The sequence below is a fragment of the Pezoporus flaviventris genome, unplaced genomic scaffold (assembly GCF_033815535.1).
Source record: "Pezoporus flaviventris isolate CSIRO_AGI_PZ_B2104156 unplaced genomic scaffold, CSIRO_AGI_Pfla_v1 ptg000002l, whole genome shotgun sequence".
NCBI classification, from domain to species: domain Eukaryota; kingdom Metazoa; phylum Chordata; class Aves; order Psittaciformes; family Psittacidae; genus Pezoporus; species Pezoporus flaviventris.
The window spans coordinates 3,747,441-4,250,000 of record NW_026892550.1 but is presented as its reverse complement, the minus strand read 5'-3'; the positions used below and the strand labels follow the sequence as shown (position 1 = coordinate 4,250,000).

The 502,560-nt window shown below is 41.1% G+C and overlaps 4 protein-coding genes and 2 long non-coding RNA genes across 16 annotated transcripts; 3 read left to right on the top strand and 3 right to left on the bottom strand.

Moving 5' to 3' along the window:
* Positions 1-19,568: 19,568 nt before the first annotated feature.
* Positions 19,569-25,231, top strand: NKX1-1 (NK1 homeobox 1). The gene is made up of 3 exons (XM_061464745.1): positions 19,569-20,265; positions 23,961-24,163; positions 24,239-25,231. The coding sequence occupies exons 1-3, from the start codon at positions 19,803-19,805 to the stop codon at positions 24,764-24,766; spliced, it is 1,194 nt and encodes a 397-aa protein (XP_061320729.1). The 5' UTR covers positions 19,569-19,802; the 3' UTR covers positions 24,767-25,231.
* Positions 25,232-32,870: 7,639 nt separating this feature from the next.
* Positions 32,871-413,635, bottom strand: LOC133276290 (uncharacterized). The gene is made up of 2 exons (XR_009745814.1): positions 413,599-413,635; positions 32,871-33,638 (listed from the first exon to the last, which is right to left on the bottom strand). It is a non-coding gene; the product is annotated as an uncharacterized LOC133276290 (long non-coding RNA).
* UVSSA (UV stimulated scaffold protein A) lies at positions 34,056-87,359 on the bottom strand. The gene is made up of 13 exons (XM_061466745.1): positions 87,186-87,359; positions 86,585-86,915; positions 83,323-83,443; positions 81,751-82,176; positions 80,581-80,690; positions 79,941-80,069; positions 64,750-64,858; positions 51,837-52,014; positions 50,464-50,616; positions 45,281-45,464; positions 44,258-44,369; positions 38,366-38,549; positions 34,056-34,406 (listed from the first exon to the last, which is right to left on the bottom strand). The coding sequence occupies exons 1-13, from the start codon at positions 87,281-87,283 to the stop codon at positions 34,313-34,315; spliced, it is 2,229 nt and encodes a 742-aa protein (XP_061322729.1). The 5' UTR covers positions 87,284-87,359; the 3' UTR covers positions 34,056-34,312.
* Positions 104,316-156,678, bottom strand: MAEA (macrophage erythroblast attacher, E3 ubiquitin ligase). Of its 2 annotated transcripts, none has more exons than XM_061466926.1 (9): positions 156,530-156,678; positions 140,083-140,265; positions 134,331-134,534; positions 118,468-118,590; positions 115,412-115,488; positions 109,083-109,191; positions 106,813-106,946; positions 105,991-106,186; positions 104,316-105,539 (listed from the first exon to the last, which is right to left on the bottom strand). In XM_061466926.1, exons 1-9 carry the CDS (start codon positions 156,596-156,598, stop codon positions 105,444-105,446), a joined length of 1,191 nt encoding a protein of 396 aa, XP_061322910.1. In that variant the 5' UTR covers positions 156,599-156,678; the 3' UTR covers positions 104,316-105,443. The 2 variants fall into 2 exon arrangements, with proteins under 2 accessions (XP_061322910.1, XP_061322918.1); XM_061466934.1 differs by lacking the exon at positions 156,530-156,678 and adding an exon at positions 156,193-156,211.
* Positions 157,310-407,182, top strand: CTBP1 (C-terminal binding protein 1). Of its 10 annotated transcripts, XM_061466846.1 has the most exons (11): positions 336,131-336,326; positions 360,693-360,780; positions 362,556-362,772; positions 366,122-366,276; positions 380,202-380,346; positions 384,102-384,308; positions 390,137-390,351; positions 394,233-394,363; positions 396,386-396,513; positions 400,087-400,204; positions 405,706-407,182. In XM_061466846.1, the coding sequence occupies exons 3-11, from the start codon at positions 362,766-362,768 to the stop codon at positions 405,890-405,892; spliced, it is 1,293 nt and encodes a 430-aa protein (XP_061322830.1). In that variant the 5' UTR covers positions 336,131-336,326; positions 360,693-360,780; positions 362,556-362,765; the 3' UTR covers positions 405,893-407,182. The 10 variants fall into 10 exon arrangements, with proteins under 10 accessions (XP_061322780.1, XP_061322786.1, XP_061322839.1 ...); XM_061466796.1 differs by lacking the exons at positions 336,131-336,326; positions 360,693-360,780; positions 362,556-362,772 and adding exons at positions 157,310-157,433; positions 216,325-216,485; XM_061466802.1 differs by lacking the exons at positions 336,131-336,326; positions 360,693-360,780; positions 362,556-362,772 and adding exons at positions 163,069-163,187; positions 216,325-216,485.
* Positions 413,636-453,508: 39,873 nt separating the features above from the next.
* LOC133275028 (uncharacterized) lies at positions 453,509-466,799 on the top strand. Its single transcript, XR_009745372.1, has 2 exons — positions 453,509-453,716; positions 464,898-466,799. It is a non-coding gene; the product is annotated as an uncharacterized LOC133275028 (long non-coding RNA).
* Positions 466,800-502,560: the final 35,761 nt, after the last annotated feature.

Below are 502,560 nucleotides of genomic sequence, written 5' to 3'. Positions count from 1 at the left end.
TAAAAAATATCCTTTCTTTATTCTGAATCTACCCTCCTTCAGGAAGGTAGAAAAGGAGCAAAGGGCAAGTCCATGAGAGCTGGGTCTCAGTGCCTCCAGAAAGGCCAGGTTTGACACCCACTTTCTGATGGTGAATTCATTGATTAGGGAATTCGTCCTCCCGACGCCTCTGGTTGAAGGATGTGCTGTCAGCAGTTTAAGTGACATTTCCTATGGAAATGTAATGGACAGCCCTCTGCAGGGGATGCCTCCAGAGGAATTATCTTTGATTAAGGAGGCTGTTGGCCTGATGAGTCCCTGATTAAAGGCTGCTCATGTTCACTCTACTGCTGCTCCTCAGCAACTTCCTCATCTTTCTAACTGTATATTCATGACTTTTTGAATCCATTTCTTTGTCTTCCTTTCTCTTACCCCTGTTTTCATTAACCTAGAATACCACAATATAGAACAACCCCCTCACTTATCTGCATTAAATGGATCTAGCAAGAGCTTAAGGATCACAGAATGGTGTATAGAAACCTCTATACAAGTACATATAAGTCCATCATAGAGAAGAACTGTAAAGATTCATTGCCTCACATCATTCCCCTTCCCCACCACCATGCTTATCAAGTGCTGCAGATAGGCTGTGATTTGGAATTAAATATCTTCTTGCAAATACCTAAAACCCAAGAATTCTGCAGCAGAACTTCAGTTCTCGGACTTTGGTGGTCCAAATTACACCCTCAAAACCCTTATATTACAGCAAATGTTGCTCTCCCTTCAACTGCCATGGCACAACACAGCACAGTGTGAATAATCACTGGAAGTTTTAACATATTTCGTATCAATCTGCCTCTCTCCTCATTGCATTAAGCAAACTCCATTCAAATACTGTCCCAGCTGGCTCATGGACACTGAAAATCTTGCGACCCACAGAAAAGGATATTTTATTGGAAATACTCAAGTACACTGGACTGTATATAGAACAGATTGCCCAGAGCCCACTCCAGCCTCATCTTGAATGTTTCCAGGGATGGGGCATCTATTTACCTCTCTGGGGCAACCTGGGCCAATATTTCACCACCCTCACTGTAAAAAATATCCCTTCTTTATTCTGAATCTAACCTCCTTCAGTTTAAGAGCATTACCCCTTGTTCTATCACAAGAGGCCCTACTAAAAAGTCTGTCCCCATCTTTGTTATAAGCTCTCTTGTATTGAAAGTATTGAAAGGCTGCAACAAGTTCTCCCTTGAGCCTTCTCTTCTCCAGGCTGAACAGCTCCAACTAGGAGAAGTGCTCCAGCCCTCAGAGCATCTTTGTGGCCTCCCCTGGATTTGCTCCTCAGGTCCTCATCCTTCATGTATTGGGTCCCCAGAGATGGACACAGTACTGCAGGTGGGGTCTCACCAGAGCAGAGCAGAGGGGAAAATCACCTCCCCTGACCTGCTGGCCACATTCCTTTGGATGTAGCCCAGCTTACAGACGGCTCTCTGGGCTGCAAGCCCAAATCCTTAAGAGCAGAAAGCAAATATCGACTGCAGTCACAGTAAGTTGCAGTGCAACTTCTCCATACTCTGCAATGGAACGGATCACCTACTCATCATTAGCCATTGTCAAGCCTGTGAGGAGCCCTCAGGGAGCAAGGAATCTGCACAGAGATATCCAGTGGGCTTCTGGAGGTAAGAGGATGCAGATCCCCAGGAGTTAAAGTTACTTACGGAGGGTATCCAAGGAGTATACGTTGTAGCTCATGTTTTAGGAATCACCTTGGATTCTGAACTGAATGTAGCTCAAATTAAAAGAAAATCTTCCATACATGAGTTAGAGAGGAAACAACACAAATGTCATTTAATTTCCATGACAAAGTGCTGCCATTATTTCAGTGTGACAGAATGCCACTAAGGGCAATTTCTGAAAATTATTTAAACAATGTAATGACTTAAATGTCAACGTTAGCTAATTATGTTTATGCTAATTGTTAATTAGCTCCATAATGGAGACAGTCTTAATTAACAATAGTTATGTGTGTATATGTGTGCGCTAAAAAGAGTGTGCGTTGGGAGTGAGAGGCTGCAAAAAGATGTTGTAAGTAATTTAATTTCCTGTAATCATAAGTATTTCATTTCAGACATTAACGAGAATTTCTCAATATACTTTAGGAAAGATGTGATTAACGCACAATGTATCTGTGAGCAATGCTTTCTATATAACATCTGTTCGGGCACAATAATAGCAGCATTTTTTTTTCTTTACTTTCTTTACCTGAGTTGTGGAAAGCAGGTTCAGCCTCCTCTTCTGTGACAGGAAAAACATACACTTTGGAAATACTGGCAGGGTTATGACAGAGAGGTCAGCATAACTGAACCTCAGGCTAAAGAAGATCACTAATTTCCAAGATACCAGGAAATTCTTGTTACGTATGTCAGAGGAAAATTCATTAAGAGATTGATGCTCTTATCTATGCAGAGTTGACACTTTTATAACAACAAACCTCCTACAGTGTGATCTATTCTAACAACACTGATCTAAATTTAAAAACCAGTGAATTTTCTTTTACTTATCATATAACATGGGAAAAAAACACACTATGGCAAAGCCTGAACACTCACAGACCAGGGCTTAGAGCACACACTGGTAAAGTATTTAAATGCAGGTTTTGCTTGAAGCAGATACTTCAGCACTGGTGACACGGTTTAGTGGTGGACTTGGCAGTCCTGGGGTAAAGGTTGGACTTGATCTGAAAGGTCTTTTCTAACCTAGTTGATTCTATTAGAAGACTCTGGTACCTACATCTGCTCTTGCTGTGTACTGCAAACCTGTGTTTCTGACTGGCCTTATGAAGTCAGCAGCTCTTAGCTGCTGTATTGCTCCTCCAAATGAGAGTTAAAATCTTTTCTGAGCTCTTTTGTGGATTTAGTAGGGGAACACATTCTCCCACAGCCATGAAGCACATGGGGAGGTAAGAGTCCCTGGAACAAATACAGGGTTCAAAGAGTCTATAAGGCTGAGGAAAGCTTGTAAAGCCCAGGTCATCTACACAGATGATCTATCACTACAGCCATGGGTCTCTGGGCCCCTCTTCAACTTCCCTATACGCAGCCCTGAGGAAGTCTCATAGAATTTGGTCTTGAGGAGTTCAAGAATATATATTTACAAGTGCATGACATAAAACTGTGGGAAAAACGAATTCCTATCTAACATGCCAAATTGTCTGCTTTGATGCCTTTATTCTGTAAAGGAGAACACGAACAGATACCGTACTTTTAATAGGCTTAATTAGTATCTGAAAAAATGACTGTTGCCTTAGAAACACAGTTCTGCCCTTCACTTCTGCCATATTTATGCAGTAATGAGTATAAATGCAAGTGATTAAACATAGAAGCCTGCAAAATTACCTTTGTAGTTAGTTGTATATAACATAAAAGCAGCTTTCAGTCGGCGAGACATCAGTTTCTAATTACATTCATAAAAATAAATTGCAAACATCAATTAGTTCTACAATGGCTACCTAAAAGACAACAGACTTCTCTTTCGTAATTGCTTTTCCTACTTCTTAGCCTTTATTCAAGCAGTGGAAGTTATAAGTTTGTATACAAGTTTTTCTAACAGCAACATCTGTTTGACCCATTGCAAAGAAGTCAATGAGAAAATTGTTTCTGTGTGAGATCAAGGCTGAAAGGTGGGAAGTGAAGAAAAAAGAAGCAAGTGCTCTGCTTCAAATTAAACATTTCAGTGTAGTTCCCCTTTTTTGTTCTACGTAAGGCAATATCAGCTTTTTAAAATGAAAATCATTTTAGAAGTGAACTTTCCAATTAGGAAGTTCTGTGCAGGGATGGCACATTCTGCCATTGCCAAGACACGGGTGTCAGGAGAAAACTCATGTTGATACTGTTCTGAAAAGCAGTTCAGTGGCAGCCAGCAGCCTCCACCAATGGGAAAATCAATGTTTCCCTTACCTGTGTTGTATTTGCTCTTCAACACAGCCATTAGTCTATGGATCGGTCTACTCCCAGCTGCAGGTACTCAGCTGTTTTTTTAAGTTTCTCTTCTAGGATCTTTTGCAGTTCTTGAGCAGAAGGAACTCTTTAAGACTAAATCTAAAGGTACCCAACTGATTGTGGATGGCAAACTCCCTTGGATACTCAGGTGCCTAAGTATAGTTGAGAATTAGGACCTTGATGGCTTCGTTATAGAAATTTCGCCTGTGCGAGGATTGAAACCTACAATGTCTGTTCAGATACTCAACCAACTTATTCTAGTAAAGTTCCATTATGGTGCATATAGCTATTCTGATTTCTGACCCTTTGGCATCTGGCCCCTAAGTTTGTAGGGAATTTGAAATGCTCATAAGCAATTTTTGTTGTTTAAAATTTCATAGATTTCATAGAATAGAATTTCATAGAATAATTAGGATTGGAAAGGACCTTAAGATCATCCAGTTCCAACCCCCCCTGCCATGGGCAGGGACACCTCACACTAAATCATATCACCCAAGGCCTCGTCCAACCTGGTCTTGAACACTGCCAGGGATGGAGCATTCACAACTTCCCTGGGCAACCCATTCCAGTGCCTCACCACCCTAACAGGAAAGAATTTCCTCCTTATAGCCAATCTAAACTTCCCCTGTTTAAGTTTTAACCCGTTACCCCTTGTCCTGTCACTACAGTCCCTAATGAAGAGTCCCTCCCCAGCATCCCTATAGGCCCCCTTCAGATACTGGAAGGCTGCTATGAGATCTCCATGCAGCCTTCTCTTCTCCAGGCTGAACAGCCCCAACTTTCTCAGCCTGTCTTCATACAGGAGGTGCTCCAGTCCCCTGATCATCCTCGTGGCCTCCTCTGGACTTGTTCCAACAGTTCCATGTCCTTTTTATGTTGAGGACACCAGAACTGCACACAATGCTCCAGGTGAGGTCTCACAAGAGCAGAGTAGAGGGCAGGATCACCTCCTTCGACCTGCTGGTCATGCTCCTTTTGATGCAGCCCGGGATACAGCTGGCTTTCTGGGCTGCAAGCACACACTGCCGGCTCATGTTCATTTTCTCATCAACCAACACCCCCAAGCCCTTCTCTGAGGGTGCCACCACTACACATTTTGTAGATTATAAACTAAACCTCGTTGTAAACAACAATGAAATAAGGACACTTCTCAGTCTCTGTCTGCCCTGTGTCATCACACCTAGATGCAAGAGTGTAAAAGGACACGCTACACACACAGTTTGTGCTCTTCCCACAGTGGCTATGTTGGGGAACAGATAACCAGGATGGACTTGCTCTGCTCATGAATTTTATCAAGAGCTATTGAGCAAATGCAGTGTGCCTGCTCTAGCCCTGCCAGGCTACTATTATAGACTCCAGGACCTCATTCCCACGCTGAGCAAGCCACAAAGTCATGTCTATGTGAGTTTGGGACTTCAAAGTGAAAGGTAGGTTTGCAAGCAAGTATAGGGTGAGTGTCTGACTCAGACAGCAGAGGAGACATGAGATCTGGCTTTAAGGCTGGATCTCAGGGTTAGCAGCCATCTGCACCACTCCCTACCAAGGGCAAAACCTGCCTTTACCGCACAGTCCATTCTACCCAGCCCACAGACCAAGCAAATCTCATTCAAGCCAAAGGATTAAGGCAGTACACGGACATATGAAGGAAAGAAGTCCAAATCAGTAAATAAAACATTATGATAATACACCACTAGTATCTAACCATTCTTAGTTTTTCTCAGGAGAGATTTCACTTGCTGCTGTCCTCATGGGGTCTGACACATCTTTTTCTTGCTAGGCAGCTTTATTGCTCCTGGTAGGGGAACACCTTACTTGGGAAGGCAATTAAGCCCAGTGGATTTTGGGTTTAGAGCTGAGAATGCACTGGTCCAGATGGCCCCGTACTGATGAGCTCCCTGACTTGCCTTGAGCATGGGTAGAGGTTTTGCAGAAGCCCACCATGAATTGGATGCGAGGGAGCTGCATGTGGGGCAGTAGTGTAATACATGCAACCATGGAGCCTTGTGCACTCTGTACCTGTGGGGCCATTCCAAGGGGTGAGGAAAGGCCAGGTAGAGGCAGAGCATCCTCCCTTCCCCTCTGTAAAGCATTATTGTAGCACAGACTCAGGTGCTATGGAGAGCCCAGGAACCTGGCTTCCACAGCAGGAGAGATGCAGCTGAACAGTCCACTCTGAGCTAAAAGTAGAGGACACAAGTCCTTGTGATGGGACCCATGTTTCTGCCATGCATCACCCAAGCATCACCCACTGGCCACAACTAATTCAGATTACACAAAGATCCCAGGTTCAGGCTATGGCACTGAATAAGCTCAAAATTCACCTTTTGTAACCCAAGGCCATGTTTGAGCATCAGTTTCCGTGCAGTTATGTGGTAGTAGGTGATGTTGGACAACTGAGTCAAATCTGTTTATATCCAAGAGCACAATTATATCTGCTGTAGGTGCTGCTGGGGAAGCACAGCATGCACCACTCCAGGTCAGGGCTGCCTATAAGAGCACATGTGCCATCCCATCGCTCCCAAAGGAAAATAGAGGCTCCCTGACCTCTGCCCACATAATCCAAGCAGCCTTTGCTATTCCAACATATTTAGTCACGACTCAAAGTACCTGGGGCAGGTAGGAGAAATTGGTCTTATTTAGCAAAGCAGACTGTACGTGCTACTGCTCCACATTTATGTGGTTGAGGGAACATATGTTCAAGGAAACAATTTTGTTGTCACTTCCTTTGTACAGTGGTTTCTAAACAAGTGGGTTATTGTTTTATTAAGGACAAGAATTCCCTGATTGATGGCCACATTCACAGGATGACCTTGTCATTGTTTTCTCAAGTACTTGTAATTGTTACAGTGGAGAATATTGGGCTTTAATTATCTGTGCTAAAAACTCATACACTGTGGTTACACTCTGCTGATTGTATTGGATACACTATGATATTTATTTGCCAAAGAGGGAAAAATGGCAATGGCAAGTCAGTCTAAGGACTCTCACAGGAGAAAGTAATGGTGGATATTACAGGTTCCTAAAATACTGTAATAGCATATAGTAATTCAAGCAAGCCTGGTAATCAGTTGGCGCTCAGGTTCAGTACAGATTACCTGCTATTATATCAGGCAGTCTCTCAATCTCAAGAAAATATCTGTTAAGGTATAAACATTTAAGGGAAAGAGGTATAGAATGTAAATACCGTGGATTGCAAATGGTGTGTGCTGCACAAATATTGTGACTTCTTCCCTTTATTTGAATGCAATTATTCATTTCACACACCCAGTCAGTAGTTAACATTACAAGGCTTCCGTTGCCATGCATGCTTATTATCAGTAATTTAATTCAGATAGCTTTTCTACAAAGTTCAGTCCCCGTGAGGATTTCCCACCAGCAACCTGAGCCCAAATCCTTGAACCAGTCTATTGGCAGCTACAGTGGTGGCAAAGCAAAGAATCAGGGTTCAAAGACACTAAAAACTTACAGTTGTACATGGAGAACATCAGAAAGACTTTGAAGGAAAAAAGAAGTATTTATGTATATTTAAAGTCTTTTCCAACCCTAACTATTCTATGATTCTACTACATATGTGTGTATGTGTAAATCAGGGAGATCTATACCATGCCAGATCACCATTAGTATAACAATACAAAAAACTTAGGGTTTCTGTTGTCAACTTACTATAGAAAATAGCCAGATAGTATACAAAAACAATAATGCTATGTAAAATATGTCATGAAAGTAGAGCTATAAACTATTATCCCTACACGTATATAAGAACAGATTGCTTGGAATGCAAATAGCTCACGCATTTGGGAGTCCCCGAGTGAAAAATACCCAATGACTTTGACAGTATATATACATTTTCCCCATGCTGTGTTGCTTCAGATACAGTCAGCAGAGGCATGAGTATTTGAGAAGACACCACTATGCCATTCTCTGGGAGAGGCGCTTACCTGCAGCATCCTCTCTCTTGCCTTGGACTAAAACACCTTGGTTTGTTTATCCTCAAGAAATGGCAAGAGACCCTCCTACTTTCACTGGCTTTGGAAGGAGAAAAGTGGCAAAGAAAGATTACCTCTCTGAAGTCCCATCCAACCTGGCCTTGAACACTTCAAGGGATGGGGCAGCCACAACTTCTCTGGCCAATCTGTTCCAATGCTTCACCACCCTCACAGTGGTTTAAAGCCATTCCCCCTTGTCCTATCACTACTTGCTCTAACAAAAAGACCTTCTCCAACATTATTGTAGACCCCCTAGAAGGTCTTTTTTTTAGTTCCTCTCCCAAATAAATGTTTTTTATAAAGGCTTATTATTTTTTATAGTCTAAACATCAGATTTTATATTTTACAAGCATATTTTAAAGTTTCTTCAGTCCTTCATCCAGGTAAACTTGCATATTACTAAGACTGACTTAAGAGCCATCATTTCAGCATTGTAGTAGAGAAAGAAATATTTGACACACAAAAACACTGATGCAAAATGACTTCATAGAATCGTAGAATAGTTAGGGTTGGAAAGGACCTTAAGATCATCCAGTTCCACCCCCCCTGCCATAGACAGGGACACCTCACACTAAACTGTATCACCCAAGGCTCTCCAACCTGGCCTTGAACACTGCCAGGGGTGGAGCATTCACAGCTTCCCTGGGCAACCCATTCCAGTGCCTATCACCATCCTAACAGGAAAGAATTCCTTCCTTATATCCAATCTAAACTTCCCCTGTTTAAGTTTTAACCTGTTAAATAGCTAAAGTTAAGTAAGTCATACTTAACTTGGTTCATAAAACACATTCAATAGTGAGAAGCGATTTGGGAATAATTTCGTTTGACATTAACATAATGTGGCAATGCTAAAGAAAGCACATATTCAAGCCAATTCTTTTCATTTTAATTCTTTCAGTTAAACTGAAAACATATTACAGTGTGAAATGAGCAAAAACACAGCAAGAGATTTGAGCCAAATTCTGACCTAAAGCACACAGAAAGATGTTGCTTTAATTTTACACACCTACCGATACCAGCCTTCCATCTCCAACTCTGGAAAGGAAAGAATAGCTGAAAGTCATTTAAAGTGAAAAATGGGCAGAGTCTCTGCCAGTGCACACACTGTGGAGTGATCTGTATTTTTCTACTAATGTGACAGACACTTAAAGGAAAGAAGTGAATTCACAGGTGCAATAAAACAGTGGCCAAGTCTCCCTTACCTTTATTTTATTTCTAGCAACAGTAATAAAATGGCTGTTTATTGAGCCTTTCTTCCCTCTTTCTTCCCTCTTTGTTTCACAACCAAACAAAAATGTTATTTTTTGAGAAAATAAAATAACTTATTTTATTAAATTATTTTTCCTGTGGTTCCACAGTAAATGGTGGCAAGATTTTATATATTAGCTGGTGCTGATGACAGCATTTTCTGCTCTGAGAAATGTTTGGATTCACCTACACAGCTGAGGCTTTACTCAAGCATTAAGGAAAAAACAGCTAAGCATGAAAAGTAAAACTGTGGAAACACCATGATCACTGGGCACATGGTAAGGATGATGAGGCTATGTTAGTTTAAAATACCTATAAAGTTTGAAACACCAACAGAATGAATGCAGTGTGTGCCTATGTGTGGGGTATGGGATGATCAACACTTTGCCTTGAAAGTCATCCCAGAGCAGCCAACGATCCTCAGGGCTCCAGCCACTGCAAAGATACAGTGGCAGCCCCTCGGCGTGCCTCATTCATGGTAGAGCCATTCAAGGACAGCAAGTGGGGTGTTGGAGGACTCACACCCCTGACATTTGCAGAGTCATTCCAACAGACACATCCCAGTTCCTTAGACCTCTGTGCACCTTCCTGAGCTGGACCACACAGCCCTGTTGTGCTCAGCACACCCTGACACTGGACAAGTGGTTCTCTCGCACACATGTGCATTCCCATTAACCCAACCTGGTTCTTAGCATGAATCAGCCACGTAAAATTTGACCCATTTCCACAATAACCTCTTCATTTCATCCTTCCCTAGAAAGTGTCATCTGGGATATCTGTTTCAATAAAGTTATTGATTTCATATGTTCAACACTTCTGCTACGGTGTTTTAGGTCAGTAGGCCATGTGACCCTGCCTCATCCAATAGCTGTCTGGTCGATAACCTTAAAAAACCTCAGTATTGACTGCTAGAAGAATGATCATGCAAAGAAATGGACCTGACATCAGTCAAATGGATTGTGTTTGGCAACCCACAGGGGTAAAAAGTGAACCTATACTGATAACTGGGTCATCTAATAAAGATACATGTGTCATCAGCTTTAAAGCAATGAAATGAAAACATGACTGAAACAGCCTCTGGGACTGAGCGAGTGCCCACTAACACCAGAATTGCCCTCAGTTTCAGTGAGGCTTAGTACCAGGGTGTAGGACTCGATGGATGAACTAAGAGGCACATGTGTCTGATACGAACCCATCGTCTCTGTACTGCAGTTTGGAAGTAAAAGCAGGTTTAAGGCAAAAAGAAAACGTCAGAACCATCAATTTCTTCAAGGCTTATGCTCTTCACTCAGCCCCCCAAAACACCCAGGAACATGTATGTGCATTTCTATGTTTAAACAGGAAAGTTGGAACCAGGAACCTAGACTGGTTTCTCTGCCTGAAATGCAAAAGGAATAGTGCTTGTTATCTATCACCTGCACCATTTTAATGTGTGCCTTACATCCTGAGGCACCCGAGGCAAATGGAATGAAATGCCCCATGGAAACATTTTCTTCTATGCAATAATTAAGATGCCAGCCTAGAAAACTAACGTAGACAATCAACTTTTGGACAACGAACTAAAAGATGAAAGTTGTAATTCCCAGCCTCATCTATTCTGATCCAGTTTCAAGCCAAGTTTATCACCAGAAATAACAACCAGAATCTGGAAGTTGGGAGTTTTGTTGCTATTCCTGGTTCAGCCACAGGTACCGATAATTTCATCACCTGTATCTGCAGTTGTTTCAATAGCCAGAAAATGGGGGTCACAACATTTATGAGAAAAAACTATTATTACAGGTGAACTTATATATCTATTTATGACTTCTTCTCCTTCAATTTATGATGTGCTTATCAAAGTAACGTTATATATACAGCTGTTCTTAAATTCCAATCATCCAGTGATAAAAACACATGAGAAACACAGCTTGCCATGAAGAGATGCTAAGCTTGAGCAAGGATTCAAGGTTTGACACAGAGCTCTGCTTGGTAAAAAATGATGTGTTTTACAGAATGATACTGGTTTCAAAACAAAGTCCTGTATGCTTCAGTTACAAATAGCTCAGGGTTTAGGTTTATTTGTTATTTCTGTAACTACAATTGCTGTACTGGCTGACTCCTGTTTTTAATGTTCTAGGTATTGATAATTTGCTACAAAGGACAATAAATATTATCCTTTACTGTATTTTTATATGTAGGGATAGGATGGGTTTCTTTGCCATTTCAGACTTTAAGCTCAGCTGTTTTTATGTCTTATCTGCAAATCTTTTCCCTAGTTTTCCTTAATCTTCACAAAATGAAGAGGGTGCTCTTCCATATGTGGCAGTATTATCAGCCACTGATTTACCACACTTTAGGATGTTTTCCGTCACATTTAAGATTCCTGGTTGATGCAGTTTAAAAGCCTGTGATCCTGTCGTTCCAGCCATGCAGTTAGCATGTGCCAGGTGCCCCACAGATTTCCCTGCAAAACACACATCATCTTACACTGCTTGGATCCTTTGCAGCAATCAGTCAAACTGCTTGATGAATACTCCAGCTGTTCATTGAAATCATTCTGAAGTTATAAATCAGTCTTCAGAATCCAAGGATTCAGTATCCAAGGTGCCTGGCTCAGTTCAGGTTCAAATTTGCATGTTGAATATGCAGCAAAAATAGGAGTCCATAGTTGGATTTGGCTTCCAAATGCCTACAGTAAAAACTGTTTCTCTCTAGCACTGAGGCACACAGCATTTCTGTAGCTTTTTTGCCTCATGCAGGTTTTTTGTATCTAAGTGCACAGAAAATGGTTGCAAAATGCTCTGGTATACCCACTTTGTTTGGCTATAAATAGGAGAACACACTTTCAATAGGCATTTAGGCAGCCTGAAAAATTACTTTTCCCCCTTCCCCAGTCTGGAACTGAATAGCGAATTACCACATCTCATCTGGGACGGTAGTATTAAGGAGAGGAGTAACTGCGTGCCAGGCATGCCTTAAAACACTCCAACCTGGTTACAAAAGCACATGGGGTAGGGCTTTCAGTATACTTACCTGAATATGCAGGAAGCTTCTCAGTACTGGCAAAACTGGGATTTCAAGTACCAATAAGGTCTTGCAATCAAGCACCAGTCAGTTTTGTATTCCTGATGCAAATCAGCTGATGGAGCTGGCCAGTTGCAGAGCTGCCCTTTGATTAAACTCTCTAGTTCTAAAAGAGTAACCTTTTTATTCTCACTGTGTCTCATATCTCTGTCACCTTCATTTCTAAATGCTTAAATAACAAAATCACAACAGAGTTAGTGCTCACCCATCTGAGATTGTCTTTGACAAGAGTGATGCATAACTGCATGTGCAATCCACGTGCCTCCTCTGTCCCCTCCAAATCAAATTCATCACAAAGACTGTTGCAGGGACTTCAGTGAAGCTCTGAAGCAGGGAGCAGAAGTCTGGGATGTGGTGGAAGGTAATCAGGTTCAAGAAACTGGGACGTGACTCTGGAAACACCTTGGCACCATTTTCGGTAGCATGGAGTATCGGCAACACAAGCAGCCCAGAGCAGTCTGTTGATACGGGCAAATTAAGGATGTGGCAGTCTTCATTGAGCTCACCAGGTTTATTTTACTGAACAATTAAGCTAATAGGGTTTGTGTTTTGGCTTTTTGCTTTGCTCTTGAACTGAAAAACTTGGAGGCTCTGTTCCTCCTCCCTCCAACTGCCTGATGCACACTCATGCTTCAAAAGCAATGCCATCATTTGAAAATCACACACAACCATCAACAGGAGGCAGAGCCATTTTCACTAACCCATCACAACTACCAAGCCAGGCAATATTGTTAACTTCCTGTCTAAATATGAAGGGTAAACCATCTTCTTGTTGATTTACTCCTTTACATATAAGAACAATGAAAGAAAGAGAAGAATCTCTTCCTCCTTGGCAGGTGGAAGAAGGATCTTCATTTGTTCAGAGAGCTGTCCTTGCCTGAGAAGGTGCTATGAGCAGTACCTGCAGAAGTTATGTCTCCAGTGGCAATCTCAGGACTTCACAGGTTTGCCTTCAGTTAGCACCTCGTCACCCTCCTAATGGCCTTAGCTAGGCACTGGCTAGGGAAAAGGGAGAAATATCCCTCCTCTTTGTTGGATGAAAAGGAGACATAGGCTAGGGCCTATTGCAACACCAGCCTATTGTTAGCATCTCCTGCAGGCTCTGCTTTGGGTTTCAATTAACATCAGAGAATAGTTGGGAAAATACTGAATCCTATTGAGCAGTTTTCCAGAAAAGGCTCTGCTGTTGCAAGTGGTTTTTTAAATACTTTTGTGGTTTCCAGATCTGAACAAGGACTATCTTATAAATAGAGCACTGAGAAAAGTATGTCCAAGAGAGGCCTATTGAAAATGATGGAATTAAGATGTGACTTGGGAAAAGAAAGGATTAATACCCTGGCTAATCTAAGCATAACTAGAAAATGTGGTTTTCATCATCCTGTATGAAAGGATGTTGTTCAACACACCCTCCTGTAACTAATAAGGGTAGAACTAATTTGATAAATAATACACCCCTAGAAAAAGGATTATTGTAGCAGTAGAAGGAGTGATTTTTATAATCGATGTAAAATAGGTAAAGCCCTGAGTGTCACACCTAGGATATTGGTTAGTAACGCTGAGCGAGAAGAGAGCTTATGATTCACAGGGTCTGACTTGAAGTTCATTTGCAGAGGAGAGAATAAACCATTTTATGTGGCTGATACATGCTACACACATAAACACTTTAAGATAGATAAATAGATGTATTTACATATACATTACAATGCAGTTACTTTTTACTCTTTCACGTGTGTATTTGTGTATTCTGTGTACATTGCTTATATAAACATGTATCTACAGCAAGAAGTATATATAATGCATTCATAGGTGTTGATATTTACACTTGCATGCATGTGTCATTAGTGCATGGATGTTAGCATACATCTCAAATGACTGCACAACCCCAGGCATGGCAAAGGGTCTTTAGATGCGACGACCAATGTCAGGTACTATGCCTGCAACGAGGAGTTTAGCAGTATCTGGAGGGGGGGGGAAGAACTTCCTGAACGGTTCCCACATCCCAATAACAAGAGAAATTTGCTGCTGAGGCCGGGCAGGGACAGATGTGGGTGACTTATTGGGGTTTATTTGGGATTTTTTTCTTTCTTTTTTTTTAATATGAATTCCTTAATTCAGACCCAAGCTTTTTACCTTTCCGTAGCTTCCCTGGGACTGTAGCATCCCAGTGAGATCCAGGCCTCTGCCACAGGCTATAGGTACCCACACAAAGGGGCAAGGGGAGATGCTATCGTAGGCAGACCCTCTGACTGGGAGATGAGAACAGCAGAGGTGTGTGCACTGAGTCTGCAATAGCCCTTCTCCTTCCCTCTCGTTCTGTCTGAAGTCTGTTGTATATTTGTTCCTTCACGGCTCCTCGTCCTTAGATTAGATTTCTCCTTTCTCATTACCAACCTTAATAGACCCTTCAGACCTCATTCCAGCCCCAGATATTATCTGACCCGTATAATTAATTAATTATAGCCCAAATATTATAGATTATTAAAAATAGCATAACTAATAGTGTAATATCTCAAGCTGTCGACTTTAATAGTCAACATTGTCTTGGTCTCTCTTATCAGGCTGGGACACCCGGTGAGAATATTGATTTCTGGTAATTTTAACCATCATCTGCCATCCTGATGGGTAATTGTCAGATTTTCACCAGAGTCAGAGCTCATTTGAAATCGTTAAACCGTCGGCAAGGCTCACAGTTGATCTTAATGTTTCCTTTTTCTCCCCCTTCAATATGTTTCAGCAACAGAGAGGAAAAATAAATAGAGAAAGAGAGACCAAGCGAGAGCTGCCTGTGTGCCAGCCATCTGATTTCTCTTTTATTTCATCGTTTACACTGAGGTCCCCGAAGGGGCTGCTTGTGCCATCCCCCTGTCTCTTCCATCCTTTCATTAGAAATAATAATAATTATTATTATTATTAAAATAACAATAATAAAATAAAGGGGCTGCTTGCTCCCAGGCTGCATCCCTGCTGCCCCGCAAACGGGATGCTGCTGCTCTCGGGGCATCACCGCAGCTAGGGAGATAGGGGGAAGACTAGGAAATGGAGGGATGCAGAGCACCCCGTTCTGCACCCCCACAGCCAAACCTGACCCACACACATATACCCCGAAGCTGCTTCTCTCGCTTGTCTTGGCCGTGCCGGGGGCTGGGGCCGCGGGCGGGGTACCTAGAGGTTGGTACCTGAGATGTTGGGGATGCCCCCTCCTTGCCCCGCATCCCGCATAGGGACTCCAACCTCCTGCCAACAAACCCAGTCGACTTTCACGAAGTACGTGAAGAAAAGCCCCTGCAGAGGCGATCCCAGCCGCGATAAGTGACAACAAGGCACTTCATTAGTATTGCATAGAAACTCCGGGCTCGGGGAGATAAGCGCCCAAATTAGGAGGCGGGAGGAGAAGTGGCTGTCTCAACAGGGGTCCGTCGAGCTGAGGTTTGAAGGGCGATGGGGAACTGTGGGTACCGCTGTCCCGCTCCCCCTTGTGACCCTCAGGGGTATCCCTCTGTCCCATGCACCCCCTATCCAGCAGCATCCATCCCTGGCTGCCCCAGGGGCTGCTGCTGGGGGGGCCGGGAATAAGCCGGCAGGATGGAAGGGAACTGTTTAATAGATCCTCCGAGGATTCCCCTAGAGCATTATTTAAACTTCTAATTATGATTCATGTGTGTGATAATATTAATTTAATAATCAAGGAGCTGTGCAGGAAGCATTAACCTCAATTAAGCTCATTACTACCCTAACCTGGAATCCCCAGGGCTTTTAAATCTTCTACTATGAGGACCTGACACTGCATTGATAGAGGGCGAGATCTGCTTCAGAATCTTCATTTTTTCCCTAAATCATTTGGCTTCGTGGATAGAATTAATTAATTCCCTGATTTTGGCTCGGGGTGGGGGGGGGTGTCCCATTTTCCACGGGAGAGCCGAGCATCCCGAGGTGACCGCCTGGCCCCGGTCCTCAGCTCTGTCCTGCGGGGAGAGACCCTCCGGGGGCACCAAATCAGGTTGAGACCGAGAGCGCTGGGCGATGCAGGGGCTGGCCACAGAGCCTAATAATAATATAATAATAATAGTAATAATAATAATAAATAATATAATATCTAGGGAACCCACTCAGAGCAGGAGACAAGTTTTGGAACCCAGCTGCATTTGAAAAGGGAATGGAGAGAGACAAGAAGCCCATGGGAGCTGCAGGACCCCCCAGCTGGGTAGATGTGGGCTCGGTATCGGTGCTGCGCGGAGGGACGCGGAGGCTCCGCGCCTGGTGCAGCCACACCGGAGTGACCTTCTCGACTCAGTGAGGGCTGCTAAATTGCTTTACCTTGGCGATAAATGCTTTTAATTACCCCGGAGCTTCACACCCGGGGGCCGGGGCGGAATGGTGAACAGGCAAAGTAAAGATTAAGAGGGAAAATAAAATGATCGTTCTTTAATCCGGAGTCCGCTGAAGTCTAATTTGGAATTCGGTATTAACTAATCAAGCCTGAGGCCGAAAACCTCTCGGGTCCTCCCCGCCGGCCTCGGCACAGACCAGCGGGAGCAACCGCGGTCCACAGCGGGGATGGGCAGAGCCCTATGCGGGTCCCCCCTCTCCCTTACAAAACCAAGGGACCGCATCCACTCTTTAGACCTCCCAAAGAGACACAACCCCCCCACCCCATTTCCAGGAGCACTCGGTACTCAGCGAGTACCCGGGGGGATCGGGAGATGCTCTGCTCGCCGGTGCCTTCAGGCTTGGTACCTCCCCGCAGGTATCATTCAGCCCAAGTACCGAGATGGGCATCGCCGCGGCGGGCGGCTCTATTTGAGAGAAGGAATCCTTCCCATGGGAGCTTTCCCTGTCGAGGAAAAGGGGCCAAAATACAGGGCACTAGCTCTGCGAGGCGTCGATGCTGCCCTTTGCGGGGTTCCCTGCCACCCACCAGCACCCCGTCCAGCTGCTCCCGCAAGGCAGCATTTCTCTCCCGGGAAAAGCTGTTGCTTTTCCCTCCTCTGCAAGGAAAAATGGGAAAGATTTTCTTCCTGGAGAGCGAAAAGGGACCGGTCACCCAGCCAGCTCACGGGAGAGATATTACATGTCACAACTCATCTCGGGCCCCGTAATCAGCCCTAACTTTCTGGTGAACAGATAACCAGAGATGGCAGATGGATGGCGATTGCACAAATGAGGCTCTAATTGACAATCAATTGTGATTAGGAGCAATAGAACATCTTTATAACACTCGCTTTAAACCGCCAACAAACAAAAGGGCCAGGCTGCATGGGGATTCAGTCGGGATGGGGGGCGGCAGTGCCTCCCCCCCCCCCTTCGCCAGCATCCTTAATGCGCCACCGTACCCCGGGGTAGGGCGGATCTGTCGGTGCCCACAGGGCCGGTGGTGCCTGCGAGCACATCAGGGTGCCCAGGAGGTGCCTCTTTTTGTGGGTGCTCCCTGGGGATGTGGCTCCTTTTCCTCCAAGCCCCCAGGAATCTGCGCCAATGTCCCCGTCCGGGCGCTGTGCACACAGATTTAATTCTAATTAGGTTTGGGGGCTTATTTCCTACAATGTAGTGACAAGGGGGATAAAACCTATCCGTGCCGCCACCCCCAAAACACACATTCACTCCGAAAAGGGTACAAATGCAGGCGAGTGCCAGAGCCAAGTCATTGGTACCCACCAAAATTCTCATCCACTTTCCCTAGATAATATCCCAGAACTGCGGGCAGAAGTAACGGGAGGGGAAATTACCCTAAAGAAAAGAGAGGAGGGGAAGAGGAGCTGTTACAAACAAACAAACAAGCAGATAGGGGGGGACTTTCGTATGCACATGCAGATTAAAACTTCGTTCCTAGCAGCCCCGTCGGTAAGGTCAGGGAAAGGGGGAGAGGTAATTACCTACACATGATCAGAGATTATACATATACCATTTCAACCCGGGAGGTGATTTATAGTTTAAAGATAAAGCGTAATAAAGTCATAAAAGGGAAAGGACACTGTTGTGGTGTCTGATTAAAATCTAAGGGCTGGTGTATAATATATGAGCGGGGGCTGCTGTGGGCTCCGGCTCCACGGGACTCCCCTGGGCCCAGCCCGCTGATGGACTAATCATGTCCAAGCCCTACCAAAATTACAAGCTGATTGTTTTACCCATTATTTCTCCCAACTTTTAATTTCTGCTTTCTAAAGGATCATTGCCCGCGGTAATTGCAAAGGACCTGTCCTTGTATGTGTCACCAGCCTCAAAGACGGAAAAAAAAATCTCATTTTCCTTTTATGCTTTCTCTATTTTCCTACATCCCCCCCCCCCTTTTTTTTTTTTCCTTTGGCAGCTAATTCAAACCGAGTAGCGACTGGAGCGTCCAAAATAAGAATGAAACGGATATGATCAAAGCACACACGGCTCTACTCGAAACGGAAGGAAATGAGGTCGGGGAAGAAATTCGGGGTTTATAATCCGCAGTTAACTTTTATTCCCATCTCCTAATTTCCCGTAACTAAACCCACTGTTAATAAGAGAGTATTTTTTTCCTCTCTTTACCCGAAAGAGGAAGTTGGGGCTGGTCATCGCTTTACTCCCGCATGGGAGGGAACAGACCTTTTCTCACAGTTACTCAGAATTTATTGATCGTGGTGTTTTCTCTTGTGCCGTTTAAACGTATTCATTTTCTTCTGGCACATACATTTGATATTTAATTGTAATTAATTAGCTAAGGAGGAGAGCGAGAGAGGCGAGGGGGGGGGAGGGAATTCTCAGACTCCAGCCCCGCTCCAACGGGTAACCCTCAATTCCATCATTTTCTCCTTTTGTTCTAATTAAATAAAACCAGAGGGGAAGGGAAACAGGTGCTGGGCGCTGACACTTCTGCACCCCCCATACACACACACATATAATCCCCTTTGGATCATCTAACTCCGCTATTAGGGATGGGAGACCTTAGATTCCCATTTTCTACGTATAATATCTTCTTTATATTGATCCCGCAATTATTTAAAAGAAAGCGTCATCTCCTCCCACTTCTCCAAATAAGGCTATTTAGATGCTTTCCAGATGAGTGGAGGTGTGCTGAAACAGAGCTGACAGCCAAGTATATCACCGCCACCACCATCCTTCACCCGCTCTCCCTCTCTGCCCCCCTCCCCCGGCGCACACTTTCACCGTGTCTCTCCTCCAGTGATGAAGATTACAGACTATTACAGGCGAGGGATTAATTTGTAGCCAATTACAACCCAGTGCTAAATATGAATGCATAAATAAGATACAGCCTCGCGCCTGTGTGTACGTGTGAGCGGTGGGGGGGTAGCCTGGTGAGGATGATGAGAAGGAAGAAGGAGCAGCTGAGCGGAGGCTCTGAGCAGAGCATCACCCTGTGACTCCCGGCGGCTCCGGCCGGCTGGACCCCGGGAGCCCGGAGCCCGAGCGGGGCCGGGGAGGAGTTTCCAGCTCAACTTCGCCGGAGGAAAGCGGAGGGGGGCCGAGCAAGGAAGAGGGGGGTGGGAAGGGGGGGGGGGGGGGGGGGAAGTTGCAGCCGAGAGGGGCTCTGCAAAGAGACATGAATGTGAGCAGAGACAAGGTCGGTGACATCTCCATCCCGGCAGCGGCAGCCGCGGCGGTGACAGCGGCCGGCATCGCCGGGGAGTCCTGCGGCTTGCACGGGGAAGGCATGGACAGCCATGGGGAGCAGCGGCTCTCGGCCGGCGGCGAGCTGCCGCTCTACTCCTGCCCTGGGAACCGGGACAGGCAAGGGGACAGCCAAAGCAACACTCCCGGACAAGAGGGGGCAGTGGCCGCACTGCCTGCGGTGCACAGAACCACCTCCTTCTCCGTGCTCGACATCCTGGACCCTAACAAGTTCAACAGCAAACGGAGGCACTGCGCGGGCTTGTACAAATCGGTGGGGACCGAGTTCACGCTGGGGGCAGAGGATAAGCCCGAGGACTCAGGGACGGAGCTGGCCGAGCAAAAGGTTCTCGCCGAAGACTTCGAGACGTGCAAGAAGCCCGCAGGCCTGATAAGTAAGTGGGGCTGGGGACTCGGAGTCCCCCCGGGACTGGGGTTGCGCCCAGCTGTCAGAGGAAGGGGTTTGCATGCTTCTTATTCCCCTCTTCCTCCCCTGGCATCCTTGGGGGCAGCCGGCTCTCGGCGCAGTGCGAACGCTCCCCGCGCTGCTGCTACTTGGTGTAAAGAGGTGGAAAAACTGCGTTTGATGGGGGAGCGGATCGCCCGGGGCTGGCGGCGTGGCACCGGCCGGGCTCCGCTCCCTGAGAGCTGAGCAGGGACACCCCGGCTCTTCGCCCTGTGCACCCCTGCAGCGGCAGGATCAGTCCCGGGGGCCGGGCCGGGTGGGAAGGGGAGTGATCCCTCCGTCCTCATCCTCCTGGGAAAAGGCAGCCCGGGATGCGAGCTCTGGCTCAGGGAAACTCGAAAGCGGCTCGTGGAGCTGAGGCTTTAGGGGACGCGAAACCCGGCCCCGGGGAGGCGAAATCCTCTCCCCGTGTCCCCGCTGTCCCCAGGCACCCAGGACATTCGCGTCTCTCCCCGCCTGGCTCCAGCGCCGCTGCCCCGGTCTCTCCCTCCCTCCCTCGTTCCCCGTTGCTCTGGGCGACAGATTCAATTTTCTCTCTCCCCTTGGCTTTTTTAGGACAAATCAGACTAATTGTGACAAAATGCTGGTTATCTCTGGAAAAACAATTAAATTCCTTCGATTACATTTAAGGTAAAATGTGCTTAGCAGCGTAAAGAGGTTGGATAATGGGAGAAATCGCCCCAGAGTGGCATGTAGGACTGCCTGGATCGATATCCTATTATCGAATTGTGCATATCTCTTTCAAGCACCTTGCAAACTCTTCCCTAACATCTAAATTATAGGGTCAAAATTCGGATAATTACTCGATTAAAACCTATTACACTTATTAGGGCTCGCTATTGATCGGGAATTGCATTCGACCCAAGCTCCAGATTGCTTTTTTTTTTTTTTTCCTGGTCCAAATATCCCAACTTTCTCACCTCTAAACACGGCGATTGTGGGAATAGCGGAGGGTTTCCGGGAAAAGACGGTAGTTGTGGAAAAATATCTATAGCTACTCTGTATCCTGAGAAGGGAGAGAGAAGCCGGCGAGTAGCGGGGGAATAACTTCTTGGATTGGGAAAAATAAATTCCCTGTGCCCGGGACGGGAAAGGAAAACTCGGAGCTTCCTAATCCCGCCATAGCACGGTTCGTTTAATTAAAATTAGGCGGGGAATAAGGTCTGGAATCTCCATCCCGAGATGGAGATTTTCTAATCCTCATTTTCTCATCTCTAAAGCAAAAGCGAGAACGGGGCAGTAACAGAACTCGAAGGCGATTTTTAACGGCAGAGCGTGGCTGGGGTAATTATTCGTCTAAACTCATCTGACTTTTTGTCATACTAAATAGATCTGGGCGATCAGAAAGACTGACGAGGGCAGCCTATCGCTAATCTCACACTTTTATCTCCAGACAAGCAGAGAAATGTATTTCTCTCCCCCCTCTTAAAACAAATCTATTCGAAGGCACCACGGCTCGGGGTGCTTCGTCTGCGGACATTGCGCCCTTGGGTGCTACGGCCTTGGTGTGGCAACGGCCACGAATAGAGCTGGGACTGCTCGAAAATCACGACAATTAATTCCTCTCTTTCCCCATCGTCATTAACACTCGCTCAAACAGTGATTTTATTTAGGTGAAGTGCTCCGAAAAGTAGCGCCTGCACCAGGCAAAACCTGAGGCTCGCCGGCATAAGGGAAGTTCGGAGAGGGTTTGCCACTCACCGCTCCTCAAACTCGTTTAATGTGACAAAGCAACGCTTAAAACTCCGTTTAAAAATAACATTTAACGTTTTCCAGAAGCAAAATCTCAAATCCAGCGTCTATCCCAGTCGCGGTTGTATTCGCGCTGCTATGCTCTTGTTTAAAGAATGTTTTAGTGGAGGTACGGGTGGGATTTCGTGGAGTTTACTGGGGAAAAAAAATAGACTGGCACACGAGCTGTTCTTTGCCTGCTCGAGGTGAGTGGGAGCGACGTGTCGGCTCTATCCCATGCGTGGAGATCCACGCACTTCTTAGGAATTGTTGGTGCAGGAATTGGGCAGCGCCGTTCCCGGGATGTGCTACAGGTTGCGAGTGGCAGCGTGTCGGGCCGGGGAAGCTGCCGGCGCTGAACTGAAAGCTGCCAAGGGCTCCGCATGGACCCCCAGTTATCCAGGGATATTTTATGATGGGATATTTACCGGGTGAAAGGGATTGCATACAACTTCTCTGCCCCTTTCTCTCCTAGCTAGCAAGGCATACCCGGTGTTAGCCAAAATCAACTCGTTGAACAAAATGCACTTTTTAAAAACACCCCTAATCGCAGAATCACAGAATGCTTTGGGTTGGAATAGACCTTAAAGATCGTCTTGTTCCGGTATCCTGCCACAGGCAGGGCCACCTTCCACTAGACAAGGTTGTTCATACGGGCTTTAGGGTGTTGGTATTAGGGCACTGACCACGTTTGAGGTGAGGGCTCAGGATTTTGAGGATTAAAAATAACCGAATTACGCTGGGGTAAGGGTGGCAAATGAGCGATTCAGTTTCTATTTCGCTACCTCGGTTAACCAAGTTAAAGTGGCCCTTCATGGGGGCTTGCCGGGGGTGCTTCCCCGTTGTAGGTGCGAGTGGAGGGAGGTTTAGGGTGTCTGAAACCTAAAAAAGAGAAAGGATTATATTGGGTTTATAAAGGATTACATTGATGGGCTCCCTCCGTGTCCCCGCAATCTCGGCCCAGCAGCGTGGGGATTTGCATCCCGGTTCCCCCAGAGGAGCCCTGGTGGGGTCAGGAGCCGCCGGCTCTCTGGAAACGGCGATCCGCTTCCAGGCTTCACGGTGACAGAATGGTCAGCAGGAGTCCAACAGCCTTAAATATCGGATAATTACCCTGTTCTCCAATGGAGACTCGTTAATTGGAGCCTAATATAAACCCAAATAAATTAAATGACCGTTAACTAGTTTGCACGTTACACAAAATGAGTTTAATTAAGTTTGTATCTGCTCTGCTAATCAATACAAGAATTTACTCCACTTTAATACTTCCATCTCAGGAGGTGACAAGAGGTCAAACCAGGCGGAGGAAGGGTTAAAAATGCCAGAGTAAAAACCAGTAAATTTCCCATGGATGCAGACATTTCTGTCACTAAAATTGCTAAAAGCGATGTGACATTTTTGCTGCCCGCTTCCAAAACGCTGCTCGGCCCGAGCGGGGACTTCTCCCGGCCGCAGCTCCGGGGATCCCCCATTGCCTTCCCGAAGGCCTTCCCGGCCTTTGAGGTCCATGCCCTGCCCTGGCCACGTCTCCTGCCAGCTCCTGCCCAAGATGAGTGGCTCGGAAGGGGCAGCGCTGGCAAAGTCCCCCCGGGCTGCGCAGTCCTTTCCCAGCTGCAGCCCTCGGAACGGCTCCGAGCCCTGTCCCGGCTGTTTCCGAGCCCCTGTACAGCGCAGCCGGATGAACGGCCGCGCAGCAGAGGGGTGCCCGGCCCGGCCGCATCCCCACGGCTTGTCCCGGTGCGGCGAGCACCGCGGCCCTGCTTCCCGAGCATCCCTGTCCCAGTAACAGCGGGGTACCGTCGGTTGGGGTCACTCCACGGGGAGGTAGAGGACGGTGGGGACCGCGGTCGGGACCGGGCGGTGAGTCCTAACCGCAGCTCTCATTGCCCGCAGAGGACGGCGACCTCTACAAGGCCGACGACTGCGACCTCGACTACAGCAGCCGGCCGAGCCGCAGCCCCGACAGCGAGCTGCCGGACGACGAGGAGCTGTGCAGCGAGGAGAGCGGCAGCACCAGCAGCAGCACCAGCAGCTCGGCGGCACCCGGCGAGGCCGACGCGGGCCACCTCCACGCCGAGGCGGGCGAGGCTGGCGGCGTCCCCCCGCCTCCACCACCGCCACCGCCGCCCCCTCCGCCCCAGCAGCCGGCAGCGGGTCCCGGCGGGACGCAGCAGAGCCAAGCGGCCAAGCCCAAGAGGAAGCGGACGGGCTCGGACTCCAAGTCGGGGAAGCCCCGTCGGGCGCGGACAGCTTTCACCTACGAGCAGCTGGTGGCGCTGGAGAACAAATTCAAGTCCACGCGGTACCTGTCGGTGTGCGAGCGCCTCAACCTGGCGCTGTCCCTCAGCCTCACCGAGACGCAGGTCAAGATCTGGTTCCAGAACCGCCGCACCAAGTGGAAGAAGCAGAACCCGGGGGCCGACACCAGCGCTCCGACGGGCGGCGGCGGGGCGGGCGGCGGGGCGGGCGGAGGGCTGGGCGGTGGGGCGCTGCCCGGCGGGCTCAGCCCGCTCAGCCACTCGCCGCCCATGGGCAACCCGCTCTCCATGCACGGGCCCGGTGGCTACGCCGGACACCCCGCGGGCGGGCTGGTGTGCGCCGCGCAACTGCCCTTCCTGCCCAGCCCCGCCGTCCTCTCGCCCTTCGTCCTGGGCTCGCAGACTTACGGAGCTCCGGCCTTCTACACCCCGCACCTATAAGCCCGACGACGCTTGATCCTTCTCCTCTCCTCCATCCTTCTCTCGGCCATCCCGTCTCCGAGCGGCTTTTCCCTCCGTTCCCGAAAGGTGAAACCAACGGCAGCCCGGAACCGAGGGCGGAGGGGAAGGGGCTCCCCCCCGGGGCTGCTCCACCGGCCGCAGTCGTTTCTACGACCCTTTTTGTACACGGTGTGTCCGGACTGTGCTTCTGAGGGGAAGGGGAGGAAGAGGAGGAAGTGGAAAACCTCCCTTTCCCGTGTACATACACGTAGATGTAAATCCTCGTTACCTGTATTTTTATTTTCCCCGTCCCTCGTTGCTATGTGAGCTTGATTATTTTTATTATTATTATTTATTAATTATTATTCGTTTTTATTCTGGTCTGGCCACTCGTAAAAGACTTCGAACACAAAAAGGTTACGTACCCATTTGACTCTCAGGGTAAACCAGACCTATCGGTCCTGTCCCTCGGCTCCCCCCCCCCCCCCCCCACTCCCCAACTTCCCCACCCGTGACGTCACAGTGACGACAGTTGGGTTTTACATACGTCATTCTTCAGCGAAAGTCGGACCCGGGGAGGGGGCGGCGGGGTTGGTTTTTTCGTTGATCGTTTTTGTATATTTCTGGTTGTTACAACAAAAAAGAAATGATAAAAGAAGAAGTTTTAACTTTATAATTAATGTATAAGGGAATCGTGAGCAAGAGATGACCTGGAAGCACTTTGTTTGCTAAACACTTTAAATCAATCAATAAACTTGAAGGAAACGGCCGCTTCCGTGGTGGCGAGTCCCTGGGTTTCGGCTGGTTTGTTTAAGACAACTTGCCTCTGGCAAAGCCCGCTACAGATGTTTGAGTCCTTTTTTCGTTCCGTTTATTTCATATCCGCAAATGAGCTTTATTCTAATACCCCAAGAAAGGTCTTTCCCTTCTTAGTTCCCTTATTCGCATTGTCTTAACTGGCTTTGCCGATCGCTGGTGTGCAATATTAAGAACAACAAAAAATACATCGTTTTTGCCTCGTGAGAGAATCCGAGCTCTCCCGTGTTCCCGCAGCCGCGGAGGCCGGGATTTGGGATTTCTGTACATTTAATAAACCGGCTCTTTCATTCCGATTCTGCCACTTTAAGAATAAAATGGTCTTTCCGTCGCCTTTCCGCTGGTTTTAAACTAGAACCAAAGCCGCCCTTTTTGAATCCTTTCCTTACTTAATTATCTTTTTTCTCTTAACCTCAAAGAAAAAGTCTATCACGGCTGTGAGCATCCCAAATGAGCTGCTTCTCTAGCCCGGACCTTTTATCCCGTTTCCACACTTCCTCCGTGATCTCAAAAATCACGCCGGGGAAGAGCGAGCTCTCTTTCCACTAGTTCTTAGGTTTGGGGTGTGTGTGTCTTTTGAGGGTTTTTTCCCTTTCCCTCCCTATTTCCTCCCGCCTTCTCCCCCAGCCCAGGAATTTGCCGACTGCCTTCCCAGGGGTGATTTTAAGAAACTGGCCTTTTACGGACCGATTTTGGGGAGCAAAGAGAGGGGATGAGAGTTTCGCATCCCCCATCCGCACCCGCTCCTCGCATCGCCGACCCCGGTGCCGGGGTGCGGGGTACCGGGGCTCCGCTCTCCCTCAGTTCCCTCCTCCTGGTCCCCTTTCTTCTGCCCCCGGCCTGGGCTGGCTGCGGGGCTCTGCGGGGAAGAGGCACCGCGTCCCGCACACCCGCTGCAGAGAGAAAGGAAGACCCAAAATCTTTCACCCTCCCGTAGAAACACCGTCTGCAGCCAGCGCTGCTGTTACAGGCAAGGGGCGAGAGGAGGTTCAGAGCCCCAGGGACGCGAGTTGCGATCGGCTGGGTGGGCGCCTGGGGGGAAGATGCGGGCAGCCCTGCTCCGTTCCGCGTATTCATCTCCTTTCACCTCGAAGCGTGCAAGCGCCAGAAGTCCCCGAGCAGACTCGTTTGTGTCTCTGAAAATGAGAACTTTCACGACAAAAAAAAAGGTTTTCAGGGAAAGTATTTACAAATGGCACCTGCAGTACAGCTCCGCGCAGCTTTCACTGGTAGGAAAAAAGCGGCTCCGCTGGGAAATGGATACTCAAGCGACTATTTCACACTGTAAAACTAAACCGTTGCTGACCAGGTTGGAGCTGGTGCTATGAGCAGCTGAACTCTTAGCTCAGATGGGACATGACCCAGTTTAATTAAGAGATAATTCAAACACCGGAGCTCAAAACAATTCCCTTCCAGGTGGAGAACAATTAAGCTCTAACAGGGAGCTGCTCAGAGATCCCGAGTAGATGATTTTCCTACTCCACGTCAGTTAGCATCCCACCGGTGAAACATGTTCTTGTATTATTACTCACAGCTGCTGGAGGAAGGAGTCAGCCTGGGATTTCCTAGTCATTAAACTCCAACAAGGCTTTTCACGTTTATAGCAGTGTGGAAAACAGAGCCACAGGTATCTGTCTCAGAGTAGTTTAGGAAGTTGTTGGTAATCCTGGCTCAAATGTCTCATCCAGAGGTCTGAACTCACAGAAGTCAAGAGCAAAACTGCAGAGCCTCAGCTCTTGTACATGTCCTTCCTGGTGTGCAGAGCATGCAGCAGCACAGAGCATGCCATATCCTCAAGTCCCAGATCCCAGGATACTGCCTGTATACAGAGGCTATTTAGAGCATCAGCACCACAGGGTGAACCCTCAGACGGTGCTCCTTGGTCCATGGTGTTGGACCAGGCTGCACGGTCGCAGACCTGGCATTAAGAAGCTTGATGGTATCAGCTGAGAAACACCCCTGGTCTGAGTGCTCAGCACCCATTGTGTGAAAGCCAAATGCTCTCACTGCCTGAAAGTCCTAGCTCAGACATCAATGCTCCTGCCTGTTGATGCTCTGGCTTTCTAAGAGAACAATACACGGATTGATGCAGCAAGCTGAGGTTGCCACACTAGATGGACACAGCCAGCCTCACAGCTCCCACACTGACATCCCGCCCACCCCCCAGCAAGGCCCAAAAGCTGATTCCCATGTAGTACCTACCTGATGTACCCACTACACTACACCGCACACAATGCTCTCTGCTCCTGCATAGGGTACCTGAGGGGATGCAGCATGTTTTCAGTGAGTGATCAGTAGGAAACAGAGACCCTGGTACAGCATAAGCAGAACCTACTGTCTGAGGGGAAGACAAGCAGGACGTGTTTGCTCTGATTTATCCTGTGAGTTAATTATTATTTTTTATATTACTTTACTATTTATTCATAACCTTCAGTGTTAGGGGATTCAGAATGCAGAACACATTCAAGAGAACACTTTACAAAGCATTTGCCAGAGGACAAATTCTCATTGCAGATACACGGAGGAGCACATTCAGAGTCTGAATCAGTGTTTTCAAGTGAAGTCTTTGGCACGTACCAAAGAAAATCTGGGGCATCAGCATATTTTGAACTAATTCTCACAAAGTCGATGTTAAATCCAAGGGCGCGAGTTTGTATTAGTGAGAAATGATTCCGGATATTAACTGCATCTTAGCATTGTTCACCATATGAATAAATGAGGTAAAAAGAGATGGAAACTTCTGTGCCTCTTTTACTTCACATATTTTAAGTTACACTGAAGTTCACATTCACTGAATAGACAACAATAAATACGTCTTATAATTGCTTATGCAAAACAGTCAATGATGTTACACCAGATCATTGCAAACTAGTGTTCTATATTATCACCCCCACTCATGCATTTCTTGGAGTTATCTCCAGTTGAGCAGGAATGTAGATTTAGTGAGTTACTATCTTAGATGAATTCTTTAGGGTTTTCTCACATGTATTGCAGACCTGTTTCAGACTGAACTCACACTCACGTTACCTGTTTCTATTCTTACACTACATGAGCAAAGCGTTACAAATAAAGTTTTGTCTGCATGAACTCCAATCCATTTCCCCAAAATACAACTTGCCCTTAGTCTTCTATGTTGGCAAATACCCATTAGCTCCTTTATTACATGTATAAAATTGTTCTGCTCAAACAGAGGTGTATTTAAACTCTCAAAGGAACATTATCTTACAAAGTCTGAGCAGTTTTGGTCTTCAGGTTCTGTCTCAAAGAATAAGGAAGCAAAGACAGTAGTCATAAAGCCCTTCTTAAGAGCAAATACAACACTTACAAAGATTTGCCAGACTCTGTGACATAAACCAAGGCATCGATTGGAGTGGACACTGAAGCTGAAGGGGACAGGCAAAGTAAACAAATGGTATCCTAAGTAGTTGGGATCACAAAGTAAGTTTACATAAACCGTATTCTTCTCTATCTGGTGCTTTCCCCCCCCCCTTTCTGCCTATACTGTACTATTCCACACACTCACATGACACAGATGTCTCTGGTGAATGACAGCTGTCACAGTGAAATAACCCTGACAGTAAGAGCTCTTCCTGTTTTCCTGATGCTGTCTGGCAGAGAGGTGGATTCATCATACAGAATAAGCTTCAAATCAGCTTGGGAAGTTATCACAGCCTCAGAAACCCAGTGCTGCAAAGTCTGCAGTGCCCATTCAGAAGTCCTGGGGATGCTGGAAATCCTATGGATTGACAGGGAAACATCAAGGACACAGAGGGCAACTCATGTTCAGGACCCAAAAGTCTGGCCAAGCAGGGTCAGGCAATACCTGTAGATGATTTACTAATTTAATCTCATTACATGACAAATCTCCATCTGGCTAAAACTAGCTCATTCCCTGCAAAGTGCAAGACCTTTTAAAACACATCCTTTGTATTTTCTTCTCTGTAATGTCACAAACCAGAAACATTTTACGGTGACAGTAAAGGATGACACCACAGCAAAGAGCTGCAAGTCACAGAATATGTGGGATGATCATAGAATCATAGAACAGTTTGGGTTGGAAGGGACCTTCAAAGTTCATCTAGTCCACCCCCCCTGCAATGAGCAGAGATATCTGCACATCACCACATGATGATGATGGACAGAGATTCACTCCCTTCAGTGAACAGCTGCTTTTTCAGAAGAAGGAAAATAAATCCACTATCCTTAGTACAAATATCTCCATTGTTGCTCATTTTCTTTCCTATTATTTCCCACAAACCACACACAATTTGCCCTGCACGTAAAAGGATTCTTTCCTGTCTTTCCACCCATAACATAGGTAGGATGACCACCTTTATTTCCCCTGCCTTGGTGCCCAGAGGCTGCATGAGAAGAGAAGCACAAGAGGAAAGCATTTGGATGGGCTGCTGGCAGAGCTTCCCCTCCTTGTGCTGACCAAGAGTTTGTAGGACTGAGCAGAGCTCCGTGACCTGTTAAACATGTTGAGATTTGCAGATAAGAATGATCTGTGGAACTTAGATCAGCAGCACTGCACCTCACAGTGAGGATCTGGAGTGACATATGTACAGTGTTTGCGTGGAGCATGCTCTGCAGCACATCCGATCACACTCGTTTCCTGCTTCTGCTTCAGCACTGGGGAAAATAAACACTCACACCCATGTGGAAGCAACATCTAATTCCTACCCTGGTCAAAACCTGTGGCAAACTCTCCTCTGGGTGCTGTTAGCCTTCAGCTGCCAAAAATACTATTACAAAAATCCAAAGATATCCCAAAGCAATTTCCAAACAAGCAGAATCATTTATTATGTTTCCATATACCTTATATAGTGCATGAGGATAAGAGTGGCTCCGTAATGGTGTTATAAATATCACAAATTAATGGTGGATGCAATGCCAGCACCTTGTCATTATGCAAATTGGAATGTCGGCAGAAATGGTTATTCAACAATCCCTTTCAAAGTAACCAGATGCCTAATGCTGCTCATTACAGCTAAACTAATTAGCACCACATTTAAACCATTTTAATAAGCTTTCTCCTTAACCCCTTGACAAGAGGGGTTTTCTGATGCTACAACCATACGAGCGCTCGGCTGGGCTTGTGCTGAGGGCACTGATAGGCAGAAAAGCAAGAAGTCCACTCAAAATTACAGTATTGAAGTTCCAGACATTTAGGGACAAAGAAGCAGATTGCACTGGAGTAAAGTCTAGTTCAGTTTGCCCAGCCTCAGGTGCAGCCTGTCACTAACACAAAGCATCACTGTGCCCTCCTCCCAACACAGCAGAGCCTGCTCCCTGACCGCTCTCCTGAGACAGTGCTAAATCTAGGCTCTGTACTACCCAGGCCTAACTAATAGTTAAAGCTCAACAAGGACATGAGTTAATTTCCTCCTCCACTCACTCAGCTTTGAAGGAGAGGAAGAAGAGGGAAAGCAACTCAGAAACATTAACAATTAATAGCTCTCTCCACTTCTTTTCTTTCAAGTCCCACAGATGGAAGGGCAATAATTTGGTCCCTATTTGTCCAGCTGCCAGGCAGACCCAGCTCTCCTCCATATGTATTTTCCAGGGCATGTACTAAGTCTTGGGAACTTTAGCATCTCACCCAGCTGAAGGGGTCCTCAGTGCTGCTGGAAGGGGAAGGTCCAGGCTGGTGTTGATCTAGGCTGCTGCTCTGAGGCCTTAACAGGAAAAGGTTTATTATTTTGCTTTCAAAGAAAAACGTGTGGGTTTTCTTCTCCAGTAATGTTCACTTTGAGCTCACTGATGCCTTCCCCAACCTGTAAGCTGTTCTGTGTGCCTGATGCACTGTCCATGCAGAATCACTTACAAATCCGGTGTCTGGATTGCTAAAGACAAGCCTCAAGTAAGCTCAGAGAAAATGAAATCACAACGTTATTGTGCAAAAGACGGGTATGGACCCATCCTGCCTCAAGAACTTCAGAGAGGATGTGCCGAAGGATTGTTTTTATTCAGAAACCCTGCTCATATTGTGATGTCACCTATTGCTCATTTACGTCACCAAGTGCTTTGTATTAGAGCCAGTCCCTTGATTGCGACCTTAAACAGCACTACAATCATATGTGCTATAGTCTTTTCTATAGTCTTTTCCTCCCCACATGCAACTGAGTGCTCAGGTATGAACACCCATGGAGAAGTCTGCTTTCAGTTCCCATTTTACCACCAAAACAGCACTAGTTATAAAAGGATGACTTGGGTGCATCAGCACAGCGAACTGCAGCTCAGAGTTACCACATCCTTTTAGAAACACAGACTATTCATTGAGTAGAAGTATGTTACAGCACAACTGCAAAGGCACTTGAGTTATAAAGGCAAAAGCATACAACAGAAATTATGTGAATGACATATTTATTTATTTCTCCAGAAGCCCTGAGGACAGGAATAGAAAAGTTCCAGTAGAAACATCACGTAGTTTAGCAACTAAGATGCTTGCAAAGCTGAGATCTCAGAGACCTCAAACTTGTAAACTGCTGGAAGTGACACACAAAGAGGTGTGACATTTAAAAACCAGACTGATTTATCTCAAACTTGAAAGGATTTCTATTTAAGAAAAGGAGAAAGTTCTCCAAACGTTCAAATGACGTCTGACCACGTCTAATGAGAATGTTCAAAATGGCAAAATTCAAGACCTGTTGCGTGTATGTACGCTGAGTTACCCTGTAGAGAAATCACTTGATTAAACAAGGCAATAACTAAGATGGGAGGTGAAGCACTGGAAGTTCCTCAAGCACTGGATGAAGGGAAGTTACATGCTAATAAGAGGCAGTGCTACAGAGGATGTGTGTTTAACATGTTCTCCTATGAAAAGCCAATGGTCTTTCTTGCTTCAAGGCAGAAAGAGGAATTAAAAAATATCATATCCAACTGGGTTAATTCTCCACCTTACAATGAAAGTTCTTGCAACAAAACCAGAAAAAAGGAAGAAGAAGGGCTTTAGAAAAGGGCATTGCTAACCTGGACCAAAGTCCATGCACCTGTGTCTGCTTGCTGGGAAACCTTAATTCTGCACAGAACAGTCATTTTAGAAAAACACCTTTTTGCATGTGCTTTTAATAAAGAAAGGGGCAGAGCAAACAGATCACACAACAGGATCAGGTTTAACTGGTAGATCAGACATTCAGGTCCAGATAGGAGGTTTCAGCTGCTAGTTTTAGAACTGATGTGACTGAGTGGCATCATAACTGAGTATTAATAACTAAGCACACCTTTTTCTCATGTATTTCTACCACTTCCTTTTCTGATCTTGGTCTTTGGCCTTTATTTTTATTGCATGTTTTTAATTCCACTAAAGGCCAAAATGGTAACTCCATGGGGTAAAGCACACCTACTGTTTGCTGGAAATTTTCTAGTGCTGACATCTGATGTTCACAGCAAATAAGGGTTAAGTGCCACTGGACAATACAAATTCCCCAGTCTTTCTACAGGGAGAAAACATGTCTTATAAATGAACACCTTCAGTCTGGGCAGGCTCAAGAATCTCTGAAACAGTGGCATAGCAACCTTTGTGGCTCTTTTAAATGTTAATCTCCAAGATCAAAGAGCTTCATTTGGACTGTTCTGGGGTCCCAGAATCCAGTGATCTATTTTACATTCAAATGTGCAGGATGTGGTTGTTGATGAGTTTGTCTTGTTGGGGTCTTTTCATGCGTGTGTCTTTAATAACAAAATCAGTTTAGCAGTTGATTCAACTGATCTGCTGATGAACTTGGTTTGTCCCCGTCTTCAGTTTCACCTGAAGCCTTTATTGTCAAGTTAGCTAATGCTGATAGTAAGAGTGGCTTTGCTTCCAGTGCAGTGGACATCTTTTGCTGAAATCAAACTTTGCTCCATTCATTATTTGAAGGCATCAGTTGATTTGGATATTTTTCTGTGTGTGTACACAAGAGGTCTTCAGAGGTAGTCAGGAGCTCCTGTGCTGTGTAATGTAGTGCACTTTCTAGATTATTAGGCTGAGCAAATCGTAGAATCATAGCGTATATGGGTTGGAAGAGACCTTAAAGCTTATTCAGTCCCAACCCTGTGCCATGGTTGGGAGCACCTAGAGCCGGTTGCTCCAAGCCCCGTCCAGCCTGGCCTTGAACACTGCCAGGGATGGGGCAGCCACAGCTTCTCTGGGCAAACTGTGCCAGCGCCTCAGCACCCTCACAGGGAAGAATTTTTCCTAGTACCTAACCTAAATGTCCACTTTGTCAGTTTAAAGCCATTCCCTCTTGGTCTGTCACTACATGCCCTTGTAAAAAATCTGCCTCCAGCTTTCTTGTAGGTCCCTTTAGGTACCAAAAGGCTGCTTTGGTAGATGCCTTTCTCTGGTGGAAATCTTGACTGTTTCTAAGGCATCTTTTTTTCTAAGGCATGCAACTGGAGGCAAATTACAACACACATGTTCGTAAAGGAAGTATAAATTACATGAGCCCCTTAGGAAGGAAAAAACTCCAAACATTTCATCCAGAGTATGTACAAGTCATAAAACATGCTCTATTTCATGTATATTTCAAATAATTGAAATAATTGTGGAATGCATTCCATTCTATACTTCCACATCTTTGTCAAAATTCATGTTATTATCAAATAAGTTAAAGTTGAAAGCAAAAGAGATTATCCCAGTAAAACCACACCAAGCACAGTGTTTCAGTACAAATATGAAGATCTATGCTAAAGGTTTTGTGCACTTGCACTTTTGTAATCACCTGAAGGGTAAAGAAGATTAACAACTTAATTCAGTGCATAGTTAAACTGGTTGGCAAACTTCTCGTGCTTCCTTTGGTCCACTCGGTTCATCGCTTTCACCACCCGTTTCATGGCACCTCTGAAAGAGAAACACAAAACAATAAACCCAGTTATGTTGATTCTACACAGTATCAGAGAACGTTTATGAATGGGGGGGAATGAACTATGATTAATCACTCCCAGGCTTCTGAATACTGCGCTGATGAGGCTGAACAAATTTGTCTTGTTAACTAAATTAGCTGCAGCAATACAAATAGTTTAATTCAAGCAATGTTTTTATTAACAGGAGTAAACAAATGAAAGTCCTTCAGCCTAATGGCTGTGCATTCCACCCTCTGAGCACTATTTCTGATAGTCACACACAGCAAGTTTGATTTTTCAAAAGCACCTAACTTGCTCTCGGGGTGTGTTTGGGGGGGAAGATAACTAAAGGTATCTAACAGGATCTAAAAAACCTAAAACCCAGAAACCCTTATGAAATCCGACCTGCAGAATCTAGAATGCTTGCTGGTCAATTCATGTAACTATAACCTATTTAGCAACCTTCCTTTCAGAGGTTACTGAAACCCCATTTCATCAGCTGTGTGCAGAGTAAAATGCGTTTGCTCACACCAGCAGCATCCCCACTCCTAAGCAGCAAGTTTTTAGTCCACAAATACAACACTAGTTTAGGAAGACACCAGAGATTGTCATGTATCTCTCTGCAGAGAGATGGATAACTGCTGCAGAACAGCCAAGTGTTTAGAGTTTAGCATTGTAAGGACAGTATGTCCATTCCAGTGGAATGGGATCTCTGCTGTGTCATGATGGGCAAAAGCATTTTAGCCCTTCACAGTGACTGCTGTGCTTGAAGACAACTCTGTTGTGTTCTTCGGATTCAAAAACGAAATAAAGAAATCAACTTTGGAGCTCTTAAGCTTTCTGATGCTCTTAAATCTGATGAGTGTTGCTGCTCTTTATTTGCTGCCATTGCTGCCTCCCAGTAAAGATGGTGCCAAGAGATTATCTTCTTTTGCAAGTGACTGTTATGCTTTTGAACTGGGAGACTGGAGACATGGACAGTTTTTCCTTACACAAACTTTGAGTGAAGATCGCACAAGCTGAGGTGTTGAGGGTGAGGACAATGATGCCTAGACAGCATGTGTAGGAGCAGGAGATTCTCATAACAGGCACAGAGAGAGTAAGTCTATATATCCTTTAACTAGCAAGGCAGAGGACCGTGTTCATAATTCATAATCACGAGGGGTAAGATAGCAGAAGTCAAAAGAATGCTCTGTTCTGTTTCTGGCCCCACAGAAACTTACAGTAGCTGTTGTGCACATCTGAGTTTATCTTATCTAGGGAATTTTGTCCTTCACTGATTCTAGAGTTCCCATATTTACAGGTTACTCTGAGTGTCTCTAGCACAAAAGCTCAGAAATCTGAGGCTGCTATTTGCAGGTGTGCTGAGATGTCACCCTGCCTCTGTTTATGAAGAAGGAAACTCTCCTGACACAACTCTGTAAAGACCTGGGTGCCCTGCCAACACGGGAGGTATACCACCTAATAAGGACTTGGTTTGAGGAACTATGTCTCGTTTAAGAACATGGGCACTGACTGATGTCTCCTTTGATTTCTACACCAAAATGCAGTTGGCAGGTTCCATCACACATGGATGGTTTCAAGCCTAGTGATGTTAGGCTCTATCACTTCTGAGGATGCTGAAGGCTGTGCAGAAGACAAGACATTCACCTACTAGTGTGCACCAAGCTCTTTCAGGATCAGGCCCTACAACCGCAGAAGCGGAGCTGGAAGGGTCTATCTCTGAGAAGCAAGCTGATGTCTGTTTTAGCTCTCCATAACAACTTCATTTCAAAAGCCATTTTGAAACATCTCAAAACAGGGGATACTTCTACATGGTGGGATTAAAGATCTTCTCAGCAGCGACTGTAATGAAAACCAATATTCTGAAAAAATGCCTTGGGAGAGGTATGCTTTTAACAAAATTCTGCCAATAAAGTTACCAGAGTAAGGAAGATGTGGTCATGGGTTTGCACTTCAAATATTGCTAATTGGTAGGAGAAAAGTGAGCCTTTAGCAGTGCAGAGTGGCCTTGACACTTTCACGTCATGTAGGTTTTACATTACCACCACTGGATTGTGCGATACTGTAAATGAAATGAGATCCCACTTTGATGATCTGTGTGCAATTTCACTTAACTTTATTGGCAGACTAGAGCTTGGGTTTATCACCTATACATTTCAAGTAATTTGGGGTTGTTAGAAGGAGCCAAGGTTATCATCTTATTTAGTGCTGCAAAGCATGAAACCTATTAAAACATGACAGGTTTGATACCCTATGCCTGGCACTAACACACACTCAAAATCATTAGCACAAACCACAATAAACCAAAACCAGCTTTTAAAATTTGTTTTGTGAAAGCTGATATGAAATTCTGATCATTAGAACTGTGTGTCCCTGACTTCTAAGATAGGTGAGATAAGAATTCCACAGAAAACGTGTTATTTCTGTGACTAAGAGCAATGTGGATTTGGCTTGGTTATTATAACCATTACAGCAGAAAAGGGAAAATAGAGTTTAAACAAATATTGTGCCTTGGATGCTGTTCAACTAATCCAGTATGTTTAGGGAATAAGCTACCATTAATGATCTTATAATAATAATTTTGCTTTTTTCATTTGAGAACTTTAAACTTTTCACTTTCCTTTGACTACTTGAATTTTACATGTGAAACTCTTTCAATAGCTACATCTGCTTTCCATTTGAGGAAGACCAGAGCATGCTTAAGCAAATTTATGTTGCAGCCACATCTAACCAAGATTAGACATCAGAAATAGCATTACAGAGTGGACACGTGGAGATAGTATACATTCTAAAACCATAGGCTCCCATTTCTCTTTGAGCTAGAGTGTCTGCTTTAAAGTTAACATATGTCTATGTAAGACAAGGACGTGCCTTTGTTCTACATGTCTGAATGCTAATGCCATCCAAACAGGTTCTTCTCAGTCTAAATGTAGGCCAAGAGATACTGTTTTCACATGTGCAGGAAGGAGAGAGATACATACTGAAACAGCACCATGGTGGGAAGAATACTGTGTCCACATGTCTCTGGTACACCGAATAATCATCTCCAGACTCCTACACTGAGAAGAAATCTGCAGTAGGTCCCAGGCCTTGATATTTACAGAGGGCAGCAGGGGTTAAGTGAACAAGGACCATAACACAAGGATCCAAATATTCATGGCAGGGGGATTGGAACTAGATGATCTAAAGGTCCTTTCCAACCCTAACTATATACTATGATTCTTAACCAGCTAAATGCATTCTTGGTATAGGAGAAGAAAACTGTAATGACAATGTGTCCCTGAACAATACAGAGGAAGGGATCACTGTGTGGTGGGAAGGCACGGCATCAGGCCCAGCTAGCAATTTAGTATGTCCAGGAGTGAGAGAAAACACACAGTCAAAACTTTGGGAAGGTCTCTGAGCATAAACTAGAGGTGTGAGGGCAACTGTCAACATGCCAAAATCCAAGGGGTTCTGATAGATCCTTTTATTAACTGAAGTTCTGCTCAGGACAGTTTATCTTAGGCTTTCAAAAGAGAAAAACTTCATTTTCATTCCATTTACACTACTACAGTGCTTCTGATGCTGTAAATTGTGTCACTTTGAACACATCATCTTCTTTCCAGATCCAGTACTACTTGCACACGTAAAGTAGCATCCATCCGATTAATAAATGATCATCCAGAGAAGCTAGTACAGCAATTAAAGATAAAAATTTGTGAAGGATGGAAAAAAAAAATCATAGGAATACAAATCAGGGGAATTCTGTAAATTAACTGAACATTGTCAAACAAATAACCTTGGTCATGAGTACTGGCTGCTCTTGACCCTCCAGAGATACAGAGGGCATTCCTGCTCTGCAGTTAGTGAAGAAAGTTGTTTAGTAAGTGCATGTTAATGTAGAAACAGAAAGTACCAGTGAAACATAAGGAAATAGCAATTTATCAGGCTTTAGAGAACTAAGTGTCTTACTTATTGAAGACTTTCTTCTCAAGCCGGGAACGAGAAGTGTTAGCCTGCTGCTTCAGGTCTGTCAGATTTGGGTATTTTTTCTTCTTCCCTTTCTTTTTCCCTTCTTTTCCATTAATTTTAGAGGAACCAAGATCCACTCCTGTGGCTGCTTCAATTTCTCTCATGAATTCTGGATCTCGCCACTCTGTTTAAAGGGAAAAGCACACACTTTGAAACTCCAAACCCAGGCAGAATGCAGATTCTTCTAAGGTAAAGGCTTTGTCGCTGCTAGGAGAGGACAGTCACTGTGCTGTAAGTTGCATACACAAAGAAAGACTGGATAAAGCAGTTAGCCAAAATGACAGATGTTGATGAAGAAGCCCTGTGAGTCTGGGATTAGTATCTATTAATAGCTGCTACAGATAAAACCGTTCTGTAGGAAGACTTAAGTTTTTGCAGTACCACAGCAGCAAAATTCCAAGGAAACTATTCCATGCAGGAAAGGTGACACAAACACAGTGATTATTATTTAGAAATGGAACAAAAGGCCAACAGTGTAGCTGAGCACCTTATCTCCAGAGATAAATTCTGAGTAAGCTTTAAAATAAACCTAAGCTAAATAGAATATGTCAACTTTTGAGCAGAGTAGGGTGATGACATTGGAACTCTTCTGCATCAATCATATTTGCTTCTAAACATGAGCTGGTAGCTGACACCTAAATAGCGCTTGTGAGTATGACAACATGACCCTGTTGCCATGAGCCAAATTTTGTATCTGAAAAAGATGTCTAAATCAAGTTTATTCTCTTCACAATAATAAGAGTTAAATTTATCTCATTGAAAACCTGTTTTATGGTTTTATCAAAACTTTAATGCTTCAGAATCCAACCGTACCCTGTAAATGGATTCTGATCAGAGATGCCACCACAGGAAAAACTGTAAGCTCTTTAAGGAAACTGTGGTCTTTCACCTGTAGTAGAGCCTTGCATATCAGAATGAGGTAACACAGTAGAAAGTAAAAAAGTGGCCAGAGGATGGATATCTTCAAGGGCAAAGTTAGGAAAATGGCATTGCATTAAAGACTTCAAGCATAGGGATTGGGAACAAAATGTAGCAAGCACCACTTCAAAGAATAACATGGTCCCAACTCAGCATAACTGCCAGAATTCTGCAATTTAACAACCGATAGCTACCATTCGTTATATAGGTTCTTGTATGTCTATCAGCCTTTTTTGCCTGCAGACATTCTAACACTAATGTCTACTACCCTTATTTAACATCTATGTAGGTATAGAAAAATAAACAGTCCTAAACAACTCTACAATTTCACTTACACACCAAGTGACTGTGTATAAGTCACTGAGTGTGATAAGTATTGCTAACAACATTTCAGGAAGGTCAGAGGCTATGTCCTCACTTAAGAACACAATGTTTAGGAATACCAGAGCAATTTTCCAAGGAAAGGTTAGGTCTAACGTGCTATGATATGTGAAAGCAAGGACCGATTAAAATCCAACACACCAAAAGCAAGAGGAAAATGAAGCTGTGCAAGGAACTGAGCAGGAGTATAGAGGGAGAAAATAGAACACATATAATTGATGGATCATAAGACCTCACAGACTTCTTTTTTTGAAGGAATACAGAACAGCACAATTCAGATACAGGAACGATTAATCCAAGATTAAGGAAAAGTGTCTAAACAGTTTATCTCCCAGTAATAAGAAGGCGTCACAGTTTAGGAACCCCCTGAATGGAGCAATTGTTTAAACACAACGAAAAAATGCCGGCATCCAGTAGAGATGAAATGAGCATTTGAGTAAAATGAAGGAGCAATTTAAAAGCCTTTGAGAAAAATCAATAGAATGCCAGGAAGAGCAGCCTTTTTGAGCATCGATGGGCCCCTAAAGCTCTTCATACATTGTTACTGAGTTTAACAGCAGGGAAAAGAAAATTACACAGTTTGCAAGGGCAGGCGGGAATCAATACCGTAGTTAGTAAAGAGATGCTATTTCACATCTGACTGGCCAGCGGCCTGCCTTCACCAGCCTGTCCTGATACCTGTTTGTTAACAAGTCACTAAGGGCTGAAAAACCAGACACTCTTCAGGGTTGACACAAAAAATAGGCACTTAATTTGCTCCTGTGTGCGAACTATTGGAAAAGGATGAACGCTGCAGATTAGCAGGTCAGCGTAATCCCACCTGATTCATTGTTTCAGGACTGAAGAGCCCAAAACACCATTCTGTGGACATTAGTTAGAGTTTAAAATCTTATACTAAGTTAAAAAATGCTCTTTAATATCAATGGCAGTGTTGTCAAAACATGGGTATTATCACACAAACTGTATTATTTTACAGAATTATTTTCCACTTCAATTACTCAAGGATGAAAATAAACCTACTATCCAATAGGAAAACTTGTAGGAACAATTTTGGTGCAATTTAACCTCACCTCATCTTTTAATGCCGTCTCAGAATTTTTCAAACTGTTGTCATTGGCAAATGATGTTGTCAATGGTAAGACCAAAGCACTTACAGTACAGAGTGGATTCCCACTTGTATATTTCCCATAGCAGCACTGTTCAGACTTGCTTCAACTCCTTTGCAAATAGAATCCAAACCAAACACATCCCAATGGAAACCAACCAACAGCCCCCCTACTCCAAACCACAAGCCCAAACCAACAAAAGGCCATTTTCAAAGGTTGAAGAAAATACTATAAAATAAATATAAAAGTAGTGAGAAACAAAGCAGGGAAAGTGGATAAAAATATTTAGTGACATCTGGTATATGTGCGTGCATATATATAAATGTGTGTATATGTATATATATATGTATATCTATATATGGTTTTATAAACCTGCAAGGTTTTGTCCAATAAACTAAGCACTACAGCTTGTCCAGTATCTCCCCAGACAGATGAGCTGGACCTTTGTATGACATCTCAGCTTAACAACGGCACACAATAATGCAACGCAGCAATGTCAACACTGGTTTGGGACTAACATACACATCTGTGTGGGCCAGAGGTGAGAATCCTCTAACAACACCAAGCTGACACTGTAATAAAAATAAATATTATGTCTAGCCTCAAGCAATGGCAATTTCACAGAAAAAAAATAAATCAATATTTTTCAGTGCAAGTGATTTTTAGACCAAGAGTATTAGTTTCTAGTTTGAAACTAGTCCCTCAAGAACACCTACTAGCTTAATTTGCTAGTTTAAACATAGTTTAGGTTTGTCTGGATTGAGAGCAGTTCTGAGAAGGACTTAAGGGTGTTGGCTAATGAGAAGCTCAACGTGAGCCAGCAGTAGGCACTTGCTGCCCAGAAAGCCAACCATGTCAGGGGCTACATCACCAGCAGCATGACCAGCCCATAGAGGAAGGTGATTCTCTCCCCCGACTGCTCTCTTGACAGAGGGACATGGACCTGTTGGAGTGAGTTCAGAGGAGGCCACGAAGATGCTCAGAGGGCTGGAGCACCTCTGCTCTGGAGACAGGCTGAGCTGGACTGGTTCAGCCTGGAGAAGACTTGGGGGAGACCTTAGATCAGCTTCCAGTACCTAAAGTGGGCTACAAGAAAGCTGGGATGGGGCATTTTACAAGGGCATGTAGGGATAGGACAAGGGAGGATGGCTTTAAACTGGCAAAGGGGACATTTAGATTAGATATAAGGAAGTTCTTTAGTGCAAGGGTGGTGAGGCACTGGCACAGGTTGCCCAGAGAAGTTGTGCCCTATCCCTAGCAGTGTTCAAGGCCAGGCTGAATGGGGCTTGGAGCAACCTGCTCTAGTGGAAGGTGTCCCTGCCCATGGCAGGGGGTTGGAACTGGATGAGCTTTAAGGTCCCTTCAACCCAAACCAGTCTGTGATTCTATGATAACAACTAAGTTGGGAACTCTCCTATTTGCACAACACCCAAACCACTGCCCTGGTTTCACAATTCAGCTGTGCCCATGCTGTTGCCTGGATGCCAGTTTAGAGCACTTCACTCCACATGGGCAAGAATGGAAACTGCCTGTAAACACAGCACTTCGACACATGCAAATACGAGGAGGGGTTCAGTACCCCCTGCTTTTGGGGGGTGTTGGTAACTGCCAAGCACACTAACTCAAAGACAGCCAGATCAGTATTAAAGGAAACAGGGTGGATGAGTTGCGTATTTAAAAGCACATTGATTTGACATAGACCCTTATGAATAACAGACCAACAACTGTTCATTATGCTCTGAAGGGATTTCGTGGAAGGTTTAGTAAACCTCATTAATAACATATATGACTGTGAAAGTGATGAAATACTGAGAGCTTAAGGGAGAACTAACTCTTTAAAGGGAGCATACTACAAGTTATCAAAATGATAAAGCCTATAGGTAAGTTTAATTAGAATGCAGAACACTCACCTAGAAAAAATAACTTAAACCGGAGAAAGCTAAGGTCTTCTGGAGGAAGACAGATTAAATAAAAGCTTTGAAAACAAATCTGTCCCCTCCAATTATACACTATGTCTTTGCTGGATAGATCCCTCTCTCCCATCTTCCTTTGCAGTCCATCAACTTCCAGCAGTTCCCTGGTTGCAATCCCCCTGGCGCTCTATGAAAATCTACCTTCTGTCCATTACTAATGAGGTTTAGTTGGACTATTGCAAAAAAGTCTCTTATTCTCCTTGGAAGTCTTCCTGCCTGCGTATTCATTGCTTGCTGACTTTTTCATTGCCTGTATTCCTTACCTAGCAGTCTAGAGCTTTATCCTGGCTAAAAATGCCCAAATAATCTTGGGGAAGGATGAGCTTTCCCTCCTCACCTGAAAACAGCATAGAGGACACAAGGAGAAGTTCGTTAGTTTTGCTGTCTATCCGCATTGTTTGAAAATGAAATCCAGAGTATTGCACAGTAACACGTAAGCAATTAAATAGCAGAGGTCTGCTTGCTCTTCTCCCCAAGCCCATCACAAATATCATGCCTATTAGAACATCCAGACTAGTTATAATGCCAATAAAGCCCAAGGTGAGGGCTTCCCTTGTTCCAAGTATTTTCCAGTGGTGCTGCACAGATGCATAACATAGCAAGGCTAAGAATTCTTCTAAAACACAAGTAGTAAGTGAGTAGATATAGGAAATAGAGAATATATGAATAGATACAGGAAAAACAAGTTCCCACAGTGTGACAAAAAAACAACTCTGCCAATATCTGTGGTAACACAGTGATCCTGATTATATCAGCATTACATTACATAAATCACAGCTTTTAGGGACCAGCAAGATAAGACAAGTTCTTTTCAGAAGCATGGGAACAAGTCAAGCATTTATCACGAAATAGGTTTAATTGTCCTTAATAAACATGTTCCTTAAGATAAAGGCTATAACTCATCTGTCTGAGAAGCGTTAGGAACATTGTAACTACTGGAAATAAAGAACAAATGCAATGTTAACCTTATTCAGTGTACACATGCATCCATATTTATCACATAAGTAAGAATCACTGCAAATGATCCGCAAATTAGAATCAACCGAGAGAATATGGTTAGGAGCAAACCAGAAATATGATCCAGTTCTATGGATCTCAGCCTCTGCCTTTACCCACAAAAGTGTCAGCTCTTCATACAGCCTGTCACATTTGATGTCTAAAAAATGTCCTATACAGAGACTGTTGTCCAATGCGTATCTACGCTGTATCTATTCATAGATACAATATATAAACACAGTAAATGAAATACATAGATACTATGTAGTTACAATCTACACAATAATTGTATAGATTATGAATAAATTGTAGATATTGTGACTATTGTATATAATATATACACAAACATATAGACAATAAGGATATGAAGCTTCCATTTACAGCTTATCTCCTACCTCTGGCTTAGTATTTTTTGGTTTGTTTTTTTTTTTTTTTTAAGATGTTATGCAGACACAAACCTGGCTGAGCTGCTTGCTTCTCAAACCGCATCTTTTCTTCTCTGGCTCTGTCCTCAGCATTTATGGGAATCCCAGATTCATCCCGAGGAATTATCTTTCCATGGAAAGGACACTTCAGAAAGAAAGGGAGAAAAAAAAAATATCAGCTCCCGAATGGAAAGAATATGCTTACATGTTATACAACATATTTTAAAGTCAGACTCTGGAATCAAGCAACAAAACCCTCTACTTGATTCTCATTCCCCCTTAGAAAGCATGAAGATCCCATACACACCATGTGTTTAATATATTCATGATCTCAAAGAAATAAGCTCTTTGTGATATGAATATCCAATTTCAAGCAGTCAGGCAGCACATCCTGTCAAGTCACAAGGGCACCAATGCTGTGTCATATACTGTTGCTTATGCAATATCCCCATCGTGTAACAATCCCATTTAAAGTATTTTAGTGCATTCAGATCCTTCAATCTCAGATAACAGAGGAAGAACAGGGATATTAGAACAAAGTACTTAAGCAAAGTATTTCTGCTCATAGGGCTCATAATTTAAGGTTGCATAAGGATTTAGCTTTCATAAAACCTAATTTGCCCCTCAAACACCCAAGTTTCTAAATACAGTTAATACCAAATGCGCCTTTAAATAAGAACTTTTCAGCAACTGTCTCTGCTTTACTGACAGGTAAATGTACTCATATGTAATATGTAAAAATAAAGTATAAATAAAAATGCCCAAAATATTTGAAAGTTCCTTAAATGTTCACAGCTTCCTTACCAAAAGGATTCTTCCCATACGAAACACATATAAATAGTAAATTTAGAATCATAGAATGGTTTGGGTTGGAAAGGACCTTATGATCATCTAGCTCCAATCCCCTGGCCATAGGCAGGGAAATTTCTCCAGATACAATTTTCTTCTACTGCCTCAAGCTATATTTGCAATGTGAAATCAACATTCATGGACACGTTTTAATGAGATCTTCTCCATATAGCACATATCCTGGAAGTTAGGTAACTTAGTGCCCACCTTAATCCGATCTTGTCTTTCACACAGCCTTCCATCAGGCATCCGTGCTCGACATTTATGTTTCACTGGTTCAAACTTGCCAGCAAATGTGATATATCTAGTTTTTAACATTTCACTTATTTCTTTATTTTCCACCTCTTCCTCTACTTCACTGGGTGCCCAAAATCGATGCTCAGAAGCAAATCTGGGGAAACAACGAATGACAATTATTCACAAAGTTGTAAGAAAGCACATAAAGATGCTGGTATCATCCTGCGGTGAACTTACATGTAAAAGGAAAGGAAGCTTTACCAGTCAGTTGGATAAACCCAGGAATCTAACATTCTTTCTTATGACTCCTATATTATGAAGATGTTTTTCAAATATCACAAAAGCCTGTCTAGTATTGATTTCTTGTCTAACCTACCAACCTATTACGAGGCTTAGCTGTGGCTCATGATCTGACATTCAGCGTCAGTTATCTGATATCCAGTTCCAGTGAATAACTTTGTAATTCTGTAATTAAGATTCTTCATAACAAAATACTTCTGTGATCAAACACAGAAGACAGATTAGGGAGGAAACAGTTTGATCTTAACTTCTCCTGGTAACTGTATTCCTGTAGCAGCAGAGAAGCAGGAGCTGAAATCAGTGTTGCAATATACTGAGACCAAGGACGAGAGCAAACAAGCAGCTGAACCTTATAAACATTCATTATTCTGGGTTTTCTTATACAGTGTCCATAAGTCTGAGAAACTTACAGGTGTTCCTCTAGGAAATTAAACTAATCCATTGGAAATCTATTTTAAAATTAGATTTCTTTATTTACAAAGGTAAATTACATAGGCAAATGGACGATTAGTACCATGACAGTGGATGTGGGAGTGGGAGAGAAGGGGAGCAAGAACCCTTGAGTGATGGAGGATTTTCAAATTTTCTTAATAGTAGTCATATAATTTCATTTTAGCCACCCTAGGATGCCAATAATGAAAACAGGCAACCCCAGAGAGTGATTACCTGACATTTTAGATGCCAGTCTTAGGATGCAATTCACTGTCCCTCTGATGTTTCTTTCTGCTAATCATGAAAACAAATTAGGGTGACCAGCTTAAGTTTAGATATCTAACTTTGAGACATCTGAAGTTAAACAACAACAATCCCATCCCAAATTTAAGGAAAAATAAGGTCAAGAGTTAAAAATACAGCTAAACTAAGAGAAAAAAATAAAATTCCAGCCTGCATGTGGATATCCCGAGATGACACGTCTTGAGAAGGATATCCTTTAATTCATAAAAGATACTTTACAATCACTTTCTTCCACATAGCTTTTCCACCCAATCCATCCCAGACTTATATGAGAGGAGGAAATTCTTTCCTGTTAGGGTGGTGAGGCACTGGAATAGGTTGCCCAGGGAGGTTGTGAATGCTCCATCACTGGCAGTGCTTAAGACCAGGTTGGACGAGGCCTTGGGTGATATGATTTAGAGTGAGGTGTCCCTGCCCATGGCAGGGGGGCTGGAACTAGATGATCTTAAGGTCCTTTCCAACCCTAACTATTCTATGATTCTATGATTTCCTCTATCCATATCCAATTCCTCTCACTCATTAATATCTTTGGATACCATCCCTACCTCTGAGACTTCGCCTTCTGCCACAGCCATGCACACATGAACACTGGCTTCACTAATCACAATCTCAATTCCACGAAGCACATAAGCTAATACTTAAAGTATTACTTTAGTGGGCCTGAAGAGTTTTGATGAATTTTATCTAAGCAAGTTTTCAGCAGCTGATAAGGGGAAAAAAAAAAGGTAGAGGAAATGATTTGACCTTTACAACCTACAACATATACAACTGCTGGCTTTACTGGAATAGTTGACCATTTAAAACTATGTAAAGAGATTAGAAGTAGGTTAAAAGAGGGATCAAGCAATTTTGAAGCCATTCTAGGATTTGCCAAATCTTCAGGAAAATGTTCAGCAAGTCAAGTCCTTGTTGAAGAGATTCATGTTATCCAATAATGCCTTCCTAGAATAGATCTTGTTAGTGCTAGAAGAATTTTAACCTGCTATAAAGTACAAATAGCTTCCTTCTGGTAAATCAGGTGATAAAGGCAAAAGAGATAGAGGCTACTTTAACATTAAGCTTTATAATGTGTTTCCATACTTTTCTTTGTTTAAAATAAAAAGTTTTCAATTCTGCAAACTACAGCCTAAACAAAAAAGCTCTAAGAATCTTTATAATACACCAACGTGACTTTAGTTAGATGTTTGAATGGTGAAGTATTTTAGCTTCAGGAATTATGTGGCATGAGTGTACAACAGACAGGACTACAAGAATTAAATAGGTTTCTTATTTGTTTAGTTTGAAAACAATTCTGAAAACAACACTGACCGCTGGCTCTGTGTTACTAACCTTACAAACACATTGAGGGGAAAGCATTGCTAAGAAGACACCACACAGGATTTCTACGTGCAAGGTAGCCTTACAGAATCCCTTTGTAAAATTCTGGTGTCCTTTGGTGGTCTGAACTCTGCTCCCCCTCTAAATTATCAAATTACAATTATATGAGAATGAAGCAGCATTTAACAGTCGTGCATGCCAATCTTCTCAATTAAGAAAAAGACCTATTTTACATCTTCCTCTCCAAATCTGCATCCTACAAATCCCAAGAAAATCAAGATTAATGTTTTACTCTATATGTCATCAACCACTATTTGGGAAGTGGACTTAAAATAGCCTGATTTCTACACAGATATTAATATATATTGTTTACTACAAGCATAGAACTTACTTTCTCCCAGCATGACTTATAAGCACGTGAGAAAAGAACAAAGCAGTGTGAATTCCCTAAGCGTTCTGCTTTCCTGCTGTTGCAATGTAAGCAACATTGTAAAAAGGCAGAACATGAAAACTTTCAAAACAATGCATGTGACAAGTGAAACCTTTTTGTAAGAGGAATCAGAAGGAAAACAGATAATCAACAGATCATCACCCCACTCACACTCATAGAAATGAGTGTTACTGATCTAGACAAATAACAGAAGTTTTAATGGAAATTACACAGTTATATATTAGGAGGAATAAAAGACAAGTAGTGGTTAACTGAAATCTAAGACTAAGTTCCTGGAGAAACGCTGCACTCCTTCAACAAATCTGTATCAACTTCATTCCTAAGCTGCTTGGAAGGTTATATCAAAAACTTGAATAATGTAAATGTATGATGCATTTAGGAGGGTTAAATGAGCTAATTCAAATATCCTAGTCACAGCATTAAGAACTGCTGCACCAGCTAGTTTACTTATGATCCTAATTTAATTCAAGGAGGAGGGCAGATGAGTTTGGAAGGTCCATGCTATCCAAACCAGTCAGTTAGGCTGGCATAGTCTCTACACAGTACAACACGGGTATACACTCTCTTCCCCCCTAAAAAAAGTACTACTAGAGCTTTATACACTCATTTTAACAGTCCTTAAACTAACTTAGTGAGTTCTGTGAGTGAAGGCAAAAGTAGGGAAAAGGGTTTGGTACAAGGTTTTTGTAAAGCCCACAGTTACCTTCTAGGGAAGGCGATAGTTCACCATTTACCAGCTAAACAAAGCTTTAGAAAATCATCTTCCTGGTAGCTGCATTCTATTAAAATCTAAATTTATTGTGAATGCTCCAATTAAGTCCATGTACTGTTAAATAGGTGAAAGAGAAAGACTCTTCCACTTCAGATTTTAAAAATTCAAATTCCATACACATTCTATATGTGTTGTCTGGTTTTTAGGTTTGATTTTTTCCCCTAAGCATCTTCTAGAGATGGTATGTGTGCATACAGAAAACTTAAAGGATTTGGCCAATGAATTGCTTAATTTCACAATAAATATATTTTATACCCGGGGTCAATGGTATTGTGTGTGCAGAGTTACTTAAATTATCTTTAGTTAGATTGGCATATCTGTAGTTATAGACTAGGAGGTTCAGAAGTGTGCCCTCTATTTTATTGGAAAGCATAAAAATAAAACAGTACAGCACAAGGCAGACAGGCAGTGAAATATGCTTCTGATTTCACTTATGACTTGAATAACTCATTTGCAATGTAAAATAAAGCCTTACTACCTTTTTGGCATTATCACAGACAAATGCTTCTTAGAGCCCTGCTGAAAATCTTAACCATTTTATAAGCTTTGAAGAGCTTACACCCCATGAGACAAAACCCAAAGCTTGGACCGACTGTACTAAGACACTAATATTTTGCTGGCTTTCAGTAATTTAAAAGATAGTCTGTGTTTTATGCAATCAGGTCCAGCAGCATGGCTTTTCTCTTGCTCCTTTCTGCAAACACTGTGATTATGGACTGGGATTTTTTTTTTGTAAGAAACTAAGGTAAAGTAATACTGCTGAGAATATAAGAGTTTGATTTGCAACCCAGCCAAGTCAATGATTTTTGCCTTATTCAAGCCAGGTATAGTACACACTGATATTAATGTTCTAGCAGACTTAATGGTATTTATACATAGAGGAAGGATTTTGTATCTCAACTTTCATATAAAAATACCAGTGCTGAAAAAGGACTTAAAAACCTGATCGCTAGAAACAAGTTCTGATGTATACCTAACACCTCTTCTCCCAAGCATTGCTAAAGCTTTCCCTAAATCAGCAGTGCTTGAAGTCTAAGAAGCAAAACCTTCCCAGACAAGAATGGAAAGTGAGAGATCCAAATTCACATCCTGTAACTGCCACCTATTTCTTGTGTGACTGAACAAGCATACCAATTTCTTCAGTTACCACTCTAAAGGCAGGAAAAATACCCCTGACACCTCCTCAGCCTTTCTCCTACCTTGCCTGCTATTTATTTAGCCTGTAAAGTCTCCATCAGAAGGAATGCCTATCCTGCACTTGCACAGCACTTTGCATAATGAGGTACCAGTTTAAATTGGAGTAAGTGATGCCATGCTGCAGATAACAGACCAACATGAAAAGAGAAGGGGGGAAAGAAGTGCTTTGAAGCATCAAAGGATATTTAATTAGTATCACATCTTCTCAAAATAAATATCATTTAAAGGTAGAATTTCTGACTTTGTTTATGGATCCTACAACACAAGTGAAAGGAGAAAAGTAATTATCAAAAGAAATGGGAGTTACCCCACGGCATGACCTCTGATTACAAATAAATCTATATATTTGTTTAATTTGTCTTAAAAGAAGAAGAGCATTACTTGAGAATCTTCCCAGCACTTGGCTGATCCTGTCCCCAGTAGTGAAGATCTAATCCAAAAGGCATGAGGGGAGCTTTAGCCCTTTCTTCTTCTAGTTTTCTTCTCTTACTGTCAGGCTTTTCGAAGCCTGCTGGCTCAGTAGTTGCAGAGTCACTGGAGAAAATTGATGAAAAGTCAATAGAGAACAGCAACGACCACAGCAACTTTTCCTGTTTGCATTAGGTTTTCACACCAACACTAATACTATCTTAGATCTAGGACTACAATTGCTTTTACAGAGTTATTCTGTGTTGTCTCTTTTTTTAAGGAAAAAAGGATACAAACTACAACTCCACACACGCTACATACAGCACATTGCACCATGAAGCTTAACTGCACATTCAGCGAGAGCCAGCTAACAGATATTATACCATGGGTGCAGAGACCTAATAGAGACAGTAATGGATCATGCATGCTGTACACCTAACAGATGCCTCCATAAACTCATGCCCATGTTTGTATGTCATGAGTTTGGGAGTCACACTGATTGCAAAGTCTTTTCTTTTGTTGTCATAATTCCATCTTGCAGGTTTATAATACTTACTGTACAATACCACTATAGAATTCATTAGTCCTCAGAGTACTACTGTGGAGACCTTGGGTAGTCACTGACAAAGCTTCAAATAGTCTGGTTCACCTTACTGAAACATTACATTTTTAAAGTTTAAAAGTCATAATGTACACCTGAATACTCCAAACCCTGTACTTCTAATGAAGCAAACCGCTTTAGCTTGATTACATTCCAGTCTGTCAGGTTTTGGAGGCCAGTGCAGAAATACCTTTTCAGGAACACACCACTAAGTAGATTACTCCAGGCTTATCCCCAAATCACAGATAAATGCTAGACAAGGCTGGAGTTACACCAAGCTTTGAACAGGATTGACAACAAATACATCTTTGGAATCAGTGTAACACATTTCCAGGCAGCACTGACAGCATAAGTCACTAGGAACCAAGAGATGGCTGAAAATACTTTCCAATGTATTATTAAGATATTTCAGTTTAGTTGCAAACCAAAAATTACCTCAATAAATGGGGATTTTTTGTTTGCTTGTTTGGAGAGAAGAGAACACTTTATATTTTCATAGATGTCACACACACCAAATAAAACCTAAATCAAGTGCATAGTAAATGATTCCTTAAGATCCTGGTGTAATCACTAACAACATCCCAAATATTAAGCAGTGAATGTGTATTTAAGTAACAAATTGTAATGAAACCAAAAGCAAGACATCTTTAACAGCTTGTCTAGTTCATGAGTGCTTTTCTGTGTGCTTCTGTGAGTGATAAATACAAGAGCAAGAGGTTTCTACAAGAATCAAAACAAAGATAACCTGGCATGTGAAGGTGGTAACTTTGGCAGTTTGTCTCTGATAAGTTTCAGTGTGGCAGCTGCACAGGTTGGATCAAGTTCATCTTCATTCCCCTTCAGCTGGGTGCGGGAACTCAGTGGAGCTGGTCCTGTTGATGTCGTCCCCACCAGGGCTTTTGGAGGTGACTGGGGTTCTAGCCCTGCAAAACAACTTGATGTTTAGAGGTAATTCACTCCTCCCAGCTTCAACACTTCACAGTGGGACCAACAGGATGCTGACTACACGTTTACTGCTTTCAGCTTGCATTAGACATCAATACATTCACAGGGAGATACCTCTGCCTATGCATTTTTTTCTATTTTGGAATAGAAACACACTGAGTATCTAACTGCAGCAAACCAACTTTTAAATTTGTATGACGTGGTGTGACAACAAAGAATGATGTTACTTCACCTCAGAAGGATTTTAACAATACATGTTTGCTTTAACTGCAATACTGCTTTTAAGTTGCTACTGTCACTTCCTGGTACATCATTTCTGCACTCAAGGTTATACCAAGGTAAAACAGAAGAAAGGAACTCTTGGCACTACTGTTAAACACCTAGAGTCCCAAAAGACATCTAAGAGCAGCAAAAAGCAAGAGGGAAGGTATACATCAATATCCTCCTGTGCGCTAAGATCAGTTCTTTGTGGTTTCTCTGCCAAAGTCCTGCTAAAACACTACAGAGACCACTTCTGGCTGGATCACTGCAACACATGATGGACAATGTCACCTAGCACAGCTGGTGGGGAAGCACACCCAGTGAAACAACAGCGTGTATGGGGCACATCCCTGTTACTTGATCATTCTCAGCTACCATATTGACCCTTCAGAGCCGAGAAAATAAAATAGCTGTGTTTTTTTATCTTCCTGATTTTTTAAGAGGCAACACCATAGAGAATAGTTGAATTTGGATTTCTAAACATCTGCAAATTATATGTATCTAAGTAGGTCTGCAGAATTAGCTAGAGAACGTTCTTTCCAGATACTAAACCACACAATTTGCTAAGATAATGTATTTAAATGCTGGCAGAAGCCACCAATATATCCACAGAATACACCCAAGAGACAGTAAGTGTCTGAGCTACACCTGAGGAACAAACCCACTGCAAGGCAGTGCCAGGCACTGATGTCCAGCACCAGCAGCTCAGTAATGGGGCAACTTTAATTACTTTATATGGCCAGATTAGACAGTCAGCATGGACTGTAATGATGCAATTAGACCGGCTGAGCAGTTAGACAGCACATGCCTCTACGCACTGAGCTAGAGAAGCAACTCTATTAGCTGGCAGTAGTAACAAGAACTGTTCAGCCAATGACACCTAAAAATGGGAAGATGTGATCCCTCACACTAATGGAATAGACTGCATGTTGCCCCTTTAGAAAGCCTTTTTATAAAGAACTGACTGAAATGCAAGACCCCATCCCTCAAAAAAACACCCCTAAATTAACACAAAGTCACAGTTTCACAAAACTAAACTTTTCAGCAAATTATCACAACCTTCTTATGAAAGCAACCAGTTTACCTAACACATTTTAGCCATTATTTAGTTGTGACTTTTAGTCTCTTGCCTACTTCTCGCCAGCCCTGAAGCTATGCCCTGACGTATTCTTGCTTTGCTAATTTGTTTGCCTGTCATTACATGTACCACAAGATGTCAACTAGAAAAGGAACAGCTAAGGTGGCATTCCTATGAGTGGGAAATTAGAGGACCTGTAGTGACAAGTAGCTTTAATACACAAAACATTTTCATTTCAGAGAGAACCATATTTTTCACAAAGTTAGAGCAACTTGCCCTGACCACTTTTTCCATCTTATAAGGCCTTCCAGTAATTCAGCCTGACCTTGATTTATTTGCACTGCTCATTCCCTGTAACCTATGGGATGCAACCATACAAATGGTATTACCTGACTTCAGTTACAGTTCAAGAAGGTTGCTGACCTTTTAGATCACCCTGTAGGTACATATGGGTTTACATTTTTTAAGTACCCAGGATCAGCTGAGTCCTCTACCTCTCTCTAGTAGGGCATATCCCATTGTCAGAGCAATCCCAGGCACAGCTACAGGTTGGGCAAAGAAGAGATTCAGAGCAGCCCTGCGGAGAAGGAGGTGTTGGTTGATGAGACATGAACATGAACCGGCTTCAGTGTGCGCTTGCAGCCCAGAAAGCCAACCGTATCCTGGGCTGCATCAAAAGGAGTGGGACCAGCAGGTCGAAGGAGGTGATCCTGCCCCTCTACTCTGCTCTTGTGAGACCTCACCTGGATCATTGTGTGCAGTTCTGGTGTCCTCAACATAAAAAGGACATGGAACTGTTGGAACAAGTCCAGAGGAGGCCACGAGGATGATCGGGGGACTGGAGCGCTCTCATATGAAGACAGGCTGAGGAAGTTGGGGCTGTTCAGCCTGGAGAAGAGAAGGCTGTGTGGAGACCTCAGAGCAGCCTTCCGGTATCTGAAGGGGGCCTACAAGGATGCTGGAGAGGGAATCTTTGCTAGGGACTGTGGTAACAGGACAAGGGGTAATGGGTTAAACTTAAACAGGGGAAGTTTAGATTGGATATAAGGAAGAAATTCTTTACTGTGAGGGTGGTGCGGCACTGGAATGGGTTGCCCACGGAAATTGTCCTGGCTGTCCTGGAAAGACTTCAAGTAGCCAACTGTCCACATGCTCACAGGCAGCAAACACTGCAGACTGGACAAAGAGACATTCTCCACAGTCTGGAGGCAGTGTCAAACCCCACTCTCTGGAAAACACTCCAAAACCAAAGCCCGCATTCCTAAAGCAGTGTATCTTGAAAGACACAGTTGCTTGAGCTGTCCAATGCTACCTGGGAACTGAAGTTAGCACAGAATCATAGAATCAACTAGGTTGGAAAAGACCTCTAAGATCACCAAGTCCAACCATTATCCCAGGACTGCCAAGACCACCACTAAACCATTAACACTGAGGTCTCGTCTACACAGTTTTTGAACGCTTCCATGCATGGACTGTGATGTGAAGAAGGATCAGCCCTTTCTAATTTTTATGTCCTCAGACTGGAAGTTAGAACCTGCCTGCTAGCTGTAGACAGACATGGGCTACCTTGTTGCTGGCTGGTGATGCTGCTACTCCCTTACACAGTCGTTCCCGCATCACATACTTTAATGGAAGGGCTGAACATGCCACATTCACCTTGTTATCTAACTTCTTCCCAAAGTCAACAAGGTTTTAAAGAACATTGTTAAAGAAAATCATTTACAGGACTAATCTGTGCCTAACTTCTAACCCTTGGAAAAGGGTCTCAAAAAAGTGAAACAGAATCAATCCAAAAGATTCTGTGATAGCCACACTTTAGAATCATCAAGACTTAGAAAAGCAAACTTCATTTTATGACAGAAACAGTTTGAACAGGCCCTTTGGCACGAACAATGCTAGCTGAGACAAATATGTGATAGACTACCTGTAATGTAGAATCGCTTAAGACTTTATTTAGCATTTTAAATTGCCATTTGTCTCTCTATTTAACAAGGACAAGAATACCTTTCTAGACAGCACTGTTTAAAGCAACTGTTTTGAGAACACTTGCATGTGTACTCTTTACAACCCATCTTGAAGTCAGAAGGTATCAGGTATGTCTCTCTCACAACACATACGTGCATGTGCATTACAAGTTCTCAGCAAAACCCTATTTTTTTCCTATGATGTTTATGGAAAGCCTGACTGCTTGTTCACTACAGTAGTTTTGTTTGGAGGGGGGGGAAAGGAGGGGAACAGCAGAGACAAGCAGTCAGCAACACAGAGGAAAGGCAAGAGAGATAAAACGGACAATGTGACATTTAGCTAGATAAAATCACATCCTGAAGATCAATACAGGAATTCTTAAGAGTTACAAGAACAAAATATTTTCCCATTGATTTCTTATTTCAAGCCATTAACAGAAAAATGGCTAAAGGTAGATACACTACAGCATCAGTAACTGCACATCTACTGTGGATCTTTCTCAATAATATTTGCTTATAAAATTGGTTTTCACTAACACGATAAAGACAAGAGTGACTGTGCAGATTGCCCCAGCTCAATGGTATCCAAAGTCAGGGTAGGTTTTTTGTTTTAAGACACAGATGGGATTAAGTGCAGTTGCAAAAGTAAAATCCTTCTTAAGAATTCTGGTGTTCTGTGTGCTTTATTTAACACAGGTACAGTACCTGGGTTCAACTGTTCCAATAGCGGCTTTCAGAAAGAATCATAAAGATGTTCAAATCCCCTTTTTCTGTTTAAATTGACCAAATGGCACCTATTTGCCTGAAGCAATAAAGTAGACTGTGTTCCCAAGATCAATCGATAGAAGGAAAGAGAGAGGCTGGGGTTTCAGCTGAAGTTAGGCTGCTGAATGCTGACATTATTGATTTTAGCTAGTTCAGCTGGCCTTCTAATTAAAATGTAAATTTGAGAAAGAGATTATGTCCTGACAGAAATGGTGGGATTAGGGGGAGATAAAAGCCCCTCTCAGTGAAAATTCAGGGAAAGAGCAAGCCCAGGTTTCCTCAGCTGTGTGGATTTAAACGAAATCTACCCACTTCAGATTCACTGAAGTTTAATTGAAAACATGGAGCTAGAACACAAACAAGTATTACAGATTTCAACTTTCCTGGAAAAAATGAAACAAAAAAAGTCTATTTCCCATTTGTTGAATCTTAGTCAAGCCAAATGTATGTGGTTTGTATTAGTGCAGACACTCTCCAAGGCTGTCAGGGAAATCCAGCAGTTCACGGACAGTATTTCCCCACTTACCCTCTACTGTGCTCACAGTGGAAAAAAATACCCTGCATGTTTTTTACTCAGGAAGCACAATAAGATTTAGTGCTAAGTGAACAGAACTTAGAATCACAGAATGGTTTGGGTTGGAAAGGACCTTAAAATCATCCAGTGCCAACCCTCTTCTCATGGGCAGGGACACCTCACACTAATTCATGTCACCCAAAGGCTCTGTCCAACCTGGCCTTGAATGTTGCCAAGGATGGAGCACTTACCACTTCTTTGGGCAACCTGTGCCAGTACCTCACCACCCTCACAGTAAAGAACTCCTTCCTTATATCTAACCTGAACTTCCCCTGTTTAAGTTTAAACCCAGCACTCCTTGCTCTATCACTACAGTCCCTGATGAAGAGTCCCTCTCAGGCATCCAACTTTGCAAAGCTTACTTCATACGGACTTGCAGGCCAGAGGGTTCAACTCAACATCTGAGGCATTGCTTCCAAACAGCTTCAGTGCCTCAGGATCAGCTCTGCTATCTCTCTCCAAGCACAAAGTTGTGTGTGAGCAAAATTAACATAGGTGATCATACAGCAGGAAGCATTCACCATGCCTGAAGGTTCTGCTGCTCATAAGGGATGAGATTTGAATTGTATGTCACCCCTGACAGATACCTGATCTTTATGAAGCCATTACAAATTAAAGGAATAGTCACTTGTGGGGTTCTTGTTTGTTGTTTGTTCTTGGTGGGCTTCGTTTGTTCTTGTTTTAATTGGGATCAAGTTTCATCTATATCTACCTAAAAAAATTAGGCTCTTTTCTTGTTAGTATCCCTTCATCTACACAGAATGAGGAGAGAAAAAACCCAAACTGTTAGGAACAAAATCTTAAAAGTATTCATGCAGGGATAACACTGATAAAAATTCTTACTTTTATTGTAGTACAAAACTTCATCTTTAATTTTAGATAGACACAGTTTTTTATCTTACCCTTGAACCCCACAAAACTAACTGCTCTCTGCAGATGCTAAGGGAGAATGCTGAAATGCCAGAGGTGGCTTTAGTAAATATTCTCACAGTACACACAAGCTGTGTGTTCACACAAAGCAACTTCTCACATGGACAACTGCACATATTAATATTTGTTTAAATTCCACAACTTTGTAAAACTAGTCTTGACAACTTGGTCTTTTATAACCAGAGGTTTTAAACAACAAAAAAAGATGCCTCCAGTGCCTTTGAATGTAGTTATGCTCACCTACATTTATCTGAACTTTTAGAATTCTACTTTGGAAATTCAAATTAAAGAAGGAGGATAACTATGTTAGCTAACTAGAAGAGTTCATTAACATTACCAAAGAAGTGATAAATACTCAATCCCTGGCAGTGTTCAAGGCCAGGTTAGACAGAGGCTTGGGCGACATGGTCTAGTGTGAAGTGTCCCTGCCCTGTGGCAGGGGGGTTGGAACTAGATGATATTAAGGTCCTTTCCAACCTAAACCATTCTATGATTCTACGATTACATTAATACTTTGTTTGGCTTACTCAAACATCAGAATAGGTTATTATTATTTTGAATTACAGAATATGTTATAATATTAACTCTTATTAATCAACCCTATTTATTGTTGTTTTACAATCATAGTAAAGCATCAGAATAAATCAAAGCAGCAGAGTTTAGATTAAAACCTTTCTACACCTTCAACCCTGATCTTTTCAACTTCTTGCTTATTATTTGGCAGTCCATGGCCGTTCATAGTGCCTGTGAGGTACACAACCATCACAAACTATGCAGAGGTATATCAACATCATGTGCAGTCACTATAAATTTCTAAGAACTTTAGTAGGAATCAAATACATCCCATGTCCTGTCAGATTTTCTGGGAACCTTAATTACATAGAAGGAAGTCAACTGAGAGTGAGAAAGGTTTGCAGCTGATTAGATATGCCTGCAGTCAATACTTGTGCATGGATGCAGAAGCATTTTATTGGAAACGCTAATCATATTCTTTTGTAAATGTCAAATTCATAATGATGATTCTATTATATTTCACATTTCCAAGGTAGTTTTAACTGTTGTGTTCCCTGCATGTCTTGATAGATGCCAGTTATGAGAATAAAACTTTTAGAAACAATATGCATGGAAGCCTGCTGCTTAGCTACAGATTAGAGTATATCTAGTCAATACAAACAAGTGCACTTCTCTGAATAAATGCCGCACAAGAAATGACTTTTACTTCAGATCTGAAAATTCAATTGTGCGTTATTCTATGCAGTGTTTTATTGTTATTTCTAATACAGGCTTCAGAGGAAATGCAAAAGCTATAAATCTCCCCACCTTTAATGAATAGTTACAAAAGGCAGTTTGTCCATGTTTTTTTTTTCTTTAGAGAGAAACATCTTTTTTAGCTCAGAGAGAGCTGCACTAGAACAGCTTTTTCAGCCTGAAGCACTCCCAATTCTATGCAAAAACCAGGTGGTGACTTCTCTACTCAGGAAATAGCCTGGATTTGTACACCTTACGTGTTCAATGGAGTATAAGCTTTCTTTTCCAGCTACCATGACATTTCGTACTACAAAACCCCATACTACTTAACACACAGAAAAGACATGACTCAGACACCATCAGCTTAGGAAAGACAGTATGGGAACACCTTTTTTGAAGGGGGCCTATAAGCATGCTGGAGAGGGACTCTATTAGGGACTGTAGCAATAGGACAAGGTAATGGGTTCAAACTTACACAGGGGAAGTTTGGGTTAGATATAAGGAAGAAGTTCTTTACTGTGAGGGTGGTGAGGCACTGGAATGGGTTGTCCAAAGACATGGTAAATGCTCCATCCCTGGCAGTGCTCAAGGCCAGCTTGGACAGAGCCTTGGGCAAGATGGTCCAGTGCGAGTCATCCCTGCCCACAGCAGGGGGGTTGGAACTGGATGAGCTGAAGGCCCTTTCCAACCCAAACCATTCTATGATTCTATCTGACCCACAAAGGCACATTGCTCCACGATGGGAGGAGAGAAGAATTTCTGAAATGGATAAAACTAACCCTTGGGATTTTAGAACTGCAGCTTTGATCCTGATATGAAAGAAATCCCAAGCAGGTTTAAAGATGCAATATGAACCACTGAATTAGTTATCAGGGACCTAAAAGCATTTTGTCTTAAGGCTCAGATGCAAGAGAAATAATCTGCTTAACCAGATTTGAAATAACAGTTTGTGTTCTTGACTGTACAGTCACTTCCCATATAATTTTGCATAAGGATGAAACCTGATAACCAGTAGACTGTTTCCATGCTAATATTCCCAAGTCAGATGGCTTCCTCATGTCACCACTTGTAAAATGGCAACAGCACTTCCCTGTACCTCAACATAGTATTGCGTAAGAAAGGTCATAAATGTATGCAATCAAACACAGACAAGAACTATGAACTGAGAAAGCCCATTAGTAGACAACAGCTGCTAGAGATGGGTGCTCTGAACTAGATCTGGGAATTGTTGTGGTTTAAGATGGAAAAATCACACCTCAAAAAATGGATCACCTCCCATGAGGTTCAGAGCTCACTTGCCAACTACATCAAGACCAACCCCGGCACCAGCTCCAAATTCTGTCTGTGGCATAAGAATGACAACAGAAGCTGCACAGTTCCATCTCTTACCTTATCCACCTTTGACTGTAAGCCAATGCATCCAACAGCTGACCAGCAAAGCCCAGAATGGGGAAAATCTAGTGGAAACAAGATTTTATCCCTCCCTAAAGCTTTCTTTTAAATGCACAATGCCTCAGTTTTTAACAGGTTCGCAATACCAGCTACACAAGGGTACATTCCTCTTCTGTAAATAAAACAACATCCCTGCTGAGAACCAGAGTAACCTTGTGAAAGTTATTTTCACAGCACTGTTTCTTTTTCAGCCCAATATTTCCCTTTAGCAACACAACATATTTAAAATGGCCCCATGGTACCACAGCATGGCTGGTCTCTTGTCTGCAACAGACATCAGGTGCAAGTGTAAATAAGGATTATACAAATGGGAGGTCGTTAAAAGTCTGGTAATGCTAATTTGGCATGACACCCCTAATGGATTATATCTTCACACTTCACTTATCTAATCACCTAAATTCTTTTAACAAATTTACATTTCATCTTATACATGGAGATTCAAATTGATTTGTTCAATTCTCTCTCCACCCAAACTGTACCGATGTTCACTTCATTTATATATTAAACATCATCATCGATTTTGAAATCATCAACTATATATAGATAATACCAGCTGCACATGTCTATATACTTATGCATACAAAGCTGCCCCATCTTAAATATCTAATTTGTTGGGGGTTTTTTTTCACAACCTTTTCAGATCTCAGGAGGACCACAAATACATGTATGTGCCATCAGAAATAGCATTTCAGATGGAACTTTGCTTTGTCAGTAGGATACTTTGATTTTCCTAAGAGAAAGGAAGTGAAAAAAGTGACTTAAAAAAAGAAATAAAAAATAGAAATTTAAATGTCACATTTCAATCCATTTCCAGAGGCCATCCAATATCTGAAGGGGACCTACAAAGATGATGGAGAGGGACTCCTCATCAGGGACTGCAAAGATAGAACAAAGGGTGATGGGCTCAAACTTAAACAGGGGAAGTTCAGGTTAGATACAAGGAAGAAGATCTTTACAGTGAGCGTGGTGACATGGAACAGGTTGACCAGAGAAGTGGTAAATGCTCCATCCCTGGCAGTGTTCAAGATTGGACACAGCCTTGGGTAACATGGTCTAGCGTGAGGCATCCCTGCCCATGGCAGTGGGGTTGGAAGTAGATGATCTTAAGGTCATTTCCAACCCTAACTATTCTATGATTCTATGACCTGTTTTACAACTTTGCTTTCCTGTTTAGTACAAAAAGTTAATGTGAGGAGCTGTTCACTTCTCCTGGTTTGTTCAGGAAGTACCTGAAGGGGGCCTATAAGGATGCTGGGGAGGGACTCTTCATTCGGGACTGTAGTGACAGAACAAGGGGTAATGGGTTAAAACTTAAGGAGGGGAAGTTTAGATTGGATATAAGGAAGAAATTCTTTACTGTAAGGGTGGTGAGGCAATGGAATGGGTTGCCCATGGAAGTTGTGAATGCTCCATCCCTGGTGGTGTTCCAGGCCAGGTTGGACAGACCCTTGGATGGCATGTTTTAGTGTGAGGCATCTCTGCCCATGGCAGGGGGGTTGGAATTAGATGATCTTAAATTTCATTCCAACCCTAACTATTCTATGATTCTAAGAGTAGCAACTCAAGGGAAAAAACACCCCTTTAAACTGTTTACACCTTCCACATAAGATAAAATCTCTTATATGGAAGGTTTAATGTTCCAGTTGGAACATTCCGCTTGCACAGGCTTCCATTTTTTTTAGCTCAGAGTCCTCATTAACTAGATGTGAACTAAAGAAATGTATCAAAAACCCCATCCGAATTATATAAAACTAAAGTCACTGCTATGATAACCATGCTTGTATATGGAATAAAGAACCATATTTAGAGGTGGTTGCTTAACACATCCAGCTCTTGATAACATGCTACTATGAAATGAATGTATCCTTGTTTTAATATGATAATTCACTTTTCTAAACAAAATGTGCCAAAGGATGCTTATTTTGGTTTTACTTATTAAAACCATGCAGAACAGAATCTAGCAGGGCAAATTCAAATCTCCATTTTCCTCATGCAGGCCTAAGGTAATTACACGAGAAGCCAGATGACTTATGCAATAGTTACATATTGGCTTCTGAAATAGATTTTGAACTAGTAACTGACCAGCTGGTGCAAGAAAGCACTCAAGTCCACACAGACAGAAAAAAAGTACATGCTTAAAAGGCTGCCTGAATTCTTTTCAGGAATGCTGAATTATTTTCAGACTCTTTCCTGAGCTCGAAGCTCACATAATAACTTTAAATAACAGCAAGCAAAAGATGAATGATTCCAGGAACATCAAGACTGGTTCATTTCTTTCTAAATGCTATTTTTAACAAACACATCAGATAAAGAACAGCCAAGTGTGACCATTAGTTCCTTCGTAACTACATGTGTACAAAATGAGAGGTTTTGTTTGCTGATTGATTGGCTTCTCCATTATAATGAATTTTCCTATCAGCAATAGTTTAAATACAAATTGGGAATTTCTTAATCCATTTTATATAGATTTTAAAAACATCCTTGAGGAGATTATATGCTTGTTCTTTTATCCTTTTCGTGAGAAGAATTCAAATAGCAGTAAAGTACTTTGTTAGTGTGGTACAAAGGGTGATAAGATGTTTTATTTTTTAAGTGTGTCCATGAGGAAGACCAGAGAGGAAAGGGATGAGTACATTTCACTTCCAGGGGAAGGTGACAAGTAGGAACAGAACTTTTGCATGTCAGTATTCATCAGGATGCTGCTAAAGATATGGAAAACAAGTTCCAGTACCTGGAAGTATTGAGACAATACCAGTTTTAGCACAAGGAATACTGCCAAAGGAAGGGGAAAAAAAAAACCAAAGATGACCCATAGCTATGATCATAACTTACCTCATTTGCTCATTCATTTACTATCACTATCAATGTTTTGGACTCTCATTAGCCATGCACACATAAGAAGCTGTTCCCAACTGTCTGGAAGGCTGCTACCCCTTTCTTTCATTATATTCCTTTTCTGAAAGTCCTGCTGTTAGCAACAATTAGAACCCAAAAGCCTAAAGACAGTTTCAAGCAACACATATGGTAAGAGAAATGCCAAACCACATTGCAGCTACCTGATCCCTAAGGCACTAGCCTAATCTCAGTCCTCTATATGACTGATAATTTCCACATGGACGCATGGAGGAATGGAGACATCTACCTCCAAACAAACTGGTTTCAGTCAGTTGGCCTTGTTGCATGTTCTTAGGTGGGGAACAGAGATATAGAGATAACCAATACAGGGCTTACTTCCCAGGGTGTCCTGGTAGGTTAAGTCTAGATGGGGTAGATGGACTGCAGCAGTAGTAGGACTTCACACCCGAAGACATCCTTGAACTGACCCCAGCCACTACAGGTTATTGTTACTGATCATCCTTCATTGTCTGTAGCCAAATTTGATGGCAGAAGACAGTAAAAGAATCACTTGAGCTACATCATGTTGGGTTTACACAGGCACAGCCCCTTGTTTCAGCAAAATTAAACATTTGGCTTATACAGGTAATGCCTACAGCCTGACTTTTGATGGAAACTCTGGATATGTTAAAAATGAGCGCTAACAGGATTGGAAAAAGGCACAACACAGCACCAGCCTTACACAAATACTCATGGAGAAATGCAGGAGCAAGAAACTTATACAGTGTCCAAGGTTTTGTATGCAGTGGCAGCTGCCCTCTCCTTCTCTACAAGGTACCAAAATCTTCTGTATCTTAATATACACAATGCTATATAAAGGCAAAGCTGCAGACACTTAACAGGTTAGATGGACAAAGGAGAAGGAGTAATGCACTGAAACTGCATTATTCAAGATGAATTTTCCTCAGTAATTTCCCCTCTTGATTTCTCAAAACCACATTATAACTTTATTTAAAAATAGCATCTTTAGAATGCATTAAAAGAAGGCAAGATTATATTTTGTCATCTGGTACATGATCAGTGGCTATAACTCTGCACTTGAAGGCAGAGCTCCATTTAACATCTTGTTACCTAAATACCCCTTCCCTTTTCTTTCTGAGCTGTATGTTGGCCACTCTATGAGAGGAAGTGGCTGCACATCTCAAGTGCTATTAATGCAGGTGACAGTACAAAACCTTATCCCATCTCACCAGACTGTTACCAGTATTTCCAATATTCAGGCTCATTTACAGCTTTATTTGCAATCCCTTCACTCCCACTATGTGTTTAGCACACTTCTAAGCACACGCTGTGCTGCTTCTGGCTCTAAACTACAGTGGAACATGATGGAATGAAATAAGCTTCTCGTCTCAGTTGTTCTTGCTCCTAGAAAGTATTTGTTTATCTGGAGCCAATCGCTGCTCCTGCATCTATGTAATGACTTCCTCATAGCAGGCAGAGATTACCCACACCGCTGATCACTTTATTACTTCAGAATGGCTGTTTATTTATCTTAGTGCAGCAGTAACATGCAGGGATAAAGCTCGTCGCAGCTGGGCAAACTCACCATATTCCTTACGCAGGTGGTCTGGAATGTGGGGCTCATAACCTTCCTTCTCAGGGACCTCCACAAATTCATCTTCATCCTCATCGTCATCATCGTCCAAGGCTTTCATCTAGAGACACGTTGAACATGTGAAGACTGTTTTTTGTTTACTTTCACAGTGAAAATATTTCACAGACATCCTGATTGCCCTACTGAGATGTAAAAAGTATTTCCCTAATTATGTATTTAATCTTTATCCAAGATTAGGCCTTTGCTTAACATTTTATCTCTAAAGCCATACTCTATCCTAAGGGCTTCTTTAAAGCCCCTTTTATCCATTAGAACACATGCAGTTGGTGAAGCCCAAGAAGTGTAAAGCTATAAAACAAGACCATAAACCTTAAAATATCCTCAAGATTTTGACCTAATGAGAAAATTTTAGCCTTACCTCTGCTCCTTCCACTGATTTTACTCATTTATATGCACTCAAATAGTCTGTGGCATGTTAAATAGTACCACAGATTATTTCAGAGCTCAAAACCAGAGCAGGCACACAGAAAGGGAAGTGGATGGACTGGTAAGCTAATACTGACCAAAGAAAGAAGATTCAGATCTGTATACTACAGGATTTCACTGTGCTTCTTCTCAACAGCACTAAAAATAATTTGATACATTAATTTCTCTACTAATTCAGTCTATCCTAACCATTCATACCATTAGACTGCACCCATTACTATGGTCAATGGGCACTTAGTCTGTGCTGCCTTCCGAAACTGAGGAACTATTACTAGCTGGAAAACAACTAACCAGGGTAATTCATTCAGGTAAGTGGCTTCCTATGTATCATTTCAGCTAGCTACTACTACGTTTGTGCCAGCAAGCCTCTACACTTGTATCTAATCTTGTTCTATACCTAAAAATGAATTTTTCTTCTAAACTACACATAAGCTAAAAGAATCTGTGCCACACATGTGTCCTGTACTATCAGAACTTTAAAGTAGCAAATGCCAACTACCCTAAAAAGGCAGCAATGATGCAGGTCTTATGCTTTATTTTCTTTGACCACCTTGAGAGTCACCTAACTCTTAACTACAAGAGAATTAGCACATTATTGTATGTCTACTGTCCACTGTTACAAGCCTAGGAAATAATAAGGGGTATCCACTAACCCAACCCTACCACAGGCTATCACTTTTTTCAACTGGGCTGCAGCAAGCCAAAGTAATAGATAAAGAATGGCATCATTTTTACTATTTTCAGCAGTGTTCTCTACTTCTCTTCCTGCACCTGACTTAGGCTGATATTCATACCAGCTAATCATTGTTACAAGCATTGGAGGATGCTGCAGGTTTTGCCTGCAGCAGAATTTTCCCAATTTAATGCAACCCTCTAATCTCGTGTCACAGCTGAGTTCCTTTAAATCATACATATAGTCTGAAGCCAAAGAACCTAGAAACCAATGTTGGGCTACTGAATGCAGTTAAAAATTTAAAACAAATAATAATGAAAAAAATAATCAGCATTTCTTTTTGGTCAGTATTACTTGGAAGCTGGACTGTATTAATTTCTAACAAAGAACATTAACTGATATTAATAGATACTGATACACTTTAACATATAATGAATGGAAGGTGCAAGTCAGAAGTACAATTCTTCGCTTTGTTTAAAAATATGACTTTAAGAAGCTGCAGTTCCAGTGAAAAGAAAAGATTTACTGTCCTGAAGGACAGAGTAGATTTACTACTGCGTTCTTACCAGAGAACACCTCATAGTCTTCATTTTACAATAAAGTCTCAGCATAGTCATGTTTGAAGGTACCCAGCTGCCAAAGCCAGGTAACAACACAATGTAGTCTTTCCAGCCCAACTGTCACTACTCTGAGAGCTGCCAACCTTCAGACTAGGCTGGAGCATCCTGCACCCTAGTTTACTTTTTGTTTCCAACTGCCATCATTTTTCCTCATCTGAAAGAAAGCTGCAATACAAGCCCTACCTGGCATGGCTGAGGCAGACACCTGCTGCAGCACAAACCAAAATAGAGCTGTAATGGAAAGAAAGAATTCTGCCACCAACCACAAACTTGCAAAGCCACTAGACTGAAAGAACATCTGTGTTAAATTGCAACTTCTGGGAGATCTTCTCAATTGCCTTTAGAAAGAAAAAACAATCAGGTTTTGTAGTCTGCACAACAGAAGAGGGCTAGAGATTGAAGTTAATGTATTTGTATTTCGGTTTCACAATTCTTCTGATGTTGTCATCCCCTTTTTATCTGTTGGGGAAATTTAATTAAATTCAGAAATAATATCCACTACTACTTCCCCAGCTCCAAGCAGGGCAATGTCATATTATCCATTCTCAGCTTCCACTTCACATTTAACAATTTAAAATGATTTCACCAAGCTAAAACTTGTCATGGATGATCTTAGAATCACAGAATGGTTTGGGTTGGAAAGGACCTTAAAATAATGCAGTGCCAACGCTCTTGCCATGGGCAGGGACACCTCACACTAATTGGGCAGGGACACCTCACACTAATACATGTCACCCAAAGGCTCTGTCCAACCTGGCTTTGAACACTGCCAGGGAGGGAGCATTCACCACTTCTTCGGGCAACCTGTGCCAGTGCCTCACCACCCTCACAGGAAAGAACTTCCCTGTATCTAACCTGAACTTCCCCTGTTTTAGTTCAAACCCAGTACCACTTGTCCTGTCGCTACAGTCCATGATGAAGTCTTACCACTTTGTGCCATAATGTAAAAGCTGACTTTTACATTATAAAACAGGGAAAGTAATTTTGGTGGATTTCTATTGTCATTACTGAGAAGAAGTCTGTAAACGAATGAACAGCAACAGGCTTAAGGATCTGAAAAATAAACCACTAAGAATAAGAAAAATCAGCTCAAACTGATCATTTAACTTAAATCAACAGATACCTAAAATATCAGTGGGTACAAGTAGTCATGTGCATGACATAGGTGAGAGCACTAGAAAGAGTTCAGAAGGGTTCTACCTTTAATTGCAATTGCTCCTGATCTGTTCACATGTCACTTGGGGCACGTAGCTCTCTGCATTAATACACTAAAATTCAGCAGGCTTCACTAATCCTCAACTTGAAAACTGCCTTAGAAGCAACTCTGCTGTATTACCTGCATGGTCTAAAACTTGAAAGCACGTGAAAAGCCTGAGGGAGAAAAAGCATAATCAGATGCAAATTCACTTTGTTTAGGTACAATCCATGAACTGTGCATTCAAGTACTATAGAAAACATTAATCATAGGAAACTGTAATTTTTGTTATCAGTCTAACACTAATCAAAAGGGAAACCTGTCACTACCACTGACCTGTGAAACGTCCCAATTATACTCTTCGGAAATGACAGGAGCACTTAACTTCCTCACTGAGTAAATGACGACAATCCATCAAGTTGGAATAACAATGAGCCACGGAGCTGAAAATTATTTTTTGTATAGAATCTACCCAGGAATTTATGAAAGGTGAAAAGCAACCCAAGGTTTTAGGGGCATTATGGCTTTCAGCTAGTGCAGCACATATCAAACACTAAACAGAATTTATGTGTTTTAATTTTCTAAAAGGTAGATGTGGACTTGGTGCTACAATGCATAACATATAATGCCAGATTTTAAATATGGGGGTCATTTTCATAAAATATTATGCGGATTGTTCACACCCTTGAATTTCCCTGGGCTGTTCCAGTAAATCTAGATTTCCTGTAGAAAAAATTAACTGCTTAGCTAACTATCGGGAATGAAGCCCCCTTTTCCCTTCAAGCAGACATGAAGTCTTTCTTTTGATGTAATCTTTAACAAGATAACACTCATTTTTTTACTTTAAAATATTCAAGTCATCACTGGTGGGAATTCAAGAAGTTGCACAGTAGTTGGGGGTAGTTGTATCTCAGTTTGCTTGCTTCCAGCGGTACTTCATCAGAACCACTCATTTATGCTGTTTTGTTCCATTCCCTTTCTACAGAGAGGAGAGCTCATACGTTAACATTATTAGCTAGAAAAATGTTTCTTTTTTCTTTCCAAATCCACTTTTCAAACATGAAGGAAGCTCCAAAGCAAGTTCTACAGAGGCAGTGTGAGAGCTCAGCCACCCACTACCTATATTTCTACTGTAGGTGAACTTTTTCAGTCAATTAAAACAATTAAAAAGATCACCAATTCACAATTAAATTAAAGATTTAAGACAACAAACTTAGTAAATGATAATCCTTTAGGAATGAGGGGTTAGGTACTTGCAAACAAGAAAAATAAGACTAAGGTAAACCCAAGCAATATGCCATTTCTAGTGGGCCATACCTGAAGGGAAGTAAAGTATAAGCTCAGGTGATAAATACCACAATGTAAAGCTTTTCTTGTATTATAGGGAATTAAATACCTCTAAGATAGTCACTCAAGTGTTTGTTTCTCAATCACATGTTAAAGAATGTGGAAAAAATCCTCAGGTCCCATTCTCAAATTCATTCTAATTATCAGGTGATTTGAGGGAAATCACTAACATAGTTTGGCAGCCTTACCAGAGACAGAGGGTGAACCACCTCCTCTCTGTCACTAGAGGATGGCCCACGTGAAGGGACACCAGATTCCCAGACACCAGAAGCTACTTCTTTCACTATCACTGATTCTGAAGTTCCAGGGAGAGGGGAAGTTTTCTGTTCAGTGTTAATCTGCTCTACAATGCTGGCAGTTATTTATCTAAATGAATCATGTGTTTGCAAAACTATGTGTTGGGTTTTTTGTTTGTTGGTTCTTTTGTTTGTTTTAATGTGGTAATTTCCCTAACTAGATATCTCACTGTGAGAGGAAATAGGATTTAGCTACACAGTTTCCAGATTCTTGGGCTAAACTTATTTGTATATGAGGATATAACTTAAAATAAAAGGACAGAAAACATACACGCGTTATTTTCATTGTAATCAGAGTTAGAACATCTCCATTCTCCTGACTTTCATTAAAAACTTACAATACTGTTGACTTTTCCAGCTGGACAAATGTAATCAAACCATTTGTTCCCTAACTCATTAAAAACCCAGATGTTTCCTTATTACTTTCCACCTTGGAGCAACCTGGTCTAGTGGAAGGTGTCCCTACCCATGGCAGGGGGTTGGAACTGGATGAGCTTTGAGCTCCCTTCCAACCCAAACCATTCTGTAACCTTATTAAAAATATTGAAAACAAACATGGGATGCCAATAGGAATGCAATCGTAGCTTTACTTTAGAGTCAACACTCCGAGAGCCTCCAGCTATTAGCATAGCTCAGTGCAAACACAGCTCCAGTTAAATGCCTTGCTCATCCATCCCAACCAGTAATAAATGCAAAATACCCTCCACAAAATGCACAACACATGAAAAGATGTAAAGAAAACCCTTTGGTTCTCTTTCCAGTTTTACATGAACTGAGCGCAACATTGTGCTAACAGGATTTCAAAACCTGAGTCTCCAAAGAAAACAATACAATGACTGAAATATAAAGTGTAATCAGTTTATAGGACTAGAGGAACAGCATTTACTAATGATTTTGGAAAAAAGAGGAAGGGAAAAGACAGCATATGAAAAAGTCCTATCTACTTACTAGAACACCACTCGCAAACTACAGCTGGGACCAGCAAATAAATTCTGCATGGTGTAATTAACTTGGTTGCAATCTCAATTACTTTTCAGCCAAGAAATCACTTTTGTTCAGTTTTATGTGTGTCTGTTCCTTTTTTTTTTTTTAGAAGAAAAAAAAAATGATGTAAGGCATTCTCAGACAAGTGAACTCTAAACTTCATTTGTCTTTCCGCAGGCTTGATGGCTATGCATTTAAAAACCCATTCTATCTTATAAACTAAAAATTAAATGTACTCAGCTGTGATGGTCGTCATTGCATCTGCTATTTATATGCTAATACCCTCCCTGGAAGATCTTGCAAATTATTCCACCATGCCAATATCTCATGTGCATCTACTCAAAGCCAACTAAATATTTTCGAGAGGCAGAAGAGTTTGGTTAGGGAACCAGAATATTTATTGCTGTAGAATCTAGTTAAAGGGGCAACCTTAAGCAAATACATTTTTTATTCGCCTGTAACACAAAATGTACTTCAGTCATCTGAAAGGAAATTTGGGGATATTCTATGTAAGTAAATAGTGACTGGGTAGAAAGAATTTCTTCAGCACCAGTAATAAAAACAGAATAGTCAAACAGTGTATCTTACATGTAAGGGCTTTTACAAGTTCCTCCTTTTCCATCCTTTTATATTAGGATGATGTGGAAATAAATGTTGGCATTTTGGCAGATTTCAGACCCAGGCTTGAGTTTTCCTGTGTGCCACACAAGGAAAACAAACTACTAAAAGAGCTGTATTTATAGGGACCTCCCATATAGACCCCCTCCCCTTTGCTCTGTGATTTGAGCATAAATTCAAACCTCAATGACCGCAAATTAGATATGTGGTCCAGGAAAATCACATTTTATGTTAACCAGTAAAAGTATCACTCTTCATTCTATTTGTAGCTGCCCAACAGCACATCAGCTACTGGGCCAGGCTGACTTTTATTTAGGAATGCATATTTCACACTTTCATAATTTCCACATTAGGAAAAATGCTTAAAGGGTTCCAGCCCAACATTTAGCCTAAGGGTAATGCCGGAGAACCAGCGAGCCTTGGTCCAAATTGCTTTAGCAATATAAACTACCTAATGGACCAGCTTCCCCTGAAAGCAACGTACATTTGCCAGAGTCCGTGAGTATTGCTGGAGTCCTGGAGGTGCAAGCATGAGGCTTACTCAAGACATGTGCCAAAGCCCTTGCCACCTTACCCAGTGATCAAGGCAACTTGGATACATACACTGGGAGGTCAATAGTGAGGGGGAGCATTGCACAAAATCTATATCACTCCGTGTTACTACCTGCTGCATTTCTGGACCCTGGCAGGCTCCAGGCCCCAGATAAGGTTAGGAGGGATTTTAATAAAAAGCAGCAAAATAATCACCCAAAGAGTCCAGCTGGTCTTAAGGTGCAAGACAATTTAAACCCCTTTGGATCTTCATGAATATTGTTCACAAGAAATTAGTATGTCCAATATACGAAATGGACTAGCAGGTACATTTACAGTTTTAAAGTACAGCAAACAAAAGGTAGTCTGGAAAACTGGTGCATTTAACAAAACATCTCAGGAAGATATTGCAAGCCAAGTTTAGTCCTTGTTTAGCAATAACCATTCAAGATATACCCTCAGATGTATTTTCTTACCTTGCTACTTGGGCTCCCATCATCCACCAAAATCAACAGATGAAGGTCTCTTGCACAGCTGAATTTTTCTTCATAAAATAAATACCTCATTCAGGGGTGATACAACAGTTTTATTTAAACTACCAAAGATCTCCAAAGCCTAACACCACCTTTCCTGTCCACATATGGCAGGGCACTAAGCCAAAAGTCCGCTACCTTTCATTATTAAAGCAAATAAAGTTCCAACATAAAAACCCAAAATATTCCTACAAATTTCTGCTGGCCATCAGTATTTGATACCTATATTTAATTTGTTTTATTGAAACTGACTGAAGTGTTACTCCCTTAAATATCTTTGTGTAATATATATACAAAAACAAAGGTTACGTCTTACTTTTAGAAATACAGGGATGTACTTCCTCACATAGTTACTGCACATATTCCAGGCACTACATCTTGTTACATAGTAAACAATAACATATTTTATAGTATCTGGTATGATTTCTTCCACCCAGTTTTATAACTCACACTGTTAGAGGACCTGAGCATGTATCACTCCATCAGCCTGAGTCTGAGTAAGTAAATTTACTCTGAGTAAAGACTGACCTTCATAATTGGATCTGCATTACCTGAGCTTATTCAGTTACTGAAAGGGACACTCTCACTAGGCATATAATGCTGCTACAAAAACCTCTGGATTAGGTTTAAGTTAGTTCAGGTCCCTGCTGCAACAGGAGGCACTGGGAATCAGTAGGGAGGAACTGACAAGACTATCCCTTTTGATTGCTGCTCATGTTTAGATCATCTTTAAGCCAAAGATGATCACTACCAGAATGTTAAGCTGCTTCCCTGTTCAGCTCCCACAAGCAGTACAATAGCCACCCATGCAAGAACATCCACCTACTAAGAAACAGTTTTAATAGCTACATAACACACTAAGAAATACTTGGCAGAATTTAATTTTTAATGTTTCAGGAATTGTAGAATAGATGAAATAAGTTTAACAAAGGAAGAGGCAAGCATAAAATAGTGTTGCACACATAACTGGGCCTTAAAAACCAAACTTGTTTTCTTAATTCACAGATAACCCACGAGCAAGGAAACTCTGTGAAAGTGCTCACTCAGTTTTTCACTCATCTTGACATAAATGTTTGCAGGTTCAAAGAGTGAGATGTGATGAAGCCAGCAAATCTGCAAGCCAGGTGATATGAAATCATATTTAGAGTCCATGTTCAGACAGGAATGTACCCACAGCAGAGTTCCTGAAATGTTTTACTTTCCCAAAAGCAGTAGGAAACCCCTTATTTTTGTCACTGAAGAAACAAGCAACTGTTGTACAGACACTATCAAGGTTAAAAGTGCTACCCTAAACAGCCACTATACCTGAACTACCCCTCCATTCTTCCTGGCCTGTTTTCCTCTACACAGCATTCCCTGAAGACCAGATTAAATTCTTTAAAGCCATTGCATAGGGCTGTAGTGAGATCCAGAACTGGCTATACCCATTTCTGGACCATAAACTGTTTTTCTATGGTCAGTAATTCAAAGGTAAACCAAAAGTACCTCTTTCTTAACCCCTCCACACAGAAGCCTTTAGGTTTTCCAGTGGTTTCTGGCTAGTCCAAGTCATCTACAAAATGATAAACAGTATTCCTATGACCCCTTGAAATATTACAGGCAATGAATGATTCTGAATGATTTTTGTGATTCAGAGGCCTATACATAATAAAAACTACATTTTAGAGCTGGGGGGAAGGGGACATTCTCATTTCCAGTAATTTTCTTTAAAAAATTTTAGGAAATGTGATTTTTATCAAAACTGTGTTACAACAAGACTCCCATTCATTCATGCTAAAAGTCGTATTGTACTTGGTGGATTACCTCCTGGCACTTAGACCAGATCAAACTCGCGCTACTACAACTCTGTATACACCACCAACGCACGTTCCCCTCTCTCATGATATAGTCTGCTCACACATAAACTGTAAAATCAGGAACTACATTGCAGCTTGCTCCAATGATCACATTTATGAATGAACCTGAACTGCACACTGGTTGAAAATTATTTCAGATGCTGGATTTTAAACAGGTAAATATGCATCTCAATTAAGTAAACCTGATTTATTACAGACAAATCAACAAAATATACGATGCAAGACACATATAACCCTACCCATATTCTTGATTGTGGATTTTAGGCTTAAAGCTATCTTTACACGTGAATACATTAACTTTAATATTTACTGCACTAATTAAATTTAAATGTGTTAGTCTGTGTTCCAAGAAAAATTTCTTCCTTTTCTATTTTTATAATTCCATATTTAGCAGTGTGCCTTTATAAACCTCACAAATACATTCAATTCACTCCCATATACTGTTTCCCCTTGTAAGGTATGAGGGATAAAAAGCAGGAAGCAAATTTATATCTACTACTTGCAGAGTACACACTGCTCAGTATTCATAGATGAATCAAGGGAGATGACCCTTGGGCCTGAAAAACTTAAATACTTAACATAAGGGTTAACTTGATGATAGAGACATCCTACTTTATTTTACACTCTATTAGAAGAGCTCCAAATTGCATTGTGCGACCTGCGAATCAGATAGGGATCAGAGGTCGTCACAGTGACAACTTTAAGAATTCATGGCTAGATCTGCATAACAAGATATTTTTAATAACTCTCTAACAGCAGCAGGCTGCATGGCGAGTGAGAGGCATAAAATATACCACAGCCACGTTCAGCTCCAGGAAAAAAACCCAACCCAAACCCACCACACTACCTGATTAAGACTCTTCTTAAGAGTACCATTTTGAGGGTTAATTTTAGTGTGGTGGTTTATAGCAATCCTACATTCTAATAAGACTTAAGAAACCTGAGAGCTCTTTAGGTGAAAAGTGATTATGGAAGAAACATTTTACAGATAGAAATAATAATCAGATGATAGTTAAAACAGGGGAGGAGAGAAGAGGAAGCATAAGCATCTGTATGACTTCTTTAATATCTTGTGTTCATTTTTACAGTTATGACTGACCGGGCTTTCTGATAAATGTTAGCTAGACAAAACCAGAAATAGTTAAAATGTTGCCTTGGCTGTTACTTTGACCATACAAACACTCACATTACATGCTAATGATGTACAGTCTGATAGAAGACATGTTTAGATGTAATGCACACTAACAACGGACATTAAGTTCAAATCTTAAGCACTTATGGTTTTCAAAGAGCAACTTTGTTAAGAATGAGGGGTTTTGCCTGTGCTGCTTAAAAGCATCACCTTAGGAAATGACTTCTTTTACAAAGGTGTCTCTCTTGCTCCTTGGTCTGAGTATGTTTTAGCAGATACAGGTTCAGGCATAGGGAGGGATCATTAACGACAATTACTTACCCCCCCCCCCCGAAATAACTTCTCTAAAAGGAAGAGTTAAAAAAGAAGGATGTGAGCACAAGAAGCTGCTACAGAAAGCAGTCAGCTGGACTAGATATTCTATGGCTACAGAAAGAAGCAGAAAGGGAAAACAATACAGCCCTTGCTTCTGATCTAAAATTCACGTGTGACTTTTTTTAAAGCAGACAGTGACTTAACTAAAAGACAGAGTTGAAAAAGAGCTACAAAACAATCAGGTAGAAATAACTCATTCACACTGATAAAATGCCACGCTGTAGTTGAAGATACGGAAAAAATCAGCAATAGTCTTGCAGCTAAATAAACAGCAGAATTCTTGGCTTAGTTTATTACATGTTCAAATTTTAATCTTTTTATATATAAAAATATTTTAAGATTGAATTATAACCAGCAAATATGTCACTTGCAAAAAGAATTTGTAACTATTTTCTGTCATTATTCAGGAAAATCAGACTTATAGTGCAATAAGGTTTAGGGATCAAATCAGGATCAAAAGGACAGCTTTATCCAAGTCTAATTATTAATGGCATTATTGAATTCACCCAGATGTTTCACAGGATAAAATTAACTACATGCATGAACCAAGATCCAAGTGCATTCTTAGATTTGACAGAAGATAAAGAAAGGTGAAACAAAAATTAAAGATTAAAAATCTTTAAATTAAAAACTCAAGATGTAATAGGCGTGTTAAATGATCACTGCTGACAGACAAGTGAGTGGGATATTTCTCACACCATATTGCCCAGTAGCTTCTCTCTGTTTGAATCTTAGCCAGCCCAATTGGTAAATCTTTTACTTAGCTTCACAAAGGTAATGACAGAAGAGATAAACATACTCTCAGTGTACACAACATGGCTTATGAACTACGTTTCCATTAATGTGAGGACTTCATGTACTATCCTAACGGATAAACTTTTATGGAAATGATGTAAATGAAAGGTAGTGTGCATGACTGAAAATACAGCACACACCTGTCCTCTCACAACTTTAGATACAAATGACCTTGCAGTTTTAAATCAGCTGCAAATCAGACAGTAAATAAGAAAAAAAAGCTAGCATTTTAAGACAAGCAGGAAGGTATTAATAAATTAAACTATTTCTCAGCAGCAAAAAATCTTTTTAAGGAACATTTTAGCCATAAGTAAGTTATTCTTAAAAAGGAATTAAACCTCTGGAAAGAGGAATTTCTATTTAAACACCAATCTCAGCCAGTAATTAAAATCGTTCTTCTATAATAATTCACCTAAACGGAGTGAAGGATTAACTCGAAGTGCCTCTGGTGTATTGCTGCTGTAGTGAGTTCCACCTGGAAACACAGATTGAGACGATGGCTGGTTTTGTATAAAGCTGGTGTAGAGAAAAATTGTCGAGCATGCAGTGTGCACTCCCTCTACTGGGCACTGAAATTATCCTGGTTCTTTCAGAGACTGGGCTGCGTCCGAGCCAGCCCGAGCCAGGTACCATGAAATAAAAGCCTTGATACAGCTTCTGCCTTCTTGCCCTAGATTCAGCTAAAACTCAGATTCACAGAAAAAAATGAAATGATGTCGAAATTCCTGTTTACACTCCTAAAATACATTTCCTATCAGAAACCAACACCTGATTTGCACCCCAAACAAGTATTTACTTGCAGTGAATGTAACTTGTGTAAGCACACAAAAACTTATTTGCCTTTGATCAAAACATCCTAACAGCTCAGGAAGAAATGTCTTGAAGACTTCTGATCTGGGGGCAAAGCAATGAGAAGGAGGAAGGCATAGTCTGGGCAGCTGGGCTGAATTAACATTTACAAGATCTGCCACAAGGGATTTGTTTCCAGACAGTCAAATCATAACCTTTGTTGCTGTTTTCCCTCTCCTCCCACAGCTCCAGAGAGGCAAGTGCAGAATGGCACTGTGGCTACTTGCATTAGCAAGGTTTAAGTATTCCATAAAAATGATGGTGTCTTTACAATTAAGGCTTTCTGATGGTTTGAGATGTTCACTATCAGAGGAGAAAAGCAAGAGGTAGTTATACCTTACATCACTCTAACCACTCAGTCCAAGTGTTTCATTGCGTAAAATCCTGTGATTTCTTTCAAGTGACTTGGTGCAAGAGAAGTTCCTACACAAGGGTAGTGATGACATGTGGTAAGGGACTCCAGGACCTCCCTTTTAAGTGGCAATTTAAATCTCTGCAGGATTGAGAGGTATAGTACAGTTTATAGTAATAAACCTCCAGTTTCACTGTCTACTACTAAACTCTTCCCTTTATCAACTTTCTCAATCTCAATTTGAGGATGGGCAAAGCCTTTACTGCCCCCCCCCCCCGCCCATCCCTGGACAGAACAGGGAGAAAATGCAGAGTAGAACAGGTGAAAAGGGGGGAAATTAGAGACCAGAGAAGGACAAAGGAAAACCAGAAAATCAGAGGACACTGGGCAAGCCCAAGCCACCAGCCAAGTTTCCAAGTCTCTACCATTCTGTTTTATACTTGCTGATAAAACCACTTTCTCCCAGAAGGAAAGGCTTACCTGCGATGCAGGATCATAATTACACTGGAAATGAGCAAGTACACAAACAATTCACCTTTATGTTCTCCAGCTAACAATAGAGGTATCTCAGACTGCAGCCACTAGTTGCTAGGAAAACTGCTATCTTATCCAAATGTAGAGATGTCACAGACCAACTACAAATCAAACAATTCACATGGGACCACCTACACTCAGCACTTTATTTACATTCTCTCTGCTTACTAAATGCTCCCTTTCATTTCTAGGTGTGCTCATTTCTACATGTGAGCAGGTACAGCACTCACTGACTCCATGTGCTAACTAATAACACCACTGTAATGCACTGAGCTCTGCCTGGACAGGGTGGCTCTGAGCCAGTGCTTTGAAGGACAGACTAAGTACTTCCCTTGGATTTAAAGACAGAGAAGATAGGAAAACTTTGGCATAGCAACTTCAGCTTCAATGACACAAGGATGTACAGACAGAAGCAATAACACAAACAGCAATGCTGAATTCAAGAGGAGCTCTGTGTAGTCTTTCATATGCTGACACGTAAAATAGTTGACAGATGAAGATTTAATAATCACTAAGATAGGCTGTTTATTTTGTTCTATCAGACTCATTTTACTGTGGTTTTAACAAACTCATTTGACACATGACTAAAATATAATTAATACAGTTTCCTTCTACAGTACAAAGCTCTCTGTGTGCAGGTTATAAATTTAAAGTAACTAAATTTGGGTATTTTCCCACTGGAGAAAAACCCTAGGAATAATTATATATTGTTTTCCATGCCTAAGTTAATACCTCAATCTGCACTGCTTCATTTTGAATGTATTTGTGAGCTCTGTTATGTATTTTCCTTTTTTTTTTTCCTTCTAACCACAGAATTTATTAGCTTTCAAAACTCATATAGATAGCATTGATCAATCTCCAGAAGTGGTTACAATACCACTTTAAACACTCACACACACACACGCACACGCAAAAATCCAGGCTTGAATGTCCTTTATATCTTGCAAGAAATATAGCAACCAATATTCCATGCAGAAGTGCAGCAAATGAAGTCCTGTCAAGCAAATGGCAGGAATGACAGCAGATGTCTGGATTCCTTCATAGCTGGTTGCATAAAGGTAGCACACATATTTCACTGGAGAAAAAAAACCTCTGACAAGACAGCCTTTCAGTACTTTTCATTCACAGCTGGCATTTTTGACTGCTGTGGTATGTCAGTAGGTATTAAGATGATGAACCAGATTAATCTTGATAAAAGCTTCATTTGTACAAAGAAAGCAAAGTCTACAACACTCAGTCACAGCTAAACAAGGCTACCACAGTTCAGACCAAGGTTTAATGTCCAGATCAAATGTTACAATCCAGTCATAAACCAGACTCTGCTCTGGACCCTGGCCCTAAACACTTATGTCAAGCTATACAGTAATGATGTTTGATTGCAGCCAACAGAAATGACTGTTACGCAGCTCTGCTTTTAGCTACATCAACAAGCCACAGGCTCCTTTTTGGATCTGTTTGAATTATTTGATCTTTCAGCTTCTGTTTATTCACAAGTTCTACCAACTTCACAAAAAACTATCATAGGTAACTAATCTTTGTGAAATATTTTGACACTTTCAAGCTTTACATAACTAATTCTCTTAAGATATCTTCAATCACATTTCACGCTCGCTAGAGAAAGGAAATGCTTCAAAGTAGAGACAGACACTGCCTTCCTGAACTGAGAGACTCTAGCACAGCTGGGCCAGTTGTAAAAGACCATACAGTGTTTAGGGATAGACACACACAAAGGAAGCTGAGGGCTGTTACCCATGTGTAACAGTGTTACATACAAAGAAACTAGGAGTAAATACGATCTGAACTTAACCGAAGTGCTGCCTTACATGGCTTTGCACACTCTGCAGGTGTTTAGTGCAACTTCCATGAGTGAAGCTGCAATCAGGTGTATGTTTCAACAGAACTTGTGTTGAGAAGTCCAGCTTAATGTTTAAGAGAAAGTGAGTTTTTTTCTACACAAGGCAAGCGTTACCAATAGTCCCCTCTAGAAAAAGTTTTAAGAAACTCACCACTTTTCTTTTTCTTGCTCTAAACGAAATGTTCATTTCCCTGTATTTCTTCATAGCAGTCTCCATTTTATTCTTGAGATCAATGGCACATCTTAACCGATCATCATTTATTCCTGCTTTGGTAAATAACTGCAAAGCAAAAATGAAGCCACTTCTTAATGAAGCCACTTCTTTTCCATCTAGAATATAAAATCTAATAGCAACTACTAATGAAAAAGACCTAACAGCTGGTAAAAACATTTCCTGAGAGTGTCCTTCTATAGGCCAAATTCCATGCACAAGGTTCCTGAGCAGTAGTATCAACTGACAGAAAGGACATACTGTTTTTCTGATAGACATGTCTGACAAAAACAAGCTGTGTTTTACTTTCATCCTTTGTGAAGAACCCCCATTTTACTGTATCTTTACAAAACAGTATGACTGTAGGTAGCACATCTAATGCTGAGAGCCTTCAAACAAGTTATGTAGCTCCTGCAGTCTTTCGTCCGCCCTTACTGAAACAGAAATCCTCCCTGTTTGCACCAGGGAGGTGCTAACCTTCATTTCTTTTTTTGCTCACTCTCAAGACATATTGTACGCCAGTCCTTGCTTTTCCATTCTCTTTATAACAAACAGTAAAAAAAAATGGTCTCTATCCCACCTGGATCCAGGACTGCACAGAAGGCCAGAACTTATTTCTGAGAAGTCTGTGAGCATCCATGACATTGTTTATTATAGCAGTATTATCTTCATTCTCATGCACTTTTATATCTGCTCAAAACAGGAAAAAAAGTGTTAGTGCACAATATTTATAGTATCTTTACTCCAGGAGCTAAAAGAAGTAAGTGAAAGAAGTAGACGTGAACCTTTCCAAACTATTTCATCACTTCATCACTACAAACATCAGAATGTTTCTCTGTTCAGTATTAATTATTCTACCATTATCCACACATTCAAAAAACATCAGAGGAAAAGATGAAAATCTTTCAGTTCAGTGATGACAGAGTTGTTAAGTCATCACTACTAAGGAATCACCAAATAAACCACAGACAAGTGCAGTCTTACTACTGACATAACAGGGACTTAATTGTCAAAGAAGCCAAAGTATGCCACCATCCCAGTAAAAATGGTACTTTTTACCAGTTAGCCATTCACAAGTCCTATGGATACATTTCCAATCTGTTGTCTGCAAGCCCACAGGTAGGTTCATGCCTTACTGGTTGTTAGCACATGAAATTCTGTTAGGACAGTATTTTAAAGAGACTTCACTTGGCCTGCCAAAACACAACCGCCTCATTTTTTAAGAGGTAACTCACATTAGCAAAGTTATATTAAAAGAATATATAATATAATGCTTAAAACTTCTAGCAAAACTACTGATTCTTGCAAGTTCCCAACAGCAAGGGGAAAAGCAAAGTTTAAGAAACACTCAACTGTTAAGATTTTTGAATCAGCAGCTTATACCCCAGCTATAGAAAGAAAAAAAGTGAGTAGTGAAGTATATGAGAAAGAAAATTACATATGGAAAACTTTTTAACACAGGAAACTTATAGGTACTATGAAGTGCTGAAATGTGGTTACAACTAATACAAAAGTTCAGTCTCAGAAGGTGATTAATCAAATCTGTTAATCGCATACAAGGACACCCAAACCTAAGAATGGTTACCAGATGAACCAGAAATAGGAAAGAACTCCAAAGGAAATCAAAGTGCTGTCTAGAAATTCCAAATCAAATTGGTGTCTAGGAACCCCAACATTTAAAAACCTCACAACTGCAAAGCACTTCAGACCTAAGCTGCCTCTAGCTAAAAGTGAAAGATACTCCAGGTACCTGTGGAGACTTCAATGTCTAGAGTATACTTGTGTGAAATAAGCCCATGGTTCCTAACAAAAGTCTCATAATCATCATCATCATCGAGAGCAAGGACACCAGATTGAACTTCTGAGCATGTGCCTTCATCCAAGTCTTTTTGTTCCAGCTTTTCCTGTTTCTCATCTAACTCTGTATCAGTTCTAACACACTGAGAAAGAATGTCCTTGCTGCAGCACGGCTGCTCATCATCCATGCATTCAAGGTAGGACTGGTTCACTTCCATCTGAGAAGACCAGGGGGATACAGGTCTACCCTCATTAGCAGACACTTGTTTGTTGGGTTCCAGTTCTGCGTTGTGCACAGTGAAGTCAAAAGGGTCTGGCAGGAGAAGCCGGAAACAGTTTTCCATCTCTGTCAGTGTGTCAGCAATCTCTTGGGACATTTCTATCAAGACACAAATGTTTTAGAATATCATTAAATACTCTAAAATGCCCACAATAACTCTAAAGCAGACACAGATCTACAGAACAAATATAACTGCCAAATTTAACTGCCAAAGGGGTAATCCATTTATCCTGTAAACAGGGATAATTCAGCCATACAGGTCTCTCTTTGCTCAAAAATTGTTCTTATAAAAATGACAACACTTTCCTTAAGCAGGAAATGTAGAACCTCCTCAGCAAGGAATTTAGGATCAGTGTTTCCCCTTTCTCTACCCTCTCTAAAATTTCACAATGTGAATATGACACAAGTACTTCATAGAATTTGAAGGAGAACAAGGTTCAATGGGAATATTCTTAGTGATGTTAGTATCATTCTACGGCCATGATTGTTAGAGCTGCCTATAGTTGTAGCCGTGAATATATGCTATTGCTTGATGCTGCCAATGTAAGTGACTTTAAGAAGGTTAAATCTCCTTAAAATTCCACCCTCATGCATGAAAACATTTCCAGCATGCAGAATAAATGCAGACACAATTGGATGCATTACATATACCAGAGTAATTTAATTAAATAACCCTTTGCAACAGCACCATAATATATTTACTATCTCTGTTCTCCTTTCATATTACAGAAATATGTTTGCTATGTACATATCACTTGAGATACAGCCCTCAGTTAGACACATTTTTTAGCAGTGGTATGATACTTCTCATGGATATCCTACACTGCATTCAGAATTCCTGTGCAGACTACTCCCTATGCCTCTGGAACATGAGGACTTCATTGTTGAGAAACCTGTGTCCACTTAATGACACAAACTAAATCACTAGCTCCAAAAAGTCTCACAATATGCTTGCTTGAGGTTATGCATTCATACTTTTCCATATTACAGACCAGACCTTTACTTGCTAACTTTTCTTTTTTGTTTTTAAAACTCTTCATACTGCCTGAGCTCACAGGATTGTCACTTGTTTCCCCTGATAACCTTTAGGTGAGAGACTCTAACAAATGTAGTATTCCTGTCCTTAGTGCTCAGCTATCATCGACAGCCATCCTTTTCAATTTGTTTTATATAACCTTAAAAAGGATTGCTTTAAAAACAAACAAAACCCCCAAAGCAATCACTAAAAGAACCAAAGCAACTCACCTTCCATTTCTTTTTCAGCTCTTTTGGCTTTTTCTTTGTAAACATTATCCAATCGTTTTTGCTTCTCCTCTTCCCTCCTCCTTTCAGCAATGGTTCTGGCATGCACATCTTCAAAATCTACCTAAGGAGGAAATGAACAAAGTGTAACATTCCTCACAAGAAATATACAGAAAACCCATTTCCCAAGATGCTTATCTGGGGTGAAAAATCCTCTAACACCAGCAATCAGCCAGAAGCTCAGCAGCACTTCCTTTTATCTCTTCTCCTCCTAGAATCAATAACTACAGTAATTCTGAACAGAGTTTTTATTTCTACTAATAAGGGACTGCTGAGAATCAATGACTTTCAGAAAGGAATCATAAGGCAGAAAACCAAAACGCTTAGATTTCCACAACTAAAATGCAGGAATAAACTAGGCTTTGGGAGACACAGGCTTAGAGGCAACAGGCAGGAAGGGACTACAAAGGGTGATCATTCAAATTATATAAAAACATTACAGTAGGTCCACTGTTAATAAAGAAAGCTTAGGAAAATATGTAAACACAAGTATACATATCACTTACTGAAGAACTTTGTAAACAAGGAAAATAGAAGAGAACATGTTCAAATTCATTAAAAAAGATCAAATCTTGAATTTACAATTACATTTGTTGTATTGTGGGATTGAGGGAAAAGGTTATCATTCACTTCCATTTCTTATGGCTAAAATATGAACAGAAATCTGAGTGTTTTGCTATATAAATGTTTCTACTGCAGAATAAACCCTATGGTGTGCAATAAGCCTTAAGGCTTTTACAAATAGTATTTATGAAACAATTTAAAGACAAATGTTTTGTCTATAAAAGCCTCTAAGAGCAAAAGGATACTTCAGTTTGCACAGAAACTGGCATAGAGAGCCTCTATCAGTTTAGGAAAAGAGGCAGACTCACCAAGCTCATTTTTAGTGTGAAATGGGTCGGCAGAAGGAAGGTACCAGAATACCTACAGCAGAGCCACCTGCCCACTCTTTCTCCTTCTCTGTCCCAAAAAGACCAGCCACATGCTGCTCCACTGCACTGTTTCACACTTTGGCACTTGTCCAGGTACCCTTCTTACAACACCTGCAAAACTGTCATGGTTTGACACTGATAACCAGAACACACCTCACATACAAGGTATCCACCAACAACCAAATTTACTGCACACAAGAAGCTTTGAGTTGTCCAGCACAGGACACAGCAGCCTCTTACAGAAGCCTCCCAGGGTCAGAATAACTCAGGGCCCAAGTTACAGATGTGCACACGGAGTCACCTGCTATCTGGTGTCAGCACTAACTCACTAATTTGGTCAGAAAACATCTAACACCATTTAGGTGATACAGATCGACATCAGAGTTGTTCTGCCTTCGTATCAGTGCAGGCTGTATGAAACCTTTTACCAGAGGTCTATAATTATGGAACTGGATGTGATGAGGTGCAATTGCTCTTGATTTAAAGAGTGTAAGTAGTGAGCCTAGACACCTATGGCAACTTGAGCAAAAATACTGGCATATGGGAGTAATATTTATGTATTGACCTGTTAAAAATTCTCTTCACTCTGGAATTCCAGTCTACTCCATAACCCCATCCATGCATTCCTCAGAGGCAAAGACACTATAATATGATTCAGTTGCCCTGATGAGCAACTTGTTCTTGAAGTCAAACATTTGTATAGTTACCTACTTGACACCTACTAAGATTAGATCAGTGGGCAGCCCTCCAGGTTTACACCCTAAAGGGGCAGCAGTTGTCATCTGCTGACCAACTACTGATAAGGTGATTCTGGTGATAATAAAACCCCAAACCAACAAACCACAAACCAAAACCACAAACCACACACACAGCTAACACTCCTCTCAAGGTGCCCTATACTACTGTGCCAGTCCTGCAATACAGAACAGCAGATGTACTTTACTACCAGAAAGTACAAATGTCTCCTCAAACCTTTTGGCTGTTTCTTGCACTTCAAGTATTAAGCTGGCAAAAGGCCAGTTAGGTCAGTTAGCATATCTAGCTATCCAAGTACAAGAGTCAAACTATGTAAGACTGTTTCTGTCGGTATCAATGTTTCCTGAAGTACTCAAATTCAGCTGCTCTAAAAAAGAGTACATTGAACCTTGCTGTACAGCTTTGTATCACAAATACAGAGAGTGACAACCCAGATGTAACTGGGGAGCAGCCTTTAACCACAGGAGCACAGACATGTCAAACTTCAGCAGGATTGTTGCACACTTATATGCTCAACTTGGTAGAACTGTATTATGTGTTAAAGCTCCATCATTTCAGTCTCCCATTTCTCCTTGTCACTTTCATGCAGTTCTTTGTCAAACAAGACAGACTAAAGGGGAATTCAAATCACCTTTTGTGAGCAGATATCAAAGACTGTACAGAAGAAGAACACAGTATAATAAACACCTATGGCAAGGGGGTTAGAACTAGTAAAGTCCCCTCCAAACCAAACCATTCTCTGATCCTATGAAATAATAGATGTAGGGCAGACTATTAGCTTAGTATAGAACCAGAATGGAAACACATCATGTATCACCAGGGTTTTTTGAACTCCTGTTAAGAACACTGAGCATTTGTCTTTCTGATGAGAAAGAGAATCAATGTTTATTGAAAGCCTAGTATTATCATAATCTCACCTCAGAAGAGATACATACAAGAAGAATATTCTTAACACAATAATTTGAAGCCTAGAAATGACATCAAAATGTATTTACATACAAGAAATTTTCCATTAATAAAGCTGTTGTACACCACAGTAACACATCAGCTGAGGGGGTATAGCGCCTACACTTTAGTGTGTTGTACAGCAAAAGGACACTAGAACTGGACAGCTCAGTACAAAAATCAGGCTAGTTTTAACTGACACAGAAAGACTTAACAGCTGGTTATCCTCAGTTTAAGGTACCACTATTATTTCCATTTTAAAAAGTGCTCAACTTTGGGGCTTCTGGGAAGAATCAGTGGATGAAAGCCTATTGGTGAGCAATACTTCTTGCACTCAAAGGAAAGCCTAGTTAAGCCCAGCTCCAAGCACAAGCCTGGGGGTTTTAAAACTTGACGGTACTGCAAGATGACAAAAATTGAGGTTTGTTTTTCAAAGACCATGCTCAACAGGCTATCTCCTAAAGACAATGCTGCTTCCAACATTTTCTTTTCTATTTACTGGTTCCCTCGCTTAAAACACCTCCTAACAATCACCACCTAAAAACACACTCAGAAATAAAAATGCAGAGTACCTTCTTATTCTGCTTTAAGAAGTGGTATCCCAGAGCAAGCTTCTTGTAGGCCTCCCCATATTTCTCATGCCATTCTTGCACTGACTTAATGGTTTCTTTCCTCAACTTCTGTGCCACCTCTTTGGGTGGCGGAAGAGGCTGCTCATGGTCTATCCCCACTGTGAGCTCCAAGAAATCTTGGAAGCTGGAAATAAGTAGAGTCCGGAACTTATGGGATCTGGAGAACAGCTCCTGCACGATCTGGAATGCCGAGAAGCGTATCTCGGCGTGCTCCTCACGGAGCCGTGTCAGCAGCAGGTGACAGGCATGGCTGATATGTTCATCTGAAGACCTGAGAGACGAAAAACGGGTGAAAGAAAAAGGGAAGGAGTTATCTATATAGAGGTTTAGCACATAAAGACGTAACTTTTAACCAATTCCGCTAAATGTTTTAATGAGCAGCAGTTTCTGTGCTGGCAGCAATCTGTCCCCAGCTCAAACAGCAGGCCCCAGGGCGATCCTCGGGGGCCTCAGCCGCTGTGCGGGCGGCCAGAAGCGTCGCTCCCGGCTGAGGCACGGAGACCCGGCTCCCCCCTCACCCCACCTCACCGGGCGGCCGTACTTGCAGATCTTCTTCAGCTCCTTCATCTTGCCCGGCTCCAGCCGCGGCTCCCCCGAGGTAGTCAGCTCCTCCACCAGCTCAGCGAGGCGCAGATCCATCTCCGCCGCCAGCGAGACGTCTACCCTACGGACAACCGCCCCACCGAGCCGCCCAGGCCCGGCGAACACCACCGAAAGCCCGCAACCGGCCTGTCCCGTCCGGCTCCCCGCGGCGCCATTGCCCGCCCCGCAGGAGAAGCCCCGCCCCTCGGGGACCGCTCCCCCCCCCCGCTGCCCCGCGGCCGGTGGTACCTTCCAACCCCCCCTCCCGCGGCGCCTACCACCGCCCCGCCCCGGCCGCAGCTGCCGGGAACGTCACAGCAACCGGAAGCGCGAATAGGGGAAGGCGGGGAAGTCCTTAAAGGAGCCGCAGCCCGCTTGGCGAGGGGAGGAGAGAGTGTTAACTCCTTGTTGTCCGCGGGGGAGCACCGGGGAGGGCTGCAGTGCCCTGTGCTTATGAACCTGCTCACTGTGTCCCCAGCGAATCGTTCAAACAGGCAGTGAATGAGGCCCGGACACGGCCTGGAAGGAGCAGGGCTGCATGCTGAGTTGGGTGCTGAGGCACTGGTGGGCACATGAGGCACTGAGGAGATGGAGGGCACATGAGGCGCTGAGGATGGAGGGTACATGGGGCAATGAGGAGATGGAGGGTACATGAGGCGCTGAGGAGATGGTGGATACATGGGGGCACTGAGGAGATGGAGGGCACATGAGGCGCTGAGGATGGCAGGCACATGAGGCACTGAGGATGGAGGGTACATGAGGAGATGTGGGCACATGGGGCACAGGATATGGAGGGCACATGAGGCACTGAGGAGATGGTGGATACATGGGGCCACTGAGGATATGGAGGGCACATGGGGCACTGAGGAGGTGGAGGGTACATGAGGAGCTGAGGAGATGTGGGCACATGGGGCACTGAGGAGATGGTGGATACATGGGGGCACTGAGGAGATGGTGGATACATGGGGGCACTGAGAAGATGGAGGGCACATGAGGCGCTGAGGAGATGGTGGATACATGGGGGCACTGAGGAGATGGAGGGTATGGGGGTTGGAATGTGTCGAAACTGTCAGAGACCATGGGAAGGAGGAAGTACAGCAGGCAATTAAGAGTGACCCGTCCCTGACTGGTACTTGGAAGATGTTGGAACTGGCAAGGAACAAGGACGGCGGAACTGGAAAGAGGATGTCGATAAGAAAATCAGGTAGACCTTTCACCTGATGTAACCACAAGGCAAACACAGATGTGCTTGGCTAATTGCTTGGAAGCATATAAATATCGTGTAATCTTTGCAATAAACGATCCAGCTTGCAATCCACCTCTGGGTCCGTGCCTCCGTCCTCACAGGAGGGCACATGGGGCACTGAGGAGATGGAGGACACATGAGGAGCTGAGATGGAGGACACATGAGGAGCTGAGATGGAGGACACATGAGGAGCTGAGGAGGTGGAGGGCACATGAAGAGCTGAGATGGAGGACACATGAGGCGCTGAGGAGGTGGAGGGCACATGAGGAGCTGAGATGGAGGGCACATGAGGCGCTGAGGAGGGGATGGTGGACACATGAGGCACCGAGGAGATGGACGGTGAAGCACGGAATCAGACTCTACAACTCAGAGTTATAAAGCAGGTATGTTTGTTAATGCGCTGGGTGCAAGGGGGATCACTCCTCCTAACTTGCACACGAAGGGGTTAAGCAAGCAGATGTTTATTACACACAAACATGCATATTCCTTAGGTTCCTGAGAGAGCTGCAGGGATATTACAATTAGTTTAGGTACTCATTATCATAAGTCTCCTCCCTTTTGGTGCTTGTGCACTGCCATCCGATGGTCGTGGGCAGGGGTCTTCAAGATGAAGTAAGCAGTCTTCCTCACAGTGCACTTTTCACTTTTGGCACAGTTGGATGCCCCAGTAATCACAAAACCAGCTGAAACCAGCCACATCTGTAAGTTTCTCATAGCTAGCAAAGATTTAGGACAGTGTGACCTTCGCACAAAGTTTATTGCAAGCAGAACAGGATGGGCAGACAAGGAGTATCCCAAGCTGGCAGATGTTCCAGAGGCACGGTCTCCAAACTAACTGATAATTAGAAGGATCATAAGAAATAATTCACTCATTAGAAGGATGGAAAGAAATCATTCACTCTTGTTAGTAAGACTACTAAATTCTGTTATCACACCACAGACTTACAACACAAACATTGTTCCCTATCTTAGACCTAAGTTAAAAATATCTTAACCCTATGTTTTCCGGGCACTTGCTTTCCTTATATCATTAGACATGCTTTGGGGTTTGGGTGCTCAATCAGAAATGTTCTGCAGACCACCCAGCTCTGAAAGTGCTGATTAACCAGTGGGAAAGATGAACCCCTTGCAGGTGCCTGCTTTGAACATCCTAAAGAAGGGAGACATCTAAAATACATATTCCATGGGAAAATTTTGTCAGACGATTGAAAGGTATTTCCATTTGAATCCACAGTTAAGGCATGTGTTGGAAGTAATGTACATGAGTTAGTGTTGCAGATACCTCTGCTGGTTCCTGTGATAGAGTAAGACATCATTAAATACTTTTCATCAGAAATAAACTCATATGTTTTCAAAACAATTTACTGCAGTAAATTAATACATGCATTTTGCAGCAGTTCCGTTATTTATGATTCGATACGTGAAATCAGTGGCATCTTACTTTTTAATAATGTTTCTCCTTTTTTCATTGCCTTCCATTACATAAAATAGATTTCCATGTGAAAGCCACACAGAGTGGCACAGCTTATCTTTAAAGTTGAGATCAGTTTAATCTTTTAATAGTTCTTTTTCTATTTCTCTTCTTAATTTGATTCAAAGTGCCTGAACAACTGCTTCCTATTAGGTTATTGCTTGCAAAATTAGCATTGCTGTACTATCTAGAAACGTTATTTCAAAATGAGCCTCAAGCAACAGACTTAACATCTACAAAGGCACCAATTTCATATCCATGCATAATATTTAAAGAAATCCCTGCAAGGAGCCATATGGTTTTGCAAAGAATCGGCTGATGAGTGAATGCTGAGTTGTGTAACTCATCCGTGGTAGTCCCTAAGGCAAATCCCAGTGAGAGCTAAGCTATTTAATTTATTATTTTTCTAAATCAAAGACAATTACATGAAATCGTGTTTGCTCAAGTTGCTGATTTTCTTTTCCCCTTCTCCTTTTTAATGAACGTGGTAAATATCCACCATTCAAATATTTCTGTGCTCTCTTCATCTGGACCAAGCTGATGAAAGGCTGAAGAAAGCCAGAACACTGAAGAATTAATACAGCTGCAGAAGTCACAACCACTCTGCACCAGCATTGATCTTCCCCTGACACGACTGCTGTGGGCTGTTCAGCACCAGGGAACACAGGATGCTGTGGAGGGGGATGGCAGAACTGAACACCACCTTCTACCCCTTCAGAGCCTCAAGGTTGAATGTTACTATCAGTTTACACCTGGTTTCAGCAAAGCTTGAGCTGCTTCATGTTACATGGATTATGACATGTTGTTAATTCAAGAAGTTGCATTTATTACTCTGTGCTGAGAGATCAGCAAGACCAATGCAGTTAGATGTTGCAAGTTCTCCAAATTGAATGACACCTTGCAGGAGCAGAGACTACTCCAGAAACACTCTCCTGTCCACCACCTCTCCGTGTTACCCAATGCTGTCATCATTGGCAAGAGGCTTTTGCAATGGAAAAGTTCTCCTACAAGATACCTCTAGGTTTGACCAGTTGGTCCATCCAGAGATCACCTCCAATTGGTCCAGTATCTTTGGCCAAATCACAGGCAAAGAAACCCCCAGATTTTGTCCACTGACACAAATTGTTTATCTATGGGAGTTCTTACATTAAAGAGCCATTTGTTCCATCACAAATTTAAAAGGTTTGACTGTTGGCTCTAACCAGGATTGGTTTAGACTCTTGTGTAATGCTAAATTTTCTTGTGTAGTGTATTTATAAAAGAAACATATGAGTAGGAGACAGTTCTACCATCTTCCCAGATGATTCTTTGCCTAGGATTGTTTTCCAGCCTCACAATAAAAGAACATGTCAGGCAGACAGAAACCCCACTGAACTTTGGAGATAGCTGTGTTCAGCTTAATGATATGAAATTAAAGAGGAGGGTTTCTTTTCCTGCCAAGTTGGAACTTGGGCAAAAAAAGCTACAAACAATTTGGAGTCAAAATAACTTTGGTTTCAGGCCTGAAGATGCAGAAACATGATAAACACCGATATTAAATTGTCACAGAGTTTGTGCCAGTTGGGTTGCAAAGAAAATACTGACCTTCTGTAGGAGATGAATAGATGCTTAACCACTGGTTTGATTCAAGCAGAAGGATGACAGTTATTTGAAAGCTCTGAACTACCTCATAAGGGATAAGCACTATATTTAAACAGATGTTCTCAAAGGAGAAACAGTCTATTCATTAAACCATCAATAATGCAAGGCCAAAGATACTCAGCGACCTCCTCTAATTATGTGAAATATTGACTGTGACAACACTTCAGCCTACTGTAGCATTTTATAATGCTGTCATAGGAGGAGATGGATGAACCTTCTCTGTACAGTCTAGATCACTAATTAAATAACCATTTGTGAGTTGGATGGAGCGGGAATAGCTGTAGGAGACCCATCGCAAATCAGGGAGCATCTTCCTACATGTAGCTTATATTCATGTCTAGAATGCCTTTTAACAAGGATCCTACAGCATTTCCTGAAACTGCAGCCCAGCATTGACACATTGACTGGTGTCAACAAGGGTAAATTCCTTTTCCCTCCATGGAAAGATCTGTGCAGGCTTTAAATGGAACCTAATGAACATTTTTTTGTGTGTTAGACAGTATGTGTCTACATCACAAGTAACATTTCTACATTTAATATTTAATTCTTCTACATGAATGCACCCAAAGAAGATGAAGGCACATCCCATTGCACTGCAAGCAGGTGGATTTGAGGAGCAGGGGGATACCAGCCTCTAAGGTAGGACTCAGGTCAGGTGGTTCAGCAAAGGAGGAGCTTGAAGCTTCTTAACATGAAGAAAAGGAGAGTGCAGAGGAAGAGAAGAGCCCCAAGCTTCTAATTAGAGGAAATGCAGTCCAAATTCTGCTTGAAGACCCTGTGATTCTAAATCATACAGTGACAGAAATGCCACTTCAATGCGTATGCAAATAGGACAGCTTCCAAACATATGATGTTAGCAGAAGTTTCTTAAGCAACTTAAGGAGACTGCTGTGGGTGTCACATTGACTCCTAGATGGTATTTTTCTGGAAGCTCTTTCTGCCTGACGTCTGAGCTGTCCTGTCCTTGCAAAGCCACAGCCTGTAATAGAGGTGCGGTTGCTCAAGCTGGTTTCTCCAAATGAGAGACTGCACAGAGCTGTGGCTTCAGAGACCCAAAGGAATTACTTTTTTCTTCTTTTCCCAAGGATGTGGGAAAGAAGAGAAATGCTCTGAAGCTGCTAAAAGCTGTAGCACTGACTACAGTTAAAATAGGAGAGATGAAGTCCGTTCCTGATGTGAAATTGTCATTGCTGTTGGACAAGGGCAGGCAATGGGTCTGCGTGTATCACACCACTGCACAAACACTGTATGATCAGTGGTTTTCTGTTTCAGATGCCTGTGTCCTGTTTATGCACCAAGCAGCTTGAACCCACAGAGACACTGTGATCACTCATTCCCAGGAGAAAGTCCTCAGGCACCCATCAAAATCCCCTGTACTCCTGCAGCAGCAGAGGGTGCCCATATGAGCATGCTCTCCACATCAAGGCCTGTTTGGTATTTCCATCATCTTATATGAGCAGTGACCAAAAAAGCCACATAGATCAAAGCAGCTTTTCTAGGGAATTTCTCTTACTGTTATGATAAAGAAATGCTTTGTTTTTATGAAAAGATTATTTGTACAGGTCAGCTTCTGCAGGCAAAAGGAAAGTCCCGGGCTTGAGGAGGTTATGAGGTAGTCAGGACAAAAATAGAGTGCAAAGACCACAGTTTGAGAGAGAAGTAAATATTGACATATAACTAAAAGGAAGAAGGACAAGAAGAAGGTGGCAAGTTGTGTACTGTCTGGAACCATTAATTTCTTTATGCTACTAAGGAGGTGTTTTGCACCTCTGTGGCTCAATATACCCTATCCCTGGCAGTGTTCAAGGCCAGGCTGGACGGGGCTTGGAGCAACCTGCTCTAGTGGAAGGTGTCCCTGCCCATGGCAGGGGGTTGGAACTGGATGAGCTTTAAGGTTCCTTCCAACCCAAACCAGCTTGGGATTCTATGTTATGGAAAATACTCATATTTCACATATTAGGACCCCTTTGTGTGCCCTCTGTTTCTGCAGCACCAGCACCCTGACAGTCCCACTGACCAGAATACAGCTCTTCTTTTACACTGTGCGCTACTAAGACTCCTGAAACGTTTCACAAACTTTCAAGCAATTGAATCTCTATACATCATGGAAGTAGACTTGTAGGTACAGTCAACACGTACAAAGAGTAATGTGATTTTAAGAAGAATGCAGGAGCCTTCCAGAAGAGCTGAGTGCAGAGTCTGGGGTGCTGTCTCCATCCTCTGAGTTGCATATTTTTGCTCCCCTAATAATGTCATCCAAAAGAAATAGGTTCATTATTGATAAACAGTAATATGTAGCCAGGGTGGGACTTTTTTCTGGCAGAATCTGTGTGAATCCATGATCTTTGGTGGCAAGTCATGTATACTGTCTGGAGCCATTAATTTCTTTATGCTATTAAGGAGGTGTTTTTCACCTCTGTGGCTCGATATACCCCATCCCTGGCCAGGCTGGACGGGCCTTGGAGCAACCTGCTCTAGTGGAAGGTGTCTGGGCCCATGGCAGGGGGTTGGAACTGGATGAGCTTTAAGGTCCCTTCCAACCCAAACCATGCTGTGACTTTATGGTTCTATGATCTGTGGATAAGAGTGAGTCCACTCTGGAGTGACCCCTTCAACAGGCTCCGGCAGAGGCTTACAGAATTCCAAATATCCAGTTCTGCTTCTGGTCATGTAACTTGAATTCTAGAGAAGTGCTGGGGTGCTTTTTGGTGGTTTTTTTTTTTTTTTTTGGTTTTGTTTTGTTTTTTTAGGTGGTGTTTTCTTTTTCTAAATATAAACACAAAACTGGCAGTAATTTCCAATGGACAAGATACAAGATATATAGAGATATATATATGTATAGGAATAGCAGAGGAAGCTGCGCTGCCAGCAGTGGTATGAGCTGGGCAACCGTGACTGCCTTCCATCATCTTAAATCACAGAAAATACTCTGTCCTTGCCTTTGTTACTACATTCTTACCTGGCTGCAAAGAGGCCCAGGCACTGGGAACCGGTGAGAGCCACAGTGCTCTCCTTCCTGCTTGTTTAGGAAACAAATATTTTTAAATGTATTTAGAAATTATCTTTTTTATCTACAGGAAAAAAAAAAACAAAGCCTAAAGTTTTATCTTTGTAAGGAAAAAGCCCATAACTGATTATTTAAGCTCACGGCGCTATGAGCAGTATAAAGTACTTTGTGTTTCAGATCACAGTAAAAAGGGACTTCAGGATGCGAGCACCCCCTGCTTTGCAGAGCCACTCTGCCTTGGGGCACAGCCCCCAGCAGATGGCAATGCAGGAAAACCTGTAGCCGGCCCAGCAAGGCAAGAGCAGGGGCCGAGATCACTGTGCTTGGGAGCTAACACCGCCTTAGAAACCCTGCTGGGTATTTTTAACCTGTCCTGCAAGTGAAAGAATCGTTTTCACTGTCAGCAAATTCTTTTCTATTGTTCTTAAAGTGTAGGATTTGAACTTACAGGCTACGGCAATTGGTTTGGGGATCCATATCCAAAACCTTAGGGGTGACCTGTGAAGCCTGTAGAATCACAGAATCATTTGGGTTGGAAATGACCTTTAGGATCATTGAGTCCAACCTTCAACCCAGCACTGCCAAGTCCACCACTAAACCATAGCACTAAGCGCCACATCTACCTGTCTTTTAAATACCTCCAGGGACAGTGACTCAACCACTGTCCTGGGCAGCCTGTTCAAATGCTTGATGGCCCTTCCAGGGAAGACATTTTTTCCTAATAGCCAATCTAAACCTTTCCTGGTGCATCTTGAGGCCATTTCCTCTCAGCCTGTCCCTTGTTACACAGGAGAAGAGACCCTCCCAGGCCTCACTACAAGCTCCCACCTGCTGTAGGGAGCAACAGGGTCTCCCCTGACCCTCCTTTTCTCCAAAAGATAGCCACATGCCATGGGGTTTTCAGCAATCAGTGGTGGAAATAACAACTTCTGTATACAGACACACACATACACACACTTACATATAAATGTATGTAAGAATCCACATGAATGTAATTGGGGAAGGATATATTTATCTGTACATATACATACACATATATAACTGTATATATATAGTTATAAAATGTCACTTAACAACTTTGAGTAAAACACGTTCTCCCATATTCCCTTGTTGCATCTTCTGTGTGCAAGACCACCCTATTTCCAGGCCAGGAATAAATCTAGACAGAGTCTTTAACATGACCAGTCTTGCAATGAAATAAGCTACGAGATGTTATTTGAAGAAAGGATTCTTGAGTATCACATCAAGGGAACTGCTTTTAATGGCAATCAAAAAGAGAACACATCTCTCTGAGAAGGCGCTGAAGGTGGAGGTATTTTCCAAGCAGAACAACTCACTGCTTTTCCTGTGCCTGTAGAGGAAAACGGATGTGGTAGAACTCTCAGGAAAACATAAAAGCGTTGGAAGTCTCTAGTGGCACACTTTGCCTTTTATCTGAACACCCTCCCACCAAAAGAAAACCAAACCTAAAACGAATAAAACACCCTCTAGAAATAAAATAAAACCCAACAAAAAGCCCCCCAAATCTCTGAAGTGAAGCAAAACAAGCATTGGAAGATGCGTGGGCTGGTGAAGAAATTAATGAAAAAGCTTGATTGTTCAAGTTGCCCCAAAAAGCTGGTGAAAACCCTTCTTTTTCCCATCGTATTAAAACTGAAATGACTGCACCTGGCAGAGAAGTGGCTCTTTCTTGAAAGGCCAACGAGAGTGAACTGAGTTCTCAAAATGCTGCCAGGGGCACTGTAACCACAGGGTGGTTAAAGTGGCTCCAGAGCAAATGATGGGAACACTGTGAAATCCACTCATGTATAAGCACAGCGTAAGCTTACTTACTGCAAACAAGGAATCCCAATTATTCACAAGCAATATGATTTCTCTCAGCTCCACATGCTCATAACCACTGCTTGGACTCTGTTTTAAATGGTGCAAGAAAAACCTGTTTGTGGTGCTTAGGAAACAAATGCATATGGTGCAAAAACACACTATATTGTCTCCAAAAGGATCTCAGGTAACCGGCCTCTAAGGGCATGGGAATAGAATCATAGGATGGTTTGAGTTGGAAAGGACCTTAAGATCATCCACAGTTCCAAACCCCTGCCATGGGCAGGGACACCTCACACTAAACCATGTCACCCAAGGCTCTGTCCAGCCTGGCCTTGAACACTGCCAGGGATGGAGCATTCACAACTTCCTTGGGCAACCCATTCCAGTGCCTCACCACCCTCACAGTAAAGAACTTCCTCCTTATATACTTGAATATTGATCCACGTTTTGGATATACTGCTTACAAAAGCAGCAGTTCTCACTGTTTCAGAACCACCAGCTTATTTCAGATATGTCTCTATTATATGGAGTTGTACTGTGGCAACAGCAGGGTTAAACAGTTCCAGAGTGGTAACAAAAAGCTGTAAGTGGTGGAGGTTTACCTATGTATAACATGTGAACAGCGTGGCCAATACTGAAGTACAAGTTTTCATTTTAAAGTATCTATGATGTATAGGACTAAGAATAAAATGCAGAAAAGAAAGAGTTACAATAGTGCCTAAGATAATAAATCAGCTTTGATTAGAGAGGTAACTGGTCCCTAAAATAAAAGGATCTTCAGGGGGCAAATACCATGTATTAAATGATCTTGAGTGTAACAGTGAAAACCACAAGAAACAAAAGATGAATTCAAACTGGAAACCGGGCACATATTTTACCAGTGAGGAAACAGATTCTCTGTCTCATGATGATGTTTCCCTGACAGATGTGCTGTACCCAAACAACGCTGGGTTGTAAACAGCTTTGAGACTCGACATCTGAAATCAGGGCACGGGAGATCAACCACTCCTGGCTCTTTGGAAAGCCTAAAGTGACAGAGGAGAATTGTTACACAAAGCAGAGGGGGCAGGACATGAAAAACCTGGTGATGCCAGCAACAAATGTTGAAGACGGAGCCTTGGCTGCTCCTGCTGTGAAGCTGTCAGTGGATCCGGGAGAGAGGACGGGATGGAGGGAGGGTATTCTGCATCCTTAAGAAAAAGGATGTTGCAGCACTTTGAAGAGTCCTTGAGGTAAAAGCAAGTGTCCAAGAATGCTCCCAATTTCAGGACTCGGATAAAGGCCATCGGAAAGTTCCTCTGATGGTGGAAACTATAGGAGCAACCCCTCTGCTCACAGCAGGGAAGCTGCCTGGAGCACAGGAATTCGTGAGGCTGCATTTTTAATCTTGGGGATTTTAACAGAGCTGATCCATGGTGTTTTTCCATGGGGTTTGCGTAAAGGTTTGGGATATTCATTGTGCTATGGTACTTATGTTGTAGCCTAGATATTTTAGTCATAGAATCATAGATTCCCAGGTCAGAAGGGACCTCTAGGATAACCTGCTCCAACCTAGGATCACTTAAATCGAGCATGAGACTTTCTGGAGGATCCCAAAACTCTATTTTGCTGCTTTCAATATGCAACCAGGCCATACTCTTTATTTCAGCTGCTACAACAATTCTGATGGTTTAATTTTACTTATGGGGTGAAATAATGAAGATAATGATTCATTTTAGACTTGCAGGATTCTAGACAGAGGTGTTATTTTGCAATAATAGCTTTTATTATTATTACAAACCACCACAATAGAAATGTTGGCTTTATTGGCCCAAAAATGGTGCCAGCACTCTGATTTCTTTTCATGCTCTTCTTGGGAATACAAGGTACGGAGGGGAAGAATTAAAACAAATACCTCATTCAGATCAAGATTTAATTCAGCATCTCATCCTCACACACAGAGATCACAGCCTATGTTATTTATGGTTCTCGATGCAATGAACCCAGTCATTATCCCTTGTTAACTGGTGTAGAATAAAAGAGGTATTTCTGGATACAGCAACTGCTAATCCTACTTCAATGAGGAATTCTCTATTTTACCTCCTCAGAGGAGGGCTCCACACAGAGACAGGGAATGTGTTTTGGCCAAGGGAAGGATAATTTCTCTCTTAGCAGGGCAGGTGACATTCTTCCCAAGCATTATAGAAACTAGACAAGTAAGGTGTGTCTAAGAAGGTCTTTTCTTCACTGAAGAACAAACCAGCAATTCAGCTGTAGCTCCTGCGCTTTCCTCTGTACCTAGTAGTTAAACTGAATGACTGACCGCCCCTATAAACACAGCACCCTCTTTATTCACTGGGTTTTGAAGTAGGATAATGCATCACTGAAGCTCGAGAGCTGGCAATGGATATGACAGTGAAATTCAACATAAACAGACACACAAAGTGGATCATCAGAGCTTATGTGTGTCTGAGACCAACATCTGCAGAGTGCTCCTGCAGAAAAACAAAACCCCAACAGATACGCATCAGCAACATCAGCTCCCGTCACTGTCCGACCACCTCAGGAGGTGAGATCACAGACTTGTTGGTATTCATCCCATTTAAGGTCCCTTCCAACCCAAAGCATTCTATGATTCTGATTACAGCACAAAGAGGGGTGATGGCGCACCTGGAGAGAATTAATGTAGACCCCTAAGTAATGCTTAATGACTGCATCCAGGACAAGTTGAGCTTTCCTCCCTCATCCCCTTCAATATTTAGTAACACATTTCTATGGTTTGAGTCCTTAAAGCTGCTACTTTAAGCAGAGGAGACATCCCCACATGGGGCACACATGTACACACCCAAGAGCTTCCCACAGCTCTGGTCTTGGCTCTTCTGAGTGATTTATCTTGCTGTGGTTTACAAAGAAGGTAGAGGAAATTGTCAACTGATTTTATTATCTGTTTATTTCCTTTTGGGGAACTTGTCTATGGGATCCCTCTTAATCTCCATGGGTGGGGACCAAAATATTGAAGTTAGTTAATGATCTTTTTGTCCTGAAGTGAATGGAGTTTATCATCTTTCTCTCCTCATTCTTCCTTCTGGCTCCGTCAGGAAAAAGCCCTGGCTGGGAACTCAGATGAGCTCCCTGGGAAAATCTGCTCCTCTGCTCTGAGGGGTAGATAAAACATTTCCTTGAGGCATGCACAAAATAAAGCTTAATCTTATGGGATAGGAAATAGGGTCAAAGGAGTAGGTACAGAGGTGGGTTTCAGCCCCTTGAGTATTATTCCCTGCTTAACCTGCTTTGGTTTTCCACATTAATTTTGAGTATAAAGGAAATGTTTTACCCTGAGCCAGCTGGGCTGGGCAGGGATTTTTGCTGCGCTCCATTGACCATCTCAGTGCTCCCTCTGCTCCAGCTCCAGTGTAAGAGGAACAGACATGAACAAGCAGGACCCTACTCCAGCTTCCAGCCGCTTGGCATGAGGCCCCTTCATAGCCCTCGCTACTTCCTCCTGATGGCAGCACCACACTCGGGTTGCATTTCTCTGTTCCAAGGATGCAGCACATGGGAGGCTCAAAGCCCCCATGATCACAGTGTAGAATGAGGACACTCTCAGGTTAGGTCCTAAAGAATTGCTGAACGGACTCCAGTGCTAAACCAGTCTTGTGCATTTGTCAGGCCACTCCTCAGGGTTACCTGGGTTTCTGCCTGTGTAATACACCAGCAGTCTTTAGAGATACTCAGAAGCCACTGTGCTGCCTGATGTTGTACGCTTCCTAGAACAGGAGGCTGAGCAAATCCCAGCCTGGTTTATGTTGGAAGGGACCCTAAAGCTCATCCAGTTCCACCCCCTGCCACAGGCAGGGACACCTTCCACTAGAGCAGCTTGCTCCAAGCCCCTGTGTCCAACCTGGCCTTGAACACTGCCAGGGATGGGGCAGCCACAGCTTCTCTGGGCACCCTGTGCCAGCGCCTCAGCACCCTCACAGGGAAGAGCTTCTGCCTAAGAGCTCATCTCAGTCTCCCCTCTGGCAGGTTAAAGCCATTCCCCTTGGCCTGTCCCTACAGGCCCTTGGCCAAAGCCCCTCTCCAGGTTTCCTGCAGCCCCTTTAGGCACTGAAGCCGCTCTAAGGTCTTTCCGTAGCCTTCTCTTCTCCAAGCTGAACAACCCCAGCTCTCTCAGCCTGGCTCCATAGCAGAGGTGCTCCAGTCCTGATCAGACTTGATCAACTACCCTGTTCATTTGGGCTGGGGTTAATTTGGTGCACTAAACTGGAAAGCATGGAGCAGCTGGGAGAACATGTCACTAAAACCCAGGTTTGCCATTGAAGGTGCAGATTGTACCAAACACCAGAAAGTCAAACCATGGAAAAATCACTCTTCACACACAGGCAAACAACAACAAAATAGCCCTAAGGTGGAGTGTGCTGGAGAATGCAACCAAGAACTCTGGCCCGAGGAGTACAAAACTGAAGCAGGAAGCCCCAAAGGCCTGTTACTGCTGCTGGGATATGGTGCTCATCCTGCTGCAGACTTCGGGGACACAGCAAGGAGAAACAACGTTGCTGAGCAGAGCCTGACACCTTGCTACAGGGCAGAACTGATTCAGTCATTTTGCTGTACCAAGTGACCTCCATGTGCTACAGGACACCCGGTGCATAGAACCATAGCGTAGCCTCAAAGCATGCCCTGACAAGAGTCTGGTGCATCCCCCAACCCACTCTGCTCAGGCTACCTGATGCAGAAAAGAAGGAAGTCACACTATTACTTCTTTTCCCTCAACAGTGCTCTGATAAGCATGTTCGGTGGCTTCCTTTTCTTGACTACCAACTGGACACAATTTTATTTCTTCCTGTCCTCAATGATCTTTATTTCCTATAAAATTAATCTTATTTATGAGTAAAAAAGGACATGCTTCTATTAAAAAAAACCCAAACCATACCAGCCCGTCACTCTTTACAGCTTCCTGCAAAATGTTTTGCCCGGACATGGTATCAACTTCACTACGTTCCTACCTACAAAATGTGATCACATCTTGAACCCTTCTCAGCCTGGTGGATAATGGAATACTTGAAGCTGAAATAGGTATCAGAGAGACCTGTGGCATCGTGAACGGTTACCAGTGCAAATAACCACCAGCACGCCTCTCTCCTTTCGCAACACTGGAGAAGCATTTAGGAGTTTGGACCCCAACAGACAGGAGAGATGGAAGCAATTCTCAACCTCTCCTGCCCACAATGGTGACAAACTGTTGCCTTCAAAGAGGAACACCACAACCAAAATCCCTAGCCTCAAGTCTCATTTTGTTAGATTGCTTGGCAGGACTGAAAAACCATCACAGTGAAGGACGTTGCTCATTTCCAGCTCAGCCAGACCTTGAAAGGAGATAGTTTAGAAATGGAAGAGGTTATGAAGACAGGCTGAGAAAGTTGGGGCTGTTCAGCCTGGAGAAGAGAAGGCTGCATGGAGACCTCACAGCAGCCTTCCAGTATCTGAAGGGGGCCTACAGGGATGCTGGGGAGGGACTCTTCATTAGGGACTGTAGTGACAGGACAAGGGGTAATGGGTTAAAACTTAAACAGGGGAAGTTTAGATTGGATATAAGGAGGAAATTCTTTCCTGTAAGGGTGGTGAGGCACTGGAATGGGTTGCCCGGGGAGGTTGTGAGTGCTCCATCCCTGGCAGTGTTCAAGGCCAGGTTGGACGAGGCCTTGGGTGAGATGGTTTAGTGTGAGGTGTCCCTGCCCATGGCAGGGGGGTTGGAACTGGATGATCTTTAGGTCCTTTCCAACCCTAAGTATTCTATGATTCTATGATTAGTTAATGTAGAGCCTAAGTCCTTCGTTGTACAGGCCGTAACTTGTGCCTTTGAGGACACAGATGGATTGGCTTTTGTCTTCCAGCTCGGCACACTGCCAGGGATTTAGATGCTGCAGCTTATCCATAAAAAAGCCAAGGAATCTCAGCTAAAGGAGGCAGCGGTCACTCTGATTGATACAAAACACAGACATCACTGGTAACACGCCAAGACACGTAACTGGCAGAAGCAGCTTAGTTTCTATCTAGCAGGTCATGGCTGTATTTGCTGAAGTTTCAACATCTGGTTACAGTCAGGTTGTGTGATTCCCCATCCTATACTTTACGAACTTACCTCTATGCAAGATCTTAGTAGAATGAGACAGGCTTAACAGGATCTCTACCAAACTTCCCACTGTTGAGTAAAGCCTCTGTAACCCTGCCTCACCTTCAACGTTACACAAACCCTACTCTCAAAGTCCTCTTCTTGGCATATCCACAGGTGGAACAGTTATGGAAGGGGTGTTTACAGGCAGTAAGATTGTATTCAGTAGGAGTCACACACTGCCTTTGGTTCAATGTCTGAAACCACCCATGATACAAGGTATGAGCTGACAGCTCTGCTGGGCTGTAGAAAGCAGTCAGGGAATGAACTCCAAGCCATAATGAATCTGTTCCTGACACCACTTCCAACACTCATAGAGCTGGAAGGCTTCTAGTCATGGCAAAGTAAACTCAAGGATGAAGCCAGGCTTGAAGAGCATATTCTGAGGGCAAGTCCACAGGGGCCAGGCAGGAGGCTGCAACTGCCTGTGTCAAACAGGTCTTGCTGTAGTCAGAACAAGCTGGTTGACTGCAGGTTCCTAAAGCAAGCAGTCCTGGCTAACAAACAGCCAAAGCTCCCCTTTGCTCCTTCTGGAACACCATCTTTGTGACACACCATTAGCGGTTCAGAGCTCAGGCTGGCACCAGTCCCTCTGAAGTGATACTCTCCATAAAGACAACTGCTCTCCTCTCCTCCCTTCCCACATTATTTGTTTTGGGAACGTGGCTTTCTCTACCACTCTGCTTAGGCCACAGAGAGCAAAAAGGGGCTGAAATCTCAGGAAGCCACAGCTCTAACTAGTATTTAAAAGAAACAAAAGCAACAATTTCCATACCCTACAACTGTTGTGCTGTTACCAAACATTTCCTCAGGGCTGATAAGAAATCTATGCTTTCCTCTCTGCTTTGGCTTTCTATACTCTTCTGTGAAGTCAGGAAAACCAAGGTTGCCTCCTCAGTTACCCCTGCTGTGAATGGCCTGTCAAAGCAAAACAGATGCTATTGCACTTGAGTTTAAGCAATGCTGTGCCCCAGGGTGACACCCTCTCCCCTTGTGAGCTGATGAAGCTTCAACGCTTGCTCCAGGAAGAGGGAATCCGACACTGCTTAACTGATAGCCAATTACACCAGCTACTGATGCAAGTTCTCTCATTCTCTGCCAACACCTACTCTTGGCACACTGCTCTTAGTCTAAGGAATCACTAAATCTGTGACTGAAGAAAATGCTAAGGGAGACAAACCCCTCCAGCGGTTAAGTGCAGGAAGAAGGTGGTGGCTCTGCAGTGCTCCTGCGATACTGACACTTCAAAACAGGTCTGCTTACTGAAAATGGAGCCTTTTCAGCCATACCTCACTGGAAATGCCAGTGTACTTACAGTTTCAGAGCAGCTGGTTCGGGAACTGATTGTATCTGATCTCTGTGTGTTGAGCAGGAATAGAGTTATTTGTCAGCATTGTTTAACACACTGGGTCATGCATCAAAACCTTGCACCTAACACCTCCCACAACATGTTATTATCAGAAAGTCGTTAGGACGTTAGGCAAGCTTCTAGAAGTGACAAAAAAAGATGGGTGATTGGGAGCAGACTGTTCATATATGAAAAGTCTAAACCAAATAGAGTTATTTGACTAAAATGCTCAAGAACTGTCTGAAAAGCAAGAACATGTATAGCTGCGGTGGTGTTTTGGTGTGTATCATCACATCCTGTAGAACACTAAGAAACAACACATAGAAGTTGTGCTCCTTTGAAGAAAGACCCTTACAAAAGGGTTGATTTCCCACATTTAAATACAAAGCAGCTTTCTAGTATTTATATAACCAAGGAATGGAAAACAATTTTTATTAACATGTTGTACATTTACAATCTTTTATTAGCTAATCAACATCAACATGCAAAAATAAGCGCTAAATACAAACCTCTACAATATGGTTTTGTTTAAACTACAATGGTTTAATTCTGTTTGAAAAGTCATAAGGATGTGTTCTGTAGTTGTTAAAATTGAACTATTAGTTTCAGTAATGAAGACTATTTAGACCCTAAAATTATGTAATCATCCTGCAAGGCATCTTCAGAAACTTTGCCCAACACTTAAGAATACCAGCTCATTTTCATGTGAGTACATTCTCAAAGCAAGAAATAAGGCAGTAGCACTAATGATTTCATATTGAACCCTATGCACATAACTAAGAACTTTAGAAGGACTTTAACACTATGGTAGACTGGAAAAAGAACATTTAAACAAGCATTGGATTTTGCCTGAAATGTTCTCAGTTCCTCTTGATACTTATGCAACCTCCTTAAAAGATCTGGGTTTGGAAAAAGCCTTTGTACTCCTTCAAAGCTGATCCTCCAGAGAAGCCACTCTTGCGTCAAAGACATCAGTATCTTCCCACAGAAATAAGTTATAGAATTCATGTTCAGGAGAACTTCACGAGAGGATCATAAAGAAGGCAAAGAGGAGCTTCAAGGAGAACATATTGGTAGTACTGAAATCTCTGCTAACAAAAGGGTCTTGGACAATTGTGAAAAAAGAGGGAAGAACAATGGATTTCATTTCAACTCTGTTGTAACCTTTCCCCCAGTGCAAATGTCCATCTTTAAAGAAATTTATCCTTTAAAGAAGATGAAAATACTTTTGAGAAGTCCAATTTTTGACCTTGTTACAAAACCTTAACAATCAAAATTCGTTTTCATTTTTATTCAAGTACAAACTTAAGTCATAATTCCTCTCTTTTTTTTCCTGTTTTGTTTTTAAAGAGTGTTTATTGTTGCTTATTGATCTTTGGTCGCAAGAAACAAGAATGCCACCGACAGGTCTGATCCCCAAGGTGGCAGGTTTTGCTTCTTTGCCACACATTAAGGCCCCCCCCGTACAGGGTATGCCAATATACACTGTGTCAAAATTCCAGCGGCACTTCATCAGGAGTTGTATGGACCTACATGATGTAGACTTTCTCAGCTTGTGAGAAGTTGAAGACTTCTTTGGTTCTTGGGCAAATTACTTTGTCGTCTTGACGAATAGAAAGCAGAGACTGAAAAAGAGTGAAAGGAACAGGTAACAGTCACAGTAATAACTCGAAGCATTATTTAACTCTTGAGTAAAAACTTGTTAAATGAGAAATATGATGTTGTAGGCTGAGGTCAAGATACCTTTGCCCACAAAAGTTACTTATTCTATATACCTTTAAGGTCCCTTCCAACCCAAACCGCTCTGATTCTATGATTATCACTCGCCACAGAGAAAGACTCTCAATACCACTTGATTTCATGCTATAGGCTCATACATTCAGACATTAGCTTCTGTAAAGAACAATGTAAGCACACAGTCTTTTAAAAACTGCTACAAGAAGCTATTTTTCTGCTGTTCATGCAGAAGATCCTTCTGGCTTTCTGACTGCATTTATAAGCTCTCATTCGGATATGGAAAGTTACTCTAACTGAAGTCTAAACCAGCAGCGCCAAGTCACTGGTTTCAACACTTACATTGTATCCATAGACATATCCATTTGGTAACATCATAGGAGGATTGTTTTCGTTCATTACATCCCCCGAAATCTTGCAGACTAGTCGGGAGTTGGCACAATGTGCCATAGGCAGGGGCTGAGCCAGCTTGTTCAGGGATTTGCTACACACAGGGCAGTCTGGGTTTTTTGAGCTCCCATCCTCTTTATAACACTGTCTGTTTAACAGCAAGGTAAGGAACAACCAACACAGAATGCTACAATGGTTAATGAGAGGCACTGGAAAAAGTGAACTATGGCAATACAGCCTAGGCTAGAGAATACACAGGACCATTTAACCCAAGTTTAAAGAGTATATATAAGAATCAAGTGCTTCAAGGAACAAAAGTGAGCAACAAGTGGCCGGCACCCTCTACAGGTAAAATTCCTGACTTAGAACACTTCAGTAACACCAGTCATCTACACCAGAGCTGCAGAAGATGCAGAATGTATTAAAGTATTGACATGAACCCAGGGTAAATTTGTGTGCAAGTGCTTAAAATAATAATTCTGCCCCATCTCACTAACCTGTACAGATACATTCACTAACTTCAGGCATATGGAAATACAACCTACTATGCAAGCACAATGTAAATGTCACCTTAATTGTGGTTTGGGCTTTTCTTAAGCCATTTATTATACTCTCCCCTTAATTAAATGGAGAGACTAGTTCAGAATCCATTTAAACAACTCAAAAATATTTAAGTGTCACATTTCCTCTTTGAGCTCTCTGAACAGAAGCCATAGAACAAAAAACCCACTATGTTCTTTTGCACTGGACAGTAGTACGGGCATTAAAGGATACGGTGTTTTTATAGCTGAAAGGCCTGCCTGGAGTGTTATAGTAAAAACAGAATTGTTTCCCAGCTGATGTAGTCTGTAGTTATCATATCTAAACTGTTGGATCAGCATTCTCCATCGAGCGGGGTCCAAGAGATCCTGTTAAAAAACAACACAACTATAAGTTGTTTTCAATGTAATTGTTCCAAGGGAGAACAGCTTGGGAGTGGTAAATTGTGCCAAACCCACTAGACTGAATCCATCACAAACCAGAAGTATACATACTAATGCATGGAAATGTACTTGTTTCGGAAGTACCTTTTAACATTATTTTACTAGAAAGACAGTTTAAATCAAGTATTATTTTAAATAGTTGGTTTACTATTCAGTCTCTCTCTGCCATCTACCAAGTGTCCTAACTAAGGGATGCAAACCCTGGTAAGGCTATTTCTTGCATTTAGCTTTCTAGAATGCTGGCCTGCTTATAGAGCAACACCAGCATTGTGGAATGTCTCCTCTGTAGCCTCTGAACCATCAACACTGAGCAGTCAGAAGTGTTTCTTATCTCAAATCAAGCTAATTCTGCAGATACCTCTTTGTAATATCTACTGTTTGCAGAATTCTGTAAGGTAAAAAGCACCACTTCAGCCACCAGCCTGCACGTCTGTCTGCTCTATGACCTTCCCCATCTAAGGCCAGAATGTTCCCAGAGTTCCAGGATGAAGCTTTTGTTCTGACCTCAAGGAAATTCTTGAGAAGGTCGAACAGACAGAGCCTACAGCAGAGCCATAATAAAGAGATAAAGAAAGTACTATTAATGATTGAGAAAAGCCTGTGATTAGGGTCCTAGATGATGGAACACAAAAGTAGCAGCTTACTAAGAGTCCAATTGGAATAATTCCAGCCACAGCTACTTAAACTTGTTCACAGGATAGCAAAAGAAGCTATTTTCTCTTGATGCAACATTAAATATGGTTTCCTTAAAGTACTAAAGGATAGGTAATGAGGTAGAGAAGCTTCTATTCATTGATTATAGGAGACACTTCTTCCCTTGGATTAATAAAAATCAACTAGTTAGAGATATGATCTGACAAACTTGCTCACAGACTTAGAAGTTATTTTACTTAAAGCCATTCTAAGAAGCCATTTATGCACAGAACTCCTAGTCAGCCTAACAAAGGCATTTCCAAACTAGCATGCAGTTTATGTAGGTAACTGAGGACCCAAAACATAACTTCAATAAACTTGAAACATTCAAATACAATCCATAAAAGTAGTAGGGAATCTGTTCCAATTGTATGGCTGTATGTGAGACAATACTTGCTTTTCTCCTTGACCTCCCTCTGAAACATTCTGTTCATACTTAGAACAGAATACAGGGTTTTTATTTCTGACTATTTCTAATTACTAAAACAAACTCTGTCTTAAACCCAGTCTAACTCATCTATGCTTTATGCTTGTAACTCACATCAGATGTAGAACCCATAATAACAGGATCCTTCCAGGACTCCAGGAATTTCACATTAATTCTGTGGTTTGGTTTTTGTCTGTTTTGTTAAACCATTGATTTCATCATCAATTGTTTAACAAACATTTATACTGGCATTGCCACATACTGGCTTGGCATTTCACAGGATTCTTGTCTACCTTCTGTCTCCAATGCCAAGGTAAAAAAAACCCAAGTCAACTGCCACATAACCACAGAACAAAGTCAAAAATCCATGGAAACAGTTACGACCTATGAATTTTGCTTGATTCAAGTTTAGATATAGATATTACTGTTAATATCTACATTAATTTGTATAATCCAAATAAATGAGCAAACTTTTAAGCATCAAAAATACTGCTTTCAGAGCATTCAAATCATCTTTCCTTTCTTCATCCCAAAAGAAGTAGAATTAAGGACTGCTGCTAGTGTACGAAGGACACAGCCGAGTATCATGAACAGAACTGATTTTCTTTGTACTTCCCCATCTCCCACCTCTTACTGTATATTAGTTTATCATGCTTCCAGTCCCACAGATCTTTACTACTGGGCTTGTGGTAAACCTAGGTTGGTGTGAATCTGTGTTACTATTAAGATCCAGCTAAAACACCACAAATACTACCCGGATTGATGTACAGGCAAGGACTGGTTATTACAGTTAAGGACTATTATAAAGGTGGATTTTAGAAAGTACACTTAGAACAACAATTTGATCTGCAGATTATCAGTGTATTTTCCTGTCAGGAAAAAGCACTGCAACCTGTATTTTATTATTCTGCTGTACCACTGAGTTTCAAACAGAACATTACCTTATAGGGGGAGATATGAGTGTCTGAAGGAAAGGCCAACATTCCCATCACTTGTCGAACCTCATCCAGCTGGCTTCCCTCAGCCTGACTGAAATGCTTTCTTGCATGTCTGAAACACAGAATTTATACCTTTATTAGATAGCCTTGTTCCTAAAGCAAGGAAGTTTACATAATTATGTAAGATTTCAGAGAAAACTCTAGATTCTGCTCTCAATACATGAACTCCAAGAGGTAATGCATTTGAATGGCTTGAAAAAGTACACCCTGCAAATGTGAATACAAGAATGACTGAGAATTCCCAGTTATACACTGTAATTTCTAGAAACCAGAGCTTACTGTAGCATGAAGTCTTACCTCGCCTACATCCAGGATGACAGATCTACAATTATTGAAGAAATGCGTCTCCTTACGCAAGCTCAATGTATCACACTTATTCCTTTGGCATCCACTTCCAAGCGAGAGAAATGCAGTCTGATAATCAGCTATTCCAAACCATTAAACATTAAGAACGTTCAAATATCTATCTTGTTTATACTGACATTTGAGAGAATGTTTACTTTTGAAGGAATGAGTTAGTCTTTTTATAGGCTAGAAAGCACTATCACTTTCTGTGCAGACTACAAGGAATTGCAAGGTAATGTGGTTGAAAACACCTTAAGAGAAAATTTTTTTGCCAGGGAAATAAAAACCTTAAGTAGAACTTCAGAACAAGCTTTTGTACTTTAAAGCACACTGATTGTAGCACATATACGCAAAGCTTAAAACTTGGAGACTTGAAAGAAGTGACAGAATTCCCAGAAACTTAAAGTAAAAATACAAACTTTCATGGTTTTCAGGAAATTAATACTAAGAAACCAGAGAATTATCATCAGATTATAAGGATATTCAGCTACTTTAAAACCCTGCCTGGAACACTCCCCCACCTAGTCTTCAAGATCACCAGTTTTCAAGGTGCAGTTTAAGTGTGCAGGAATACCCTTTAGCCTTTAAACTGGATGATTAGTTCAGCATTTGTGCTGAAGTTCCTGTTTTCAGTGGTGCACAGATATTGCACAGTAGACTGAGCATAGAACTAGTGCTATATTGAACTTCTAGCATTGCTTTAGTGTAGAAAACTCTCGTGATGCTGTATTTTCTCCACAGTTTGCATTATGGGGAAGATACCAAGTTATGTCTTAAGAGCTTTGGTGTTTCTTCTTATAAAGAGTCTTTTTTAAACTTACAAATTACTTTTAGGAATATACAGGTTTTTCCAATTGCCCATTTCATGTGTTGAATTAAAGAAATAAAGTCTTCCCCCCCCCCCCCCAATTCTGTGTTCTACTAAGTACACTTAGGTCATCAATACCATGAGAACAGTCTCTTTAGCAGTGTTTCAGTACTCCTACTTCCTCTCCCACCCAAACCAGGAAACAATGGAAGTTATGTAGGACAGACTGTTTCCACCCAACTTCCTATTTTGGGTGAGCAATTCAGGAATGTAAATATTGTTCCCCAGGTGATTACTGTTATGAGAGCAGAAGTACAAAACCCATGGCCTGAGAGGAGAGACTTGGCAGCCTGGACATACTGGGAGAAAGCTAAAGTAAGTGCTAGTGCAGAGCTGCAGATGAAAGCAAGAGCTATTTAGAAGAAAGCTGAGGCAAAGCAGAAAGTTCAGACCTACCAGTAAAGCAAAAGGATGGAGAAGAAGAAAAATCAGTTAAGATTAATTATCACTGTGCACTTGTGCTCTGTTATGTTAAAACTAAGCAGATGTTTAGTTCTGCACCAGCCTTGTGGTCCCACTTCCCACCAGGCCTTCACAGTTTGCTCTTAGAGACAGCATTCCAACAATATGACCCACTTTCTTGCAGGAAGACCCTGAGCTGCAACAGGCAAATACTGCCCACACTTACTCCACATGTTCAGGAAGAGCTAGAATCAACATTGATTTTGTGTATGTATGATATATAATCCCTGTGTGCTAACTGATCAAAGGAGAAACACCCAGAAAGCCAGTGTTTCCATCATTTGTAGAGTACGGAACACTGGGATGTGGTGGCCATTTTGGGGTCAGCCGGAAGGAATTAAGTCTTCTAAAGAGACCTTCTGTTAGTCTTCATTTTCTGACTTTACCTTCCACCTATGCCCCTTAAGACAATAAGCCTATTTTCCCCACAAAGCCTGCCTTGCCAGTGTCTGAACTTCATCCTCCGAGTGCCAGCACATATAAATTAACATGCAAGAGTACCCTTAAAAGAGAAGCACGTTCATTAATTCATAGCACTCTGGAGTCATTTTTAGATTGGGAAGCAAGAAACAGCACTATGTGAGTACTGGTGAATGCACAACATTTAGAGAACACCTTATTTGCCATCATGCCATTATTCATCCATTCTCTTTTCATTCAGCTATTTCCATCACTTTGGGCAAGCGCTGTGTTCTTGGAGGCATGTCTGATCCTTAAAATGCGTATTTACCATGTTTTAACCACCATTAGCACACAGTAGTCAGTATGGCCAGAGCCAGGAGACCATCACTAAACCACAGAATTCTTTTGACAGATCAAATTAATAGGCAGAAATAGTTTTTCTCCACATCCCAAACCGATTCTGTAAACTCTGTGGGGACAAAGTCCATCATCTTTTGTTTGAAACTGCTGTCCCTCCATGTACCCCATGTGGGTACGGCAGGCATATTGCACTTGACAAATCCAAGAGTGAAAGGATATTTATGAAGACTTGATTTACAGTTCACTGTCTACTAAAGGTACATTAAACTGTTAATAAAGTGTAAGTTACACTGTATGGTTATACCTACATATGCCTGAATGTAAGAATGAACCTATTTATCAGGAAGTAGCAACAACTGAACACAAGTATGAGGTGTTATCAAGAAAGGACTTGTTCTCCTGCTCAGCCTTTCGACTGACTCCAGAATGCCTTTATCTCAGGGACCAAAATGACTACCAGAAAAATTTGTACTCAGCGTGCTCAGAAGTTTTCTTTCTATACGCCTGCCAAACCCCATGCCCCAGCCCACAACAAACTGTTTATTCAGCCTTATAGAAGTTTACCAAGATGAACAGACTGTGGCAACCTTTTCTTATCCCCATGCACCATCAGCTATATTTATTCCTTTTGTCCTTTATAACCAAGAACAAGAAGTGCACAGGGTGTTTTGTTAAGCGTTTAGCTAAGAACTCCGTGTATCTCTGGCATCCCATAAAAGCAAAGTAGTAGAATGCTGTCAGATTTCCCAGGATGAAATTAGTGAGAGCCCCGACTGTGTGAAATTAGTGTCATCAGTCATTCATTGTTACTCTAATAAGTATGAGCTTTACAAGAAAGACCTAAGGAGACTGTGGGAGTTAAAACCGAATGATACAAGGCAAAACCTTTGATGCACTGAAGCTTAAGATACTTCTTCTTTGTAGTCAAGGAATAGTTTTCGTACATTCTTGAAACTCGCACTTTCAAGACTACTCTGATGAGCTACCTTAGAGGAAGCTCTGTTTGTACTCCTATTCTAAAATGCTACAGAAATTCAAACGCTCACTTAGCAAGATGTATGCTTTTAAAGCTCACATTAATTCTAACCTAAAAGCAATGTGTCACTTTAGGGGTTCTCAGCAGGCAGCAAGCAAAGCTTTCAAACTTATTTAAACACCAGCTGCGTTTCAACAAAATGTCAGTTCTCTGAGTTCCACTCGTACAGGAAACTACTTGGTAAACAGCCTCTTTCTCTGCTTTCTAATGGATGCCTGACCTATTTATTGCGCCACGGACACAATGCTGAAAGAATCCTGCTGCAGGCACTTAACAGAAGCAAGCTAATAAAAACACAAGTTGCAACAGTTTGCTAGAAGCAATGAGATTTATGCTACACCTTCCCCAAATATATTCCTTTTTCCATTACATATTCATTTTGAAGCAAAGGAGAATAGTAAAAGCTAACATTTTAGAGCCGTATTATTTAAGGAAAGTGTTGAGATTTTGAACTCTGAATGTACCTATTTATCAAAACTCACCCTGATAAAAGGAGTGGATTGAGATACAGAACTTCTGTGGCTCCTTTTCATTTTACAAGTCATTATGAAGTCAAGGCAGCATTGTTATGACTGGCAATTTATAATTGCTGAGTACAAGATGTATGTCAACCCTGAATTTCAATAGGTATATGCAATATATATGCTTCACCCCTAACAACATTGAATATCTTATGCCTATTTGCAATGTAGATGGGGCTGTAATTTTTAAACCTCAGAGGCCATGACAGCACAAGTTATTCTGCACCAGGAGTGCTTGGTCCTCTTGAGGGTTGACAACTTGCAAATTTTAACAGTTCCAGTGTGGAAAAGGGATCAGAGGGAAACAAATATCCAGTAGCAACAATAAACCTTATCTGCTTTGTCCTAGTTCTCAGCCTATCACCTTATTTCAGCTCTATGTGTGCCCTCTGCTTTCCAACCTACATCAGGAAGCTGCCACTCAAAGAAAACAGTTTTCAGAGCATGGACTACTCATTGTTAAGACGCACGACTGCACATTTGGCAGAGAAGTAAACTTAGCAGAGAATGAGGCTAAAGGCACAAAGGCACAGTATCCGTTGGCTATAAAGAACACTGTGGACTTCAGAAGATAGATAATGTCGTTGAGTGCCTTTCATCCTTTTCATAAGTACCTGACAAGTCCTTAGGACTTGAGAACTCCATCAAAGGGTAGCTGCACATCTCTAAAAGCCAGCATGTAGGTGCTTGGTTTTTTCTTTAATTATTAACATTAAAATTAGCTACAGTTTATCAGATTGCACATTTGCATTGGCTGGGATCAAACCAATGATTTAGGTCCAAGTAGGGCAAAGTAGGAATGATACAAGTTAGGGAGCAACATATTTGAATGCAATTAGAAATAAGCAACTGAAAATAAGCCGAAAACTTCAGGTGAGTAATTCTGGGAGTGGTGGTAGTATTAGACTGGCCTTTCCACATGCTTCTTTTAACTTCCTTTATTCTTGTTTTAAATAACTCTGGCGCCCATTGTATTCAAGAAAAGTTATGTGGTTTGCCCTGCAAAAGTTTCTACATCTAAAACTTGGGAATGAGCTAGAATGCTTTCAGCCTGTGCTCATGTTATGATAAATTATGTTTTCTATAGCTTTGTGTTCCTGACCAGCACAGAACTTTGCCATAAATACAAGCTCCTTCCTGCTGGTTTCAATTTCTGGAGCACCTACTATGGTTTCTAAAGGCAGGAAGACTTGAAACTCCCTTAACATAAAGATTATCAGAAGTGTTAAGCAGCAACAGTGTGATCACCAGAATGTACCAGCAAAGCTTCAGTTCTGGCTGTAAAGCTTGTCATTTCTCCAGAGATTTAAGTCTTCTTAAAACAGAACCTGCTGTGAGTTCCTCCCTCCCTTGTCCATGTGTAAGCTGCCACTTGCAGCATACTTTGTGGCGCTGGCAAGATCACCGCTTATCAGAATTATCGACACACTTTACAGTCCCACTATCAGAATTCCATTCAGTTCAGCAGAACTGGTTTCCTGTGTTATCCTGCAACATTACTGCAACACCTTAAATCAGGATCACTACCTTTAAAGCATAATACCAGCACATGAAGCAATTTATAAGTATTGCCATAAAGGTTGTCTTGTAGTTGAAGTCAGCCAGTGATGAGGTCTAATTCATACCACCTTGAGAAGAAAGTAAAACTGCTCAAATTAGCCCCCAGTGAACTAGCTCAAAAGAGGTGAAAATGGATATTGAACTAGTTTCTTCATTTTGGTCCAGGGAGAGGGAGTAGTGGGAATAACAGAACACAGCTCACTGTTCTCACAGACATGACAATAGAGAACTCCATTCAATATAAAAGGTGAACCTGACCTAAAGCACAACTTACAGAACAAAAAGTTTACTGAAGATAGTAAAACAGAAGACGACTCAGTAAAAATTGAAATGTTAAACTTTAGATGGGTGTTTCATTAACCTATTAGTATTTTGCGATTAAAACTTGAGTTCTTATGAGAAGCGAGCTGCTCCTCTTGGAAACTGGATAAGGGTAAATGTGGTCATTACATTGTATGCCACAAGAAAATACCATTATTTTATAAAAGTAAGAAGATACCAAATTTCAATGACAACTAAAGTTTGTCAAAAGGTGCATTTGTGGAATGACACCTGGCCTTAAGAAGAAAATGCAATCCCAGCTTAAATCAAAAGACCGATTACAACACTAGTAAGATCCATTACAGGAGTGGGGCTTCTGGGTGCTGCAAAATGTTTCTAATGAAGCATGATACCATCTTGTTAAGAACATGCTTTGGTAAGCGCCCTGATTTCATACCTCACAGCATCCAGTCTCTTGTTCTGTCGAATGAGTTCGATGAACTCCTGAATCCTTAGGCTGAACTCCAGACAGCTCTGAGATTAAAGACAAGACAGGGTTTTAGATGGTGCCAAAACTGCACTGCAAAGTATGTTAAATACCACATGTGCACAACAAAAAAAAAAAAGCATTAATAACATGCAACCTTGTTTGCTTGCTTTTAGGCATTCATGCAATTGAAATGCTGTCTCTGTGGAGAAGACATCAGCCCAGAATTCCCTAAAAGCAAACAAAAATCTCCTCTTTCCCTCCTTCAAAACTCCAGTCTTTAGCAGGGATAAACTTTTTCCTAATGACTACAAGCATCGTTACCTGAGATGCAAGTGAGCGTAAGCAACTGCTTTCTTACTTTCTTACAACTTAAAGTAGTAGATTCAACACCAGTTCAGGGCTATGTGATAACTTAGATAAGAGGTCTACCCAAAGACTGCAAGGAAGAAACAAGTCTGAACACTACTTTGAAAGTCCCCAATATTAACAACAGCCAGCACAGAGCTCACGTTGCTGCAATCTCCTCCCTCCTTTTCTTCAGAAACTTCTATCCCGCTCTTGTTGGCAAAGATCTAAAAAGCCATGCTGGAAACAAGTCTCAAACAAGAAAACCAAGTGGCATTTACCTGTTTCTTTTGGAAAAAGGTAAAATGTGAAGCCTAATGAAGCTGACAGTGTCCCTTTAAATCAAATTCCATCAGCAGTTCACAAAATCTATAAAACAGCTTGGAATATGTGGAATTAAAAAGATCCCCCCCCCCCCCCCCCCCAAAGAACAAGTTGCTGTGCTTCTTTATAGGGACACAGTCAACTCTTTTAATACCTTAAGAATACAATGACAACCCAAAGTCCTCCGAATCTAGAGAGGAGTTGTATTCCCCGAGTTATCAGGCTCCATTCGGGAAGTGTTTTTTATTTCCCCATGCTTCTAATGAACAGTTGCCTTTTGTTTATTGTCCATCAGCACAGTAATATCAAAATTCCTCAGTGACTTCGACAGGAATTTGAGCAACTCCAAATCTATCAGTTAACTGCTTGGGGGGACTACTGCACACCCTGCAACAAACAGTTTCTTTTCAGATTTGAAATGTAACCCATTTGAACGTAAAAGTGATGCATTCTGTGCATAGATGTTAAGATATAGACGTTTAAGGAACAGAAAGCAAACTGTTTTCCAGCTATGCATTTTCCTGTACTCAAGCCCATGTTTAGCAGAGAATAAGAATTTATTATTTTAAATTTTCAAACAGGACTATCATAAAATACTGTTACTCAATCTACACAAACCCACACAGAGAATTTTAGTTCAGTTTGTTTCTATGACAAAACCAATCAAGCTTTTATTCTTAATGATACTAAATCCTAGGGCTTATTATTTCATTAAGATATTTCAACAGCAAAAAACCCCACTGCATCCCAAAACCATCTTCAGAGACTGTGTTTTGTTTTTATAAATCTTGAAGTAAGCTGCAAGCCAATGGCTATATGGGCTCTGCAGACAAGTAACTAAAGAGCCCTAGACAATCAGGTGATGCATACACCTCAACTTCGTGTATCTTCAAACAATTCCACAGCACGTATTCACAGCTTACACAGCTCACATCTGTAGAGACCGCAAGTCTGTAAATGCTCTCCCAGGCCAACATACCATTTAATTTTTAGCTTAGGCTTGCATTAAGGTGGTGGCTGGGATTTTAGAACATTAACACTGATGAGTAGCTAAGCAACCAGAAACAGAAGAATTGTTCATTTGTGTCGCAAAAAAGAAGCACAGTGATTTCTCCTCTTCTAACGCTGATCTCTCACAACTTCAGTTTTGGTTTTCGCTTGGCTTAGGAAAAAAAAATAAATTAGGGCTTGCAGAAATAGATTTTTGTTTTACAAAAAGAGGAATGGGGAGGATGTTCCTTATTTATTATTTGTTGAAGATTTGGTGATGAAAAAGATGTTCAGATTTTCTTTCTTATATTACTTAATATATTAAAGATTACACAAGGGGGATTTTTTAGCAATATAATTATGCAGTAGTTACATACCAATTCTGGTTTTCCTTTAAAGGCTTCCATAACAAGATCATCACTGTCTTTAGAGTAATCACTGGTCGATTTACTTTTGCATCCCATCTTCAGTTCATTCTCATTTTGGCGCCCCTGAGTGACAGAGAATGTCACTCTTTGCTTATCATTAAGAGCACTTAAACACTTTTTAGTTAAAGAAAGCGCTTAGTTTAAAAAGATCAGACACAAACGTTGTTGAGGGAGGCAGGGATTTTGGTTAATATCAGTTAAAAACAGATTTCTGCAAGCCCTATGGAAGACTACAGCATGGTTTGAAAGGCACAATTTAAGAGACAAGGGAATTTAAACCCACTACATAGGAACAAGTAGGCAGCATGTTCAGATCATGGTATTCAGTGGCTAGAGAAAGACCTACCATGTTTATTACTTGATTACACTCTGCTTTTATTCTTGGAAAAGCATTTCAGTAATAGTTTCTCACACAAAATTAGTTCTTTCCTCAAGTTCTATTTTATTATATGCAACACTTAAATACTAAGGCAAAAATCTGTATGAAATACCTTTCGATGTTAAGCATGTGGACACTGGTTTACCATTAAATACCTTCATGTATAAGCTGAGTTATATTCTCAGCAGGATGCAAAGAATCATAAATGCAAGTTCACATGCACAAGACACTGCATACTTCAGCATTTACACGTGTAAGTCACACTGAAACCAGCTGAATGTTATTAGTTTATTTGAGCACAATTTGTTGAGACAACACTTGCACCCATAAAATCACCTGCGCCCAGCTTCAGGTTTGGCATTTGCATGAGCTAGTGTAGCTCCAGCAACCTATGTCTTCTTAAAAGGAGAGTATTGTACTTACTGTCCTTACTCTTATACAAGGCCTCATTCAAGACCTATAATTTAAACCAAATTGACCACATCAAATATCCAAGTAGTTTAGAAAACACTTAGAAAACAATTTAAGCAAAACATGAACATGTTATATTTTCATACCTTCATTTTTCTAAGCCTGGATTTGTTATCATGACACCAAGCCAAGCAAGTCATCGTCTCTTGTCTTTCCAATGACTCTTCCACTTCTTTAGCAGTCAAAAACATCTCAATATTTACCAAGTCCTTCAAAAACAGAAAGAAAGCAGGTCTTATTAAATTGCACTGATACTTTACACAGCAATCAACTGTTCAACAGAACTAGAATAGAGATACAAAAGACTGAGACCTCTGGCTTTTAGGACAGCTCTTGACAAAACATTGCAGTGTATTTTAAAGACTGCATCTCCATGCACTGAAACATTCCAGAAGTGACATAGCAACAATATTCTTCTGAGTCTATTTATAAAACAGAATGTGAGAAAACAAAGATTAAACCTAGGAGCTCTGCACAAAGTGACCAGATCCCACCATCACTTCTGTGCGGTTCACACACAGGAGTACTGGGTTTCCTCAAAGCTTGGCTGACTACCTCAATCCAACCATGACAATCTCGTAACATTTGCTCAAGCAAGCAAGAACTATATAAAAGAGGAGAATCTAATTCTACTTTACCTACATCTACAATTATTGAGTTTTAGTTGAAGTCTAATATTGGAAAAGCGTATGAGATCAGGTTAGGTTTATCAGAACAGAACCAAACAGGCCACATGTATACAAATGCAGCACAAGTTGCAGCTTTTACTAAGGACTGCTCTGGTATGCCTTGAAAGTGAGTTTAAAAGGAAAATATTAAGAATATTTAGCTGCATTTTATAGATTGCATGATCATAACAAAACCATGACACCATCAAAAGAATACAGAGCCTCACACTGCTCTAATGGTGGTGTTATCAAATCCAAGTAAGTCAGAGCTAAGGCAGTTACAAGTTGATAGAACAAAATTAAAACTGGACTTCCACTGATACTCCCATCCCCTTAAGGATATGAAAAAATACTAATTTTACCAATGTGCTGGCAAAATGGATTGAAAGAACGCCAAGCTTATTCTATAACAGGAATATCTCTCTATATAAAGTTTTTCTACAAGACCATGAGAGTAATCTTCCTTTTTGGTAGTCTGAAGTTTTTCTGATGATATGCTTAAGTGGAAAAAAAGTGCATTACTCCCCTGTGTGCGATAAGGTGGCCGTATAAAAACCCTCCTGTCTATATAACTCATCTGTATAAGTAATTTAACATATAATGCAGCCATATTCATTACCTTGCTTGCATATTTTCCTTACAGCTGCTGAATGGAAAGACAATTCAATTTAAGTTAAAAATAATACCACTGCATCTCCTCAAGCCTACTTGAGCTGTATGTCCTCTTGATGAACAGCATTTGTTTTTATACCAAATTAACACAAAAGCATTTTCTTCTACATTAAAACCAGGACTGGATATGGTAGGCAGAAACAAATCACTGGTTTCATCCCATTTGTTAGCTTTTTATAGTTTAAGCTTCATCAGAAAAAAATAAAGCAGCATAAGGCAGCATTTGTTTTAAGTCGATGAGCTGGTGAGAGAATCCTAACTCCACGCATCTATCAATCAGATGTTAGCATAGCAATCTTCAGTGATGAGCAAAAAGGTTGTAGCTGCTGCTGAGGCAGACAAAACTCTTAAATAAAAAGAGAACCTCTACATTCCTGCTGAAAATTTCAACTAAAAAAAGGTTCTATTTGATGCAGAAATGCAAATTAGATTTGCAGTTGCCAAAAGAAGTCAAAGCTTGGCAGCCGTCTCTATTAAATAGAGAAGATGTATCCAGAAAACAGAGGAGAACATTTTTAACTAAAAGAGTTTCTTTCAGAACTAACAATCACATTTGAACTGCACCAATAAATAGGATTTTATTCTCTGTTGACTGGAAAGTTAAGGAACAATATAAAGAAAGCATTTAAGAAATCATTTGTAGAATCAGAAATAGCTTTTGCATTTAATAAAAAATTAGTCAGAAGTCTGAATCATGCACATCAACAGAAGAAAAATACTGACACACATTAGGCAATAGGCATCTAAAAAACCCACACGTGCTCTTATCACCCAAGTTTTTTTGATCTGATCATGCTTTCCTATCTTCCTTTTTCAGTGGTGCCTACTCTTGATGCTTCTCCATGGTATATTGCATTAGCTAGGACTAATGAAATAGAAGAAAGGAGTAACAGGATTATTTGGCTTTATAAAAACCACCACAGCTCTTCTGCACAGCCAGCACTGGAGTACTACTTGTCTACCACATCTTGCATGAATAGGAACCAGTTAACAGCGTCAGAACCATCTACATTGGTTCCAGTCAGAAGAGTCCCTATTAAGACCCTAATGCTGAATAGTTTTCTGAAGGTATTCTGCAATTCAGAGTTGTATACGCTGTACAGAAATACTGTCTCAGCTCCCAAAACAGCATTAAGATTTAATATGCTGCTATGAAGAGCCTCTCTTATATAATTTGTTTACATATAATATTGAGTGAATGTAAATACACACTTTTAGAGACATATTGCCACCGGTTCTGCAGGTGGAGAAAAAGCTGAAGCAGGGAATCTGTTGCCTGACACAGCATTCAGCAGCATGGCAAACGTTTTCTGACTTGTATATAAATTAAAAAGCAATTCTGAGGTCTTTAATAACCGTCTTTTGCAACACTGTAAAGTCCTGCCTCATTTCACAACTTCAGTTTTCACACTGTAAAAGTGATTGCTATACTTGACCTCCAGTACTGCTGAAGTACAGGAGAACCCTATGCTGCACATGGGAGTGTTTCAGTACTGTTACTGAAACTTTTACCACAGACTTCCCAGCCTCCTGTGCATCGCCATGGATGTTTTGCCTAAGTTACCTTGCCTTAACTTGCTTACCACTGCAGAATACCTGACCCTAGGTAGGAGGGCTGATTAACAGCACTTAGTCAGGCTTCTACAGTTGTAATAACAAATAGTTTCAAATGGCTCAAGGAGGAGAACTCTGTCCTTAAGTAATGCTGACAATTACCCAGATAGTAAGAGGGGGCACACAGCATAAGTATTCTTCTTTCTAGTACAAGCAAGGAAGTACCACCTAGACTTTATCATTTCTGCTTAAAAAAAAAGCCTACTGGACTACAGTGAACTAAGCTTCCCTTCTATTCAACAGTCACTAACCAGGTATCAGAAGGCCAACTATTCAAGCACTGGATGAACTTTATCATAAACTAACTATTTAATTACATTCCAATGGTGCAAGCCTTAGAGAAAAGCATTTACTATTACAGAAAGCTACTGCACATGAAGGCTGAAGACACTCAAAGGAAATCAGAGTGACTTATTTAAACTAAGAATACATCTATCCATCACTCTGATCTGCCTGATTTACATATATACAGCTTTTAAAATATCACTGCTGCTTTTAAGCTGCAAGTGCCTCCAGGGAGGGAGGTTACCAACCCTATCATTCTGCACACAACTCCAATTATTGAGGTATAAAATACTACAAAGAATGAGGATTCCTTTATCATGATGATTACTACAGATATACTTCTGAGCAACACAGAATTAGAAGAAAAGTGGTAGTATTTCCACATATTTACAGGAATTCTGTAAATACAAACAAACCAGAGTCTTGCTAAAACCAGCAAGTGCCTACCAAACTTGTTCACCTTTCTTCTTTGGTAGGACTTGTGCAACTCCTGATAAAATGCTCAAGTATTTGGAAGACCTCAAGCAAATTTTACTCCCTCCCTACAAAACTAAATCACATCTCAGTAGTCAAAGTATGATGTCCAAGTTCAGCAACAATAACTTAACCCAAGTGGTTTGGTTCAGTCACATTCTAGAAGTGACCTCTTCAAACATGGAATTTATGAGTGCCCCTGGGATGCCTTCAGAAAGATCTGACTTTCCATTTAGACATCAGACATACATAGAAGCATTACATCTGTTTTCTTTTTTTGAAGTAAAACATCCTTAAATCATAACTACACCCCAAGCAAATTGAAGTTTTTCACTTACATTATAATCATTCATTGGTTTCACAGCCATAACTAAAAGACAGCAATACATAGATTAATATGGGAGGTAGAGTTTTATTTCAGAGCAGGTAAAAATTCAAACTTCACTACAAACAGGTTTTAAAGAGTCAACAATGATTTTGTGTCTAAGAGATAAGAGTGCTTCGATTAGTCTGTTCCCAAATGTAAAAACTCAAACTCTTCAATATTCAGTTTCAGATCTAGATGTGTGGCTTTAAATTCGCCAAGACAACTGCCTATGTTTTAGCGCCCGTTAAACAGCAACTTTGCATTTGATCCTGTCAAAAAATGACTTCAGAATCATGTAATAGTTAGGGTTGGAAAGAACCTTCATATCATCTAACCCCAACCACCTGCCATGGGCAAGGACACCTCGCCCTAGACCACGTCACCCAAGGCTCTGTCCAACCTGGCCTTGAATACTGCCAGGGATGGAGCATTCGCCACTTCTCTGGGCAACCCACTCCAGTGCCTGAGCACTCTCACAGTAAAGAGCTTCTTGCTTAAGCAGAATAAAAGCATCATTTCTCTAGTAGCCATACAGCCTTCACTCAAAGTTTATGTAGTGTTCATGCAAGGGGTTTAATTTATGTAACGTATTTTACTGTTTGAAGCAGTCAGGTCAAGTCATTCCTCTCCATCAGCCTCCACTCTGCATATGTATATGTACTTTTTTTTAATGGCATCTCTAGCCACAAGTCTGGAAAGCTGTCAAAATTAATGCTTGATAAAATCCCTTATAATTCACATGAACATTTCTGGCTTAAAATATAAGCCAGAATATTTCACATACGAAATGTGAATCTAACAAGGCACAGAGATGGCAATCAGAGATGAGTAGCAAAACATGAAATACTTGATACTTTCAAATCCCCCCATGAACTATCCTCAAAACAAGATAATTCATCAAAAAGAAGAAAAATGAGGCTTAAGACAAGCTGAAAAAAAATTACTCAGGTGGAAAAAAGGAAGCATTTTATAGAGAAGAAAGCTTCCTTAGTGGGAAAAACCCCAACAGTAATAAAATTGGTTATTTGTTGTATAAAATAGGTGATTCACAATATCATAAAATGCTGTTTATGTATTTTTGAAGATGTAAATTGTCTATTTTTAATTGCTTACTAACATCAATACAGAACTGAAAATAGGCCAGCATGCCTCAAGCATTCAGTGGCTTGCTGCCAAGAGTACGTACCAGAGACAGCTTTAATAAGATTGACTATCTATACATATTACATCCGTAAGAGCAGTACCTTCGTATTACAAAAGGCTTTGCTGATGCACTTGGACATCCACTAGCATGGTAAACATTCATTTAAACTCTTTGTATATAACTACAGTAAACACTGACTTGGACAACTTTAAAACAACTTTAAAAAACACTGTGTTAAGCTTTCAATGACTACTCGCATACTATATACTGCACACCCCCAATCTGCAACATACCCTTCAATGGAATTTACTTCTATACAAATGGAATAGAAATGTAATAATGAACAGTTACAAACAAAAAGGTCAAATTAATCTTCTATATTAGTTTAAAATTTCCTGTGATCAATAGAGAGTAAATCCAGGGATCATCTATAAGCCATGCTTATGCTCCATCCCTGACAGTGTTCAAGGCCAGGTTGGAAAGGGCTTGGAGCAAGCTGATGTAGTAGAAGGTGTCCCTGCCCGTGGCAGGGGTTTGGAACTGGATGAGCTTTAAGGACCCTTCCAACCCAAACCTTTCTATTATTATCATTACACAGCTGGGGAAGAAGGCAGACTCAAGGAGGTTGACAACAGCACCATCTGGGAAAGCATATTTTTACGGTGGGAAAACAGCAAAAAAAGACAGAGTTGGCAGGCACAGGAAGACTGGAAAACACCACAGTAACACTGCCTACCTGAAAACGTGCAGGTGAAAAGTCAGACAGCAAAATAGGCTTGGACTGCAGTAATATGAATTGTCACCCAATTCCCCTACCCCTACACAGGGGAGGAATAAAAAGGTGCTGGTTACAACAGTTACTTCAAAATCAATGTGAAGTCTCTGTAAACTGCTTGAGATTGAAGGGAAACCCAAATTAAGAAAGCAATGCTATAGGTGGTGACTACAGCAACGCCAGTTACTTAAGATCGGTTAAAGTGAGGCATAACTAACATTGAAGCTCCCTTACTCTGCTCATAAAAAAAAGTCTGAAGTTCATTAAGCTACTATTAAGTATTATAATGCTACACACATTAACAGGATTACAGAGAAAATAAACAGCGTAATTGACAGAATGTCCTACTCAAAAGCCAGCCGCAGAGCTAGCTGTTAGGAAAAAAGCAAAGACAGCCAGCCAAACCACAGATTCATCAACAGAAGAGCCAGAAAAGTTATTGTCTACAGAGTAAACACAGTATCCCATGGTGTACACAGCTCAGCTTTCACACGAGAGCATCTTCCATGGCCTCTGTGTAGCACAGATACTCTGGTTTTACCTGGCTATTTTTAAAGCACCCCAGTATCACAGTATGCTAGAGATTGGAAGGGACCTCAAAAGAGCATCTAGTCCAATCCCCCTGACAGAGCAGGAACACCTAGATAAGGTTACACAGGAATGTGTCCAGGTGGGTTTTGAATGTCTCCAGGGAAGGAGACTCCACAACCTCCCTGGGCAGCCTGTTCCATTGCTCTGTCACCCTCACTGAGAAGTTTCTTCTCAAGTTTAAGTGGAACCTCTTGTGTTCCAGTTTGTACCCATTACCCCTTGTCCTATCATTGTTTGCCACGGAGTGGAGCCTGGCTCCATCCTCGTGGCACTCCCCCTTTATATATTTATATACACTAATAAGGTCACCCCTCAGCCTCCTCTTCTCTAGAGACCCAGCTCCCTCAGTCTTTCCTCATAAGGGAGATGTTCCACTCCCTTAATCATCTTAGTTGCCCTGCGCTGGACTCTCTCCAGCAGGTCCCTGTCCTTCTTGAACTGAGGGGCCCAGAACTGGACACAATACTCCAGATGGGGTCTCACCAGGGCAGAGGAGAGGGGAAGGAGGACCTCTCTCGACCTACTAACCACCCCCCTTCTAATATACCCCAGGATGCCATTGGCCTTCTTGGCCACAAGGGCACAGTGTTGGTTCATGGTCATCCTGTGGTCCACTAGGACCCCCAGGTCCCTCTCCCCTACACTGCTCTCTAACAGGTCGTTCCCCAACCTATACTGGAACCTGGGGTTGTTCCTGCCCAGATGCAGGACTCTACACTTTCCCTTGTTACATTTCATCAAGTTATTCCCTGCCCACCTCTCCAGCCTGTCCAGGTCTCGCTGGATGGCAGCACAGCCCTCTGGCGTGTCAGCCACTCCTCCCAGCTTAGTGTCATCAGCAAACTTGCTGATAGTACACTCAATTCCCTCATCTAAATCGTTGATGAATATATTAAATAATACCGGTCCCAGTACTGACCCCTGAGGCACTCTGCTAGTTACAGGCCTCCAACTAGACTCCGCCCCATAGACTACAACTCTCTGGCTTCTCTCCTTCAGCCAGTTCGCAGTCCACCTCACTACCTGATCATCCAGTCCACACTTCCTCAATTTAGCTGTGAGGATGCTGTGGCAGACTGTGTCAAATGCTTTGCTGAAGTCAAGGTAGACCACATCCACTGCTCTGCCATCCATCCACCGTGTTATTTCCTCATAAAAGGCTAAGAGATTGGTCAAACATGATTTCCCCCTGGTGAAGCCATGTTGACTGCCCCTCATAACCCTCTTATCCTTGATATGCCTTAAGATGGCACCAAGGATAAGGTGTTCCATCACTTTCCCAGGGATGGAGGTGAGGCTGACCGGTCTGTAGTTACCCGGGTCCTCCTTCTTGCCCTTTTTGAAGACTGGAGTGACATTTGCTTTCCTCCAGTCCTCAGGCACCTCTCCCGTTTCCCAAGACTTGGTAAAGATGATGGAGAGTGGTCTAGCAATGACTTCCGCCAGTTCCCTCAGCACCCGCGGGTGCATCCCATCTGGACCGATGGATTTATGGATGTCCAGATTGCTCAACTGGTCTCCAACCCATTCCTCATCGACTAAGGCAAACCGCTCCGTTGACCTGACTTCATCTAAGGTCTCAGGGGTACAGGGCTCTTCAGGACTGCCCGCAGCAGAGTAGACAAAGAAGGCATTCAGTAACTCTGCCATCTCTTTATCTTCTGTCACCAGGGCACCCATCCCGTTCATCAGTGAGCCTACACTGCCTCTGGTGCTAGTTTTATCTGCCATATATTTGAAAAAGCTCTTTTTGCTGTCCTTGACCCTTCTCGCCAGGTTTAATTCTAAGGAGGCCTTAGTCATCCTAGCTGTCTTCCTACATCCTCTAGCAGCAGCCTTATATTCCTCCCAAGTGGCCAGCCCCTCCTTCCATGACCTGTAAACTCTCCTCTTCCACTTGAGTAACTTACACTGACTGATTATCTGTAAGAACACTGTCTTTAACATGAGACAATACTGGTGGTACTTTTAGTAATTGGTTCTAGCAACTAAATCATGTTCTAATCTTGTGTTTGATTTCAAACTTCAATTTGATTCCAAACTTCAATTTCTTTACTTATGATTCCATGTACTGTTTCATCCCTAAGCCTTTCTGCACTAGACGAAATTCTTTGGTATATGACTTCTGTTCTCATACCAAGCAAAAGCACCCATCCCTTCCATTTTCCAGTCACCTTCTCCCCTCAGTTTTTCCAACAGCTTTTCTAAGGTGTGGTCACCAAAACTATACATATTGTGCTATTGACTGCTCCAGTGCCAAATAAAAAGACACATTTCACCCGCCTCCTGTTACTGATGGCACATAAGTCATTTCAGTTGAGCCCTGCAGTGAGGGCTAGCACTTAGGTTGCTTATTAGCAAGCTGCTTTCCCAGTGCATTCCCTACTCCTGCCTCAGCAATTTCAGCAGCTCAGCAAATGGCTGCATCTTACCCTGCAGTACATTATACTGTACTAAGTACAGTAATAAATGACTACACTGGGGTAGTGCGACAAAGCCTCTAAAGCTAAAGATGCATCACTGGGCAGGAAAAAAAAAGCCTCTAGTTTCAGCTTTACCATTTTCTGTCACAGCCTCTTTGAGGAGAGGAAAGACAACTGATCTTTTGCCAGTAGAGAATGAGCCCTGCAGCTTTTGTCCAAGCAGAATCAGTCTGTTATTAGCAGCTACACACCTTCCCTGACAAAGTTAACTCCTGTCATGTGGCATAGTAGTCAGTGTTAAATGTCAAGTAACGTTTCTGCTTTGAAGGAACGTCTGGCAGGAGGAATGTACTATTGAGAAAAATCTGAGATGCAACTGAAGCCAAACCTATATGTAGGCAATCTACAAGTGACAACACCGTTCTCCCTTTACATAACACTTCAACTCTATCTTCCTTGAATCACCGTTTTTCAATATATTAGCTCTGTTACGATACACTGCAGGTAATCCATTTTGTCTAAAAGGACTGAAAAAAAAAAAAGACATTCAACATCACAGCACACTTCAGGTTGTCGGCTTTTGAAGTGTCAAATGATCTCTAATGAGAAAGTTTGTTATTCTGCATTGATCTTGACTATTCCACATTTACATAATTCTAATTCCCAAAGATGCTCGAGACAAACTGCAGATGTAAGGCTGTTCAAGAATTACAGCACTTTGAAATTCAGATGAACACACCAAACATTCATTATACCAATCTAGGGAAAGTTGCCATGCCTACGGTAGGAACAGCCAAAACACATTTAAAGGAGTTTCGGAGTCACTCATCTACGGCTTAGTGCTGTGAGGTAGCTAGAAACCGTACAAGTTAATATCCTAGCACCTTTAAGTCGTGCCAGTTTAGAAGCTCCTTTATACAGTCTTCTCAAACATCTATGTGGGAACAGCAAGTCCTAAGAAAGGGACACAAATAGACAGAAAGACACCTTTTGCCATTCAGCTGGCATTTAGAAAGTCTTGTCTATGTTCTGCATGACACTGAGGCAAAGAATGCAGCCAAGCAGTATGCTGAATATTATTTACCTATTTGAAATGGAAGTGTTATGAATATAAACTTGTCTTGATGAATTAATTTAATACACATTTGTGTGTTTGCCTACAAGCCATTCTTGGACTACATGTCTTAACAAGGAAGACTAAGGGTACACTGCTAATATTGTTCAGAAGCACTTATTCAGCTTTTAAGAGCATACAGATTCCTTCATTCAAGCTTATGTTCTTCTTAACATTGACATGGATTTCTTACTGAAGTAATCATGTACTACTGAAATCTATCCTGCACAAGTATTGAAAGTTTACTGATCCAATGGTATGTCAAACAAAGCACATGCTTATTTCTTCCATGTATTATACTACTATAGGTCTGCAATGGTGATAGTCTGTACATTCAAAGTAGAACACAGCTCTAGCAGGGTTAAAATTCAATGGAACATAGATGAGTCTCCAAAAACACAGAAGCAGTATCTTATGTGCACACATCTGCCTGCAGTTGTCAAGATGCACTGACAAGAGAACACTTTAATCCTGCACATCCCTCAGAGCAAGAACACCAGGTCACAAACATAAGACACGTTCAATCCAGAGGGACAGGCAAACACAACCAGCTTCTTCAATATAGTACTTTCCTTAAAAATCCAAGCAGTTATGTGTTCAATACCATCTGCTCTGCTGTCAGCAGCCAGGAGGAGAGCTTCAGAGAGACCTAAGGAAACCTAACCTATCATGTTTTGATTAGAGTAGCATTCTTAGTGAGCATTTTTCATTCACTTTTTAAGACTTAATACTGTTCCTGTTTGTGCAGATCACTTTCCATCTCCCATTTTTTGGGACAGTCATCAAGCAGGAATGGTTATTCCAGGAAAGGATGACTTCAAAAATGGTAGCTTTAAGACTTTTGTCCCATAACAGACAAAGAAATCATTCAGCAGTATTGTACTGAGATTTTAGCTGAAGGGTCCATTTCAGTGTTGAACACTTTCATAAAGCAAGGAAAAAACCTTTAATTTGGGGACTGCGAAAAGGAACAATGACATAGAATAACACAGAGATCGGTTACTTGGTTAAGAGCCATGCAGCTTAAAGAATTCAAGTTTCTCTTATTCCAAAGGAGATCAGGTAAGATTTCATGACTTTCCACAACAAAATTAAGACAATGGAACACAAATTTGTTACAAGTATCTTTCCAAAGACTCAGGCTAATCCATTCAAAATGCTTTGCAGTTATGAAAACTGAAGCCATATTTATGCAGTAGGAATAAGAGAAAGAATTGGACCAAACTAGACGATAATCAGCTGTGTGACTACTATTCCTTTTATTTATACTAATCAAAATTAATATATATTCACTCTAGCAGTTTGAAAGATAATGAACTATTTGCAGAATGGCTTTGCAGTATTCTCTAGGGAATAACTGTTACTACAGAGTTAGAGGAAAATTGCTCAAGAAGGAAAACCACTGAAAAAATTGAAGCTGTTAACTCCTACTTGAGGAAAAGTTACCATTTTAGGCCTGCTGTCAGTTGATTTAATGCTATTTGAAGTGTCAAGTAAGCCCTTCAGCATGATCACTAAGGCAAGGACATATTTTGTACTAAAATAAGATGATTTACAGCATAAGAGACTGACAGGTTCAGAAGCCGGGCTTGTTTTCAATCATACAGGTAAAAATCACTGTGGGCATTACATAATTAGGCAAAGAACACACCTCAAAACAGCAAACCAAGCGCTACATGCCTGATTATAGAACTTACCTACAAACAAGAACCAAATTCCTACTGGAACACCGTATTTCCAAAGCTAGATTTGCCTATCAATTAATGGCACAGAAATGAGATAGCATTTAATGTAGCAGAACATGGAGTAGCAAAGTTAATTAACATACAACCCTGCCAGCTAGCTGAATATATGTATCTGCAGATGAAAATACTCATTTTGATGTTGGTTTTGCGCTCCAGGGTCATAATAGAGTTAAAATAAGACCATTAGTAAATATAACAAGCTGATACTGATGAGCTTAATTTGTAATGCAGTAACAAAAACTTAACACCTGGTTTGTAGCTTCAGCCCAAACTGGTTTTCACATCATTAGGTAGCCAGAAGACATCAAGAGGAAAAAAAAAAGAAGTCCACAGTAGAATCCATATTTACTTTGGCACACACATGACATCTCTGTCCTTGACTATCAGCTCTTATTTTAATATTACTCACATTTTGGTTTACTTTCTCAAGCAGCATTACATTTCTTTAAAGACATATCACACACATTTTATGTTTGTAGTTTATTTTTTATATTGCCATATAACATTATGCTTTATATATGCCATATGCCAGAAGTTATTCCTAACCTGAGCTAGTTCATAACTCTTTAAGCTTCCCTACAATTTCTCGCACCCAGCAGTTGTCATTGCTGTTTGCTTCCTAGGTTATAAACAGCTTTTAAGCCCTTACCCTTCTACTACAAGAATCCAAGAATATCATTCCTGTGAAGGTGGTTAATTTAGAAAGCAGATTAGAATCTCTCACAGCCCATCAATAACTATTAGAACTGGACACTACGGTGTATAGTTGATCTCTGAGCAAACTGCCATGTATCGCTGGCACACATATGAATGATTTAATGGTTTGGTCACTGAAACTAAATGCTTTCTAAACTGTTTTCACCCATGAAGTAACCTTTGCAGCTCTGCAGCTCTCTCTGCATTCAGAAGCCACGCAAAGAACTTAAAACAAGCAGGCTGAGACTTGCTCCCAGGACTGGTCTAACAGCTACTGGGAGATGCTAACCTAAGATCCACAAGCTGCAACTGAAATAAGAGCAGTTTCCCTCAGCCTCTTCAAATAGTGGCCAAGGGCGCTTTTAGCCACTTAGCCTGCAATCATAGAGACAGAATCACAGAATGGTTGAGATTGGGACCTCCTGAGGTTTTGTAGTCCCCTTGCTCAAAGCAGGCTCATCCACAGCAGGTTACACAGGACCTTTCCCAGTCCAATCTGGGGTTTAAGTATCTCCAAATACAGGAAGGCTTCACACTCCCAGCGTGTCCACTGGGGAGCCCAGAACTAGATACAGCACTCCAGAAGGGTATCACTGGTTCCAAGCAGAGGGGATGGATAACCACTGTTCCTCGCCCTGCTACTGATGCACATCCCAGTGCAAGCCAGAGTACTGCTGAGTCTTCGCTGCCACAAGAGAACACTGCTAGGTCACACTCAACTTGTCTACCAGCCAGAGGTGAGGCTGGTGAACAAGTAGAGAAAACCCCCCAACCTTTCTTTCAGGTTCCCACCTAGGTTATAGTGCCTACCCAGTAACAATATAGTCTTGATATATAAGAAAAATGAAAATCAGGCAATAGACATGACCAGGTTCACTATACAGCAATGTGCTTCTGAACCCTGCAGTGGTGGAGACATTTATCAAAATGACAGTTGAGACTACAGTAAACAGAAAGATTACTTTGGACCAGAGAATACTACCACAGTATTTTGTAATGTGTACAGCAAAGTTACATTACTGAACAATAAGAGGATATTTCAATGCTCATGTCCTTCAGCAAGAAAGGAACAAGAAGAAACACAGAAGTTGTCCTATTACACCAGCAAACACAAAGATTCTGTATAATAAGTAAGTCTCATTACCAAACTGTTGTAAAAGCTGCTCACAATGATTATCAGCATACAGTACGGACAACTGAGTACCAAGTTGTACCAAGACTGAAGGAAGCCCATCCATCCTTATTTAGCCAAAATGTAAGCTTTAATATTGAGTAAAATGCATAGTGTTAGCAAACTATGTGTTAGCAAAACAAAAAAGAAATATGGCCTCAGTGCATTCAACATGTGCAACTCAGTTCTGTGTTGTTCAAGCTACTTTGATGTTATGCAAATAAAAATACTTCAGCTTATTTAACTTCTGCCTTCAAGCCTACAACAAAAGTTTCTATTCAGCAAGCAGAATGAAAAGCTTTAAGGCTTTGCAAATGCAACACTCTGTACTGCAAGGTCTTGCAGTGTATCACAACAGACTTCCATGCTCATGTGTAAACCAAAGCTGAGCGTAACAGGCATCATAGAACTTGCTATCAAAGGGAAAATACTTCCCTAGTGCTTTTTCAGCAGACCTAGTAGGTAGGGTAGCATGATGATTCAGCAGGAGATTAGCTCCTGCTCCAAACAGAGGGAAACATCTACCAGAAGTGGAAGAGCTGTTGTCCATTCAGCTGCAGTTATCCCAGAGTAATTGTCTTGGTTTTTTGATTCACATGCATGGGCTACCCTCAGTGAGACACAGCAGCCTCTTCAGTGCCTTTCTTCAGGACTATTTCCTATCAACAGTTTGTAACCCACTACTCCCTTCCCTTCAACCTCTGCTAGCTGCTTCCTTGGTATTTACTGAAATCTGTGCTGGTTGAATGGAATCAGAGTAGTAAAGCAGTCAAGAAGTAACAGACACGTGAAATACGCTCCTTGTCCAAGACAGAATGGGTACATATGCTATAGTTTGACATCAGTAACAGAAATATCTTCTCTTGACTAGCCCAGAGAGATGTGTTCCATTATGTCAAAGAAAGGCAAATCACAGAAGTTGCAGCTACACTCTCAGCATCTTTATAGAAGAAAGATTTAAACCACAACAGTTCCATGCCTTCTGGAATCAGGACTAACAAAAAAGCTTGAAGATGCAAGGAACAAAAATTTACAATTCAAGACCTTAGAACAAGCTTCCAGTACTCAAAGGGGCCTACAAGAAATCTGGAGAGGGACTTTTGACAAGGGCATGTAGAGACAGGACAAGGGAGAATGGCTTTAAACTGGAAGAGGGGAGATTCAGATTGGATGTTTGGAAAACATTCTCCCCTGTGAGGGTGCTGGTGCTGGCACAGTTTGCCCAGAGAAGCTGTGGCTGCCCCATCCCTGGCAGTGTTCAAGGCCAGGCTGGACAGGGCTTAGAACAACCTGCTCTAATGAAAAGTGTCCCTGCCTGTGGCAGGGGTTGAAACTAGATGAACTTTAAGGTCCTTTCCAACCCAAACCAATCTGCGATTCTATGACTACCAAGGATCAAATAGCAAGTGCTACCTAAAATCAGCAAAACATGATTTATCTAAATAAGCAGCAAATCTTAAAGCATCAGTTTTTGTGTCCTTGTGTCTGACAGGACCACAGTGCAGATTCATTGTTCTGCATAAAGAAGTTAAACCAAGGTGCATGAACTCCAAGCACTCCATAAACCATTATGAGATAGAAGCAAAACCCACCAGATAGCCAGTGATAAGTAAAGTGACAACCACAGAATTGTCAATTGCTAAATAAACAAATCAGCAAGAAGTTTCTATGGATATAGTGGCTACTAAAAAACCTAAACTGCATCAAGATTTATCTTCCAAGGTGTAAGCCAGCTTTCCTCTCGATGTACTAAATAATAGGATGATTTCATAAAACACTTGTTCCTGCAGTCAGCATATGCTATTCTGCTCAGTCTGGTCACCTATGTGTATCACCTAAGTGTTACTAGACAGATGGAAAGCTCCACCAACTGCTTAATCAGCAGCCCAAAGGCCTCTAATAAGAAGTTCTGTATGACATTTGAGAGCTACTTGAAGTTTTAATAGGGCAATGTGTTTATCTAAAGCATTCAATTTGTGACTACAAGTTATGCCTTCAATTTCTACTTATTTAATACATTAACATACAATTTATGTCAAGTAAGGAGAACAAAGTTAGGCCTAAAAAGCTTAACTAATAAACATCAGTAATGAGGTCACAATAATACGTAAGTATAGCTGCTACAGGGCTAGCTAAACCAGCTTGTGCTTATTTCCCAACTTCCTCTTTACTGCTGTTTTGTTAGTGAGATACTGCACATTGCTACCAACCTCAATACCACTTTGTCTCGCTAGTTTTACAGCTGTATTGTAGTAGCCACAGCGTAGAAGATGTTCCACCATCATACGATCCATACGTTTCTTCTTCCACATGTTTGCAGCAGCTGGCTGGTCACTACTGTGCTCCTTCAGATGTTCAATCCTACGTTTGCAAAGTTTTGCACTTTCATCTTCAGCCTGGATTGATTCAACTGCCTAAAGAAAAAGTAACAGGGACAAATAAGAGCTATACATATGCAAGTTGGTTTTAAAGCAAAAGAGAGTAAGAATTGTTTGCAAACATTCTTTACATACTACACAGTTACTCCCAGTAGCATTGCTTTCATTTAGAAAGACATTTCCTATAGCAGTGCATATATTTCAGTGTGGCTGGTCCAGTTCTGAGACATTCACGCATATTAATAAAGTTTTGATTTATTTGACACGGAGTATATACAGTTTTCTTCTTAATGTGCAGTTAGTCTGAAAACAGCAACATATCAACTGCTGTAATAGTCTGCAAAGAGCTTTGTGAAGGTCTGCAGCCATCTGGTCCAAGCAGCTGAAAACCATGAATTTCCACCTCTAACCTATGCATGGCTTCTTCCTCAAGCAGCTGTCCTGCTGAATTAGTTCTGCTGAGGGGTGATGCAGAGTAAACCCACATTACTTCTAATGCACTGGAGCCATTTTAATCAGTCATGCAATAATGAAAATTACATAAACATTTGGCCTCATGGCACTTTTAATTCAAGGATCTTAAGAGTAGTTTTGCAGAAGTTACCAGATTTTACTTCTGTGACTGTGGGAACATGGATCTACTGTTAGAAGCTTTACTTAGGAAAACAAATTTGTTCAGGGGAAGCAGAACTGTGTTTTAAACCAACTTACTGACATGCTCAGTGCAAAACACACACTTCAAAGTACCTCCACTAAGTAAAAAAAAACCCCAACCCACTCAGGTTCCCTTCAACCTTATAGTTAGTTATACTGCAAATTTTACCAGGCAAGTTTTATGACAGACATACTGTAATTCAAAGCCAGCTGACTCAGCGTACAGCACGTGACAACTGTGGGTCATGCTGGGCTACAGCACACAAGAAAGCTTTGCAGTACTTTTATATGCTGGCAAAGGTGAAAACAAACCAGAAGACAAAGGAAGTTTAGTACCTCTCCCATCTGTGATACATCACTAGTGATGCAATTTCAGGTTAGGCTGCCTTCTGTGTGGTGGCGTTAAACTTGCTGGCTTGTGTTTGAATAACTGCACAGCTGTGGCAAAAGGGAAGCCCATGCAAATTTGCCAACATGCTTTAGGCAACCCACTCTGCACTCCACGCTGGCACTGGTAATCTTTCCAGTACTCAATTTATTCAACACTATTCAAGACTACACTATGTGATGTCCTCAACGACATGGAGCTGTTGGAGCAAATCCAAAGGAGGGCCACAAGGACTGTAAGTGGGCTCGAGCACCTCCCATGCAAAAACAGGCTGAGAAAGTTGGGGCTGTTCAGTCTGGAAAACAGAAGCTGTGTGGAGACCTCAGAGCAGCCTTCCAGTATCTGAAGAGGGCTACAGGGATGCTGGAGAGGGGCTCTTCATCAGGGATTGTAGCAATAGGACAAGGGATGATGGGTTTAAACTTAAACAGGGGAAGTTCAGGCTAGATATAAGGCAGAAGTTTTTTACTGTGAGGGTGGTGAGGCACTGAAATGGGTTGCCCAGAGAAGTGGTGAATGCTCCATCCCTGGCAGTGTTCAAGGCCAGGTTGGACAGAGCCTTGGGCGACATGGTTTAGTGTGAGGTGTCCCTGCCCATGGCAGGGGGGTTGGAACTACAATGACCTTAAAGTCCTTTCCAACCCAAACCATTCTATCATGATTTTATCATCCCTGGATAACAGCCCCAGCTCTGGAAGCACAGGTTGGTTCCATTTGCTTTTACCATGCACACTTATTTACAGACTACTTCTGAAAGGATCATTATTTGAAAAGCAAAGTGAAATAAATGTCAACTAGTGCAAGAAATGCCTACCAAGCATTTGCCACAATTAAGCCTGACTCTGATCTGTCCCTTGATACCAAGTTCAAGTATCTAAACCTTAATCATTACACAAGACAGTACTTTACCAAAATTCATGTAAACATCTATAGCCTGATTTATTTTTATTACTAAAGTCTGAGTTATTTCTACTGCTGAATTTAGCTTTATTTTGTAACATACTGTTTGGAGATCAGTATTTTAAGTTATAAACTGAGTCTTTTCCTATTTAGCAAGCAAACACTCAGGCCAAAACTCACTTTCATTTGTTATGTCTGTAGTATCACCAGCTATGAAGGCAACCTCTAGAATTACACAACTAGGAGAACTCAAGGCAGCCAAGCACGAAGGTTGAGCCCTTTCATGTTCCAAAGGGTTTTCCCTGTATGGTTTTGTATCTGGACTTACACAGCTATTGCTAGGGTTTTTTTTTTTAATCTTTCTAGTGTATTCAGAAAGGCTACAGAGCCTTTTCAAAACCCTCTGAAGCAAGTCTAGCAGGACTTGCCTGGCTGGGCATTAACAGAACTTGAGGGAACACGCATATTAAACAGGATACAAAAGGGAGAACACAAATGCCTAGGTTTCCCCAGGATCATTTTCAGAAGCCAAGAAACCTGCTGTGTTGAAAAGCTCATTTTTAAGAGCAAGTAAGGTGTTAACTAAAGGAACCATCTAATTCTATTATGGCCATCTCAGCAGTTCATCAGATCCTTGTCTACACACGAGGAAACAGAGGCCCCACCATGGGTCCAATGGCCCTAAAGAAAACAATCATTTTGCTCCAGAAAGAGATTACAGAGAAGACAGTTGAAGTTGAGGGTCTGGAGCAGAAACAAGACCTTTTATTTCAGAAGATTTACTGTTAAAATAGGTTTTTTTTTCCTTGCCTTTTGTTTTCTCTGAGCAGCTCTAAGATTCCCCACAGTCTTTCAGGCAGTCAGAAACAAATGAGCAATTACACTAAAATGGAGCCTTGCACCCAAAACATTCAGCAATGCCTTCAGACACACCCCCGCAGTCAGCAAAGATTTAGCAAGTAAATAACTTACTCCTCCACATCATTACTACACACCTACAAGCAAAATCTGACACCTCTTTCAGAAATAGCAGCGATTTCCTTCTGTAAGTAACAGAAGTGAGGAAAACATATCCTTCAAGATCTCTTTAAGTCTCACAAACCCAAGATGAAAACAGCGACTAGATTTATGAAGTCTTTTGCAGATCAGCTTTTCAACACTTCGCTAACCTGTTCAAGCAGAAACCCCCAAATCAATGTACATGACAGCCTTATTTTCATGTTAGAAACCTCCAAGGTACTTTGACGCTTCACTTAATGTAGTCTCAAGATCTATCTCTGCTGGTTATTTAAGTTTTAATGAAATGACACTGCTACTATTTGTTTCAACTATTTATTTTTGGAGAAGCACTGCTCTAAGGCCAGGCAACAACTATTTTCATTTTTCTGCAAGATGTGTTTCAACTAAGTGTCTGATGAGTCTCAGGATGAGCAATATTCCCATCCAAAAGAAGCATTCCTCATACTATATAGTTTGTATTTTTAACTCATTCTTCTTAAATGTGGCAAAGGCATGAAGCTACACAAGTGCATGGAACCTGATGAAATCCATCCACGGGTCCTGAAGGAGCTGGCAAATGAAGTTGCTAAGCCACTCTCCATCATATTTGAAAAATCATGGCAGTCAGGTGAAGTTCCCAACAACTGGAAAACAGGAAATACAACCCCCATTTTCAAGAAGAGGAAAATGCATGACACAGGGAACTACAGAGCAGTCAGTCTCACCTCTGTGCCTGGCAAAATCTTGGAGCAGATTCTCCTGGAAGGCATGCTAAGGCACATGAAAATCAACAAGGTGCTGGTGACAGCCAGCATGGCTTCACTAAGGGGAAATCCTGCCTGACCAATTTGGTGGCCTTCTATGATGGGGCTACAGAACTGATGGACAGGGGTAGAGCAGTTGATGTCATCTACCTGGACTTGTGCAAAGCGTTCGACACTGTCCCACACGACATCCTGGTCTCTAAATTGGAGCGACATCAATTTGATGGATGGACCACTCGGTGGGTAAAGAACTGACTGGATGGCCGCACACAAAGAGTTGTGGTCAATGGCTCAATGTCCGGCTGGAGACCAGTAACGAGTGGTGTCCCTCAGGGATCGGTGTTGGGACCGGTCTTGTTCGACATCTTTGTCGGTGACATGGACAGTGGGATTGAGTGCGCCCTCAGCAAGTTTGCCGATGACACCAAGCTGTGTGGTTCGGTTGATACCCTGGAGGGAAGAAATGCCATCCAGAGGGACCCTGACACGCTTGTGAGGTGGGCTGATGCCAGTCTTAAGAAGTTTAACCAAGGTCCTACAGCTGGGTCGGAGCAATCCCAGGCACAGCTGCAGGTTGGGCAGAGAAGAGATTCAGAGCAGCCCTGCAGAGAAGGACCTGGGGGTGTTGGTCGATGAGAAAACGAACATGAGCTGGCTTCAGTGTGCGCTTGCAGCCCAGAAAGCCAACTGTATCCTGGGCTGCATCAAAAGAAGTGTGACCAGCAGGTCAAAGGAGGTGATGCTGCCCCTCTACTCTGCTCTCGTGAGACCTCATTTGGAACACTGTGTGCAGTTCTGGTGTCCTCAACATAAAAAGGACATGGAACTGTTGGAACAAGTCCAGAGGAAGGCCACAAGGATGATCAGGGGACTGGAGCACCTTCCATATGAAAATAGGCTGGGAAAGTTGGGGCTGTTCAGCCTGGAGAAGGGAAGGCTGTGTGGAGACCTCATAGCAGCCTTCCAGTATCTCAAGTGGGGCTACAGGGATGCTGGGGATGGAGATGGACTATTCATTAGGGAATGTAGTGATAGGAAAAGAGGTAACGGGTTCAAACTTAAACAGGGGAAGTTTAGATTGGATATAAGGAAGAAGTTCTTTAAGGGTGGTGAGGCACTGGAATGGGTTGCCCAGGGAAGCTGTGAATGCTCCATCCCTGGCAGTGTTCAAGGCCAGGTTGGACAGAGCCTTGGGTGTGGTGTCCCTGCCCATAGCAGGGCGGTTGGAACTGGATGATCTTAAGGTCCTTTCCAATCCTAGCTATTCTATGATTCTAAGTTTTGGTTGTATTTCATAAAAGTATTCAAGCTTAACAGCTAGAAGCAAGTTATCTTGCTAAACATGAAAATGCTTTTAGTAATATCCGCAAGGAACCTTTCAACTTGCAAGTTTAGTGTTCAAGTAACAATCCAGGACAACTATTACCTTCCTCTGCAAAGAAGGCTCTATTACCCTCCTGCTCCCCATGGGGGTTTAAACATTTTTCAGACTTATTTTCTATCTGTCTTGCTTAACTGATCCATTAATGCAACTGTACAAACCTTTCCATTAGAGAAGCAGGAATTGATACAAATCAATTCTTCTTGCTGCTACTTCTGTGGGTAAAGAAATTCCTTTTCAGGTCTGTAAATACATATGAATTCTACTTCTCAAAAGAGGTTTCTTCTACTTAGTCACGGAACACCAAGTCATGTTTCATAAGTGCAGTGAAGCAAGATACAGTAAGTTCTAATGTTTTGCTGTGCATTCTAACGCCTTTGTTCACAGTGCCAGTAATACCTATGTCTTGAAAAGAAAATCCAAGCAAACAGCATTGCAGAAAATTACTTGGGTTAATTTTGTAAAGACACAGCAATCACAAGGTAGAACACAGCTTACCTTTCGTTTCAGAACACTGAGTTTTTCAACTACTCCATCCAGGAGACTAACAACTGAATCCACAGCAGGACAACTGCTCAGTGTCTTCTCCAGCTCTGCCACCACCATTGTAACGTGGCTGGTCTCTCGGTCAATGTTTTTCTGTGCAGCTCGAAATCGTTTGTTCAGTGTTTCATATGGCACCTAAAGAAACATCAAGTCATTATAACTTCTGTATTAAAATATGTGAGGTCTTCTACAAGTTTAGAGACCGCTGATTTCATCTGATGCACTCAGGACACCTCCGAGGTTGCAGGATACCAGAGGTCATTAATCAAACGTGAGTTCTCTTGTCAAAGCCCTTATTTAAGCCCTCTCAGCAAGCAGACAGCACTTCAAAGATAATGAAAAACCAAACACTGACAGGAAATAAAAGATGGTAGATCCTTCTCTGTTACAGATTTTACCTATCCTGCTTTGACTGCAGCAAGCACTCATGGAAATGGTTCAGGAAGAACCAAAAGCCACAACAAATGTCTATCCAACAAAGAAAAGCAACAAGCTCACTACAACTAGGAGATCACACTTTAAAACATGGCTTTTTAAGTTTACATTTATTTACATTTAAGTTTACATTTATTTCTGTAAGAGAAAGTTAACTGAGTAAGCACAGATAATATACATCAGCTACTGAAATATTTATACATAGTACACCATAGTTATTCAGGAAATCTAATAGGTCTCCTACCTACTTCTGCCCATGAAGGACTACTTATTAATATTAATTCCAATAGGACTATAACAAGTGCCAAAACAAACTCCATGGAAGCTTTCTTAGTGGGAAAAAAAAACCCCTGTATAATTAAGTTAGTTAGATTCCTCCAAGGCTCCATTCCTCAGCGTGGAGACGAACCAGTCTTGAAGGTCTCCTGTCCCACTTGTTCCACGCCTTTATGGAACAACCACATCCAAACCGCTACTGATGGGAGTTAGGGACACATGTACAGGAGCAGTCTACAGCCTGGTTGAACTTTTAAGGTAACTGACTGATTTGGGGAAAGCTGACAGTAAACACTGAGCTGCTCCCATCATTTTGCCTCCACTGCAGTAACAGCATGAGTAATCCAGACAGGAAGTTCTATTACTTCACAGAAACAGGAATTTTAGAACTAAAACCATTCCGGTGTTATACACTTAATTCACCTATATCTTTTATCTTGAAAAAGTCCACCAGAGGTTCTTTCATACAGTTATGATAATTTTGATTGCTTTTCCATTAATCAGAGGTATCATTTAGCTAGCAATCACATTACACATATTAAAGGTAAACCAGGAAATGCAAATCAGTGCTCTGTTTAGTACCACATATATGTTTGATTATAAATCTTTCAAGTATAGCACTTCTAATCAATTACATCAGGATTGTCTCCATTTTCTTTCTTCTAATCACTGGCATACAAGAAAGTATCCCCAGGGTCCACTCTACTTTTAGACTCTATTAGGAGAGAGGTTACTACTAGAGATGCACTTTGAAACAGTTATGCTCAAAGTAAGGAAGATGTGCCAAAGATTCATAGGATCAAGGACTTGCTTTCCAAGGCTGTGTATAACCCACAATAGATTGTTCTTATTTGTAGCAGAAGTACAACACAAGCATTCTTCTGATAAGATATAAAAGGGCTCCTCTTCCTCTCAGAAACACTGAAGTGATCTTTTTAATGTTTTTTGGCATCACAAACTAAGACCTAGTCAAATGACAGAACAAGCCCCTACCACAGGAAGTATCACACTAGACCAATTATTTTCCTCATATATCCTTCCCTAAAATCCCAGCCCAAGTCCTGCAACTCAAACCACATAAACCATCACAATACATGAGTCTTCAATACCTAGTTAATTGTCTATATAATCATCTTCTATTCTAACTTCAGCTATTCTTTGCCTTCATTTCCTCATAATGATAGGTTTTAAAGCCCCATAGATAGAATGGGCATTGAGGCAAAGAGGGGGCATTATTTTGAACATGCTTTTAAACATGGAAGCCTATTTCCAACTCCAAGACTTGATGCCAGACAGCATCAAGACAACTTCTTCCCTTTTTCTCCACTGCATTTTTCTTAGTATTCATCAGAAAATAAGTTTCCCTCAGCTACTCACATCTACTGAATTTAACTTCTACAGGTACTTTGCAAATCAGCTTTCCATGCCACGCTGAAAAGCTACATCAGTCAGGACCTCCACAGCTATTACTGATTTGAGGTATCTGCTTGACTGCAAAAAGTAGTTTTGCTCAATTTTGAGCAGTCAGTTGAACTGAACTGAGCACAGATCCAGTCAGTTTGACAAAAAAAATTATCTAGGTTTAATCTCCTTTTCCTTGTAGTTTCTTATCTGCACATAAGAGCAGTAACAGTTCTCGTTTCCCATGCTCTGTCTCTTTAGTTTCTGGCACAGGCTATGTTCATATGGAATTTAGAACAATTGCACTTTCAATTTCAACTGGCATCATTATATAGCATTTCTAATGTGTTTAGGTGCAATAGGTTTGAATCTTGTTTTATCTTTATTTTTTCCCTACTCCCAAAAAACATCTGAATATCCTGTGTGGAAGGGACTAGTAGTTGGTTTACTATATACTTTGAAAGCAAATACAAATAAATGTATTACAACTGAAACTGACAGTAAGTTTTTCATAATCTACGTGGGAACTTGTTTCTTACTACAGAGCTATACTGTAAGTTATATCCAGGTACAGCTTTCACACTTACCTTACAGGACTAGATCCTACAAGTGCCAAAATTTAGAACATTCCTTACTGAGAAAGCATCTTATCTCAACTCTGCATCTTGAGCAGCTGGCTCTTTTGTTACTAATACAGCTCCTATGCTCCAAGAGACCCTGTTTCCCAGCATTAGCTTGATTTACTGCAGAACTCCTCAGGCACTGTACCATTGATTTTTTTTTTCCCTAACAATGAAAGTAAATGGAAGGAGAACAGAAAACAATGCTCTAGAAGATGTAATCCTAAAAATTCTTAATTATGGTTCACTTTAATTTTCAGGTACCACAGTACAAAATAGCAAACACCAAACATTTTGGACTAACAAGACAGCTGCCACAAGTCTATTAGACACTTTCCACTTTATGTCACTGCCAGTGACATCTCTGTAACCAAACCTGGATTACATACTTACACTTCAGGGGCAAGAGTGACCTGCAGAATTCAGCCTAGGGAAGCATTACCTTAAGCTGCTAAGTAGCGACAAAAATTGAAATAAAGCAGCAAGGATTAACCAGAATGTATTGTGTAGAAGCACAATACCGACTTGTTCCATCCACTCGAGCTTGAAAACCACACCTCAGTAGGCTCATACCATAAGCACACAAGAAAATATAAAGGAGAGATGTAAAATATGTGGGCCGCATGTTTAAATTCAGTGTCACTAAATAGATTCTGCTGCTTTTGTTCATCAGCTGCCGAAACAGGATTCAACTTAACCACGTACTAAAGCAGGTCAACCTTAAACCTAAGGAAAAGGAATATGACTGAAGTTAGAACAGCACGTTAAGAGGTGAGCAGAGCTAAGAACGTCAGAAGATGTTTTTTTAGCTCACACTTAGGACTTCAACTGTGATGCTATCTGGCCTTCAGCCCAAACACACTGTTCTTCTAGCCCATGAAGAGGAATAAGCTATGAAGGCAACACTGACTAGGTCTAAAACCATGGAGTAGCTAAAACTGCTTAAGTTGTGCAACTGCAGGTAATATTTCTTTCAGTAAGTCACATCAAAATCAACTTGAAATACCCTTATATATAGTGAATTTAATAATGATATTAAATATATTCCCTTCAACATAAATTTTTCAGTAAGCCATTAATTTACTGATACCAATTTCTTAATCTTTTTGAGTACATATTAAAACTAGAAACAGCAAGTATTCAATGCTTGCATATATTCTATCCTGATGGTCTGCAAACTGTATATGCTTCCTGAGTGTTTCTTAAAGATCTACAAAAAAGTTACAGAAATAAAACTAAGTCAATCTTCTACACAGAATCCTACAATGCATACCTACCTTGGTTTTCACATTCAATACCAACATTTTAATGAGATTCTTAAGTTTCCTCTTCTTCTTAAGGATTTTAAAGTGTATCTATGTGTACACATTTATGTACATCCATAAATCAAATATATAAAAACAGAGAAAATCTACTGTAAAAAAGCATGCCTGAGAACACACTTTTAACAACATAGAAAGGGAAAGCAGAATGCAAGTCATTTCCCCCTGCATAGAAGCTCATTAATTACAGTGATCCGAACTTAAAAAAAAAAACCCTACTTCAATGGTATTTATCTTGGAGGGAGCCAGACAGCCAGACTGGACTTCTTATGCTGGTTTTAGTGCCTTGAATTCCACTAAGCAGCTTAATGGCATCTTAAGAATGCGGCAAAGTTTCAGCCTCAACACATACTTGCAGCTTCCATGACAGACACCGTCACTCACTCAGCACCTGGGGTTTCTGAGAACTAAGTGAAGACATACAAAGCTAAAGGGTGCTGTGCTTGGGAGAAAATATGAGATAACAGGAGAAATATGAATAGTGGCAAGGTATTCTTCACAAAGGTGCTATAGTCCATCAGCCATAATGGAGGGAAAGCATTCCAAGTCACAGCTAGAAATCCAGCACTTGTTAACATCATGGCCAACATACACATCCACTTTATTCAACTGGAGTTTAGACTCAATTGTAATTACAAGGGCTTCATAGACAGATGAGCAGCATAAGGAAGAGGAAAAGCATCTACAGAATTGAGTTTGTGACCTAGCAACAAAGGACAACAGAAAGTCTCATGTCTAAATGCTGCCTTTGTCTTTAATAGTGAAGTCTTCTACTAAGCCTTCCTGATTACACATGAGCTATTGAGTCTGGAAAGAGATGCACTATTTGCACGAAAACTTTAAAGCAAGCTGAAGACATACAGGTACATGGGACCAGAAAGAATAATGGTTGGTGGTTTAAAAGCTACCCAGTGGCCAATTACAAGCACTGCCTGATTCCTGAGGAATGTTATCAGCTTTAACATACACATCCTCTCCAGCCATCTGCACTATGGAACAGAATATGCAATCAGTAAGCTCACAGAGGACAACACATTGGTGGAATGCTTGATAATTCTGGGTGGCAGAGCTGCCATTCAGAAACACTCCAAGAACTTTATGAAACACAATCAAGGCAAAAACCAGATCCCTGTACTTGGCACAAAAGTACCCATCCATTAGCACAGGCTGTGGAATAAATGGCTAGGACTACTTCTGCAGAAAAAGATGAAGAGGTTCTGATGGACAATAGATTAGACACAAATCATCAACAGACTCTCGTGGCAATGAAAGTTAATCACATACCAGGCTGCATTAGTGGGCTTAGAGGCAGTGGATTGAGAGGAGCGATTGTTCTCTATGCTCAGCACTCACACTCATCTGGAATACTGAATCTGGTTTTCAGGTCACTTCCCCTGCCCACCAAAGAGATGTTGACAAACTGGAAAGAGTCCAGAAGGCTATTACCACAATGGTTGAGGAGACCAAATCCAAACGAGAGGCTGAAGGGGGGCAGGCTTACAGAAAGGAAGACTACATGGAGCTGGGAGTGGCACAATCTGATAGAAGTCTTCCACTACTTAGAGGTGAAGGTTATAGGTAAGAGCCAGCCAAACTTTTCTCAGAGTTACAGAGCAAAAAAGTAAGGAGACAGAGTTGGCAACTGACAGCAAAGAAAATTGCAGCTGGACATTAGGAAAATATATTTTAAACCAGGAAGGTTGGTAAACACTAGAACATTAGCCCAGAAAGGTGGTGGAATCTTCACCCTTGGAAACTTTCAGAACTATGCAGAGCTCTGAGCAACTCAGATTAGCTTTGAAATTAGCCCAGCTTCAAGCAGAAAGCTAGACTATAGTGTCTGCAGAAGTCCTTCCTTACATTAATTTTAGGATTTCATCTAGAAAGAGACTGGATCAGAGATCCCCACTGCTAATTTTGACACCAAATTAATCTCCATATGAAAATACTAGCCACCACAGCAAGACAAGAAGTCCCTCTTCTGTCACTATCCTTTATCTGAAAACACCCAGAAAGATGACAACCCCTGAAGAAAGGCAAAACCAACGCTACTAATCCCAAACAGTCTCTTTAGACTTCTTGAGCTAGAGATAGGAATTCTGTACATCACAGGTGTTTCTCATCCATGAGCTCTACTGGTTGCTGTTGACCTGTAGAGTTTCAGCACTGCAGTATCCTGTGGTGAGACATTTCACAGCCTCACACATTATGCGAGAAAACTCTCCTTGGTTTTGACTTGTCAACTGCTGGCCTAATTTGAAACCCTTTATGTTCTTGTCTTTGGAAGCAAAAGAGGGAATATTCATTTTCTTCTGTGCCTCTCATGTCTCTTGAGCCTGAAGAGGCTCTTTCTAAATCATTCTTCAAAGACAACCATTCCAGATCTCTTACGATACTTGCCCTTCTGTAGACATTTTCCAGTTCTGCTATATCCTTCAGCAGGATGAGGGAAGGGAGAAAATAAGGGTAACTCATATTACTCGGAAGAAGAAACCACTGTGGATTTTCACTGCTACATAATGAGGCTCTCCATTCTTCCCTTCCATCCTAAATTTGTCAAATTAACCCAGTCATTCCCAGAAAAATATTCACTATAACCCCAAAGATCCCACTGAGCAACGATGATCATTTCTAACTCTGCTATCTACATAAAATTAGGACCATTTCTTCTTTCCACCATACCCAAGAACTGTATCACACTATACCTGCCAATATCTAATTTCATCTATTTTAATACTCAGTCTCATTTTTCTCTAACGCTGCACACTTGAGTTATATCTGCAATACCTTATCTTAGTAGCATCAAGGAGAGCAAATCATTTCAGGACTCACTATCTCCTCCAGGCTGTACAAACACCTGAATATCAGCAGTACTGACCAGCACAACACTAATACTAGCCTTCTTCCATTACTGAGGTCAGCTACCAAATCTTGATGTTTGTTTCTTACCTTGCCTTGTTACCCACCCATGTAAGAACTTCTGCCTTCTGGTAAGGGATCTCAAAAATCCATTCAGTAACACCACTAAGCTATGAACTAAATCCACCACCACTTTTTTCCCCTCAACACTCTTTGTATGCCATGACTTTTTAGAAGTCATGCTAACGGATGTACATTATTCCCTATTTACTAGTCAGGACAGTACTACTGTACTATTTTATTTATAATAAGCCATTGATTGGGAGGGGAAAAAAAATAATCAACTGCATGTATTAAGAATATCACAAAAATTCTACTTAAGTAGAGGCACTGAAACAGTCTTTTACTTTGTCTTTCTTCCACAGCTATCAAAACAACTTTTCAGGTTATTTCAGCATTTGTCAGAGAGAGGACTGGACTCAGGAAAAATAGATTTTTTTTCCCTAAACCCAATAAGCTTATTTTATAATAAGCGTTACATCCTACATTTCTACTCCTTTAGAGGTGCAGTATGTTGGGCCAAAGTGTGATGCCTACTATGTGAAACTTTAAATACCAGCCTGAGGCTTCCCATCAGGTTTTGTAACTGGTATATAGTTATACTGAAAGACTGAATTCTATATTTCTTTCACAATTAAAATGTTTGTGAAAAACATAAGCCTTTAACCTCCCCCAGGGTCTAGCCTTACACTAGACCTTTAGCACACCAGTTCTCAAACTGATTTAGTCACATCCTGCAATACAGACTACACTCCTTCTTCACTTCTGCAGATTCAAGCCTAAAGCATCCCAAATAAAACCAGAAACTAAAACCTTAACAACCTCTTTCAGACCACAACATTAATCAAAAATAGTTTCTCCTCCACAGTGACTACATATAAAAAGCATTCAGATGCAGCAGAAAGACTCAGAGTAAAAAACAGTTTGTATGGCTATCATTTTGTTGCTGGAAATGATAGATTAAGAGTGATACTTCAAAAAAAGTCATCACAATTGAAGCAAGAATTATTTAGTAGTAAAAGTAAGACCATGAATCATTCCCCAGCCTCCTGTTAACAGGAATTTTCAAAGGGTTATTTTCTAAAACCTGATTTTCACTGAAAACAGTACAGACAACAGAAACAATCATCTCTTACATAGGTTTGTAGTTCTGGAAAACAACATCCAATTTCTCCCTGTACCTGGGAGAAAGAAGTTCATCATGTCTAACTTCTCACAGAAAGACACCTGAGCCTCATGGTCAAAATAAAAGCTGTGGCATGTGGACTAAGTCTCCCTGTGTCACCACCATTTCCTCAAAATCCCATCTGAGACTTCCTTACAGGAGGTGTGGTAAAGCTGTCAACTTCTATTCCTGTGAAGTTGTGGCTGCCCCATCCCTGGCACTGTTCAAGGCTAGGCTGGATGGGGTTTAGAGCAACCTGGTCTAGTGGAAAGGTGTCCCTGCCCATGGCTGGGGGTTGGAACTGGATGAGCTTAAGGTCTCTTCCAACCCAAACCAGTCTGTGATTTTGTGAGTCTGTGAACTTGACAGCATTACCAACTCATATGCAGGAAAGTTTTAGCTACATGTCCCAACTTTACCGATGGCTGTGTGAATCATCCTTTAATGTTACAGTCTCCCAGATGAAAGCAACTCCTTCCCACATAAAGTGTGCATTTACATTTATTTTAACAAATACCTACATCATGTATCTCTTCAAATGAACTGGATCATGGGCAGGAGGGAATTGGAAATGGATCTTTAAAAAAATCTTTTCAGGTACATAAAGTCAGGCAACTCTAACTACTGAGAAGAATTAAAGAGACGGTTCAAGGAAAATAAATTAGAGTCCTACCAGATTAAGTGGGGGGAACCGTTACAGAACTATGCCCTCCTTTCAAGGGTGAGAAAAATCAAGTGCTTCCTTTCCTCAATTGTGTTAACTTATAATACCTGAAAAGCACCAGAGATTTGCATGAATCTACAGGTACCCAAGATAATTCAGTTGAAGACTTTGAGGATAAATAAGCCTTTTCAAATGCCATATATTGTACCCTTATACAAAATTAAGCCCAGCCACAGACAGGTAAGGAAAAGAAAGTGATAAGTACAGTGATGTTTTTGCCTTTGACAAAAACAGAAGCAAAGACAACTTAGTTATACTTTATGCAAAAGTATAAAGTATACTTTATACATTATGCAAAAGGAAATATTTTTGCATATACTATATGCAAAAGGAAAGAGGAAGTATGAGAACATGGAAGAAAAACTAAGCACCTCCTAAGTAGTTTTAGTAAACAGTGTCAAGAGAAAAGGTAAACTCAACAAGAAACACCTTTGAGCATTAAGATGTCTCCTTGAGACTAAACTGGATCACCATGATCACCTTCAACAAAACAGAAGAGGACATGCTACGCACGATGCTATTTGAAAAGTGAGGCAGAGTACAACAAACAGTTGCAAATCTGCCCCTCAAACCAATAACAATTAAGTATTTCCATACTGAAATTTTGTATTTTTATACACTATTTCTTCCTCTGTAATTCTTGGATTATTTCAGAACTGAGTCAGCATCATTATTTGTCAATGAACTCATCCAAAAATGTAAGATGTGTCACCATTTATTCACAGAATGAATTCTTCTGATGGGTGGCTCTTATCAATCCCTTGAATTAGCATTATTTTCCATGCTCTAGACAAAACCAGAAAAGGAAAAGAAAGTTAAAAGAGAGGAGAAGTAGTATTTTTCAGGGATAAGAGGCTAGATTTCGGTTTAATTAAGTGCAATTATTAATACAAACTCTTGAAAAGAAACAGATCAAACCAGAAAATTTTATAAGCCTAAGTACAGTTGCAAGATCATTTTGACTTAAAACCAGTTCATTTTAAAAACAGTTTCAATGTAGCTTCCCTTAGTTAAAATCAAGTCAGTTTTACAACTTAGGAAGACAATATCGCACATTCTAGAGCAGATGTGTCTAGAAAGAAAATAGCAGTATAATATTCAAAGCTGCTACTTCAATACAGGAGAGAATTAGCAGTGAAAACTTGGACTATCCATCTGCCACACACATACTTACTCAACAGAAGTAACTATAATCCTTCCAAATATTATCCTTTTCCACAAACTGCTAGAAACTTCTTACTGAATACATTATGAACTTCTGAACAAGGCTTCCAACTACAGAATTAAGTGCTTTACAAAGCCATTTTACAGTTATATGAAGCTCTCTTGCATCCCTATATAAGCAAATTGAAAGCCATTTTAGAGTCCCGGCTACAGCCACACTGGGGACATCAGAGACCAGGCATTTTGTATGCACTTGCTTACAGCTGCCATCTTGGACTCATGCCTCAGAAGAAATTTCTTCACTCTTCTCCTTTTAGTAGAAATATAAGAGTACTAATAAAAACCTTAACATTCCTCCCTATCCAGAGCAGCGGTCAAGCTGCTAAGCTAAGGTCACACAGCAGGTTTGTGCCTTGAGCAAGTCCATTTGTTTTGATCCTTCCTTCTTCTCCAAATATTTGTTCATTTTAATCACAGTATCACCTCTTTCATTTAAAGAGGTTACCGTCCTCCTGTGTGTTTGCAAAGTTCAGACACTGTGATACTGGCTGGAGCCTTTAGGCTTGAGATCCCATTTCCAATCAGACCACTCCCAAAATAACTTATTCCAGCTAAAATAACAGCACTTCTCCTAAGACAAATAATTAAGGATTATTGATTCAGCAGACCTGTATCAGCATATATGGATGACCGAAGTTCTACTCAAGATACCTGTTGTACTTTAGTTCTTACAATTGAAGGTAATCAGCCAAGCACTGAAAAAAGCTCAGGTGAATCAGAAGTAGGTCATAAAACAGTTAAATTACTGGTTATCAAAATAAGGATATCTTTACAAAAACTTGCCTTATTTAAATAAGCAGTAATAGACTGTAAGTGACCAAGTAATATGGCATATTTCACATTCCGAGTTAGAAAATACTTCCTATATAGTGCATCTTCAGGCTGCAAGCTATGGGAGGCCAAGAGAACAATGAAGGCAGTTTAAGTTTACAAGGACTGACAAATTTTGCCAATATGCCCTTCTAGCAAATATCTGCCAAAACAGTACTTTCCTAAATCAGTGGACCCCAAAGGCACACTATTGTGCTGATTCATATAGGAACTACTGCACTGAAAAACCATGGGAAGAGGTTTAGAGAGAGAAAAATTGACAATGGGTGGTCCATGTCATCTAGTGAGAGTTCCAACCCTATCACACAGAGCTATGAAGCATTTTCCTCCTACTACAGTATCTAGCAAATGTTTGAAGTTCATCTTTCCTCACGTTTCCCAGCCCTTGAAAAACACTCGCTAAGCAAAGAACCAAAGTTTTCACAGATATTCTTGCCTTATGTCAACATTTAAAGACCCCACGTTAGCTACCATCCAAGCACATTATTTCTATACCAGAAAACATACACAAACCAAATTCACAAGGGCACTGTCCTGTGAAAACACTACAAATCAAGTTTGCAACTGCAGCTGTGAATTGCAACATCAGATAAGTATTTGCTTTGAAGATAGTAACAGAAAGTCTTCTGTAAAACGTTTGAGAGTATTTCTCTTGAAGTATTTTCCTACAGGCACAATGGAATACTGATGATCAAGCACCATCTCTAGCTTATGGCCACACTGTTCCTTATTGCTTTTTCCTGCCTTTTCTTCCTTCATCAATCACTTAAAAATGTATTTTATAGGGAGTGGAGCAGAGACCAGTTCCCATAGGAGCCAGCTCCTACTTTAGCTGCTTTCCAATGTCAAACTTCTTCTGAAGTTCCCACAGTATCATATTTTTCTTATACCAGAGTGGTGCACAGAGCCCTGTGCAGAACAGCAGCAGCACAGAAGATGTCACACTTGTTTGCTGACATGCACAATGTGTCAAAACAGGAAGTGCATTATTCAACGGCACATGAATGCTTGGTATGGACATTCAGTGCACACTCAGTGAGTCAGAGCACTCAGCTGGAAGACTGATTTAGTGTGAGATACAAGTGTTCACACTGAGTTAGTACAGAGCTGACTATTACCATTATCCATGTTTAGCTTATCATGTCAACCTTCTACTTGAAGAGTGTTTTAGACGTCAAGTAACAATCTAGAAGTGCCACATACATGTTTTTTGTGCACTGATATACTGACAGTGCATTAGATGTTGGAAGCTCTGTTACTTCTGTCCTCAAGCTCTGCCTGAACCACTTTCACTGAACAACTTTTGCTGCTGTATGTTCAAAGTTTTGACAAAAGTACTATATGGCTCATAATAACACAATCCACAGCTATGCTCAAAACCAACCTACAGTGAAGCATATAAATGGGGGGGGGGGGAATAAAGCAGTGCAACCAATTATACAAAAAATAATCCTGCACCTTTTCTACTTCTGCGAAAAGAAGTTGACCTGAGCTGTTTGACATCTTCATCAGCGACCTAGATAATGGGTCAGAGTGCACCTCCAAAGTTTGCAGATGATACAAAACTGGGAGGAGCTGCTCATGCCAGATAGTTGCACTGCCGTTTGCAGAGGCCTCAACAGGCTGGAGAAGTGGACAAATGAGAACCTTGTGAAATTCAACAATGGGAAATGCCAAGTCTTACAGTTGGGAAGGAACAACCACATCCACCAGCATGTGCTGGAGACCAACAACCTAGAAAGCAGCTTTGCAGAGTAAGACCTGGGGGTCCTGGTGGACAGGCTGCCCATGAGACAGTGACGTGCCCTTCCACCAAAGAAGACCAACAGCATATCTGGGAAAATCACAGCCAGCAGGTGAAGGAAGGTGATCTTTCCCCTCTACTCAGCATAAGTTAGACCCATCCAAAGTGCTGTGTCCCGTTCTCAGCCTCCAGTACAAAAGAAACATGGACATACAGGAGGAAGTGCAGCAGAAGGCCACTGAGATAAGTAACAGAGTGAAGCATCTGACATACGAGAGGCTGAGAGCACTGGGGTTGTTTAACTTAGAGAAGAAAAGGCTCAGAAGAAGCCACATCAATTTGTATAAATACCTAATAGGGGGGGAGTAAAGGAGATGCGGCCAGACTGCTCTCAGCAGTAACCAGTAGAAGGACAATAGGCAATGGACATAAATTGAAATACAGAACATTCCATGTAAACAAAAGATTTGGTTTAAATACCATAGCACTAGAGAGGATGGAGTCTCCATCCTGGAGATAATCAAGAACAGCCTGGACATGGCCCTGAGCAAGCTGCTCTAGCTGACCCTGAGGGTAGGCTGTAAGACAAGGCTGTCTCCAGATATCCCTTCTAACCTCAGTTCCTCTGTGATTCCACAGACTCAAGATAGAAATGCATCATATGATCCTATTTTCCTCTCAGTTTCCCTCTTTAACAACCAGGTAAACATGGCATTTACATGAGAAATCAGCATTTTATTAAATCTGCTGCCACCATTTCCCCTGCCACAGCTGCCAGCAAGAGAAGCCAAACAGCAGCTCTGAAAAGGTGCTCAGACATTCTGTGCTTCTACAGCTCTCCTGATCGGCTGTTTTTGAAAGCAGTTGCAGTCCAGCTAACCCTGAACTGTTTGCCAGTGAAGAGCCCAGATAAGAATATTTTCACAAGTGATCATCCCTGCTTTCAGGCCTTCCACTTTCAGGGTCTTACTCCATACAGTTTGCTAGTTCAGTTTAATGATTATTCATACTTCTAACAATATGAATGAATTATCTGGCTTCCTGTCATCACCTGTTTATTAGCGTTTCAGCAACGAACTACAGTAACAATGTTCGCATTCAGTCATTTTTAAGTTGTCAGCTTTCATGTTACATATTCTCAGATGAGACCAGCACAGTTCTCTATTAGAAGGCTTTTTAATTAAAAAAAGGGAAAAGAGCACTTTAAAGGAAGAATAGCTGGCAACCACTTGTCCTTGAGAAGGGACTGGATTGAGGGAAATCCTCAAGTAGTACTTTGTACACTTAAATAGCTTCCCTAAATGCAGCTGAACAAGTCTATTTACTTCTGCTGAGCTGAACTGTTGAAGAATGGCGGAAGCATTTCCACTCCTGCAGCAACTACAGTTTAGCTATGGAAAAGGGATTCCCCTTTGCAGTTTTAAGCAATCTTTTACATGAAAGGCACTCTGTGGAACATACTGCAAATGTAGAACTATTGCACAACTATTATCTAGTGATGTTGGCATGAGGAAGCTTGAGGGAGGAAACAGGAAGGATATAAACACAAGTCTCCAATCTTTTACATTTTACTCGCATCAGGAAGGATCACCAGCATCCAGAGTGCCAAGAGAACCATCTGAGCTACTGTGTTGGTGGACAAATGAAGAAAAAAGTAGAAATTCTATGGATTCATTTCTCACAGCACTGGAATAAACTGGAAATGAAAACTCACAGAGGCTCAGTTCCACATAAACTTGTAGGCACCTGCCTCCTGATGAACAAAATGGGATTTGATCTCAACTTACTTTGGTAGACTTTAGCCTTAATGCTCATTTCTCCCTGCTGCTTTTTCACCTCCACCACCAAAAGTGTTTTGATATATGACTCACAGTTAAGAACATTTAAGAGGACATATTCAAAAGATCTGAGCAGACACTGTTCTGACAGGTTTTTTTTAAACAATGAAAAATACTATTAAAGGTTAGAGGAACAACCCAGAAGTTGAATGGGTGCTGCGAAGAATCAACAAACATTACCTTTGCTAGGAAATTAAGAGTTTCAGTGCAAGGATGTCTCACCCTCGTACTATTTAGCTTCCCAACTTTACAAACAACATTCCATTCTCTCATGTATATTTTTGTTGAGATTTTTCAGGGAAAAAGAATGCTTGTGGAAATAAAAGAATTAGTCCAAAATACTCTCTACCTTTTAAATGCCTGGCACTTTGACAACTCATCTTAAGACATAGGCAGCAAAACAAAACCTCACTGATCCTCGCTGCCAGTAATTTTTCAGGAATGCAACAAGCAAAGCTGTGATAACAACTGGAATACATCTAAAACACAGTCTTAAAAAGATCTTAACTTTAAATGCCTTCACAGTGTTCTGGCTGTGGAAAGTGCTAGAGTGCTCTTCACAGCTATTTTAAATTTTAAGCTTGATGCTGTCAGCTGCAAAGTACTCCAAGATGACAGAAAGAAGCCTTCAGAAGTAAAATGGGACACTTTGTCCTACTGTTTCTTGGACGTTAGAATGAAACTAGGAGAGTGGAGAAGGAGGATGTACAGAAGAACAACATGGCTAAAAAGCCTGCAAAACAAACACCGCAAAGAGCACACAATACTCAATGTGTGAAAGTACAGCACGATCTTGGCACAGCAAAGTTTACTTTGCATAAGCATCTTCTATAGATAAATGTTGATATGCCAACATGAGAGACATTTAAATAAGCATTTTGCAACAGAGATCCTTCTCCTAGCTGCCTTCCACAGTTATCGCTATTTATGTGGTAGACCTACTGCCTACACAAGACTTCAAACAAAGGTTTCCATTGATTCCTAGGAGCATCATCCTTCCAGTTGAACAGTTCTCAGAGGCGATGACCTTAACGCTCAGCATCGAGTCCTTCATTTGCTTTACAATACCTAGTTAAAGCCAAAGACCACCTATGCGGTCTTGGGAAACTACCAGCCTCCAGTTAGACCTAGGACCTTAACGAACACCCCATGCTTTTACCAAACTGTAAGTACTCCGCTTATTCGCCTCCACAGGCCTCCAGTCTTTCCCAATGCGTTTGTCCCTCTTTATGTTTTAAGCTCATCTCCATCTTTGGGGGGACCAAGAAGCCAGGGAACCATATTCTACTACCACCTCCACTCCCTCCCCTTTCACACGTCTCCTAACAACGCCACGTAGATTCAGCTGATCATCTGGGATGAGCATTTAAAGAAACCCTCGGTCTTCTCGAGCCATCATCATCACTCACACGCCCCTACACCCTCTCTCCCCCAAGCCCCACTCCCCCCTCACATCACCCCTCGCCACAAGGACCTCACTTCTCCCCCGGCTTCGACCGGCTCCTACAAGCCCTCAACGACCCTTTTTGTGTCCCCAGCGAGGCCGGGGGCCTCCCCTTTCACCTCAGGGCACGGAGACACCCGTGGAGAGCGGCATATTCCAGGCACGTCCCTCTCCCTCAGCGGAGGGGGAGGGGACGGGAGCAACCGTAGCGACAGAAGCCGAGACACCAAGCGGAGGAAATCAGGGACGGGCGGGCAACTACGTGGTGGGAATCCCTCCCCACCCCAACCCCGGAGGCTCCTGAGGCGGGGAGCGGGACGGAAGGGGGGGGGGAAGCTAAGGAAGACCAGCTTGCCAAACCCCCATCTCCCTCTTCAGCGCTGCTCCGACGGGACACCAACGGGTTTACCCTCCCTTCCTCCGTGCCAGGGGAGGAGAAGGAGGCTCGGCACCCACCTTGAGAGTGGGATACTCCTGCACCTTCAAAGTCATTGAGAGCTGAGCAGCTGATTCCTGCACCGCCATCTTGGATTGGGCACCGACCTCCTCCCTCCTCCTCCTCCCCCGCCCTCCCCCAGCCCGGACCGACGGAGCTACCTACAGCGCGCGCGCGGCATGACGGGCAATAACCGGCTTCCTCCGCCCCATCCCTAATAGAGACGGGGCGAACCAACGGCCGAGGCACGCCCCCTTTCCCCCCTCCCCGCCGGCATTGTGGTACGCTCCACGGGACAGTGGTGGCGGAAGAGCAACAGCGGGGAGAGAGGCGTCAACCAATGAGAGCCGTCCTTTCGCACGGACCGTTCGTGCAGGTTGAGTTTGAGAAGCCGCGTCTGATTGGGTAGTGCTCCGGGAATGGGCGGGGCCTCCTAAATGCGCGGACAAATCAAGTGGCGGGACGGCATTAAGATAGGCGGGATTTTCGAGGTTTATGGACATCCAGCCAACCAATCGCGATAGGGAGAGCTTTCCAGTCGCCCAATCAGAATCTCTCTCGCTCAGTAGGTGGGACCTAAAAGTAAATTTTGATGGTGACGGCCGTTTTAACACCCCCCCGAGGTGTCCGGAAAGGGGAGGGGCGGGGCGAGGGGCGGAGCCTGGTGGGAGCGTTTTGATGGGCAGTACCCCTAGCCAATCCGACTGCGCTACCTTGTTGACGGGCAGAGAACTGAGCGAATGGGTAGCAAGTCTGGGGAGGGTGGGCGGGGCAGCGGCAGCCCGGCGTGTGGCTGTGTGTATATTGGCCGGGGAGGGGAAGGGAGGGGGCCGCCCCTAGTAAGTTCCGTGGGGAGGAGGGTGTGAGTGAGTGAGAGTCAGTGAGGCGCAGGCGGCGGGAAGAGGTTTAAATAGCGGACACAGCGTGAGTCCCCTTTCCCTTAGTTCCCTCTCCCCGGTGCCGGGCTCCCCGCCCGTGCTCGCCGCTGCGCTCCCTCAACCGGGGCAGGCAGAGGCGCCCGGTGCCGCATCCCTTCCCCAGCCCACCGCGGAGCCGCTTGCCCTCACTGCTGAGGGGGGGCGGCCCTCAGTCGCCTCACGCCGCGGGGTGGGGGGAGGCCGCGGCGGGTCCCGCTCCCGGGTGGCCCCGCGCTAAGTTTCCCCCGGTGAGGTGAGGCGAGGCGAGGCGAGGCGCGGGGCGGGAGCCGCTCCTTCTCTCCTTCAGCAACCGGGCCGGTCTCGCCTTCCCCGCGGGGCAGGGGGGTGGGGAGAGGAGGGGGGTTGGCTCCCGGCCGGCCGTTGAGAAGCGTGCCCGGCAGCTTGTCCCGCCGGCCCAACGCCGCCCCCCCTTCCCTGGCCGGGAGGGTGCAGCAGCCCTGCAGCTACTTCGGGGAGCGGGGAGAAGACATGAACTCCCACCCCGCTGCCCTCGCCTCCGTGCTGGGCACGGAGCTGCCGCTGCCCCCCGCACTGATCACCCGCCGGTGCCCCGGTGCCGGCGAGCGCCACGCTTTTAGAGCCGCGGGGTGCAGTTGTTTCTTCTTTCGTTATTTCTTGTGTTGGTCGGGTTTGCCGGTGCCCAGCTGTATCTGGAAGGAGTTGTGGATCTTTCCAGCCGCAAGGGCTTGCTTGTCTTGCTGACCTCTGTTCAGTCTCTGCGAGCGGTCCACGGGAGTTGGTGGGCCGTAAGGTGAAAAGCACTGGTTGAAAGGAGCGGTGATTCCTTTGCTGAGCATACGTGAAATGTTTCGGTACTAAACCCAAGAGGGTTGATCCTGCAGACTGTCTCTACTTGTGTGTCTGAGGGAATAAAATCACTTTTTGGAGTGTTAATCCCCGGGCTATTGACATGGAAGCTGTTTTCTTGGGAATGTGTAGAGGGCAGTGTCAACCATAACACATAACCCTCTGAAGGAAGCCCTCTGTGAAGCTTCTCACTGTGCTTTGGGTACCTCAGTCAAACGGGAGGCACTTTGTCAGATCTTTAAGCTCTGAGTTCTGAACCATAACTAAGTGAAAACGTACTGATCGGAAGCTGTGCATGCAGCAATACGAACTTGCCTCTCTTGAATTCAGTGGCAAAAGTTGTTTCTCAATGCAGGTGCTTGCTGTTGTCAGCAGGTATGTTTCAGGTAGTGTGCTGTTGTGGTTTCAGGCTTTAAAGAGCCCCCCAAACCTGTATCCATTGATGTGGCTTGTTTTCTGTCTTTCCTAAACATTGTGGTTATGTTATTTCTGGTCTGCAGAAGACTGTAGAAAAAAATAAACACAACTATTTGCAGGAAGATAAAACACTGGTAATACATGTAATGGTTTGAAAGAGCAAGTCCTATTTAACAAATGTGTTTCTTAGAATATTCAGTAACATTATTTATTGCCAATGTGCATGGGCCCTGTTGCAGGGGGAGCATCTGTCCACCACAAAGAGCTGGTGATAAATAAAAGGAAAAGTGTCATGTACTTGAGGGTTAGATTCTCTTCAGTTTTTGACTGCAAACTGTTTACTTGTGTTTACTCTGAGCATTCAGTTGGGTACTGAACATCATCAGCAAATGTATGTCTAAACATAGTTTGCCAAGCCCAAACCAAGTGCAAAGCCTTTGTTTAAAAAGTATATTAGTAAAACATTTGTGTTAGTTACACCTGGGATTAACATTCATGTCTAGACTTGATCTTGGGGCCAGATTCTGCAAGAGGATTTGTGTAATGAGGATTTTTGACTCCATTAAGGCTCTGTGCAGGGAACGGTTCACCTGAGCTTGTCAAGTAGGGGACTGCAAACTTAGTTGTTGCTGTATTTACAAACATCATTATGTGACATTGTAAATCCTTCCAGTTGCCTCTGTCTTAAATATTTTGTAAGCTAATATTTGGAAGGAAATATGCTGTTCAGTATTCCATATCATTGATGTTGCAGAACAGCTTGAACATGACAAACTTCAGGCCTGTGATGCTTACAGGGACTGAAGAAGTGTGATTTCCCATGTAATTTACTAAGTCATGTATGTATTTGTCCACTTATGTTTTGTGTAATCTCTTAACGGTCCTTTGTGACAAAACTAGCTAATTTAATGTGAAACAATTTTGGATACAGGTTATGTGCTCAGACTGTATCTGTCTGTAAACTGCAGAATTATTGGTGAAGGATTGTCAGACATTGGTAGCCAAAGTTAAAGGCTTTGCTTAATGGAACAGATGGCCAAGCAACTATCATGTCAGAGAAAACAGCATGTATTCCGTGTATTCTTAGTTTAACACAAGAGGGAGCATGTCTAATCTTTAACCTTTAAATACTGCAACTTCAGAGAGGAAGCTTTACGTGCGGAGTGTCGGCTAATTTATGTCTGGGCTCCATGTGCAAATGTTGATACAACCTATACATATTTCTGGCATGTTTTCAACTTTAGGTTGCAGCTGTTAATTTATAATACAAATGTTGGTGTGATAAATGTGGAGATAAGAAATAAGCTAATGATATTTTGAGCTTGTTAAATCTGTAGTTTCCTGCTGAATTTAACAAAATATTTATGGTTATTTTGTTGTTTTTTTCAGCTATGGTTATTCATATACTGGGTTTGTACTTTGTTCTTTAATATTAGGTTAATAAATGTCTTCTGCTTAACCTACCATACTAAGTTCTAAAGCTGAGACTTCATTTAATTAAATTTAGTTTAATTACCAAGTCAACTTTGCTTTTACAGTCTTATAAATTCTCCTGTGTTATCCTTAAATAGGAACTACGCATTCGGGTCTACTAAGGGGGTTTGTGTACAGCATCTTGTTTATTTTTCCTTGTCCCCTACTGGTGTAAAAGGAAGAATAAAAATGAGCTTCCGTTTTGTATTTCTCAGCATTGTCCATTTGAATCAGAATCTATTAATGCTTGTCCTCGTGTAGTGTCTTATTAATGGGAAACAGCAATTAGTTAAAATTAAGCAGTGTGTACAGAATACTCCAAACCTTTAGGAGAACATTGCTTATTTGGTGGTATCTTAAAAATGTTTCCAGTAGTCTTCTACTTTGCTCCAGATTAATGATTAGAGAAGAACATCTGTCTGCCATTAAGCACTGCATGTAGATATTATGTCTTTCAAAAACATAACTGTATGTTATTTGGTGGAGCAAAGCAGAAACCTTAGGGCTCTGCTTCCATGTGCCAAAGAAAACTGCTGTGGATGGAGATTTTTCTATGCTTGCTTCTCTTCCCTCTTTGTGGACATTCTGACCTTTTTGCTGGGATCGCAGAAGTGACTAAGAGTCACCATCATTTCTTGGTTTAGTAGCAGAGACTGGCATAAGACAGTGATACAAAGTCCTGTGTTGGATCAGGTAGGAGAACAGGTTGTGCCGCTGGCTAGAAGAGCAGTCTTCCTCTGAGCAGATGGGTGGCGATTGTGCTGTCCATCTTAAAATGGACAAGTAGAAGCCTCCACTATATTCTTCTGGTGACTTAGAATGGTTGTGAAATATTAGGACCTTACCTTTAATCTATGGTATTTTTTTTTTCTGGATAATAGAAGAATTTTTGTTAATTTTTAACTACTACTGTGCACAGTGTTGACAGGTTAAGGTGTTCCTATGAAAGCAGCTTGCCTTCAGCATCTGCCAGGCAGCTGCCTTTGTATGACAGAAATGCACAATGACCTGTACTAATATTAGATACCTTGAGAGAGGTACTCAGTAACTGTTCTGACTTTTAGAAGATAACGAGGATGAGACAATTCCTACTGGGGAAATTGTTGCTTTACTGAGTTTCATTAGATCTACTAGTTTACTCTCCAGGGAGTCATAAACTGCAAATTCCTGTTGAATTCCGAGTGCTGTGTGGCCAAGACTAGTGACTGCTGCAGCAGGAGCACCTACAACCAGAGAGTTTATTTAACTTGTGAATGTAAAAGTACTCAGACCTCCAGGTCTCCTGTATAAAGCCTATAGTTAACTTACCCTGTTGCTGTAAGGGTGACCAGCAAACACTGAGTGGTCTAGAGATGTAAGGACTATGTTGATAGAAAAGTGTTGCTAGAGCACTGACTGTATTCTGCCCTCAAATACCAGCCCCAAGACACCTGCAGTCCCATACAGTCCAAGCAAACAGATCAGACCAAGCAGTGGAACGGGGAGCCCAGGAAGTAGTGGAGTCCACATCCCTGGGGGTATTTAAAAGGAATGTAGATGTGGTGCTTAGCGACACGGTTTAGTGGTGGCCTTGACTGCGCTGGGTCAACTGTTGGACTTAATGATCTAAAAGATCTTTTCCAGCCAGAAAGATTCCATGAGTCTTATCCACAGCAACCAAATGTTTGTAATGGATTGCTCTGTTTTAGTGGATGCTACTTGATTTTCTGTACTAGGTATGCAACAGTAGTGTGGAGTCAGAAATTCAGAGCAGAGGGATGCCTAACTTGATGAATTGATACATTGAGTTGTAAGGATGGAATGAACTGCCTGTTGTCTTGACTATTCCCTATCAGTCAAAAAGGGGCAAAACTTAGGCTTTGATTTTCTTGCCCAGCAGACTTCAGGCGATTGCACATTTTTGACATTAAATGCCTATATTTTTACCTTAGAAGAAAGTGGTATTATGACTAGAGTTTTTCTGGTTTTGGTATTGAAACTTTAAGCTTATAACTGAAAAGTGTATTAGTGCATCTGGCTTATGTAAATAGCCTGGAGAAACTGGTGGTTTTATTTCTGTATCTGAAAAGAAATTACCAAGAACGTAAAAAACCCAACACGCAAACAAAAAAGCCTCCCCCCCCCAACCAAACCCCAGCGATTAACAGCAGCAGGAGGGAGTGTCCTGGTGTGCCACAGTTTAGAGCATCCTTGTAAAGCCCGAATTGCAGATCAAATGCTTTGTTTCCTTATTTTAGCATGATTATAAGGGCACTTTCCTTGTCAGGGGGAAACGTAGATTCGCTCAGCAAGTGAGGTTACAAAGTTACCGTAATGGACTGGAGTTGAGACCTCGGTGGAGGCCATTGTCTGTGCTGAATCAGCTGCGTGAGTGCACGATTTAACATCTCTGCTACTCATCTAGTACCTTTCAGGCAAGAAGTTATTTAGAAATTACTCCATTTTTACACAAAACGGTTTTTAGGTGTCAAAGTATTTATTAATTTGCTTTTATATTAAAGGGGGGGGGCAAAATTCACAAGAGAGATCAAATTCTTGTGAAATCTCCTTTTAAAAGAGTATTTGCATTAAAAAAAAAGGCATGTGGGACTGAGTGCTAAAGTGCACAGACTCCTGCAACTTTATGAATGGATGCTTTAAAATGCAAAGGGGGGTGGGGGTTACCTGTGAGCTAATTTTTAGCCATGACCGCTTTTTTGGGGAGGTTATTTTTCTTTCTGAATAACAGCCCCCTGAAAACTGGGGGGGGGGGGTAGAAAGAAAGTGCTGACACAGCCTTAACTCCCGAGCAGTGCCCTGCGTGCTGCTGCAGTAATTGCCCAGGCAGTGCTTGCTGCTTTCCTGCCATTGTGCTTTACATTCCTTTAATTCATTCCGTTTTTAACTTTGGGAAAGTTTGCTATTATTGAAAGCCCCCGGCGGTGTGTGCAAAGCTGGAGGAGTGAGGCTGTCGGAGTAGCATGGACTTGTTCATCTCAGCCTGATCTTGTCAGCAACAGCAAAGCAGAGGGAGAGGAACTCCGGCTGGGGCAGCGCTCCAAAGGTTCGTCTGTTATTTTTATACCTAAATTACGTCTTAGTAGCAAACTACTCGGTTCTCGGAGCGTTGCCGGCGGTGTGGAGGTGCCGGGGTTGGGGATAGGTGTGCGTTTAGCCGTGGGGTGTGTGTACGGGAGGGGAGGTTTTGCCTCGGTGTGTGTCGGGGAGAAGGGAGTGTGTGTGTGTGTGTGTATGTGTGTGTGTGTGCTGCGAGCGGGGAAACGCTGAAGAAGAAGAAACCCTGTTGGTTCTCCATGCAAATGACCGCTTTGGTTGTAACAAAAGCCTTGATGTTAGGCTTGGAAAAATGATCTGACAGTGTAACAACCCCAGGCCACTTTCGCCATGTTTTTGTTTATTCATGTTTCATTCCCTTTTCCGTCGCTATCGCGCAGATGTTTCCAATTTCACTGCTTTTATTTTGTTGGTTCTTTTAACACCGTTGAGCCTTTTTGGAGTTAGCAAGAAAATGTGTGAAAGAATGTTAACAAAACAGAGAGGTGTTGCAGATGTTTATACTTTAGTTCTCGCCTTGCGCCTGACGATACTGGCAGAGGGATACAGTGCATATGAAGGAACGTAAGAAGCATCTGTTTTAACTACCGAGCTTGTAATTTCGAAATGTGCCCATTGTAACTTGAATATTAACATAAAGAGATGGAGTGAGCAGGTTCCCGGTACAGTGGGGCCAGTCGAGATCTCATTTGTTTGCTGCTGTTTTGGGAAAAAGAAAAGGGGGATAAAAAAGAAGGCGACTGAGAGCAAGGAGAGGAATATCTGTGACACAACATGTATGCTCCTAGATAAACTCCTGCCATCTCGGAGTGCCTTTAAATATTTGAACAGCTTCTGCTAAGTCAAATAATAATTGGTTACCCTGAGAAACAAACAAAAAAAAGTCTAATAGAATAGTTGAGCACACTAATGGCAATCTGAATGTAAAATTGCCTTGGATCGTTCAAAGAATTGAATTAGACAGAAAATCTTTTCAATGACAGGCATAGTATCACATTTAAACATTTTAGCTTCTGAGATCCTGGGAAACAACACACACAGTACAGAAATAGCAGAGGTGGTTAGTATGTTATCTTACAGTTTCATACACTGAAATGTAATCGTGTACTAAGGATATTAAAATCAGTCTGGTTTTAGGATTTTATGCTTGTTGAATGCATCGAGGCATACACAAATAAAATCTGGAATCTTAAAGGACAATGATTCAATGTCCGGAGCCGTGGTTAAATCAGATGTGGTAACTATGGTGAGAGGTAAAGTTACTTAGCCTCTCACAGACCATGCATATATGGATTTCTTTTCATGTAATGGAGATTAAGGAGAAAAGGATTAGAAAATCTGAAATTTTGAGCAGGAGACCTGTAGCCTTGCTCTGGGAATTAACCCTGAGGAGGCATTTAGAACAGGGGCAGGGTGGGAGTAAACACTCTCTTGTATATATTGATGATAATTCTAGAAAGGAATCTTTCTGGTTGGGAACATCAACAGCAGCTCATGCATACAGGAATGAAATCAATCCTCTCCATATTAAAATAATCCTCCTACTCCAACAGAACAAAACCAGAACCCAGCATAGATTTTTACATTACTGAGTGACGATGTAAGATCAGGTAAAGTCTGATGTTCTGAATTCACTCATTTTAGGCTCTCGCAAGAGTAAGCAATATTGATTTATTTGGATTGTACAGCATTCCTATTTTTAAGCATGCATATGATATGTAGTTAGGATGTATTTTTTATTAACTTCAAAAATGGTGGTCATGTGAAGTGGAAAAGAAAATCAGAGCTTGGCGCTCTGGCTGGTGAATACTGGGGGAGTTTGAAAAACAGCCAGAGAGACTTTGACCATGTTTCTGAATTTCTTTGAGTTCAGAGGGTTCAGTGTTAACATGGGCTTTTAATGGAAGAGCTTCAAATTGTGCTGATCACCTCAGAGGGGTATGGGAAGGATTGTCATGCTTGGCTTGTAAGTGTCATGTGTTTTGAGAGAACCACCAGAGATACTGATTAGTGATCGGTTATTTGGAATACTTGAGGCTTAAGAAACAGGAAGGGGAGAGGTCAGGTTTAATTTCCATTATAGAGGGACCATTTCCCTATAAAAGTGAATAGTACATTCAGTATGACAGAGACATCTTAAGGGTGTGAGGCATGATCAGGTTGTTAGTAATATAGGTTAGAAAGTACTGGGGTTTTGGCAATGTATTAGAAATATGTTTAATAAGATATTTAAAAGTTGAGTTCCTTCCCTGCTCCCCACCCAACATAGTGGTTGAAAACTATTTATGGGAAGAGTGCAGAGGAACTGCTAGTTCAGCATAGTCTAGATACTTGGTGTTACAAGTTTTAAGGTACTTATGGGTTTGCTAGGAAATGCTCTTAGCTTTTTTTGGGTCATAAGCCCACACTTCCCTTTTTCAAGTATTCCAAGAGTGTGTTATCAGATCTGTGTTCAGGAGACTGCATTTGCTGCAGTGGTGCCACAGTGTGGGCTAAACCTGTGAGTAGAATGTATGGTTTTGGACTTCAGGCCAAATGTCAAATGGTAAGCCCAACAGCAGCATCATTTGTATTTGTTACAAATTGTTTTCGTGATAGAAATGATCAACTCAACATTTATTGATTTTTTTTTTGATTCTTGAGAAGTATCAAAAGCTCACTAATTTTATTCTGTCCTAATAAGAAGAAGAGGAAAAGGAATTCCATTGCTGCTGTTAGTGGACAATGTTTTGCTTTTATTCCTATTGTTGCACTCGAAATTTGTGTGGAATTGAACATTCTTATTGCATTGATAATGGCTTATTATTTCAGATGAAAATTTTTATTCTTATAAAGATTGCCATTTTAGTTTGAAGCAGAAAGCTTCCATAAACTAGAGCAAAATTCAGATTTATCTACTGATGTGTGAAAATTTATTTCATTGTTCAATGGATTTCAGAATTGTTTGATCGTCCCCCGTTATTAGGATATACTATATTTAAGAGTGATATAACTGATATTTCAGACACAGGACACTGTACAACCTAATGGACAGGAATAGTGGCATCAGAGCAAATAGTGTTTTCCTTGCTTTGCTATTAGATTAGGGCAAGTCAATTCACCTTTCTGTTTTCCACCTATGGAAAGGGTATAATGGTAATTCCTTTTTAAAGTGCTTCAATATCTACTGTTGAAATTTTGAGACAAGCAATATTTTGGTTTACAGCAGCGCACATGACCAATGAACGGTGAAATCTTGTATAATATTTGCATCAAAAGCATTAAAAAAATGAAATCACAACTGATTTGATAATAAAATGTTTCCAGAAAAAAGCTCTGGGGTATCACTGTTGCGGTATTTCCAGACTGTTGCTGCTAATGTAGAAGTTTTTTGGGTAGCTGAGTATCAGGTGGCTGGTTAGTACCTTGGTATGGAGTACTGATGGATTATCAATCTCTTTTAAAATTTATAACAGAAGATGGGCCTTCATTGACTTGTTCAGCTGTTCTATCGGGATTCAGCCAAGAGTGTAGTGTTAGCAGCATTTTAGGATGTTGGAAAAAGAAAAGAACCCTTCATTTCCCCAGTGAGACTATTTACATTGGTATCAAAGAACCTCTGACCTTCTCGATTAAATTTGTAGATTATAAACCCAAGAAATCTCAAACAGCTGAAGAGTTTCACTTATTTACCTCAGTAGACCCAGTGACTCTTACGGGCTTTCAGGATTAAAATCTCCTGTATTTATCTTGTTCTTTTTGCTCTCGGTTGTGTAAATTCTCCAGTGCAATGCAAAGTTGGAATGCACTGGGACAGGTTGCCCAAAGAAGTGGTGAATGCTCCATCCCTGGCAGTGTTCAAGGCCGGGTTCGACAGAGCCTTGTGTGACATCATCTGGTGTGAGGTGTCCTTCCCCATGGCAGGGGGTTGGAATTGGATGATCTTAAGGTCCTTTCCAACCCTAACTGTTCTGTGATTCTATGGAAGTCTGAAGTGTTCTGAGATCTGAGAGATGATCCCTTTGCATATTGTATGAAGCTGTGTAAGTTCGTTTTGAGCGCAGTGTCAGGTATATGGGATAGTTTCATGCTGAGAAAGTGTGAAACAAAGTTGAGAAGGAATTAGAGTGGATTGTCAGTCCGTACAGGTTATTATTCATCATGGTTCACAATAAGGCTTATGATTTGTGACTTGCCAAGGACTGATCAGTTCAATCAGTTGCCAGAAAGAAGCAGTTACATATTAATTTTGACAGGAAAATTTAAGAAGTCATAACTTGAAGTACAAATTGTATCTTAATTTTCTACAGTTTCGCTTGTATAAGACCCTGCTTCAATTATCTTTGTCTTGGTAGATGGCAGAGTCGGTATTTTATTACTGGAAGTGGCTATTTGCTGGTTTCTGGTTCTGGGTATAGTTGAAACAGCCCCAAATGCTTTTAAGAACACACTTTTATTTTGTTGTTCAATGAATAAGATTTTATTCTAAAACAAATTTTACAATCTGAAAAAGAAATTTCTCCCAGCAGTTTTCCATTTGACAGGAATATTTTTCTTCATCTGGAGAACAAGCCAATATGGCTTAGTTTGTAAAATTTGTTTATGCAATGGTATTTTCTGTCTACACAGTGCCTGGAATATGTCTTAGCACATGAATAATAGGATAAATAAGAGTTTCTTGTATCAAAACAGCATTTGTTTGTATTTCTCAGCAAGAAATGTGTGTGTGGAGAAGGATTCTTTTAGCTTTGAGAAGCTGAGTGCATGCTCTGTCTAGTAAATTATGTCATTTGTTAGATTAGTAAATCTCAGACTATCAGCTACATGACAGTTTCCCTTTAGAGCAGTAAAGATTAGGTGGGGTTTCTGTGGAAATCGTTACAACTTACACTATGTTGTTATTGTGTTTCTCTACCTTAGATAACTCTGTGCTTGGATTTCCTAGAGGAAAAGAAGAATGGTGTAAACTGCTAATACCTGTGCAAATATAATTTCTGTGTTTTGCACAGAAATAATGATTGTTTGAAAGCTTTTGAATACCATTTTTTTGTAGATCTTTCATTATTTCCCTGCTTTGCTTTCTGATATGCCTCCAAATGGCATGGCATTTTCTTATATATTCTCTTACACCATAAAATGAGTGTGCTGTCTTCTTTTTTGTACTTTGTTTATGCTGCACTGTGGCAGGCAAGTAGAGATAGAAGTTGGTATTTAAACAATACATTGTTCTAAGTACTCTTAAGCATACTGTGTTTTTGAACATCCACTCTTCTTTCACCCTCCATTTCTGCAGTGAGAGTGATATCACTGTCACAGTCATTCTGACTTTTCCATGTCAGTGATGTGAATTTGATCTAATGCAGTTGTTATATTGTCCCTCAGGCACAAACAGATCCAAGAAACAAAGTCCAATATATCCTTCAATGTGAGTTGAGAGAGAGGGTAACCAGTGGAGTTCAGAACGTGCGACAGAGTCAAAGAGATCTGTTACACTTAGGTTGTTGTGCATGGGTTGATGTGTTTCCCTAAATGCTGGCACGGAAATTAAAGATCCTGTTTACTTTTAAGGTCAAAGTATCTGGGAAAGATTCTCTGGAGAAGCAATTGCTGTTTCCCATTCTACTCAATAACTGTGGGATAGGAAATTGATTTTGCAGATTTTTACCTCCTGGGAAAATCAGCTTGAAGAAAGTAAAGGTTGTGATAGAGTCATTGCACCATAAAAGTTAAGCAGATGAAATCCTTTAATCTATACAAGATATACTGTATTACTTTCAGCCCTACATTTTTATACTGCTGAAGATGTCAAAGCCAAGGTGGTGCGTTCACCCCTGTAGATGCAATTTAACTTTTCTGATCCTGATGTGACTATAGCACATGACTGTGTATCAAGGTTTCTGAACCTTGTTGATACTTGCTTTGAATAAAACTTAATTAAGTGTAGGTCACACTGCTTTTGACTTGAGCATCTTGCCTGCCAAGTTCAGGGAGGACTTAACCTGTGGAAGGGCTTAAAACCAGGATGTATGTGTATGGAAAAGATTACCTGCTTCTGCTGTGACTGGGGGAACTGATCTAAACCTGGAGAAGATAAGAAATTAGCAATAGAGTGCACAAGTTGTAAGAACATATAGTTTCAAATTTCTAATTAGTGTTGTACAGCAAAATTAGTAGATCCATAGATAAATATGGCAGATACTTTAAGCACTCTTTAGTGACATTCTGACTTTTGGATGCTTGAATTTGAGATGGAGTTTTGCTTGTGCTTGACTACATCTTTACCTCTGTTCCTCCTTATTTTCAGTGTTTATGGTTGGTTGATAGTGTTTTGCCTTGCAGTAGTGTGTTCTAAATGTATATATGTAACTTTATTTTTTGGGTTTTGAGGACATTGTTGATGCCTGCAAGTCACAAGTTTCCCAGAAGTGCCAGTAAGTTTTTGTGTTCCTTTGGGTGTGTTTCTAGATGGAACATAAAGGCACAGCAGTGTGATCTTGAGGTACTTTGTAGACTGTGATTATCCTGATCTATCTTCAGGGAAGCAGGTAGTCTGTTAGCAAGCCTGAAGATGTAAGCAGGTGTTTTCTAGGTGTATATAGGACAATGTGCTAAACTGACCTTCTCCTAGCATAAGAGACCTCACTTGGAGTTGAGACCTCACCTGGAGTATTGTGTGCAGTTCTGGTGTCCTCAACATAAAAAGGACATGGAACTGTTGGAAGAAGTCCAGAGGAGGCCACGAGGATGATCAGGGGACTGGAGCACCTCTTGTATGAAGACAGGCTGAGAAAGTTGGGGCTGTTCAGCTTGGAGAAGAGAAGGCTGCGTGGAGACCTCATAGCAGCCTTCCAGTATCTGAAGGGGGCCTATAGGAATGCTGGGGAGAGACTCTTCATTAGGGACTGTAGTGACAGGACAAGGGGTAATGGGTTCAAATTTAAACAGGGGAAGTTTAGATTGGATATAAGGAGGAAGTTCTTTACTGTGAGGATGGTGAGGCACTGGAATGGGTTGCCCAGGGAAGTTGTGAATGCTCCATCCCTGGCGGTGTTCCAGGCCAGGTTGAACAGAGCCTTGGTTGACAAGATTTAGTGTGAGATGTCCCTGCCCATGGCAGGGGGGGATTGGAACTGGATGATCTTAAGGTCTTTCCAGTCCTAACTATTCTATGATTCTATGATTCTGTGATATGGGCAGCATATTCTAGTGAAAGTTGAGTACAGCCTTGAAAGTTCCTTAGTGAGTTTGTTTGCTTATGTCTCAAGAAAACAGCTTTCTGTCAGATGTTTTCTATCCCAGTCCTTTTATTTTGTCGGCAGTTTCCCACCTTCATAGTATTGATGAATCAGAATATTGTCAGCTGGAGATCCTCAAATTATATTGATAAGGGTAGAGTTCAAAGGCTTTTCTAGTGTTTTGAGAAGAGGCAATGACATTCTGACACTTGACAGTGTCATAATTGGAGATGAATCATAGAATCATAAATAGCTAGGGTCTTAATGTTTGAGAAGAAATGATTCGGATGTGGAACAGTAACTTGTTTAATATCCAGTGGCAATTTAACTCTTCCTTGGAGTATCACTCCTTCATGATATATTTAATAGCTTTGTGTTCTAGAAAGTGAGGGGTTTTGCATAGTCTTAACTGTAATGTTCAGGCTGGGATAACACTGTATCCTGAAAGGTGTTCTCTTAATTTCATCATTTGGCTTTAAACTTTTAATTACTAAAATTACTAAAATATGTTATTGTTTGCCATCTTTGTGAACGGTTTCACAGGGGACTTTTTTAGAGGTATAGACATTAATTTCTAAGAGTATTCCTGCTGTAATTTCAGCATTCTTTCCTAAATTCATAATTGGTGTCAAATTGGTCTTGGTTGGCAGTAATCAAGTTTGTGTAGTTCTAGAAGAAGTTCCTGTGTGTATGTGTTGAAGTCTGTGATGCTGGTGTGTACCCAGAGCTGCTATGAAGGTGATTTTTGAGCCAACAGTTATTTATTCTAAGTATAGGAAGTATTTTATGTTAGTAGGCTGTTACCCAGTGCTAATTAAAAGTGACAGTCACTACCATTGCAAATGGTAACCATTGAATATGCAGTAAAAACATCCAAGGCAGCATATTAACTGCAAAGTGGCTAAAAATATGCAGTGCAGGTATTAATTTGTCCTAGCATCTTGAGAAGTTCGCCTACAGTAAGGAGCTATCTGGTGATGTGGTTTTTCTCTTCAATTAGTTTTTTTGCTATTAGCAATCTGTGAATGTGCTTTGGAGCCTTGAAATGAAAGGCATGATGTAAACAAGAGGTATTATAAAGATCAGATAATTTTAATATGATTTTTAAAGAGGTATTTGTAAAGTTCTGTCTTAGATTTGGTGCACTTTGATAGTAAAAATATTTCATCAGCTTGGCATTGCAATAGAATTTTAATTTAGAAAGAGTGGCATGCCCAGCTACTTGCCAAAAGAATCCATTTCTCTTTCTGGTAATGGCTGCATTATTTAGTTTCACTGCTGTGAAAGTTTGACACAGTTTGCAGCCTCATTCTGTGTTGTTTCAAATTGGTGTTCACATTGATGTCAAGACTGAGAATAAAAATAGGTCTTATAAAAAGAGTAGGTTAAGGCACTAGGTTATAATTCAACGTTCCCTTTTTGTTATTTGTTCAACATCTGGGTACATACCTCTGTATAGGATAGTTAACTCAAGATTAAATTAAAACTAAATTTAGTTTAAATTCTAAATGAAATGAAATATTGGCACATTAAGTATCACTGTACAGTACCAAAGAAATAGTCTAATATGTGTGTGCTCATTCTGTAAGGAAGAATATAGTTCATAAAACCAATATGAGTAATGAAAGTGATATGTATATATATATATGCACACACAAAATGAGTAAATATGGAGTTTTAACCGATAAGTGATGTATCAAAGAAGGTGGTTTCCAGCAATATTTTCTTGTCAGATGTGGTGTACCCCTTAGGATTTACGGGTGCAGCTTGTCAGCAGAATAAACAAACATCCTGTCCTTTAGTCTTGCTATCAAAGTAAGTAACATCATATTCAACCAAAAATGTTTTACTTTGTCAAAGACAAACATGCTGTGGCAATTTGCTGCCACACATCCTAGAGCAGACCTTGTGCTGAAGATTTCCCCTCTTCAGCATTGACTCTTGAGTAATTAGGAAGGTTATGCTAAGTAAGTATCAGGGGGAATTTCTGCTACAGTTCTCGTGTGGGAAAAGAATTTGTCATATTGCCAATTGCAAAACCCGGATCCAACAAGAATCTGCAATTTGAATTGTCAGGCTTAAAGCTTCCATTGTTTGAGTTTTCACAGATCCTGGGACAGTCCAGAAAAGGCCTTGAGAGCTTTCTGTTTTCAGAAGTGTGTGCTAAATGGTGTGCGAGGTTAATCTATGCAGAATATACATTTAGCCTGATTACAGTGCCTTATTAAACACAGATATAGACCAGTTTTCTCTTCTTTGGACACTAACACAATCTGAACAAAAAAGTGCATCCCTGAAGAGTCTGACAGTGTGAAACAGGAAACAGAAGATGGATTCCCACCAGCAGGAGTTAACTTCTTGTGACCATGAATAGAAAGCTGTGCAAGCCTGACATGTGCTGCAGGACTCTAGTGACACTTGCTTGGATATACAGCAAATGAGCTGATGGGTAGCAAGAGGCTGGTTTTCAAGGGCTCTTATAGCCTGAAAGAGTGCAGGTAATGTTATGATAGGCTGTAGTCTCAAAAATACCTACCTTTTTGTCACACTGGTAAGAAAGAAGATTTAGCCTTGTCAATGTCTGTACCCTGTAGAGGCTTAGAGAGGAATGCTTCAGTATCTCTAGAAGCTCCTTCAGAGCAAACAGTATTCAGTAGCAAGTTGTGTCCTGGTGGCACCTGGTGATCTATATGTTCCTACCTCTTCTCCAGAGAAAACATCTGGCATCTTTTCACCAACTGCTTTTAGTGCTACAACTCTAACCATTAGCGTCTGTCTTCTCCCTTCCATGTGGTGTGTGAATGGATTGCTTGCTAAGACCTCAGCATATTTAAGCAGAGCAGAAAATTCACTAAGTCTGGAAATACAGCTATGTATTCAAATAGTGAGAGTTGGTGCAACATGCTCTCCTGTTTAGTGATGGTTATCTGATATTTGGAAGAAGTCCCTTAACTGGTGAGGATGTGATAGTCATTTAGATTATAGAGCAGGAGGGATTGTGAAAGTGCCACCTTATTTTTGTGGCTACTGTTTGTCAAACTGGGCATGATTTTCTTTTGCTGTTCTTTTGACTGTGGGGTTACTATTGCAAGAAGATTTGAAATAAACTACTAATTACTTGTATTTGCTTATTTTTGTTTTCTAAACCCAGGCCTATAGAGAATAAAACCTTCATGATAGACATTGAAAAAATACGTGTTGTAAGATCAATAATGCAATAAAGTGTGCTGGGCTCCTTCATGTTTAATCTGTGATGTTATAACATGTGTCTCACAGTTTGATGCTAAAGAAAATATTTGATATTGACCCAAACATGTATTTTTTTTTTTTACTATGTTCTTAGTTTAGGAGTGGAGGGATAAGGAAAGGAGACAGAAAGAAGACTGAACTTAGTCAATTTTTGTTAACCCTACTACAAACTTCACAAGTGAAAGCAGAAAAAACCTAAAGGATGCCATCAGTTTTCAATTCTCTATGTTTCAAATGTAGACCGTCTTCACTGTGGATCATTGCATCCATGCGAATTTTGTGTTAAGGATTATGCTATATTCAAAGTATGAAGCAATGTAACTTGTTGCTTTAAGTATTTCAGTAAGTTCTGAGAGGGGTAGAGGGGAAAAGAATTTGTTCCCTCCCCTCCCCCCCCCCCCCCTTCGGTTTTGGAGGATGAGGTTTGTACTTGATTTTATAACATTGAAGCAACCATTATGTTTAGTTCTAATTCCAGATCAAATTTAGGAAGGTGGAAGATGGTTGTGGGCATGCGCTTTAGAGAGATGTATGCTTCTCTGGGGGAAAAATGCTTTTTTGGCGAGGAGTTGATGCTGGAGATCTCTGGATTTTTCTTTGGTCATTGAAAAAAAGATCACATAAACCCACAGATGTTACACAAGTTTGTGTTAAAACAGGGCTTGGATCTCGCTGAAAGGGCTTGGGTCTCCTGGCTGAAGCGGTTGCTGCTATTATGAGGTATACACCATATATTCAAGATGGCAGTAAGAGGAAGTGTAACTTAAAGATGTAGTTTTCTCTTGTGGATTCAGTTTAACATCTAAAACTGTTGTTGTATCTGATGCTGATTGAGGCATGGGTTAATTTAACAGTCACGTTTCTAGCTTTCAGTATAGTTTTCTGTAGTTTTAATGGGTTTGAATTACAGTTGATGAGCTACAAAGGTGATGTAGACCTGAAAAGTAAGGCAATAACTGCTGCTTTTGTCTTACCTCTTAGTCAGCTTTACAGCACAATAAAGCACTGCCAAGCAATATAAAATGTTGTTATCATCTGTTTGGTATTAAAGCATGTCACTGCTACTGTAATGGCTCCTTTCTCATCAAGTTGAACATGGTTTCTTTGTTGTACTTCCATTGGAATCAGGGGATAATCTCAGTGATCTAGAAACGTTGTGTTAAGTCATGGTATGGCTAAACGATCACTAGGACAAAATTAAGACAATGCCTTTAGGATTCCTTTGTATTCCTTCTCAGTGTAATGTTACTAGATTTTTGGTTTCTAAAGAACCAGAAATAATTGCGCACTTTGTGATCTGATGTGTTTCCTGGTATTGCCTATTAGTGTCCAAAAATACAGGGCTGAATATTGGTGAGAAATCAACTGAGGTGTTGTTTTTAATAGAAGTCTGGCTGACATAAAGTCCTTTTCTCAACTAGAACAGGTAATAATCAGACCTGTGATAATTAGACCAACAGGAATTAGAGCTATTATTTAGAGACCAGATTGTTAATTTTGATGACCTAAGGTTTGGAAATTGGCTACAAAAAGAGTTTTCAGTTTTGGTTTAAAGAAACTTCGTAGCTTTTTCTTTTTCTGTATAATGGAGTACTGGAAGAATTATCTTCTAACAGCTGCGTTCAGCTTTTATTTGGGATGTGTTTTTGTAATACAGCATGTTTAATGTTGAGACAAAATAAAGAACATTAATCTGTCATGGAGAAATGTCTTTCTGTGGCATAACAAACTACTGTGGCTGGTGAGAGGGATGCATGGGCTCCACACCAGACATGAGCTATGGAACTGAAGCAGTAAAGGTGGTTGCTCACTTCTGGCAAACTGTTGATAGTTATTTTTTTTCCCTCAATATAAATACTTCAAACTTCCCATCCCTGGCAGTGCTCAAGGCCAGGTTGGACGGGTCTTGGAGCAGCCCAGCCTAGTGGAAGGTGTCCCTCTCCATGGCAGGGGTGGGAACTGGATGGGCTTTAAAGTCCCTTCCAATCCAAGCCATTCTATGATACTTTAGGATAAGGGAAGGTGAGCAGTGAAAGTAAGAGTGCTTGCCAGTGTGATAGTTATATGAGGAAAAATACACTTGTCACTTTGTGCTTTAATCAGTGAAAGTTTCTGATAAAACTGTGACATATTATTTCACCTGTGGTGATGTTGAGGTTGGCTAAAAAACTGAGACCAAGGAAACCCTTTAATCTCTCACATTCAGCTTTATAAAATGTTTGTTTGGTGTGGGGTTGTTTTAGGATTCTGTCGAGAGTTTATTTTTTGGTTCATTGTACTTAATTTTCCTCTGGATTTCATTGCAAATAGCAAGATATTAAATTGTATTACATGTTATTAAATTTTAAATTAAACTGTATTAAATTCTCATCTAGACCTAAGTCTTGGAAAACCTGATTTGAATGGGGAATAAAAGGACTAAGAGTTTAATCTGAAGAGATTGTTACTAAGGGTAGACATAACAGCTGTCAGGTGTGCAAGATGTTTTTGTAGACTTATGGTGGATAGTACAAGAAATAATGAACTTGGATCACAGCAGGAGAGGGTTGGGCAGGTTGAACTTTATTAAAATCAAACCAACAGATTTGTTTTAAGCATAATGACATAAACTCTGGGATCGGCTGCCTGGGAAGCCTACACAGTCTCTGTTATCTGAGAGCTTTAGCTCTAGTTTAGGCAACTTCCGTCAGGAATGAGAGGAGTGTATATGATCTGGGCTTGGGAAAGGAGGGGGCCAGGTAAGCTTTTGAGCTCTCTCTTCCAGTTTCCTTTTTGGTGAACCTAAGATAGAATAGGGCAACCATGAAAAGCTTCAGTACCTCTCACTCTTTTTTAATTGTGTTTTTTAATGAAGGGAATATAACTTTAAGTCAACATTGTTTGTTTGCTTGGCACATGTACTTCTGGGTGGTTAACTGTCAGCAATAACTAGCATGTTTAACTGCTTTTCAGTATGAAGCTGTGAGTACTATATGCTACCAGTTAGTTTGCTAAGATTCAAGCTGTCTATTCATTTCAAAGCGTACTTTAATACTTTCAACTGGATGCAAGGCCGTTAGTATGCAGCTGTTTAGGAGTGCCAGTCAATGGGTTGGTGTGATCTGTGTTCTGTTTTTTCTTGCTTTTGAAAAATCTCTCTTTAGAACGTGCCAGCTTTTCCCACTCTGCTGTTCGGCTTTAAAGATATTAGACACAGCTCTGAAGCGTTTTCATCCTGTGGGTTTTTTTAATCTGGTGTGGCTTGCTATTTTATGAACTCTCGAAGTGCATTTGTGTAAATGCTTATTCAGCCCTCATGAGTTTATTCATGACTATGTTGCTAAAGCGTTTGGGAGTTCATTGTCTTCATGCTTCCACATGAATGAAGATGCTTTCTGTGAAAGTGGAGTTTTTAAAGAATTTTCTTCCGAATTTCCAAAGCTATTGACCTCCTGTTATGTAATTGTGCAATTACTACTTATGCAGTGAGAGCTTGGCATTTGCATGCTGCCTTCTTAGGGCAGCAAGCACTGATTTAGGTGGCTCGGGAGAGGTGGGTGGGAATTCAGGTGCACAGACCAGGTTCCAGGCTTGCTGTTTGCACCCTTTCATGTTGTGCACATCTGGAAGTGTTTGAGAGTCCCTTGGGTTTTATTTTTTCAGGGTTTCCCCACTCCCATCCTCCAAAAGATGAGAGATTCAATGAGAAAATCTTAGTGTCCTCCCAGCACAGTCTTAGTCACACGTATGACCAAGTGAAAATCTGGAGGAGAATGTCTGTATTTACTGTCTCATCTGAAACCTGTGTCCCAAAATTTGATTATTAGATTTATCTGGTTGTCTGTAAGGACAATTCTGTCTGCAATTTTAGGGCTGATAATCTCATGGTGTCTGGACAGACAACCCAAAGTTATGCTGGAGAAACAATAACTTTTATTCCTCATGGCCTGAGTGTTTTGTGAGATGTAGTTAACCTGGATTTTGAGAGGCCCACCTGCAGGAATAGTCTGATGAAATTTGTCAAATGGACTTTTAATTAAAGCAGGCACCCACTAATGACTGGTTTTTTTTGTATTTAAGGTTTTATCTACCGCAAATTTGTACTCAGAGGACTGGCTTTAACAGCAGATTTGACTCAGAAGTGTCTGGATGAAAATCGCTCACTTGCTATTTAAAAGAAAAATCAGACTTTTGATGTGGAATTTGGAATTTGAATGTTGGACTGTCCATTTTGAGCTGTTCATTAATCCAAAGGTTTAATAAGGCTATTTCCCGGACCATTTCCAGTAGCTGATTGGCAGCTACATTCTCATGTTTTACCGTAGGAATGAATGTCTTTTGTACTCCAGCCTGGTTCTTTTTGTCTGCCTTTTTCTCAGGGTGAGATTCTTTAAAACATCCTTTTGGATGAAGAGCTGTCTGCTTTCTGTTGCTGAAATAGCCCATGGAAACATGGCAGTACTTCATGTGGTTCCGAAAACGAAAGCAAGGCGATGTGGAATGTGCTACGTTAGCATGGCAGGGACTGGGATTTGTTTAGTTGTTCTTATATTAAAACTGATTTATGCCCAAAGAAGCTACTAAAGCTTCCAAGATTCCTCTTTTTCCCCCCTACCTCTTACTTTGAAATTTCCATAGAGGAAAGCGTGTTTCTAGATAACCTAAACAGATGGAACCACTTACCCAAGAAATTTTAAAGATAAATCAGTGGAGTGCCTGGTATCTTCTCTTACAATCATGTGGGTTTTCTTAACAGTCTCTTCAAGTTCAGAAAGGAATCTGAGCTTTTTATCTTGTATTCTGTTGAGGGTTAATGTGTCCTGTTGATCTAGTTTGTTACTACAGACTGTTCTCCGCATCAATCTAAGTGGTACTGTTGCTTGGAAAGAGTTCCCATTAAGTCCATTACACTGCGTTTTGCATTCTTTTCTGGCTTGTTCCAGACAATGGCTCTGTGTTGTAGTAGTAAATTTGTGCTGTTCAGTAACACGAGCTAGAAAAACAAAATAGGTAACAGAAATTCTTGTGCTACTTTTGAAGCAGCTTAACCCTTAGTAAATCATGTTAGGTTACCAGAATGATGTCTGGAAATAACTTCAGTTGAAATAGTGTGCAGGTGGTATTGCTTTATTGTTTACTTTGTTTTTTACATTTTATGTTGCAGTTGAACCTCTTTAGTATATTAAAAATGAACCAAGAATATATATCTGTAGTAGCTAAATTTTAAGTTATAGCTTATATCACTACAGTTCTGGAGAAGAGAATTTGCAGGCTGTTTTCTAAATGTTCTTGCATGTTGTAATTTAAAATAATGAGTATCTCATTGTGTTACTAGAATTACTCATAAATTTATGTTGCTTGTTTTTCATTCTCAGTATGTACATTGCTACAGGGAAATTTCAGGACAAAGTATGCTGAGTCTCAGAAATGTTTATTAAGTTCTTCTTTCTGTGATTAAAATTTGTCTAATTCCCAAGTGCTTTAAATTCAAGTTTGAACATATATTTTAATAAATATCTTTTACTTTTTTTGAATAAATGAAGAGTATTTTAAATAGTATACCAGACCTTTTTGTAGTTTAAGCATTTGTAGTATGGAAGCATTTGATACTAAGAAGCCTTAAGAATTAGTTATCGTAGTTTTGGTTGGAAGGGATCTTAAAGCTCATCCAGTTCCACCCCCTGCCATGGGCAGGGGCACCTTCCACTAGACGACATTGCTCCAAGCCCCTTCCAACCTGGCCTTGAACGCTGCCAGGGATGGGGCAGCCACAGTTTCTCTGGGCAACCTGAGCCAGTGCCTCACCCTCACAGTGAAGAATGGTCCAGACTTTGTGTGTCTGTTTACTTTGAATTTCACTGTCATATCCATTGCCAGCTCTCCAGCTCCAGTGGTGCATTATCCTACTTCAAAACCCAGTGAATAAAAGGGGTGCTGTGTTAACAGGAGTTGCTGTTTTTAAAGAGCAGAGGACAGGAGGAATCTAAAAGAATGCTTTCATTTGTTTTGAACTTGGATATTTGAACGTATAAAATGGTAACACTTTTATGGGAGGATTATACTTTTTTGTCAAAAAAGAATTTAGATAATAGAACCCAAGTATTCTAAACTCTGTCAAGCATTTTCATACTTTTTTAGTCTTCTGGGAAACAGAGTTGTAGGAGCTCTGAAGAATGGGAATTGATCTTTGATTGGTGACTAGTAAAAGAGAAGGTTAGAGTCAACTCAGCACAATTAGGAGTAAAAAGTAGAATAAACTGATTTGTGGCACTTTGTGATATGTGGCTTCTGAAAGTCTCTATATGAAAAGCATTTGGATGTTTAAAACTGTAAAAAGTTGGCTACCAACTTGTGTGTTTCAGTATTTCTGATACTTGGATTACTGTTTGATTGCTGATTATTTTAATTACAGGCCAGTAGAGTGACAATAAACTGCCAAAAATTGTGCAGACTTGAATGCTGTTTACTGATTGCCAGACATCAGCACAGGAGCTGATCTGATTTACAGTACCAGAGGTTGAACAAAGGGATGGAAACAGCAGACTAGAATTCTTTCCAGTATTTCAAACAAACCTCTTTTGTTTGTAATTTAGCTCAGTCAGGGGTTTTGCTGTTTAAAAACCAAGTAAATGAAAAAGCCTCAATTTGATTTAAAAAGAAATTTTGCAACTTGGTTGTAAATCTTTCCTGTAAGATTGTTGGAACAAGCAGTTTCCGACGACCAAATCCATCATGACCGTACTAACCATGTGTTAATTTTCTATTAATGTGGGATGCTGCAAATAAATAAAAGCAAACATTTTAAAAAGGCAACTTAAAAATCGGCATTCAAATGAAAATGCACGTGGAATTAGAAATATCTCCAGAATATTTTCAAGACTTCCATGGAGAAGGTATTTCTCCATCTCAGAATGGGGTAAGGAGAATGAGGTGTATCTGCAACTTAGAAGTGGTTGAAAGAGGAAACTTGTTCAGACAGCAGAATAAAGAGCTTTCCAGTGCTTGTGAGAAATTCGGGATGATCGCTTTTGGAATTCTGTCTGGCTATTAATTTATTGGAATTTGCCCCAAGCACAAGTTAGTTTGATCAAAGCCTGACAAAAGCACTGCATGCAAATACAAACCTCAAGTCAGTGAAGACATTCTGACTGTGAACCTGCAGCCGGTTAAAATAACGTTGCTGTCAAAATAAGAACAAGGGAGTTGAAAATAACAATAACGTTTGGACTGTTGAATCTTGAAGTTACTTAATCCTTCCCATTCCCAAAGAGAAGGTCACATATTGAATCGAGATGAGAGGAAAAGAAATACACAGTGTCAGGACTAACAAAACGCTGTTCTTAACACTTCATATATGCAAATGGAATTTGATGTTCTTTCTCTCCTTATTCTCCATTGAAGTATAATTCCTTTTGGCTGTATAAACTTTACTAATGAAGTAAACTGTGCTTAAAATGTGGCTGGTCTGGATTTTTTTTTTGTTGATTTTAATTAAAAACCCACCCCAACATTACAGTGCTGTGTTCCACCAAGCATTCCTGCCAGCAGTTGCATCAGCATAGCTGGGAGTATTTATGGAGAGAAGCCCTAAGGCCTGGTCTTGTTGCCCAGAGACAATTTATATCTGTTTGTTTTGTGATCTCAGCCCAAAGTTGTCACTGTCCGTGTAGCATAGATACTATGGCAAATACAAAACTTTTCACTATCAGTAATATTGTGGGTGACAAAGTTTTTATTCCTTCATTTGAAAACAAGGGTGCTGGGGGGCTCGGTGAGCCCATAGTACATATTGAGATAAGTTGTGAGGCTTCCAAACAAAAACCCTTAGAACTTGGTGAATGTTAGTATTTTGCTAAAATAAACTGGATCTGCTGTTCACTACCATGGCACCTGTTATTCCTTATCTGTATATTCTGTTGTCAACAGGATTTCCGCCTTAGTGTGCGAGAGGTGTCATTTGTGTGCTTCATTTCTGTGCAGCCTATTTGTGGAAGTCCAGCAGTCTGGTATGTAGAAGGGTCAGTGCAAAACTATAGTAAAATAAGTTACAACTTAAAAGGTCTTTCATCTTGTGTTGCAAGAACCAGGATGCGTATGGTTTTCCAAGAAGTAGGCTCTCCTCATGGATAGATATCTTCCTTAGGAATGCAGCAATGAGGGGTAATAGAGTTCAATATCAGAAAATCTGTTTCCTGAGGAAGCGAGATGGGTTTTCTTCCTTTTCCTGGTGCAGTGCTGGAAAGGTTTGTGACTGCTGGCTTTTCCCTGAGGTATTTGCCAGCTTTGGCAGTCTGTTCTTGAGCCATTGCAGTCCGAATTGCGAGGAAGCTAGTCAGTCTGCTGGGTGTGATGCGTGACCTGATACAAGAGATGATTGCCTCCAAGAAGGGAAATCCCATTCCTTGTCCTGTATCACTGTAGCTGTATCACTTTTCTTCCTTTGGATCAAATCTTCTGCTTGCCCGACTGTTTGACAAACTAGTTTAGCTCACTATGTCAGCAGAAGCTAATAATTTGTTGTGGTTATCTTAGTTTAATCTTTGTTCTTTGGGATACAGTGATTTGCTGAATAGTCAAATACCAGACTGTACAAGTGAAGAGTGGAATCTCATATCAGGAAGAATGGAGGGGAGAGGAATGAAGATTGCCGCCTTTTAGCAGCGGCAAGGTATTAGATCAGCTTATCAGCTGACTGACCATACCTTTGAAATGGTGTGGTGTGCTTTAACGCATGGCTTGAATATTTGACTTGATGAATTGCTGCTCGATATTATGTCCTTTGAGAAATCGGGTCTAGGAATCTGACATTAGCCATCTAAAGTCATTTAATACCTGCCCATGGCAGGGGGGTTGGAACTAAAGACGATCTTAAGGTCCTTTCCAACCCTAGCTATTCTATGATTCTATGAATACCTTGGATCTTGACCTTTTTGTGCCTTAGTTTCTTTATTTTGCAGATTGGAAAATACTCCTCCTTCACCATACACATTCTGTGAAAATAGAGGAATGTGTCAGTATTTGCGTGCTACAGTGGAAATGCCAAAGAAAAGCACACTAAGAACTTCTTCAGAGCAGGATTTGAATAGTGTAGAATTAACAAATCTTTGCTGAGCAAGGCAGGATCTCTCTCATGATGCTTCTTCATGTTTAAAAAATGCAGAGCATGTTACTTTCTAATTTTAGTGGTTCCTACTTTGGCGTGCCTGATGTTGCACCCTTAATCATGTTCATTTAATCTGATTTAATTGTGTTAGGTAAGTTTTCTGTGCAATAAAACATAATTGAAAAGACACACTAAGAACAAGCCTTAAAACCAGAATCTTGGATACATGTACTAACCATGTTATTTTAACTAGTCAGTAAATCAGTTCAATCGAGTTTTAATAAAAGCTATGCAAGATACTGCCTTTTCTTTGGTTATGACGTCTTTATTCATTCTTTAGTCACTTTTATCACTTACCTCCTTAATACACAGGTGCTAAATATGAGTGTTTTCAAAAATACTAAACAATATAAGCCTAGAATTAAAATAACTGAAATAATAATAAACAGTGGTAAAATGATTGATTTCAAATAGAATTTCCATCACCAGGAACCTATCTCTTGGTTGCTTATAAATTGGTTTAAGAAGTTGTTGCCGGGTTTTGTACTTGATGACAAAATTATGGAAGTAAGTAGAAAAAAAGAATTAAAACCACACTCAACCTTTGTGAATTTCCTCTCCCATCACTGTAGTTTTGGATTCTCATGCTCTTACGCCCAGTCCTGTCTGCCTCTTCTCTGTTCTGGGATTGCTGGAACAGCTGCCTAGATGCGTCCATCTCATGGCCAGTCCCATGTGCAAGCATCGTGCGCTGGATTTCCAGCCATGGGAAAGGCAGAGGTATTCAGAGCTGTTGCTGCTGACTAGACATTTTGCTGACTAGTGTTCTCTGGAGAAGTCTTCGGGAAGTTTCCAGTCCGGTTGTTTGTTGAAAATTAACCCTAAACCAGTTTGGGTATTTTGGCCAAACTGCCCACAGTAAAAGTACTGCAAGTCTATCAATAAATAGTTTAAAAATTGTAACTTCCTACTTAGACCCGATTAAACACATTTTCTATTGCAAACATTGGGTATTAAAAAAATCTCATTTGAGCTCCTGACTTCCTATAGTGCGTAACTACAGTAACTGGAGACTATCAAGAGACATAGTAATAAAGAGAGGATTATAGCCAGAGGAAACAAATGCTCCATCTCAATGCTGGTTTTTCAATAATCTGAAGACAAACCTGGGTTTTCAGAGTGCAGAGATCTGGACACTGGCACATGATGCTGAGAGGTTACATTTAATTTTTATTCACTGGAGAAATTGTAATTCACAACTGAGACTTGTCCAAAGTCCAGCTTCCTTTTCTTTTTTCCATGGATAACATAACAGAAGGACTGATCCGGTAATTCAGGCGTAACAGACGGCAGAATTTCAGGAATGGAATGAAAATTAAAGTGGGATTTTAAGCTAGGTATAATGAATATCTGAGATTTTGCTGAGAGAAAATAGTTCGAAGTGCTTCAAGGGTCACTGTTGGCCACATTTAAGAGTTTGCTTTTTCAAGCTCTTTATGGTCATATGTTGATTATTCTATATTGGTGTTTTGTGGGGTGAAACTGTTGCTTTGTGCTCTGATCCTTACTTCGATAACACATCATTTGGGGGAGAAGGAGACAGTGATGTGCCTCGCCTACTGAGAGGAAGAAAGCTCTCTACCTTTAAATCACCTCTGATATCAAGGAGTTACAATACTATACTGTAAATAGAAGTACAATAGAGAATAATGGAGTAGAATAGTAGAGTAGAATAACAAAGCCCATGTTTACATGGGGAATACTTTGAAATAGCAGACCTTGACTAGCAATCCCAATTATGTTCTGCACAGCTGTTCCCATTCCAGAAAAAGAATGTCTTGTTTTGACTTGACTTCATTCACTTCAGTGGGGAGTCTTATTTATAGATCAAAAGTATTTGCATGGATCTAATCAGGAATGATATAAATTAATGTCTCATCGTAAACAAGTGCAAAGACTCGTAAAGTTTCTCTAATATTCCCTTTGCCAAGTTAGACAAGTAGTTTACAGCTACTACACATGGCACAGAGATTTGCGCCACTCTTGCTCCAGTGTGCTGTGAGCGGTTGTTTCCCATTTCTAGCAGGTGGCAACATGTATTTGTTTACTGGCTTAGTGGGATACTTTTATGAGAAGTGTTTCTGTAGCCTGAGAATAAGGCAGTAGGAATGCTGGCTTACAGTAATTGTGTCTCGTGAAGCTGGAGAATGAGCGCTGCCTCCTTACCTTTCACAGTATAATCATCTTGAATAACCTGCTTTGGAAGCTGAACTTACAAATTTGCCTGGTTTTTGAATGTCCCGAGTGCTTTCTGCAAACTGCTGCAATGATTTCAAAAGCAGATCACTAAACCTGAGCTCTGTCTCAGCTGGGTGTCCTTTTCCTTAACAGAATAGTCTCTCACACTTTCTCTCCCACCCCTTTCAGCTTTCAGTTCTTACTGGTGCCATGCTGCACATGTAGTCAGATAAATAACCTATTCTAGACTTGCTTTGCCCAGAACACTTTTGGTAGGTGAGAGAGTTGGGTTTTAATCCTTCAGCTGAAGTAAAGCATTTGGGGACCCTGTATATAAAATGTGGATGGTGTTAAATCTTCCTCTGCCTTTTTCCTTGTGGAGCATCTGGTTTTCTAGTTGGTCTCTGAGGGTGCCTATTAACCACTTGGGCATTGAGGTACTGTAGATGTCGTTTGGGTTGGTACAAGGTTCTGAACCACTGTAACTAAGTGGATTTCTTGATGTTTATATGGGAGCTTTTCCCAAGTGGAAGGGAGACATCTTGCAGCAGCAAGCTCAGAGGTGCTTGTTTGAAAATGCCACAGGAGTGTTGGTGGAGTCTGGCTTCACGGGGTTGGGAAGATGCAAGTCAATTCCTTTTTGCTGGGTGAGAGGCAGTAGTCTTCAGAGTGTGGTCTAAGTTTGTGTTCACTGCAGTGAAGTGATGGCTCACAGGAGAAAAGGGATGGAATATTCAAAAGGTAAGCCAGGTGAATTTTATAGTGGCATGCTGGAGGCTCCAAGAGGGGAAAAATCTGTATTTTGAGGTCAGAGAAAAACCCACACAATAAAATAATTGAAGTGTCTTTTAGTAACTGCCTGGACTAGAATTTTAGTTACATGTGAATTGCAAAGCTTTGAATCAGCAATATTTAGATGTAGCTTAAATGTTAGCACCTGGAGAGGCCTGAATCTAAAACTGGCTCCAGTGTTACAAGCCTAAGTCATAAACATGACGTTGATGATGTCTGTTGTGACCAAGACTTAATTTTGTCTTTCCTACCACAGATGCATACTGCTGTTCAGCTAAAATAAAAGAAAAACCCTTCAGCCAAGGTTTGTCCTCAAGAGACTGAGATCTTTTGCTGTGCCACAAGCCGATAAATCAATTGATCTAAGGTCAACCTTTCAGTTAATGCTGAACATTTCTCACAGACAGAAGCTTTTGGGGGAGGATAAAGAGGCAAATTTGCAGTTCCTTCTTCTGCTTGGACATAACAACTGTTGCAGACATTCCTTTCACCCAACAGCAATATTGCTTTAGATTTAGATGGTACTGTACCAATTGCTTAACAGCTGAAATCTGGAGGCATTTTTCTTAGGAGCAGTACTTGACTCAGTTAACAAGTCTAGTTTTAGCAGAAGTTAATTTACTTGCATGAGAAATTATCTTACAGTAGATAAATTTGATTTGGAATTTGACTTCTCTTTGCTAATAGAGAGAACGTTGCTGAAGGAAAATGTCTTGTTAAGGTATGAAAGGATTCTTGCAAATGGTTCTTATAGATTAGAATCAGAAATCTGTGGAGTGTATGAGACCTCTGTAGCATATCTCATCCAAAGCAGAGCTGTTGACAGCACAAAGTCATGCTGGCTCTGGTGTTGTCTACCTCATTTTGGAGACTTCCAGGGCCCAGTTTATACCATCTCTCTGGTCAACATATTTCACTGCTGCATTGCTGCCCTCTGAGGAGAAAAGCCTGAGGCTGATTTGAACCTTGCAAGCTGCAGCTTTTCTTTGGATGCCTGTTCTCTGCTGCTGAGAGGAGTTTGGCTCCATGACAGTTGTTCCCCAAGCTGACTCGCATTCATGTTGCACCCACAGGAGTGTTCTGCAGGACCTTTTCAGCAGTGCTGCAGTCTGTTACCAGTATGTAGGGTCCTTTCTGGCCCAGCTGTGCTGTTTTTTTTCCTCATGGGTACTCATCTGTTGGCCCAGTCCTCTGCTTTAACAAGGTTCCTTTGAATTGCATCTCTACTGCTTGGCCAATCAATCTCTTCTTTCCCAGCTTGATGTTGTCACTGTATTTGCTGTAATGCATTCTATCTCCAGTTTACTGATAAAGGTATCAAACAATAATAACTCCTGGGGTTGCTTGGCTTATTACATGCCACCAGCCAAGCCACTGATTTAATCTCACTGGGTTTAGTGATGCAGTCAGCTTACAACCATCTAAACCCTTGATGCAGCTCGTGCTTCCTCACCTTCCAAATGAGGCTGCTGTGAGATGTGGTGCTTTGTCCAAACCAGAGTCTTCTCTTCTGCCATAAAAGGGGACTAGAGTTGGTCAGGTGTGCCTTGTCGTTGGTGAATCCATGTTGACTGTACATAAATACCTTCTCCTTCATGTGTTTTTCTGCTTCATGCATTAATGTGGGATGATTGTCATATTAGTAAATGCTAAAAATAATCAGCGCATGTATGTATGATCTCTGTGATATTAAATCTCTTCCTGCACCAGTTCCCCTTCAGTACAAAGAAGCATGTTTTTACTTGGATTTTGTAGGGGAGATAAAATAAATAACATAGAACATATTTTTCTTTGTTTGTATAATAAATCAAAATGTTCATACAAACTAAACTGTAACTGGTACAAGGAGAATTCGTACAGTAAGCCGAAATGTCACACAGAGCACTGCATGTCAGTACTGAATAGCTTCAGTACCCTTGTGGTGTAGCTTGTGATGGTTTCCAAAAGCTTTCCTGCAAAAAAGCCCAACAAAACAAAGAATTGACTCTAACTTTGCATCCTCAGGATTTGGAAGATTTGGATGCATAAAATATGTATTAATGTGTGGGGGAACACTTTTGTAGAGCTTAAAAATCTGGCTTGGCTGCCTATTGTCTTATTCCTACTAAAGCAACCTTGAAAATGAGAGGAAAGCAGGAATTACATGGGAAGAGAAAGAACAGAGTTTGCCTCTAGCAAAACCTGTTTACAGTAACAGCTGCTCTCAGAGGAACTGCAGGATGTTCATAAAATAGTTTATTTTTAATCTGTATAGATGGTAAAGAATCAAATTAATTGACTTGTCTATATAGGAACCAAGTGTTAATGTTCTGATAAACAACTGCATTTTTCCAGTTGAGGGTTTTTGGCTAGTTTATGAATGCATTTGAAGAGTGAAATGGAGCAATAGCTAACAGAATTAGGAAGGGATTTCCCATGTAGTTACGGGGAGGAAGGTTTATTTTTTCTATTGTCTCATAGGCAGACATTTAGCTTTTGGGGGCATTTTTATGTTCCATCTCATTTTTCATGCCTTACAGGACAGAAGGTGAGGTGTCACTGATGCAAAGTCAATGAAAGTTTACTAATTTTGATTTTTATAAAAATTCTTTTTTTTTTAAAGTCTGCTTTCCATATTTTTTCTGCATGATTTGTATATTGTGCCTATCTTGGATAAATGCCATCAGCCAAAAGCTAAATCATAAACAAGGATATAAAGCTTTTTATAATTTGGGTAGTCAGTGTTGAAGCACTGGCTTAGATATGGTTATGACCCATCCCTGTCAGTGTTCAAGGCCAGGCTGGACAGGGCTTGGAGCAAGCTGTGCTAGTGGAAGGTGTCCCTGCCCATGGCAGGGGGTTGGAACTGGATGGATTTTAAGGTCCCTTCCAACCCAAACCAGTCTGGGATTCTATGACTGTGCTTCAGATCAGGACAGAAAAATAAGCTGAATCGAGTAAGTCTGGTTCTTTGAACTATATGAAATGCTGAAGTTTAGCTAAAAGCATATCTAGTGTAAAAAAAAACCCCAAACAACCACAAAAAACCCAAGCAACAAGCAAAGGAACATGTGAAGACCTCCTGGACACTGCAGTAGATGGATGGTGTCCCAGTGGTTATGTATGTCTCTTGAATTTTCAATTCCAGCCTTTACGCTACTGGTACATTCATACAAGCTGTTGTATTGCATCAGTCTTTGCCCACTATTTTAAACTCAATAAAGCTGCACTACTTTGTCATGACACAGCCTAATATCTCTGAGAAGACAAGGTAAAAAACAGCTCAAATTTTGGTTGTGTTTTCTTCCATTTTGTGTCATCTGAACTTAGTGATGTGCAGCATGATAAAATTTTGCTTGTATTCATGCTGTTTATTTGCCATTAGAGATTGAATTTGTGAATCCTGAGTCTTTTCCCAGCTATTGAATATGATGAGGCAGTGCTTGAATATACATTTAAAGCACTTCATTTTACCCAGAAAACTCCGAAGAGGTTTCAGGCAAACATACCACATATTAGGAGGATTTGCACATTCTGTTCCTGGTGACCTTTTACACTATGTTTTCACAGTTGCAATTAAAGATGGCTTCATTTGTCCCTCGCTGTGTTTGAGAGTGCTTCATTCCAGTTTCTGAGCCGTTGCTGGACAAAGTTTATCCGTAGAAGGTTGAGGTGTATTCTTCACGAAGAACATGTAGTACTGAGTTAAGTTTGGGCTTTGCCTGAAAATGTGAGACTTTATTTTTTAGCCAAAGTCTCACTCACTTTGTCAGCATTGAGTACCTAATCTGGTAAATTGTGGGGTTTTTAAATCTCCTGCCATGGATGGAATGTTCCAGGGGTGCGTTTATCCTATTACCTTACAAGAAAGAGACATGTCAACATCAGGCTTTGTTCTTCACCCTGAACACTGAATCTGATGCTTTCTACAAATGTTATTTTATTACACATTGCTATTATATGGTGCAATGATGTGTGCTGACTGCTGTCTTTTAGAGCCTGTATATTTTTAGGTATATACACAGAAAAACAACGTAGATGTTCCACGTCCTTTACTTCTCAAATGCGGTCTAAAAGCACATAAACCAAAAAGTATGTGGATTCAGTTCTTTAACAGCTATTTAAATGAAGTTGTGACAAACGGCATATGAAATATAAATAAGAACATTCTGAAGTGGGGGAATAAGGTGTAGTTCTCATGTATCTCCTCCAGAGCCCTATGCTGAAAATGAAATGGCTTAATCCACTGTGACTTAAAATACTTATAAAATATACAATAAAAGTAAGGTATAAAGGTATTTGTTGTGTTTTATGTTATATTTAATGCTGTATTGGTTTTGGTGCTGCAATACTTTCCATTTTCTCTAATAAATTCAGAATGTACATTCAGGGCTATATTGCATATTTGTTGCTTCTGCTTATGACCCTTTTACTATGAGAGTCAATGAAATGAATCACTTGCAGAAGACACCCTAGTGACAAGTTCTCTATTAAGATGACTTAACAGGTCTTTCATGTCTCCTGGTTGTACAATAAGGACAAGTCTAAAGTTGTCTTGGGTGGAATTTCTGGATGCAAAGGGTGTCTGAAATGTCATTGGTAATTATTTTCTTGTGAATTGAAGGATTTAGTGTGTTGTAACAATGAAAGAGAGAAAAATACTTGGAATGGTTCTAATAAACACAGAATTGATGCCTGTAACAGAAGCATGTGGATTAAATTAGCTGTATCTTCAAACTGGTAGTAGATCATTAGGTGCGTATATACAGCTACTGGTTTCCAGAGCTGAGTTACTTGTACTCATGCGTCAAAAATTGTGTTTGAAATGGACGCTATTAATCCATTAAGTTTTTCATCAATGATCTACACCCATAATAATTTTTTTCTGGGTCTCTCCTAACTGCACTGTTCTATAAATTTCCTGAATACCTGAATATCTCACTTCCCCCAAACACATAATGGCTTAGTGTCTGCAGTATTTCCTCATCGGAATAATCCATCCTCATAAAGTAATTTAATTGGAGTTGATTGAATGGGTCATAGAAGTTAGCCATTGCCTTTAAAAGGCCTTAATCTTAGAATTGCCTTGTGATGTTTTCTTTTCTTGCAGCGCACACCAAATACAGATCCTGGTTTATATTTGGACAAGGGGGACCTAAAAATATGTGCTAGAAATGCTTGAATCAGTAACTGTTATAGCTGGGGTTTGAGGGAGCGAAGCTGGGGGGGGTAGGAAAAACTTATCTCTCCATGTTGAGATACAGCTTACTTTGCTAAAAAGGAAGCACCACAGGCATTTCTGAAGTGCAGTGCAGTTATGAACAATATGCAGCGTTATTACAGTGTAGTTTAGGTTGGGAAGTAATGAAAATGCCATTTTACAGCGTTTCACAGTTACAACTGATGCTTTCAGTTCTTTGTAGCTGAGAGGAACGGGATGGATGGGAAGAAAGATATAACAAAAGGTAAAAATGAAATGTTACTTTTTCTCTGAAATGGAATAAAAAAAATCACTGAAAATGTTTAAAGTACATTTCTGAGGCCTTTCCTGGAAAAACCTGCTCCAGCAGGCACAAGTCTGTGACATGTTTGTCAATAGAAGACAGCTGAGTTAGTGTGGCTGTCACTACAAGAGAAGACACTGTATATTTTATATTCAAGAAGAAATAATGGCCTTAGGAACAACTGTGGGAGGATGGATATCAAACAGTAGGAGCCTTTTTAAACTGCTTTAGTCTGTATCTCTTTGGTATGTTGAGAGTTTATGCTGTGGGAGAGCAAAGTTCTAATCATTGCAGAAGTAGCAAACTGAGGTTTTAAACTGGTGGCCTCCAAGTTTTTTTCATGACGTGCAGATTCAGTTTCCCATGTTGGCAATGTGAATATTATTAGACTAATATTTGAACATAAATGTTTCCTTAGGGGTTTTTAATGTATCACATAATAGGTGACTACAGTTCAGAGTTTCGCCATCTTTAAAAACACAATTTGAAATGTCTCTCTAGGGATACTTATACTGAATAAAGTATCTTTGCTGCTCTTATGTAAATGCGTATAAAGGAAAGAAATAAAAACTTCATGTCTGACTTTGTGATCAAATGAGCTCAAAATCAATCCTAGTAGCTAGGCCCTGATACAATGGTTATATATTTTATTATATATTTGATGTCTTAGGCCTTTATAAAAGGACTAATTTTATTTTTATCTGTATAAGTGGAGACCTCATAGCAGTCTTCCAGTATCTGAAGGGGGCCTATAGGGATGCTGGGGATGGACTATTCATTAGGGACTGTAGTGACAGGACAAGGGGTAACGGGTTAAAACTTAGACAGGGGAAGTTTAGGTTGGATATAAGGAAGTTCTTTACTGTGAGGGTGATGAGGCACTGGAATGGGTTGCCCAGGGAAGTTGTGAATGCTCCATCCCTGGCAGTGTTCAAGGCCAGGCTGGACAGAGCCTTGGGCGAGATGCTTTAGTGTGAGGTGTCCCTGCCCATGGCAGGGGGATTGGAACTGAATGATCTTAAGGTCCTTTCCAACCCTAACCACTCTGTTCTATTCTAGCCTAGTCTAGTCCACTGTAGTCTAGTCTATTCTATTCCAAGTCTCTTTAGGGATTTTAGTGTCTGACTCAAGGGCTGGGGAAAAAAGATTCGTGTTCAGAGTCTTACTATCAAACTGGGGTAAATGCATTAGGAGGAGACATCAAGGTGTCACGGACCAGAGGAAGGCTGGTTATCTCATGCCTCAGAGCTCTTTTTACTGGCTGATGTATAACCAGGGAGTTCTGAAGTGCCTGTACTTGTGTCTTTTTTTATTCTCCTCTGAGTTTTTATTTCAGACTAAAAACTTTAAATCATTTGGATAGTAATTTGACTGTAAATTATTCTAAATCTGAGGCCCATGGGCCCAGACACTTGAATCTCATTTTGTTAGGTACGGCACTCCATTTATGCTTGTGCAGTAAATGGGAGATCACCTGAAAATCATCTATAACTAAACATACCAGAATGGAAGTTTGCCTCATTGCTGCTAGAAGGAGGAAGGAAATTGCTCTCAGAATGGTGATTTTTCATAAATGAGCAAAGTTGGTTTTTCCTTACACATTGCATTGTGAGGTTTCATGTAGATTTTAGCACTGGAAACAGTGCAAGTAATTTCAGGTTTCTGGTTTGGTTATTTTTTTATATTTCCTTTTCCAAAAGTGGGAATATTTGATCTTTTGTTGGTTACAGTTTGGGATACCAATAAAATATGTCTTTGTCATGCTTCTGGAAAAATGTGCAGTTTGCCCTGTGACCCGTTCATGTTCGCACCTTAAGTTTATGAGGCTGCTGTTGAGCAGATGTATGGCAGGCTATTTCTGGGGAGGCAAAGTGTTACTGGTTTCAGTGGGCTGAAGATGATTGTTTCAGCATGACTGCAGATTTGCTACAAGCAGAATAGCACCATGACATCCCCTTGCTTTGCCTTCCCTCTTCAACTCGTGAGCTCTCTTTCCTGTACTGCCTGCCTAGAGCTCCATCCTCTCAAGCCTCTACTTTGCACAGAAAGGGCTGCCATTGCTTATTTCTAAAGCAGCTCTGTTCCTTGATGGCTTCCTAGCAGGTCTGGATCAAGGTGTACACTATTTTTCCACTGCCTTGCTTTCTTTGAATTTGGCTTTGTTTAGTCCTGTGGAGACCTCAGCTGCCCCACGTGCTGGAGCCATCCTCTGGTAGGGCTCTAGCAGAGCTGGCATCAAGCAATTCCTGAGTTCTTTGGCAGCAGGTTGGCAGGAGACATTACACAGTTTTCTGTGAAATAGTATTACTTGAATATTGTTATTAAAGCTCTTATTTACTAACAAGCACATGCTTTATGCTTCTGTGTATTATGGTTGCACAAACTGGGAGATAATACTTTTCGTTGCCCTCACAAGGAATGGGAGGTAGGTGCGCAAGGCACGTGTGTTGCTACGATGGCAGATGCTGGGAGGAAATCTGTCATAAATACTTAGAAAAGCCCTGAACAAGTCAACTCTGAACAAGCCAAACCATAACATTCCCTGTGATTATCTGGACAGATTGAACTGTTTTTTTTTGTCTCTTCTGTTAAGAGTATTTTTCAGTTTTCTGACTGTCCCAAGTGTATTTTCTGATGAACCTTCTGTTTCAGTGGTCTTACTGAGGCATAGGCTGGAGGTCTCTACTTACATAGCAATGATGATTCCACTGCTTTCAAATTTTCTTTTCTGTGTTTTCTACATGTAACGGTCATACACCAAGGGATTGCATTTTGTACACAGTAAAGCTATATTAAAATGTAATTGTTGTTTTATCAGTAATAAGTAGGTCAGTGCACTTAAAATCTTGACGCACTGTCTGCATTTCAAGAGGTCTGCTCACTCTCTGTGTCTAATGTCCTGTTCAAGCAGCTGAGAAAAAATAAGGTAGTTTTCATACAATTTTCAGGGGGAAAAAGCAGATTCAACCTCTTTAAAAGTGTAAAAAGGTTCCCTTGGTAGATCTGTGGGAACAAAAATTATCAGTGTGCTCTGAAAAGTGTTCCATGACCATTGATTTCTGAATTTCATTCCCAGATCATTAGCCTGGGGCATACAAGATATTTGGAGAGGGAATTTTAACAGGGAGAGTAGGCATAGGACAAGGGGGAATGGTTTTAAACTGAAAGAGGGGAGATTTAGATTAGATATTAGGACGAAATTCTTTACTATGACGGTGCTGAGGCACTGGCACAGGGTGCCCAGAGAAGCTGTGGCTGCCCCATCCCTGGCAGTGTTCAAGGCCAGGTTGGACACAGGGGCTTGGAACAACCTGCTCTAGTGGAAGGTGTCCCTGCCAATGGCAGGAGGTGGCAACTCACAAGCTTTAAGCTCCCTTCCAACCCAAACCATTCTGTGACTTCAGTTAGATTATAGTTAGAGCTTACAAATGTATCTGAGATATGATGACATAGAAATATTGTCATAATATCAAAAAATGAAGAATTCTAAAACTGGTCCATGCCCCTCTGGAAAGCAGGGCAGATCTTAAGTAATAGTTCATACTAGGACATACAAAACTTTGTATGTTATTTTGCAACATGAAGGCACATTACTGAGATGGCTTTCTGGAGTTCTCATGGTGTTTGCCAAAATGACAAGGTTATAGTCAGCTTAATTCCAGATGTTGCCTAAGCCAGTTGTAGCTTGTATTAAGTTACATCTGTCTGGGCTGTGCACTAGTCGTCCTGCAACTTCTAGTCAGCCAGCAAGCAGTCCAACCTGTAGCAATGAATGGGCAATTGTTTAATAGCTAAAAACTCGGTTCTGTTTTGTTGGAAAGACTGTGTGTCACAGGGCAGGGCTTTGGAGCCATTTTGCTTTGTATTTATCTGCTAATTAATTCTTACAGTTCCTCTATGGTTATCTCAGGTGCAACCTTAGAGCAGTAAAGCCACTCTGCTTTTAAATGTTTGTTAGGTATCATTTTTATTGTTAACGATTGTAATAACACTGCTTGGGATACATTGATTGCCAAGCTTCTTTTAGGTCTTGAAACCATGAGAGATGCTTTTTTGTACATTTGTTGCTGTATGAGAATATAATATATTTGAGGATTAAAACAAATGTGGTCTGCAGAGGAGGGGAGGCTGCTGGTTTGTAGCTGTAGGAAATTCTGTTTTCTGATCCATGTACTTATTTAGAATCTATACAATGGATGTTGTTTATTGCTGGTTTTAGAACAAAGGAGCTTTGTGTGAACTTTGCTTTACTACTTCAGTAAAAAGGTGGGAGCAGATGAATGAAATGAATGCCAGCATTTTCTGATTGTGATTTTTGTAACTGGCTGTTCCAAGTTATTTTGGGACTGTGAATTGCTCATTCTAATTTAGCTTTCAGAGTAAGCAGCAGGTATGATAAGTTCAAATCTGACACACAGATCCCTCTTTTAGCAAATACTTTAAGAGGAGAAAAGCCTTCCGTGCTTTAGATTCCAGTATTCAGTAAGAACCAATATTCCATATCCCCTGTAATTCTTTAAATCTGTTTTTCCATATTTATTAGTTTCTTCCTGAAGTTTTTCTAAACCAGCTGTGTTTATCCTGATTATTTGCTCTTTGCTGTTTTCATCTTCTGAATGTTGACAGTTGACTTCAGATACAAGCTTGTTTGGAAGTGTCATTTCTACTGAATCATTTCAGGTATGTTGTATTTTCAAGAAGGTTTTGAGAAGTGATTTCCAAAACCAGTAACAAGAACAGCTGTAGTCTTTAAAGCTGTAAACAGAAAAGGGTTTTTTTAAGGGCTAGAGTTTGATGGAAAGCCAAGCAAAATGCACAAACTAACACTTGATGTAATACAGATGGTGTAAATTTCTCAACCATGTAGGGTCTAGATTTCTCATCCTTGTAGTTAATTCACTTTCAGCTGTTGAAACCTCTGAGAAATTAATCTTTAACTTCTCTGTTTCATGATCCCATAGTTTAACGTTGATAAAGTAGCGTTAGACTGAGAACTGCCTAGATTGATTGCTGCACATTTAATAACAGGATTTTTTATAGTTGCAGATATGTTTCATGTGGATGCTTTTCCTTTTGTCCATTTAAAAACTTGAAAGCAATTAATGATTTTACTGTAGGAAAGTCCTTTTCTGAAATTTGTTTTATATATATATTTTTTATTTGCCTTTGGTTTGAATTTCAGTTTTGCGATGGAACTGGAGAACTTCTCCATGAATTCTGTATTCATATTTAAGCCTTTCTCTTAAGAGATGCTGACCTCAGATTTCCATAATGGCTGTTCAGGTGTGTTGAAGCATTAATTTCTGGTTTATAACTACACTGCCTAGTACTAAGGCGATTAATAATTGTTCTTCGGTTCATTTCTGGAAGCTATAGCTCTGTTCCTGAAAACAAACTTGGCTGAAAAAATAAAGCTTTTAAGGGAATTGCTTACAGAAGGAAAGCAATACTGTAAGTAGCACAAATTGAATATGGATATGAAAAGCAGGCATGTAAGTTCTTGCTTTTGTTTTCAGATACTTCAGCTTCTGTCCTGTCTTTGAGTAGCAGGTGTAAATCTCGAATCTGTAACACATTTGAATGAACATAGGAATTAACTGGTCTCATGTCAAAATGAGAATGCCTCTGGATTTAAATACCTGTAAGATTCTTAAAAGTGCTTATTGCATAAACAGAGTAGGAAACTTCTGATGAACATATTTGAAGATTTAGACCCTTTAAGCACATAAATACATATAAATGGAAAACTAGCTTATTAGATTAACATATTAACAGCTGATCAATACCAAGTATCTTCAGCCTGCTTTTAGATCAGGGCAAACAAAGTGTGTTAGACAAAAACCTTATTTCCATTACTTCTCAAATTTTAACTGAATATTCCATCATACAGGTCATACGTTGTCAGTTTTAACTGCTTTTTCAAGTGATGTTTGATTGACATGTGACTATTATCCTTATTGCTGCCTGGCATCATCCGTGAAGCAGGATGTGTGCACAAGCAGGATGTGATCTGAGCAAAGGCAGTGTGAAAAATTGGAATAGGAATATTTTATAATGCAATTAAATGCTAACCTTTTTTCACTTTGTACATATTACCTTTGTTATATGCATCTTATGCAAGTTTTATTGGCAAATCGGATTTCAAAAATAATTTGGTTTAAAACGATCAATTTTAGCATGTGGTCATAATTTTTTACGGTTGAGAGATAATTCCCTATTCCACCCTTCCATTATCTTCAGCTAATAACTTCTGTTACTGCAAAACTCAGGTATAGCTGGAGTGTTACTTCTAGAAATGTTACGTAAGGGTAGAGAATAGTTATATAGTGTTAGTTTAAAAGTTTTACTTCAACCCCCCCTTTGTTTTGCATAGAGTGTTAGTTACATCTAATGGAAGTCAAGGTTGAAAGGGATTATATGTTGAAAATACACTTTTAATAATGTGATCTCCAATTCACAGCATTGTCTTTAATTTTCACCTGCAGTATTGAATCATTCTTGCTCCGGGTGTTCACTTATCTATCATGATAACATGTTGCATACAGAAATAAATCTTGCTGCAATATGCTTTTGTTTTAGTCAATCATCCGGGAAGCTGAGTACCAAAGACTTAATTTTTTTTACAGAAAACATTAAAATATCAATAGCTGCTGTTGCTTTTGGGATGCTGAAAGATGCGTTTCACTTAATATTATCTATTTAACTTTGATGGAATGACAATCGAGAAGGAAGTTTCTTTGTAATGGAGGTGCCCAACAATAGTACTTATAATTGGTTTTAGGCACGGCTTTTAGTGTATAATAGAGGTCAGATATTGATCTCAGTAAAATAAAACTTTCTATGGGGATCATTAAATCATTTATTGTGTGCTGGCGTCGGTGTAAGTTATTACTTAACTTGTCATTGTTACAGCCAAAATTTCCTTTGAAATCATTTACTGCTCTATGGGATTTTTAACTCTGCTAATTAATATGATTATTGGTTACTTCCTAGTAATTAAGTATCTAGTATGACTTTGGGGATCTCGTGCCTTTGTTCATTAATCTGTCATTTATAGTAATAATATCCAAGATGTCAGTATCAATTCAACCTGTGTGCAGTCAGTATTATTAATTTATGCTATAGCTATTTCAGTCCTTAGGATATGCGGTAGTAAGTATCCTAACTCCTACAGTCAAAAAGTGCACAAGGGCTCTGTAGGCACCCGTTTGTTTTAAGGATTTTAGGATGTTTTATTGATACTTAATATTCTGTTGTTTATTTCTATATTGGTTTTTAATAAGCAACAGAATAGTAAGAACTAGAATGGAACGAGTGATTTGCTTCTGGAGCAGTGACCGATGCTTTGCAGCTTTCTGAACCTGTTGTATTTCTGCCATGCACTCCTCCAGTTTAACACACTGGAACAAACAGAGCCTATTACAAATGGCAGCCTAAGGTCTGACCAGTACCACTTCTAGAAGTGCATAGGTAGCTTGTGTTGTAACATTGGGTACAGATAGAAATCGAAATGGCAGTGTTCAAGGCCAGATTGGACAGAGCCTTGGGTGACATGGTTTAGTGTGAGGTGTCCCTGCCCATGGCAGGGGTTGGAGCTGGCTGATCTTAAGGTCCTTTCCAACCCTAACTATTCTATGATTCTATGTGTCAAGAAGGGTTTATTTTAAAAGGGCATTTATTTTCAGAAGTTGATTGTTGTACTTATAAAAATGTTTTCTTCAAACTGCCAAGAAGCGACACTTCCAAATAAAGTGAAAAACTCATTGAGCCTTAGCTTAAAAGGTTAAAGCTTGCTGTGGTAGCCCTGTACAGAAGTCGGATATCCCTGATATGTAAGAGTAAAACCAGTGCTCCATGGTATTGGGTCTTCAGTTGTAAAGCAAACAAATTATAGAAGTTAGTGGATGTCCAAGCTTGCTATTTCCATTTCATTCAAATGCATGTTCTGGCTGCTGCTAAATCTGTCATGGCAGAGTAATAGTTGAAAATCTCCTACTCCTGTAAAATTCTGTTTCTTTTTGTTCGAAGAAGTAATTGTATGTTACATTCGAAGGTATAGTACCAAGGGAATGTACATGTAATGGCAGGTGAAAGCTTATTTAGTGGTAAATTTTTTGGGAGTTCTAAAATAACAATATTTTTAGAGTTTATAAATACCCAGTCATATAATTGCCAACCCTTCTGTGTTCTTCCATATAAATTTCAAAACATCAGATAACAAACTGATGCTTCAGGGGGGAACAAGTTTTAGCTACAAGTTGTTTGAGGAGTTGCTCCCAGTGGAACTGATAGTGAAGTCTTCTCATCACCAGTGCGAATGTAGACTAGTTTAGATGAAGTGATTTTGGGGGATGTATTCCGCACAGAGGACGTGGCAAGGGAAAGAAATAACTCCAATTTCTGTGGGGTAAGATAGGGATTTTTTTTTGTGGTGTAGCTATTACTTGCTGTTGGATTTTTCTCCGTTGTAGGATAATTGGTCATAATTTAGGATGATACTGGACTTAATGAAAAAGTGAGGTTAATTTTATCTCTTTCAGGCATTTCATTTTTCCTTAGTCGATTCCAGTGTAATAATCTGTTTGCATGTAACAGATTTAAATGCTAGATACTTTTGAAGTCCGTTGCATGGCAGTCCTTCAGCCTTGTTAGGACGGTTCCCAAGTCAGGATGTGGGAGAGTTTGACAGGAACCTTTCTCTGGGTCTGAGCAGCTCTGAGCATCTTGAGACAACTTGTGGTGAGCTTGAAGTTAGAGAAGATCAGATGTTCTGTTTTCTGCTGCAAAAGGGAGGAGATATGGAGAGATCCAGCACTATCACACAGGGAGGCAAGCCCTGTCTGAAGGAGGATGACAAACTCAGCTTGGCGATACAATGATGAGTGAACTCCCAACAAACTCTGATCTGTGGTGGAGAATCTCTTCTGCAAAGCTGCCTCTAGGCAGCCCTTCTCTGACTTGCTTTCTAAACCCAGAGTGTACCCTCTGGAAGAAAGATGCTGAGCATCTGAGCTCTTAGCATCTCAAACTATAAAATATATCTGCATTTGAGGTATGCACTTGCATAGTGCCATTGTTTACCCAGGCAAGATCTGGATCTTATTAAAACAACTGGGAGCAGAGTTTTTGTTTTCAACCTTGATTTTCATTGATCAATCAGAATGGAAATCCTTGCACAAATGCAGAAGGAGCTTTATCAAATCTTGAGCCATGTATTTTCTTCTTTGTTGTTTGCCTGGTGGGCATTTTACGGTGAAATAATAGTTTAAAATTAAGGTCCTTAATTAACAAGTAAAGAACTGACCCAACGCCAGCAGCAACTGAATCACTAATATTTGAGGCCATCTGTTGTAGAATTGTCAGATAATGTGGAATTTGACATTTTACTCCTTATATACAGCTAATTTTCATGTCGATCTTGACACAGAGAAGCTTAACAATCTCAATCCAGATATGCCACACTGTTAGAGAAAACAAAAGCACAAAAAAATACTTCTGGTCTATTTTAAGACTTGATTTTTCAGAGGGCAGTTCTTCATTTGTTTTTGTACTGTACTATAATTGCAAATATACTTGTCTTGCAGGATTGTTGAACTCCTGATGTTATGTATTCAAGCAAAAGACATTTACATTTTCAAATCTAATTATGTATAGAAAGAGCTGTTCTTCAATTACATTGAAAATATTCAGGAAAAGGTTGCAGGGTCTTTGTCTTTTGTGGGCAGGTTATCTACTTGTGGAGAAATAATGCCAGCAGTCAAAGTAAGGTTAACATTTACCTATCCTTGATAGAAATTAGTGCCCCCAGTTCCCGTGTTCTTCCATATATGCAGATTTCATAACTATTAACCAGTTTTACCGAGTTTAATATCCCTTTGTATGCAGTAAATTAAAACATAAAGATCATAGTGTTTATTGTAAGATGTACTCTGCATTCCTGGTTCTTTACATATGAATACCCTGTCGTCAGGTTGTAGACCACTGTTTGCTTTTGGGTTTTAGAGGGCTTTAAAAGCAAGACTTATTTTGTCGGTGACTTGCTTTGTTTGTTGTCTCAGTGAAAAATAGTAATTGATCAAAATACAGATAATATTGTGATCAGGTGAATGAAGTGGCAGAGGGATGTGAGCATGCCGAGATGGACTGGAAACAAGCAGCTTAACGATATCAATGGTGAGAACTGTTATTTTATGAAATTACTAGTTCATAAAACTGCACAGATGTTGTGCTAAAATCGTGCTCAACAATGTTGCAAACTAAATCCATTAGGAAGTGGTAGAACAATGTGTCATTCAGTCCTTACTTCTGGGGAGGCAAAAATGGAAGTGCATCAGTTTTCAGCCACTCAGCTAACGGAAAAATAAGGTTGTGGCTGTATAAAGATGTAAACCTTTAGTTTGTTGCTTACAGTTAAATATATTTTGTTACCAGCCTCTTAATTGCAGTAAATAAGATGGTGAGAAAGCTAGTGAGGCGATTTGTCTGGTGTTCCTTTCTGAAACACCTCTAAATGTGCACTTTCAAAGATGACTTTCAAAGAAAATTCAAATGGTGGTATTGCTACCCTTGACGTTGTAGGATTTATTGACAGTTATTTCACTTCTTGCTTCTAGCAGCTAAAAAGCAGAATATTTCAGTGAAAGACTCTGAGGACTAAGCTTTTAGTCTGTTGTTTTTATGTTTTATTTAAAGCTCTTTTTCTTGAGTCAGGAGATCTCTTACAGGATTTTTTTCGGCATTACTGCAGTTCTAACCATACTCCAGGTATGGTTTCGGGACGTTGCTACAGCCTCTCTTCAGCCATGGATTCCTGTTACAACATGCTTAACACTTGGTCTGGTGGCTGTTGACCTCTTATGTATTTGAGTTGCCCATATTCTTTTGCCCAAATGACAGTTCATGAAAGGTGCAGTTGGGCAACTGCCAAGATGGCAGATACTCTTCCCCACATATCGAGTAAGTCAGCACTTCATGCAATGTAGGATATATTTTCAGAGTTAGAAAGTAACTATTTCCTTCTTCCTTTACACCATTACAATTAATTACTGTACAGACTGGGAAGGAAAATATTTTGTTTCTTGGTAAGAGTGTAATTCTAGCATCTCCTCGTGTTTGCTTTAGAGGGAGCATCGGGATTTTCTCCTCTGAAGTTTGTTTTTGGGCTGCTTTTGGGCTTTGTCTCCTTTGTTTTCTGATGACAAGACAACATCATCTGTCTAGTTGTGTTCTAGTATTAAGCTCTGAAACAGTTCTGAGTGTTTTATTGGGGATGCTAAGGCTGTGAAAGTGAAGAAGAGGCAATCTGTATTTGAAATCTGATACTTGAAAGGATACCTAGAGCTTACTCAGTTCTTGCACCTCCTTACAGATAGCTGAGTCAATAACCCAGGCGGTCTGCTGGGATATGGAGCTTTGTTTTTCTGACAGTGCAGCTAAAAACCATGATGGAGCAAGGAGAGGTATAACCAGCCTGCAGTGTTCAGGAGTCATCTTCAGGAGGAGATGGCTCCTGAAGATTGTAGTGACTCCAGGAAGTTGTAGTGAGAAGAAGAGAGGACTGCAAGTATTGCAAAGCTCCAAAACCAAGGAAAATGTGAAATACTGAGGTTTCCCAGCTATGAGAACAGAAACCAAGAGCAGGGCTTTTTTGCAGCAATTCTTGCAGATCTTCTGGTGAACACCCATTACGAGTAGTATTTTTGGAGCAGTTGGCTTACAGAGGAGTTATGAATAACCTGGACTATTAATAATCAAAAGTAGCACAGTGGATTTTTCATGGAAGAATTCTCTGTTTTCTCCTCCTGGATGCAATACTGCTGAGCTCTGTTTTCTCCAGGTGCTCTGATTCCAACCAACCATCATTCATTTGATATTATTGGAGGAGCTCATAGTACACCTGAAATCAATGGGAAGTTCATCTAATTTATGTCAGGTTTTGTCTAGACCTTTTTGAAAGTCAGCATTGTGGCAGAATGTGCCTCGGAAAGCAGCACAGGGCACTAGTGAGGGGTCTGCTGGTGGGCGGTGAGTGGATGTCTCCTCTTTGTGGCAGTGTGGAATTCTCATTGGCAAAACATGTCATTCTCCTGTTTGACAGGACCCCAATACACTAAAATGGTTCAAGAATGTCTTGGAGCAGCATATTCAGTACAGAGTGACACAGTGTGCAACCACCACATCTCCTTTATGAGTCCTACGAGGAATAACTCTTACTTCAGTTACAGTCATCTGCCTCATAAGTGGTCAAAGGGTTTGAGGATGAGAGCTAGCGCTTTGGGTGCTGGACATAATGTGCCGTATTACTTCTCTTGTCTTGTATGTTCAACTTTAATCTGGAATTAAGGAACACTTCCTGCAAACTACTTTGTCCATGGCTAGCTTTCAGTCTTTTTACACATTTTAAGTTTCTGCTTAGTTTTTGAGAGACTATTAATGTTCATGCCTTTGGCCTTATCTTCAAGATGTAAAATGTTATGAACTTCAGATAGTTTAAAAGTTTTTGGATAAAACTTGCTCTCTTCAGTAACAGGAGCATTTTAATTAATCAGGAAGAACTAACCTTCAAGTTAATATGGGCTGGAAATTTGATTTCCTAGCGTAGTGTGGGACTGAAATGAATTTCCATTAAGGACTGTTACGGTCTTATCGCTTTCCAGACCAGCTGCCAAGTGCGCTTCTTGCTTGATCTTTCTTCTGTAACAAGATACAAAACAGCATATATGTTCAAATAAGGAAACTAAAAATAGCAGGCTGCACATGCAGCTCTCTTCCCAGATATGAGAGGGAATAAACTGTGAAAATTTATAGTTACATTGGTTATACTGCAGAAAGATACAGAGATACTGTGATAAATGTAGTTGCACTAAAACCTTTTTGGAATAAAACACAATAGCTTGTTGCATTTGGGCTGACTTACTGTGCCAGGTTTGTGGTGTTTATAATGTGGGGATCTTGCATCCTGGAGTCAGCATGGAGAAGCTTTCTAAGCTGTCTAACACCTACCTAGTGATTTCAGTGTATGAAAACATAATTGGGTGGTTTTCCTTTTCTGCAAATTTCTATATTCTTTTACAGTAAAAGTAAAGTAGTTTTGCATTCAGGTACATCTCAAAAACTGAGCAAGCTGCCGCTGGAGAGCTCTTGAGCGTGACGTTTGAATGTAGAGGTAAAGGACATGATTCCCAATTCTTTAATGTGCTTTCTCTTGAGACTCTATCTCATCACTGTGGGTGAACAGAAGAGGGAGAAATCCGGTTTAAAATCTGTACCCCCCTATATCTTTCTGGAAAGCAAGTTTTGCAGAACTCCATAGCGGAGCCTCTGGTTCTCCCCTCTGCCTTCCCCCTACTGAATAAAAGTAAGAGCAGATAAGCTTAAATGCTGAATATCGACAAAACATAATCAATGTAGTAGTGTATGCTAGTGCTGGCTACAAGATATTATATCATACACAATTGTCAGTCACTCAGGTGCATGAGACTGTTTAATTGTACTTTTAATTCTTTGTTTCCCCACACTTAATTGCATTAAAGGATATTATATCCTAGCCACTAGCATTAATCTTCTACATAGTTCCTGTAATTGCAATGGAGATAGCTTATAAAATTTATCCGCATGTGAAAACGCTTTGCATTTTACTGTGATTGAGATAGGAGTGTGGCTGGCTGGGAATTTCTTAACGGAATGTCATGTCAGGAGATGCGGATTGACACCAAAATGTGAGGAAATGAATTGCCGGTTACACAGTTTCTCTAGTTGAGTATGAAAGTTGACTGCGGGAAGATGGTCAGTGATGCCTTTGAGGCTAGATAGCTGCTTCCAGGAGCCCTATGGTGAATGAGCCACAGTGGGAAATAATCTGGCAATTATACTTTTAGATATTCTTGCAGTATTCAGTAGTATTTCCTGTTTTACCAGATAGGTGTTCTGGTAGTTGGGGAGGGGATATAGCCACAGTTTACAGCATTTGCAAACTGGTTTTGAGCTGTAAAATTCATGCTGTTTTGTGGTTGTACATCCATGGATCATTGGAAGTGTTCAAGGCCAGGTCTGATGAGGCTTTGAGCAACCCAATGTAGTGGAAGGCATCCTCGACAATGACAGGGTGTTGGACTAGATGATCTTGAAAGCACCCATCAAACCCAAACCGTTCTATGGTTTAGAGGACTGTAGGTGAAAGTGCAAAGCTCAACAAAGATGGCTTGAATAAAAACATAAAGGGTAATACTTTTAAAGTAAATAGCACTCGACTTGTTTGGTCTCTTGTTTTGTATTGCCTGATCTCCAAGTTGTTATTGCTTGGTAAGGAAGGAAAACACTTTGCCAATATCTACTGTTATACTTTATATATGTATATTCTTAGTGTAGCTATATCTGCTTATTAAAGAAATTTAGCTTTTCTGACCCCACAAACTTCCAAAGGATTTATGTGAGATATATTTCTACTAATAATAAAAATGTCAGAGAAATGAAGAAATGCTGCATTGTTAATGGTCATGTATGAATTGCACAATTTAGTACCTTTTTAATGTTGATTTCTGGTAAATGCAGAGTAAATGCTCTTGATATTTACTGGTTTACCCTTACTAGGTGGCGGAAATCGTCTTGTCGTTAAACTGGGAGGAGGTAGTGGTCCAGCATTTCTACTGCATTTAAAAATCTCAAACTCATGTCTTTTCTTACATGGCTATGTACAGTTTTTAAGAAATACATTTATGTGCTACTATAAAAATGGAGTTTTACCAGGACACCTAAGGAAGCAATAGATAAATGCCCTGAACAGGTATTGTTTATTGTGACTCGAGTGAGTTGCTGAGGTGTTAAGAGTAGGAGCTATAGTAGCAAAACTTTATCCTTGGTGTTTTCTTTTTTCACCCAGAGCACAACTGGAACACATTCTCTGGAAGTCTGATCATTCAAAGCATCTTCTTTTTCTTTCTTCTTCTAGTAATTGAGTAAAACCACTGGTATCTGCAGTAGTTAGTTGGTTAAACAGTTAAAATTGTGTTCCTAAGGTCTCTAAATGTGCATCCTGATCAACACGAAGTATTACAAGATGAATTTATACTTGTCTTAAAAATGCTTTCCATGAAGGATGTCATGTGTACCCAGCCTAGTGCTGTAGTACTGCACAGTGTGAAATCAGGAAAGTTAACTTTTTGTATGAGAAGTTTATATGATAAGGTTTGTCAACAGTATAAAAGAAAAGCCTGTTGTGGTGATACTGATACTGCGGTTGGTTTGTTGCTGCCACAGAGCAGTAATATGGGCAAACTGAAAGGATGGCCGAGAACCATATTTACCTTATATGAATAAAGTTATATCAGAAAAACACTTCTTAGGAATAAAAGCAATTTTGAAGAAATGAGGCACGATCATATCATTTAAATATTGCACAAACAGTTTACTGCTCAAGTGGAAAGTACAGCTATTCAATCTCAAAAAGATATTTTCCCAGTACTTAACATGCTTTCTTACAGCAGCATGTGTGCACATATGCAGCATACTGGGCCTTTTGGTGCAGAGCAAAAACCAACATAGGTCCCACAGCTCTTTTTCTAGACTTAATTAGCCTTAACTAACTTCCTAACCTAAATGTCTTCAGGCATTTCTCATTCGCTTTCAGAATATAACGTATTTCTTTTCTCCTCACTCTTTCTTTGCCAGTGAACAAGCATATGCTATTTTAATCAGTAGTTTTAATAGTAAAGCACAGGTCTTTGGACATTGCTGGGCTTCTTCTAATAGTAGGAGATCTGTGACAGAGAGGACCAGTTTCACGTGTGGAGTCCATGTGCCTGGCATTTTGATGTGCGTTTGTGTCTTGGAGAAAAAAAGAGAAGGGTCAATAAATCAATAAAAGGTTAAAAGTAATCTTTTCTCCCTGCTGGTTTGAATCCTTTCTAGCAATGGAGATTCATGAAATGCAGCAGTAATTGTTTCCTTTCCTAGAGAATTCATTAACCGAGGCATTAGCCTTTTTATTGTCATGAGTGATGACTAATTCTTTGCATCCTGTTATGCTTTCTCAGGTGCATTAAAATATTAAATACATATTATTAATTTTGAGTTTCCTCATTCAAGTAATGAAAATCCTGTGTTTTGAATTATTTTCTGTAGAGGCAGTTCAGTTTCACTGCTGTTGCCCCTCAAAATCCCAAATCTTTTGTTTCTTTCATTTACACAGTTACTGTCTCTTATGCCCAACTTTCCAAAAGGGAAGGAGGTTTTCAGCTCTTCAGCCTGTTCAGAAAAAATTGAGTGGAGGTTGATCTTCATAGACTCATGGAATGGTTTGGGTTGGAAGGGAGCTTAAAGCTCATCCAATTCCAACCCCCTGCCATGGGCAGGGACCCCTTCCACTAGAGCAGCTTGCTCCAAGCCCCTGTGTCCAACCTGGCCTTGAACACTGCCAGGGATGGGGCAGCCACAGCTTCTCTGGGCACCCTGTGCCAGTGCCTCAGCACCCTCAAAGGGAAGAGCTTCTTCCCATCACTTGTCCTGTCTCTCCATGTCCTTGTAAAAAGCCCTTCTCCAGCTTTGTCAGCCCCTGCAAGTACTGGAAGGCTACTTTAAGGTCTCCATGGATCCTTCTCTTCCCCAGGCTGAACAAGTACAACTCTTTCAGCCTGTCTTCATAGGAGAGGTGCTCCAGCTCTCTGAGCATCTTCAAGGCCTCTGGACTCTTTCTAAGAGGTCCACATCCTCCTTATGTTGGTAATCCCAGAGCTGGATGTAGTACTTGTGCTTGGGATTGCCCTGATCCAGGTTTAGAACCCTACACTTGACCTTGTTAAACTTCATGAGGTTCACACAGGCCCACCTCCTGAGCATGTCAAGGTCCCTCTGGATCCCATCCTTTCCCTCCAGCATGTCAACTGTACCGCAGAACTTGGTGCTGAGGGTGCGCTCAATCCCACCGTCCGTGTTGCTGGCAAGGATGTTAAACAGCGCTGGTCCCTATACCGATCTCTAAGGAACATCATCTTGTTTCAAAGTTGTTTTCTCTCATTTCAGACTTCAGAAAATAGGGAAGTGATTACAAATACTGTTTGCTGAGTAGCATAGCTTGTGGAACTACTCAGTGAGTGACTGTTTCCTGACGCTGAGGATGTCTTTTTAATCTCACTTAAACTGTAGGTGTCTCGGGTAGCCATTAATAATTTTCTAGTCCTAGTCTGAGCTTCTGAATGAAGTTTTATGCATGACCTAGAAATTCGAGTTAGCAGAGATGCTTCCCATCACTCTGTAGTCATACACATCTGTAGTGACACATTTTCAGCAGTGAGTAATTTGTTGGCTTGTGGACAGATGCATAATTGAGAGAGAATGCTGCTGAGGAAAGAAAAGCATGGGGAAAAAAAACCTTATGGTGAAGACAAGCATCTCGTAAAATACAATGACAGAATTGCTATCTCAGCCTCTTCTGCTTTTGTTTTTACCACATCCCCTGTCAAAACCACCATTTTATAATCTTGTGCCATAACGATAAGGGATTATGATTATGGAATTAATTACACTATATTTTGGAAAACATTTGGTAAATTCTATTAAAAACACAGAATAGGACAAAAAAGTTATTCACAGGATTAAAAAATTGTGGGCAATAGGTCAAACCCCCATAAGCTTTGTTTTTAATGATGTGCTGGTAAAAGGCATTCTTGGCCTTATTTTGAACATTTTTATCAACAGGAAAAAACCCTTCACTGATAAATATAGTAAAAACTGCTGATGTGATCAAAAAAAGAGATGGAAGTGCTGCAGAGCAATCAAGTTTGCGTTGATAAGCTGTACTCTATCAACTTGTGTTCAAATTTGAGGTCATAAATACAGAGTGAGAGACTGTTTGCTGTACTTACAGGGTACTTAGGCTTACCCCATCCTAAAAAGAAGTGGCTTTGCACTGGTGGTGAATAAACTGAACCAAGTGCAAAGTCTTTTCATCATAGATGTGGTCCCAGAATGTATCCAAGGACTGTGAAGGAGAGTAGTAAAGGTTCTCCTGTATTGGATATCAGTGTAACTGTTCCTCCAAGGCTTTGTTGTGTTCTAGACTCACAGAGCAGTACTTTAGTGACTTGCTGTTGAATTTAATACTGCAAAGGTTTGACGCAATTTAGAATGAGAAACATGACTTTCTAGGAGAGGATAAATGAGCTTGGTCTCTTCTGCAAATAGAATCATAGTATAGTTAGGGTTGGAAAGGACCTTAAGATCATCCAGTTCCAACCCCCCTGCCATGGGCACAGACACCTCACACTTAATCATGCAACCCAAGGTTCTGTCCGGCCTGGCCTTGAACACTGCCAGGGATGGAGCATTCACAACTTCCCTGGGCATCCCATTGCAGTGCCTCACCACCCTTACAGTAAAGAATCGATCAAGGTACGACTTTGTGGTACCAAAGGGGTACCTTGAGGGTATGAAAATAAATCTGTGACTGGAAGTTTAAGCTAAACCTATAGTTAAGCAAAACCAGTTAGTAGCAAAGGTTTCTGGAAGAGCTCACCATGTAGCATGGTGGCGTTTATGGCACTGGCAGCTCTTTAATTATGATCATTTTCAAGGTGTCTCCTATCATCTCTATTGGTGAGACTGTCAGTTTGATGATTCTAGTATCTTTTAGACATGCTATTACTCATTCCAGTTTATTTTGTGTTAGGATGTTTTTTGTGCATTCCTGTGAGCTGTGGACCTCACTTTCTGCGTGGCTGGACCAGTCCATTTTGTACCATACCTCTGCATTTCCTAAGAATGTAAGGTGTTGCCCACATATCACAAAGGACTGCAGGTCTATTTGTCCTTTGTCCTGTCTCCAAGAGTAGCTGCTAGTGGATGTTTAAGGAAAGCATTGTGTTTGTTACTGCTCTCGCTGTTCATGAAGCATGTAATTTCATGGCAACTGTTGGGTGCTGAGCTAAACGGACATGTGGTCCGCATAACGTAATGCAGCAATTTCTGCGTATGAGAACAAAGCAAGCATGCACTGATGGTTTTCTTGCCTTTAGATTTACCAGTATGGATTTCTAAGCAGGGTTTGCATTGTGGACATTATTATCAGTTACCACTGATGTGTTTTCTATAAACTTGTCTAATTCCTTGTAAGACCTTACTAATTCCAAGTTTTGGCATCCACAATACCTGTGACACCAGATGTTACAATTTAATTAGATCCTTGGTGACAGAGCTTCCTGTTGTTTTTAATATGCTGGCTTACTATTTCACTGTCTGCTCCCTAGACGTTGAGTTGAGACGTGGTGCATATTTCATATGCATTTGTTGTGTTCTCCACAGTCGTGTCTTCTTCAGGCTGGGGAGTACCAGTGCATTAATTCTTCTCCTTTTGCAGCAAGCTATTCCAGGCCTCGAACCAGGTAATGCCATTAGAATGGTTGGGGTTTTAGTCCTGTTCTAAATAGTATCTAACCTTCTTTTTGGCATCTAATTTGGTAATCACTTCACTTTTGTGATTAATTTATTGATCTTGAAGCTCCCTGTACGGTTTCTCTTAGACTGTACTGACATCTAATGGTAAGGCAAAGTGGCTTAACCACATGTAATGGTAAGATAAATTGTCTGACGGGCAAATATAATTATGTATTTTCTTCTCAATTCAGTATTAATTTTTGTTAGACAAGATGGAATAACTTCAATTTTTGCACAGAAAGTTTGATCTAATACTTTTCTGGCAATTAATCTCTTTGTTCTGCTCTTTGGGTCACAATTATTTCTAAATGTAGTTTAAATCTTTGCAAGAGTAGTTTTGAGTGCAGTGAAAGTGATGTGATGGTTTTACTCTGCAGGAGATTTTAGTATAAGTCACAGTATATCCAGAAAAGGATAGCAGCAGGAGGTAAAATGTAAAAACAGATGCTGTCCTATGGAACTTCAGAATAGGATGATCCAGTGTACTACTGCTGTTAACACTAGAAATGTTCAACTACAGATTGTGAACCTCTTTCAAGTAGAGTGTTCCTCTCACATCATCAACTTTATTTTTCAAATTCTCAGAGTTAGAGCCGTCTCTTTATAAGGCCTGTAGGGCCAGGCCAAGGGGAATGGCTTTAACCTGCCAGAGGGGAGACTGAGATGAGCTCTTAGGCAGAAGCTCTTCCCTGTGAGGGTGCTGAGGCGCTGGCACAGGGTGCCCAGAGAAGCTGTGGCTGCCCCATCCCTGGCAGTGTTCAAGGGCAGGTTGGACACAGGGGCTTGGATCAACCTGCTCTAGTGGAAGGTGTCCCTGCCCGTGGCAGGGGGTTGGAACTGGGTAAGCTTTAAAGCATCTTCCAAACCAAACCATTCTGTGATTCCACGAACTCCTGCCACAGCCTTAGCCATGTAACAGCATCTTTGCTTTTGTTGGAGCATTAAGCTAATTTCTCTGGACTTGGCATTTTTACATGTCATTTTACTCTGTGCTGTTTATCAAATTGATACTGTCTTCTCTTTTGCCAAATACAAGGTACTTTGTTTTGTACTACCGAAGTATTTTGAAATTCAGATAAATGTCCATTTCTCAGTAATATCTCAGCAGTAGCAAGAGTCTAAGTTGTCTTCAGTGTATGTTGTAGCCTGTCCTTTTCCTGAAAAAGGGGGAAACCTGAAACTTGAAACATAACTTTAAAGGGACATAAGTAATTATTGTAGAGTGAATAATTCTTATTTGTGGGGTGTGCATTGAGTTAGGTTTGCAGAAAAGCTTACTATTTCATGCTTTGGGAAGAGTGAAATCCATAAAAATGGATGTCAGAATTCCAGAATATGTGGGTTAAATTCATACTCTGGTGCTCTGCTTTTAGGAGCACAAGCTGGGGAACCAGTTGTGGCACAGAATATCTCAGATGCTAGAAATATCTGCCATTCAGCCATGAAGCTGGTGTGCATCCTGCGAGTCCTTCTGGTCATATTCAAACGTCAGTGGGTGAGGAGAGGAGAAACAACAACAGAGAAAACCCTCAAAACTGTTTTGTTTCTCACCTGCTCAGATGAGCAATGTGAGGTCACATTGGGCATGCATTGGTGGTCATACAGTTGCAACACTAGTCATTGCAGAAGGCAGCCTTCTGCTTGGTGAGCAGCACTGTCCAGCTCACTGATGAGTGTAACTGTTTTATCATGAAATCTTAGGTGTGGTTGACTTAGATATACCAAAGAAATATTTCATGGTGAGAGTGGTGAGAAACTGGAACAGTTGCCTAGAGAACCTGTGGATACTCCATCATTTGAAGTGTTCAAGGTCAGGTTGGATGGCACTTTGAGCTACCTGGTCTTGTGGAAGGTGTCCGTGGCCATGGCAGGGGGTTTGACCTATATGATCTATTTACTATCTGAAGCAAAATATTTACTTCAAAATGTATGATAGTTTAGGGTAATTAACATATCTATAAGAGAAACACCCATTTTAATTCTATTATTGCTTTCAGGGCTGTGCAGAATAGACTTACAGGCTATTCAAGGCTTGTGAGTTGTCATCGAAAATAGAGATCTTCTTGATTTGGGTGGGAGAGAAGAAGCAGCAAAGCATTAGTCTGGGTTGTCTTGGAAATTTATTCAGTTTTTGAAGTAGTCAAAACCTGATGGCCATGGAATATAGAATGTACAAACTTACCATAGCCTTATAGTGTACTTTTTGAAAGTTAACAGTAGAAAGAAAAATATTTCAGCAACTCAGTATAGTTTCCTGCCAAGGACCATATATCAGAAAAATTAAATTAAATGAATGTTGAGATTCCCAAGGGTGACATGGAACTTCATAACCCTATTCTTGATGCGTTAATGATCTATCAGTCTATTCTGTGACTTTCATTTCTGGTTTTGATTTCTTACGCCTCATCATCTGATTTGGGATAGCATACAAATTGTTTCATGCAACAGAAGCTGACTGTGGTAGACATCAGCCATTTGCTGTTCCTAGCTGTATAGGTAAAAATCTGTGCTCAGAAGAGTTTATACTCAAACCTCTTTGCAAGTGGGCTAACTAATCTGAGGTGATGCATGAGAGGCTTTACTATTTTTGGGCTAAGTTTTCCTCACCTGTTCAAATCCTGGAAGCATGCTTCGGTTGACACGAAATTCTCACATTAAACTGATGCAAAGGAAATGGTCCTGCACTGCACACTGCAACCTTTTAGGTTTGAGGGGAGTTCTTCCCTGATGGTAAGGGCTTTGTCTCAACCTACCAGTATGTGTATGATTAGCCTACTGTTTGACTTCAATAAAAATTAATTTCTTCATTTTCTTCCTTGTCATCCTCTTTATCTGATAATGAGTTTTGAATGGACCTTCCTTCAGATCTTCTCTCTTGCAGCTTACTCCATTATCCGTGTTACCTGCTGTCTGAAAACTGGAATCCAAATTGACTTATTTAACATTCCTGTTTTAGCCAGTACGATTTGCTTGCTGTCCTGTAAAATGCTGGAGATTCCCTTTTTATGAAGTCTTGAAAAGAGTAAAGCTCTTCCTTTCTCGAGAAAGAGCTAAATGTTCCAGACTGCAATACCCGGAGGCATATTATCTTTAAAAGGATTTTCAAACGCTGGAATCATTTGCTTAACTGAAAGAAAAACCTCTTACATTGTTTTCAACGGTGTATATTTTAATCTAAAATTTGTACTGCTCAAAAGGGTTCTGTACATTGATGGTTTCTCAGGTGGCTTTGTAGCTAATACTTGACATATAGGATAAGCAGTGCGTATTCTTATATCACTTGGATTCTCACTTTGTCTTAAAATATCAAATTGCAGAAGTCTGATCTTAAATACTATTTGGTATTTTTGTGCTGATTTTAATTCGTTAGGCAGTGTGCGTGTATTTTTAGTGAATTTCTCAAATACAATTATTCATGTTGTGGTTTAGTAATTGTAGTAACTAATGCTCCTGTAATTATAAGGCTTTTGTTTTGCTGGGAAGTGCTTCCCGTATCATCATCTTCTCTTTGTGTCGGAACACGAAGTATAATAAAACTGCATGAGGGTTAAATTTAGAACTGTGTTAACATGTTAATTCAATTTTTTTCTCAGAAATGCTTTTTTAAACTTGCAGCGAATTCCTGTGAATAAAAAATACCATCAAATTATGTTGAAAAGAAAAAGCCCTCGATTTATATTATATGCTTTGAAGCTACTGTAGACAGATAGAAAACATCTGGTGACACTTTCAGTGGTAGGTCAGTAGTTACAGATGGTCTGGTTTTTACAACTGTCATCCAGCCTTGTATGGAGAATGACTACAGTGGAAAAATCTGATGCTGAATGAATAAACAAAGAGCACAAGGAGGCCAGCAGGCATATATGTTTCTAGGAGATGGGAAATGAAATGAGCTATAAAAATTTAAACCAACACTAGTATTTAAAATGTTCATTATGTTCTGGTTTCTGTTTCTTGTTCTCCAGATCTTTTAATATGACTATTGAAGGAAGAAGATTATAAAACAGGAATGATAAGCAAATAAATTAAAGACTAGTTTAGGATTGATCTTCTACACAGGTTAGGGGTGTTGGCTAAGCAAAGGCAGGCAGCTGTATAGCAGGCTTTGAAGGTTTGAAAATACATATTAGATTTGATGCAGTGTTTGTACAGTCTTATAACAGAGCCACAATCAATAATGAATGTTGTATTTCGCAAGAATAATTGATATTAGGAAATTTAACAGAAAATTTCTGACAGGGCAGCATTCAGTTTGCTTCTTAAAGAGAAAAAACTGGTCTTCTCTTTTCTTCATCAACTTCTCGCACTCATGGTGGGATGTTACATTCAGCTGGGATCAGACAGTGTACAGAACAGCAGAAGAATCTTGAAATTGAGGGTAAAGAAAAGAGGTATGGAGGGAAAGTGAAGAGGAGGATGGGACTGAATAAAGTGTTAAAAGCATGATGAATGTTGCACGTTAGCTCAATTTTTAAATGAAAATAAACACAAAGAACTTTGTTAAAAGTCCAAATGTACCCAGCAGGGTTGTGCTGGTAAGGACACCCATTTTAATGCATATGTGCTCTTCTTGATATTCAAAGTATTTATCATTGCATTGGGAGTGCATGAATCTTCATAATATGTTGATGGAATTTGCCTCTAGTTTTGGTTTTAGAAAAGTTTAGCCTCTAGACAGAAACAAGCAGAATTCTAGGTTCAGTCACTTGTAATGCTGTTTAATGCTATCCACTGATGTTGAAAGCTGTTGGGCAGGAATAAAAGGAAACAGGGAAGTGGATTATTTGGCTTGTTGTCACGTGCACTGTACAGAGTTCTTGGAGCTTGTTTCTCTAAGCCTACCGGGGTATTTAAGTGCAGATAACAGTGTTGTTCTGACTATGCTTTATAGAGGCCCTGTATACTTAGTTATGCCCCGTCCACTTGCTCATGTGTATTTTATAATCTACTGCTGTGCTTAGAATCTGCATCTCAGTGGTTTGGCTTAAAATGCAGACTGCTTGTTGCAATACCCTTACGCTGTCTTGCTCAGCTACATGGGATCTGAAAAGTGCTTAGCTGTATTTGCTGCCAAAGAGCTTGCCTAGTCATGCATAAACCTACTTTAAATGCCATTTGGTTGATATAGATGTTGGCGTTGTGTTGTCACTGTGATGCATTTCCTCGGGTCTGTGCTCTCTGAGTTATTTCCTTCAACTTCCAAGTACCAGACTCTGCTTTACTTTATTATTGGCAGCTTAGAAGTTAAGAATGAGTATTTTTCTCTGACTGTGAGTGTTCTGATGGAAAAGTTCCAGTTTCATTCCAGGTGGCCACATTTCTGTTGCTTTATGGGAATCGTGTACCTGTGCCTGCCCAAGATACATTCTTCAGCTGATGGTGTGTTGAGTGAAAGGGCCAATATCTGAAAGCCAAGAGGCAAAAAGGTCTTGGAGCGTTTCTTACACTGGCGTGTTTGAGCTGTGCTGTGCACTTTGCATCTTTATCTGTTTAGAAGGCAGTTTGCTTTGAAATATGGGTTCCCTAATGTGATTTAAAAACCTTTATGTCTTTTCTTCACAGTTTCAGTTATGTGTAGAACCTCTTTCTAGAAAGAGGTAGGGGGGAAAAAGTATTTTAAGAAGTTTATCTTCCTGTTCACAGGTGCAAATAAGTTTATAAAAGACAATAAGCATTTCTGACTTGTGGCTGGCTGGAGAAGACCATCACCAAGCTGTGTGGAGACGTTCTTTGAGCTTCTACTCTTATGTCTCTAATGGACAAACACAAAGTGAAGCGACAACGTCTGGATCGCATATTTGAAGGTTAGACATTTAAATTTCTGTTAACTGCATTAATTTTGTGGATTATTGATATTTCTGAAGACTTGGAACTCTTGGTCGTTCAGTGTATTTTTAATTGAGTTGCAGTTCCTGTTGAGATTATATTAACTGTGCAGAAATGCTAGTTTTGGATGAAAACAGATCTAGACAAATAAAAGCAACTAGTGTGTGAACTCTGTGCTATTCTACAATGTTCTACCCAAATATTGTGAAATATTGTGGGTTTATATAAAATAACAATCACAAAAGGATAAAATGAGCATGTAATGCTCTCTAGAGAATTTTGCTACGGGATTGCTTTATATAGATTTATTTAGCACCTTGTATCTGATCCTAGGAAGGAAGCAAAAGTCAAATGAAAACAAAACCCCCAAACTTTAACAAGTATTGATAAAAATAGGCAGAAATCTAGTACCAGGAGTGTAATCATTTGGGTCAGTGGTTTTACATAAGTCACAAATGACCCAGTTGTATATTTCTGGCATTCTTTGTTCATTTGGTTTTAGAGTTGATATGAAAGCAGGTCGAGGGACAAGGAGTACTATATTTAAGAACACACGGTAGGATTTGGGCTAAATGAATTTCTATATTAAAATGTTAGCTTCTCCTTGAAAGGGAAGGGAATAGTTAATAGTTCACTAACCCATTTTGATATGATGGGAAAAGTGTACGGGCTTCTGGGCGCATTGTCTCTGTATCACGGCTAATACCGAAGCAGTGAACTGCAGTTAAAACATTTGCTCTTCCACGAATTGGTCTTGAGACTCTTTTTTTTTTGCAGCAGCTGTGTTGGTGAAAGCTGTCCCTGGCAGCTGATTCCTGTCCTTGTTTCCCCCCCTTTCTTTGTGCCAGTATGAGTGTAACCGTGTAATGAGCTACATCGAGAAGATGACTCAGGCTAAAAAGGAATGTTTTTGTTGGTATATTTTCCACTTAGGTAAATTCCTCCCTGTACAGCTGACAAAGCAGTTGCATTGAAGGGGGCAGTTGGAAAGGATCAGAGAGAGGCACTGGGGCCATTTACCCTGACAGAGCCAGAGAAAGAGACACTTCACCGAAGTATCAAAGGGTGCAGTTTCACATTGGCTTTAGATGATTAATCTCCTTGTCGCTTCTTAAACTGGCCAAACCTGCCCATGATTGCCAAGTCCAAACTGTCATTGTGTCCCACCTAGACTGGTTGGCCAAGCTGAGCTCTCTGGAGACCAAATCCAGCTCAGAGAAATGAGGAACTGGCTTCTGAGGACAGGAAATTTGGGAAGGCTGCCACTCTTTCTGGGCAGCTCTGGGGTTGGATCAGCTGGAAGTGACCTAGGAGTGGTGCAGTGCATGGTTGCCTTCTCTGCTGTCAGTCTCAGGTCCTCATGCTGTGACCCCTCAGTAAGACATGCACAATGTTAACTCTGTTTTTTGCTTTTGTTAGTTGGCTGAATTGTAAAACTGTGAGGACAGAAACCTGTTCCTTTTGATGGCAGCAGCTATTAGATCAGCTCAACCCAGTTGGTAGCATTTCAGCCTCCTTTTGTGCTTATTTTGTTGATCAACAGGACACCTTAAGAGGAAAATAGAGTTTGTGATGATGTGGCAAGGAATGTTGTCAGGGACAGACCAGTAGCCACTGTGTCTGTTTAAAATAGCAGTGGCATCCCCCAGGCTTTGTGTTCACATCTAATCAGTGTCTTTTGTCTGACTTGTTTTTCCCAGCCCTGCACACTTCACTGGCTCCTATGGTAAAATCTGTGTGGCCATGCAGGGCAGGGAATTGATCCAGTTGAAAAATAACATAAAAAAGTTGTTTTAGTTACCTCAGCTTCCTGATCCCATTTACCGTGTGCTAGACAAACAGCTGTGTTGGAAAAATAGTGGGAAGACCAGGCAGAAGATGATCAGAGGAGGGGTGGGGGGGAGAAAGATGGATATGGAAAAATGCTTGAAATTTTAGGGTTATGGTAATCCAGATTGGCTCTTTAAAGTGTCCAGGCTGTTTTCTGCTCTTGAGTGTCTGTGTGTTCAAATGTCCAGATGTTCTCTGAGGTTTGTAAACACATCTTTGGCTGATGGTTTTGGTTTTAAATCGCTATCGCTGCAAGTGCATAACGTGGGATGAAGATTAGGAGTCGGTTTGTTTCAAAAAGGTTTTTCTCTACGTATGGTCCTGTTCATGTTTAAAAATCAAGTATGCAGAGTTGTTTGCTGATATATTCTATTCTATGATTCTATTCTATGATTCTGTATGTGCCTTCAGTAACACAGCCTGAGTGTTTTATGTTTGAGAAATACAGGTAATGTTTTACCAAGCTCAGGAATTATAATGAACTCAATAGCTATTGAAGATGGTTTATCTTCTGTCAGCTATTTTGTTTGCCTGCTGTTTATATCTTTCTTCTCTTAACCTTTTCCCTCCAAAGATGCATTTTCTTTCTATTGGAAGTTCCATTTAAAACCAGGCTATTGCTAACTGCTACTATTACTAATACCTATGTTTTCATAAATTGTTTAGCATAACTTGTGATGGGCAGACATTAATACATTATTATACCCATAAAGGGACACGGATGCCATGCTGGTGGTGACAGAGCATTACATTACTGCTTGTAGCCCTGTTTGAGGAGGGGATGATAATGAGCTGAAATTCACTTTCTGAAAAATGAGGGGTATGAGCCTGATTCCCAAAGTGAAATCTCGTGGTGGGAGCATGTGCACAGCTTTTTCTGTGGAGTTCGTGGATTACACAAATGCTCTTCTAAGTTGGATAACTGTGCTTGCATGCTGTTACTGAGTTGAACTGTTTTCCTGTGGCTTGAAGTAATTCGCACACTTGCTTATAGTAACTAAGCGTGCAAATTAAGCAGCAAATTCAAGAGGCATCACTGAATTTACTATTACTTTGTGAGTAATAGTAGTACGGTAGTAATACTACTGAATTTCAGTTGATAGTCAATGCAGTAGCAATGCTGTTACTTCAGGAGAGGTCAGTTGTCTTTTAATGTAGCCAAGTAATTTTGTCCCTAAGGTACCTATGATTCCCTTCAGTGATTTCTTAAATATGAAACCGAATATTTGCTTTTAATCCTCAGGCTGTTTGCCATTATATTTTTATGCATGTTTCAATGGTCTGCTGTGGAAGATTGTCCCTTGAAAAAGGCAGATACTGAATTCTGGCTTCTAACTTCCCCCAGTAGCTGTGAATTAGACTTGGGCATGAAGACATGAGTCTAGTTATTCTGAGATGCTAATATTAAACTCACTTCACCATTTGTGATATAACATTCAGGATTCTTCCCTTGAAGATAAATAACATCAAGGCATGTGAAAGATTAATTAGTTACTGATTATATTGTTCTTTGTCCCCCTCTCCGGTGATGCTGGTGATTGCAAAGCATAATTATAGGAGTATACATTTGGCAGAACAGTTGGAAATGTCACAGTGCAATAATAAAATGTGTTCATTTTGTGGGTAATTTGAAAAATTCTAAATGTTTTTGCCATTTTGAGAAGTTGTTATCTCTAATTAAGGTATTATTGTACTTTATATTGTAACAACACTGTAAACAATGCTGTGTATTTGCTTATATTCTAGAAATCTTTAATTAAATGTGTGTATGTTTTACTGACCGTTGCTTGGAAGTTACCTTGGGGATGTCCGACCTCTGCTGACTTTGCTGGGAGCTAATAGATGAATGGGATTGATGAATATAGTGAATTTTCTTTAAATACATCACACTGTATAATATATAGTGTTCAGTCAGACACTGCTTTTGGTGGGTTTCCAAGCTTTAGGAAAGTCTATAAAGGGGAGACCTCAGGGACATTGGTGTAACTGGGAGGAGGAAAGGGGTGTCTCCTTTTGCTTTTTGTGCTTGTTTGCGCAGGTATTGGGGATTACACTACAGCACAATGCTGGAAATGTAACTGCCAAATTGTGAGAGTGACTTTTCCAGTTTGATTGCTTGAAACCAGAAATTTCTTTCCAGAGCCCCTCATGTAATATTCATAGCAAAGACTGTAGTGTATGCAAGTACAAGTCTGTGAAGACCCAATATGACCCCAGACAGATGTTGTATTTTTGTCTAGCTCTTGTTTTGAGGAAGAAAAAGCATCTTGGCACACCTCAGAGCTTCTCAACAACCATTTCAAGATGCAGCAGTGGTATTCATCTTAAGGTTATTCTTCATACACAGGTTGCCTCCTCCTTTTTGAAAGTGCCCAGAAGGAAACTTCAGACGTACTTTAGCTATTTTAAGAGCGCTGCTTTGTTACCTAAGAAAAGTTGGTTGGGATCATAGACTGGAAAAGAAAGTGCATATTAATAGGATGATTGTCTGAAATTCCAGATAAAATCTCTCATCTTTTGCTTTTATGAAGGGCAGCCTTTCTTTGGGAAGGTCCAGTTACTGGCAAATACCCAAGTGGAAGCCTCTTTGAAGGACAGTAAAAGTCCACGATAAAGGAATAGTTTCTTTTCAACAACATGGTCTAGGCTTTGTTTCCCTGTAAGAGAACATCTGTGTTTTTAAAGCTTCTTTTTTTTCTGCTTCTGGTGCTATACAGCATGAGATTTAATAAGATGAATCTTCAGTGCATAGCTGATGCGGTATATTGATGGTTCCAGGAGGACTGCAGAGAAACAAGCAGATATGAATTGAATTCTCCTTCTTTCCAAATTTATGAAGAAATCTTGAGATACAAAGTGACTTAGTTTAAAAAACCACATCCTCTTACCTTATTTTTTTGTCCTTGTGCATGTAATGGAGAGCTTGGTTCCTTAACTTGTGGAAAGTACCAGATTGACAAATATCAAGTGTTTCATGACCACTGATGGAACTTGGGTCAACTGTGATTTGACCCATTGCTGTTTTGAAATTAGGCAGTTAGGACGAGTTTTCTGCATATTAATGGGGGAGATGGCCTGCTTTGGCAATGCTTGGGCTTTCTCTGAGTGGAAACAAAGGATTTTTACTGAAGTTGGTATGTACCTTGTAAGGTGATCTGTAACTAAAAGGAAGGAGGAGTAAATGCTTCCAGGCAGCAAGTGGGTTTAGCTCTTTCTTAGGTAAGTGGCACTTGCAGATGTCAAGTTCTTTGGAAAATGAGCTATCAGTTTTCTTAAGTGATGTCCAAATTTGAGAATGGTCATGGCTGTCTCACTTCATGCAGGTATCAGGGAAAGAAAGGAAACAATAAAACGTGCAGACAGTTGTAAATCACACAGTACTTTATACAGTTGTCTTTGCGCATACTGATCTTAGTACCAGGCATACTCAATATGCCAAGATGCTTCTTGAAAAGAGATTAATGGGGCTGCAGAGTTGCTTGGTGTCTTTTTGACAGGCTTTAGAAGGAGGCTTATTGAAGGATTAGGGCAGCAGAGGGAGCTAAAAGATTCCTAATATTTTATCATTTGTTGTTTCCTAAGTGAAAGTTGCCTCTTCATAAAGTACTGATTAATGTTCACAAAATTGTGCTTTTCTAATCTTAAGTGCCTTTAGTGAATGAATAAGGATTTTGAACTGGAGAAAATTCCTTTTCTTCCTAGCGATCCAGTATAAGCTGGGAATCAGGTAGTAAAAGCTACCAAAATCTTTCTGCAGGAGCAGCCATCAAATCTTTCAACTGTAACAAATGAAAGTGTTTAAGCAAGCACAGTTTTCTATGAATAACCCAAGTAAATCAAGTTACTTGCAGATACAAGTGTCTTAATGTCAAAAAGCGTAGGTTCTTGTGTTGCGTCCAAGGGGGTTTTAACTATTCGATGCTTTTTTTTCTGTTTTTTGCCTGTAAGAACTCTGAAAACATTTTTATGAGCTTGAAATACAGAGAATTAGGGTAAATACTGAATCTCTTTTATAAGAACTGTCTTCAAAGAACAGGGAGGCTGTTCTGAGGGCTAAGATGACTTTGAAATAGTAAAATGAAAATGATGCTGCCATGAGTCGTACAGTAACAAGATCATGTGCCACTTACCACACAGTAAGGGAAGTTATCTGTATTTGGAACATGTTTACCCTGATGCCAAACCATCCTTTATCTCATTATAATTGTAGGTGAAATGCTTATTCACAGGCTTATGTTCGGATTTTGGTTTTGCCCTTAATATTCAGTATTTATGGTGTAAGGTGGTTTTGGCTTTCTTTTGTACTGCTGCAGTAACCTGCTTTTGTAATTTGAATCTTCATTATGTGCTACCTAAACAGCTTCTGAATTTGCATGCACTTAAGCTACTACAATGTTCCAGAGGTATTACTAGTAACAATGCAATTCTCTATGGAAAGAAAATTAGCTTAAAAGCCCATTTTGCCCTAAATGATGCTGAACAGTAGCTGCTAATGAAAAGCATTATTTTAACAAGAAAACTGGGAGGAAAAAAACCCACAGAGAAGAATCTCAAAGAGAGTTTAAAATTTTGCTGAAACATTCAGGTCACTGATTTAAGTTACTAATACCTTAAAGAAAAGCTGATTTTGTGGTGTCCAGCACTCCAGATTTTACCTATATAGTTGCATTTTCATTGGTGTATTGGAATAAAATAATAATGCAGACAGCAGTTACAGCCAGCTGTGATTTATCAAGAACACTACATCTTACTGCTATAATAAAGTCAAAATAGTTATATTTAATGTGTCAAACCCAGTTAAATACAGTAAAGAGTACAGCCTGACATGGGGTTTGCAGGGTTGTAGTGATTGTGTTTGCAATATCATATGCATATATTTGAATCAGAATCCAGTACTTAGCCACACCTCACCCACACCTAGTTCCTGAGTAACCATCAGAGAATTAAAAAAACCCTTTTGGACTAGATATTTACCTTTTATACAGTGCAGATGAGTGCCTGGGAAAACTTTTAAAAGCTTTAGAAATTTTAAGTACTTGGTTGTAATAGATGCTTAGTTCTGCCTGGCGTCAGGGAAGATGCTCTGGAAGCCCTGGATTCAGGCATTGCTTTACATTTGGGCTCTGGAAAACTGAACTGTACAAGGATTAAGTGTCTAGGTAAACATATTGAAAAATTTAAATAGTCATCTAATTAGAGCAGACCTGTTCAGCTTTCATAGAGGCAGATCCCATCCCTAGGGAAGTGCTGTCTGAGATGCAAAGAAGGTTTTTATTTTGTTTCCTCCCTTGCTGCAGTCAGGATGGGAGTGTGGTGATGCAAGTGGAAACAAGAACATAAAAGTGGAGTCTTCTAGTACTGAATCCTCGCTCCATGAGGTCAGTACTGAACTCGAAGGCTGCTCCTGCTTAAACAGGAGGAATTGCATGGAAGCTTTGCCAGGGGAAGAATATCTTGCAGAGAATCTGTTCTCCTTAGAAAAGTCGTTGCGGTGTGATGGACACGTCATTTGGAGCAAAGAAACCTGTGTTTTATCTCTTTCTAAGTCAGATATCAGCTTAGAAAGCAACTTGCCTCTCCACCTCTGTGCCTTTTCTTTGACAGAAAACAGTCAGTGGAAGACTTTAGTAGTTGCTGTGATATAAATAACAGCAGGCTGCTGTAATAGGCTTGGAATCCCTTTACAAAATGAGGCTTTGCCAACTGTGAAAGCACATGGCATTTGCAGCAGGTAAAAGCGCACCCATGGGTGCCACTGTAGATGCAGTACTGCAGTGGTTCATCACCCTGCTCACATGTTTAAATAAGAAGGTTCCTTCTTCCTTCCTTTCCTGTGAGAATTAAATTTAAATTGCTTGGGACTTTGTGTAGATGTGTTTGTTTTCTAAGCCAGAAATTAGCTGTTCAGAATTACTCATGTTTCCCTTTTCCTGATGTTTCTTTGTGAAAGTATCATCATATGCACTGCATTTTCAGACCTCTCATTCTGCCAATTAAATGGTGGAGACACACCAAAAAACCCAGTAAAAATTACAGGCAATAGCAGTAGGACAGCAAAAGCTGAAGAGGAAACACTGTTTGTTCTTTTGATCCTACCTCTATGTGTCAGAAAGTTTCCTCGTATGCTAGATGATGACACTCAAATACAATTAAGAGTATGACTCCTCTTAATAGGTGATTAAGAATAATTATAAGTATTAATTAAATACACGATAAATGTCTCTCTTTGTCAAGGATTGTACATTTGAAGAAATAGGTTTATTAAATGCTAATAAAACTTTTTCCCAGGCAGTTTTATCACTGTTTTGTTCCCTGCTATTCATTTCTTACTTGGGTGTTTTTTTCTGGGTACCAAATTCCCCTTAGGAAGGTGTTACTTGGCTTCCACAACATCTGCCAGTCATTTTTTGTTGATGTTAGTTTATCTACCATGCAGATGGTCATGTTTGCCTGTTTGTGTAGTGCTCAACTAACTCCTGTGCTTGTCCCCCCAGTGCTGCTCTGCTCATATGCAGGCACCATCAATTTATCAAACTCAGATAATTTAGTAACAGTTCTTCTTGCAATAAACAAAAGCAGCTGTGCTCGAGCTATCCTTATATGCATGAATGCATAGATTGTAAAGGGCTCTTCTAACAAACAAGACAAAAGTTTGGGATTTCAGACTGGAATTTAGGGCATGTAAGTCAGAACGACTAGACGCTGATGTTTAGAAACAATATAATAATGCAGAGAATGAATTAGTTACCATAGTAACTGCTTTGTTTTAATAATTTGGTGGGGCAGTGAATAGAAGGAGCTCAGAAAGAAGTAGTAGGAATCTTAATTGCATGTTGTGCAACGTGAGTGGCTTTGTTCATTAATATTGAAATTAATTTGATTTTATAACAGATTGAAGATTGAGTGTGTAAGTTTTATTTTGGAAGGGCAATAAGAATGATTTACAGGGGGGTTTTATTCTTAGTTATTCTCCCTCCTGGGAAAAAATAAAATATGATCACATTTTACATTTGGTTATGGCAAACACAGGTTATCGATTTCTTAACAATAAAACATGCTCAATATGTTGCATTGTAAGTGTGACTTCAGTCTACGTGCTGTGATTTGTTGCCTGGCAGTTCTTGGCAGCCTAGCAACATGCTTCAGTCCAGATCTGCAAAAGGAGATAGACACCCAAAGTTATGAGTTACTAGGAAGGTGGGTGTCTCAGTACTTTAAAACCCATCTCATCAGCACCTTGAAATCCCTTTATGCTGTATGGATCTAGTTTAAGTACCCTCCACACTTTAAGACCATCTTCTTTTGAGCAGTTTAGGACAAGGCAGGATCTTCAAAGAGAATTAGTTCTTCTGGAGGCAGAAGCACAGCAAGCTGTCCTCTTGTGAGCACCACTTACAGAACTCATCAGCAGGACCCTATTTTGCAGGAAGATCGCAGGCACGATGGTGCTTTAGTCAAGAAATTCATGTGCAGTGCCTTCAGTTCCAGCATCTGTCTTAAAGCATCAGCTGGCTGGGTCTGAGGTGCCTGTGTGCTGGTGAGTCAGTCCATGTCTGGGACCGGCTGGTGTTGTGGAAGGGATTACTGCTGATGTCCGTCCTACGCAGCCTTTCACAAAGCAGGGCCTCTAATTTAAGTCTGTCTTCTCATCTGGATGCCTTTATTTTTGTTTTCTTTCCTCCTCCTTAATGAAACTTGCAGGAATTTAATTCTTCTGAAGAAGAAAGTTCCTGCAAGAAATCCTGGTAGCTTTTGGATGAAATTTGCTACTGAGTTAAGGATTTAATTAAGGAGGGCCCAGCAGGTAGACGGACCGACACAATTACATCAGCCTGGTTTCGTTTGAAAACCTGTCTAAAAAGTGCTCAGATATTACATACAGAAACAAGAAGTGCTACCTGGTCACTCCTTGGCCAAGGAAGTGCCTATCACCGGACTCAAATGGCATTCCGTCCCTAGTGGGGAAGTCTTGCAGTTGCTTCTGCAAAGCAGCCCTGCTTTTAACAGCAGCTCTTTAGTAGGTACGAGCCTCTCTGGACATGGGGAAACTGTGTTCTTGATCATCATCATAGAAGCATTGAATAGTTTGGGTTAGAAAGGACCTTAAGGTTATCCAGTTCCAACCCCCCCTGCCATGGGCAGGGATGCCTCACACTAAACCATGGCACCCAAGGCTCTGTCCAGCCTGGCCTTGAACACTGCCAGGAATGGAGCATTCACAACTTCCTTGGACAGCCCATTCCAGTGCCTCACCACCCTCACAGTAAAGAACTTCTGCCTTATATCCAATCTAAACCTCCCCTGTTTAAGTTTTAACCCATTATCCCTTGTCCTGTCACTACAGTCCCTAATGAATAGTCCCTCCCCAGCATCCCTATAGGCCCCCTTCAGATACTGGAAGGCTGCTGTGAGGTCTCCACACAGCCTCTTTTTGAGGGAGATTCATTACCCTTTCTGTGTGCTTTGTGGCTATCTGTGTACCAGGTAATGCAAGACCAATTCATTGTACCAGAAAGAAAAGGGATAACTGACTCAGTAATGAGCGCTTTAACTTGGGAAGGGAAATTCAAGGTTCTCTTCCCTGTTTCTAGTACTTTTGTATATATAACTTTCTGGTTAGAAACTTGAAACACTGGACTGTTTCTTTTCTCAGAGGTGCAACCCCATCACTGGACTGTTCCCTTCTTCCTGCCCTCTATTCCCATAGGAAACTTGCCTGATAAAGCATTACTAAACCCAGTGTATCATACTTCCAGACCCATGTTTTCTTCATTCTTCCCTTATCTCGTAGCAGTATCTTAATAAAATTAAATTGCAATGTCTTGGAAATAGTCCCTGGCTTGCTTTGAACTCTTCTTGGGTCCTAAGCCTTCACTGGAGTTCTGAAATGCTTGTTAATATAATCTTAAAGTTTACAAAATCCTTTCCTGTTTAATTTTTGAATGAGAGTCTCTGAAGCTTCCCAGAAGTAAAAGTAGAAGGGTGTTCATTCCAGAGGTGAAAGCATCCAATGAAGAGTTTTTTAGTCAGTTGCTTCCTTTTATCTGTGTTAACCAGGAATCAGTGGTTATTTTATAGGTTCCTTAAGATTACAGTAACCAACAAATGCATGGGTGCATCCTGGGATTGGTTGGTGAAAGGAACTTTAGAGCAGCTTCTTAAAGGCCTTGGTGTATGAACATAACAGCATGAGTGCATCTGGTGATGAAGAAAGATGAGTGTGCTCTTGGAGTTAGATGTGGTCTTTAGCTGCCTCTTTTACTGCAATTCCAAGGCTCCTTTTCTGTGTTTTTCTGGTTCTCTTTTCTGATGAAAGGAAATAATTTCTATGTAATTCCTTGTTTTATAAACATGCTTAAAATATTCTTTGTGCTATATTCATGTTGCTTGGTGACATACAAGTGGATTTCCACTGGAAATCACATTAAATGTTTATTTCTTAATTTATTATTCAGCTCTGACTTGTTCTGATTTTTAATGCATTAGTCCTTTATGAATGGAAGCTCTTGCAATTATTTCTTAAAATCATAGTTTTCCACATATTGCAAAGTACTTAACTGTTTATGGAGTGGTCAGTTACAGTCTTTATAGATGAAGAAGACGTGAAGGCTTTTGCAAGTAGTGGTGTTGACATGATTTAGCTGGGAAAATACTAAGTAGTATTCTGAAAGAACCACCTCTACTGAGATTGACTTATGTCTACAAAAGCAAGTCTGGAGGTCGCTCCATCTCTTTCTGCCTGTGCCCGAGTAACTGGAGCAAACCCATGCTACAGGCAGGTATTCAGTCTTTGCTTCTGAGTTCCACATAGAAAGCACTCCTGCCCTCAAGCTGTGGGTGCCTCCTTTTACAAAGGAAATATCAGGGGTTTCCATGTCAGCTCCACTGGTTGTCAAAGGCTTGTCAGATGCAAGCTGTAGCCTTCCTGAGTCATGAAGTGCTCCAGAATCATAGAATCATATAGAATGGTTTGGGTTGGAAGGGACCTTAAAGCTCATCCAGTTCCAACCCCCTGCTATGGGCAGGGACACCTTCCACTAGAACAGGTTGCTCAAAGTGCCATCCAACCTGGCACGATTGACTTGTGTCTCATTCACATGGTATGATTATCTAATTGGAAACCATATTTCCTAAGCAAAGACTGTTGGATTGTTACAGATAGAAACCTTGTGTGCAATTTTAAAAGTTCTCTTTTAAATGGTTTACAGGCAAGTTTATCCTTTTGTGTTGATAAAATTTGACAGACGACTTTCAGGTATGAAGGTAGAGTTCACAGGAAGAAAAAGTACGTTAACCTCCTTCTACGCAAGTAACTTATGAATGCTTGATTTAGCAGGAAAGGTTTGTACTAGTAATTGTGATAATGAGCCAATGGATGCACGTTTTGAGTCCAAAAATGGGGTATTGCATTAAAAAAGCTTGTTCGAACATGCAGTTACGGTAATCCTGCTACCTGCTTCCTTAGTCTTGGAGTTGCTGTGACCTGATTTGCTTCAAGTTTGTTTCTGTTCGTGGCTTTTTGTCCCTTTCCTTGTGCGGTGTTCTGGTCTGGGTGCAGTTTGTACCTGTTCCCCTTTCCGTTTTTACTTCATGCCTGAGTACTGCAGAGCTTGTTCTTACATCAAGGCTGGCACTCTGGTTCCTGGAATTCATCTCCTGTTTACAACACTTCTGCAGGTCAGAACTGCCAGGAAATACAGAAATTAAAGTTTTATCAGTGTCTCTTTGTACGGGGCATAGAGGTCTACTTTCTGTTGAAGATCTCATTTACTTTAATCCTGTGCTGTAATTGAGCTACATACATCTGGCATAATAGAAGGCTGATTTATTAGTAGCAGTTAATTTAAAGGCTGCTGGATACTTCCCCTTCTGCAGCGTGAGCTTTTTGTGTCTTTCAGAAGTTTTCAAATGTAGCTGAAGCATGGGACAGATCCTGGCTTAGGTTGCCCCTGTTTTCATAAAGCTTGAATTGTCTTTTAGGTAAACACGTTATAAAATAGTAGAAGCAGAGTTTTCCCAATGAACAATTCCATAAGTCTATAAATTCACATTTAACTTAGATGGGATACTTTATGAAAGGTTAAATTGATCTAAAAAAGTTAGCAAGAAAAAACTGCTAAAACTTCAGATTTGAAGTAAACGTATTGAATGTTGGAAACTTGTAGAGAAGTAATTCCATGCAGACATCGTGTGGCTCTGAAAGACAGAGCCCAGGCAGGGAAAGCTAAACTTATATGCGAAAGCAAGTTCAAGCTATCATCATATCCTTGACATTACTCATATAATCTGTATTGTAGATTGGCAGTAACACCTAGCTATTTAGCCTAATCATCCAAAACCTGATGAAATTGTTCTCCCTATTGATATGTGCATAATATTTTTGTGTTTTCTATTAATGATCCATTTCCCTTTTTATTGGTAACTTTTTAATTACATTATGTCCTTCTGGTAGCATTAAAGGATTATGGGGTGAGATAATAAAAACTTATTTGCTATAACAGTATCAGTTTGATGAAGGGAGTTAATTCCCCCCCCCCCCCAAAGCAATATTCAGCTACTGATGACCATTCAAGAAACAGAGAAGTGCTGACATTATCATTCTTCACTGTGAGGCCCTGGCACAGATTGCTCATAGAGGCTGTGACTGCCCCATCTCTGGCAGTGTTCAAGGTCAGGTCGGACGGGGCTTGGAGCAACCTGCTCTAGTGGAAGGTGTCCCTGCCCATGGCAGGGGGTTGGAGCTGGATGAGCTTTAAGGTCCTTTCCAACCCAAACCATTCTGTGATTCTATTCTTGTCAATCTTTTGTCTTTTATGACACGAGGGCTTTGAACCAGGTACTTCAAGCAGTGTTCAGCTGTACCTGCTCCATTGTCAGATGTGATCTATGATGCTAATTTTGGTTTCAAATATGTTGTCCACAAATAGTAAAGTATTAAAAGAAGATTTTGAATGTTTAGCTCAAATCAGAGACAATGATCTAGTTTTATTTTACTTGCTGGAAGTTTTTTTGTTAGATCTCTACAGAAAGCAACAGGAATCTAGAGCCCTGTCATTCTAGGGTTATTTAAGAATAATATTGATCATATGATGTTATTGGCAAGTATAGAGAATCAGCGTAGCTGCTACTGAGACAAAAATATATCTAGACTTGAGGTTTCAGCAGTTAGTAAGGTTATTTTAAGGTACAATCACCATTTGAAGATGTTCCATTAATGCCCAAGATTAGCATTTTTTTAAATGGCAGAAAATTTGCTAGAAGCCTTCAGTGTACGCAGGATGGGATGTTTCCAGAGCTCGGTTTCTGTGGAGCTGAGGAATAATCCTCCTCAGATTGTATTTAGGGTTTTTTTTTCAAACGACAGGACAGTCCGTCTTCTCTAAACATATTTAACTGATTGGACGTAAAGTGGAGGGGAAACTTAAGATTTCATGATAAACTAGGATGTCATTCACTGAATTCAGCATGGGTCAGTTCAGAAGTGACAGTGGGAAGAGCCTTTAGTAGAGTTACAGAGGTTTTTATAAAATGCCTGCATCCCCATCGTGGTGACCTACAAAATATCATGGATGTTTTGTGTAGCTGTCAGCTAGATCAGGTAATTAGGAAACTAAATCTCCTTTCAGATATTTTCTTCTAGTTCTCATTTTCATATGCTTGTTTTACTGTGTTTCAAAATCAGGGAAAACCATACTAACTTGTTTGGGGGACACAGCAGTGCCCATGGTATTTTAATGAAATCACAGATTGCTGACAGTATATTGATTATTGATCTTGTAGCTGGAACCTAGATTGAGGCCGTTGGCTTGTCTGTGTTCTGGCCTCTTCAGAGTTTGCTACCAGCCAAATGAAGGAAACAAGAATTAAAACAGCAAGCATGGTTTGAAGATAAGAACCTGTAACAGAATGAAATTATGCACTCGGCATGTCTTGGGTTTGCTGATTTGATTTGATGGTGCTTCAGATACCCAAGCTACGTGTGGCAGCTTGTAAAGACCAGGGACGTTGGTAAGGACTGTTGCAGTTGAAAGTAGGTGCCTTTAGGGAGCAGTTCAGGACTTGACAGGAGTTTCTGATGTTCTCCATGGACTGTATGTAAATCCAACTGGCAAGCAGGGGTAGGGAGCAATAACATTTCTCACTGCAAAAGTCTTGATGAGCGATGCTTGAAAAAGTACCTGACTCAGCATTGCACTCTACGCTATTGACAGTCAGAACGTCAAGTCCCTCTCTGGGAGTAAGTGAAGATTTTAACCTACTTTCATTCAAGTGCAGCAGTTAAAATGTTCTCCTCAGCCTTAGGTGAGAAAGCAGCGCTTTTGCTTCCTGCAGTGTCCTCACCTGTTACCTTTGCAAATCTGTTTCCATTCTCTGTGTGATAACCAGTGGGCATCAAGTGAGACTGCCGCACATAGGTGTAGAAAGCATTTCTTCACACATCACGCACTCCTTACTGCAGGGTGTCGTAGGTTACTGAAGTTTCGTGAAGGTTGAAAAAGTGAATAGGGACATCTGGAAGAAAAATGCACTGTGTTTGCTGGAACACTTCTGATTCATACATCCTTGTACTGCAGATCACTGGCTCTGGAGAGGAATTACTAGTCTTGCTCTTTTTTCCTGTTCTTTTGTTTTGCTGTTTTTTAACTCAGTCCAGAAGCAGGAAAAATCCATTATTGAGCAAGGTGGACCTTTGGTTTGAATTCATCACAAGCTTTTCTTGCACCCTTGGTTGTAGAAGGCTACTATTCTCCTTGCCCAGACTTAGTAAAACTTTGGAGGGTCCTTATCCTGTTCTTTGAGGTTTCCAGCGTCATTAGCCTCATTATTAGGGTCAAAAATTGAAGTAACACTGCTCAGTTGCAGTGCATCGGTATAGTAACCCAGCATATCAATGTCTGGGGCCTCAGCTACATGCTGCTATGTGTTTCTAATACTTCCCATTAGGTCTGCCAGTGCAATAAATATGTTTACAGCTTTAGGTATCTGTCTATTTAGAGATGTTGTAAGAAATAAAAGTTTTAGAGGCTCCCTTTAAATTTCCTTATTTTTTTTCCTAACTCTGAATGGCTGAAGAGTTTAAGGAAAGAGAAGCAGGATACCTTAAAATAAAGAAGAACAAGTAGTAGTCCTCCGTGTATTAGGTACCTGTGGTGATGCACAACATGTAACAAATCTATGATCAGATCTGTGCAGGTGGTGCGGTATGTGATTAAAGATCTGGGAAATCAAAACAAGGTGGGCTTACAGTCCTTGTGGAAGTGATTTCCCACTGTAGTTGTTTCCTTACCTGTGAAATGATGATAAGACTTACGCTGAGGCATAACTCATTATTGGTTTTGGTTTTACAGCAAGGTGAAAAGGATGCATATAGTGAAAAAAATCCCAACAAACTATTATAGAATAATGCTACTTAGTATTTAATAATTTGCCTATCCAAGCAACTGTCTTTATTAAGGAATAATTGAAACATATTTCCAGAAAAAAATGTGAAAGAAAATAATATCATTATCAAGCTAAAAAGCTGTAACACGTAATTATTATACACTTACTTCATGATTCAGCAGTTGAGCTGTTTTTGTGCATGTAAATGATTTTCACTTAATGGATTATTGCAGCACTTGTGAGCAGGCAGCGCAGGACTCTCCGAAGGACGTACCTTGAGGACACTGCAGCAGCAATATTTTGCTGTGTCACTAGATTTTATCATGCGTAAAGGACAGATTCTTCCATACTCGGGAGTTTTCGGATGGAAACCACTGGCACATTTCTGACTGATGTCAGATGTGCTAGCAGCGTAGAGTAATTCAAGAAGTTCTTAAAACCAAATTGGTTCTATTAGTACAGGTTTATTGTCCTTTTATTTAAATATTGCCTCATCGAGTGTCTAACTATAACAGCAGTTATATAAACTACATCAAGAAAATGAGGAAACTTATGACTACTTCTTACAAGAATTTTATGACTGGTATCTTTCATTTTTTGAAGCTGAAGTAATAAAATTATAAGTGGATCTGAGTTTATTGTTAGTGCTCTATAGTTGTCAACTGCCATTACTAAACAAATAGTAAAAATACTCTGTTGATTTTATTGCTTTAGTAATGCAGTTACTTTACCAGACTTCTCCAAGATTTTTAACGTGTTTGAGAGTGAGTATGTAGAGGTAATGATTCAGGTTCAGACTTCGTCCAATGTGCCTCATGGATGATCTTCTTGAACAGCCAGAGATTTAGGTACTGGATAAGGGAGGTGTGGTTTCATCAGGATGAGATTTATCTCTGGAAAAGAATTAAAAATGTAATTAACAATAAATTGCATTGAACTGAGGATCATACCCTAAAATAAGGGCTGTGATGCAAATGTTAACTAAGTCATCTACAAAAAAACGTGGTGATGCATCGTTTCTAGAACAGTCTTGGAGATGGTCTCAATTACAACTCTGTGCCAAGGATTCTTTACATCCCTAAACATGTGAAATCAGCATGATAGTCCTGTAGGCTGCACAGTACAGTACTGTGGTAGCTTTTGGGAGGTTTTCAGAAGAACATTTTTCTACTGCACTGATAACATTGAGAGAAATATCCAGTAAACTCGTGGCATTTCTGACTCAACCTTTAATGTCAATCCAAGAAGTAATAGAGCTACAGAGAGATATGAAGATGCATAGAATGAGGCTGGTATAATTGTTTTCTTTGGCCTTCCCCCAGACATCTGTGTGATAAAAGGAAACTTTCTGTTGAACTTAGGAGTCAAGGAAATCAAAACAAACATGCCTACATGAAAGAACCTAGTCCTCAGCTGTAACTTTCTGGTTTCTTGAAATGGAATCTCTCAAGCTGTTGAAATGTAACTAACACTAATGCAAAATTTTGGGGTTTGACTAGATGCTGCACTATCAAAACTGTGTTGCCATTGTCACTCCTGTTGATGGCGACTGATCATGCTGCTGGCAGTTTTTCAGTGAGGAGACACTAGTTTAGCAACCATGGAGGTGGAACAACCTTTTCACTATAATGCGTAGAAGAAGGTTTGACACTTTCTGCAGAGATTTGCTGTATAAACTACTTACTTCTGGTTTGAATTCAGAGTGTTATACCTGAGTGTAGCAGTGATATGATGAGCCACAGTTAAGCTAGCTTGCTAATGAGTGGAAGAAGAAAAGTGGTCTATGAAGTGACTGGGATGACATGATCTGGAAGTATCTGTCATTTCCAGTCAAATATAAAGGAACTTCTAGGTTGAGTAAGGTACCTCGTTCAGGTTCTTCAGGTGGTGGGAAGGATCTGAGCATAAGAAGGGCTCAGACTAACTTCTTTGGATCTGAAGTTTAAATGAGAGAGCAGTTTCTTCCTCCTACTATCAGAATCCACTTGATCATCTCAACTAATTTTACCAAAATCCTGGTTACTTGTGCTTCTTCACACACTACGGTAACTTTGAGTTACATGTTGCATCAGTTTGCTTGCAAAGCAAAGCAAGATAAAAGCAAGAGCTCTTGTGCCTTGAATGAGGAAATCAGTACTTACTTTGATTACAAAGGCATGCCGTATGCAAAGAAAGAGGACACTGTTTTCCTTGAGAGTGTAAAAAACAGTGCAGCGTGAATGCCCACTTGCATCACTTGTACAAGGTACAGTAAAAGGCATCCCAGATGCCTTCAGTTTTCCAGGTAGATGCTTGATTTATAAAACTGTCACAAAATGGAAAACATTGGTACCAAAAATTTGCTGTTTTGAAGGTACATGTGGACAAATGTGCAGAAACAATTCTTTGAAGCTTCAGCCTTTACTTAGGTCCTCATCTCAGGGACCTGCCTGACCAGATTCCAGAGCTGCATATCTCCTGCTCATCATTTCTTCTGTGTGTGTTATGTTTTATATATATTTTCACCTGGATCTATCAATGAAGCAGAATGTCTGCTCTGAGCAAGCACTTTGGATTCTATCTCCAAACACTGCTTTAATATCGTTTGCTGTGGTGGAGTGCTGTGTAGAGTCTTAACCTCAGCTGGAGAATACAACAGATGGGTCTCACTGTGCTTTTTTGGCAAGGAGTAGCATGAAAATAGAAATAAACCTTATTACATACATGCTTCTCAGCATGACACATGTAATGTGCAATAAATATCACTAAAAAAGTACAAAACTTATTGCCAGTTAACCATTAATCAGGAAAGAAAAAGTTTAATAGAATGAGCCTGAAAGCAAATGCATCTTAACCTTCACATTAAAAACTTGTAGTAGGGTGTTTTTCTTCTTGTATGTAGACATGCACACAGACAGTATATCTCAAAGTTCTGTCATGAAATGAAAGATGCAGTTAAATGTTTTTCCAGAAATAGCAGATAGATTGTGTGAGCAATATAACAAATATGTAACATATAACAGACTAAAGGAACTAATAGAATTAGAAGGCAAAATGGCACATCCATCATTTTACTGTCTTCAACCAAGCCTATTTTCTCAAATTACCAGTTAACATTTTAATCTGAAATCTGCCATTATGTGAAAATCACGTAGGCCTGTTGGATATTGTGTACTCAGGAAAACTGTAACATGTTTTCTGAGCTTCAGATGATAAAGCTTTTGGCAAGGCATTCAAGGTGATAAACACTGATCAATCTATAAAATATGTGCAGCTGAAATGGAGATGATAGAGGTTGTCTTTGGTTGCCCATCTGGGATAGGAGTCATGGGTATGTTGGCATCTGCTGTGTATCCCCTTATATCAGAAAAGCAGAGGGAAAGTTTCGCTGATACAGCTGTCTGTGGGGTTTGTGGAGGTCATAGATGGGGACGTGTTTATGCAGTGCTAACAGCAAGATTTTCATAACTGTTCATTCAGCCTATTGTTCAGCTCAATTCTGCAACTAGTTTCTGTATGTTAGTATTCCAAGTGATTTATATATATATAAAAAAATCTTATCAACTAATGTAAAAGCTTAAAAATACCTTTAAATTTAGAGATTAGTGGCTGCTCAACAACTTTGAATGAGGCTAGATTTCTGGACTGTGTGAGATGCTGCATTCTGTAGGATAATGCACTGTGATATGCACAGGATAGCGTGCGGTTCCCGTACATCCATTTTCCTAACAGCAATTTCTTGTTCACCTCTGAAGAAACTTCTTCAAATCTCTTCTTCAAGGAGACACCAATCTCAGTGCCATCTAGAGCATGTGATAAAATTCAAGACCTTCCATGTTTATATATGGGAGGCAATAGAGATTCAGGTGATGATCCTGGTTGCTCTATATTCCCCAATGGCTGATAACCTTCCCTGACCCACTGTAGACTCATCAGCCATGTCAACTGCTCCCTAAAACCCTAGCACTGTCTCTTTAGGTAACTGGATATGTGTTCTAGTCTGAAGGAAAAGTGGATGTCAACAGTTCACCCTTCCTATTCAAAGCTTTCATTGTTTCACTATTACGTGCTTTTAACAGTATAGAAGAAAGCAGTCAAGATTCAGTGGTAGCGTTTCATATAATCCAAAGGCAAATGAACCCCATCATTCTTCCTATCAGTTCTACTCGATAGCAGATTTTACATTCACATGCAACACCTTCAATTCAATTATATAGTTCTGATACTGGTTGGTTGTTAATATCAAAAGAAATGTCTCTGTTCAAAGCCCGAGTAAATCAATAAAGCTTTTGAGAAACATAACAAAACAGAATGAAAAGATGTTTTCCACACGTGTCATACTCCACAGCTCTCAGTAACTGCAGTTTCTGGTTTTCTTGAGTCTCAGAAAGCTTAAAGCATGTGAGACTAAGTTGGCTTCCAGAGGGGACACTCACCCTTGTCTCCCGTCATGCCTGAAGCACTACGCTCCTTAGAGACACCCATCTCTGTTCTCGCTGCAGACTTCCCTGACCAGGAAACAGGGGAACCCCAAAATAGCAGTAGCTAATTTAATGCAATCTCCATTTACTTCTATTTTTCTAATTCAGCAGTAGCATTTTGTGCTTTTGTGTAAGCAATGGGCAGTGAGGGTCTGCTGCTGCTCTTCAACTTTAGTAAGACCAGAAAATTTTAGGTAAAGGAGGGGGTTTTTAATGAGTAAGTTTCGCCAGTTTTTCCTTGACAGTCCCTTTGAAAATTGTTTTGTCATGGCTAGAACAAGTTGGCTTACCTATTTTTATTGAGGCTCCTGCTGTTCTCTTACACAGAGACGCTATTTGTATTGTCTTTTTTTGACATGAAATACGTCTTATTTATTTCTTTAAGAGCTAGACTGTAACATGGTTCAAGTTCGGTGGGGGAAAAAGGTGAAGGAAAATAAACACTTGTACAAAATACGCGTTTGCTTGCACTAAGTGGTCCCGAACTCTTTAATTACTCAGAGATTAGAAAGAACTGTTACAAATAGTTTTGCAAGGTCAGTTTTTGTAAGCTTTCAGGTTCTTTGCTCCATTTCTTACACGCTGTAGCCGTGGGTGAGAGCTCTGCTGCTGGCCTCTGCCTGGTAAGGATCCTGTTGCTTGCTGATCCTGTAGGTCCTCTGAAGTTGAATGTCAGGTTTGCCACTTCTTGAAGAAGTTGTCATAAACATTTTTGTGCATCTACTTTTAAGTTAAAAGAGTATAAAGCAAGCTTAAAGAAAAAGTTCTTCTTTTTCCCCCCTTTCTGTTAAGGTGTTTATCCCTTCCTAAAGTATCACTTTATGAATATGTGTAGATCCTTTTTATCCCAGATTCATAGTGAGTCCACATATATTATGGAATTATATTCCATATAATATTTCATATTAATTCCCCAATTCTAAATTGCATTAAAGACATTTCTAGGCCGCTATTGCCATTGTAACAATACCTACCTAATTAATAAAAACCCACAGATAGGTATAGTAAACCTCAAATCTTTTCATGTCGCACCCCTTTTGCCTCATGCTCTTTTTTGCTCTTCCATGCCTTTTGGTCGCCTCTTCAAGTATATGAAATCTGTTCTCTATCCTTGTAAAATCCCATTTCTTTAAGATGTTACACGCGCTACTGAGCCATTTCATACAGATATCTCTTGCTTTTATTTACTGATGTTGTAACTTGATATTTTACTCTTCCCCACAAAAGCCCAGTGGACCAAAAGGACAATTTGGTGTTTTCAACTACAGCCGCATTTAAAGAAGTAGTTTACCACTCTGGTGATGGGATTGCCTTGTGGGTGGTTGTGGAAAGTGTCAGATTAAAAATATCATGTGCTCAGCAAATGGAACAACTGAGTTTGAAAATGAGAACTTGATTAGAAGTGGATTGAGGAAAATGAGGGGAGTAGCTTAACTTCTGACATGTCTTAATGCCTCTTGATTTTGATTTGACTGATGGTCTAAAATCAAATGATGTCATTTTAATGATATCTTGTGTCTGAAATATTATAGTGATATGACAAGATTTTTCCTTTCTCATTGCAACCATTGCACCTATTTAATAAATACAAGACTTGAGTCTTTCTAGACATGATCCCGAAATTATTTAGGCACAATATTAATAACATTTAATAATAGAAATAAATTTTAGTATATTAATGCTATCCAGTAATCACTGACGTCAATACTGCTGTTGCTTATGGACACTTGAAGTATTTATAGTAGGAAGTACATTAGGCAGTGCTGGATTTGAGAAGAGAAAAGGCTGAATTTCCTATCAAGTTACTGTGGATGTCAGTTTTGGAAGGCATCTGGTACAGTAGGGTGGTCTGCATGGATTTTTCTGCTCAAAATGAAGTAATTTCAGTGAAGATTAACTTTTATTCTTGCCTCATTATCCTGCTGCTCGTCATTAATCCTTCATCTTTTTAATTTTGTGCATGTCTTATTTTAAAAACTGTTTTTTTTTGTCTCTTGCTTTTTTATTCTAACATACTAAGCATTTAATGTATAATAATATATATTATATATTTATTACATTTTTACATATATAAATATATATTATATATCATATAGAACAATATATTATATACGATTATATATAATAGTATATAATTATAATATATAATATCAAAATATACAATGCATTATATCTATAATATATTATATTAACATATATTTAATATATATTAATATATCGGGTGCGTCAGAGTATCATAGAGTTCAGTCTTCGTTACAGCTATAAATAGCTGTTTAAATATCTACGTAGGGCATTTAGTTAAGTATTCCCTGTGCAGTTTGTGTGTGCGGAGACTGAGGCAAGCGTTGTGGGCCCTTTCAATGGACTAAAATATTTCTGCTCACTTCTTCACTAGCGCTTAACAATAATAATACTTCCTAGTGCCACCCAGAAAGCTCTGGGTGCCTCAGACAAGAGATGCTACAAACTGACAAAATACTGTTGAATGCATTTATTTGCTTTGTTACTTTGGCTTCAAGTGTTCAGGTGATTGAAAAAATAAGGATGTTTGCTTAGTTCGTGTTTCTTCTAGAAACTACTGAAGTTTCTAGTTCAAACAAGATGAAACTGGTTTCTTCTTGAATGGCTGTTGCTGTACAACCCATGTTAAGTGTTGCTCATGCCAAGGACTGCTGTGATGATCTTTTCTACCTTGTTAAGGTACTCCCAGTTTTTCTTTTTTTCAAACTCTATAGAGATTCTCTTCTGTGGTTAAATAAAAAGTAACCTTCTTCAGATAATTGGGGTCCTACAAGTCTTTGGGGTACAGTGGAAGCTGCTCTTCCTCATCCGTCAATCATATGTTAGTTCAGGTGGTTGAGAAGGAGACACGTGCATCGGGAGCAGGGCTTTACAGCTGGACTTAAGTTAAAGCACTTCTGGTTTTCCATTGTCCCAAAAGTGTGTCCAAAACACAGTTAATAACTTTAAAAGGTGTCCAAGCCTGACCATAGGGCAATATATAGGTTATGTGCACCGTATGTAAAATAGGTACAGCTTCCCTGATAGTCACTCCAGTCACTGTCACAGTGTTATTTCACTGTAAATAACATACCGGGTACTGTGTAAGTAGCTGGTTTTAGTGGCATTTTCTTTTGGAGAAGGATTAAGGATATACGCTTCTTTTACAGGAAGTGACCTGGACCACATGTGCTGAATGCTCTGGAGGACTTGTTACAGCCACTCTGGCTTCATCTGCCACCTTCTCATTAGATTAATGGTGAAAAAAGATGAATACAGCTAGCTGTTGAGCTTTATCTCCTTTTCCAAAGGTAGTAAAATGCTTAGTGCGTAGTGTATAGAATTTAGGTGATGTGGAACATCTTTAATGTTCCTATAAGCTAAAGGTAAATTCATGTAGAAATGACCTTGGGCCTTAAGTGTGTTGCTAAATGAAATGTATTCACACTCCAATACATTTTAGCAAAGAACTGAAGTTGGATGCTTCAGAGTATCATAGAGTTCAGTATTCGTTACAGTATCAGTTGCTGCTTTTTGTGGAATTAGATGTCTCCTCTTCACAGAAAGAACCATCAAGTACAGGGAAACACTCAGGTTTGAAGCCTTGGTATTGCCAGCGCTTCAAAAAACGGTTAAGCCTATTTATCTTCTTTTTTTTTTTTTTGGCAGAACCATTTTTAGAGCTTCTGAAGGCTATTAAACACTTACAGAGAGGCACACAGGAACAGACAATCTTAAAAATAAAATTTAAGCTGTTGTTTCTGATTTTACCCATCAAAACCCTATTCTTAGCCAAGTTGCAAGATGGGCTGCACAGAGAAGCCTTACTGTAGCGAGAATGGGAGTGCGAAATGCAGCGAAGGATGTTAATTGCTGCATATTTTACCTAGCTTTATATCTTCAGTTGGTGGATTGTGTTCTGTATTTCAGACAGCTTTGAAAACAAACACATCCCTTTCATTGAAAAATAGGTTTATATTATCCAAACTGAAGAGTATTAACATTACAGATAGACTAAATATTCTGTGTTCTGTGTTATCTGTGATCCAAGGAGCTTACGAAGGACTAGAGGAAAAAAAAAAGTAGCAAAAAAGTCTATCTGCTTTTGTTAAAGGAACATTAATTAATAAATATATATAACCCCCCCTCCAACCCCTTCCTTATGTACGGAGAGCTGCCATGCAGAGGTAGGCAAGTGGAATGAGGTGTGTTGACCTCTGTGAGCAAATGGCAAAGCTCAGAAGTGTTTTCAATGGAGGTGTTCATGCTTGACACCATTCAGGTTTTTTAATCCACTGGTAGTTTCTGTCAGAGTCAAAACAATAGCTGAAACCCAAACAATGTCAGCTCTGCAGTCAGTTTATTATGGGATTATGATAGATCTGAAATGTTATCTTAAGACTACTATTAACTGTTAATTGAATTTGGTTCTACTTAGTTTTAATATAAACACTTTTCTGCTAAGTGTTTCGCAGAACAAAGGGAAAAGTGTGTTTGTATACATACACACAGAGGCAGTTTTAGTGATGTCTGAGCTAACGCTACATCAAGGGGAAACAGCTGTGATTTAATGAACCCACAGCTAACAGAAGTTCATAACTAGGACTTTGTTCCTGATGTTGTTGGAAGGGTTTAAGAAAAGCCGTCTCACCCTGCACACATGGCTTCAGAATTTAACAGCTGAAGTAGGTCGTGCCAGGAAGGGAGGGTTGTGTCTGCAAAGCATCAGAGCTGGGTCTCCGCGTTCTGTGTAACTGCGTAATTAAAACACAGCATTTGGTTGAACACGCCTCGGCAGAGGTCCTGCAGCTACCTGACATCTCTGTGCAGAAATCCCACCCTTTTGGTGATAGGTATGTGTGCGTGCTGGAGATCAAGCCAAGGATCTTCCCCTTGGGACAGACCAAGGTTCATCATGCCGTGACCGCATGCATAGCATGGGTCCAGCACCTCCAGAGTGGTCTTGAACTGCTTTAATGATACTAAGATTTAATGATATCACTTGATCGTTCTAGGGATGGGGAGACAAGTACAGGCAAAGACTCTGGTTTGATGCCTTTTACTGGCAGTGGTTCTAAAAATGGTTAAACCTACTTAATTTAATTTTTCTGGCAGAACCATTGTTTTTGTGGCTTTGAAGATTCCACCGTGCCAAGGACAGCCATGTGATGTGTGGCACAGCCTCTTGCACCTCCTCCTCAGAGGCTTCACTCTTCATCTCTAAACCAACATTGTGTTTTGAAATCCACACATTATCTCTTGCTCCAGACCCCCCTGAACACAACTAGAAACTGAAAAAGCTTCAGCTCAGCCCCCAGCTCTTATAAGTGTGAATTTTGTAGAATACTAAGGAGCTTATTGTGCATTAATTCAAGACTCATAAAAATTAGTATTTACGGCTACCAAGAATTACAGACTTCTACCTTAGGAGCTACCAGAAGTGAAAAGACAAGCTAAGGTTTTGGTTTTGCCTGCCTTTTGAAGATCAGTGGGACCTTGGTATTGGAGTAAAGCATCCACAAAGTGTGAGTGTGACTCCAACCATGGAGGCATATTCCTTGGTACACATGCAGTGTTGTTAAAGACCTGGAGCCAAAACATGTTACTCATGACCATCGGATGAATAATGATGTTGCAGTAGATACAGTCTTCATATAAGCAACCATCAGAACACTTTAATTCTATGTATCTTAACTCTTAGCCTAAAGATGAACCAGAAAGCAGGCAGGCTGGTTGCAGCTGGAAAACGTGGCTAAAGAAGATCTTTTTCTTCCAGCATAAATTCACTGGCATCAAGTGTTATTCAAAATGAAATAATATTTTTCTAAAAGGTGTGGTGTGCAATAGAGGTTACCAGTGGAGTATGGAGCCTGACTGCTTAATGTGGATCAACTGGCATCAGTAGAGGGGCTGGGCTAATGACAAAATTGGGAGGCATCCTAAATATAGAAGAGAATCAGGATATTGTACAGAAATAACTGAGATGACATTGAAAACTGGGCTAATAGAAGTGGAATCAAATTCAAAATGCATAATCGAAGGTCATGTCTTCTAAGTGAGTAAAAGCAGAGTTCTGTAAAATAGGAACTTGCAACAAGATCCTCATTATAGATAAATAGCACGTGGTTGATCATGGGATGTGCTTTAGCAGTCCCTGCGATATGCATAAAAACAAGTGAACAGAATTTTCTGCTCTGTCAGTGTGAGTTTATCATTTCTGAACAGTTTTAACAAGTAAGGTGAAGAGACTGTTATGTAAGAGAGACATGAGAAGTATAGAGCATTCATCCTTGGAGAGATACAGTATTTAGCAAAAGGAAAAGAACTGAAAGCCAGTGGCTGCAGAATGAAAAGATGGTACCAACAAACACTGAATGAACTGAGGCTGAATGCTGGAAGAGGATTCCTGATGGGCAGAGCACCCCAACTCCACTATAGCTTTCCAAAGAGAGAGGTGGCAAAAAGATGCAGGGATTTCCTTAATGAGGGAGTTCATGAAAGGAATTATTTTGCTTAGTTCCTAAAACATCCCAAGGGAATGCCTTCTCAGATCTGTGCTTCCAAGAAATGCGTTAATGCCAGTAGCACTCTTAATGCTCTGGTTAAACTATTTTCTTTCTGGGAAAAGTGTGGATGTTCGCTGCTATGCTCACGATAATCTACTCTTGGAGTAAAAGCCCATTGTGAGAACTGTTGCGATACAAATATCTTGATATATGGGCTAAATGTGTAATGTTAAGAGAAGAATATATTTAGCTAATGGATTAAATATGTCACCACAATAACATGTACAAAAGTCCTTCAGAAGGAGCTCAAAAAACCCCAAAGTCCAGGGAGGAAAATTTAGGAGGAAGTAGCTGGGTTACAGATACTCATTTCTAGATGATTACCCTATTAGTTGCTGATCTGAGGAAGCTGATACATTCTCAAAAGCCTACTTTAGATTTTAGTACAGTATCAACTGTTTTCTTCAGTTCCTTATGGTCTCAAGATTACACCCATGAAACATCAGCTATGTTTACCAAAATATTTTCAAATGTAGATGAGGGTTGCAACACGGGGAGATAGTTCAAGGAAGGAAGCGTGTCTCTGGTGTTGACAGCTTTGCAGAATGATGTGAATGTGCGTGCACAATGTTCAGAATCTTCATTGTAAGTAAAAAGAAGAAAAAAAAGAAAAGATCTTTACTCTTCCAAAAAAAGAAACCCACCCAAACCCCCAACCCTATCATTATGACAGATTTGGACTTAAAAATAGCATTTGTTCTTGTGCTGTAAATCGGAAAGTATCGAGGCTTTTCATGGTTGCAACATATTCTATCACCATTGAAAACCAGTGTGGAAAAAACAACTGTATTGGGTTGCCATCTTTTTGTTTCTGTGCGGAGCGTAAATATCTGGGAATCCAGGGGGTTTAAGCCTGGATAATAGTGGAAGGCATAAGAAAAGCTTAAACAACAACAACAAAATTAAAACTATCTGAGTTCATTGTTGTATAACGTTCACTGCATAATGAATGCTGCAAATTTGACATTTTAATCATAGAATCAGAGCATGGTTTGGGTTGGAACCCCCCTGCCACAAGCAGGGACACCTTCCACTAGAGCAGGTTGCTCCAAGCCCCATCCAACCTGGCTTTGAACACCGCCAGGGATGGGGCAGCCACAGCCTCTCTGGGCACCCTGTGCCAGTGCCTCAGGACCCTCACAGGGAAGAGTTTCTAATAGCTAATTTAAATCTACCCTTTCTCAGTTCAGAGCCATTTCCCAATGTCTTATCCCCACATGCCCTTGTCAAAAAGTCCTCTCCAGCTTTCTTGTTGGCCCCTTTAGGTGCAAATAAGTGAGTAAAAGAAATGTTCAGACTGCTGAAAATACAGCAGTTGCCTCGGCCCTCCCCAGACCTGCCCCAAACCTCCTGTATAACCTCCCTTCTCTCACCTAACATGTTCTGTCACAGAAACAGCCAAATGTAAAGCCATGCAGGCAGGACTAGAGGCTCTGAAGAGCTAAGGGAGTGAAGACAGTGCCCTTAAAGCAGTGCTTCTGTTAAAGATCTGCAGTGTTATCCCATGTCTTGGATGAATATCTGGGTAATTGGATGCATGAACAAGAGAAATGCAGCAACCTGTTTGAGTGGCAGGCCTTTGCAGCATGGTAGAGATTTAGCAGACGTGTTGGTTCCTTAGAGAAGCAATGGTCTACTAAGTCCTCTGGCGAAGAGGAAGGTGCTTGCTTTGGGTCAGAACAGTAGTGCAGGACTAGTCAGATTTGAATTTGCTTTTCATTGAGTGATTTAAGATATTCAGTAATTGTATTTTCCAAGAAAATAATGAGGTAACTTGGTCTTGAAGTACTTAAAAAATGATTTTTGAATGGGATCAGACCAGAAGTGCCACCTATCCCAGTGTCCTGTATCCAACAGCCAAGAACAGGCCAACTTTGTTTAGTATTTCTAATACTTCCAGCCTTCAGATATTTTCAGAATATGGAGTTCTGAACCTGATGCAGCTTCTGTGTTGTACTCAGTGATATATAAATATATATATATATATATATATATATATATATATATATATATAAATACAATATCTTTCCCTGGAAGCCTGGTTGATGCTCCTTTTGACTCCTTTGAACTTAGGTCTTTGCACTCTAGCCTAGGAAGGTTTCTAAGACAACGCACCAGGATCGAGTGATTGGTACCATGCAGATAGACAGCAGTAGTGAGCATTTTTGACCACATTTTTGACCAGGCTTACAGATATTTAGGCTAGAAACCTTGTCATTCTGGGTGATATGGTAAAGATGTCCTGGTGGTTTTGATTATGATAGTTAACATTATGCACGCAGCTACATTTTAAGACCAAGTACGCGCATGTGTGCAGTCTTAATATCAAGGATAAATGTAATTATAGCTCATAATTTGTCTACGTTGCAGCTATTTTTGAAAGTTAAATAATTGCTATCAGAGGGAGTGGTAATTTATGGCAAGAGAAAACGCTCTCGCCTCATCTTATCTGGAGGGTGGTGGGTGTAATCCTGAAGCTGGTCCTGTTTGCTGCTTCCCTAAAATATGCTTTGCTGCTCTCTGTAGTCACGTTCTGGTGACTGAAGAGATTCGTGGCAGTGTGGGTATTTTCTTAGTAAATGAAATTATCATAGTGCAGAGCATTTGTGAAAGATTTAAGTAAGTGGGAATATTTGGGTACATTTTCCAAATATTTCCAGATACTTCATTCTGAAAGAAAATAACGTTTCATAATATATTCTCAGTTGCTAATAATATGCTAGAGAATAGAGATGCTCCTTTTTAACTGATCTAGGTTGCCATAGTTAGGAGAAGACAGCAGCTCATTGAAGTAGTAAGCCATTTTTAAGGAGCAGTGCCTGTTTATTAACTCAACAATGTTCTATAAATGATGAGCTTGAAATGTGGGCATGGCCTTTGAGAAGCTGAATGTCATGAGAAAGAGCTGATAGAATTATAACTTCAAATACGTTCCTGTTTGTGTTTAATGTATTATTAAATGTCATTTGTTTAAAAAAGGAATTCAATTCATAATGGATCTAGTATAAACAAATCATGTTTTTATATTACTTAGGCTCTGTTTGATTTTTGTTCCATGACAGCATTTCAGAATTAAGGTTCTATTATTTATTAGCTAGAAAGAAGGATGGGGAATACCTTGTATCATGTGTTTAGCTCTGAAATCCATGGAAGTTCAGAAAGTGGATTTAAAATACTCACTGACTCTCTGCAAGTAGGAAGGTATGCTTCCAGGAAATGCTGGATGTTTTACTATGAAAGAAATACTTGGAAGATCTGTCAAGACCTCACCCATGGGAAGATTGCCCAAGAGCACCATGAATGTGGCATTGTTGAGGATTAAAGCTAATTTTAGGACAGCCTTCTTATGCTGTTGGTATGGTGTAGTCAGGGTGCAGAGACTTGAGTAGTGCAGAGACTGAGTAGTACAGAGTTTCGGGAACTTGCAATTGCAAACTGTAGTAAACAGGATCTCAGTATTTTAAATTCTTCATTCCGGATCTGTTTCAAAGTTGTATAGCAACAACCTAACCAGGATAAGGGAGACTGAGGATGTGCCTAAGTGTTCTCTTCCCAGAAGTAAAGCCTTTGCCGTAAAGAGATGCTCCATCTTCCTTCCTGGGGAAAGAATGACTTCTCCAGCACCTGTACATGAATTTGGAAAAGCCCCCCTTGATGTATTTCTCAGCAGTGGAAAATACCCTTGCAGGAAAATGCTTTACCACATGTGTAGCTTCAGTCCTTCAAGTCCAATGGGATTCATTGTATTCCGAAGTTCAAGCTAATACTTAAAAGTTATTGAGCAGGCACAAAATTTTGATGAGCAGTGTCAGTCTATCAGGTTAGACACTTGTCTTCTCCTTTAAAGTCAATTTTCCATCATTCTAAATGTACTAGAAATCTCTGTGTACTCCAGTAACGGTGATTGCTGAAGTCTGACTAGTTAAGGAATTAATTTGCTGTAAATATTCCCCTATGTAGGTAATCTGGTTTTATTACTTTTAACACCAAAATCAGCAGCATACTGGAAGGAATACATTACAAAGCAAGGAGAAGTCTAGAAAGTAATTATTATGGATATGGCAGTGAATTCTCTATCCACCACTTCAATGATGGGGTTTTTTTCCTCCTTTTTGTTACTTTCAGCTATGCTTTATAAAACATGTTTATAGACTATGTCAGCAATGTTCTTCCTCAGTTGCTGTTGCAAAGACTATTTTCGCAGTTTATCACAAAATGCCAGATTTGCTCAGCATGTAATTTAATCTTATGCTTGGAAGCATCCCCATTACTTGGTTATCATGAAATTATTCTTTAATAAAAATGTATGCTTTGTGATCTATATTTTATTAATTTGGTGAGTCGGTTTATCGATTGTTGCAGATGCCATGAATGTATAATTTGTCACAGTTATCAGTTGCCTGTCAGCACTTCGTAGCACCACAGAGTTCTTGGCTCTTGTGGGCACCTTAGAAATAAGCCTTTCTTGATCTGGGAGAGAAAAGCTTTCTTCTGTAAATTATCATCAAGACTTGGGTTGATATTGGGTTTATCACTTCACGTCATGTATTATCCTGTATTAGCCAAACGGTGTGACCGAATTAATAACGTGGCCTGTTCAGGCAAGAGTGTTCAGCAAATACAATTTAGTGATTCTAAATGCTGGGGATGAGGTCAGGAGCACAACATTACAAATGGGAGGCACGGGTTTTCTCACTGTTTTAGTTCACTCTAAAGAGTAGGAATTATTGGGGTCATGAAACTGAAAAAACAAAATATCCAAGTTTTTTTTTTATCCCCTCTTTTACAGTGTATGTTTTTCTGCTGTAATATATGGCAGTCATGGGTTTTGTTGATTGAAAAGCTTATTTTTGGGGCAATGGAATCATAGGATCACAGAATGGTTTGTGTTGGAAGGAACCTTAAAGCTCATCCAGTTCTAACCCCCTGCCACGGGCAGGGACACCTTCCACTGGAGCAGCTTGCTCCAAGCCCCCTCCAACCTGGCCTTGAACACTGCCAGGGATGGGGCAGCCACAGCTTCTCTGGGCACCCTGTGCCAGCGCCTCAGCACCCTCACAGGGAAGAGCTTCTGCCTAAGAGCTCATCTCAGTCTCCCCTCTGGCAGGTTAAAGCCATTCCCCTTGGCCTGTGTCTTCCTGCTCCTATAAGAAGTCCCTTTCCAGATTTACTGTCACCCCCTTTAGGTACTGGAAGACTGGTATATGGTCTCCCCAGTGTCTTATCCAGGCTGAATAATTAATGAATCTCAGTTTTTTAAAAATAAAAATTATTATTTTTTTTTTTAAATAAGACTACACATGCAATAATTTATATGTATGTTTAGTAAAGCAGATACTAATTTCCAGAATGGTTGTACTTAAGAAGCTTTACCTTGCTAAGAGTTTTGCAGTGGTCATACACCTTTGCGTGCTGCAGTGGTATGGCTGAAACACCTGCTGGTTTCGGTTTGGTATTGTTAAAGGCTGGGTTCTGCAGCCTGACAGCTTGTTCTGGTCACACACTTTGTGTATGGTGTTATTAAAACCCAGCGGCTGAACAAACACTCTTGGAGCCTCAGGTTTCACCTGGTCGGAGGAGTTTTCAACTCATACTTTCCTGGGCTTGGAAGTGGTCAGCGTGAGGTTATTCTTTCACACTTGACAGAACAAGTTAAGGAGCACTTCAGGTGCTGCTGGAGTTTTTGGTGTGTATAATGTACATTGGGGGTACTTGAAATGTATCAGGGAAAAGGCTCTCCACAAAACAGAAGGGGGGGAGGAAGGGGATAAAAAAGGAGAAAAAAATAAGGAAAAAAATGAGTGAAACAGTAAAAGGGAAAAAAAAGGTGGAAAAGGTGAACCCGGGGTTTGCGGAGGCGAAGCCTGGCCCCATCCCTTCGCCGCTCCCGCAGCACGTTCCCCACCTCCGCGCCGCCCCGCCGCCGGCCGGGTAATGAGCCGCGCTGTGGTTGGCGGAGGGCTGGCGGCGGGCAGCCGCTATTGGCTGCGGGCAGGCGGCTCCCTGCCGCGATTGGCTGCGGGCGGGCTCCTCTCCGCCCCGATTGGCCGCGCCCGCCTGCCCCGTGTTTTCAGCAGCAGCGGCGGCGGCGGCGGCGGCTGGCGGGTTCCGGTGGGCGCCGGCGCGGGGATGCAAGGTGGGTGCAGCGGCGGCCGTGCCCCGTCCTGCGGCCGCGTCTCTTGGTTTGTCGCTTGGGTTTAGTGGTTATTTAACGGTGTTCGTGGTTTTATCGCCCCTCTCTCTCCCGGCTGCGCCACCGCGGTGCGGCCGGTGCCGGGGAACGCCACGTCCTGCGGGCAGCGCAGCCCCGGAGCCTTGGTGCCGGAGGTGTTTGTGTGCATCTGTCCCTGCGCTGCTGCGCCAGGCGCGCCGCTCCCTGGGAGTTTGCCCCGGTAGCGCTGCCGGGACGGGCTTAAAATGCGGGGTGCGGTGAGGATGGAGTCGGGGGTTTTATCGGTAACCGCGCCGGCAGCACCGGGCGCCGGTTCGGAGAACTTCGCGAAGGCAGAGGCCGCGCTGCGGGAGCCTCGGGTCTGAAAATCGGGCGTGAATAGCGGAAAGTATGTGCGAATCGGCTGGGGAGGTCGTTGCATCCCTGCTGGAAACGCTGGGCTCTCCCCGTGAGTTATTCCTGGGGCTCTGCTAAATATTAAGTTTCTGTTTCCCCTTGTAAGGAATAGGAGATTGATGCCGTTGTGGTTGCTCTCTGAACACGTTCGGTTTGGTTTCAACTTAAAATCATAAATGTGAAGTTAAGCATGCTTCATTTTTATCCTGCTTTGGAATTCCTTGGCACAGTTCAGGGGCAAATTTGGGTCCACATTATTTTGTAACATATCTAATTTCATCCTTTCTCCGTCAGTCAACTGTATTATTTCTTCTGTATGTTTCCCCTCGTACCAAAACCCCATTCCCCTTCCTAAGTTCTCAGTTTCTAGTGGATTTCATGGCAAAAGTTATTTCGGGTTGAGGTTCGTTTTAAGACAGAAAAATCTGATTTCACAACTTTCTCTGTGGCATTTTCTCAGAGGAACACTGCAGTTACGAGTGGGTTCCACTCTTCTTGTGCCATCTAGAAAATTCAATACACTGTATGGCATCCCCAGCTGGATGGAGGTAGTGCTTGGAACTGTTGTGTTTCAAGCTAGCATGTTATCACCATATCGCAATAATTTCTGTGATAGAAGTGTCATTTTAGATACAAATATGTGATTTGAGCAGGTTAAAAATCAGTGCCTATTGAATGTTCCTATGGAATAAAATTGTCACTGAACCTTTAAGGTACTGTATTAGAAATCTCGGGGGAAGTCAGTGGTGCTGTTAGTGCGATGCTGTTAACCCCTTGCTGTGTCCTTCAGAGAAGGGATGCGTGTGGGTCCAGGTCTGTTGCTAGGCCTAAAAACTGGGTATTTTTGTTGCTACCCCGAAGCCCTAGGAAGCAGTAGAGGTTTGTCTGGGGAATGATGGAAGAATTTCAGTCTAGCTTTACCTACTACGAGCAGCCCTGGTTCGGGAAGCAGAGGATCTCTGCTGCTGTGGGTTTATATGTCCTCATCTCTCACCCATGGGGGCAAAAGCAGCCTGAGTGCCCACAGGGACCATGCCAGCGTGATCCCTGTTGTGAAACCCAAGGTGAATGGGAATGGTACCTGTTGCACCACCAGTGATTTGTCAGCTCCTAGGAGAAACCTGCAGGTGTATGATCATCTACCCAAATCACTTAGATCCTCTAAAATTATAGATGTCTAGGGAGTTTAAATTGAATTTAACAATGTATTACATTCAAATGGTTGTGGAGGCTTGCGTATATGAGAAATATAGACAACTAGACATAAAGGTGTTTTTTTATTATAAAATGAATATTATTTATACAAGCTCTATGTGCTTTTAAAATGAAGCCAGGTCCCGTTCAGTAATTACTGTTTAAAACCATCCATGTGTTCCTTTTATTGTAATTTCCATGTTGCATATAAACTTCTTCAGAGAATCTTGAGGAAACAGGCAAAATAATGTCTGTGCTTAGTTGATATCGACCGAGAGCTCTTTAGCCTAAATAGCAAACTGATTTCTAAGAGCGTGTACACAAGCTGCAGCCAGGCTGGCAGGCGTTGCCTGCTTGTGGTGGTAACAGAAGTATGAAAGATGACGTGAGTACTGCAGGGCTGGATTACCCCTCCACGCCTCCTGCTTGTGTCTCACCCAGGCAGGTGAGAGCGAGCAGATGGAATCTTTTCTTTCCCTTTGGCACAGCACCGGCTCGCTTCTCTGGTACCGCCGGACCCAGTGGTTCCATGGAGCTGGAGAAAAAAGCCCTTGGTGTTTCATACTCTTGCACTTAAATTGGTAAATGTTATTAGTAAGTGCCCATAATTACCTAAAGGAGATGTATGTTGTAAAAGACAGTATTTCCATATATAAAGAAATAACAGCCTTAATAAGTATTTTTCTAAATAACCAAGCATTAAAAAATATAGTAAAATCGGGCTAGAAAAAGTAAAACTCAGGATTTTTTGTGATTAGTTTCTTTTCCTAAGTGTGTGAGCTAGATGACAATTTAGACTCCAGTATACGCAAGCAGAGTCATGTGGATACAGTGAATCTGCGCACAGGTTACTGAAGGATCAGCATCAGTAAATGCATAAATCATAGCTCTATTAGAAAGCAGTCTCTTACTCACCTATGTGTCTAACTCAAAGGATCAGAGTTTTAGCAGGTATCATTTTGTTGTTTTCTTGCTGATTTTTGTTCTAGTCCATTATCATGAATTTGTTGGATGGAGAAAAAATGTTTCCTTAGTAAAGTGTGAGGGTTTATTGACTCTAAGGCTGTAGTTTCTGTCTGATGGCAGTATGACTTGCAGTAGCACTTTTCCCTGATAGCAGTAATGTTTATTTTGAAAGTATCATTTTCATCTTTAAACACATGCAGCATTAGATTGGAAAAGTCCTAATGACAATTGCATGGCGTGTTTGTTTTCAGATGGTTACGTTGAATGATGGCAGAGAAATTAATTTGTACTTTTCTAAAGATCTGCGATTCCTATATCTGTTATTTAATAGAGCTGTAATGTTATCAGTGAGCGCTGCCAGTTCAGTATAAAGTGCAATGTGTAACGTTTTCTGGTGGTAGAGTTGCTCTAAGTGGAGAAATAATTTAAGCGGTACAAGGGTTTTTATAGCCCTCTTGTCACAATTAACTGTGTTTATGAAATATGAATTTACACAACATCTGCCTTTTGGGGCTGGCATTCCCATTGGAGCCCGCTCGCTTCGCAAACCAGCACTGTTGTGTCTAAAGCAGCATGGCAAGGCAGGACGGACTGAGCCTGTGCGGTATTTGGACAACCAGGACAGAGAAGTTACTTACTTGATGTATATTTTGGGGAAGCTTGTGCAGGAAATGCAGATGGTTTTAAGTCTTAAAACCTTCTTTCGGTTTCATTCTAGGAGGCAGACTTACTTAGGCGCTGCAAGATCCTTTGGCCTGTAACTGGTTCATCCCCTTTTCACTCCCTGTGGTTCCTGCTTGTCCCCCTAATTTCTGAGCTAGGGCATAAGCAAAAAGGGTAGCACATGTGGCATGCCAGTGGGGTGGGATTTGGGGTCTGGCACACACCACTGCAGCTTGTCATCAGTGATGGGCTGTCTCCTGGAGACCCCTCCTCCTCTATGGGCCTATAAATGGTCAAGCCTTGATGGAGACAGAAGGGAAAAACTGGCGTTTTATATGGTTACACCTACCCAATTTGTCTCGTCATGGTCCACTGTGTGTTACTGCTTTATTTTCCTCCAGCACTTGGTGTTCTGCCTCACACCTCTCCTGGCAAAGCTCAAGCATCATCATTAATGTTCAACTGGTAAAATTTTTGTAAGCATCACAGCAAAGGCAAGCTTACAGGAGGACAAAGTAGCTTGAAAGATACCAGTGTTCCTCCTCAGTAAGGGGTAGCTTGTGGGAAAGATCTGGAGGTGCTTTAGGAAAGATGCAGTTTCCCGTCATGGGCTACCTTGGAGCACAGGTAGTGTTTTGTCCCAGTGAAGAATGGGCACAATGGTAAGAGGCAGTGAAAAACCTTAAAAACAGTTGTGTACCACCTCTCCCACTTTTCATACATCACTGCTCTTGACTAGTAAACATTTCAGGTCTAGCACTGTCCCTCAGAGCAGAAGCTGTGTAATGTGTAAGGTTTCAACCTAGCTGGCATGTCAGGATATGCAATATTCAGTACATGGAAATTGCTCTGAGACGTTCACAGTAAGTGCTGTTGGCACAACATCCTGCAGATTTTGAGGCACGATACGAGTACTCAGACTAGAGGTTGTACGACTTGGGAAGCCTGGTGTGACGGTTCACTTGGGCTGTGGAAGCGATCTGAGTGCTCACTGCTATTTTTGCCATCATTATTCACGGCAAAATAATTGAGGCTGTTCATGCAAGCAAGCTGTGTTGTCGTGAAGAATAGCAGCAGACTGTGCCGTGTGTTACCTTCACATCTGAATTTTAGGAGATGAAGCAAAAATAACCTCAAGTGTTATACCGAGGGGAAACCATGCAGCAAAACCTCCGTGTTCTCGCACAGATATTTAGTCCAGCCTCTGCTGCTGCCTCCTGAGGGTTTACTGCTAATTGTTCTCTTACTGGTTTTTGCAAATTGTCATGGTTGCTAAGTCAGAGTGAAAAATTATGTGCAACAGGTAGTTGTTATAGTGGAGATCAATCGTATTATCTCAGTGCTAGTTTAATCTGATGAAGGAAGGAGTCCAAACTAGGTAATTATCTCTTTGGGTTATCCTATAAAATAGGAATAACCATCATCATAAAAGGTGCTTTAAGACTTACTAAATATTTCTAAAGCACTTAAGAATCATGATTTAAAAAATAATTGCCTAGTAAATTGTCTACTTAATAAAATGGAAAAAATAAAAGATCTAGGGTATATTAGACTTCATAATCGCTTAAATAGATGCACGTAGTTTATTTACCTGCTCAGTGACAACTAACAACCATTGAAAGCAAATAGTTCTGGAGGAGAACTGTATTTGCAAACCGCAGTTATTTAAATGAAGGTTTCCAGTTCACCAGTTTAAGTTACTTTTACGTGTATGATTTAGGCTTTGATTTAAATCATACTTTGTACTGTTAATGTTCAAAATATATCATCAACACTGAAGCTGTGAACACAAAAGACGTTCTTGGCAAGACTTGCAGAATGTAATGTCAGTATATTTCTCTGGAATACTAAAAATTTAGAAAACAAAACCTTCTTCTCAGCACTTGCAGTGTTTCATATCTGAGGCAAGAAAACAAAACAAGCTGCAAAGGACTGGGTTTCAGTCAGAGGAATGGGTGGCTCTTACAGGGCCTTAATACAGGAAGGAGAGGGCAGGGTAGAGGTACTGCAAGCACGTGGCTTTGGGATCATGTTGGAGGAATACTTACAAAGATTTTTCTTGAATAAATAGCATCTTTTCATCAAGTAGGAAAGGACTGGTATTATTTGCCATTGCTTTTGTTGATTTGGAGTAATACCAAGAAAGAAACTTGTTCTGCGTTACCAGCAGGAACAGTGCGGAGTCGAAAGGACTTCTGCAGCTTTTTATTCATGTATTGTTCTGCCTAGCAATTAGATAAACAAATATTTTTAGATTGTCTTTACATTTGACAGATTGGCTTTTGTTTTTCTCTCTGTTTGGGGAAAAAAAAGCCCAAACAACCACCAAGAAGCTGAGATTGTTTTCAGTCAGTGGGGAAGTTTAGACCAAAGTTCCTGGAATTTGTGACTCTTATTCTTTTGTTACCACAGCTAGGAATACGAAGGGCAAGGTATGTTCCTTGGGTGGAAATTGTGTGTAAATGCGCAAACCAGCCCTCCTTCTGAGCAGTTTTATGTGGAGCCCAGTGCTGTGTGGTCCCTGGGATGTAGGAGCTCTAGGGGATGCTCAGGGAAGCACGTTGCAAACGTGGTGTACTTACCTCTTCTGTTTGATCCCTCTTGGGTGGTGAAAGGGAATGGACTGCTCGATCTTTCCATGGGACCCGTATATGCTCAAGGATTTCCCAGAATTGAATGCTTGTGAAATTAGGAGGACAGGAATGTCTCTGGGCAGCGATTTACTAACCCTTCGTTTGCCTTCAGGAAAGGTTGCAAACAGGGATCTAATTTGCACATGTTAGGAAATGGCTTTAAATAATTTCAGCTCCAAATAATGACGCTTTAAATTGTGATTTGCGTTTTGATCTTTAAGGAGTAAATACCAAATTGCATATGCAGGTACTCTTAACTAGTTACGTAAGAACTAAAACCACATCATTAAATCACTGTTAAAACTAAACGAGAGAAAAACAGTCTAGTACTCTACCACCATTTGGTGTATGGATACCTGAGTTAGGTTTTTAATATTTCAAACTGCTGTAATGTTTCTGAACTGTTGAATTGCTGTTTGAGTGATCCATATTATAACTGTAGGTTTGTACCTTCCCATTTCCATTCTTACTCAGAATACCTTTAAATAGAACCTCTGAGTTGTTGCTGTGACATATATCGGTACTGCACTTAAGAAACCAAGATCAATAATCCATCTATTGATGGGGATAGGAAATATTAATTTAATAGTATTAAGTATTTATTAAAAATAAAATACAGTAAAAATCCATTATTTGCTGCAGAAATGGCGTTTGGCTCATTTTGTACCCACTTCAGTGGCCAGAATGTCAGTGGAGGCTTTGTTTAAATGTTGTTCTCTGTTTCCCCCCCTCTCACCCACACATACACCTGTTCATCGAGCCTTTTGGGTTTATTTAGTTGGGCTTTATGGCTTGCTCCCCACTCCTTCAGTCAGTTAACTGCTTGTTGTCAGCAGTTCTGGCACATCTTCTTGTTTTCTGTAGGCTGCCCGTGAAAAAAGGCTCGGTTCCAATGGCAAAGAGTTAATGTGGCTCGGAGTTAGATTAACTGTTGCAGTAGCTCATGATAAACATCTGTTGCAGTACTCCCAGATGAGAACATTGCTTTCAAGAGTATTTACTGCACATTTTGAACCCGTGCACTTTGCTCAGGGTTTAATTTTTTTCCCTTCCAATTACTAAATTCTTTTGAAAGGACATAAATCCAAGGAGTCGATCTCGGAGGCTGTGTTTATTTCACGTTGCAGAGAAGGAAATGTGATTATTGTGTTGCTGTTCGTATGCTTGAGCCCCCAAATAGTTCTGAGTGGAGCGAAAAGCGTGTGCATTCCTTAATGAAAACCAACTGTGGACGCTGGCTCCTGGGAGCACTGTCATGTGTGTCAGTGCCCAGCCCGCAAGCAGCCGGTGGAGCCTTTGGATGCCTGCCTTCTGGAGTGTCCTCCTGCTCTGCATTGGGCAAGATAGGGCTGGTGGCGAGGGAGCAGAGTTAGAGTTGGGCCTGGAACTGAAGGCTGGGTGAATGGTTGGAAGGGTCTGCCCAATGGGACTTGGGACTTTGCCATTGAGGAAACCTTCTCCTATTTCCTGGAAATATATTTATATATATGACTATGATTATTATTATTTTTTAACTTTTTTTAAAGTTTTTAAATTCTGGATTCAGGTTACCTATAAGGAAGAAGTTCTTTACTGTGAGGGTGGTGAGGCATTTGAACAGGTTGGCAAGAGAAGTGGTAACTGCTCCATCCCTGGCAGTGTTCAAGGCCAGGTTGGACAGAGCATTGGGTGACATGATCTAGTGTGAGGTGTCCCTGCCCATGGCAGGTAGTTGGAACTGGATGATCTTAAGGTCCTTTCCAACCCAAACCATACTATGATTCTATAGATTTAGTGGATCCAATAATGATAGTTTCTCCTGTTAAATCTTCTAGAAATTACTTCTTGCCGTAGCTGAGGATCAGGAGCAGGCAAGCAAAGCAAGCTTTGGTAGCTTTTCCCAAAACATCAACCACCTTCTCCCCTACCTAAACCACAAAACCTGACTATTCTTGGTGTCTCTTGGAAAATAATGTTGGAAAACAGCATGAAATATCTTAAATGGTGCCTGTTTCCTGACAAATCGTTTTTGTTCCTTATGCTAGTAAGGATGATGCTAATAAGAATAAACTCATGTTCAAAGCATTTTAACCTATATTTCTCAGCAGGTGAAAAGCATTTTGTGCTATATTTCTTATGCTCAATGTTTCCTATCACTATCAAAGAAAATACCTGAATACTTTACATATGTGCTTGTCGTCACCAGAATTAACTCTTTTTGAACAGTAGTCTAATGAATGTAGATGATGAAGTGGGGGACTTCCATATAACAAAGCTGCTTGTAGTTAAAATGCAAGAGTCTGTAACTTTAGTTCTCGTTGTTTTTCTTAGGTCTGGCAGAAGCATTTGTTTTAGCAATAAATCTGTAAGAACAGCTGCACCAATTCAGATCAAGCATGTTTAATTCAATATCCAGTCTCTGATGGCTATCAGCAGCAGGTATCCGGGGAAGGAGATAAGAACAGTGATAAAGTGGTAAAAACTAAAGTGGGATTTCTTAGTTTACCAGTTCTGTGGTAGTACCAGGATTGTCAGAATTTGCTTCCTGATCATAATGCTAAAGTGATGTATGTGCAGTACATAACAGTCTCAGCATTGAGAGCGACAGGAGGATAAAAGAGAAAAAATCCCTATGAAAAGTGATAGTATGTGAGAGAAATAATGGGATAGACTGGGAAAGGGAAGGAAATGAGGGCTATAATCACTGCATAGTATAAAGAAATGGCAGAAAATCTTTGTTTGTTACACAAGAGGTGAGGGCCTCCTGCATTGGAGCTTGCTGAGACCTTGCTCTGATGGGTTTTCAGCCTTCACCTGTGTTTCATCATTTAGGCATGGGGAAGAGTAGGACATAACCAGGACATGGAGCAATAGTTGGTCTCAGCCTGGTTCAAGGCCACCTAAGTTGGTGGAGGGCAGATGACTAAAGTGTGAGAGGAGAAACACATGGCAAAGGGGAGCAGGAGTGATGGGAGTGTCAAAGAAACCTGTAGAAGCTCTGGATTATTCTCTGACTATAAATACCTACCTATTCAACTTAATGAATAAGATTGTCTGTGTAGGAAATATCTTGTACAGTTAGCACTGAATCCCTTGTATCATTGCTGTACTTTTCCCAGGCTCCAAGACACCCAGGTTTTATTTTTAGTGCTACCCTGGGTTCTGTTTTATGGCAAACCTGCTCCAGCTTGCTGCAATCATTATTGCTAAGGCCATCTAAATAGCAACTCCAAAATACTGAAAGCAATGTAAATAGTAATAAATTATTTTGTCTTTGTGTGGCTTAAAAGGTACATCTAGGATGGACTTGTTCTTGGGTCACGTTTTTAATGCTATAGAGCAAAAACATGATGAGCTTTACATTATTGGCATACAGCTGTAATGGTACTGTACTTTAAATAACAGACATGAAGGCGTTGTGACTAGGATATTGTTGCTTTAGCATTCACTTAAAAGTAGATTTTTTAGGGAGCTTTTACAAAGGTGTGTGGAAAACTGTTATTGACTGTACAGTGAATTCAAGAATAATACTGATGAGGAGGTGGCACAGCGATCTGCTCACCAAAGTCATACTTGCAGCCTTACTGCAAGTTAGTATCAAACTTGACAAATTTGAGTTTTATTATATATATCAGGATGAAGAGAAGATGTTGCATTTGAGTACAAAAGGGTAAAAACCATCTTGAATTTAAACACAGTAAATCCTATGAGCAATGGAGTTTGTTTGGTACAACCAGAAAAAAAGGGGTGCTTATGGTGACCCTATAGAAAGGATGGTTTCATCTGTAGTTGAAGACCAAGTAAAGGAAATTTTTCAGCTTGTAGACAAGATGGGTACAAGATGAAAAAATACAGACTGGGCATTACTAAGTTGGTATTTTGATATATATGTATTTAAATAAATAAGACCAGGTTGGATGGTGCTTGGAGCAATGTGGTCTAGTGGAAGGTGTCCATGCCTATGGCAGGGGGCTGGAACTGGATGAGCTTTAAGGTCCCTTCCAACCTAAACCAGTCTGGGATTCTATGATATTCTAAACTAATACTGTCGGTAGTATAGTGTATTTATAATATTAGAACAAAGTTTCATGCAGTTAAGGGAGAACAATTCAGAAACAGCCTCACAATATAGAAACTAGAGTGACTAAGAAACGCCATGCATTTCAGGATGGAGCTTCGTTTACCTTTTTAAGAGGATTATAGGAAATTGATCCTTTGAGTTCCCCACAAGGCTTTTCCCAGCCTGGCATTCTCAAATCCAAGGAGCCTGGGATGTGGGGCTGGTTGTCTCAAGTACATACTGTGGAAGGTGCTTTGATTTACATCCCATTGTTACTGAGGCAGCAGTGGACAGGAGGAGTGCAGGAATGAGCTGTGCTCTCTCCCTGTGTCGAAGCAGTTTAGCTTTTCCACTGGTTATCTATGCTCCTCAAGAACCTGAGTCTTTGTACACTATTAGTAAACAAAATGATGGTAAATAAATTGAAATGCAACTTCCGCAGTTTCCACTGTGGAAAACAGCAGCTCTAGCGGGGTGTATATAAAATAAAGTGCAATAATCTGGCGTGTACTTCTTACTGTTACTATGTAGCTTTGTATTGAAAGGTTTATAAAACTAAGATGTCAGTGTTTTGTCTTTCTCTCCCCTCATTGACACAGTGTTTCTTCTGGTCTTTTAAAGAAGTCATACAACTCCCTTAGAATAAACGAACAGTCCCCAGCTTCAGTCAGGATGCGTTCTTAAACCACACAGAGGGATTTTTTTAATGGATGGTTTTGTATTTTCTCTTCTGATCCAAAATCCTTTCTAAACCTCCCAATGGTTTCATTGGCATGGGAAGGTAATGTATGCGCTGTGCCTCTGCAGTATGTATTTAACATAAAAGAGAATTAACCCTTGAATTTCAACCTTCACATGAAAAAATTTACTTTTCCTATATCATATAGGGACATAGAATGGTTTGGGTTGGAAGGGATCTTAACGCTTACCCGGTTCCAGCCCCCTGCCATGGGCAGGGACACTTTCCACCAGAGCAGGTTGCTCCAAGCCTCATCCAGCCAGGCCTTGAACACTGCCAGGGATGGATTCCAGGGATACCCTCATAGATTGACTTGACTTTCAAAAGAAGATTCCTTGGAATCAGAGGGGAATCTGACAGCACATTTGCACATCAGTTTGCAGTAACTTTTTACCCTCGGACTTTATTGCCTTCTGTAATTTTGTTGTGGTTTCCTTAGTAAACAGAAATAGTCCCACACTTCTCTGTCTTAAGTGCCTCTTGTACTGCATTGTTAATGGGCCTGTTAGTATTGTTAAAGTATTAACAGAATAATTGCTGTGTTCTAACTGTATTGAGTCTAAAAAAGCATTCTCATAGAATATTAATGAGAGCCTTTTTACATGTATGAATTATTGTTCTTAGGACAGAAAATTAAACTGCGAAGAAAAGAAAGTGCCATTCTGGAGGAACATAGTAGTAAAAATCAATAAGCCTTCGATTTAGTTTCTAACTCCATTGCTCCTCCTCTCCTCACCCCATTTATGCTTCCTGTGTCTATCTCAGGAACCTGCCCTGGTACCTGGGCAGGACAGAGGGGCTGGGTGCCAAGTGGCAGTTTTAACGATGAACGTTCTTTTTCCGTTTGTCTCAGCCTTAAATTAACCTTATTTAGTCTTAAAAGCTGTGACTATGGAGCTAATATTTTATGCAGCATTGAGAGGAACTGGAAGCGCTTTTCATTGCTATGCGAAATGCAGCTGGGGAATGGTGCAGAATTAACAAGACGGAGCTGTGCTGTTGGGAGCGCGGGCAGTGGTTTATTTTCATTTCTGTCATTAAATATCTTATTACCAGCTATTTGTTTTTTCTTTCCTCTCTCCCGCAGTGCTAAAAAGGGTGATTACTACGTGGTGGGAATTGTACAACTGCTGGAAACTACCTTAAATAAGTGACCTTCGGGTGACCTCTGCAACTGCTGGTGTTTTTTCAGGGCTAAGTTAGTACCTCTGCGATCCTCTTTCTTCCATCACATCTTATTCCATGTTGATACCGAGTGGCTGCCTTGCAAGTGAGATCCAAATATAGGAATATTAAGGCAAACAGTCTCTTGTAAATATAAAGGCATCGGTGCATAGTAAAGCTGCAGAAGTGATTCCTGGGACTGGCTTGAGCATTAAAACTTTGCAGTGTATGAAGTGTACTATAATTTCCCGACTGTTTTTGGTAGCAGTTATTTCTAAATAGGCAAATGAGCCGCCGTTGCAGTTCTTGGCTTTTTGCAGACCCGTTGATCTGAATGAGAAACACGGCGCAAGCTTTGGTTTGTGAGATTTCAAATGAGCTTCAGTTTATAGTCTAAAACGTGTAATTTCTTTTCGCGTCTCATACGGCAGCTCCTTGTCATCCTTTACTCTCCCCCGTCTGACATCAGTTTCTCCCTTGTCCATTTAAAACAAACTTGAAAAACTGCAGCTTTATACTTTATATTATTCTTCTACCCCGGAGCTGTTTTTAGTGTCTTTATTGCAAGTAGACAGATGGTGATATTTGGTTTCCTGTCAGTTTTAATGAATATAGATAGGAGTGATAAGAACATTTGCTTCGTTTAGCAAACTTCCTTTTCTGGCTTTTAATTAATGAAGTGCTCACTGGTGTGCCGCTGCTTTTGTACAGTTCAATCTTTTATACAATTCAACTTGTGTCGGAGAATAAAATAGAGGATGCAGATAACTTCTCTCGGTATCCTTTAAAGTTTGCTTACACAGATAGTGCAGACATCAGAAATGTAGCGTGCTTGTATGAGCTGTCACAACAGCACTTGGTGTTTTGGTGATACTTCCTTTTCATGAAAAGAACCCAAAGGAAGTGGCCTGTGTTTGGTGTTCACCTTGGGTAAGGTTCAGCTCAGCTTTGGAGCACGTTGCTTCTAACGCAGCTGCTTAAATAGATTAAGGTCTACGGCAAAATAATTGATGAAATAGAAAAGAATTCCTTGGCTTATCAAGCTGCTTTTTTCTTTTGCTGCATTTTGTCCTGCTTTGGAGAGAACTGGAACATTAATCCTGATATTGATTTTCTTTGCAAATAGTTTGATTTCTGTGTTAGCTTAGCGCAGACATCATTTTAGATTCTTGTAAACTGGTTTAGAGTCCATTGTTCTTAAGATCTTTCTCCAATGTTTAACACTAAGATTTTTTGCCTTTCTTTTTGTGTATATTGTGGGTTTAATACCAATTCAGTAGCGGTACGTGTAGCCCAAATAAGTAATTTCTGCCTTGCCACAGCAGTTTGCATTCTTTAATGGTAAAAGTAACCACGTCTGTGTGCATAAAAATATTTGAGTGAGTAAAGCCTGAATACTGCCTGTAGGTGTAAAATCTTGGCTTTAGCTTTGTAGCTGTAATAGGTTAAGAACCTCGATGGAGAGAGTGATTTGGGGTGAAGGATAAGAGGGTGACCATCGGGAAGATGATTTTCTTTAAGCATCTGATTATAGCTCATTCTGAAGAAGCTGATTTTAAACTTTCTTGTAGCTTTGTACCCCTGTTTCTCTAGTTAGAAAATGCACTTGGTTTTGTACTTCTTTTCAGAACTTTGTTTTGTTGTAACCTTATAAGGATAGGATTTGGTTCCCTGATGGCAAATCTGTGCAGGGAAAAAAAAGTGGATTTATTTTAGCAAGCTGTTTTAAAATACTCCAACAAGCCTGACAGGAGGCAGAAATAGTTATTTTATATTATTTCTCTCTGAAAATGTCACTAAGTGCAAGCCTTGTTCCTCTGAAAAACTTTTATCTCAGTAAAAGATGCCTCTAATTTCCATGAGTTAAAAACAAACAGGAAATGTTTTCACCGCTGCATTTGGTTGGCGAAGGCAAATAATAGGTGCTTTTGCTGGATTTATTGCATGAATGGTATTACCCCTGCAAACAAACTGTGGCTGAGGTTCCGAGCGTGTCCTTCCTTCCTGAATGTCACCAATGAGGAAACAAAATCACAAAAGGCTGCCCCAGACACAGCTTATGTTTAAATAAATAATCACTTTCTGTACTTGTGTTCAGCGTTGGTAAGTTAACAGTTCTCATTCCCGTGTTGCTGTGTGCAAGGGTGATGAGGAAGGACCTGCTGGCCATTATAGAGAGAAATGAACAGCTTTGTTGGCAGCTCTAGCACGGTGCCTTCTGCTTGGGTACCTGGAAAATTGTTTGTGTGCTACAGGGACAAACCCTGTGCTTCAGCTCACGGACATCTTTGGGTACCCTGTGTTAAGAAGGTTTCTTCTTCTGAAGCAGAAGTTAACCTTGTGCCAGGATAGCAGTGCCGAATGCAGGGTCAGTTTGTCCCTCATTACTGTCCTTGCAAAAATCAGTGTAATCGTGGAGCCTTAGGATTTTTAGACAAGAACATTTTAACGTTGCTAGTTACAATATTCGAGTTGTGCTTTTATTTCCTGCTGGTTTCTTGCCATCCTTCAGGAAACAGCACCGCGCATCTTCCCTTTTACAATAAAAGGATGTTTTCTGATGCATGTAAACTGGTATGCACAGCTGTATTAGATATAGGTATTTGTGAACTTTATATGAAATCCATGCTTGAATGTATGTGAAAAATAAGCAGATTTGATTCAGACTGAATAAAACCTCTTCCCTCTCAAAGGAGACCATAGTCTATAGGGTTTATTTTTCTCAGCATTTGCTTCTTATTCTCCAGATGTAGTTGCATGTTGCTCCTTTTTCAATATTTGCCAGAATCTCCAGCAGTTCTTACTCTGTCGTATCTCCTTCAGTCATGAGCCAGAAGGAAAAAGAAAGTCATCTCTGGAAAAGAAAACCCACAGGGCTTCATTCCCTTCCCACGCCCCATCATTTTCTCTCCACAATTTTGAAGATGTGAAGCAATTTAGATCAGCGTTCTCCATCGTTCCTTTTTCCTAACCTGATTCCTCTTCTTGCAGAGAGAAAGAAAAAGGAAGATGCAGAAGAGAAGTTGAAGAAGGAAGGAAAGAGGAAAAAATAGTGGAGAAAATCAGAACAGAGTTGACTTTTCTAAGAGGAATTATCCAGGAAGCAAAATGTGCAGCTTCCCTCTTCTTCTTCTTTTTTTTCCCTGTTTTTAGCCCATCCCAGATACTGCTATTTGGAGATAAGTGGGTCAGGCAAAAGGGCATAAATAATAGTGATTTCACAGTTGCTGTGGGTATGGGAGAGTGCAGCAGGAAGGGTGGATTCAAGGAAATGTTGGCAGGCTCTCAACGGGAAGCTCCTAGCTGAGCCACGGGTTGCTGTGCCCATCTTCTGCCACAAGACTTTGGGCTGTGCCAACCAGGTGGGAGCGGGATTAAAGTGGAAATAGAGCAGATGGTGAAGTGCAGCACATCTAGACTTACTGAATTTACTATGGGACAGTATGTATTTGTGGGAGCAGCTGGGGGAAGGATGAATCAACCCGCTGAGCAGCACCATAGGGAAACAACCAGTAAAGTACCCTGATCAGGGACATTAGAAAATGGGGCATATTTTTTATATGTCAAAGATCCTGAGCTTATTAGCAAGGAATATTTCTTCTGGCCCACATGTGCCTCCCATTTTTATTACCCTCAAGTGCTTCGTTTCCTCTGGCTGGTGGTCACATATCATCAATGAGGCATATGTGGGATACCCTTTCTTCTTACAAGGCCAACAATCTCTGCATTTCTGCTGAGGGCTGAAATCAAGTTTAACATCTGAAAATAAGGAGAAGGAGATAATACACCCAGGTGCAGTTTGAGGATGTTGCTGCAGAGGAACTGCTTCCCAAAAAGTGAGCTATAAACCCTATAGTGACATTGCTGTCATAGAGGATGAAAGCACACTCTACTTAGTTGTTTGCATCAGCTTTCTGCGAAGTTTAACTTGTATTTGCTTTTATTCTTCTTTTCCTGGTGGATCAAGGTTACTGTGAACAACTGTACTGCATTGTGGTTAGGGGATAGTGCTCTGGCTTCTGATGCTCCTGAAGCCCCATCAGTTCATTCTGAGACCTGGCACCCTATCTTCTAAGCAAGTGGAGCCTCCTGGCTTCCAACAGACTCTGTGCTTGGATTATGTACCCCCAGCATCACCTGCTAGTGTTGCCACCAGTGCCTTTTTGGTTCTTTTTCAGCTCGAGAACATACTGCAAGAAAAGCTTTTATCTTGTTGGAAACGCCTGAACAGGAGCTTTTTACATCCTTATGACTCATTCAACTCAACCTTGGAAATCTGGAGCAGCGTGTCCTGGTTGCTGCAGTAGAGGCTCATAGAGATTTACTTCATCCAGCTGGGACCTTTCAGGGCTGTGTGGAGACCACTGAACCGCGTCCCTTGCTGGAGATGGGTTGTTTGCGGGTGTGGGTGATGCCCTTGCAGGAGAAGGGCAGTGTATGGGGTGGCCTTTCCCTGATACGGAGGAGGAGCATGGCACCTTGGGAAGATGATTTTTCCTTGCCTCCAGGAACATAATACATTCATGCGTTTAGATCTGTAAATCTGCTTGCGGGTACTAACATATTGCAGAGTAGCTGGCTGCATAAATCTCTTGCTGTTGAATGCAGAGGATCAGGTAGAAGGGTTGGGTTGTTTTCTTTCGATCAAGTCTGTTTTCCAGATTTTAGGACATTCTTCATCCTGCTGTTTCTCCATATGGGTCTAACAGTGTTATTGCACCTTTGTCCTTCTCATGGAAAATAAAAAGATGATTCTTTCTGTGGCTTTACTCATGATATATTATGATTAAATAACTTGAGATCTTTCCTCTCATAATTTGAAATACTTTGGGACTATTGTTTACCCCCAACTTCTGGAAGGATTTTGAAGGAAAAAACCTCATTTCTTTAAAGGCAGCAGCTCAGTCATCAGCAGGTCTGTTCCGAGAACAAGAGTGTGCATGCCCACACAGGGGCACGTTTGATTGTCTGATAGGCATCAGTAACTGGTATTTTCCTTCACAAAAGACCTTCTTGCTTAATACTGGAGACCTATATATTCCATTCTTTGAAAAACAACATCTGAAAACGGCTTTATTATGAAAGACAAACTTTGGAACATTTTGATTTTTCTAAATTATGGTATGAGGACAAAGGAGATGAATTGGAGCTTTGCAGTTTCTCCCTGCTTTATACAAAACATTTGTGCATCTGCATTTTTTTTCCATATGTTGAAAATGCCATATGGAGAGGTCACTCTGCGTTTCAGCTTGCAGATGAAATAGGCTGGGAGTAGGAAATCACTCTAAAGCAAATGGTTTTTCAGCAAAAAAAACCATCCCAGAAGTGCATTTGTCACTTGGTGGACATTTATGCTGTTGACTAATAATAATGAGTTGTGGTATTGTAACAAAGAGACATTGGTGTGGGACTTTTTGTGAAGGGGAAAAAAGATTACATACTTTGGAATAATGCTGTCTATAAAAGCCAGAAAGCTTGAAGGCAAATAGAGCAAGCTGCTAAATGGTGCTGTGTATTTTTAGTAGACAGAAAATGTTGGTGAGCAACTGTAATTACATCTTTTCCATGCAGTGGGGAAAAAAGGCCTGAGTCGTGCCTGCGTTGATAAGGCCAGTTAAATTTCAGGGGTTTAAAGAGAGAGAAATGAAAAGAGTAAGGGAAGAAACCAGCCAAGGAACCGTATTTGGCTTGGTGGAGGAACCTGGTTGGAATAAAGGCCATTGGGAAAACATAAGGTAGATGACTTCAAGGTCATAAGAATGAATTGTGTTCCTCATCAGTTTTATTCCTTTACTTTGCAAAGTAAAAGTTGCACAACTTGCATGTAGCCAAAAATTTCCAGGAAGAGCAGGAAACAGATTTCTGATGATGCTCTGCTGTGGCCTGATGGCATTATCTGCTGAGAGGAATAATTGGAGACTGCTGAAGTCTCAGGGGAAGGTTGGAGAGCGAAGTGATGGTTCTGCTGTAGTCCTGTTGAATGCACATTCTGTACCTCTGTAAAAATCACTATTAGTTTCGTCTTGAGGAGTTTGAGCTGTCAGCATAAAGGTGGTGGAGTTTGCTCACATCAAGGAACAGGATGGGCAGAGAAAAAGCAGGATGTCAATATCTGAACCTCAGTGGGTGTTGGAGGAGAAGGAGTCGTTTCTGGAAAGGGAGGGATATCAGAAATAAAATAGAAATAGGAAGGGTTAGCCTTGGGAAAGTCAAGGCTGAAAGAAACCAGAAGAGGTTAATGATGTGAAAGGGCACAAGAAATTGGAGGAGGATAAGGCTGTGGCAGATGTTTTGGATGAGGAGTTCTGCACTAACCACCATTTGCCAAGAAAAGGTGGCAGAAACTGGAATACAGGGCTGGAAATCAAAGTCTGTTCTTCCTTAAAAAGATTTCTCCTGGTTATTTCCTCCCCCCCCACCCCTTGTGCAGGCTGAAAATAGACCTTTATGTAACAATAAAAGAGATGAAGTTTATTTCTTCAAAGAGATGTTTAATGCTAACACGTCGGGACACTGTTTTCATTTTGTTTCTGTTCCTTTCCTCCAACCAAGAGAAGGCACATGAAATTTATCGTTAAATCAGAGTGACAAAAAGGTTTTCTCAGCAATTCCACGCTGTATTATATCTCCTGCACTCCAGTCGTCACAATATGTTGTTCACATTATGAGCCCATGCTTCTGGAAACCGTGTCACTTCCTTTTTATCACAGGATTTTCAAATTGACTATATCTGCTCCATGTAATTTCAAAGCGGAGAAAGAGACTTCTTAGGGCATGTTCTAGCCTTTCTATTTCAGTAACAAAGATCTGCAACTTGGTGGTAGAAGGCAAATGACTCATTTTGTCAGGAAAATGCCACTTTTCTATGTGGTTGTCAGGGCACGTCTAAAGCAAATATATAAAGATTAAAAGCAATCGTCTTATGTAAACGTTCAGCAGGACTATGGGAAGCAGATAGTGGATCAACAGTCAAGAAACTTTGGGTGGGTTGCAATAAATATCTTGTCCCATATCCTTGCGAAGTGGTGTGGGCTTGTAAATTGTGGGGCTGGTTGTGAGGAAAGCTCTGAATGTCAGTGATTTTGATGGGGATTTGGGTACCAATAAATGAAGTTTTGTCTGGGCTTCCATGGCTTAAAGAAGCATTGCGCAACCGCAGTGTAACTTTCTTCAAGCAAACCAGGTTGCAGTGAGAGGGAATATCGCCTTTGCTATGAGGGTGGTGGGGCACTGGCATAGGGAGTCCAGAGAAGCTGTGGCTGCCCCATCCCTGGCAGTGTTCAAGGCCAGGTTGGACACGGGCTTGGAGCAACCTACACTAGTGGAAGGTGTCCCTGCCCATGGCAGGGGGCTGGAACTGGATGAGCTTTAATGTCCCTTCCACCCAAACCATTCTGGGATTCTGTCATTTGAATCCTAGTGATTTGAGGAGCTGTGGAAATGCCTTGGAAAGTCACTGCAGTTTATCAGCAATATTATCGTGGTGAAAAAAATATGGGGGTTGCTTTATGCTTCCCTCATGAGTCAGGAAAACCCCTGCAAGAGGCAGGGGAATAGCATTTTAAATCTTAACCATTGTTCCCTTTTAATTTGGTTCTGTGCCTTTCTAATTAAAAATGAGGTCTATATAAATCTGTATTATATAAACATTTTATATATGTAAATTAGGTGAAGATAACAAATGCTCTTGGAATTGTACGTTCTTCATGCCAAGATGTGTTCATTGATAAGCTGTAGATAAATAATTTTTGCAAAGACGTATTAGAAATATTTTCATGAACCTTTTCACCCCAGTTTTGGTGCCTTTCCAGAAAGGCGTCATTGCTTCTTTCATTCATCATTTAGTGTGATTATCTGTTGTTGTCAACAAGGGTTCTGACAGAAGGTTGTCCTGCTGTGAAAGGCTTTTTAGCTGGTGGTGGTAGGAGTTTCCTGCTGCTGGTCCATCAAGCTTCAAGAGGGGACCAAGGCACTGAACTCCCACCCGCTTACAGTAGAAAGAACCTGATGGGAGCCTTTGAATGGAGGTCATTGAGCACTTTCTTAGATGTAGGTCCACTCTTTGGAAATAACTGTTTATATGTGGAAACGGCAGTTGTCTTCCTTCCTGCTTGGTCCAGTGTTAACCCTTCGCACTCATCCAGCAGCTTCAGCATGGCTGGTCCACCAGGCCCTTAGAAATTTTGATATTCATTTTTGCAGACCATATAAGAGAAAAGAAAAACCAGTACAGGTTCTCCATGGTACAGTTCTGCCTTTTTTTAACACCAGAAATGCACAGCTCAAGACAAGTACTGTTAAGTCAATACACTTTTTCTTCGGCTAGCTTTGTCACAGCACTGGTTTAGGTTTTGGGGGTGAGGATGCCAAGCCCTGTAGAGGAATGCAGCACTTTTTGCCCAGCTCCTCATTTCATTTATTAGGTCTTTTTGCAAATCTGTGTTTGTCCTGATCCAGCTAGATAGTGTGATGCTTTATCAGCAGTTTGCTACCTTTTTCCTCCTGTCTAACCCCAGCACTTCCTGGATGCCTCGAGGAAGTTTCATCCAACTGGTAAAACCTCCCATGCTAGAGACATTGATCTATGCTGATTTATTTACACACTGTAAATGGATTCACGTGTCTTGACTGTTTTGTTCATTAACTGTTAATAAACCTTGACCACAGCTTGGATTTGGCCTTGTAGCTGCTTGTGTTGCAGCATCTATCACCGGTGGTACTACAGGTTCATGGCATTCCCTGGACTTCTTGACCAGTATGGTCATTTCCCAAATCATCAGAAATGAGCAGTGTACAGATTGCGTTTCGGAGCCCTGTTTTGAGAAGGAGGTTGGGTTGAACCAGATACCTCCTGCATTCTTTTCCAGCTGAAGTTGTTATACACATTTCATCCTAAAAATACCTGATTTCTATTAATCTCTTAGACGTTCTATATCTTTTGCGCAGTGGGTTAGTTTCTAGAGGACATATAACTTGGGTGACTTTACTTGATAGTAGGTGTGATTTTTGGAGCAGTAATGCCTAGGAAGGATAGGAAGAAAGCTGTTTTGAGTTGTTACCTTATTTTTGTGTATGCCTGATTCCAGGGAGGTAGAGAAATCCACATCTGTATTTGTCCTTTTCACGAGGGAAATGGAAAATCTGTTTTTATGGTAAATTTTAAAGGAAGGTATTTAGAGGCAAAGAAAAAAAGATTAATCCAAGAAATTGCAGATCCTGTTACTTTTGTTGGGTGTTTTAAGCTTGACCTAGTTTTGAATATCTTTGCAGCTTGAAGTAAAAAAGAAAGGGGGGGGGGGGGGAATGAAAAAGAGAGGAAAAAACCTCCTATTAAGAATTTAATTCTGGAGACATTCCAGCGTGGACTACTATTTCACATACATATTTAATATTCTTAATTCATATTGAGGGTAAAAAGAGCACTGTTCTAATGTTACATATGACTTAGATTAAATATGCTGCTTCAACTGAGCTCTCTAAAGGACACGGAAGTGTTTATAAGTTTATTTTTATTCTCAGTTGTTACTAAAGCTAGTTAAGGGGGTTGAAAAATGTCTCATTTGCAACTGTTTTTCTTCCTATTGCCAAATATTGTCATTCCCTCTTCTCCTCCCCTTGCCTCCAGGTTTTGAAAGGCACCAAAATTAACATGCCTGTCCCTATTAATTATGTTTCCTATTTACATGGTGCGATACAATGACAAAACGAGTTTCCTCATGTGAATATTATTGTGTCTTTCTTTTCCTACACCAGGTCTGAACCCATTTTAGTGTTTTGATTTATATTTTTAATTAGCATGGTGGGATCTGGGGAATAAAGAGGCCAAAGATAATTGCAGGGGGTGCGAAGTCTTCCTCCTCTTCGGAACGACTGGTTTGGCCACAGGAGCGTGAATGGTGCATCGGTGGGAGTCACTGGTTGAGAGAGGTGTTCTTAAAATGACATTATAGCTGCAACTCGGACACATATTGTCAGTAGTGCTTGGTTTAACTCCCAGGTTGAGCTTCAGAAGGTTTTGAGTCATTTTTTCTCCATGGTGTAAATTATTTTCTGCTGATTACAGCTTCTTTTTGCCTCTGCTACTGGTTTTCTTGCCACGTGTTAAATAATGGTGGGGGTTGAAACTCTAGAAACAAAATTAACAGTAGGCTACATAGATTTATAGTATATAAATCAAACTGCAGGCTCTTTTTATAGGATTATTTTTAATGAGGATAATAGTGTTGATTTAACAACCTAGGTTTCTTGATGACATTTGACTTGATACCATGCAGCATTTTAATTGGAAAACTAGAATGATACAAAATGAACACTGTAAAGATTAACTGGATTAAGGGCAGTTTGAACTGGAGTCCTGCAGAGAATCATTTTTTTGTCTAAATCCCTGTTGACATTTTTATCCATGATATGGAAAGAAACTGTAAAGATGTTATTGGTGATGTTTGTAGTTGAGCAAAAGACGGAAATTACTGAAGAGAAGGACCCATAGGCATGGATAGCTCTGGATCATCTGGTTTAGTGGGGTTAATTCAATATATTATTTAATATCATAGAGTCACAGACTGGTTTGTGTTAGAATGGACCTTAAAGCTCACCCAGTTCCAACCCCCTGCCACAGGCAGGGACACTTTCCACTGGAGCAGGTTGCTCCAAGCCCCTGTGTCCAATCTGGCCTTGAACACTGCCAGGGATGGGGCAGCCACAGCTTCTCTGGGCACCCTGTGCCAGCGCCTCAGCACCCTCACAGGGAAGAGCTTCTGCCTAATATCTGCTCTGAATCTACCTTCTGTCAGTTTAAAGGCATTCCCCCTTGTTCTGGCACTACATGCCCTTGTTAAAAAGGGCCTACAAGAATCTGGAGGGGGACTTCTAGGTATTGGAGGACTGCTGTAAGGTCTCTATATGTTATAACTACGATGGTGTGTTGTTTTGACAAGCAGTGACTCTAAATTTAGGATGGCTTGGCAGATGAATATGAGCTTCTGGACTTTCTTTGCAGAGCTCTAGCCAAAATGAACCTAAATTGCTTCTGTTTCTCTAGTGGAGCTGAGGGGGCGTGGGGTGGTGTCCTTCCATCAGGTGGGAAAGGTTTTGGAGGAGATGCAGAAGAATGATATAAAGGCCTGGGAAACATCATCTGAGACAGAAGAGAGAAACTTTGGTACTCCAAGAGGAAACAAAAAAGGCAAAAGTATCATAAGCTAGATACAAGGTGGTAATTTTTAACCCTAAGATTAAACCCTCAGTTTATCAGTGCGAGGGGGTGTGCAGGGGATGCCTGATGCAGTGAGAGCAGTGAGCTGAGTGTGCAGGAGTTTGGGGATGGAGCCAGATGTTACCGAGCAGCAGAAAGCAAAGATCCCATCATCTGCAGCTCCCTGAAAAGGAGCTCTCAGTGACAGGAGCCATCATCCTGTGGGTTCTGCATGGAAAAGAATGGGAATGCTTTAATGTGAAGTTAAAATGGAAACAGGAAGGATGAGGAAGGGTGAGCTGTGTTGGTGGCAAGTGGGAGAAGAGGGCTGGTGGAGATGTTCTGTTCTTTTCTGACTCCGTTTTGAAGGAGAGCGCTTGATGCCTCAAGGAAAAAGAAGCAGTCAAAAGCCGAGAAACATCGTGTACATTTTAAACAGTGACACTTCCTAGATGTGAGGGAAACCCACAAACGTTACCAGTAGTGCTTGTAACTGAAATCCCCACTGCATTTTAGAGTACAACAGGAGAAAAGCGATCGGCCAGGTGTAATTGTGTGGCCTCCTGAACCTGACTTTGGGAAACTTTGTGACCATTGCCCGAAAACTGGCTGTTCTTACCCTAAATTGCAGCAGCTGGATACAGTCTCCTCTGCCAGTGCTGAGACCGCTTAATTGTGGAAAGCAACTGCATTCAGCTGCCCAGGGGTTGGGGTGAGGAAGGCTCCATTACGGCATCTTCACATTTGCAGGGAGTTAAGGAAACCCGATGGGAACTGATGAGCTGCATTCCCACAGCCGGTCCTTCCCCTGAGGTCGGCAGCAGCATGGGTGGTTTGGCATGCGAGTGAGATGATTATTATTGCTTTAAAGCTGATATTAAATCAGAGATTGTACAGGGGCTTCTGCCAACCCAAACAAAAACATTCACAATCTGAGCGGGGCCCTTCAGGGGTGCGTCAGAAATGAAAGTTTCCGAAATTACTCAAGTATACGTGAAACAGCTGGAACTGCTTCGGGTGATGTTCCTGGTGTTGGGAGGTAATGCTATAAAAATCAAATCTGTTCATTAGTTTCTTAATCTTTCTGCAAGGGTTTTTACCAGGGCTCTTTAATAAGCAGTTTGCATTCAAAGAGCCATCCTTCTGTAAATAATATCTATCGCGGCTTTAATGCCTCTGTGACGTATATTGCTGTAAACAAGGCTGAAATTAGAGATGGAATCTTCTCCTGAAAATTAAAGCCCAATTAATTTCAATTGGAAGGAAACAAGCACTTCAGAGAACTGTATTTTAAGATGAAGCTTTCATTATTGTTTAAAAGCTGGAGGATATCCTGCTTAAAAGAAGTTGGGAGTTCGCTGGCACCCACCCACTTTCCGTTACCTCCCTTGTGCCGGGGACTTCGGTCTTGGTTTTGGTGCAGTCTCAATCCCTTTTGTTTCTAAGGGATTTTTTGCATAGCAAAAGGAGTCCTCAGCCTTTCTATTGGTTAAATGCAGTGGTGATACAGAACAATGACAGGAGCATCACAGGCAGGTGTCACCTCTGGATAAGATCACACCGTTTTCGGAGAAGAAATAAGCTGGTTTTCATTAGACCTCACTTTAGACAGCGCTCTCCAAAGCAGACACATCAGAAAATCAGCGTAAGGATTTTTAGTGGAAGCACCATAAAGTTTGCAGTTAATATTTTAGAAGCATGATTGATACTCGACATTCGCCGCAAGTCTGTACGGCCCAGGCAAAGATTGTTTTTCACTTCATGAAGAGAAACGCCATTCACCCGTTTCCTGAAAGCACCTTTTGTAGGTACATTTTAAATAATTGGAAAGCAAGAAACACAATTTTTCTCTTGTTATGGATTTCCTAAAATACCTCTTGTAAGCTATTTCTTGTTGTCTTGAGGGAGGAGGCAGTAGAGGAGTTGCCATGGCGATGTGATTTCGGTTCCATCACCAGTCAATACAGCAGTGCTATGTTCTACACTTGGCCCATCTGTTCCCCTTGTGGAGACCCCATTCAGCTGGAGGCTGCTTTTGTGTTCACAAAGTGGGGCAATAAGTGACCTTTTATTATAGGTGGAATGGCTGCGTGGGTGAAAAATAACTTACTTTGGATGTGGATGCTTTCTTTACAATGAGGGGGGAATATATATGCATTTAAATTTAAAATAAAATTACAGAAAGCTTTAGAGATTTAACGATTTCTCCTTTTTTCAGGAATAATCTGCGAGTCCAGTTCAGAAGTGCAAAGTGCCCATTGAGCCCAGTGCTGGAATAAGCAAATACATTCTGTATCATAGCACTACGTTTAACTAGAGCTGTCTTAAAGAATGCCAGGTCATGAGATTGCTTTTAGTTGCCAGTGCTACTCCTAACTGACCCTTCCCAAAATGGGAATAAGGCTTTTCCTACCAATTAAAACCTGAACAGTAGCACCATTCATGACTTTCGGTGTTCCCAGAGGGTTTAGCTTGGGAAGGTGAGAAGCACCCCATGGGGACGAAGGCATGGCTGGCTGCGGAGTGCTCAGCCCTCCCTCCCGGAAGGAAAATCAATCACCCTTTGCAGGGGTTTTGCAGCCTTGACCCTGGGCACATCCCGGTTTCTGCCTTTTGGGGAAAGACTTGTTTTTCTCTGTGCTAAAACGCGCTGTGCTCCTCCCTAATTTCCCAGAAAGGGAAGCAATGCATAGGGATGCTTTTTCCTCCCTGCATTTGATACCATCGTATGGTAAACGTTAAGGTCTTTGGTTTTTCTACTTTGGAAAAACAAAAAGTAGTTTATTTTATTAAACTTGGAGCAGTAAGAGTGTGCGCAGTAGTGGTGCTGTGGCAGACACAGTGCAAAACAAGGCAAACAACTGGCAAACATGTAATCAAAGGAAAAATAAAACCATGAATTGAGGCAGACCTTAAAATCATTAAATATGCAATACAGAAAAATGTCTTTAAAATCATTCAACTTGTTGCAGGTGAAGAGAAAAAAAGGATTTCCCTGTCATTTCTCCATCTTTTATGACTTTTTTCCTATTTACTTTATGGCTGCAGAGATTGAACCTAAGTTTTCTGAATCTATTTGGGTTGCAGCATGGAGGAGCATGAGCTAGTCTCATTTTCTGTAGGTTTGGGTTTGGACCATGGTAGTAGCACTTCAGCAAAGGATGAACTGGTTGCTTTGGGCAACATTATCTCTAGTGTTCACATGGATTGTCATTGACTTCTGTCTTTCATCTGGGCGCAGATCCCTTTCAGGTCAGTGGGGATGAGTGCTAGTGTACTGCTGCATTGATAGTGACCCGTGCAGGACTCTGAGACTTATGTGAGGGTCTTGGAAATGAGCTACATGGGGATGAAGATTGAAAGGGAATGGCTGTTATTTGTTATGAAGTGTTAATCAGGAATCATAAGCACTATCTCCATTCTTTAATTTTCTGATTTATAATAACAGAATCTGCATAAACAGAGCGTTACGGTGTAGCAGTTTTACTCGTCTAATTGAGCCTCCTGCTCATAAAAGGTAATTAAATACAGACTGTGGTAACAGTAATTAATGAATATGGGTGGAACATCAACTGCAGTGGATCCATAACCACTTGTGTCTGTGGTTTCACAGGTCACTGGTGAACACAGATGCTGATGTAGATGTAGAGCTGCCAAGGAGGTGCCAGCCCCTTCTCGCTGTTGTACTATGTGTCTGCTCTAGGTGTAGAGGTGTTTTGACTCTGTAATATATGAGAGTTGTATTACAAAGCAGATGTGCTCAGTAACTTTGATTTTTACCTATCTGAGCTTTAAATCTTCAGAGAATAGAGAATTCTGGAGACACAGTGTAACTCGGTTCCTTTGGAGGTATCTTCAAATGCAGTTGACTTAAGTTCCAAACCCCATAACTTTCCTGCAAAGCAAGAATGATGGTTACACTAAGCCCTGTCATGGTGGTTTGTTAATTCATTTGGAAGTTAATAAAAACCCATGATGTTTTAGTTGGATGTGTAGTACTCTTTGTTAATGCCTCATTGGTTTTGGCCTGAGTGAAGCAAAACTTGGGTAGTGAGGTTTGGAACTGATTCATCTCTCATGTTAATGTTTTAATCTTTTTAGCATTTTATGTATTAATGTTTTAATCTTTTTTTTTTGTTTAACAGCTATGTTGTCACAAATCTGAGTTGTCTAAAAGTCTTCCAACCCACTGGTGAAGTAATGACTGTGTTAATAACACATCAAGGAACTAGTAGTGTTCAAGGCCAGGTTGGACAGAGCCTTGGATGACATGGTCTGGGGTGAGTTGACCTTGCCTCATGGCAGGGACTTGGAACTAAATGATCTTAAGGTCCTTTCCAATCCAAACCATGATGCAGTGTGTAGAGCAGAGGCATTTTCAGGAGGAAAGCCAGTAGTGGAATTAAACTGCAAAGCTTTAGCCTGTACAGCACTCATTGATCCTATTAACTGGACTCTTATACAAGAGACCTCAATTGTGTTAATGAAAAGTACAGTAACCCCACAGGGAAATACTGTATTTTTTAAGACAGGTGTTTAGGCATATGCTTCAGTATGACTAAATGTGGACCAAAATGGCTGAATCATAGAATCATAGAATAGTTAGGGTTAGAAAGGATCTTAAGATCATCTAATTCCACCTCCCCTGCCATGGGCAGGGGCACCTCACACTAGACCATGTCACCGAAGGCTCTGTCTAATCTGGCCTTGAACACCACCAGGGACGGAGCATTCATAACTTCCTTGGGCAACTGTAGAAATGAGCTCTTTGAACATCCCTTTGAGTATATTTTCTGCCACTTCTCAGGGTGTTGTGGTTTAAACAAAGTCAGCCATAAATCACGCAGTCGCTCTCTCACTCCCCCCTCCTTTTCCCTCCCCCTACTCCTGGAGGGACGGAGAGGAGAATCGAAAAGGATGCAACTCCCCTGGGTTGAGATAAGAACAGTTTAGTAACTAAGGTATAACACAGATCACTGCTGCTACCACCAATGATAATAATGATAAAGGGAATAACAAGGGAAGAGAATACAACACCTCAGCACCAGCTGACTGGTAACTTGGCCCCCCCAAGCCCGACCAAGCACTGACCCATACCTCATCCAACCCCGCAGTCCACCAGCCCTTCTGGGTAACTCTCAGTTCCATCCTGGGCATGCCGTGCTGTGGTATGGAATACCTCTTTGGTCAGTTAGGGTCAGGTGTCCTGTCTCTGCTTCCTCCCGGCTTCCCCTCCTCCCTGGTAGAGCATGAGGCTCACAGAGTCCTTGGTCAGAGTAAACATGACTTAACAACAACTAAAACCATCGGTGTTATCAGTGCTGTTCCCAGGATGAAAGTCAAAACCACAGTGCTGCACCAGCTACTAAGAAGGAGAAAAATGACTGCTACTGCTGAACCCAGGACACATGGTCAAGGTGTAGTTGTTAACCATTCCAGGTGTTTTGTCTACTGTTGCCATTTCTGTTTGCACATTGTCATTCTCAAGAGTGAGAGCTATTTGGCAGTATTATTGAGTAGTTGAGCAGATAATCATTTATTATTGAGATGCATTTATAGAAACATTTGTTTTCTAATTTTGCATGTTGCTGCAAGAGTAGCCTGCTACAGATACATCGAGTATCTCTGAGATAACTCTAGATGTTGCTGTTCAGTGATTGCTGTGTGGCATGAGCTGCCAGCTTCAGCATCCCAACCAGATGTGCCATGATTATGCTGGTAGCTGGTGCTTGTGAGGGGAGAGGTGACCATCATGTGGTGTCTGTCACCTCTTCAGGGACCTGAGTGGCAGTCTGGGTGACAAGTGCTGCCACCTTGGTGGCATTTAGACCACCTTGACTTGGCAAACTTTTTTGACTGGTTGCCACTGTTTTATGTAATACTATTAATTTCCAGATTGTTTCTTTGTAAGAAGCAATAATTCATTCAAAACATAGAAACATTATTTTCTTCTTACGGCTGTGAATTCCTAACCATCTCCGACTGCTGCTCAAGAGCTGTTTGCCAATGGCTCCTTTGTTCATATAAAAGTCTGTAGGTGTTAAAATCACTTCAGCAAGACCCAATTTCAATTAGTCTCTGCTTTGTTACCTGTTAGCGCTGTTGGGGGGGAGGTCAGCAAGAGAAACCAGACGTCTTTAGCTTCGCCACTGGGAACTGGTGAAGACATTGTTGATGGGACTCATTAAGAGGATGAACGTGGAGAAACAAAGGCTTCATTGACCTGACTTCTGTGCAGGGGATCTCCCATGACTTGTATATAGCTGTTTATACAAGGAAAGAAATCATCCAGCCTGGCTTCTCTATGGAGGGAGCACAGGGGATATACGTTAAATCATTTTCCTACTTAAGTTCATGACATTGTGTTTCAGTTCAGATGAACTCCGTGGTCTGTTGCGAGCAGGAGTGGAGATCACAGAACTATTTCTAGATGATAGTTTGATTCAATTAGAAAATCAGGTTACTGAATGGCATTAGTACAGCACTTACAGAGTTTATAAAATATGAATTATAGATCAGATGGGGGATTATATTTGGAAATATGCACTTACGCCTTGTGTACTGTGGCAGCAAATACTTCATGAATGCAAGGGTTTCAAATTAAATGGCTGGTAATAGAAATGCTATTCTGTAACGCCAGTTCTTCCCATTGAATTCAAAGTGAGAGACTTCCAAATACCTTCTAGTTCTACACATTATCAACTAAAAATAGTCTTTGTTAAGCAAACAGACAGGAGACTCTTAAATACTCTGCTAAAACTCTTAAATAATTCCCTTAGCCATTGCAGGTACTTTCTCAACCGTCCTCCTTTGCATGTTACAGATGTTTGTTTTACAGTTTGTTAGTCTAGATTTTTACAAATGTCAGGGCTCTGTATACGAATTGCTGGATTTCATAGAATTTACTTCAGTGTTGTTAACAAGGGTTTGGATTTTGTATGTTCCCCTCCAGTTTTGGGGAAGCTGCCATTTCTACTCTCAGTTTTGCCTGAGTTTTCTACCGTTCCATCTGAAAACCTGAAGCTGTGAGAGTGAGCTATAGGGCAATACAAATGTCTGATGGAAATTCCACTTTTGATGGTGAAGCAAGCCCAGATGCAGCTGAAGTTTGCCTGAAAAAGTTTGAATGCAGAGGTTTATCTGGCTGGAGATCTCCATAGCACAAGAAGATACTGTGCCAGGTTACTGGGACTGGTGTAGGAGAGTTATAGTGGGTATCTCTGTGTGATGTTTGTTAGATGTGTTCTGCAGCTCCCATAAGCATACAGAGCTGGTTTTAAATACAATAGCTTTAAACAGTTTTGAATAAAATAGTTAAAATGCTGCAGCCCTTCCAACAGCAGCGCTGAGTTCAGTCTGAGGGATCTGCTTCTGCATTAACCCAGCTCCTTGGGTAGGTCCAGCATTACTGCTGCCCTCCCTGAAAACGCTGTTGCATGTACCCAGGCTAATTCATGTGTGTCCCACATACATGAAGAGAGTATCCGTAAATCAGGAATGGATTAGGAGTGTTAATCCTGTTACCATTAGCGTGTCGGTTGTTCATGTAAAATGAGCATCATGGGCAAAAGAAAAAGATATTGAGCTTATATACATATATATATATATAAAAAAAATATATACATATAAGTGCATACACAGACATAAAAATAAATATATATGAATATATAGCCATTTTATACATATATGCGTGTATATTTACATAATATGCAGCCATTTTAGCATAGGAAACAAGAAATTACTTTGCTTTCAGAGCATCAATTATTACAAGTGAAATAGCCCTCTGCAGCTGAATTGCTGCTTTGATTGTTGCTTGATGTGGAAGATAAACTGTATTAATCAACATTTTATTCAGTTACTTGTAAGTTGTGATGAAATTGTGTGATACCAGGTTTTAAAGGTGGGAACTTCAGTTTGAAATGTTTTCAAGAGATGTTTTTTTCGTTATAGTTAAAAGTGCTTTTGTTCCCAGTCATCTCATTTAAAGGAACAGTCATGCAATTAGTCATCTAATCTAAAGGAATAACAGCTCAGATAATAAGAAAAATCTGCTTATTGCAAAGTTTATAGTTGAATACTGGTGAGTTTTCCCAACTTCATTGTTTTTTTTCTGCTGCAATATTAGACCTGAATGGGGAGTCAATACCAGAATATAGGAGCAGGCCGGAGGATCCAAGTGGAGCGGTACAAGATGCTGATGTTTTTTTATGTATATATATTCTCGTAAGGTACCAGTTGTGGTACTATAATTCTTTCGTATATTTTAGGAAAACTTGTTTTAAAACTGATATTTGCACATGTGGAATCTCTTCTGCACCTTGAATAAAGGTGGGCTAGGGGAGGGGGTTCTTTTCTTGAAAGACCTCATAGCAGCATTCCAGTATCTGAAGGGGGCTACAACGATGCTGGAGAGGGACTCTTCATCAGGGACTGTAGTGATAGGACAAGGAGTGACGGGTTGAAACTTAAACAGGGAAGTTCAGGTTAGATGTAAGGAAGAAGTTCTTTACTGTGAGAGTGGTGAGGCACTGGCACAGGGTGCCCTAAGTTGTGAATGCTCCATCCCTGGCAGTGTTCAAGGCCAGGTAGGACAGAGCCTTGGGTGACATGATCTCGGGTGAGGTGTCCCTGCCCATGGCAGGGGGTTGGAACTGGATGATCTTAAGGTCCTTTCCAACCCAGACCATTCTGTGATTCGGTGTTTCAGAATTTCATATGTGCTATCTTGTAATTTGTGAAAGTACTCTGGGTCTCTGGACTCAATTCCTGACCAGGTTCTTCATTCATGTACCTACCGCTTTCCTTTTAAACCCACGGAGAGCTATATATATTATATATGTCCCCTTCTTTAGTCATCTCAGCCCCTGCAAACAGAATTAAGAAGCCTCAGAAGGACACAGCAAAAATGAAGGAAAGCTGATTTTCCACAGCTCTCCTCGCACCTCTTTTTGGCACCAGAGCAGTGTGTCCCTGCTGCGGCTCTGTGGCTGAGTTGGACTGGACAAGGCTTTTTCTGCTGGGTTTCTCCTTTCTTGCGGGGTGCTGGCATCTTCTCCAGTCGCCTCTGACAAGTACTTGGGCATTCCTAATTTCCCACAGATGCTTGCCACTTAATGTATTATTGCTATTTTAGGCGTCATCCTATGTTATATGTTATTATAGGTAACTCTTCAAGAGCTTGGGTCAACACTGTATCAATGACCAGCAAAATCGCTGATGTTGCGTATTTATATTTGTTAATTTAAAATATTTATAATTTTTAATATTTATTACATTGTTATTACAAAATACCAACTAGAAGCTGAATTTTAACTCCAGGTGATTACACATTTCTCACCACTTGGGTGGTGCGTGGAGGAGAGGGATGATGTTAAACACTGAGCATCTCACACTGTGGGAAGCAAGTGAAACTGCAGGAGCCGGTTTGATGCTCTGTGTCCAGCTGACCCATGGGTTGCTGTACATTTCTCCTTGGTTATGGCTACCATCTGAATTTATGGAGGGATAGGTCATATATACCTGCTCATGTTAGCCCAGACCGTGACTGGCTCAATAGGTTGCTCACAAAGGTGGACATGAGGAAAAAGCATTTTCTATACCTGTAATTAGCATTTTTGACACCTATAACCTCTGAAATCTGGTTAATCAGGATCTCGTCTGGTTTATTAAGCTGCTTCTGGCTTTTTTGTGTCCGTTAAGCACTTAGGTGCCCGGCACCAGTGTGTGAGCTGCAGCCTCTCTGATTAACCATCCTGGATGTGAACTCTGGGGGTTTAATTATCTTCCTATAACCCAGCATGCTGTTACCTTTTTAGAAACACATGTTCAGTTCTTATGCAGATGCTGTTCTTAAAGTCTAGATGAAAACATCTTGTGGGGGGGAAGAGGGAAGAGGTTTCTTATAGCTATATATAGTGATCTGTGATTTCCTGGGGGACCGGCGGCAGTAAATCAAGCTCTGTCAGTCAGCCTTGCATCCCTCCTGCCGCTCGCAGTTCTCGTGAGAAAGTTGAAAGATTCGTGAATTAAATTACACTTAATTGGTAATGAACTTGAATTCATTCAGTTGGTTCCAGTTTCTTCTGCTGCTTGGAAAATGATTTCAAATCAAGGGTGCAGATGCCAGCAGAGATCACGATGTCTCATAGAGCACTGAAGCAGGGATGTTGGATGATGCTTTTAACGGATGTTTGAAGGATTCGGTGGAATTTTGTGGAATGGATGAAAGTACTTGCATGTTTTCCCTCCGTGACTCACAAAGCCAGTGTAGACTGAAAGCTGGTTTTACATCTCCATGTTTACATATAGAGGCCAGCAGATTGTATTTCCTCCTAGTACCTGCTTGTGGCTTAATATCTCTTTTTTGTATTGCCTCTTATTTCTGGTCAAGAAAATTGGGGCAAAAAATAGTAATTTGTGTGTCTTAGTTGCTAAACTTTTTTATTAATCATCTGTAAGCTTAGAAAGTTGGGGCTGTTCAGCCTGGAGAAGGTTGAGTGGAGACCACATAGCAGCCTTCCAGTATCTGAAGGGGGGCTATAGGGATGCTGGGGAGGGACTCTTTCTCTAGGGACTGTAGTGATAGGATAAGGGGTAATGGATTCAAACTTAAACAGGGGAAGTTTAGAATGCATATAAGGAAGAAGTTCTTTACTGCGAGGGTGGTGAGGCACTGGCACAGGGTGCCCTAAGTTGTGAACGCACCATATCTGGCAGTGTTCAAGGCCAGGTTGGACAGAGCCTTGGGTGACATGGTCTAGGGTGAGGTGTCCCTGCGTATGGCAGGGGGTTGGAACTGGATGATCTTAAGGTCCTTTCCAACCCTAACTATTCTATGACTCTTCTATGATTCTGTGCTAAGGCACTGGTTTTTCTCAAAGTGAATATTATTTATCAACTGCGATGTAACAGGTTTTGCATAAGGAGATGGCCATAATTTGTCTGTTTACCATTCACAAAACTTACACATGCATTTGCAAATCTCAGCTGTGTAAGAACAACCTGGGGTAGAATCTACCAGCATAAAAACATCACATCTGCAGAAGTTTTCTTTCTTGCAGGTACAGGTTTCTTTCCTGAATTGAAGCTTCAGAAGTGAAATGGGAAAATTCGGGAAATGGTTTGGGTATTTGGGGCATCAGGAGTCTATCTTGTGAGTTAATCCTCCCCAGCATCCATGGATGCATGGATCTCTTTATGGATCTGTATGAATTGTGTGCCCTTCCAAAAGAAGTGAAACTTCTTGGAAGTGTGAAGTTTCAGCCAGATGTTGAGCATGGCAGTGAAGTTGTTCAGGTGTGTGTGGAGAGCTGCTCCTCTAATGGTCCTCACTGTAGATCATGAAAGAAAATCAAATTCATATATAAGTCCTGTCTCCTGTTTGAAGTGGGTTTTTCATTACTTACCTCCTGTTTGTTTGAGGTGGACCCATAAGCTTTCACAGAGGGGGGAAGCTGATAGAGCACTTGGAGCTCACATGTTGCAGTCACTGGAAATTGTACTCGCTTGGGTTTATGCTACTCCTTCTTCTAGGGTTTTAATTGTTAAATACCACCTTTGTTCTTATTTTCTGTTATGAAAAATTCACTTTATATCGTGAAAGGTGCAAGTTTTGAAGCTTTGAACTGTGGGTTACCAAATATTGAAGATTTTTTAAAAGCAAAGAAGAACACAGTAACCAGGCCTTCTTCCCAGCAGCTGTGCTTTCTATTAACTTCTTTAGGGGCCAACTCAAACATAACAGCAAATCAATAATTACTGTTTAATTATGCGTTGGTAATAATACAGTTGCTAGACTGTGGAGGCTAATGTTAACCTTTGTCCTTGCTGGAATTGTATTGCTTATGTGCTACAGGTAACAACTGAGTGAGTTATTTGTTAAAAGATGAGGTTTGATGGCCAGAATCAAGAGAAAGCTTTGGATAAAAGGTGAGGTGATAAATTCAGAGATCCCACGTCATGTTATATACATAGAACCCTAGAATGGTTTGTATTGGAAGGGACCTTAAAGCTCATCCGGTTCCATCCCCCTGCCATGGACAGGGACGCCTTCCACTAGGGTGGTTTGTGCCAAACCCCGTCCAACCTGGCCTTGAGCACTGCCAGGGATGGGGCAGCCCCAGCTTCTCTGGACACCCTTTGCCAGCGCCTCAGCACCCTCACAGGGAAGAACTTCCCTCATCAGGGAAGCCTAATGTCTAATCTAAATCTACCTACTTCCGGTTTAAAGGCATTCCCCCTTGTCCTATCACTGCGTGCCTTTATATCAAACAATTAATAAATGCTGTGATTAAAAAGTCGCCTATTTAGAAAGAATATCCTAGTTGCCCTGCAGCTGGATAAATAGTATAAAGCTCATGCAGCTGCTGAATCAAGTTACTTTAGACTTTTTGAAATAGAGCTGGAGACTTTGTGTAGTTCAGCATCAATGCTTGAGAAGTGAGTGGTGATGAATGGGGGTTTATGTGCTTTCAGAGCAGGGTTTTGAAGAATTTTTTGGGTTTCTGTGATTGTTATTCCTGAAGCTTTTGATAGAAAAAGCATCTTGACTTCTTGATGCTTTGCCAGAAGCCTGTGCAAGTAGTGATCAGTTTACTTAGGAAGGGGGTAAATTTGGGAGCCCTTTTGGCTGCGCTTCATCTTCATCACTATCCCTGCTAAAAGGAGGTTTTAATGATATAAAATGATATCTTTTTCACATTCTTGTTCTGAATGGGAGTCTCTAAAATACAATTTGGATTTCCTCTTGAATGACTTTTCTACCAAACGTGCCCTTTCAGGCTCAAAACCACCACATGCACCCTAAGAACTTGACCAACCATTTTTGGTAGCGAGATGATAGTGTGGCTGCAGTTGCACTGGTCTTTTTAGAGCTGCAGCTTTACTCATGCAGTAATAAACTTCTGATCTGTCAGCACCAGCCAGGCATTCGATGCTGTCCTGGCTTCATAACTTGATCTTTTCTGCTACCTCTCTGTGTTTAATAGGGACACGTTTTAATTTCGGTTGGGTTTTTTCTTTATTTGATGATACATAAATTCCCATCTTGTTTTATCTTCTTGTTATGCATCAGGTTTATTACTGCATACATCAAAAACCATTTACTGAGGAAGCCCAGAAACTTACGCTGAAGATGATGCTTTCTCCAGAGAAGCAACTTCTAACTAAATCAATAGTCAGTCTGTGCCAGTGATGCTGGATGGGGTTTGGGGCTTTTGGGGAAGTCAGAGGAGTATTCAGGAGTGGGGGAAGGAACACTTTCTAAGGAATATTTCCAGATGACATTCTAAAGGAGAGTAAATTTTGGTGCAGATTCAACGTTGGCTTCAGGTGATTCCTGGGGATATGCTTTCACGTTGAGTAAAGAACCGGCTTGGCTAGTGAAGTAAACCAGTATATATTAAATGTAAAAAACAGAATGTCGGTGCTAAGTTAGGGTTGAGAAATGAAACAGATAAAAACTGATGGCATCTAAGGCTACATTAACTAAAACATTAGCATGACTAGTTGGTGTTTATTTAGCAGTAAATATATTGTGTTGAAATTGAGTGAATGCAGACAATATTGCTAATAATACACTACATGCATAAAATGAGCTGGAGTTAATCTTGGACTAAGAGCCTGCTGCCACGTAGGGTTTACATTTCAGATACTGCCTTTTGGGTGCATGCAATTGATGAAACTTTTAAATCCTTCTTTCTACTTCATCCTGTTTTTCCTGTAAAGCCGATTCAGAGTATACAAATGCACATTGGTTCTAATTACAAGAAAATCAGTAATTATTATTACTATCCATCAGAGCCCATCAGTACATGCCACAGGAGGCTCCACTTCAGTACTGGTGATTAGAAATTCTTCATTTCCTTTGCTGTTACAAAGCTTCCCTGGGTTTATTTCCAACTTTCAGCACCTCTTTCCCAAATGCGTTTTCATCTTTAGCACTGGCTGCATTAAAGAAAAAGGGAAATGAAGGCTTTTTAGAAAAATAAGCTTGCAAGAAGCGTGAAACATAAACACGATAATTTAACCGAGGAAGGACCTGGCAAAGACTTCCCTGGCTGCTTATGTTGCAGATGGCTTTTTGTTGAAAGCACTGTGAAATACTACACAAAAGCTGTTTTGAACTTTAAGTGTAATCAGGCCAAGCATCTCCAGATCATAGAATCATAGAATAGTTAGGGTTGGAAAGCACTTTAAGATCATCCAGTTCCAACCCCCTGCCATGGGCAGGGACACCTCACACTAAACCATCTCACCCAAGGCTCTGTCCAAGCTGGTCTTTGAACACTGCCAGGGATGGAGCATTCACAACCTCCCTGGGCAACCCATTCCAGTGCCTCACCACCCTCACAGTAAAGAACTTCTTCCTTATATCCAATCTAAACTTCCCCTGTTTAAGTTTTAACCCATTACCCCTTGCGATCAGCCTTTTTTTTTTTTTTTGCAAGTTCTGTCAAACCCAATGCAATGGTTTTGTTGGGTTTTTTGTTTCAGTTGAGCCACCTTTTAATGCTGTAAGCAGTTCCATTGCAACTTTAAAAGGTGGTTGTTTCTGCTGAAGCTGCCTGTCCTCACAGTCCGCAGCTCATCTTGCCTGTATGCCCCAGGGATGCGCTATAAGGAGGCATTGGGTGGATGATGGTGTCTTCAGAAGACTGGGCCGTCATGCTGCAGAAGTCACAGTCTTGAGAGCATCTTCTGGAGTAGGAGCTCTGGGCAGCATATTAAGAGTAGGCACCTCTCCTGCTCCCAGCAGGATGAAGGACAGTGAAAATAAACTCAATATTAGGTACGACAGTTGTTTCCAAGAGGCCAATTTGCAAATCCTGGGAAAAATAGATGCCATCAAAGCAGTTTTAAAGTTGTATCTTGTTTAATGCCCGTCTTCTGCACAAAAATAAGGTCCAGCCTTCTGGCTGAGCTTGTACTTGCTGTTTGTGTACATCTCAAAGTTGATATACGTGATACCCAGCAGAACTTAACTGCTTGTGTAGTAGTGGCTTGAGGAGCTGGGACCTTCTCTGTTTCTTACATCTATCAAACAGAATCATGTTGATGTGTTGTAAATCAAAACTGTGTTAAAGCAGCAATTTTTCTGTTCATCAGGGAGGAATTCAAATTCTGAAGTTAATCAGAGTTAAACTGTTGGAAGCCCAAAGTGGGGTTGTTCATTTACCTTCATCTGTAAATGAATCCTCCCAAAGGAAAGCAACCCAGACTTCACCAGGATGTTAATAACTTGTTACAGGAGCCTGCCCCAGGACAGGTCCTAGGCAGCAGTTATCCAGGGAGCTGTGTTGTAGGTGAGGTTATCATTTTTGCCTAAAAAACTTCCTCTTGCACTTCAAAATCTGGTATTTTCCTAAATGGATGAGGCTATTTCTGCTTCCAGAGTATATGATAAATGGAAGGCTGATGGTGAAACTGTGCTCCCATCCACTGTGACCCCCAGCAATGCAGCTGGGTTTGCAATATATGCCTCTCTTATAAGGATGCTGTCTGTGAGAACTGAGACTGGGATGAGAATGGTGAATTATTAAGAGGAAGTTGGCAATAGAGGAGCAAGTTCTGTGCTCTATGGGAGCACAGCAGTCCTTTCCTTACCTTTATAATGTAGCTGTTTCCCTAAAACACATTATTTATATGCAGCTGTGTGAGACAGTGAACAGGGTTGTGTAGCAAGTGAAAGCAAAAGCTTGTCTGTGGAAGGTGCGTGGCTTAGAGCATCATGTTGCTGTCAGTAGCTGCACTGTCGGGTGTCTGCTCTTCCAGTTGTCCCATAAGTGGGTTAAAAAAGGGGAAGAAAAGCTGTATTTGGGTGCTGCCTGTCACTTGTAGCTGAGGGTTTGGCAAATTAAGATTCTTCTTTTCTTTTACTCTTAAAAAGTCATTTAAAACAATGTAGTCGAAACTGAGGAGTGGCTTTGTCAGTGGGTTGTGTCCCCTGAGGCTCTGTTTCCTCTCCATCTCCACTGCTCTGCTCCATGTGGGCTATGCAGCAGGCTGGGTGCTGCAGCTGCAGCCAGCTGTGCTGTACAGCTCCATGGCCAAAATGTTTGCCCCCATTGTTTGTACTGATGTTATGGCCTATTCAAACAAGGCAGAGCTTTGGCCTCACAAAACCTCCTGTATCACACATGAGGGTTTTGTTTTTTTTTGATGAATGTTAAAATTTTCCAAGCAGAAAGAGTTGTTCATTTTTTTTAGTATTATTATTTTTTCTTTTTGTTTTTAAAGTGTTCACACTGGAGGAATTACAATATCCTCTATCATTGCTCAAATATTCACATCATGACCCTGATGGACAGTGAAAGAGGCTGGCTGGTTGGGCTGGCAGTCTCTGAACTGGTGGTGTGATGCCTGTACCTTTCGTAGAAGTGATGAGGTTAAGGGGCACTGCTGGGCACCCCTGTATTTTTGGGTTAATGCAACCCCCCCGTATTGTCTGTAGATAAGATGTCTTGATGTGAAGCTCATGTGAATAGTCAGTAATGTAAAAATCACAGGTAAATGGTAGCGATGTGGAATGACAATAAAAATGAGTTAGTTGCGTGCCAGATGTAACAGTGGTTGGAGCTGTTGCAAAGACGTCAGCCTGGGGCTCACAGGAAAATAACAAGATAAAATTAATCAGGTTGCCCAGAGAAGCTGTGGCTGCTCCATCCCTGGCAGTGTTCAAAGTCAGGTTGGACAGGGCTTGGCACAACCTGCGCCAGTGGAAGGTGTCCTTGCCTGTGGCAGGGGGTCGGGACTGGATAAGCTTTAAGGTCCCTTCCAATCCAAACCATTCTATCATTAAAAAACAAAGTGCATCCATCCCTTTGAAGTTCCCCTTTGAGGTGGTTATATATATAATTCATAGGTTTTTGTAAACCTCTGTCAGATCCCACAGGTCCTAAGCAGAGTAGCACAGCACAGGTTTGTCACATCTCTTTCACCACTTGCTTCATCTCCGGATGTACCATCCAACAGGTACAGGGGACTGTTGTAATGCAAACAAGTGCTTTGCTGCTACGGCCTTAGGTCATCTGAAAATCTTATCAGATTAAGGTGTCATAAACATTGCTTAAGATGGAAGTGATGGCATAAGGAATATGTTAGTTATCACTTTGACATTTATGAAAGTCTGGAACCGTTGCATTATGGGATTGAAATACAGTATTAATCACTTTTCATTCTTGGTACAGAATTTAGCAGGCAGATTTCTTACTTGCTTAATAAACAAGGCTTTAGCTTGAATGTTTTTCAGTTGTCTCCCCTTGTTTGTCTCAACAATAATTGTTTTTATCACAGTGGTACACATCCGACAAAAACCCAAGGCGCTCTGGCTCATCGGTGATATTAGTCTGGCATTGTCTTCATTGCCTTTATTAAAACCTTCTTTGTCCTATTGTTGCTAAGTGATCTATCCATCTTAATATTTTCCCAGTGTCTAAGCTACTGTCTGTTAATGGCATCCTAATGCATTCTGAATTGACATATTTCACATCATTTAAACTCCGCTTACCTATTTGTCATGCAGAGGTCATAACTTAGTAAGTGAAAGTCACTTGAAGGATTCTTCTTTGCTGTTTCTCTAATTTCCCATTGCCATGCTGTAAGGAAATTACAGCTCTTCCACTCACTTATTGTACAGTTGTGATAAAGGCTCTTCCTCGCCCTGGCATCTGATATGCAGAGGAGCCTTGTACGTTTGCTTTCTCTCCTATTTGTGTCCGCCTGACATGATATTAAAAACTGGGAAGCGGGATGTTTCGTACAGCCGTTCCTGGCCCTGGGAGGAACAAAGATGACCTGGCTGATGTGGCATCCATCCTCCAGCACTGAGACTATCAAGTCGGTGCTTGCTGGGGCTGGGATTACGTGTCACTCAATCTTGTCAAAAATTCTATGAATATTCAATGAGGATTTTAATGTATTGTCATCAAGGAAGCACTTTCTATGTAGTCATATTAAGCACGTTGTCATCTCTGCAGTTTAAATACATTGTTTTGCCCATGAAGTGACCTTAGGCAATTTTAAAATGGTCTTGTTGTTTTTTTTTTTTCCATTTGCCTTATACCAAATAAATTAGTTTTACCTAATAGGAATGAACCTAATACGGATCTCAGACATTTGTATAGGGAGAAGCCCATTCTAATAAATAATCAGGGCATTATTCTACATATACCAGGATTTCTCTTTCCCGCTTATGCTTACACAAAAGGTTGGAGATACGGCCAGGTGCGTTGCAGTCAAGTTGTTCTCTAACTGAGGTTTCGTAATGAGTTCAATTTTCAAAGGGAAGCCTGTTAATTTAGCACCATACTTCTACTGCTGCTACTGTTTAAATCGCTGTGTGCTTCATCGTTGTATGTTTAGGTGTCGTTTAAGCTTCATTGCCCAGGCAAGCTTCTCGTTTGCATAGATGGTGTATGAGCATATTTTGTTGTATACAGGTTACTGGGGGAAATCCAACTGGCTGCTAGTGAAGTATAGATTTTGAAGTTGATTTTCCTGTGGACTTTCTAAACTGCAGAAGTTTCTAAGCGCGTACATAGATGAGAATGTGAGCATTGTTTTTTCAAGAGAAAATTGGTGCTTGTAACGCTGTGATCATTTGTTTTTGCAGCGTGCCCTGAATTACTTGGTTTTCTTCTGAAATCTGGACAAACTATTTCAGGATATACTGATTGTGGCTTTTAAAACTGAAATGTCAACAGCAAAGCCATGTTAGTCATGCCAGAGGTTGTACTGGAAACAACAGATACACTGTTGGATGGACTGGGACGTTGGGATGTTTGATTGCAGTGAAATCAAGGGAGAAAGCATTAGGGTATGAAAACCCTTTGTTAAAGAGCTATTCATTAGAAAAGCTGAAAATCCTGAAAAATGCTACAAAGTCTATTTTGCTTTAAAATGATCTGAGAAGGTGACTACTTATTAACTCAGTTAAACTGCATTTTGGGGTGGGAAGAGAACAGTGTATTCATCGCTCCAAACAGCATATTCATACCTCTGGGGCAATGCTTTAAAAGTGAACTGGAAAATTCCAGTACTTTTTATGTTTGTGTGAGAACATGAAAGTATCTGATTTTTCAAAGAATGGATTATCGTCACTTCCAGGCCCAAGCAGTAGTCACTTTCGAGTAATACAGTCAGTGCTTCTAAGGATACCAAGGCATCTTCTTAAAAGTGACTGTGTTCCTGCACTGAGTATCCCAATACCGGAGGAGAAGCTTTTGCCAGTTTTGTAAGGTGGCATTCACAGCCTTCAGCTTTGCAGCTAGACTTGAGAAAACTTTCCTTTGTGCCTTCCCAGGATTGTTTCCTCTCTTCTGTAAAAGCTATCAAAGTAACTTACTGATAAGAACCTTCCAGACGTTTATTTTACTGAAGTTACTTCATGCGTCAGTTATGCTTGTGAGCAGTAATGCTCTTTGGTCATATCCTGTGTGCATGGATAAATATACTGAACATAGGATAAAACTGAACTCAAGTTTCTGACTGGATATGTCCATTTACTTCTAAAGACAGGCTGTGAGGTATGTTTTATTCAAAGACACAAAGATGTCATTTGTAAATAAAAAGGTTATCCTCATTGGAAAAGCGTATGTTTTGTTCTATAAAACCAGGAATGATTGATTAAAATCATTGTTATCATTTCTTGTTAATATTTGGACTGGACTATAGGAGAAGAAAGATCAGAAGAACCTTGTGTGCTTTCATACAAGTCAATCCATGGCGTCATTGATATTTTCTATACATTATCTAGATCTTCAGACACAGGGGCCTGCTCTCAGCAGTGAGGTGTTGGACATGGTGAGGTTGGTTAGGTGAGGTATCCACCTGACCTGGTCCTTATCCAAAGTCAATAGGTGTTGAGTCCTTCCTAACTACAATTAGTGCTGCTCTATGAACGTAGGAGAAGATGAGTATTTTTGGTGGGTTTGGCCCACTCCAGATGAAGGTTAGTTCAGTTGTGTGGGGAACAAGAGAATTTTAGACCTTGTTTGCACCAAAAACTAAGATCTGTGGGGCAGCATGCCTGGAGGGTGGGAAGAGCTGGGGCAGGGATGGAGTGATGCAGACCCAAGTGGTATATCCAACCTCAACTCATGCATTACTGTACCCTATGGTTGACAGCTTTTCTCCCATACTGCGGACGTGAGAGACATGGAAAGGGTTGGGCTTTTGTAGTGGAAAATACAAAGTTTCTCTTGCTGTGATCATTTTCATAAATAAGTAAAGGGCTGGATTTTCTAACTGCATCACATCCCCATTTGATCGTGCTCTTAAGAACTTCAAAGAAGCTTCATGCACGGGTGCAATCGTGTGCAGGGCCCTGGGTTGCGGCAGTTCCAGTGACTTTCCATCATTTCAGTGGGTCTTCTCCAGTGAGCTGTTCTGCAGTTGGAAGTGGATTAAAGCAAAATGGAGAAAATTGTTCAGTTTGATCATTGCCAAATGAAAAGGGAAGGACATCACACACCCCAAATTCCTGTTAGAGGGTATTTGCAGTATAAGGCAATATGAGGGTTTTTTAAGCTTCATGTTTTCAGCTGTGTTTTTTCATGTTTCCAAAGCCCTATGGTAAAGTCAAAGCAGACTACCGCAGAATTAACAAATAGGGCTCTGGTACGCCTGCAGGGCTCTGGATATACATACAAAGTAGTAATCCTGTCTGAAGTGATTTCTTCTGAGTCGCTTAGAAAGTCTTTTGACGACTGCGTGTGTTTAAAAAGCATTTATTGTTGTGGTCAGAAGAAATGATATTTTTCTCATGATTTCCACTGAGAAAAGACTCTGTGGTTTTCTGCTGTTTGTAACGTCTGGCAAAGTCCACAAGCAATTAGTACTGAGGCCCAGGAGAAGGAGTCGTGCTTCATGGCTTTGCTTTGTTTCCCCTGAAATGTGTGTTAGATGTCAGTCCTGCAGAAAGGCAATTCGCGGTGTTTTGCATGCTGAGCAAGCTCGCTCGCGTGGTTTGAAGCTGGTTATTTTACACAGTTGCACTTGGGTAATAAATGAGTGCAGAAGTATTTGCAGGGGAGAGGGAAAAAAATCCTTATTTGTACAAAGGACTTGTCACTGATTAATAAAGAATCTATATGCATTACTCTTAAGCCCTTAGCTAATTGCTGTCTCAGAGACTTCTCAAAGTCGTACATCTGTAACACCATCAGCTGAAACTCTTGGAGAAGTATTTTAGGGGTGTACATAAATAAAAGTACTGAAGAATTGGCAAGCAGCAGGTATGTGGTGTTTGATTCTAAAGGTATGACAAGTCCTGTGAGGGTTTTATTTTACCACATGGGGAACTGAGGAATGGAAGAAAGACATAAACCAGTTTAATGAAGACTTGAATGTCACTCCTGCTTCTGATACCTGCTTTTGAAGTTGGCATTGGTCATCCTTTCCTCCTTTCCCTCTGTCTGGCTGTGCAGAGGTGCTGGGGGTCCTCTGCTGTCCTGTGACTACAGGAAAGATCAAACCAAACCCATACATTTATTTCCTCCCCTGTAAATACTCATTATTTAATGTCCTGTGCACACCTATAGCTGCACGACGAGGTGCTGTGAGAACACTTACATGGATGGAGCCAGTTTTGTTCCTTAACAATAGGCAGCAGAAGGAGGTGAATTCTGCTGTTGTGCTGTCGCATCTGCACTCTCTTATCTTGCCAAACAACTCAGTTTTGACTGTTATTCAATATACTCCTCTGGAACATTGTTCTGTTTGCAGTGTTCTTGCGTGACCTAAAATGAATAATGTGGGAGCTGTCAGAGTGTAAAATCAGGCACACTATAAAAAACCTGTGGAAGAAAGATTTGTTAAGGTCAGGTAATATTTTCTTCTCTACTGGCTTTAAAAAATAAAATCAAGGGGGCTTTGTCTCTTCAGAAATCGCACTAAGCTGACTATAGGTACACAGTTATGGCTTACCTACATGTATATCCGCTGTTATTATTTAGCTGCCACATAGATAGGTGTGTGGTGCCTTATGGTGTATATATATATATACTTTAAGATCTGAGTTGTGCAGCCATCTAACAGTGTGATCTGAAATATGGAATGTTTGGGTTTGCTTCCCAAAACCATGTCATTACTGTGCTTTGCATGCTGGTTGGCAGCTTCCTCATCTCAAACTGCTCCATCAGGTGTTCCCCTGCCACTGAGAAAGGCATCAACTAATACGATCTGAATGAAAAATTAGAAGCTTCATCTTTTTGCTGTATTTGAATATAAAAACGTTATGAATGGCAGTGCCATGTCAAACCAAAGTACTGAGTGATTCAGCTCTGTCTCTGAGAAGGATCAGATACTAATGGAGGAATTTTTGAGCCTGTTGTGATTTATTCCACAAGCCCCAGATTTCAAGGAGACCTGACTTTGGAATAATATTGAGCTTGATATCATAAAACTTTTACTATCTTAAGTTCCCTATTGCAAAATGGATTTTATATCCTCTCTTCGTTCCTTTTTATATTCCTTTTCTTTATCCTTACTATAAAAAGAAGAAAATTTGAGCCAAAAAGTTATCAGCAGGGCAAATAATTTATTTCTTCCTCAGTGCCAGAGTGAATAGTATTTAAGAAATGTATGCATTTCTACTGTGCATCTCAACCTCCTCAAGTCTGTGCCATAAGCTCCAAGTGGCAGGAGGGTACAACATACTTGACCTCTGCTCACCCAGGGCTGCAGGTTGCTCCATTAATGTGCTAATGGTACTTCTGGCTTGCTCCAAGCCCAAAGGTGAGGTACTCTCAGTCACCTAAACACACTGCATGTGTTCCCGGGTTAATCCAGCTCTGAGTGTGGGATAGTGTTAAATCATAGCCTAGAAATTACTGAGTTGTTCAACAGATCTGTCTCAATGCTGGTGTTAACGTGGAGAAAGTTGCTTTAGGAGCTGGTGGCATCTAGAGGTTTCTCAAAGGGGTAACTTTGGTGTTACCCTGAGGTGGTGGATGGGCTAAGGACCTCTTTAGGTCCCATCCAGTCCCAGTTTTGAATGATTCCCCCTGTGGGAGTAATAAAAAAAACCTGGAAAATCCCTTTTTCTTAATAGAATTTGATTTATTAAACAAGTACCTGTATCCATAGAAGTCTGTATATGGATAATCTATTTGTACACAGACTTACTGTGATTTTAATATGTAAGAAAATCCTCTCACTTCTCATTTTGCATGATGCCATCAAGAAAGAAAGGAATTTGTACTCTGAAAACTCTTCATACTCTTAATAAGATTTCTCTGTTGCTTCAATGTGTAAAGCTGGCTTTTAGGCTCACAGTGTGGAGGGGGGGAAAGAGCCCAAAAGCCAGAATAAACTCATTTAAGTAAAAGACAATGAGGCATATATCTGTAAATGCAAACGCAATAAAGGATCATCGAATAAGAAGTTCATGAGGTAGACCCTGATAAATAGTTGTTCACTCCTTATCCTCATTTTTCAGTGGTACTGTGGTTGTGGTGGGTGTAGAACACATTGCGTGCTGTTGCGGAGCCAGCAGATGGAGCAAAAGAGCATGATAAATAGATGGATAAAAATACACTGGATGCACTCACTCGGAGCTGGGGGAAGGGAATTGTCTTCAACCTTTTTTTTCGCTCAGTATTTGCCCAGCACCATGGTTTCCCATCTGTTTAATCCAGCTCCCACTCCTGCCTGTAGCAGTGTGCATCACTTGCTCTAACTTCGCACGTAATGACTGATTCACCTCAGAAGAACCCAGGTTGACTCCACTTCTTCATGCCGACTGACGGAAGTTTTTGGTAGTGTACTTCTGTATGAGGATGCCCATGGGGAAGTCCAGCCTGGAGAAGAAAAGGCTCAGGGGAGACCTTATAACGGTCTTCCAGTACCTAAAGGGGGCCTACAAGAAATCTGCAGAGACTTTTTACAAGGGCCTGTAGGGACAGGGCAAGGAGCAATGGCTTTAAGTTGACAGGGGGGAGACTGAGATGAGCTCTTAGGCAGAAGCTCTTCCCTGTTAGGGTGCTGAGGCACTGGGTGCTCAGAGAAGCTGTGGCTGCCCCATCCCTGGCAGTGTTCAAGGCCAGGTTGGACAAAGGGGCTTGGAGCAACCTGCTCTAGTGGAAGGTGTCCCTGTCCGTGGCAGGGGGTTGGAACTGGATGAGCTTTAAAGTCCATTCCGACACAAAACTATTCCGTGATTTAGTCTTCTCTTCCAGAAAAGTTTGGCTTTCAGATAATTTGGAGTATAAATCATTGTCCTGCGAGTGTCTCAGCTGATGGATTCAAGATGATAGCTGTAATTTTTTTGTCTTCTTTTTCGTTATGCTGCAAGAAGACTTCAACCACACGGCCAGCATGAGCTTAAACTCATATCCAACTCCTTTCTGCTTATGCATGCTTTGGGATAACCATTGTACTGCATTGTAAAGCTGCTTTGGGGTTTGGGAAGGATGTGGAAGGCAAGCACCTTCCCACCCCTAATAGCAGGGGAGCCTCACTGGGCACTCTGCAATGGGACTTCATTGTTACACCTCTTGAATATGAAAATACTACATTGCAGTTGAGTTCTGGTGGGACCCCGGTTCGATGTTTCACCCACTAAGGTGAAATTAGGTTGTTGAGTTGGTCACCCTGGAATAAATCAGGATAAAGGGTTGCTGCTGAGGATAGCAGGGTGCTGCTAACAGGATTAGCAACAAAATCAAGACTTTTCTTGGTAGGAGGAATGAATTTTCGTTCTAAAGCGCGGGTTAAATTGTAACTCTGTTCTGGTAGGTCAGTGGTAACCGTTTGGGGGTTTTTGACAGCTTTTCAGCTCTGTAATCACACATTTTGCAATGAAAGGACTATTTAATTGAAATACTGATACCATTTTTAGTGGAATAGAATGGTTTGATCAGAAAAAGAAATACATATTTACATATGGGAATGAAAGCTACCTGTCCTTGAGCATCAGAATGGGAGGCTTGCTGGGATCTTGTATATAGTTTGAGCCTGCTTCAGAGACAACGTCACTGCTTGGTATTTCAGTGCTGCTAACCTGGGAACAGTTCTGTGTGCGTACACGTATGTTGTACTATAATTTGCTGAAGGCAGGTGGCTGCACACGGATGCGCGGAGGACTTTCTACCCATAAGCCCTGACAAACACTGCTTTCTTCTGTGGCTGTGAATTCAGTTATTCTCTTGTTACGCAACACAAAGACATCACTGAAACAACTGCTGAAATGAGAGGGCAGTTTTTAGTCACACTTAGCATACTTATTTTGGACACCGATCAGTTCTATATGCGTGTACAGCCTTACCAAGAGTGTCACCGTCCTCATGAGCTCGTATGAGACCTCTTACTCTAACTCAATCAGAGAGGACTTCTTGTGTTGTGACTGGTGCTTTATTGTACCAACAGCAAATTCTAGTAGGCTGAGATAGAATTTAATAAAGATCCTGGGCTGTATCAAAAGGATGGTGACCAGCAGGTCAAAGGAGCTGAGCCTGCCCCTCTACTCTGCTCTTGTGAAACCTCACCTGGAGTATTGTGTGCAGTTCTGGTGTCCTCAGCATAAAAAGGACATGGAACTGTTGGAACAAGTCCAGAGGAGGCCACGAGGATGATCAGGGGACTGGAGCACCTCCCATATGAAGACAGGCTGAGAAAATTGGGACTGTTCAGCCTGGAGAAGAGAAGGCTGTGTGGAGACCTCATAGCAGCCTTCCAGTATCTGAAGGGGGCCTATAGGGATGCTGGGGAGGGACCCCTCATTAGGGACTGTAGTGACAGGACAAGGGGTAACGGGTTAAAACTTAAACAGGGGAAGTTTAGGTTGGATATAAGGAAGAAGTTCTTTACTGTGAGGGTGGTGAGGCACTGGAATGGGTTGCCCATGGAAGTTGTGAATGCTCCATCCCTGGCAGTGTTCAGGACCAGGTTGGACAGAGTCTTGGGTGACATGGTTTAGTGTGATGTGTCCCTGCCCATGGCAGGGGGGTTGGAACTAGATGATCTTTAGGTCCTTTCCAACCCTAACTGTTCTATGATTCTGTGATCCTCTGGAGACTGGGAAATTTGTCCAAGTCTTGCTTTTCAGGCTTTTTTTTCCCTATGTTCTCTGTTTCTGCTAATTTATCTTTGCATTTTTGGGGCTTCTTTTAACAAGAAGTGCTCCCCTTTGTTCTGTGCACCATTTGGTACCTCAGCAGCAGTCTACCTCCCTACGTAAAAAGAGAAAACAGTTACTTAATTTACACATGGGTTTTGTGGCAAGTATTTTTTGCTGACTTAGCAAAGTGCCATGGCAGTCACTTACAAAAGCCAGTGCAAAATCCTGCTGTGTAAAACGATACCTCCTATCTTCAAGTTAATATTTGTGTTTTGTCCTCGTTAGTAAGATGAGATGGCTGTTCCCTTGCAATTTATAATAGCAATCACATCCCCTTGGCTTAAATGAGGGTCTCCCACAATGCTTTAATTTCTCCTGGCCTTTCTTATATCACTGTGTATTATCTGTGTGGAATTAGTAGCACATTGGAGCCACAGCGATGACTATAACCACCTGCTTTTGCAGGTGAAGTAGACTGGTTGAGTTATTTTCTCAGTGAGACAGAAATAGTGTTGGGAAAGAAGCCAGCGCCTGAAATGCTCCATTTTGTGTTGCCTTGGCTGATAGACCTCGTATTGGTATCTGCAATAAAACTGTTGTGAAGAAATGATTGCTGAAGAATGTGTTAACTTCTGACTGTGCCAGACCGAGTTAAAAATGCACGCAGCATCCTCTGCTACGTGTCCTCTTTTGGAAACTGCTTGGGCAGAGGGCTGGAAGCAGAAGACAGAAGCTGGTTGATGGAGTTATGGCCCCTATAATGATGGAGGTAGGATTACCACCCAGCCAGACTGTGGCTTGGCAGCATGGCAGGATGTGGATGCACCCTCACTGTCCATGCAGGTATGGGTGCGGATCTGTGCTGTCTTCTTGCTGGTCCTGAGGATAGTAATAAAAAGTGAGGTTTTCAGCTCAGAAACTTTAAAAGAGCAGCTTGGTTGTGTCCATTGGGCCACAGTATATGAGGACTTCAGTTTAGAGGTGTATATGGAAGCCAGAGTGATAGATGTACCTGTATCTTGTGTTTTCAACCAAAGTGGAGGTCTTCTGGCTTGGAAGAGATGAAAAGCAACTTGTAGAAGAGTATTGGGAATGAGCAGCCTCCAAACGAGCAAAACCAGACTGAGCAGGGAAATCAAGAGCAAGAAAAGAAAAAGGGGCATCTTAGAGGTGGAGTGATTAAAGAGAGATTAACCAAAAGTCAAGTGGATTTAATTTTGCAAAAGACAATTTAAACGATAGCTAGAGGTTAATAAAAGAAAATCCAGAAAGTAGAAGTGTCACCACCTTAGTTCTGGAAGCTAAGCTTAAATACAACTGATTATACCCAATTTACCTCTTTCATTTCCCCAAAGGGTAATGATGGAGAAGATGGTTTATGGCAGTGAGGATAAGAAAAGCAGCAATTACTGACTGGAAAATAGTTTGTGTACAACCCAGGTTTTAAGAGAAGCTTACTAAAGGGGCGGCCAACCTATTAGTCACACCTTGCTTATATCCTTTGGAAAGTGGTTTGAGGAAATAAACAGCTTTTGATCTAGTAGGTAGAAATGGTATGAAGTACAGTCTGAGTTTACTAAATATAAGTAACTGATGCTTCAGCTCAGTCTGGGCTTCAGTGAAGTGCGTCATAAGCATCACTTAGGAAATTGTTAGTGAAATGGGAGACCATGAAAATTGTTGAAAAAATGGAGAGTGTATAAAGAATAGAGGACTTGATGTAAAGTAAGCCAGGAAGAGCCTTGTTAGGGATATGAGAATTAGTCTTGGTGTGTGTTTTATCTTAGAGTTTAATAAATGATTGTTCAGGAAGATTAGTCAAATGCTGTATGCTGAGAATGTGAAGTAGCGTAGAATTACCGGTGTGTAGTAAATCATCAGAATACCTGGAAGGAAGTTGATAAGGATGGGTAAAATGCAAATGGTATTAAATTTGAGACCATGAACTGCAAGGATATGCACTGAAAAATTACTAATATATCTATATTTAAAGATAAGCTTCCCAATTTATATTATTCCACAGTTTGAAATGATGAAGGCAGAGAAAATACTGGCTGTGGCAGACAGCTATAGTAGCTTAACTGCAGGCCAGTAGTGAAGTGTAGCCATGAGAAAGGTCAAGTGTAAGACCACGTAAGTAACTCCTACTAAGGAGAGGGAAATCATAATGTCACTGAATAAGGCTTTTGTTTTCATCTCAGACCCTGTGTGTTACTCTTGTCATCACATTCACAAATGGAGAATTCATACTGGGACGGGGCAGGGGAGATCTATTAATGTGATGGAGGAAGCCATAGGCGTGAGTGTTCCGAGAAGGTCAGACAGAGTGGCTGGCAGCATAGCAAAATGTGGGCTGAGAGCGTGTATATGTTTGCTGTCTGCAAGAATACCAGAAAATTAAGGAAGTTGGGAGTGTGAGGAGTTACTTCAGCTGAATACCAGCATTAGCATGAGAAATCAAGTGATGTAAACTGACAATTACTGCTTTTAGGCCTGATGCTGGGAGGCTTCTGACCATGAGTGATTGCTCTGACAGACACAGTGGGTTTGGCCACGGAGCTGGCTTTAAAGTGATCTGTTTTAATTTTAAAAGGGTTTGTATGAACTAAGTGTGAACAGTCATTCAAAACTGGAGTCAGCGCCTCAAAAGGTCCTTTTCAGGCTTATGTGCCTCCATTCCCAATAGTATCTGAATTACATTATAACTTGGACTGAGTTAATATAAACCTTTATGCATTTATTTATCCCCTTTCTGGAATTTGCTGAACTGACTGGAACAAACGGAGAATAAAAACCAAACAACATTTCAGAGTTCAGCCGCCCATTACTAAGTATGGTAATGCGACATTATAAGGTAGTCATACATTTTGCAAAGGAATTGTGCTTTCATGCTTCTTCGAGCAGAGTTTCAGGTTGTCTTTGCCTTCAGGATATGGGATTTTTTTGTTGTTCTTGTTATTTTTTAAGCCCTAAACAAAATGGGAGAAATCAGCACTCTGTCTTAGGGTATGTCTGTGCAGCTGTGCAAAAAGAGATAATGGTGTATTCAGCTTTTGGCTAAGATTCAGTACTTTTCATCTGTCATCAGAGGTTGACGCAGTAATGCAAAGCGATACTGGAAAAGTATTATTCTGCTACAGTGACAGAACCATTAAAATCAATAAAATAGGGTTTTTTTTGTAATCCCTATTACAGTAAAAGAATCAACATGCCCGTTAGTTGTACGAAAGCAGGAAATGATCTGGTTGTGAGCTTGTTTGCGGTGTGTTTGGTTTTAGAAGGCTTTGCCTTTCTTCTGAGGAACAATATATCCTGCTGAGGGCTCTGAGGTCTTAAAAACATCAATATTAAGTTAAAAATCCATCTATTTTGGGAAGTGTGGAGGTTATGATATTGTAAATCCCTTAAACATATACCGGTTTTAAAGATTACATTGACCGCTGTGCTCTATGGTTTATGTAGTCATGGATGAATATCAAGTTAAAATCCACGGAGATACATATCCATGAGCAAAATGATTGCTGGATCGAGCTGTTAGAGGGTTGCTAACTAACTCTTTGCCAACTGTAAGGCATCCCAGTGTGGGTTTGGTACTTTTTTTAACCAGTTCTATTTTTCATAGCTTTATCATTGAAATGTGGAAACTGGGTTCAAGCTGAAAATCTGGATTTTAACAATCATTTTTTCTCTTTATTCGTAAAAGACCCCCCCCTTCTTTTTTCAGCTTTTACCAGAGCTAGATGTACGTTGTGTTTTCATTGGCCTGTAATCTGTTTTACCTGCTGTGAACCTATTTGTGGGAATAATTTATAGTTGCTTCATATCGTAGCTTGGTTTTAACAAAGAAAGTCGTTTTATTTAAACCAGACTTAGTAAAATCACAGGGTTAGATACCTGATCGCTTCCAAAGGCTGGGTTTAATTAGCTTGCTTGAGATTACAGAGGAAATCTCTGGCATGAAAGAGAATTCCCAACTTCTTATCTTTTCCACGAGGTTATGAAAATATTTTGTTACAGTCCTTCAAACACAAGTCTGTATTGAATTGAGACAATACGACATTTATTACCAAAGCAATTCAGGCTGCTGAACTGTGGTTTCCAGAGGTGAAAGGCTGATACATTAACCCACTGATCTGCAAGTGTATGACAGTTGGTGACAAATGTTATGTATCATTCTCCTCCAAACAGCGTGGCAGAGAGGATGATAAAATGGAGTGGAAGCAAATGCTAATGTTAGCTGAGCCTTTTTAGCAGAAAGTGTATTTTTTATGGCAGGAGGCACACAAAGAACCAGTTGTGGAGGGGGGGGGGTTGGTGATTTTCTGAAGAAATCCGGAGGTCTGAACCATCAGTTATCCAAACCTATCTTAGTTAGCCTGGCTTTTATTCCAGAAGAAATGTGTCAGTTTAAAGCAACAGACGTCTGAAGAATGGCTCATTGATCGCAGGGTGTTTCAATGGCCATTCTGTTTGCCTCCCAGCACTTCCCCAAAGCCATTTGTTTAGTTTGTAAAATAAATGGTCTCTAGGAAATCAGCTTTCTCTTCCTAGGGCATGGTGCCTTCGTGCCCTGGCACTGAAAGCTGCTCTGCGTAACTGAGGCTTCATATTGGCTGCACTTGTCCGCTGGACATTGGCAGGGTTTTCACTAGCCATAACCGTTGTAGCCCCATCTGTATTTTGACTGTGCTTTTATCTCCCATCCAACACCTTGGGGCAAACGCATCCATCCTTTGATTAGCTCTTAGGGGAGATGGATATAACATCAGAGCTTATAATATACGAATTTCTGAAACTGTCTGCAGTCCTTTTTTTCAGATGGAAATACTGTAAGTAACTTCAGAGAGATGGTTAGTCATGCATCCAAGTGTATTTTGTCATAATTTCCAGTTTCATACCCTTTTCCTTACCTTCACTGTGATGCTTTCCTGTTTGTTAAATTTAGATGATAACTCTGATGAACATAACTTTGCTGGCATGGATGCAGGAGATACTTAGTAACTAGTTATCTGACAGCACATTGCTGTTTAGAAGTCACCTCTGTGATAACACTGGAAAAATGAGGGAAGTGAGTAGAAAATTAGTTCTGGTAGGGGGAGAGCTGTCCTCTTTCTTCAGAGCCAGTAACAGTTGTAAAACCTCAGTGTTTCTTCCCCCTTCACAGTAAAGGAAGTTCCTCCCCCCTTATTTCAGGGGATTATGCTTCAGAACAGTTGTGTTTTATTTCGGCTGGATGGATACGGAGCACAGAATTCCTCTTCCTATCTCTGACCAGGTGTACTCCTCCACTAATACCTTCTGACCACTGCTCTTCCAAGAGCTGCTGGACTTCTTGGTCAATGAACTCAAGATTCCCGTTAAATCACAGTCTATGTATTGCAGAGTTTCTTCTCTACTTGTATCTTCACAGACATTCTTGAAGCTAGCTCAGAAATTATGGTTGTTAATGACCATGCTTCATTAGTAAAATAAGACTTCTTTCCCCTGGAACAGTGCTGCTAAATATATATAAAATATTATACATACATTATTACTGTAATATATAATATTTCATAACATATAAAAAGAGCTGATGCTTGCTTTGTTCTTTGAAGGATGTGCTTATTGTGAAAGATGTGACTTGTTTTGGGCTAGGACATTTAAAAGCTTGTTGGCATATCGCTCACATTTCTAGAATCTCAAAAGAGGAAGCAATTTAGATATTAATCTTGGTTCAGTTCTTTACGTAGAGAATACCCAGAAAGGCAGGTTTGTGCAGAACATCCTTCTTTCTTTAGCACTTCCTCTAACATCATCTCAAGGCCACAGACAGGTTTCCTAGAGTTGATAGAAATGAGATATTCTCCTCTTTTCCCAGTTCTTTTCATTCTGCCCTTCCGTGTCTGCCCTCAGTGCCCTCTCAGCCGAAGAATACAGTAAATAATTTCTTAGCTTCAGAAATGGACAAGAAGTGCTTTTGAGGGATGTTATATTCTTTATTGGTTGCCCAGGGAAAATAACAGCTGGTACTCAGTTTCTTCTAACGAAACTGAAGATCAGATGGTGTTATAAGACCTGGCTTTTGTTCTGAAGCCCAGGACTTGCAGGTCATTCTTGATTTTCTCAGTACCTGCTTCCACAGAGCTGTTTGCTCTCCTTGTAGCTCCTGAAGGACAGTTCCTCCAAGTGTAGGTATCTGATATTTATGTGTCAACAACACAGTACCTGGCAGGTCTGAGCATGAGAGATTCTGCACTGGTTAGGAAAAGATAAATCGGAATGTGGTTGGTGTAAATGCACATGTAGTAAGGGGCAGAGGGTTTAAAGGGGTGAGTTATGGGCATCGCTTAATTAATGCTGAGTCTCGGAAAGGATTGTACTTGAAGATGTAACTGCTTCATGGGTGCCCATTTAGAGTAGAACAGACTAGAATTTATAGTTAAATAACTGAATAATTGCACATTGTGTGCAAATGAAGATTTTCCGAGTGCTAAACCCCTTGGATTTCATGGCATGAGGAGGGCTGTCAGTGCCAGTCAGAAATAAAGACATTTTTCCTTACTTGCAGAAAATTTCCTTTTCAAACATCAGGTGCTTGGCCAAATTCCAGCGGTAGGATGTGGATGAGATTGACCAATTTTCAGCTGATAAATCTTCTGATTCCATTTTTACTGAGTTCTCAAAATTGTGATGATTTGCTATCTGTGGGCTGCAGAGTGGCTCTCGGGGACTGGAACATTGCCTGACTTACGCCGAGTCAGACGAAATTATTCTTAAAGCAATTCAATTTTAAAAATGATAATTCATCTGAATATGAGCTGGGAAAATTAGACCGTGGCGTATTGCGGACAACGTGAGCTGTGCTGCTGAGGGATCGATCCCGTTAGCCAAGAGGAAGAACTAGGAAATCTCTCCTGAAGGGTTCAGCGTAAGAAATGGAGATAATGATATAAGAAATTGGAGACTGGGGCATTTGATTTGATACGGTTTTATATGTATGGTTTTCACCTGTACGGATGTGTTTAATCCAGGCATTTTAATGACACATTTTACAAGTATTATGAGGATGTGTCAGTCTCTAGGTTTACAGGAAAGATGGGAATGAGTTGGTCTTTCTAAGGCAAAAGTGTATTTTACAGTCAACATTATTAAAAACAGCTAATTTGCCTGAACTGAAGAAGCCAAACATTTGGATGGGCTTTATACATGGTTGTATGAACAGCAGATGATAAATAATATGTTTTTCATCCATATGCTGGTAGCACAGGTAATGCTGCTCTGTGTCTCTAATATAATCTCATATAAAGTTGTCCTGCCTTCATCTTTTCTAATTGGCAGTCATTTTTGTGTTTGGGGAGGGGAGGGATAAGAGGGGGGAGAATGAAAGCAGAAGCGGATGAGTCTGAAAGAAAAGTCAGCCTTTCTCTTTCTAGGAAAGTGGCTTTCTAGTAATAATGGGAAAAGTATGTAAGTTTTCTATGCTAGTATGTTTTCTGTGTTTGTCTAGTTAAATAACCACATATGCTATAGATGCCATTTTCACTGGATTTATCACATACTTAAATGATGTTATATTGATGTGTTAAATAATGATTCTGATTTCAATTGACTGTATAGAGAAGTACGTAGTTATAAATCTCCCAACTTTAATATAAGAGGTTTAAAACTAATATTCCTATTACTCCTTCAAAACTCTTAACACAAGCAGGAGATACACAGGAGGAGGAAGCAGGGACAGGCCGCTTGGGATGTTGTCAGAGTATATGCACAAATATGACAAGGAGACCCAAGGCCCATTTGGAATTGTATCTGGGTAAGGATGGCAAGGACAAGAAGTGCTTCTTCAAATACATCAATAATAAGAGAAAAACTAGGGAAAATATGGGCCCACTGCTGAATGGGTTAATGATATATAGTACTGGTTTATGTGCCCAGAACCCTTAGGGATGTAATTGATTCAATGCCAGCACGTGTTTCGGTGTTGTCCATTCTGGTTCAGTTGCTCTGACTTACATCCTTCAGCTCTATTTCCAGGGCCATATTTTAAGAGGGGTTTTTGTGCAAGGGGTAATCAAGCCCATTGGGAGTAGTTAGGTGCAGTATAAATACCAAAATGATGAAGTCTGCAGAGTTTTGTGGTCAGAAGATTTGTGCAGTCAGCTAAATGAAATGCCGCAAAAGATACGTGCGGCTCAGCGGCTGTACCAGGTATATACACACTGAGAACGGACACTGGCAAAAACAAGGTCCAAAATCACGCATGGGAGTTGCCTGGCCACGTATAGGTGCCTGCAATGTATATATCTGGTGCAGCCACCCTGAATGCCTGCATAGTCTGTGCAAGTGGCCTTGAGGTCACTGCTTGTCTCAGTCTGCATCTGGAAGTCACTCAGCAAATAACTTGGTCCCCCAAAATGCCCATTTCTGTCCATGCAGTACCTAAAGGCTTACAGCAACAGCAGCCAGGGCTGATGCTTACATCGATACCCCTGCAGTAGATAGGTCCATTGAATACATATACCTGCTTCTATAATTAAAAGAACATTTATGGGCATACAGTGAGATCCATTTATTGCATTATTCTAATACTTTATCGAATTTAAATTAAAACAGATCTCCTACAATTTGAACTTTTAACGGAGTAGTTATTGTCATTCTGCTGTAATTGCTCTTTAATGTCATTTGAATAACAGTCGGAAAGGGGAAAACAAAATCTATGTGCAATTAAACAGCTGCAGCTGCACCAAACACAAGTGTGTGAAAGTTTCCAAATAGGAACTTTCATTTGGCAGTGATTTTGGCAAATAATTGTCCTTTTAGTGCAGCTCCACATCTGGGTGTAGTTTAAAAGTTTTGTTACCTCTTAGATAATTAGCTGCCTAGCTTTCATTGTGGTTTAATGTGGTAAAGGACCCCAGTATAAAAGATTCCAGCTTTAAAAATAGAGAACTGTGTTGTAGTCTTGTTAAATTTATGTGCATTTCCACAGTTAGCCATCACTAATGGGTATGAAAATATCTAAGCTGAGCTCCGTATAAAAGAGCACTTCAAGTAGTAGTGTACCAGAAAATACTTGGGGGAAAAGCAATATACACACACATCCTTCCCACTGTTGGCTAGAGAAAACGTGTTGTTATTTGAATTGTCATTGAATCCCGGTGTAATGTGCAAGTGCACAGTTTTACTTGGAAGAAATACGGTGTGATTCTCCAGAGATGGATGCTTTTCACTTAAAGGAAGCAAGCTGCAGTGAGCTGGGGTGTGTGGCTTTGTGAGTCCCATGTGTGCCACAGCCCCTCTTAAAAGCGTTGATTTCTAAAATATGAACTTTGACTTTTAATCTGCCATTTTTATAGAGACTTTTTACAAGTCTCAGTAAATACATGGCTGAGCAGAGCTGTTGTTCCATCAAATCCTTCCATACTAGGAGCAGGGGGATGATCTAATGAACCTACAGCATAAACCAGATGAAATAAATGAGTTACACAGCGAGTGGTGAACATGTAGACCTTGCTGCCTTGGGAAATTGTGGAGGTAGATTGCATCTGCCAGACAGACAGAAAAATGGACAGGACAAACTCTTGGACATCTGATCCATGGACACTGAGAGCAGTAGGTGGGAATGTATCCCATAACAGCCCCAAATGCAGTGGTGATGGATGGAGGGCAGTCGTGGCAGTGGACTGCAGGAAGCTGTATTGTGAGCATGGATCTAATTTCCCAGTCTAGTCCTTTCTGTACATTAACAAACGTGTTTCAATGCTGTGTATATGCATGTTTTAAAATACCCAGTATCAGTGATGTGACCATTTAAATACATAGGGAATATGTAACTTGAGGTGCTAGTCCTGGACTTCGCCTCTTAACCTAATCAAAACATCTCAATACTTCAGCCTCTAAACCTTTTATTGTAAGCATCTTTTGACTTTAATAGCTTGCTCTAAGAACACCTGTGACAAAAACACTGGGTTTTAGGCTTTTTATATCCAGCATTCATCCTTCTTGGTGGTGCACAACCCTTCCCTGATGCTTTCTGGCTCTGAGTGCAGGGTGAGGAGGCAAAGCTCTACATGAAAGATGGGCTCAGGTCTGCAGGTAAAAATGAGTAAAATCTCTGTCAAGGGTTAAAAATTGACCTTTCCACCAAACTTAGGTCTAACTGTTGTGAACTGTTAAATCTCTTTGAATACTTTGTAAAACAAATAAGCAGCTACGCAAGCTACACAGCCATCTCCAGGCAGACCTTCTTTCTCTTTGGACGTTTACTGTGGTCTGGCCAGAAAGTTTTGGAAGAGAATTGTCTTAATCTGTTTTTATATGCACATTACTGCCAGGTGAAGAGATTGTTGTCTTGGGCTGTGGTTCTTTTAAGCCCAAGAGTAAAAAATGACTGAAGTCGGCCTTTCAGGCTATATGATTTTTATCTGCGTACGGTCCTGCTCCAGAAAACTGTTTTAAGCTCAATTAGTTTCACCATTATTTAACCTCTTGTTCACATGTGTGGTAATGAAAAGAAAGAAAATGCAGGCTCTGGTGAGAGCCTTGTAAGAGGTGAATAATTCAACTTGCAAAAATCAGTTGTAACTTGATTTCCTGGCTTCAGATGTGCTTCATCTGTGCAATTAAAGCACCTCCCAGTCTGTCCTCCTGATTCCCAGATAACATTTAAACTTTATTTCTGGCCGAACTGTACATATTTCCAGAACGAATCACTTCTTGCTAGCCAAGGTAATTTTTCCTTACTGAAATACTATACTTGCTTGAAAAGGGCTCCGTCTGAAGAATCTGAGGGCCTTTTTGGGTTTTATATGAAGGTAATTGGTGCTGCGTTTTCTTCTCATGCTTTTGAAGGATCATTGGGGTAACCAGGAGTGTTCAAATGCAGGTCAAGAAGCACAACTGAAAAATACTTTGAAGTATACCTTTATACTGTTGGGTTTTTAACAACTAATTTATCTTCCCCGTAGATGCTTTCATAGCTTTAATTTCTGTACTTAATGGCTTGATGCTTAATTTTAATCTATTTAGCTAAAAGTATTTTGCTACGCTTTCTGTTTAGACTTACAGTACATAAAATTATGTAAAGTTCATTTTCAATGTATGTTACTATTCCCCAAAAGGTTGAGATGTACTATTACATACGCACGTAACAGAGTCATTTCATGACTCCATCGCACAAAGCAGATAGTTTTGTGATGGATTTATTGTTTCATTTGAGTCATTTTGGGCAAGAGTCCCATAGATTTTTATTTGATGTATTTTTAATTTAAAAAATGTCTCGGATTAAATAGGAGAAGTTGTTATATATTAATACATTTTTAAAGTATTACATTACTCTTAAATCACATTCTTTCTCACACACATGTTACATAGACTTTGTAATAGCAAAAAATGAAGAAGAGCTTATAGGTTTGAGGAGTAAAAATTGCCAGCATTTATCTGGATGTGACAGAGAGAAAAATTAATCAAGGGCAACGAAAAAAAAGTGACAGTGTATGGTAATATTTTTATCATCCCCAAAGTCAGTAGATTTCCTTCATTTGGAGCTGGAAGCCTAACGTATTCTGGTTTTCTTCAGCTATACTAAAAGACTGATTTACTTCAGCCTTCCTAATGCAGCTCTTCAGAGACATTATCGTTCCCCATCAGCTGAGGTGAGCTTTCATAAATTACAAAAGGCGAAACAGGAGGTTTAGGCTTCTAACATGCAGCTCCGCTTTTCTTCTCTTGTTACGCCGCTAAGCAGGCAGCAGCCCTGATGTGCTTCGAATCTGATGTTCACAGAGTTTGTGCATAAAAGACTGTTCTTAAATGTTTAATGTGCATCTTTATATACTGCCATCCTGTTTTATTTGCTTTGGTCAGGCTGCAGATGAATTTGTGTTTAATCAAATAGAGGCCATTTTTTCCTCCTATTTTTTCTTCTTTGGTATAAATTGTGGCAACTTAATTTTGCACTTTTTCCTTCTCTGTATATGCACAGGTCTAGTATACTTACTGAGAGAGAACCATAGCATGCAGTGCTTTTGGTTTACCAAGCTAGAAGCAGGAAGCTGATTCTTCCGGGTTGGTTTTCAGCTGTGCAGTTGTGTTTCTGATGCATACTTCTACCAAGATCACTTGGAAGCCAACTCAACTGCCAATGCTCTTCCAAGTCCTCCCCTTCCCCTTCTCAAGCTGGTACTAGGAACAGCAGTGCCATAACCTGTGGTGTTCCCTCTCTTGAAGACTTCGCAGTGAAATGCCTTGCAGAGATCCAAGCCTCCTCTGTCAGCACACAGCATCTTTAGGACTCTGGGTTGTGCATATAAGCTCAATGAGCTCATAGAGGAATTGCTGTGTGTCATAAGAGGGCTCCCTGCTACTGACCGCCCACCCAGAGAAAAAGGAAACTAAAATCATCTGAACCAGAAGAACTTTTAAGATTTCTGCCTTTTTCTCTTGGCCTGGTGTGCTTGACAATGTAAATGCCTCTGTTGATTGTTGTGTGAGTGGTGCCATGGGTGACTGAAGGGTTAAGGATAAGAAATGTCATTGCTGTTTTAGGAAAGTACTTTTCCTTTTCAGATGATTGGGGAAAAGGTATGAAGAAAAACATAAAAAAATAGTCTTATTGTTGGCTTCCAAAACCACAGGTCCAGTGGTTTGGTCTTTGGGTTTTGCACGAGTGTCCTCAGGGTCTGGGGTAGGAAAGGAGAAGGAATTCTGTGCACAGGTAAGTGGGATGCCTAGAAACATCAGTTTGTAACTACCAGTTTGAGGGGTCAGATTTCTAACTGTGCTGCTGTGAGAAGCTGACTGGCTTTATATTATTGGTTTGGCTGGTGATGGATTTGTTGACGTCAGCCAAGTCACTTCAACTGGCTGTGCCTTTATTTCTCTTTGTCTTATCTACTTCATCTCTAATGAGAGACGTTTGCTCATTCTGAGTTCATGCCATGGGGCTGTGATTTCATCTGGCACGTTCAGATGTTACTAGAATAGGGATAATAATAGGTTGTTTGGAAAATTTTTAAGATACCCTATTTCCTAGCTGGTTGATTCTCCAGCAATAAATGCAGGTTTCCAAGTTAATTTCAGTTCTGTTGAAGTGTAAGTGCCTTCCACTACATGCAGAAGCTTCAGTTCTCTTAAATGTAGCATTTGTACACATATCTACCTTCCAGAAACCTGTGTGTGCACATTTTTTATTGGATGAGCTTTGGCTCAGAAATGAATCACCCCATCACTGTGCATGTGAGATGGAATGTATTTATGAAACTAAGAAATGCTGCATCTCATTTGGAGCCTGTTCACCTTTGCTGTCGCTTCAACTGCGAAGTCTGTAGTTTACACGTACTTTTTTCCCTGTTGGCAGGGTAGTGGTTGAGTCTTGCATGCATTTACTGCAAGAAACTTTAGAAGCTGTTGAGTTTTCCCATTACTAAATATAGTACTCACTCTCTTTACTGCTGTTCAGAATATTGAACAAAAAGGAAAGTTGGTTTTAGTGGTGTTCAGCGTTTTATGCTCTCCATGAAAAGGAAGTAAGTTTTAGTCGTACCTTAATATTGATGTGAAAGTAGAGCTCCATAATGTGACAACTAAAGCATACTTCATTATTTTATATACAAAATGTCTCCTACTTCATTAAAGACAGTATTGAGGGAGAGCAGAACTTGATTTCATTGTTGTACACTTGTAAATCTTCAAACTGTTGTTGTAAGAGCATAATGTAAAACTGACATAAACTAATATAAAGAACATGTGAAAAGGATATAAATCTAGTTTGTGATTAAGCACCTACTAATATTGTATCCCTCTAAACATAGTGGACCAACATCAAGACTTCAGCAACAATGTTGAATAATGTTGGGGTTTGGACTAGATCATCTTAAGGTCCTTTCCAACCCTAACTATTCTGTGATTCTGTGTTAATCATTAAATGTATTTGCAAAGGCAGTAAATGTGTTTGTTCATGCTTATAGCAGTTTCAACATATGAATTTTCCATTTATCCTATTAAATAGAATAGCATCTGCTTTTAAGAGAAGTTGTTCTTAACAGGAAAACTAAAATAAAAGGGGAGAAATGTGGAATTGCAGCAGCATTTTATTTTTTACTGTAATTTTCCCTATAATCAAATAAGCTCCAAGTACCAGGACATGCATCTCATTTGTCACAATGCCCAAGTTGTTCGTCATCACCCACCTCAAATAAGCCAGTCTGTCTACTGCATTATGTTAACTACTCACTTGGTCAGGAGAGAACCTTCTTGTTGCAGACAGATGGTGAAGAGATAGTAGGAATTAAAGAAGTAAAACAAAACCCTGTGAAAACTTGTTATTTGTAAGTACATATTGGGGTTTGTTCCAGAGGTCATCTGGTTTCTTGCAGTTGCTGACTCAATACAAAAAGAAAATGGATTTTGTCTATTCCACTTGACTTGCATCAGACGATACCTGCAGTGCCAATTTTCAGTCTGTTTTCCTTTGGTTTCAGCAAAAGAAAGAAGGATGGTTCCAGCTGCTCTGTCATTATGTAACAAAATAAAATAACATTAAAAAAGGGTTGCCTAGAAAAACAACCCCCATTCTCCCCAAACCTGCTCGTATTCTGCTGTCAAAGTATAATAACCCTGCTCGTGTCCACGTGCTGATGAAGCACCTGAAGAAATATGCTTTCACATAAAAGACCACTTGAAAATGTTGTTGTCTTGCCAAGTTCTTTTAAAGATTGTATTCAGAGTCATGCTGACTATTGGCAGTGTGGAAACTGGGCACCGAGGTGAACAGAAATGGCTTTTGGAGGCAGAGTGATGTTTCCACCAGTGCTGGGGACACACTGTACTGTTTGCAGAAAGCTTCAAGAATAGGTTTATAAAGGTGATGGTGTTGAGTATTTTATAAGTCATTCCTCATTATAGTGTCTCAGCCTCAGGCAGAGTCATCTTCCCTTTACAGTGGATCAGAAGCCATTCTTGTGGCTGTTACGATCACGGAATGGTTTGGGTCAGAAGGGACCTTAAAGATTACCTGGTCCAACCCCACTGCCACAGGCAGGGACACCTTCCACTAGACTAGGTCGCTTAAAGCTCTGTCCAGCCTGCCCTTGAACACTTGTTCAGTGGTAATTAAAGTGAAGAGATGCCTTCAGCACTGATCCTTTCCCCCGTAAATCTTTATGGCAGTGTGTTCCTACTGCAGCAGCGTTTTTGTTTCCCCTCCTTTTTCTTCCTTCAACATCTGAAGATCGTTGTTTCTGCGTTTTGTGGTTTATGGGTTTTAAAAATACTTGTGTATTGGGGTTACAACATTCTTCATCAGTACCAAAGTCTTGATGGAAGGGTTTTATGGATCTTACATTGCACTCAAGCAGTCAACCCCAAACTTAAGATTCGTGTTCACTTTTTGACGGCCATTGGTTTTGGTTCTTGTTAAAGCTAACCTAGCTCAGGTCCAGTCGGTCAGTTTGGTAGCGCTTTGGGGCAGCCCATCTGGGGACATCATTCAGATGTCAGTGTGTTTGGGGAGTGCAGTGCAGGCAGCCGGGCAATGTGTAACAAGTTCTGCTTTGCATTACTTCAATCTTGCAGATACAGGAAAAGAAAATCCATGACAAAACCACTTTACACCTTTAGAACTTTTAACTCTGGCAAGGAAACCATTGGTTTTTTTTTATTACTGAATTAGTTGCTTTTCACATAGATACTTTGCGTCAAAGTAGTTAAATATTTGGAATATGTACAAATTCCAGTGATTGTATTTTATTTTCTATATAACACACAAAATCCCATTTTTAAATAATTGGTCAAGTGAATATTCAATATTTAATTTCTAATTTTAATAAGTATTTTAAAATACCCGTTATCTACATTCCATTGATGTTATTTACCCAATATTTTTTGACCTTCGCTCATCTTTTTTATTTAATAGAAAGAATTTCGTCTCTGATGCTGTCAGTGTTATTTCCTTGAAGTTTTTCTTTATCATTTCAATTTTTGGATTGATGGATCAATGGACCGTGTAGGCCTTTAGAGGAAGTAAAAACTCAAATGGGTAGGAGTAGCGTTAAAAACGTAATTAGGCGGAAAAGACATTTGGTACCTTTGGGTAGGATGTGTTTGTAACGAGGAATTCTAATGCTTATTTCTGTCAAAGTACATAGTTCTGTGTAACTGGGTCAGTACTGACCCCCTCAACCCCTGCTTCCAGTTGAACTCTACCATTTGAATATTACTTAGTGTTCCTTCAGTATTCCTCGGTCTGTTTCCATGTTTGGATGAAAATATTCCAGCACCTTGTATGCCTCTCGTGTTCCCCAGTCTGGGAAAAACTGGCATCCCGGCCAGAGGAGATTCGGGGTTTGAATGTTTTAGATACGTATTTAAATATTTCATGGTAGTGTTGTAGAGATTAATTGTGTTTTTACTTTCCACCTACAGTTTGTATTGCACCAGCACAAGCAGTGCCGCACTGAAGCTGGGTACTTCCAGAAGCTAGTAAGAAATGTGTTGAAAGATCTGCTGAGTTCCGTTTTTCCAAACGACACAGTGCTGATATCCAGTACGATTTGTGAAGGCGCAGAAGTGTAATATTTGTTTTGCAAACACCGTTTTCTTCCTTTTGTATGTACTTGATTTTCCCTTGGTTATGTTGGGAAAGGAAACAAAGATAGAAGCGGCGATTACGTTGCCTCTTGCAAATGTCTTTAGTAAATAATTTAGGGAAAGGATTACTTCTCTGCATTGGACTAGAGAACAACTTAGTAAGATTGACTGTATTTTAATCATCACATTTGTCCTTTCAGTTATTAGAAGTATTTTGTTACATGGTTATAAAGGCTAGCAATTAAAATGTAATGCTGCTGTCTCCTGCAAGGGTGATAAACACCTATTTAAACACCCTTGAGACGACCTGGCTGCATCCGTTGAATTTGTGTTTTGGTACCCAAACACTGAGTTTGTTTTTGATGTTTCAGAGACACAAATATCTGAATACATATTTTCTGTGGCTTGTTTCACCTCATCTGCTTGTTTCACCTCATCCGTTAGACACTGGATGTGGCCTGTGCTGTCACATCTAGTCCAGTGTTTCATTGTTAGCAGGAGGAGCTGCTTCCTCCCTTTAGGATTTGAGAGGTACCTTTTGGCCGTTACTGTTCTGTGTTTATTTAATGTCTAAACCATGAGGAACACTTTTTATTTTGCTTTATACTTAAATTACAAAGCTTTTAAGGATCCTCTCCTTTCCCGATTTCCTTCCACAGCATTCAACACCGTGGTTTTCTGGTCTGGTTTTGGGGAGTGTTATATTCTGTGCCTGTACATAAACAATAAGTCAATACATAAATTATAGTTACATACCTGCATATACCTTCTGACCAAATCACTCCCCTTTTAAGCTGCAAACATGCCGGTTATTGAGCAGAAAGCAAATATTTACTTCCCGGAGATGTTTTTAATCAAATGACACAGTTGTATTGCACTTCCCTTTAGTTTGGACATGAAATGTTCATTCACGGGAAGAAATCTCCTTGTTCAAAACCAGGCAGAAAACTCAAGTAAATCTGGTGACCCGAGGGTATATTGTTTTCAGACTGGTCTGTGTTGACATAAAATCTGTTTGTTTTCTTTGCAGCCTTTAGTGTCAAAATATTTGTGCTGTTGAAGCGAAGGCAGCAATGACAAAAATTCTGTTGTCAAGTTCATATTGTAAATGTGAGGATGGAAATGTGTGTTATTTTCAGGGAATGAATAAACTTCGTTTATGTAGGCTTAAATACAGTTGTACAAACCCAAGATGTAGCACGTTTTCAGGACCTTCAGCTTCTCCTTCCTATCTGGGACGTGTTGTTGCTATGTCCCAACCTTGGCCTTGCCTCTCTGTGTGGTTTCTATGGGGAAGCATACCAATATCCCTTTGTAAATTGGCTGTTCTCCACTGGGTTAATGGAGATGTCCTGTTGGAACGGGTGGTGCCATGCATGACCTCATATCAGTCTTGGAACTAAGCAGCGGGGATGAGATGCACCACTACTAGGTTTAGGGTCATAGATCCCCATTAGCCATGCATTTTGCACGTAAGACATTTAGGGAATATTTTTCTATGCTGAAAGCTTTTTCTGCTCCATTTTCTTGAGAGCAACGTTACAAAGTTAGGGATACATTTAAAAAGCAGGAGGTGGGAGGACAGAAAAGTTTGAAGTTGAGTTGTCTGGATGACGTTCAGTTTGAAATGTGGAAGCAGTGGTTTGCAGCGGATCGGTGTGAGCATCTCCCAGTGTTACCGACAGCTACCAAAGGATGGAGGAGAGAAGAGTGAGCAGGATGACATGGTCCTGAGCTCTGGAAATGCTCCTTTACTGATCAAAGTCCAGGTTTTGTTATTAGAATACACTTCAAAGCTTGAAGGGTGTTTTGGTGAGAGGACTGTGGTGCTTTCTTCATCATTATGTTGGGGATAGGGAACTCTGTGTGGGTTTTCCAGGGTTACTGTGATGTCTATGACTGTAACTCATGAATTTGTTATATAAATTAACACTTAAAGAAAAAAAGAAGGGTGATCAAATTGCAGAGTAAGTAGAAGGCATAAATCTGTGTGTGTCTTGAGAAGCTGTCAGGAGGATTTTCAGATTCAGCTTTCAGTCTGGTACCACAGGCGATCAGTACAAATGAAGTTAACGCAATAACATCTTGAGGGTTCAACAGATCTTGCATCAGAAGTAGGACATAGAAGCGTTACCTTCTGCAGGATGATTATTTTTTCCCCTCCTGTACCATCTCACAGAGATGTCAAAATTTGCAGTTAGCTCACTGTAACTATTGAAGTTAAGAGGAGCAAACTGTTAGTATTTCAACATGGGAAATACAAGGGAGGAGTTTGAGGGTAAGGGCAGATCACCAGAGGTTGCCCAGGGGAGGATGGCTGAGCTCACCCACTTCTCTTGCAAAGCAGCCAGTAACACCCTGCGCAAGGCTCCTTCAGATGTTTTCCTCTGAAACCTAAATAAATCAACGTTACTACAAGTTACAGGTGACGTGATTTCAGATACAAGCCCCACCTTGGCACAGTGCTTGTTTCAAATGTGCACTGAATCGAGTACATTTCCCTACTCAATTGAGTGGTTTATGTCAGAAATCTGACCTCTTTTGGGCTGCACTCCTGTGCTTTGGTCCATGTGGTTTGAGGTGATGAACATCAAAATCACTTATGTGAAATGTACTTTTAAAAAATTATCTTAAATTGGTGATTAGGAATGAAAAGGCCATCAGCTGACATCAGTCTAATAATATTTTATGCATTAATTATGAACCAATGCTTGTTCATCTGGCCACAGTTTTCATCTCTAGGGCAGTTTATTTGCCATTAAATAAAACAAAATGTGACAAAAGTCAGTTTGTCATCAGTGAGACTTGATGGAGTTTTAAATTTTCTTATTTAAATTATCTTTCATAGGAACATTGAGCAGACTGACCTATATTGAAATCACAAGGTTTGTCCTTAGACCATCCAGAAAATAGGTTATTTGTTGAAAAAAAAAATCACTGTATTCTCTTTTCAGTAATGGGGAATGCAAGAAAGATAAAGTTGCTTCCATCATCAAATTTTCGAGTACAATTACGTAGCTGTGCTTGTACAATTAGTACTAAAATGCCATAGATATAAACGGACCTGTAATCACGCTTACAGAAATGTACCAAAGTATGACATTTCTATGGCTGAGAAGACTCTCTTCTGTGGAAGAGAAGACTTTAGGAAACCTTGCTTAATCTGCTTAGGTTTTTTTAATTGCCCAAATTACACCTAAAAAATAAAAATGGGTATTTCTTCTGAACAGTCACCTTGTTCTTAAATTCTTATCTGAACAAGAATTTAAGACTTTAAAGAAGAATTAGATAAGAATTTAAGAAGAGGCCTAGGCAACAGTTAAATTAGATTTTAGAAGCCACACTCTTCTTAAGAACTATAATTTTGCTCCCAGTAGGCTTTTAAATGCTATTCACATGCTGCCATCCAAGTTCCATTCTAGATGTCAGCGTTTCCTAAGTTAGGCTTTGTTTAAAAAGGAAAAAAAATCTCTTGCTTTTTGAATGAAACGTGGAAGCAAATCATGAGATGAAATTGCTCAGGAAATGATATGTGTAAATTGGATCTGTGGAGTCCTTGAACAGCCTCCAGTAAACTTGGAAGTCTGAGGGCATCGTATGGGTGGAAGCAGGGAGAGGCCATAGAGGAGGAGTTTCAATACTTCCCTGGAACGCAGGGATGGTGTTAGGGAAATCAGAGCTCAAGTTGAGACTTGAGTGTCAAGGTTTCTGCCACTGCATTGGTAGAATGGAGACTGGGGATGTGTTTCTGGGGACACAAAGCAGAAGGAATTGACTGGGAACAGTCAGCATGAATTTAGCACAGATAAATCCTGCCTGTCTGAGCAGATTCACTTCAGTGAACTCCTGGCTGGATTTGGGGATGAGGGGAGAACAGTTGGACATCGTTTCCCTCGGCTTTAATAAGGCTGTCAGCACACCCCCCACAGTGCTAGTCAAGTTGAGAGGTTGTGGTGGGATGACTTTAATCTGATGGGCACAGAGGGGTAAAGCTCTGGTTGGATGTTGAGGCACAGGGGTTGTGTTTAGTGGCGTCTACCTGGAGACAGCAGCAAGTGGAGGATTGCAGGGACTGTGTTAGGAGACCGTACTTACTTAACAGTAATAGATGAAGGCACCTAGTGATATTAGAGTTGAACTGCAGCTTTTGACTATAACCAGTAAAAAAATGAGGCAAGTGCATGGAACTTGACAACCCTTCCCTGATCATAGAATCATGATAGGTTTGGGTTGGAAGGAAGCTTAAAGCTCACCCAGTTCCAACCCCCTGCCATGGGTAGAGACACCTTCCACTAGAGCAGGTTGCTCAAAGTCCCATCCAGCCTGGCCTTGCTGGATCAAAGGCAGAAGTTAAATCCAGTGGCAGGTCGACTGCAGGAGCACCAAGCTCTGGAGCTCAGAGGACTCTCCTGGACGGGATGACTCCATTGCAAAAACCATCCCCTTCTGCTTTCTGAGACCTGTATATGCTGCCTGCCTGATGCCAGCAAAATACCAACTTCTTATCCCACAAATACCTGTTTATAGCTGGTGTTCAGTTTTCCTATTGCCCTGCCTATACCTAATCTGTAACAGTAGAGAAAGTTTAGGTGAAAGACTGTCTGTGGCAAAAGATGACTCTTATTATCTATAGTTCCTTAAAAATCAGAATGAGTTACAGAGACAGTTGATTTTAAGGCAGGCAATATCCAGGACGGTGTACAGTACTGATTTAAGCATTTATTTTATGATGGCATGTGTTATTCCTTTGGCTGCAGCAAGCATGTTAATAAAATATGGATTTATTTTACTGAAAAATCTTTCAAGTTTTGAATACAGCTGTGAGCTGAAGTTTATTTTGGCACACTGAACTGTACTGTCTTCTACAGTTATTAAATGTTAATTGAATCCTTCTAGACTTTCAGTGCAACCACCTGAAAACTGCTGTCTGGAAAACAGGGATCTTTGTTTCATGTTCGTAATTATTTTAGAGCTCTGGGAAGCAGAAATTACCTTGTGTTAGTTGTTCTTTTGTGTAGTGAATACGTACAAATTTAACCTGAAACTTCAGTCTCGGGGTCTTGTATACTTGAATGGGAAGATTTCATGGACTTAAATAACATCAAGGCTTGGTCTGTAAAGACAGAAAAACTGCTTCTTAGTTTTCCCAATAAATTGGAAAACAGAAAAATGCTGTTTTCAAGCTAAATTGATTGTGGATACTAAAGACCAGTACATAGTTTACACTTACTTCATGTGCCATAATTATTGCAGAAGTGATTAGTGTATGTTTCAGGTCCCAGAAAAGGATGCGTTATCTTTTTCCTCCACGCACTGTTTTATGCAATTAATAGCAGCTCTGTGGGGAGTGATGAGGAGTTAGCTCTGTGGCAGACTGGTTTAAGTAGGATTTGGGGGATGTGTGTGTGTGTGTACCTCAGTGGTGGGATGTCCGTGGCACGTGAAGTTAAATACACATACATCTTTACTGGAAAAAGCCAAAATGAAGGATGAGAAGAGCAGACAGGCAGATGGAGGCACTGACATGTCTTATTAATGAACACAGTTGTGATTGGAGTACAGTTACACAGATTGCTCAAAGCCAGGAGCTGCAATAGCCATCTCATAGGGAAGCAGCGTTGTCTTACACCCGCTGTGTTTAATTCTTCTGTCCAACCTATCATCAATAAAATAAATGTATAAACCAGACTGGGGTTGACAGTCTTTTCTTATTGTAACAACAGTAGCTTTTTTTTTAGTGGTGGAAATGTTTCAGTAACAGGTTAATAGAATTCTTATTGATCTTAATTTCTCCTTTACATACTCCATGTCTCCAGATGACTCTTCAGACTAGGGGACAGTGCAAACTGTAGGTTAGCTAGTCAACTTCTATAGGTTGTTTTAAGGTATTTATCTATAGGGTAGCACCATCTAATCTTCATCTGTCTGCTTTGAAATACAATGATGACATATCGCTGACACAAGAGATCAGTACCGCAGGTGAATGTATACCTGCATACGTCTCATTAGGTGTACTGAAAGTGACTCTTCAGTTGTAGGGGGATGTCTAAATTCTTCATGGATTTGCTCTGACAGCAAACATGAGTGTTCAGTAAGCAAATACTATACATATTTTAAAGATGAAGAACCTGGACACATAGAAGGGAAGTGGTTTTGGATGACAGGATCAAGAACTGATTGTACTTTTCATGAATCTTGGCTTCTGCCTTAATCCTTCTGATTTCTCCCAGTTACAAGACGCCTCAGCTCCCTTACAAAAGCTCTTGCCAGCACGATTCCTCTAAGCTCCATCTTGCGCAACCTTTTTGCAAACTGAATGGAAAAGATTGTGCTGTGTCATCAATTAAGATGTCAGCAGCTTAAATACCAAAAACTGATGGGCAGCATCCAGTTCTACTTGTCAGATACAAGAATAGTGTTGCAGTGCATGGTACAGAACATGCTTAATGAAGCACTTACTGAGCTAAACCTGAGCAGGGTGGCAGTAGCATTGGTACTTAAGAAGTGCACATTGCCACCTCATTATCTCTTGCTGAAAACACTTCTACCTGCAGTATCCCCTATGTATGGTGATGAAGGTGCTGCAGGAACTATCTTGTTGCAGACCATGATGCGAGTACTTGGTACAGTGATCTGTTGTTTCACTGCCAGTCTCTGAACATCCCTGCCTCGGTGCACTGTGGTAGACAAGTGCATGAACCCCAGTAAAGTTATTTAATGACAGTAAAAACAACTTGTTATGAATTTAGTACTGAAAGTCCTTGATTTCAGTGCTTGTGGGGCTTCTCACAGAAGTCCAGTTGAAGTCTACTCTCTTGGCAGTGCTCTCAGTAGGATCATCATGAGCTGTCTCCCGGAATTTAGCTGGTTTATGATAAGACATTCCTCTTCATCACCACTTCTCAGTAGTAATTGCTTCCTGTTAATGGATATCATGAGCAGAGAGAGATTTATGTCAGTAGATGATTCTCAGTGAAAGAAATCATCTGTTCATTCCTGCAGGGAGCAGAGTAGTGACCAACAATTAGTGATCTTTATGTTCTTGGAGCTGTAACTCCCCAGAGTGTGGGATCAGGGGGGAATCTCCAGGTTACCTTGAGCCTCTTTGTATCACATGTATCCCTGATACAGTTCAGCCGCAGACTTCTTATTAGCCTGATCTTTCAGAAAGGCATTTGAAGTATTAAGAAGATGAAGACAACCACCATAACCCCTGATAGTATAGTCAATAACATCCATTTAAAAAACGAAGCTAGAAAGTACAGATTCTAAGCTGCTCATTCTAATGTCTTCCTCTAAGATTAAGCAGTCCTTGTGTCTGGTATTCCATCCTACAAAGTGTAATCGTGTTATCTCTCTACTTTTTTGTTGGCAATCTGAATACATTGTGTTCTTCAAGGCATTTTTCTTTAGCAGTGAGCTTTTCATTTTGCATCCTTTCAAACATACTGAATATGGACACTAGAGCTGGTGTCCATATCTCCTCTGGTCACGGTACCGTTCTTGGAGCTCACACAGAGTTGCTCATTACTTTTAATGCTCTAGTTCCCTACGCTGTCAGTGTGACAGTAGTCTTTTTCTAATGGCAAAGCTTTCCATCTTGGTTTTATTAAAGCATGTTTTGTTTCTGTGATCTTCATTTATCTGTGATCCAAAACGACCGTGTGCTTGCACTGTTGCTATTATTTTTTAGACAGTTATTACTGTTTTTTGTGATGTTCACAGTCATTTTGGCAAAGATTTTCTATCTGTGTCCACATCACTTGTGGAGATGATGACAGATACCCATTAGGAAGATCTCTACTGAGACAGTTTTGCATTGACAAATGTGTCCTAAGCGAACCAATTCATAATCCTTTTATTGTGTGTTTGTTTTAATCAGTTCTGCGTAGCACTGACTTTTCTAAGGGGAACGTTAGTAGTGCTAACTCAGACACCCTGCAAAGCTCTTATTTATTGCATCTTCATGGTTGCCTTAGGTGAACTTGTTAGAAGTTTATGAATCCTGGGGATGAATGAAATATAAGAATCAAGACAGTTATTTTCTAGTTAAAATAATTTACTGTTTGGTAGAAATAATCTATAAAGTGTAGGTACACAGTGTCTGGATTTCACCAGTAGTTCATTTATGTTCTGCTGCATTCTTGTTGGCCAAATCAAGAAGTTTAGAACTGAATTCATACCACATCTGCCCAATGGCCCGTGAATTTCTGCAGTTGTACTTTATTCATTAATTGAGACCATAATCCAGTGCTAGGAAAGAGATACATATAAAAAGAATTTACTAAATACCCATAAAATAGCCTTCCAGTAGAGAAAATGGACTTGAAATCTCTGTTGGTGTTTGGCTCACTCCTTTGAGTATGAAAGTGCATGCAGAACTGCACAAAATTGGAATTATTTTTCCTAATGCATCTGTGTGGGTGTTCTCAGTTTCCGTAGAGAAGAGGTTGTACATTCCCCGCTGTAACTCCATGTGTAATAAGTGGAATATGTAGTACAACTTGTTTGTGTCGGAATGAAGTAAAATTATACTGCGATATTCTTCTGTTTCTGGTAGTATAAGCTGCTCAGAATTCTCTTTTGCAATTATGTTGATTATTTCAGTTCTTTGGATGTCCTTGTGAGAGTGATACTCTGTTCTTCCCAGCTAAAATTATTTAGCTGATTCTTTCCTCAGTTAATGTAGGGGGAGAAAATCAATGGAAAAGATAATATTTTAGCATTAGTTGATCCTAGGGTCTTGTTTGATTCCAGCTAGCAGGCTAAGTAGCAAATGCTCTTAGCAATTGTTTCTCTTAGTGGAATTTTGAATGCACCAGGAGAAATCTTGATCCATGGAGACAGTACAGTAATTCACATTGACATATTTTCCCCATTTGCCACAGGGCAAGTGGAACTATTAATGCTCCTGTACAAAACCTTTTCCTCCTCTTCTCTGTTTTTAAGAGCAGAACAGAAACAGTGTTGATCGTCACAGTGGATTATATGTAAAAATTTTAGACTACCCTGCAGCCATCAAAGGGAAAAGGATTCAGAAAATTTATTATCAATGTTATCTTCGCTTTATTTCTCAAATAGAAATCCCTGTGCAATAAGTACATGTATTTATTTACATTGTGGGGTTTTGTAGTGTTTGGGAGGTTTCAGTGGTCGTTTTAAGCAAAAAGGCATCTCTGGGGTCAGGGAGCAGGCAGCAGTGATTGTAAAATAAGCTGTTTGAATACTGCATGCACACATGAACTGATTCTAACAGAAGAATCTTCTCTGAATCCATTCTGTGCCTCACAACGTACGGTCAGCGCCCAACGGAGACAGCCGTTCCAATCATGTATACACAAGGAAGAGTTGTTATCCATTGTAGTATTTTGCCTGCAGCTTTGAGAGACCCAATTTTATCTTCCCTTAAGCAGCAGAAACGATGTCAGCATCAGCGTGGTACTTCTTTTCTTTGGCTGTTTCAAGAACTGAGGAATTGAACTGTTTTGTAAAATGTGTATAAATTTAAGCAGTTTCACTCAGTGCAGTAAAACTGCTTTTGCAATTAGATTTAACCGTGAGTTCTTGAAAACCTGGTTGGTTAGATGTTCAGGAAGTAAGAGACAGTTGCAGTTGCCTGCTAATAATGCCAGAAATCACAATTACACTGTGAGGAGGAGTAATGATAGATGACCAAATATGCATCTTCTCAATGGCTGTCCTGTTGGCCATTATGTTACGAAAATCTGTGTGTGCTATTAGATTAAAAGTTGACTAGAACAAATTTCTACATGCATTAGCAAACAGTTTCTTTGGTGTCCTTTCCATCCTCCCCCCCCCCCCCCCCCCTTCCCCCTTTTGTTTTAGGAGAGCGCAGAGACTAGGCTTAGGTCAGAAATGAGATGAGTTTGATGACCTCAGCCTGTGGCCTCACAGACATCTGTCTACATCTCAAACCATCCATAGATTTTAGTACAATTGGAAATCCCTTGTCAGGAAAGATCCAGGAATAGACTGAGAAAACTTAACAGTGGTTGTGATTGTAAAAACCCTAGAAACAAACCAAAAAGGCATCCCTTCCCTCTCAGTTCGTGATACTTAGTGAAGGTTACAGTTGTAGTGCTTGAAAGGAAGAACATTCAGAATACTTACAGAACCAAGGTAGGGTGGAGTTCTATTCTCCTTGCACTATTTATTATCAACATGAATTATTGTTCATTCCTCTCTTGCGATAATGTTTGCTGATGTGGGTTTCTCTGTAATGTTAATCATATAGGTGCATTCTCTGGGAAAAAACACAAATAACCTTTCTGGGTCACGAGTCTCACAAACCACTTTAGCTGGAGATGAGCACAGTACAACAATCCACAAAGTATTCTCATTTGTTTCCAGGTCTTTCAGGAAAAGCTAATTAATTATTTATACACTATCTATATACATTTACTTATTATCCAACCCTAACTATTCTGTGATTCTATGATTATTACAGCTCAGTTGTCTTTTTAGCCTGCGCTAGTTAATTTAAAGTACATTTTTCCTAAGGTAACTTCTTCATCCCTGATACAACTTGCACGGTTCATAAGGCGTATTGAATCATTTTAATTAAGAACCTGATCTGTTTGCATGGGTGTATTTTCCTTTTTGTGGATGTCTGCTGAACTTTACTCTGCCCATAGTGATGTACAAGCCTGTACCGTGACCATTCTTTCAGATACATGAAGTAATACAAATTAATAAAAGATTATTCTGATATCAATGACTCTTCTGTTTGCCATAGGAATAAATAAGACCCAAATAAAAATTGAGAATTTGAAGCAAGGGAAAAAAAATTGTTGTTGGAAAAGGACCTGGGGATGCTGATTGACGGCTGGCTGAAGATGAGCTGGGGTGAGGCCATTGAATCCTGTGTTCAGTTCCAGGCCCCTCACTACAAGAGAGACATTGAGGTGCTGGAGTGGAGAGAAGCCAGCGGAGCTGGTGCAGGACCTTGAGCACAAATCTGATGAGGAACAGCTGAGGGATCTGGGGTTGTTCAGCCTGGGGAAAAGGAGGCTCAGGAGGGACCTTATCTCTGTCTCTAACTGCCTGACAGGAGGTTGTAGTGAGGTGGGGGTTGGCCTTTTCTCCCAAGTAGGAAGTGATAGGACAAGACGTAATGGCCTCAAGCTGCACCCGGGAAGTTTTAGATTGGATATTAGGAACAATTTCTTCCTCAAAAGGGTTGTCAGGAGTTGGAACAGGCTGCCCAGGGAAGTGGTGGAGTCATCGTCCCTGGAGGTATTTAAAAGATGTCTAGATGATGTCCTTAGTGGCATGGTTTAGTGGTGAACTTAGAAGTGCTGGGTTAATGGTTGGACTCGATAACCTTAAAGGTCTTTTCAATCTAAACAATTCTGTGATTCTGTGTCATAGCTCATGATGAGCTCTTTGTGGGCTTTCCACAAAGTCACCATGAATCACAAATACTGCACATGTATCAGCCTGACCACCTTGGCAACGCCTGCCTGGCATAAGAGTTACTATCTTTAAAATTGCACTGATGATTCTGCTGTCGAGAGTAGTGGTCCTTGTGAGATGATGGAGCTCCCAAGAGACAATTGTAGGACTGCAATTGTGCTGCACTGTGATACAAATTGAACAAAACATCTCTGTCAGATGGCATTTTCCTGGGTAGAGGAGTTGAACCATTCCAAAGGCGACAGTTTAGCAAACGTTTCCATGATACACATTCTCTCTGCAGCGTTTTCTTCATGCAATATTATAAGACTTCTGGAAAGTTTATCCAATAATCTTTAAATAATACAATCCTGTCATAAGGCACAGTGCTGCCTTAGTCTGTAAATCAGGGTATTTGCCAGTAAATACCAGTTCAAGTAGCAGTAAATCTGCTGATACCGATTATCACCTATTTGAATCGACTTTTCTTCTATAGTGAAATTGTATGTTGTATTTATATAAGTACTATGATCTGGCAATCTTTGCTAGGATAACAGTCTGCTTCTCTCTTTATATTTTACAGCAATATGAAGGGAGCTGTTTTAATATAGTTCAATACTTTTCATATCACTGTGTAAGTTGCCTCGTAAACCGATGTCCTTTTGGAATTTGAATTGTATCTCAGGAGCCTTGCAAAGGGATAAGGATTTCTTGCAGTTTACTTTTCAGCTATTGAGTTTTAAGCCTTGAGAATTGGAAGTAAAAAAGTTGCACAAGAGTCTGTTTTGGGTTTGTAAACGAAAAAAAGCTGTACCTCCCAATAAAATGTTTGTTAGAAAAGTACACACATGCTAGGAGAGGTATAGAATTATTAGTACGTTGCTAGATCTATAAGTAGAGAACATGAAATGTGTTTCTGTGGCTAATGGGTTATGTGTTTTACGCTTGAAACCTTGCTAGTTTCTTTTTACTGTTCGAAAATCATTGACCAGTCACTGTTATGGATTGCCTCGCCCATGTATTGTTCCATATGTTGTAACTATGCAATTGATTTTCACTGCCCATCTCTTTGCTACTGTTTTCCTCCACTCTTAATTTTCCTGTCTTTCTTAGAGTACAAAGGTCTGTTCATTGAGATTATTTCTGTTTTTACATATTCAATGGGACGGTTTTCTTATTTTGTTTACAAATGTCTGGATATACTGCTTTTAAAATGACATTAAAACGAGATAAAATATCCAGTTAGAGCTTACACTTTTCATTGTAGTCCATTAAATTCTCTAATAGTTATCTGGAGGCAGACTTTATTATGTTCAAACAACAGTGTTCAGGTTTTTTGATGTGCAGATGTTTTCTGTAGTTTGTTACACCTGCTGTGCAAAGTGTGAGCTACTGAAGGTGTCGGAAGTGCTTGACTGATGGTGTACAGATGCTGAGTAGTGTTATGGTGTGGTATTATCAGACTTTAATGGTATGTGGATGTGATCAGTCAGTGAAAAGCAAGGCGCTGCCAGAGAGATGGTGTGTGTCTCAGGAGCTGGCGTGATGCTTCACTAGAGGTCACTTTTTGCTCGATAATGAACGGTTCCCTTATCTTGGTACGAGGTGATAGTGGAGTTCTGGTAGTGCAGTATTTCATGAGGGTACAAAGAGTGTTCAGTTTGGAAGAGGATGAAATTCACGACTGATAACTTGTAATCATCCGAAGTAAATTTGACAAAACAAGAGAATTCATTTCATGTAAAAAATGTGTATAATCCAGTGCACGGTTGTGCTTAAAGTCCATGACAGCAAATAGACATTTTCAAGTAACAGGCGTCGTTTTACTTTTTGCATCCTTTTGTATCCTTGCTATTTGTTTCAGACCAATAAGCCTCATGGTTAGTTTGAGAAAAGTGTCTCTAGATAAATGCTTAGGAAGATGTTGTTTTGATTTCATACCTTTGTTTTTCCTGAAAGGGTCCTCAGTTTTGTGGTACGTGTTTCAAACAAGGCAATATGACGTTCTCTGTGCCGCCTAGTGCATGAATGACATTTGTAAGTGTGAATATAATTGTTTGGGAACTTTAAAATGATTTCTGATGCATCTGTAATTTTTTTCCTTGGCTACCTGTGCATCTTTGACAAAAAAAAAAGTGTGTTACAAGGGAACTGAAGAGGAGGTGGAGGATAATAGTGTGCAAATGACACTGAAGCACAGAGACCACTAACTTAGGGCCAGTCGAAATCGCTATGAACACGCAGCATCTCCTAGAGATGCCCTTGCTGCTGATTTATAATGGTGCCAGGTCCAAAATAACTAATGCCGTTTCTGAGCAGATAATCACCTCACGTTTGGAGTAACATGGCAAATCTGAACTGCTTATGGCTTCAAAGCTAGAGCAGAGACAAAGCTTGCAGCCTAAGCACCTCTCTCGTCTGGAAGTGTGGTAGGCAGGGTGCTGCCCTTGAATCCATGTAGGCCAAAGTACCTCTTGCACATCGTATCTGAATTTGATTTTCTACATCTGTTAAGTTTCTGAGCACACTGTCTAAGACTGAAGACATACCCACAATAGAAAGTTCACTAAGGACATGCACTGGTTCTCCTGAGGCTACTGGATGGTTAAGTATTCTCTGTATTGCCTATGAAATTACTACCACCGAACAGGTTACTGAATCTACTACAAGCTTGCAGGTTTTGATCCCTTCAGTTGGCCTTAATATGTAGATCTGCTTCTTTGCATACAGAATGCAGCATCACAAATAGAGTATCTGTTTCTCATTATAATTTTAAAGAGACAATCAGATGGCAGAACTCTTCTGTATGGGTCTGAGACAACTGCCCTTAACCATCTAAAATATAATACTTTGCTTCATGACCAGCCCCAGACTGATTTAAAACTTGAGAAGTAAATTACTACTCAGTAGTAATCTGCTACAATCCAGTTCTTTGAAAGTAAATGCACAATGTTGTTGTTCTGGTTCATTACGTTGAAAGTATATTGCACTATAATTGTTAATGGAATTTTTTAGTGTAATATATTCCAGATGCCTTCTTTAACACCCTGGGAGACAGCAGGATCACTGGTCTCACTCGCCCACTGTCCATAGAATTTTGTTGGTGGCTAAAGTTAAACTTTTAGGGACTGGTAGGAGCCTCAGTGCAGTATCTCTGCAACTTAGTTTGTATGGGCTCCAAAGTCTCAGACAGGTGAGAAGGAGAAAATCTTCCCCTGGGTTACTAAGCCACTTTTTGTTCTTTCATGTTAATTAGCTGTTCGTTCCTGGGAACACAGATTGCGCTCCTTCTCCTTTACCTCATCCAATGTCAAATCCCCAAAGAAGCCCTGCCAAGGGAGCGAGCCATATGGGGCAGGTTGCAGTTGTTCCTTCAGGTCTGGATTTATTCCACTGTGAACAGATGGACAATGGCTGACATCCACTAATGGTTCTCGATAGGCTTCTTCTGCTGTTCATCTCTGTCTTCCTTTTCTCTTCAGCCACAGCACAGACCTTCCTGGAAATGGTCTGTTAACTCCTGACTAGTCAGAAAATGATACCTCTCATTTAGCAATAACCAGAAAGTGCAAAGGATTTAATTCCACCCTGGTTCTTGTTTTTTTAGCACATGTATGAAGAGGGTGAGATCAAGAAGAAAATCCCTTCGTCACTTAATACAGATAACATCAGAGGAGAGAAGGGTTTTGTGTTCACTGGTTTGAAGGGAATTTGTTCTTCCATTCATTTAGCATGCTGCAAAGCTTTTTCACTTCTGTACGGCTGGTATTTCCAGCACAGAGCTAGTATAGCCATTCCATTTTGAGAAGGGAGCAATGCACATTTGGCATTTCAAAAATGACTGAATGTCTGACACAGCTGAACTTCTTGTTCATTAAGCAGAACTTTAAGCTATGACTGATTCTTCAGCAGACTTTCGTTTTAACGGTAGATGAAGGTCCTCTATTTTATTTCACACTTGCAGTTACTACCATTTCTTAAAGATGAAGTGTCTCCAATTATTCTTTTTTCCATTTCCCCCTCACAACCTGCTGAAGATGTTTCTGCAAAATAGCTTTCTCTTTTACATCACCCAGAAAGCCTTAACTTCCTACAGCAGGAAGTTTCACACAGAGGAAGTTACACCTAGAAAAAAACAAAAAGCAGCTGTAATTAAAACATGCAATTGCAACGTGAAAGTAGACTGATGTCTGTGTGTGTGTTTCATAAACAAATGCTTTTCAGGATCTGAGTGAAAGAAGTAAGGAAACATTTAAATCCAAAGTCTTCTTTCCAGATTTTTAATAAATTGAATTGAGGTATTTTTATTAGACATTTTATAGATCTCTTTTTAGGATAAAGTTTAAGTGTTGGTTCTGCTTTATCCAACCATTGTTTTGTTCTGACACAAATCCGTTTTAGGATCTCCTAATAGCATCTCCAGGATTTACTGTTGACAAAAGTTCAGATATTGCATTGAAATATAATCTTGTTTTTTGATTAAAAATGCATAAAGGTTTTAAAACGATGGTTTTAGAAACTGTTATGATGGATGACGCATGTTTGATAATGAAGCAAAAACATGCCTCAAAGAGCCAGCATGCGCAGCTGTGGCAAACTAAAGAAAATCTGTAAGTACACAATCACAGTATCTAGAAGTAAAAATATTGTCAAACCTCATTATTCACTTCAGAGTGCATTCGACATGTATCTTTGCTCCTTGCTTAGACACTGCAACAGTAAAACTTCCTCTTTCAGTATCTTCAAAGCCACATCTGCTAAAGATATAGTACCCTAATGTATCTAATTTGTGAAAGCCCAAGGTCATGCCCTTATGCTTAGACATTCTGGGGGGAATAAAACTTGTACTTAAATTATACATATGGCTGTTAACAGATACACTTAAAACAATGTATTTACTCTTCAGCACATGTGCTCCTCCAGCTGACTCTTAGGAAGCCAAGAAACAGTTTGGGGGCTTCAAAAAACGCCGTAATCCTTAGCGCAAAACACACAAGACACTCAGCTGTGTCACATTGCTGTTAAAAAATAAAATTAGCTGCAGTGACAGCAGTGCCAAAATGTGGTAAAAGGATGGGGAGTGTTAGGCTTTGTGGAAGATTTACTTATGTTATAGCTGTACAAGCCATGGTCTAAACGATGTGAAGATCAGTGAATGTTTGGTGACCTGGAGGCAAGCTGGAGAACATAGGAAGTAAAATGGATGGGGCAGAGGAAAGCTTGGCTGGAGTCCTCTGGTGTGCTCCTGGATTTCCCCATGTCCAGTTGAAAACTAGGCCACTGACAGCCGTGCAGGAGAGGACTGAACTGTAGGTGAAAGCAAGCTTGATTTTCTTAAACATAAAGAGCATTGCATTGTGTTCTGAAGGAAAATGTCAATTGCTGCTGGGTTACTTCATTCTCTTTTTCCATCCTGAGAGTCTCTAAAGTTCATTCTCTAGAGCAGGTGCCTTGTGGCAGCTGTCAGAGAAGGGTGGAGAGACCTTTCCATAGGGGAGACAGGGTCAGATAACCTCTCTCCTTCAGCGGGTGCAAATCAGCTCTCTGCTACTGAAAGTAGTGCAGTCAGATGAGGATCCAGCCCATGATGTTTTCACAGGAAAGATGAGTTTGTGATGCATGCATGTGTGCTGAGAGGGAAGCAAGTCCGGCACTACCTCCAGTGTGCATATTTGTTAAGTCTATGTACAATCAGAAAGGAAAAAGAGCAAGCATATGAATCCCTTCATGAAGTAGCGTGGAGAATACCAAACTGCAGTATTAATAACCTCCTGTTACTGAATACTCCATCTGTTCATCATGCCAACTTATCCTCACTTAGAGCACTCCCCTTGTCATAATATTTTGTACCACACTCCCCTCCCTCCTCGAGGCAGCAGTTCCAGTTTAGAACTAAACATTTGCCCAGTCATGTAACCCCACCGAGGACATGGTCTTGTTGCCTCTATCTGCTTATGTTTCTCTATAAAAGAAATGTAACTGAACTCTTCATTCCAATGCTGAGTTTTCATTTTCTACTATTAGGTTGTTGTTTGTTTTTTTTTTTTCCCCAGAGATACTTCCATATCCATATTGGTATTCACAGACGTTTCATTTGCAGTTTGAGTGTGTTCTACACCTAATGCTCATTCCTGCTGATACTTTGCCACATGGCAACTTCAGCAGTGAAGAAAAAAAACACCCCATGATTTTCTCCTTACAGCTTTGATATGTATGTATTTTTATATTTGCTAACATCTATAAATGGCAATAAAGTGGTTAACCACTTTAAAGTGATTAAAACCAAATTTGTTTATTTATACAACCCCCACATGAGGCGCTTGGCTAGATGCTGCCCTAGTGATGCACAGTGAGAATCTTGAGAAACTGTGTTGTTTGAGGGATGTCTGAGACGTCTGCACGGAGCCACAAAAGGCTTTCCCATGAAAGCAGGAGGAAAATGAAGTTAAATCAGAGGCTGCAAAAAACTGGTCTTGGGAGTTACCTCTTGATTCTGCTGAATAACCCCATGAAATGGACAGTAACTGGAGAATGATGGGGAAAAACAAGTTATTAGGGAGCTGGGCGAGGTTGCTAAAGGCTGCCTATGAGCTAAAATCCTTTACTTGTGCCCTGGATTCCAGAAATCCACACAATGTGGGAGGCTGAAACCATACTTTATATATAACCTTTGGGTTCAAATATTCCCCTCTCAAACAAACAAGCAAAGAAAATCCCTCCAAAAAGCACAGGAAAATTTATATAAGAAGCACAGGAGAGATTATCTGCTCCCTAGTATAGAGCATGTCACTTATCAAAGTGAATTGCTAATGTTTGCTGCCTGAGAGTCCCTATAATTATTTGTATTCTCTAATACACTTCTCACCTATATTTGAAGTGTTGCAATCCTGCAGAATTAGGAAAACCCCTTAAATCTTCATCTCTACCCCTCCCTTTCTGTGTGCTTCTTATGTTTAAACATCACCCACGGTCCCGGAGTGCAGCGTCGGCAGAATTAACTCTCAGATCACCCACAAAGTGATTAAAACCGTGCGAGAGGAGGCACTGAGAGTTTGCGCAGGGATCTTGGCTTGGCATGGCATGAGGCGGCGGGACGGACAGATGTACACCGGGACAGATGTACACCGAGCTCGCTGCCCCTCGGCCAGGACCCCCCAAACTCCGGCTCAGTGGCCGGCTTGCCCTCTCCTCCAGGCCGGTAAGAGCTTTATTTCCCTCTGCATCACCGCTGAGCTCGGAAAATAATAGTAATATTTTTATCAGAGGCTGGCCTGTCGTGGCCATCGCCAATCATTATCGGGGGGGTATCAGGCCCCTTGGCACCCCTGAGGTACTGCTGTGGAGGGCAGGCGTTGGGGCCGTTTGCGGCGTGACCGCTGATAGAAACAGAGCGTTTTATTACTGGATAAAGCAAAAAAAAAAAGAAAAAAAAAGGTGTTTTCGCTCGCCGGTTTCGCCTGCGGGGAGAGGACGGAGCGAGCGAACACCCTGTGTGCGTCCAGCCGCGGCTCCGCTGCGGGGAGGGGACGGTGGTGGCTGTGCGAGAGGTGGAGGAGTTTCCCGGCTGGCCGGACCAGGAGCTGTGGGCGCTGAGCAGCGGGGCAGGACGGCGGCGCGGCACGGTACGGCACGGTACGGTACAGAGCGCGGCCATGGCGGCGGAGCGGCCCCGCCACCCTCACCCGGGCGGGGCGAGGCGGGGCCGCGTCAGCTGACACAGCCGGGCGCGGGGGCGCCGCCGCGCTGACTGCGGTTGTCGTCCGCCGCCGGCGCCGCTGTTGGGGCGAGTTGGCGAATGGCGGGCTCTCGGGGGCACCCCCGTGTGGTAGCTCGGAGCGGGGGAAGGCGGAGGGGGCGTCGCTGGGGTTTGGGTCAGTGACTCCTGGTTTTGACCCAAATCTCAGTGTCGGTTCCATTTTGGGCAGCGCAGAGGTGGACTGGTGGATTTGTGCTTTTTTTCCTGTCAGTGCATGCGGGCTCCTGAGCCCCGGGTCCACAGCAGCGGCCGCTCCTCTGGTGGCTCATCACCCACCTTCCATCTCCTCAGAAGGGCGCCTGTAGGCTCCAGCTGCCTCCTCTGAGGGTCCACCCTGCGCTGGGTGTTGGTCTGTGGCACAATTAGCATAAATATGGTGTTAATTGCGATTAATTTGGTACTGCTGCATGGTACCGTGGCAGCAGAATGGGCCCTTTCTGTAGCTGGTGGTTTCTGAGGGAGCAGGTACAGGAGCTCATCCTGGGGACACAAAAATGGGAGAAGGGATGGGAGCTGTATGGGGATGCCCGGGGTTCACTGTGATGGCCTCAGAGCAGCAATGAAGCAAAGAGGACATAGCCGGGTAGTAAAGCAGCGGAGCTTCGTCATTTACGCACCAAGGGTGAGGGTTGAAGAGGGTTTGGTGCAAGTTTCCCCACACTTTGGGTTTAGTGGGAACGTGTGAGGGTATCCCCATTGGGAAAGAACATCAGAATGGGGCTTGGAGCAACCTGCTCTAGTGGAAGGTGTCGCTGCCCATGGCAGGGGCTTGGGACTGGATGAGCTTTAAGGTCCCTTCAACCCAAACCATTCCATGATCCTGTGATGATTTTTGCCGCTTTTCATCTAAACCTGGCCCCGCTGGCGGCAGTGCCTACCCCAGCCCTGCTGCTTCCCTGTGGGATCACAGGGATGGTTTGGGGCCGTGGGCCCGGCACAGGGGCTCCGGCTGGAGGCACTAATCCCCGTTTACACTCACTAGGAGCAAAATTGGAGTGTTCTGATTTTAGAGAGTTGGTTTTTCTGTGTGTGTGTTTAAAAAATTAACAGAAGCAAGAAAAGGGAGAAAAGCCTTAGACAAGTCACAAAAAACAGCGAAGCACCAGAAGCGCACATCTTTTGGGATGCCAGGCAGGATGTCAAATGCAGGTGATCTTCCCACCTTGTGGAAGTTTAATGGAAACAAAACCCCAAACCGGCCGCATTATGTCCTAAAAGCAACCGGGAGTTTTCGCTGCGCCGAGCGAACGAAGCGGGACTCTGGGGCGCCCGCCCCGCTCTCATTCTGTCTCCGATGCCTGCCTAGAACCAAGAGATCGAGCCCGCGGAGAAGAAGGAGGAGGAGGAGGTGGCGGCGGTCGCTCCCCGCCCTGAGGGCGGGCGGGCAGCGCGGGCGCGCGCGGGCGGGCATGCGCGCGGCGGCGGTGGCGGTGGCGCGCGCGCGCCTCAGCGCCTCAGTGGAGGGGTCGCCCGCGGAGCAGCCGCCATATGCCGCGGCGGGCCGCGCTTCCATCGCCAGCCTCGGCGTCGTGGAGCGGCGGTGCCCCTCCGGCCTCCTCCCCGCGGCGGGCGCGGACGTAGCGCTTCAATGGGAAGTTCTCACTTACTAAACAAGGGCTTGCCTCTAGGTAACCGAGCTCGCGGCGCGGCGGCCTGGTCGCGGCGGTGGGGATGGGAATGGGGGAGTGGGGAGATGTAAGGCGGCGATCGGCCCCCGCCGCTACCGGCAGCAGTGGTAGCAGCAGCAGCAGCAGCACTGGGCTTTGTGTGCCCGGCCCCGGCGGGAGCGGGGCTCCCCTGACGGCCGCATCGCCGGCGCAACTTTGCCCTGGGAGCTGCTGGCGGTCGCTGGGGTGTTTGAATAAAAGCATAAAGAGGAATAAAAATTAGAGGCGAAGAGGGGGGCGCAGCCCAGCGACTGGAATTCGGCTGCAAGGATAATTCCTCCTTCAATAAAAAAGTGAAACGGCGCTAAAACTGCATCAGGAATGTGAATTTAGGGGCTCTTCCCCACCCCGGTCCCGTTCGCTCTTGGGCTGAGCGGTGCTCTGGCTTTTAGCTGCAGAGAAATGCTGGTAAAGTGCCACGGAGGGGGGAAAAAAAGCTGTGCTAATATTTCAATAAACAGGAAGTTTAAAAGCGGCGTCTTATTGCTGTAAAAAGTGCTTAAGGCCTGGCTGTTGAAATGATTTTGCTAAATCTGCGGACGGGTTATGTATCAGAGAGGTAAGGCTCTCCTTGTGAATTTGGTTTTATGTTCTTTCTTTTTCCTTTCTTTTAACCGTGTGCTAGCAAATGCATTTGTGGATTGCTGCTGGTTTTTAAGGTAACATGAATAATATGCATGGGGTGATGTTACAGGTATGCCTCTAGAATCGCTTAGTGTAAATTGTCATGTTAATCCGAAGGTGCTTATTTTTTTGTTGTTCCCCCAGACATAAGGAGACAGAATGTCGATTGTGTTTATAAACATGATCATTTGTAAGCAAATGATACCAAGAAGAAGGCTGCAAAGCAGAGAATAAGCCTGTTTGCCATGTAGATGCGAGTCAGGCTGCTCTGCTGCTTTGTTTTTCTCTAAAATAATTAAATTCCAAAGTCAGGATTTCAGTCATAGTGCCCATCTGGGCAGAATAATGTCAGAAAACACTGTTATTGGGGGTGTTGTTTTAAGATTTCACCTGTTGTAACTTAATTTAACAATTTAATATCCCCTTATATTTTAATAACTGTTGTCCTTAGCAGGAAGAATGTTTGCTTTTAGACCATGACGGAGCAGCTAAAGATAATCATCCCTTTAGCCTCGTTGAAAATAATGAGGCCTAATAAACTGAAGTGAATGTCTACTTCTTTTCCCAGAAAATGAAAATTAACTATCATATTTGCCATGCACATACGTGTTTCAAGAGCAGCGCACTGATTCCTTCTCCTGGGTCTTACGAGATGTAAATGTTCTTATTTAGCATTCGAGCCCCTTGGCAAGTAGCATGATGCCCTTATTAAAATATTTGAAACCTCATTATTGTGTCCCACTAGGAGGGGAACAAGAAAATACAAGGAAAAATGAAATATATTTAAATAATTTCTGTTGTAGATTGAAAGCCCATTGAGTAATGCTTGAAAAATCTATATATTTTATACATCAAAAGGGTTAAAATGCGCACTATAAAGTAGACCATGCTAGTAGAGAGATAATTGTCCAGTGCATCTCTTTGTTCTGTGTTCTTATCTCTTTTATCTATTTTTAGCCATGTGTTGGTGAAGCAGGCATGTGAAATTAGCAGCCCAAGCTGCTAACTTTAGTATCATCTATGACATTGCTTTTAATCGACCCCAAAGGCAGCAAGATTTCAGTATTGGGATTCCTTAACGTTTGTCAGATAATACCCTCTTTGGTTTATTATGCAGACCATCTTGAGAGTAAGCCAGGGACAGGATACTGTGTCCAGTTGTAATTCACTAGTGTTTCTCAAATCAAAATGAAACAACCAACCCTCTGCCCCCAACCTGCCATGGTTTTCCAGTCTTAACAAGAAATAGATGTTTACGGGGTGTCTGTGATTCATAAACCAATGAGCGAAAATGAGAAGGTTCAGCTGTTCCTTCATTTTTGTCGTTAATATGAGAACATTTGGGATGTGAATGGAGTTTCTCTGCATTTGTTTGATGGCATTGAGGGCATGAATTGGTGCAGAGTCAGTAGCATGTTCTCTGTCCTTCTGCAAACATCCCCTAACTCCCCAAATTAATGTAGATCCTCTATTTCTTCATCAAGGGATGAGTTATTTGCCAGTTCAGTAATGGAATAAAATAGTAAAAATCCCAGGATTTGCTATAGTCGTGCTCAGTAGAAGGGTTTAGTCAATGAAACTGCTGTTTTGAAATGAAACTACTACAGTCACCTCTGTGAATTTTTCAGTTCAGTTGTCATATGTAGTTAAGGAGTAGCAGACGCAGGCAGCTTTTGAGCACAAGTATACTACATGTAATAACCTCCTCATCGTAAATATTGTACATGCTCTGATCCTTTATCATCATGTGGAGTTCCTGATAGCGTGACAAAACAAATTACAAGTGCCCCTACATTTGTCAGTTTGGTTAGCTCTTGACTTGTCCTTATGCATAATAAAGATAAATAGCATCTGCCCTTTGTTAAAAATGTGTGGCGATGCTTGAATTTACTAATCTCTCTGGTTCTAAGAGTTATTGTTTTATTTACAATGTAAACAGACTGAGCAGTACTTGGCCAAAAGTGTGATCCCAGAGATTAGCATTGGGCTGGATACTGCAAAGTGTTATCATACAGATGCAGCAGTGCACTCGCCAACGTGTTGAAACATAAAGTCAGTCCCTTTGTATCATAAGAACATCTACTGTGGGTTGGTGGCTAGTCTGGATAGTCCCATTTGGGGAGAAAAGTGACATTAGCCCAGAGTAGCAGTTCACATAAGCACCATAAGAATGGAGTTAAAGAAAAAAAATAAAAGCCTATTTTACCAGTAAACAGTTTGAACAGCAGATAAGTGTGTGGAAAGGCGCAGATTTAAATGACTCCTAAGTAAAGACGCTGAGAAGCAACATAATCTTTAATTTGTTAATTAATACATGTGAAATACAACCCTCGAAACCATGCAAATATTGTGGACTGCAATTGCTTGTTGCCATTTTGTCTTTCCTAACCTGCCATGCCTTTGTAATAACTATGTTTCTTGAGGCTTATCTGCAGGGCTTGGCTACTTGTGTGTTAGAGACCTGCCTTTAAGAGTGGTATTTAGGTTTTCACCTCCCAGGCCAGCTGGGAACATTGATGAGGTGATACTCTCCAGCATGTGTCAAGCTTTCAAATCCCATAGCAGTTGGCAGTATATAGCAACACAGCAGCCTCATCTGAGGCTCCCTAACCTTCTGGCCCCATAATTATTTATTTAGTGAGAGAGTAGAGATGGAGTTACACTTTTAATACATGTCCTAAAATTTAAGGTGAGGATAAAAGTTGTAGTACATGGCCCTTTAGCCTTAGTTCCTCTGCCACACGTGCTTTCTCATTCCCAGACAGCATAACAGTGGATTTACAATTCGGGAAGGCAGAAGTTCCCAGCTGTGTTTTTTGGGTCTCTTTTCTCCTCTACTGCCTTGAGAGGAGACATGATGATTCATTTATATCTGTGTATTGATCAGGAAAAGATAGGGAACATACATCGCAGATAAATCTAGAATTAACATTTCCTGCTGCAATACAACCCTTTGCCCCCTCACTAGTATTCATCTGGGAGATCTGGGAGAAGTGTAGCAGCGCTTCCAGTTGTGGTGGGCATTTCAGGATCTCTGAGCTGTGGTTATGATAGGATCTTTTCCAATGCACAGTAATCCTCAGCCCATCTCCCCAAGTGATTAATGTGCTCAGAAGTGTTTTGGGAATCTGGTAGCATCAAAGTGTTGGCTGGCTGAAACTGATGTATGCCCTTATGCAATGGTATTGCAGGGAGAGGGAAGGGGATTAAGTGTCTCAAATGGTTTATGATGTGAAAAAGGGTGCTGGGAATCCCTGGATTAGACTTTCTTTAGGTGCTTGTGGGACCTCATCCTTTGATGTTTGGCCTCGGTTTGATGGTTGAAATGAGTAAAAACCTTCACATTGGTTTTGAACCTGAGTGGTCCTGTTCCTTGAGGAATGTGAGGAAGTCCCTGGACTTGTCTAATGTGTGCTGCCTCGTAGCTGCTGTCTGCGTCCTCCCGGCTGGGGACAGGGAGTATCTGGAGCACAAAGTGTCTCAGCCGCACCCTCAGGCTCTCCCTGCCAGCAGCGCTGGAGCTGGCTTAGCTGGCAGAGGGACAATGACGCAAAGCCAGGCCTTCACCTCTTTAGTGCTGCAAAAGTAATGAAATAATAATGGGAAAAAAAGTTCACATGGTAAAATTCCAAATAAAAAAGAAATCACTCAAAAGAAACCTCTCCTGAAAAACCTGTGTATTAGATGAATAGGTTAATTATTTTTTGATGTGCAAAACGTAACGTGCTTGTGTTTGCTATAGCAGAACAAGAATTTAATTTTTGAGGAAGACGATTATAAATTAACTTCTCTTTTATGAAATATTTTTGTCATTTCATCTCAGACATATCATCTTTCCTGTATCATTATTTCATTTACTAATTACCCAGTTTGTCTCTAATCAACATAATTGAAAATTGACATTGTTTGATTTTTTTCCCCTTTTGAATTAAACATTGCTAATGCTACAGCATATTTTGTGTTGGTATTTATATATATAAGGAAGAAGTTCTTTACTGTGAGGGTGGTGAGGCACTGAAATGGGTTGCCCAGAGAAGTGGTGAATGCTCCATCCCTGGCAGTGTTCAAGGCCAGGTTGGACAGAGCCTTGGGTGACATGGTTCAGTGTGAGGTGTTCCTGCCCATGGCAGGGGGGTTGGAAATGGGTGATCTTAAGGTCCTTCCCAACCCAAGCCATTCTGTGATTGATTTATTTTGGATGTTGCTCATCTCTGCATTTTTGTCTTTCACACCTGCCTTTCTCAAGGGGCCTTCCTTGCAGTAACTGCCAGGGTAGTCAGCCAGGAGGGAGTCTCCATGGAGAGCAGAAAAAGCTGGCCTTGGGGCTGGGGACGATTGCTCAGAGTAATCCCAGAGTTGAGGTTTCAACAGAAAGCTTTGATTTCTGGTGCACGCAAAGCCTTTGTAGTTTTGGTATTAAATCACAAGCTAATGCGATTATATAATTTTGCTTTACATGAGGTATTTTAAGGCTTATTGTGATAGTTCTATTTACAGGTCAGTGGCTGTCCCTTATCTGCGCCCAAATCACTTCCAGGGAGTTGTGTCACCACCGGCAGAGTTACATAAGTGTGCAGTGAAGGTTGCTCACGCTTTTTGATGCTGTGTGTGTGCCAGCACCCATGAGGTTGCTCCTCTTCTCCTTTTAGTCTTTCTAGGGGAGCTTAGATGCCAACTCACAAAAAAAAAAAGAAGGAAGCAGAGAAACACTTCTTATGTGAGTCACAATTTCAAATTCCTTATGTGGATGTGCACTAATGGTCTTCCCAAACAGACCTTAGGATATTTTTTTGATAAATTCTGTCTTCTGCTGTTGTACATGGATACACCGTGTGATAAGAGTGGTGAGAGGTCCATCCCAGTGGGGTGTGCTTGGAGCTTTGCTTGGAACATGACAAGAGCATAACTGTTTTGCTGCCTTTTAAAGCAAGCATTGCTTTTGCCACTTTCTGTGCTTGGTTGACACATGACCTTCAGAAGTGAGAAATGTCTGTAGCTGGGAAACCACCACAGGCAGCACAGTGCTCTGCACATCTACCTAAACATGTCTGGGCTTGTGCCAAAGGGATGAAGAGATGTCCTGCTTATCCATGTTGGACAGTGTTGTAGTTTAACCCCAGCTGGCAACTAACTGCAGGTCAAAGTAGATAGTGGTTAAGGAAACGTGAGTTCTGAAGGCCGCAAAAGAGTGGTCCTGCTTTCTGTTGTGCCTTGTCAGAGCCTCTGAAAGTCAGGCTGACTGCGGTTGCTGCTGCCATGTGGCAGGTTGTTCTTCTCTCCCACCCGCCAAATATGATCAATAGGAATTAGCCCATGGCTGCTGATGGCAGCAGGAATGGCAATTTGAACGCTTCCAAGTCTTTTTCTGCAGGTTCTCATCCAGCTGTATTCCTTCCCTCTGGAGGAGCATGCACTGAGTGCAGTAAAGCTCTGTACCTGTCCAAGCAGAGGATGGCAGTGTGCTGTCCTGAAAGATGCTCGGCCAGTACAGTGCTGACTCAGAGCTCAGGAGAAAGCCAGGAGAGAAGCAGCCCTGCTGGGTGTTCTCATCATCTACCACACGTACATTTTTTTTCACTCTGCAGAATGTCATTGTAGCCCCTGGATGAGTCAGAACTTGGGAGAATGAGCCAGAAAGGAGCTACAGGGAGATGAGTGCTCTCCAGTTGGATCGGGCTGATCTGCAGGAGGGTTTGCAGGAAGGGAGTGCTGCCCCAGGCAGCTGTTAGTCATACCTACAGCCAGGGAGAGGTGCTCCTAGGGGCTGACAGACAGCAATGACTTTGCTATTAGTGCAGATCCCAGTATCTTTATTTTATAATTTCAGAATTTCTGTTGGCTTCTGTAGGATTTTTACCTGAATATGGATGTTTCAGAATGAGCTCCCTATTTTAAGCCAGACTATCCAAAATGACTGTTGCTTCTTGCATATTTGCAGCATGGCACTCTCAATCCCACACAGAAAACATATGGCTTAGCAGAAACAATGATGTGGAGCACTTCATCAAAATTCCCAGATGAGTCAAATTTCATTAGGTGGTTGCAGCCAGTTTGTCTCTTGCTGAGTGCGTAGCTTTAGTCTTTGCAGAGTCATGCAGGACAAAAGTGTTTTGCAGAGATAACCACAAGCCAGTTTCCAAACTCTTCAACTGATACTTAAATATTTCTTCTCTTTAATGTGTTGTACCAGATATGTTAAACTGTTTATTTTCAACCAGATAATGAGCGTTTTCACATTTGTGGTCTACCAACCATCTTAATGCGTGTCTAGTGCTTCACTGAACAGTATTAATGTGTATCACAACCCTTCTGATGTTGTTGATTTTCCCGTCTGTATAATCAGCGTTACTGAGAAGTGATCTTCAGTAATTCCCTGTTGTGTGTGTATGTTCCCATGCTGACTGGAACTGGCTAGCTAAGTCTTTATCTTCATTTCTTGACTAAGAAAGGTTATAAAAATACCAACCAGAGCCACTGCAGCATTTTAGGTATTTTTTGCGTCCTCTTCAAACTCTTTCTTGTGTCCTTAAAGTCTGCCTCTGATAGTTGTGCCCCTTTCCTAGACTGCCTTGTGCCAGGATTATTTTCTTTCATTTCCTCTACCATCTTTTGCTGTTGAAGTCTTCATTTTGTTTGGTTTGTATAAGCTTTTGGGATCCTTTAAGGTAAAAAAAATGTAATATCAATTTTCAGTACCTCTATAAACAAGTTACTCGCACCTAGAGGACTTACTGCCTTCACCCTCAATCAGGTTCTGTAGTTAATACTGCAGTTGCTTTATTCTTTGGTTCTGTCATGTTTCCGTTGATTTTTCAGCTCCTGCGAGACTGTCAAAGCCTATCTGACTTGTGCTGAATGTGCAGGTAGTTCTTAATGTGGATACTTCTCTTGTTATCCTGAAGTGGCTTCCTACATCTGTTCGACTTGAGATTCGTGGTCAGCAGTTTAGCCACCAAAGCACTACTCCTTTGTGAACTTTGAACTCAGCACAACCAGGCAGCAGACTTTTTCTTTATTTTTACAAGCAAAAGCACCATCCAAGAACCTAACCTTTTATCTGCGTGGAGCTGGATGTATTTTAGCCACGCCAGTCTAGATAAAAAGAATGTCTTGCATTTTTTAAAAGCTTGTGGGAGGAGGCTCACAATAGAGGCTCCATTGTACTGTTAGTACTGAGCATACAGGAAATCACAAATTAGCTATGACGAGAGTATTGCAGGGGAGTTTTAAGTTTACTTAATTCCCATAGTATTGTATGGTTTGGAAAGGGTTTCACAATACATTGCCTTTTGGGTTTGGTTGTGTATGTTGTTTGTATTTGGCAGTCCTCAGTTGGAGACTTTTTCTTGCCATGTCTTTGTTCAAAAGGTCTCATGTTTTGAATCCTGGAATCCAGATGACTTTCCTTCTTACTGTAAATACAGAGGCATACAAATACACTTGGTATTTATCTCGTGACCACCCTGCAGCCATCTAAAATTTAAATCTAGCATTATGTATTCAGCAGTGAGAACTATCTCCTTGGAGCAAGCAATAAAAAGAAGGATTTTAAGTAGGAATTTGGAGAACAGTAAGCTTCAGGCACAACTCTTACTTTCCTAACAGGATTTTGATCCTTCAGAATGTCGAGTTGCTCAGCTTCCAGTTGATACGGAGGGGAATTGGAGTGGGCTCACAAATCTGTGGGATCCTGGCTGCATCCTGCATGCTAAGCCCAAACTATTACAGGATCAACCTTTTGTTAAAATATTGTCCAAAGGTTGGCTTGGCTCAGTACCTGCAGTGGAGGAACAAGTTCTGTCACTCAGTTGAAAGAACTAGGATTATGAGGACTCTCCAAATCATGAATCTTTTTTTCTTAGTCCTGGGAATAAAGTGCAGAACAGTATGTTGCATTGAGTTGGTAATTTTGAACCTTGAGGTACTGTGAATTTTAACTTTGCATTTGTTTTCGTGACTTTGCTGGCGTCTTCCCTCTGGACTTGTTTTTAAGCCTGTTAAATTCTGCAGCATTGTGGCATTCTTTATAAAAATACGTTAAAAAACCTAATCTGTTAACAAATACAGAAATAGAAAATATACTCTTCTACCCACAGAGTCAAAGGAAGAGTGTGGGGAAACCCCAACAAATGTCCGTCGTGTCCGTCCCCCCCCCCCCCCCCCCAAACCAGCAAGAAATAGAAATGAAAGTTTGGGTGGGGTTGTGTTTGTGTTCGACTGTCCTGAGTATCCTACCTTAAAGAAATGGTAGCTGTTGAAATGCCCTAAAGATTTATGGGCGGGAGGTGGTGTTTTTTTTTTAGGGGGGAGCTGTCAAAAATCATCTCATTCTCTCAGAGTTTTTCAAAGAGAATTTGTAAAAATTAGTTTTCATTTTACAAGACGAACTCTAAAAAGAATATTAAGCTGTGCCTAGTATAAATAGTAAGTAACTTGTCTGTTAATTCTAATATTTCTTTGATCACAGAAGTGCCCAGTGAAAGAAGCAGTCCATGAATAAGCCATATGATACCTGGGAAACTGCTCACATTTAATTAAGGACAATTTTAAATCGAGTTAGTTCAGCTAGTGCAGGCCTGTTTGAGCTCCTGTTGAAGTATAAACTAGGCTTATTTCACATTTGCATTAAGATAATTAGGAATCAGCAAACCCAAATCAAAATAGGGTACTTTGCTGTGACTTTATATTGGGCATTTGTGTTCTTGTTTACCGACTAGAGCGTTAATACAATTTTCTTGTGTGGGATTCATGCTTCTATAAAGGGAACTTCTCTGAACACCTATGTTAGGAAATGAATATCCTACATGAGAGCTGAATCACCTTCTTGAAGTTCTCTTTTTTGTTTTACTCTTTTAGTTATACAAGACATTTCTCATTGCTAAAAATCTTAGATAAGTACTGAAATGATGCAGAGCTGACCTTCAGGGTAAACTTGGTGTAATTATTGAGAGGAGAATTGGAAGAGAGAGGGGAGCCGAGACAGCAGTGCTGGCACACATCTTAAGTGGTAGTGGAATTGCAGATGATCTTGATAGTCTTCTCACACTTGTGGATATCCTCAGGAGTAACATGGGATAATTCACTTAATTTTCCTGTGCTCAGTTCCACCTTGCATTCAGTGCTGGTGACCTTACCTGGGGAAGCACCCTGGGATCTATTGGAAACTGCACCACATTAGAGTGGGATTCTCTTGTTAATGGTGCTCTGAGTAGATGCTTGGTAGAGTCTGTGTCTTGTATCACAGGGAAATGGTTTGGGTAGCAGCGTGCTTTCTGTTGTGAACTGAATTAAGGTAAATGCACTCAATAAAAGGACAGCCCGTGCCCTGATTGAGCACAACAGCACTGTACGAAACATTCTGCTGTGATTCAAGGGCTTCCTTTTTTTCAAATAGCGATGTACTTTTCACCATTTAAGCTCTTCAAACAGCAAAAAAAAACCCCAGCCTACTCCTGTATATCTGAATCAGGAAGTTGTATTTCAGGAATTAGGTTGACAGGACATGCATGAAAACAAACCAGCAAAATACTGGGAAGTGATGAGGCTGCAGCTCCATGTGCAGTGCACTGAAATATGGGGATGTTGTGCCCTGAATGTTCTTGCTCCTGCTGACACGAAGGCTTGGAGCAGAGGCATGATTGCGAGTTATTTTTACTTAACAGTTGAACTTTGGAAGAGGAGAAGTAAGGGATAATTTCTTTCAGTTTGAGTTTACACTTTGTACAACTATTAAAAACTTCAAGATGACTGTTAAGTAAAGACAGCTACTTGAAGTGCCAGATGGAAAAGAGCAAGAAAAATGCCTTCTGCTTAAAACAGAAAGGGGATTTTTGCTCGTTTCATTTTGGGGTCTTCTGCAGTCCACACAGTTGCATGCTCGGCTTCTGTTTAGTATCTTTATCAGTGATCTGGACAAGGGGATCAAGTGTTTGCAGTAAGTTTGCAGATAACACCAGATTGGGCAGGAGTGTTGATCTGATGAGGGGTAGGAAGACCCTGCAGAGTGATCTGGACAGGTTGGACTGATGGGCTGAAGCCAACTGTTTGAGGTTTAGCAAGGCAAAGTGGGCACTTTGGGCTACAACAACCCCATGCAACGCTCCAGGCTTACGGAAGAGTGGCTGGAAAGCTGCTGGTGGAAAAGAACCTGGTGGTCGTGACTGACAGAGCTGAACATGAATGAGCAACTTGTGCCCAGGCAGCCAAGAAGGCCAACAGCATCCTGGCTTGCGTCAGAAATAGTGTAGCCGGCAGGGCCAGGGCAGTGATCATCCCCCTGCAGTGGGCATTGGTGAGGCTGCTCATCGAATCCTGTGTTCAGTTTTGGGTGCCTTGATGTAAGAATGACATTTGAGGTGCTGGAGAGGAGCCAGAGAAGGGCAGTGGAGCTGTGAAGGGTCTGGAGCACAAGTGTGATGAGGAATGGCTGAGGGAAATGGGGGTGATTAGTCTGGAGAAGAGAAGGCTCAGAAGGGACCTTATTGCTCTCTAGAACTACCTGAAAGGAGGTTATATCAAGGTGGGGGTCAGTCTGTTCTCTCAAATAATGAGTAATAGGACAAGAGGAAATGGCCTCAAGTTGTGTCGGGGGAGGATTAGGTTGGATATTAGGAACAAATTTCTTCCCTAAAAAGGTTGTCAAGCACTGGAACAGGCTGAATAGGCAGTGATTGAGTCACTGTCCCTAGAGGTATTTGAAACACTTGTAGATCTGGTGCTCAGGGATATGGTTTAGTGGTGGACTTGGCAGTGTGGGGTTAACAGTTGGAGTCGGTGATGTGAAAGGTCTTTTCCAATCTAAACCATTCTCCAATTCTGTGATTCTTCTGTTGCTGTTTCCATCATGGGACCCATTCAGGTATTAGATGCAGAGCAAGATGGGTTTCTCTTGTGTTAATGGTATGACAGAATGCAGGCTTCAAACAACATTTATCATATCACAGCATCGGTCTGCATTGCTGAACTTGGGCCTACACTGTCTTCCTACTCACAGTAAGTGCTGTCACGGGCACTGCAGACATTTCTGCTTTTCTGGAAATGCACTGGCTTTTTCAGGCTGTCACAGTTTGTGAGATATGATACTGGATGTTTGGTTTGGATGCAAGACTCCTCCTTGATTCATTCCTTTGCAGAGCAGTCGGTCATCTTATTCATCTTATTATATCCGTTTTATATGGAATGTAGTTCAAGGCCAATGTTAGTTTATAGATAAGTTGGAATAATGGGAAAATGTGAAAAATATGGAGTATTCTTCAGTTGGCTAAAATTTTAAAAGGGTGTTTTTTCCTGCCAGCATCTGGAAGTCAGCCAGGTGAAAGTTAACATTCCCACAATACCTTTTCTGTGGAATAATGGGCAAGTTCAGGGCAGCATTCTTTCTTTCATTTATGTAAACAGGGTGTGCTGGCCAAGGCTATGGGAGAAGTGCTGCTGAATATGAAATTGTTGCTGTTTGCTCTCCCAGTTGTTGCTCTCTTCAGAATGATTTATGTATTTATTTATTGTTCTCCTGTTTAAATAACATGGATCTTCTGCTCTGTTCCCATTTAGGATCTTGCCTGAGGCAGCGCTGTACAAAAAATCATTGTGCTCTACAGATGATTTTACACATGGTAGTGAAGAGGTTTAGCAAGTACAGAACAACCCGAAGCTTCCATAAAGTAAAAGGTGTTTGTAGAACAGCGAGGTCCCATTGACAACAGATGAAAAGAGGTGGAGGGCTGAGAAGCTGAACTGACCTTTCATCTCTCTTAGCTTTGCAAGCCCTGGTTCTTCCAAAACATAGCAGGGATAAATTGTCAGGGAAGCGTGGAGCTGGGTGTGCAGGCACTGCCTGCTGTCTGTCTGGCTGGCAGCTTTCAGTTGCTGCTACTCTGAGTAGGGGTGATTTTGATATTTTTAAAGATTGATAGGAATCTATTAAAATACATTTTTCCCTGTCAGAATTCATATCTTTGTACTTCCAGAGTCGCAGAACAGTTTACGTACCGCAAAGGTTATTGCAAAGTACATAACTGCATGTAGAGTTTTATATTCATTGTATCGTAAGTGTATGTGTAGTTTTTCTTTATACTGATATTTTATTTTTTTTTTTGAGGATCCTAAGCAGGAATTTAGTGTGTGCTGCCTCAGAATAATAGTTTATACAGTGGAGAACTCTGCAGAAACTGTTGCCTCTCCACCCAGATGAATTATCATTTTTCAGCTTCTACACAAACTGCAGTAATGCTGCCTCAGTGAGCTCTGGAAAACCTCAAGTAAAGGTTGGGGAAAGGTGGTCAGAAACACAAGGAATTTCTGAGATGCTAAATGTTTACAGCACCCATCACATCTAAAAAATTCAGTTGTTAGCAAATTCTGAACTGACAGAGGAAGAAAGTGTGGTGAAACCCATGGTCTTCCATGCTATCCGATTGAGCTGGAATGTGGCCATCTAAGTATCCCTTTCATCCACTGGGGTCACTGAGGTCCCTACACAGACTGAAGGTTCATTTACAAGAACCTAAAAATCATTTAATGTAAACTTTTCATTTTTCCATGCACTGTGTAGACCCATTGTCCCTTAATCTGTGTGTTTGCATAAAAATGAAGTCAGCAGGATGGGTACAAGCACTTGTAATTTTCTGGTTGTGCACAATGCAGTAAAACAGTAAAATCCAAATGCTCTAAAATGCATTAATAGTGGGTTTTCCAACTTCCAGTTCTAAGACCATAGTTTTTCATCTGTTTTATACCTCTAATTGACTTTTAATATGTTTTCTAAACAGAACTAAATAGAAAGAAAGGCACTGTTGCTTACTTGATAAAGACGTATTAAGAAACAGAAATCTATTGTCCTGTCTTCAGTTTGTATTAATTTAGAGCACAGGGTTTATGGACCTTTTAGTTGGAGGTTATTTATTTCTCTAGGTTATAAAGAACAAATATTTCAACTGCTGGTTTTATTGCATGTAAATGTCAGTATCTTGGAACTGGCTATATTTAGATCTGTAGCATTCTTTACTGTTCAGCATTTCTAAGCTCCCTTTCTTGAAATAAGTCTTCGGTTTTTCCACATACAGATGCATACATGTGTGGACCATATACGCCATGATCTTACGTATGAACTTCTGATTTTGTTGTACTGCAGAATGGGGTGGCATCTCTTCATCAGTTGTGAAGTTGCTCATACACATACAAACTGTTAATTACCTCAGATCTCTACGTGCGCAGGGTTATGTGAGCTGCTTCTGTGCAGGTACATACTTGCTCATTCCTCATGCCTTGCTTTGCAGGCAGCTCTGCTGGCTGGTGGCAGAACCCCACAACAACCCAGTGTGAACAAGGAACAAAGCAAGACCTTCTTAGATAAAGTCACATAATAAAACCCTAATGAAAGATGTGCCCTGAATAGTAACTTGTGCTTTCAGTTCTGCCAACTGTGAAACCTCCCTAAGAATTGCTACTGTTGTAGAGTGTTCCCTCCTTCCTAATAGAGGTGTTCTGTGTGCCGTTTTTCTTGTTGACTAGAGAATGACAGCTTTTAGAAGTATTGTAATGATGAAGTGCCATTAGCTGTAAACCATTCACATCTTAAATTGCATCCTTTGTTGTGTTCTGTGCTATTCTTTTAAAATAGTTGGGTAGGGTCAGGATCTTGATTTCCAGCACTTCTGCTTTCTTTTTATTTTCTTGTTTTGTAGGTTTTTCAGGTTTTTTTGTGGAATTATATGTATTTCTGCCATCAGTTGGCATGGAAACATGGCTCCTTTATAGGCCAGTTGCTTTTAGCATTAATTTGCAGGTACTTGGTTTTGAATGTGAAAATGGAAACCATTTATGTTCTTCATCATTCCCCATCATTAATAGTTGCATGCTTTCCAACGCAACATAAATTATCTTTCCTTCTGTCTTAGAGGGTAAAATGTACTCTTTTTAGGAGGAAGAGAAATAATATTCTGCTGTACTGTATTAAAAACCCAGTACTTTATATAAAAATTATTTTTATACTTATAACTTGGTAGAATCAGTGAAACAAAGACTAACACCAAATCTTAGTTAAAGCCCAGAAAGTATGTAACACTTCTAAATAATGCAAAGTCACACCACTCAGGTGTTTTGGTTTTTTTGTTTGTCATGGTTTAAACCCAGTCAGCCACACAGTTTCTACTACATATTGATGTTCCCCTTCTTTTTTTCACTTGGAGTGTCCTGTTTTCTTGGAGGGGATTGTTGAATTTTACTTGGAAAAGGTTAGAGATTTACTTTGTTCAGCACTCACAATAGGGGTGGGAATACTTTCATTGGTATTTTGTGGCTTTAATTAGTGGAGTTTTCAGTTTCTGAAATACCTCAGTACTGGCAAAAGTGAACATGAAGACTCTTTATAACTCCTGCAGCAGTATTCCTGGTGACATGATGGTGCATGATGCTGAAGGGAGTGCTGCTTGGAGAAAAGCAAGTTGCACTATTGCATGTCTTCATCGTGAAGAATAGACTGTTAGTGTTTGTTCACATTTATAGGCATTTGAAACTGTATCTGAATGCATACTGTTTTAAGTATAGATAACTAAATATCTAATTTAAGACCTGGTATAAGCAGGTGCAGACTGTCTGCTTTCAATGTCGCTGCTTTCAAGTTGGGATGAGATTTAATCTTATTCTAATTCCCGACAGCTACAGACCATTGTCTGAAGAGCTTTATACAGACAGGATATGCTGAATAAAAATAAGATTTGAATTCATTTACTTTGGCTCATACTCCCCCATCCCATTCCAGACTTCAAACACGTTGTTTCACTAACCATTTCATAGGGAGCATGCAAACCAAATTCAATTGATACTGTTCCTGTTTTACATCTTTAATAAACGCTTGGTTCATCTGGCCTGAATGGGTATAGTGCTGCACTGCTGCTTCTTTATTCCTAAGTTAAAGTACACACAGTTCCATTGAAAAAAAACATAAGTCCCTACAGGATTTGACAAATTACAATGAAAAAACCCTACAGATCTGCAGATGAGGAATACATTGTTCATGCCACTAGTCCTGTTTTGTGAATTTCGTGGTATTACACAGCAACTGTATGGCTGATTCCCTCTGGACAGTTTATACACAAAGTATCAGGGAACAAAACAAAGAAACCCCCATAGGTGTAAATCCCACATTTTCACATTTAATACATTTTTTCATATAACTGCGGTAGAGGAAGAAATAGTTTGCTTCATACCAAACCGTTCTACCAAAGCTGTTCAGCACCTTCTTGTAGTGGTTTTCTCGGAGGCTGAGAAAGAGAATTCAGTACAGAAGATGAGAGCTTTTTGTCTTGCTTGCAGCAATTTACAGATCAGATTTTTACTAACCATGGCACAGCTGTGAAGAGAAGTTAGGGCCCTGCTGCTTCCTGTGTGACAGTATCTCATCGTAGGCACAGAATAAAACCATTTCTCCTCTCTCCCCCCACTTCCCCTCCATTCTCTCATAAACAAATGGGTCTGTTCTCAGAGAAGAGTGAAAAATAAATGGGTCCCACCCTTTTATCACCTTGATGTACTTGTCAGAGAAACTGGAGATAAGATGGACTTCTGTGGCTGTTCTAAACCAGGTTTTTTTTTCCCCTCCCCATCCTTCACTGAAATGACAAATGTCACTCCTGGTCCAGGAAGGGCAGGACTGAGAACCACACTGAGGGGAAAAAAACACACTGTTAATTGACTTAATCCCTGTACTGAATTGTAACTTCTGTGGCTTAGATTGGCCTTTTCTTTCATTTTCTCTCTGGAACTAAATTTTCAGTAATCAGCATAGCTTCTTTGTACAGACCTTTAAGTTTTTAACCACATTGTTGTCTGTGGTTGGGGTCCTGCAGCACTCACCCATGGTAAATGTAAGTTCATGCAGCACTTGCTAGTTTAGTTTTGTGATAAGGTGGCCCCCAAAGCTCGGGACAGAGCAAGTAAGTTAAGATGCTGTTGCATGATCCGTGCTTTCTTACAGTGATAGAAGAGTCTCTCATTAATTTATCCACAGGTTGGGTATGGTACTCACTGAAAGCAGAGGCTTCCCTTCTGTTGGGAAGCTCTCACACATTCTGCTATGGGGGCTTGCAGGCCTTCTGGAGAATCAAGCTACTAATTGTGTTGTTCTTGAAGTATTTTTGACTTAAAAGTTTAATCGCGTTTATATGAAATAGGTAACATGCTTTAAGGAACATATATGGTCCTTCTTAAGTTTAGTGTTTTATATAAGTGTCCCGGAAAATACCTGTAGAGCAAGTATGAAAAGAAATGTATCAGAACATAGGCAGGTATTAAAAGTGTTACTACGCCTTTATATCCTTAAAGGAAAAAAATGACTAAAACTTCCATTAGCTGTGTAGTTTTCACTAACTCCATTTGGTTTTGGCAGTCATTTGGCTGCAGTGAGGTTGTGGTAGGCATTGCATGAAGTTATAAAACAACGAAGTTAGTTGTCTGCAAGGTAATGATGCAATAAAAAGTATCTTAATGATATTTTGTTAAGTTGATATGTTGCAGTGTACTGCAAGGTCATTATATAGTCACTAGCGTTCAGAACCTGGAAAGCAGATTTCTGATGAAAATACTGCTGGAAAGCCTGGATGAGGATTCTTAACTCCAACTCGGCTCCAAAAAGCCCCCGAGGGTCACATTTCACAATGTGTTTTGGTGTAGACTGTACAATAAGTGATGCTAATCACTTTCCCAAAAATATGAACATATAAGTGGAGTTGCCTCTTAAAGCATTTAGCTCTTTGCCCAGCTCCAGCTCATTCACTGTTTGCATGTACATTATTTTAATCCGGTTTACAGTGCAGACTTGATAAGTGACCCTCATCTGGGCTACTCATGGATGTAGAATGTTCACTATAGAGAGTTATTTTCCAGATTTCAGTTGCTCTTAGCACTTGTTTCTTGTCTTCCTTTTGTAACTGGGGTGAGAGTTCTGATCCAGGAGGGGCAGAAAAAATGAGTCTGAATAAAATACTGTCAAATCTACAGTTTGCTCTGAAATAACAGTTGTGCTATCAAAGTAGCTGATAAGGACAAAGGGGGCGGTAGTAACCAAAGTTAGGGATCAGAAGTAATGACTTCTGGGTTTGTTGTTTTTTTAAACTTTCACAGTAATACACCTGCACTAATTTGGTTTGCTTTCCATCCAGCAAATAGGGAAGATAATGTGCTATGAAGACCTGTCGCTCTGTTGTTTCTCAATCTTGAGAGCAAGGGTTAGCTTCGTTTTCTCCCATGACAGTCTGGAAAACAGTCATAATGCTGTCTTGGTTTCTGGGTTATCCCATAGCTGTTGTCTTATACCAGGCAAGCACTAAGCTGTCATTCCCTCCCATTTCTTCAGAAATTACAGCCAGCAGGAAGCAGTTAAGCTTGCTTTCCAGTGTTTCTCTAATCTGTGTCCATTTTGAGTTTCAAGATCAGCTCTGAATTTACTTTCATGAAGTCGGCGATCCTTTGATTACTGTTGGATGATAAAATTCCAAGTCACTTGAGTGTTTCCTGTGACTAGGCTCCTTTTAGAACAGCAATGCTCCTGCATGCCTTTCAGCACGCTGCTGTTTATCCTGCTACTGACATCCCTCCTGTTTCTAGTCTCAGAAAACCAGAGAGTAAGGTTTCTTATTTGGGAAACTATTGCATCTAATACATTGGTCTGGTTTCCACTAAATTGCTTCTCAGTCTGTTGTCAGTATAGATTTTGTTTTGAAAGGAAGTTGCTGGGGTCCATTCTCTGTAACTGTCCATTTCTCAAAAGCTGTAACGCTGCAGAAGTCTGAGGCTGTCAGTGCGAGGGGGGGAGATGACATTTGGGTGACGCACATATGTGCCGTGGGCAGATCTTGTAAATGTCTCTGCCTGCAGACTGGGGGACACAGGAGCTGTAACGAGTCTATTATCTTTTTTAAGCTAAAGCATACATGGAAAAGGCTAGAATAAAACTACAGACTGGCTTCTTAACTGGGAAATGCAGTAGTGAATTCCTTTTCCAAAATACACCGCTTCATCAAACCGAGAATATACAGCTGGGAGAGAGAACCTGGTAAGAAATCTTGCCTGGGTGAAGAATGAAAGGTACCCTTTTGCCTTAAGATTTTTCACTCTTAATAATGGATTCTGTAATTCCTTTTGTAATGCTTTCTTGCAACTGATGTTTTTAGCACACATAAATGTTTTATGGAATTTACAGAGATAGAACATGATTTGTGCCCTCTATAATTAACAACAGACAAAGCACTTTTGTGCATTGACTAGACCCTTTTCAAGTTGAACATGGTTAAAGTACAGAGCCTAGAAGAAATAGAATAAAGCCTGCTGAAAAAATGCAAATATGGGTCATTTTTAAGCACTTCTGACTTTTCACTAGTTCAGTGGAAACAACTTCAAGCATTCCAAACCCTTCTCTAAACCCCTTTAGTATGTGGTATGTGTGGGAAGAAATATTTTGCTTCTCATCAAGTCATGGGAATAACTCTCAATTTTAACTCTGTTTTTCAGTGAAGCTTTAACTGTGATACTGGGACCACAGCCTTTGTAACTGAAACTCAAAACTCTACTTGAAGAGAAGCTCAGTTGAACAGCTCTCTTACATCATACGCTTTTATTATATTATGATTAAATGTAACACGATAACATAAACCCAGCTTTTGCCTTAAACTGCATGTTTTATTTGGCACTGCCACTGTTGTTACTGGCTCGTTCTCAGTGAGCTTGTCATTTTTATACATCCTGTTTGCTTACCTTCAAAATGACCATCTTTTCAGAAAATCCTATTTATTTAAGCTTGGTTCAACTGCTGAGGACCCTGGATGGGAGGTGCAGGACTTTGATTTCACCATGCTCCAGACTCTCTCAGTTTTACAACAAAACTGTTCTCTGGTTTGTAATCATCATCAACCATTTTCTTAATTGGCAGAGGACAGCAGAGGTCAGTGGCTGTGGGAGGAAACAAGAAGGAAGGCAGAAAAAAGAGCTTTAAAGGAGTCCTTTGCAGTGGTTCAGTGTTTGTCAGAGTTGCTTTGGTTTTCAGAAGAACATAACGGAGTGTAACTCATGAGGGCGTTTATGAACCTTATTTACCAGAAACCTTAATACTGTGTTGAGTTGACCCTTTCTAATGACACTGGTCTTAAAAGTCTGGTCTCTCTATGTATGTATTTGGGGTTTAAGCAGTGTTTTAGCTGGATATCTTAGAGGAAGTTTCTAGGTCACCTCCTTTCTTCCCGTCCGTAAACAAGAGAGTTACAGTATTTTCCCCCCTGCCCACTCTGTAAGGGTTGCTGACACATAGAGCACAAGGATGTTCAGTTGAGAGGATGGTGAATCACATTAGATGCTTTCCTAAAATAATAATAATAAGTTACAAAGCAAATGAAGAAGACAGTGTTCTATATGTAAAATACTTCCGTACTGTTATTTTTAGTGTCATTTGAGTGTGTTCTTCTGACCTCAAAAAAAATGAAACCATGTGAAACTGATTTTGTTATCCAAGGCCCCACACTTGCTTATCTTCAGACTTTTTGATAAGGAAAATAAGGAGTGCCCCAGGTAATAGTTTAACGTTCTTGGGTCGAAGTACAGGTGTGCTGTTAGAGAAATATCTTTCCGTGTTTGGGATCAGAATAAAGGAAGCCTTTGATGTTGGCTTCGTTCAGATTATTGGGTTTCTTTCTCTGAGACAGCATCCTGTGCAGCGTCTGTAAATATGAGAAAGGAAGCACAGAGGGTAGCCATTAGGCCAGGCTACATTCAGAAATCATGTTCTGTAATAGATCCTTGGCAGTGTCTTTAAAACATTATGTGAAATTAATACTCTGAAAGCAGTTGTATTCATAGTGCTAGAAAGTGGTGTTTTTTCCCAAAGCATACACAGCTCAAGCAGTGGTTGAAAACAAAACCCAACCCTCCAAACCTGATGCAATAAGATAACTTGCTGTAGGAGAAACGTTTTTGGAGGAGAGTAAAAAGTTAGTTTTCTTCTTTTTTCCTTAGTCGTTCAGATCCATATTTTACAGGCAAATAAAGAGTCGTTCCTTGAAGGCTTTACATTTTAAATTAACATTATGTGGCTGTTCAGCTTTATCAAAATCACAGGCAAGATGCCAGTTCTGATAATATGATATAAAAAAGTAATGCTTGCATGCTTCTCTATATTGAATACATGGGTAAAAGAGTGAGGGTAAGGGCCACGGATGTATTTTTCACTTCATATTTATTCTCAGGTGCTGTACTTTGAAGCCCTGTTTAGCCATTCCATTCTGGGCTTGTGTTCTGTATCTGAAGTATTGTCCTCAAAATCTCCAGGACCGCTTCTTCCGTGGAAAGTGTTTTAGTAAGTCTTGGCATGATCTATATTGTTACTGGAATGGCTTGGGGAGTTAATCATTCTGCTCCTATTGCAATTGTTGAAGCAGATTGTTTTTCCAGTTCCTGTCAGCAGGAGTTTTCTGGCTTGTTTTTTTTTCTTTTAAAGTCACACCCACCAACCTATAAACTTTATGGGCTGAAATACAAGCTCGGTTGTATTTTAAACTACACTTTAGGGTGTGTGTGAAGGTGGATTCTTCCCTCAGTTGCCATTATGCGCCTACTGCGTAGTCACCGTCTTGGGAGAAGATGGAAGTGGATGTGTATGTACCCTGACACACACCCAGCACATGGTGCATTGTGAGAATGTCTTTGGTGCAGGCTTGATTCATGCATTTCAGTTCTGTATTTTAGAGATACTGCCCCATCAGTAACTGGGAAATCGCTGTCCAGAGTTAGTTATGGTCAAATGGGGCTGGAGTGTCATCATTCTCAACCTCTTTGATTCTTTGTTCGTAGGTACAGTCCTGAGCTTCACTGCAGTGATTCCTCTAAGTTACCAAGTAGTTTGTGGCTTGTGTGGGCAGAGGCACTTCGAAGGCACCATAAAACTCATGGGATAAGTAACAAACCCTGGCAGCCTTAGGCAGCACTTCTCTGAAGCTGGGATTAATGGGAGTGTACTCTGCTAGGGCAGCTCCAACATCAGTGATTTATTTATGCATTCCTCCCCCTTTTTACATATTACTTAATAAAGCTAAAAATACTTGTAACAGTGAAGTATTTATGTGGACAGGCACTGAAATGCTCTGCATCCAGGGAAAGCTCAGTCCTTTAAGCTGTTTTGCCTTTCTCTAGGGTTAGCTGTCATCTATCTTGAAACGAGCTTGTGTTCATCTTGTTACTTGAAAACAGCGTTTCTGCAACATTGTTGTTTGTGTATGTTTTATTGCTGACGCTTAGGCTTTCTCAGTTTAGTACTTGATATAGTTGTTAACTGAATATTGTCATTTGGTTTGCTTTTTAAATGGTGATAGACAATTAAAGCATTTTACAGTAATGCATTCTGCTATTACCGCTTGTTCTTTGACATAAATAGGTGTGATTCATTGTTTTCAGTTTTGTTTTGAAAAGTGTTAGTTACAGTCAGTCCTAGCATGCTCTGAATATGTAATTTGAGTAGTTTTTTTGACAGATGTGAAATACTTGCAGTTTTCATGTGGATATTTGAAGTACATGGGTAGTAATAGAAAATGTTGCCAGATGATTTTTGTTTCCCCTTAACAGAACTTCATTTCTGATCATATGCTTTCAAGATGTGCCTTGTGGGACCTTTGTTTTTTGTACCCTGACAAGCATTTAGGATTTTGTGTGTGCACTGACAGATGTTAGACAAATAACAGCAGTATTAGTAGATGTTTAAGAAACAGTGGTATGGGATCACTATCTAAAAACACAACAGAAACCCACATCCTCACAGTTGTCAGGCTCATACCTGAGAATTCAAGTTTACTTGCTGCATGAATATGGCAAAGTAATGAATTATTCACTCTCAGGTTCCAGTAGCATCAGACAAAGGTGGGATTTTTATAATTGGAAATCATTTGGTTTGTTTTGATTGAACCAAAAGGAAAATTCAAGTAGGGTAATAGTCTCAAAATACTCTATGTTGAGGTGTTTGTGTTGTATGCTGTAGCAATTGCTTGGATACCCAGGCTCAGTCCTCACAGGTGGTAAAATAGTAAGCGTATGTATGTGTAAATCTAAGTATCTTGGCAGTCTATGGACAAGGGTGGGAATTAGAATCATAGAATCATACAATTACATTCCAGTGGTGCTGGGTTTATATTTTCTGTAAGGGAATGAGCTGTGAATGTCCTGGAGAGTGGCTGGGTGTATTTCAGTGGTCACAATTAGCAGGAGGATATAATGGGTGTGCCTGTTCTGCACATCTTTGGGTCAACACAGTGCCGGAAACCACTTGTATTTTTCTTGGTCTCTTGCAAATTAAAAAGAAAAGAAGGAAGATGACTTGTTTTTACTGAGTTTGGGTAAATAAAAAGCATAGACCGCAACAGTATTCATCAGCTGTGCTCTTCCTGTAAAGTTCTAGTTTGCTTAGCATTAACCTCTGAGCCCTGGAGACCTTGATAGAAACAGAACATATGCTTGAAATAAAGCTTATGCTTAGTTTTCTCCTGTATGTATATTGTTAAGTCCAAATCTTGTTCTTCTGAAAATCAGTTTGGGATTGTTCCCGTTCATTTCAAGACTTGCAGCGCATTCCTAAAATCTTTGGAAGCAAGGAAAGTAAGTTGAATCTGCGCAGTAATTCAGGCTTCTGAGGGCAGTGTCACCTTTTTGTACCTGCCCCTTGTTGGTGTTCTTTACTGAAAAATACTCTCCCTTTTCTCTCCATCCCCCATCCCAAATCATGGGAGATTGCATCCTGCTTGTATTGAAGGTGGTAGCAAAAGCTGTTGGCTCTGATTCTGGCGGAATCAGGAGATTTTTGCAGTGCATATTCAGCATCTAAATATGCTGAATACCGATAAAGCGAAAGCTGGTAAACACTCCTTTTTTTTTTTTTTCTTGCATCCATTTTACTGTTCCATGTACCTGCATTGATTTTGAAGTTTTTCTGCTTGACTGCTTTTAGAGTTTTGCTCTACCTTGAATCTTAAGTGTTGCTTGAATCTAAGTGTGCACAAAACAATGAGGCTACCAAAAGGAAGTCAGGTATTTCAATGTGCATGAGGTGTCAGAAACCTTCAGATAGGTTTCTGAAGTACGGCATTTCTAGGAATTTGAATAGTGCGTATTGGCAAATCTAATTTGTAACAGCTTCTGTGTTCATGTTATGAGTGGGATATTTTTTGTTTGTTTTGACAACTCGTGCTTTACTTGAATTAATATTAGCATTTATTTTTAAAAAACATGGAAATTTGTTGGAGGGCTTATGGTAAATCAGTGACAGCTCTCACCGAATTTACAGCCTAGGTAGGAACAGAAAGAAAAGGTAAATGCCACAGGGGATTAGTGTCGTGTTAGGTGCACTAGGTTGTAAGGGAGCGAATGCCCAACCTGTCATTTTCAGGTCTTGTGTTTGTAAATATTGATTAGATTCTTCAGTAGTTTGCATTCTGTTAGGAACTTAAATCACTTCCATGTTTTACACTGCATAAAGGAGGCTTGGTTGGACAGGCTCTTTTAAACAGGCATTGTCAAGGGAGGTTTTCCTGCTTATTTAATCTTTGCACTTCTAAGAATCCCCACAGATGTCCTTTGCTGGGGGTGCTGTCCCCCATTTCGTGTACATATGGGTTTGTGGTTACAGGGTTGCTGATGAGTGTTGTTGATGAGAGTTTTTGGCATTGATGTATTTTTCAGAAAAAAAGAATTGAAGCATTTGTTTTGAAAAAAGAAAAACATTTAAAGAATTACATGGACTTTGCAAACAGATTTAAGAAAATGAAAGGTAGGTCAAATTTTGGGCCTACAAACATGACAGCGTCCTGTACTTTTAACATGTATGCCTTATGTGAGACATTCCTCATCCTAATCATTCATCATAGAATCATAGAATAGTTGGGGCTGGAAAGGATCTTAACATCTTCCAGTTCCAACCTCCCTGCTGTGGGCAGGAACACCTCACACTAAACCATGTCACCCGAGTCTCTGTCCAACCTGTCCTTGCACACTGTCAGGGATGGAGCGTTCACAGCTTCTTTGGGCAGCCTGTTCCAGTGCCTCACCATCCTTACAGTAAAGAACTTCTTTCTTATATCTAATCTCAACTTCCCATTTAAACTTATTGCCCCTTGTCCTGTCACTGCAGTCCCTAATGAAGAGTCCCTCCCCACCATCCTTATAAGACCCCTTCAGATACTGGAAGGCTGCTATGAGGTCTCCTCACAGCCTTTTCTTCTCCAGGCTGAACAGCCCCAAGTCAGAAAACTGTGCAAATGACATTGTTAACAGTGATTAATATTAACAGCTTATCTTGCTGTATTTTGGTATGTTTTCTAATGCCAGCAAATGGTGACAGCCTAGTTGTAGATCTCTGCTGTTTATGCAAGGTGATCACTTTAGTTACTGTCAGTTTGTAACATAAAAGATTGTTTTAGGGCAGGTTTAAAATACAATATGACAGGGGGAGCTTTCTTATTATCCAGTTGTGATTATGCCTCATTGTATTGACTTCAACTTTTCCCCTTTGGAGTGTAGAGCATGAAGATGCACCTATATTTCAGGAGCAATAGGAGGTGCAGGTAGAAACTAGCCCACTTAGGGTGGTTGTTTCCAGTTTCAAAGAACGTATCTCATGCTAAGCTTGGTGTGGTAATTTGTTAAGTCCATGCTGCCAGAGCTACAGAGGTAATAATTCACAATCCTTCCTCTCCAGTTACAAAGCTGGATGATAAATTCGTTAATCCTTTTGTTGTGAGACCCATAGACAGTCAAAATGCTTGTTCACGGGGTTGGCCTCCTGTTGGGTTCTGTGCCTGAAAACTGCCTTTTCAGCTTCCAGGATTTTTTTCCATAAAAGCTGGACTAGAATCAGGTTTTGGTACTTCTGTTCCTAAGAGCAGCTGGTCCAAATTGCCGCTCTCTGTCCTGATAGCTGCATGGTGAATCACTGCTGTGTGCAGACAGCTGCCCTGTCTGTGCACATTTATACCTGGTGTTACTTCAGAAGGATTCCAGCAGTCACTGGGACTGTAGTTGTTACTGGGGCAAGAGCTTCACCACCAGATGATACCCGTAATGTAAGGTGGAGGGGGAAACCTCCAAACTGGATTAGAGCTCTCAGGGAAGCTTTGTTGTTTTTCTTAAATACATTTAGATAACGTTAAGGGCCTGACTTAGACCCAGCAAATTCAGAGTTAAGGCTTCTCACTCCATCTCCCGTACTCGCAGGAGCACTTGGCTCTCCAGCATAGGTGGTGTTGGAGGTGACATGTTATCCTCAGATACCTGCTCACCTAGGCAATGCGCTGAGCAGTGCTGACTGTTCAGGTACATCTGTTTACAATACACCTGCTGTCCTGAGCACATTGTGTCTTAACACTCCACTGCTTTCCCTGGAATGTTAATGGCCAGTGGCAGCACAGCACGTGGTGGAAAGCCAGCAGCAACAGGGGGAAGGGTCCAGATGCAGTGAGAAGCTTTACCTTTGAGTTGCCTGGCTTCTGTGAGCACAAGTCAGACCCTTAATGTTGTTTTAATGTATTGTTTGTGTTTAATTTTTAGTAAAAATTTGAACGCCACCCAGGCTACAGAGGTTGCAGTGGATAAGAAGTTTAAAAGCTTTGGTTCAAGATTACAGGAGGCTGCAAGAAAAATTAAAGACATGGAAATGAGGATGGAATGACAGGCTGCTATTTTGCCTCAGAATACTGAAGATTGTAAAGCATTGAGAAATCGAATTCATGACCCTGGCGATCAAGCTCAGATTAAGAAATGTCAGGTTGGTAGGGGTTCCTGAAAGTCTCAAGTTAGGATAAAACTGAGATTGTTTTCCCGTAACTAAGGTTCTAGGATGTGGGGGTGGATGGTATAATCTTTATCTCTGTTAAGCGAAACGCTATACTGTGCACTTAAATAAGCCAGCTAAGTGAAATTACTCTTTTTAATTAGTTTCACATTTGTGGTGTTTAGTGTCACTTTTGACCTGCTTGCAGTTATTTCTCTTCGGCACCCAGTTGCATGATCTACTGTTAATGTGGGTGTGGAAAATACTGCTCTTAAATACACATTGCCTTATCCTGCCACTCCAAGGGTCTGCCGCAAAGCCAAACAGCATGACATTGCTAGATAAGAAACTTGCAGAATGTATCCACATGGTGGAAGAAGTAGTTTTTTGTTCAAAGGGTTCTGATTCATAGCGGAGCTGTGCCTTTCCAAATGCAGACTTTAAATAGTGTCTGCCACCATGGTGAAGTTACTGTGAGTTTACTTAAGTGTTGAGTTATTGTCTGAGATTCAGTGATACGGTATTTAGGCAGAAGGATTGTGCAACAGGAAGTCTATGCTCAAGTTCAGAGAGGATTTTGGCAAGCAAAGGTTTGTAAGGTTTTCGTGGCCAAGGTCACTGGATATATTTGAGTTCTGGGGACTTTATTAAAAGCCAGATTCTCTGGGGGAGGGTTTATGCTGCCAGTTGTTTTTCTGACTCTTGTTTCTATGTTTTGGGGCTCAGTCTGACATGCTACTTAGCGCCAGCATGAGCTGGGGCACCACTTAGCACCAACTTGAGACACGAGTAGCTTTGTGGAGATCGAGAGAGATACTAAGCCAAGGGGAGAATCAGACCGCACCTATATGTATTTTAGAGAAATCGTTATTTTAATAGGTTGTGTTTTGTGGTCCTCTATTCCATGGTTTTCTGCGAGAGCTCTAGCCAGAATAGTGTTTCTTAAAAGTGCCAGTTTTTAATCTCATTGTTATGTTTGGGCTATAAGCGCTCTTCTGTAGACAGAGCCCTTCAGGTATAGCTGTAAGGGGATCATCTGTGCCCTATTTTTCCTCATTCATCTTCAACATATTCAGTATCAAAGTTCTCTTTTTCTGATTCTATTTTAGCTAGCCTTCAAACTTGTTGCAATCCTGGCTTTGCTGGACTGACAGTTTAGATGATGACCGTAACATTTCAGTTATAAAATGAGCACAATTATTCTGTGCAATATGAGTAGGGCTGGCAATGTCATTTTTACATTTTGCTTTGAGATATAATTGCATTTTATTAATGCTATTACATACGCTATTTTGAGAGAAACATGAACAAGTCTATAACATGCTTTATTTTAGCGTGTTTCTAAGTAAATTTAATGTGGGGTTTTATAATTAAGTTCCCATTAAAGGATAGTAATTCTCTGGGTAACTGTGTAGCTTTCCATTGTCTATTCATGTAGCGTTTGTGTCCTGTACCACATTATTAGTGTGTGGTTCATTTCCTAAAAATGACTGTATGAAGGTTATGTGGCTGTTGCTGGTTCAAACAAGTAACAATAGTTAAGTTAGCAAGATGCTCAGCTTTAAAGAGCCTTCCATTTTGGTGGCTGGATATTATTGACAGAACCTGTGTACCAGAAGTACTTCTGAGCATGTCTGTCGCAGTAGAGGTTTGTAATTGATGGTTTTACAACAGAAAACAGTTTTCAAGGATTTTGTGCCAATGGGAAACTTTGCTGGTGAATACTTTTCACATCTGAATGCTTCTCTGCTGTGGTGGGAGTCCTGCAGAGTCAGTCCTTCGGCATCATCAGTTGTCAGGAGACACTGGGACTAGGGACAGAACGGAACCAAATGTAGTGACTCTTGTTCTGTCTTCAAGTATAAAAACTCTTTGAATTGGTAAAGAACTTAAATGCTGGATTGTAGTAGGACTGGCTGATCATCCCGACTTTATTAGGGGTGGACATGAAAGTTTTGGGTTCAGTCTGGACAGCTGAGAGAGACTATGAGGGTCCCAGTGGGGAACTAACACACTCCTTCTGTCGACTTGTGCAAATCTCTTTTCCCAGCAGCTGCTTTTCTTCACCAGGTATCTTGTACAGCTGGGATTATGAATTTTCCATATACTTAAAATGCAAATGAGAATCTTTCAGGGCTTGCTTTTTGACACAGGTCAGGACTTAAGATGAAGGGTTTGCTTGTAGAAGGTAGCAGGGGAACCTCAGTCTTGTGTGTTAATGTTGAACTAACGTGTATTACCAAGCAATAAGCAATGTCTTCAAATTCACACTGCAACAAAAATATGTTGTTGGAATTTGCATACTAAAAATATGTAGCCTGCTTCACTTTGCGGTGTTTAAAACTGCTTACTTTAAAAGAGGAAAAAAGTCATGTACTTTATTCTTGGTTTTGCTTTTCCTTATCTCTTCAGGAAGTCCCTTTTTTTCCACCCACGCTCAACTACTTTTGTGCAAATGTAATGGTTTAATATTATTCCCTTGAGTACTTTTGTATATTTATAGCATCTATACTGGTAAAAAGATGCTCTCTAAATACCTTGTTATAAGGCTTACTTTTCATTTTAAGACTCCATAAAGGAGGCTATAAAAGAAGTCTGCAATTTCAGCTGGTTTTCCTTCTTTCAGATATTTAACCAGTATTTCTTTGTCACTCTACACTGTTCAGGCATGATGTTGATTTAGGGAGAGACATGTTGAGAGTCCTCTGCGGTGGATTCAGTATGATGTGTTTGTTTGACTAAGCTATACAAAATTGTTTTGGAAACCCATTAAGTCTAAGCAGACCTGCACAGGTCAGCAGTTAGCCTGTCCACTTGGACACTGGATCTTCAGTAAATTAAGCATTTTGCTGTTGCAGGCTTTTTTTTTGTTTTTCCAGTTAAATTTTCGTCTCAGCAGATCATCATCATATATGTAAATTGAATATACAAATCCTCACTGAGTTGCTTGTGATTTTCCATAAGCCATACTCTTGCAAGCCTGGACAAGATATTTCTCACTCTGTCTAGAGCTAACAAAAGGTGTGGAATGCAATCAAAACATAAACCTTGCTTAAGATCACACAGACACTTCTTAATAGTGCAATAAGGCTGTATCTTTAAAAACAAATATTCCCTTGGTTTTATCCATCCTCTGTTGTTCAACCTCCTGAACCTCCATGGCATTTGTTTCGTAGGGCTTCTTGGGTTTGGTTGATTGCTGACTGTAAACTTGTTCCTGTTTTACTAGCTTCAGTTCTTCAAATCTTTTTCTGCCATCAGAATAAACAGACTAGGTATAACCTATGTTTTCTTTATTACGTTTTCATGGCTTGAATAAGAAGTCTTCTCTGTTCCTTTGTAGGCATTCGACCTCCGATCATGAATGGGCCCATGCACCCGCGCCCTTTGGTAGCATTGCTGGATGGCAGGGATTGTACAGTAGAAATGCCTATTCTGAAGGATGTAGCCACAGTGGCATTTTGTGATGCTCAGTCTACACAAGAAATTCATGAAAAGGTAATATTTAGAGGTATAATTGAGATGTTTTAGAAAATGCATGTATTTTAATTCTTATGAATAGGTACAGTGTTGTGTTAACTAAGACTGTGTTTAGCTATTGCATTTTAGTGAATGGTTGATTACCTTGAGTTACTGGTCATTTCTGGTAAGTGGAGAAGCATGATGATGAATCAAAGATGAAAATGGTTGTGTTGAACTTTCCTTTTGTGTAATGTATCTTTGGTTGGATGTCGTCCATATGTTTACCTACTGACTTAGAGTTGTAGAGAATTACCACTGGGAAAATTATATTGTTACGTGATATTTTGCAATGCTTCTTGGAAACACTGTTGCTCAGGCTTCAGCTGAAAAGCCAAATCCCAGTGTTGGACTGGTTGTGTGGGAAACTTTCAGACTTGTCTAGCCACGGAATTGTGCAAATCGGGTTCCGAGGTCTTGTGCACTGAGAATTGACACTGCAGGAGAGTTTCAAAACAAATGCTAGCCCCAAATTTATTTACAAAATTAATTATAAATGTATTCTAACTGTATGTTATTCCAGAGTTTCCCCTTCACCCTTCAAGATGGTTTGGGAGCTGTAAAACAACTGGTGGCTCTTATTGTTGTCAAAGGTTTTCCCACTCATAGAGGGGTACCCATTTTTCCTGACTGTAGTTGAGGGAACCGGCTGGCCCATACACCTACATTTGCTCTTCAGGGACTTCTTTGAGCATGAAGGCCTCATGTCTACCCCAAATCCATGCTGCCTTTCAGACAGCAATAGCACCTTTTCACATCCATATTTACATAGAGGTAGAATTGCTTTCAGTGAACTTGTTGGCTAACAGAGTAAGCCTCAAATGCCAAATACTCCTTCACCTGATAAAGCCTGAAACCAAACCTTACAGCTTCTGTGGAGGTAATAGATGTGACAACAGAGGAGGAGCCCAGTGCTGAGGAAGGCAATCAGGGGACTCTTCAACAGGGATTTGTTTTCTTCTTCAGCAGAGTTCTAGGATAGACAAGTGCAGATATGAGTCTTAACTTAAAGGCTTGTTAGGTAAGTGTCTGTATCCACGTTGTACATATGGTACTGCGGACTGCTTGAGTATGACTTGGGTGTTAAGGAGTTGTGTCAGCTGAACCGAATTGCCCCAGTGTTCCTCTACAGATACCTTGTTAGACTTGTCCTCCACTAATTATAGCAGCGCTTGGGTCTGTGACAGGTTTTCAGAAGCTTTTTGCTATTTTAAGTTCATAAGTGGTTTAATTGTTTATTTACTTTTCATGTTCTCGTAATATATGGCATTGTTAAACATGTTAAAGTCTCTGTATGTGATGAAAGATTTAATCTTTTCTTTGATGGCTTTCTTACAAAGCCAGCTATTTGAAAATAATACTAATACCAACTTCCCTTCTGCTATCAGGTGAATAAATCTCATTTTCTGTAGCCCATTTCATGTTAGTGTCTTCCTGGTGAGAATCCATCAACTGACTATTCACCTTGTCATTTCTTAAGAAAAATATTTTTATTCTGGGGAAAAAAAAAAACAAACAACCAAACATTTTTATTGTTAAAACTTTTAAAGTTTTAACAATAGTTAAAGTTTAACAATAGTTAAAGTTTTAAAGTAAGTGGTGGGGTTTGCTTTTTTTCCCTCTGTTGTTTTTTTTTCTTCTTTTTTAAACCTAAAGACAGGCTGAGAAAGTTGGGGCTGTTCAGCCTGGAGAAGAGAAGGCTGAGTGGAGACCTCAGAGCAGCTTCCAGTATCTGAAGAGGGCCTATAAGTATGCTGGCGAGGGACTCTTCCTTAGGGAGTGTAACAATAGGACAAAGGGTGATGGGTTCGAACTGAAACAGTGGAAGTTCAGGTTAAATCTAAGGAAGAAGCTCTTTACTGTGAGGGTGGTGAGGGACTGGAACAGGTTGCCCAGAGAAGTGTTAAATGCTTCATCCCTGGCAGTGTTCAAGACCAGGTTGGACAGAGCCTTGGGTGACATAGTTTAGTGTGAGGTGTCCTGCCTGTGGCAGGGGGGTTGGAACTGGCTGATCTTAAAGTCATTTCCATCCTAAGCCATTCTGTAAAGGGTTTATGCTATATCAACACAGCAGACTAGAACTGCTGATTCTCATGGTTCAGGCAAACACAAGAGAGGAGTCCCTTTTCCTGAAGCCCTGTCTTTAGTTCCTTGATGGATCTCTCTGTAGACTGTCAGGTTTGCTGTCTCACCCTGCTGCCTCCATCTCCGCACAGGAATTGCCTGTCATCAGAGCAGTAGTCAGGAATGGTATTTAAGGTTGATGTCTGCTGTATCAGTACTAGCTTGAAATCACTTCCTTGATTTGCTCAGCTGTGTTTTAGATAGAATAAAATTCTAATGTGAATAGAAAAATGGGAAAATTGCTCCTACTAGCAAATAACCAGCATTTCATACACCCTTTTCCTCAGTTCATTAGTTGTTTGTCACAGGATAGTTAGAACTATTAATTTTAGATGATACTTGAATTATGGAGCTAAATACAAAGTTGGAAATACTGTAGTTCTGATCTCATGTTTTTGTTTCAATGTATTTATGCTGTCATACACAAGACCATCTTTACAGTTGGGTGGTCAATGGGATAGCATCAAACCTTGAACTTCTAATTTGTTGTGACTGTTTTGAAACAGTAAGTTTTTACCAAAATCTAGTGCTAATTCCAATCTCCTCGTCAACATCTGTTGAAAACAAGACCAGTGCTTTTGCTGTGCAGCTAGCTTAGACTATTCAATATTGTGGTAGTGAATGAGCCTAATAGTAACTAACCTGAGAACAAATGCAAAGCAGTGAAACCTTCCTTGACTTCACTGGTTGTTGGAAGTGCAAAGATATGGATACTGGAAGGTTTGTGTGACTTTTCTTTCTTTGTTGTATTAAAAGATTATTTTTTAAGGTTCAGAGACAATAATAATCTAAGTATAATACTTAATTTCTAAATTTAGAGAAATATTCAAGCTTTTTTAATCTCAATACCATTTTATCTATGTTTTGAGAATTAAAATGTAATATAATGCTTTATTTTTATGTATTTCTTTTTAATGATGTTGAAAAGTGCATTGATCTTACTCATTTCTTATCTCACACCACTGTCAGAAGTTTAATACATGAAATAATAGCTGGATTCCATTTGCAAGGTCTAAATAACACCTGGAGAATAAGTTATATAAATGCTGTTTCACTTTTTTTACTAGGTAATGCCAGGTTGCTCTTCAGGTGAACACTAACATGGGCAACTGTGCCACCTCTGTAGCTTTGTGCTTTGCTTACTGAAATAAACAGCATTTACATCTCATGCATCAAGACTGGGGAATTCCTGTATGACACAAATGCCTGCCTTAGGAACACTCAGTATTTTCCTGTTATCAGGGGTGTGGTAGATGAATTCAGATCTTGGGACTGAAAGTCAGTGTGTGTGTCTCTCAGACTGTAGCTTTAGTAAAACATATAGGTAAGTAGTAACCTATTGTTGATCTTCACAAGAGTGTTGTAGTTAGTGAATTGTACTAAAGCTTGCATCCTTTGCTTTTTATTATACCAAATAATAAATTCTCAGAATGCTCAGTAATATATCTGGAAACTATATTTTCACTAGCTGCCAGTGCATTGCCGTTATACAGAGTTTAACTGGTCCAAAGGGTGATGCAGTCTTAAAATGTTTGGATTTGCAAAGTACACAAACTGATCTGCCAGGTAATAAAGTTTTGTGATTTTTCTTACAGAAATTTATTTATTATCATGGAATCATACAATAGTTAGGGTTGGAAAGGACCTTAAAATCATCCAGTTCCACCCCCCCTGTCATGGGCAGAGACATCTCACACTAAACCATGTCACCCAAGGCTCTGTCCGACCTGTCCTTGAGCACCGCCAGGGATGGAGCATTTACCACTTCTTTGGGCAACCCATTCCAGTGCCTCACCACCCTAACAGGAAAGAACTCTTCCTTATATCCAATCTATACTTCCCCTGTTTAAGTTTTAACCCGTTACCCTTTGTCCTATTGCTACAGTCCTAATGAAGAGTCACTCCCCAGCATCCTTATAGGCCCTCTTCAGATACTGGAAGGCTGCTATGAGGTCTCCATGCAGCTTCTCCTCTCCAGGCTGAACAGCCCCAACTTTCTCAGCCTGTCTTCATACGGGAGGTGCTCCAGTCCCCTGATCATCCTCGTGGCCTCCTCTGGACTTGTTCCAACAGTTCCATGTCCGTTTTATGTTGAGGACACCAGAACTGCACACAATGCTCCAGGTGAGGTCTCAGGAGAGCAGAGTAGAGGGGCAGGATCACCTCCTTCGACTTGCTGGTCACGCTCCTTTTGATACAGCCCAGGATACGGTTGGCTTTCTGGGCTGCGAGCGCACACTGAAGCCGGCTCATGTTCATTTTCTCATCGACCAACACCACCAGTCCTTTTTCTTACTGTGTTACTTTAATGTAAACTGAGAGATCAGTTCCTGAAGTTGTGGAGCACTTTTCAGAGTTCTATGTGAAAAGTTTTCTTCTGTTGTCAAAAAGGGCTATTTTCTACACATCTTTAGAGTTACAGTAGAGAAATACCTGTGTATTAGTGCTTGTGTAATACCTTATTTTGGAGATATATATGTATATATAGTGCTTGTATAATACCGTATATTTAAAAAATATTGTTTTTGGGAAAGGTTTCAAAACTAGAAATTAATAATAATAAAAGCTAATACTACATATTTAAAGCAGTATATAAGATGTTCATGTATTTATGAATGTCCATTCCTGGCCATACTAAACAATGTTGTCCTGTTAATTAAAATACAGATTTTGATAATGGATGTTAATTTGCAAAAGCCTGTTCCCCATTGTGGAAGAAGAGATGACTGAAAAGGTTTAGTCTTGAGAAGAGCTTGCTGAAAGCAGAAGGTGAAATTTAGTTTTTCTTCCACATATTTCTTGTCTTTAAGAAGAGATGCTGAATGTGACAGGGTAGAAGATACATTTAGACAGCCTGTAGTTGCAGGAGGCAGGGCAGAGACTGGGCAATTCAGGATGGGGTTTGAAAGAGGTGATTGACATTGATACACCTACATGGTTGGCTGTAGAGGAATGTAGTGGGAAAAAAAGACATGTATTAAGAATCGAATAAGGAGGAAAGTAGTGAAAGACTGCGAAAGGATGGCTGGGAAACTAAGAACTGATGTAAACTCAGCTTGTGCAAGTGTGGAGCCTTCATCACAGGCATGTGAGGAGATGGCATTGGAGGAGTGATCATTTTAGAATCCCAAGAAGGGATTTCTGCTGCTCATGAAAAGGTTTCAGGGACAGGTGATGTTTTGAAATACTGGTTTCTAAGATGGCCAGGGAACAGAGGAAGTAGAGTGGGAAAGGAGAATCTGTAGTGGTTTATGAGGGAGCAAAGCACAAGCTAGATAATTTTTCATAGAGAAATAAGGAGGCTGAGAGATAGTAACACATACAGAAAGGAGGAAAGGAAATGAGGATTTGAATGCCATTTCTCTTTTGGGTCAAAAGCAGCAAACACTGTTACGCGTTAGCATCTGTGCTAATTAAAGAGGGTTTACTCCAAATTGGGTGAAGCCTGAGTTGCAGTTCTGTAGCAGTTCCCTTATGCCAGAGTTCATTTGTCATTCTTTTTTATGGCTGAGGAAGTATGGAAAATAAGCAACTTGTTTAAAGGCAGAAGTGAATGATAATGTGTGTTAGAACTTGCTTCATCTCAGGTCAAAGTGTTCATTTCCCATGCTGCTGCTTTGGAGGACAGGTTGGATGGAGAAGGTGTATTTCCTTCCTTTTGAAAATCAGGCTTACAGTGCTTGAGTGAACACTGACATTTACTGAGTACAACCCAAGGGTTTGAAGTAACTGTAGTTAGAGGACATTTGTAACCCTTCTTCAGAAATGACTTGTGTAAGGTTTTACTGGTTATATTATCTTTCCCTCACCCACCTTAGAAAAAGCAGCTTGTTTTCAAGCCAGTCTGAAGGGCTGCAACAGACGTGTTTATGCTTTGCTTCCAAGTACTGTTATGTTTGTGAGACTGTATCATGGGATAACTCGGTTCACTGGATCTTATCAGGAAACTTTATGTCATTTAGGGTAAAATGTACTTTAAGATTTTGGTGGTTAAATTTCTTTCTTAGAGATTGCATTACTGTCAATAACAGTTACTCATTGTGTTTAAACTGCTTTTTGTTTTACGATTGATCCGTGTGTAAATCAGTCTTCTCAGTAACTTTCAAATGTACGTGGTATTTTGGTTTGTTTTGCCAAAAATACAGGTGCTCATCCAAAATAAATGTTTAAAAGCGATTAGCTTGCTTCCATTCTCATTCCAGGTTGATTTGCTCTCACTGCCTCGTGCCCTTTTGTCTCTCCCTGTCTTTTCCTCTCCAATCCCTCTTTCAGTGCCATTCACATTTTCCTGGCTTCTTGGCAGTCTACCCAAGCACTTCTGATTTCTGCAGTATTGCTCTTTCTACTTCTCTACCTTTGAAGGCATCACAGTCTCAAGCACACCCTTGACATCTTTGTGTTGCCTAAGGTCTTTGGAGTTCAAAGCCTTTACTCTTTGGGCTTCCTGACTTCTACTGTGCACTGTGTAGCTCCAAAGGGATAAATACAACTGTAATATGCAAGATCTGGTAATAGACTCAACCGAGCAGAGAGAAAATAAAGTGATTCTTGCAAACCTAAATGAAAAAGAAGCTCAGCTGATTAGGAATGATCTTTAAACAAATCTTACATTCTCAAAGAATACAGATTGAAAGGGAGCTGCCTTGTTCTGAACAGTAACGTATACTTGGGAGTAAGTTGTCACCTCGGACCTGATCCAGAAAGGCTGGCAAGAAGTCAAGAGTTTGCTTGAAGCTGTGTACATTTTCTCATTCTCTTTTTTCCTGTAATTATGTGGTTTCCTACATCTTGTCTCAAATCAGGTAGAAGAAGAAAAGGGTGTGTTTTTGGCTGGATTTACTGCTTCATGTAGATACCCCGTTCACCAGAACATTAAAGAGAATAAATAGGTTACTTGGTTGGAAGTGGGGAAAATTGTCTTGTAAGCCTGTGCTTCAGCCTGACAAGTGATTAAGTAAGACTGTATCATATCCCTTGACTCCTGTTACAAAAAGCAGAAGATAATCTTCACAGGGATACTACATTTCCATATTTTTAGTTTAAGTTAAAAACAATTAAAAGCTGAACTTCCTATTGCGTGGTGTAGGACTTGGAATTATTCAATCATGCTTTTACAGAGGAATTAAATGTACAAACAGCTCCAGTCATTACAGCTTTATCTGAGACTGTTTCAAAGAAGAGCTGAAGAGCTTTCATAATGCAACAAATGTTTTGAAACTGATTACAAACAAATCAAGAATGGTGCTCTTGTTCAGCTGAGGCTTTGATTTGTTTCTATTATATCAGTGGCTAAATAAGATAATTCTTCCAGCTTCAGATCCTTCTTTGTTTAGGAGTAAAGCTGCAATCTTGCGTTGTACCATCAAGTGCTGTTTATGTTCATCATGCAGTTGCAGCATTTTAGTTCTTCTATCAAAATTAAATTCTCAAAGGGTATAGATTGAAAGGAAGCTCCCTTGTTCTGAACAGTAATGTATACTTGGGAGTATGTTGTCACCTCAGACCCGATCCAGACCCTTGTAAATATATGGAAACTGAATGAGCCTTGGATCAGATTCTTTCTGAAAGACTTTGAAAAAATTAAGACAAAGGAAATCCTAAAAACTTTTGTTATACCTCATTATACAGTGAAGTAGTTAACACAGAGCTATCGCAGTAAGGATGTATACAAAATCAGTATTTGTGTTCAATGACCCTTGTGCCAACATCTGTTCGATTTGCCTGTGGCACTATTACAGGTCAAGTGCAGCATTACAGGAAGGGGCAGGCTGCCAGTGCCTCCTCTGAACATGTACCCTTTAAAAAGCAGAATGAAAGTGCTGCTTTACCCAGCAAGCAGCGTATATCAATTTTACAGACAGATTAGATTCTAATACAGTTGGTTATCAAATTCCTTTTCCTTTCGTTTCCAAATAGCAGGTTCTACTAAGGACCATTTGGGCTTGAAAATTGCTGGTGATGATTAACAGTTTTTTTGGGACAGAGTTGTGTGGGTTGATGCATTGTCATCAGTGACTTTCATGCCATAACGATCCTTTGGTCTAGCTGTTCAATCCATCAGATAGACTTGAACTGAAATGGAGCCCAGATCAGTCTTACTAATAGAACAGACAAGGTAACACACAGAAGGCCTGTTAAATATTTTTGATTAAAATCTTTTATTTAGTAAAAGTGTTTTCAGGGCCTATAGTCTCAGATTGACTGCTGGCATTAAACTGCAGATAAATCCTGGGTTTGAAAGACTGGCTTCAATACAGTTTTTAAAAGGAAGCTTGCTATAGACTATGCATGTTATTTCTGAAGTGTGTTTGTATGTATATGTATATATTTTTCAATAGTAGCTTATTTCTAGTCCTTTTAAATATATGTATCATCTATATATGTATGTAGTATATACAGTGTGTCAATATACAGGGATTTAGAGTGTTTTCAGGAGCTTTCAAGTAAGTTTTACTTATGTTTATATGAAATACTTATTTATATTTGTATATATTTGTAGAGTATAAATGTAAGTATTATTTAGTGTCTGCACTAAGACACTAAAGATACAAGACAGTATCTTGGCTGAATAAAGTGCATATCATGAAGTGCATAGGTTACTGTCAGCACTGTGGGCCGTAGAAACCTAACATCGAGCTGATAGTCTTGTAAAGTGAAATAGGAACTCATAAAAATCAGCACAAACCATCAGAGGTTTGGAGACCTACTAAACAGCATGTGAGCACACTGGCTTTTCTTTTGAGTTTTAATGGCATTAGTTTCATGTGGACCCTTTGTTATGTTGTAGTGAGGCTTTGAGAGTAGCTACAGTTTGGCTGCAGCTTTTCCCTTGTTGATCACAAGTTTGATGTGCAGCTGCTTCTTGTAAGTGAAATATTGCAGGGGGCTACTCCATTTAGATATAGGTTTTTTTTTACCCAAATGTGCAAAATATCTTTGGTGCTTTGGTGACACTGCAGCATACTTTTTGGAGATGACATATAGATTCCAAGTCCAAAACATGCAGTTGCTAGAACCAGGTGAAATATTGTGATCACGTTCTAGTGATGATTTTCTAGAAGTATTTTTTCCTTAAATTATGATACCTTGTTATATTCAAGATGTAATTTATGTTCTGTCTCTGCATTGAAGGAATTCGGCAGTTTACATACTAGGTTATGTTTCTGTATTCTAGATTTGATCCATATGCTTCTGAGTTCAGTTTCTCATAGTAAAATCACAGAATGGTTTGGGTTGGAAGGGACCTTAAAGGTCATCTAGTAGAAATCTAGTTTCACTACTAGAAATCTAGTGGTGTGTCTTTAGATGACCAAAGAGGAGGCCTTGCTGTTATGATATGTTTATGCTTTTTTTGTAAAAATAAGATGTTCTTCCCCAAATTACACAAGGCAGTGGTGTGTTGCAGTGGTGACTATGCAGTGTTTTGGCTGAAATAACCTGGTGCTGAAATGAGGTAAGAAAAAACAGATAGGAAGATGTTTAAAAAGGATTTCAACCTTCAGTATTCAGTCCTTGAGATACGTTGAATTCTTTGAAATAGAGATGTGTCATGTGGTCTCTTAAGAGCCTTGGTCTCATATGTCTACTGCAGTGTCATATGGTCTCTTAAGAGCCTTGGAGACCTAGCATGGTGTGAAAGCAGAGTAGTCATTTTGAGGTTGAACAGCAGCAAGACCTGTCTGAGCAGCTGTGACTGGAAAGGATGTCAGCTCACTGCAGAGCGTATGAAAAAGACTTTCAACAAGCAGTGTGCTGTAGCTTCACCTGGAAGTAAGTCTGAAGGAACAGAAATGATGCAGATGGGTCACAGAAGGCAGCCAAGTCATGTCCTCTGTTTAAACTTTTATCTTGGATTCTTTCTTCCACGAAAGCACAGTTGTAGTTGGATGAAAGCAGGAATGGCCGTTGAAGGCACACAGCAAACTCTGCTTCTTCCCTATCACGTTTTGCCTGTGGCCTTTCCTGGCGAGAGATCATGAAGGGGTATTGTCTGACTGCCACAGATCTGGGCTCATCTGAACTTTGTGTTGCTTGTTAAATATGTTGTCTCACTCAAACTGATGTGAGTTGGCATCTTTGCAATAAAATTGTACTATTGGTGAATGTTGTATCAGTCAAGTTACGGAAAACGGTGGAAAAACCCCACATATACTCCCTGTTTCTCTCATGAATCCACCACTGGGTGTGCTTCTGTAAGTGATCAGTAAATGACTCCTATGCACAGTTATTTCTTCTCTAGAGATTATTCAATTTTCCAGAAGTGTTCACATTTATGCTGTATTTCAGTTTCATGTGTTATACTTGGATTTAGGTCAAGTTTTGATTTTACTCGTTGACAAGCTTGTCAAACTTCACTGTGTGCATTTGGTATATGTAATGGCTTAGAATATCATATGTACAAATAATTCCGCAATACAGGAACTTTCACTATTTGCTTTTTAAATCTGTAAGTGGCATTGAGAAACATTCAGCATTGATGAATGTTTATAACTTCACATTTTCAGCTGTTATTTTCTGCCTTTTTGGCATGCTTAAATCTCATGGCCAGTTGCAAAAAAACAAGTAGGATTTAATTCTCAAATTAATGTAAAATAATACACAGTTGCAGAATATGACATTTTTGGCAGTGGATTTCCTTGATGACTTGTGCGTAATCCTAGGAGAGCCTCAAACACTGAAAGGACAATCTAAAAGATTTGTCATTTACATCTGTTTGTTCCATATCCCACATGATGGGTAAATAACTGTGTGTGGAAATGGCTATTGCCAGTGTTAAGCCATAGTTGAGAAATGTTTTTTCCTTTAATTGAGCGCATTCACAACCCTTCCAGTACTTTCCTGTTTCCTCCTAGTGCCAAGCCATAACCTAGATGGGCTCAAAATGTAGTGTAATGGGTCCAGACTGGTGCTCTTAGAGTCCAAATTTGATTGGCTGAGTTAATAAAATATGTATGATTATGAAGTGAAAAGCTGCTTCCCAAATGAAACACTCTGATTTTAAAACACAAATGTCTGAGCCGCTTCAGCTGTCTTTAGCTGTTGAATGCAGTCCTTAAAACAGTTCTCTGTTTTACACACACAAAACCATACGCGCCATTGGGCTTTTCCAGCCTGGAAGAGGAGAGTCTGGCTGTCATAGGAGCCTTAGGTGTGTTCTTGTAAGCTCTAAGCTACTTCAGTTTTTGCTTCAGACACCTACATAGAAGATATTATCTCCTACATCACAGACATTCTAGAGCAACTTTGGAGTGACTGGAGGAGATGTATGTGATAAAATAGAGCGGAGGACATGGCAAAGTGGAGAGAACCAGGATGTCATAAGGAACTTGAGGACCTAGAGGCTTGGAGTAACACATGCTGTGGCTTGGAGAAAGAAGTCCTACCAAAAAATTGGGAAATGTGAAACACATGCTTCAGGGAGAAGGATCTGGATTTGTGTGTTGGTCAAAGGATGTGATGTTGGCTGTGCAGAAACGTCACAAATCATGTTGAGACTTCATTAGAATGAGGTTTCGAGTACGTACACTGCTGCTGACCATGCTAGTGTTGGTGTAAGTCTGTGGAGGGAGATCTTAGTAGCACAGAGGGTGCAGTTGTGTGTCACCCACTGAAGAATTGAGATTAGACTTGTATGAGCACAGTGGGAAAGTGTTAAATTTAATCCAAGGGGTAGAAGGGCATCATCCTAGGCAGGAGTGGAAGGACTAGGCTTATGAAGTCTGGTCAGAAAAATGCTGAGAGGGCTATGATCGTTGTCTATAAATACATCTGGATTGTAAACACCAAGGAGAAAAAGCGCAATTTAAGCAAATGGCCAGCACTGGTGCCAGAACAAATGGATGCAAGCTGGACTGTGACTGCATTGAGACTGGAAATGAGAAGAAATTTTCATATAATTTGAACTGTGAGATTTTGAAACAATTTTCTTTTGGGAATTAATGGGAAAAAAACACCTGAGGGCATTTTGGTTTTTAAGAGGGACTGTTTCTTGTGCAGGCTGCCTCAGGCATGGGCTTTGGCTTGGTCCATACCAACTGTAATGTTGCTGTAGAAGCAAAACCAATAAACTGGTTTGTTTTTTTTTAACCCTGTGTAACAGCTCAAGGAAACACGTTCTGATGAGTGCAGTCTCTCTGACTGGTGGCTGCTAGATGTAATCTCTAAAGGACTTGTTTGTACCATTAAAATCCAGGAGGCTTTTGTGTGTAATCATGTATAAGATCAGAGCTGTTCTTTGAATTACGCTGTAGCCACATTCTTTAAAGATGTGCGATTTCTCTCTTTTTTTTTTTTCTTTTCCAAGTTCTTTTCCAAGTAAGTCCAGATTCTGCTTAAAGGATTCTGGTCTTTATCTGACTTAAAACTGGGGTTACCAATCCAGGAACACCTGTTGAAATAGCATAACTCATTTGGTAAGGTGTTCAGTAAGAAGCAGTTTTCTTTCATAGTCCGAGTCGGTTTTTAGTTTCTTTAAAGATTTTTCTTCCTGTATTTTAATTTCAAAAATTAGTGCTGCAGATCTTAGCTTCCACCAGTTTCAGTGCTCGGATGAGCTGAAAGGGCTCAGATGCCAGAATCTGTACATGTACCAGACCCAAAAGTCTATTCAATAGAGAAATTCAGAGCCTCTGCAGAACTTTGTGAAGCGCATCATAGGAGCCTCTTGAAGTTGTTATAGCTAGCTTAAATATTGAAATGATTTGTGCATGGGTTTCATCTCATAGAATGATGAGGATATTGGGTACTGCAGTGAAGGTAGACATTTAGAGAAGTGAAATTCTCCAATTTGCATATATTTAGATTAGATATTAGAGGAAATTGTTCACTATGAGGGTGGTGAAGCCCTGGCACAGGTTGCCCAGTGCCCATCCCTGGCAGTATTCAAGGCCAGGTTGGATGGGGCTTGGAGCAAGCTGCTCCAGTGGAAAGTCCCCCTGCCTGTGTCAGGGGGTTGGAACTGGATGATCTCTAAAGGCCCCTACCAGCCCAAACCATTCTGTGGTTTCAGACCTTTCAGGTCCTCTCTATACTTGCTTTTTTAGCATGGTCTCTCTATTTCTCTTTTTTCTTTCTTTCTCTTTTGCAACATTTTTGCTTTGGTACAGTTTCTCATTTCTTAGGGGTGCTTTTTTCTCTTGTTAATGTCTAGTTTGACATCCCAGTTATACCAATTTATATGACATCCAGTTTCCCATTAGTTGTAGTACAAGAAAGTAAAGGGACAAACACTTTGTTCTTATGTATGAATTCACAGATTTCAGTCTCTGTTGTCTAAGGGTTCTGTAATGACTGCTTCATGTTTTCTATTCAGGTATCAAGTGGTTTAATAGTGCGGTGAATGCCTGTACCACTGTGTGTATGGTGAAGAGATACTGTTCTGTGACTCTATTCAAAACAGAATGTCAGCTGCCTAAGCGTAAAATGCTTGCTACCATGTTGTATTTTCCTTTGCATGTGCAGATGCAATCCAGTGATGCTTGTACTTAGGGATCAGTAATGCAGAGCATCTCCTGTGAAGTGAGAAGAGTTTTCCCTCTTAATAAGAACACAAATTCTGGCCACTTAGTTCTTCTAAAGCTAATCTCATCAGGCTAGAACAGATACATCAGATGGAAAAGACTAACAAGAGACTGGAAGATAATTGGAGAAATAACCTTTAAAATGAAAGACCTGGTTGTAATGCTTTTACAGTCTTTATACCTGAAAATATGTATATGTGATAAAGAGGAGATCCTAAGAAAGAAAACAAATAAGTGTTTTTTCTTCCATTTTATTTATAGGTACTAAATGAAGCAGTGGGTGCACTGATGTATCACACTATAACTTTAACACGAGAAGACCTGGAGAAATTTAAAGCACTTCGAATAATTGTCCGAATTGGCAGTGGTTTTGATAATATTGACATCAAATCTGCTGGAGATTTAGGTATGACTGTTAAAGACATTATTTTACATGTTATGCTTGCCTCCAGAAATCTGATAGCGTCTGAGTCTTTGCATTAATGTTTTCTGTATATTTTATGCTAACATAGTATGTAAGCTGTATAATTTTCTCATCAAAGTGTTGCAAAATCATTATGGAGATACTAGCATTAGTTAATTAAGTGATAATATTAACAGCTTTGCGACAGGATGGCAATCAGCCTGTTCAATATAAACTCAAGTAGTATGGGAATAATTTTTCAGCTCTTTCTTTTTCACCCTGGTTGTATATTTTAACTACATATGCTGTAATCTAATCACAAAATACAGTTCCCTCAGCATGGCATACTACTACTACTGTTTGAATAAAAAATGAGGGTCATTATCAACTGTCTGAGACTTATTTATGATGCATGAGATTGAGTACGAAACCACTCCATAAAGTAGAAATATTGATTTTATAGGAGAATTAGTTGTTGCTGCCTCAGAATGAATTCAGATACTGGAGCTTTGAGGAGATGGTGCTTGGTGTTTCACTGTAAAAAAGCAACAGTCTGATTTGTACTTTTCTTACTTAAGGTAAACCATCTCTTAGCTATAGTCTCCAGGTCAGGCTACCACTATGTTTTCTTTGTTTCTTTTCTAAGGTTGAGGTGACCAAGTATGTTTCCCATTATGCTCTGGGAAGATCTTGGAGGTGTTTATTTCAATGGGACAGTGGGTAGTCCTAATAATAACGTTGTTGTAGTGAGGAGATGTAGTACGATCTGTTTATCAGTAAATGATAGTAAAATAATCAGCTGGTTTTAATGGTTGTGTAGTTTGCTCAGCATGCAGAGGCTAACAACTTCTTTGTGAGTTTCTGTGAAGAACAGATCAAGTCCAAAAGTCTGCAAGGCTGTGTTCCTGCATACTGTAAATAGTGCCACAGTTAGACATGTGTATTGTGAGCTCTAGAAAACACATATATACATAGAGATTGGCCTGGGGTAAAATCCTAGATCAAAAGCCAAAATCTAGGTACATATCAAAGGCCCTGACCAGCCCGATTTATGCGGAGCATCTCTTGTAAGAGGAAAAGCTTTGCAGGTTTGTGGGCTTGTTTCTGCAAGTTTCCATGCTGGACTGTAACCCAAGCTTATAATTCAAATGCATCCGCATAAGGCTTCAAGCCAGAGTACAGCAGATTTGGGAAATTCTCATTTGTATGAAATGCTAAATGGCCACATTCCTAATGATTCAGTTCCTATGTTGCGATTAGACTGAGTTACGCAGTTGGAATCCATCTTGATAGTGCATTCCAGTATTTATGAAAAATAATTGTTCTCTATCAGAAGCCAGTAAATGCTGGAATTTTTACAGTGTAAAAGGTCTCATTTTAATAGTTAGGGTGAAATGCTTGGAATTAAACAGTAACTCACCTCTAGAGGGACAAATCACTTTCCATTTGTTGAACCTAATGCAAATAATACGCATCTCAAGGAGGTAATATGAGAGTTAATTGCTCTTTTAAAAAGCTTTGATTCACTCTTGAAATACAGTGTATAGACCACAAAGTCTGACACATTCCTGAGCTTCCATAGTAACTTTTTGAGTTATTTGTCATAGAGCTGCCTCACGGGGTTGTTACCAACTTTTGCTGTGAAGTATTAGTCTCATGTTAGTGCTTTTACTCTTCTTAAAATGCATGAAAACATATTTCTTGGATAAAAACTTTACGATCTAGTCTGCTTTTTCTCCACTTTATTAATTATTGACTGGAAAATATGTAGAAGTTGTGAGTGTAGCTGGATGCGAATGAAGTGGGAGTCAGGGTGATGCCCGTTGGCTCCTGCATTTTCCAGCATTTCAGCACTGAACCTCTGCACAAGATCACTGAAAGTGGTGCGAAAAGGGGAAAGGGAAGGGGCCATAGGAGTGATGGACATGCGATAAGAGTGTGCTGTCCTTTCCCCTGTGAAATGTCTCTTCATATCCTTGCCCCTCTTTTGATACTCTCTTTGGTTTACCATGCTTCTGCCTTTCAGAAGTAAGCTGGTTTTAAAGCTAGGGGGCAGAGGGAAAAAGAAATTCCTACGGTTTAGGAGAGAAATTACTTGACTTTTGTTCCTCAAGTCTCGTAAGAAAACCTGTTAGGGAGGAAGGTGTCCAGTGAATTCAGTTACTTATTTCCCTTCCCAAATATGTAATATAACTCTTTAAGCTCTCTTTAAAGCATTATTTTGTTGATGCCAGCTATCAGGAGACATGCTTATTAAATTTGTTTTGCCATCTAAAACCTGCATTTTTCCTCCATGAAAAAGACTTTTTATATAAACAAATGCAGCTGTTTCATACAATGCACTTAAAGGGATGCTACTCTTCAGTCTTGTACTTTTCCCCCCACTCGTGGTTTTTTCCCTGGTCAAAGAAAAACTGGTGAGTTTCATGCTACCATTGATGTTAGCACGATGCCAAGATTAATATTCCAGCAAATGATGCTGGTTTGTCTTGGTTTCTAAGTCTAAGAGCAGTGACTCAGCAGACACTGTATCTCCACAGCAGAGGAAAGAAAAACAGTTCTGCATGTTCCGCATGTTGGTTTTTACTGATGTAAAGCAAGCTGTAAAAAAGTACTGGGCAGCAGACTGAAGGCATTTGAATGTAAAACATAGATAAATATGGTATGAGCTTATTATTTGTCAGATTACTGTTATTATTATTATTGAAGAGAATGTGTTTTTCCTTGCTTCATAAGCTATACTGGCGTTAGCAGAAGACTCATTGAATATTTATTTATGTAAAAACACGAACAACCAGAAAGTGAAAACTGTATTAGGGTGTTTTTTAGGATACAAAACACTTTTTTTCTCCACCATGAAATTACACTGCTTGTGATCTCAGTCAGCAGAACTGAGAGACAAACATTTGTGGGAGCTGCTGATTAGAGAGAGAACATGTAGGAAATAGAGTAAAGAGAAAGAAGTCAGAAAGGACACAAACTCTGAAGTAACCATTTTGCTTAAGTGCCCTGTATTTTGAGTACTGGAAGGTAAAAAGCAGAATGGTGTAACTTGCATGCAGGTACAATCCTGATGTGTTTTTTGAAATGAAAAATACTTGAGTGCCTAATGACAGTTAGATGGGTTATCTCCTTAATTTGAGAGACCGGGAAAGGACCTGGGTTCTGTTTGGTGTGATTGTACAAACCCGTTTCCAACACAAAACAAATTGTCCCTCCCTGTGTCATGATTACCCATACGTGAATTGGAAATACTAAGAGTCATCCTGTGAGGTCTTTATAAGAATAGCTGTCATTATGAATTATTTTATATTCTTTAGAACTTGTATAGATACCTAAGGTATCTTGTATAGATAGATAACCGTAACAATGACCGTTAACCTCACTTTTGAGCGCAAGGCAGACTTCTCTTTGCTGTCCAAAACACCTAATTCAGTGTGCATGTAAAACACCAAGACTTGCATTGTAAACTTGTCTGACATCTTTAGTATTGCCTTTTGTGGTTTCAGTGGTCTGCTTAGTGTTTGCCTTAGTTTGAAAACACAATAAATAGTAATAGAAAAATCAGAAAAAAAATATGTTTGTGTGTATTTATCAACTGTTATGTCAAGTATTCTGTCTGCCATTACAGTCAGAAACCTAGTATTTGGGCAAAATTAAATCTGTAAATTTAAATCTCATACTTCTGAATTTGCTGTTAAATATGAAAAAGTAAGGAATGTTTGGCAACTGGTATCCTTTTCCCCCACTCTTTGCAGGGATCGCAGTGTGTAATGTGCCAGCTGCCTCTGTAGAAGAAACAGCAGATTCTACCATGTGCCACATTCTGAACCTGTACAGGCGAACCACCTGGCTACACCAGGCCTTGCGAGAAGGCACGAGAGTACAGAGCGTTGAACAGATTCGGGAAGTGGCTTCTGGAGCTGCCAGGATCAGAGGGGAGACCTTGGGCATTATTGGATTAGGTAAGTTGGCTTGAGTGGTGGTTGAATACTCCTCACCTTTCACTGCTTTAAACAAAATGAAGAAGATTTGAGCTATAAAAACTGAACACTTAGTTCATTCATTTCCATGTCAGCCGTTCCTGGAGTTTATATATCTCAAATGTATGTCCCTTAGACATCATTTCCCTCAGAAAAACTGAACTTAGTTGCTGATAATCTCTAAGTAATTCTTTGAATTTCCATACAGCTTTCTGTTGTATTCGCTGATGTGAGGCACACTTGTTTAAGAGGAGACACCATCAATTCCCTTTTCCAGGACAAGGATGCTGCTGCTTCAGCCTGGTGTCACTGGTGTCAATGTATATGTTTTATTTCTAGTCTGCTGTCATATCTGGTTTTGTTTCTGCTTTTTTCCTTATACTGTTTTTAACATATCTGAAAAGCCTTTGCTGCAGTAACAGCCTGCAGAGCAATTCTTTCATGTGTGTGGTTGAGCTGCATCTGAAATTGTATTTCAGCTCGAATGAGAGGAAAAAAATATGCAAGAAAGTTTGAAATGTTTCCAGACCTAATAAAATCACCTACTTACCTCTCTGAATGGCCCTAAATGTGTTTCAGCATCTAACAGATGGACAGGCTTACTTGAGATGAATTAATTAGTGTCTGTTTCAGAAGTAGGGAAGAAAAACAAGCAAGTCAGTTTCTATATAAAAATTATTCAGTCATGTGCTTGTCTTACCAGAGATCTGATAGACTGTGGATGTAATTGCTGTGGTATTCATCCACAGGAATTAATAATACAACTTTGACAACAAGGCATCACACTTAAATGACTTTTCCAGTTACACGTTGCTGTCAAATAACTCAAGCTACAAACTCTTTACTTGTGGAAGCTGAAAATAGACTGGAGTTACATAGTACTCATTTAAATGAGTATGCAGCACACCAGAAACATCTTCACAGTCAAAAGAATTGCCTTCAAAATATGACTTTCAAGAAGTTAGTCACGAAGTTGCTTTCTCAAATCTATACCCGTGTAATTATGCACCTCATTGAAACACACAGTGATCATTGCACTCACAGTCATAGCATCTGTACATAAATAATAGACAATCACCTGCAGTGTTTAAAAATGGAAATGCATACCTCTTTTTTGAAGCCCAAGCCTTAGCTCACATCCTCTGTGCACATTTGCTGGAGATGGCTGTCCTGTTGGCATTGCTTCTTTTTTTTCCCATATTGCACAGATTCCAGACTGAGATTAGAAAAAAATATCATTGGTTATTGATTTCCTTAAGTGAATTTTGTGTGTGTTGCTTTTCAGTGACTGACTGAAAACTATAGAGAAATTAAGGGATAATCAGATTGCCAATATGTGCGTAAAGCGACATAAAATGCTAGGTTTGGGGTTTAGTTTTAAAAAGCAAGCTCTTTGGGTGCATCATTAAATACAAATCATGTTTTAAGTATATTAAAAGGCTAGAAAAATCTGATTGTAAAGGTGCACATCTGTCACAGTTATTAACCGTTTTATCTAGCCATTTATTGTTTCTATGTCTCTTCCTACAGTAGAATATTAATAATTTCAGGGAAAATTAAGTTTTAAAGTCAGTTTGGAAGATTTCCACTGTTTCTTTTTGTGCATGCATGTGAATAGGCACAACATTTTAATACTGACCTGTTCTCACAAACTGCTATATGTTCATGAAGGACAAGAATGTGGTCTTAGAAGATACAGAAGTAGAGCTGTACTAGACTTTATGTTTGAGCACTTCAGGCACTTGGACTGTGATACACTCTTTTCTATTATAGATCATTGCAAGAGGCTTCCTGTCTCTAGTTTCAGACTAAAATGTGTATTTACAATCACCTTCAAAAGGCTGTTGCCCTTAGGTCATATTTCTCTACTAGAGGCCTCTTCCTATGTCTGTCGTTTTGCCTCAGTTTATTACTTTGTTATTTAGACATATCAACGTCAGAAGTGATGCACCACTGAGAGGCTGAGAAGTGAACGTATTGCACACAAAATTAATGATTCTCGTCATCTCTTACTAAGGCCCTTTCTCTAGTTCTCGGCAGCGTCGCTGTTTCTGTACTTTCTCGTTAATGTGTGTCTGAGATCATGTCATATCTCAACCACAGCTACGTTTCGCTATTTTTGTCTTGAAATCGTGGTCTCTTCAGCAGTGGGTTGCTTAAATTTATCACTTTGCTGCTGTAAATGCTAACTCCAGACCTTCTTCACGTCTGTTCCTGGGCTTTTCTCTCATTTTGCCAAAGAGAAACACTCTAGCTCTTGCCTGTCTCTGTGCTAGGGAATGACATAGTCATTCCCTCCAAACCTTCAGCTACTCACTTCCTTATCCACTGGTCTAGCCAAGTTTCATGACTCACTTGCCGCCTTCTTGCCATCACCCACTCTCTTTTCTTTGCCTCCTTGCATGCATATTCCTGCTTTGACACTTGGTCTGTCCTGCCTAATCCTATTACTCTATGCTTCTCCTTTAAAGTTAACCCCATCTCTCGTCCTCTGCTTGTGTTGAGCTTGAAGATAAGCAGAGACTCAACAACATAATACCTCCTTCATCTGCTTGTAGGATACCATCCATCATTGTTTTGTTGTTTGGTTAGCCTCTGAGCTCCTTAGGGCAGAGCCTGTGTTTCTTTCTGTCATTATGAAGTGTGTGATTCTTTGAGCCTTACATAAATAATAATATCACATCATTGAACGGCTGTCTTTGTCACTTTAAATCTTTATTACTATCCAGTGTCCTATATTTCAAGTGATGCATCGCAAGTGTGGATAATAAGCCCTGCATTGAGGTGGGGGGGAAGCTACCTTTTCACCTTATATCTAGATATTTAGTGTTTTTCTTTCAAAATGAGAATATTTATGAGCAGCCTGTAAGAACCTGGATGATAGGTACCTGGAACTGGTTCTTCTGTAGTGATGATTTTATAGCAGTGAAGGCACTGAAGTCACACTCCCTTCCTTTTCCTTCCCAGTTACAAATGCTGATGACTAATAGCTAATGCATTTCCTCACTCAAGAGAGGTGAAATTCCTCCAAGTACATCTGTCTTCACAGTGCAATGAATGTCATTGCTCAGTTTGTCTTTCCTCACCTGCTCTGTTCCCTCAATAGTCCCACGTTAAACTAGATGTTGGACAAAATACCAGTCTGCATTTTCAGGCAATATTAAGGCTTGAGAGTTGGGTGGTATTACTATGCAATAAATGATGTACTCTTGGCGGTCTCACTAGCTCTGTTAATGTGCTCAGCAGGAAATACAGCAAAATTGCTCTCTCCACATTTCAGAGTTCTCCAAGAGGGAGGAAAAATTACCCAGATTCTCCATTACTGTTGCATAGGCAGGAAAGAGCTGCTAAGTGAAAGCACTTTTTCCTTCCATGGAAGTGTGCAGGCAGGTCATCAACATTTCCACAGTATCAAGGGAATTTTGTGGAACTTTGTAATACCAGCATGAGATGCACATTCTTTGACAAAGAGCGGAGCAGGGGTCATTGTCAGCTGCAGCTACTGTACTGTCACCCTCAAATCAGGTCATTGGCAAGGTGAGGGTCAGAGGCAGCTGCAAACAGTGAGACTTGGGGCAGAGTAGATGGGTTGGATTGTTACAGGAGACCCAGGCATTTTTCAGTCTCTCTTCACACTTCTGTCATTGGAATGATGCATGGGCTTTGCTAGGACTTTGTGGCTTTGAAGCCTGTGCTTGTGTTCCTGTTTGCTTCTTTTTCCAGTTGTATGCCGTATTTTCTACATTCTTCCCACACTGCAGACTAAAAAGTTAAATTAATGTTGTAAACTTCAGAATTTACATTCGCTGGAAGCAGCCATGACTGTTCATAGCAATTGTAAGTGCTTGTAAGACAAACTTGTCCTGCAGGTGGGATGCTTTGTGTGCTGTTCTGTTGCTCTTGATGTGCTGAGGTAGCTTTTGAGCCCTTCTTAATGCCTGAGAGAGTTCTGTAGCTTTTCAGGAAAGGAAAAAAAAGTGTTGTAGGTTCGTGGTTGTCCTGTCTTGTCTGACTGTAGTTTAAAGAGGAATAGGCAAATAACGCGTGCCAACCTATGTATTTTTATGATGGCTACGACCAAATATGAATTGCCAGTTGCAGAAGAGTTTTATCCCATAAAGTAATTGTAGTAGGACAGTTCTGGCATGTGGTTTCTGAGTGTTTCAGAAGGAAAGCTTGTGCACACTAAAGGCTTTGCTTTATTAGCCTGGTTGCAATGAATAGAAAGTGTAGCTTTAACTGGAGAGTCTGTTATAAGAGATTTCACTGTTGTGAATCTCCTCAGGTATTAGTGTTGTAAAGAGTGTAAAGAAGAACAGACAACAGTGTTGCATGTGAAAAATGAATGGAGCTGCAGTAAAAGCTATATGTTTTGTTTTAAAAAACAGTTTACAGTTGTGTGATTGATTCCTTGAGCTGTGAACATGCCAAAAGTCTGGAAAGTAATACAGTGTTTGTGCTGAAAATGGTCTTGTTCAAGTTTATAAAAACCAGGTTGGAAAGCAAACAAATAAACACAAGTATTGAAATAAAAGATTTTGAAGAGTATTTTAACTTGGTGTCCTCAAAGAAAGCAGAGAGCCCCCATCAGATTGACATACTGCTTAATATTCCAAGCACATTAGTCAGTAAGCACTGCAGAACTGCTGTGTTCAGGTTAAATGATCAACAAAAAACCTTTCTTCCCGTGGTTTCTTAAGTGTATTCAAGGAGAAACTGAAAACCAGAGGGAAATCCCTTCAAGCACAATTGGAAAGAGATGGGATTTCCCTCTCTTAAGTTGATTCAATTTTGAACAAATGTGGATGTTATAAAAGAAAGCTTGTTGACTTTTTATTTTTCAAGTGAGATGTGATTATTATGGTGTGTTGAATTATGCTTTTGAAGTGTCTTTATCTAACGTTTGTAATACTCTAAACTGAGTATCTAGTGTGTAGACTTCTGACCTGAAAAGTATGTTAGTTCTAGTTCAGTACCCTTGCTCACTGGATGTACTCACTCACTTTTCCTGCCCTCTGTGTTTTACTGGTAGTCAAAGGAATATACACACCTCCTGATGGCATGTGGTATTGAGTCATGCCCATACAGCAGTTTCAGGCACAACTCTGAAATATGACAGTAAGGAAAGTGGAACAGAGGAAAACAAAGGCCAATGCGAATAGCAAATGATACCCCACTATTGTTCAACTAGGCGCCATATGAGGGACTGTATTTATTCATCATTTAGGTAGATGGATACAGCATTTTTTAAAGCCTTAGATGACAGGATTCTTGTAGGCATTTTAATGCTGAAAGGGTGTTACTCAAAATGAAAGAAAATACTAGTTCAGAAAGGAGATTGCACACATTGAGAATGGTTGAGCTTCAGATTAAACAAATTCTCTTTTATTGCATCCATTTTTGAGGATTAATTTTATAGCTTTTTATTAAAGCCAGCTGGTCTGACATGGTAAGGATAAGTCCTTGGCAGGCTGGGTTCACAAGCAGTAGTGTTTTACCATAAACAGGCCCAGCAGGCAAGCCCTTGTATTACACAGATTATTGCAGATTACGTGTCATCTTCTGGCATTTCACATCTCCAGTTGCAGAAGGTGCTTTGTTTTGAACAGGGTAGTGTGAAACAGCCCAGATGTAATGTTTCTGATTTCAGTGATGATTTCAAGTGGGATGGGAGCCACCTCTTTTTTATCATCTTCCAGTTACTGTGCAAAACAGTATGGTTTGGTACCAGCATTTGCAGTGGGAAGGAGGAGGCTACCTTACACCAGCTGTTTCACATCTGTTCTCATTGCATGTTTATCTTGTTCCAGGGCGTGTTGGGCAAGCAGTAGCGCTACGTGCCAAAGCCTTTGGCTTCAGTGTGCTTTTCTATGACCCATACCTCTCAGATGGCATGGAGCGTGCTCTGGGACTGCAGCGGGTGAGCACTTTGCAGGACCTGCTGTTCCACAGTGACTGTGTTACCCTGCACTGCAACTTGAATGAACACAATCATCATCTTATCAATGACTTCACCATAAAGCAGGTAATAATCTCTGTGGGCGCCCTCCGCACCAGTGCTGGTTGCTGACACTGTGTAGAATTTATTTGCTTAAACAGGCAGATAGTAATTTGAAAGAAATTTCTTTCCCTTTTGCTGCTCAGATCAAGCAGGTTTATAACAGATGAGGGAATAGATGGTGGCTCATCTATTGTTGCTTTTATTGTCTTTTTTTCTCAGTAACATCGCGTTGTGGAAATAATTTGCTCTTCTTAATGTTGCTCAGATTGCATTTATGTAAAAGCACTTTTTCCATGTCTTGTAGTAGCTACTTCTTTTACCTTTTACAGGTAGCAATTCTGCCTTTCACTCATGATCCTCAGTTTGAGTTCTTAGATGCAATTTAAAGATTATGACTAAATGGCTCCCCCCTGTGCTCAGTCCTGATGCTCACAGAGCACTTCATGATGGATTGTATTTGCAGCATTGCATTACTTGGAAAGATAATGTTTCTTGGAATTAGTACTAATATCTCCCCCAGGTTTTAGGTAATAGTAAAATAATTTCAAAACCTAGATGTAGTAACTGCTGCATTATTGCCTAATTTCATAGTAAGCTTTTTCATTAAATGTCTAGCTTCTGACTCCAGTCTCAGTGTAGGTAACAAATACAGTGCTGAGATGTCAGAATGTAGATATATATAGTGTATAGGAAAGAAACTCTTAAGATATAGTAGTTGATCTTGGTGTTGTTTATGTATGCAGTATTTGTATGTGTTGGTAACAGTGACAGTTGCACTCTTGCGGTAAAATCATTGCTTAGCTTCTGACAAATAGTTTGTACTTACTGTTCTTGAACTTAAGACAACTGAAGCAGTTACTGAACATGTTCCACAGTTATGTAGGATCATGGCATAAAACTGTTAATATAACACATTTCTTGATTGAGAGTTTAGGGATTTTGCAGGTCCATCCCAACATAAAATCAGGGTTCGAGTTTTAAAACTTAAAATATTAAGAAGTTTAATATACAGATCTCTAAGAGAACTGAGTTTTGTCACCCTGCCCTGAACACTTTTCTTTGTTGTGTGCTCAAGTACATTTAATGGTTATTACATGGTTAGATGTCTTTGCAAGCAGACATCTAGAGGCAAACAGAGCCACCTTGCATTCAGAGGAGCTGTCTGGAAGCTTAGCAGTGGTCGCTCATTATACAGCCAACTGTGAAACTTGGGCCAGTGGATCACAGGAAGTTTTTGAGTGGATATGGATAAGCACGATGAGCTTTGGAGAGGGCTCAGTGCGTTAATCAGTGAAACAGACAAAACCTGTTAAGACTGAGAGATACCATCTGAAATGCAATGCGTATCATACAGTCTGTACCAGAAGGGATGTCTTAAGCATTTATGTTGCTATCTGTTATCCTTTGTGATTAAAGCAAGGTTTAAAATGTTAGGAGATAGTTCTTGCTTTGGATAAAAGTTGGGTGACGCAGTCTGTATTATAGCAGCTGGCATGAAAACCACTGAATTATAACACCTCTGACTGCTTAGTTTGTGTAGAGCAGATCTTCTGTATTTGCATGAAAAAATGCAGAGTAGCTTTTTTAGGCTGACAGGTGTGAATTTAAACAGTATTCCATGCTGCTTTCATCCAATATTTCATGCTCATGTAATAACCAGTTTTGAAACAAAGTGGAGAGAAGTATGATGCATCTCATTTCACTACAGTCTCACCATGAGTTTTGTTTAGAGTCTGAAATTACATAACCTTAAAATGTCTTTGAAAGTTTGGTGTCGGTCTTGTCTTCCAGTAGCTTTTCCCTTTAATTAGTCAGCATCCTGTCTAGCCGTGCTGCTTGGCCTTGTAGCTCAGAGTAGCTCAGAGAAGTGCTTCAGGCTTGTGTTTATTGAACCCATGGTAATCAAGTGCTCTGAAGAGGAGCAGAGGTCAGTTTTAGTTTTACAGATTTAAGAAAAAGACTGCAGTTTGAACACAATATGTTATTAAAGCAGCGATGCAAGTTTAGTGTAGGTGAATTAACAGCCATCAGCAGTTCTGGCCAGTTCTTTCAAGCTTCCACTTATTGTTAAGGGTCAGCTCTAGCTGCATCCACCCTTAAAGTCTATCATGAGTCACCCAATTCATTCCCATTAGAATGTATGTATGCAGCTATGCTCTGTTTGATTTGGACTTGCCTTCAGAGTTTTGTAAATAGTCCTAAAATGAAAACTCAAGTGAGGTTATTAAGATTGGACAGAAAAGTTTAGCAGGTTTCACCTTGATTAAAAGTTTCAAGTCCTTCAAAGGGCGTATAAATACACTAAGCTATACTTAAATCTTCCATTTGCAGGAGCACAGAAATAGCAAGTGTGTATGAGCTCCCACCAGCCTGTATGGCATGTCTGCACAGCGGGTGTGATTGTCACTTGGGTGAGCCCTCCTGTGCTAGTGCTGATCTAGTTCTCACAGCTGACTTAAGTAGTGGAGATGCAGTGATGGTTCCCATCAGGAACGTCTTGTTACTAGACCAGCTTAAGATCATGCCCCCATTTCTTCATTGTTCTACTTCCCAAGTTAATGAACATAAAACTGAAAGAAGTATCCCTTAGTTCTGCTCCGGGAAGTGGACTTTAGGTTTGCTATACAGTCTAATAGAGGGTTCTCCTGTAAGCCCTAAGAGCCTGCAAATGGAGAGAGGCAGGGCCACGCTAAACCTAGTGAGTAAAATATGGTGGGTTTTTTTCTAATCACCTTACTGTGAGCATATACCTGTTAATTGTTTAATATTTCCTATGATCTCATGTAAAAAAAAATCTCGCAGCTGACTTTAATCCAAACCTTTTTCATGAATTTGGCATTTCGAATCAGTCTTTCAGAGTGAGGATCCATTTACATAAGCTTTAGTCTGATGTGTAGGTTTCAAGTAGTTGACTCAATGTCAAAATGTTTCGGGTTTCCTGTTCTTATGGTGAAAGATGGTGTCAGTACAAAATGAGATTTTTATCATTCATCTTCACCATGGTTCCCGCTCATCATATGCTTACATCCATGCACAGAAACGCTTCTGCGATCAGAAGCTCTGTTTGAGACAGCTGGTGAAAGACACAAAGTATTAGGGTGGCTGGCAGCAGGAGGTAGTAACTTACTTTATTTCTGTCCCATCTCTCTTATTTAAACTGCCACTTTGTTTTCAAGTTGTGGATATATTATGGTGTAAATTCGTGTAGTTCTCCCCACATAGCATCATCGATAATGCTAATCTGCACAATGCACAGCGCAGCTTCTCTCCTGGGCACACAGCGTTCTCAACCAAATTCATTTTCATGCCTTTTAATTGAATAATATGAGAATTCTTTAGACCTTTATTTGAAAAGCCTCACAGGGAGGAGGAAGCCGAAGTAACAAAAATAAATAAAACATAGATCTGCAGTGTTTTGGCAACTAAAGGGAAAAGTGTTTGAAAATCCAAAACCATTGATTTTTCTGAAAAATTCATATAGGGTTTTATTTGTGTTGGGAGTTGCAAGCTGAATACCACAGAATATGACTTTGTTTAAATGTGCTGTAGTTTCTGTCTCATGCAATTTCACAGTGAAATCAAAAGGCATAAAATGATCTGTCACTTTCATATGCACAGTGGTATCTTTTGATCATGTTACTGCACAATATCTGAAACAACGCTTCTATTAAAAGACACTGCTTACAAGAAACAAGGTTATTAAGTGCTGTGAAATAGCATTTTATGTTAGAAGCATCAGATTTTGTGGTATTTTTCAATGGAAAGGGAAGACAACTGTTACAGGTTAAACCAGCTGAATAGCCTTTGTTGTAATGGATGCTTCTTTTGAGTAAAAAAAAATAATGCCACAACGATTTTATTTCATTTATTTTTATTTCATCATTCTTGTTTTTAACTTTCCCTAGATGAGACAAGGGGCTTTCCTGGTCAACACAGCTCGAGGTGGGTTAGTAGACGAAAAAGCACTTGCACAGGCCCTGAAGGAAGGAAGGATACGAGGGGCAGCCTTAGATGTACATGAGTCAGAACCATTCAGGTGCTTTTCCTTTTCTTTTCTTTTTATTTTGTTCACTTTCTTATTTTTAAGTCTTAGTGCATGATACAATCAACAGCAACAAGTAAACTGAGTTTTCCCTTCATTTGATAGCTAAATACTCCTTAGTAAAGCAACATGAATCTGTGCAGCACTGGACATGCAAATGTAGATGGAGCTTTTGTATGTGATCAGAAGTGAAAAAAGTGACATCCAAGATTTAATTCCTTTCCTTAAAAATAAATAAATGAAAATCCAGTGGGTTTATTTAGCAGAAATAGCAGGAACTTGGGCTCAGATCCTCGCCGTGACTTTGTGTTATGCCTCTGAGGGGAGTCCTCTTTTGTCATTGATAGAGCTCTGGAGGCAGCTAACACTGATGTCTGAACACTCTTTCAGAGGCAGAGTTGAGATGTGATGTGAGAAATAACTACTTTATGACACCTTTCTGGAGGAAAAGACATGCTTTTGTCCAGATTCCCTCTGCAGGAAAGCCGTACATGGCAAAAAAAAAGTTAAGAGAAAGATGTTCAGATTGCAGGTTTTGTTTTGGTTTACCTTTTATCAGGGGAGCTGTAACTCTGCTGTCATTAGCAGAGCTGGTAGCAGAACCCTTAGTTTTTGGATGACACTAAGAAGTCCAGCATTTTAGGCAGAAATATACCACCCTCCAAAGTGGTGTTGGTCTTACAGTATCAGCAACAGAAATGTGCCTGTTTGATATGTCCTTGAGTCTTGAAACTGACTTGTGAGTTATGAGACTGCTGTAGCTTGGTGCTTGCATGTGACAAGCCTTTTGTAGTTGTTCAATCTGGGCAGAGAGAAATGTTAATTTTAACTGGAACAATCCACAGAAGTTTTTTGAAGAGGAACAGATTCAGGACTTGAGGGCAGGTTATGAGGAATGGAGAGAGGACAGTCCCTTCTATTAGGGCAACAAGCTTTAAAAAAACAGAATAGCATCCTTTTAGGTAGAATTTTGATATCTACTGAGACACAGTGCCGCATCACAAATATTTAATTTTATTTATGCATACCCTGCCTTCATTTACTTCAGAATGTAGTCATTACAATGCAGTAGTACTGTGCAAAGCCATAGTCTAACAGCTCAAGGGACTTTCAGCCGCATACATTCTTACCAGTTCAGATCTCTGATCCGCACAAGCAGAACATTGCAGCTATAGGAAGCCCCATTTACTGCATGGAGATGCCATCTGCAGAGATTCAGTTGCAGGATTACAGCCACAATTTCCTTTGGCTTCAGTGCTGCATGTCTATCTGATCGCAGCATGCAACTCTGTATTCAAGAGTTTTGCCAGATACTCTGATGTTTATTGAGCTACAGATGAAATCTATCATTTTATGAATCATGACCAACTCTGGAAGCACGCTTTTGTCTTAAAATATTTGTTCTTCTGTTGTTACAGTTGACTGTAAAGATTATTAAAACTGGAAATAAACAGGAGGAGCAAGTTTCCATTATTTTCAGTTTCTTTACTGTGTATCTGTAATGGCACTTTTACACAGATTCATTGCTTTCCCTGAAAACTAATCTGTAAAGTGAATTTCCTTCTTTTTCTGTGGAGCTTCTATAAAGGAACAGGAAAGAAAAAATAGTTGAAAGTAACTATCCAAGTGGATCTTAGGAGAACAGAGCAACTGTGATGAAATGGACAAATGGAGTGGCATCCTGAATTGATTTCGGGTCTTGCTTTATGCATATTTCTGTATCAGAACTGGAGTGGCAGTGGCTGTAGATAGCAGTAAGTGCATTGGACAGAAGCTAATGTTGCTGCTATACTTAGGTTGTACCCTTTGAGTCTATGAGAGGTGATTGTTCCTTATTTATAACATGAATAGTGTATTAAATTAACTAACTTAAAACCAAACCCAACAAAGAATAGAAATGCAGTTCTTTTCTGTTGTAGAAATTAATCTCTGTATGTACAAATCTGTCTGGATCCTTCCTCTTATCCCCCCAATTTTTTTTTTTGTCATTTGATCTTGTTTTAAATCTTCATTTAGCTTTAGTCAGGGCCCCTTGAAGGATGCACCAAACCTGATCTGTACGCCACATGCAGCCTGGTATAGTGAACAAGCCTCAATTGAGATGCGGGAGGAAGCAGCACGGGAGATCCGAAGGGCGATCACAGGTACTAACTCACCTTATTGGCTCTTTCGGTGTGTGTTTATTTTTAACAAACTTCCTCATTCCTGAAGGGTACTGAAATGAACCAGCCTTAGGGATTTTTTTACCACTTACAGTGTTTGGAATGTAAAAATGAGCAGGTATACCAAGTCTGTTCTCAGAACTGGAACAGATTATTTTGGAGGTTCATTGCAGTTGCAAAGAGAAGGCAGGCACTGTAAAACAAGTACTTTTTCCATGTAACAGAAATGTACTTATACGTGAAAAATTCACTTTTGGGGTTGTTTCTTGTTATGTAAATATTAGCTATTGATGGGTTTGACCACAAGTCATCCAGGTATTTGCTGGTATATTTCATAGGTTTTCCTATATGCCCTCTTAGACTTGTCATGAACAGTTCTGTTTCCTTTATTCTTTCTTTTTGGCTTTTTTGTATTTTCTAAAGTTCATTCAAATTTGCTTTGGAGGACAGTCTGGAATGTCAGTGTTTTTAAGGCTGTAATGTTCAGAGATAAAGCATCTAGAGCTTCATGCTGTTTCCACTAATGCTTATATCTCGACAACATGTTCTCTATGCCAAAGAAAAGTTTTCAGTGTTTCGTTGGGAGGGTACTCTGGTTTAGATGTTCTTCTCTTTAAAGCATTGCTAAAGACGTCTGGCATTTTAAAGGGCAGAGTCCCTTTGTTATATAACTACCATGTAATTGTAAACTGTTCACATAAGAGAAAACAGTTATGTCTTGAATATGCACTGCTAATAAATAAAATGAGAAGAGTGAGCCATTTGGCATTGGTTTGAATCCCTTGTAGCCTAAAATAAAAGGAAGGATTTTCATACTGGAAAATGAGTCATTAAGCACTAATGTTCTCTCTTTAGTAGGACTTTGCTGTTTCCCTCTTGGCAATATACACTGAATGCTCTGCAGACATGAAGGGCCATCTGTGTCACCTTGAGAGTAGTTTGGTGCCAACACATTGCTCTGCTATACAAAAAGCACTAACAGTAGCCTTTCCTTGTGCCTAAAGAGGCTGGGCAGTTTTGTTTTATATATAGCCTGTGCAGAAAGAAGACTTTTCCAACCCTAACCATTCTATGATTCCCCTCTGGATGGTAATTAAAGGCACCTCTTAAGCTCCAGATCTGAATAGCCCTTTACAGGACTATTTGTCTCTGGTTTAGAGGTAACCTAAAGAGCCCAACCATCCCTTTGCTTGAGCTGGTCCTTGCGCTTATACTTCAGAAGTGCTCTAGTCATGCATTTATTAAATTGTTGTGTAACTATCACCAGTGCCCCATTAGCTCTGGGAAAGATTGCACAGACCAGCAAACGATACATACTTGGGTGATGATTGATGTGCAAACAAGCATTAATAGGCTACAATCTGAAAACTGAATAAGAGTCAGCTATATGGAGCTAGTTTTATGTGAAGTACTGCGCAATAGCCCAAACATATGTGCCTAGGAAGGCAGTCGTATTTTCCTTAAGCGTGTGATTGTGCTATCAGCAATCTATATCACTGATTTGTATTGAAGCTGTCAGCACTTCAGTGTTTGCACGTGGTTTGTAATAAGATCAAACTGAGACCAGCATTAGGGAGGCGAGAATTACACTGAATTACGGTGAAACAAATGTAGGAAAGATACAGGAAGTATGGGATGAAGCTGGACATGTGAAAACCATAGGGAGGACAGAAGAGAGAGAGCGTAGAGGGAGAAACTAATTGAAAAAAGGTGTATAGTGAAGGAAAGCAGGCTATGGCTATCATCTGATGATACAGATATTAAGTGTTATATTACGATATTCTGCTGTTACCAAAAAGTCAGTTATATTCTGATGTATAAAATAAAAATAATAAGCAGAGATTGAATATCTTTAAATACATTTTTGAGCATGAAAACATTCAAAGTATTAAATAAGGAGAACCACTGAAAACAGTAATGGAAGAAATGGGAAAACAAGCATGGCGAGGAAAGACTGTTATTAGGAGGAGACTAGTAGGACGTGCCTACAGAAGTAAGCAAAATGAAGAATAGGAGGGGCACGGTGGAAGATGTGAATGGAGTTTAAAAATACTTGGGTAAACAGCAGCAAAAGAAAGGTAGTATTTAAATTTATGGATGATTTTGGCAGAAGTTTAGCTGGATGTGTATTGCAGCTACATTTAGAAGAAGATTTCTAATCAGGATAACGGTAGGAATTCACCTATAATGAAGCATGTACCTCATCTTGCCTGATACTGAGCTAAGAAGCCTGTGCATAGAAGTGGGAAGCTTCAGGGCATAAGCATAAGTCATGGAGTAACAAGTATTTGATGGTATCCACTAGACAAAAAGCAATTTTGTGAAGAGGCTTTTTTAGAGCCCCATTATGGCCAGGCTGATGGATAGAAAGAGCAGGCAAAGAGTAGCAAAGTTCTCCATCAAATTTCCAGTAAGAAGTTGAAGACAAAAAGCCTGAATTCCTTAAGGATGGGGCATGGTTAGTTTTTGAAAGCATTTCTGGAGTACTGTTGCCAACAGAAGCAGAGGTGGAGCTTATTTCTACATCTGTGCAGTGAGATTAAACTTTAAAAGGCACTTTAAAACAGATGTCAGAAGAAACACAACCCTCTGTTCATCTCCCATTGAAATAGGTGGAAATACTCCTGTTGCCGTGAAGAAAATGTGTGTCATATCTACTCAGGTTTTTCAGGGCTGGGGATAGCTCTACAAAGGCTTGTTCAGTATGTGCTGAATCAGGACGACAGATTTTCCAGTGTCTTAACACTTCATTTATACTTCAGAGGTTAAGCAGAAGTGTTGAAGAAACAGAGAATTGTCTAGCATAGTTTTGGTTTTTTGCTGGAATGAAATAGATGGTTGAGGATTAAAACACTGTAGTAAATAAATGTGAAGAGCAATTGACATGAAGAAGGGAAGTATCAGGGAGTACAGGAAAAAAGTCAGTCATATTAGGTTTAAGGCAAAATTCCATTCAGTATCCTGCATTCTTCAATCATAGAATCTCAGAATCATAGAATCGTTAGGGTTGGAAAGGACCTTAACTTCATCCAGTCCCAACCCCCTGCCATGGGCAGGCACACGTTGCCCTAGACCATGTCACCCAAGGCTCTGTCCAACCTGGCCTTGAACACTGGCAGAGAGGGGGCATTTACCATGTCTTTGGGCAGCTTGTTCAGTGCCTCAGTATGTGTTTCTTATCACTGTTACATACTGAGTGAAAAGGAGTAAAGTGAAGTTAAAGACAGAGCAGGAAGGTACATTACTAAATTTTAATGGCTGTCATGCTCTATATTCAAGTTTTATCTTTGAAAACATGAATCTTTGATTATGGTTTTACTGAGACCCTGTATACAAAAAGAAAAGGAGAAATAAAAATCACACAGAGCATTTTAACCATTATTAACTAAGTCCCAGACAAAGGGGACCAGTGAGGATCAAAAATAAGCTCTTAGTGCAATTTTATGTGTTGATTTAAATATGTAAATACTTATGAATATTTTAACATAGACACATTCAGAGCATAAGGCATACAATTTTATGTTTTTTTATTTCCTCTCCCTCGCTTCATCCTAGGTCGTATTCCCGACAGTCTGAAAAACTGTGTTAACAAAGATCACTTGACTGCAGCTACACATTGGGCCAGCATGGATCCCGGAGTTGTTCATCCAGAGCTTAATGGTGCTGCATACAGGTAAGCAGGCTGCAGGTGTAAAAGAAAGAACCTCCTTAATTCAGAGGTAGGTTTTGAAGAATAAATAAAAGACCTTCCTGTTAATAAAGGAAATGGTTTTGGATTAGGCTCCAGCTGTATTGTTTTCGTAACTGTTGCATTCAGGAGAATTGATCTCATTTTGCTGGTTGAAGTCAGGCAGTGCACAACTACGTTTCCTTTTCTCATCTTTATTTTGTGTGGTTAGTAATAGCTGAAAAATACACAGTTTTTTGTATATTCACTTAAAACTGTTCCGGTCATTTCCAGTGAGTGCAGTGGAAGTTTATGTTCCTTTTGCTGAAGGTAGTGATGCAGCAGGAGGTTACAAAAAGGCTTTCAATAATAAACTATTGTTACGTGGTTTTGTTGGCTCCAGACACAAGAGAGAACAACTAACTCATTAGTGAATAAAGTGCATTAGCCTGTGCTGATTATGAAAAGATGCTTAAAACAGTGCTTTCTAAGTTACATGTTTAATTTTTAAGCAAAAGCATTTCAGGGGCTCGATCTGTGTATTCTCAATCAACTGTGAAAGCAGCTCTTAATAATTAATAGAAAAGGGCAATATTTTACATCTAATATGTGTGGTCCTTAGTTACTTTGTTTGCTTGAGTCTTTCCTGACCTTTTATCCCTAGCAGCTGTTCCAGCAGCAGATTTTTTCTAGTAGCCAGCTTCATGCAGTTTTTATTTATGAAAAATGTCTGCAATTTTTATCTTTCACTATGGTATTTACTCATAAGTAGGATGAAAGTAGCTGAAAAAGCTACAAACAGCTGCTTCCTTCAGTGCCCTGAGGGAAGGGACAGTGCAGTCCTTTGATGATTTTTTTTATGCCTCTTTGTCCTAATCTCTCCACTGTCCTTCTTCATACATCTCTCTTTGTCCTTCTTTAGGAGAGCTACTGCATACCTTCAGTAGATACAGGAGGGGGGTTTTGTGTTACCCCGTTTGGGAACCCAGCAGTGCACTGCTGAGAAGTGAAGCAAAGCTCTTGTGTCCCAGTCTCATCTGTCTGACAGTCTCATCTGAAAGCGATGGAGAGATGATGGGGGGGAGCATCATCACCCCCTGCCATAATCTCCTTATGAGTAGCCAGAAGTGCACCAAAGGGAAGGAATAACTGATTTGGCCAACATGTGTGTATTTCACATCACGGCAGGATGTTTACTTCTGGAAAAAGTGCCAGTAGCCCTAAATACCTGAAGAAGGATGTTCTTACTTACTTAAATGAAAGCTACAGGCACATGTGTTCTTCTCCACACAGCGTGTGGCTTTGTTGACTTCAGTTTGGAGTACATAGGTATAGCTGAATGCAGTTGAGATTTAAAGGCAGGTATTGCTGAACTGGGGGTAGTAACTCCAACCCTGTCGTGGCAGTTGTTGGCAGGGCTGCATGCCCAAATAAAAGGCAGTTGTTTGTTCTCATTTGGGGGGGGGGGGGGGGGTATAAGTCCAGCAGAAGCAAGCTTCACAGCTAGAAATTGATTTTAACTTGGGAATGGTTAATGATTTGCATGGTAAAGACCATATGTATTTAATTTAAGCAGGATAAACGTAGAGTGGAACGCCTTTTTTTTAGGCATTGTTTCGGTCAGTTTTTTCAATAGAGAAAATCATAAATTCTGACTTCATAGTTGTTTTAAATGCAAAGTAAAACTATTTTTTTTGGCATTTGTCCAGAGTAGTCATACAACAAATAATAAAAGCTGGTTTTTGGAGGGGTGATAGAACAGTGTTTAAGTATGGGTGAAGGCATTTATTTTTTCATGTAGTATAAAATATGCAGAACTTGAAGCTTAGGCTATGAAGAAACTGGCTTCTGTAGCAATTGCTGATGGTTAATTCCTGCCTGGATTAAGTACGGAATTTGAGTTGATGGTTCAAAACATATTTTTTTATCCCTTGTTTGCAGTCTCAGATTATGTTCATCTTACTGAGCTCTGGAGTCTCTCACAGGCAGTATGGTGTTTCAGATGTGGTAATAACTGTATCATAGTCATGTAATTGCATTAGAAGATAAGACCTGGGATAATAATTTATATGGTAAAAAATGCAAATAGCTCTTTCGGTGAACTTAAACTGATGAGGGTATTTTATTCTAGGTGTATCATTCACTTGTATTTTGATGTAGGACAGAACACTTAAATTATCAGATATTATCACAAGCGAAGAACATGGAGCATTCATCAGCAGAATATAATCTGGATCATCTGAATATCATTGTATTCTGTGGAAAACAAAAGCATTTACTGTGTGAAATGCAAGACACCCTATCAACACAAAAGGTCAGGCGAATGGGACCTGTCCCATGAGTAAACATTAATGATATTCCTGAGAAGGAGCTATTTGTAGTAGTCTCAGTGAAGCAGCGTAATACACCCTGGCTTTGTGTTCTTACTGTGTATTTGTTACTGAGCTGCCTGGTAAATAACCCCATGCTATTTCCTGCATCACAGAGCATGCAGGTTACAGGCAAAGTGAAATTTGACAGCCAGCAAACAGTGATTGTGCAGTTTATAGACACGTTGACGTATCTTTCTGCCTTCTAACAGGTAGAAGATGAGAATATTAGGTACTGAAGAGGTGCTTGGATGAGAATAGTCAGATGTTGGTAATTTGGGAGTTATTTCATGTAGTGTGTTTCACTGATGATTTTCAGTCTGTAACGTAAGATACAGCACGCACTTCAAGCTGGTTTGGGACAGACTCAGTTTCTTGCATAGAGCTTAATGTAGTTCATGGTGCTTCTGTAGTTTAAACAAATACAGGAGATTAACATAGAAACTAGTTACCTTTTAGGTGTAATTAAGAGGGCTACTGCATTTTTCTTCCTATAAACCATTAAGAAGAATATGTGGGGGAAGGCAAAGTGTGAAATAGTAGTGGAGGAGGTGAAACTGATCTCTCACTTCTGCTTTCACAAAAATTTAATGCAGTGGATATTTTACCTGGGAAACATTTCAACTTGCTGCTGCCAGAGGAGGAAGATTGGGAGCAACTTTATGAAGTGCTGGAGGGAATCTATTTGCTGGTTAAGAATAGAAAAGCAATAAATAGCAGCTTAAAGAAAGGCTCTGTAGGATAGAAATGCCCACGTGTAGAGGCTGCTGAGTTTATACTTCTTCCTTTCAGAGATAGGATTTAAACAAAACTGATGATTAAATTAAAAAGGGACAAAAATTATGAAATGAGAATGGCAAATAGGATTAAGAGTTGTCAAGCAAAATACAGTGTCTGCAGGGGGTATGTTATCTGTAATTTGGCTGCTGCCACTGTGTAGCTTTAGGACAAGGAAAATGATTGTAGGGCTTTTCAGTGTTACTGAAGGTCTGTAGGAAGCCTGTGTCTGAAGAGAGATGCTGGCAAATAGAATCAAAATTATTATAACTTGGTGTGCAAGGGGAATAGTTTTATATACAGAAGGAATATTTGGAGTCAAAGGAGAATTACAGATGCGTAATTTGAACTGGTTAATGTGCTTACAAGGTAACTGTTAATGCTCCTGATTCAGCACTGTCCATTTTCATGAGGGAAGGTTCCGACTTCTTTCTGAAGAAAAGGCAGTTGCAAAACTTGCTCTCTCCTTGATTCCTCCGAGCTCCAGTGTGCTGATGCTCAGGAGTATGTTGTTAGAAAGCAGAGATTCTGTATTGGAAACAGTTGCTGTGTTGGGCTTTTACATGGAGGTTTTTTCCATGTTGTGTTGCTTTTTTTTGCAGAGTACCTGGACTTACAGATAAGCTGTTTCAAACTTAAATATGGATAAATAACACCCAGTCTAAAAGTTTTCCTAGGAATTGAGGCAAATTTGATTAATAAGATTCAAATTGAGATACTGAAACAAGCAACTAATTCCATTAGCAACCGCAAATTAATTCTGAGGAACCTCTCTGGAGGAGGAATTAGCATAGGAAGCCCTGTGAACTTGTATACACTTGGAAACAAAGTTATCTGGCCTACAGGTGGTGATATCACATACTGGTTATCCATCCCAGGATACAGTGAGTGTTATAATCTGTAGGAGTCTCTCCCAGGTTGTCCAGGCTAGTGTCTGATGTCTTCTTCATCCCTGTGCAGTGGTGGATAGCCATGATGTTTCTGTGGTGGAAACAAAAAAGAGCAAGTAAATGCGCTTTCATCTCGCTTTCTTTCTCCTCTGAGTTTTGCGTAAGTTCTGTTTTTCTGTCAGTTGGAGGGAACTTGGGATGAGCAGCACAAACATCCATTACTTTAGAAAAGATGCTGCTGAAATGGAGTGAAATTCCCTGGCGCATTCAGTGTTCAACTCTGATGAGGTGAAAATCCACAGCAGAGTAATGTGGTGTTTAAAAAAGCTCCCATTTAGTCCTCTGTAAATCCTAGGGTAGCAGATGCCACAGTTGAGTAAGTGGTAGGTTTGTGTATTTAGGCTTTTAAATGGATAACACTCATTAGGATGCTTGGATGAGCACAATATAGCAGGAGAGAACAAGAGATGAGTGTGTGGCTTTATGATAGGGAAGGGGAGGCAAAGGGCCAGTATTGAGTGGCCAGCATGAGGTAACTCGCAAACAGGTATTGAAGTACTTAACTGAAGAGAAAACATATTCTTATTAAAAGTGTTCATGGGTAGTTGTTGTTATAAACATCAGTGTTAAATACCAGAGTTCATCAATTACATTTGAACTTCAGGATTGAAACAGTAGATTTGCAAAGTTTATTTTAGCCTAGTAATATCAGAGCCATCATAAAATCGAGTTGAATCAGAGGGTGGGTTTTATTCTTGAATTCATTACTAAGGCCTCAGTGTTCTTCCAGATATAAGTAAGAAATCTTTAAAACCATCCGTAGTTTTTGTGTTGGCATCTCTCTCTTACTTGCAGTCTACTTAAAGCACTTGTCCTTTGTATAACTAGAACTGATTCTCTTTCAGACAAGTACAGTGGCAAGTCTGATGCTGAGTAACTTTTGTTACTCGGATGCAGTAGGCTTTAATTGTGTGGGTATCATTGCTCTTTTGGGGAGCCATCAGAGTGCTACGGCTGCAAGATTGGTTTAAAGAAATAAGATTTTCAAACCACAGCAATGGAATTGTATAATTCTACAAGAGAATGGACCTACAGGTCAACTTGAAGAGGAGTTATGGAGAACAGATAGGTATTGCATTTACCCAGCCTGAATTATTTCCTGTTGCGATATGTTTTGAGTGGAGCCGTACTTCCAGGTTGTTTCTTTTGTTATGTTGTCACTCGTGCTGTTAAGTTTGAAGTCTAAAGATAGACTCTAGGAAACCTTTATTTCTCGTTCGGATAAGATACAGCATCTTTCGCTTTACTCATCAGCATCTGTGTATGCTGTCTCATCTGGAGCTTAACCAGCTATCTTTCTCACTGGTCTGAAAACAAAAGAAGCATCTCTATAGCTCTAGAAGGAGGCAAGGTGGGCTTTCCAGTCAGTTATCTCTTGGGTTTCATGTATGTTCTCATCTTCTTCTTTCAGCAGGTATCCCCCAGGTGTTGTAAGCGTGGCTTCAACTGGCATACCTGCAGCAGTAGAAGGAATAGTCCCCAACCCTATGTCTTTATCACACGGCCTCCCTGCTGTAGCCCACCCGCCCCATGCTCCTTCCCCCGGCCAAACTGTCAAACCAGAAGCTGATAGAGACCACCCAAGCGACCAATTGTAGCCTACGAAAACAGCATTCCCAACATCAGAGGTTTCAACTTCAGCGTGTGGAAAACAAACAAAAACAAAACCCTGGATTTTGATTAAAGGCAAAACCATGAACTTACAGGAGGAGACGATTATTGGTTTAGAAACTGGTCCAATATACAGTATAAAAGGAAAAGGTGGGAGACAAAAAAGAAGATTTGGAAACATTTTTTCCTCCGTATAAATTGTAGTTTGTCCCTGTCCAGTGGACTGATTCACTGTTTCTGTGTCCTATGGGTTCTTTGTTAAGCAAGAGAAGTTAGTAGTTAATTATACCATGAATGTACTTGTCTGTGTACAGTTTTTAGAACATTAAAAAGGGTTTGTTTGCTTAGCTGTCAACAAGGAAAAACATAAGGGAGGCATTCAGCAAACTAATTTTGAGATTAAAAATCCTTTCTTTTATATTTTCAAACATGCCCCAAAATGAGGCAGTCGGCAAACTTCTCAGGACAATGAATTTTTCCCATTTTTCTTTCTACGCCACACAGTGCATTGTTTTTTCTACCTGCTTGTCTTATTTTTTAGGATGATTTAGTAAACAAAAAGAAAACAGTTTTCTCCTCATTTTGGCATGAATTCCCTTATTTCCAAATGAAGAAAACCTTGCAAAAGAGATTTTGAGGAAAACAAAAGGTTTTGTATAAACGAGCATTGTGCTTTTTGTCACCAGTTAAGGTATATATTATTGGTGGGATGCGAAAAAGGCACTAGACTACTGAAAAGTAGCAGCATTTCATTGCCTACATTGATTCCTTCCTGGTAATGTGGTAGGCTAGCAATATTTTTTGGTTAAAATCATGTTTGTGACTGTAACCATTTGTATGAATTATTTTAAAGAAATAAAAAACCCAGACAAATATCATATGTGTAAAAATTTTTATTTCTAGTAACTGTTTTATTCAACTTTTATTAGGTTTCTTAGCTGTAATTTTTAAACCGATGCTGTCAAGTATTTCATTTCTAGCTTTACTTTGCTCTCTGTTGTTTGTAATAACTGTCTTGGAAGCTTGAAAAAAATAAAAGCAAAAAAAATAATTCTTTCCATACCATTTTTCCCTTTACATTTCGTAAATGTTGATCTTTTTTCCTGTGTTTCTAATGGAGTTTGAAATTAAGATGGATTTTGATTTGTTACACCGGCATCATCAGCTGCAATATGGTAACAGCGTTTATGCCACCACTGTGGGCAGAGCAGAGGAGGTACAACAGCAACACAACGATAATAATAATAATAATAAATGTCTTTTGCCGAAGTCCAACATGAGAAGTGTCCATTGTTTTATTTGCTTTGGTGATGATGGAAGCGTGCAGCAGGACGTAATCGTGTAATTGCTATATTTGAAGGAGTTTGTTTCTTTGAGCACAGGCAGAAGTTAGATGTTAGCTGGATGCTGGTTCCTGTGCTCCTTCATCCCTACACAGCTTAGAAAAGCGAGACAAAAGCTTAGCTGCTGCAGAAAGGAAATCCAGGATGGGAGAAAGTGAACCTGGACATAAACCTCCTCAGTGGTCTCTTGTTCATTATTAGTCTGAACTAGTATTAAGGTTAGTGAGCTGTTTTTATGGGATCTATGAAAACTTACTGTCCTGCATTCCCACAAGTCTACAGAGCAGCCTCTGTGTCTGCTAGGAAAATATGAGAAGGCGGCAAATCATGACAGGCTGAAGCTTGTGGGACTGTACCCAAGGAGCACTGTATAAAGTGGGGGTTTGTCTCCATGGAGGAGTGGAAGGTTTTTGCCTGGAACATTTAAAGCCCCAAATGTCGTCCATTACATTTTTATTGTTGGTAAACCCATTCCTGTTCCTTCCATGAAAGAAACCAGAAAACGGCCCTAAAGCTGCAAGTTATCCCAGCAAAGACTCTTCCAACAGCTTTGTAGCCAAAAACTTGCAAAATGCCAAATGTGGTCTGCTGCAGCTGAAGTAGGATTTTGTGTATCGTTGGTAATTCATGTTGTAAGATGCTGCTTTGTCAGGCTGAAGATGCTTCTTCAACGTATGAAACCAAACATGTAACATCTGGCTGCAAGTAATCACTGTCAGTCTCATTTGCAACCAAGAGGGTTTGTTTTTTTCCTTCTCTTGCATCAGTTGGACATGGCTTATGTAAGTAAGCTTTGCTTCCAGTGAATCAATAAATTGATGAACTAGAACTGAAGGCACCAGTATTTATTATTTATGTATGCACATCTCGGGCTCAATTTGAAAGGTTGCTGTCCTTCAACTGCATATTTTTGGGTTGTCATCTGTGCTTGCTCAGGCACAAACTGCACTGATGGTGTGATGGGGCACTGCCACGTGGTGGGACATGCTCAGTATTTTTATGTTTGTGCTTGATATGTATCTTGTGGTCTGGCAAGTAGAGAGTAGTCCTGGTTCCTGCTTCTACTGAAGACTTTCAGGCCATGATAATGACTGATGGGTGCAGGCTTCTGCATTATGGTCTGAAAAGATGCGCAAGTGACTAAATGGAAAAGATTGCCATAATGAACAAAGGCTGTTAATGCCAGTCTAGCCTTCTGTCTTTTACAGCTGCTTTTGTTGGGTAGTGGAAATGTGATCAGATTTCCTCTGTCTGGTAAAGGATGTGCAAAATAAAGTTTAGACAAGAAGATGCAGTTAGTGGGTGAATACAAAGTGGGGAATGTGATGGCAGCAGAGGGCCATGAATGGCATGAGGCAGTGTAGAAAGGTGAAAGGAGATAACCGAAAGTAGGAGGTAACTGAAAGGAGGTAACCAAAGTACCTGCATCAAACAGTCAGGGGTTTGGGAGATAGTAGTGTTTGAATTAATGATCTTGGCCAAGAAGGAGGTGCAAGAGACTCTGGAGCACAAGGATCAAAATAGGGGCTGTTGGAAGCAGAAAGAGAACAGTTGTGCAAATGCAGTCAGGTAGTTGCAAGTCAAAACAACTTTCCAGGAAAAGCCATGTTTTCTCATGGTAGGACTGATGGGTTGCCACTGTGGGGCAGCTCTGGATAAGAGCAGTGTGATGGCAGATGCATCTGGCATTGTTTTTGGTAGGGATGGAAACGGATCGGAGATGTTACACAAGACCTGGAGCATTTGGTGTGTAGTTTTGGTCATGCATTTCCAAAAGGGCAAGCTCGGCTGAAGTCCTAGCAAAGACCAACGTAAAACTACTGGAGGTGTGGAGTGCTTATGGTGTGAGAGGAGATTGGAGTAACTTGGCTTTTTCTGCTTCAAGTGAAGGCTGAAGGTGTCCCTGCTTGTGGCAGGGAGGTTGGAACTTGATGCTCTTTAAGGTCCTTTCTAATGCAAAGCATTCTGTGATTTGACTGTAAATAGTAAAATGCTGAGGAGGAAGGAGAAATGTTAAATGCTGCTGTATGAGAACAAATGAGCATAAATGGGGATTAGTCCCAGGGAGCTCCTGGGACAGATTTCCAGTTGGCAGTTACTGGGAATCAGTCCTGAAGTCCCTGCAGCTTGGGTTGGATGTTTTGGTTTTGTGTTTGGGGTTTTGTTGTTGGGGGGTTTCTATAACTTTGTTTTTGCAATCTAAAATGTGAGAACATTGTTTAAAGGTCATACACAGTTGCTACCAAACCAACAACTAGAGGCCTTTTTCCATTCAGGATTAAAAGCTTCAGCTTTTTCCTTTAGAATGTTTATTTGAGAAAATGCCTTGTTATTTTCTTGCCCAGCCTTCCACCTCAAATCATTAAGGCTGCCTTTTCCAAATGACTGTAACTGCTGTTACCAGCTTACTCCTTGCCTCAGACTGAGGGTTTTCTTCTCTTGTTTAATCTCAGCGGATGCTTCGGTAGCGTCAGTTGTTCTGCTTGAAGGAAAAGGCTGCACCACCAGTATTTCCTTTATTCAGTTCACTCCAACCTTTCTGCCTTGGGTAAATTGGGAGGGGGAAAAAAAGGGTGGGGGAGGAAAAAAAGTCATTAGTTTTAAGTGCAAAGAGTAATATTAGATCATTCTGTCTGACCTCTTAGTAAAGCCATTAGATGTGATATGCTTCTTCATTAAACCCGATGCCATGTTTTAAGTTAAATCTTTCATAGAGATTTCTAGTCTTTATATTATAAAAGGTCAAGTGATGGGGGTTTTGCTATTCCTTTGATAGTTTGTTTAAATGAAGGATAACTGACACTACAGTTTTTAAACTGCTTTATTTAATTTGGCTTTCCGTGTCTCTGAATTCCAGTTACTGTTGCATGTCAAACATGAGGTCATGTAGGCTGACTTGAATTTAGTGAGCAGGTCACATTCTAGCCAATTTGCTGTTGTACCGAGGTCAGTGACACATCTTCCAGGAAGACCAAACTCTGTTATTCATTTGTTTTCTTTCCCAGTTTCTTCCATTATCCTGTGCATCCTTTCCTTTGTGGCTCTGTATTTTTGTCCTTTCAAATGACATAGTCCGGTATGGTTATCTTCTGCAGATGAAATGACAGGATTTCTGATCTTCTCTGAGACTTTCAGCTGCTGTCTTCTTGCTTCCATTGACTTTCCTTGGTGCGCTGTTTGCCTTTAAAGTCACAAGTTCTTTACTGTGAGGGTGGTGAGGCACTGGAATGGGTTGCCCAAGGAAGCTGTGAATGCTCCATCCCTGGCGGTGTTCAAGGCCAGGTTGGACAGAGCCTTGGGTGACATGGTCTGATGTGAGGTGTCCTTGCCCTTGGCAGGGGGGTTGGGACTGGATGATCTTAAGGTCCTTTCCAACCCAAACCATTCTATGATTCTATAAGTGAAGAACTTGATTAATCCTCTTCTTGGTCTTCACATTGCGTTTGCCTACATAGCCCCTCATTAGTAGCGAAAGCTCCATGTTCAGTAGATGCTCACCACAGTGCCCGCTCTTGTAGCCCAGGTGCTTGCTTTCATCCCACCGTCGGCACTCGCTGTGTGTATGCCTGTTGCAGAAAGGATCCTATGAGGGTCTCATACCTCATATGTTTGTCCCTCAGTACCTGCCTCCTGTCCTTCCTCCTTGTTACTTTCTAAGGCAGAGACCCAGAAAGTTACTTTTAGAATTCTTCCCTTTCTTAGAAGAAATGTCCTTTCATCAGTTCTGCTTTTCAGCTGTGAGTTCTGGCTCAACACAGACCAGTAGTTTTTTAGCTCCCTGGCTGTTTTCCATGCACACCACCTCACTCCTGTCCAGCATTCTACGGTTTACGTCCACTTTTGCCCCCAGTTGTTCTTTTAATGCAGTTCCTCATCTGGAGTTTCCTCCCTACATTTTCTGTACTACAGAGACAATTATGGCTCTTCAGTTCTACTCTCAGGACTTTTTGCCTTTACATTTCGGCTCAGAGCCATAACAGTGTTTTCTTTGAAGGATCACTGTTTGTTTTGGAGGGAGGGGGGTGGGTTGTGACAGTGTCAAGGCTGCCATAAACAGACCAGAGTATGTCCTTGAGATGATTAGAGGCATTTGAGACATTTCCAAGACGATGTAGATCATCCTCTGAGCATGCCAATCCGTTGAAGCCGTTTGTTACTTGCACAGTCCTCAACTACATATCTATCCCCCATCTTTCATGTGCTGCCTAGAAAGGGTAAGTGCTTGCTAGCTGGAAGTGTTGAAGATCTGCTCAATAAAAAGAATCATAAAATCATAGAATGGTTTGGATTGGAAAGGGCCTTAAGATCATCCAGTTCCAACCCCCCTGCCATGGGCAGGGATGCAATAAATGAAGTTAAGGAAGTTTTAAAATCCCCAGAATTTAAATACTTGACTATGTTTTGAGTTGCAAAGATTTGAAGTCATGAAAAGGAGCAAGATTGAAGCTTAATTTGCACAAGAGCGTTTTTTTACATATCAAGGTTGATGTATTAGAAGCAGAGCATGATGTGTCCATGTGACAGGGCTACTGCTGAAAGCAGTATAGTTTGGGAAAATCTGATGGATCTCCTCCTCCCTGGATAAGCCCTGAGAGTTAAGGCAGCAAATCAACATCTAAAAATAAGCCTCCTGAGGAGCTGACAGCTCAGACTTGTGCTTCCAAACGCCTCCAGCCATTTTCAGTATGTCTCACCCAGTGCCATGGATGGAATTCCCAAGCCAGTTGCTCCCAACACAGCTGTTGGCTATACAGCATACCCCACTTCTCAGGAGCTTGGGAAGCAGCAGTGCTTGCTCTTCAACACACCTGGAAGCATCAGACTAAATCCCCTTTAGGTCGCCAGTGCTGTTCAGTAGGATTTCAGTTAAGCCCTCATGTAAAGTTAAGCCCATGCTGTATTTTACTGTTCTTAAACCATAACCGGAAGAGAATCCGCTTTTGGTGCTTTCCAGTAACGTTTTTGCTGTTATCAGCACCAGTCGTTTTCCCATTAAAATGGAGTCAGGGGACTTCCAGCTTCTCTTTGCTGTGGGTTTTTGGTCGTTTTGCTGTTTGCTGGCCCGTGTGTTTTCAAAGGCCTCGCGTATGTGAAATGTGTTTAGCATGTTATGTAGTTACAGTGATTTATCTCTTAAGTCATAGCCCTTTGCAATCAGCTCCAAGGCCACCCGTTTGCGTTCCAAGCAGGAAGTGGGAAGCCTGTCCTTGTGGAAATGGAGGTCTCCAAGAATTCATACTCTGAATGGCTCTTTTTGGTTTTTCCTTTTTCTTTTCCTCCTGCATCCCAGCCACTTTAAGCACCGGATACAGCCCTCATGTTACAAGATAAAAAGTCTCCACTGTGACTCAAAGCTCATTTTTAGAGGTTTTCAGCCTGTGTAAATCCAAAGGATACGGGCACAGTTTTGCATCATGTAACTGGAAGCTGATCCCAGAGATCTAGATCCCGTTTTACAGAAAAATAAGTGTCTTAAGCCTGCTGAAAAAGCCCTATGAAATTGTGACCCCTTGGATTGTGGCACACATCCCACTGGAATTTTCATATGTATCCTGGAGCAAAATGGGCCATTCCAGTGGGTGTCTTTCCTGACAAACACGCTCTGGGATCAAACCTCCCCATTTGGAGAACTCTTCATGTGTTCTGTCCAACATTGCAGGAAGTAGGAGAAGGTTTCTGACGTTGCTGTGATCCCCAAAGCATTTGGGATTACACATTCATCTGTAATTCATTGTCAGTGGAGCTGGTGGTGACTCCCAGTAGTTCATGATGTGTTTGTGAAAGGCAGCTCTGAGTTCAGCTCTAAGCAGACACCAGGGGGTTTCCTTCGCAAGGGCTGTTCACTACCCATTGAATGTGGCTGCTCTTAAATCCAGATGCATCTGTCTGGGCTCTCCCTTCTGCTTGTCTTCAGTGACCTAAGTGAAAGCTTAAGAGGAAGAGCTCATATATATATTCTTTACAGTTAAGTGCCTGAGGGTACAGTAGAATAAACCATGGATTTGAGTGTCTGCTGTAAACTTCTTGTGGCAATGAATCCAGGTACCAAAGTGGCTTCGTTACTTAGGAGATGCACCCTATAGAAATGAAATGCCATCCAGAAGAGGTACCTACATGTACTGCTGCTTATCCCTCTCTTGAGGTACATACAGGCTGCTGAAAATTCATCCCCAGGAGGCACGGGAGGATGAAACTTCTTCAAGCTGTGGTGCTGTTTTGAAAAGCTACTTTAATAATCCAAATCTGATCATTCACCCCCAAAATCTAGTCAGAGAATCACAGAATGACAATGGTTTGGGTTGGAAAGGACCTTAAAGGTCATCCAGTTCCAACCTCCTGCCACAGGACACCTTCCACTAGACCAGGTTGCTCCAAGCCCTGTCCAACTTGGCCTTGCATGCTTAGCATCTATTATTGTGAGGTTTAAAACTCCAGGTGTTGGAAGCATTCTTAAACAGATGCTTCAGCTCAGCTCCATCAGCCTCTGAAGTCTCTTTGTGGAGGCAGATTCCTGGGTAGAAAGGGCAGTGCTTTGTTGTGATTTGTTCATTTCTCTCTGTTATTTTTTGGTGTGCTTATTCCAGGGGTGTGGACTCTCACAAGTGCAGTGTCTGCTCAGCCTTTGGAGGGCAACTTTGCCTGCCATAGCCTTCACCTGCTTGAACATGTTGCGATAGAAACTGGTCTCGCTGTAAGTTAAGTACATGAAACTGAAACAGAAGAATGCAGCGCAGTAATGTGCTTGCCCATCTGACAAGCGAAGCTTGTGGAGCTGCAGAGTGCCGGCTGCTCCGGTACCAACCCCAACCTTTGGCTTTCAGTGAGATGGATGATCTGAGCTTGTTTCATGCCAGTGTCTGCATTGTACAACAGGAATGAAGTCAGATGCTGAACTGAAATCCCTTCTCAGAACTCCCTTACTGCTCACTGTTTCAAGCCAGGCCTGTATCCTGGCTCTGGAGCATCCAAGCTGTGCTATAGGAGCTTTTCTACTGATTTCTCTGCTTCATTTAAGAACTACAGGTGATCGGGTTTGTGGTTCTTATATAGGCTGTATTTTTCTTTAATTTCTGCTATATATTTGTTTTCCTTCAGGACCTGGGCGCTGTGGATGACAAAGGCACAGAAATACCTCTCCTCAATAGCCACCAGGTGGCAAAGCTCACTCTGTGCATCGAAACTGCGCAGGACCAGCCCCGTTCAAACAGCGTGCGGTGCTCTGCCTGCGGCTGTTGCAAGCCGCCTCTATAAATATTATCTTTTTTATAAGCTATTAAGGCATATTTAGATACCACACATGGAGAATCTTCACTGTAAAATCTCTAAATGCTCCCATTCTGAATTGCGGATCAGCCGGTCGAGGTTTAAGCCTGCCCACAGCATTTCAGCAGCAGAATTTGCCATCGTGTCACAGAGTTTGAAGAGGATAGCATGTTAAACAGCCTGGTGAGGCTGTTAATACAGCTGTGTCAGCCCTGGCTCACCTGTTCATCACAGTTCAGGTCTTGTCTCCCTTCTTATGTTGCCGACTGTTCAAAGGCCTTGGACCTGTTGAGGGCGGAGGCTCTGTGAATGCCTTCTTGTGTTTATAAACATGTAAATGGGTATTTGAAGGTAGTTCCTGCTCCAGAGATTTTACAGGCGCAGATATGAAGGCTCATTTAAAAACCAGAGAGCAAACACAGGCACACTGGGCATTTTCTAAAGCCTGGCGTAGATTACACTGTTTGTTATCCTGGCTCTGTTCTCCATGGAATACATCCTTGTGCTTTCGCCTACTGGAGGTGTCTCAAGTTACAGATTTCCATCATGGTCTGTTATTTTGTTTTCTCAATAGCTTCCAGGGGCCCTCACAGGGAAGTTTCCAGTTCCCTCCCTATGGTGACAGCAGCACTTTTGACTGCTCCCTTCAGACAACTTCCACGCATCCCAGCCTCTCCTGCCTTCGTTGTCCTGTTCCCTAGCAGCCCTGCCTGCAGCCCTGCACTTTACTGCTTGCTGAGTGTACATTTCTGAGGTAGCAGCACCTCTTCATAGATACAGGATGTGAAACTTGGTCACTGCACACCTCGCTCCTGTGATTGACTTAAGTGGCGTGGTGTACACCCTGTCCTTCGGCAAAGGTTCTGCTTGGAAGAGTAGAGGCTTTGTTATACCCCAGAATGATGTTCTGAAATACCACGTTTTGGAATGTGGTGGGAATCTCCTGTTCTGGAACAATGAGAAACATGGGAAAAATTAGATTTCCTTTGCTTCTCTGTGTCTCTGGCAGACCGGACATTAAAGTTTAAATTAGGCACAGGAACAATAGCAGTAGGTTGGGTCTAAGCAGGAATAGTGGATGCGAAGCAGGTTTTCAAACAGTTGGTGATTAATGGAGCATTGGTCTTCTGAATGGAGGGCTATATATAATGCTATGGAAAATATAACATCATGCTTGTCACTTGAGCATCATAATGTTCGTGTGGCCACACTGAGGTTCCACAAAGTATCAGAAGTCTGGAAGTTGTTAACGTTTGAGAACTTGCCTTCAGAATCTTAGTTCTTGTGGCTTCAAGGAATTCTGGCTCTTTTGGTTGGATGGGTTGGAAGCCACGTTGAATGGGGCTTGGAGCAGCCTCGTCTAGTGGGAAGTGTCCCTGCCCATGGCTGGGGATTAGAACTGGATGATCCAACCCAAACTGTTCTAGGATTCTATGAATCTATGATTCTATCTAATGGATCTGGTGAAGGTGACTCCATTGCCACTACCTGGAGGCAGGGGAATACATTGTAGGTGGAAAGATAGCTGGAGATGTGAAAAGTGCTGCAGGGCACTACCCTGTCTGACCACTGTGGTCCCTTGGATGTCTGCTCAGGTCAGGCCCAGTGCTACTGGGCTCTGTTTTTATGTGCCCAGTAGAACTTGTAATGCTGGGCCAGGCACCTTCCACAGACAATCTGAGTATGACTCTGTGCATGATAAGAAAATACAAGCATCCCCAAGCCTTTCTCGTGACATGACAGTTTTCAGCCATAAAACCAGACTTCCTGAGACGTCCTTTAGTTTGCAGTAATTTGCTCTGAGGCAAAAGCAAAAGAAAGCCCAAACTTGCTAATGGAATAACAGCGTATTTCCCAAGAATGTTAAACATACAAAAATGATGCCGGAATTGCAACCGATTGAGAACATGTATTTGTCTTTGATAGACCTGAGAAACATGAATAGCCATGTCGTATAACCTGGTGGTCCCAGTTTACAGCAAGGATAATGTATTTGTTATTTATAAAGGATTAATCAATGATTAACAGACATTACAATTAATGGTTAATTGATTGTTGTAGACTTGGTTCACACATGGCTTGCAGCTATCTGTAACACTGCATTCCTGCTGTAATGTATTTATAGCAGTTATTAATCACGCACTGGTGTTTTTTAAATGCTCTCATTTTATTAGGTGCAGCCAAATTTTCAATAGCACATCAGTGAGCTCGAGTTCTGCCTTCTCATCAGCAACAGGGAAAAGAGGAGAAAGCAGTGAGCTTGGCCTTGCTTGCTTCAATTCGAGGAACCCATCAGCTGCATAAATTGGAGGCACTATCACATTATGAAAGCAATTTTAAGTAAAACGTGCCATTTATGGGAGAAGCACACTTAAAGATTTTTGTAATTACAAATATTTGTACTGCTAAGTGAATTGCATTAAAGCATTTGTTGTTGTTGCTTTATTTCCCTGGAGGACTCTTCTGCAGTGGGAGCTTTGTTATGTTGATAAATGTGCCTGAAAGATTTATAATGTACTGATGCATTGTAATGATAAATAGATCCGGTTAAGTAGTAAAGATCAAACACACAATTAAACAGACTGTAATATACATCTTGCTGAGCAAGGGAAAACAATGGTGAAATCATAAGGATGAATACAAATGGTTTTATGGGACTAAGCAGAAAATGTTTTCTTATGCCCACAAAACGAGGAAATCTGGCCTGATACTTGCATGAACAGACTTATAAAGTGCTTAATCAGATATCAAGTATCTTTAAGATGTTCAGCATTTATAACCAATGGACTGGGCTTTCTCTGACCGCTTGGAGTAATGGCAGGGTGCAACAAAGCATAGGTTAAGCACATCAGCACGGTGTGGGCTTGCTGGGAGAGGAGCCTGGGCACAGCAGGCAGGGCTCACAGGTCTGACACAGCCCTAAAGGCAGCAAAACCACGTTGCACTTGACACGAAGGTTAGAACTGAATATTGGCAGCGCCTGCTCCCATTGTCCCAGTGTCCTTTCCTAGAGCCTTTCCCAGCAGGGAGGCTGGCTTGCACTTGGCGAGGCCACAGAGGTTTCACACTTCTTGCTGTTTGCTCTTCCAAATAGCAGGGGAAAATGTGATTCAGAAGGAGCATGCTGGAAAGGGGGAATGTGGATGAGAGTCACAGGAATAAACCTCTAACATAAAGGCACTGAGGGGGACTTTTGTTCAAAACCCAGAGCAGTTTCCCTGCAGCCTGCTTGCAGATTATCCTTGTCCATTCCAACTTTGAATTGCTCTGAAGGGTGTTTTAAGTGAATTTCCTTTGTAGGGGTACCCATAGCCAAGTCAGTGCAGTAGGAATTTCATAGCTCTTTGTACAGATGCTGTGGCAAAATAACTCCTAGAGGAGTTAGAATTAGGCAGGATATAACAGCCAGAAGAAACACTAATTCTCCTGGATCAACTTTATGTGAGCTCCTACCCTACACAGTGCTTTGCCCACCTGGAATAGCATAAGCCGTTTAGATTCCTTTGCAGTATCTGGGTATTAGCAAGGCTCAAGGGAGACTCCAAATCCTGCTTCACTGATGCCAACAGCCAAACCCCTAAGCCTTGTGCACACTGGCCAATTATAGTGTAAAATCCTCCTGGTGCTCACCAAGTTCTGCTGTGCCACCAGGAAACACCTAAGAGACAAAAAGCATCTGCCTATGATGTGGATTGCTGGAAACGTGTTTCCCAAGGATATACATTCCCAAGGATGTACAGCACGACACGTTCCAGCCAGCAAACCCCTTATTTCTGATTTATCATGTGCTGCTAACTATTAAGAGCTTTGCACAGCTCCAAGAAGTCAGGATTACTTAATGAGAGGCAGGGGCATAGTAAAGGCTTCCAACTTTGGGAGTTTAGGAGAAAAAGGGATGGCCAGGGAAGGTGGTGTGTCCCCGTGCATCTGGCTTCTCACAACCCGAGCTACAGGCGATGCTCAATGCAAAGAGCTCTATGGCAGTTCTCAGAACATACGTGGTTATAGAGCTGGTTTCTCCACCACAAGAAAACTTATTTCTGCCCAAAAAGCTGCATGTCAATGGCGTATAACAGCCAGAAGAAACACTAATTCTCCTGGATCCACTTTATATGAGCTCCTGCCCTACACGGTGCTTTGCCCACCTGGAATGGCATAAGCCGTTTAGATTCCTTTGCAGTATCTGGGTATTAGCAAGACTCAGGGGGGTGATGTCAATGACATAGAATCATAGGATCATAGAATAGTTAGGGTTGGAAACGACCTTAAGTTCATCAAGTTCCAACCCCCCTGCCATGGGCAGGAACACCTCACACTAAACTATATCACTCTTGGGGCAGAAATAAGTTTTCTTATTGTGAAGAAAGATATTTAGATGCCACTTAAGCATCTAAATACCTTTATAGATTTGGGCTGCGGTGTTGCTGCAGTCGATAATGTCACTGTCTTTGCATGGCAAGCACCACATCAGAATTGACTGCAGAGAGAAGCTCAGCCACTGGGTTTGATTGAATTGGGTTGAGCTGGTTTATGGTCCTTCAATACACGTAGTTTTTTCCTTGTTGAGAACCAATGCATCTGCCAAGGCTGGAACGAACGTGGGAGCTGTCTGGAGGTGCAATTGCAGACTGACAGGGGTAACCCCGCTCAATGGGAAGTCGACTCCAAAGGGTTTTGTGATGTCTGTTGGTTGATGCCATCTCTTCGTCACAGGGTTTGCAGTGCAAGGATTGTTTTGGATGCTTTCCTATGCCCAGAAGCTCCTGCGTGCTTGGAACAGTTTCAGCTCTGCGTTAAGGCAATAATTATAATCAAATCTCATGCTCCACCGCCTCAGCCAGTAACCTCCATGGAACAGATGGGAAGGGGGCTTGCATCAGCAAGGGTTTTCCCTCCCAGTGTGCAACTGGCCTGATGTCTTCAGAATGGGCTTGTTTTTCCCTTTGGCTCCCCTCTGCTTCTCTCATGGCATCAGGACAGGCTGCAGCTGGAAAATCATGGACTGGGTTTGAAGCGCAGAGAAGGAGAAAGTCATTTTGTCTGCTCCCTACCTGCTGCTCCTCGTTCCTACACCCCAGCTGCAGGGAAAGCCAGGCTGGGGGCAGGCAGCCAAAGGGAAGTGGGGTTTTGGTAGTCCCTCCTGCATCTGCCGATCTCCAGTGTCAGGTCTGAGACCTGCCTCTGAGCTCAGCCTGGTTGGTTGGTCCAAGTCCTACGTTGGCAGCAGGCTTAGAACAGCCACTGACCTGCAGATAGGTGTTGTGTCGTCCTGCTGTGGTGGCCATGGCCCTGCGCACGTGTGGGAGTTGCTGCTGGTGTTGACAGTGCTGTGTTGAACTGAGTAATTACCTCGTACAGCAGAGACAGAGGGGCAGACACAGGTCGGGAGTTCAGTGCTTTGGAAGGGTGTCCGTCAGCTCGTCCATCCCTCCAGTGTCCTCTGCAAGTTGGGAGTACGGTGAGATGTGATTGAGTCTCTCCTGTTGGATGGTCCCTGTGTGCTTTCTCACCTCAGTAAAAGAAGGAGGAGGGTGCCTGGTCAGCTCTGGTACCATTTGACCTCCAAATGATGTGTTTAGGTCTCCAGAAAATCACGAATTGAGGAAAGAAGTGTCTTTGGGAAAATGTTGCCAGAATGGGGACAGAGCTGCTGAACTGACTTCGTGTCTGTTCTAAAACACCTCCGCTGCCTGATGGGTGCCTTTCATTGACAGCCTAGCCTGTGTTTTGTGTCACTGATGTGTACTGGTTGATGAAACACTGGAAATGGAAGAGCACTGTGCAGTCCCCACGTGTGTTTGGTTTCCACGCAGCACTCCTAAACCAGTGGAGTTTGAGCTGGTTACCAGTGCTGGTCAGACCCAGGTAGGCTAATTCAGCTTGTCCTGGGGCTGGTGGTATGAGGTTGCCACATGCTTGCAACTCAAGACACAGCCTTAGGACTTGCATGTTCCCTTCACTCACCCCCTTGATGAAAAGTCACAGGGTTTTGATGTTTTATTCTATGTCCAGCAATGGCTGATGACTTCTCCTTGTACTGTAGTGTTAGGGTTTTTTTTCCCCCATTTTAGTTTATTAGAACAGGAAATGACATGTAAATGTTATATGGAAGAGCTGCTGAACCTTTGGATTTTTATTGCTCTCTCATGATACATCTTTAGTCATCACTGATTACTTTTCTCCCCACACTTTTTCTTCCTTCAATACCAGTGAGGCTGCTTGTGGCTTCCTGCATCACAGTAGTTACAGAGGTTGTTGCTGCGTCCCGTTGTACCCCATGACTGCTACTAATGAGTTGTTTGTTCTCTCGAAGGTGGTTGCAGTGATTGCTGGTTGAGTGAGAACACAAGCTCTGTGCAGACTCTTCTCCCAGATTTGGGATCTTCACCAAACTCATGATGATGTTTTAGGTCTGGATCCTTGCCTTATTCACATGGGGCTCTGATTCCCAGAAGCACCTCAGGGGAGTCTTTAAGAAGCTCTCTGTGCGTACAGGAAAGGGGCAGGCAGCACCCACATGACACAGAGGACCATATTTACCCAGTGACTCAAAAGCCCCAAACTTGGCAAAGCCTTTGCAAGCCCTTCAGTGGAGAGCTTCCCTTCTGCAAACCCAGAGAACCTCCCGCCCACCACGATGCCCAGCCACCAAGGTGATGTCCTCACTCCTGTCTCTTTTCCCATCACCCAGCTTGCACCCTGCAACCTCACAAGAGGCATCTGGTGAGCTGAGCCTCAGGGATGGGCCTGATGCAAGCACCCCCAGGAGCTGTTTACATAGAGGTCTATAAGCTTACAGCATTCTTAGCTCTCCCGGCTTCGCTGGCCAGGAAAAGCTTGTGGGATCTTGCGGTTATTCCAGCGAGGAGGAGAAAATGATGACAGTGAGCAGGAATGCAGCTCCCAGCCAAGGTGGTGGGCACGCTCCCTCGCTGCTCTCCTCTGGCACGTGATCCCCTCACACGTTCACACCAGGCTGCCAGCCTCCTCCTCCTCTCCCACGTTCTCCCATCACCATCTCTGTCCCCTTCTCCTTCCTTATAGACCCACAGGCTGCCCCACACGTGTGCTCCCCATGTGTTTGGGGTGGGAGGAGAGGGCTGCTGCTGGGTTAGCTGTTTGCCTTCCTGGAGGAGATCAGCTATGCCTTGCTCTTTTCTTGAGCAGCGTACAGCAGGCTCACATCTGTGCTCGCAGAAGCAGCTGTCTTGATGAATATTTGCCCAAATCATTACGCTATCTAGCAGTTAGCCTGCAAAAAAGGCCCAGCACCATTTGTATGGTAATGGAAGGCTTCCTCAGAAATGTTTTGGAAGCAATCAGCTAAACTAATAGGATTTTATGTAAACGAATCTCTTCCTTTAGATCGGGGTGGTTGGTTGGGTTTTTTCTCATTCTGGAGAGGAGGGTGAGGGCTTTTTAATAAATGCAAATTGATATTTCAATGAAAATGGAAATGAGAGAAGTTCATCGCTGGGGTAAGATGCTGCAACTTTGCTTCGTGTGTGGTTCTCTGCGTATCCCCCAGCAGCAACACTGAATTTCTGAGGTGCTGAGGCATGGTGCAACAAGGGGAAAAGCTTTCTTCCACCTTCACGCTATAGTGAGACATCAGCTGGGTTGTACATTTCATCACCCCATCAAAGATGTTGTTCCTGCAGTCCTGGACCTCTGTAGAGGGTTATGGAAGTGGTCACAGAGGAGGCTGTGGATGAAGGAGCTCAGGCTGTTGTTACTGCTCACTTCTGCTGTGAATCATAGAATCACAGAATGGTTTGGGTTGGGAAGGACCTTGAGATCATCCAGTTCCAACCCCCTGCCATGGGCACGGACACCTCACACTAAACCATGTCACCCAAGGCTCTGTTCAACCTGGCCTTGAACACCACCAGGGATGGAGCGTTCACAACTTCCCTGGGCAGCCCATTCCAGTGCCTCACCACCCTCACAGTAAAGAACTTCTTCCTTATATCCAATCCAAACTTCCCCTGTTTAAGTTTTAACCCGTTACCCCTTGTCCTGTCACTACAGTCCCTAATGAAGAGTCCCTCCCCAGCATCCTTAGAGGCCCCCTTCAGATGCTGGAAAACTGCTATGAATCAGCAGCTCTGGTGCTCTGTAACTCCAGCTTTTTGTACCTGTCCAGCAGGATTTGAGAAAAGGATGAGGAGCACTCAGAGATCTGATTTATGTCCTGTGCTCAAAGCTCTGCTTGAATGCTGCCAGGGATGGAGTGTTTACCACTTCTTTTAGCTGGTGGGATCAAGAGCCCTGTTGCACGATGCTGTTTGAACTTGTTAACAGTGTAAAAGCGTCAAACAAAAAAGCATGCAGGGAGTGGTGTAGGAAGAGCAGTTTTCATTTTACTGTTAGGCGATGCCAGCAAGGAATGCAAACCGCATTTGCAAACCAAGGCAAATACACCGAGGTGGCATGTGGTCCCTTGGAAAGTCCCAAACGTCTTGGGTGGGTGGTGGAGGAAACAAGGGATTTTCTGCAATGCTGGACTTGCTGTTGTGGTGTGCAGTGACTCTGCGTGTAGCAGCAGCCACAGAAACAGGAGGCGGGCGTGCATCAGGAGGGATGTGTTTCAACGGGCGGCTGAGGGATGTGAACAGCAATCAGTGCCTTATCACAGGAGCACCGATCTGAATCTCTATGGCCTGCCAATGCCTTTGTTCAGGTTCATGTCCTGCTGTGCTGCCTGCCAGCTGCACTGTGGGCTGCTAACGAATTGCTCTCTACAGTCTACATGAGGTCAGCTTGAGGTGTGCTTGTAACCCACCTGTAAGGACAGGCGTTTGCCCATGGTGTGCTGGCTCTTATGGCAAAGCTGGTTTAAGACAAACCTTCCTCCTTCCAGCTACTTTTTCCTGACCCTTCATTTGTGCCAGGACATCCGTTAGTGGTGCTATCCTGGATCTCTGAAGTGGTCTGGGGTAAAAATTCTTAAAAGGAATAATTTGGGGGGTTTATTTTATAGCTGGTGCAGAATTCCTCCACCATAATTCCTGCAGTTGACAGGCATCCCCTCAGTGACCTCAGTGTGACAGAAAGACCTCGCTGAAGTTTTGGTCATGTGCAAGAAAACAAGGTCTAGTCAGTGTCCCATGATGTGAAAGCAGAGATCTGACCTGTAAATACACCTGGTGAGTTATTAGGCTTGCTTGGAAATATGCAAGTTTTAATTCAACAATAGAATGGACTTCACAACTAGGAAAGTAAAATCTAAGATATTAAATGGTCCTTTCCAACCCTGACTGTTCTATGGTTCTAAATATGCATTTATTCAAATACTTTGTTCATATTTGAAACTCTGTGGAACAGTATAAGCAACATCAGAGGAAAAAAAAAGATGTGTTTTTACAGAGTGTGATCTCTTTTGAACTCCCCTAACTGAAGACTGTCCCAAAAGAGCAAGAGAAGAGCATGGCGCTGTGGTGTTCCACATTCCTGGTTAGTTGCTTTCCAGATCTAATACTGCATTTCCAGGCATTGCAGGTAACACCAATTAGACTATTAAACTGAATATTGAAACTGTTACATGGTTTAAATGCTTTGTGAGTTTGTCTGGGTTACATTAAGTTTATATGAGTAAGAAGTCATTCTTGAATTACAAAATCAAGTAGCTTTTGCTTTGCCTGACATCTCAATCCGCTCCTGGAGATGCATTCACTGGGTCTTGGAAAGTTTGTTTAAGTAATTCGGTCTCTGGCAGCTATAACTTTAGAACTTTTTTGTTTATAGCATTTATTGAACGCCATAATCTCAGCATTCCACAAAAACACTTCTGAAGTATCAAACGGCATCAGATTTTATATCTTCTAAGAGAGAAAGTAAAATAAACAGAGTATATCCAGCAACTAATCCTGATACTGACAGGGGACATTAAAAGCAGTTTTAAAACCAATCAGAAATGTTCAACTGAAAATTTCTTTGATGGAAAATGCAGTTGCTGAGAAAAAAACCCACCCCACTGTTCCAGCTTTGACTGCTGAAATTGAAACAGAATCTTTGGCTGTGGTTTGGATCTACCGGAATAAAAAAGTACATCTCTCTTTCAAAATGAATCCAAACTCTTTCAGGGGTGGCTGCCTCCACTTTAAGCTTTTTGTGCTTTGCCTCTCTCCTGTTAGCTGTGGATCAATGCCAATTATAAAGGGGGTTTGCCAACAATACATGGACAGTGCTGGAAACTGTCCTTCTCATTGCTTTTTCCTTACATCCCTAATTTACTGCTCTCGGGAGCTATTTGCTAGCTGTGTGAATGGTAGGCATGGGGAAGGAATCTTGTATTAATCAGCCCGTCCCTGATAGAAACACCTGAGCAGTTAGTGTTTGTGCTTTTCATCATGGCAGGAATTCTGGAGGAGAAAAGTCTTTCCTTTGGAAGGGAGAAGCAAGGAAAAGGTGATGTTCTCCAATGGCAATAAACTGCTTATGCATTAGTAAGGTCCTGTATTTGATAGGAAGGTTTCAAACCTGAATGTAGGTACGGTTGTGCTGAAGACCCTCAATAATGGGAACGTGGGCACCTCTGGCTTGCTCAGGACGTATGTCTTTGAAATGTTGAGATCTTTTCCATGCTTAATTCAACATCCATTTGTGTCCCTTTGAATTGTCAGGGGGTTGAATTGTTCTTGTCTGGTTCAACCGCATCCTTGGATGAGAGAAGTCTCTCCTAGTGCATGATGGTTATAGGACTCCCAGGATACCCTGAAGTTATTTCTCCATCTAGGAGGAATCTGTCAATGCTGCCATAGTCCACACAAAGACCCTGGCCAGCAGATGCAACTGGAGATGTGAAGCACCCCTTCCTTACTCTTCCTTTCCAATGGGGAGACTTCCATCATAGTTTACCCTGGAAAAGATACAACATACTCCTACAGGATATACTTTTTAATGAAGGAATGACTCAAATCAGCAAATCCTCCCAACCAGGAGACAAGCTTCTCTTCCTTGCTTTCTTCATGTAATATTGAAGCAAATTAATACATAAAAAAACATTCCAAAGTTGAAAACAGTAATATCTGATTCCACTTACCTCTTACCTTAGCTTTCTTCTGCAATGATCTAAAGTTGCTCACACTTGTGATAGTTCTAACTCCCAGCCATGTCAACTCTGTTTATGATCAATGGAGGTGAAAGCACGTCATGTTGGAGCACTTCATCCCATTCTTGGTGGGTGTCCTGTTTGGCCAGACACCCACAATGCAGATGTTGATATCTGGTGAGATTAAGACAATCAGTTTCATGGTGTTTTTTTTTTACCCCAGCTAATTACAAGAGGATTGAACTTGTCTTTTAAATTATCTACCAATAATTATTCAGTAAAGTTACAATTTTCAGAACTCTCGTCTTTTTTTCATTCTTCTTTTAAAGCAATTATTATCGTCTCTTAATTAAGTTGTCACAGACTACAAGGTACAAGGTATGTTGATAACAGGTTTTCAGGTTGTCATTCATGCCCTAATCATGTACCAATGACTTTCTCAGCTGTCTGGACTGAAGAGTTTGCCTGTTTAAAATATTTGGGAATCCATCCAGTTTGGCTTTTCTCAAGATTTTTCATGGCAGTGGAAAGCACAGTTGGACACTTACCCTGCTCAGTGGAGTCCTCAATTCTGTTTCCATCTGGAATGACACACCAGTACTTGCTGGGCAGTTAACTTGGCCTAAGAAAGTGTTACGGAATTGATACTCTGAATTTGGTGAAAATCTTCTTAAGAGGTAAGTTCTAGTTGCTCAGATTCGAAATCTCTTTTTGGGTTGCTTCTTTTGCAGGAGCACCAACTTTTATTTGGACAGTTTCCACTTAAGTTATGCGTAATGTTATGCATAGAGGACTTCTACCAGTCTCCAAGTGCATCTCAAAAGCAGGTAAATGTGATTCATTCAATATAACAGTAGCTTAACACTGATGCTGGAAACCAGTGTACTACATCAGTGATCTGCTTTGTGGATGGTTGGGATTACCAATGATATAACAAGTTGCAGCAGACCCATTCTGTGAGGGACTCCACACATGTCTTGCAGACTTCTGCTTTGTTTGCAGAACTGAGCAACTCACTGGGAATAACAGATGTGTTCAGGGTGAACCCAGGCTGGTTGGGGACATTTGGGCTGCCCCTAAGTAGGGGCTTTTTTCTATCATGTCTCCCACCAGGCTGCTCAGAGGTTTGCTGGCTGCTCTGAGATAGAGGCAAGGCCTGGAGTAATGTCCTGCTGGACAAGCTGCTAAGAGACCATCCTTGGCCTCTCTGCTGGGGCAGAGAGAGCAGCAGGATAGGAGACAACTCTTCCACTTTCTCTATTCCAAGCCATCACATCAGTATTAGTGAATGTGGTAGAGACTTGGCAGCCTGTTCTTGGGACTGGCTCATCTACTGGCCAGCCTTGACCAACCAGTTAAGTTTGTACACGGTTGTATAATGGTATGTTTCACGTTAGGTAAGTATTAAGTGCTGATGTATGTGTTGCATTCCCATTAGTGGCTTATTTTTAACTTGTATGTTAAACATCTTTTATTTTACTGGTCCTGATAGCGGTGTTTACAGATGTTGGGATCTGGGATTTTTTAGTGCCTCTAATAGAAGTAAGTCTAATATGCAGATTGGTGATAAAACAAGCTGGCTTTAAGTGGGAAAACCAGCAATGTTTGTCTAATCTCAAGCGGTTTTATCACCATCAGCACCATATCAAATTTCTGTTTAAGTATGGGTCAGAACTGGTACACAGAAGCTGTAGGCAGCAGGGCCAGAAACTTGGGTCCAGACTGCCTGCTTCTGTTGCCCAAGTGTGCTCCTAATTATGGGATAAGTCAAGAGCAAGGGCTGGACTTAAATTGGCTGCTGTATATTCCATAGTATCGTGTCAGCAGAACAGCCTTGCCTCCTTCTTAAAGGTGTCAACAGAGTGAGCAGAGAGCACGTGGGATAAATACCTCTGCAATGAAGGAGGTACAAGTGTCTGAAGGTGATACATGGACACAGAGTACATGGTGCTTCACATAGCCTGTTAGTGATATAACTTTCAACTATGATGATCTTAAGGTCCTTTCCAACCCTAACTATTCTATGATTCTATGATTCCATGATCTTAGATGCAGCTGCACTGCAAAAGTGGAGGCAAGGTGGCTGGACCATAAAATAACTGCTCATCCTACAGCACCGTCTTGAGTCAGGGAGTTGCTGCTCCCTGGATGAGTGTAAATGACTTTCTGCAGGGTCATCTAGAGATGTGAATTCTGTTTTCTCAAGTTGTTAATATCACCAGAACCCTAAGAGTATTTGACCTCATTCAATGAATATAACACTTCAGGCCATGATCTACGTTAGGCCTCAAGGGATGGTATGTGTTCTATTGGCTGGTGTGTTGCCAGAATCTATCAGGGCTAGGTTGTATTTGCAAGGCTTTATAGAAAATGTGTCTGCTGTGGGGTTTTTGGCTTTTATTGCATTCACCCACCCCATCTGTTATTCTCCTGAAGATGAAACTTGCACGAATCATCTGATGACCATTTAGAAAGATTCAGCTGTGGGGCTGATATCCCAGTCTGCAGAGGAGGGCTGGTACTGCAGGGATGTGTTGTTATTTCAGAGTGGTTTCAGTATTTCACACAGCTGCAGCCCTCTCTGCTGACAGGCATTTGTAGGAGTAATGAAATGCTCTAGCATTTCCATGGACTTCCAGGCTGAATCCGAAATGCTAAACACTAAAATCTGCCCTTCATGGTATTGACATCTCCAGTGTAAGTTCCCATCTACCTAACTCCAAGTCTAAACTTCAGAGTGGCTGGTTAGGTTAAACAGGAGCTGAGTGGATGGGGAATGGGAGGTAGAAGTTGTCAGGTGGTTTGTAAATTGTCCACAGTGGTCCCTTGTGGAGGAGATGACCCCTTCTGCACCATGGAGCTGCGCTGTGTCCAGTGAGAGCGGCTCCAGCTGGGTACCATGTGTGCTGCAGCAGTGACCTGGTTTGGGAGAGTCCTCTGCTGACCTCCCCAGCATGCCAAGATAAAGATGGGCCATATGTTCCAACCCACACTTTGATGCTGAAAGGTCATGTTCAGAGTCATCTTAGAGAGAAGCTGCACTCCTCTGGAAAAAACACCTTAAGATATCCCAGGAAAAGAGAAAACCACCGCTCAAACTCTTCTCTCCATGGATAGATAACATAAAACAAAGGTGTTTAAACATTAGTGTTGCTTAATTCCTAGCTGTGTTATTAAACAGCATTTAGATGCAAAGGGAGGATAATGAAGCATACAGCTGAAGATCCCAGTGCTGCTGAATAAACCAAGAGAGAAGATCACAGAATCATTAGGGTTAAAAGGGACCTCTGCAGATCAACCCAGTACAACCTCCTTGCCAAGCAGGGCCACCTAAGGCAGGTTACACAGGAACACGTCCAGGTGGGGTTTGAGTGTCTCTAGAGAGGGATGTCCTGTGTCCTCGCAGCCCTGTGAGCACCATCATAGGGTTTCAGGGCACTGAGATGCGAGTCCTGAGATTGCTACAAACTCTTGGCTGCCATGGTAGAAGCAGGAAGGTGAATTTGCAGACCCCATCTTGATGGTTTGTGGCTCCAGTTTTGGACATCCGCTTTGGCTCTTCAGAGCCCTTTTCAAGCTGGAGAACACTGGGACAAAGACACTTAAACCCCTTTTTCCTATCTAATAATCTCACTTTGATTCCCATGAATACTGGTGAAAGTTGAATTCCTTACCAGAAGTTAACTGCCTAAATACCCTGCAGATTGAAATCTAAGTCAGATCTGTAAAGGAAAATATTCCTACCTGATTTACATGCCTTTGGAAGTGTTAACTGTCATCTGAGCAATAAAATGTCTTACAGGCACTTGAAAATTGCACACACTTACTGTATTAGCCCCAATTTCTGCATAGCTGAGAGAGACACTAGGTTATACCTAACTGCAGCTAGAAATAAACCCCACACATTGCAGAGGCAGCTAAACACTCTTTTCTGTTGGCTCTTTGGAAGTGGGGCCATCTTTTCACCACTGCCATTCATTCTTGCTTATCACATTTCCATCAATAAACGTCCCATCAACTCCTTATCTGCAGCGTATAAAGATTTGTTCTCCGCCTCACCTTTCCCGTGTGAGAAATCTACAAGCGTGAGTACACCAAAGCACTCTGCAAAGAATTTACGGCCTTCCTGTGTGTTCATGGGGTTACTTACAACTGTTTTATTATACTGCCTGTGTGCTTTTCGTGCTTACAGAGCTGGGGCTCTGTACACACATCGTTTCCTGTGCTCTCATCAGCCCTTGGCGGAGAGCTTGCTGTAGTCCTTTCCCTATGGGGTCATCAGCAATGCCAGCTCCAGGGGTACAGGGACCTGAAGCTGTGGTTGAGCTGCTGGTATCAGTGTGTACATGCTTCTTGCCTATCCAATCTGGTAGAAAATGACTCTGATGGCTCGTTTCTGATACGGTCATTGTGGGACACCCCTCAGCTTCCTCCCTCTGGCTTCATGGAAGGAGGATGTGTGTCTGGTGGGTATTAGGAGGGGGCAGGTGTGTTGCTTGCTGTGTCTTTTCTGCTGGGGCTGCAGAAATGAAGGGCACCGTTGGCTGATGGATTGGCCCATGGGCTTCTTGCAAAACAAGGGAGACTTTGGCAAAAGATACGTCTGAGACGTGTGTTTGTTGGTGGAACAACTGAGCGTGTTATTCGAGTTGCATGAATTAAGACTGCACATTCCAGATTTAGCTTGTACCGAAGCCAGGCAGAGCACGGGGAGGGAGCTCTGAGTTAAGCACTTCATCAGTTGTGTTGTAAAACCTCAGTACTAAGGCAGAAGGTGACCTCAGTTCAAGCTCCAGAAGGGAAACAGGAGCACACATCATCTGTTGGCCTGTCTTTGCTGGGCCCGAGGCTTCATTCATGTGCTCTGGACACATCAGTGTGTGATAGCCCCTTCACCGACAGATCATTCAAGCTTGTTTTTCCCAAAGCACAGAGCTGGATGTGTTGAGCTGAGATAAGAGCCAGCAGCGGGAAGCACATGGGCCCTGACATGCTGCGTGTGCTTTTAAATGCTAGGATTGTGTCCCTGTTGGCCCCGGCACTATATTTCAAGGTACAATGGAGTCCTAATTTCTCAAAGTCCATGTAAATCTGTAACGTTTGCAGACTCATCTATGTCCTCAAGTATTTGATATGAAGGTGTCCGCAAATGCTTCTGAACACCTCCAAGCAAGATAAAATGACCCTCATTTCACTATGTTATAAAGCCATATTATGCTCTCAGCTTAAGTGTTCTCAAAAGCACCAAGTGCAGCTGGAAAAGGTACAAGGACTGATAATGCCTATGGAAGGACCGCCTTCGGAGAAGGTCTTCTCTGGGGTTAGGGATTGCTCAGCTGAGTGCAGTGATCTTGACTCATGAGTAATTTGTACAAAGAAAGAGCCGGTAGCAATGAAATTATCCAAATGAGGTAGTTTTTACCTAGAATACAACTGAGGTCACCTTCTGGCTTGGCACAGGATGTTGCAAAAGCAAAGGTGGATTCAGAAAGGGCTTTGAGAAATTGTGAAGAGATCAGTACATGATGGCAGCCAAAAAACACCAAGGATGCAGCCTCCTGCTTGCCTGTTGCTGAACTCCTGGTTTACCAGAATCTTGGGGGTTACATCCTCTCCTTCCCAGTGCAAGTCAGGAGACACTGGGCTCTGGATGGACCTTTGCTCTGACTAATGTTCAGGCTCTAACACTTGGAGTTTACCTGGTAGCAAGTCCCAATGACGTAAGTTGAAGTCCAAGTGCCAGCACTTGTCAGGGATGTGATATTTGTTTGGATTGTCTTGGTTAGTGTAATTTTGATTCTGTAGATTGAGTTATACACCCTAGTATTGTTCCTGCAGTAAAACAGTCACACCCTGCTAGGTTTTTTGTGGCCTACACATCTTCCATTTCCTTGCTTCTTGCTCATATACGGGCATGAGACTGAGCAGCAAAAGCTGGGGTTTGAAAAAGCAAATAGTGATTTTGTGTATGTGCAGGAGGATAACTTTAGCAGAGTTTCAATCTTCAAAGCCCTCTTAAGATTAGGTCAGGCTGGACAGCTCAGAACAGAAAGGTTCTGATCACCCATCACTTGAAAACCTGGCACTAAAGCCACCAGAAACAAGTCAACCCTCACATACAAGCTGCAGATAATTATTACCTAATAATGTGATTTGCAAGTTTGCTTTAATCATTATGCAAATGAAAGTTAAGCCCTCACTTAAGGTGTAATAGATTTGATGTCATTTATCCTCTATAGCAAAACTGTTTCATTAAAGTTTCCTGGCATTTGGCAATCAGCAAAGGCCTGATTTTGCCTCTGTGATGAAATGACTTAAGGCATAAATACAGTGTTCCTCAGCGTGCATAATAATGTTGGTGCGTATTTCATGGTTTTAAGTGTTCTTCTGGTTAGAGAGAAGTAAAATAAGAAACCATAGTCATATGCTTTTTAACTTAATCATTGAACATGGGCTAAGTGGAGTTTTGGTTCCTCTGTGACTACTGAGATAGTATTTTCAGCTGTAGCTGCCTGGGTTGGCAGTTCAGACCATGTGTGTCATGTGTAGAGGTGGAAGGTGAGGAGTGTGTAGGGGGCTCTGGGACACAACCCCCTCCATTTGCAGTCTTTGCAGCAAAGCTATGAAGAAAAAGCACCCCTAGATATCACGTGGTTTCATTCAGTATCCAGCTTGCTTGGTATCCTCAGGGCTTCTTGCTGGTCACTGTTGGTGGTACCCACAGGTCTGGATAAGGTCAGGAAGAACCTCTGGCAATCACAAGGGTGCAATGCTTCATTCCTGGGCTGTGTTGTCTCATTGCTTGTGTCCTGTCCTGCAGGGCTGTGAATGATTCACAGAGCTATCTACATCGATGATCACTGCACACCTAAATTAGATGCCTGAGATCGGAGCTCGATTTCCCTGTGGTGGGTGGGAAGGACTTGTAGGGTCTTCAAAGTATTTGGCATGTGTATGCCTCCATTGGAAGGGAGATTTCCCTTTCCTGTACATCTATATAGCACCCAGCAGAGCAGCACCCCAGCCTCCTGAAGTGCTGTGACACATGCCTGGATGCTCACTTGCAGCTGAAAGGCCAGGTTAGATGGGAGCACCGTCAACACTTCCCAGGGGAGATGCAGGTGCTGTAACAGCATTCACTGTACACACTGGAAAATGCCATTTCCAGTGCAGGTCCAGTTGGCTGCAACCCTGACAGCATTTGAGGCACTCCAGTTCATTTGCTAACGTTGTCTGTTTGAACAAGGAACTCTTGTTGCTCTGTCAAAGTCTCCCTGACATAGCCTGCAGCTATGAACAAATGTTGTGTGGCTGCAAGCTGGAGCACTGAAGAGACAGGAAGCATGTTCAATATTGATAAAGAGCAGAAGGGGGGCTTGTTTAAATTGTGCACAGACAACTTTTCCATAATTAAGGGGGCAACAGACATGATCCCTTGCTTACAAACGAAATGACTAACAAAAGCAGGAGGTGCGCATGACGTGCAGCCTGATACATGCCTGTGAGCAGAAGTGATGGGGAAAGGGACCTGAGATGATTCCTGAGGGCAGGCTGTACGTGCCCATTGTTCCTGTGCTTCCAGCTGGCAGTGCGGGAGTACAGAAATCTTGTGCTATGTTCTCGGCTATTAAACAGTGTGTGCCTTGAGCCCTAACTGGAAGTGAAGCCCCCTCATATGAAGCCCTGTACCCTTTCTAGTGCTCTTGTTCACGATGAAATGTTTCAGCCTGCAAATGGAGCAGGTGGAGTAAGGGATCAAATCAACCTGTATGCATGGTTGCTATTCACCAGGGCTAATGCACGCGTGTGATTGCTTCCTTCCTATCTGCAGTTTTATCCTATGTTTTTATTCTTGGGAATGCATGCCTGTGAAAGGTTCAGTGCTGTGCCTTGGTACTTAGTAAAATTAACGCTTCAGCTGGGCAGCAAAAAATGGGATTGCTGGGAGCGCTAGCTTGGAGGCTGCTGCAGTTGAGTATGGGATTTAATTCCAATACTTATGTGTGCCTCATGTGTGCAGGTTACAACTGCAGCATTAGAGATGTGCCCACCTGCTAACCATCCTCTTCCAGATGCCACTTGCTCTCTATTCCCTTCTTTCCAAGTTTTGAGTGCCTTTCCCCAAACAGAAACATTAAAGAGAATTTGCAGACCCCTGTAACCGCACTAGGCTGTTTGTGATCCCATAGTCCAGACCATACCAATGTATACTTGTCTCATCCTGGGGGCCCTGCAAAGTCATAGGGGTTTTGCTTTGGTGTTCTTCTGGTCATTGAGGGTTCAAGCATGCTGACCTGTTCACGGGATGAAGCCAGCATGGGCAGCCTGCTCTCTACAAAGATCCTTTCGAGCACTGTTTAAAATGGGCACAGGCATTCAGGTCTGTGCCAGTGCTGTAATTTAGCAGCTGGCATATTTAAATGGGATCAATCTTTTTAATCATTTATGTTTAATTACTTTTTTTAGCTGGCTCTTTTGCAGTTTATTGCTAGCAAGTTTCTAAAGAATATTTTTTAAGCTAGCCCTAATATCATCCAGAAACAAGGAGCTTGTAACACTTCAGTTAGGAGGCTTCTCCCATGCTTGGAGCTCTTGGGCAGGTCAAAGGTAGGATTCACTGAATTATTTTGGTTGGAAGATATGTGATCTGATTTCTGCTTACAGCCCTGCCATCCTCAAAGGAGGCTGAGATTGCTCAAGCCTTGTCAAATTTTGGTTATTTCCAGAGAAGTTACAATACCTGTCAGTCCCCACACTGTCCTGCTTTATAGGGTGTCCTGGGTTCAACAGTAGCAGTCATTTTTCTCCTTCTTGGTAGCTGGTGCAGTGCTGTGTTTTTTACTTTCAGCCTGGGACCAGCACTCATAACACCAGTATTTTTAGTTGCTGCTCAGTAATGTTTAGTCTGACCAAGGACTTTGTGAGCCTCATGCTCTGCCAGGGAGAAGGGGAAGCTGGGAGCAAACAGAGACAGGACACCTGAACCAAACTAGGCAAAGAGGTATTCCATACCACAGCATGTCATGCCCACTATATAAACTGGGGGCAGTTACCCAAAAGGGTTAGATCACTGCTCGGTCAGGCTGGGTATCGGTCGGTGGGTAGTGAGTGGTTGTATTCTCTCCCCTTGTTATTTCCCTTATCATTATTATCATTCCTGGTATCAGCAGTGGTTTGTGTTGTACCTTAGTTACTGGACTGTTCTTATCTCAACCCGTGGGAGTTATGTTCTTTCGATTCTCCTCCCCATCCCTCTGGGAGCGGGGGTGAGGAAGGCGGGGGGAGTGAGAGAGCGGCTGCATGGCTGACTGAGTTTAAACCATGACGTAGGGTTATCCCATCTCAGATGCAGGACTTGGTTTTTTGCTCTGTTGAACTCCACAGGGTTCCCATCAGCTTGTTTTCCAGCCTGTCCAGGTCCTTCTGAATAGATCCCTGTCCTCAAGCGTGACATGCACTTAATCCACCTTGGTGGTGTTGTGAACTTGGTGAGGGTGTGCAGAGAGCTGACCAAGCAGGGATGATGGTAGGATGTAGTGTGTAGCTACTTGATATAATGGCTCTGGATTAAAAAACACATGGGGAAGTAAAGATCTGGGTCCTCCAGCATGCTCCCCTGATAAAAAAAGGGTCAAGAAGCTGGTGTGTGCTTTGCTATGGCAAGAGGCTCAGGTTGGCATGTTTCTCTCGATATTAAGATGTGTATTGACTTTCTGTTTTGCTGGAAGAAGATCATTCACCAGGGTCAGTGTTCAAAGAGTCCTACTATTGTATATGGCCAAAAGGAAAAAACATGGGCTCACAGAGCTTTTTGCCCCCTCCCTTCCCTTCCTAATAAACATTAATTTCTCATTAAGTAATTAGTATTTAATTGCTATTGCTCAGTATAATTACCTTTTCTGAATTCTCTATTTCCTGGGCTATGGAGAAAACAAACTTTAAAGACCCAGTTGATTTCGGACACCTGATATAAGCAATTCCCTTTCATTTTATAGGATAATTCAGGTTGGAAAGTGCCTCAAGAGGTCTCTACTCCAACCTTCTGCTCAGAACAGGGTCAGCTTTGAGGTTAGCCCAGGTTATCGTATGTTCTATGTTGAAGAACGTGTTTTTATGACAAGTGTTGTATTTGCTCATGACACAAACACGTACAGAGTGTTTGCTTGCCTCCCCACACACACCCACACTGTACAGGGATGAAAAAATGGAGGAGCCTGCTCTCACTGTAACATCCCTATGGGTTGTGCAATGTGGCATTTTGTTTATGCATATCTTTGGATATCAATGCATTCGGTTGTGTTATCGCGCCAGCCTCCATCTCTTGAAAATGAAAAATTACGGATGCCAACCCCTCCTTCACTATTCAGTGCATGAAGGAAGATGATGCTGGTAATTGGGTGTTTGCTGTCTGAAGGAGGAAGTTTGTAATCCATTGCTGTCACTGACATGATGCCTCTGTAAACCCCCAAGCCACAATTTATCTCAGCCATTTAATATCTGTGTGGAGAGACAGAATGGCATATCCAGGATGAGCCATTATGATCTGTCTGTTTGGGAATAGAAAGCATTTTATAATCTTCTGTGGATGTTTCTTACTTTAAATGAAGGAAATTAATGGCTAAATTCTGCTGAGAAATAATGCCTGTTGTGGAGCACTGTTTGAAGGAGAGTGCTGCATGAAAGCTGAAATTGTCTTTCTCTTTCAGTATGATATCTGTTTTCTTTTAATCACAGGAATGACGGGCTAGAGTTTCAGCCTTAACTGTTAATTTCCTGTCTGCTGTCTATCCAAACAAGACCCTGCTGTATCTCTCATAATAAATACATTTAGAGACAGGGCTGAAACCTGTGCCTGCCTTCTACCCTTTTCCAAGGGCCGCTAATTCCTGCAATCTGGGCCACCCTTTACATCTAATGCAAGGTCTAAAGCCCCCTCCTGTGTCCTGAGGAAAGGGAAATAAAGTATAAAAATGGCTGATAGAGCCATATGGAAATTCAGGTGTGAGAAAGATCAGCGAGTGGGCATGGGGAAAGGACATGACCAAGTGGCAGCTTGCAACTGTGCCAGTGATCACAGAGGCATGCACAGCCCTGAGCACAAGCACTGTAATGAGGCTTTTGGTGCAGCTCCCACTCGGGCTGCATTAAAGAGGGAATTGCCTGAGATAGCTTGGAAAAGGGTATTTATAGTAGCCAGAGGATATAGAGCCAATGTGCCCTTGCCCCACATTAATGGCAATGGTTAATCATAGAGCAGGGCATTCATATTTAAGGCAAATTGTTAAAGAAAATAAATAAGGTGTTATATCTATTTTTTATTTGTTATCAGAAGTTTTCCTGCTCTGTGGTTAGTCAATGTTTTAGAAAACTTTATCTTAGCAAAGAACTGGTTTTGGTCTGACACACCTGCATTTACTTTTGTCAGTCATGGGGAGTTACTGAAGGGGGGGCTAATATTGTTTAAGATGAGCTTAATATGTACAAGGCTTGATGTGATTTTTGTTTGTTTGCTTGTTTTGGGTTCTCTTGAGCTTCCAGTTCTGGAAAAAGAAGATCAGTGATCTTTTAGGAATCCAAAACTGTGGTGCTGGAGCTCTTGAATTATTTATATGGTCTTATTCAATGCACTGTGATTATTTCTGATGCTTCGAACTCCTGGATAGCTTTTGATGCCTGTATTATATATATGTAAATTCCAGCCATTAGTTGGTTTTATCAATAAGGTTCAGATTGAATCATGCCTCCCCTGCAAATTAATGCAGGCTTGACAAATGGAAGAGAAGATTTAAACTATCAACCCACAGACTGTTAGATGTGGGTTTAGAACAAAAACATGTATATGTTATTTCAAGCTTTAGAAGGTGGTATCTGAAAATATTAGCACATGTAAGGACATTTAGCAGATTGGAACACATGGAAGAGTAAGCTAAGCTGCAGGCTAGAAAGGCTTTTAAGATGTGTAGGTAGATTCCTAGTTATGCCACAGACCCAGTATCTCACTGTTTCTAGGCTGGAGACCAGAAAACATTCGAGTAGCTATTGACTTATTGTCACTATAGCTAATTAAACCACAAAAATTGTTTCCAAACTAAGTTAAAGATCAGTTTTAAACTCATAAAAGCAGAAAAATCAGAATAGGGTTGAAACTGTCTCCCTAATTCACTCTGATGTGCCTTGGGGCTGTCTTCTGCAGAGACGGTGTGTCATTGATTAGAGCCTTCTCAGTGCAGGGGCCCACTGGGTACAGTGTGGCACTCAGAATGCTCAATTCTCATGCCCTTCTGCATGGGACTCTGCCTTTAATGCAATTTTATTTCATTATTGTAGCGTTAATTTACCTCAGACTGTGTTTTTTTCTTTTCTCAGCAAAGGGGGAAAGATACGATCAGCTTTAATGGATGAAAAGTTCTCTGAGCAGAATGCAGTCAATATAGTGACTGATTCAAGCCTGCAGGCACACAAATTTGTACCTGCAAATCTGCTCAATCAATCTGTTCCCCTAAAGCAGTGATGAAAGTGGTTTAATTCCTAATGAAAACTTACATCTGCTCTGGCCCAGTAAACTGTGGGAGAAGCTGTTATGGGAAGCAAAGGAAACCTAATTTCCCCTGGTATTGACCACAATGTGTCAAAAATAAGCAGTGGAAAATATTAAACAGAAGCTGGAGCCAGTATGGACTGCCAGGAAGAGCAGTTTTGACCTCTTGTGACAATAGAGGATGGTAGCAGGATCCAGACATGAATCTGATCTCATCTAAAGTAGAGGAGACATTTGGATCCATCTTCACTGCAGAGACAAGTCAGACCTGCCAGGTGGCAGAACCAAGCGTCTGTAAGCCTGTTCTCCCCTTGAAACATATCAGCCTCCTCCTCCTTTATCCTCCCTCCATCTACCTACCTTTTAATCAGATATTCAAATCTCCTCATTAATTTTTCAGCACACTCTTTCCCCAGCTGGAACGAGCTGTAATGAGAAGAATGAGTTTAAGAGATTTTGGTGGTCAGCGATGCCTCAGCCCTGCCAAGGCTGTGCACGGATGGGCTTAATGTCAGTACTGTAAACAGGCTCTCTGCACAGATGCCTACATGACCTAATCCCCTGCATTACACAGGATTGTGCTGCTGTCAAGCACATTAAGAAAAGGGAATGGGCGAGGGACAGTTGTTTCCAAGTCATTTCTGCTTACGCTATTTTTCAGGGATTTAATGAAGTCTCACAGGCAAATACTCCACAGTTTGTGGAATATGGGTCTTGAGCTATCTCAGGTTAATTTAGGGTTTATATCCAAGTCTTAACTGAGTGTTTTATCCAAAGTTGGCTGAGTAAAGGGAGTCACCATCTCCTCTGGTTTTTGTGCAAGAGACAACTGTTCGGTGTGTAAGTGCTGGACAGATTCAGTGGTATGCATTGCTGAGAAGGAGGAGGAGGGGTTTAACCCAATTCTTCCCTTGATATTCTCCCATGGTCAGTGCAAGCAGCTCTCCCTGGAAGGGCTCAGGTTTGTTGTCTTCTTCGCATCTGCTGTTTCTTACATCCCCTTCCTGGGAAACACACAGAGGCACACCGATGCTGCTGGACCACACAGCAGACGAGGGCTAGAGATGAATAATATCAGCTTACATTCTCTTGCTGTGGACTGCTGGGACTCATCTCACCCCATGCACTTTATTTTTTTCCTGCTTGCTGCTGCTTGGAAACAGACTCCTGCATTTCTTTAGTCCGGTGGGGAAAATTCTTGGCTGCAAAGCTGAGTCTTGCAATCTGGCCTGCAGGCCAGCAAGCCCTGGCCAGCTTCCAGGCACAGGATCGTTCAAATGTGGGTATTTTCCATCGAGGGTATTCTGCTGCCTCTTCAGATGTTGACAGAGATGCATTTTGAGAGTGATCTTGCTGATAATCACCCCAAAAGGAGAGGAAAAAAGAGGCATGTGCTGCTCCCAAGCCCTGCAGAAGGCTGGGGACTGAGATCAGCCCCTGGACTCCTGCCCAGAAATAACTGGCCATTGGTGTGCCTACAGTGTTTTGGGGCTCATCTGTTCAGCCAAAAGGGCAGCTGTTGCCTGTGTTTCCACAGGCCAGAGAATAAAATGTGTAACTGCACCAAAAAAAAAAAACCCAAAATTAGAGGTTTTCTTTTCGTATGCTTTTAGGCTTATTGAAGAGTAAGGCTAACACTATTTGGTTATTCATGACTTGATTGTTTTTGTTGTTTTACCGTCACTGGATACACCCTTATCCCTATCAGGGGTTCAGAGAAGTACTTTATTGCCTAAATGAGCCCTAAGGAGCTCAAGGTGAAAAAATGCTTTGTCCACAGAAGAAATCAAAAGCTGCAAACACGTACCAGGAGTGGATTGAAATCTGGTGCTGCTACTCAAGGAAAGGCGGCATGCTCATGCTTTCTGTATTGGCTTCACTATAGAGATTATTACTTTGAGGGTAATTAGAAGAGCAGAACTTTATCATTGAGAGAGAAAATCTCACTGAATCAAGGATCAGAAAAATCCTCATTATTTCGTGTGGAAACAACCTCCAAGGCCCTCTGAAGCTATGGGTTGCTTTGACACTACATTGAGCATGTCCTACTAGATACCCCTTTCTCCTAAAGCTGCCCCTCCTAATTACTGTTTCTTCCTACTTGACATCTGAAGTGCCAGATTTTGTTCCTCTGTATGTTCAACTTTACTACCATTAAATGACAGATGACTTTTTATACTTACTGTATGATTTCTAGTGTTTTTTCTAAATTGCCTCAGGACTTCTATATCAGAAGGGGAAGGAGGCAGAAGTCGTGATGAAAGCAGTGGATTTCAAGAAGACAGATACCAATAAGCTCAAATTTAGTAAATAAGATCTCCTATGAAGGAAAGCTAATAGAAGATAAAGTTGTCAGTTCCTCGGAGTAAGCTAAGGGCTGAATTCCGGCTGTCCAAAAACAAGAATAGGAAATCCAGTAGGTGCCAAGCTGGGTAGATGATGATGATGAAGGGGTGTTCTGTAACTTTAGGGCAAGACAGAAACATACAGAAAAAAAGAAGAGGTCAGGTTTCTAAGAATAAATCTGAAAGAACAGCACAAGCATTCAGGGATAAAACCAGAAAGGCCAAGGCACAAAATGACACCCCAAAGATAACCAGAAATAATCCTGTGATAACCAGAAATAATTCTGTAAGAACCATTAATAGAATGAGGAAGATCAAGGGGGGATTGGTCTGCTACTCAATGGAGAATGAAAGCTGTCTGCAGATAATTATAATAAGCTTGAAGAATACTGGAGAAGGAGGAAAAATACATTTTTCCTAGAATAGCTTGGGAATTTTAGTACAGTCAGATTAACAACAGTTCTAGAGGAAAGAAAAGAAGAATCATAATGAATTGTCTGTAACATTTACAAAAATAATTGGAAGATGAATAGCAGTCAACATAGGCTGGTCAAAAATAAGTTTTATTAAACCATTTTAATTTACTTCCCTGTAAAAAAAAAAAACCCTTGTGGATTGGAGTGGGGAGGAACAAAGGTCAAACAGCTTGATTTAAGAAAATGAAAGTTTGCTCGGTAAATTCGCAGCTGGCATTAACCTGAGAAGGACTGGAAGGACGTTGGAGGAAGAGGTTGTATTTGTGTGATAAATTAATGTCTGAAAAAACAGGGTTAAACTCATCATGAGGCAAGTAAAAAGTGCTTGTAGCCAGACACACTTTGCTAAGCAAACAGGCTCAAAACAAGTGGCTAGAAAGCACTTCTCCAGAAAAGTATCTTCTGGGACAGGAGATCAACAATTAACTGCAAGTAGGCAATGGCTTGCTGCCGTGAGAAAGACAAACATCCACTATCAGGTTCAGACAGCAGTGCTTTCTGCTCTGCTCAGCGTGGGAATGCTACGGCCAGTTTTGATCAATGGGTTTTTAAGAGAGTTGTGGATGGACAGAATAGAGTTCAGTGTCCTTTTCTGATAAAGGTTGTGCCATTTTTGCCTTTAGTTTTTAACATCTGATTTATGAGTGAAACCTTAAAGACTTGGTGTCATGTCGTAGCACAAAAAAAGGCTGAAGCAAAACCTGGCGACTGCTTTCAGGTACTGAAAAGATAATTTCAAAGAGGACAAGATGGTTTGCTATGTTCATGATGGTTTTACTGTGAGGGTAGTGAGGCCCTGGCACATGATGCCCAGAGAAGCTGTGGCTGCCCCATCCCTGGCAGTGTTCAAGGCCAGGTTGGGCAGGTCTTGGGGCAACCTGCTCTAGTGAAAAGTGTCCCTGCCCGTAGCAGGGGTTGGAACTGGATGAGCTTTAAGGAACCTTCCAACACAAATCATTCTGTGATTCTATGATTCTGTGATTATTAGGACAAACAGTGATGTTTAATAAATCAACATAAGGGAAACTTAATCAGACCATTAGGAAAACCTCTGAAAGGACAAGGGCAATAAAGTAGTAGAGCAGGTTACTTGGAGAGGTTGTGAAGTTCTTATGATTGTAGGGTCTTTAGGAGCAGATTGGACAAACATCTGTCAGGAGTAGCATATGCTGTTAGTGCCTTCAAGTAAAGGCATCTTTGATTCCTTCCAGGGCTATTTTTTGATGACTCTGTGCAAATCTAGAGGTTTACGTGATTAGTTGGGAGGAATTTGCATGGTTGTGTCATTATCTCCTTCCTGAGAGGGTACTGCTTTGCATAATTCAGTTCATTTATTGCTATTCACACATATACCTATGTGTAATTAAATACCTGAGGTGAGCAGGGAGAGGGCAGTTGTCAGACACTGTTATGGGAGGGCTTGGCTGCAGCTGATCAAAGATGTGATCATTTGTATGGTATACATTCTGTTAAGGCAACATGATGCTGTTCATCTCTGTGACTCTTTTACTTGCTATTCCCTTCTCTAAATATGTTGTCTTTATCCGAGGGAGCCTGGAGAGCTGTAAATCTCTGCAGAAATTCTCCATATGCTGGTGATTTTCAGGGAACTCTGCCATACATAATTTCTGATATGAATGTTTGAATAGAGAATTAATTTACTTTGGGTCCTTGATTATTCTGTCTTGCAGTAAGAGGAGTACTGGCATCAGGCTGAAAGTTAAGCAAGGCGCTAGTTGCCCTTTTTCTCTGATCTTCACAATCACAGTAGGACTGTTGGAGTCAGAAAGCGATGCAGATGGGATGTACAGTGATCACAAAAAGTCAGTTTTGTGTAGCTGGAGTAATCTTTTTACTCCAGGAGCTTCTAATGAGTAATGAGACCATGTTTCGTATAACTCGTGTTAACATGGCAACATATAAGCATGCATCCATCTGCAAGCAGAGAGGATTTAATAACACATGAGTAAATTACCTCACTCATTTCTCTCTGTGAAATAGCCGACTTCTCTTAGGAGAGATAAAAGGATCAAGCAAGAGCCCTGTGAATTGCTTAATGTGTCATAAAGAGAGGACAGGGATGAATGAATCAAAATCATGACATTAGAAAAGATTTAGATTAATGGATTTTTAGTCCGAAACATGGTCAAATGATGAAAAATCACAATCCTGGCTACTGACCCTCACCCAGTGAATCCTTTCTCTATAACTTCTGTTTGATTTCTGAGCAGTATCTGTCTTCACAAGGGTGATGGAGGAGTCAGACTTTACCACCACTGGGAAACTTGTTCCAGCTGTTTGCATGTTTGTGTAAACATGTTTGAACATGTTAATAATGGTGATAATTACTTTGATTTGCCTTGTCTTCAGTTTCTGAGCCGTGAATCTGGCTATGTTACAGTGAGAAGCTCTTGGTTTATTCCTGTGGTTCATAGATTGTATCTCTGCTGAAGGAATGTAGGGTACTATAGCAAATTACAGGCCAAATTCTGCGTGTGTTCTTTTGGGAAAAGGCTTAAATGAAGACAGTGGGGCATCATCTGAGAATACAGCTTGACAAGTGGTGGCTTTGCATGATACAACAGTCTGTTGACAGGCACAGTGACTTCCTGCATAGTGGTCTTTTGTTAGTGTAGGAATTTGATGCAGAAATTGGAAAGCTGTCTAGATAGTAGGTTAATACCATGTTCTGATTTTCTAAGTGATGAAAACTCCAGTGTTTCTAAGTGTTTTAACATTCCTATTTGGATTTATCAACAGATATTTATTAATAAATATTTATTAATATCTATTAATATTTTTCAATTTTTTTTTGTTTTTTGTTTTTAAAGCAAATGGTTGCAAATGGGCTCAGTTAAAGTCTAAATTCATCTTTTCCTTAGGATTTAGGGTACAGCAAGTATTTTCTGGGCTTCTTTTATGAGGAACTCCACACTCTTAAGCAGGAATATATAGCATCATGTCTCTGACTGTCAGACTTGATTTAGCTTCAAACATGCAGGCCAGCAGCTGAAATACAACCACATTCAGATGAAACATAGGTTTTAGCCACATTAGACATTTACACACACTAAGCAAAGTTTACTCAAAGCCAAGGGATGTCAGTTTTTGCCATAATTTGGCAAGTAAGGAGGTCAACTGTATTCAGCAAGTACTACAGCACATTTAAAGACAAACCAGCCCATGGATTGCTTTCAAAGGCAGTATAGATATTATTAGCAGTACGCTAAAGCAGATCAGAGTGAACTCTTGGCTATGTTAGAAAATATTTAGATAAAATTGTAAAGGAGTTTCTGTATTTGGCTATTCATTAAACATATAAATCTGTGTGATCTGTCTTCACCCATCTGGAGATAGCAATGTTAATGAGTTGACTGCCCGAACGCAGTCTCTACAGAGTCACTTGGATAATTTGAGGCAGTGTGATTTCAAACTAAGGATAAATACAGCTTTGTATAAAATAAGGTCTTGTTCCAGCAATAATTGCTTGTGCGCTATGTAAGATGCTCTTGAATCACCCCGTCAGAATTATTCCCAGAGCAGTAAGTGATAAGGGTTTCCATAAAGAGGCAATGCATCTACTAGCAGATTCACTAATTTTGTGCGGGGTTTGGCACATGGAATCAATTTACTTTAGCAGTCAGAGACTCTTTTTATGGCAGAGAAAGCAGTTAGTGGGAAAAGAAAATATACACAATTTATATTGCACTTCCTTGTTTAGGGTACCAGCAAAGCACATTTCCCAGCACACGTAAGGTAATCTGTGGTTATTTTTATGTTAATGTCAATGACAGCACTTCACAAGAAATCATTTCTTCCTGTTGAAATGTGCTGCTTGTTACTGTGACACCTATTCTTCATGCTCGTAACAAGCCTGGTTTTATCAGTCTCAGGGTTCGAAATATGTAAATACAGATTCACCAAGGCTTAATCTGACAAAAAAAATCAAATGAATCGACATTCCCGAAGCTGTGTGCCTTGATCTGGTTGTCAAAAGGGAGTAAGAGGTACATAAGGACATGAGAGATCTGCTCTTGCTTGTGAACAACCAAGAAAAATTAATTTTAAATGATGCATTTTAAACAATGTAATAATAATAATAACAACAACAAAATAACAATAGCAATAATAGATCTATGAGTTGAAAGAGAAAATACAATTGACTGCATCAGCTCGTGTTTGAATCTGAATGGGGTTACTCCTGTTAATGCATAAAGAAGAACTCCTGTGCGTCAGAATTCTTGTATGGAGGAATCCTGTGTAAAGGGAGGTTTGGTACAGTGGGATCTGGCATGTCAGATAAAAATAAATTCTTCCCACAAGAGAGGGAAAAACTGAAAGATATTCCTTGGTGAAAGGGATCTTTACTTTATAATAAGGTTAAAAGGCAAATATGTTCTGTGGGTGAGACCTGGCATTGAAACTTCCAGGGTAAGATCAGGTGCAGTGTCACTTTCCTGTCTAGCCAGTGCCGTTTCAGTTAGGTGAACCTCTGTTCTGATATAATCCTGGGCAGTTGGAGAGCAACAAGTTTTCTCCTTAATATTGCTTCTTCATCCCTTTTAATTACTAACAATTTAAAAAGTTAAAGAAGGAAATCCCTTGCCTACAAGATTTAGGGCTAGAAGAAGCTGTTCTTCAAGGTAAACATCTTTAAATACCATGAGAAGTCAATGAAGACAAAATTCAGATGGTGAGATGGTGACTAATGCTCTTCTAAGTTGGAATCTCTCCAGGAGTTTTGAAATAAAAGCTTGTTGCCAGTCAGTGGACGTTATGGCAAAAAGTGACTAATAAGTGAACAAGACAGCCAATGCATTTAATGTGACAGTACCACTTGGGGAATTTACATCTGTCTTAAGAAAGTTCGGTCAAGACTGGATCAAGCATGTAAATCACAGGCAAACCTGCAAAACAGTTCCATAACCTGCCAGAATAACCCTTTTGTCTCCAGCTAAGGATCACCCCTGATAGAGCCTAAAGTGAATTAAGCAAAACCACTTTCCGTTAAAAGTAACCGTGACGCAAATAGATTTATCTGCATGCAACCAAGGCAAGAAAACATTAACCAGCTGGTCCCCATTCAGAGGCATCTGTAACCACCTGGAGGGAGCCCCAGACTGCAGTGCAGTGGCTCAGTGTGGGACCAAGCATGACTCAGTTTGTGCCTGCCAGAATCAACACTCAGTGACTGGACTGGGTTCAGAAACTCCTTTTAACAATTCTCCAAACAGTCTTTACCAGGCATTAACATAGACTTGTTTCCATGAGCCAAATTGCAGTTGTATGGTTCTGGCTGGTACAGGCTGGTGTGGGGTGGTCCTGCGATGTTGGTGGTCTTGGCACATGGATTTCAGTTCTGGGAAAAAGTGATCTTGGGATCCATTTGGCATGATGGCTATTCCTGCTGAGGCTGGGTGTTTGCGGACGTTATGAGCTCAGATATGAGAGAATTGCCTATTTGTGTTTTTACTTTCACACTCCTATGCTCTGGCAGCTTCATATTCTCATTGCTGATGTTTCAGGGTAAGTCCAGGCTCCTGTTACGTCTGTCTTCATGAGGATGAGGAAGGCACTTTGCTTTGGATTTAGTATTTGGTAAAAGTTTTCCTGTTTCTTTGTGGATATGGAGTTTATTCATCAAATTAGTTAAAACTCAACTCTCACATTAGCAGACATGTTGAAGTTCATCCAAACATGTGTCGAATGATTCATCTTAAGTACTCACAAGATCTGCCTGCTGTCTGATGTGAGTACATAAAGCCTTAGAGAGGCTGTACTAACCCTCAGGCACTTAAAAGGCTTTCAATGCACCTTACCATTTATCCTATGGGTTTTGTACTTGTAATTGAACTGTGAATAGAAAACAGGTGATGACAGACACCAGTTAGTTCATACAATTATAGAACGGTTTGGGTTAGAAGAGACCTTAAAGCTCATCCAACTCCAACCCCCTGCCATGGGCAAGGACACCTTCTACTAGAGGAGGTTGCTCCAAGCTGCATCCAACCTGGCCTTGAGCACTGCCAGGGATGGGGCAGCCACAGCTTCTCTGGGCAACCTAGGCCAGTGCCTCAGCACCCTCATGGGGAAGAACTTATTTCCAATATCTAATATAAATCTAACCTCTTCCACTTTAAAGCCATTCCCTTTGTTCTGTCACTGTGTGCCCTTGTTAAAAACTTCTTAAGTTTCTAATCCACAGTCAGTTTTCACGTTAAAATGCTTTTTTGGTGTCTCAAAAGATGAGTCCTCAAATATCTCTCTAAAACGTTGGCATGGAGAATTGCAAAAAGAATGGGGGTGCCTGAACCTTACCTGTTGCATCAAGCAAAATAAGTTAGGCTAAATCTGACCTGAAGAAATTTAGTCCAAATGTTTAAACCTTTACTCACCTTGATGACCAGTTGCTGATATGAGAAATCAATCCCTCTTAATCCGACAGGGCTGCTCGTAAGAGTAACCAGTTACCAATGTGACTGAGAGGTTGTTTTAACTTGCCTGACTTTGGAGAGTTTCTGCTTCCTCTGGAATTACACACCTTTATGTATGTTATAGTAATTTTTCTCAGTGAGTTCATAATCTCTGTATCTTCTGCTAATTCCCTTCGTATTTGAGTGCAGAGAGTTGAAAAGTCACTAAATAGTCATAGAGGATTGTAGAATACAGTTCTAGTCAAGATTGAACCCTTTGCTTAGGTCCTTTACTCAAAAGGAGATGTATAAACCATAAATTGTTATTTTAACCATTAAATACCCTGCTTACCTCCTTCCACATTCAATTATTCAAGGATTCAGTGTGAAGGGCTGCATAAAAGATAGCTACATGGGTGTTCTTTTCATTGTGCCACAGACTTTAAAGAGGAAAATGGTTATCCCTAAAGTATTTGTTCCCTCTTAGATTTTTGAGTCATTAAGTTGAACTTTCTCTCGTTTTGCATTGGTTGGCAACACTATGGTCCAGTTTATGTGTTGTTTCCAAGGGCTTTTGTAAACCAAATCACTGGACCCCTTAAAAAAAAGTTTACAAAAAGGTTGCTGCAACCTGTACTCATAGAAGACTTCATATCATAGCAGAGGAGGATTAATAATGCATGTAATTATAATATACAATTTTCTTTAGGCTTTCCTAATTATAAAAAAATTACAGATAACAGCAACAGTGTGATTCTGAAATGCCTCTCATTTATTATGTAGCTCTCTTAATCAGTGATCTGCCACTGGAAATCAAGTCAGAATGTTATTATGGTCTCTCCTTCTGGATTTAATTACAGCAGTAACTCATGACTCAAAGTCTGAGCAAACACACCATGCAGTTTATAGCTTTGAAGAACAGCTATTAATCTTGCCTTTTACTCCCCATTGCAAGCCAGTGAGAGCCTTCTAAAAATCTTTATGCCTAAAGATAAACACATTTACAAACAGGTTTGAGGTGGGGAGCAGAGAGCCCAACCACAGCGTCTACTCTATACACGCACAGTAGAGCATCCTCTCTGGGAGATGATCTTTAGGTGTACACATCACTGAACTTGTTCCCACCAAGACTTACTATCTTGCACCCTTACCATTGGTAAGAATGATTTCAGGATGTCAGCTCCTGTCCATTGATAGCCCACAGCAAGGACAAGACTTTTGCCATATCGGTAGGCTTGCTGAAGATGTGCGTCTGTGACTGTCATTATTTTGGACTGAGTTTTCATCTCTAACCTGACAATTAGCTGCAAAAGGGAATAATGCACTCTTTCAAGAGCTTGATTTAGTATCAGGAACAGCTCTTGGCTTTGGCAGCATCCAGGGACGATGTCTCTCCCTCCAAAGCAGAAACATGCCCAGCCACGTGCTGCTGACTGTGATGACAGAGCTGCTGGAGACATCTGGGGATGCGTGAGGTGGAGCATGCAGAGGAATGAACATGAACATGAATGCTTGTTTTCTAAAGCTAACTCTTTTTAAGAAAATCTAATCTTGTCATCCAAAGGAAGGACAAGGTTAAATATCATTGTGTACCTCGGACTAATGCCTACCAGTGCCTACGTCTTCCAAAAAGGAATCTAAGCCATGGCTAAAGAGGATCCACTTGTCCTCTCAAGCCACCACCTTGAGCACCTGCTTTCTATACTTTCAGCATTTTGAGAAAGAGTAAGCTGGGACATAGCCAGCCTGTTTCTTTTTTTGTATGGTTTGTTTGAAATCACCAGGGGTGCAAGGGCCCCGAAACCATCTGCTTGCTTTCCCAGCCTGATGGATGGACCGACAGCCATTTGGTGTGGGTCATTTGGGAACCTGTGGGAAGGAAGCAAGGAAACATTTGTACTTGACTGATGCAGCTTACGTCCATGCTGCAGTGTGTTATCAGAACTGGTCAGAAATGCTTTTTTTTACCTGAGTGTTATTTCATCAGGACCTGACAATTGTTTGAAGTGGAAAGTACTGGCAGGAAAGGCTACGCTTGAGCAGATTGGTCTGTTTGAAAGACAGTGACATTTCAAAATTGATATTCTGAAATTGCCACATGCCCTTCTGGAAAAGAAGTAAAAAAAAAACAGCAGGAAAAGGTTGGTATTTCACTGAAACTTGTCAAAAACAGAGAGGTGAAGTACTGTGCCCAACCAGCCTGAGCTGTGTGTGCTTTTGCTTTGCTAGCCCTTTCCACATTGCAACATTTCGGTCTTTGTGGGATGAATTTGGGGGTTTCCATCCCTTTGTTTTTTTCCCCCTTTTTTTTTTCCCTTTTCTCAGATTTCTGAGTTGTCTGGACACCATTTTCTCCCAACCCTGATTTCCAGCTCATGTTCCAGCAGAACCTGGGATCCTTTTCACCCCAGTTAGCCAGAGAGGAATGGCTGAAGGCACAGCAGGACTGGGTAAAAGATGTTTTGTGCCAAACAGGAGAGGAGGAGAGCAGAAAAAGCACTTTGGTAGGAGCTCAGGCTAAGTTTGCAGTAAAACATCCCTTTACTCTCATCTCACCTAACATTAACCTTCCAAAACCAAGATCTCTTATCAAGCATCTAAAAAGGTGATACAGGCTTTAGCAGCACTGCCCAGTGAGAGCTGACTGCCCATTCACAGCAGTAGGCTCTGTGCTGCCCTTTTAGGATGTCTCCTTTGGCTACAGGAGGGGCTCTAGAAAGGCTAAATATCAAGGATGTTTAAATGCCATGTAACTAGGTGGTATGAGCACCTTTGTGCTTCTTCCTCTTGGCAGTTTACTAACCCAAGGGGAAAGCCTGAGAAAATAAGTATAATTAATCCCAACTGCTGTGGACAATGTAATTGAAATTTACTTTAAAGATTGACATTGCTTAGGCTGAAACCTGCCTCAAAATCCCCTCATCTCCCTTCCTTAAACACATGAGTATTCTGTGTTTTGTACAACAAAATATACAGCCAACTCTACTTGTTAAATTTGCTTTCAAACTCATCATAGGAAATAAATCTTGCAGGAAACAGAGGAAATCAATAACTCTGCCATATTCCCAGAAAAAGCTGTGGGAAGAGCATCCTCTGTTACGGATTGGATTCACTCTGCTGTCTAGAACTGCGGATACGGGAAGTAAAATCCACCTCCCATTCCAGCATTCAGATCTGCTGCTGCAGGGAGCTGTGTCCTTGATGGCAATGAGCCTTGGTGTCAGCTTAGAGCAGAAGAAACCAGGCTGGAGAAGGAGGACAGGGCTTCTGGCTGCAATAGTGTGACACTGACACATGAGGCTTTAATTTCAACAGAGGAAGTGGAGCAAAAAGGATTGCAAAATCTGGTTCCATAGTGGTCTGTGGTTCTGCTTGCTGTGTTTGGTGTCATATCTGTGGTCTCGGAGGAAACATCAGCTGGTTACCCTTGGTTTGAAGCAAGATGGGGAGATGGGTGGAGTGCAGTGTTAGAGAGAACAGGGGAAAGTGGTGATCTTTGGTGTATCAGCAGGGACCAGAAGAGCCCTCTCCTCTCATCCTGGTTGAGAAAAAACAGTAAAGCATTTCTTCACACTTTTTTTCCTCCTTAAGGCTGTTCTGTGTCTGTGAATACTGAAAACCTTTCTTACATTTGTTTTGCACTATGTACATGAAGACTTACCCCAGGTTGCACATCTCCAGGTCCCTAGCAGACCTCATCCTTGAGTTGCTTTGTTCCAGGGTATCCCAAAGCCATCTGAGGAGATGGCTCACAGGCTGTGGGAGGTAATTTGCTGTGGGAACTGAGAGGAGAGCAGTCCACACAGCATCCTTAAAGCAACCCAAAGAGAAACTATTGCAGAGAGTAATTACTCTCGCAATCCTCCAGGCTCGCTTTGCCACAGCACTGTGCAGTGAGATCTGTGCAAATTTGGAGGTTGCTGTAATCCCCATCGCCATTCTGTGATGTGGAGGGAAAGGTTGTTTTCATTCGAAGGCAATCACTTACCCTTTATTTACTGTGAAGGATGAGGATGGGGGACTCGGAATCCCAAAGCTTTTCACAGTTGGTTTTGTTGTCTAATTATTTTGCAGAAGAGCTGTTCCCAGCAGCGCAGGGCTGTGTCCTCTGCAGCAGAGCCTGGGGGACTCCTGCCCTTGCAGAAGGTCTCTCTAGAAGTGTTTTGCTATAGGATAACACTGCAGCTCACGTGTCTTTTTCACTTACTTTGTTTATGTATTTTTAATGCATCGCATGAATAAAGGAAAGTGCCTTCCATGTTGTCTTTTGAAGGCAGATATTTGTGTTGCTGTCGTGCTGTCGTGGCTTGCCATGCCCAAGTGTATTTACGTATATCCATCTTTTCCTTCAAAAAGCAGCCCTGTCAAGTTTCCCCAGTTGTTCAGTCAGTCACAAAACACTGTTGTAAAGCTAACGCTGCTTTATGTTGTCTAAATAGATGTGGGTCTTCTATTGTTCCTGCTGTCAGCCTTATTGTTAAGTTGCTTTGAATTTGCAATTCTCTGTTCCGAGGAGAAGTTATTACTTGTAATTAGGATTGTTAGATAGTAGCACTTTTCACTCTAGAGTTAATGAGTTATGATCAGGACATATCTTCTCATTAGTTTAGAATATTCCCATTGTTATTCTGACATTGTTATTAAAAAAAAAAGTTTAGATAGCAGCTGACTTAAACCAGCAAAAACATTCACAGGCTCCATGAAAGTTATGGATGGCTAAACATGAGCCTGTGTCACCACTTAGGTGCAGAAAGAGTCCTACCGTGATGCATTGCACCCTAAGATCCATTATCAGGCAGGATGTCTGAGTTCAAGCTTCACAAGAGGCTTCCAACTGGAGCTGACACTGAGCAGGCAATCAGAGTGGCAAACTACCTTTCCACCTTTTATCCCTGTCCCTCTGGGATGAAAGCGCTCTCCTTCACAAACCTTTGTGGCACCATTCTAAGTTTCCTGCCGGGTGAGGAGGCTGTGGAGGCACCATGGCACATAGAAATGGTGCTGAGAAATGTGAGCTACAGTCTGGAGAAACTCTTCTTTCCCCCACCTGCTTTTGCATTGCAGGGTCCCCGCACTGTGATTTCTGCACCCAAGCAGAGGAACAGGCACTACATTTCACCACTGTGTTTAATCAATGGTGAGATTAAGGTAGGCATTGGGCTTGTGTGGGTCAAGAGAATCTTATAAAGGTAGCACTGAACCAGGATGCTGAAAAAACCTCTTCCAGTCGTTTGGAAGGTAGATTCTAAAGTGGTGAGCTTCAAAGGCTAGAAAGAGTTCTTTGATCTTCCAAAGCCTGTAAATGAGAGCGCTGTCTGCAGGATGCAACACGTGTCCAAACAATCACAACAAATCTCAATGGAGTTTTCAAGCAGCAAAACCCTTAAGAAAGAAATGAAAAGGGACATAATTCAGACAGTCAGCCCAAACAACAGCATGGCTGTCGCAGATGTTTTTGGTAGACGTTGTACAATAACTTATTAACTCAAAAATAAACTATTTGACTTGCCAGCTGAATGCTTGACAAATGAGGGAGATGATGTTTAAAGACATAAAAAAGGAAACAAAAGGGATGTGGACCTGGAATAAGGGAGATTTCAGTCTGTGCAAGTTTCTGAGAAGATCACAGCTTCAAAAACCAGAGGAACATTTTTAGGTGGGAGGAAGTAATGAAAGACATTCTGAAATGTTTTTGTTGTGGTTTTCTGACCTTTTACTAACTGCTCCAGGCCTGCATGAAATGTTGAGCTATGGGGCGGATTTGTTTGCTCTTAGGTAAAGCATGCTCAGAGAACATATTTGTGAGCACAACTGTGGGCAAAAAATACTTGAGGTCCTCAGATGGGCCGTGCCATGGCCAGGCAACCTTGGGAAGGGTCTTTCAGGCTAACATTTGACTTGGTATATAAATCTAGGCTTGGCTCTGCAGTGATGCTTTGCTACTCAGTTCCCCATGGAATGGAGTTAAATACCTCAGTAGTTTTGGACCTGAATTACTGAGAATACTGGAAGGGGAGTATGTCTGAGCAGTACACTTATATTCTTTCCAGAGATGTTTTTTGAGCATCAAAACCAAATTGCTGAATTCATTTGTGTATTTGCTTATCTTAGAGTGCAGTATGTCTGGAGGATACATCCTAGTCTGTGAGGCTCTCCTTCCTAACGTCTTGCCATCAATTACAGCATTAGTTACCCATGTTTTCTGTTTCTAAATACATCCGGACTTTTGTTTTTAATTATTCATTGAGACAAAGACTTATTTTTTACCGGAGTTTCTAAATGTGCTCTTGAGCATTATGGAGACAACCTGTGACAGCCAGAGGAAAAACAGGACTGGACAATGGAGTCTGTGGTGTCAAGGCAGTCATGTAAAAAAGGAGGTAAGGTTCAGCGTTTGCTTCTCATGTACTGTCTTTGGGTATCCTATTGGAATTTCTAGGACAATTGCTTCTTATAAATGGGTTGTGACAAGCAATTACACATCACTCTACACATCTTAAGAAAGGAAAAGCAGAGTAATTGAAAATAGGACTGTGAGAGCTCTCAGGAGGTCACTCAGGCCATCTCCTCACCCAGGTGGGATTGGCTTCACACTAACGACTTGTGACATATGTTTGTCTCATGTGTTTTCAAAACCCGCCAGTAACAGAGGTCCTGCAACCTCCCTAGGAAATGCTTTCAGGGCTTATCTCTGTTTAATGTTGCGGCTTCTTTCCTACTGTCTTCCTCATGTTCCCCTCAAGGCCATCGTGACACTGGCTCTTCTTTTCAGGCTCCTAAGGAGCACACGGGATGGTCATTTCCTTTCTTCTACAGCTACAAGACCATCTGTTTGGAGACTGCTATCATGATTCCTCTTAGTTTTCTCCTTTATAGACTAAACAATCATGCCATCCTTTTAATCTTTCCTCATAATTTATGGTGTTTAAACCTTTCCTCATTTTTGTTGTTCTCCTCTGGACTTGGACTAATCGATCCATATCCTTCCTGAAAGCATTGGCCCAAACCTATGTTTCAGTAGCTGCATTTTCTCATCCTGATATTTGCTTTGCAAAGGGTGGGTTGCTCATTGCAACAAGGATTTTCAGGAGTCTTTGTTTAAAAGTCTTTGGTAAATGCTCAGTCTTGGATCTGGTCTGGTGTTTAGATATAGGCAATACAGACCAGAGGAGCTTCAACATCTCTGCTGACCTCCAGTGCACTAACGAGTGCTGAATTTTAAATGGGAGGAGGAAGAAGAAGGAAGATGGTGAGAATATAGAGTGGCACCATTCTCAGAGATGTCTGATTCTTATAAATACTTTTTGCTGATCTGTGCTGGTCTCCAACAGTCCATATCAACTGAAACTTCTCAAGCAGTATGAGAAATTCTCCCAGTTTGAGCCTCTGGGCATGAGAGCAGATCCATTATGGGAGCTGGTCAATCGGATTCTTCCCTTCTGGAAGAAATACTGGCATTTTTGGCTTGTATTACTCTCTTTTAATCCTGAAACCTCCACTGATGGTGGCAAAACACCCATTAGGGGTCACGGCCAGCGTGTCTTACAGTAGATTTCCGTCCCAGTTTAGTAGGGTTGGGATGGAAAAGGGTTTCTCTTCCCAAAGTAGCTGAAGGACCAGATGATTTTTCCAGTTACATAGCTCTCAAAAAAGCCTCTAAAGCCCTTGGGATTAGGCAGCCAAAACATCATCATCTGGGTGAAGTTTCATGGGGGAAAGATATGTCAGCAGATAATGGAAAATGGTTTAATTTGGTAGGAACTTTATGAATTTGAGAGGAGAAAAAAAAAAGAAAGGTTGTTGTTGGCTACCTCTTTTACTGGTAATGTTAATTGCAAAATAGGGATCACTTAAAAATAAGCAATTATAATTGCATGATTATAATTTTTTAGGTTCCCAAAGCTTTGCTGGAAACTGAGCTGTTACTGCAGCTTGTGCTGGGTGTCTGGAATATAAAATGAAGGGAAAACAGCCTTACTTTGAGTCTGTGAAGTTAAGCTTGTTGCTACCTCTCAGTTTGAAATTTCTTTATCCAACAGATTGCACACTCTTTTAAGGAAGCAGAGTTTCAGTGTTTTCTGCCATATAGTGTAATACCACATAAAGCAAGAGAAAGCAAAGGAAGTTGGCTCATGCTGGAATTGTTCTGGTGTTTTCTCATACAACAGAGTGGTAAATTGTTTTCCTTGGCTTTCTGGAAAATATCTGACCTTGATACTCCATATTCCATTTATGTAAACAATTACAAAGGCATCTGAGCCAAATAGAAAAGACTATTTCTTGAAAACCTGCAGGGAATGCATGTGGGAATTTCCCACATGCTATGGCAATCTTAAAAATACCTCCTTGTAACCCCACAATATTAATGATTAACTCCGGAACTGTGAGTTTTTCCAGACTTCCAGTGAACTCCGTGATTTGTGTGTTCAGCTGCATGTATCAGGGAGAGGTAGTAAAAAAAAGGCATTTACCTCTTTTTGCAGCTTGCATTTAACAATCTGCCACATTTTCCCCTTGAAATTCAGGATTTCTGTAGATTTCTCAGCTGATAAATCTCACAGTACAAGAAACGTCATTTTGTGGCTAAGCTGTGTGCTGCGATGCTCTTGTGAGAGCAAGCTGGAACCAGTTTTGTTCTTCGTGGATTACTCACAGATAGAAAACTGCTTTGCTCAGGATGCTCACCCACACGCTGCAGCGAGAACCTTCAGAGATGTGCTTAACATCATTGATACCTTGTTTATATACATCTGAAGTTCAATATTAGTGTTAGCTTTGTGAATTGTTTCCGTTACATTTGCTGAAGAAGAGAGCAATAGCAGAGTGCCCCTTAAGAGGTAATTTCCCAGAGCAAGCAGGGCTCCTCATGCAAAGATTCACATCACACCAAGTCTGTTCAGCTCGTGACATGGTGGGCAGGACCACTGACAACAGTTTGCAAATGTAAAATGTTGCATGAAGCTGTCGAAAGATGCTGAGTGCCAAACCTGCACCTATCTACACCAACAGCCTGTCCTACAATAGTAAAGAACATTCAGCCTCTTGGACCACTATTTCTTTACTGGTATCGCTTAATGTAGCAGTGTGGTCTATCAACCATCCCACTGCACCATGTGTAGTGGTGGTAATATTTTTATCAGTAAAATTTCCAGAGCACAGTTTTGTAATTAATTCAGCTTGAAAGACTGGAGCCTGGCTGTTATGGGTGACAAGTTAACACTCATCCTTACTGGGCCAGAAGAAAATGGTTTTGGAATACCTTGTGAACCAGCACACCCCCATTTCAGGGTGTTTTTAATAATATATCCATCATTTAGATGTATGTATACAATTTAATCTTTTATTATCTATCTATCTATCTATCTATCTATCTATCTATCTATCTATCTATCTATCTATCCATCCTATCTATCGGCTCATCTGGATGCTTCATTGGTTCATATAAGTCTTTTTTGACTAGTGGAGCAGGCCCAGCATCCTAATGACACAATCACAATCAGGCCATCAGAGCTTCACTGCAGTGGATGCTGGCAACTTACCTGTCTGCAGTCAGAAAAGATAAATATCTCTACAGACTGGACTGGGAAACCACACAGTTGGAAGCAGATGGTAGCAAAAAAAAAGAAGCAAGCTTTAGAAAAGAGGAGGGGAACCTGTTTTTCCTTCTGCATGGAAAGATGTGTACACTGGAGATGTGAGTGTGTACATGTGAAAGACAGGAATGGTGAAGTGATTAATTTCATTCCTGTGATTACCTTCTTTTGGATTAGCACAGAAGATGCAGCCTTGCTAGACCTTCAGTAAGTGAAATCCTTTGTGTTTATGGGGAAGTAGCAGAAAGTCTACCAGACAAGGGGGTGTCTTAGTATGCCCAGACTGAGCCCCCACAAGCTGCACTGAAAGTTGTGTTTGACTGTATCAAAGTGACTAAAATAATTGAATCTGATGAAGTGCTGCTAAGAAATGAATCTAATTATGAATCTTGCATTATTTAATGACCATTCTTGAAACTTGAGCACCTTTCAGCAGATCATTTGATGAAAACATTGATTTCTGAAAATCAGATTGACTCCTACTCCTTCCAGTCATTAGGAGTGATCTGAAATCAGAGCTGAGAACACCTGAAAGGCTTGAAACTCAGGAAGTGCAGGAAGAATAGACACCAAATCCTTAAACCCAGGATGTTTCAAAAAAACCTCTTCACAATGCCTTTTAAAGAAAGGATGGGAATGTTGTAGTTTTTTGAAACATTAATAAAAACATGCATTAATACTAACCTGCAGTAGTTGTTTAAAGGAAGAACATGTAGAGGTGGGTAACTGGCAGGTAATGAAATCTCATCTGAGAAGATGCTGACCCTTTCAAACTTTACTACTCTTGGGCTCATAATGTTGTTTGTGGAATTTATTGCTCAGTGTCTGTGTGCATTCATATAGCTCTATCTGTATGTATATGTATTAGGTTTCCTTCCTTCTGTGCCTAATATACAGAGGATGTGGCTTTGCGTCAGCTCTGCTGTGACATTTGCCTTTCTGTCTGGCTGTAGAGGCCCACATATTCAGCTTGAGTTGTCCTGGGTTCAGTTGTTCACAAGATAGATGTTGGTTATTATATCTGTGGGGTTTGGTTTAGAGTTAAGCATGTGTTAAGGCACACGTGGTAGGGACATCTTGCCCTTGAAGACAGGAAGCAGATAGCCAGCTGGTCAGTACAGTACATCTCTATCTGCTTGATTAATGCAGGATATGGGTCTGCCACAGCTTTTACCTTCAGATCTTGGCTCTTCAGTTGACTCATGCTTTCATCCTCAGAGAGCTTAATTTTCCTCCCAGATATGATTTATTCCACCTTTTTCTTTTTTCCCTTAAAAAAAACCTCCAACAAAACCCAAACAATCTTAAAAGTATCCAGTTACTGGCACCAAACTAACGAACTTTTTCTCTATTCAGTGTTTTCCGTTTTTTCATTACGCTCAGTTTGACTGGAGCTACATGCTGTCCCTGCTCCTAAGCTGGCCATTTCCTGCTGGAAAAGGCAGGGAGAAACTCTACACTGACAGGGAGAGGAATAAGACATGCAGTTCTCTCTGTAACCCCTATGGATATTATGCTACTGTATGTGCTTCTATCATTTGTAAAACCCCTGAAAAGTAAGACTTGGAAAGACTTGTTTGCATATGGCACTCACTATACTATGGAACTATGCCTTATTGTCATGGCGTTATAAGAGCTTCACCTTACTGTTAGCTGATGTAATAAAACCGTATCTATGAAGCTTGGAGTTCAGCAACTGAATTTTGTTCTGTACCCTGCCACAGATCGATCTCCGTATGTTTTATTTCAGTTAGGATTATTGCAGATGTAAGTTTAAGTGTCTGCCCTCTTTTAAAGCTGATTCCCTGCTTCCTCCAAGTTTCACAGCAGTCAGGCACTCTAGGAAATATTTCTTTGACTTATTAAGAATTTTTAGGTTATAACTGCATTGACCTAATGGGAAGCCTCTAGGAAAATCTATCACCAAATTTTATCTTATTATTCCCAAGTTGTTTTTTATGTTGTGCACCTCTGTTCTGTCACCTTTTACTTGCTTCCCTCTAAATTGAAGGCTGTTATACTGCCTTAAATCTCTCTGCCTATGGGAGTCTTTTTAGGCTGCAGAACATTGTAATTAACCACTTTGGACTTTCCAGGTTTTGCTGCACATATGCTTTGCTCAAATTCAAGCCCAGGTATGGCAAACAGAGTTCCAGATGAAGGCATGCTGTTAACTAACATAATTGCAGTATTCTTCCAACGACACTCCTTTTCAATGACTTTTCTTTTTACTGTTGCTGTGCAGCAGTCAAACATGCCTTTTCCCAATGCATCTTGGCAAACAATAGGCATTAACTTTGAAGCCCAAGGCACTTGAGCTTTTAAGGTTGAGTGTCCACATGTTATAAAAACAATTCTTACCTGATTGTAAGCTTCATAAGCACTGAGGAAGCCCCAATCACCTTTTAAATTCATGAGGTATGCCTGTTATGCCTGGGAGGAACTCTTAGCTAGCGGGACTGGAGCAGCCTTGGTCCTCCTCCTGGGTGCAAGTGAGATCAGCATCGTCCTGTGCCACTGACCTGAAGGTGAGGTTTGTACAGTGCTGAGGAGATCCCAGGCTACAAAGCAACCAGTCTGATGGAAGGATGGGTTCCACCTTCCTCCACAAGAGCTGTGTTTTATCTGGGGATAGGGCAGGCTGTGGAGGGTGTGCTGCCAACTCGGGTAGGAAGATGGTATCTGGAGGAGATGCTCTGCTACCACAATTAAACTGGGTTTTGTTGACGCAGAAAGAAACTGTGAGCTGATGCTGGCTGTGTCACAGCACCATCTGCAAAACTATGTTGTATTACAGAGACACTGTAGTAGAATTAGACAAAGGTGTTGCAAACTGTGACGTGATTAAACACAATGCTCTGAGAAGGAATCTATAGCAGTTCTTGCTGAAGGACTCTGAAATGATCCACCCAGCTTATGGCTGTGATAACAACAGGCAGACAAGACACTGTTGTGTCCTACCAGGTGGATAGAGTAAGGCTTTGAAGAAAGAGTGGTGTTGTGCCTGTACATGAAACACAGGCTTGCTAGGACTTATTTAAAGTGCTGTGTGTTTGCCTCTTTGTGGTTTGGTCATGACCACGAATGAGACAGCTCAGCCAAGGGGAACCACAGAGATTTCAATTCTTACAGCATTAACTAGGGAGAGGACCTGAAATGATGCTGGTATTAGTCATACAGAGATCTCTGGTGACGCACTGTAACTACGTCTGAAATTATAAGGGATATGGAGTAATCAGCATGAGTATGAGAAAGTGATCATCTAAGGTGTTGAAACTGCCAGATGTGAACCCAATACTTCCATGCTGACTGCAGAGCCAGATCTATACTTGCGTTACAATTCTCATCCACCCATTTGTACCGTAAAAGATGTCTTTCCCCTTGAACGAGTCTGGAAGGGGCCATGCAGCATCTGAAAGTTCATGATCCGTAGCTGTCGGAAGAGGCTCTGACTTTTAACTAAGCCAGCTGGTGATCAGATGCTGTGGCTTGCTATTTATTTTGCAAATCGTACCTGCAGACATGTTTCCTTAGCAAAGCCACTGATTGTGACAAATGTGTATAACAAGTGCAGCCTTCTATTGATTCGCACATTCTATTTTCCACTTTTGGTGGAAACAGATGGAATTCAATTTTCTCACAATTACTATTAGCCAAGAATAACATCACTTAAATCAGCGCGGGGGAGGTGGAAAGCTGCAACTACAAAAACACACAGCCTGAAGAGCTGGATATTGAAATGTAACTTGCAAATAACCATAACTGATGTGTTAGCCAGGCCCTGATTCAAAAACATACTCTGGGCTGAAAGCATCACATCCTACTGACATTATACATGTGGCCTTCTGAAAAAAGGGTGATCCAGATTGTGCTTGTAGGTTAGATTCAGTGCATGACTGATGCTTAAAATGTAATGTCTCAGGACATTTTCCACTAAAAATAAACCTAGGGTAAAGTTGGATGGAGTTAATGCTAATATAAGGATAAGCAATCATGCAAATCATTGCTTACCTTGCAAGACGTTAAAGGAAATTCTTAAGAAATTAAAATATTAGTCCATAATTAGAAAAGAAGTCGATCATTAGGTATGCAATAAATCATTTCCAAATATTCAGTCTGTTTTAGATCAAATTGTTGTGAATTTAGAGAAGGTGCAATGCATAGCTAATGTCTGAGTATGAGAGAAAATCCTACACTCCGTGAATATTAAGGCTGAATCAAGTGCTTAAGGTTAAGAAATAACATAATTAATGCACTTTTTGAAATCCTACCTTCACACTGATTCTTTTGCACCATGCTGAACTCTCACTTGATGTGATCACAGGTATTTTAGTCCCACTATTAAGTATGGCCTCTGGCTTTGTTTAGTAACTAAAATGGGATTATTAGTTTCATTCTAGACTTCCATCTGTCCTTTTCATTATTACTGTATCTTAACAATTCCTCCAGACTATTATGTTTCTATTCACAATAGCCTTATAAAGAGGCATTATTGGGTCTATCGTACAGATACTGAATGGAGCCAGATGTTCCCGTGTCAAAAAGGCAACAGGATGATTATGATATTCTATTTAAGAGCCTTTAATATTTTATAGTGCTTTATGTGTTCATAGCAAAGATACATGGAACTCATACAGCTGGTGTCTGTAGTAAGGCATCCGAAAAGACAAGGTGACTGGCTGGTGGTCATCCATGAAAGACTTGCCCTGTAATAAATGTGAAACCTGTGGCTTGATGCCTAATAAATCCTATTTTTTGGAGGGCTGCTTACAATATCTAGCAGAGGAAGCCTGAGGACCTCCAGTTCTGTGCCTGCATATTGGGACTGGAGTTACACTTCCACAGTGGTTTTGGAAGTTGCACTTTTAAACCTTAACGAGGTGACTGGAACTGTGTAAGATGAAGTGGTTGTTTTGGCTAAGTTTGGGCAAATATTCATAACAGCAGCAGAATGCCCCTCCTGTCCCTGAAATGATGCTTCTGTCCTATTTCAAGCCCTAGAAGCATCAGGGCAAGCTGGAATGTTTCATTTTGCCTTTTCACATGGCCAGAACTTTATTTTTCCTTAAGAATCAGCAGAGCAGCTTCTGCTGAAAGCTTTTCCCCAGGGATGGCAAAGCAAAAAACCCAACAAAACCTGTGCCAAATCTTTTTCAAGTGAATTTTGAAGTGCAAATCCCGCCACCTCTGTCCAGGCAGCCACATCTTGCCCACAGCCTGAATGCAGAACAATTAAAAGGAAATCTATACTCCTTTGTGCAGCACTTATCATTTCTAAAGGCACTCAGCTGGTATGAGTGGTTCCACTTTCAAATGGGGCAAGGAAAGTGTGAATGAGTTGGCTGCTCAAAGCCTACAGATGCGGATGATTTGTGAGGCGGGAAGGCTGGGAAGTGCTGGGCTTGGGAAGGCAGGGTGGCACAACAGCTCCTGGATGCCTGTTCGTGCTGGGCAAGGGTTCACTTTTGGCTGGGGAGACAAAGCCCTTGCTCATGGCCAAGTTTGCCGCATTGCGGGAAAGGATGAGTCAGGCTCTTCACACCTGATCCACCACTGATGGTTCATCCAGTACAGAAACAGCTGCATCCCTGGCTCCTGGCTGGTATGGACTGATCATCCGCCCCTTTGCACAGTCACCACAGTCACAGTACCAGAGCAAGGTGGCTGCATTGGTGATGGTGTGGTGCGCCCAGCAAAATTGGTCTCTGCATGTGTGGGGTGCCTTTCCTGCACCCTCTCTGCCTCTGTGGTTCTTGCAGTGACACGTCTTCCCTCTTGCAGCAACAGAGTTGTGTGTTGGAAGGCTGTAGTTTAAGCCGAGATGGCATCTTTGCTCTCCCCACTGTTTTCTGTCATTTGAATGCTTCTCAAGAAATTACTTTGTGGGCTTATGTTTTTCAAGTTAAAACCTGATGACGTATCAGTATCTGATACATAGTTAAATAACTTTCCAGCGCCCTTGTTTAATTCACAGCACTGAATCTTCACTGAAGTCAAATTATGAAGCACATGGGTGTTAGGATATTTCAGTACCTCCCTTTTTCTTTTCACTTATAGCTTACAATTCTAACATCCTTCTTAGAAGAAGCAAGTAATAACAATATAGCTTGAGCAGTTCTTGCTGGGAAAGTATTTCTAAGCAAAGAGGTAACAGACCTAAGTACACAAGACCTGTAAAACCTAAGATGTTAAAATAATCACAAACCTTACAAATGAGACAGAAGCGTAACTCTCTTACTACTCTTAGCATTGGTTGAATCTACAGAGGAAATTGAAGATTTTTATGATTCTATTAAAATTACTGTTTAACACATTCGAAGGGATGATAGAGAAACATAAAGGGCAGTGTCTCATATGTTAATGTTAACCTGGCAATATCATTTATATTGAAATTTGACTTGACTTTCAAGCACCATTTGAAAGGTTATTGCATGTGAAACCGAATTAAGCTATAGAGTTTGCCCTTTTATAATTCAAAATAAGAACTGCATTTTTCATTTGATAAGTTCCCGCTTAACAAAGAAATATTAAGAAAAGGACCCTAGGATTGTGCCTTGCCCTACCTCCCACCAGCAAACCCCTTAGTTTTTTGGGGGGGAAGGAAAACAAAAGCAGGTGAAAAAGTCATACCCTTAGGGCAGGGCTCTGGTGCCAGAACTGGCTTATACCAGAGTGCACATTAATGAGGCTGTTTCACCTTTGCACCAGAATGCCTGAAATTAGATACTCTTCCAGTCTGTAGTTTCTAAGAACTCTTGTATTTCCATCCCTGTCTTTATTAATTTGGGGTTGATGAAATCCTCTCCCATGTTGTCCCAACCTTTACGTCTTCCACTGCCCTAGTTATTTGAAGCACAATACCTTGTTTAGCTAAGCTAGCCCCTGAGTACGTATGAACTGGATCAAATAACCCTGCTTCAGTCACCTCTTTAACTTTTCCAGGAATGATATTAAAAACGAACGTCCATCTCCCCGAGGGTTTGCAGCGCGGAGTCTCAGCCGGTCTCCGTAGGTTTGGTAAATAGCTTGGGAAGTTTAGGATTTGCATAAAAACACCTTTAACTGAGCGGGACCCCGGGAAAAAAGAGTAAATCCCAGTCACCTTCATCCCGAGATGACCCCTGCAAATGCAACTTTTTACTGAGGCAAATTAGCTCAACAGAAACCATAAGGCTTTTCTGAGAATCTCTCCACGGCGCTCCTGCCAACTCTACCACTTCGGGCATTAATCGACCAGAATTCCAGGCAGGCAGAAAGTGCAGACAAATGGTCACTGTGCAGGCAGCAAGGAGTCAGCCCGCACCTCTGCACACCAGCCAGCACACCAGCGGCTTCAGACCTGTGCATATTGGCGTGTTTGTGCCTGCTGTCACTAACAGGGGAAGCAGGAAGGTGTCAAGCAAACAGGATCTCCGGCTCCAGCAGAGAAGATGATGCCTTTGACACAGAGCAAAGATGGGATGGAGATAAATGTAGGGATTTATGGTCATTACAACCAGACTGTTTAATGGAACAGGAGGAGCTGTCAGGAGTTCTCTTTATGAGGAATGATTTTTATTAAACCAGGAATGGATTTTCCTAGTTGAGGTGTTCAGCACAATTGGAGAGAAGACTTGGAAACAGGAAAGCCTTTCCATGAGGTTTATTCTTGTCGTTTTGCCTATGGCAACAGTTTTCAGATAATGGGTCGGGGTTTGGGGAGAAAAAGAGGGGCAGGGAAGGCAGCTGGGGAAAGGTTGTAAGAATTAGGTAAAATCTTCTTTTCCCCTTAAATTTGCCCCATAATTGAAATATTTTATTTGCTATTGGGAGATATATTCATAGTTTTAAAAAGAAAATATTGATGAATGAAATTATTTATCTGTCTCCTTAACTTCCAGCACAAATAACCGTGTTTCCATTTTGTACTTTTATAACTGCAAGTGCGGATAAGTTCATCCATCTCTATTCATGTAATTTCTTTCACAGTGAGCAGTCCTGTCTCCACTCCCACCAGAGTCATGCTTCCTGTGCTTTCAAAAGTAAACACGTTCAGAGGACACGAGTGGCAGCAAATAATGTAAACAGGAATTCTCATGGTAATTGTACCTGTGCTCTGCTATACTTAGAAGTGGAAGTCAAGTCAGTGTTTGGTGAAGCAAATCTCCTGCAACCAAGAAGGAAGCAGAAACATAATCAACATTCGGGTCAGTCGGTCTGCAGAGGAAATCCGAGGTGCAGTTTCACAATACATTAAGTCCACAACAATATCAGTTCAAAAGTTCCCCTTCTGCCTGACCTTGGCCTTTTGGAAAGGGTTGGGAAGAGGAAAAGGTGTTTTAAAACCAGATAGTTCAGTAAACTGATCTGTAGTTTGACCTTAGAAAAACGTCTGCTCATGCAATTGGGAAAGTGATACAGAGAGGAAACAAGTCTGGGCACAGAATGATCTCCATGATGGAGCCATGTGGGCAGAGTTTGCTGCCAGAGACAGAAGGGTGTGTGAGTACATGCCAAGAGTAAAAAAACCCCAAACATTCAGATAGCTATGAGCATGTTCTTTGATTTCAGATATCTTATTCAGTGATAGTTGGTACAGTCAGAGTTCCTGCGCAGCCTCATTTCTGGTGGGATGGACTAATTTCTTCATGATGAAACAGCTCTGGTGGCACCTCTGGTTGCTCCTTTCCAAGTGATGTTGCTGTGCAAGAACCGTCTACCAAGCTTAAGAGTTTCATGAGTTGGGACTTGTGAAAAGACACAGGGATTTGCATGTTAGAAGGTGGTAGCAATAACCATGCAGTTCAAGTTTTGCATATTATGGTTAATACCAAATAGGACTTTGCCATGCAGATTTATTGTCAGTTGCATGTTATTTCTTGCTTGTTTTGTGTTTTTCTTTTTGTTAGACTTACTAGAAAAAGCCCAGTGTTGACAGCCACCCTCTGCAATATCTACGGATGCTTCTTTGCAGGTAAGAATAATAACATTCAACAACACTGACATCTTGTGGCTGATGAGAAATGACTCAGACATGCCAGATTAACCACAAAAGTATCTTCTTCAATTGTGTATCCAGCATCTCTTAAAATATGTTGGTGCTTAAAGGGATGAGTATCAGAAGTCTGGAAACCAAGAGGTTAAAAGGCAGAAAACACATAAAGGTGCTAGTTGATTAGTTGGCTGAGCGGTGTGTGTGGATAATCCAGCTGCATGCTAATCCTTTTGGCTAATCTTCTTTGTGTGAGCGATTCCCTCCAGAGGACAGGGATAGAGTCTGGGATGTTTGACATGACAAACAGAAGCTGTTTCTCCCTGCAGATGATCTTCTTTGTGTTTTCCTCCTCTATTGGGAAGCTGGGAGAGAAAATACCTTTGGAAAAGACCCCAGGAGGAATCTGTTTTATCACCTATTGTTGCTTCCAGAAATAAAATGAGCAAAGCCAGGCTGTGAATGTCTGCTCCCAACCACTGGAGGTTTTTGGAAATAGGTGTAGTAGGGAAGACTGTATGGAAAGATTTGTAGGAGCAAACCCTGGTTGGCAGGAAAGTTGCAAACTCTTCTACATGCTTTGGCCATTGAGGCTTAAACATAACCTGTAAAAAACGGCTCTACTCTCGAAGTATGCTTAGGATAAGGAAATCTAGTTTGCACTCTTATAGATGGTGGAGAGGTCAGATTTCTTTTTTGGTCTAAAGATAGATGTTTGTGACTTTGAACATGTGACGGTCAGCCTTGGACTTTTCAGATGCTAGCAGCTTCTTGGATTGCTTCCTTGTTTGCATATGTTTTTGTTGCTAATGAACATCTGTATCCACTTTATCATCTGAACCCAGTGACAAAATGATTACTGAACATGAAATAAAATGTTATGCAATGCTTTTCTGCAAGTATCTAGAGAACTTTCATGCTTCCTTGAGGACGTGAGGTCTGGGACTGTGAGGAGCAATGACTGTGTGCTCTCATACAGCTTGTGCTCTCGGAAATCAAAGCCGTTGTCTGATTTGGGACCCATATTCTGTAAAATCATTTCTGAAACGTGGGGGAAGAACTGTAAAAGGCCACATCGAGTTGGTGGTTGGGATTAAATTGATTAGGAAAATCCTAAAAGCCCAAAACATAAACTGGTTCAGAGCTTGGGAGACATATTTGCTAATTATCTTGGGAGGTGGGGAATAACATCCTATTCCTAGTTCCAGAATGAGTTTACTTTTTCTCCTTATTTCCCCCCCACACCCCCTGGTTCTTGTTTAGAATTGTTTTGAGTAACTTCACTTAGTGAGACTGTGAAAACAAATAGAAGTGAATGATTTTGTGATTTGTGATGTGCTTGGCTGTACTACATATTGTGCCTTGGCACCTTTTAATTCAGTGCATGAGTCACCTTAAACCACTGACATATACAAATGCTATAGTTTAGTATACTATGTAAAAAATCCAATTTAAAATGCCTGATACCATATTTTGGGGAAAAATACCATATTTTGGGGAAAAATACCCTTTTATCTTCTCTGTTGACTTCACTTAATAATACAAAAGATTATTCTTGGTTGATAGGAGTACTCTAGAGAGAAATCTATTTTTCAATATAATTTAAAAGTGGGTATTGTGGAGCTCACAAGAACCATTCATTCACACTGATGTTTTTCTCTAAAGCACATCTTGTTGTATTGTCTAACTATATTAAAATCTATCACATTGAAACACAGATGTTTGTTTCAAAGAATAAAAAGTGCTCAATTCAGCAGAAATCGCAGCAGTTTGCTGAGTTAGCACCTTTCAAAGTGCCAGCCAACTTGATGTGAATTTTGTTTATTTAGTCTCTGAAATGCATTATACTGACTTCAAGAGGAGTAAAGATCTCTAATCTGTGCCCCTCATTTCTTGAGCACAATTTACATATACTATTTTCAATATATGTTCTTTGTCATCCATTGCTGACAAAAATGAAAAATATGCCACTGTGTGGCACTTAGAGTTATGTAAAGGCACATCTTTATCTCTTATTTTACATTCAGAAATAAGTTGGTTTATTTTTTTTTGCTAAGCCAATAGAGGTATTTCTGGTTTAGCATTCACGCTGTAAGGTGGGCTTATAAAATTCATGTCTTTTTGTGAGCTCAAATAGGGAAACAAATGATTCAGCACAAGCAAATGATTTTAAGCTTATGAGCACAACTTTGACAGCAGCATTTAAAAAAAGGACTTCAAACAATAAATTACAAGTGAAGGGGTGGCTTCAGTCCCTTCATAACTCACTAGCAATGAATTTGAAAGGATGCATTGTTTCCAGAACTGTAAGCATGGGAAAACTGGGATTGATGCTGAAAACTGTAATATGCCCTAATTTGATCTTAAACAGTTACACTGTACTCAGTCAAAGCTCGGTGAAACAGTTGAACATATGGACATAATACACTTTTGCTCAGCTGTAGGCGTTTGTAATGTTAACTATTCTTCTTCTCACCATCAGGGAAGGTAAAGCAGAGAGATCCCTGAGGTTTTCACAGTTATCCAGCCATCAGCTCAACTATGTGTTGATCAACAACTCAACATTATTTCTGCATTGCTCAACAGCCCAACAGCATTCACCCCTTGTCGGAGCAATGCTGGTGACAGGATTGGATTTCTGTTAGCTTTGACCTCCTGCTCATGTATTCAGCCTACAACTATATTTTCCCCTCTCACACTGTATTTTTTTTTAACATATGGTCATTCATTTGTAGGGCTAGAAAGCCAGATGTCCATGGCTCTTTTGGTCAACACAATCAATTATGCTGCCAATCATAAGCCCTTTAAACACTGCTACAGCAAATTACACAGAGTTTGTTCGCATATCCATAGTCTAAACCTATCTACCAGACTCATAATGATGCGCTAAAACAATATCTGTACATTGCCTAGTCATGCACAAACTGCTGTATTTTAGTTGTTAAGTAATGGACAAGCAATGAAACAGCAGTTGAAACATTGCACTGGGTTTTTCTCTCTTGAGCTGAATGACAGAATTTGCTAGGTCATTTAATCAATTTCATACTGATTTAAACTGGATAAAATCAATCATCTTAGCTCACAGATTTGGTAGCTGAAAAGATTGTGTCATCTACATTATAATGCCATACTTCAGTATTTTCTGAATTAAAAAAGCTCTTTCCCAGTGTCCACAATGTACTAACACAAAACCTGCTAAACTGTTGCATGCGAGATGACTAAAGCTGCAATTCTGAAATGACCAATTTGTAAAGAAGTTTTGTGGAATAATTAATCCAAATATGGATCTGAATGATCAGCTGTCCTCAAAAGTGAGTTAAGATAATCTAATTGATAGCACGATAAGTAAGGAAAAAAATCTATATGATACTTAGAGCTGTTATTTTTTTGTGTCTGTGTGGTAATAAACCATCTGCTTTCTGTATTTCACGGACAACCCAAGCATTGAGAAACTGAAAAAATAGAAGTTTCATGCTCTATCTGCAATGTAAGCAGAACTGAATACAAATTATGTTTACAATGAAATTTCAAAGTGTTTGTAGTAAAAGTCTCAAACTTAAGCTTTGGTTTGCACAATGGATCATAAGTGTGTGAGGAGGAAGAGCTGATAACCAGTATAATTTTACGAGAGGCAAACTCCATAGCCATTCACTCAGCAGGATTTCCTTTTGGATAAAAGGAATTTTGCCCAATTTGAAACTTACAGCATGACCATTAAAAACCAGTGTGTGCTGTCACTGAAGGCAAAGGCATAGTAGTGAAGCCCTAGTGACTGGAAGGGGTCAAGATATCAGGAAGATATGTACATGGCTAATATTGAAGCATGACAGTGCGCTCTTCGGTACGCAGCCTCCTCACATGTGGTTGGCAGAGTGATGTTGGGATGCTTCAGCTTACTTTAGAGTGGGAATCCTTGGAGATTTGGGTGGCCCAGGGTGACCTCAACACCAAGTAAGCCAAAAGCCAAGAACAAACTCTGAGAGAGAGGTTACACCTTGAATCTCACCTCCCCACGTGCCTTCCTTCAGGCAAGTGAGGTGCCTTCATCCATTCTCCAGGAACTAGAGATAGGCATGCTGCCCAAAAGTTTTGACTATTTCAGTACTTTCGCAGCTGATATCTGCCCTGTGTGTATGTTTTTTACAAGATGCCTGTCTCAAGAACAGCATTGGCACTTCTGAAGATAAATTTACATCAGAGCAGAAGATTTAGCTTTAAAGCGAGTCCATTCAGACCTGAAAATTAGTTTTTTCTAATAAGTGTGAAGTAGCTTGAGGTCAGAAGATACTGGAAGGTGAGGCATCCAAGTTCAATTCCTTCTTCATCCTCTGACGTTCAAACCCTTCCTCTTGCCTCCTCTGACAGCAGCTGAGAGGCTCTTGGCTGATCTAGGAGGGGGATCCTCACACTTCCTCCTTTTCACTTTTTCTCTTCCCCTGTTCTGCTGAAGTTACGGCCTTATAAAGGAAGAAATTTAGTAATTAGAGGAATATCTAGGAGATCTATGGTTTTTCATTGCTTTGATCAGGGCTTATACCTGTGAGAGGTTTGCTCCGCTGTACTCTATGAACCTTCCTTCTGCAAATTAGCATTTGTTCCATAATGAGTTTCTGGTTTTTAAGAGCAATTTATAATTTTTGCAAAAAAAGAGGTCTGCAGGAGAAACCCACTGAATAACATTTTTGCAGTCATGCTTGTTCCCCATATTGTACAGCTGCTTGAGGAAAAATTAGTGTGAATGACCACATATGGCTATGCTGATGAAATTTTTTTCTATTAACATATTTCATACCTGTTTCCTAGCTTCTCTGTTTTTTTCTAATAAAAATGAGAATTTACTTAAGATTCTGAACTCTTGAATATTAATTAATTAATTATTTTCAAAACTAGTGAAATAAGCTCAAGACTTGTGCTTGGAGTGCAATCCTAAGGCATCAATGAAACAGGAGCTTTCAGGGAGCAGATGGACATGAGTCTCCAAGTCACATAGAATCATAGAATCATAGAATAGTTAGAGTTGGAAAGGACCTTAAGATCATCCAGTTCCAACCCCCCTGCCATGGGCACAGACACCTCACACTAAACAGTATCACCCCAGGCTTCTTTCAACCTGTCGTTGAACACTGCCAGGGATGGAGCATTCACAACTTCCCTGGGCAACCCATTCCAGTGCCTCACCACCCTAACAGGAAAGAATTTCTTCCTTATATCCAAACTAAACTTCCCCTGTTTAAGTTCTAACCCGTTACCCCTTGTACTGTCACTACAGTCCCTAATGAAGAGTCCATCCCCAGCATCCCTATAGGTCCCCTTCAGATACTGGAAGGCTGCTATGAGATCTCCATGCAGCCTTCTCTTCTCCAGGCTGAACAGCCCCAACTTTCTCAGCCTGTCTTCATACGGGAGGTGCTCCAGTCCCCTGATCATCCTCGTGGCCTCCTCTGGACTTGTTCCAACAGTTCCATGTCCTTTTTATGTTGAGGACACCAGAACTGCACACAATGCTCCAGGTGAGGTCTCACGAGAGCAGAGTAGAGGGGCAGGATCACCTCCTTCGACCTGCTAGTCATGCTCCTTTTGATGCAGGACATATCAGGGCTTGGTGTTCTTTTCCTACGTAATTTGATACTTATTCTCAATGTGAACTTCAGAAAGTCTGTATTGCCTCCTGCATGCTTCATAAAGTCTGTGTTGCGGCCACACTCCAGAACAGTGCCAGTCTTTATAAAGTGCAAATTGGTTATGCAAACTTTATAAAGTATATGAAGCTGCTATTAATGTTTAATCACTCCCCAACACATTCACCAGACTGCTACTCAAAGGCATTGCTTTTCATTATATCCAGCACATTAAAATACTTTTTACTTTCCAATTCCAGCATTTTAATGTTTCACGACCCAAATAAAAGTAGGAAAATGTCAATGAGGTGAGAATACCTCTGTTGTTTGATTCCCTTGGTGCACATATTCAAACACATGGCTTGGTTTACATCAAAATGTGCAGAGAAGTCTCATCATGATGATGGGACTATACCCATGTAGAATTTGAGGTTAATAGTCTTTGGTGAGTTGAATCAGGAGCTGGGAATTTTTCAGAACATGCAGTTCTGTGTTAAGGATGGTAATGCTTGTTTAAAGATTAGCATCTACCACCAGATTGAAGAAAGAGCATAAACCACATTAAAGCTTCTAGTCTAAGTACCTTGAAGACCTGTTTTATTGTTGATTGATAATAATACAACAGCCATCTTTCATACAGAAAATTTCACAGACTTCCAGATGTTTGTGTATAGCTATGTACAGAAGAATCACTTTAGTCCAGAGAGTCCTGCACTAAAAAGACCTTAACTTACTTAAACATGGGCTTCCTCCATGTCAGGCTCAGCAAGTCCCTGGTAGGCTGATCCAGCTGGAGCTACTTTTGAACTGGTTTTTGGCTAGATGATGTCCAAGGTGCCTTCTAACTCATAGAGTTTCCTGTGATTGTATAAGGAAAAAGAAATCAGTATTTAACAAGTACAACTGAGTACTATCCAAATACATAGAAAAGTGTTTTCTAGGCCGAAGAGTTTATGTTCCAAATAAAACAAAGCCTTGTATATGTGTGTAGGGAATGGAGGTGCACTAAGGTGAAGTGATTTGCTGAGGTCCTACTGAAATTCAGTGATGGAACAAGAAAAATAATTGTCTCAGTTTCATTCTTTCCATTCTCTCGGTTCAGACCATGGTGAACTCAGAAAGCATTGTTAAGTTACACAGGATGGAAGGATTGCAAAAGTAGGATTAACGTTTTGTTTTTTTCACTTAAAAAGATATTTATGTCTATGACATTTTGCAACAGTTAAGGAAAAAGTCCCACTCACAGCAGTGTAATATCCAGATAGACACCCTACCATTGATACATGAACCTTTTCTGCTGAAGATGCAGAAACATTCTATTTCTGTAATTTCCCCTGGTTACTCCAGACCAGCTCCAGGCAATGGGCTCCCAGTCAGTCATCTCTGGAATCTCTAAATGGGTATATTTAGGCAGTTCCAGAGTTACAGGATGTGAGAATAAGTTTGTTTGCAGAAGTTATTTGAACAAAGTAACTCCATCTGTATTCTCTCTCAGTGGACCACAAGTTAAAATATAGTACAAATATTGAATAACTAATTTCCAAGGAGATTCACAGTGGCTTGCAAAAGAAAACAAATAAAAACTGACCCCTTTACATATATGATGCATTCTGATTCCCTCCCCCTCCCTTTAATAATTAGAAACATGGTTTCACTGATACACTTTACAAAACCATTCTGGGGATTCATGAATTTAAAAGAAAAAAAATAAACTAGATATGAATAATTCATACTTAAATAGCTCTGGGCCAAGATATTGCTTCAGTATTTCCAAGTATGCAGGTTTTATTATTCTCTTAAAGTATGAATAAAAACAAGGTTGTTTTATCACACTTGGACTAATCAATGATATGCCCAAAGCACAGTTGGCAGTAAATGATCCATTTTAGTTTAAAACATTTTTTAAATCAATGTGTATTGTAAGAGTGTCATAAAAGTATTCAAATTAATGGGTTTTGAGCCATAAAACCAAGTAATATATTTAAAGGTTTTTTTTTAAGGCACCAATGTTTCCAAGTAAATAGGAGATGGGCCAAGCTGTTCCCTCTGAATTACTGTTCATCAGGTTTTTGCACTCTATTAAGGTAACCTTCATGAAATATTTCTACATTACTCTTCATGATGTAATTTGAATGCATTAGAATTAATTTGCTAGTAAACTGCAGCAAAATTATGGAACCTGCTACCCCCAAAAGCTTATGAACTCTCTCTGTTTAGCTTGGGTCACATACATGAGGGTTTCCAACATAAAGTTTGTAGGCAAAGAAAAGACTCCTGTGACTATAATGCTTTATTCAGAAGCAAGTTCATGGCACAGGGTGGGGAAGCAATGCCATCTGTGGGTCTGTGTACAGGGTTCAGGGCTTTTAGTTTGCTCAGTGAATGCAATACAAAGAGAAACCAGTGAGTCACTGCTGATTTTGTAGGGTAGAGACAACTTCAAAACAGCCCTTTTCCCACCCCAGGTAAGCTCATCCACGGCTCTCTTGGCCAGCCAGATTTTCATAGAATCATAGAATAGTTAGGGTTGGAAAGGACCTTAAGATCATCCAGTTCCAACCCCCCCCCGCCATGGGCAGGGACACCTCACACTGAAACGTCTCACCCAAATCTTCGTCCAACCTGGGCTTGAACCCATTCCAGTGCCTCACCACCCTAACAGGAAAGAATTTCCTCCTTATATCCAATCTAAACTTCCTCTGTTTAAGTTTGAACCTGTTACCCCTTGTCCTGTCACTACAGTCCCTAACGAAGAGTCCCTCCCCAGCATCCCTATAGGCCCCCTTCAGATACTGGAAGGCTGCTCTGAGGTCTCCAAGAAGCCTTCTCTTCTTCAGACTGAACAGCTCCAACTTTCTCAGCCTGTCTTCATACAGGAGGTGCTCCAGTCCCCCGATCATCCTCATGGCCTCCTCTGGACTTGTTCCAACAGTTCCATGTCCTTTTCATGTTGAGGACACCAGAACTGCACACAATACTCCAGGTGAGGTCTCAGGAGAGCAGAGTAGAGGGGCAGGATCACCTCCTTCGACCTGCTGGTCACGCTTCTTTTGATGCAGCCCAGGATACAGTTGGCTTTCTGGTCTGCAAGCGCACACTGAAGCCAGCTCATGTTCATTTCCTCATCAACCAACACCCCCAGGTCCTTCTCCGCAGGGCTGCTCTGAATCTCTTCTCTGCCCAACCTGTAGCTGTGCCTGGCATTGCTCCAACCCAGGTGTAGGACCTTGCACTTGGCATGGTTAAACTTCATGAGGTTGGCATCAGCCCACCTCACAAGCGTGTCAAGGTCCCTCTGGATGGCATTCCTTCCCTCCAGGGTATCAACCGAAACACAGAGCTTGGTGTCATCGGCAAACTTGCTGAGGGTGCACTCAATCCCACTGTCCATGTCAGCGACAAAGATGTTGAACAAGACCGGTCCCAACCCCGATCCCTCAGGGACGCCACTCGTTACTGGTCTCCAGCCAGACATTGAGCCATTGACCACAACTCTTTGTGTGTGGCCATCCAGCCAGTTCTTTATCCACCAAGTGGTCCATCCATCAAATTGATGTCGCTCCAATTTAGAGACCAGGATGTCGTGTGGGACAGTGTCGAATGCTTTGCACAAGTCCAGGTAGATGACATCAACTGCTCTACCCCTCTCCATCAGTTCTGTAGCCCCATCATAGAAGGCCACCAAATTGGTCAGGCAGGATTTCCCCTTAGTGAAGCCATGCTGGCTGTCACCAAGCACCTTGTTGTTTTTCATGTGCCTTAGCATGCCTTCTATACTTTTGTCAAAGTATGATGTGGTGCCAACCCATGACTGAGTCCTATTCCCTGTCTAAGCATGGCATACTTTTTGGAGAAGATCCAGAGCTGGCCCTTGGCTGTTTGGATGAGTTTTAGGCAATGCGAGCTCATCTAATGACACCAGAGGGACTGCAGGTGTCAAGTAAGATTTGCAGGGCATTGTCCTTTAGGATAGGGATTTTTGGCTTGTCCAGTTTTATATACAAATGCTTAAGGTTGTTTCTAATCTCTGCCACTGGCTTTGATGTTAAGGATGTAACATGACAGCCAGGGAATCACCTGGGAACACAGGAGAGAGTTTATAAAGTTCTTTCAATTCTTTACTTCCAACTTGCATTCACACTGCTGGCAGCTTTGCTGTCTTCATCTCTAAAGAGCCTCTCACTGTAGGTTTTAGTTCAAAGGCAATAGATATTCCATATGTGTTCACATCAGACATGCTGTATTGAGGTTTGGAGGAAATCCACTGGAGGCGAGACTTCCAGTGTTTATGCTCATTGCTTTTGGTTATAGTCAATGAGAGTGAATGGAAATACTGACAACAGGACATATTTTGTAGTGGAAAAACTGGCATGTAATATCTCATAATTATTATTGTCTCTTCATAATTATTATTTCCTTTTTAAAACTTACATAACATACATGAGCTAAGCACATCAAGAGCTGAGTTCTAATCCTCAGCAGTTTATACACACTAACAGGCAAAAAATGCAGCTGAGCAAGAAATCTTTCTCACTAAGCAGGAGCAGAATTGGATGTGTCTGAATATCAGGAGACTAAATCCCATTTTGTAGGGTTTCCATGCATTAGTGGAAATGATAGCACAGAGAACCTCAGAGCTAGGACTATTATCACCAGATTTCTGACTTTTACTCACAAACCCAAGAGGTCTGCATCACCAAAATGAAGCTGGAAGTCTCTTTTTCTTCCTATGACACTTTTTCTACAGTACTCTTTCTTCCTAAAGCACTATCTATTCCCATAATATTGAGGTCTTGAAATCAAACTGTCACAATCTCCCATTTGTAAATGGAGATAGTGAGGACATGGCTAAGTTTTTGGCAACTGGTTGCCTCTCTGGGTTTGAGATCCACCTTTGATTTTCTCAAAGCCTAGATTCAATCTAGGCCAAAGTGTTCAGGGGTGAGCTCACAGCTTTCCGAGGGTGCTATAATTTCCCAGCTTCCCTGGAAATCTGGGTTATACCCTGTTTGCTCAAGGTCCCATAGCAGCTGGTGGTGGAGTAGGCAGCTGAAACTTAAAGGAAATTAGATTATGCTACCTCAGGCAGAACAAAGATCTGGAAGCTGAGAATAGCTACAATTCAAGAGATGGGGTGACAGATGCCAGCAGTTACCCAGTCTACTGTTTTCTAGGATGGAGTTGTGGGCACTGTCTGTCATTTCACCAATAGGTATAAGAAGACGGAGGGTTAAATTTTACTGTATCTGTACAGCTTTTTCCTTCTACTGAAGGCAAAAAGAGAAGGTAGGGTGTGTTGCATACAACATTTGGAGGTGTTGTAAGGGGCTATAGAGAGAGGTCCCAGCTTTAAGTCAAATCAGTGGGAAATGTCAAAGAAGCACTTGGTACAAGTGGGTCTCTTGGCCAGTCTCACCTTGGTTTCTCTTCAGGATTTGTCTCCTATTGCTAGCTCTAGCAGAGCACTTTCTGATTTTCACATCTACAATCCCCTTATCTAGAGGATGCTGTGGGGCTTGAGAAGATCTGACTTATTTTGGATGATATACGTTTAAAAAGCAACAAGACTGTGTGATCAGAGTAGCTGATTCTGTTATACGTCGTCTTCTTCCTCTGGCAGAAAAATCTTGGCAGTATCTTGAAGGAACGTATCATGTTTTCAGTGAAAGGAAATAATTCCAGTCATTCTCAACGAATCCCTCTATCCACTACTGCATTAATACTACAGGTCCTTAAAAAGAGACCCATCTAAAACTTATTTTTGGCTAAGATATAGTCACTGAATAAAGAGGCAGGAAAGTAAACATTTTTTATTCTCTTTGAATATTAGGAGAAGCCATCTCCTCACACTCACTGCCTGAAGCCTTGAGAAGAATTTCAAATTAATAAATAACACTCTTCTTATTGAAAATTTTGCAGAAATATTTGGCAGTAAATTAAGGCAAGTTGTAGATTCTTTATAGTAAAAAAGTTTAAAATGGAAAGTCTGACACATTCTTAAGCTATAATAACACAAACGGGATCACTATAATTTTCAGTTCTGATTATAGGTTATGAAATCACTGCCAAATACCCATATATTCATGAGCCTGCAGAAAACAATCTGCAAAATGAAATATGGAGAACTGCTGAAGGAAAGTACAGGCAGCTGTAAATGTAGGAGATATAATGATAAAGCCAAACCTAAAATCAAGATACTGTTGGTAACTCATCAGAGAATTTTCACTCACACCCTATCAAATTGAATTTAATCACTGGCAATTTCCATTATGTACGAATATAGTGATATATTTGCAGACATTCTCAGATAAAAAGCTTTTCTAAGATGGGATTAATTTTGAGAACATATCTCAAGTACTAAACAGGAAAGAAATTACAGGGTTATTACCTCCAAACTCAGTAATATAAACCGTAGAAATTCAGACTCAAGGTTACATCAAGGAGAAGGAACCAAGTTCTAAAAATCATAGGTGGAAATAGTATTAGTTCAGTCACATGAAAATTAGTAATTTTCTCACTGGAAAAAGAACTATTTTGACAGTGCAGTTCAGATTACTAGGATTAAACACAGATAAAGGGAAACTATGGAGAGGTGGATTAGCATAAATGTACTACAACTGCTAGAGATAATATAAACTTATCTGTAGCTTCATATTGAAGTAGATGACTGGGAGACTGCAAGATAGATGAACAAATGGACCTTTTCCTGCTAGATTTTATGTTAGCTTTGTAATCACATGTAATTGGGGTTTGCAAGAGGTTTGATGAGACAGAAGAATAAAACCATGGAGCTCTTAAAAGATGGAGACCTGACCTTTTTGGGGAGGCAGAAAAAGCACAGTAAACAATTTTTTGAACACGAATTTCTGGTATTACCAATAAATTGAGACAAATCACCTTCTAAATATAATAGGCCATATAAAAGGTAAAGAGAAGAAATGTTTCCAGTATGAATTAGCAGAAATTAAGAGTTTGAAATACAGTACATATATTATTTTGAGCAAAACTCTCTCTGCATTGCAACTGTCAATGACATGGTCTTGAGTGCTTGAGGTTTCTCGAGAGTAACACATTTGCATTTGTTGCTTTTCTTCTGTCAGTCTGTAATTTCATTCCAGTTCATATTGGCTTAGCAATGAGCATCCTTAAAAAGTGATAGATGCAAGAATGTGGGCATACAAATGTGATGCATAATATTTAGGACACTGTAACTTCTCTGCTTACGAAACTAAGCAGTTCAGGAACTAATAGTTAAGGAACTATGCAGCAGAACCATTGCCTATGCATCAGTGGGCTTCCTAATTAGAATGATCAATAGAAAATAGGATTGAAAATGGTATGAGGATCAGTTGAGATATGGTCAGCTGTTTCTCCCTATGTGATAGCTGTGTTGAGGTTTGTATAACTGAATTGAAATTATTAAGGTCTCTGTGGTACAATTTTCCATCTGTAGGTCCTGCACAATGTCTGTTTTTCACTGATATGAATTCCCCTTCCTGAACCTTCCCCCACCCTAAAACCCCATTTCCAACATTTCCATTTCTCCTTCCTGCATGACTGACTGGCTGCTTGGCTTGTGAATGCTGTTTATAGAAGCACTAGACACTGAAATCCATAAGCAAAGTATGTGTTTTGACAGCTGTAATTATTACAGAGCTGTAAGCCTTGGTGGAGCTCTTCAGCTGCAAGTTTTACAAGTTTCCAAAGAGTCAAGTTAACCTCAAAATGTTGCATTTGACAGGTCAATGTAATCTCACCATTTTACGGGTTAAAATAGAAGTACCAAGAGAAGAAACCTCATGAATCTGAATTTGGGCACTTGAAAGATTATATTGGCAGAATCGGGCTTCTGGCTCCAGCACACTTCATGAAACAGGTCTTCAGATTTTCACTGGAAGGTATGGATGCCCTCCAGCTGCTAGCATTAAAGTCCTATTTATTTTTCTAAATGTGGATGTTGCTGTTCAATATCAGGTCTTCAAATAGTCTCAAAGGGAGTTGCCCAAGGTCATGCAATGCCTTTGGGAAAGACCTCAAGTGGTTTAACTCACTTCTTCACTCTCTAATGCAATGAGCTAAGCGAATCGCTTCTGTTTGGGGGCCAGAAGTTCATGCATAGAGTAATTTCCTCCTGCACAAAGCCACCAGAAATGAAGTGTGCACACAGACCTGGGGACTGGCCTTTTTGGTTTTGGCCAACTTTGAGGCTGCGAGCTCCTTCATAGAAATGATGCAATTACAGAGACACCTCAGGATTTGGTTGACAATGTTTGCTTAGGGACTCACTTTTTCAGTACATATGAAAATGCTATTAGCTAAGGAGAAGCCCAGATCTCTTCATCTTCTTTTTAACATAGTAGCTTGGGGGAACCCTCTATTATAACCTTTTATCTTGCTCATTTTTTTCAGAAAGAAGGATTTGAGTTATAAGCAGTAGTTCTGTATCCGTCTGCAGTCTGAAATGCAAGCTAACATTCCCCCTCTCTACTGTGTTGTGTAACCTATGGAATAAGCTTTTTGTTCCTGAACATAGCTGTCAAATGTGTCCTTTACAGCCCATCGAAGTGTTTGCTACATACACAGTGCCTCTCCTCTGTTTGTGGGCGGTAGAGAAGAGAAAGGAACACTTCAAAGTGAAGAAGAGGGGATTTTGTGATCAATGTGATCAGGGGCAGGTGATGCTCCAGAGCCAGGTGCAATGCAGAAAGGGATGGTTGGAAGAGGGTGGAGATGACTTCTCTGCTGACATGCTACAGGGTTGTTTAATAATGAGTCAGAAGATCTGGACTTGAAGGCGATCTTAAGGTCAGTCCTAAACACCGAAAGGAGCTTATCCTCCCTGCATATAAGATTTCATTAGGTTGTAATTAGCTGAACAAGGACAGCATCTTCTACAGAACAGAAAGAAAGAAGCTTCTGGCAGAGAGCTTTAATGCTGCAAAACTTCATCTGTGGGCCTGAAAAGAAAAACCTGCTGATCTCAGTGACCCACAAACTGTGCTGTGGCAGCTGGGGCACCACATACTTTGCTCTAGCAATAAAAATAGTGGTGGGAGGCAAGAAACACCAACCTTTAGATCTGGGTAAGGTGTGAGCAGACAGTGCTAATCCCACCTGGAGGGAGATATGTGAAAAGCTTTCAGACAAACCTTCCCAAATGCCATATCTCTGTGATGAACTTGTCATGTGTTGTCTCTACTGGAGACTCAGAGGCAAGTGAGACAGTGATGAACACTCGTGTTATGTGATCTTTAAATTTTTATGGCACCTTAAAAGTGTTTCAATTGTCAGAAGTTTCCATGCATTCTAGAAGGAGTAAGTCTAAGAACGTCAGATTATGACATCCAAACCCCACACATAGTGGAGTGTTGTGCTTGGCATGGGTGGGGGTTTTGTTTGGACTCATCCCACTGAAAGCAGGAGGTGAGACCAGGGGATCATCACAAGCATACTTGATAGAAATATTAACAGAATAAAAAAACTGGGTTGAATTCTGCACAGAAAGATAAAAAAGAGTGAGATTTTTTTCATCTAGGAAAAGGAAGAGGGAGGTGGTTCTGAGCGGAGTTTCCGAGGCAGGCTCGGCAGGCTCAGCTTACCAAGTTAGTTTTGGAGGATGATCCTGAACAGTAATACTCAGGAAGCGAACTTCTGCTGAATTTTGCTCTCAGCTTGCACAGCTGGGTGCCGAGGGAAATCCTAAATGACAGTTAAGGGAGGAGATTGTTTTCTGTGTTCTTTATGGGACTTGTTTCCAACTTTATCATTGTGTATTTTACTCTTGCTTCGCTGGGATGAGATTTACTCATCTTTAAGCTGTCTAATGACAATTGTTAGAAATTTATCTCAGATGCACAAGGCACTTTGTTTATTTGTTTTTTCTATGGGAGTAATAAATGTAAGTAAAATGATTTATGATTTATGAGACTAAAACCTTCAGGAGCTTCTGCCCTTGATGACATCTAGGCAATCTCCCACCAAACTGCAAGGATATGTCTGGGGCTGGTTTCAGGTACCCCAATGATGGTGTATCTTTCTAAGTATATAAATGTAAGAATGTGTTTTCCTATGGTGGGTGATAGTCTTTGACTAATTGTATGTGGTGGGAAGAGAGCCCCCAAAACCAAGTAACTTCAAATCATCATAGTACTGGCAGAGTCCTACACTTTAGGCAACAGTTGCTGCTGCTGTTTCTCTTTCTTTCTCCACCAAATCCTTGCTAAAATAAGATTTGCATTAAACTAACCTGAGCTCTCTGGCCTCTAGGTGCTCTTCAAAGTCGTTCTGTGTATTGCCCAGCTCAGTTCACTGTATGACATAGCCTTTATTTAGCTCCTGCCAAAATTAACTCTGTTTAATTTTCTGTAAATCATAGTACCACATCTGAGTTTTCTGTGGCTCTACTTTACTTCCAAAGCCTAGGTCTGCACTGTGATTCCCTAGCAAGGAAAAGGAGACAGATGTTAGATGAAAGGTACTCTAGGGAAAAAAACAATTGTGAGGACGGTGGATATCAAAAGATGAGAGAGTATTTCTGAGAGCAATTGGGCAGCTGAACTCAAGAATGATACAATATTAAAAAAAATGCACCTTCTGTTTTCAGTTATAAGAAACCAAACTGGTAACCTTATTTTGAACTTTTATTGTTTTTATACTTAGAGGTGCTATGTTTAGGGGATGAAAAAAGAAGCGGTTTTATGTAGCCCCCAGCAAGATGCATGTTTTTCATACAACGCTCCCCCATTCGTTCTTCTTTACACATTTATTTTCTCTATTTTAGTTTTTAAGTTGCTCACACAAACGATTTGAATGGAAATATTCTCCAACAAATCTCAGCTGTGCCTGGAGTTCCTGGCATTTTAAAAAGAAAGCGCCTCTGTTTTGTGTATTTACATAAAGCCTGGATGCCAGATTTGGAAGATGTAATAAAAATATGCACTTTTGGCATTTGTTGTTAGGGAAAGAGAATTCCCCATGACCAAAAGTACCCCAGTAATAAGCATTTGCTCTGTGCTGGCACCACTGTGACCTTAAATTATGAGCTTGCCCCCATTTGTAGCCAGTTTCCCCTCTTTAAATGTACAGTTAAGTCATTTGTAAATATCATAACTAAATCTGGAAGTGTAATTTAGTGACTCTATTTGAGGATTAAGAAGAAGAATAACATTACTTAGAACCCTATGTAATCTTTTCTGCTTTGTTTAATTTAGCTGAAGCTAAGAATGCCTTATCTTACAGTCATTCTTCACTCAAGCTCACTTGATATATTTGCAACGCTGTTGATAATACCATGAGAAAAAAGCTAAATGTTCATTTCTTTGTGAAACAGAATATATATACTCTGAAGTGCTGTAACATGATATTAGTGATATGGCATCATTGTCCCTAGGAAGGAAGAACGTCGCTATATCGTACTGTCCATTTTCTAACCAGAGAGGATTTAAAACTGCAGAAAGAAGGTATTAGATTTTATGCTTGATCATACCAGCTGGCTTTATTAAACACTTGGAGCAACACTCTAGTTTCCTTTACTAAGAATGCCAAAGAGCTGAAATTCTCTACTGAATACAGTCAATGTCTTTAGTTCATGAAGGTGTTATTCACATATTTTTTCTAGTGGGGATCCCTCCAGGTGCTGTGGGTATCTGAGGTTTGATTATTGTGCCAGAGTGACAATTGCTGATTAATTTGAGTCTCTTATACACTACAAGCTTCACAAACTTTATTCTTTCTGGGCCCACCTTTTGATCCCTTATGCTAGCTAAATTCACAACATCCTGGTTCCTCCACACAGTACGGGTGGTAACACAATTTTAAAGTCCCGAGGAGCTGCTTTTAAAGCTAATCTAAAGCCTTTTGAAATCAAATAGTCTGAATTTGTAGCCATACTTTCTATTCTTTCTCATGAAAGCCTGTCCATTTCCATATGAACGTATTGTGCTGTCATTGAACATGAGTCTTTGTCATATACTTGGAAGTAACATAGGGCAGATCCTCCCCTGGTGTAAATACTCATAATTCAATTGATTGTGAAGCGCTATTTGAACTTTGAGTGAAATTTTGCAGAGATCACCTTCACCCTTTGCCCAGTATAGACTCAATACCGGCACGCAAGAGGAAGTGCCTGAAAGATTGCTATGGACTAGGCAGAGTAAAGACATCTCCTAAATTAGTGATGTCCCATGTCATTGACAGCTAGCTTTGGAAAATGTGAAAGTTAGGTAAAAGGAAGGCTTTGAAAGCCTGTCTGTGGATCTCAGTAGAGCTGACACAAATCTGTTCCCAGCATTCCTTACCTCCCAAACTGCTCCTTTAGTAGTCTAATCCAATGCCCAGAAACAAAATAGCCACACACAAATAAATCCTCTGGCACAGCAGGAGCTAAGTAAGAGAAATAGCTGTGTCTCACTTACAAGAAGGATAGATCCTCAGCCAGCAGTGGCCCCCAACCCAGAAGACAAATTAAATGCAGAGAGACAAAAATGAAAAAGAGAGAACAATGTTTCATTGGGGGAAAAACATCAACCATCAGAAAAAAGCTGTAAGAAAATGACTGGCAAACACACACACACATATGCATGCACACACGTTCCAATACACAGGACCAGCCTCATAGTAGAACAAGAAATATACATAAAACCTAATTCATTAGAAAGTTTCATCCCAATATAAGCTCCAGTTGTCAGGTGACCATTTTCCACAGTAACATCAAAGAGAAATTCATCACAATCTAAATTCCTTGATTTTTCTTATTATATCCTGTATTTATTTCTTTAAGATCTTCATCAATCTTACACTAAAACCATCAGGAAGTCTCATGCTTCTTTTGGTAAGAGGTGAATCCAGCTTCATGTTTTCAAGTGGTTATGAAACATAACCACGTACCTGTATTCCAGTCCAAGATATTTGAGAACCTTTACTATTATTGACAAAGTAAGAAATATGACACAGGAAAAGGTTTTTAAAGCAAGAGAACCGTAATCAGGATTGTTATAGTCTTGCTGTATCTGCAAAGTGATTTGGTAGACACTGGTCATTGTGCAGTTAGTGTAAAAACTGTACCAGTTATTTTACACTCCTACAACGTGGAAAATTGTGCTGGTAGAACTGGAAGTGAGGCTGCTGTCTAATTAATTATCAGGGTGAATTATCTGCTGTTCAATAGTAAAATTAGTTTTAATTAAATTTAATTTTTACAATAGAAATGAATTGCTTCACTGGCCACAGGACTGAAGAGAGCATTATAAGGACATCTAATCAACAGCAGTTCTAACACAGCAATTGGCATACGGGAAGCATTTGTCGACATGTGATTAGGACTCAATCCAACCCTCATTGAAATAAACTTTCCATTGATTTTAATAAGAAATACATTAAACTCTGGCCACCACAGTTCACCACAATGTGGTATCTCTGCTTTTAGAATTTGGCATCAGATCAAATTCTGCAATTTAGCTTACAGATTTGCTACAGGGAGTGACCTTACCCATATTATGTGGTATGACAGCTACAAAACAGCTGCTATCAGCTTCGAAGAATGGTCCTTTCATAAGCTGGGAGAACAGTTTGTCACGGTAGATTGTTATATCGAAGTAGATACAAGTTCAGGAAACATGGAAAACGATAATTGTCCAATTCTTTGGTTTCTTACCTGTGCAAAATATAAGCAGCAGTTTTAATGGCTAAATAGACACTCTGAGAAAACCTTTTAAAGCTACTCATATAGCATAAAATTTCAAATGCAAGTCTTTGAGGGTTTTTATATTCCTCATTCTCACAGTAAGATAGATTAATAATCAACAGATAAATCCAATATTTGAATCAGCAGGGAGATAACTGCTGTAATCTTAATTTAGCCCAAGTTTAATAAATCACTTGTTTATGATAAACGTGCCCTGTGTACAATCCACATCTCTGCGAATATAATAACTGCATTTGGGATTTCTTTGCAGTGTTTCTGCAGGGTTGCCCACTTTTCCAAGCTCAGTGTTTAAACCAGTGCTTGTTGTTCTTTGGTGAATGGAAATCGATATCTGCATAAAAAATGACTACATTTTTTTCTAGGCCACCTACAACTACATCCTTCAGAAAATCATGGCATTTTTGCAGCACTTAAACATCTGCTGTGTGACTGACACTAGCTGCCTACATAATTTTATTAATGTCATTGAATAATGATATTTTGGCACATGTCCTCTCAACCTATTAAAATAGCAATTGCTGGAGACAGCAGCCACACACGCTGATCAACAGGGAAGGTTTGCAGTGCAGATGTCTACAGCTGAGCCTGTTGTAAAGGCTCTTTTAGAGCCAGTGCAAAGAAATGGGCACTTTCAGGTTGTGATGCATCTCACCCTACAGTGGACATCTAAAATAAGTAAGACAGATGAACTCTGTCTTAAAATTGTGTAGTGAGATAAAAGAAACTGAAGGTGACTGGCTTTGATGTAGGTGTTCACATTATAGATATATACAAATAAATAGGCCAGGTTGGATGGAGCTTTGAGCAACCTCGTCAAGCGGAAGATGTCCTTGCCCATGGCAGGAGATTGGAACTAGATAAGCTTTAAGGTCCCTTCCAACCCAAACCGTTCTGTAATTCTGTGATAAGTGAGATGAATCTTGCCTTGCTGGAGGGATTTTGACCTGACGGCATCTCCCTCTGATGCCAAGCAACCAGCAGTAATATTACATAAAATATTGTGTCTAATATTTTTCATATAGTTTCATACAAAGAGAAGATTTTAGTTTACTCTCTGGCCTCATGACCTGCTGTAGGTTTCAGTCACCAATAAAATTTCCCTTACAGTAAAGAGGTGCATTTCTGAGGTCATGAGAAAGAGTGTATTAAGTGGTAATTTGTAAATATTATCCCTGTAAATAAGGACAAAACTGTAACACCATCAATTGCTGCTGTGTCTTTAAACGACTTATTTACCAAACCCTCAAATCATTTAAACCATTTGCCTGTCTGAGGGACTGAGTAATGCAAGTAGAATTATCAGTTTTACCTTATCTCGGTATGTGCCGTATGGTGATGGATGTGTTCTTAATTTACAGTCATGGTGCAGAAAAAATTTGTATATGTTGAGGTCCATGCTGCTGCCCCAGCGTACTAACAGAGCCTAGTTTAGAGGTTAGTTTAGAGCTGGTTTGGATGTTTTTGTACTATCTTTTAGTTACATCTGTAATGAAGTGTAGAGACACTTTAGGAAAAGTGGGGTTCCTGAATGTACCCAAATGGGAAAGGTGTCTCAAAAGTATACCTTTCATGGAGTGGCTACAAATGCTGAATGATGGTGTTTTCAAATTAAAATATTAAGAAATAAAACCAGAAGATAAGTATTCTTGAGCTGTTAAAAATTGATTGAAAATAAAACCTTTTTTCTAATGACAATCAGGTCTTTGCTAGTCTCTTGCAAAACCACAGAGTGCATAGATTTGTGATTACTGGTCCAGTCAGTGAGAATTATGCAAAAGTTCTGCTGTCAAATGAAGAATGGATGATCCCATTCAAGCATACTGGGCTGAAGTGTTTCTTAATCATATTAGTGTCAGGTTGCTTATAGCACATCTTGAAAATAGCCATGCTGTGCTTATGAATAGCTAAACTTCATGTACCTGCTGGTGGATTGGCCTGTGCCTAATTTGTGTATGCTCTATGAATAAATTAACATCAATGCTAAGGCTGTCTTCTACAGGAACATTTTGAAGTTCAAACCATACATAATTCTCAGACTTATAGGTTGGAAATGAATTCGAGCTTGAGGGTGGGTTACAGTCACATTTGGCTGTCATTGCCACTGCAGATGTGCTCCACAGTGTGGTTGACGCCCCAATACCCCCAAGGATTTTCCAGGGCTTGCCTCGCTGCTTTAGGATTTGGGCTTTCCTTCAAGACTTTGTACTGCCATCTGATGAGCAGGTGTCCTGTGCATGAGAAATAGGAGCAGCTAATTGAGCTTTGCAGGGGTTAATGGCATTTTTAATAGACCTGCCTATAGGTGCCTGAGAAGAGAAATCTAAATGAACTCAAACACTGAGAAGCATCGGAATCAAAAGGGTGATCCAAGAGGAAGGAATAGAAAGATCTAATTAATAGATTGTAAAGCTAAAAAAGACTACTGTTACCATCTGATCCCTTGTAGCAGAGGTCATAGGTCTTCCCTCAATTAATTTTTACTTGAATTTGACCATTTCTTTTTACAGCCATCCAATACTGATTTATAAGTTGCTAGTGATGGAAAATATTGCAAGCGTCTTTAAACTGTGTCAGTGATTAATCATTTTCACTGTTGGAGGGGAAAAAGAAGGCATAGCTTTATTTTTGGTCTGAATTTGTCTGACTTCAACTTCCATGAATATCAACTGTGAGTTGTTCCGGAACATACTGAGTCAATTTCCATTGTTTTGCTCTTCTTCCAGCAACAGATATGGTTCTGTTTTCCTTGGGCTATCTACATTGTTTTAAGGTCATCGAGAGAGAGAAAATGAGGGGAAAAAGGAAACAAAGAAAGAAACTGATGGTCAGTGTCAGTAGAAGACTTGGAACTTCTTGCTCTGACACTCTCCTCCAAGATGAGAGAAATAATATAAAGCCACATTTTGGAAAGGTGTTAAGAACTTAATGATGCAGCAGGCATGTGGGGAGCATTTAAAAAACAGCTCTACACCCAGCTTCTTGGGTTTCTTGTGGATCTAGGCACTTCTGAAAACCCAATAACAATGCTTTGGTATTGAACAGTTTGCCCCCCAACTTCCACCCTGCAACCTTCAATCTCTCTGCCTCCCTTGCACAAGGAGAATATGTGTAGAAATGGAGAAGAATGCTGTAACATTAAACATTACAAGACTGGGAGGTGTCCATGTGCAGAAGGAAAGGAGGCTGTATGAGTATATAAGATAGATGTTAGTGTTAGTTAGCAATTGTTTGTCAGTTTGTGCAAAGAAAGGATCACTTCCACGTTGTACTTGTGGCTGGGAAGCTCTGGAATCCACAGCTTTTTATGAGCTCTTGTAACCCTTTGGGTATTCAGAAAGCAAATGAATGATCAAAAGGAAGAGCATAACCACTGCCTTCTGATCCACATCACAGATTTGGAATCTGCTCCATGCCTGTCTGAGGTCGGCAGAAAGGCACCTGTAGATGGCAATAGGGACGGGGTGGCCCCTTCCCCAGGTTGCTCCCCTGATGTCCTTCCACTAACGAATACTTCTCACAGCTAATCCTTGAGGAAGTCTGTATTTCTTGGCTGGCTGTTGAGTATTTGACCTTCTGTTCTCATCTTTGGGGTCTGCAGCCCTAATTCTTTTACACTAGCAATGCAAAATCTAAGGGCAGCCTAACTGATGTGAGTGTTTCAGGTGGGCTTAAAGAGCTGAGCTCAGGTGTGACTAGGTTTTTCCAGCCAGGTTTACTAATTCTGTCTTTTCTCTTGTGCTCTTTTTCCCTCTTTCTATTGTTTTTTTCTTTTTTCCCCTTCTCTTTCCTTCTTTTGTGAAGAATTGAAGTATTCATTTGTTGATTCTCTTTAATGAAGCTCCAGTTCTTCTAGTGAGAAACAAGGGCTGTAATATTTAATGGAGATGTGATTCTAAGAATTCCTCTTTTGAATAATCTGACACTATATTTTCCCATTTAAATACAAGAACTGAATCTGAAATGAAGACGTTCTTATGACAACTAGATGCTAAAATTTCTCAGAAAGGAAGACGTTTGGTCGGAAATATAGAAATTATTTAGAACAAGAAGACATTAGTATGGACCTGGTAAAGATCCAGCATGAATGGGGATTAGCAATTAAGATCATTTCTTTTTTTTTCCTCTTCAATTTTCAATCTGAAGGAAGTGCTTCTTTTATAGCTTTTTGCTCAGCTGTTTCATTTATCTGCGTTGTGCTGCAATGATAAAAATAAGGAAAAGGATGTTTCAGATTTATTCTTTTTGCCAAATCTTTTTGTTGTGAACTGATTATGAAGTGGAATGAATTGTTGATTTTTCACTGCTCAGGATTATCAAAAGGAGTGCATTTGTGCTGTTTCTTGTCATATATTTTAAACACAAATATGTTTTAGGGTTATTTTATGGAGAAACTTTGTGAGCCCGACTCTCAGTTCCTGTGCACCCAAAGACATCTGAAATCCTGCCTCATTTTCTTAGTCCCTCTTGATTACTCAGGAAAAGATCCTGTTTTTCTTTAATGGGAGCCTTGCCTGAGAACTGGCTTCAGGATGGAGGTTTGTCATTTTATTCAGCTCTCTGCGGGTGTCCAGTTGTCTAACATTGTGAGACATTATGAATCCTTTTCTGTCAGAACTTGTCAACCCAGAGAAAGCAAATCTGACTCATTGGAAAATATCCCCACGAGAAAGAGACTTTCACAGCTGCCTATGTGAATGCACGGAAAGATAAATGCTGCAGTTCAGGCTTTCCCTCCAGAGAGAGACTGTTCTTCAGGAAAAGTCAAAGCAGACACACGCTCGAAGTAGGCTCAACAGATTTTACAAGATATGACATAAACGACAAGGAATTTCTAGCAGTGGCTCTCTGCAGACAGATTTATGGAATATCGAGGGCCTGAGGATTAAACTCTCTGTTGGTTGGGGTGACACAACCTGGTTATTCTGTCCAGCTGGAAAAGAGACTAGTAGCAAGGTCCATCTCAAGAAAATTAATCTACTTAAATGGTGCAATGCTGTCTTCAGCTGGCAGTGACATAGAACATAAACACTCATGGATTGTGGCTTGCATCGATATCCTGAAGAGAACAACAAAGAGACACAAGGAAAATGGTACCAGGTGTTAAATTCATCACCTCAGAAAATGAACAAAGTGAACAAAAAGTAAATTGAAGGGATAAATTCATATAGCTGGGAGCTACACAACTATAGGCCACCAGCAAGATACATTCAATATGTGAAATGGAGAGTAATGCTACATTTAACTCAATTAAATGTTTTTGATATAAAAGGAGACTGGGAGAAATATAACTCAGAAATTTTCACTGCTAAATTTGTGTTTTATATGCCATACACTGCTGTGTTTGTTTTACATTTTCACTGAAAGCCATGCAGGCAAACAGATCTCTGCTGGCATCTAGAAGATGCGTGTGGAGCAGCAAGGAGCTGGAAGGATAGGATGGGAAAAATTATGTGAGTAAAAATGAATGGGGAAATAAATCAGTGTAATGGCATTTTAAAAAGATGCAGATGAACCTTAGCTTCAGATGACATGGGGTTTTTAAACTTTTTAAACAAAACCACCCTGAAAAACATGAAAATAATTATATATTTTTTTTTTTTTTTGTCACCTGACAGTGTCTAGATGTCTGTACTTAATTTATGGACACAGAACCAGAAGATGCTAAGGAGAAACACGTTTTCTCAAAAGCAATGTGGAAGGTCATGTCTTGAATGTATTTGTATAACTGTTTCTTTCTAACACAACTGTGGGCAGAGCCAACTCAGATCAATACTGGGATGTTGATATTGAAAAGTGTTGTCTAATTTTTGCTTCTGTGAGTCATTCTGATGGCTTCTGTGTGGCTGTCCAGAGTGGTGGAGGGCAGTACATCTGTTGCCCTGCTCCAAACCATTCTATATGCCTGTGAGAGTAGTACAGTGGTGTCCCTGATATTTCTCTTACACATTCCTTGGCAGAAAATGTTTCTCTAAGGATTGTCCTTGGAGGTCACTCAAGAGTAGTACGGTCATGGTGATGCAATCTGGACACATACTTTTTCCTCTGGCTTATTTCCATAGTGGCAGTAGTAAAGGTCATGTGCATGGTCCTACCAACCTGCCTCAGTCTGTCCCTCTCTGTCCCAGGGCATGTTTCCATTTGTCCAGCTCTCTTTACCACATGGCAGATGAAGAATTGCAGATTGATGAAAAAGATGAACTGCTTTTGGGTGAGATTATAAACTTTTACAGTAATCATGTCTGTTATTGCTCTGGGGGGGCTTAGGTACCTCTGAGTACAACTGACCCATAAGGCTCCACCACACCTCTAAGATATTGAGGATTCCTGCTGCAGGGAGATTGGGGAGCAGTCTAAACCCCAGATGTTTCATTCTCTACTGCTGGGATTGGACTGTTCCAATGATGTGGGAAAGGGAGAAGTCCCCAAGTCAACTTTCTGTATAGCAACAGGGAAATGTACAGGATTTCCTCCAGGTGCTCATCTGAGGGGAATGTTGTGGAACAACATTAATGAGTAATTTCTCTTTTGAAAATGATTTTCAGACCTGAATTAAAATGTTTTCCTGTTACCTACTACTCTTTACTAATGAACCCCAAAGTGCCTGATGAGAAAACGTTTTTATTATCCACATTCTATAATGCAGATATCAACGTCTGAGTGTTATATGGGCTAGAGTCTATAATGTCTGTAGCTGGAGTAGAGGACTGTATTGCTTCAGGGAATTGAGTCCAGCATTATTTAGCTAAGGCCAAAGGCAAGTCACAAACTGTTTTAGGCTTATAATAAAAATTCCCTGGTTTTCAACCCTTTGCTCATTCCGCTCGACCATACTCGCTCTCTCAAACGCTAGCGGTGCGGAAGGAAGAAGATGCTTTATGATCCTTGATGACTATAATGTAGCAAATAAAGCTCTAGGGTGCTTTCAAACTCACAGTGATCTTGTGGGGTGGAAAATGAATCATGCTGCAGCTACTGGAGAATATATTTTTTTTACATTGGCTGCTTGGGTCTTTTTCCAAACCAGAAGATGATAAAGCACTTCCCACTACTGGATGAAGACAAAAGAGAGTGTCATCAACCATCAACACAAGCAGTAAAATAAGCTGAATAAGCTTGTTTGGGCTCCTGGTTACTAATCTAATTCTTTTACAATCATTTTTGGCTCTAGAAATAAGAGCTATTTGCAAAATAAACAGATTTCTTTTTCAAATGCCCCAGTCGGATTGTTGCAAGTGTTGGATCTCAATTCCTTCATCTAATCTTTAAAACTTAGCTGCCAATCTTTCCTTACTACACAATATTGGTATACTCTGTATAAATGTATAGGCAGCTAAACTTTTGGAAACTGCTTAGAAATTGTTCCCTGTAGCCAATATGTATCAGTACAGGCAGCTAAAATAAAACACAGGCAGTGGTTTGAGGTTTCTTGAGCCTCCTGATACTCGTACTGAAAAAAGTCATAGCTTTGTTTTTTCCCCTTCTTTCTCACAGACTAATTTTGTCTTCTTACACCAGAGATCTTTCCAGAGAACTATTCCATACTACAAATATTAGGGGGGTCTCTTTATGGTCTATGCATAGGGTAACTCAGAACTGCTCCAGGTTCATAGTCACAGGGTTTGTTTTCCAGCTGAAAGCTTATCTAAATGAGGCCATCTGGGGTTTCCAGCATGGTTGCAGTCTCCTTGTAAGCCTGAAACACTCCCTTTTTCATAGGCTGCAGCAGCCCATGAGCACTGGGATTTCACATGCCCTGAGCAAGGTCAAGCTTAGCGTTTTCCACCTTGGTGTCATTACACCACTGCAGGGATAAAAAAATGGAAATCATGCAGTTGTCATAGTGAAGCCAGCTCTCTGGTTTTGCAGTGCTTCAGCCCTTTCATCACACTGCACCTCTGCCACCTTCTTGTAACCTGTAAGTCAAAACCTAGCTCAAAACCTAATACTAAATTGGAAGGGAAGATAATTGATTAGTATCTGCCTTCAACTTAACTGAGTGCTTTATCTTAAGACAAAATAGAGCCCTCTTGCAAACACAATTGGTATTTACCTGTTCTTTGAATTTCAGCAATGGAAGGATCTTGACATTAATTAAAATGATGGGATTTGGTCTCTATAGTAATTAATGATTTTCTCTTTTAATTGCAGCCTGTCAGTCTCAAGAAGGTGCTGCACATTGTCATCTCTCTTGACTCCCTGGTACCAGACCACTTCTACTGCAGGCTCCTGCTAAGGGGGTAAACTGGAAGTTCAATCAACAAGAACAACTTAAAATAGGAGGAAAAAAAGGATCATGAAATGAAAAAAGTACTGAAAAACCCACAATGTGAAAAACCTGTTGGTCATCATTAGGTTTTCCAGCTCTTCTTGTGCAAGTCTGCAGCATTTACTAAAGCGTGCTGAGGAGCCGTGAGCAGGAGAAAGGTCAAGAATAATCGTGAGGGTAGGCACCCACAGAGTTACAAAGGTTCCTATGAAATGTTTTGTCTTGCAGACAGCTGTTTCCTGACATAAACTGAGTATAATCCTTGCTAGCCCACTGCTTTACCACAAGTTGAATACTGAGGCTGGTGAAACAGCTCAGCAAGATGAAAATACTGAATCATAAGAAAAATTATTTTGATGATAAATTGGTGTTTCTGTGACATATGGATGCAGGACAAGAACTCAGGATGCATTTTAGTGCAGAATCCTCTGTAAAAAATAGTAAAGGCTGTTAGAACATTGTGAAATACTACAGCAGTCTTTAACTTGCTACTATAGTAGCAAGCTATTTTCACTATATATCAGGTCCTTCATGTTTCTCCAAGGTGCAAATTGCTTTTGGAGTTGAATGAAGAGCCTGTAGCTCATTGTCATGGCTGAATTTTTGACTCAGAATTAAGCACAGCTTAAGTGCAGCCCCTTATCTACAGGCTTATGGCTACTTTTTTTACAAGTGAGGCAACTGAAAGGGTCTGTCGTGGTACCTGCTTGTTTGGGCATCTTCTTTCACTGTGGTATCTAACCTACTAGGTATTCAAAACTAGATAAAGCTGTAATAATCTCACTCAACTCTTCATCTACTAGAGGAAATGTTGTTGCTTTAGTAGATGTGTTGCTGCTTAAGTTCTTGTTGAAGTTCCCAGCTGCTGGTCCCTGAAGAGTTTCCAGTCCTCCCTAGGAAATGGTGCCCTCATTCATTGTGTTTCCACCGAAGAGCAGATATCCTTGGACAACCATTAGTGGGAAGTGAAGGAACTGCTAGTTAGAGTGAAATCCAAGGAGGTCTTTGGGTGTCAAGACAATATTCAGTCTGTTCAGTGCAGTGCAGTGAGTAAGTGTAGATGATGAAAGCCTGTGTTGCTCCTGTGGTGACTTCTGTTGCTGTCTCAACAACTGTTTCTACAAACCCCAACACAACAGGTTTCACAGACAGAGCTGTAATAGGAAGGCTTATGGGGAGAAAAAAAAAGCTTTCCTCACTAAGAGTGGGTCAGTATCTGGACACATGCAATATTCAATCCCATTTCAGATGCAAATCAGTGTTTTTATGCTGTCATTAAATGAACTTCTAGAAGCACAAGGAGACCTCTAAGGCTGAAGAGATTGACAACCTGGGGATGGATGCCTAAATGTTAGATGAAGCTGTGGAAAGTATTTGTTTTGCTTGAAATGTATCTCATCAACATCACGCTGATGACAGTCAACGGTTTTAGCTGTTTTCCCTCCAGGTATATACTAAAAAATGCAGACAGCAATATTGTGATGTAAGGCAGAAAGAAACTTGAGTAGCAGCTTACATCGCTCATTCTGGTCCCATCCTCGTGGTATCTGTATGTCTCTCCTATTTACTCTATGCAGATATTGAATAATGCTGGAGATAAGATTGTGGTTGAATGGAGTTTGCCACTAAGTACTTTGGAGAACTAAAAGGAAGGATCCGAGGCACTACAGGACATCTTTGTTAATTTCTGCTGTCTCCTGGCGGTGAAGTTAAGTACAATGCCAGTAAATAACAAGTTTCTGCAATATTTTGTCCTTTGGTCCTTTGGTGACACAGAACTTTTCCTTCACAATTGCTCAATATGCCATTTTCTCTCTCATGCTCTTCTTGTGATACTATATTGAATTTCTGTTTTGTCTCCACTTCCAATTAATGCAAGATGAGCCTTTTTTGAGAGGCCCTGTGGGAGTTATGCACCCATTTCTCAGCAATTTTCCATCTGAGCTGGCACCAAATATACTTAAGAGAGTTCTTGAAATCTCACCCATAGAGTCTGATCCTTAACTAAAGAGTCCTCATTGGAAACTATGATTATTACAAAGGTTACCAGCAATGAACATTACTTTGTTATGTCTGTGACGTGTGTACCCTTGATTCATAACAATAATGACACTTTTCACCTAGGTAGCACTTTTCATCTGAACTGAATGATCAGAGTCAATATTTCCATTTACTGGTGTTTCATGTAAAACTCTGCATTTGTCATTGACAAATGAAAGAGCTTCAGAAATGTTTTCCCCATCATTTGTCTCTTGGAACCAAAACCAAACAAGGAAAGTTCATGTTGTATCACAAAGAGTAGGAAAAAAAACTGAGATTGTTGGCTCAGAGAACTCAGTAATGGCAGATATGATGAAATAGCTGGGGGACATGCTGGGCCCCACACTAAGTGTAATGGAAGGCATGCAGTCAGCGCATGGACCAAAACACCCTTTGTAGGTCCTGGGGCACTGTAAGTGGGCCTTAATAGCATAGCCTCCCCCTTGTCTTTTCAGTGCTCTGGTACGTAGATAATAGGGTTTTGCTTGTGTACTCTCCATGCATTCACTCGAAATCAGCATGTAACAGTGAATCATTGTGACATGATGTTCCTTTTTCAAGTGCTGAGAGAAAGATATTTTCCAGATAGAGTTCGGTTTGTTTTCTTTTATGTTTGATGGGAACCACACTTGGTATTTACAGACTTTTAACATTTCCTTGCAGCCACAAATATTCAGGCTTTTATTACATGTGAATCAAAGGTGTCTGACAAGCTCCTTTGTCAGCAAGAATGCAGGTAAAAGGAGGAGTAGGTGCATGAGCAGCCCTCTGGGTAAAGACAGTGTTTTGTATACCACCTATGCTGAGTTTTCTTCCCTTTGCACAGCAAAAATGCAACAACTGAAAGTTCACAAGCAGGATTTTTGTTCTGTCTTATTCTGTAAGTAGAATTTAACATAACAGCCTAAAACCCCTCTTTATTTCAGGCATGAAATAATCAGTTCCCAAAGAAAACACATCATTTAAACTGTTTGTTAATGGGTCTAAAGCTGTTAGAATCGGCTGTGCTGAGAGGTGTACAGATGCACAGTCCAAGGAGATATAACTCAAAAGTCCTGGAAGGAAGTGATGTAACATGTTTCCTAATTAGGAACTGTATAGAAAAGAGGGTTGCAAACTTTTGTCTTAATCTGTAAAATCTTTCCCAATATTTCTGGCAGTTTGGGCCTGCTTCCCTTTCTGTCCCTGGCTTTTGATGTAAAAAAGAAAAAGTGATGTCACAGAAGTAAAAGCAACAAGAAAACCACAAAGTAAAGAAAAAAATGTACATAATTGAAAGCATACCAGTGAATGACTGTTCTGTGGTTTCTGTAATGTGGATCCCATAGGAGTATGCAGTGTGTGGGACTCTGGATATAGCTATAACTCTGGAGCTCTTTTTCCTAACTCCAGCGTTGTGTCCTAAGGGCAAAGGAGATTCTACCCAAGGATGGTTTAAACATATTAAAAGGGTTTTTTCCAGGAGATGATCTACAAAAAAATACCCTTCAATAAAATGAGCAACGAGCTCATGATGGGATGCTCTTACTGAAAAAAAGCCCCCAGCAACAACAACAAAAATGGGATGTAGAGGCAACGATGAACTGAAGCTCTTCAAAAGCCTAGAAAAATAGAATCATTCAAAGACTAATGGGTCATATGAACCCTAGCTGCTTGCCATGAACTTGTATTACACGTCTGAGATTGTAAGACTACTGCTGTTGTTGCACCGATTTTGTGGTTTTAGATCTCTACTCTTCCAGCTGTGCTCTGCAGAAATTGGATTTATATCTATCTGATTCATTCATTGCCATTGTCACATTTATTTCAAATAAGAAAAGTTGTAAATTTTACAATTTTTACCTCATTTTTAGTCACAGTTTTTGGAACAACAACAACAAAAAGAAGAGCTGCAAAAGGACTTGGATGGTTCCTTACAGGATATCATAAATGGAGAAAGAACAAAGTGTAACCTAACAAAATTTGGCATACAAAGATGCTTTAACATACCAAATTTTATCACTAAAATTTATCAAGCCTCTTGAAGTTTTCTTTTCTGAAATTTTTATTTAATTGAAGGTATCCAAAATGGCAGTAAGTAGGACCAGAACTTCTACACCGTATCTTAGTCTATTTCTCCTGGGAATAATTATATATCTATGAGCTTAGAGCTGTGTTTGGACTCTACAGTTGAGGTTCAGAGGGGTGCAGAGTTGTTGGAGGAGCGTGCAGGTGGACTGGGTTGGAGGACAAGGTTGGTTGGAGAGGGTGATACCTTGTATAATTGTGCTCACACAGAGCACTGTAGGATGCTGGTGCAGGTGTACCCGTTGCCTTGCAGGCAGCGTAGATTAAATCTGGGCTCCCTGATCTTCCCAGTGGTATTCCTGCAAAGCAAAGGGGAGTTGTAGATGTAAAGCCAGCAAGGACAGAGCAGGTAAGAATGAGAGCATCTTAAAATGCCAGGTACTTGAATTTAATTTCTGAGTGCACTGGATGGGGTTTTTCACATTAGCTCTGAGAACACTTCAGTAACGTATAAACATGCATAAAAATGTATGAATTTACATGTATATGTGTAAATAATATGGATGTTAAAGGAAGTTGGCCTTGATCCTTATGTTGAGGCCACCCTTATACCTATGGACTTACAGCTAAAAGGGGAGGTGTAACCAAGTATCTTTATCTTCTTCAAAATAAATAGGAAAGGAAACAACCCAGTAAGTTTGTTACCCTTCCCTATTTTTGGTAATTTTCTTTTGAGATACTATGATAATCAACCCATGTTTGGAAGATTGGAAGGGCAAAGGAATCTTCCTCCTTTTATGGTGAAAAATAATGGAATTTTGAAACATGGAATAAAAGCTTTACTGTGAAGGGAGAATCACTGGGGGGGTTTATTGTGTGAGATGAGTTATCAGGCCACTGCAGCTTGTTCTGGCAATGAGTCTAGTCAATGTGGTGGTTGGACAAAGTAAATGGTCATACCTGTAGTGTCTTTCTGGGTGGGTCACGTTGTGGTTAATGTTCTCCTAACATTGTTCTACCCTGTTTGATGACACTAGTCCCTGAAAGAATCAAGAGCTTATTTAAAAATAAATATAATTTAGCTGACATGGAAATATCCTGGTTTATTTCTTTTAATCTGCCTGGGCACCAAAAGGCATAAAAATGCATTTTTCTGGCCATAACATACACATCTAGATCTAGTGGTACCTATGACAGGAAAGGGAGTTAAGCTGGCTCCATGAAGTCTATTAGAGGTACTGTCATGCAGATATGTTTTACCTGGAAAGCACATTAATATATGGGTGGAGATAGAACTTTTGGAACAAAATGTGCAAGCAAATTACTTTTATTCTGAACTAACTCCTCTTTTGCACGTTGGAATATTTTTATATTTATTCTAGTTTGTTTTTTTTTCTTGTAAAGAGTTTTTTTTTCCTGTTTTTTCTGTTTTTTTCTGTTTTTTTCTCCTTTCCACTCACAACTCATTGTTCTGAAGATTTGCATATCTACTTTCTCTCTTATAAAATTAATCTAAAAGACCCTTTCTATTAGCACATTACCTAATTTCTCTACTGTATACTTAAAACACCTGCATGAAATGGAAGCTGTTGTTGCATTCCTTTGCCTCTGCCATTTAAGCGCTAGCTTCATGCACGCCGGATGAGAGCTCTGTTGTGGTTGCTTAGACATTTATCACTCTGTTTATGTTGTCCTGGTTAGTTTTACATCTTCTGGTATCTTTCTCTGGTCATCTGAAAGAAATCTTTCCAGTTCAAAACAAGAACTGTTGTGCAATTTGTTGAGAATTGATTTGTTGTAGTTTGGAGGGGATGGGGAGCAGTTTCACAACATTGACTAGAAACAAGCATACACAACTTTTACCTTTCTGACCCTTTTGCTCATTGGCTTCCTATTTCCTTTATTGCAAAAGTTAATATCTCATTAGAATAAATAGCACAGTGTCTTTTAAAGATGAAACAAAAGTTTTGAGCCAGTTTGTTTTTTGGGGAGATGGGTGCTGCACACAGAGTAACAGAATTTAAATGCCTTGTAGGATGGTTTCAAACTTAAATAGGGGAAGTTCAGATTAGATACAAGGAAACAGTTCTTCCCTGTGAGGGTGGTGAGGCACTGGAATGGGTTGCCCAAGGAAGCTGTGAATGCTCCATCCCTGGCGGTGTTCAAGGCCAGGTTGGACAGAGCCTTGGGTGACATGGTTTAGTGTGAGGTGTCCCTGCCCATGGCAGGGGGGCTGGAACTGGATGATCTTCAGGTCCTTCCCAACCCTAACTGTTCTATGATTCTATCATTCTATGTCTGATGCTTTTGGAAAGAGGAGTTGAGGAGAAAGTCTGCTTTGCAGAGAGTTTACCAAATCTTGCAACAAATTTTATGAGGGCAGGAAGTCATCAGCGGTGCTTCTCAAGCTTTTTATCTGTAAGTACACGTTTTCTAGACTGATACAAGAGTGGGGTGTGTTCTGCAGGCTTGAACTCCATGACTTTTTCCTCAACTAGTGCAATCTTTTGCTCAATATTTGATAATCCACAGTTTTTATCAGCTATCAGTTACAAGAACTTGCTGTGGGAGTTTCACAAATGAACCGCAGTTCACTGGTAACTGGGAGATGTGAAAACTATGTACAGTCCTTGAGTGCTCATTCCTTTAGATTCCCTAAAGACTTAGACTGGTAGACTTTTGTATATAGAGAAATCTACAGCAGATATAGCCAGCGTTCTGCAAATATGGGTTCCTGAAACAGCTGTATGTGTGTATAAACTGGTAAGTTACTAGGGACAGTTTATGGGTGGTGTTTGTGCTCTCTACACATTGTGCTAAGTGCTGTTCAAACTGCCTTTGACTTCCAGCCAACAGATGGGAAAGTCATTAGCTATCAGATTTGAACAACAGTTGCTTTCTGAGTTTACAAAGTCCTGAACACGATCTGTATGTTGACAAGTCATAAACTGAACGGGAAATTTCTGATGCTTTCTCAATGCAGCTTGTGCAAAACATTGCTGTAAGTCAGCACAGGGTTAATTTAACACACTGAAGGTCTCTTGTACAAGACAGGGCTGAGGGGCGACAGTTACATGGTGAGAGAACAGGAGACATCTGTGTCGTGGTTTAAACCCAGTCAGGTAATTCGTTCACTCACTTCCCCCCCTTTCTTGCCCTCCCCCTGCTCTCGGAGGGACGGAGAGGAGAATCAAAAGAATGCAACTCCCACGGGTTGAGATAAGAACAGTTTAGTAACTAAGGTATAACACAGATCACTACTGCTACCACCAATGATAATAATGATAGAGGAAATAACAAGGGAACAGAATACAACACCTCACCACCCGCTGACCGATAACTCGCCCCCCAAGCCCGACCAAGCACAGACCGATACCTCCTCCAACCCTGCAGTCTCCCAGCCCTTCCGGCTAACTCCCAGTTACATCCTGGGCATGACGTGCTGTGGTATGGAATAGCTCTTTGGTCAGTTTGGGTCAGGTGTCCTGTCTCTGCTTCCTCCCAGCTTCCCCTCCTCCTTGGCAGAGCATGAGGCTCACAAAGTCCTTGGCCAAACCAAAACATCTCTATCAGCTCTGTTCCCGAGCCGAAAGTCAAAACGCTGCACTGCACCAGCTACCAAGGAGGAGAAACATGACTGCTACTGCTGAACCCAGGACATTATCCACCCCTTATTCGATACCATTCATGTCATGCTCAGATCCCACATTTTCAATATACCATCACTCTTATCTCGGTGCACTCTTATCTTAGTGCATGGACCAGTCCCTATAAAGCTGCTGCGTCCATCTGGTCCATGTCAGGCTCCATCTCTTGTAACAGTCTTCCAGAGCAGGAGAGACTGTGTGCAGTGTTCACACTCGTGAACAACCTGGGCAATAGTGTCCATTGCTAAGTCCACCCCTCGATCATGAGTCCATCTCTGTGTTGCATCTCTGCTCTGATGGCCTGAAGTGCCATGGGCCCACCAGGCTTAAAATAATTCACTGTCCCCTTAAGCAGTTTCTGCAGCTTGTTGCTGGGGACTCCATACAGCTGCCTTCCATCTCCAATGCTTCCAAAGCACTGGAGGGGCCCAGTGGACTAGATACTTGCCCATACTGTCCCACACACCCTGCCACTCATGACTGTCCAGCCTTGGGGAAAATCTCTTGGTCCCCCTATATTGTTGTCTAACCCCAGACAAGACCCAAACCTGACTCTGCTTAACTTTTGAGATCAGACAAAATGGTTGTGGGTAGAACACAGCCTGTGTGTGTGCCAACATGCTGATCCCCATCACAATCAGCAGGCAGGTCCCAAGGATACCCAAAGGCCATTCAGAGCCTTCAGAACTCTCAAACGATGCTGCTGTGCTTGTCACTGGGGCTGGTGTAGCTGCTGTGCTTGCCGGCTCTCCCACCACCGGCTTCTCTTTTCCTGAGTCCAGCTCTTCCTCCTCTGCCTTGCTGGGAAGTGCTGCGTGGTCTCCTGCATCCTCCTGAGGCTCGGCGGGTGGCTGCCGGGGAATGCTCTCGGCCGTCGCGGGGCTCGGCTCCTCCGCGGGGCTCGGCTCTTCCGCGGGGCTCGGCTCCTCCGCCGCCTTATCCCGCTGCTCGGCAGCCGCTTCCTTCTGCTCCTCGACCGCCCCGGCCTCCTCCACCGGCAGCCGTCCCCTGGCGGCCTCCGGCCCCGCTCCCGCCGCCGCTTGGTCCCCGGGGCCGCTCTCCCGGGCCGCTTCAGCAGCCGCCGCCTCCCGGGGCCGCTCCCCCTCGGCTCCCCGCAGCCTCACGAAGATGGAGAGTAGGGTGAGGGCCAGGACGGTGAAGAGCAGCCGGACGGCCAGGTACAAGTCCACGGCCACGTCCGTCCCGCCCTGCTGCTGGAGCCCACCCGTATTACAAGCCATTGCCATAAAGCACAGTGAGACAAGAACCTTAGCCCAGGCCCCACACTTGATAAACACTAACACAGCAAATACCGGCTCTACGTAAGTTACAACGGTCTGAAGCTGTGAGATCAAGAACAACTCTGATACCCAATAAATC

Bases quoted from the DNA above. Each gene is read 5' to 3' on its own strand.
- NKX1-1 (XM_061464745.1), top strand. From the start codon at position 19,803: ATGAATGTGAGCAGAGACAAGGTCGGTGACATCTCCATCCCGGCAGCG. The intron at 20,266-23,960 runs GTAAGTGGGGCT...CATTGCCCGCAG, and splicing joins GAAGCCCGCAGGCCTGATAA to AGGACGGCGACCTCTACAAG. The intron at 24,164-24,238 runs GTCCCCCCGCCT...GGCGGGACGCAG, and splicing joins AGGCGGGCGAGGCTGGCGGC to CAGAGCCAAGCGGCCAAGCC.
- UVSSA (XM_061466745.1), bottom strand. From the start codon at position 87,283: ATGGATCTGCGCCTCGCTGAGCTGGTGGAGGAGCTGACTACCTCGGGG. The intron at 64,859-79,940 runs GTGAGTTTCTTA...ACGTGTCTCTAG, and splicing joins GAGCAAGAAAAAGAAAAGTG to ATGAAAGCCTTGGACGATGA. The intron at 38,550-44,257 runs GTTTGTGTCTGC...CCCTTTAAACAG, and splicing joins GAAGCAAGCAGCTCAGCCAG to AGTGGCGAGATCCAGAATTC.
- MAEA (XM_061466926.1), bottom strand. From the start codon at position 156,598: ATGGCGGTGCAGGAATCAGCTGCTCAGCTCTCAATGACTTTGAAGGTG. The intron at 134,535-140,082 runs GTAAGCTGTGTT...CTTTTTCTTTAG, and splicing joins TCAGTGTTCTGAAACGAAAG to GCAGTTGAATCAATCCAGGC. The intron at 118,591-134,330 runs GTTGGTAGCAAT...CTGTTTTTGAAG, and splicing joins CGAGACAAAGTGGTATTGAG to GACTTGGTAAATATTGAGAT.
- CTBP1 (XM_061466796.1), top strand. From the start codon at position 216,428: ATGTCTCTAATGGACAAACACAAAGTGAAGCGACAACGTCTGGATCGC. The intron at 390,352-394,232 runs GTAATAATCTCT...AACTTTCCCTAG, and splicing joins ATGACTTCACCATAAAGCAG to ATGAGACAAGGGGCTTTCCT. The intron at 400,205-405,705 runs GTAAGCAGGCTG...TTCTTCTTTCAG, and splicing joins CTTAATGGTGCTGCATACAG to CAGGTATCCCCCAGGTGTTG.